Consider the following 561,549-nt stretch of genomic DNA (forward strand, 5'->3'; position numbering starts at 1 on the left):
AAGTACAACCTGACCTACATACAGTATTGTAAATTAAAGATAAGTATAAAAATAAAGCATTAATGATCTGTCACAGTTGCAACAAAACCCAGATACAAATTTTGCTGCTGAAAAGAGACTCCACTGAACGAGTCTTAAAGCTTCATTTTGGAAAGCACAACTCTTCCTGCCAACCATACCGTGCTACCTCTGACACTGCTGCCATTTGCCTCTCAAGCCTTCCTGTGCCTTTCTGTTGCTTAACGGTCATATTCATTTTGCTTTATCACTTGTCTCTCAATGTCCATGTGTTTTTTGGCTCTCATGCCTCATGTTGGCTCCCTGCTCTCCATTACCTCATGCTCCAGGAGCTGCAGGCTGCTCATGGTGGTTTGGACTGGGCATCTACTGATGGCATGGGGCCACACATGTTTTTGCAGCTGAGCTGAATGTCACAAAAGCAAAGGAGAGCATTGGCCAGAAGACTTTGTGCACAAGAGTGGCTTTTGGTGTCAGACAGGGTGTTTCTCCAAGGGGAACAGGGGCTTTGGAGGACTCCTAAGGAGGATCCCAGGCCTGCAAGCCCTGCTGCCAGCAGAGGCAGCGGGGCACGGGCAGAGCTCAGCTCGCAGAGCTCCTCGGCTCCCGCAGCTCCCCTCAGCACCCAACTCCAGCCCATCCGCCGCCTGTTACCTGCCTCACAAGCTGGCCGAGGCGGCCGCAAAACCTTTTCCTCAGACACCATCAGTACCACGGCGTCGCGCCTCCTGCCTCTGCAGGGCTCAGGGCTGCCGAGGGCCGCGCCGAGACCGGCCTCACCCAGCTGCAGGCGGTTAAACACCCTCACAGGGTTTTAAAAGGAAGAAGGGGAGCGCTAGCTTCACCTGCTGCGAGGCCGGGGGAGGGCAGCGGCGCAGCGGTGGCCGGCTGCCCCCTGAGGGGACGCGGAACCCCGGAGAGCGGAGCACTACCCGCCGCCGCCTCCCCTCCCCTCCCGCCGCGCCGCGGAGGGCGGGAACTGCGCGCGCCCGGCCCCGCCCCGCGGAGGGGGGTGGTGGGGAGAGGGAGGCGGTGTCGGGCGCGCGCCTGGCCCCGCCCCGCGGAGGGGGGTGGTGGGGAGAGGGAGGCGGTGTCGGGCGCGCGCCTGGCCCCGTCGTGCCCGCGTCCCGTGCGGCCGCCATGTTGTTGTGGCTGTGAGAGGCGGCGGAGGCAGCCCGGAGCCCAGCGACCCCGGCCCAGGCAGGAGGCCGCGCCCCGGGACGGGGGTGTGGGGGCTCCGCGCCATGCCCTGCCCCGCGGTAAGGAGCCGGTGGGGGCGTCAGGGCTCACCCGGCGCCTGGCGGGGGGGTGGGCCGGCCTGCCGGGCCGGGGCCTGGAGGAGGGCGGCCGGGCTGTCAGCTGCGCGGCCGCGGCCCGGCACGCCCCCTCGGGCCGCGGGGTGAGGGGCAGCGGTGGGGACGCGGCGCCGGTTCCCTCCGCTCCGGGCGGCCGGGGCCGCCGCGGAGGAGGAGGCGGCGGCATGCTGAGGCGCTTTCCCGGCACCGCGGCCGGGGGTGGCGGCCTCCTCCTCCCCGGGCGGGCAGGGATGCCGTCCTGAGCGGCGGCGCGTCCCTCGGCGCTGGGGCTGGCGGGCGGCGCGGCCGCGGGAGGTGAGCTTCCCGCTTGGCCGCCGCCGGGGTCCGCGGCCTGTGGGCCTCACCTGGCGCCCGCTGCTCGCCTGGCCGCCCCGCGGGGGTGGCTGCCTCCCCGCTGCCCGTGGAGCGGGACTGAGGCAGCGCCTCACGCCGCCGGCAGCCGCGGCCCCGCGCTCGTCTCCTCCGGCCGCTTTGGCCGCCGTGTCAGTTGTGCTCAACGGTCCTTGTGCGTGGAGCCAAAATTCCCATTCCTGTTGTAAGCGGGAGTTGTGAAGGGTTTTTATTTAAATAGTTCTGGGGCTTTAATTGTCCCTCTTCCCCGTGTTCCTCTTAACAGACCTATACTTCTGATGGGATCTGAGCAGAGGTTGCCCTTCTCTGGTAAGTAGTGTTTTGCCTCCCCGCTCCAGTTCCCCCCAACATGGAGTTGTAAGTTTTTTGCATTGAAGTTGTTCCCTCTTCAGTTCATTCTTTTAGGGAATATTATTTTCTCAGCAGATGAGACCTCGTGTTCCTTCACATCTCTGTACAGGAAACTGATTCCTTTCCTCTTGGTGCAGACTTCCCTTGCTCGGGGGAAGGCTGGGTATGAGTATGAGCTTGTAATTCTTGCAGACTTCAACTCTGTGTGCTTCACCCTTTTGCTTTCTTGTGTGATGAGCCCATGTAACCGTGCACATTAAGGCTCTCTTTCAGAAGAAAAGAGCTTGTCTAGTGAATCATGTCAGGTAGTGCTGAGTGTAGAAGTACAGCTTGGCTTGATGGCAAATATAAAGGTGTATTTAAATGCCTAGGCGAGCCCATTGGGAAGGGATGGTAGTGTGACAAGGAACTGTGGCAGGTTTCCTGTAATACCTGTCATGCACCTCAGCTCTTTATTAAAGCATGTGCTGTAATATTTGAAAATTAACTTTCTTGGTGGAAGTGAAGGAGTTTTTACAAAGGAGTGCTTGTAGCTAACTTGAGGGGAGGAGGCTGACATCTAATATCTGCTGCTGAAGCTGTTACTGATCACAGTGGTTTTGGAAGACAGAAAAAGTGCTCCCTTTCACAGTACAGGAAATAGTGTGAACTATAAGTGTTGAAACTTTCTACAGATAAGTAAAGGCGGGGCATGGGATTCTAAAATGCTTCAGTGACAAGTGCTTCTGTGTGCCTGGGGGAGGGGCAAACATGCAGAAACAGTCCTGTGGAGCAGTGGTGGTTTTTTGAGTGGTTGCACTAAAAGGTGCTCTTGTCCTACTTCACATTATAGGAGTGGTATATTGAGAATCAAGTTAGTCCTCTTGCTGACAGTGTTGTAGGTACCCATTAGGATACTGTTAATATCCATTATGTTAACTGTCTGCATTAGCAGGTATTAAAACATTGGTTGGCCTTCTTAAGTAATATGCTATGCAACCCACAAATGATACCAAGTAGGTGGAATAGGTGTGCTTGATAAGCTCTCTTTTTTTTATTTTCCATAAAAATGGCATCCACAGCTGGAGGAGATAGAAATGGAGCATACCAAAGCTTCTGAAGATAGAGGATACAATGTTTTATCTCAGATCTCATTCCACCTACATGCAACCTAGGATGATGGAGAGGAGTGTGTTGTCAGCCTTTCAAGAGTAGGAGGAATGTGGCTATGCTGTGCTTTGCTGGCAATTAACCTGTAAAAAAGGAGCAACTTAATGAGAAGGATATTGTTAGCTGCTGGAGTAATGGGCAGAAGCCTGAAAAGTCTGCAGTAGCTAGGAAGAAGGAATTGTCTGCATGGAGTGAATTGGAGGAACTGGGTTAGTGTCTAGCACAAAGCTTGATCTTTTCACCTGCAGAGGTCAAAGGGATGTGATGGCTGTTCCTGCTCTGGTAGCTTCCTACTGGGATGTGTAACTGGATATAATGAGATAGGACTCTTCTACTTGATATCGGTGGTGTCTTCCAGAGCATGTGACTCCAAATTGTTTGTTAATACTTACCAGATGCTGTAAACTAGAATGAAAAGTCCAGACATGTAAATATGCACTTGTTTCATACTGGCTTTCATTGGCTGAATCAAAGTAACACAAGTTGTATTTTATTTCAGAACAAGCTTTTAGGTACTAAATAGTCTAAGCCATAATGTGCAACTGTTCTGTGTTTGTTTCTAGTTTGAGTAGTGATGGTATAAAGATCTGCCTGTTAGATCCCATATGGGTTTTAACTTTGAGAAACGAGCCTCATGATTTCTAATTCTACCCTTCTTCTAGATATTGGTGCTGTAATTTCACAGTGCTTTCGGGAAAACTTGTAGCACTCTGTTCATGCTGTAGTTCTTGTGAATTAACTGGATTGTTAAAAAATAAATATTTCTTTCTTTGTGGTGCTTCAGAATTTCAGGGCAACTCAGTGGCTTGCATGAAAGACCTAAAAGTGAAGGTAGTCCTAGTTTAGGAATTTGAAATACTGACTTCTTACTGAGGCTTGCTATCCTAGTAAAGAACTGAAGACCTCAACTCCTAATGCATTACAACTCTCACCTTGGATGCATTAATCCTGAACTGTGCAGGACTGCCATAACCAGACTGTTGTATTGGCTTGCATGCACGTTTGCTGCTTGTGGGATGGGCAAGGGACCCAAACTACAGCACCATTTGGTGTCAACTGCTCTCATTCAGAATGTAGCTGCTAACAGAAACAGCTAAGAGTTAGTCTCCTTGCTTTGGGGTGAGCAGTTGAGAAGGACTGACAGAATGTACGTGATACCATAGAAATCTAATTGTAAGCTAGAGCATGAGTAGCCCAGACTTGTTCTTCCCCTCATCTGATTAATAGTTTCTGGTGGTGTGAAGGAGGTGAACACCAACTGGCTGTAGTGATTCTGGGAGGTAATGTATCCCATAAGGAAGGCCTTGAGTCACTCCCTGCTGATCCGAACTAGGGGAAAGAACAACCTGTAGCAGCAGGGTAGAAGTGTAGCCGTGATCGTGTTGAAACAAGTGGTATCTTTAGTCTTTTAGACTTTAGACCTTTAGTCTTGTTAAGAAATGTCTGGATTGTGTTGCTCTGCTGGGAGGTGCTCTGTTCACCTTCAGTAAGTAGCAATATGTGCCTACAAGTGAAGCTTGGAACTGCAGTGGCACACTATGCAGAATGAGCTAGGGAGGAAAAGCAAAGCAGAAGGCTTTACAGAATGTTAATTGAAATGGATAAGCTATTTCTGGAGTCATTGATGTCCATCCAAAAAGTGCTGTTTTTAAAGGCTTAACTTAAAATACAGTTGCAGATTTCCTAACTTTGGTTTATCTTCTGAAACTCCTCTGACTTAAATCCTTAATCTAAAGTTCTGGGAGCAGCAGTTGGTTTGATGTGTGAATGTGACTGCAAGTTAAGCTTAACTGGAAGTATGCTCTCTAAGTCTTGCTGGTGGGCAACTGAATATTCAGAGGCATTGTTCCTCCTTATGGACATTAATGCCAAAAATAGTTGCAACAAAATAAGCTTGGTATGATACAGTTCGAAGTTTTTCTGAAATTTATGTGTGTATATGCACGAGTGACATTGTAACAGCTGTCCTGTAGGTGGTAGAACCCTTCCAAACTATGATAAGGGGGGGAAAACCAAACTCAACCTCTGAAAAAGACTATGAAACCTCTGAAAAACTGTGAAAAAGATAGGTGGTTCTTGCCCTTCCTTGGGAGAACTGCATTTCAGAAGACTTGAAGCTGCATGGCAACTGAACTTGTACAAGCTGCTGTATTGAAGTATTACCACTTCTGAAAAAGTTAATATTTTGAACAAGGTTTCAGAGGAACTTAATTTTAGAGAAATTAGTCTGCCATTTTTCCTCTTGACTAGGAATGAAGTGAAAAGCTGTAAAGTGGCATTGATAGGATGGCTTGGGAGCAGGTTCTTGTATGAGCTACCAGTCATGCCAGTGATGAAATGTGTCCTCAGTAACACATGCTGATAGATCTTTAGTATTAAACCCCCTTTTTTAGAGAAATTAAACCAAAATAATTTAATTGCAAATACTTTAAAATATAGTGTTGCAGTTGAGTGAGTTGAAAGAGGACAGAACAGTAAAGAAACGAAGCCTTAGAGAAGTACTAGTAGGTGAAAAGCAAAGCAAGTTGTCTTTTGCCTTGCTCAGCACATCTCACTGTAGTTTTCAGTGTTCATTGTGGTGGACTGACTAGCCATGATAATGAAGTTGGGTATGCTGGTGACAGCTTTTATCTGAGATGCTGATCTAGCTGATGCTTTTACTGACTTTTGTGACATCAGTTCTTAATCAAATTACTCTTCAGTGTACGAATAACGTGGTAGTGGTCAAATTCAGGGTGTTCAGCTATTTTGTATTTTGTGAAGCATTAGAACTAGTTCTAGCTGTGAAGCCTGAGCTTAGCTTGGAAAATTATCGTGTCCCCAATGGAATTAGCTTGAAGCTGGAATCAGAAAATTTGTGTTAGTCCCTGGCTACTTAGGAAGAGCCGGGCTTTTAGAAGGGCAGCCAGAACAGACCAGCACCCTAGTGGACCACTTATGGAGGAAGAAATGCTGTTTTGCCATAATTAAGTCTTTGCAGTTTTTCTTTCCAATAGATGCACTGGTATAGACATTATTTATAGAAATGCTGTTAGAACAGTTTTCTGTTGCCCTTTTGTGGGCCTCATTTGTTTTGCCAACTCTGGGACTGGAAACTAGGGCTATAATCAAAGCATTAATTTTGTAGTGTTACCTGAATGGACAGAGCTTCAGGAAAAAATAAAACTAGTTTCTCTTTCCCTATGCCTTTTAAAAGAAGGTTTTGACTCCTATATCAACTAGGAAAGGGCAGGCTCTTGACAGAATGAGACTTTTCTCTAGTGCTGCTTTCTCCACTTGTGGAAGTGCCTGGGGGAGGCTGTTCCCAGCCACCTGTGTGAGGAGAGGACAGAAATGCCTGTCTGTGCTGAAAAGCGTAGGTTGAAATTGAGTCTGTGAAGACAAGATGCACCTGGTTGGCTTTCTACCTTTGGAGAGCAGAGCAAAGGCAGGACTTGGCTTCAGGGTGTGTTCTGTTAGCTGTCTCCCCAGCTCATCCCTGTGAGCAGCCTTTTATGAAGGGGTGATATGGATCATAAGCCTTCCAGGTTCCATACGACTCCTCAGTTTCTCTGTGGTTGGACTGTTCTGCTCAAGTAGGATTCTTATTTTGGTTTCTGTACAGCTGGTGGCAGGATTTCAGAATATAGATGGAAAATCAGATCTTTCCTTGAGTCTTTCTGACATGAAGGGTTTAGCATCTTGTAGGTCAAGGATAGACTACTAGAATTTTGATTTCAGTTACTTAGTTGCTAGAAATTGTAGTTAAGTGAAACAGAAGTCTGAATTAAAGAAATGGTAACAGAAAGACTGAGTCCCCAGAGGGATTAGGAACTTTTGGTTGGGAGAGGGATTTATTTGCACCTACAGTAACACTGGAACTGCTTATGACAGTCTTAACTTAAACATCTTACAGTAGATGTTACATGAGTGAGATAACTTCGAGTACTTTTGAAGTGAAGCCTGCATTTTGGTTTGCAGATGTTAGAATGATCCTAGTATTAAGCTCTGTCCTGTCACTCTTGAACTACTGCTAAGTGCTTTCAAAATGAGTTTTAAGTCCTAAGCTGCTCATGGAAGTGGTAGCAACTACATTTGGAATTGGTGGAAAGTGTTTCCCTGGAATTTCCTATCTGGTAGTTAGACAACCAACAGCCTGACTCCTTGTTTTCTCTGCAAGTAGATCGGGAATGGGGAGTAAGCTAGTTGCTGTGGCTGGCTGATTTCATCTCTTGTAGCTGTAATTGACCTAAATGTGTACCTGTGAAAGCTTTACTTATTGCATTGCTATCTGTAAGCTTGTAATTGCTATCATTGAAACTTAAACCTGAGATAAAATGAGATGCTGTGAAGCTCTGCTGTTTGTAATTATACTGTTTGCATCCTTGATAGGGTGTTTGCTTTGAGACCTTTTCAGACCTAGTTCCACACTTGTTGCTGCTGAAAACTGTTCTCAGTTTTACTTGCCTTCAGTGTATTCTCTTAACTTCCAAAACTACTGTTATCAAAGCTGACTTTTACTGTTCTTTGGGTTCTCTGTAAGTCCAGGCTTTTAAAATACTTGCCTATCTCCTGACAAAGAACAAAAGGAGAAGCTATGAGAAGAAAACTCACCTGCCATATTGCAGAGCAGCTTCGCCTGAAAATTAGCGCGTGGACATTGCTCTGTCCATTCTGCAGTCAGTTTGCTATGTTCTGGGTAGAAACACCTTTTCTAGATGTTGTGAGTTGATAGCTTTGATTTTTGTTGTTCTGTTTGAGTTTTCCTTATTTCCTTTACTCATTTCTGAGAACAAATATGTTAGTGTGATATAGGCATTGTTGAACTTAAGATCCAAGAAACCTGACTAAAATGTCTAAGTAGATTGCATTTCTAGGTTATTTTGATTATTTTCCTTTAAATGGAAGCTGAAAGCAAGTGAAGTGTACTTAATGTAAACTTACAAGTTTATTGTCTCTGCCTGCAGACCCTCTACTTTCCAGCTAAGCGCTGTGCATGTTTTTTTAAGAGTGGATAAGCTTTTCATCAAATTAATGGCTAAACCTTATCAAACAAGTGTTCATCTTTACAATTAAGCATTCCTTTATTTAATTGTATGGTGATTGGTGGGAATGCTAGTCATGAATACATTTGAGAATTCAGATTCTTAATTTTCACTCACTGCTGGTAGCAGGAATTTGCTGTGAACAGGGCATTATATTCTGGTTGGATACCCATTATAATTAAATTATCATCTTTGTCTATGTTCAGTGAACCTTTCTTTGAGTAATTTCCAAAAGAATGCACCTTTTTGCACTTTGGGAAAATCTGAACTCTGAGGAAGGAGGAAGACGGAACAAGGTAAATATTTTGAGGTCTGCTGGGCTTTCCTTGTAGGTTTGGCTAATGGATTTACGGTCAAGGCATAGTTGTTTTCTAATGCAGAATACAATAGCTTGCTTGTTTTCTTTTACTCTGCACTGGAATCTCTTAATCCCTTCAGACTCAAGCATGAGTATCACATGATTTGGAGGTGTTTGGTTAGTGTACTTCACTGCTGCAGTGCATCCCTGTACGTAACAGATGAGTAAATTGGGACTGCAGGGAGAAGCCACATGGAAATTTTCAGTTTTTGATAGTCATGTTTAAGTGTCTAATGCTTTGTTGCTGGATCCTTTTCTAGGAAGACCCAAGGGAAGGATATGGACAGGTAGATTTCTAACTGAGATCAGATTTCTGCTTGAGACCTCCAGTTCATGATAAAAAGGACTACAGCTTCAATGTACTGATGGTATACCTATATGTTCACTATACCTAGAGATGCTCAAAGCATGTATTAAGGTATTTGTATGGAAACTCTTGCAGGAAAACTGGTGGTTACATCTAACTATAGGTCCTTCTTTCAGTGTGTGACCATATGGGACATCAGTGGATATATAGCTGTATAAGTGATGCTCATAAACCCTTCTTAAAGTATAAGAATAAATGAATATTCATTAACAGATAATTCCAGAAAATAGTAGCTGTTTGTATAGCTGCATAATGGTACCAACATGCCTGGTCACTGTCATAATGCTTTTCCCTCCTTCAATTCTGCAGGCTTTAGTAGCTGGAACCAAAACGTCTTCCACCCGTCAAACTGGAATTTTAGCTTTTATATGACAGGATAAATGCTGATACTTGATGAGGGTAGCTGATAAATACTGATCTAGTGAGAAGACTAGACAGAAGATGAGTATGCAGTTATGGGTTTCTAAAATAGAATAGGATTTGCTGAAATACGGTAACAAACTGAGGATGGTAAAAAAAACTCCAGTGATTTAGAAGATGCTGATCTTGACTCTTGGTGCTGCTTTTGCAGAATTTGGTATGTTAAGCACAAGATCTTTGTTGTTTTGCTTGGATTCTACCAGCAGCTGAAGCCTGCTTCTTCCTAAGCTGTTCATTCACTTAGAAAGAAATGCAAAAATAATTGGGTAGCTCTAGTTGTGCTGCCTCTATACTTAGCTCATTACTCCTGGCAAATTATCTTTTGCTTCTCAAGTGTTGACTGGTAGGCTGGTTTAAGAGCTGTCTAGCTTTCAATTGCTAGGTCATTTGAACTCCTCTGCAGTATTTTTATTGCATAGGCACTTCTTCCTATGAACTCTTGAAAGGCTGGTGATAACCTAACAGTGGAAACGTCTAAGGATGGGAATTTAGTAATTCACAGAGAAAAAAAGCAATGCCAAGCCTGCTGTTGTAATCAACTTGGAGTAGGAAGCAATCTTGAAACCTGCTTGATGTGATACTTCCTGCAGAGAGTGGTTAGGTTCATTACTGTCACTGTACTGGCTGATGCCTGGATTGGGGGTGTGAGGTGTTCGTGTGGAGGACGCGGCCTGGGGAGCTGTGGACAATGGATGAAAGGATTTGGCTTGATTTTGACAAGTGTAAGATTGGTATAACAAGTACAATAAGAGCTATTCTTTGAGATTAGTTTTTAATAAGCTTTTTGTATAAGGTACAAGTTCAGGTGCTCCCATCCTTTAAGGGTCACACCCAGAGAGCAGTCCTATTAATGTTAATAGTGCTGTTGCATCACTCCTTAGACCGCCATGTTCTCATTCAGCACTAAGGTATGAAGACTTTTCCTCTTGCATAAGACAACTTGATTTGCTCTGGTTGGGGAGGGAACAGTTTGGCAGCTTGCTAAAGAGTAAGTTGTGTGCTGCTGTTCCCTGTAGCTTATTTTTCTAAACATTACTACTTCAAGTTCTGTCCAGCTTTCTAAACTGTCTTATCAGTATATGCAGCTGCCTGAGACTGGACCGCTACTCATACAGAGGTAGTGATTATCTGGCCAGCCCATGCTGAATGCAGTTCTTTTACTGCTTCTAGCATATTTCCTGCTCCTAGACCCAAATTGTATGGCGTTCAAGTTAGAGCCCTAGTTAGGGCTAAGCCTCATGTACTTAGATGTATTTCAAGAGCCCCAAAATTGCAATATGGCTTAATTTACTTTCTCTCCTTTCAATTTCTAGGTATTGGTAACAACTGTTGTTGTTTTTTCTGGTTCTTCCAATAAAATTCAGAATTTTAGCCTCATTGTGGACACTTGCTATCACGTGCTAATCCCAGAAGACCAAGTAATATACGAGTTAAGAAATATTTTTTGTAAAAATATGCTGCAGGTCCAGTAACATTTGTTACTGAGCTAAATGGATTTCACTTACTAAAGGCAAGGAGTGATCAGTTAAAACATGCCTTGTCAAAAGAAGTTGGTCTCAAGTGACTTGTGGGGTGAAAAGGACAAGAAGGGACTTTTTTTGTGCAGGAGTTCCCATATGAGAAGTAAGCAGGTGGGCTGGGGAGAAGTTAAGCTTGCAGTTTAGAAAGGCCTAATGCCAGAAAACCCTCCAAAAACTAATTTATGCGCTTAAACTCCACAATTTTTATACTGACTCTTGCCAAGACAATTAAAGAATTCCTGGAGCTAGTTTGAATTTCCAGGCTGGGTTTGGAGCACGATAGCTTCTTCTGCAGGTGCAGAGAACACTCAGGTCTGTTCAGGTGGGTTGGTGAGTGGTTTTATTGCTGGTAAGTTTTTTTTTTTTAGGAGTCTGAAGATGTTGCTGTGAAGCACACTTGTGGTACAGTTGCAGATGTAGCCAGCTGGAGTTTTTAATTGCTTGTAAAAGGTCAGCTTTCAAACTTCCATGAATTGATGAACAATAAATTTTAAATTGGTGTTGTAGCACCTGTTTTGTAGAAGTTCATGCCTCCTGTTTGACTCTGGAAAACTTGGGAGTAAGAACAGAGTCCCTTTGTGGGGTTGGTGGTGTTAAGATCTGCTTAACTCTTTGTAGCTAGCTAAAATGCAAAAGGTGGTGTACCCTAGGGCCAATTCAGAGAAGGCTTGTTCAGCTGAATGAAGATCAACTGTGGTAAAACTCCATAAATCTGTCATGTTTGCAAACATATTTCAATAGCAATTAGTTAGGTTTTGCCATTATATTGCTCTCTAGGTGACTTTATGCTGAAGTATTGTTGAAAGACTTAGCAGAGTTTGTACATGTTGAAACAAATATGATGGCTTGAAACTTGTCTGAAGAATCTGCTTGTTAGCTGACTTCTGAAGAGCTGGTTTACCTGTAACCCCTCAAAAAAACCCATGCCGATGACTTGGTTACTTTATGTTTTATAATAACACTTTAAGAAGAACTCAGTTTAAACAATGTACTAATAATGTAATGCATATAGGAATGTGGAAGAGAAAGTTGTGAATCTTTCTGTGAAGCTGGGAATCTACAGATTGTGCTGTGTGAGTGACAGCTCAGCCTCTACATGGAATTCAGAGCATCTTTGCCATGTTATAAAAAGCTTGTTGCCTGGTGCTGATCTGTTCCTCCAACACAGAGCTTTTTGTAACCTTTAAACTCTAAGTATAGAATAGGAATTTATCCTGTTAAAACCTGCATTTGTTTAAAGAGTTAGCTCCTGCTTATTCACCTATGTCCCACATCTCTAGATCTTGGTTATTTACATACCAAGATGTGTGTCACTAAACCTACTGGGTAGGTAAGTTTTTCCTTTAACAGAAAAGTAAATGTTGCCTGTAGCAAATGAACAGTTATGACAATCTTGTTATGCCTTTCTTGTTCTTCAGTTTCTTCGGTTTTATGTACGATATTGAACTTCTAAATTATGATTTAGGAGCTGTTCTGTTGGTGACTTCTTGCCTGTGAAATCCTAGAGGTTTGTCCAACTACGTCTGAGATGAAGAGTGTCTAACTTGAGCCTTATCTTGGAAGTGATGTGTTTTATGTTGTATCTGATGTCAATTTTACAGGCTTTTTTTGTGGGGGAGGAATGGGGCAAAGTCCTTACTTAATCTCATCTAAACAAAATAGGCTGGGTGGATACTGTAACATTTACTGGGTATATGGAATACCTTAAAATGAAGTGCTTGATGATGTAGGTTGAATGGAAGGGTCTGAAGGCTTCAGTTCTGAAGTAAGGAGTAAGTCTTCTAATTTGTCTAGTTAGATTTGCTCTACTTTCAAGCCTCACTGAGTGTTTGAAGGGAGAAGTAGCAGATTTGTGTCAAAACAGTGGGCTTGAATTAAATCCTTTCTTAATGTTTTGAGGTTGCTTGGTATAGGGTTTTCACAATGTTGCTCATACTCAGCTGGTGGAATGTGAGGTAAATTCATCACAACTCAGATGTGAACCTCCCTTCCTAGTATTTTAACTCCTTGTCACAAGTGACAGTGTTCCTTGCAAACAGATTTGAGGTAGAAATCTGCAAATTAACCTTTGTTTCAGTGTTGTCAGCCCATTGCATCTTCTGAGTTGAACTTGCAGTCTTGGTGCCATGTTCATTGTGACTAGAATGATATGCTGTAAAGGGGGATTTTTAATACAGTGTTTCTAGACCACTGTTGCTGCAAGTAAAGCATTTAACAAATGCATCTGCAGTGTTTTGTTTCTGTAAGCAAAGTGGTCCCTTATCCTGAAGTTGCTGGCTTACAGCAGCCTTCACTAGATAAAGTGCCACTAGTGTGGTGTAGTCTAGGATGGGTACGGAGTAATAGGTCCGCTTGTGGATCATGCAGCTCTGGAGCTAAGGACGCTGCCTGCCTTATGGCACTGGGGTGTTGGGCTGAACTGCTGGTACAAGGAGGCCTAAATGCTGAAAGGGTAGCCGTTGCAACTGATTTTAAATTACCCTTCAAATGCAACTCTTGAAACTGTTCTGTATCTCAGTCAAACTGAGTTTGAAGGTGTCACCTGCAGGACATGCATCTTGCCTAGGGTTTGCCTCCACTGCTCTCTGGCAGGGGGTTGTGTATCTGTTGTGCTGCTTGAGTTGTACTCAAGATTTATGTAGGAAGTGGAAGCAGATGCATTCCTTTTTCTCAGAACAATTTTATTGTTAACTGAAACAGTTGAATTGCTGATTTTTGTTTAGTATTTGTGGTAAGATTTGATATGTTACTTGATAAATGCTCATGTGTTTTCCACAGATAAAATTTGCTTGGCCTTTGTGGGTTATGGAGTTGTGGGTTATTGGATTTTTGAGTGTTAAGGTGGTTATGTATTTAATTCAGTAGTGAGAAGTAATGCACTGAAACTTCATACTGGAAAGTTATTTAGTAACTCTTGTTTTCATCACTGAGCTGCAAAAAATAACGCTGGTGAACTGAGCAAGGTTAAATGAAAAATGTACAGAACACAAATGTACATATTTCAGAGTGTGTCCCTAGAGGTAATAAAGCCTTCATTGGTAACTGTACTCAAGCAGATAAACCTCCTGGCTCTAACCAGATTTAATATTTTGTAACTCATCTTGTTTAATACCTGTATAGTTAGGGCTTCTAGCTCTTATTTCTGTGATCTGCTTTTTTTTATCTTGACTGTAAGCAAAAATGATTACCTGTCAGCTTACTATAACGTTGAAAAGGCATGATTTGACTCAGACTTCTTACAAGGAAAATAGAACATATGCATTGCTGTGTTTGCTCTGGTGTAGGTTACTTCAAAGTATTGGCAGGTCTCTTCCATGAGATCGTGTATCAGTCTGTGGGGTAGAAGTTAGTCTGCTAGCACATTTAATCTATTTTTGATTTGTCAAGATCTCAAAGGTAGAAACAAAAACCACTTTGTCCTGGCTATTCTCAGGAAGGCTGACACTTGAATGACTCTTTCTATTGTCTATTCACTTTCTTAGCATGCTGCTCTTGCTGAGTGAAGCACATTTTGTAGAAGTCACTTCCACTGCCTTAAGTTCAAAGGCTTTTCATCTATAGGTTGAACATCTCATACCAGCAATTTCAGATGAGGTACTAGTTTGGATAGTTTCAAGTTCAACCTTGTCAGCATAAGTCAGTGAAACTTCTCTGGCAACTCTTCTATAAAATAAGGCTGTGCTGGGGCTGAATCTTACTGCTGCCTTCCATCAAATCACTGATGCTGTATCTGCTTTTTCTGTCGAATGAGGAGAAGAGTATGACTGAAGATGCTCTTTGATCAGTGCAGAAGAAGCTCTAGAGAACCCCTATCTCTGGGGTTTTGGTGGACTTTCCAGAGTATCATTCATGCTGATTTATGCTTTATTGCTGAGAGAATTGATGTCTGAGAGAATATCCTGGAAATACTGTATCCAGGTTCTAGTTGTGTTTTTACATGTTATGATAAACCTTTTGCTGCTAATCCCAAGTGTCTAGATACAATTAAAAGTCTTGAGTCTTTACCTTGCTGTGTAATTTTCATGTGGCCATTTTCTGAAGCTTTAATCAGGGCTTTAAATTTCTCATGCATGTTAGTTGTGTAAGAATTTCCCTGACGTTTGCAGGTGATCTTGAAGTATTCAGTTTATCTTTAAGTAGTTGAGCTTGGTTTCCTACCATCTATTTCATGTTTTTCAGGTTTGTTTGCATTTACCTTAGTTAAGCAATAATTAACTCAAAGCATTGAACTGATTGAGTTATATTGGGAGAACAAACCAATAACCATAGCGCAATAAGCATTATTGCGATTTCCTGGTAATGAAAATTCCAGTAGGGGAATACTTGATTTAATTTTTAAGCTTTGAGAAAATAGTGGTGGTGATAGAATGACTTTGTAACTGACTCTCACTTAGGCAGCTACTTCATGCTAGCAACAAGCTTGGGGTGTAGGAAGAACTGTAGGTTTTACAGCTATTGAGGATAATGGCGGTTTCTCATGGTAATACAGCGAATGTCTGGTGAGCTGCTTATTCTTTGTGTTTGAGCACAAAAGAATGTGGTGTGCAGCTACTGTCTTTGAATTTCTGATGCTTTCACAGACAGTCTGGATGACCTTGTTTACTTCTTTCTAGTGATTCTCTCTGTATTTAAGCTGGAAACTGCAGAGTTAAGGACACCTGGATATTGCTGCCCTGTTCTCCCACCAAACTACACAGGTTAATAGAGCTTGTGTCTGTTTCCTGAAGTGACTGTCCAAAATAGGTAAGAGCTGCTCACTAAGCGATAGAATGTGGGCTGCTTTTTTTAAGAAGAGACAAGATCAGACACAAAATCGGGCCTTAGGTGAGAAGGATCTTGTTCAAGGTCTCTAGGGCAGTTTTTGTGTACAGCTGGTGTGGACGTGGCACTCAAGATGCTTCCAGTAAAGATTATTCTCTTTTGGCTGCAGATAGCTCTGGCAGTTTTCCTGGCATGAAAACTTGGTTAACCAACACTGCTGTAGAAATAGTATAGATACAGCCTCTTAAGAGCCCACTGAAAAGCTCTGAAGAACTCTGTCTTGATGTCTTGCGTAAGGAGAGCTCTGACTCAGCAGGGAATGTAAGCACGAGATTAAACTTAAACCAGTAGCACTGTACAAGTCAGAGTTGTTAAGGCTTCCAGCCTGACAAGTGGCAGGCATCAGTTCTGTCCCATTACCCTCTTAAATTGCATACCCTCTCAAAAACTTGTTTCTTACCTCACTCTGTATTATTGTGCTTAATTTTAGGCACTGATTTCCAGCTGTGGGCTGAAGCACAGCTGTATGTTCTGCTGATCAGCTGATGGGAAATGGGCACTGCCTGCTGGGTATGCACCTCAAGACTTTCTGCTTGGCAGTAGGTGGCTGTGTGGAGGTGATGGCTCAGGCAGTGCCTGCACACAGATGCCCTTTGCTGGCAGAGTTTGTTGATGCTGTTCTATACCAGTTCAGAAGCTTCTAGTCTCATAGAAACTTGCCCCAAAGCCAACTTCTGATAGCTTATCTTGCTGATTTTTCTATCAATTTTACAAATACTGCCATGGGATTAGTACCGTGTCTTACATATAGGTGTTTTGAGTGATTATTGAAGAATTTAAGATGAATGCTTATGGAACAATAGTGGTTTTAGTCTAGGATACCTTAACGGCATTATGGAAGCTAGCTATTTTTTTACAGAACCATTCTAAATATGCTTCAGCATTCTTGATAGAGTAATTGTGATGCCAGGACTTGAATATGACTGCATTGTACATGTGCACAGTCATGTGAGAATGACAGAATAGCACATGCTAGGCTTGAAGATAGTGTTTCCTTCAGTATGATTTGTAGTATGGTACAATTATCCTTCACTTCTGATGTTATGCAAACTCTGTAATGCATGGCAGGTCAGAAGTGACTGCAAGCTGCAGGTTATGGGAAAATCAGACTCTCTCAAAAGAGAATACAGAAACTGAGATGCAGTCAATGTGGAGAAAACAGCTTGCAAAGTTTGTGTTGGGCACTCTCATTGGGTGTGACATGTCAGGAAGATGGACTTCTCATGCAGGTGGAAAAACAAGTCTGCTAGCTTTGGTCTCCCAGGTTTTCTGGTTTTTCTTAAGTTTTTACCTTGCTTTTGTGCTGGTCTGTTTCTCATCAGTCAAGTTGTTAGAGGGGAGTACCTGCAAAGTAATATTTGCAAGCCTCTGTGATGGTTTGGTATGAACTGCTCAAATGTCCGCTGCTTTCTGGTCTCTGAGCTGGCTCCTGACTGTGTAATTTAAAGGAAGTACAGGGGTGTTCTGGACAGGAAGGAACATAGTGCCCTTCAGATAGTTTGACTCTAAGGATACATCTAGCATAGCTGTCATGAAATCAATGAAGATGGACATTCTTGGTTATGAAATCAGTAAAATATCACCTCTTTAAACATGGTCTTAAACTGCTTGGTCTCCTTGGTGAAAGTAGATAGTCTTGTAAATGTACAAAGTCTTCAGGCAATCTAAAGCTGTTTGTTTGGGGTTTTTTATTGCAGACAGATCTTGATGACCTGAAGGAGGACTATGGTAGGCCGAGGACTTCTTTCTTGCAGTTGTCTGTGTTACCGATACTAGCAGGAGATGGGTGTTTTTTCACAAGGGAATGAACATCTACCTGAAGTCGTAAGACATCAGGTTCTGTAGTGAAAAGCATTAGTTTAACGAAAAGTGGAAGTGAGGTAGCCTTGAATGCCAGAAGACAGGATTGCCCATGACTGATGAAGGGCCTATACCTTACTTCAGACTGCCCTTCAAGTGTGTTGGGTTTCTGATAGAGTTCAATAGACAGGTTTACTTGGGTAGTACCAGAGACAGGTGGTAACTTGGAGTGGAGTTGAAACTCTGTAAAAGGCAAGAGGAGAATGTGAAGAGCTGACATGCTGTAACTACACTGTCTTCCATACCTGTACAAGGCCTGTAACTTGAAATGTATGCTGCTAAAAACCTCTTCCTCCCGTCTTCCCTCTGTGAAAGCAAAATGACAGGCTTCAGTTCCTCATGCCTGCTGCTTTAATTCTTCCAAAGGCTGCCATCAGAGTAGCTTTGCTTCATGCTCTGGCAGTCTTGCTTGGGCTGTCGGTGCAGTCTGCACGCCTTTCACTGTGAACACCCCTGGTGTAGCATTTGATTGAGCAGTGGAAGCCTGAGTAAGTATCACTGGCTAGTTCTCAAGTCTGACATCATATCCAAGAATTAGATGGCTCTCTTTCACCATGGGCTTAATGAAATAATTCCTACTGTGTTATTCATTAACTCACATTTCATTCAATGGCTCCTAAGAGGATAATGAGCATGTTAGACTTCTGACATCCTTTTGATAAGATAAACAAGAGTTAAAGCTACGGCAGGCAAAGTTTAAGCATGGCAGTGATGCCTCACTGAGGCAGGTGGTGTGTGATGTTACATGACTTTAAAACTAATTTAATTGCTTTTTCTTTAATGAATTAAAGAAAACAACCTCCTTTTGAAAGCTGTTGGAGAAATAACAAGTGCCCAAAGCCAGATGGAGGTCTTCCTTAGTGTGGAGGCTGCACCTGATTGAATGTCAGTATGGAAAGGTGGTGTTCAGCCCAGTATTGCAGTGCTTCAAAGCAGTTGTGGGAGCTCAAATAAATTGGGGGACCTGCAACAACAGAAGCATATGGAAGGAAAAGAAACTTAGTAAAGGACAGCTGCTCCTGATCTGTATAAAAATTTTGGTGTAAGAGCCTCTTGAACCTTGTTGGGTTTCTAGTTTTAGCATTAATGTAGCTTGAGCATGTGTAAAATGTGAATATCCCTTAAACATTAGTGTCATGGACTCTTCCCCCTCATGTATCCAGTGTTGTCAGCTTAAACTGCCATATGCTGCTCTGCAAGAAAACTTTATAAAGGGGAGAAAGGTTACCTGATTTGCTAAGGGATTTTCTCTGGCATTGTTTAATGTAATAAACTGGACAACTCTACCCCTGGCTTTAGGGCTGACTTTTAAAGGAAGCTATGGGAGTTAAGTATATTGACTCATTTTGGCTCTAATGTGAGTCCTTGATGACCTGGGCTTCCTGATAAATATGGCAGTGGCCGTTGATCCAGCTACCATACCAGTGAGTACTATTCTATCCTGAAGGCTTGCCAGGGAGTTCATCTCCCTCCAAAAGAGATTCATCTGTGCTGTGCAATTGAGCCAGTAAATTAATATCAATAAAGATTAAGCTGTTTGTGGGAGGAATAATGATTGGATATTCAAATGCCTAGCAAACTGATCCTTTGACTGTTGCTGGGAGTGTGCTGGCATCAGTTGTTCATCCCTGCAGGTAATAACAGATAAAATTAAGCAGAGGCTGCAATAGCCTCGGACACCTGAAGAAATCTGGAACTTCCAGGTGGCCCAATAAGATCTTAAATCTCCTGGTATTTGGAGAAGCACTGGGTCAGGGAATGGTGACTTTAGCTAGACAGAACTTCTAGGAGGTGGTCTGGTGAGTCAGGTGACTGCCATCCTGGAGAACTAGGTATGTCCCTGCCCTGTTGTGGATTGTGGTGCAGGCTAGTAAGTTACTGGAAACCTACAGGTGTGTATGGAATTATGGTTTTGGTGTTAACAGCACAGCTCCAGGCCTGAAGCGCTCATCTCTGCAGCTCTGGCCCCCAGCTAGTGGATTGTATTTCCCAAATACTCCCAGTTTTTATAGTAGTCTGCTCTGTATTTGAAGAACTAGACTTCAGACATCTGTTATGGGTACTGAAACCAGAAGATCCTTCTGATGCCTTGAACTCTTGCTGGGCTTAGTTTTTCAATCTTTTGAAAATACGTTACTACCACTTAACCATATGGGATAGTGTGAAAACTGTGGTAAGCACTGTGGATCTGTAGCAGAAGAGGTGCTCTAAAATGAGCAGTGTTGAAATGATTGACTTGATGCAGAACTCTACACTGACTACAAAGTTTAATAAAAATGAATATAATTAGAAGTTCTGGGTTCAGGGAGTATTTGTCCTTGTAGCTCACTGAGTTAGGGTGGGGGTTTATAGGAATGTTTATATGAAGGGAGTTACCAATCGTACATACTCCAAGAGAAGCTGAACTAAAGCTTCACAGGTGATCATAGCACTTGCATTTCCTAATGTGTAATTCTTCACTCCATGCTTTTTATGTGTAGACATATTAAGATGCAATTACAAGTTGATTTCTGTGGCATGTATGACTAGTAAAGATATCTGCTGTGTCATTAATACATGGGTCTTGGGCTGTCAGTTTTGTGTGCTTTGTTTACTTTATTGTGCAACTACATGTAACAACCTAATCCAGGAATCCATCACCAAAGCATACCTGCCCTGTCAAGGATCTCTTCCCTTACAGCAGCATTTACACACCGGTACTCTGACTTCTTGAGCTGTTACATGTGAAGTGGTAAAATATCAAAACAGGCCATTTTCTTACCTGTTCTTGGAAGATCTGTTTTTCAGCACCTGTGGTAATGGTTAACTGGAATAAAGAACATTATCAGTTCCTGTCAAGCTTTAAGATGTTTGAACCAAACATAGTTTGGCTGCTGGTGTTGGTTTGTGGATTTCATTGGTTATTCTGGAAGCTTCTACCATCAGAGAAGACTTCCAAAACAGTTGTCAGCTAGACCTGAAACTGATGCAGAGATGTTGTATTTCCAAGCTAATGACATAGAGGTGTTACTTGCAATAAAATATACATTCCTTGGGTCCTTGTACTTAGTTGATGGACTAATTTAAACTTGCCAAGTAAGCTTTTCTAGATCAAGATAAAATCTTTCATTCAGGAAAGGAGTTTGGCTTTTTGGTATTTGAATCTAGAGTGCAAAACTGTATGCAAGCTTTTTCAGAAATACAAGGCCTGACTATTGAGGCTTTTCCCACAGCAAGCTGGTATTTATTTAAATTACAAGTCCTTTTTTGTCTAAGCTCTGAGCATTTGCTTCTAGATTTGTCTTCACATGTAGATTTCTTACACCAACTGCATAACCTCTTGAAATAAAGGCTTATAATAAAAGTGAGGTAGACCTAAGTATTCTGAATGTTGTTCTTATCCTTGTTGTTTTCCTTGATTTTGCCACAGCTTCCTTTGTCTGTGAATTTTTCTGAACTTAGTTTAAGATTCTAACCTTAATATTGGAACGGGTTGTCTAGAAGGAATATGCTTGGTGATACTCAAACTTTGGCTGGCCAAATCTTTGAGCAGCTTGATCTAAATGGAACTGTGTCGAGTGGAGGGCTGGACTAACTAATGTGCAACTGTCTCATTCAGCCCAGATTGTTCTGAATTTTTTTGCATGTTTCTATCCTAGTTCTTTCTGCTTTCCTGTTTGGATTTACAGGGACAGATGTAACTTCTGCTTTTTCATGCCTGAATCTTGTTACTGTGACTGTAAACAGCACAAATCTCTGGTCTTTAATATGAATGTCTTTCAGAAGGAAAGCTTTCTGTGAAGTGCAGTCCTTCTGGACCTGATGGCAAGCTTTAGTTCAGGCAGCTCTTACATTTACAGGAAGGAAAGAAATTCTTGCCTTTTTTTGGTTTGGACTTTGACCAAGGTTGACACCTCATAAGATCTTTGAGATCCTTGAGTACCTGAGCAAACTGAGTTTCAGGGTTGTGTTCATACATTGTCAGCAGCTTCATCCCACTTATGTGTCATGAAACAAGATGTTGTCAGTTGAGGTCAGGGGTTTTTGTCATTTAATTTCATCAGAAGTAAAGCAGTAAATTAGGACCCAAAACTCAAGTGTTAACCTCTTATTGCTCCTTATTTTTGTATCTTTTTTGCCAAAACTTTCCTGATTTGCTTTTTGAATCTGAGGAAATGCAACTCGAGTATTCTATCCTCATGGATTTAAGACAGACATCTCTGAGGTTGTGTTCAGTAAGTACAGACTTGGTTTTGCTACTAAGTCAGTTACCAGAGGAAACTTCAAATTGAAGGATTAAATAACAATAGACTAATCGAGCTTACTTTTTTTACTGTGAAAAGTTGCTTTGGTGCATTTAACTGAAGCTTGATATCTGCAAGTCACAGGTAAGAATTGAAGTGTTAAAAATGTAATTTGTGCTATTTTCATATCCTTAAGGGAGCTTATGGACTAATATGCACACATTCTTGTGTGTCTTTATAAAATACAACTTGAAGGGGACATGCTAAATTTACTGTCAGGATGGCTATAAATCTTTTTATTTATTTAAAGGTTAAGTCTTGCTGGCTGATAATGATTCAAATGCAAAACAAAATTAAAGTGGGTAACTAAAGTTGCCTGCATACTGATGTACATATTTTTAAAATCTGGGATTAAACCATACTAAAAATGAAAATTACCTTACCTGATGTATCAATAACAGAAATATCTGTTGAACTGCATGCACTTCTACAGTGCCTGTGGGGTAAGATGTGAATGCACGGCATCTAGGTAACTTGCTGAAGAACCCAAACTCTTTGTTTGTTCAAAATGATGATTTATCTCTATTACAGCCAATTCTCTTAGTAAACAGAGTTTGGTTTGAGTCGCACAGGGATGGAGTGAATGTTCTCTAAAGGATAAAACACTTAAATGACTACTTATGTTCTTTGTATTATTATTGTTCTTCTCACTTTGTTTATATCTACCAATATGAATGAGTTTCTCTAGGGGAAAAATAAGTGAGAGGGGATTTAAATGAGAGTTTGCCTGATGTGAATAAATCCACACTAACTCAGATTTTGGGGAAAGGTGTGTTCACCAGGTCGTAAGTGTCTGTATATAGGCAAATACATTCCTACAGTAATTCAACACTAGAAACAGTGAATCTACAGCAACCTTTGTTTCTCATGTTAAATTGTTGTAGGAATCTGTTTGCCTGTATATATAAACACTTGTTACTGTCTTGCATTACTTTTGTCTTGCCTCTTTTTTTAAAAAGGGTATTTAATATAAAATAGGATACTGGAGCAACACATCCTTTTGTTATAAACTTATCAGCTATACAGAACTTGGTGTGGGTTGATCTAAGTGAGCAGGTAGGAAATCCAGACTTAAATCTTTGTTCCCTAGAGAAACTCATTCTTGTTGGTTGATCTTGCCATTGAAGCAGTAATTTCAAAGGAGATAAAGTTGCCACGTCGGATTTATTCCTTTTTTCCACATAAGGCAAATATCTGCTGGTATCTTCCCAAGGAAGCTTGAACATTTAGGTCAATGGATTTTCAACTTTAAATGTGGGAGGGAGGAGAGGAGAGACTTTGTGGCTAGTAAATATTAACTGGAAAGATATCAAACCTTTTTTCACTAGCAGAGTTGCAGTCTGTTGCAGAACTTAGTTGAAATTCTGTCGAACTCAGTGTTTTGATATACATATATGCCTTAACAAAAACCCATAAAACCTTTTTTGGTGCCTCTCTGAATTGCCTAAATATTTTTAACTTTGGCTTCATGCTGTTTAGCCTTTTAGAGTAAGTATATTCTGTTAATCCAAGAAAATTCTTTCCTGGCTCTGAATATCTGTGCAACCTCAGTGTAAACTGACAAGCTTGTATACTCACAGAAGTTGTTAAATAGAGCAAAGATGTTAGGGAGTTGTCATGACTGAACTCAGCCTCTGGAAACATGACTTCAGAAATCGTATTTGTTCCTTTCTTTGACAGATTGTTCAAGATTTGAACAAGATCGTTGCATAACAAACTACCTTGGTTTAGTAGCTGGAGGACTACTGGACTTAAAAAAGCTTTAAAAAATTTACATAATAGCAAACTGGTTCTGAAACAGCACTGCTGCGCATGTAGAGGAACAAATTTCACAGTGTGACAAAATTAACTGGTCTATTGAAGATCTCAGTACTTAATTACATACATTATGAGTATCTAGTATTGATTTTCAAAACTTGTTATGGAAATTGAGATACATAAAGACTAGTCTCAGATTTCTTTAGGCAATCTTAAGAGATGCATGGCTACTTACTGTGCCTCCTGCCTCCCACATCAAAGGCCCATGTACAAATGCTGTTTAAATCCTTGGTATTTGATTAAGCTCTCAAGTAAGAGTTCAGAGCTGCTCACTGTAGTCTGATAGGTGGCTCAGCGTCCTTTTTCTGCATACATTTGTAGGACCCTTTTTTAAGACTTCCTTTGCCTTTTATTTTAGTTGTCTAGACCAATGCCAGGTCTTAAGTGCAGCTTGCAAATGGAAAGTAATATTTTGCCAGTAACTATGACCTTCCATGAATGGAAAAAGATTGAAATAAACAACTGTCTTAATATTTGGAAGATACTGAAGTGCTTTAACTATAGGAGGAAAAAGGTATTTGCTCTTCCTGCATTTTGTCCTAGCTTTAGTGAATTGAATCAGATGGTCAAAGAAAGGACATAAAGTAGCAGGTTTTTTGGAGGCAGTGTACTGGTAGATCAGCCAAACCAGTTTGTCCCTTGTGATCTAAATATAAGAAGCCTCCTTCATTGGGGAAGGCATCAGAGTTCTGTGTATGTCTTAGTACACATAAGGAGCCTAAGCTCTTAACTGCTCTGCCTAGGTGAAGGGCAATGCTGGTGTGAGTCTTCTCTCACTGTGTAGAAAACCAGACTAGTAACAGAGCATACTGCTGAAAGTTTGGAGAAGTTGAAACTGGAAATGGACTGATGCAAAAACCTGTTTGTTCTACTCGAAGGGGTTAGCTGCTCAAATATAAGGAAGCGAGTAACCTGTTCTGGTAAATCATGTGTCTGGCTTTAAATGGGAACTTGCTGTCTAAGTAAGAGCTAGCAGAAAATTCCTTACACTCACTTAAGCTGCTAGTGCTTCCTTACCCAGCTTTTGTTGGTCTCCTTATCATGACAAGCACACGTAGTTTTATCTTTGTAATTTGACTTACAGTACTTATGAAGTGGCTGGTTGAACAGTGACTGCTGTTGATGTTTTGGTGGTCTTGTGGATGATGCCCAAACAAGTATTTAGACTGCTCTCGAGAATACAGCTGTTTTATCCTAGAAGAGCTAGCCTGCTCCTTGATTAACTCCTGAAATGTGAAAATTAGGTGGTCAGTTCATAAAAAAGGGTCTCTTGTGACTAAATAATGCTGGCGCTCTGCCTAGGTCAGCTCTTCCAATATGATTGCTTGATTCAGTTGTTACCAGGATTGTTTTGTATCTACTAATAAAGAAATAGCCAAACTCAATGCTTTTCTTGTATTGAATTAACTTACTATTTTATACTGTAAATAATAGTACTAATGCTGTGATCAAACATACTTATCCCCTGCCATGGTTGGATGGAAGAGACTGGCTGTTCATCCCCAAGTTCATGGATGCTGGCAGAAATATCATTGCTGTGTATTAGTTCCTGTTGGTCCAGGATACAGTTGTATGCTTAATAGTTGTAATGCAGATGAGACATTTTGAGGGTTATTAGTATTTAAACTGTAAACTCTGCCATTTATCTTGGCCTGCTTAATGCTTTGAAAAATAGTTTGAGATGAGCAAGCTATTTGACTAGTTCCGTAAAGAAAATGCCACTCCTGCGGTGTTGAAGAAAGTCTTAAGCTGCCCCAAATTCTATAAATTCTAAATGTCATGTAGTTGCTTTCAGGCTCTACTTTGGAAGCAAACAACATACACAACATTGTAGAGTAGTGGTTCCATAATCTGACTTCTTTCTGTATGAGTTCTGTCATGCATCTAGGAGTTGGAGGGGTCTGAAATGTTGGAGTTGGTGTCAGGTAAGGAAGGGGACTGTTTTGTTGAAGAGTGTGGGAGCAGTACCCTTTCTGATGGTTCACCATGTTTCAGGGAATGCAAATGTTTCTGCTTTAAAACAGACTACACCTTAAGTGTCACATTAAAAAAGGCGTTTTTGGAGTCTTCCACAATTCTGTCAAGTGCTAGTGTTAGGCCATTTGAAATGAAGTTTCATGCTTGCATAAGGTAGTCTGAAAGTCATTGAACACTGAGCCTCTCAAATGGCCTTCTCTTCTTAAGTGAAGACAGCGAAGGAGGAGGATGTGTGTCTTACCCAAACGGCCTCCTTGACAGAACAGGCTTTTTCAATACAATTTAAGAATCAATGGATTAAACCTGTAGTCCATAACTGCATTGTGCAGGGTGTGCAGTAAAAGGAAGTGTCTTGTCACAGGCCTGGATAACAGAAAACATGTTGCTGTCTCCTGCCTGTTGGTAGTGATACAGCTGACCAGTGCTGTTGCTCTTAGCCTCTGTGGGGGGCTGAGTTCGCTGCTGTGGACACCTTGTAATAACTTAACCCACTTAATGCTTTGAGGAAGAAATGTTTATTCATAGCAGGTACTTGGTCTTTCAATAAAGTTATTATGACAAAAGCGTTGATTGAGTGGTGTTTTGTGAAAGAGGTTTTAAAAGCTTTGTGCCAGACAAAGTATAGAGAAAATGAGGTCAACTTACACACAGAGGAGCTAATAGCCATAACTGCTGTATGTTGTTCTAAACTAGTTCAATGGAGGGAAAAAAAATTCATGGGACTGAAACTCCGCAGGAGTCTTCAAATCAAATTTGCCTCTTGGTTATTCCTATTTTTGGAACTTTCTTTTTTTAATGACTTGTAGATCTCTTTAGTGTTGCATTCACTGTCAATAAACTACAACACGTAAGGATCCTGTCATGATGGGTACTGTGTAATGCAGGTCTCCTAGATCAGCAGCTGCCTCTTTCTAGTACTCTTCCAATTAACAGAAAGGATTGAGTTTTAAGCAGAATGTTACAGAGGAGGGAAAGGGGTATGAACAGGTGATTTGGGAGGATAAGTAGAACCTTTGAGACTTTAACAGCCTCTTACACCTATTTGTTTGTTGCCTGCCTTCTAGAAAGGAAGCACCAGTGGAGGGAATGTGACTCATGGCAAATGGGCTGTAAGGACCTTAGTGGAAAAATGGGATGTATGAGGAACAAATTATTCCCTTCTTACTCTGTTCTGCACTTTCAAATGGAACTTTTTTCTGCCTGGTCTCAGTCAGTCTTGCTCACTTGCTTTTTATTTCATAACTACAATCGAATATTGCCCTACTTTTCATGGTTCTTTGGTTACCTTTTGACATAATACCCTCTCCAGCACACTTGATCACCAGCACACTTGATCACCTTCCTAGCTTAGAACCTGCACAAATCTGCTGAGTTTCCACCAGCTCAGGCCCTGGTCAGTATTCTGTGTCCTGTCAGCTTTCATACATGACTACTAGAGTCAGATCCTTGCAGACCTGCACAGTTCAGACATATGTATAACTCCATGGTCTTTCTTGGTAGACATTACCTGTCTGTCATGCACGCAAAATTGAGGAATATGGAGTAATTGAAAGGAAAAGAAAGTAATAGAATGACTTGGAGTTTTAAATTTCCAGTGATTCTTCAGAAGGTCTCTGATGGGCAAATTGTATCCTAGCTTATGTATGAACAATTACACTATTTAGATTTCAGGGGTTTATCCAAATGAAAAAGGAATTCAAAAGAAAACCTGAAATCCTGTAAGAAAAAGTGGCATTTTCTTCAGATTTTGGCTTCAACCTCGTGGTCTTTTGACCTGGGTTGTTTTGAGATCAGTGAAGAATATAGATATATAATTCTTATTCAGAAACACTCTTTCCTGAAAGAAACCTGTTATTAATTTGAATAATTAATGCAGCAATCCCACTTTAAAGATTTTATTCTTTACATCAGTTATGGAAGAATGGAACTTTCCTAATGAAAGGAAGTCTCAGCAGTGCTTTTACTGCCTTGCCTACTGTGTTCTTTTGCTATTTCAAGCTTTGCTTACTGTTTGAGATGTTTTTTGTCCTATCTTTGAACTGTTCCTTCTGCGTTTAATTTTTGAAGAGTGTAAAAAGTCATTTCTTTAACTAGTATGCAAAGATAATCAGCTTAAGCTGCTTTAAAAACAGATTAGTGCCTCTTCTGAGTAGGAAGCTGAAGGAAAATAACATGTCTACCTGGAAAGGGTTCTGCAGGAAACTTCGTTACCTGCCATTAACGTATGAGTCAGTGCAGTGACAGATGTTGACAGAACTTTTTTGATTCTTTGGACTTGTATAATTATTTTTATACTTCACTCACAGAAGCACAGATAGAACAGAAAATGGAATAAAATATTTTCAAAATGCTCTGATGTAAGACGCTCCCCACCCATGTTAAGGGGTAGTGAGGTACTCTGTATGGTGGTTGATCTCCGCTTAATCTGTCATGCATTTGAGTAGCGATGTGTACATTCCTTTGTATTCAACTGCATTCCAAACTGGAAGTTGTGTAACTAAATCTGGGGAAGCCTATGAAAAGACACATGGCAGTAGGAACCAAAAAATACTTTCCTGAAGACTGGTATTTCTTCTCTGTGTACGTGTTCTAAAACTTTCTGTTTAGTAGTAACTTTGCACTATCCAGCCTCAGGAGCAGCTGTACTCAAAGCCGCAGTCCCCATGCTGTCATGCCCTCTGTGGTTTTTAGCTCAGCCACAAGCTAACCACATCACCCCAAGTGGTAGGTACCTGATAGTAGCACTCTGTTCCTATTCCTTAGCACGTGAAGAATAAAGTAAAAATAGTTTTTGGGGAAAGCAAGCTAAAATCCAAAAGGAAGAACATTAAAAAGGAAAGAGAAGAACCATCTATATGTGAGCTAAAGCTGAGCAGAAAACAGCTGAACAAAAAGGTGATGAAATGGTAAGTGTGATAGTGTGGTGCAAGAGAAGGTTCAGGCACTGCAGAGCTTGGTTGTATGGGAGCAGCAATATTATGAAGTTTGAAACGTAAACAGAAATAGAGAACTTCTAAATCAGAAGTTGCACTTGCATAATATTACAGTTGTGACATGCTGTGGCGTAACTGTTGCAGAAATGCTGTATTTCAGCAATGGGAGGAAAAAATACACTTAAAATGGGCAACTACCAGAAGAAAGTTTGGTTTAGTTTTGTCTACAGCGTTGAGGATAGCTTTGTGGCTACAGAAGATCAGGACTTGGTTTTTTTTGCAAAGCTGTTCTTTTCTTTTGTTGTTTAACTTTATGTTTATCAAACCATACTGCTTCTATTCTTGCTAGATACAGCCTTTCAGCTAAGAAACTGAAGTGACAACTAATTGAACAAGTTTTAATAAACTTTTCAAGAGTTTTTTTCTAGATATTTGCCATTGTTTTTTTTAATTAAATGTCAAGAAAAAAATTGTCACAGACTTGTATAATTTAGATTGGAGGTCATGTAGTCCAATACTCTGTTCAGAGTAGGGCCAGCTTTGATGTTGGGTTGCTGAAGGGCTGGTCAGGTTTGGAATATCTCTAGGGATTAAAGTTCTGCAACTGGGAAACCATTATTCTGAATTTCCTCCCCAGTTATGTTATTGCTTGTCTTTCACTATTATAGAATGATTGCTATCTCATCCTACTACTCTACCTCTGCATAGCATCTTCCAAGAAGAAAAACAATGGAGGCAAGACCGATGTGCTACTTAAACTGTTCACTTAATGCCCAGATTCTCAAAACAGTCAACAGGGAAGGATCCTGAGAAGATGGTTCAAAGCAAAAGTTTAGTTTAAGTGTTCCTCTTCGCATTTCTGGAAGTACTGGCCCCCTATGGCAGAATGACTTCTTACATGTTTAAAATTGGACAGTGTTAATATGTCCTTCAGCACCTGTGCGTAAATCAAAAAATCTAACCCAAGCAGCTATGACACTGTGACAGCCTAATAAGAAAGGTAGTGCAAAGCCAATTCCTTTACTAAACATGTTTGACCTTGCAGGATTTACTGAAATGGTCCTGTTCTGTTTTCCTTCTTCTACCCTTTGCTTTCTTAATGGTGCTGAATCTGTCCTTTGTGGTTCAAACAGAAGAGCTCATGCAAAGGAAACGGTGGGAGCACATGGAGGGGAAGGCTGCATCCCCCTCCTCAGGGGCATCAAACTTGGATGTGCTCAGCTGGATTCATTAAACAGTTATACAGCAGTACTTGGGATTGCTCCTCCCTTAAGTAATTAGTGTTTTGGAGATGGTAGTAGAATTTACAGCAATGTTTCTTCTTACAGTCAGCTTTTTTTTTTTTTCCTTTTTTTTTTTTGGCACAAGTTGTTGACTTAGGAAGTGATAACGTTTGAGGTGCTTATCTGTGACTAGCAGCCTTGCAAGAGGAATGCTGATGAGCGTGTCCTGAAGTGTTTTCTTAATACTGGCAGGAATAAAGCGGAATTACTAACGTTTATATTGGAACATTTGTCTCCTGTTTTTAAAACCTCTCTACAAAACTCTTGAGATTCAGTGGCTTCTTCCAGACCTCATTAAATTCAATAAAATGCTTGTTGCAGATTTTGTGAAGGTTTTTTTTCTTGGACCTAAAACACACGAAATAAGTCTGCCTCCTGCTACCCTAAATGTGTATCTTGCCTTGTAAAAAGTAAGGACGTGGCCAGAAGACTGTCTCTGAAGAGTTGCTCTGGAGTTGCATAGTCTGCCTTCATAGCCTTTTTTTTTTTTTAATAAGCTTGCTGAGTATTCCAATGAAAGATGACTTTGTATAACTGAGCAGCTGTAAAGTTGAACTTGTTGCGTGATCAAGTTGGTACCTCAAAGTAAAACTGTCCCTTCTGCTTCATGTGCCTTGTTTAATTATAAACCCATAAAACTATTGGAATTAGTGTTTGGCTTGTTGGTAGAGACAGATTTTAAAATAAAAAAAAAGTTTCTCTGTGTTGCAGGTAACCAAATGTTGCTTTTAGAAACTATTATAAAACTGTAATTCGTGATTAGCTGAAGTTTTTAAAAGCTGTGATCACTCCTAGGGTGTTTCCTACTAAAGCAAAACATCCTAATGTCACAATTTGTTTAAATAATAACTGAATGTAGATGCATATGAGATTCCCCTAAAGTGTCTGCTGTGTGAAATGTTAAATCTGTTTTGTTTGATACATCTAAGTTTGTACTTCTGAAACTATTTTTCTATGTCAGTCCTAAAATTATATATCTTTTTTTTGTATACTGAAAATACTTTTTTGCCCCCCCGTCATGAACCATAAATTAAAGGGCACAATAAATGCAAAATAGGGGTTTATTTTGTTTAATGGACCAGAATGAAAACTATCCCTAGTTTTGGCACAGAGTACCAGCAAACTATTTTTAGTAGCAGGATTACATGTTTATAGAAGTTAGACTTTCCAGGCATATACACATGCAGCATGTTATTGGGATAGCTTCCCAAGTTACTGTGAAGAGCGAGTCTTCGGGTACACTGGATACAAGGCAGTGGTATTCCATCAGTTTGGCTGCTTGTGCGCTTTAGCAATGGTTGGGCTTAGTCTGGAGCTTGAATTTTAGGGTTTGGGTATTTTAGTATAGAACTTTGTGTCCTAGCAGTCATTCAGATGCTGTAGAAGACATCTGTAAAAACCTACTAGAGTGACTGTGTAGGAAGAAGCAAATCAGATATTTTCTCCATATAATTTTTTTGACAAATATGTATTTGAGGTGCAATACTTACATTTATTTTTGAGGAAACAACTCTTTCCACAGCATTTAGAAAGTCAAAAAGATAGGGCTTGCATGGCGTCATGCGAGCATCGTTGTTCACCTTGGCTTTTTTTCAGCTTTGTCCCAAAGTACTTAGGCAATAACCACTGTTTGGAGGTCATCATCTGCTTTAAAAAGCTAATTTTAGTGTACAATTAAAAAACACTTCTGAAGATCAGTACAAAACCAGTTGGCTCTTCTAGAAAAGAGCTCTCCTGTAGCTTGTATTGCTAAGTAATTTTTTTCCCACTTCTGTGTACCAAAAATGTTAAAAGAAAAAAAGAAATTAAATTGCTTTGTGGTTTTGATTTCTAAACTGTTCCTTACCAGAAAAGAGGCCTTAACCAGCACACATGTACTTGTCAGAATCCAATTATTGAATTCCCTGTTTGGGCGTATAAGATCTCAGTAGTTAAAACTGACTTAGTACTTCTTACTTTTCTACTTGTATTAAGACAAACTAACATAACATAGAGTTTATTGTATAAGTCACTAGGTATTGAAGAAGTGGGTTTTTTTTTTTCTAAATGAAGGTTCATGTTTTAAAGTACTCTTTTTATTTGCAGTTGCCAATGTGAAGTATCAGAAGAGTATAGTTTGAAACTTTCTGGGACAAAGAGGACTGGTTTATTCTCTCTCATTCTTTGGTAAGCTGTTTGTATTAATTTGGTAAGATGAGCTGCCTGTTGAAGGTGGATTCTATGGTGAGCATTGATTACTCTTAATTAAATAAAGCATTTTCCAAGTCGTTAGACAAAAATCAATATTTTACCAAGTTAGAATTTAATTATAAAAAACCCCTTCTGATTCTTAGTTGTACACAATCTTCAAACATGATTCTTTGTCTATCCTGCTCCTATTTGTGAGTAATGTGTAAATGTCCATATTGTTAGCTACTTCCCCAGTAAATACTTTTGAAAACTTTTCAATTACTTCTACATGCAGTGCCAGGAAAGAGGGGAAACCTTGCTGTCAGGGATTGAAACGTGGGAAACTAAGTGTTTATCCTTATCTCAGAATAATTTCCTTCCACCTGCAAAAGGGGAAGAGCTGTTTTCGGTTTGCAAGAGAATCATCTTTTGCTAAAGCTAGAGTGCATTCTTGAATATTTCATTCTCAGATTTTCCAACGCTTCTTTGTCAAAACCTTTGGATTCCTGTCTAAAACTTGCAGGGTAACTGTGACACAGCATACAAATAGCTATGTTTTGCAACTGAGGGTCAACTCAATTTGCTTTTGATACTAAAACAAGTGGAATTCAGGATCTGGACAGGGGGAAGGCAGGGGAACAAGGTGAAATGCTTGTGAATGAAATGAAATGAAAAAGGTACTTCCTTTTTCCCCTCCATTTTTTCTTTTTTCTTGCTGTAAGTTCAACTATATTTAAATATATGTGAATTTAAATGATCCTTTATTTATATAATGTTTTTTGTTTAGAATCACTGGCAAACAGATGGTTATTGCTAGTCTTAATTATGTACATAATTTAGACCAGAAGGCACGTCTGAAATGAAAGGTAATTAAGATGTTCCTATACTGGCTGAACAGAGTCTGAGGTTACAACCTTTCCTAATCATTTATCCTTTCAAGCAGAACATAAGAATGGAGAACTAACAAGACTAACCTCTTTTTTTGGTGTAATTTAATAGACATGAAACTACAGTTTAAAGGGCAGCACAGTAAATTGATAAAAGAACCTATTTTGGCCTCAGTGTCCCCCCCCCCTCCCCCCCCCCCCCCCCCCCCCAAGAATTATTTCTAACAATAAACCCAAGTTTCACTACGTTATGTGTAAGTTATCTGTTTTTATGTGTGAACCTATTTAAAAGTAGGAGCCTGAATTTGAGAGTGCTTTTTATGAAAGTGTTTTCTTGATCAATTTTTATCTAAGCTGTATTTGAACATTTCCATTTAATTTCTGGGAAATGGTTTTTACTGTCATGGAGGAGCTGATTATTTGCCAGCTGCAGTTAAACAAAATGAGAATTCTGATTCCATTCTGCAACTAATAAAAAAAAAGATATGGGTCAACTTCAGAACAGATTTCTTCAGCCAGTTTTTGCTAGTCTCACTTTGTATCAGGCTGTCCTTCAGAGTAGCACAGTGTGTTAATTATCACGGGTAGAATTCAACAGAGCGGCTTGTTTGCGCTGACAGTGTGGGGAACATTCTTGTTCTCACTTCTAAGGCAGTGCTCTTAAATGAGGGTCATAAATCCCTTGCTAGGTGTCACAACCACTGTGATCCTTTTTCTGTTCACATGACTCATCTGGAAGCGTTTGCTAAATGTAGGGATGGAAATGGATTAGAAAGCTTTGGTACAGAAAGAAATTGACATTGAAACTTTGGTTGAAGAGTTGATTCAGACCATCCTCAGTATGGGCTGCTGCAGGGAAGTGTGTGGTCCCTGTCCCTGGTGCCTGTAGTGTATTTCCTTTCCCTCGTACTCAGTCCACTGATCATGAGATCATGAAAGGAGTGGGATCAGCTTGTTGACATGATGGGAAATGACTTTCTTTTGGTATGTTCACTGTCTATCAGATCAGTGAACTTCATTCTAACAATCAACGTTTCTTGCTGGTTTTGTCAGTGATTTTTAGAAGTACTTTTGTGTTGTGGCAGTTAAGTTGATGAAGCGTTTCACTAATACCTGGAAGCAGTGTGAGCATGCAAACTATTTATTTTACAACCAGTCTAATAAGTTCTCGTACCATTTATTTTGGCAACATCACAGTTTATATCTGATAATCCTGATTAAAACTGAAACTGACATTTTTTTTTCACACAGCTTTCCCAAAATTCACCTTAATACGGAAGACACATTCATGTAAAAAGCCACAGTATTATAATAGAAGCTGTTTTGCAGCTGAATGCTGCAGTTAGAATAAGAAGCTAATTTTGCAGTAATTTAGATAGTCTCTGTTGATGGTTTATGCTGGATTTTAGGAGCACAGCTGTAAGAAATTTTAAAAGACCTAATTTGCTAAGCTAATACTCTTTTTACTAATATGTAGATGGTTATATAGTAAACTTTAAAAATAAATGTCTAATCAATCTGAAGTATAAAAACAATTTTGTTACAGCACAGTGCCTTATATTAAAACTTTTCATCTGTGATGCTAAGCATGCTTTAGGTTTGGATTGAAGCTCATCTTTTTAATTAGGTCAGTGTTTCTTAAATAATTGTGCTTGAAGTTGAAGGAATTTTCTGAAATAGCAAGGTATTTTTTACATTCAGAAGGCTTTACTATTAAATGTTTAAGGCTTTGTTGAAGTTGTACAGAAATTGTCTAGGTCTGGAAATGGTTGGCCTTAACAACTTAACAGTGGCTGCAACTCTGGAAAAGTAGAATTGGAGCTGGTGAAGAGGTAGTTGGCTGCAGAAGGCAGTCGTGCCAACAGCCTGCCTCCACAGCATGCTGAAACGGTAACTGAAATGTCCTCCTCAAAAGCCTTCATACAGATATGCCCTAACTCCTCATAACTCCTGTTATCATTATTTTAAGGATGGAGAAGGAGATCTGTGTAAACCTTACAGTTTTTAAACCAATCTTCTCTTGAATGATTAGTCTTCATTATATCAGGATATACTGCAAAGTTAATCCAGTCTGTGTCTTTCTTGACAGATGAGCTGTAAGATAGAGGTTGATTGGACAAATAAGCCAGTTGCTTAGCCAGCCATCATTTTAAACTTGGTTGAGCAGGAGACTCATTTTTTAAATCTTGTAGATCAAGGAGAACGGTGCATCATGTAATCTGAAAAACATATGGTGAGAACCAAAGGTTAGCAGCTGAAACCAGATACATTTAGAGAACGGCCAAGCCCCTCCTTTCTTGGTATTTTCAAGAGTAGATGTGGTTTTGGAAGATAAGTGTACACAAACAACGTATGTAAAATACCAAGTCATGCTGCAATCAGGCAAAAGCTCATGTTTTGAATAGAAGAGCTGAATTTTATGGTTTCTGATATATTAAAGATCAAACCTGATGGATTTATGGTCTTTTTGGCTTTAATCATTGTGATTCTTATAATGTTCTTATCAGTTACAACATAGTTTACATATGAACCGTCTTTCTTCTGCTTCTTTAGAAACAAAAATGTTAAATAATTCTTCCCTTTTTTAAAACCAGTGTTAACAATAATACTATCTTCATCTTGCTGTTTGTAGAAAGCATTTCTAAATTTCCTTTGTTTCTGATTACTTAGAAGAATGTTCCTACTCTCTATTGTTCTTGTAGGCATGGAAATTTCTGTGTTGTCTTTTCATTTTTCCTTATCAGTTGCCATAGTTGATAGATTCAGAATTTTATCAAGTATTCTACCTTTTGTTTTTCTTGTTTGTTTAAAAAGGGATTTTATATCTACTTTTTGCATTGGATTTTAGTCAATTAATGTTAGTTCCAGCTGAATTATTTTAATAATTTCCTCCTTTTATACACACACACACACGTCCTTCTGCAAGCTGTGCAATTTTGAGCCAACTTGCAAGCTTTTATAAGCTGTTTCTCCCCTGCTCTGGGGACATAAAGGCATTTTGTTTATTGTGATGTTCCTATTTAACAGAGGTTTTAGGGACAGTGTAATGCTTTCTTCTTATTGATCCTTTTTAGCAGTGGGATGCTTTAGTTTCCAAATACGTGCATCTGCTGCTTCTTTTCCCTTTGTAAGCATTGTGTACAATATACAGGATGTAGTTAGCACTTCCTGCAATGGTGGTGCGTTTGTGAGCTGATGGATTCAAAGTGGTTTTCTCTGTCAACCACACAACACTGATAATTTAAAATACATTTATAAGGTGACATACAGCCTGAGAACTGACCAAACTTGACTGATAGATTTTTTTTGTATCTTTACCCGCTGTAGACTGCAAAACCCATAAAATACTTGAATGCATCCTTTTTTTTTTTAAAAAAAAAAAAAAAAAAAAAAAAGGATGAACCTTCCTGAATTTAAAAAATTGAATACAGGATAAATCTCAAAATCAAACTGTAACTAATGTATTCACTTCAATCATTAAGTTCCTAATAGAGTCAACTTCATAAACTTCAAGGCTGTATGCTCTTAAGTATGTCCAAAAAATTTGCAGATGATAAGAGATTTTTAGTTTGTTAGATAGTGGAGAGAGCAAGTCACTAGTGTGTAGTGATCTGGAGCTCTTGGAAAGGTCATTGGTGGTGGTCAGTGGAAATGTCACAAGAAAATGAATGTTTTGATATATCCATGAAGGTAGAAAATGAGTCATAGCTATAAAATGATGAAGTTTATCCGTATGTGAATTAGAATTTATATACCATAGTTGAAAAAAGATTACTCCAGGAGGATTCGACAAACTATGTTACATAACAAATGAGACTAAATGATCGCTACAATCCCATTGGTTTTATAACCTATGTATTTGCAAATCACCATCTGTAAATGACTTGGGAGAGAATTCAGGGTGATCTAGAAAGGCTAATATGTTTTAATTTAAATTATATAAACAGTGGTCTAATTGCTGCATTCAGACAGGTATTCTCCCAGCAGTACATTCAAAGGTGGCTTTTCAGAATGAACAGAAGGAGCCAGGCATTTTGTAACGATTTTGTGTCTCAGGAGAGCTTATATGGATTTCATCTTTTCGTAATTACTGTTTGCTTGCAGTTTTTGTAACAGCTAAATTGTCAGTCTTTAAAAGTTAATTTGCATTTATTTTCCAAAAGAAAATTAACTTAATTGTTACACTCTTCTGGTTTTCTAGATTTTAATAATACGTGAAGAAGAGCCTCAAAGTATTGTGAGTAAAGACGAGGATTTCTCCTCCTATCCAGGGCCTGTCATGGTAAGCGAAAGGGGTTTGTAGGGTCTGCTACAAAGCAAAATAGGCTAAAATCTGAAAAACAGTAGAGAATTAATGTTTACATGTGGGGTTGTTGAATTTTTAATGTAGGGCTAGAGTAGCTAGGTTAATGGGGTTTTTTTCTGATACTATGACAATTCTTTCATTTTTTATGACTATTAATCAGGCTGCAGGAAGGAAAACTGTTTCTAATATCATATTTAGTTGTTTGAGTGCTTGTCTTTGAAAGTTTAGTAACTTCAGTAAGTTACTGATAACCTGAATTCTCTAAATGCTTCATCCTGTTTGAGCTTTTCATTGGTCATTGATAGCTTGCTATGCGGTGAAGAATGCAGCAAGTGACGGGGCTGAAGTTAACTGTAATGCTTTGTTTCTCAGGATGAAGAGACTCAGCACAGCCTTGAATGCATCCAGGCTAATCAGATTTTTCCCAGGAAGCAGCTGATCCGAGAGGATGAGAACCTTCAGGTAATCAGCACACTGCTCCCTGCCAGTTGAGATCACAGTATCTCTAGTTGACTTACATATTTTTTGGCCTCTGCTGTAGACTTTTCATTTGCAATTGAGCACAGCAATAAGAGAAACACGTTTTCTTTTGAAATACTCATGTACTGTTGGTAGGACAGAGGACTTGGGTGTTACATTACAAGAGATCCCTTAGAGCATCTGACAAATGCAACCATTACTTGTGTAGTAATTTCAAGTGCTAGGTTTTATTCCATACTTCAGGACTCTGTTTTTTAAAAAAATAACACTAACTGGTTAAATGCTACCTTTACTACTTGTTACTGAGAAGCCAAAAGTCTTATGTTACACAAAATGATTATTTTTTTTGTCTCTTAATTTTCCAAAGTTCCTTTTGAAATCAGTTTAGTTCAGATGTTTTATCCATGTAGGCACTCTTACGTTAACTGAATAGGTAGATTGTTTCATTTTAATAGAAAATATTTTTAATTGATTTAAGCTAAGTTGGTGTAAAACCAGATTATTTTCAAGTTGAGTATTTACACTTTTCACCCAGCTCAGCTCAATTTGGCTTAAGTCACATTAAACATTTGCAATTTTTATGTGCAGTGTAATATGACTGCAGGTTTTCTGACTTCATGAACAGCAGCATGTGCTGCATTTTCATATTTGCAGTGAGAAATATGACGCAAAAAGTATGATGTGTCCAACCAATCTCAGCCATGTAGCATTTAGGTATCCGGTTGAAGTTGGTTACCCGAGCTTTCTTGGTGAATATTGGGGACCAGTAGCGTAGGAGATTATTCATTTTACGTGTTTTGCCTACTTTAGCATGAATTTAGTAACATTATGGAAATGCCACTCTCCATTAAGGAAGGAGCAAGAGCATAAATCAAGGAGCTGGTCAGACTGCTTGCCAAAATGTGAGGATGTTTTACTCAGAATTTTTTTATAAAAATTCATTGTTTTCCCTGACCAAGCACTTACTACTCAGGAAAATTAAGATAAAATGAGGAATCATTTAAAAAAAAGGCTACAATTAATCTCTGAACCAACCTTACTTTCCTTCTTAGCAGTAATAGCTAAGTTGAATTCTCAGCAGTGTTTCATTTTGGTTTTAGATGTTGTGTGCTTGAGTGTATGCTTACAGGAGATACATATTTTTGGTAAATGGTTTTTGAAAGATTTTTCTTCCCATTCTGAAGGTCCCTTTCATTGAACTTCATGGTGAGAGTACGGAGTATGTAGGACGAGCAGAGGATGCCATCATTGCACTTTCTAATTACAGGCTTCACATCAAATTCAAGGAGTCTGTTGTGAATGTAAGTGTTACTCATGCTGCTGTGCTAATACAGGTATTCTGAACTCAATCCAAATAAGAGAATTTAGGATAAAAGTACCGTGATCCTGTCTTTCAAAGTTAGTGATAATGAAATACCTCTCTATGATGTCACATATTTCAGGAAGAACAGATACATATTTAGGCACCAAAAGGTGACTAGACACCTCTGTAAATCAGGCTTTGTAAGGAAACTTCACATCACTCAGCTTTACGTTCTCTTTATGGCTGGCTGTCAGCCATTTGTTCTCCCTGAGCTCTGTATATACTCAGTAAAGAAATAAAAGGTCTTCCAAAAGGCTGTTTGGAGCACCTAAGCTAGACTCGTGCTTTGCTTGGAGCTTCAAAATGTGGAACTAGGTCCAGCTACTGAAGTTAAGTGTCTGAAGTTGGATAGTATGAGTACAATCACTGACATGAGAGGTGTGAGTTGGATCCCATCTTCAGATGCCTGTTTCTTTAAAGAATTTTACTCTAAGTATCCATTCTTAAAAATTGTTACTTATCTAGCTATTCCTGATCGTAGACATAAATTAAACGGGCATTGTTTAGTCCTTTGCAGTAGTGTAACACTGACATGCACTAGTGCTGTAATACCATTTGTGAGCGATATAGAATTTGATAGGACATCATACATGGCACAGAAATATTTTTGTGGGTATTTGTAATACAACAGGTATAATAATTTTTTTTTTGATGATGGGTTTTTTACCAATTTCCTTATTTTAAGACAAATCCTGACCCTGGCTAATTGTTCACGGTTGCCAGGTGTCAGTCACAAATCCTGAAATATGCAGTGGTTACTTAAGTGTAAACCACCAAAACTGCATGTTATTCCAAAGCTGAGAAAAGCAAGGGAAGCAAAAGACAAGAGTTAACAAGTGTTCAACGCATACACGACTGAGACCCATGTGACAGTGGTCTGGAACATCAGTGGGTTTTCCCGTGCACTTAACCGATTTTACTTTTGATGCCATGTAGATCTTAAATTGTTTTTTTATTGTTTTGTGCCAGAACAGAATTATTAACTCTAAAAGATACTGCTTACTAACTGAAACTTAATCTTTACTGATTTAGATTGTCTCTAATCATATATCTATGTTATCTACAGACTTTGAAATGTGCCTGTGTCATAGTTATCGTTACTCACTTTAAATGCAATTTTAGTACATAAATTGTCATTGTAGGCTGAATAGGCGTGTCTGCTGGGCTGGTGAACATCTTGAAGTGCTAAAATTCATGATGATGTGGGGGTTTTCAGCAAATAAAGTTTGCTGGACATATTTCTGAACATGGCAATTAATCAAAATGATGGCAAAAACATTATTGTTATAAAACTTTAATTGGGCATCTAAGGGCTATTATCTTCCAATGCTGACCATACAAAGGATATGATACAAGTATGTGCATATGCAGAGGTAGCATAACTGTACTTTTCACTTCTCTTATTCTGTAGTCAATCCTGAAGCGTAACTTGAGACTTAAAAGTTAAGTTGTAGGTGCCACCATGCATTGGAATGGTAGCCAAGGGTCAGCTAGGTGTTGGGATGCTTCAAGTGCAATTCACCCAGATGCACCTCTGCATGCTGCTGGCAACAGAGAGGAGATGCATTACAAGGCATGTGTTTTATAGAATTCCTTTGCTGCTTTGATACAGATGTGAATTCTAGGGCTGAATTCTGCCAAGGGGCCTGTTACAATAAATCTGTATTGTACTCCTTGCTGTTAGATTTACTTTTTTTTTTTAATTCAGAGTCTGAATGTTGTATGAAATTGACAACTAGAATTGACGAAGCAAAGGACTGAATACTTAAAAACAAGGAGCTGGAACATGAGAAAAAAGAGAGTCCTAGAAATCAAATAATTTGTCCTGAAGAATGCCAGGAGTTACTTTACTGGAGAAGCCACTGCACTTACTGTCATATCTGTCCTTAGGATAATTGGGGGTATTATTTTTTAAAAACTGTCAATTTAATATTTTTGAGCAGTAACAAATTGTTGTTTTCTTAAATAATATTATTTGTGTTCAGGAAAGAGTCCATAAAAGTTTGTCAATGTTACCAAGTTAATTTTGCTTCCCTGTTTTTCGTATGCAGTATTCTGCCCTCTCACTTTGATATCTCCAAGGTTGTTAGTCCTGCTTCATATTTTCGTCATTAACCAGTAAGATTCAATTAGATAGTGTATGAGGTAGAGCAGAATATAGACTATTCTTTAGTAACCATATATGACCATCACTAATGACATAGTATGAACTCTACCAGAATCCAATGCGGAACAGGATTTGGAATATCTTTGAGGATAAAACATACTTGTAGTAATTAAGAACCATATTTAAATTGTTGAATTTTGGAGTAAGATCACTTTGGATATTGCTGATCAAAATTATTGATCAGATGGTGATTTTCTAAATTAAATCTTCAGAGTAATTTTCCTACTGTTTTTATATTGTTAGAGCTGTTCATAAAACACCTGTATGACCTTTTAAAAAAGTTTAAATGTCTGTTAATGTGAGGATTGGGGGTTTTAATTCTTTTAAGTGATTTTCATAAGAATCACTATCCTAAGTCCAACCACGCTAATGACCTTGACACCTCAGCAGAGAGAAATACTTCTGTGTAAGAAGGAAGATTCTTGGCAAATATCTGCATTATAGTACTTGTAAAATAAATTGATTCCCCATGTGAATGTGGGAATTCACATGTTTTGTGCAGGCATTTCTTCTTGAAGTAGATGGGATATTCTCGTGGCAAAAATGGTCCTCCAGAGAAAGCACTATGCATGTCAACTACTTTCCCCTTATTAAAGGCTACTGCATGAAGGGAATGGAATCCCATTAAAAATGGATTCCTGATCTTTGTCTTTTTTTACCTCACTGTTCTCTTTTTGTTTACAATTCAATAGACTGGCTGTCAGAATGATGCTTGTGAAACCTCAGTAAGTAGCACAATGCTGGTAGATCACTTGCTGCACCTGTGCTTGAAAATAAATACATTTAAAAGTTGATAATGCTCACATTGCAACATTGCAGAAAACAGCTGTACGCGTACATCTTTTCCATAAATAATTTCCTAGATCACAGTAATAGTAGGAACATGGTGTTTTAAATGCAGAAACAAAAGATCCAGTAGACCATGCAGAAATTGGAGGGATTATGACATTCAAAAGTGTTGACTTACATTTATCCATGGGATAAAAATGCAGACTCAACAGTGATCTCTTGGTGCACATGGGAAGTTTGGTTCCCATGCCAATCTCTATTGATTGGCTTTCCTTAAGAAAATTTCAAACTTTGCAGCTGGTGAGTGTTTCTTACTAATCATTTTTCTCTATATAAGCCAATTGCATTTATGGGAGAATTGCAGTTTTAGTGTAGTTTAACAAACCACAAACTTGTATGTACTCTCTTTCAAATAGTACAATTTGGATATAGTTTGAAAAAAAAAAATCAGGATGACGAGATGAAGGGAGAATTTCAGTCTTAGTGATTAAGTAAGTTTTGGTATGAGCTTTCCCTTGCTTGGCGTTTAATGGAAAAATGGTATGTTATCTTCCTTATACATGTAGCACAGTTGTGGTTCATCTGTGCTGAACAGTACACTTAGTCCTTGTTTTGTTCTCAGGTCCTGATACTCAAATTGTTCACATTGCATGTTAATTATGAAAGCAGACAAGGGGACTAAATGGTTGCCTTCAAGACAAAAACTAAGTGTGATTAATTGTAATTAAAAGAAAAATTTTCTTCAGGTACTCCTTGTAGGTTATATGAACAAGGTCATACCTGGGAGGGTTGCAGCTCCCTCCAGCTAGGAGGCTCCTTGCAGACCACCTAAGCTGACCTTGCATCCTCAGTTCCTCCATATGTCATTTTACTATGTGCTTCTGGGCATATAGCACATAGCCTTGGCCTTGTACTGCTTAAAGCGTCCAGTCTGTAACATAACCCTAACATTATTTCAGGCTCTGAACTGGGAAAACAAGAAGAAAGTACTAATTACAGCTCATGGCCCTGGGTGTGACGTGGTGTCCTGGAAAGACTCAGGCCAAATGGTATACAGGGTAGGGTAAATAGCATAGTCACTGACAAAGGGGCTGGCTTTTAGCAGCCTGGCCATGGTCCACCGCATGACCACTTGGTGCTGTGGGCAAGGATTGAGCCATGGGGTGGGTTGTTTCAGCAGTGTAACCATAACTGCTGCCTTTTCTAGCTACAGAGGTATGTTTCTCTAAGTATATCTTGTACTGCTGCTAGATAACAGACAGTTCCAGTAATTAAAACAATAATTTTAAAATGTTTCAAAAAGCAAAAGCTTGAGTTGTAGAATGTTGCTATTGTTTAAAATGAGATAATTTCTAAAGAAGAGACAGTCAAGAGACAAATAGTTCAAGAGCATGATGCTCTAGTGCTCTATAATGCAATATGATTGGCCTTGGATAACAATGTATGTTTATTTTTACAGAAGCAGACATGATTGCTTCTCCACTGCTTTATTTCGATAGCCATTATTATATGGTGAAGTGCCTGCAAATAGAATTGATGACTCTTTCAAGAGCAAGCAAACTGCACTGGGTGTCTGACTTGCTGCATGCAAGCAGCCTGAAAAGCATAACAATGGAAATGGAAGGTTGTCAGTGGAGAAGTGGGGAATGAAAGCAGATAATTTTAGAGTTTTACTGGGGGAAGAATAATGGACAGGAAGGAGACTGAAAGTGCAAGAGGATCAGAGGACAGATTTTTATGACCGGAAAAGAAAATTAAAAAGATTGATATGAAGGTTGCCCTGAAGAAAAACTGGCAGATTCTAAGGAAATAGATGGTGAGCTGCATGTAGACTGTCAAGAGAAAAAAAGAATGGCTATTGAGCAGAGGGTAAATTGAAAGGGCATAGAACAAAGAGTGACTTTGAAAGAAAGGAATTAAGAATAATGCAGGAGTAGAAGAATACTTAGTATGTCATTAGAGTGCAGACAGGAGGAAAAGGAGCCAGAACCAGACTGCTGGCAGGAGGCAGCAAGGTGAAAAGCTGCTTAAATGAAGATGGACATGGGAAAAAATGCAATTAAAAAGGGGTTTGGGGGGAAAAAATATATTAACAGACAAAGCATTTGGATAACAAAGCAAGTCTTCTAGTTAGGGAAAGGTACCTTACTTTCTGTGTTGGTGCCATGTAAGTCAATGGTAGATTTAAATAATTTATTGGGTGTTTGTGAGGCTGTCCAGTCAGGAAGAATGGAAGATTCTCCAGTCTGAGGTCCTTTCCAGTCCCTTAATTTATTAGACAAAACTATCACAACGATTTATCTACCTTGCAGACTGGAGTCAAGGAGGAGGAGGAGGCATGGAAGAAATTAGCAGTTAAAAATACTAACTATAGCAGCACTACATCTAATCTTGTCTGTAATGCATTCAAATACTCTGTTACATTGGTGTCTCCGTCTGTCAGCATCTTCACTGTACTTACTCTCTGCTGGTGACTGCAGTCAGTTTGAGCTTAAGAAAGGCAAATAGAGGGCTTACCTCACAGGAGGGAATCCTTATTTCATGTGCCGCTTCACATTGCTAGTTAGGGAAGTTATACTAGACTACCACAGATTTTTAAAACAGTAATAATACTGAAAACAAGGACCACAATTTAAGTTCCAGCTTTATTTGTATACCCAAACTACTGGGCTGTTCGATTCAGACACCACTCTTCTAGTTTCCTTTTCTGTTCTTTAATGGCCCAGTTACAACAAAAGGAAGAAAGAACGACCTATCTGTACCAGCCTCACTGCTCATGAGGGGATGAGAATTAGTACTTTCTCCAGCCTAGGAGAGTCCAGCACTGCTGCTCTGCTGCTCAGTTGTGGTCTGACAAGGATAAAGGATGCATATTAAGACCATACCTGCCTGTTGTATTTTGGGGATTGTGAGCTCTAGGCAATTATTTGAGCTTTTGCAGTCAGAAGAGGATTCTGGATGCCAACTTTTGAGTTGGTGGGGAAACATGAGGTGCAGCTGTGGGCTGCGTGCCTGCCTTCCCAAGAGATATGGGGAGTTTTGATCGCTCTCCTGGGCACGGCATTCATGATTAGCTTTCTCTAGGCGTCTTCATGCTCAGAGTAAGTTTTCTTGTGGATTGTATTTCTGAGACATCTCTTTCTTTTGCCTACTGTTTTTAGTTCAATTTCCTTTTTTCATGGCACTGAAATTGGGTACTTTTTAAGCTTTGTGGTGCCTCAGTAGCAGCTCTCTTGATTCCTCAGCCCAGATCCTTGATTGGAGGTGACCTTCAAGGACTTGCCTGGAGTCCTATGGAAAGGCAGTAGCAGAGCAGGGTCTTACAGCCACATCTTGTAAGCCCCAAGCCAGAACTTAAACTATTGGATCATACTCCTCTGATGGCGAAGATGGTAAAAGAATATTTGAATATTTCTCTGATAGCCTTTGTGCTGAAGGATTGCAAAGGTCTTCTTGCCTTGTGTAATGTTCAATATGATTTCATAAACAATTCAAACAGTTTTATTCATTGTGTTTATTGTAGGTAGTAGCTAAATTCTCTGTGTTTGGAATTCAGACAGTTACATAAGAGATAGTTAGATACTAACTTTTATTCATTTAAGACTGTAATGGACATTTGCCTGTCTCAGGTAAAGGTCCAACAATATTAACACAGACTAATATATTCATCTTGTGGTTTCTTCTTAACTTTAAAAGTACTTGCATGTGCTTACATGTTTTGCCTGATCAAGCTTCTGCTAGTTACATGTGCCATAAAACATAAGTGCATATAACTATACCTTTAAAAATGAATGAATCAGCATTATTACTCGCCAATATGGCTGCTTTGGTCAGGACTGTTGGTCTGAACGGGCCAAATGGTTTTACCTGGGATATTTCCATATAAAAGGATCTAGACTGCAGCAGTCTGTTAAGGTGGATCTTGCTTAGCAGTTTATTGTTTTACACCAACAGCTAAAATTAGATTCCCTGGGTTGGGACCTATAAGAGAGAAAGATGCTTCCATGAGATAGGAGCTTGTGGGGTTTCTGCTGCTTTTTCTGCCTTCACATTTGTCACCAGCGTGCTGTAGTCTTCTCAGCTGTTTTCATGTGATCCCTTAAGATTTTTGGACTATACAGCAATAGAGCTGGAACTAATATGGTACCATACCTCAGAGCTGCTGAAGCAGTTACACATAGTTTTCTTTGGTTTTCTCTCTCTCTTCTCAGACTCCATGTAGTCCTACAATAAATCTTTGAGATAGGCAAACAAATTACAGTGTTAGTACTGTTTGAAATAAAATTATGTAATCTTTTTAATTGCAGGTTCCATTGCAGCTTATAGAAAGTGTTGAGTGCCGTGATATATTTCAACTTCATTTGACTTGCAAAGACTGCAAGGTTATAAGGTATGAATAAGCTGAATGTTAAATGGGGGGTAGCCTTGCATTCCATGTGCTATGGACAGCTGTGACATTTTAAGTAAATGTTTTTTCTTACTTAGTGGATTTACTTTCCCTTAAAATACTTCCTTTTGTCTGATTTTGCGTATGATAGCTGGGCATTTTTGTAAAGGGGATGGGAGCAAGATGAGCTGCATTTTTGCTTGCTGTGATACAATATAACAGCAAACCTTGGTCTGAGCCCAAGTGGCTGATCTTGATTTTATTCTGAAATGAATTTCAGTCTCACTGCATTTTCCCTGCCTTACAATCAGTTATAATGTATTGCTTCAATTAGGTACGAGATACAGAACTAGATAAAACCACTGAAACACATGCTTCTTGGAAGAGTATTTAATCAAGCTTTGGGATTTGGGGGGTTAAGGTGTGGGCTTGTGCAGTTCTACATGAAACCCTCAGTCTGGATAGCATCAGCTGCCCTGCTTTTTTAACAGCTGTGAGGGTACAGTTGCTAGCATTAAGACATAGTAGCCTACTGGAAAAGAAGCTAAGGGAATAAAGTAAAGCCAGGTCAGCAACCTGCTCTGTAACCCAGTAGACAGCATCATGTGGAAGGGAATTTTTGTTTGTGTCTGCCCTTCAGCAGACTTCAGAGTCTGCCCCAGGAGTCTCAGAGCTACTGAGCCTGAGCTACAGCTATTTCCTACTTTTCCGCTGCAGAAATTAATTTTGATCTATAAACTGCAATTAACAAGAAAGGAGCATTTCTTTTTTGATTAAATGTTTGCTGGCAGTACCTTTTGTATAATGAAATGAGCCCCAGTCATATCTGAGCACTCAGAATGTTTAACAGGCCAGCTGCTTCCTGAAATGCTGTATTTTGACGAGGACTGATGAGGATTACTGATGTGTTAGAAACCACAGAAGCACCTGGGAATGGTCACGTAGGAACTGGGCCTTCTTCCCCCTAGAAGGTGGTGGGATCAGTAGCCCAACTGAGGTGTATCTACACCAGTGCATGAAGCGTGGGCAGCAAACAGGAGGAGGTGGAAGCTGGTGTGCAGCAGGAGAACTGTGATGTAGTTGCCCTCATGGAAACACAGTGGGATGACTCGCACAACTGGACTGCTGCAATGGATGGCTGTAAACTCTTCAGAAGGGATAGGCAAGGTGGATAGAGCTGGTGGGCTAGCCCTGTATGTTAGGGAGTGTTTTGATTGTCTAGAGCCTAATTTTGGTGATGATAGGTAGGGCTGAGTGTTTTGGGGTAAGAATCAGATGGGTGGCCAACAAGGCAGGTATTGTGGTGGGAGTCTGTTACAGCCCACCCAACCAGGATGAAGAGGCAGACAAAATATTCTATAAGCTGCTGGGAGAAGTTGCACAATCACTAGCCCTCGTTCTCGGGGGAGGACAGGGACACACACGACTTAAACTTACCAGATGTCCACTGGAAATACAGCACAGTGGAGGAGAAACAGTCCAGGAGGTTCCTGCAGTATGTGGAAGATAACTTCCTGACACAGCTGGTCAGTGAGCCAGCTGGGAAAAGCACCTTGCTGGACCTGTTTGTGAACAGAGGACTTGTGGGTCATGTTGACGTTTGGAGGCCCTCTTGGGCACAACGATCACAAAATGATGAGTTACTGATTCTCAGAGAAGTAAGGAGGGGGTCAGCAAAACTGCTGCCTTGGACTTCCAGAGGGCAGACTGGTCTGTTTAGGAGCCTGGTTGATGGAGTCCCTTGGGAGGCAGCCCTTCAGGGCAGAGGAGTCCAGAACAGCTGGACATTCTTCAAGAAGGAAATCTTAAAGGCACAGGAGCAGGCTGTCCCCATGTGCCGAAAGACAAGCCAGCAGGGAAGACAGCCAGCCTGGCTGAACAGAGCCAGGAACGCAGGGAAAAAAAAAAAAAGGAGAGTTTATGACCTTTGGAAGAAGGGGCATGCAACTCAGGAGGACTACCGGGATGTTATGAGGTTATTCAGGGAGAAAATTAGAAGGGTCAAACCCAGCTAGAGCTTAATCTGGCTACTGCCATAAAAGACCATAAAAACATGTTTCTATAAATACATTAGCAACAAAAGGAGGGCTAAGGAGAATCTCAATTTTTTATTGGATGCAGGGAGAAACATGGTGACAAAGGATGAGGAAAAGGCTGAGGTACTTAATGCTGCCTTTGCCTCTGTCTTGAATTGCAAGACCATTTGTTCTCCAGGTACCCAGCTCTCTGAGCTGGAAGACTGGGACAGGGAGTAGAGTGAAGCCCCCATAATCCAGGGGAAATGGTCAGTGACCTCTTACACCACTTAGACATGCACAAGTCTATGAGGCCAGATGGGATCCACCCAAGGGTACTGAGGGAGCTGGCAGAGAAGCTTGCCCAGCTGCTGTCCATCTTTTGTCAGCAGTCTTGGCTAACTGGAGAGCTCCCAGAAGACTGGAGGTTAGCCCATCTACAAGAAGGGCAGGAAGGAGGATCTGGGCAACTTACGGGCCTGTCAGCCAGACCTCAGTGCCAGGGAAAGTTATGGAGCAGCCATTCCCGAGTGCCATCACGCAGCATGTACAGGTGATCAGGCCCGGCCAGCATGCATTTATGAAGGCATGTCCCGCTTGACAAACCTGATCTCCTTCTATGACAAGGTGACCTGCTTAGTGGATGAAGGAAGGGCTGTGGATGTTGTTTACCTAGACTTTACTAAAGCCTTTGACACTGTTTCTCGCAGCATTCTCCAGGAGAAACTGGCTGCTCGTGACTTGGGCAGGTGTACTGATCACTGGGTAAAAAACTGGCTGGGCAGCTGAGCCCAAGAGTGGCAGTGAATGGAGTTACATCCAGCTGGATGATCTCAAAGTACTTTTCCAACCTAAAGGATTCTATGATTCTACTTTAGAAGTAATATTTAGTTTAATTAAAATTAAATATTTTACTTCCTCTTAACATGTAGCTCTTGACATTTAAAAAAGCCACCCTTCTTCTCTACATTAATTTGTTATTTCTCTTCTGTTGCAAAGTGAATACAAATTATTTGTATTTATGCCCTTCCTTATGAATATCCCTTCAAAATTGCATCTCTGAGAATCAGTACTTGGTGACACTGGCTGTTGGAAGATCATGAAGTATGGGGCTCAGATACCAGATTTAGAACGTGTTCACATTCTTTTTCATTAACAAAGCAGTGTGTGTTTTGAATAATAGGGCTCAAGTGAAGATAGTACTGATTTGCAACACTAAAGGAATTTAGGAAGAAAATGGGATCTTTAGGGTGAGGTGTATCTTCTCTGGATATGGATATTTAATAGAGAATTATCCAGTCTAAGCCATTAGTCCCAGTTTGCTTTATAGTTGGTGATGGGAAATAAACACCTGCAGGCTGCAGTTCCTCGCAGCTATTTAGACATGTTTCGTGAGTTGGACAAGTTTTTTTTCCTTCCACTGACTGACTTTTAGGTATTCGCAGGTAGGGGTAATAAATCCTGCCCTTAGAGAATACAGATGCTATCATTAACCATGAATGCAGTAGAACACAGACGGAGCAGAACCTAAATACTTGGTGAATATTTTATAACTATAAAATCTTGAATTAATCTGTCAGAGCAAAATAAATCACTGATCTTATTTCCACCCTTTTATTTTAAAGTGTGCAGAAATCCTCTTTGAAAAGACAAGCTAATATAATTTTAACATACCGCTTTGAGACATACTTTTTTTCTGTGCAGGGAATGTTCTTGCTAGTTGTAGTTGCTAGTCTAATGTTTGGCAAAGCTCAGTCTCAAAAACATTGTATGTGCTTCAGACCAAGGCCAGAGAGAGAATCTTAGCGTATGAGATAGGGGGGTAATGTAGGATTTCAGATACTGGAGTTTGTCCTCATTATTCACAAGTTAAGTATATTAATCAAATGGATATGTCTCCTATGTCTGATGAAAAATGTATTCTTGTTTACAGGAATACAATGCATACATTATAATGTATGTGATAGTTTTGTGAATTTCCATCTGACACCACCAGTCAGCAAGTCACTGTAACACTCTCCTGTCTGTGTGTGAAAGTTGCAGACTGAACTCAGTGATACTGTCCTTGGTTTTATATTAAATAGTATATAGTATATATATATAGCAAATAGCATATAGTATATGCATAAACATTTCCCTCATTCAGGGCTAGTAGGGCATACCACTGGTTTATCCACAATCACAGAACATTGCTTTTATGCTTACAACTTATTTTGACTTCCTAAGTGCGTATTTCTTTACTGATATGCCAAAGTTTTCATTTTTACTACCTATTAGAATGTGCATAGAAACAGAACTAAGTTATGTTTGTTCTCACTTTTTGCTTTCATAAATGTTTTCATAGTCAGCCTGTCAGATCTTATATTCTGGCATCTTTTACTGAAAATTAATAGATAAATGTTTGTTTCTGGGCCAGGTGTCAGTTTTCTACTTTCGAGCAGTGTCAAGACTGGCTTAAGCGACTGAACAATGTCATCCGCCCTCCTTCGAAGATAGAAGACCTTTTCTCATTTGCCTATCACGCTTGGTGTATGGAGGTATATGCTAGTGAAAAGGAACAGCATGGGGATTTGTGTCGGCCAGGTATGTGGGAACACTGTGGGGATCGTCACAAATGCACTGACTGTTAACTGCCTGTTTGCTGAAATCCAGAACTTTCCAAAAAAGTTATAAACAAATTCAGTCTGTGTTGCTGTAAACTGAACCTGGAAAATTTCAGCATGGACTTGTTTTTGTATGTAAGTTCTTTCACTTCTTCACTAGCTGGTGAATATCCTGTATGTGGTAATTAAATAGGTAATGGTATAACTTTGCTTAGAGCAAGGTGTCCTTTATTGTCTTGCTTGTCTCTACCGCACAGTCTGAGTTCTGTTCTGTCTTAGGATTAGCTCCCATCATAGCTACTTTGGGATCAGTATGCAAAGCAGCATCTCAATATCCCAAGGAAATTGTTGTGGTGGATTTGATTTAGTCAGTCATGTATAATACTAATAATGGTTTGCTCATCATACCAGCAACTTTCAGTCTAAAATATTTTCTTATTGATTGTGCCCACATTTTTTGTCTAGAACAGTGGTCTTCAACATAGAAGTTGAGGAGCAGGTGAAGGAGAAGGAAGTCCCTTAGCTGTTCCTGAGGTTCATTCACAGCTGCAAGACAGCAACCTATTTTAGTGAGATATCATCCTTGCTGGAAAATTTTTAGAAGCCCTCACGTAAATATAAGCTAAAAATTGGGATGCTTGTGGTTATAGTACTTGTTTGAAGATAAGGAAATCTGTGTTCCAGGTCCTTTACAATCTGAGGCTCTCTTCGCTCACAATTCACCTGTCTGAGAAAAGCATCCCAGTTACCAGGTTGAGGGAATGTTAGTGTGATCGTATCCTTACTACTAAAGCCAGTCTGGGGCTGAGCAAAAGCTGTCACTGTTTTGGTACCTGAGGGAGGACAGTCAACAGCTAGCACACAAATGGCAGGAGGTGCTTCTTGGTTCTAGTTCTTGTTTCTGCACTTCACGCACTTTGTTAGCAGTTACTAAAGGCAAAAAAGGCAAGAACTAAAAAGGCAAAAAAATCCTCAGAGCCGAATTTTATAGTCGAGTCTTTTCCCTCCTGACTAAAATCAGGAGCTGGAAGATAGCAGACACGTAGATGGCTTGTGAAGTCTCCTTGTAGTTCTTTTCTCTTCCTCACTGAAACAGACGGGCTTCAGCCTAACACTGGGTTAGGATAAGAAGCAGCGTTTACCTTTTTATTAACTTCTAGCAATTGCATTTTTTTTGGTACGTATGTCTATCAAATAATTTTCTTTCCTGTAGCTTGGCGGTAGGTACTCTCCTTCTAAGAGTTGAATTATAGTTGAAATAGATCTATGGAATGTAATTGAAGAAGTTAATCCCAAGACATTTAAATTTATTTTTTTACACGAAGGAGCCCAGTATTTGGTAGGTATGGGCAAAAATACTTAATTGCTTCAAAATCTATCCGTTTCTGGGGGAAAATATAAGTTGTCATCAATGTATGTATTGGGACATAATAACTGATGAGCTTTTAATGTCAGAAGGCACAAGTCCACAAAATGTATAGCTTGCTTTTTCTCTGATTTTGAGAATTGATGGGATGCTTTGAAAATATTTTCCATCTTGGCTCAAAATGCCTCTTAAAATACCAGCATTTCAGGAGCAATGGACAAAATGTTAAGGTAGAATCTTATTTTGCAGAGGAAAGCCTATCCTTTCGTGACATGCACAGTAGCTGAAAAATTAAGAGGGAGGAATCAAACAGAATATTTCATTTTCATGTAATTTTATGTGTTTCTTTTAAAACCCACTAGCAGTATGCAGCATCAGTGATTGGGGATATTTCTAGTATTCTCATTTGCTATGCAGAAAAATCCATACGGACATAGCACAAGTTTTAATGACCATTCTTCAAAGCAGCTGGTAATGAAGCCCATCCTCAGTGCTTGAAGAGCATGCTGCTGTTCCAATAAAAGGGGTTTTTTTTCTCTTAGAATAAAAAAGTCACCACTAAGGAAGAACATGACTGAGGTCGTTGTCTGGCTGGAATGTATTGTTGCAGTTTCACCTGTGCACTTGACAACCAACCAAAGAGCTCCTCACAGAGCTGCAATCTCTATGGAGCCATCCAGCTTTTGTAAAACTGGGGCTAGAAACAGCGGGTCTATTTGAGTAGGTGGCTGGAAGATTATAAACTCAAGCTCATGCAGATTTCACGTGAGAAGCGGGAAATTCTTGGCAAGCTCCAGTCTAATTGATCTGGCAATAGGGAAGGTAGAGCAGAACTACAGTGCCTGCGTGATACGATACTAGCCTTCTGCAGAAAATGCATGGCACAAGAGGCAGAACTATTTCTTTTTATGATACTGTTGTACCAGTGGCATGATGTAAAGCGAGTAAGTGATGAAGGTCAGTGAGGTCAGAGTGTGAATATTTTTCATTTGCACACAGTGTCATTCTCACATTTTACTTTTCAAAAAGCATAAGAAAAATAATTTCAGTATGCAGATCTCTTGCACGTTGCCCATATTGTAAAGCAGGTCTAGATTTGCAAAGTAGCATTTTCAGTGTATGATCTGACCTGTAGGAATGAATAACATTATAGCTTTTCTCTCACAGTTAATTAAGTGCTGTAGTTAGGCTATCTTTATTCTTAATTTACCTATATTTCTCTCTAATTGTTCTGTAATGTCACATAAAAAATTGTTTCAGACATGTACATTTACATCTTTGAGATAAATATGTATCTCAGGTATTGAAAGACTTTAAGGGTTTTCTGAAATACTTAATGGAAAGATGTAATACTTTTAATTTTTAACAGATTTTTTTTTCCTTCTGTTTGGTGATGCTCTGCCTCATGATTTAATGATACAGTAATTTAAAGAGACAAGCAATGGACAGACTTTCAGAATCGTTTTATCTAATGTTGCTCACATGCTCATTAAATTTATCACATTTCTTAGCTCAGTGAACCTGGAAATTTTGTACATTATTCTCTTCTGCCTGTTGATTGAGTACCTTCTAAATCTCTACATTTTCTGTCTATCAGAAAAATTCTTCTTTATTGCCATTGCATATTTATCAATTGTGTTTTGATACTTTTAAAAAAAGTGTCTAGGAAATAAATGCAGCTCTTTCCAGTTCCTTTAATATATTAATCCAGGAATCTGTGAGGATCCTGTGACTGATATTTGTGTCAAACAATCATTTATCTTCGTATCTCCATGTGATTCACAGAGGAATAAATTCCAGTTAGCAAGTGGAAAAACAGAGACACGGCTTAAATTGCAGGGCTTTCCTACAGTCATACGGGAAACCTGTGGCTGAAATTGCATACTAAATGGAGATTGCCCAAGATCCCAGACCACATTCCATATATTACCCCTTCATGTATCAGTCAGACCAGAGCTTCACGTTTTTCTCATTGATACAAAATTCTGAACTTCAGAAAAGAAAAACTACTAGAGTTTTCCAGCTAGGACTGGTGGTGGATCTAAATTGATTTTGCTGACCGTGCTTGGTTCTGGTTTGCAGCATTACTGTTTCTCATATGGATTTACGGAAGGTGGTAATTTCAGAGAAAAAGTCCTTGATGGACTTGGACATTTGTGAAAAGTTGACCAGAGAGAACCATCAGTGCAAGCTGTGGTTCTCCTGATAGAGATTTTCAAAATAAGGTGAGATGTAGATGGTGTTGTTGGACTATTCCTTTCTCTTTCAGTTTTTAATAAGTATGAGTCACAGTGGTGGTTTTCTCCGACTGTTTTGAAGGGTAGGAAGCTTACTTCTTGTTTCATATTTATTTTGTGTCTCTGCTTTTGACAACCAGGAGAACATGTAACTTCAAGGTTTAAAAATGAAGTGGAGCGGATGGGTTTTGATATGAACAATGCCTGGAGGATTTCCAACATCAATGAGAAGTACAAGTAAGTTATGTGGGCTGCTGATTCGCGGCCAAATGGCATCTCATAACACCAGTTTTGTTACAGCAGATTACTGGAACTTTTTCCAAGTTCTACAGTTCCTAATAAGGGACAATTAGAGTTATGAGTTTTGTTGTTTTATAGGAAAAAATGGGCTTTTAAAGTAGTAGTTAATATTTTATTAGCTGCTACAATTTTTGTAGGCTTAGAAATAACCAGATTTTGGTGTGCTTGTTGGAAGACTTCTTAGAGAATAAGCATTCTGAAGGAAGAAAGGGAAACTTGAGCAAAGAGCAGAGTTTGAACTTTTAAAAAACATTTTTTTATTGTGTCTTATTTTCTATCTTATGACAAAGACTTGTCTTAAAGTTGGTTTGGAAAAGTTAAGCTTGTAGATCCTGAAAATAAGATGCTTTCTGTGGTCCTGAAAGCTTAGGTAAATTTCCTTTTCTCAGGCTGCTGGAGCAGAGGATGGTGATGTTCTGTTCATGCTTGGTAGGACAGGGTGTACTGGCTCATCCCTAATCCGAATAAGAGCAAAACCAGCAGTAACACTTTGTGATGAAACATGTTTCATTGCTGTCTTTGTAGGATAATAACTTGCAGCTGGTAGTTCTCTTGCAGTGACACCAGCTATCTGTCTTGCTCTCAAAATCTGTGGAAATAAAAATAGCTATCCCTTACATATTTAAAGCTTTTTTTACTTTTTCTTTAGTATTATATGGAATATGGAAGCAGAATGACACAAACTACTCCTTTCCTTCTTGTGGCCAGCACTTGAGAAAAGAGCATTTTTTCAGGATGAGTGCTGTATTTTTTTCTGAATAGAGTGGTCTTAGACATGTGTTCATTTCTGTCCTTGCGCAGTAAATGCATCTCTTTAAGGGGATGGACTGGGGATGAACTAGTTTATGATTCAGCAATATATTGCAGTCACTACTGACTGCTTGCGCTGTTCTTACTGGCAGTCATGGCTTTATTAGTTAACTTGTGGAGTAGGAGGTGCATTTAGTAGAAGAAAGTTCCAGTCAAGCATAAGCCAGTGCACTCCGATTCTTGCCTTCAGTGAGGGTGGATTAGCCAGTGTACTTTTTCCACACTTACACAAGTTTTCTGTGTTGAATGCAATGGGCCAGGATTGCTCTGCTTCTCTGTGTTGTGACCCAGAAATGAAGTGGCTCATTCTTTAGCATGGAGAGACATGGAATTTCTTTAATGTGGTCTAGTTTATTTGAGCATCTGGAGTTAAAAATTGCCTACGTGCAAATTTCCTGAGAAACCAGCTTGAATCTTGTAATTCTGAAATGCATTTATGCACCACAGTGTTCACGGTGCTTTTTGTATGTGCGAAGGAGGAGTACACTGAAATGGGAATTAACAAAATGGCAGTTCGCTGAGATGAACTCAGGTTGCTTATACTGCTTATTGGTATATATCCTCTGGGAAGTAACTGCTCTGTATCACTTACTTTCAACGCTTTGCACCACTTTTCTCACAGGCTGTGTGGTAGTTACCCCCAGGAAATCATAGTTCCTGCTTGGATCACGGATAAAGAGCTAGAGAGTGTGGCAAGCTTTCGGTCCTGGAAGCGTATCCCTGCTGTTGTGTACAGGTGAGGCTCTTACAGGTGGAACATTTTCACCAGGCTGTGAATGCGGTGTTCTAGCAAATAAAAGCTTAAGTAAGTTGTAACTGGGAATCTTGGCTTGTAATGAAAGATGCTCAGGCTCTTCTGGGCACCAGATGCCCCCTCGCTGAGCCTGACAGACTTTAGCACAGGTGTTAAAGACATTGTAAAATAATATTTTAATAATTTATTCAAGGTAAAGAGAGGTCTGGCTTGTATCTTGCTGTATTTTTTGCTTGTTTAACATGATGTGGATGGATGCTGCCTGAAGGCCCAGGACCTGCTAGGGTAGAGTTGGAGAACCAGGCTGGGAGGATGCAACGACATCAAGCACAGTCCCCTCTGTGCTGCCTGGTGGAGGAGTAATCAAGCTGATCAACCCTGGGACTCTGTCTGGGGTGAGGTCCTGCTCTTCCACTCCAGAAGGATCCCAGAAGGAGTGTAGAGAACAGGACCTCAGAACAAAACACAAACCACCCTAAGCATTTAGATATCAAACAAGGATGGCAAGGGGGCCCTTGTAGGAGAAAATGTTCAGACCTACATTTAACTGACAGCAAAGCATGACCTGTTCGGCCTGATGGCCTGGTTTCTTTGTCTCTACATTTGCTACCTATATGTGTATTGGTTTATACCTATTGAAAACTCCAAGAATGCATGAGGCAACATCACATACTGGCCCTTGTCAAGCCATGAGGTAAGGCAGACCTACTACACATTCACTCTTCAGCGGGAGTAATGGTTTTAATTCCAAACACGTATTGTAGGACTACCCAGGATTTGCATCTCCTACAAAGGATTCCTAGGGCAGTCACCTCAGTTAAGATTGATTTTCTTTTTTTTTTAATATGAAAACTAATAAATGTAAGATGAAGACATAACACAGGTGAAGAAATGGTAAGTGGTATCTCTGGCTAGGTACTCCTTTGGGTTTTTTTCTCATTCTCATCTGGCTAATAATCAGACTGCAGTATAAACAAGGACAAATACCAAAATTATTTACAGGAGATAAAACCTCAAATCAAAAAGGAATGTATGTGTTGGCTGTATCTACATATTTCAGGTAGTTTTAATCAGACAGTCTCTTCCTCAGATTGAGTCCAGAAGTTCTTCACAACAAAATTGCTTTTCTGAGATACTGGGTTTTGGCACCTTCTTTAGTAAGAAATATATTTAAGCTTCTGTCTTTTCCAGATATTCTGGAATCTGTCACTTAATACCTTGGCCACTTTCCTGGTGTAGTTATCCTCCCATAAATGTTTTAAATCTCTTTAAAAAATCAGATGACAAAGAGATTTAAAAGATGGTGAATACTGATAATTCCATTAAGTCTGCCTAGCCACCCATTCCTTCTAAACAGGAAGGAAAAGCTGTTCTCAGAGCAGCAAGCTAAATTTAGAGCACAGTAAAGTTACAAATTCACACAGCCTGGGTTGGAGGAGCAAGTGTGCAAGAGTTAAGAGTAGGCCACAAAACATTATTTACCTAGCTTAAGAGTTCTTGTTCTATGAAAGCAGAACAAACAAATGAGCTTGTGGCAGCAGACCATTATCTTTAAATCCTTCTATCTTTTCTTCTTTTTCTTCTGAATAATGAAGGGGTTAGTGTAGTCTCTTTCTTCGTAGTTAAGGAATTGCTCCATCCTGTTCAGCTTGGGGGGCGGGGAGGAATGCTTTCCAGCATATACTAATCTTTTTAAGACTTAAGGTGTTTTATTATGGTAGTACATAGAAGTATGTATGTTTTATATATATGTGTATGAAAGAGCATGGTGTATTTATATATGGTTTTGTGTTCAACTTTGAACACTGCATTTCAGGCCACTTTGTGCCTTTTATGCAGTCACCACAGAACTGGGGGACGCCTCACTGCAAGCACACTTAACACGGGGAAGCATCCCTCCTTCTGTCAGCACTATACAGGAGAAGGAAATGCCTTCCTTTGCATTCTTGGGTATAGCCTGTGTTCTGCAGGATTTATGGGAAAGTGATTTAAATGTTCAAAAGACCTCATAGACTGAAATTCTTTAATCCCTGGCATTCCATTTTCTGCAGTTCTGATGACACTATGTATGTTAAATCACCACATAGTTTTTCATTTGTAATCTTAAAATCAGTGGGAGAAAATTTTTTCTCTTTTTTTTGTTCGGGTTTTTTTCCTTATCTTGACATATATCAATAGATTTTTCAAGACAACCAGTTCATCATTCTGTGCTGTAATAGAACTCACATCAGCTAGTGGTTGATGATCCGTATGATTGGAAAACCATGTATAGTTTTCTCTGTATATAGGTTGCCATAAAAATATCTTTTTTCTTACTTTTGGAGGAGTAAAGGGACAAAAGTTCATTCCGCATTTTTTCGGTTGAAGATGATTTTGGGACTATTAGTTTTATTATTGATCACATTTTTAAAATCTGCTCTTTTTGTTTTACCTCAAGGGGAGGAAGAAATAATGATTTTTTTAAAACTTGTCCAATAACTTGTCTCAGATACTGAACACTGGGACAGGGCAAGACCAGAGACACAGACACTTGGCAACAAAAACCTCATTGTCTGCTCTTGTGAAGCATTCAAGAGCTATGACAGTATGCACAGGCTGAAAAGTGGAGCGGGCTGAATTCAGAAGCAAGCTTCAGAAATACTCAGTTGAGATTGGACTGTCAGGAGCATTGCTTCTATTCTGTGATCAGATTTCTAGAAAAATCTCAAACCCAGCTGCTGCAAGCTTTCTGTGCTTCCAGTTTTTTTACAATCTAGGCACATATTTATGTAGATAAATCTGCCCTGTAACATGGCTTTTGTAGCTTACATATCCTGGTCCCAGAAAGTCAGTGTTAGGGAGAATAATTTTTGGATTTTGTGGAAAGGTGATAGAGAGGACTTCATACATTGTGCAGTGTCCTAAACGTGTGAGAACCTACTTGGATATTAGCTGTGTTGAAGGTGTCTTTTTGTCTTGCTGACTACTGAAGGTGATTACCCATGCCAGGAGCATTTTTGCCAGCACGGGGAGCAAAGGGAAACAGAAAATTGCTATGTACCATACATGCTGAATGATATTTATGAACTGCAGCAACTGTTTTTTTAGTTGCAAGCACTAGTAGTTAAGTAATGCTTTGGGAGGAGCTATTCAAACCTCCGTTAGTCCTCCCTGTCTTTGTAATTGCAAGGACCTCGTGGATTTATTGTTACTCAAAAGGCTGCTTTAACACAAGGAAGATTAAGCATGTGCAGAGGTGTACCATACATCCTACAGTTATACAATGTTTTATAGTTATGTAATGGTGATTTAGTTTCTGTAGGGAGGCTGCATGTTGCTTTGTCTCTGGAGGGTTAGGAAGTTTGCAGTGGAGGGTTCGCTTTAATTTTTTTTTAATCTTTTTGGTTACTGAGATCTGAGTGACAGCATCTTATCCCCAGCTCTGTCTCTAGGGACCTCGAAATCACACTTAAACTATTTGCTGTTTTTTGTTCCCATGGCCAGTCCAGTTGGAATGAGTGTGATTCCTCAGGCCTCCAACATTACCGTAAATAGAATTGTTTGCCGATTTCTGCTGGTACATCTGAAAATTGCATATTTGTGCAGGCTTAGGAGTGTTAGGGCTTCACAGCTATCAATGAACTCAACTTTTGGCCTAATGATTCTTTATTATTTGTGGTATAAATGGGAGGCAAGAACATGGAGATGAAAATATGACTGTTTATGAACCTGTGAAAATGATTCTGCAGGCGGGTGGTAATGAAGTCTGGGAGAACATACGGAAAAATAAATGAGCTTATCTGAGTGTTCAAAATAGGTTTCTTACATGTATAATGATGTTTTATTTTCTTTTGTTGTTTGTGCAAGCGTAGCAGGGAACTAGGTGGCCTTTCAATGATTGGCATTTTTTTCTGAACTAATTTTATATTCGTAGAGCTGTTTCTGGAAGGCTATTCATTTCAGCAGAAATAAATTTTCCTTTGCATGCAGTTGGCTGGCACCTGGTTAAAGTGCCATGGCATTCAGATTACTTTTCCTTTGGTTTAGTTAATGCAGCGTGTCAGTTGCTTCCTCTCAGTGGAGGAATTTTATATGAAACAATTACAAAAGGGCTACGAAAGATACTTAAAATACCATATCATGGCCTATTTTATAATTTTAAAATTTTTGTAAGAAGGAGCCTTAACCTGATAGAAGTGCTGCTTTTGAATGAGTAGCACGAGGCAGCTGCTGCCGCCTGCTGCTGTGCCCTGCAGTGACACTGCCGAGGGGTGCTGCTCAGCATCTGGTGGGGCTTGACAGCTCTGACAAGTTACAAACCAGCTTGTCACACCTCCGTAAACATTTATTAGAGTGGTGAGAGGAGAAAAAAGTTAAAGATTTGTAGGTTTGGATGGGCTTTCTTCCTGTTGGGGATTGTCCCAATTCAGCTGTCTAAATTTGCTTAAAGATTTGGCTCAGCCTCACCATTCTGTGCCATTGCTAGAGTAGAGGGAGTTAAACAACCCTTGGTTGACATAAAGATGAGATAGCCGGTTTGTCTGCAGGAAGACTCTAAAATCCTTTGCTGCATCGTAACATATAGGAACGATAGTTGGCATGTGCCTGCTTTATAAATACAAGGTTCCAGTGGGACTCCTGGGCAAGAACAGCACTGGCTTTGCTTAAAGGGATGTATGTGTATCTGCAGGCCATTTACATAGGGGAGAACTTTGTGGACAAGTGGTAGGATATTTCAGACAGGACGTGAGGCAGGGAGTAAACAATTCTAGGCGCCACATTCCTCAGCATCATTGACTTGCCGTGTGACCTGAGACAAGTTGTGTCTTTTGCTTTGGCCACTCCACCAGCAGCTCTTCATACCAACAGTTGGGTGGCTTTTTGTGCCATGGCTGAGGTCCTCTGGGTTCGGGATACTGCTGGTGAAGGTCAAGGAGAACGTTGTTAATGCTAGGTGTAAACACTTCAGTGAGTGGGGAATGATGTTTCTGTTGGCAGCAGTGGGATATGCCAGCATAGCTGCAGTAAGTGAAATTACAGGGATAACATGTTTCAGTAATTTTTTTTTAATTAAAAAAAAAAACAACCAGAATGTAGGGGAAGAGTTTTTAAATCTTTTTCAGAGTGTCTTCAGTGGTTTGGATAAGTTTTAATTATTTCAGATCTGTTCTTTATATGTAGTAGAAGAAGCTAGGTTCAATTTAAGGAAATAACTAGTAACTCTTCAGCCATTTAAAAAAATGTTTATTTGGGCTTGGCTGTTTTTTTGGAGTTTTGTTTTTTTTAATGTTACTCCCCAGAAGGAGATAGCTATGTTCAAGTTACCTCCCTGACATTTTTTTATTGGTAGACTCATCTCTGTACTCCAGTGGCCAGTGCTCTGAAGTTTTATCAGTATGCTTGCAAATTTATATAATATTTTAGAATACAAATATTCTGTTAATAAACAATATTTCGATGCCGCTTAGGTGTCAGTAGGTACTTGCTTGTGGACTTTGTTATTTACCAGCCTGGCATCACACTGGTGCTTACATGTAAGAGCTGCTGTTGCTCTTCATCAGCTCCTTGGTCCTTTTCTGCTAGGTGCGATGTGCATTTGAGAGGCAGCAGACTAAACACGACCCAAAGATGTCAGGAAGGGAGATAGAGAAGGCCCACACGTAGAGGAGAAGCCACTGAAAAGGGGATGGCAGAGCTACTCCTTTCCAACAGACACAAATACCAAACTGCAGATGTTTAACATCCTGAGATGCGAAAGGCTTTTTTTCCTTTTAGCTAGTGAAACTAACTAAAATACGATGGCTTCTAGGTATGGTTCTGCAGCGTGTGTGCTGTTCCAAAATGTTCCCCAGCTTTCACTGGCCAACAGGCAACAATATTGAGGAAGAAAATGCTTTGTTTTCTCTTACTGACCTTTGCTTTGACTTTTACCTCTGTGTCTGTGTGGTCACAGTCAGCGTTTTGAAGGGAAGCACGTGGAATGCATTGCCAGTGAATCACAGGTTGAGGATAATTGCTGAACGATAGAGAGGTCCCTGGCAGGAATTAAACTACTGGAGTGCATCATTTAATTTTTTCATGCCCTTTGTATTTTTCATCCTGATTTTTCAAGTTATGCACTGCTGTGCTTTTTATTCATTTCTTTTTCAGGCACCAGAGCAACGGAGCAGTTATTTCCCGCTGTGGACAGCCCGAGGTCAGTTGGTGGGGCTGGAGGAATGCAGATGATGAACACCTTGTCCAGTCTGTAGCCAAAGCCTGTGCCTCAGATTCAAGGTCCAACAGTAACAAATTAATGAACGGAAATTGTTCCAGAGATTTCCCCAATGGAGGGGACCTCTCTGATGTGGAATTTGGTAAGTTTGTCACTGTTATTTTTCTGTAAAGGGCATAGCTTTATATAAAAACCTAATCTCTTCTAGGTACTGTAACAGATTCAATCCTTCATATTTAATCAGACATTCTCCAGTTTCTGCATATGCACTGTGGGACTTGAGTGCATCGTTGTTGTAAACAGTTTCAGAAGTTTCCTTTTATTTGCTCATCGGTTTCATATCCTCTTCCCCAGATTCCTCAATCTCTAATGCTTCAGGAGCAGAGAGTTTGGCCATACAGCCTCAGAAGCTTTTGATCTTAGACGCACGTTCTTATGCAGCAGCTGTGGCAAACAGAGCCAAAGGTGGAGGCTGTGAGTGCCCAGGTAAGCACTGTATCTTCTCAGTCTTATTTGAACAAATCCTTTTGATTAACTTAATATATAATTACACTGATACACTCCTGTGTACTGCATATTTAACAGACTGCGTGGAGGCAAGTACTATTCATCTGTATGAAAGTTCTGGATCATTGCAGCTATCGCTCAGCCCTTCAAAAGGACAGGTTTAGCTAATTAAGTCTGTTTCTCAGAGCATAAAACCAGCTGGTAACAGTGTTCAGTAAATGCTGAACTGTGTGGAATATGCTGATTAGCTTTCCCCTGCTGAGTCAAATATGTAAACTAGAACGAGACAAAGGTGTCCAGTGTGCTAATGTCTAAAAAAATACTGAACAAACTTGTAAAAATCCACTAACTGTAGAGGATAATAATAATCTAGAATAGTTGTGCAGAGTACAACTTTTCAGCAGTTTTTCTAAAGCTGAAACATTTTTCAGCATTTATATGATGACCCAAAGCAACTGAAATCCTGATTAATCTTGCATTTGTAATTATCACTTTCTGTGTTCTTTGGCACTTGTAAATTGTTGGTATTATAAACAAGATATTATTTTATGGTCACTATTGGATATGAATGCAGCCTGTTAAAATTCCATGGGTGGAGAGTCTAGAAAAATATACCAGATAGAAGAACTATAGGTAAGATAATGAAAGCTATTTTGACCATATAGTCTTGTTTCAGTCTTTGCTGCAATAGGCTGCACTTTGATATGTAGCCACCAGTAAGAAGAGATTAATTTTACATTTGAAACCTCAAAACTACTACTCATCAGGGAGTAGAACATCAAAACAGAAAAGCAGAGTATATAGGAAGTTCAATTTTCTTCCTATATATTGGTTCTTGAATTCTTTGTAGAAAATTTCCAAACAGCTTGTCGCCTTCAATAAGTTTGACCTGCATTAAATGCTTCCTTTTTACTGATAGGTTTTCTCCAGGTATTGCCAAGTTTGTTTCATTCTCTCTGTATAAAAATATCTCATTTATGTTGTGATTTATTTTGTATATTACATATATTTAGTAAAAAGACCTCAAAAAATGCCTAAATTGTCTGATGCTGTCAGTCACTTCTGACTGGCGTTACATAGTCCGTCACTAGCAGGATGTTCTGGTTTGGGCCAGAATTTGCTGGGCTTATAACAGTTAAGAAATCAAATTACATAAAACATGCTCTTTTAAGAGACTACTGCATTTTCTTGTGTGAGCACTCAGTATCCTATATTCTGAATTCTGATTGATTTTTTTTTTTCTTGTGTAGAAAAGGTCATTTTAGCTATCATGTCAGCATTTTTGTACAGACAGAAGCATCAGGAAAGAGGAAAACTGAATCTAGGAAAGACAGTTGAATTAATATTTTTCTGCATCTTCTTAGATGCCTCCCTCTGACTAGCAGACCCTGTCCGTACAGATACAGGCCCCCTCAGTAGAGCAGAGTTGCTTGAGTACATCCCATAGCAATATCTGAAGGCAGGCTCAGTAATTCTGTCTTCTGTTTTCCTGAGCTTTGAATGTTTCTCACACATGTGGTGCTTATTCCTCGTAACAGAAAAACTCAAAATAAAGCAGTGAATGAAGTAACCTTTCAGCCTTTTTGAATGGTTAGAGAATAGAATATATAACTTATATAAAAAGATACATCAAATTTAAGAACATCCATAAATTATCATTTAAATATTTTTAAGATTCACAGTCGTGTAGGATGTTTCTTGCTCATTAAAAATATTCTTTACCTTGGAGCACAGCAATATCACTGTTCCCATAGGTTTGTACTCTGCTTTTTGTAATGTGAAGTGAAACATTGAAAATAAATACACAAACACTTTGCTAACTCTTTCCTGTTTTGCTATGCTGTGTTGTAATGTCTGGAATACCTACCAAACTCCCAAGTACTAGTTTCTTCTTACAGAATATTCGTAAACAAATTATTTAATCTGTCCACAGCAACAGTGGTTTGTTTTTTTGAAAAAGCTTCTTTTAGAATTTAAACTTGGTGTAGTTTTGAGTTTCTTCCCTTTTTTTTTTTTGATGTTTCCTTGCAGAATATTATCCAAACTGTGAAGTAGTGTTCATGGGGATGGCAAACATCCATTCTATCCGGAAGAGCTTTCAGTCGCTACGTTTGCTCTGCACGCAAATGCCAGATCCAGGAAAGTAAGTGGATGTTTGGTGGTTTTTGCCTTTGTTTACATGTTTCTGCAACTGCATTCTTTTGCTGCTGATTTGTAAACTGAAATTCAGTGTTTTCCCTTGGTAACTTTCCTGTGTAATAATGCTAAGCTATATTTTTTCATTTCCATGGAATTTGAGCTAAAGTTGGTCATTGTTTATTATCATTGAAGTGAACCTAGAAAATGAAATCTGAGATTATAATGTAGCCTTGAGTTTCGGTACTAGATGCTACTACTTTCCGGTGGGCTTCAAAGCCAGCACTTAAGCTTTCTTGTTATTGCCACTTCTGTAACCTTTACAGCTTGGCCCTCCTTCAGAAAATTCTAGTGGTGTTCCATGTACTTCACACGTTCATAGCATCGTTTCAGGAGACATGTTTCATTGCCCTCCAATGCTATGGGATAACTAGCCTCTAGTGGCCCGTCATCTCAGGGGCTTCTGAGGCTGAGTCTTCAGTGAGACGCTGTAGTTGTGCCAGTCCTGTTTCCCCTACCACTTCCCTGTTTTGAATTTGCTGCTAAGTGTCTTTCATGGTTTTGAAGTAGATCCAGAATGGCCACCCTTACTAAACTGGATATGTAGGTCTTCAGAGGGCAGAGATTCTTAAGATACCTACAGCACACCTTGTAAAGCCTGGGAATAGTTGAGATTCAGGAGATTTCAAAGGCACCTCAAGTTCTGTGTTTCATTGAAGCACAGAGCTGTCAGAAGCATATGGCAGAGTCCCAAGATACGCCAGCGGTGGTGGGACTGCTGAGTATTCTGGATCCTCAGCTCAGAGGGCAGGAGACAGTAGAGGCTGCTGCAAGCAATGATTACCCAGTAGTGCTTGCATTGTCCGTTGCTGGTGATGTGTTATGCTCTTGTCTGGGAAAATGTTATTTAAGCTTTTTGCAAGTCTTATGCGTCAAAACGCTTGCCAGAGACTGGCTGTTCCTTAGATGGACAGCATGGCTTTGTTTCTTACAAATCTGAGGAAGTATTAGCAAGGCATAAGAGACACATACTGAGGAATGGCATTCACAGCTTATTAAAATAGGAGCTTTGACTTGGTAAATTCAAAGAGCCAAACCTGAAAGCATTTTAAAAGAGCAAAAACTGTCTTCCCTTGTTTTCTTCTAGTTGGTTATCAGCTCTGGAAAGTACCAAATGGCTGCAGCACTTATCTGTGCTTCTGAAATCTGCACTACTCGTAGTTCATGCCGTGGACAGAGACCAGCGACCAGTCTTGGTGCATTGCTCAGATGGCTGGGACCGAACCCCCCAGATAGTGGCGCTGGCCAAACTGCTGCTGGATCCGTATTACAGGACCACAGAGGTTAGTGCGTGAGGTAGTTAGCAAGTTTGGGTCCTTTTCTGAGGAAGTCTGCCTATAAGTTATTTCAGTTTTTTTTCCACTAGAAAAGGCACCAAAGCTACCAGGAGTTTACCAACAGTAGTCTGCAGATACAGTTACATATAGGTGTAAATATGGGCTGTAACTCAAGAGCAGATTATATTTTCCTCCTTTGCTGTAACTGCAGTCATGGTGTATGCTTCCCATATTTAACTTAGGAATATGTAGTAGAGTGCTACATGTTGCAGTTTCCATTACACCATTGCAGTTTCGCAGCCAACTTTTGATACAAAGCCTTTCTATTTTCTAGATTTCCCAACTGCATATTTTTCCAGTTTCAGATTTTCGTTGTCCTCTGTCACTTAGTTATATTTCTCTTGGGTTTTCAGCCTGAATTTCTGCCCCCCCCATGACTTTTCAGCATTGTGATATGTGATGGCTGGATTCCTTCTGCCAGCCCCACATGCAAGATGCCTTTGTTGTCTAGAACAGAAGCGTATGTCTGAACACAGTGCTGTAAACTGCTGCTTAAAGCCTCAGACACATGAGGAGAGGACCAGAAGTTTAAGCTGTAGCAATGCCTTTTGGATGAAATTGTGGAAACTTTTCAGATCCTTTTTCATGAGTTCTAGAAGTTGGCATCCATCAGGTCAAAACATACTGCGCTGTCCTTGGCACTGGACTGCTTCCTGGTCCCTCCTGAAAGTGCAGTCATTCCTGTTCAAAGTGCAGAGTTCTCCGGCACACACCCTTTGCCTTCCTTCTTGTCACTGCTGAAATGTTTAGGAAAATGAGTCTTCAGCATTTGACGTTTCAAGCTTTTCAGCTCTCAGCTGTTATTTTTGCTCTAGTTACAGCCATTGACTTAAGTATGTTCTACAATTTCTCCTTCCACTAAGAATCAAAACTTTCCTAACCTGTGATGACTTTTAGGTCCTGTAAGATGAGGTGTTGCATTCAGGTGCTCTGCTAGTCACTGTTTTGAAATGTTCTTTGCCCTTTTGTTTGCATGAGAAATCACGCAAGTCAGCCTTTAATCAGCCTTGTTACTGGGCTATGCTTGGTGTACACACAGGCAAGCACTCTCTCAGAGCATGGATGTCCTGTTGTGGATTAATTGCTTTCTTTTATGGCAGACATATCCGTCCATAATTTTCAAAGGAGGGCTTTACGATTCCCTCTCCAGTCCAAATGCTGGGTTACCATGATCCGGGCGGTTTTGATTGAGATGAAATTCCTACTTGCCCCTGCCTGGCCAAGATAGGTCTCATATCGGCATCTTGCTTGCAAGTTGCTGAGGACCTAACCTGCCTAATTCCCTTTCCTGTTCCATGTAGGTTGGAAATTTATGTGTCCGAATTTCATTGTGCAGCATTTTAGAACACAGAGGCATTTGGTAAAGCAGTAAAGATGAGTAATGACGCCAGCACTGAAGGGAAATAGGAATGAGTGAGGAGACGGTAATAAAGTGGTTCCCATGAGTCTCAAACCACCTTAGAAAACTGGACCAAAACTAAAATAGGAACTTTTCATCTGTACTTTCATTTCTGCAGGGTTTCCAGGTGCTAGTGGAGACGGAGTGGCTGGATTTTGGCCACAAGTTTGCAGATCGCTGTGGCCATGGTGAGAATTCGGATGACCTAAATGAGCGCTGCCCAGTGTTTTTACAGTGGCTGGACTGCGTCCATCAGCTCCAGAGGCAGTTCCCTTGCTCTTTCGAGTTTAACGAAGCATTCCTTGTGAGTTGTGGCTTGAGAGATTGCTGTTTTATAGACTACTTCTAAACCAGTACCGAGTACTAACATACTATAGAGCCTCAAGGGGTTTCTGATTTTCCCATCTGTCTCTGATATGCTGCAGCCTGATAAAGGTAACAGGAAAACTGCCCAGATACAGTAGACAAAAGTACTTGTATACTTTATGGGACCTGAGGTCTGTGCACTTGTAAAACAGAAGCAGGACCTTAAGGACTTCTTTTAGACTTTAAAGAAATAAATAAATGATTCAGACTTAATAGTCTCACCTAAGAGGTGCTGAAGTAACTCCAGTATAATGCATCCACACAGCATGAGAAAAAACGTAGTTACGGGCAATATAAACTTCCCCTACTTTGATCTTGTTTTGACATGGAAGACTCCTCCTAAAAACAACCTGCCCCTTATAGCTTTCCATGCATTTTTTCTGTTTCTTTGCTGAAAATACGTAGGATATATGAGCCGTGTTTATTTTCATTTGAAGAGGACAGCTGTCCTATTAGAAATTTGTGTAGGATGCTCAAAATCAGTTCTCAAGGCCAGAAGGCAGGTCTCTGGGAAAGTGGCAGTCACTGGCTGCAGGACTAGTAATCTGCAGAATAAAAGCTTTTATGAAGTTTCTGATCCACTAAGAGATTTAAAGCACGTTCTTCTGATTGTGGTTGACTTGAATTAACACTTGCCAGCTCAGCCATGTAACTGATTAAATGTATGGTCCTAGCTTAGCTCAGTTGTGAAATGAGATACATAAAGTTATAACTGGCTTCACAGCACGCTGCTAACCTACCAGAGCCGTGTCTGAACGTACCTTTAGTATTCTGGCCTTTTTAGAGTAAATCCCCTAGTTTATTAGAGTATTGAAGTACTTTTTATTTATTCACTTGAACATCTGAATAATCCCGTGGAAGTGAGTTACATGCTTTAAGTTCATACTAAACTATTTTGTTAGACTGGGACCAAAGCATGGAGTGAATAATGATCAGAGTTTCTGTGCTGCATTAATGTTTTGGAACAGAGGAATCGTGATTTTCCTCTTTGCCTGTCCTACAGGGCTGTGAGTTTGAGTCAGCAAGACTTTTGTGCTTGATTATGAACAAATATTTTGTCTTTATAATTACAGGTTTTTCCTGAATTTTTTTAGTTATGATTTTAAAAGATTCCGTTATGCTTGAATTCTTGTGCAGTTAGTTTGTAAGGAGGTATGCAAAAAATGCCAGGTGGATTTGTATATCAGCCTTTAGGAAGAGGGTGTATTGCCCTGTGAAGGAAAGATTTATTGCTTCTTAAGCCTGAATGTTGGGTCTCACATTAAGCTGATGTCTTCTGTCATATGACGATATTTGTATCGGTCTCTGCAGGTGAAATTGGTGCAGCACACCTACTCTTGCCTCTTTGGTACATTCCTGTGCAACAATGCGAAAGAGAGAGGAGAAAAACACACTCAGGAACGGACCTGTTCTGTCTGGTCTTTGCTGCGGGCAGCAAACAAAGCCTTCAAAAACCTGCTCTACTCCTCCCAGTCAGAATCTGTATGTATCCTGCGTTCCCCACCACATGGGGCGAGTCCCTTTAGGGGCTCCCAGGTACAATGTTCTCCAAAGTGTGTCTTTAGAAAATACCCAGGCTTGTAATGGTGGGACATCGTAACGGCTTAGCTGTCATCATGAATACAGTCCAGGCATTTCCAGAAAAGTGTTCTCAGCTCGCCTCATCAATGTTTACCTTTGAACACTCTGATGTTTTATGCCTTGCATTAAGTTTGCTGGTATTTGAGGAATGTCAAATGCAACCTCAGAAATTCCTCTATGCTGGAAATGCATTTTCTGTAACTAAATATTTTGCTTTATTTTTTGTAACAGAAAACATTTCAGTGTTTGACAAATAGACTTTTCTAGAGAACTAAGCTATGTCAGTGGAGTGTCATAAAACTGCATACAAACCTAGACACTGTGTCTATATTAATCTTAAATCTAAACAGAACTCAAGTTATGTAGCATATCTTTATTTCTCTTAATACTTTTCACGTTTTCAGTTTGACTCTTCCATAATAATAGCTCACTGAAGCTTCTGGGAAGGGACTTACAGTTACTTTTTTGTGTATTTGATAACAGGTCATGTGAGGCATTGAGGGATGCAGATGGTGGGCATGTGAGCAGTCAGTTATCAGATGTCACCATGATTAGGGCAGCAATGGCTTTTATAAATATTTAAACCCCTTTTTGTTTATAAAAGTACTAGATATCATAAATCGAACTGTAAAGGTTCTGCAGTGTTTTTGCAATTGATAGATGTGGCTCTTAATTGTTCCTTAGAGTAAAACCAAAACCTGGCTTAGTAGGGAAGAGTTTATGTCTATAGTTGATATAAAAAAGATTAATTGTATATTCACATCAGCCTTCTGTGGCTGTCTGTCTCCCCTGGACACCGGACGTGCAGTCTGTGTGCAGGTCCCATTTGTCACTGCGACAGGCAACGTCAGAGAGAGCCCTTCAAGACTTTGCAACCTGACATTGTCATCATGAGTGGATGTGATAGCTGAAGGCATGAGGCACTACAGATAAATACAGCTTGGGAGGACTTCTAAAGCTATGGATGCATCTAGGTTTTCACTGAAAATACCAGCAGGTTTGCCCAGGAACAGCATAGAGAGCACTCTTAAAGCGGGCTGTGTGGACAGGTAGTGGCTCTGTCCTTGGGCTGCCCTCACATGCTATATCCTGCAGTATAGATGCAGTCTCAGTGCCTTGGCCTCTGTTCTCAGTAAATACTACGCTATACTGTACTAAGCTAATGAGGATAATTTGTCTGTAGTTTGGCAATTTCCTGTCTTGTATTCTTATTTTTGTGGTTTTACTTCAGTCTTTAAAAGGTGCCTCTCTGATGTAGCCACATCTGTTATAAGACCGTAGCTGTTTTAAGAGCAGCATCTGCCAAACCGAGCCACCCCACAGCCCTCCCCCGGCTCAGTGGCAGGGAAACCTGACTGTTTGTCTGCCACTGCCTGCTTTTCCACAGGGAATTTGCCTGGGAAAAGAGTAGAATTGATAATGACCCAAGTTTTTTTTAAACTGAAACAGAAAAGATATTCCAGAGTCAAGGAATCCCTTTTTAAGAGCAGGCTGCTTCTTCAGAAAAGTATTTCTGCATGTACTTAATTTTTAACATAAAAGTGCTTCCATTAAAGATAGGGTTAGCTTTGATGAACTGGAGCCTGCAGAAGGAGGTTCTTAGTTCTGCTGTCATATGGCATGGTGTATCACAAAGTACGAGGAAATCTCTGTGCTAACAATGGGCCACTGAATTCTTCAGCAGTTTAAATTGCGCAGAAGCATTATTAAAGTGTAGATTCACTCGGAGCGCGTTGCAGTAATTCATTCGTAAGAAGCTGAAAGCCGGCATTGTTATGCCCCTGTCTCTGAAAGAGAAGTTAATTATATATCCTAGTGTAGCTGATTAAAAATGCCATAGCTGCTCACTGGCCTTCAGGGTTATCTAGAGATCTAGCAAAGCCTCCCGGCTGCAGACCAGAATAGTAAACTACCAGAGTCAGATCTGCACACTTCTCTGCATTCTGGGAGCAAGCAGTTTACCACTTCTGAACGTTGTGTGCTCTCCCCTCTCAGGTGCTGTATCCAGTGTGCCATGTGCGTAATTTAATGCTCTGGAGTGCTGTTTACCTGCCGTGCTCTTCCCCCTCAACACCCGCTGACGACACCTGTGCCCCATACCCTGTTCCAGGCTCTAGCCCTGAAGATCAGCCTCTGGGCAGGTGAGCCTAGAGCCCAGAAATCCCGTCCTGTAAAGTAAGATCAACAGAGAATATTGTGGGATATAAAGAGGAGAATACTTGTGGTGGGAGGGAAGTATTTTTCACAGGCTTGTTTGTGGGACCGTTTGACTGACCTACCCGAAAGCAGTCTGTCATTCTTTCAGTTTTGAAAGGTGTTATGTTTCAGAGGTGATAGCATAACAGAAGATTATCAAATAGAATTAAGCTCTGGGTATTGCATAGCCTTGCAGGATTCCTTATACCCTTGTGGAATATAAGGTTTCATTTGATTGTCTTGAATTTGAGTGCTTTTTCTGTGTTGCATAACTATTTCTTTGCTTTTTTTGTACGATGATTCTGAGCAGATGTTAATTAGGAGGTGTGACCAGACTGTAAGCATTTGTGCTTTGTGGTAAAGGGATTATTCTGGGAATGTCTGAAGTCTGATGGAACATATTTTCCTGATGGCAAACAAAGAAAGTACTGAAGCAGCTCTGCACTACAGATGGTCAAAATGTGCTCCTAGATAATACTTCACAGAAGTCCATTAGTTAGCAGATTGTTACTGTCCTAATTGTGGGGGGAGTTTTTAAACTGTAGCGGCTAAATGTTTTTTGAAAATCCCCAACTTTGGATTCTGATTATTTGTGCCTTTGTAGGTTACCAAAGACAAGATCGTTTGACAATCTGACAACAGCCTGTGATAGCAGTGTGCCTACAACCAATCGACGGAGTAGTGACCCCAGCCTCAATGAAAAGTGGCAAGAGCACCGTCGGTCTCTGGAGCTGAGCAGCCTTGGTAACCCTGGGGACGATCCGTTTGACGGAGACAGCCTGAGTAAGCAAGGCAGGGCTCCGGTTGGAGCAGAACTCTCTGTTGCAGCTGGTGTGGCAGAGGGACAGATGGAGAACATTTTGCAAGAGGCCACTAAAGACGATGTTGGTCTGGAGGAGCACTTAAAGGGTAGCCTAGAGACAGTAGGTAAAGGGGATGAGGTTGCCCTGGGTAAGGAGAAGAGAACTGAAAGTCTACATGGGTATGTCAGTGACCTCTCTGAAAAGGCTGAGGCGGATAAAGGTATTGTAATGAACAATCCAGCATCCAATCCACATCCAGTTTCACAAGGTGCTTCTGAGCTTAAAGGACAACAGGACGAGCGTACTGATCTCGGTAACACCATCCAGAAGTTACCTCAGGTGAAAGGACTACAGACTGTTCCTTTGGAGGGCTTTGTAAATAGAGATGCTCACAAGAATACGGAGGAAGAAGGTGTTAGCAAACTCGAAGGAGAAGCAGAGAGCCTGTACAACACAGCACAGGCCAGCCTTGCGTTACCTCTTACAATCACTCACGAGGCAAGAACATCCAACATTGAAAGTTCGACAGAAACCTTAACAGAGAATGAAGCAAAGCAAGAGCTCGTTCCTAAGGGCCCTTGCCACAGACCTTACCTGATCAACAACAGTGCTGATGAACTTTCTCGAACTATTGAAAATAGGCCAGAGGGGGAGAGCATGCTAGAACTTCAAAAACTGGGAACAAAAGTACATAGGACTTCTGGTAGCAGCAACACACACATCCCGATGCCTTCCCCTTGTGCCTTGCCTTTAGCCGAACTTAAAGACGAGATTGTGTGTAACGGAGAGCTGGAGCCTGAGAACAAGATGACAGAGAAGCCTGCAGGGTTTGGTATCACCCAGAAATACCATGCGACAAACGGACACTGTGTGAATGGAGAGGACGGTCACATCAAAGCCTCTCTGAGCCGGCAGGTCTCCACCGCAAGCTGTAGTTCTGCACAGTTTCACTTGAGGAGCTTGCACCAGAAATGGATGTTTAGTCATCTTGGTAAGCAGCAGGCAGCCAGCAGCCCAGACCAGCCTGCCAGAAGCCACCTGGATGACGATGGGATGCCTGTCTACACTGATGTTATCCAGCAGCGCCTGCGCCAGATAGAAACTGGCCATCAGCAAGAAGTGGAGACCTTGAAGAAGCAAGTGCAAGAGTTGAAGAGCCGGTTGGAGAGCCAGTTCCTGAATAGCTCCTTACGCCTCAATGGTGATTACGGCGACGAAGTGGTAAGTGAAATGGTAATTGGGCCACTGCTGGCAACAGTGGGCTGGTTAGTCGTGTTCTGGATCTCACCATATTGTCAACTCTTGGTTCATCGGTGAGGCAGTGATTATTTTTTTGGCCTTGCAGGCTTTTATGGAACTCTTAAGGTCATTCTGAAGAGGGAAAACAACTGATTGAGTACATGGCAAATGGCAGTTAACGTTGACTAATTTTCACTGTATCCCGGTTTGACTATACATGTACCAAAGTTTTATTTCAAGATGGGTGTTTCGCAGCATACTCACACATACCTGCACATATTTAAACATCTTGTTTTAAAAAAAAAAAAAAAGGGCAATTTTGTATACGAAAACAAGAGTAAAACAGGCAAAGATACTTTTCTGAGAATATGAATGGGTCATTTATTGGGACAGTAGCATAGGACTGATCACTTGGTGCTTTGTATGCCTAGGGTAAGATGCAGCAGTGGCTGCTCTGTTAGTGCAAAACCATGAAGCTCAAGCCATGCCCTTTTCAGATGGCTGGCCTACTCAAGGCTCATTAACTGGAATAAATTAAGAGGTTTTGTGATAGCCTTATGTCAATGAGGGTTTTTTCTCAACAAATGAAGAAATTTAGGGGAGCTTTTAAACTCTTTGCACTTTTACTTGGAAGTGTTTAAGGTCATTAGAGACTTGAGTCTAAGGCGTGATTCAAATACAGTACGCTAATTTCTGCTGCAGTGAAATTATCTATGTAGTTGCGGTTGCAAAAGAAATTTTAAAATCGGGAACGAAATACATGCCATTCCAAGTTCAAGATCTCAATAGCTAGCAGATTTTCTATGTGACTCTGTATGTCTTGGGTGGATTTGTAAGTTGCTTCTCCCCTACCTGTTTTTTTACCTAATTTCTCCTCCTCTTTTGTCTAATAATTAATAATAAAAAGTCAAAAGATACGCAGTCTGGCCTTATACTGTTGCTTGAATGTAGCACTAATTTGGAGAACGAGCAGGAGCCCAGTTCTGTAGAGACCTTTGAGCAGGATTGCTGCAAAACTGGGGTTTTCAATGGCCCAGTATTATTGGCGAAGTACAATAAATGATGAGGGGAGAGCTATGTGGGGAAGCAGGCAGGCACAGGAGGAGAAAAGCAACATGAAAAGGAAGGTGAGGAGACTTAGAATCTCTGAAACAGAGTTTGCATCATCCTGTGGGTTTGAATGCTGGGCAGAGCAATCCTGAGGTTGACATAACACTCATCAAAATTTTCCTTTTCCTACGTGCACATGATAACGTGTTTTATATGCCTGCGAAATTGAAAAAAAAAATGTACAGGAGGTTTTCAACTTTGGTTTGTTTAATGTTGGTTAGAAGTGGCAGAGGTGCTGGATAGTCCCAGGTACATTTGTTGTGAAAAATACTCAGAGCCTTCTTGGCTATTCACATTGGAGATGACAGCACGAAGTGCCCCTTTTGGGCATCCGTTTCAGCTCAGTGTCATTTCAATTGGGTCACGGGCAAAACCTTGGATTCCTTGGAGCAATTTGGTGCGTTGGCTTAATTGATTATACTCCCATTCTTTTAAGGGCCTTCACAAACTGCAGTGCAGGGCTGGATGCGAGAGCGTGCTGGCCTCTAGAAAATTCACCATTTTCAAGAATCTGTTCTCTACCTTCTGTTTGTGCCTCAGCTTGGGAGTAACAGGTTTTCTTGCAGAGCTCCAGAGATGCCCATTCCTCGGGCACAAAAAGACATTAACCCAAGCTTTCTTGTTATTTTTAATGTATTTAAAAGGCTGGCTGAGTTTTAAATCTGTTAAAATACAACCCTACCTGGATAGACTATATTAAGGAAGTATTATTCCCCAAAAAACTATATATGGAATATATATGGCTCAGATTCTGAGTTTCCCCATGTGTGATTTGGCTTGTATTTTCCAGAATTTTTGCCAACAAAAGGATGTATGTGTTACTAGTAGTAGTTTTGAAAATGAAACAATCTTGGAAAGGAAATGTGACTGTGAAATTGGAGCCGCAGGTAGTAGCTTTTTTTGTTTGATCACCCAAAGTGTTGCCAGAACTTTGTGCTAACACAGCAGAAAACAGATTTTTAAATCCATTCTACCTCAGATCATCCTATCATCAGAGGGTCAAAAACTGACCTGTAGGGGTTTTTTTGCATGGGGTTTTTTTTGTTGTTGGTTTTTTTTTGCAGTTCACCACTGCACAAACTGCTTCAACATGTGGCATTTATAGTCCCATTCAAAGAGGTGTTCTTGCCTTTGCTGCCATGTGTGCAGTGTAGGTAGGTGACCAGCTAAGACGTTCGCCCTTCCAGTGCAAACATAGCCTGCTCTTTCTTAGCAGGAGGTACCCTTTCCACTCCTCCCCACGACTATCCAGTTTTTATTTGTATGGAGGTAGGAATATGGGAAGGTTCTGTTCAGCTGTGTTTGTTTGCCAACAGACTTCTATACCCGACTCGGAAAGCAATCTGGATCAGAACTGCTTGTCTCGCTGCAGCACAGAGATTTTCTCTGAAGCCAGCTGGGAACAGGTGGATAAACAGGACACAGAGGTACAGACTAAATCCCTGTAAATCGCTCATTCTTCTGGTAGGATGGGATATTCATAATTGAAATTATCTGACAGCCTTTGGTCATGTGCCACTTCTTGTGAACTCTTTTCCTTGCATTTCACTTGCGTCTCATACTTTAAATATCAGTACCTGTGCCTATGAGCCCTCTGCTTGTCTGTGTATGAACTCCTTGAGGAGCTGTGGAAGGGGTGGTTAGCTAAAGGAGCCTTAGGTGGACACATGCTTGGTGAATATTCTCGGCGTGGATAGTTCTAAAGCACAGAAAAAAAACCCAGGGAATTGGACTTGATGACATAGGTTGAGGGGAATTTAGTTTGTGTTCTCAGAGGGGAGGTTTCTGTCGTCTTGTCTTCAATAGTTGTGAACACTGCATTTGTGCTCTTAAAATAGAACAAGCACTTCCCTCGTGGTGCTTTGCTTTGGATTTGTGAGTGCAAATGAGGTGGGTTTGTTTCTAATTGCCCTCTCCTTGACAAATTTAGCTTTTATTTCTCCCAGGTGACACGATGGCTTCCAGACCACCTCGCTGCACACTGCTATGGCTGCGACAGTACGTTCTGGCTGGCCAGTAGGAAGCACCACTGCAGGTAACCTGGGCATCGACAGAGGAGGGGAGGGAGGAGGGCACGCTCATGGCTTGAATTGTTCCCTCTCCTGTTAAACCAGGAAAGAGTTTTCTTCTGACGCAGTTCCTTTCTCAAGGATGGATGTCAGACTAAGTGTTTTAGAGTAGGACTGCACACGCTTCCGAAGGAACAGAGCGCTTTGGAAGAACAGAACAGTTTCTCCTGTTCGGTTCCAGTTCATGCAGAGTATATATTTAAAAAGCCCAATTTGGTATCTGCTCAACCCCAGTCTAAACAGATCCTGCCCTATTTCCTCAGAGTGGATTTGGAGGCAGCTGGCTGTTTAGCTTTTTAAGAGGGTGTAAATAATAAAAAATACTGGTTTCTCATCTTAGCATTCGGTAATCCAAAACTGCAAATACATGAATAGCATCTTCTTCCCATTACTGGTTGTAAATCTGCTGCTTTCCTTCTCTAACCATTCTCATGTTTTCATTGAATTGCTCTTGGAAAAGAACCTAAAAGGACACCTATATAAAATAAAAGTTTTCTGGATTATTCTTTGCTGAACTATTGCCAGCAGAGGCTACAGCAGATAATGCAGGCAGCAGGGGCTTAATGAAGAACAGGTGGCAGAGGCCTTTTGGTTAGATCATACCCGAGTTAAAGGCAGAAAATCTCATATTTCTAAGTTCTATTTCAAGTAAACTCCTATTCCTAATTTCTGGACATGAGAAAACTATTACAAGAACTGTCATTTAAATGGCAGTTATCACATTTTGATGCTTCATTGCTTTTTGAAGTTGTAGACAATTATAAACGTCTATTCTTGGTTTGTGTCCATTTTATGTTTTGCGCCATTTAGCGTCTTGTAAAGATAAACAGGCCCGGGGAAGAATGAAGTTGAATGGCTTTGATTATTTTTTTTTCATGTGCGCTGTGTTTGTGCATGTGTTAAGGCTCCAGATGAAAAATATAAAGCATACAGTTGTACACATCTGAAGGGTTTTCTAAGAATTAAAGTGGTGTTCTCCTTTGTCCTCCCAGTGGTGCCTGTTGTGAAGTGTGCCTGTCCAGCCCTGCCTCTCTAGGCTGACTGACATTTGGCATCTGCAAATGTTTATCCTAGACTTGGGCTCTGGAAAAGTCCTAGCACATGAGTACCTGCAGGACACCCCCAACACCGTGAGGAGTTAAAATTGACTCAGGGTTTCAAGTCTGGTTGCAAATTTCTCTTTAGTGTCTTTGTTTCTTTAGCTTTCAGATGTCTAACCTGGGTTGACCAGGCCATCCACGTGAGCTTCGGTTTATGGTAGAGACCGATAGGGAATGGCAACCAGCAAGAACATCAAGTATTTTTGTAGTATATATTTTCAAAAAACGCCACTGGTCACTGGCAGTCTGCTCAAGATCTTACCTGAGAATGAAAATGAGTCGAAACCCATACGGTGTAAAGCCTTGAGCAGGATCAAAATATCCAGCTTCCTTCATTGCCACTATTTTCTTCTTTTGCTTGTTCCCCTCTGAGCTCTTTTTCCCCTCCTTGCAGGGACATTGAACGTGTTGATCAAATCTGGTGAGCATTTACAACAGCCTCTGTCTGTTGTCTGTCTGCGTTTTCTTGGTAACTTCTCCAAACTAACTCGGTCTGTTCCCCCTCTTTGTTTTTCACTTGCCTAGAAATCACTAGAGAGTTGTGGGTGGCTAGCACAATCTGCTGGGTGTTTCGATCCGTATAAACAGGCCTGTCTTCTCACAGAAAAGCATTTAGGACTTGGCTTTTGGTAGCTTAAACTGGGGTGTGGATCACACTAACACTCACCATCAGTAGATCGTGTGTTTGAGTAACAGAGAATGCATCACTTCTAACTACGAAAAGACTGTCCTTCAAGTTTAGCTATTATGCGTTTATTTTTGATTCTTTGCCTTATTTTTGGGAGAGCTCCACATGCTATCAAACAATTCTAATATTGCTATGCAGTGTGTTGACAAAAAAACTGCCACTTATTTTAGAAGGACTGAAAATACCGCTGGCAGTAGCAGGTAATGCAAAGCTGGTAGAGGGTTAGTATCACATAAAAATGAATAAACGACTGTGACTTAGAAGAGGAGTTGTTGGTAGCATGATTTTAAGTCCTCCTTCCTCAAATGAGCAAAATCATCTTTTGTTAACATCTCTTTTTAATCTTTCAAGCAAAGCAGAGGACCACCAGGATAGAAAGAATGAGTTGTTCAGAGCTTTCCAAAGCTTGAGGGAAAAGAGTTACAGAACACTATTATCTATCACAGAAGGAAAAAACAAAAAAACCCAAGCATATGCTAGGAAGCTGGTGAGCTACAACAGGCAGATATTTGTTTTAATCCCTCTGGCTCTTTTTTGACCTCATCCATCAACAGCGAGCTTCTGCTGGATAATTGTTCTTTGAGCAGCAGGGTTGTGGGTTGTCGGAACGGCTTTTCTGCAGGATGTTTCTGTATAACACCTCACAGGACTGTTTTCACTCCTGCTGGGTTTTCTGGTAGTAATTTCTAACAGCGCCCTTAAGAAGACTCCCAAACCACTGCAGAAAGGCTAGCCTTTGTCAGCCTGCTCGTGCTAGGGTTACGGCTGTGAGACCAGGAGCCGCTGGGCGGAGCTGAGAAAATTAGCCCATTGAAGTGAGAAATGGGATTTCTCTGCTGACTCCTTCCCTGTCAGTGACCAGCATCTGGAAATCTTATCTCTTGGCAATGAAGGATTAATCAAAGCTGCTGGGTGTAGGCAGGATTCTCTGTCAGTCTCTTGGCAGCAGCGAATCTGTTCTAGCGCAGCACAATAACGGCGGAAAATCCTGATGCCAAAGAGTTAATGAAAAGGGTGTCAGGCATGGAGGTAAACTTGCAAAATTTGGGTCCCTGGAGTGCTGTTCTGAACTCCTTGTAAGAATTGATGAGTTTGGAGGACAGGGCACACCAGGCTAGCTTGAGCAGCAGCAGGTTTTGAGGGGGGCTGCAAGAAGATAAGGTAATTATTTTCAAGATTTAAATTTTGTCCCTGCCTCCTGTGAGGTGCATGCGCCAGCGTGCCTCCACCAGCTGACATCTGACAGGAATGTGTATGAGACTGCTCACCCTGCCGCAGCGTCGCTGTCATTTCTGAGCATGAAATACCTGGCTGCCCGTCTCGTGGCTTTGCATGATCCTTGTTGACTCAGTTTACTTTATGCGGAAGCGTGGGACCGCTGCAAAAGGGACGGTGCTGCTGGGGCTGTGGGAGGATTCAATCAACCAAAACTGGGTTTGATGATTTTTTTTTTTTCATCTGTCCTATGCTTAAACCCTCCAGCTGCGCACTTGAAAGAAACAGAAGAAACTGTCTCTGTGCTGGTACTTAGCAGCACATGCTTTTGGAAGAGTAAAGGAGCAGAGACTCCTACCTCCTCCCAGGACTGCAGTATCTGGTCTGTCTCGAACACAGAGCTGGATCAGTAATGTGAGCAGGGGGCAGAACACCACGCTCCCCACAGCCTCACGGAGGAAGGCCCCTTGCTTGCTCTGTTTTAGCCCCTCTCTTAGCCGTGTCCCCCGGGGTAGCGGTGACAGTGATGAGCAGCACTGTGCCTGAACTCTGCAGGGCATGGGGGAGAGCTTACCCCTGTTCCCTGGAGGGGTAAGTTCCCTGCGGTTTGACACGAGACAGTGTTGTACAGAAGAGCTGTTGCTGCAGGGACGTTTAACGAGCTGTAGTTCTGTACTGTAGTTTGCTTTATGCTCCTTCCCAGTGTCCCTTCCCTAGAGCTCCACTTCAGCTTTAGGAGCGAGTAGCACGGGGTGCAGGTGTTGGAGGGCTGCCTCTGCACGCATCCTGGTGCTTAGGAAGGAGCAGCTGCAGTCTCCAGGGCTGACCCCATCACAACACTGTGAATGGTATAATTTTAGAACTCTGATAACTTTGTCGAACTGCTTCTAATCTTTTCTTTTCCATTTCTCCTCTGTTTCCGATGCAAGGAATTGTGGAAACGTGTTCTGCTCCAGTTGCTGTAACCAGAAGGTGCCCGTTCCTAGTCAGCAGCTCTTTGAACCCAGCAGAGTCTGCAAATCGTGCTACAGCAGCTTGCACCCCAGCAGTTCCAGCCTCGATCTCGAACTGGATAAACCCATCACTGCCACGTCAAATTAAAGTTCCAGCCTCGAAGCAGCGGGGGAGCAGCCATGCCGCCTCTTCCCCGACAGACATGCAGATTCTGGGTGGGCTGAGGCTGGGAGGATGTGGGAGCGGTGCACTTTGGAGGCTGAGGCATGGAACACTGCTTGGTGGGACAGACCTCAAGGACGTACCGCTGGATTGTGGGATTCACCTTTTCCAGCTATTCCCCCTTTCCTTTCTGTCCTATCTGTGTGTATGTGTCTATGCGCGTGCGTGTGTGTGTGTGTGTGTATATATATATAATAATATATATGTTTGTTTGTTTGCTGGAAGATTGTGGAAGTGGGAAGGGAGCTGGTGCCAGAACCAGACTTCCCTTTTGTTTTTAACTGTCCCACTGCTGAACCGTTGCAGACAGACAATTCTGTTGCAGACAGATGATTTTGTGGAGGAGAGAAGAGGGGAATCAGTCCAGCCAGTGTGCAAAGCGCGAATACCTGTAGCGTCAGTGCTAGTGCTTTCAATCACTCCTGTTACTTCCAAACAAGAAACTGCTGTTTGGGAACCTGTTGCTGCTAGAAGAAATGGGAATCTCTTTCCCAAGAGAGCACTCTCCCTCTCTGTTCTTAGAGTGGGCTTAGTTATCCTCGCTGCGTGAAGGGGGAATCAATGCCCGATTTCCACGCTCAGCGGCTCCGTACTCGCACACACCATCTCCGTGTTTTGTTGCCACCACCCCTGCCGCTGTGGCTTGGAGCGGGAACACCTGGACAGCGCTGGCTAAGGCAGGTGCGTGCTTGTTAGCGAGAGGTGAGGCGGGAATCGAACAGGCTGCCGAGCTGAGATGGGTTTTACACTGGCACCTCTCTCTGAAGTTCTGTAAATGCAATTCATTATTTTAAACTGAGTGGGAAAGTAGAAGACCTTCACCTTCTGTCCTTGCCCCATCTGTAGGATGGTTTACTCAATGCGAAGCTACTTTTGGAGCAGTGCACTTGTCACGGTTCATACAAACAGGCTGGCGTGCTGTTGTCCAGACTCGCACTTTAATGAGACTATCCAAACCAATGAAAGAGCAACTGTGATATGCTGGTGTTTTCGCTGGGCTCGGGCCGTGAGGAGTGCACTGGTGCTTGTAACTCTCCTGGGATGTCTCTTCCTTTTCCAGTCTGTATTCAGTATACTCCACAGGAAAAACCTGCCAGAGGATTTTATAAAAGACCTGAAATACATCGTGGCTTCCCCTTCTTCCTTCTGTCCCAATCTGAGTCGCTTTTAAAGTCACCTCTCTGAAGTGTGAATCTCTTGAATAGATGTTTTTAAATGAGTGTTAGGTACTCATCCCCTTTTCCTTTCGATAGAGCCTGCTTTGTGCAATTTGGCAAGGAAGAAACATAGATCCTGCTTCCCAGTGTGTTGCCTAGACAAAGTTCCAGCTTCTCTTGTGATATTCTCAAGAGTCCTGCTGGAGTGTTTGAGAGTCCTAGATACAGAAGCTCAAAATCTAAGAAACGTTGGGAAAGGGGTGCTTCTCTTCCCTGGAATGTCAGAATCACATAATCCAAAGCAAGTATCACACAGAGAAAAAAAAAAAAATATCTCAGAATATTTGTTAGGTCCGATGGGAAAATGTCAAAGTATTTTTATTTTTTACTTTGAACTTCCCACACCCTTTGCAAGGATCGTTACACTGCTGCGGCGTAAGCTGAAGATTGACAAGACAAAAATGAATGTCCAGGAGGCTGGTTTAGCATAGCAGCCTGCATCCTTATGGGAAGGGGGTCCGGTAAGGAAGCGTCTCGGGACCTCCCCCGGTACAGGGTTTGAAACGTTTCCAAACCGTCAGGAGGGAAGAGCAAAGATAAAAAAGATGGGTCCTCCAGTTGAGTTGTATCTAGAAGTATTTGTTCCTAAACCAGTGCAGTGAATATCTGGAATAGAACCGTAGGCATTGCTGTTCCGTGGGGAGCAGAGACAGCTGGAGCGGGAGGAGGGTGATGTGCAGCTCCCGTCTCGGGCTCTTCGCGGAGGGGGCGAGTAGAGGTTTGACTTTAGGGGACATGGTGTAGTTCTGCACACTAACGTTGTGTGGGTTTGTGGTGCAAATAGACAGTCAAAAATAAGTCTAAGATTCTGCAGTTCCTAATGACAGGTGCCAAGAGGTTATGATACGGGTTTTTGGGGTCTGTGATGTACAGTGTGAATAAATGCTTGCAGCTCTTAGTCTTTTTTTGATCGATGAAGCACTTTTTTTATTAATATTATTTTTCTTTGTATGTAAAGGAGGAACCAGTATCTCTCCACAGCTGTATATATAACCCTTCTCTCCTACAGAGAGTAAAGTGCTCCTATATTTTTCATTTTTGTCAAAGCGAGAAGTAAATACTTTAGAATTGTTAAATATATAAATAAAAGTGAATAAAGTTTAGACTTTTGCATGGGAGCATTTGCTAACACACTTTCTAATTTTTTATTTTTCTTCCCTGTCCTTTGTAGGGGATATATTTTGAGGTTCAGCAGAAGCACCAAGGCCTTTGAAAAAAGGAGGCTGCAGCAGGCCTCCTCTTGCTTTCTTTTCCACTGTGTGTCTTTGCAAGGAACAGCAAACTGTTGCTCCTAAGTTTAGAAGAAAAAAATATTAAGCTTGGTTTTCCTGGTGCAAGAGTCCCAGGGAGGGGGAAAAGACACAAACCACACACACCACCAGGTCCTGCCAGTACAATCAGCACGGTTTTCTGAGGCTGGAGGGCTCTGGAAGAGTCTCCTCTTCCTCGGTACCTCGTTTCTCTTTTTCCCCTTAACTGACCGTCATTTCAAAGCGTTGATCCAATGGCATTAGCTCAAACGTAGGAGCAGCCCAGGTCGGCAGGGAATCCACCCTGCTTCCAGTGACGTTTGGAAAAGGAAGCCCAGCGTCTCCCTTCCCCTGCAGCGAGGAAGCACCAGCAACTCGCCCAGCAGCAGCGCGGTGGGGAGGTCAGGGCTCCGTTCTCATTTGCACACTTTCTGCCTTATTCTCGATGCTGGATGGTGGAGCTGTGGCTCTTTGGGAACAAACCAAACTCACTCAGGTTTCGTATCTTTCAATCTTTCCCCGGAAGGTGGAAAAACTCAACTGCTGTTTGTCCCGCAAAAGTCTCTTGCACAAGGGTCCCATTATTCTTGTTCTCCTAGGACGGCTTGCTCGTTTCAGGCGCCTGGCTGCATGCGCTCCTGTCACATAAGCTCGTACTCTGTCAGTTATTTCTTTTCTTACGTATTTGAAGTTGAAGAGGGAGGATTTGCCCTCGGCGCTCAGAGGGGCTGAATGAAGAGCTCCTTAAGCAACTCTGAGTTACTTTGGGACAGGCCTGTTCTACTCGCAAGGCGTTGTGCACAATTGCTTTATAATCTTACAGTATTTATTTAATCAAACAAAACTGCAGATTCTGGGCAGAGTTGTGGTCACAGCAGGCAGTGGTATTTATAGCTTCAGGAATAAAAAAAGCATATATCATGTTTTGCACTATTAAGAACGTGCAAAGGAACAGCAGGTTTTCCATTATACACCAGAATTTGATTTTATGTAGCTCCTTTCCATACTTGAGTTACTTGTAAGTGCTTTTCGAGTAACTCATTACTCTGCAGCGGGGCAGCAGCCGTAGATGTTACAGGGGGCACCGCGCTCCTTGGGTGTTGTGTGCTCCAGAAACGCCGAGCTGAACCCCGCGGGTCTCCTCTGCCGCTGCCCGAGGGAGTTAGGGAACTTTTAAACTCCCACAGAGTGTTTAAATTTTTAAATCTCCTGTGCAGAGGGGCTTCACACAGGGGGCATCGCTGTCCTGGCAGGTCTGCGGGAGGAGTGCCCAGCTCGTGTAGAAGCTCATTTCCCGGTGATCCATCCTCCCTAGTGGAAACCTGTCCTCTCTCCTCCTGTTACTGCTGTCAGACAGCACGGGAGCCCAAAAGGGCAGCAGGGCTCTATCGCAACACGCAGCTTCAGTGCTGTCGCGTGCGAAGGCGATTTGCAGGGCTTATTGGGAGCCTTACAAATAGCATTAGCGGCTGAGAAACGAGACAATCTCCGAGAACCTCAGGCCCCTTGTCCCCAGGTCCCCAGGCGGGGCAGGAGCCGGGCAGCGGCAGGGATCGTGCCAGCTGGGAGCAGTTGGTTGATCCCAGCGTCATTGTACGGGTGAGGTATGGTAGTGGTCGCATGTAGGAGGGAAACCCAAAGGCTCTTTGGTGGTGAGGGGGATGAAGGCGTCGGGAACCATTCCAGTACCTGGGAAGGGCTGTCGGTGTGGGACAGCCCACGCTGGGAGAGGCTTTGAGCTGGTGTGAGGCTGCGAAGGGCAGTGGCCACGTGTGGGAAAGCTGAGCAGAGTCGGCGCTCGTGTAACGGAGGGGGGTGTGCAGTGTTTTCTGGTTAGTCTGTAACGTACCCTCCAATAGATCCTGAATTACTCGGCCAAGGTTTTGAAAACAAGAGTCCAGAGTCAGTTAAATACGTCGTTTTGCTGGGCTGTGTGGAAGGAGACGCTCAGACGGTGCTGAGCGAAGGGCAGCTCGGGTGCAGGATCTGGATCAGGTTTTCCCATAGTCCCTAGACCTGCCCTCAGCTGGATTCCATCACTGGGAACTGGCTCCTGAGCTCCATGGCATTACCTTGCTTGGTTAAAAAGCAGCAGTTCAGGCTTGGTTTTGTTTCACGAGGTAAGGTGAGCGATGCAGCCCCTGCTCGCGCGGTGCTGCCGGGCACAGCTTTTGCTCCTGGTGGGATTTTCTCCAAGGGACAGGCAGGTGCCGCTCGGGGGGCAGCTCGGTACCTCACTGGCAGAGACGTGCTGCAGGACGAGCAGGGCAGCACCGAGGCGGCAGCCCAGACCAAGCCCAGGCAGCGTGAAGTTTCTTTTTTAACAATTCAGCTCGATTTTTTGTTACAGAGGGAACCCACCAGCACTAGAGCAAGGATGCAGAAAGAGAGACGTGACCTTTTAATGCAGCCACGTCTGTACGAGTGTTGTCTGTCATACTGTCCCAACACCACACAGACGTGCCATCTCCGGGGCGGAGGAATCATGAATTCCCATCCTTTCCTTTTACACACATAATACAGGCATTGGAGCTCAGATTGTAGCTTTTTGGGATTTAAGATTACCATATTCTTCAGACTTTCAAATTTTTTAAATGCTGCTAAAGTTTTATCTTACTATTTAACAAATATGTTTTTTAAACCAATTTCCCATAGTTATGTTATTAAATGATTTTTACCTTGCAGTGGCAACAGGTGATGCATTTGATTGTACTTTTTTTTTTTTGGTGGAATTTGTATTAAAATGACATCTGAAGTCTTGATTAATTACTTCAAGAACATTAAATGTTTTAAAACATGCAAACCTATGAGAGCAGAGAGCTGTTAGCAGCAGTATAAAGTGTTAGACCCTAGTGCTTATTTGTTTGTAACAGCATTTATTCTGCTGTAGCCTCAGAGTGAATATTTAGATCTTAATAAATTTGTCATTTTCCTACACAGTGACAATTTTACAGTCCCTTGTGTTTTCTGTATCGGTGTATCTGCAGGGCTCCCAGTTTGTGGGGCTTATTTTTAGGCAAATTTTTAGCTCATGTATTAGGAAGAAGTTACCTGGTGTTCAAAAAACCCATGTGACATACATAGGACAGGGGTGACATGACATCAGAGATGGGCAGTGAGCACGGAAGGCGCTGCTGCTTGCCAAAGACCTGTCCCTTGGAGACGGGCGCTCGGTGAGAGCAGAGGGTCCCAGCGGTTTATCAGCAGCTCTGCAGACAGCTCTAACACTATGACTTGCGCTTTGTGTTGCATTCAGTGCGTTCGGTCAGACCCTTCTGCCCTTCCCATGTGCAGATCCGGCGACGGGCTTTGCTGCCGTCATCGTGTAGGTCAGAGTCAAGTGGTGTCTCTCCCTTTCCCGTTCTCCTGACTTCAGCAGCACTGCAGGCTTCTGCACTTTGGCACCAAACAACTACAGGGACGTAGGAGATTTTCCAAACCCAAATAGTCTTTATTGACTTCAACACACTTGTAACAGGCACAGAGAAACGGTGCGGTGGAGCACCCTTCGGTGCTGGGTCTGGCTAAACGGTCGTTGTGTGGTTTGGGGGAAGCTCCCCTCGGCTCAGCCCCATGGTCCATGCGCCAGGACAGAGCAAGCCCTGGAGCCGTCCCCGCGGTGCCGCTCCCCAGAGGCAGCGCTGGGGCACGTGGCTCTTCCTGGATCCACGGGCCTTGGCACTGGAGGAGCGTTGGACACCTTTGTGCTGGGCAAACAGCCCCTTCCCCTCCTCCCGTGCATCACCCTAGGTGCTGCGGCGCTTGGCAGCTACATGTGCCAACTGGCTGTTCTGTGTCTGGTTTGCTTCTGTCATTAGCAACTTCTTAACTGAAAACTTTTAGGTATCGGAGTAATACCAAGCAGGTAGACTGATGGGCTGAGAGTGAAGAGAAGCACGCAGTCACTACTTAGGTGCTTGCTTTGGTGGAGGGTTACTGGATTTCAATCTAAAACTTAACATCAGGTGTTTCTCCCCCGCTGCTCCACTCTGGCAAGACCCCACCTACAGCACTGCATCCAGCGTAAGAAGGACATGGACCTGCTGGAGCGAGTCCGGAGGAGGGACACAAAGATGATCGAGGGCTGGAGCACCTCTCCTGTGAGGGCAGGCTGAGAGCTGGGGTTGTTCAGCCTGGAGAAGGGAAGGCTCCAGGGAGACCTTAGAGCATCTTCCAGTACCTAAAGGGGCTGACAGGAGAGCTGGAGAGGGGCTTTTTACAAGGATGTGTAGGGATAGGACAAGGGGAATGGCTTGAACTGAAAGAGGGCAGATTTAGATTAGATATAAGGAAGAAGCTGAGGGCGGTGAGGCGCTGGCCCAGGTTGCCCAGGGCGGCTGTGGGTGCCCCATCCCTGGGGGTGCTCAGGGCCAGGCTGGACGGGGTTGGAGCAACCTGGTCTGGTGGAAGGTGTCCCTGCCCGGGGCAGGGGGCTGGGACTAGGTGATCTTTAAGGTCCCTTCCAACCCAAACCTATGATTCTATGAATTCATGTCAGTATGAACTGCAGCATCATTAGGATGATGCACAGGGAATTAATAAGCTTTCTGGAGGTCACAGAGAATAAAAAAAATCTTTCTTAAGAAAAGCTTTCTTAAGCTTTCTTAAGAAAAATTATGGAAGTGTGTGGGGGGGTTCTTTAATTTTGGTATCAACTTGTACAATTTTGATGTAGTTTGAGTGATGTAATTGAAATTGCCTCCTCCCCTGAACTGTTACAGAACATCTTTGCACAGCAGTGTTGATGTTGACACCAACCATTTCTGGAGCTGCAAATAGCAATTTACTGTGTCCTGTGTTTGAAATACAGTGGATCGGGACCAAGTCCCCAACAATACGTGAGAAGGTAAAGCCCCTACTCCAGGTTAATTTAAAGTAAAAGCAAAGCACGTTTGAGACAAGGTACAACATAAAAGGAAAAAATCAAAAGCACAAGCTAAACTAAGCAGTGCCCTGTGCCTACCTTGGCTAGGAAAACGGAAAATTTGGGTTACAAAGCCAACGAGTTGCCAAGATCAGCCACGGAGCTGGGGGCCCTGAGCCGAGCACAGCGGTGCCCATGGAGGGAACTCTTCCCATGGAGGAATCCTGTGCCCTCCTCACAGCCGCAGCGGGTGTAAGAGGCTGCCCTGGAAGAAAACCCCATCCCTAGCAGGTGCCAGGGTGGAAGGCTGTGTGTAGCGCTAGAAAGCAAGGTGAACAGGGAAAAATGGTGGGTTTTTGTATTTAATCAGTTTCGAATCATTTTCAGTTTGATTTTGGTTTAAAAAGAACACCCGGTTGGCACTTGAAGAGCTGCTGCTTCAAGTCATTATCTGGATTTGACCACTTAGCCTTTGCCCAAACCACAGTAAGAACATTTCAGCATCTTAGGCTGAATCTCTGTGTCTGCGTCGGCAAATAACTCAGCACAAAAGCAGTGGGCTGCGGAATGGAGCGGGTGGTGCAGCTGGGGGTTACTCCAGAAGGATTTCGTCTGGCCCTGGTGGAACATCTCCACCTGTAATTCGTGGCTGGCTGAGGATTTTTTTTTATTTATTTTTGTTCTGGATTGCAACCCACCTTCTGCTGGACCTCTGAGCTGCCTCTGGTGAGTCACAGCCTGCTGCGGCCGGTGGGGCTGCCCTCGTACACCAGCGCGTGGTCCATGAGTGCTTCTTCAGCCTCGTAGCTGCTGTTCTCTAACTCGGTGGCCACAGGGCACAGCTCCTGGTTGCACCACCTGAACAGAGAACACCAACAGTTTGTCTGAGCCCCGTGACACAGACAGTGCCGGTTTCCACTTAAGCCTGCCCAGTTTGGCTCCCTCATCACTGCTAGCATGGAGATTCCCCGTGGCAGGGAAAAGCCAGGATGCTGACACAACCAGCCCAGAAAGCTGTTTGTCTCTGTCCGTGATGGTGGAAAGTTTGGGTCTCACCATGGCAGAGGTCAGGTCACATGGAGGGGCAGAGCAAAGGCTGCTGCATTGCACAAGAAATCCCCCAGAGCGGTTAGGGCTAGAGGAGGTTTTTGCTTACCTTCGAGCAGCAGAGATGTCTGTGGAGGAAGCGTCAGGCCGAGCTGCATGTTCAATTAAAAGAGCTCCTGTGGAAGAGTGGGAGACATCAGTATCCCCGGGCTCCAGCCAAAACAGCAAGGGCTTGTAAAAAAGAGGGTGGTGGCTACTTTCCAGCAGCATGTGCCAGGCTGGGCTGCCTCGGTTTGACAGATGGTGGGGACCAAGCTTTCTTCAAAACTCCACCCTTTACCCAGAAGGTGTGAAACCAGGCCATTGCAGGACTGGTTCCTAGCCCTTTCCTGGGCTGAAATCCATCATTTCTGTCTTTCCCCCTACCTGCGTAGGTCCTTGCTAGGGTGTATGAGAAGTCTCTGGCTGCTAGCTCCATGGTCGCTGCGCCCTTTGAGCCAGCTGCTCGTGTGAACTGCACAAGACTGCTGATGGCGTCCCGCATTTGCTTGACGGCAGGTTCCAGTTTCATAGTGCTCGAAGCCAGCTCCAGTTTTTTCTGCAAAGAAAACAATCGCAGGAAAAATTACAGCATATTTACCTTCCGCAAGGAAACAGGACTGGTGAAAGCCTGAGCACACCCAGCAGCTGAAATCAAGGTGGCTGTAACTTGCACTGCCATAGGTGGGGCAGTCAGGGCACCCTGCGGCCTCAGGAAAGGGGACGGTTCCAAAAGCAAACTCCCAGCCTTGCCCTGAAGGTGAAAACCACCTGTGAGCCAGAGCCACCCCGTTGCTGTTCCCGTGCTGGCTTTCCAGATGTATGTGGGGACCAGATCCCATTCCCAGTTCTCTCTAATTACATACCTGTATCGGGTTCTAATTCTCCCATTTTTATATTTTTACTTCCACAAAGCTGTTACAGCTGTGTCCAGGCAGGAAAATTCAGATTTAAAGGAGCTTTTCTCTGCAAGTCATGTCAGTGGGAAGGGCCCCAGGACCAGAGCGGCCCGTTTCTAATGGACATCAGGCGTTTAACTGTGCCTAAAAGCACCACCTAAAAGCTCCCCCGAGTTGAGCTAAGCTGCTGCTTCCCCAGTGTCCCAACTGCCTTGTGACAGCACAAGCGATACCCTGCTGAGAGAGTCCAAAACAGTTGCTCTTTTGACACGGCACTCCCATGGCTGCCTGGATGCACCTGGCAGAGGCTAGCCTCTAATCTCTGCTTCCCCCTTACCAGGGATCGCACGAGCGCGTGCCTCCTGCATGGAGCTGCCAGGCTGGGCTGACGGCTTGGTCCCCCCTGAAGTCCCGCACGTGGAGAAGCAGCCAGCTCTCACCCACGCAGCCGTCGCCAGCCTCCAGACCCTGCACCCTGCCACAGCACTTGCAGCTGGGCTCTGCTGCAGCCAAGTAAGCCACGACCACCGGCCGGCTGCCCCAGGCGCTGCCTGTGCTGCCTGCACTGCCTGCGCTGCCTGCGCTGCCTGCGCTGGGGGCTGGCCCTGCCTGTGTCGGTGGGCTCAGCCCAGGAGCCTCGTGTGCCCCGATAACTGCTCCACAACGTTCAGACCTGTCTCTCTGCAGTAGAACTCAAGGATTACCTCGGACAGAATTGCGAAAAAGAACCGTTACGTATTTAAGTAGCAGAGCAGGTGGTAGGAGGTGCTTTTTGTTAATTAGTCTCATTTGCAAGCTATTTATCAAGCTAAAGCCTACAAGTATCTGCTGCGCAGAACTGATTTTTTTTAATGTTTTTGAGGCTTTCTGGCTTAAGCGATCATGCAGTTCCTCTTGCCGGTACGTGAAAATCCAGCTTTTTGCACAGCAGGACTCTGGACCGCACAAGCTGAACCCAGTTTTGTTTTCTGCAGCACGTCTGTGCATGACACCTTCTGCCTCACCATTGCCCTGTATTTTCTGACTATTAATACAAGAAAAACACAATCCTCAATGGATGCTATTCTGTGCTCTAGGCAAAGTGGTACATAAATACTCACAGCATGTGCTGTACAAATACAAAAACACCATCATTAAAGCGGTTAGGTCTAGTGCCAAGATAAAGTCCAAAGAACCCTCCGAGCCCACAGAATGCTAATAAGATGTTTTAGAAGTAGCTCAGAGCTTGTTGCTAACATGAATCAAAGACCCCAAAGGCATAAACTTATTCCCAGCAGCTTGGGTGGAAGCCAGCAGCACACAGGGCAAGCACAGAGACGACGTATGCTTTTCTATCAGCACCCTCACACTAATGATTGAGGTACGAACAGCGACATCCTACGCTGCCTTGCTTTTTAAGGTTTAAAGACCTGGGCAGTACAGACCAGGAATATAAAATCGTCATTTTAACCTTAGGGGGCAAAAAAGACATTGTATTCTCTCTGCTCTCCAATAATTTACACCTTTATTTTTGTCCCCCAGATTACACTCATTCTTTTCCTAACCAAAAGCACTGAATCTTCTGAAAGATCAAGCTGGGTTTTTCCACATCCTCCCCTGCATTTGAAAACGAGAGGCTGGAGAGCTGCTTGAGGGAGGCTGGAGGCAGAAGCAGCTCCTTTTTTCCTCTCCTGCATGTTGATCTGCTACAGTTCCCGTAGGGTGTAACTGAGGGGAGGCACGCACACACAGCATCGCTGTGCCTGTTGTACAGTTCTTTTCTGACTGAAATCAGAGAGCAAAAGAGCTTCAGAGCTCCAATATTTCTGATTTCTTCATTTTTGACTGAGGAATTCTAAGATGCCGTGCTGTCACTAGCAGAGCAAGATTGTCAGAATGGTATTTTACTTAAAAGATTAATCATGAGTATTTAAAAATACAGCAACAGGAAGAACATTCAAAACAGGCCTAGAAGCACAAGTCTCATGTTAATGCTTCAAGAAAATACATAGCCTCACTTTAATAACCTACATTTATTTTCTGCTGTGTTATAATTGTGGTTATGGTTTGAAAAGGACCTGAAAAGACTATCACATGTCCTAGATTATGTCTGATTTGCAGCTAGAGTTTCAGCCCTACGCAGTCATTCTTGATGCATAAGATGGTTGATTCTGAGCTCTGCAAGATGCTCGCAGGCCTGGCATTCAGAAACACAACTGTACTGTAACGTGACCAAATTTAATCTAAAGTGAATAAAATGCAATGATCAAATAATTCCCCGGTGCTATTTTAGAGTCACTTTTCAGAGTGTAATTGAATTCTAAAGTACACCCAACGCTCTGGCTCAAAATTCCAGCTAATAAATTTTTAGTATAACATGAAGTGACTGCCCCCGTGCAGCATCCACCTGAAACTCCCACCGCAGCTGGACAGTCTCTCACACTTGCCCTTTTCACCATGTGTTCTCCTGTGACTTTGCAGACTCATTACCTCTGGACCAGGTGGTTTGTAATACACTTGCCTGTGTATCAAGAACCCTAAACCATCAGCTTCTCGTAATCACATTATGCAAGGATGAGGAAGTTCTCTGTGTTTCCCTCTTTCTGGGGATAATTACATTGGGTTCCTGGTCCTAGATCACACCGTCAGCAGTAAGTATCCCACCATCAGCAGAGGCAAGTGACACAGGATAAAAGCAAAAATAGGTGGCAGTGGGGCCGGGGGGGAAGTATCTGAGATACGACCTTCAGAGAACAAGGTGCTACGCTGTACTAAGTCCTAATGCTGCTTTCTCTGAAGCAGGCTGTCATTGGGCACAAATCCTGCAAACTGAGAACCTGGATGGACAAACATAAAATAAATTGTACTCATTTTGTGTGCATCAATAAAAAGAAAACCCCTTTATGAAGGGCTAAATGATTTCCTCAATAGATGTGAATGGGAATGATGTTTCAAAATGAGCAAGACTCCCAGACACCAAAAGAATTTGGACACCTGGAGCTCAAAAAGAGGTTGTTTATCACCTGTGAGTGAAACCCTGATTCTGGTGTAGAAACACTGCACATACCTGCCTGATGCTGAAGAGGCACTCTGCAGACATACCTCCCAGCCTGCCTTTCCAATGTCTGGCTGCTGGAGGCATAAGGGAAAAGCCTTCTGGCACATCCAGGTTACATTTGCCAAGTATGAGCTGTTATACCCAGAATCTGTGCATCAATCCTGCTCTCCCAGCTCCAGCTGCTCTGCGTGCAAATGGAGGCAGCTTCAGTGTGACGTGAGCAGCAAATGCAACGGCACTTACTGGAATCTGGAGACCTTTAAAGTCAGTGCTCGCTTGTTCACCCTCCAGTCTCATATACAGCATGATTTGCTGGAGTGCAAGAGCAATGATGAGCTTGTTAATTAATAAATCTCAACACTTGGCGTTACTGCTGGGCAGGTACCTGCTCTGAATCATGTTGCTGTGTTCTTTAATGCTTCTCTGATGATCCAGTTGTTAAAAAGCTGGAGGGGCCCTCTCAGCTACACTGGTGAGGTGCTCCAAGGACTGTGGTATAGCACCTCGGTGGGGTATTTGTTTAGATTAGCAAAGTGTAAGGCTGGGGAGGCCGCCTTCTTACCAAATTATTTTTAGAGCCTGCCACCAGCTCCTTTCCTTCTCCACTCCACTGCCTTCGGTGTCAGACTAAGCTGCTTTTGATCAACAGCTGGACCAGTTGACTTTTTAACTAGCAGGTGTGCTTAGTGCTGTTTATGAGCAGGTTTGGCCTTCTTGTTTGGTAGTCAAATTGTTTGAGGTATTTTTCCTTTATCAGAAGTTGTCTGAGAGGATGGCAAGGAGACACTCACCTCTGGAGGTCAGAGAGGTGCTCTGTAGAGAATGCAGCTGAGTTGTGGGTTTGAAATTTAACAGAAGATGCCCACGGCAGCCACTGGTGAGAATTACTCAGGTTCTATCCAGCTGTCAATGCTGCAGGGAGCGCAGTGACCCAGACCTTTCCCTTCCCCAGGGGTCTGGATGAGAAAGTGAAGGCTATGCATGGTCAAATCCAGCACGCCAGATGCCCAGGATTCCCTCGCTGTGTCAGGGCTAAGGTAATGTGGATTGCTCTGTCTGGATTGATAATGCCATCCCTGACCGACACACTGATTATGCCTTTCAGACTAGTTCCTGTCTCCCTTTATGGGACCTATCAAACCAGCTGATGCTCGTTTACCTTCATGAAATTCTGAGCTGCTTTGATCTCTCCTTGACTGCCTGTCACCTGCGCACCTTCAAAAGAGCAGCCTGTAAGTAAAGCCAGGGGACAGCAAATCTAAAGAGGCAGCAAAGGAACTTCTTTGGCTCTTTCCATCTTTTCAGTGGGAATAAAAATAGAAAGTCATAACGCAGTCGGTAACCCTAGTGAAGGTTTAATATTCAGCAGTCTTGTGGTGTTTTTCCAGTTAAGAAACAAACCCACAAAATTATTTTGGATTCAGGAAGGTGACTCTTTCACGTTAAAAATATACTTGTATCGGTACTCGTCATGAGGAACTCTGACAATGCAAAACTCTTCACTGCTGAGATGAAAGCATCTGCGTTTTTTGCAGCACACAAGGATCCCAAAATGAGCACTGCCTGCGTTCTGCTTTTGTAAGTGCTATTTAAAGAGAGAATTGTAAGACACCTTCTGAATACCTGTCTAAAGCTTTCAGTTTGCTCATATTCCCTGCTGATCTCAACTAGGAGCATAAACACCAAATGAGACTTCGCCAAAGTGGGCACATCAGGCTGACCAGTGCTTTTGATGTGGGCTTACCTGTACTGCGGAGAGGAACACAGCCATCACCTGTCCTTGACTCTTGGTGAGGGATCGCAGGACATCAAGTGACAGGATATTTGTTGTTCCCTCCCATATGGACAGTACCTGGGGGGTAGAAGAGACTGTGGAAGAACATGAAAGAGCCTTTTGGGGAGACTGCAATGAAGAAAGGGAAATGTGAGGAAACAAAGGCATGGGGCAGCGCTAAGGGATATCAAGGAAATCTCCAGAGATGTCTTACCTCACCACAAGCGGAAAGGAGCAGTGGTGATGAGAGCTAGGAGCCCCAGCTCCATTGCTGAGCTAGGAAACAACCCCAGCACCAGGAACAAATCACATCTCCTCCCTGGTGATGGCTGAGCTCAGCTGGAAGGCAACTAGGAAAGAGCTGCCACACCTGGAGTGAGTCTGGGGAGGACTGCGCATGTCTTTAGCAGGCAACCATGCAACACTGTGCAGGGGACTAGGTGACACACAGGAGCTGCTGCTTCCTTACCAGAGTATCACGGACTATGACTGGCAAGCCTGTATCCTCCATGTAACCTTGTCCTCCAAAACTCTCCATTGCCTCAACAACAACAGCAGAAGCCTGCAAAATGCAGAGAGCTGACATGATCCACGTTGCACAAGGGGAAAAAGTGGGGAGAAACCTCTAACATCACACAGCAGTTCCTGCTGGGGTGGGACTGACTGGGACCCACTGATTTGCTGAGATAGGTTGCTCATTATATGCAGGAGGAGCAGCCCAGGGAATGAAGACTGAGTAGCACTGAGAGGGGGCCTGCAGGAGCAGTCAGACTGTGGGAGAAGGTCCAGGGACAGTCTGTCTCTGCACAGTCCTCTCTAGGCAAGGATAAACCTGTGGTTTGCTTGGTACACAGGAGTACATGGCTCTAGTTCAGGAGTCTTTACCTTCTACTTGCCTATGGTGTGTAAGCTTCTGGGTACTTAAGCTAAGGGCAAACAGAAGAGGGACAGACCCCTGAAGTTAAAGCTAACGCTAAGCTATTAACACCTCCTCTTCTATTTATTCATAACTAGGGGAAAGATACTCCCCATGGCTCAGCACCCCACCTTAGTCTTGGGGCAGCCTCAGCAGCATTCCTCTGGGGCATGTGGAGTACTTCACAGACAGCGCTGGCTCCGTCTGTTCGGATCAGACAGCTGATCTGTGGCCTTGAGAGCAAAGGGACAAGTCTCCTACCCACAGCTCCAGCTGCAGTGCAGAGCAATAATTGCCACAGGTCCTGCAGCCAGAGGTCACTGCTGGTATCCCCTGCTTGCTGCCCTTCACGCTGGCCGTGTTAGCCACTTCTCTTTCCAGCTCTGTGGTTGCTAATGTGCCACACAGCCCCACTCCTGGCTAATCAAACTGGTTGTTCCATACCTGCTTCCCTGTGTACAGTTTGGCAACTGGTATCAGCAGTCTCAAGAGAAGCTGGTCTTGCTCACTCGCCATGTTGGTTTCTACAAGACCAAGCAGACGAACAATCTCCATAAACAGCAAAAATGCCCCTCGTGTCTGCACCTGCAAGCAGAGAAGTGGGGAGTTTCACTGGCAAGGATCCATGACTCAGGCTGATGCACGCCTGATCTGCTGAGGTGCCACGAGAATATCTCGAAGGGATATGCAATAATGGGATGTCAGTAAAATGCCACCTCTGCCCATACAGACCCACAGCTTCATAGAAAAAGACCACAGACCAGCCACAGCACACAGCATGAACTATGGGCGCTGCAATCTAGCATAAGGAAAGGGGCAATACTATTTCATCAGCCCTACTCGGAGCCTTGTCAAAGCTCCCATCAGGCACTCAGGTCACAAATCCACATCCTTCCCAAGGGTAAGGGATGTGAGACCGCACATCTGGTCAGCCTCCAAGCACCAGGATCTGCAAGGTCTTTGACAGATTTCTTGCTGAGCAACTTCCCTGGCAAGTTGTGATTTGGGAAGCATCAGGATGTGGAGCTCTGTAGCCCCTGTGCATAATGATGCGCTGTGGGACTACATAGCATCTGGCCTTTCTTTCAGAGGTGGAGTTCTGGCCACAGGCTAAGAGATGCTGGAGCTTTATGTTTTACAGATGTTGACCACTTTCCCTCTCTCCCACTTTGCAGGAGGATTTTTAAATACTGTTTTTAAAATTTGCACGAACCTACTGCAGACTGAGGGCAAGCATTGGTGTTACACCACCTAAGAAAAGAAGCAGTGCCTGGACAGATGAAAGGAGAACTGTGTGCCTTCTTTGTGCAGTTTTAGTAGGGATGGGAAGCCACCTGTGTCCTGTGGATTTAATGAGCTGCTACAGCTTGCAGTGGTGGCAAAGCTGTGAGACATTCTGCAGCGAGCGAATGCCCACACACAAAATTCCTCCCAGAGCCAGAGTGCCAATTCATGCTGCTCTCTCTTCCTATTGCCTTAAATGACATTCACACCTAGAGGCTGTACTCAACTCGGTGTCTTATGGTGATGAGCACTGTGCAGGTACACAGTGAAGACAAACTTCTCAGAAACTGAAGTACATGGTGACTACTCAGGAATTCTTCAAGCCTGCTGGGAACAGCTCATCTGGTGTACGAGCTACCAGGAAAGCTGGATGAGTCTGTATCAGTCCTGGACAAGAGTCTGTTAACTGCAGTTTAGGAGACCATGGTGTCATACTCAGACTCTGCTAATGACCAACTTGCCGAGGTCATGGCAAATCATAGGAGGTGCATGCATGAACTTTGGCACTCCTCTCAGGATAGCTCCCCAGTAATTGTTGTTTAGGACAACCTGAAGTCCAGCAGAGAAGCTAGGTCTATCATCAGATCAAATCACACTAGAATATGGCAATTTCCCTGCTGCGTACATCTCACTGTAGCAGAAACAGCCTTTACATCTGACAGCTGCACACAGAAACAAGCTGGCTGTGCTCATTAGCAGCTGAGGATCTCTGCCCTCTTTCCTTGCCCACAGGCTCAGCTCAGCTCCCAAAAGCCTCACCTCCATCCGAGCTATCGTCTGCATGTGTAGGGGATGGTCCTTGAGGCACTTCCCAAAGGCAACCCGTCTGCGTGCATACTCCCTGCTCAGACTGATCATCCTAGAGAGAATACAGTCAGGGAAAGCAGTTAGACCAGCAACCTTCCACTTCTGAGCTTTTCCTTCCAGCCACCCGCATTGGAAGGACCCTGCCTAGCTGTACCGCGCCAGCCTCGGTCACCCACCCACAGGCCAACCTCCTCCAGCACTGCTGGCTTCCAGACCTGTGCCTGCAAAGGCATCAGATGTCAATCGGCTGCAATGCTGAGCATTGCAAAGTCCCCTTGTCCTGACAAGCTGCTTGTTCAGCTCTGGGCAGGGGGGTCCATGCTGCCTTTACCTTCTCATGGAAGCTACTGCACAAATGACATTGTGGATCCGAGTTATGTTCAGCATGTTGGAGATGGAGGCCACTCCGCGACCCTCTGCAGAGATCTGAAAGCATCAAGGAACAAAGGCTGATGTGAGCCTTTCACACAGCCTTGGAAGTGAACACATATCAAAGTGAAAACTGTGTCAACAGATACATAGATATAGGCTGTCCACCCTGCCTCTGTCCTCAGGCACCACAGAGATCTGCTTGCTTTAACATATGGCTGTCTCGTTTCAGCCAAGCCTGTGGCGTGACCAGGGAGGTGGCTTTGGAGACCGTGTCAGTACTATCAGCTCTGGCCCTTGCTGCTTGTTCCTACCTGCATGCTACATCGAACTGTCCCTCAGCTGGGTCAATGCAACTGGATTAGGGAAATGACCAGCCTAAAATGACTTTTTAATTTTTTCTTCCCTCTCAACTTTTCCTGAGCTCTTCTCAGCTCTGTCCCACACACAGCCCTGTTGGTGAAGCGTTCTGCAAAGTGAACAGCCAGCCACAGAGGTAGAAGAGGGGAACTTTTTCAGTTGGTATCACTGCCAAAACCCCCAGGAGTGGTCTGCCATGCCAAGCCAGCCCAGTCCCAACAGGAAGGTGAAACCTTACGTACTAGCTCTGCTTTAGCTCCATCTAGCCATAGCTCTGCTGTTGCCATCTGCCGTGTGCCCAACTTGTCTTTCAGCCTTTGCACTTGGATGCTGTTTAGCTTCCCCTCCTCATCTCGAACCTTCAGGAAGAACAGGGACAGGCCACTGGAACCCTGAGGCCACTGAAAGGCATGCAAAGAGGATTTCATTACAATGAAACAAGGAAGAAAAAGAATGCCCCTGCTCCTTCACCTGGTTCCGCTATCAAACAGCACTGGTTTACCTTTCCTTCAGCATCCGCTACCCTGGCCAGGGTTAATGTCACATCCGAATCGGCAGCCGATGTAAACCATTTAAAGCCATAGAGACGGTATGTACCGTCAGGCTGCTTTCTGGCCACTGTCTCTGTGCCATTAGCTGAAAGAAAGAAAGAAGATCATCTTGCCTTTACAGGAACTTCTGTATTAATCAATGCTGAATTTCGGGTTAAGCAGCAGCTCTTTGAAGTCACCTCTTGCTATCAAGATGGAGTATGGGTTAGCTGCTAATCTCTTTCATTGACCCTGGATAAGAAATGCAGCCAGAGTTAAGCACTAGAAAGGAAATATGCTTTTTTAACTGTGAGCCTTTCCAGCAGTTGCTCCAGAATTACACCTGGTACTGGCAGTGCTTTGTAAGCAGAATGCACCACGGTGTATAACCAAATGCCTCCATTTCTTTAGGAGCTACCACAGCCAAGAAAAACAAAGGGTGCTATGGAACTGGGAGTCCTGCAGTGATGCACATCTTTCACTCCACGGCTGACCCTTTCACTTCTTCCACCAGGAAACCAGCTGCAGCTTCATTAGATGCAGGTGACTCCCCTTCCACATTTCTGTCTCCTCAGCAGAGTTCTGAGGTTTCCTGGCCCATCATGCTATTAGTAACATTGGCCAAGGAATAAAAGTCGAAGGCCAAGAATGCTTACGCAGTCCCAGCTGGCATGGGTCTAACTGTCTTGCTCAAGGTTTAGATTATAGAGCTAGACATCAATGTGGCAGTGTGTTATCTGTGCGAGGAACACACGCTGCAGCTGCCTGTGTGTACTGCATGCATCAGTGGACAGAAGTTGGGCCTTTTGTTGGTTAAGCAGAGCTATGCAGAGGATTTGGATGACTCCTGCTGAAGTTTCCTAAACCAGCTACCTGGTTTTGTAAGTTCCCCATACCACTCATTTTCTCAGCTCTCGCTAACACATCTAACTGCTGCTGCAGTTGCTTCCCACCTCAGAACACGTACCAACATCAGAGCCTCCCCTGCGCTCAGTCATCCACTGGCCAGAGGTCCAGAACTTCTTGGGGTCACGGGATGTCAGGTGGTCAAAAGCACTTTTCAGAGATACAGGAAAACCTAGCGACTGTTTTGGGGGAGGGGGAAAAAAACGAAGATGATCATAACACAATAGATGAAATCAAGACAGTTGCCTTAACTCACACTGGTGTGTCCTAGGCTCTGAACAGACAGTCTGCAAGCAGGGGAGCGGGGCACCGAGTGTCCTACACTGCCAAGCATCTGCATGTACTGCTGAGAGTCTGTGAAACTGTCTGGCTCCTGTATGGCTGCTGGAGCACTGTGCAGACAGAAGGTGCGGACTTGTGTTGCAAAGATGAGTGCTGAGCATCCCCTACCCGCCTCGGATTTCTGCACTGCCAGACATCTGGACAGAGAGCTTTCAAAACAGCACGTGTGCCAGGGTATCTGCATATGTTCATATACGCTGGATGTCACCAGCACCCAAAGTGCTGCAGGAAAAAGGTAACAACCTTGTACTTTTTTTCTTTTTATTGAATTTAAATGCCCAGAGCTAGCTACTTAAGAGCTAGCTTTTCTCTGCATCCTGCATAGCCACTGACAGAGGTACAAAGGGTGTCACTAGGATGCAGAGCCAAACCTTCAGACTGGAAAAGTCTTGCTTGCTTGGTTAATTTACATCAGGTATCAATCTGACCCAATACATGTAACTCCATTCCACACATGAAACATGAAAACAAACCATCCTGTAGTAAAAACATATGGGATGCCTTTCCAACTACCTGCAGTGCCACAGGTTTAATGTGCAGCAAAGGCCTTGTTGTCCACAGTGTTGTAAATAAACATAAAAGCTAGCCTGGACACAAAGGCTTTGTAACTGTAAAGGAGAAAGGCAGTGGGTGACAGAGCTGAGTCACAGAGCAAGGGCGGGCCATGCCCAGAGCCAGATGGCAGATCAGCTCTCCTCCATCCTGGGCCAGTGCTCCAGTCTCTAGCCAGCCCTGCCAGGCCATGGGCTGTGCGCTCAGAGACCAGCTAAGCTCATACCTCAATGACTTTGGCTGCCCCATCAGTCATGGCCAGTGGACAGCTGAAACCTCCAGAGAAGCTTGAAAACAAGTACAGTTTGACAGCCTGATGCAAACGACTGGGAAGGAAAGAGAGTGAAAACAGCAGGTTATGCAGCAGTTAACAACAGGAGGATAAAACATCTTGAGTAGGGAGAGGAACAAAATACAGCCAAAACAGGTGAGAATCAGACCACTTATTTCTGAGAGGGCAAAAACTGTTTCAGCCAGGAAGAGAGGAGCAGCAGTTTCTCCATCCCAGAGGGACTGCCAGGGCAAGGCTGGATGAAAGGCATTGCTTGCCAGCTGGTGCACATTAAGAGCAGTTTTTTTTAAAAAAGAAATGTGAGTCTATCTCCAGAGGCTGGAATACAATGAAACCACAAGTAAATCCCAGATCTTTAGCTGTGTTACCACTAATGCTTGTAAAGCTGGAGCAGCGCAGGGAACTCCCAGGTCCCGGAATTAGGAAGGTGACATCAAAGAATATTATGATCAACTGTAGGCCATTAGTTACAGCTTATCATTGCCGCTGTGGAACATTGCAGTGGACAGACACTGCTGTTCAGTACAGCGGTAGGTGTGCTTTTGTCCGTGCATCATCTGTTACCCATTATACAACAAGAAGTTCAGTCCTACAAGATGCTGAATATAGCTTGCTAAGAACAACCAGGAAAGCACCAAGTCATTCCCAGGCTCCCCCAGTTACCTCCAGCTGGAGTATCTTCTCTCATAGGCCTCAGCAATCAGCCCCTCTTCTGCCGCAATCTCTTTCATCCTCCTCCAGGCTGAGCAGGTGACAATTTGATCCACACGCTGCCCCCAGGCATCATACTGCCGAAACACTGGGGGGTTCAACTCGCATTCCCATCCTAGAGGTTTGATCTTGGTTAGCAGACGGTTTCCAAACCTCTCCAGGTCCTGATTCACCTCCTCCAGTACCTGTGAGGCAACAACAAGAGCCCTTCAGCATGTCCCTGGAAGGCAAGAAGCCTCAGCCAGTCCTAACTGGAAAGGCAGAGGACTAACCATATTGTCCTGTGGCGCTAGTGGTCTCTTGCCACTTGGCCCTTCCATGCGTTCAGTAATGCAGCACGACAGCTTGTCTCTTAGCCTCTGCTGGCACAGCTGTGCTCAGCTGTCACTTTTTTTTTTTTTTTGCCCCAAAATAATTTTTTCAAGTTACTTTTGGCAGCATCTCTGGATTTTAAAAAAGACAGAAGAGCTTTTGTATCAGCACTGAGAATGCCACAGATGTACATGAGCAGGGGGGCTGGACGAGACGATCTCCAGAGGTCCTTCCAACCTCAGCCACTCTGTGATTTACTGTTGGAGAAGAATGCCAGGGGAACAGCTGCCAAAAATGGAAAGCTTCCACTAGGCTCAGCAGTTACTTAACTATCAGATTAGAAAAGGAGGGACAGAGCCGCCACTTGAGCTTCAGCCTGGCACGCAGGGTGTCTAGATTAAAATTTCTACCATGCATCCAGCCTCCTGAATGGCCCTGAATAAGGATTCATGTGCCCGTGTTTCAGCCAGGCTTAGCTGACTTGGACGGAGTATTCTGTCCATAGTTAGTGGAGCGAAACTGGCACCCGCAGAGGAGTGATTCACTCCAACCCTCTCAGATACCTATTTCAAGGTGACAGGAATTGCCTTCTGCAAGTGCTGTTCGCTGTCTGTGGCCAAAGCCTGGTGAACTTGCCTAGGCTTAAATAACCTGACTTATGAATGATTAAATTAGGCAGACCCCAACCTCTAGCACTGCTGGATGCTCATCAGCTTCAATACATACAAGACTATACTGGGGGTCAAAGAAGCACCTGGTCTAGATTTGCTTTCATCAGGGAAGTATTTTTTTGCTGTTCTCTACCCCTCAAGAGATGCTCATTTCCTCCTCAATATAACAATCGTGGAGGTGAACCCTGTAGTTGCTCTACCCAAAACGGTGCAATTACAGAACATTAATTTGCTGTTGATGAAATACAAACACTGCTTCTTCCTCTCCCTGCCTCCCGCTGTATTGACTTTTCATTCAACTACATCCCGTATGATTGATTCTTTCATCACTCTGCCATTCAGTGTGTGTAATGAGGATCCAGCACACACTGCCCATTTCCTACTCTGGAAGTCTCCATCCTCAGACCAGCTAGTTTTCCTTCAGGTGGATGGTGAAACAGTGTTAAAAATCACAAAACAAGCCAAAACCATGCACGAGAACCCTGTCAACCAGTACAGCTCGTGCCGTACTCCTGTTTGCTCTTGGTGGAGCTCAGCTGGGATGGGTGTATGCCTCCAATGCTTATCATATCTTGATAACAATTTGGAGGTTGTTTTAGAGGCATAACCTAAGATCCAGGGTTCATGGACTTTGCTGATCCCTGAAGCACAAGAAACTTTGAACTGTTTACCAGGTGTTTTTTGTGGGCAGAAGAATATGAGTCTACCAAATGGGTCTCACTCTGCAGTGAACTCAGACTGCAACAATCACTTCACCTCATCCACATTCTCTAAAAAAACCCAAACAACCCAACTGCCTAGCTGTGAGCTCATGCCCTGACCACACGTAACCTTAAAAAAATCACCATGTTGCCCAAGTGAATGTGTTTATTTTCAAGGTAAAAGAACAAAATCTGAGCTCCTATGAAGAACAAAATCTGAGCTCCTATGTTTGTGACAGCTGAACATAACACACAACAGCCTGGGCACTCCAAAAAATGTACACCAGGATACAGAGAGGGCATCTGTAAACCATTAGGGTCAGGGCTGAAGCTGCTACCCAGCAGCATCTGCTGGGTGGTCTCATTCACCCTAATTCATCCTTTGATGTCCCAGGGCACATTAACTGTGCAAACATGATCCTTTATATTAAAGGACATATTTTTAGGGAGATAAAAAAACAATCAACAGATGCCTTTTCACAATGATGCCCGGAAAAAGCTGGTGCTTTCTTCTGTGTTCTCCAGAAATCACTTCCAACAAAGAAAGAAATCTTTTGCTTCATTCCAGGAAAATTTCTGTGTTCACCACTGAACACAGATGAATAGTACAACAGGAATCACCCTCCAGCGTGATGCCTGCTTCAGTGGGACACACAAAGCTTCATCTGTTGCTGCTCTCCTGGAGAGGAAGGTGTTCAGCTAGCTCTTAGGCTGCGAACAAGTGGGTGCTGCATCAAGCAGACAGCACAGACCGGGCTCTGCCTTTCAGCAGTGAGGCAACACTGCCCCGCTGGGACCAAGCACAGAAATGTACGGGAGATGCTGCTGATTCTCTGCTAAATTTTGCAGCCACTTTTGTCTTTTGGGGAAAGGAGTGGAAAGCAACTCTCAGCCTTGGTGAAATACAGCACTGTTCCTTTTTATTCTTTGGGAGACCTGAATCATGCTTCTTTCAAAGGTGAAGATTAGGAGCAAGATCTTCATGGTTGCCCAAAGACATCCCCCTTTCCCTGTTTTCTTTTTTGGCAAGAAGGCCACAGCAGTCCTTAGGGAGGCCTCATTCCTGTCTTTTGTGATGCCTGTGACAAAAGCAAACTCCCAACACTGTCACCAAACTCTTACTATCCTGTGTCTGTAAGGCCTCACAGACCTGAAGAGCAAGCAGAGGGAGGAAGGGTGTCACTGAAAGCCACGTTTTGCCTCTCTACTCACCTGGTAGCTTTACAGGTCATTATATTGCTTCTGCTGGAATAAATCACAGAGAGGTCACACTCTGCTGCATGAAACCTGGTCTGTGAGAAGTGGAAAAGAGCTGTGGTCCTTGGGGTGACAGCAGAGGACAGCCAGTGAGATGAGCTGTCTCTTTCCAGCGGTTCCTGTAGCACTGGACCTCACAGAACAAGAGACCCACAGCTCAGGGTCTTACCCCACCTCTCTGCACCCATGCAAACTTGTAGAGAGCCTTCCCTGCCTGAAAATCAACCCAGAAAAGTCAACGACCTGTGCTGAGAACAAGCAAACCCTCACGGGCCTTTGCATCCTCTTCAGCGCTCAGCTGAGAACAGCCCCATACCTTCCTTCGGAAAGGAATTTCCTTAAAAGCCCCTCTCTTGAAGAGAGAAGTGGAAGCGCACCGCAGAGTTTGGAAGGACCTTACTTTTTTTCCTTTCTCTGAAATTTCTTTCTCTGGATGACCAGACAGCAAATGCCTGCACTGACAATCCCAAAACAACACTCCTGTTGCAAGACCCAAACTGGTCACAGGACTCCACTAAGCCACTTTATGCCCTGGCAGTATTTTTCACCCCTGCATTGATTCAAAGATAAACAGCGTCAAAAAGTGCTGATAAAACCCTCCCAGTTAAACACTCCAACCCCACAAAAGGGCTCAGAAAAGCTCAGTTCACAGTCTTAAACAGCACCCTAGCCAGAATTGTACTGTGCACACACAGAAACATAAACATGCATGTCAGACCTTGGGAGGAAGGTGTGTTTTCAAGTAACTCCGAAGCAAAGCGTCTTCCAAATACTGGTTCCCAGTCTCAGGCTGCTCTTGGAAGAGGGTCTCCATGTCCCTTTTTGCAAGGGGCATTTCCAGATCTTCTAAGACTTGTTTCTCTTGAGCATCCACCTGTTGCCCCTGCCCCACGGTTGTGTTGATTCCTTTACAACTCGGCAGTTGGCACTTCTCCCAGACACCAGGCAGAAAGCGAGGCGGCTGCCACAGCTTGCAGGCAGCACTGGATGTCCACCAAGGCAGGCGACAGGTAAACATGATCCTGCAAAGCCCTTGAGCGTGTCACGCCAACGGTGCTCACCTCCAGGCCCTTGTTCAACTGATGGCTGCACCAATCCTGCTCTGTTTTAATGTTGTGAAGTTATTCTCAAAAATCAGTTATGTCTTCTCTCCTCCCTCGGGGAGGAGCTTTCCAGCAGCTGTTGTCAACTGAAGTAGGGAAAAGGTCTTTGGAAAGAGATTGGAAAATGGCCTGGAAAAACACAAGTACTCAGAGAGCGCTGTGTCCTCCCCGGCCAGCTGGGCAAACTATTACAACCAACCGGACTGGGGAAACCAGGGGGGTGCTTCATTACAACCATTTCCAGAGCTGGGGAAACCAGGGGGGTGCTCCCACCCGCACCCTATCCCGTGGGATGATAACAGGGCAGAGATGAGAAGGAAAAAACAAGTTTCCTCATCTGAAGGATAACAAAATGCCTGGAAACGGGAAGAAATGGTCTAGGCAGGTTATTCTGTACACTAAGTTTACTGAGGAGACAGAGAATCCATCCTCCTTGCCTAGGTTGTGACACTGGCTCCAAAATCATGTTTCTTGTGAAGTCCCTGATGCTTTTAATGTGTTGGGACGGTATTAAGGCTCCCACTTTCCCTAGGGAAGTACTAGAACACTCGGAGGAGAATGTCTTCAAGGCTTTGAGCAATGTAACACCTGCACCTAATTTGGACTGGTATGTTACTAATAAAAACAGTATTTCACTTTAAAACGATTTTAAACAAGTATGACACCACCCACGCCGCCACGGCCTTGCCGTTCTTTCTTCCCCGGGGTCACCTATCCGTGAGGTGCAGCACGAAACCGCCCAGCCCGGCCTGGGCAGGCCCCGGAAACATGGCGGGGGCGGCGGCGGCGGGGCCTCCGCCTCAGAGCGCCGCCGGGCTGGGCCGGGCCGCCGCCCCTCGCCCGCCGCCCGCCCCCAGCGCCGCGCCCAGGCCAGCCCAGGCGGCCGGGGGAGCCCGCGGGGCCGGGGCTGGCGCGCAGGTACTGGAACCGCCCGGGCCGGCCGCGGGGGGAGCCGGGGTCGCGCCTCACGGGGGACCCCGCGCCTCAGGCAACCCTCCCCCCGGCCTCTGGGGACCTTACCCTCCCCTCAGGGGGGACCCCCCGGGCCTCAGGGGACACCCCCAGCACCTCGGGGGATCTCTCCTCAGGGGACCCCCCCCGGGCCTCAGGGGACCCCCCCAGCACCTCGGGGGATCTCTCCTCAGGGGACCCCCCCGGGCCTCAGGGGACCCCTCGGCCTTAGGGGGCACCCCGGCCTCCGGAGCCCTCTTGCCCTCAGGGAACCCTCTCCCCGGCCTCTGGGGACCCCCCTGGCCTCAGGTGACCTCCCCTCAGGGCCCCCCCTGGCCTCAGGGACCCCCCTCCAGCCTCAGGGGACTCCCCTCCCTCAGGGAACCCTCCCCACCCCTCAGGCACCCCCCTCCCAGCCTCAGGGGACACCCCCTGCACCTCAGGGGACCCCTCGGCCTCTGGGGACCCTCCCCACCCCTAAGGGCCCTCCCAGCCTCAGGGGACTACCCTTCCTTCAGGGGATCCACCCCGCCTGTCAGGGGACCCCTGCCCTCAGCATGGTGGCATTCACCGGGTGAGGGAAGGGACATGCCCCCGGGTGGGGGCCTGAGCTTCACCTCAAAGAAAAAAAAAAGAACCAAAAGAAAAAACCAACCAACCAACCAACCCAACCCAAACCAAACAGAAAAAAAAAACAGAAGGGAAAAAAAAAAAAACCAACTTGAAAAGCTCCCCTGGGAGCCATGGCTGCCGCTGCAGGCCCTGCTGCAGCCTCACAGCTCCCCGAGTGGGACGTGAGGGGCAGGCAGTGTGCGGGCACAGGGCTGAGGGGGCAAAGCTCCCGGGGGTCCTGGAGTGGGGATTCGGGGGTTCCCGGTTGCTGCTGATTCCCAGATAACCGGTGACAAAGCGGGGGTGGGCAGCAGAGGGCCATTTTCTTTCTCTGAAAGGCCAGGAGCAAGCACAGGTTGGGCAAAGGCAAGATGGCAATGCTGAAGCCATGGTGGATACCCCAACCCAAAGCAGCCGGGTCAGGCTAGATAAGCTCAGTCTGAATCAGTTACAGGTGTACTATGTTGTAGAAAACATGTTTTCCTACCTCTTTGGCTTGCTTAAATCAGCTTTATTTAATTCTAATAGCCTCACACTGGAATAACACCTTTGTCTGCTTTCATCACATGCCAGTCCTGTTCGCAGTGCTTAGCCAATCGTGAGTAAAAAAAAATACTTTCCTAAAATATTTAATGTATTAAAAATTTTGCAGGTGTATATTTGTTTAAATGTAGTTTTATAGCTGTAATCTGTCCTCATTACTAAATGAAGTGCTAAATTTAGCATAAAAGCTGTCAGCATGTTCCAATCAACATGTCTTAATGACTGCCAACAAATGGAAATGAGGCTTTCATGGAAAAAAGCTGAAAAGGTACAAATGCAGAACAAGATGAGATCAACTGTGTTGATAAAAGCCTGCTGCTTACTGCATTAGGTCACAATTTAAATCAGCCCACTGTGTTTATGTTTATGCTATTATTTTAATTGTTAATAGAAATATTGACTAGCTGTGGACGAGGCAATGCCTCTCTGGGGATCTGTTTGTGGTGGTTTCTTTTATTAACGTCTCCCCATTAGCAACTACATGTTGAGATCTCCCAGCAAGCCATTTTTCAAACTGGTTAATACATGCCTTGTTAATTCCATCTAATGGAAGTTTTTAATCAAGATGTCAGACAGTGCTAAATCAAGCACCTCACCAAAGTGGGAAACATGTAATGTCCACATTATTGCCTTTATCAATCAGCTTTCCATTCTTGTAAAAAGAATATTTTCCTCTTTAATCCAGGCTTGTCTAACAGGGCCTGCTTTCATTGAAACAGTGTGGACTTCTCTTTTTTCTTTTCTTTTTTTCTTTTTTCTTCCCCTTTCAAGGTGTCCCAGAAGAATCGTTCCTTTCTTCTGACTAAGATTGATGTTAGTGCGTTTCCTGCTTACCCTTGCTAAAATATTGGCTGCTATTGGCAGACTTCCAGTTCTTTTACATTCCCCCTTCACACTTTTAAATGGTTGTAGGAATTAACATTTGTGGTTTGGAATATGAGAAATGCATTTTGAAGTGGCACCAGCTGACACCAGGTACAGTTGTGGCCCTGAATTTCAAATGCTATTGATCGTTCACAGCGAATAGGGAGTTTTCTTGCTCTGCAGGCTCCCAGATAGTGCTGTGGAGTACCCTTGGTTTGCTTCGCTTTAACTGTCCTGGCTGGCAGTTAGCTTTCAAATCAGAAGAAGCTGAAGAATCTTGTTCTTAGTTTAAGGAAAATGAAAAATATCAGTGACTGTGTATTTTCCAAGCGTCTCATATCTTCTTTTTTTCCGGTTTTAGTTACAAGTGGAAGGCAGGTCTTTGAAACATAGGATGGCTACTCATCAGCTTTTACAGACTGGGCAAAAGACTAAGTCCTCTAAGGTAAAAACCTTGAAATGTGATGGTACTGACAGTCTTGGCTCTCAGTTTTGGACTTGGCCTGTCGGTGCCTGGTGAGGTGAGAACACTTTTTGTTGTCTGCTGTTCTTAGATGGATTATTTCCCATTTAGTAAGTCTAGGAAGATACAGCATGGGGCTTTGACATGTTTGACTAAATAAATGTAGGCTTATTAGGTGTGCGCAGAGCCTTATTAGCAGGAAGAAAAGCAACGGACTTATAGAGGAATTAAATTTAGTATACTTTCCACTGAGATTGTTCATGTTAAAATCACACAGTGTTTAGTATTTACATTAGCTCCAACTGTAGACTTGCTCTGTTTACAACTCTGCATTAAAATCACTCTGAAAACTAGGTCTACATACAGCGTTGACAGGCTCAAGGCGTCAGCTGTCAGATCTCAAAAAAAGCTGTGGCAGGCAGTAAGCTTCGGTACAGCAGTGAATGCCACAGCAGCACTGGCACATGTTTCACTCCACAGTTAGCTCTGTTGAGCTAAGCTGGCATCAAACTATAAACTTTTTTTTTTTTTTAGGGGTGGTTGTCTGTTAAGTGTCAGCATTGGTGCAGGGGAGAGGATGGGAACGTTCAGCTGTGATAGAAGGGGAGGGAATTGCTGATCAGTGCAGTCCGCATCTGAATAAATCATGTCAGAACTATTGATAACTCTCCTTAAAACATTTAATCCCACCCACGGTACACATGAGTCTTCCCTGTGTAGTCTGAAGACTAGAGAAACATTACAACTACATTTCTAAGTTACCTTCTTTTTCTACCTGCTGAAAGTTGTTTCTAAATACAATCCCTGTGTTACACTAAAGTGATGCTATTTTTGGCTTTGCCCTTATTTTTGGCTTTGCCCTTTTATTTCAGGAATCAGTGGTGTTCCCCAACACAATTGCTACTGAGCAGCAGTCTGTGGTGCTGGTGAAAAAACTTCTGGCCACCTCTGTATCCTGTATAACATACATGAGAGGGCTGTTCCCAGAGAGGGCTTATGCAACTCGCTATTTAGAAGGTAACACTTTATGGAGTTCTTATTTCTACTTGGCATATTTGAGGTATAATCTGTTCTACGTGTTAGCTTCCAGCTGCTCATATACATATAGGTTCACTTTATTAGAAAGTTAGCTAACAGGCCTTCTCAAGTCTGGATGCAGGCAGTGCTGCTGCATCAGGTAGATAGAGAACATGAACAACCTAGAGCTACTGGCAACTCATGCCTTTTCTGTTAGTGTTTCTTTTGGTTTATATCCATGCCTTGGCATTGCCAGCCATGTGAATCAGGTCTCAGAGTTAGGAGAGTGACTTAAAAATCGGCAAGTTTTAAAAAATTAACTCTGGTTGATGTGGTTTATTTTTCTTTGAATTTTTGAGCCCTTGAGGTTCACATTGTCAGCTTTCCTTGCGAGACTGAAAGCAGATTTGTTTGTTTGTTTTATTGTTTTGGGCTTTTTTTCCTGTGAAAATGTTCTCACATGACCGCATGTGCTTTGGGAATCAGAACTTTAAGAAAAAAAGGAACTTTAAGAACCAAAGTCTTGTCATAGAATCACAAGAATTAATGATGCATCAACATCTTTATGTTCATTTGAGATTTGTTAGTAGGGTGTGAAATATCTCCATGCATTCCAATCAGTTTCCACATTTTACTTATGTAGTTCGTTGTCCTGAAACATTGGTCACATGCACTTTGTGGACTTGGTTGAGGGCACAGGAAATCCCAAATTGGCTCTTGATCACCTAACCCTGAAAAGCCACTAGTCTTTGTAATCAAATATCAGGTCTTTCAAGTGCCTTTTTGATCAAGGATGTTAACATCTGTCCTGCTCACACCTTTGAGGGCTCCTTGGCTGAATCCTGTCATTTGCAGGACAGGTTTCCTCTTGCCATTCTGAACACCTGAAAACAAAGGTAGAAGGGGCTGTGTGGAAAAGCTTAACAGAAGTAGTTTATTCTCAGCACAGTCATTTGCCTCATACGCATGTTGGTGAGGTCTGAATGCAGAAGTGAAGGTGTTGTTAGAGAATGGTGGAATAGATGGGAGCGGAGAAAAGGAAGGAGTAGAGCATGGCAGCTGCTGGTGTTTTGAAATTAAGCCATAACTAGCACTTTTCTGGGAGAGCCCAGAGCATCTGAAGAAAGTTTTGACATTTGAAAACACAACATTAAACTTTTATCAGCCCACCTGAGACTCAGTGGAAAACCAAGACTTCTGCTCAGGAAGGACCTCCAGATAAAGCATTTTATCCAAAAAAGGAAGGGTTAGTTTCAGTGTTTGCCCAACAGCTGTGATAAGGATTGTAACTGTGTGCTAAATCTGGTTTTGCAGACCTCTGTCTAAAAATTCTCCGAGAAGATAAAAGCTGTCTGGGATCGTTGCAGATAGTCAAGTGGTAAGTGAGTAACAGTGAAACTAAGACAAGATTGTGCTGAATAGCACAACATCTACCCCTCACATTCTTCTTCCTGAAATATTGTGCTCAGTAGCACTACCAACTGTGCCAGTGCAACTCCCCCTGCTGCAGCATGTGTGCTTGGCCCTCTGCGTAAGCAAGACAGAATTAGCTGACCAAGATCATGTGAGTTAAAGGTCTGTTGAAGTGTTGACTGTAGTGAGGTCATGGTCAGGCCCCAGAGCATACACAGGCAGCATAGGTACGGAGAGAGGGTAAAGAAAATCATAAGATTGATTCTGTTGTTGTTTAGTCTTGTCTAGCTTCACTTTTATAGGGATACTTGTAGCTTGTTTTTTAGTATGTACAATATTTTATCTCCCTGGATATTGTGTGTCTGAGTACCCTACAGCTTCTTTCAGGATGTATTTCAGAGTTGGCATGTTCCCAACAAGCAAAGAGTCTGACTTTGATGTGCTAGGGAGATACTTTGCTGCACATCCTTTGACTCAAAGAGTAAATATCTGACCGTTACTACCTCAAATAATACGCCTTACTTTGAGAAAATCCATAGCTATAAACTATGCATGAGATAACAGAAGTTTACAAGACTGGACACGTCAGGCTACATTCAGATTGAAGTTTTAGGCAAGTTCTGTACAAGGCCAATGGGAAAAGAGCCATCAGAGATCAAGCTGGGGAGCTAGAATAGAGCACTGAGTAGAGAGCCACTGCAGCCAGCCTCAGGCCTCGAATCCTTGTCTTTGTCAGGATTTAAGTGGGCTTCAGGCTGACAGGATATGGCCCTAGAAGTATAAACAATGCACAAATGCAGAAGGGAGGGCAGTGCTTTTATGATGATTGACCTGAAAAGGACTTTACAAGCCCAGAATGTTGCTAGCTGTGTTGTCTTAATTAAAAAAAAAAAAATGCACTTTAAACTGCATCTAATGAGTGTGTGTTTACAGATCAGGAGATAAAATATTGCTGGTTAGTATTGACATGTTTTTTTGCCTGACAGGATTCAAGGTTGTTTTGATGCTTTGGAGAAGAAGTATGTAAGTTTTTTCATGTTTTTTATTGAAGCTTCCTATTTCTTCATAAAATATGGACAAAACTATCCTTCGATTCCTGCTTTGTATTTTTGTAGTGATCTTGCTTGCACACACCACACATTTACAGCTGTGGGATAGGGGGAAGAGCCTTCCCTGAGTATATATACATGTGAGATTTGGGATTTTATTCCTTGAGCCCAAATAATAACTGCTGTTGCTCTCTAGGCTTGCTTGTGCGTGGTGTGTGAACTAATTTACAGCCTGAAATGGATTTCCCGTAGTTCTGTGTTCTATGTTTGCATTCTCTAAGGTCTGGATAGAGACACTGCCAGTCAAAGCTGGGATCTTGATCTCTGTGCCTGTTTCCTTGAGAGAGGTTCTTCTGTGCTTCTGTTTTCCTCCATCTCCTTTCCCCATGTATATACCCTTCTTCTCATCTTCTCTAACCCTCCTGCCTTTTCTCTTGGGTTCAGAATTTATTACCTTTTTTGGAAAGTAACTCATCAAGTAGGGTATGTAACTGGTTCCGGTACAAAATCGGCTATATAAGTAATCAAATTCCTTGCTGATTCTCACGTAAAAACTGCTCTGCACAGCAAAAAGCACCGAGTGTTGTCATCTCTGTCAGCACTGTTCATCAAACCAACTCTCATCTAGATCAAGTGAAGTGGTGTTAGTTTCAGTGCTGATGATCAGATGGGCTCTTATACATCAGTACAACTGTCACTGTGCATAAGATAATTCAAAATGTTGTGAATTCTGTTTATTGCTGGCTGACAGCTCTAGGAGGTATTTAGATTTATATATATATAAATATATATATATATTTATATATAGGAGGTATATAATTTATGGGAGACATAAATTAATTTTTATTTGGCAAGGTTTAAGGAAAAACCATAGATATTTAATCCATGTTCTAGGATTGTTTTCGAGAGTAGCCCCATGTACATTCTTTTGCTAAAGGATAAATTAAGTACCTTTTGGGAGTTTCATAGCAGATAGCAAATATTAGTCTTCAGTAGCGATGGGTGCTCTTGTAAAAGAGTGTTAAATCAGCATAGCCTTTGGAGATTTGTTTAGAAAGAGTCCCAAGAGAGAAGTCTGAGCGTGCAGTTGTTTTATTGGGAAATTGCAAGTAAAGCCAAGCAAACTGGCCACTAGGTGTTGCTGATGCTGTGCTATGAACGATCTGCATGAAGGTTTTGAACTCAGCTCGTTGAATGTATCTATTCCTTCACTGTATGTAGGCAGTAGATTGTGATAGGTCTGTCTTTTCCTTGCCCGCTAAGGTTAGATTTTGATTTTGTGTTTTGTTTTGGTTTTCCCTTCTTAGTTACACAGTGCTGTTCTCGCAGTAAGTAAACGAATACAAGGCGTTTTTCTTCCCCACCCTACTTGAAAGAAATATGGAATCAAGGTTGTGTCAACCCATTTGTGCCTTTTTTTGGGAAGTAAAAATGTATGTGGTTTTTAATAGAGCAGTGACCTTTCTTAAATATGGTAAATATGAACTTCCTAGGCTGCGTGGGAATGTTTTTCTTGGTATGTCAGGCTTCTCACTGAGGCCTTACATGCATCCTTGAACTCCTAGAAGTGCTTTCACGTGCTTCATATCATTGCTTCCTTTAAACTTTTGCCTCCACTCTTGGAAGCTGCTGTGTGTTCTCCCATTTCCCCCTGCAGAAGAGTCCTCCTTATTAATCTGATCCTGAAGAAACCACACACTGGTGGTTAAATAGCAAGTCCTTTGCTGTGGTCCTTTGTAGAGCACCAAGAGCTATGCTATGCATCTATTCTGTGCATAATCTCACTAGTTAAATCTCAGGCATCAACAGTTGCCTGTGAAGGTTGGAATGGGAATTAACCTCATTCCTCCACAATTACACAGATGAGTGTCTTCTACCTGTCTTTGAAGTGGTAAGCATTGACTGCTGATAGAGGAAGAGTGTTTCTCAGCCATTCCTTTCTCAGATCCCATGCTAAAGATAGTATAATCTCTGCTGTAAAATGAAAATATCATTTAGTCACTTTTCACTGGTTCAAGTTATCCAAGGGGAGAATGCCCTCACTGTGCTTTCTTATACAGATTTACACCGATCCCAAGGAACCGGAGGTAAGAAAGAGTCTTAATTAATCTTTGAGGCAACTGAAGGCATGGGTGAGTAGATTTGTATTCAGACAGGACTTGCAGGCTTAAATTCTACCCTGACATAGCTGCTTGGTGACCCTGTTTCTCTTCTTCTGCCTTCACTCAAGAATGACAGCTCAGTGAGCTGGATTGTGATCAAACGCTCCTACCAGGCACTAGGCTGCGGGCCCACCTAGGGCCTCAGGCAGGACTGTTAACAGGCAACTAATGGGCATGTTCGCAATTTTGTTTTTCTTTCCCGAAGAGTAGAAATGGGAAGCTCAAAATAATTATTTTACAAACCATCTTTTTAACAGCAGTGTTGAAAAGAGAGTTGTTTTTTCATGCAGAGATATTTAGGACAGAAATTATGACTCACTTGATACCTGGGATGTATGTGTTGCATAGTGCCTGTCCTTATCCTTTCAGTGTTCTCTGTTGTGTTTCTCTTTTGTCTACATCTAGCTGGTGGACACAGAATGAGACTGGGTAGTGTGATATGTAAGTGAGGTTCTGCATCCTCACAGAGCAGGTGCAGAGAATGGCAGCAGAATCTTTGCTCACCTGATTACAGTTCTGCTGCGTTGCACCTCAGTATCTGGGGAGGGAGCAAGAGTTTAGTCTGTAAAAAGCCTGGGTAAGGAAGACTCAGATTTAAGGGTTCAGCTAAGCTCCTACTAATCGACTTCATTGTCTCTGGAAAAAGTGAATTGTAGGCATGGAATTGGACTACAATAGATCATTTCTCTTGTGGTGAAGTTGTCTGTTCTTCCTAATTATTTTATTCTCTAAAATCACAGCAGATCCTTTTCTTTTCAATGGAAAATCATCTAGTTTTTTTATCTCCCTCGGAAAACTCTGAGACCAGGAAGATTCAACAACTTTTTCCCATGAAGTACTGTTTGTATTTCCTAGTAGGAAGAGTCCTTCAGGCCCTTGCCTCCATGCAGAACACTGGGCCAGGCTTCCTTGTGACACTGCATCATCCATGAAGCCTCACATTTTTCCTTTTTCTAAAGGAGGCCGCATATACATTGTAATGGTTGGCTGGCCCCAGTGCCTGTTAGAGATTTAGGCTGGGGAGTCAGGCCCACAGAGGAAGTAGGAGGAGGAAGCAGGAAGTCCTTTTTTTTTTTTTTTTTGAGATTCTTTCAGTGCTAGGTAAGATGTAGTTGTTAAGAAAATTTGCCAAATCCCATGCAAGTAATAATAGAGTTAAAGCTGTTATTATGTCATTAAATTAATGCTGTGCTTTGGCATAGAGCTGTGAAAGGACACTGTGAAGTTCAGTGCAGATCTTTACACTTGTTACTGAAAGAGACCCATTTTCTTTCCCCACTCTTGTTAAATCTCTAGACAGTGACTGAAGTGTATCAATTCAAGTTCAAGTACAAAAAGGAGGTGCCCCAGATGGACATCATCAGGTAATGGTTTGGGTTTATTTCTCAGAATTACATTGTGAAAACTGTGTTCCTCAAGCAATAAGAAGAAACTGCACTTGGTGAATAGAGCATGTCTGAGTCGCTAAGCAGCTGTAAATATCATCAGAGTTGAGGATATTCACCCTACAGGATACGAACTGCTGAGCTAATGAGTACAAATGCTGTTATGTAGCACAGTGAGGCACTTAAAGTACACCAGAACTGAGTTAAGGACAATGTATAGAAATGGTCCTAATCAGGGAAGCAATGCAGAAGCCAGCGCAGTTGTTGAGATTGCTGCTGGCTCAACTAATAACGAGTGTTCTTCCACTTTCACAAGAACAGCCTTGTGCTTTCAGATGAAGCTTTTTCAGGTTTGATCCCTTTCACCATGATCCTGTGCCCAGGATTTTTTTTCCTAGGGCATTTGCATACGTGTATTCTGCTTGAGCAGCCTTGCGTGGGTGACCTGAGAGAACTTTCGCTGATGAGGCCTGACTTGGTGCTGAAAAATGTGTGGCAGGAAGCTGCAGCTTTTTGCATCTTTTTGGCTTGCTCTGTCTGTTAGATATTTTTTGAGCTGTGTTTAGCAGGCCATAATCCTGTCTAGTTTAAAATAAGTAACTATCAAAGGCCGTTGGCTATAACCAAAGCAAATTAAAATGAACCCGTTCTTAGTTTGCTTCTGCAGTTGCCATTGGTGAAAGATGGATCTTTGGGCCTTGGAACCTGCCTGTACAGCAGGAGAGCTCTGCTGTCTTGTATGCTCCTCAGGAAACTCCTCCACAATGCTCCTGTAGCGTGCCATTTGCTGCTCTTTCTCTAAATACTTCCAAATGGCTTGCAGTACGTGACATAATAATTTTCTATTGGGTAAATTTGAACTACGTCTGAGTCTGCAGTGTCCTGTTGACAGTACCCTCTGTTTCTGCTCTGAAGCTGCTGTCAGTTGTCCCCACTACACTGAGGGGAAGAGGAGACCTTTGGCATTTGAAAGATGATGGATGGCTCTTGGGTTCTTTGGATTTTTAATAAGCCTTACTCAGACTGGTCATTATTCCTAGAAATTAAAAGAGTCCCCAAACGGAACTCGGCATCCCTTGGTGTCTCTATTGTGCAGGCCAGGGGGAGGCTAAGTAATCTTGTTGTGTTTATATCTGCTCCATCGAAGTCTCATTACTGCTCTGAGGCTTCAAAGCCCTTGGCATCAGATTCCTGGGCTCTGTTCTGTTTCCTCAGTGACTGACCCTGCTATTGCAGGATCATGTGTGTACCTGCAGTCACTGGTAAACTGACATTCTGGCACTGATCAGAATCTTATGTCATCTTTGCTATCAGCTCCTTCAGCTGATAACACTGCTTTTATGCACCTGCAACATTTATTGTTATATGCAAACTCTGAGTTAATCATTCCATGAGAGATGTGTGAATCTGCATCATCGTATCTGAGGGGAAAAGGAAAACTTTCTCCTAAATGGTCTCTGCCTTATTTTAGATGGATTTTGGAGGAATTCCTTGCCATGGATCCCAGTCCTTCAGAGAGGTTCATTTCCTCAGATTCTACCTTTTGATTCTACTGCATCGAACTCACAATGTTATTCCCATATTGAGCCATTTTATTGGCCTGTTAATTCCTATGGCAGTCACATATCTCTTTTTTTTTTTTTTTTTCCTTTTTTCTTATATTTTTTTCCCCTTATAATTCCTATTGCGCTAATTCCAAGAGCTGTAAAGGTGATGTGTAAGAGAAGGCCTGCCTTCTCTTTATTCCGGCTTAGGCATTGCCAGCAGTTATCCTCTCGCTTGATGTACATTTCTGAACATACAGGATTTCATCTAATAGCACAGTGTGCTCAGGACAGAGTTCTGCTGTTGGCAGTTTGAAGCCTATCAAACCATACCCTGCATACCCTAGAAAGTCAAGCTGTTCAACTGCCACTCCATTTTCATGAGCCAGGAAGCTTCAATTGGAAGGGGAAATCAGTCTTAACTAAGCTGTTCCTTCCAGCGCTTTAGTCAGTCCAATTCAGCTCTGGGATCCTCTCTGCTCTCTTAGGTTGCCTGCTGCTTTGAAGCATTTGGGATGATTGTGTTAGGGACCATCCAGCCTGTATATAGTGTCATCCACCTGCCAGGGGGTCTTCCAAAGACATAAGGAAGAAGCTGTGTTTTTTTAATGACCCGTTCTCATTCAAAGTTAAGGAAGTTTAAGTTCCTTAATCACGTAGTGATTCATCTAGTCCGTCTTCAACAGTCTAAAGTTAGCTGGCTGATCTAAATTGCTCATGTCATCTACCTCTGTAGTCAAGAGCAACAAACTCCTCCAGAGGGGAATTTATCCCACTTGTGTTACACGTTTATGTCAGTCTAGACTGCTTGCTTAGACTAGCCAGCTGACATTTGGACCGGTGAAGGAGGTAAGAGGAATGCCCCTTAGTCACTTTTGAAAAATGTGCTTCTGAGCTAGTTTTTCTTACATGGAATTGAAGTGAGAACATGCAATTCACTTCAAACTGCAAAATGGACTTGAAAATAACCCCTGTGATGAATCGGCTTTATATGGGATTCTCACCTCATTCTTCTCATTCCTGAAATTGCTAAGGTGAAAGGCACTTGTTTTATGGTCCTTTGATCCAATTTAATCATGTTCAAGCAAGTGAGTCATGACATTTGTATAATGGGGTCCATTGCCCCAGCTACAAAGTCTGTTCAAATGTAAATGCCATGCCTCTTAGTTGTGAGCTGTTGTTTTGCTGATGCCACCCCATCCCTGGAGTCTGTTTCACTTCCCTGTTTATCTGGAAATGACATAAAGGCATTGTAGCTTTGTCACTGGTGGTTTCAGACAAGTCAGTGGGTGCTCTGTATTTGTAATTAGATCGTGAATATTCATGACTGAGGAAAACAAATCTGTTATTCTTCTTCCGACTGTAGCAACCAAATGAACTTTATGAATGGGGTGTGCAGTGAGGACGTTAAACAGGCCAGCAGGCTCCTGATCTGTAAACTTTACCTGTTAATGCAAAACCTTGGGCCGCTTCCCAATGACATTATCCTGACCATGAAACTCCTCTACTACAATGATGGTAGGTAGAGAACAGTGTGTGCTCTGAGGAATTCCCTTTCCATCAGTTTCTATAGTAATCGTGAGTCCCTGTAAAGTAAATAAAGCATAGAAGGGTGAAATGGTAGAATCTCTTAGCTGATAACAGTGCAAAATGGTGTAAAACGTAGTAAAGCCTTGTGACACACAGGGATGGCAGATGCTTTTTAAGAAAGGTTTGAACGTCCATGTAAGAAGTATAGCCATGCAGTGTGAAAAAGAGACATCCTTCTCCTTCACTGTGTTTTTGTTTTGTGTTTTTTTTTTTAAGGAACAAGCAATGTCAGGTTCTGCTGCAGAAAGTTAAGCATGTTAATGGTATCTCCACATCCTAAAGTCATTGGTTTTTTGAGCTCCTAATAATATTTGCTCAACTTATTTCAGCTCATTTTCCCCTTTGCATTCTCTCCCTTCTTCCTTTTAGTAGTTGATGTTGTTACTTGAGGCTGGTATATGCTTGTTCTTCATAACTCAGATTAAGGAGAGATGGAACTTGATTTCTCTGACGTCAGTGGGTTCTTTCTCCCTGTATAGTAACTCCCAAAGATTACCAGCCCCCTGGCTTTAAGGAAGATGACAGCTCTGGTGACCTGTTTTTTGATGGCGATCCTGTCAACCTGAGCATAGGATCAGTCTCCACCGGCTTCCACCTCATGAAAGTGAGAGTGACAACTGAAAAGAAAAGAATGGGGACAGTTGAAAGCAACCTGATCCAGAAGAATGGCCCTACTGAGATCTCCCATCAAGGGTTAGACTGTGATGAAGAGGAAGAGGAGGAGAGCACAAAGGTATAGAAATCGCTCTATTCAGTTCTTGCTGAAGGAGAGACATCTATCTAGCAACACTCTCCTTAAAAGAAACATTTTCTCAGAATCCTAGTTTAATAAGGGGTTCAGCTTGTGTTGGGCAGCAGTGCTACAGTGGATTGAATGCTGAGGCTGGAAGTCCACAGTCATAAAGTGAATTCATTCCAGCATATCCACTGATTTACTGAGTCTAGTGTGCTCTCCCAGAAGAGGGCAGTGATTGTACAGAGACATCTAACACGTGTGTGTGCACACACGCACACTTAGACACAGATGTGCACAAAATGGAGAAAATTGCAAATGGTTTTGAATTTCTGCTTGGCATTTCTCAGGACTAAGCCATGTTCCACTGCGTGGTTATGTGGGATTCCTTCCACTTAACTCTAGACATCTGAAAGTTGTGTGTGGCGTCTGATTTCTCCAGGCCCCCCTCTGCACTAAGTGGAGGAGGAGGCATCTTTAGCAGGTAAGCCAGATGATTTCCTTTGACACAAAGGGAGGCTGAAATGAATGGTCCTCTGGTGGCGCCTCTCTCCAAAATGACAGAAGGGGCAGCTTGGACTGGTAGCTCAGACTTCACAATTTAATTTTAGGTAGTCAATGCCAGGGAATAAACCCCAAAATAACTAACTTCTGAAGACAAGAAAGTTGGAATTCTGTATTAGAAAATTTCTGTCTTGAAACATCTGTAGGCTTTGGGGAAGGAAGGTCTTAACACTGAGGAGCTCTAAAATTCTCATCCCTATTAGTGCTGGGTTCATGGCTTTGCTACCTGGGCATATTTTTTAGGTTATGCCGTTAAGAAAAAACATTATTTGCTTTACAGAATCACCCTCTGTCTGTCAGAGCAGATTCAAGTAAGCTTGAAGAAGACAAAAGGGACACCCATCCAGGCTGGGAGACGGAAGCATCTTCTTTTTGCCTTCAAAATACAGGTAAACACCCAGTTTCAAAACTGAAGGAGCTTGTGCTCATGGCTGTATCCTAGCATAATATTTAGGTTTTCTCACTTACTTTGAAATGAATGAACAGAGTTTGTCAAGCTATTTGAATTTTGTGTCACATCAGATTGACTGAACTACAATAAAGGACTTGCATATGCTTGGTTGGTTGACAGAAATGTTCATTTTTTTATCAATATCTTTCCACCACTTTATCTCAACATTTTTTTTTTCAGATACGGAGGAAATGCACAGTTCATCGATACTGAGTTACGTTATCTACGTTTTCACCAAAACTCATTTCCTCTAGCTGTTACAATTTGATTTTGCTAATGACTTCCATATATGAAAACATACATGAAAAAAAAGCCTTTTCTCTCCTTCAATCAACCTAGCTTCTGATATACCATGCTGTATTTGACCTTTGAGGCTCTCAGATATAGCCTGTGGAACAATACCATCTAGTGACAAAATGGTAAATAGCATTCCTGAGATCCCCAGGCAGTGGAATAAAGAAGCTTGCCTGCCTATGAAATCACCTTTTCAGGTCTTTCTCCTGCAGATTGTCCAATGACTAATAAAGGGTGAACTCGTACTGCCACCTTTTCCACTCTGGGGATATTAAGAGGATCTTCATCCTCTAACCATTGCCTGTCTTCATGAAACTGAGGCGCTTTGGGAACCTCCGTCAAATTTTGTTGAAACTATCTAATAAGGTCAATACTTCTGAGTCCAGGATCAGCTCCTTCCCCAAACAAACACACACTTGGACAGAACATATGCAGGCATAAGCTTTGTTTTCTTAAAAACCAGGTTAAAATTGAATTTAAGTATAATTGATAGGAGCTGCTGCAAGTTGATGTGTTGCGTGTTCAGATGCACCCTTTATTCTGAAATCTTTTGTTTCCAGGAATAAACTGCCAGTGTTGGCAGTGCCTGAGAGCAAAGGTTACACAATTTCAGATCAGGCAAGGGATTTTGCTACAGTGGTTTAGTCAGGCTTCTGGATTATTATTTTTTTTCAATGAAACATAGTGTCTTAACTTCGGAGCTAATTTTGATTTGATGTTTGGATTGTAGGTGGAAAGAAGAAGGGAATAAAGGAGAGAGGCAGGATGCCTTGCTCAAGGGAATCTCAGCAGGTGAGAACATTTCAGTGTCTCTTAAGATATGCCAGGAAAAGTAGAATTCATTGCCATGGAACATTAAGTCATCTGGGATGGCATAACATTAGTGAATTTATTGTGCAGTATCGAAATACATAGAGGCTATGAAGTAGTAGAGCATAGGGATATAAGCATGAACTGGAAGTATTTAGGAAAGAAACTTTCCATGGTCAGCTTATTTCATACATCCAGTACAAGAATTTTGTACTGCTCTCTGGAGTTGGCACTCATGAATTACACATGCAGACTAAATGTCTGAACCAGGCTGGTTTGCCTCTGTGTGTTTTTGGATTAAGGTTCTGAAATCACTACCCCGTTTTAGGTTTGAAGGATGTGTTTGTCTGTTGCCTAACATGGTCTTCACCTCTCCTTTCTGACTTCCAGACTATCCCCACATGTGAGTCACAGGTACTTCCCTCTCTAGGATAGGAAGAATTTTCCCCTGGAGGTGCTGATCTCTTTTTCAGTGGTTGTTTGGGCAACCCAAAGAACTAGGGTAGACCAGCCATGTAGATAAGTAGAGTTATGTGAAATTAATTCCATCCTGAAGGCTGCCCAGGCTAAACCCTGAGTCAGAATCAGAGCTTGAATTCATGGGCTTGCGCAGAGGTTTTTTCAGTGACAGGGCAAATCTCTGAATACCACCAGACTTGCCACTTGATCCTCCTCACATTCAAATTAGTTGAAAATCATGTGAGCTTGAATGTTCAGAAACTGAATCTTTACAGAGTAAGTTAATGAGAGTAGGAAATTGCTACTAAAATTTTCCCCGCCTCTGTTGAAAAGAATCCCGGGGTGTCTAACCCAGACAGCAACTTAATATGTCATTCAAAAGGCATCTGTGAAGTATTTGCCTTGACTGAATCTTAGAATTAACTGCGCACAGGCTGGTATTTTTCAAACTAACCACATTTTTTTTTTTTGTCACATCCTCCAGTTCACTTCTGATTGTTGTTTTTTCTGTTGTCTGTGTGAAAACAGGACCCTTTTTTGTTTGTAACTCATGGTTGCCCCACTGATTCATGCTCTGCCATTCTTTTGGGTCTGTCACTTGTGATCAGAGCACCAGACACCTCTCCCTTGCAGCATGTGAATTTCATTAGAATACAGTAGCAATAGTGAGAGTGTCTGAAGGTGGTGGAAACAGTATTAGTTGCTGAAAAATGGAAGAGTCACTTTATCCATTGTATGCTTCCAAAGACTTAAAACAAAAAAATAAAAAAAACCTCCCAAGCCCTCTGTCTGGTAGATTCTGCATGGCAGAGGGTTTTTTTTCATGTATTCTTTGATACTATTTTTCAAACCATCATAGCTTAGAAGCTGGCTAATATTTCAGTTGGTTTAGGGAAAAACAAAGTCAAGTCACTAGTTTAAATTGTCATTGCAAAGCCAGTGCTAATAAAACTTTGACACTATTTTCCATATGAGAGGGACTTTCCCTTCTTTTCTGAGGGAAGTGGTTAAAACAAATGACCATTGTGTATTCCACTTGAATCAGGAAGCCGAACTGGTGAGTGAAGTTTGTCTTGAAAAATGAGGAAAAGCTTGGGTGGATGGGAAGTCTGAGTTGGGTATTATCGGACAGGGTCAAGTATAGGTAAAAGATGGGTAGAAGTAGTACTATTGGGTTATGAACGTGAACATCTTGTTGCTATCCAGACTACAGTACAGTCAAGAAGTAGCCTTTTCCAAGTGTCAGGTGTGTTCAGAGAAGGTCTTTGCTTTGAAGAGCTATAAGGTCTCCAAAGTGACTTGTTTTTTCCCAGTTTTCAGAGTTTAATTAGCTCAGTGTGTGAGCCCATTGGTTTAGCTTGTAGAAATCTGCTGATGAGAATGGGGTCCTGCACTGAACTTAAGATAACTTCTTGAATTCTTCAGCATATTCCTTTATCCTTTTGTGAATCCTTTAATGTTCTCATCCTGCAAATTGATTTTGGTCAGCTTTGTCTTCATGTAAGTAAACATGTTGCTGTGGAATGAGTTTGGAATGAAACAGAACTAGAAGATGAGTAAAATCTGACCATGTGGACGCCTCTGCAGGCTTTTATCTCCCATCAGGAAGCTGTGGGCTGAAGTTCTGGGGTGGTCCTTAGAGCAGAGTCTCACTGCACAGTGAAGCAGCCGTGCAGAGAGCCCTGAATCGCCCCTGACCGAGCCTGCGCCAGAGCTGGAAGTGGTGTGGCCGTATCAGCACAGTACAAGCCAGCTCTGCCTCCCAAGTTTCTGGCTTCATTAGCTAGCGCCAGACACTGCTTATGCTGCTAGACTGGCTGTGCTTATGCTACTAGGGTGCTGTGGGACATGAGGAAGTATGTTGACACTTGGCATTGTGTGGACATACCAGTTTCAATCAATGATAGCTCAGGGATCTCTGCACTTAGATTCACTGCCTGCTGTAGGCATACTTCTGCCATGCGGATTAGCTCTCTTAACTGGAGCTGTCTGCAAGTTAGATGTCTAGGGAGAGATTCATACCTAAATGTTGTAAATCAGCGCTGTTTTAGAGCTCAGAGGGTAGCCTGTCTGGCCTCCAGCTGCTGCTCCTCATGCAGAAGACTTGGCTACCTGGCCATGTCCTCTTTCTCCGAGGAACTGTGGCAGTGATGGAAGCCAGTGTGAACACAGTCTCATGGATGACACATTGCAAGTAATACCTGTCATGTTTGCCAGTGAGCAGTGTCTTGTTGGTGCCCAGGGCTGTGGTTACCCTGACAGAGACTCTTGTGCCTTTGCTGAGCTTCTGTGCTGTACACAGCTTCTGTCTGAAAGTGAAGGTCAGCACGAGTAATTGCAGAATAACAGCTTGGAGATCAAGACCTTTGTTGTCTGATTTTTCCCAGGCAAACCACTTTTAAAATTGCCATGACAGAAAGCAGTTGAAGGGTGAAGCCTGCCATTTGCAGAGCAATAGGAAAGCATTTTTCTGTGGCAATGTCATTATCTTGAACTTTTGCAGAAAAGGAAAAAAAAAAAAAGAAAGGTTTATCTCTAACTGTCTATCAAGAGAGCTGTATCTGATGAGAAGTTCCCAGAACATTTTCTCCTCCAAACCAGCTGAGGCTACACAGACCCAAACAATGAAGAGAGAAAGATGCAGAGATGAGCTTGCCTCTCTCCTTCCTGTGAGCTCAGGCCATTCTGGGAGGAGTGAGACAGGGAGGTCAGGAAATTCCTGGCTTCTCTTAATTCGCGTCAGATCCTTAGCTGTATCTTGGGGCCATTCATCCCTTGCATGAGTTATCCCTGTCTAGTGTGCAGGAAGCAGTCTCCTAGTGATCTCTTCGTCCAGAGGTGAGGCCCATCACCCCGCAGATCTGGGGAGATTTAACCCTTGTGCCCTCAGATTCCCTGACAGCTACTCCAGGGACATCCGTGGGAAGACATGATGCTTCCGTGCTGGCTGCCTTTATGTATGTTCATAACATACGTGCTAGCAACCCTCTAGAGAAATCTGCATAAATTAAAATTGGACAGATCTAGTATCCCGTGAGGGACTAAGCTGGGTAGCAGCCTAGTAGGCAGGAGTGTCAGCTGCTCTTTGCCTCCTTGGTTACAATGCTGTAATCTTACGGGGGAAGGCTGCTGGTTTTGGGAGGCGTTTTGGATTGTGATCTGGCAATCGGAATGGCCTGCATGGCAGTGTATAGTATGATTGAAAGCCCTGGAAGAGATTATAAGGAGAGAGACTGATGATTTTTTTTTTTCAGCAGGTATTTTGGAAGAATTTTATTTATTTTTTTTCACTCTGGAAAAAAATGTTCATTACTCCTTTAAATGCTACAAGATACGTGAAGTACAGAGTAGGCCTGTGAGACTTCCAGTTCGTGAAAAAGAAGTTACGTTAAATGTCAAAGATTTTAACAGTGAGCTATGGAAAAAGGAAGAGGACTAGTGGTAGTCAGTGATGTGTTGGCATGGCTTCCTGGGGACAAAAATGTGGCAAGGTTCCACAGAAGCACCACAGTGAGTGTCTTTCATTCTTCCACCTGCATAAATTGGCTTTCATGCTAACCAGCATGATTCTCCTCCATTCGCACAGATGAAAATCACGATTAATTCCACTGATGTCAGTGGGATTGCTTTACCGGGAACTGATAAGAGACCAGTGCTGAGCCCTGCATTGGGTGATTAACCACTGTGCCGCCTTCACAGAACAGCAGGGACAACTGGAGATCATCATGTCCAACTTCCTGCTCAAAGCAGGTTGAAGTAGAGGAGGTTTCTCATGACTTGTCCAGTCAGGTGTTGAATATCTTCAATGGTGGAGACTCCACAACCTCCCTGGATGACTTGTGCCAGTGTTAGATTGCCCTCACAGTAAAAAAACCCCACCAGATTGTCCTTACGTTTAAATGGAATTTCCTGTATTTCGGTTTGTGTCCATTTCCTCTTGTCCTTTCACTGGACACCATGACATATCTTGATCTTTACTGTGCTTGGAGAGCGTGGAGCAGCCAGCTGTCAGTGAGTAGGTGGGAATTACTGCGTTCAACCAGAGAGAAGTAGCTGTTCACCAGGGATGCCTCAACTCCTAGGGGATCAATTTAAAAGAGTCACTGGCTTGATTTGTGAAAGTGGCAAACATTTGCTGTGCTATTGAGTCAATGTAAGCTGCAGCTGAAATCACAGCATACGTCAGGCACTGACTTTCTCTGATTAAAGTTTCCTGATGATGATAGACATCCCCTGCAGATATTGTTTATTGCCCTGACACCTGAGGATCGTTTTGCCTTATTTCAACATTTAAGTCTTGGATCTCTGTCCTTATTCTTCTAGCATGCTTGATGGAACTGGACTTCTTTTGACATTAATGTGCTTCTGAAATTGTCAGGATAGTTACAAGGTACCAAACTAAACACTCCATGTCCCTGACAAAGGGAACTCTTCTGAGGATGTAAAATTTGCCAAGTAACAAACCTCAGCATGTGGCAAGCCAGGGACAAAGAGGGACACAGTCGAATGCTCTTGTGCAATTTTAGCTTTCCTACATAGGATGCCTTGGGAAGCAAAGCACATGTCAGAAGAGCTGTAAATTTGCTTCAATTTATGCTGGGAATTTTTTGCCGGAATACGTGGGGACACTGGGGACTGAAAATTGCAGAGCACAAAACTAGGTCCTGATTTTGTCTATCTAAGAATAGCAGTGTAGCTGTGGTCTGCTCATTCTGTTTCATCCACCAGTCTGCCTTGGGAAGGCTTTAATCTAAGTCTAATCTATTTTTAGCCTGATATCTTCTCCAGACAATGTGCAGCTGTCCTGTTAGTTTTTTGCCAGATATTAGTAACACTTGTATGATTCACAAGTTAGCTGTATTTTTACAGAAAAATTCTGTGGCAAAATATTACTTTTTTACATGTAGTACAGTACTGTAAAACAGGAGATTCAAACTCACTGTGTGTTCATGGTGTGATCTAGACCTGGAACTGCACCTTGGGCTCAAGAGGTCATAGATCTGTTCCTGTCTTTCCTACTTGATCTGGACTTGTCCCACCTGTCCTGTTGTCAGCGTGGTCCCTTTGCAGGGTAAGCATGCGAGGGCCTGGGCCCTGTCTTACATGCTTTTATAGCAGCTGGCTTATCAGTGGAGCCAAGGGCCTGCAGTGGTTGTGTAAGACAAAACCCCAACATTCATACAGTGCAAGCTCTCCCACTAGTTATTCTAAGTCAAGCATCCCAGTACATGGGAAAAATTAGAATTAATCAACTTCTGGAGGCTTTGATTGTATGTTTAGTCAATGGGAGGGATTTCCTGCTTTTCACCACACCGTTTTAAGAGGTTTACTTTCTGGTTAAAGTCAAATAAACATACGTGGGATCTGACTTAATCCCATTTAGACCAGCATTTCTGGGGAAGATGCTTGAGTGTTTGATTAAGGATGGGACCTGGAAGTTGGACATGGGGTCTGTTTCTTGCTCTGAGTTCCTGCATGCACTTGTAGCTGGGCAGGATGGGACATGCTGGCTTCGGTGAAGTACATCACGTAGTTGACATTTGATTTATTCAATAGATGAATAGTGCTTGTCTAGAGCACTTGATGGCGTACATAGATGTTTTTACTCTTCTAATCTCAGGTTCCTGTTAGGTGGTCATGCTCCCTGTGGTGAAGGAGAGGATGGTCATGCTCCCGGTGGTAAAAGAGAGGAAAACTGGGAGAGCTGCAGTGGACTCTGCGTGAGCAGCTGCTCGTTGAGGCTATTTCTCCCACCTCAAAAAGATCCTATCCATGCAGAAAATTTAGGAGGAGCAGAAAAGGGAAAAAACTTTACTGAGTAGTTGTCTGTGCTACAGAAAATCCATTCCTCAACAGAAGAAATGCTCTCTTCATGTGGTTTAGGTGAAAACAGGAGAGCTGCCTTATTCAGGTGACTGGGGCCCAGGAGACGGGGGATCATTGCTTTACTTTATTGTGTGGCCAGCAGGACAGGGTACAAACCCTACAGCTGTGTTAGCACTGGAGAGTTTTGGGATGCAGTGTTTCCCCCTTCTGGGCCCTTTACTTCATAAAAGGAAGTAGGCAGGTTAAAACGATGCCAGGGAAAGCAAAGTAAATAACAGCCTAAAATGCCAATTTGAGCAGCTGGATACCAGGTCAGGAGCTGTAACACAGAGAACCACTCATCGCTCTTTCCTCAAGCAAATACGCCTTGGGCAGCATTGGCAGTTTTGTCAGCCTGAGTCTGCAGGATGAAGGAGAACCTGCCCGTCTCACTTTGGCAGATTCTTGTTTTCTCTGTTTTTTTGGAAAGGATATTGTACTTTCTACATTAAGCAACATTGTGTTGCTCATAATGAAGAGGAGGGAAGAGGGGTGGAAAAACAATTTGAAACATGATAGAGAGGCAAAGTGAGATTGTTTCAAACTGTTTTGCTGTTAATCCACAATCAGAATTCTTTCACACATTAGAAAGGCCATTGCTATGTAGAGATTACCAAAGCCTCATACCAAGGTCAGATAGAAAGAAAGCCTTGATGACGTGAGTGAGGAATTCTGTGATGACTACATCTTGTAATCTGGAGACCTTGTTCTTGTCTCCAGGATGCATTCTGGAATAGCTCTGTATTAACTCCTTGTGTTTATCCTGCCTCAGTTACAGGGTTCCCCATGTTTTATGGTGAAACTGGAGTAAGGTACTCCTGTTTTGGAGCAGGAGCTCAGTTAGCACTCTTTTTCCTCTTCGTTCACCTTACTTTCATCCAAATGAACTTTCTTTTGGAGGCAAAAGTGAAGCAGTATGCTGTGGTGTGTCCCTTCAGCTCAGATCCAGTGAGAGCAAGAGGGGTTACATTGCCAGACTGTGTGCTTTGTCCCTTCTGGGTGGGCAACAACATGCATTACGCTCTGCAGCTCCAGATTATTATTGTAAAAATATAAATATGTTATGTGATAACGAGAATAAGTGAGTCTGTCACTTGGCACAGCCAACACTTCAACTGTTGCTCTGGCTGTCCACCTCTCTGTGGTCTGTCTGAATTGCCTGTACTGATGACCCATTTGTATGATAGCATATATTTACCCGTGTTTTTTAACCTTTTGGTTTGTAGGCCTCTGAATATTTTTGAGGGAGGTTTGTGTCTTTCTAGAGGGAGATTAAGCCTCTTGGAAAAAAGCTTGCTTTGCCTAGGTTTGTTCACAGACTCACTGGTAGTCTTTGAAGTCTGAGATCAGCCAACTTGTGTTGAAATTCCCTGATGTGCAAACAGAGGTACTGTATGTCTCCTTCTGAAAGGCTGTTTCCAGTGACTGCAAATTTGATATAAGTACCCCCCTTCTTTTACCTAACTTTTATGATTATCTGAGGTTGCTGAAACAGGCTATGCCCTATAAGTGATTATATTTCTCAAAGGTCTCCTTGCTCCTGGTATTTTCTGTCAGCGGTGGAGAGGTGGATACTATTCCTTGTGCCACCAAAACCATTCTCTGTCCCTGAAGCTGAACCTGTTGCTTTCACAAATCTTACAGACCCAATTCCATCCAGTATTCCAGTTTTGATTCCTTGCCTAATTGTTCTTCTGGAGAAGAGGATCACACTGAAGAAACCCAAGAGGATCCAGGAAAACACACTGTAATTTGGGAAGTTGTGTTTCTTGACTCATCTAGCAGGAGCCTGTACTGTGAGAATGATCACTGTTTCTGATGGTTCTTACAGATAAGCTGCATGAGCCTTGCACCTAGCCAGGAAGAGGTAACAGGACCCAAGAAGAAAAGGAAGGTCAGTGAACCAGAGGAGCTGCTTCTGGAAGGCAGGAAATCATGTTCATTCTGACACACATTTTGGAAGGTGTGAGTTTGCATTGTCATCTGACTAGTAAAGACCTTTACTCTCTTCCAGTATTTAGTTCTTCCACATACTGCGTGTATTTCTGCATGTTTATTTGTCTAGTGAAAACTCTGGATTGAGAAGGGTCAACAAGCACCATAATTGTCACGACAGTGACATGTCATGACATGACAATGTCAACCAACAGCACTTGTTTGATGTTCTAAAGTTGAGGATTTATGATTCCATGGTGTCTGTGTGTTTCCTTCTCTCTGTGTCTGTCCCTCACACATGCCCCCTCCCACTGGCTAAATTTCCTCCTCTGTGGCTGGGCTGTCCTTTGCCGATATGTTGTCAATAATTTGTGGCACTGGTCCAGGATGAACTCTCTTAAGGTATCAATGCCAGCAAGCAACAAGTCTCGTGATTCACTAGACTGTGTTTAATGTTGTCCTATCTACTGTTTCCAGAGCATAGATTTTTTTTTTTTCAAAGAAGGGTTTTTATCTATATTGAATACAGAGATAAAGTAATCTATACACATTTTCTGCTGGTGCTGAATTTTTTTTTCTGACTCTGCAAGTAGTGTTGCTATGACTATATTATCAGCTTATTTCTAAAACAGCAACCCACCATGTACCAAGGGGCTTAGACAGTTGTGTGATATAAATTATGTTGCAATACACTGCATTTAAAACCTAACTTTGATAAAGGTACCTTGTGGTTGCAAATACTGGTAAGGAGAACAACAGCAACAAAAGAAAAAATTCTGTGCCCCTCCGAGCAAAAGTGCTGTGCTTTGTGCTGTGTAGGTTGCCTGGCAGGCACTCTGTCAAGACCTACTGGCTATTGCTGGAGTGGGAGGAGCAAAATGGTCTTAATTGGTCTTAGGTGTTTTATAAAAGGTGTTCAGGGGATAGCCTTTGCATTACTTTATATGCATCGCAAAAGAGATACCAAGATATGAAACAGTTAAGAAGGAAATGTGCACCTTTTTCCCAACGTAATGTTGATTGCCTGAAGCGTTCAAATGTTACAGTGATGGGGAAATAAAAGCATGGGAGCACAACAGAGTAATGCACCCAGTAGTGTAGCAGCGTCCCTGACATGTCAGCGATGCAACAAAGGTTTTTCAAGACAGGACTTGAAGAGCGGCGGTGGTTGTGGATGTGAGGTGGTTTTTTCGTGGTGTATGTCAGACTGCTCCACAGAAAGCCATGTGATCCTCATGTCACTTGTCAAGTATCTGACCCATAGTGATTGAAGGACCTCAGTGACCAGTGCCGTCACTTGACACACGGGGTTCCCTGTCACCATTAATGTGTCTTCTGCTGTGGCAGTACTTAAAGTTGGCTCCAGACATCAGGGATCTTTCTCACTGCTGAAACAGTGATCTTTCCTTGGCTAGACAAAAGCTACCAGGAGGTGGGGATTGATGCGTCTTCTTTCTGCTTTTACTCTGGTTAGCCAGAGTTGAAAGCCAGGCTGGAAACGGTTGACGGAGTGGAGATAATGCTGGAACTGAACACCCCTAGATGTTCAGTCGGCCTCCTTCTCCAGGTAGCTGAGTAATGCATTGCAATCCTAATGCTAATACCACAGCTGTCCTTACTCGGCCCAAGGCAGACAGACCACTGACTGTCCCTGAGCCTGCAGCAATGTCTGGCAGTTTTCATGGCTTGATGCCTATTTCACAAAACTTGCAGAACATGAGAGTTCTCCATTTTATCCTCGCTTTCAGTCCTGTGTTCTCATTTTTGCACCTGTGGCCTAATAAGCCAGTTTGTTCACATGCCAGAGCAAACCAGAAATCTTCCTTCTGCCCAGATTTTGTAATGGTATTTGCTCTCACGCCTGCACATCCACAGGAGGCCTGCGTTCTTCACAGAACAGCTACAGCTCAGGACCTGCCTTGACCTGAAAGCTGTGCCCTGGCACTGCTAGACTGCGTGGCTTCCATACTCCTTCAGCCCACTGACTCCTGCCTGCACCAAAACCCTTGTCGTGTTGTTGCGTCGTGCGCGTAGGAGAAAGTCAAACCTGTCTGTGATTATGGATACTCCAGCAAATTAGTCTTTCTCCTATACACATGATGCCACAAGGCTTAGGGGCATGCCAGCTCGCTTGGTGCATGCTGGAAGATGCAAAGTCCCACAATGAAAGTGCAGTAAACTTTCTTGTGTTACCATATAGTAAGAGTAGTGTGCACACGGACACTACGAAGTAAAGCCACAGCTTAGTTGGTTGCATGATGTCTTGATCTTGTAGCCATGGCCAGAGACTCACTGTCTCAGTTCACATTGGCTTCTAATCAGCTATTTTACGGTAATGACTTTTAGTCATTTTCATTTCAGGCTTGGTTAGAAATAAAGTAATTTGTGATGAACTGCCACAGTAAGCGTCTGATTTTTCTTTCCCACAAACTTGTGGTTACCATCAGATTCTAAGAAAAGTCTTTCAACTGCAGATTGGAATCATATAAGCCACTTACACATATCCTTTTATTTATTAGCAATTCTGCTTGGCTAGCTAAAGGTAAAAAAACCTTTTTCTTGTGTTTCAGTCGCATTTCTAGTTAATACTCATTAACTGACTTAATGTATGTTACACATCATCAACCTGATTCACTACTGACATAAAACAGAAGCGATTCGTTAGTAACGGTCTCTTGCCAATTGGTGAACTAAATTACGTTTGAACAATTTTCTTCAAAGATTCTCCTCCTCCCCCCATGCATCATTTGGCAAGTCCCCTGAATGCTTGCTTACAGTAATTATGTGCGTGCAGTGAAAGGAGACTGTTACCTCTTACACCAAAATAAATGAATATGTGATCTTTGTGCTAATGTAGTAGTGACTAATACAAAGAATCAGACATCCTCCCTTTGATCTACCCCTAAGATACGAACAGCAATTAAAGATTACAAGCTGCTTTAAAAAGGAGAATATCGGGAACATTCTGTAAGGAGAAAGTGAATGCTTCACAGGGTTTTTCAGAAAATCAGCGAAGAAGGGGAACCCTTTCCCGTTTATTGTGACCACAGGCTTTTTAATAGATGTAACGTGGATATCCTTAACCTGCCGAGCCACAAACAGGTTGGCGGTGCTTCTAAAAATTCTTCCTTGTTTCTGGGATAGTGTTTAACAAGAAGAGTAGTATCTCTGTTTCAAACTGAAAGTCAAACTGAAGTCAAACGGAAAATGCATTGTCTCAACCACATCCTTAAATACACTGTCCTCAACAAGAAAATAACCCCAGCCCCTGGTACTGCTCGGTAACCTTACGGACAGGTGTCGGCATTCGTTTTTCACCTGAAAACAGGATTCTTTCGGGATTTCCATTGCCACGTGTGATCTAGGAAATCATCTGATCTGACTGCTGCTGCTTTCAGTTTTGGAAGGACAGCAGGGAGAAGAAATGAAACAACACAGGAGCAGGAGAAATCGAGATCATTTCACACTTAAAACAGGAGAGTTAGAGTTTTGCCATTGATTTCAGTGGAGCGTGGAGGGATCTCTATTTGTGGTGGTGATACAAAAATCGTACTGTAACACTGTCCAAATGAGCTAAGCGATCATTTTTTCCTCCAGTGGATTTCTGAAACGATATCAGTGAAATACCTTGCATATACCTTGCTATAAATGTGATTAGAAATCAGCTGTATTTTCACGAGCATAATTCCAATCATAAATCTTTACCTGAAGAGCTGTTCCAGGAGATTACCATCTCGGGATTTTGGCTGGAACTTTAATTCTGCATTCTTCCTCTTGAGTCAGCAGGTAAAGTATGTGGTTGTGGCCTGCTGCAGTGAAGTGCCTGCATTTGTCATGCCACAGGGTTGCCATTCTTGGGGGCCAAGGTCCTTGTGCCAAAAGCATAATGTCACCCTACTGGAATCCCACCCACGTGTGTCGCTGGGAAGAATCTTTTTTGTTAATGGATGAGTAAAATTTCATCAGGCTTTTGTTGTCATCACGAGGTAAGTAAGAGGGATTTGCATCTGAGCTGGCACATTTTCCATGACCAGTTTCCAAGGCTAATTTAAGTCAGGCTAGCACGTATATCTTTCCTTTAAGCAGAGGCTGAGATTCCGAAGCCTCACAGGAGTTTTCCATAGGAAATGCCACCCTGGGTATCTGTGTGCCAGACGTGCCTGTACAGCGTTTCCCAGAGCATCAATGACCTACTGTTCTAATGCAGAATCATTTGGCTGCCTTGTGACATCTTCTAAATACCTTGCTGTGGAGTTTGTTTATATGCTAGAAAAATAGGAATTAAGAAGGAGTTAAGACACTTTAGCCGTGATCAGTGGGCTCAACACAGTGATGGTGTGGTCCAGTTGTAAAGAAATAATACAGCTGTCCCCATTTACGTTGCCTTTGTTTTGGAAGGGCTAAGGGTTCCCTGTGCATGCCTCTTGATGTTTTCTTGTCTGATTAGCTCATGATTTAGCTCTGCATTGAGCACCTTTTTAAGGTTATAATCTTTGTTATGGAACAGGTTCAAGGCCTGTTGCTGCTGTTTACAGGAAAGCACCCAAGACCTGCTGTGGAGGACTTTGAGAAAGTGGGAGAAGGGGGATGTGGTAGGCAAATATAAGGTACCGGTTTCTTTTACAAGCATGGCATGATATATTCTGTTCGTATTACTTGTATTTCTTTACAGGACGTGCAGTGAGGGGATGTTTATTCTGATGAAAGTCTAGGCTTGATAACAGGAAACCAAGCGCTTTGTGCAGTAAATTGACCTTGAATTACACACAGACCTTTTTTCAGTAACAGAGGGTAAGACTGTCTAAAACACAGGAAAATGGTGTCTCTAGAAAACAAAGTGGCATTTTGAGTTGGCTAGAATCTACCCAAGCCTTTGCCAGCCTCAGAACAGTGAATGTCAGCCCGAGCAGGTGGTACAGATGCAGCCGTGGCTCAGGGACTTGTCAGGAGAGCCCGAGGGACAGTTGCTTTTTGTCCCTGAAGACTTTTTCTTAGAAGTTCAGTCTAACCAGTAAATTGAAACTGCGTGTCCCTGTGAGTGAGGCAGAGCACTGGGATGCGGGAGACCTCTCTGCATACCCCAGTGGGGGCATTCAGTGGTATGCTGAAGGTCTCCCCCCTTTCCACTCTTCACCCACTGTAGAGAGCGCTGGCCTTTGGGGACAAGAGCCACATTTCAGGAGCCCTTGCAGGAGCTGCTATTACAGGACTTTGATCTTGTCGAATGTTTCTAGATGCTTCCACAGCATTAATAAAACAGCATCATGGGATGCAGTTCAATTAATAACCAGTATTTCCAGAATGAAGGAGCTCTACTTGCATAGAAATAAAGGTTTTTTTCTCTCTGCTGTTCCACCCTGGCATCTGAGACCTTTGATGAGCTCTGCTCACATGTCTCCAGCTGTCCTCTGCTACAGCTTTTCAGCACCTCATCCCCCTATTACTAATGACTGGATCTTGTTCAGTGGAGGCAATTACTTGCCACTGATTGTTCCTTCTAGGCCATAAAAACAGGCATCAGCAGGGCTTCAGTGATTCCTAGCTGTGTCCCTTAAGCAGAGAGCTGGGAAGGGACAGCACAGGTAACTTATGACCTCTGCATTATCTGTTTGTTCCTCTAAAAGCGTAGATCGGCTACTTATTTGTTGGGCTAGTTTTCAGCCAGAACCTTTCCCTGGTCTGGCTCACCTCGTGGCCAGCGGGCTGCTGATGGTGCGAGGGGAATGGTGAAAACAAGCTCAGGGGCTGTGGACAGGGACAGGGACCTCTTGTGTTGGCACCAACCTCCATGTGGGCCAACTTCAAGAGTAGCAGGAAACTGTAGCACAGCAGATGGCAAAACTCCCCCGAAACAATCTTGGTGTTATTCCATGGTAAAGAGATTCTGAATCAGGGCAGACTTCAGATGCGTGGAAGATATTGGTAAGCATGACATCTAGACAAAGCGTAGTTGCCTGTACACAACCAAATATTTCCTCTGGCTTGCGGTTGTTTGGCCGTTACCTGGTTTCCCCGCCGATGCAGTGGAATTACACTGAAGTAAAAAAAAGAATTGAGCCGGTTGCCTGACAGCATTTATTTTTTATTTTTAAAATGCGGCACAGAGAGATTAACCTGAAGCTTTGAGGCAGGAATATCCAGAAAAAGCCTCAAACACTCTCAGCATTTCTGTATGTTTTGGATAAGGCCACATGGGCTCTTCCAAAGATGTTTGCTGCTTGCGTAACATTTGGGGAAGCTTTGTGTGCTTAAAAGCTTTTAGTGACTTGGAAAGTGGACCCACAGTCAGTCCTCAATGTTTCTGCGAAAGAGGTCCAAGTGCGAGCAAGGATTTGACATGGATGTGTCGATTTTCTGCTTTAAAAGAGTCATCAGTTTGCAAGTAAACTTGCCATGTCGGTGCTGTTTTGGAGGGCCATTACCTACTTATTTTCAGAAATTATTTAGCCGATTGGCTGGCCAGCTTCCTTTTTCCCAGGCTGTTTGAGAGAATGTAAGAGCTGAGCTACTTGGCTACAAGAGATTTTCTTCTCTGAAATTGGCAGCTGCTCATTCCGGAAGAGAATCAGCATATTTGGCCACTGATTGCAAAGGAAAAGGGAAAACCATTATTTTTTCATTTCGCTTATTTAACTATCCAGTGGGAGACATTGACTGTATTTGGGTGACCCTCATTACTAAGGCATTGCTAAGGCTTCCCTCCTCTGCCCTTCACTTTAAAGTAGAAAATAAAAATATTCAGTTCTCAAAAATGCATATATTCTCCTTGGCTGGATTAGGAGCAAGCCAGTGCCAAGTATCTAATTGTATCAGGCCTTACACAGCAGTATATTCAACGTCACTGCTTCATGAGTCAGGATTTTCTGTCTGAAAAAGATCACGTCAAGAAGCCTGGGACAAAAATTCCCTATAGCCCAGCAACAGAGCTTACTGTGTAAGAAGCTCTGTTAGGAAAGAGATGTGGAAGTCAGATATTTCTGCCTGGGCATCCTTCCACATTGAACAAAGAAGTACTCAGTAACGGTCAGTGAGGCTTCTCATGACTCAAGTGCTTTGATAATTGCTCCTGGAGCACAGTGTGTGAAACTCCACAAACCTGCGGCCATGCCGGTGGGAAGGCGAAGGGTGGGTTTGCTGATGTCAGGATGCCTTTGAAGTCACTCCACGAGCGCCTTGCCGCTTGGGCTTCTCGAGCTGAGGAAACTGTGTTGGACTGAAGCGTTGTGGCTCTTGTTCAGACTTGCTGTGATCTCACAGTAGCGTGCCGAGAGCTCCTTGTTGTTACGTCACGAGGGCTTTGCTTGTGTCATAGTCAGGCCCACACACATCACCGAGGCAGGAAATGCTGCCTGTGGGCAGGCTTGGGTTTTTTCAATGTCTTGCCATTGGTATTTCCTCTGCTTTCCAACACTTAATTTCATTAATCCATCAGCTCTTACTTCATCTGCGGATCACAAGATTCTTTGCAAAGGAGGTTGGGCATCTTTATTCCTGCTATAAAGAGGGAGAAGTTTAAATTCAAGCTGGAAGTGACTCTCCTGAGGTCACGCAACTGCCAGGAGTGATGTTGCAGAGATCTGTTTTTCAAGATGCTGTCATCAGATGCTTATTTGGAGTTTCTGATATTGCATAGACTTCTGTTAAGAATTTCCTTTGTTAATCTGGAATATTACTAGAGAACCTTGTGAGACAGGGCTTTGAGAAACAGTTTTTGCTAAATTCAGCTCTTCGCTGGATGCCATCTCACTTTTACCTGGGGTCTGCACCTTAGTTCTGGTGAAATTTCATGTTTGAGGGAGGCATCTAAGAGAGCTCCCTGCAGAGGAATGTTTCACTGAAGCTGAAACCCTATTCTGGTTGTGTATTCACCCTAATTTGGGGTATCTGAGGGGTCTAGCTGGAGGCAAACAGCCCTAAAGTCCGTATTTGGTCAATGAAGAGAGATCAGCTCTTCCCCAGGATGATTCAGAGCAGAGATGGAGTCCTCTTCTGAATCACTCTGAAGGAAGTCTTTCATCTCTCTTTCTCTGTTATCTATAGAGGGACATTTCCCCTCTAATGTTGGTCTTTGAATGAGCTGGTGTGAGTACCCATCCACATCCCGCTGGTCTTGACTAGCAAAGCCAGCGGACTTGCTCCTGTGCCCTTGTATGGGATGATGAGAAGTTGTGCACAGGCAGATTATTTTGCATCTATGCACCGAGGAGGCTTTGCACCTTCCTCTGGAACATCTGGTGTGAGTTACTGCTAGAGGCAGAGACTGGCTGGCTGGGCTTTAGGTCTGATCCAGCCATTCCTGTCTTCCTTTGATCTAAAATAAGGTTTAACCATCATTTACTGGTGCAGGAAGGATGAGTATTTTGCCGACTTCAGTATTTCTGCAGTCTTTTGAGAAACCAAGAGGCACTTTCTTTGGGTTTGGTGATCCCCATAAATCCTGCAGTGTGTACAGCGTTCCCGGGAGGTGTGTATGCCCACCCCGCGCCTGTCCGTCCCCCTGCAAGCACAGCCTGCCTTGGGCAGGCTCACTGGGTAGATGCCAGGCTGGGAAGAGGTGGGCAAGAAGATGGCTTGGTGTAGGACAGCAGAGCAAAGATGGAATGAAAACTGTATGGGAATCGTTCAGGGATCTGAGCTTTGGGTCGTCTTCAGGGGTTTTGGTGATGTTCCCCACTCCTCAGAAACTCAGGTTTCTGCTGAAAAAAATGACTCAGGGAGAATTTGTGGGAGGACAGTCCCATGGGGCGCGTCCTGCACTTGGGGGACAGGTTTCTGAGCTTTATGTACTGGCATTTTCTGAAGAAGGCAGCAGGCAAAGGAGGGTGATAAAGATCCCCTGGGTCCAGCCTTCTGCTTCCAGGACACAGCGAGGGCTGCACTGTCCTACTTAAGCCGAGGAAGGAGGGAAAAATGTTCTTCATTCTTGGGGGCCCACCTGCCCTTTTGCTGCTGTTCTCGCAGCCAAGGAACATACCTTTGCTGAGGGAACACATGAACAGGCAGCTCTTTGCAAGGAACTAAACCCATCTGCGTGGGCCGGGAGGAAGAGGGAGGCCAGCCACAACAGCTGCCCCTCTGGGAGACAGGAGGTTACAAAGAAGCCTTGATGCCTTCTGAGTAAGAGCAAATTCTTAAGCAAAGTGAGGGTGCAGATTTCTCCTTGCTGGGAGCGAGGCAAGTCTGTTCTTGGTGGGAAGTTCCTTCTCAGAGACTCACCTGGGGAAGAAGAAGGGGAATATGGAAATCACTAGGCTGCGTGGGACTGCGGGGCCACAGCCTGCTCCATTGATGGGGCAGAGCGGGTCCAACCCTGTGGCAGGCAGCGGTGGAGTGGCTTCCCTGGTGTGTCAGGAGCGAGGTGGCTCTGCACCTTTGGGCCTTTGGGCTAGACATTTTACCTGGGTATATAATGCACAAACAGCTTTGCAAAGAGGGAGGAGGACCTTGGATTCCCCTTGGCCAAGCTGCTCTTCTTCCCAGAGCTCTCCCATCTACAGTCAAAGAGGAGAAGCTTCCCATCCTTTTCCTGGTGCAGCACGCTGCTGGGAGGGTGCCATCATGGACCCAGGCACTTGGCTGCGCTGAGGCTGGGCAGCACCGAACAGCCACCTCTGCTCTTTTCTCCAAAAGCAACCGCAGTTCAGGGCAGAGAAATGCCCAGACTCCGGGGAACGGCCGTGTTTGACACAGTGCCTCCCTCTTGCCCTGCTCCTCAGGGTTGCCACTTGCTCCATGTTGGCGTGCTTCATGCTTAGACCAAAATCCTGGGTCTAGACCAGGCCCTGGGTCACCTGTGCCAGCACCAGCTCGTGCACAGCTCGGGATGTCTCCCAGCACATTGCACTGAGGGCTGCGGGCTGACCCCGCGGGGCTGGCCTTGCATCTGGTGGCCACACATCCCAGCGTGGATGGTAGGGCACTACCAGCCAACGTTTCGGGCTGGGATGGAGCATCTGCCACCTGCCCGTGCGTGGCAGCCTGTCCCTCCCTGCCAGCTGCCCGTGGCACCCCGAGGAAGTGGCTTTGCAATTCAGAGCAGCGGAAGTGGCTGCCGGCACATCGAACCGCTCCTGGCAGCGGCGCGGGCCACTGCCAGCCCCGGGTGGCCACGTTTCCTTCCCCTCCAGCTCCCGGGAAAGGAAGCCGCAGCGCCTTTGCCCTCCGACACTGCCCCAGCAATGTGCTCATCAGCAAAAAGGCTTTGGGTGCTGCAGGGGCACCCCTGCTGCCTCGCTGCCTTTGGGACCCATCCCGAAGGCACTTGGCAGAAATTGCCCCGGAAGGGGTGAATAGCAGGCTCGGGAGAGGGAGGGGATTTCGGAGGTAAAAGTGGGATGAATCCAGCCAGCCGGCTGGGTGCACATGGGGCTGGGGAGGGCTGGGTGGGGAGAGTTATTACCTCAGGTTATTTTTTGGAGGAATTTAGATATTTCTAGGGAACTGCCCTGCCTGTGTTTTCTGCCCAGCTGGCTCCCTCCTCCCCTGTGGTTATGAAAAGATGTTTTTCAGCCAAAAATTACTTGGTTCCCCAACCCCTCTCTGCGAGCCTTGTGACACTGCCTTTAGCGGAGGCAAAGTGGTGATCGGTGTTCAGTGCTTTCCCACAATAGGCTGGACACCGCTGTAAGGAAGCCAAAAAAACCTTCTGGCTCCAGAAGGGATTTAGACCAACAAACCCATTCTGCTGCCTGAATTCAACCCCTCACCCTGGATGTCTCCGAGCAGCTCTCGCCTCCATCCGCTCTCAACTAAACCAGTTGCACATCCTGGCTGGGAGGTTGAGGTTGGGAGAAAGTCCATGGAAGTGGGGACCGATTTTTGGAGATGCTGCAGCGAGCGGCTCCTCCGGCAGAGTGAGCTGCCTGCTCTGCATCCCTGTCCTGCCTCTTCCTGGGGCTCTTCAACAGGCAGCAAATCCAGTGCATTCCCAGCCTGGCCATAGGAAAAACTCCCCTTCAACGTCTCTTGCTGTGGTCAGAGCCCAGAGTTTCTTGTCCCACCCTCTGCTGACAGATAACAGATCGCTCTGCCCTGCTCCGCCGCAGCCCCTGCAACTCCCACCCCACCTTTCCCAGGCTCAGCAAGCACCGGGCTTTTCCATCCTTTCTGGCAGGCTGTGTTCCCTGGACCGGCTGGGTCAGGACTTTCTTGAAGCTGTCAAATTCTCCCGTGAGCTGGCAGCTGGGGGAAGAGGGGTTCCTGCGCCCCACCAGCTGCTGCCACAGTTGCTGCCAGACCACGCTCATCCCTGCTCCGAAACCTGCCTGCGCTAGCCCTGCTTCCCACTGCTCTCCTATCCTCCAGCCCCATTTTTGGTGGTCCCCATCCAGCTCAGCCCCTAAACCTGTGCCAACACCTTTCCATCCCCGCTGGCTTCACCAGTAACCCAACCTGCACCCAGCAGTTACCCGTGGCTAGATGCTGCCGGCCACGTGCCCGCTGGGACAACAGCAGCAGCTCTCCTCCCGGCTCGCTCCGGGCGTTTGCGGCACAGCGCTTGCATGCAGGCAGCTGGAGGAAATCAGAGGAGCTGGTTAGAGAAAATCTGGGCAAAGGCAAGGGAAAAAAAAAAAAAAATCCTGGGACCTGGCAGGATCCTGTGCAAGTTTCCATGAGAAATCCAACATGGCCATTGCCAGCCCACGTCTGTGCTGGAGCCCTCCCAGGCCTCTCCCGGGGTCAGCAGCGCTGCCAATGCCCACCCAACTTATAGCAGAGTCCTGGCCGAGCCTGGTCCTGTGCCTGTGGCTCCGGTGGCTCCGCAAGCCCCTTCTCCCACTGCCACTGCTGCCGCCGGTTCCCAGACACCCAGGAACGCCAATTGCCTCTTGTTGCTCCCGTGACATACTTATTGCTATCAGTATAGTCTTTAATTTCCTTTGTTTCAGAATATCTGACGGTGCAATTAAGAAGGCCTGAAGGGAAGCGTGTGTGCTCGGTCATCAGCCCTGCGGTTACTGTCTGTCTGGAAGCAGCGCTGGAGCCGGGCTCGGGGAACAGCTGCCAGGCTTCCAGGCTTGTTTCCATTTTCTAAGAGGTTAGCTGAAAGCCCCATGCGAAAAGACACCCATACACACCCAGAAACCCTGCCACACACACGGAGCCACACGCACACATACGGAAACACACACATAAACACAGATGCGGGCCGACATGGGGAGATGTAAACAGACCTGTGTGAGAAACCAGAAAACGGGAATGTGGGACAGGACCTGCCGCGATCTTTGCTTTTAGCAGGTCCCACACGGCGATGCCGCCAGTTCGGGGTGGGGAGCGCGGAGCCTGTTGCACTTCGCACCTCTGAGCTGTGAAGTGCAGCTTGTTCTACCCCAGCTCTGGGGCGATGGGGCAGGTCCCTCCCGCCGCTCGTCCGAGACCTTTTGGGGGAAGAGTCTGGTCACAGTAGCTGCGAAGAGGCACAGCTGGGGCTTGTTTCCTCCCGGGCTTGGCTGCGAGGCGAGCATGCGAGGATGCATGCAGGGATGCGCCCAGGGTCAGAGCTGTGCAGCTCTCCCCACCAGCGCCAGGAGCCAGACTGGTCCCCTCCACCGAGGCACGCTTGAAAGGGGTGAAGAAAGCTTTGATATTAATCACAGCAGGGTTAAAAAAGGAGAGAGCCTTTCACTTTGTCCCCAGGGGATGGTAAAACCTAGTCCTTGAGGGTCTGCAGCTCCTGGTGCCCTGGGGACCGGTGGTGCCAGGGTGATGGGGACCAGTAGTGCCAGGGTGATGAGCACCAGGGAGAGCCAGCGCTGCCCCACACGAGGCGGCCGTACAGCAGCACTGAGGTGGGTGTTTGGCAGCACTGAGGTGGGATGACCGCAGTTTCCGCACGGAAAGCCCCATCCCGGTGCCCAGCAGGCATCTCACCACAGATGCCAAGAGGAGATGGACTTCGCCCACCCAGCGCTGCCTTCCCTGCCCCACAGCCATGTGCAGAGCTCGTGGGGGGAATGCCAGGCCGGGAAATAAGCAAGCAGAAATCTTTCTAGGAGCTGCCATGAGTCAGGCATGTTGTTCCGGGCAGGTTTGTGCCTTGCGGCACCCAGCTGCAGAGGAGGAGAATCTCCGGTGGCTGGTAAAGGCTGGGTTCATGCTGCAGCTTCCCTGCTGCTGTGGAGGCTCGTTTGGGGCTTGTTCCTCTCCGACTCCTGTCTTCACAAGACGTGTAGGAACCTCCTATCTCTGGAGCCTCGGGCCCTTAGTCCGATGTGGTTGGCAGCCGCAGGCGCGCACACGCTTGCCCGGTGGGATTGCACGCACACCTTGTTTTCTTAGGAAATGAGACTCAAAGAACGAGTCGCTGGGGAGAGGAGAGCGTGACCTGTGCTGGGTAGCACTATCGATGCGCTTCATTTTGTTGCAATAAATTAACATGTCAACTGTTCTGGCCCTAAAAAGTTTCCCAGGTGGAAGATGCTTGGCATCCTCGTGGCGAGCTTAGCACCCAGGTGAGGGAGGTGGAGCCGGGTTCGGTGGGGACAGCAAGGCACCCGTCAGGGCTCAGTCACTGACCTGCTGCTGCTGTGGGCTGGGGGTCCCCAGCGGGGGGGTCCTGCTGGGATTGGGTGCCACACGGTGGAGGCAGTGAGCAGGGTGCTGTCGGTTCTATAGGGTCAGGCATCCCCCAGTCTTAACTGGGAGCATCTCCCTCTCTCCCCGCCGTGCTGTTGGGCTGGAGGTGCTGCTGCTCCCTGGGGTCGGGGAGCTCGGGGAGAGCAAAGAGCAGGTGGCCACTTCAGAGATGGGCAAATCTGGTCTCTGTCAAGCTGTCCTCTTCTGCCACCTCCCTTTAATGTCAAAAGAAATCTCTGCTTTCTATTTTCTCTGTTTCTCTGGGAATCTCTGCTATTTCTTTTGCTAATTTTCTGAATTTGTCTCGGTGGGAAAAATTATGGCGGAGGCTCATATTCCTACAGAGTCACGCTGATGGGCAGACAAAGATGCCACAAGTCGCTTTGCTCTCTGATGTCAGGGACCACAAGCTGTGGCAGCGGGAGGGACACAGAGGCTTCAGTGGCGTGTGCCCCCTCGGCCATGCTGTGCTTCCCTGGCTCCAGGGACCCAGGAGAGCTGCCATGGCTCCTGCTTGTCCCAGGGGTGGTCCTTCCCCACCGTTTCCACCATCCTGGTGGGTCTTTCCCAGTGGGGCTTGGTTCCCAACTCTTCACCCTTGCCAGGTTCTCTGCCTCTTCCCCAGGTGCCCTCCTTTTCTCTGGGGAAGATCTTCATCTCAAGCCCTGATTTTTCCCCTCCCCAGCCAGGGGCTGTGTAGGTTCAGGCCACCTGAAATGCCTTTGTGAAGCAGATGCACCTCAAGCAGCTTCAGCCCCACAGGTCCTGCTTCATTTTGGGCTTTGGGCTCAGACTCTGCAAGGGAGATCCAACGTTGTATGAGACCCAGAGCAGAGTGGGGATGGAAGAGCTGGGGTGTTTGCTCCCTTTCAGACAGCGCTGGCTGGGTACACTGCATGCTACGCGTCTTATCGCTGTCTGATCAGAGTGCTGAGCACTTTATCGAGGCTCTTCCATCGGTGGTGAGGGCACCCAGGGCTGCGGAAGCTTCCCTGTGTTCTGTTTGAGGGCGATAGCTGGGTGGAGATAACCCCCACCATCAGATACCTGGGTCTGGCCCACACACATCACTCCTGGCAAAAGACAAGGCAGCACATCCCATCCTCGATGGAGAGTGATGAAGAAGCATCCCCTAAGCCTTGTGCAAGGTGTAGGGGGTGTCCCCAGCCAGCCCCAAATTGGGGTGCAGCAAGGAGAGGCTTCTCCTGCAGCTCCGTCAGGGCTGGATTTGACCCCTCTCCAAGTTCATTCACTGCGAGACTAAACACTTGCTTAGCAAAGCTGCAGACAAGGGTCTCAGGGGACCACTGGGGATGTGTCATCCAGCTCCTGAGCCAGTGCTGAGCTCCAGCGGTGTCACACAGTGAGTGGCTCTGCCGGGGGGTCCGGATCCAGCCCCTGCCCTCCCCCTGGCTCTTGTTGGCCCGTGCCAAGTCCCCTGCCGGGCATGGAGGCGGCTCTCAGAGATGTGTCCTGCGACAGAGGTTGCGTTCATCTCGCCTCCAGCCCATTGTCTTGTTTATTTGTTACGGTTGGTCTCCAATTAGGAGTTTGAGCCGTTTGGGACAAGGGCTGTTTCTTCCCATGCAAACGTGCGGTTCCCGCGCTGCTGAGCTGTGATGTGGCTGGGGACCCACAGGAGCATCTGCTATTGCAGCAACAGTACCCAGGGACGAATGCGTTTCAGATGGGCTCGGCTCTTCTTTCCGTGCTCGGGCCGGTGGCCAGCCTGAGACGGTGAGGGAGAGCTGCCGGCCGGCCCTTTGGATGCAGCGTTCCCCTCCTCGGGACCCACTGGGACCCGGCTTGGGATCGGGAGCGTGCTGGGGAGATTGTTACTGGCCGAATGCGTCTCCTGAATATTGAGCCTTGGGGCGACCTCCCGGATGGGGAAGGGGCTCTGCCATGGGCACCAAGGGGTCCGACCCCAGCCCAGGTAGACAGTGGAAGGTGGGATGCTCCAGCTGGGATCTTTCAGGGATTGGCACAACCACCATCTCTGGCTTTGCCCATGGTGGGATGCTTGTGCTGGCTAAGCCCTGGGGGTGCGGCACAGGGCACCCACCGCCCGCCCCGTGGGGGATGCATAGCTGTGCCCCAGCACCGCACCTGCAGCCCGTGGACAGCAAGTCCGGTCTGGCCAGTGGCCCCGGGGCAGCAGCGTGGACCCGTCCGGCCGGGTTGCACGCGGCGTCAGTTAGCACATGATTCACGCCGCGGGGCCAAGGTCTGAGGTCAGTTAGTCACACCCAGGCAGCGGCACTGACTTCACCGCGGGCAGGAGCAGCTCCTCACGTACCGCGCTCCCCGAAGGCAGCACTGACCCACCGCTCAGGGCCGCCCGCCGATGGTCAGACCGCTCCGTTATCGGGGTGCAGGCATCGCTCCCATCACAACGAATGGCTCCCCGGAGCTCGCCCTGGCTCTCACCCTGGCCAAAATAGTTTCTCCGGTCCTGGCGCCAAAGGGGAACCGCTAACGGGGTCGTGCTGGTCCCACCGGGGAAGTCACAGCGCCAGTTCCCCCCTGGTGCTCCCTGTCCGGCTCACGGGGCTGGCCCATGTCCGCTGACCGGCTGGGTGGGATCGACCGCTGGCTGAGGTCATCAAAAGCCCTTTCTGTCTCCCCCGAGCCTGGGATGTCCGCTGAGCGTGGGGCAATGCGTCCTGCCTCGCAGGAGCCAGGGCGATGGCACGAGCCACAGGCCAGCTCTAGCCCCAACCCCAAAACCCCAAGGGAGGGTGGAGGAGGGGGGTTTTGGGGATATTAGGGTCTCATCCACGGTTCAGCGGGAGTCGCATTTCCAGGGAAGGAAGAGTTAATCCCCCACCCGCCGCTAATGAGCCTTAACTGGGAATGACCCGACACAGGGGAGAAGTGAACCCATTGTCCTCGCCTGCTTTTGACTGTCTTCCAGGGAGACTCATGAAACGAAGAGCCGGGCGTGAGTTCCCAATTTATGTCAGGAGGCTCTGATTTATTCTATTTATTTATTTTTGCCATCTGGTTGAGGAGGGACGTTGAACGCAAGCGTGAGAAATCCAGATGTGCACAGCTCCTTGCTGCTGTGCTTGCTGCGCAGGACCTTGTCCCCAGCCCAGCTCCCGGCCCCGCTGAGCTTGACCCAAGCTCCCAGCCACTGCCACCCCTCAGGTGCCGGGGGCCAGGTTGGTGGCACCCCCGGGCACCTGCCACATCCCTGGCGGGGATGAGGTGTGATATTTACAGCAGATAGGCTCAGCCTGGATGTCCAGCCCTGGATTTCCAACATACGAGATGTTGGCCATACCATGGCCCAGTAACAATAGCCATAGGGACGCTCCGGTGTCCCCAGCCACAGGGACACGGTGACCCTGGCGGATGTCACGGTGCTGGCATGTGCTGCAGAATCTGGCCCTGTTGCATGATGCTCGTCCCAAACCGATAGTGCTCTCCCCTCCCAGGCTGTCGCTGTGCCCTGCCCCATCCCTGTGTTTTGAGGGGGTTGTATTGGTTTGAGGACATCTTATCTCATGGAGCAGGTGAGAAAATGGACCCTGCAAATGGGCTGTGATCCCGGGCACCTCCAGGGCGGTGGCACAGGGAACACCCAGCGTCCCTTCCCTAGTGGCAGGATGGGATGATGGAAGAAAGCTACACCATGCCTGGGGACCCACCACGCTATCCAGGAATGTCCCCAAGTGCCTCCACCATGGGGTGGGGAAGCCGGTGCCATTTTGGGGCTCATCCCCCTACCATGTCCCCAAGGGACAGCAGGGCTGGGCTGGGGCTGGGCACCGCTCCCCCTGCCGTCACTGCTGCTGTGGCACGAGGCTGCCGGCAATGGTGCCATTCTGGGGGCAAACTGGTGTGCTGAAAGCTCCCGTAGGAGCCAGGGTACATGACGGGGCAGTGCGACCCGGTGGGGCAGAGAAAGCTGGGGTTTTGGGGGGCACTTTTGCATTTTTGCAATGATTTTTCAGTTGGGGCTCCTCCGAGACACAGAGATGATCACACAGGATCTTAGCTCATCCGCTTGCTGTCTCATGCCTGGGAGGTTTGGCTGGAGGCCCGAGGGCTCCGGAGGAGGAGGAGGAGGAGGAGGAGGAAAATTTCATCATCCAGCTCCAACGTCTCCTGTATAATCAGCCTCTTGTTAACCGATACAGCCCCATGCGAGACGCTCGTGGAGGACTGAGGCACTGGTGGAGCCTTAGGTGGTCTTGGCCCTGACAAAGCTTTGCTGAGCCTCTCCCAGAGCTGCCTGGGAAGCGGCTGTGATTTTAGCTGCGCCCCCCCCCCTGCCCCCAACCCCAGCCCCGCCACAACCACTCGCTGGCCTTCCTCTGCCTCTTCCCAGCCGGCTTCGTGTTTCCCTGTGCCGCCAGGCAGCTGGAGTGTGGCTCCCCACACCGTGATGCTCCCCACACCGTGATGGTCCCCACACTGTGGTGATCCCTGCACCATGATGCTCCCCACGTCACGATGGTCCCCATGCAACGATGGTCCCTGTGTCATGATGCTCCCTGCGCTGTGGTGCTCCCTGCACCCTCCTGGCACTTCTGAGCAGCCAGAGAGCGTCGATTTAAGCATCCCCTGGGGAAAATGCCTTCACGGTCAGCCATCCCACAGGAGATGGGAAGGGAAGAAGGAGCGAGGCAACAGGGGATGGTGTCCCCCAGCCCACAGGGATGCTTGAGAGGTTTTTGAGGCAGCCCCAAATGTGTTTCAGGGGAGAAGCAGAGATGTTTGAGGGCAAGCACGAAGGGAACCCAGCAAAGAGAAGCCGAATACAGTCTGTTTCTGTTGGTTTAATTAAAAAAAGGGGGGGAAAGAAGTATAAAAAAATAAATATTAAATAGAACTCTCTCTATATATATATTACCACAAATCTTATTATTAATTATTATTAATAATTATTATTAATAACATTATTAAAAGTCAGGTCAGAGCATTCAGTGCATGCTGGGCTTTCCACCGAGGCAATAAATAACCCTCACAGCCCGCTCTGGTGCCAGGAGCGAGCCAGCGCCTCCTGCTATGAGCCTGGGGCCCATCCCCAAGTCCCCACGTCCCTGCGTCCCCACGCCAGGGCCGCATTCAGCCATGCAAAGCGTAGCCCTTGGCCACTAGTACATTCAGAGCCATTCCCATGGGAAAAGCACTTTTCCAAAGGGGAGGGACAGATGCCCCACTGTGCCTGCACGGGGGGATGATGGTCCCTGGTGGGGCAGCCACCAGCTCTGTCCCCAGCAGATGGCCTCATCCAAGGTGGTGGGACCCAGCCCCAACCACCATGGCCACCCCAGTACCCTCAGTTCGGCTCCTTGTGGGGGAGCCAAGCCTCAAAATGTGCAGGGGGAGCGTGTCCCTGTGCCCCATGCCCCACCCAGCCGTAGCATCCCGGCGTCCTTCATCGTGATCCTTTTCCCAGGGAAGCAGAGGCTTTCGGACGATGCTAAAGGATGTCCATCACATTGCTCTCCATGATGGAGACCGGCCATGGGGGACAGAGTCCAGCCCCACCACCAGCCCCTCGCAGCACCCGCAGCTCCCCACACCCCATGGGAGCACAGGGACGGCCGAGGCACATCCCGGGACCAGCCCGTGCCCCGGCATCACCTCAGGGATGCGCCACCTTGTCCTGCTGGATGCTGGCCCCGGTTCTGCTCTACCCAGGACACACTGGGCGGCAACGTTCACCCCACAAGGGCAGACAGGGCCAGCGCAGGGTCCAGGGTAATAAATAGGAAGGTGGGAGTTCAGGAGGCAGCCGTGGGGGGACGGCTGGTGAGGGGGAGGCGGAGGAGCCGGGGTAGGCGCTCATGGGGGGCTGAGATGAGGTAGGAGGATGCGAGCTGCCTGGGCGATGACCTGCACGTACTTCCTGAGCACCTGGCAGCCCTGCTGCTTCTTCTTGAAGGCGCTCTTGCCCTTGGAGCTCTCCCCGTAGCTGACGTCCACCTGGAAGATGTTGTAGTTCTTGCAGAGGAGGCAGGTGAGGTTGGAGATGAGGCCCCGGGTGGTCTTGGTGGTGTTGTGGAGCCGGTCAAGGAGTTCCTTGGCTGTGGGGTTGAGCTCCTCCTGGTCGCGTGTGATGTTCCCCAGTGAGGCGTTGAGGAAAGCAAAGAGCTTGTACATGGCCACCATGACCTCCTTCCTCTCACTCGTCCGGTTGACACGGAAAGCGGGGAAGAAGATGCTGCTGGGGTTGCAGAGCTTTTCGGTCTCACTGCTGAACGGCTCTCCCTGGCACTTCAGCTGGGAGGAGAGGCAAGCGTCACTCCCACGTCCCCTGTCCCCCTGCCGCCGTCCCCAGCCACCTTCTGCCGCTCTCCCCGTGGCATCCCCAGCCCTCCCTCTTCATGCACTTGATGGAGCAAACACCCCTGGAGGTGCTGGCTGTCCCTGAGTGCCACTTACGTAGAGGCTGAAGAGGTCCTGGGCGGTGGCATTGAGCAGCGCGACCTGCCTGCGGGTCTGCTCCTGGACATTGGAGCGGCACAAGCCGTGACCGGGGCAGCCGGGGCCGGTGACCAGCAGCGCCCGACCAGCCACCGGCCGCCGCTGCAGCAGGAGCAGGGCCACGAAGGGCACAACGCCTGTGCGGGGAGAGAGGTGAGCGTCACGGTGGGGACCCAGACGGCGGTGGTCCGTGGAAACCGTGCCGCTGCTGGTGCCCCCATGATGCAGAGCATCCCCCAGGGGTGCCCCCCACCCTGCTCGGCTAGGGGTCCGGTTCCACCGGCAGCCCCCGGGCCACCCGCTTTGCCGTGCCGAGGGTCCCATCCGCTGCTGTCCCCCTCACCTGCCTGCCGGCAGGCGCTCCCCCGCCTCCCTTGCCGGCGGGGCACCCCGCGGCATTCCCACATTTCGCAACTGGCCCGGTGACGACCTGTCGGGTTTAATCAAATATGCAAAGCGCTTTCCCCTCCGTTATCCTTGGCCGGGTGCTGGGAGCAAGGCCCCACCCCGGCCCCGGCTGACTCAGCGGGGGCGCCCGCAAGGAAACCTGCCTTTGGCATCCCCCCGCCTCTGGCCCCGCCGCCTGCCTCAGTTTCCCTGTCTGCACGGTGGGCGCAGCACCGAGGAACCCCGGGGAGAGACACGGCAGCCGCCAGAGACGCCGGCCAGGAAAATGCCTGGATGCGGAACAAGGGGACCCTTGAGCCACCGGCAGCTGGGTCACCCCAGCGTCTCCCTCCTGCTGGCAGGGTGAGAGCAGGGTGCTCCAACCCCCCATCCCTGAGGACTCCCCCAGACCAGCATGCCGTGTCGGGAAGGCCACAGTGCCTCTGGAGCTGCGCTCTGCATCCTGGGGGCAGGGGACCCCGGGGGTCCCCGCCGCCGGCTGCCCTGGGAGCCCGCTGGCAGCACCCCGGCAGGGTGGGAGCCCCGTGCAATGCCGCGGGGGGGCTGCCAGGCAAAGCCCCCAGGCCAGGACACGCGCCCACACTTGTCAGCACTTCTGACACGCCGCCGTGCCGGGTAACCCAAGCTTTGCTTTATTTACCCTGCCCAGGTGGGAAAGGACTTACCTGGGCGTGTTGCAATCCCTGACCCGCTGCCGCTCCCCTCCTGCGCAGTACGGGGGGGACCCTTCCTCCCCGCGCCCCTGGGGCCCTGGGTGCTCCCATGGGATGCAGATGCCCTGACCCCTACCCCACCCCAAGCCCCTCTTGCTGCTGACCCCCCGCCCCGGCCACCACCTTCTGCCCATTTCACAGCTGGGCAGAGCGAGGCTCAGCACCCACATGTGCCAGGGGCTGCATGGGTGGGGGGTCCCGGGGGGGTGCTGCTCCATAGGACCCCGCAGCACTGTCCGCTCCCTCCAGCCCCCCTTCCTGCACTTGGCAGCCTCCTCATCCCTCCAGTGCTCCCAACCCAGTGGCAGCTCGCAGCATTAAAAGACCCAGAAGAAGAAAAAGCCGGGGGGGGAATATTAAAAAAAGCCAAAAAAGCCCAAAAAATTAACCACCCCTCCCGCTTTTTTTTTTTTTTTTTTTTTTTTTTGGAAACATTTCCAGTTATATAAGTGTCCAGATGTTGGTTGCACCGCGCCAGCGCCGCGCTTGACTCCCTGCTGCCAATTCCCAGAGATGCTCATCCCATGGGGAATGCAGCGCGGCGGGAGCCCTCGCTCCAGCTCTGGCGGCGGCAGCGAACCGGGACCCGCCTGTGCCCGAGCATCACCAGGAAAACGGGGGGGGTGGGGGGGGGAGGAGGAAAAAAAGGGGGAGAAAGGGAAATAATTTCCCCAAAGTTGATTTTTTTTTTTTTTTACCTGCCGGCACGAACTTCATTGTGAGCCGCGTCCCGGGAGCAACTTAATAGAGATTGGTGTTGGCAGAGGAAGTTTTCAGAAATTCATGTTCATACTGGGGGACTTCTCGGGGTTTATATACCGGTCCGGCAGCCAGCCTGTGTTGTAAGAAAGGGGAGGAGGGGGGGGGACGTGGGGGGAGCAGCACCACTATCGTTAGTTCTATTGAAACTGGAAATCAGGAAGTTGAGGGCTTTGGAAATCCTGAATGATTCTTAGAAATAAACTTCTGATAAGTTGATGTCACCAGGATTGTGGGTTTTGTGTTTTTTTCACATACGGGGTCGGGGAGGTGCTGGGGAAGTGGGTGGGAAAGGAAGGGGGGCAATATGCATTAAAGCCCCCCCCCTAGGGAGGCGAGCGGCTGCACGTGGGGTTTGGGGGCATCGCGGGGGGCGGCGGGTGACGGCGGTGGCGTCGAGGCGCGATGGCAAGCGCACGGCACCGTGACTCATGGAGCCACAAGCACTTTCACCCCCGGGTCCCCTTCCCCGGGCTGGGGCTTCCCCACTGGCTGCTGGAGTAGTCAATAAAATAAGGGTGGGAGTGTGTGTGTAGAATATGATTTTGATTTTTTTTTTTTTGGGGGGGGGGGGAAGAGATAAAAGGTGTGAGGAGGCAGTAGTGGGGTCCCCCAAGGGACAGGAGACCCCCGGTCACGGTGGGATGGATGCGGTGTCATCAGTGGCCTGCTGGTGGCTCATCCCTTTGGGTGAAAATATTGGAAGGGTGGGTTTTCTCTAGGAAAAAGGACAAACCCACCCAGCAGGGAGAGGCTGGACCAGCCCCCCAGCGTTAACCCTTCCATCGGCGGGGCTGTCCCCTGCCTGGCACAGGCAGGAGGGTGCTGGGCTGGTTGGCAAGGTGCTAAATTCAGTGTGGGAGCAAACACCCGGGCAGGGGGTCAGCCTCTCGTGGGGGTCCTGTGGGACCAGGATGCTGTGAGGCTGTTCGCTCCCCGATTTGGGTGAAAGACAGGTTAAAGGGATTTTTGTTTTTCTTGTATATATTTTTTAGTCACCAGAGGCATGGCCGAGCTGGAACGTTTAATCAGGTTTAGCAAGTTTGTGCCCTGGTTGCACTGGCAGCGTGAACCTGCTGGGGTGACAATTGAGGAAAGGTGATGCAAGAGCTGCCATGACCCCGCCATCCCCCGTGGCAGTGGGTGACACCTCAAGGGGGGGACACAAGGACCCCCCCTGTGCTGGAGCAGGGGGGAGGTTGCTCACATAGCTGCCTGCCTCAGTTTCCCCATTCATGAACCTGGGGACCAACATGGTTAGCCAGGTGGCATTGATACCCCAGCAGCCAAAGCCCAGTTCAGCTCATTCTGGCCTTACTGGGATGCCAGGCAGTGAGCTGGATGGGGAGTGAGGGGGCTGTGGAGGGAGGACAAGCCCCACCTCACCCCCCTGCAACCTCACACCTGGTTTTATCAGGGTGCACTGAGCAGCTCATCACATATTGATGGGTATCTGGTGCAGCTGGTATCTGACAGCACTTAATTAGCTGAGGAATTGATATTTCTTAATAGCACTAGGGACCATCCTCAGGGAGGGCTTGTGTGCAGGGATTGCTGCAGGTTTGCTGTTTTCTGCCCTTTTCCTGAATTTCCCAGCAGCAGCTCAGCCCAGGGCTGCCACGGCCAGGTCAGTGTCCCAGAGCTGGGCAGGGCTTTGGGGTTTCATTTATAATAAATTTTCTAGGAGGAGACAGAAAGGGGCAGGGGAGGATGCTCCAGCAGGAACACCTGGATCTCTGATCTGCACAGGCTGGATGGGAGAGATGCAGGGGATGGGAGATGCCCAGGAAAGTCCCTTTCCCGATCATTTTGATAGCAGGAACATCCCCATGTGGATCCTGCACTGATGCCCTGTGGAGCTGGGCAGCAGGAAAGGTGCGATGCAGGAGCATGGCCAGATGGTGACATGGGTGGGGGTCCCGGTAGGTCCCAAGGAGGGAGCGGGAAGGGGCTGGTTGGTGGGGGGCGGCAGCCCTCCCCATGGGAGGGAGCAAGGGGCTGCGGGGTCAGGGCCCCGTGGGGTGTCCCTGGAGTGTCCCCAGTTTGGGGATCCCAGGAGCAGAGCTGGGGGCAGTTGGGCAGGAAACAGCAGCCCTACCTGGCCAGACACTGCTGCCTGCTGTCCCTGCTGTCCCCACCACCAGCCTGGCCAGGGACAAGGGGACAAACCCAGGGTGTCCCAAGTCCACTGCTGCCATGCTGCTGCTCTGCTCCCCTGCCCCTGTCCCCTCTGCCCCATCCCATCCTGTACCTGTCCCCTCTGCCCCATCCCATCCCGTACCTGCCCCCGGCCCAGCCTCAGCCCCCCGCCCCATCCCTGTCCCCATGCTGCCCCCTGCTGCCCCAGCCCAGAACTATCCACTCCCCATCCCATAATTGCCCCCCTCCCGGCCCATCCCCTCCCAGAACCGCCCCATCCCCATCCCGGAACTGCCCCCCCATCCCCATCCCTGGCCCCGTCCCAGACCTGTCCTCTCCCCATCCCAGTACTGCCCCTCCTGCCCCATCCCATAATTGTCCCTCCCCACCCCATCCCAACCCCACAACTACCCCCACCGCCCCATCCTAGAACTGCCTCATCCCCATCCCAGCATTGCCCCCCCCCACCATTGCCCACCCTTCCCCCCCCCAATCCCCATCCCCAAGTCCCCTCCGGGTCCCTGTCCCATGCTGTCCCCATGCAGGGGCACACATCAGGATTTCGCCATCACTGCAGCCCCCGGGGGGTCCCCCAGATTTGGGGCTGGCCGGGGGGGGGCGTGGCAGGGTTGGGGGGGCTGAGGAAGGGGTGAGTAAGGCTGGTGCCCCCACGCCGGGGAACCCCAAGACTGAATAACGGCAGGAACTGAATTCCCCTTTGACTCATGATGTTTCCCTGCCCGGGGCTGCCTCCCTGCTGCCCCTGTGCCCCACTGGTGCCATCCCACTGGTGTCACCCCATCAGTGTCACCCCATGGGTGTCACCCCACAGGCAGGCATGCTGCTGCTTTCCAGCCCAGCCAGGTGGTAGAGCCCTGTGGCCATGGCAGCGTGAGCAGTGCCCTTGGGGACTGTGGCCCTTGGGGACCATGGCCAAGGGATGTTTCCACCGTGGGGTGGCTTTTCCCGGGGGCAGAAGCATGGGGTGGGCAGTGGGGTTCCCCCTGGGTGGCCCTGCAAGGAGGAAGCCTGGCCCCACAGGGACACAGGGGCTGCCAGCATCCCTATGGTGACACTCAGCCCAGGGTGCATCCCCTGGTTAGGGGTCCCCCCACCCCTCCACACCAGTCCCGGGGGTGGGGGGTGTCACGTACCTGCACCCTCCCCTCCGCAGCCCATGCAAGCTGCCTCCTCTTCTGAGCCGGGTGGGTGGCTTGGCAGGGGACAGAAGCCGGTAGGCAGTGGCACGGTCACCCACAGCACAGCAAGCCGGCCCGGGCTTCTTCATGGTGACATCGTCCCCACCCCAACTGTTCCCAAATGGCAGCAGGTGCCAGCGCGGCAGTGGCCGTCCCGGCAGCGATGCTCCCCACGACTGACTCAGGCAGCGGTGCCGGTGGCAGTGCCAGGCAGACCGGCGGGCACCGGCACACGGTGGGGAACAAGTGACTCCCTGGTGCCACATGACCAGGTCTTAGGATTTTTGACTCAGCGGGACCAGTGGCAGCAGGGTGGCCTGGTCCCCACGGTGGCCCCAGCCAGGCAGCAAGGATGTGGCGCTTTGGCTTGGCTGCAGCGATGGCCTGGCCTGTGCTGGTGGCTGTGCCAGGTGGCTGGCCACATGGGGTTGTGTGACATGTGGCATGTGGTGCCTGGTGGTGTTGTGCCACACCACAGCATGGCACGTGCCTGGTGGTGCCATGGGATGCCATGTTGCATGCCGTGAGCCACGCTGCGCCATGTGCTACACTGGTGTGCCATGTCCTGTGCCGTGCCATGCGTCACGTCCCACCGTGTGCCACTGTGCTGTGCTACATTCTGTGCCATGCCACGTGCCACATGCCATGCCACACTGTGTGCCACACCAGGCCAGGTCCCATCGCATGCCTTGACATGTGCCTTGGCGAGGACAACAAGCACAGCCTGGCCACCAGCACACAGCTCGTCTCTGCCCACGGACACTGGACACAGGGACACCACCGCTCAGCGGCCCGTGGGCCGAGGTCAGCACTTTATTTCCTTCTGCCGTTATACAAAAATATGGGGGGCCCACGAGTCCACGGTGGGCACTGCCCTTCTCACAGTACCAAAAAATATTGATATTCATAAATAAAACCTCGTTACATTCATAGTTTAACATGATACAAAAAAGTTATCATAAAAATAGATATTTATATATTAAAAACATGTCGTTAAATACTTCTTCCCACTGCAGGGACTTATTAAATTAACCCCAAGATTCAATAAATACAATAACCACACAAATATTAATGTATAAATTAGTGGGGAGGGGGTGGGTGCCACCACCCACCATCACAGTGTGGTGGCCAGAGCTGAGCCCCTGCCCGGCAGGGCTGTGGTGGCACGGCCCGAGGGGCTCGGGGATGTGGGGGACACCGAGCACAGAGGGATGAGTGTGGCATCCCTGAGGACACGGGGGTGCTGAGAGCATGGGGTCACCAGGTGTGCCTGAATGAGCACAGGGACAAGCGTAGGGACACCAAGCACAGGTGGACACTGGAGCACAGGAACGAACACAGGGATGCTGAGGGCTTGAGGACACTGAGCGTGTAGGATGAGCACAGGGACATTGGGTTTGTGGGGACACTGAGCTTATAGGGACACCAAGCACACGACGACAGTGAGTGTGTAGGGACACCAAGCTGGTAGGCACACCAAGCTTATGCGGACACTGAGCTTATGGGGACACCGAGCTCACGGGGACACCGAGCTCACAGGATTCTGCTCCCAGATGTGCCCTGGGACCAGCAAACCCAGTGTAGGGCAGGCAGGGACAGGCAGGCAGGGGGTGACAAAGCTGGTGACACTTGCGGGTGCCAGCAGTGCTCTCCGTGGGCCAGGCCGCACCCTGTCGGCAGCGCAGCGGGTGCTGGGTGAGCGGCTCTTAGTCAGGCTGGGTCACCGGACCCATTGAATCACTGGAAAATCCAGCAGGGCTTGGTGACAAGGGACGGCTCCATCCCGCAGCGCTGGGCACCCGGGGGACACCTGAGTGCACTGCTCTCCGTGGCACCGGGGCTACCGGGATGTGGGGCAGGAGGTGGGGGAGCTGGCAGGAGCATGGCGGGGCTGTCCTGCAGCCAAGTGGTGGCATGGGGACAGCCTGGTCCCCACGGCAAGCCGAAGTGATGGGACACACTTTGAGTGCGCTTGTGACCTCACCCGTGCAAGCTCAGAGGGTCTCTGTGGTCCATCCTGGCCAGCCGGCGAGTCTCCAACCCAGGGACAGGGATGGGGTGGAGATGGGGATGGAGATGGAGATGCTGATGGGATGGAGATGGAGACAGGGACGAGGACCACTCTGGTGACGGCGGGGCTGTACTAGGAGCGTGCGGGCAGCCACGAGCCCCGCTGCCATCTCCGCTTCTCCCGCTGCGCTCGACGACTCCTGGCCTCCAGCTGGGCATTGAGCTTGGCCATGAAGCGGGCATAGCTCCAGAGGATCCGGCATCCCTCCAGCTTCTGTCGGAAGACTTTAGTGGGTGCTGTGGGGCTGGGTGGAGGCCGGGGACTGGGCCGGGGGCTGGGGGCTGGGAAGAGCCCATCCAGGTTGCTGAGGAGCCCTCGCACCTTCAGGTGGGTGCTGGCCAAGCGGCGAAGGATTTCGGCATCAGGGGGGTTGAGGTCACGCTGGTGTCGGGTGATGTCCTGCAGCGCCTGGGCCATGCGGGTCATGGTGCCCCGCAGCCTCTGCAGCCCCCTGGGCCCTGGCACCGGTCCCCTCAGCCACTCGGGAGGGCGCTTGGTGCGGCAGAGATTGTTGATGGCCAGGTGCTGGTCCTTCTCCTGCCCAGGGATGGGGGGAAAGGTCAGAGACATGGGACAGGAGCAGCACAGGGACACCACCCCTTTCCACCCCCACCACCCCCAGCCCTGTGTCCCCCCACGGAGGGAACAGGAGCAACCCCTCACCCCGAGGAAGGAGACTCACGTAGAAGGTGAAAAGCTCCTGTGCATCCTCGGCCATGTGCCTCACCAGTGCCTGGATCTGCTGCAGGGTGGGGGGCTGCAGGGGCCGTCCCCCCTGGCTTGGTACTGCCCAGAGGATGAAGAGCCCTTTGGTAACAGCTGGGGAGGAAGAGGAGGGAGATGGGGGACATTGGGGCATTGCTGGATGCAGGGAGGCAGCCGCTTCTCCGCTCCGGAATGGCACAAGCTCACCAGCCCCCTGCCATAGTGACAGCTCCATCACCCTGGCATCAGGACTGGAGGCAAGAACGGCATGTGCTGGGCACGTGTCCCCTGTGCCAAAGTCCCCAGTCCTGCCACAGGGGCAAGCCAGCCCCTTTGCCAAAAGCTTGCTGGGGACCTGGCAAGGAGGAGGAGGAGGATGCCATGGAGCAGCCAGGGAGGGCAGCCCAGCCACGGGGGTTGACCTAGCAGCTCCCCCTGTCAGCATGGGCCACTGCAAAGGAGGGCACAGCGGTGACAGTCCCAGATCCAGCCCCTCAGCTCAGGCTGGATGCTGTCCCAGCCCTGGGCTGGTGGCGGCTATGGATGCGGCGCTGGACCTGCACCAAGCATCTGACCGAGCCGTTCTTGCAGGGTCAAAGCAAGCCCAGCCCTGACCCTCTTCCATCAGTCCCCGAACCGACCCCAAAGCATGCCCCCTCCTACTCACCCCCTCCCAGCATCCCTCTTCCCCTGGGGAGGAAGGGAGCACCCATGGGGTGCTCATCCCTGGCACTCCCTGTCCCACGTGCCACAGCCGCAGGGAATGTCCCCATCCCCTGCCAGTGCCTTTCAGAGGTGACACCGCCATGGCACGGAGAGGGGGGGGACAGCCTCAGCGACAACATCTGCCACGGCACGCTGAGTCAACCCCCATGTGGGCCCTGCTGCCATGCTCCATCCCACGGCTCCCAGCGGCGCAGTGCGGCCAACGCACGAGCAAGAGGGTAGTTGCGGGATGCCGGCGGCCACCTACCTGCCAGTACACCCAAGGGCCGCCGGTCGCACCGCATGGCCGGGGCAGGGTGCTTCAGCGCTGGGCGCACAAGCAACTTCCTTAACTGCTCGGCGATGGGGAAGCTGGGCTTTTAAAGTGCACCCTTTCGCCCCCACCTCCGAAGGAGGCACCCAGACCCAACGGAAAGCCAGCAAGAAGTGAAGCTGTGCCCTGGGGCCAATGAGCGGGGTGAGCTGCCCCAGCGGGAGGAAATGATGCTGGCCAGCCCATGGGGTTGTTCTTCGATTCAGTTCCTCGAGGGAGTCCTGGTGGGTCCAGCCCTGGGAGCCCACGGTCCCACAGCTCATCCCAGATCTGGCCGCGCTGGTGCCGCTGGACCTCCATGACCTGGCTTCTTGGAAAAGGGCGGCTTTGAGTCACCCTGGTTTCACTGCTTGGCACCCAAAGGGCTGGTTGAACTGAAAACAGCCTCAGCTGTCCCGAAACCCAAATGCAAAAGAGGGCAGTGACAGCGGCAGTAGCAGAGCTGGTATCAGTGGACAGGGATGTCAGCCATGGGGGGACACCTGTGTCCCATCACAGGGGCTTTGCATCCTGAGTTCACCTGTGTGAGCTGAAAATCTGTCCCGGGAAGGAGGGAGGCGGAAGCTCGGGAAGTACAGAGCATCCCGGCACAGCTGGGGACTGCGCCCCGCCCCAGCGCTCAGTCTGGATGATGCTCTGGAGGATGCTCTGTCTGCCCATCCACCTGCTGGCACCCACCCACCCACCCTTCTGGGTGGTGAATTTGGGTGCTGAACCAGTGGGGGACGCAGGGCAGCACGGCTCAGCCCCTCTGCCCGGCAGCACCCACGGGTACCTCCGGGGAGGAAGGGCAGTTGCCCGGTGCCCAGTGGCCGTGCCCGGACCCGCGCAGGGCGCTGGGTGTTGCCCAAGGGCGCAGGGGCTGCGGGCAGCGGAAGCCTGGTGCAGGCAGCGGTGCAGGCAACGCTGCCCTTGCTGCTGCGTCAGGCTTATGCAATACCGCCATGGGAGAGCCCGGCTTGCACAGCCCCCGCTGGCATTGCCACGGGTCCTGCACCACCCCAGTGCTGCTGGCAGCACCCAGTACAAACCCCTTTGCCACCCCTCAGCTCCCCTCTCCCAGCGGATGGAGCCTGGCACCAACAGGGGCTTTTTCCATCCCATAAAACCAAATACGTTTTACCAGCTTTTTGAGATGTATTGCAGTCTGGTTGATTTTGGTGACCATCAAAAATTGCTGGTGCGAGCCACCCCACACCAAATTTGCACATTCAGAGGGTTTGGTAGTGGCACAGAGGGACAACCCAGACATAACATCTCTGGGGCAGAAGAGCGCAGCCATGACTCACTTCCAGAAGAAGAAATGTTTTCTTTTCCCCAAATTAGGTGACTCCCTGCTGCCACAGAGGGGCCGGCGCTGCTTCCTCCACCAACTGCCTCCTCCTCCTCCTTCCTCCTCCGGGTGTCCTCTGGCAGAGGTGATGGCTGGGCAGGGCTGTGCCCAGGGCAGTCCTGGAGGGGTGGAGAAACCACAAGGACCTCCTCTCTGCCGATCTGTTTGAAGTAGTTTGTCCGTCCACCTGTCTAGACAGTCTGTTAGCTATCTGTCCATATGTCCACCTGTCCATCCCTCCATCTACCTACCCATCTGCCCATCCACCCATCCATCCCTCCACCTGTCCATCAACCCATCTATCCGGCTATCACCCACACAACAAACCAACCAACCATCCATCCATCCAACTGTCTGCCCATCCACTTGTCCATCCATCCACCCACCCACTGCCCATCCATCCATCCATGCATCCACCTGTCCATCCACCCTTCCATTAACCCATTCCTCCCTCTCTGACTGCAGGAGTGGTGCCATGGTGGGACCCCAAGCACCCTGGGTGGGCTGTCAGGACTACAGGGGCAGAACACCCCCACCCTCAGACCCTCCACGGCCGCAGGCAGCCCTAGCCCCTCCACATGGCACCACCACCTCCCAGGGATCTGCACAGGGTCCCAAGGAGGCCACCGTGGTGGCCACCCCACTGGAGGAAAGCGGGTGGCGACTGTGCAGTACCCAACAGGGACAAAAATAGTGGCAGTGACCGCATGGGCCGGCTGCAATTTCTTCATCGCTTGGGCGCACGTCACCGGTGTCTCATGACTCTGGACGAGAGAGCAAGACAGGAAAGAAAGCGCCCAGAGAGGTTGCAGGAACCTGACGACTTGCAAGCGTGTGGGAGCTGACGTGGGGAGGACCCAGCCAGGACCTGGGCACGCTCCCGCTTGCTGTGTGGGAAGGGGGGGGGGGCTGGCTGTGGGGGTCAGGATGGGAGCAGCGCTGGCCCCAGCCCCACCGAGCTGCCCACACTGCGGGAAAAGGCACTGAGGAGGTTTCCGCCACGCTCACGCTATCTCGCTCATTGACCAGGCATGGACCCCCGGGGCACCCAGGGGCTGGGGGGGCCACCCACATGGCCCCAGCCTCTAAAGGGGTCACAGCCCCCCCAAGAGGGGACATCCACCACCCTGTGCACCCCGCTTAGCTGCCGGCAAGGGGAGAGGATGGGGGGATGCGGTGAGGGCATGGCAGGGGCATCCCCAGGGCTGGGGTCAAGTTCAGCCCTTTGTGTGTCAGTTTCCCCCCCAGACCACAAAAGGCAGCCAAGCATGGGGCAGGGACAGGGCAGAAATGGGGGAGTGGGACCCCCAGCGCCTCAGTTTCCCCACAGCCAGTAACTTGCTGGGGGGTCCAGCCTTTGCCCCTTTTTTCCACCCAAAATACATGGCAGGTGAGCTGGCCGCATCCCGGTCACCTTACAGCAGGGATACTGGGAATGCCACATCCCAGCCGCTCCCATCCCACCCAGTGCCACCACGCTGGGGACCATCTCTGGGCCCCTCCCCCTGGGGCTACATGGAAATAAAAATAATAGTTTTTAATAAGTCAATAAAAATCCTATGTGAAAATACAGCTTGGGAGGAACTGGGGGTTCACTCTTGTCCCCCAGCAATAGGTGACAGCCCAGGCAGGGGCAGGGGGCCACCCTGGAGGGACCACAGCTCCCCCCACCTTGGAGATTTTTGGGGTGCCAGGGGGAAGCCCAGCTCCGGGGATGCTTTCACCCCTCCACAGGGCTGGTCCAGGGGTGCCCCAGAGCATCACAGCCGCCCCGCACCCAAGGGGACCTCACCCACAGGGGGACACACAGGGTGTGGGGACATATCCTGCCAGCCCTGGGCTGTCACCCCCCAACACCACGGTGGCACATCACTGCTCTCTAGCACGTCCCCCTCCTCCAGCAGGTCCCCAGGGACACCCACTCTCCTCCCGAGCCCCCCACCCCTGTGCAGGCAGGACTGGAGACAGAGGATGGTGGCCCTTTTGCCTCGCCTGTGGGGTGGCACGGTGGGGAACGCTCTCCCCTCCCACAGGACACTGTCCCACTGCCACAAGGCCACCAGGTCCCTGAAGCCACCATGTCCCCAGCAGGCAGGGAGTGACGCTGCACCCGGCTCTGCCCCGCACCAGGGGGAGCCTTAAAATTAAAAAATAAAGAATAGAGGGGGGAGTCGGGGGTGGGGGGAAGGGGAGTCCCACCGTGCCACCGTGCTGGGCCAGCCGGCATGGGGACAGCCAGCCACTATCTGCTGCTCTCCTGACGCTGCTGCAGCAGCTGGATGACCTCGGCGATGCCCTCCTCAGGGACCTGCCGGGGGGGACAGAGGGGGTGTCAGCCCCGGGGGGACACTCCACCGTGGCAGGTCCCCGGGGAAGGGCAGCAGCTCACCAAGGCGTGATCGAAGTTGAAGGTGCTGATGTAATACGCTGATATGTCAGCGGCGGCCAGCGGCTCGGCGATCTGCGCCACGATGCCACACTCGTCTGGGGAGGCAAGGCGGCACAGCCATGGGGACACGCAGGGAGAGCGTCACCTGGAAGCACCCCCTGGGTAGGGGAGGACAGATGGTGGTGGCATGGAGGGGACACACACAGAGCCGCCATGGCCACACTCACCGAAGCCAAGGGGCTGCCCGCCGATCCGCACCATCCGCCACAGCTCCCCTGTCGAGCTGGTCAGCAGCAGGTCGCTGGGGAACCTGAGGGGGGGGCAGGGTGAGTGTAACCCCCCTCCCTCCTTGAGCCCCCAGCCCCAGGGATGGACAGCCCTAGGGATGGCACCTACCGCTTCTGGGTTTCGGCGTCCATCACGATGGAGATGTAGCCCTCGATGAGGGAGAAGGAGAAGAAGGTGATGGAGTCGAGGTCCTGGCTGCCGGTGCCAGCTTCCCTTGGGGGGCTGCAGGGTGCAGGGGGAAAGAGCTGCAGGGAGGGGTCATGACTCCCAGAACTGGGAGAAGGGCTTGGTGGTGGCACTGGGTGTTTTTGAGCATCGTGTTGGGATGCTGCAGGGTGAGCTGGCGGCTGGGGGGAGGACAGGGAGGGCCAGGAGCAGCTGATACCCGCAGGGTCTGTGACTAGCACAGCCACCAGGTCAGGGGCAGCAGGTGCTGGCCACAGTCAGGACAGGGGTGACACCAGGTTTTGGGGCATCCTCAAAATGCTGCAGTGCCTCCAGAGCAGGAGGGTCCCACCAGAAGGGACGCCATCCTGGGGGACGCAGGAGGTCCTTGGCCAGGAGCATCCCCTCTCCCTAGATGCCATTCCCACCAGCCTTTCGAAACCCACCCTCTCCTGTTCTGCAGTCCCCCCTTCCCAGGCTTTGCTGCAATGGAGGGCTCGTCCCCCGGGTCACCTCAGTCTCCCACCTCCCATGGTGGCAGCGGGACCCACAGCACTGATGTGTCTGCAGCCCCACAGTGTGCTCGGCAGGGCAAAATCAGTTTGCAAAATACACCCAGAGCTTGAAAAGCCCCTGGGAGCAAGGGGGAGACATGTCACTGCAGTTCAGGTGGCACCGGACGAGGGGCCACTACTAAGTCCCCATCCCCGAGACCCACCTGTGGGAGTAGAAGAGGACATCGATAAGCATGGTGGCGATGGCAGGCAGCGTGTCGGGGGCCACGGCCATGACACAGAAGCGGGTCTGGGGGCTCTGCACGGGGTGCAGCGTGGGGCTGGCAGCTGGCAGAGAGAGAGCCACCCGTCAAGTGTGGGGACAGCCTGGGGACAGTACCGCAGTGCCACCCTGTGGCCACCGCAGCCACAGCCCGGCATCCCTCAGGGTGCGGAGGGGTGGCCCTGGGAGTCCCCAAGGATGCGGGTACCAGCGGTGGGAGCTGGAGCACCTCGGTGGGGACCGGGTGACCTTAGGGATGGGGTGGCCCTGGGGGACACGGGACCCAGCATCGTTCACCTGGCTTGGGCTTGAGGAAGCCGTTGCTCACATCGTCACAGGTGACGGGGACGCACTCACCGCTCTCCTCCTTGTAGATGTCGAACTCCCCTGCCAGCGTGTGGATCACCACTGGCAGGTCCCGCTCCCGCACCTGGCCAGGGGTGCAGGATCAGGGCTGGCACCACCCCCCCCGCCCCACAGCCCCCGCCCCCCCCCCCACCATCTGGGGGCGGTGGGGTTCTCACCCAGCTCCGCCGGAGCCGGTACTCCAGTGGGACCAGGCACCACCGTCCCTGTCGCCGCCCAGCACTCACCAGGATGAAGTCGGTCTGGTAGGTGGAGAGCATCAGCACTGAGACATGGTGCTCGGCCAACGGCGCGATGACCGACCTGGCAATCTTAGTGACACCGGTGGCCTGGCAGCCGGACGGTGCCCGGCCGTTGGAGACAACGCTGAGCACCAGCCACGTCGAATCCGCCACCTGCATGAACTCGGAGGGCGGCAGCTCTGTGAGGGATAAGGGGAGACAGGGGCACGAGGCTCGCTGGGGCTCGGCACAGCCAGTGCCACACGCCCCGTCAGTGCCACAGAGCTTGTGCCAGCCCGGGCACCGCGTGGCACACTCCCTCGGGAGCTGAGCTGGCCCGGCAGAGCCAGGACAGGATCAACCCCAGGTGCAGGGCTGGAGTTGCTGGTTTGGGAGTGCAGACTGGTCCCATCCACAAATGGAACGAGCCAGACAGAGCTCAGCCGCTCCACGCATGCGCTGAGACAGCATCAGAATTTGGCTGTGGGGATATGGGGGGCCAAGGCTATGACACACACACCCCCCCCCAGGCCCAGGACACAGCTCTCCTCCCCACGCCAGCACCCCGGGCTGGGTGTGAGGGGGTGTCAGGGTACACCGTACCCCAAAACCAGCACCACCAGGGCCCTGGGGCTGCGCAGCTGGTTCCCTGCCCCCCAGGAGCCCCCAGCACCAGGGATGCTCAGGCAGGGGGGGAACATGGAGCACCGGAGGGGATAAAGCGAGGACCACCCCACCGTCCTGGGGGTGGCCAGCACCCTGTGCAAGCCCAGCAGGGAAGGGCTGAGCCCAGGCTGGCGGGGAGCCAGGGCTGCCTCCCAAAAAGCTGCTTTTGTTGGCCGGGAGGCCGTGTGCTGGCTGGTCCCCTCCTGTGCCAGGAGAGGGGCTGGTGCTGCCAGGGTGCCCAGGACTCATCCAGGCAACCCTCCCCCCCAGAACTCCTTCCCCACCCCACAGCACTCCCTGGAAGGGACAGGGTGGGCTGGGCACCCAAGGGGGTCTCCAAACCGCTCCCCCCACCTGGCAAAGGTGGGAGGCAGCACCCGTAGGAGACAGCCCCACACAAGCACCCAGCTCTTGGGTGGGTACATGGTGTCCCAGCCGAGCTGAGATGGCAAACTCATCACCCCAGTGGCAGGGGGGAGGTCACCCCAGGGAGGGTCTGGCACGGTGGTGGGGACCCCATCGAGGGACGGGATCTGCACCCTGCTCCCGAACCGTGGCTGGGGCAGGGCGGGAGCAGGGCCGGATCCAGGGCCTCGGCGGGTGTTTCCAGCGCCTGTTCCTGTGCAGGAAGCGCCAGAACAGCCTCGGCTCCGGCCCAGGGCTGAGCTTTGGGACTGGGGGGGGGACAGGACACAGGGACATGGGGACCTGTCCCAGCGCTCACTGCCTAATCGCTTTTCAACACCACCCTGGGTGAGGCTGTGAACACTTCGGGGGGACCCTGTCCTCCCCATGCCACACACCCCAGGGCTTAATCCGGATCCCTAAGGAAAGAGATGGGGTGCAGGTCTCCTCTCCTCGGGGTCCTCTCCCTGGCCCTGCAGCAAGGGGATGCTGGCAGCCCCCCAGCCCCGGGGAGGCGGGGGGGGTGTACGCACTGCACAGCGGGGCCGCCAGCTCACAGGACCATTGTTCAGCACTTCCCGCCCTCCCCTCGGGATTGAGGAATATTTGTCTGCAGGCCCCAAAATAAAACAATACATGGGGAACGGCTCTGGTGCTGGGAGGGGAGAGCCTGGCCCCACAGCCCCTTCCCAGAGCAAAGGGCCAGGCAGGGAGGTGGGAGCTGGATCCGGCTGGCGAGTGCCCCGTGGCCGGAGTGCTGACCCTTGCTCCTTGGGGCACATCCAAGGTGATAAGCTGCAGCCGGCTCCTGCGGCCTCAGCAGGAAGGTTTGGGCGTGGGAAGCCAGGACAGGATCTGGACCCTCCGGCACAGCCCGTTGGGCCAGTACCCCGGCAGGACCGGTGGTGAGGCTGATGCACGGTGCAAGTGAGGTTACCAGCAGCGGGGACATCACCGAATGACACCTCCCAGGGAGAGGAACCAGCTTGGAAAGGCTCAAACCTCCCCAGGACACCCCAAAATCCGGTCCCTGCTGCCAGGCAGCACCCCCAGGCAGGGGTGCAGAATCAGCCCCTCTCTGCCGAAGCACCGGCTGGCCCCATCCCTCGTCAGGTGGGGGCAAGAGATGAAAGTGGCCAAGGGAACGACAGAAGTGGCCAAGGGAAGGATGGCAGGAGGTCTGGCAGCAGCACCCTGTGCAGGCTGGGAGCCAGGGTGCCACCCTTGAGCACCCCAGGAGGGACCTGCCCCGAGCAGCCAGGCTTTGGGCTGGTGCCGGGCCCCCCGCAGACCATCCCATGGGCTCCGCAGCCCGGTCCCATGAGCTGGTGGAGATGCAGCTCTGCCTGCGAGGGGGTTATAAGGGTGAAGCAGCCACGCCGCGAGAGCCTCGGCCGGGCAAGCTGGTACATCCCCAGCGCAGGCGCCGAGGGGACGGGAGCTGCACGGCCGGGAGCCCCGGGGATGGGCACGTAGCGAAGCCGCCGCGCTACAAGCCACGACTCGCTCCCTGCGGCCCAGGCCCAGCACACTGGGCTGAGAACGTGCACAACTCGTGCCTGCGGTGCCTGCCCCCCCGGCGAGGCACGGGGCACGGCAGCAGCCCCCCACACCGTACCTTTGAAGCCCTCCTCGTCCAGCATGATGGTGTAGTCCTCGGGGGTCTCCGTCAGGCTGAAGAACTTGCACCTGAAGAAGAAACCGGTGCTGGCGACCCCAACGCCGCCGCCGCCTCCCGGGGTCGGGCACCGGGATGGGGCTGGGGGTGAAGCTGGAGCGGTGCCGGGCACCGGAGGAGGAGGAGGATGGGGAGGAAGGCCGGTACCTGCAGCGCTGGGGCAGGAAGAGCAGCTTGAGCAGCGGGTGCGTGTAGAGCCAGAGCCCGCGGCGGGCCAGGCTCAGCACCCGCACCCGGTGCTCCAGGATGTGCAGGTCCATGGCGGCCGCGCCGCACCGGGCCCCGCCGCCGCCGCCGTGAGCGCGGCCCCGGCCCGCCCCGGCCCGCCCCGCGCCGCGGGAGGGGCAACCGGCCGCCCCGCCCCGGTGCCTCGGCACGCAGCCCCGGGTGCCCGGAGCCGCCCCAGCACGGAGCCCCGGCATGTCCGCACCGGCCCCCCGGCATGTCCGCACCGGCCCCGGCCCGCAGCCCCGGGGACGCCCGCGCCCGCACCCGCCCAATCCGGAGCCCCGGCATGTCCGCACCGGCCCCAGCCCGGTACCAGCGGTGCTCCGCACCGGCCCGATGCGCAGCCCCGGGGACGCCCGCACCGGCCCCGGTCCCGGTCCGGAGCCCCGAGGTGCCCCGCACCGGCCCCGGCTCAGAGCCTAAGGGATGCCCCACACCGGCCCCGCGGTGCCCGACCCAGGGTCTCAGCGGTCCCACCCTTAGTGGCTCCACCGGGCCAGTGACAGAGTGGTGACAGCAGCAGGTCCCTTCCCAGGACCCTCCCCAGCACCTCCCCCAGGGCCGGAGCACCCAGGGGAGACGGGGTCCAGACCAGGGTGCCCCCCACAAAGCCGGTGCAGCAGGAGGAGGTGCCACCCCCTGTCCCATGCCACCCCTTACCCCGCAGTGCAGAAGGGTGACAACAAGACACGGTGGCAGCCGCAGGCGCTGTGCCTTTACACAATCCTGCTTTATTTACCCCTTTGTACAAAACCGTTTTTTCCCTGCTTTATTTTACAAAGCCACCCCCGGCCCCTGGGGAGGGCAGGGGGGAGAGAGGGGACCCTGCAACCAGGGAGCACCTGGCCGCTCACCCACCCTGTCTCACCTCTGCTGGGGTCTCGGGGTGGGTGGCAGCGGTGGGGAGAGCCCCGACAGGGCAAATGCTCCCCCCGAGCCGTGGGGAGCCCAGGGACGGGGATGGGGGGCTTTAGCCCCATGGTCTGGCATCAAATCCTGCTGCCTCCAGCTCCCAACCTCCGTCCCTGTCCTGCAACGGTTACTGCCACGGACGAATAATAAATAGGCTCAGTGAGTAGGTAAATTTGGTACTATATATAGGGCTACAGCTTGATATATCCTCACTACGTAAAGACGAGGGGGGGAAAGGGGTCCCCCCAGCTCCTCGCGTACCCCCAGTCCCCCTGCGCCAGGCGCGAGTGCTCGGGAACTGGGTCTGGGTCTGCCCGGGTGGGCAGAAGGGTGGGGGCTATGGGAGGGACCCTGGGGGCCATGGGTCGAGGGGCTCTGGGACAGGGAGAAGGGCCCGAGGGGCAGCCTGGCCCCTCCGGCTGTGGGGAGGGAGTTCAGGTGGCTCAGCCACCCCCTGCCAGGGCTCCCACCGCTCGTGGTGCCAGCACCCTGCCGGGGTGGGCACCCAGCGCAGACCAAAGGGGTCTCCCCTCTGGTCACGTCTGGCCAAGCTCCTGCGAATGCCCCCCAGCTTTGAGCCTGCCCCGAGCAGGCATCCCTGCACACGGGGACCACGGTGTCCCCATGCAGCCACACCAGCCCCCTCGTCCCCATCCCTGCAGCGCAGAGCCCCCAGCACCGGGTGCCACAGGTCCCCACATAGCCCCCATCAGCGTCCTCGAGCCCGGGTCCGTGCGCAGCCCAGCTGAGCCCGGCTGCCCGGGGTGCGGACCCAGCACCGCGCTGGCCCTACAAGTACGTGTCCTCGCTCTCCCGGGAGCTCAGGCTCTCCTTGGACTGGTGGTGGGGGGAGACCTGCGGCTGCAGCAGCTCCCGGGCTGAGCCAGGGGCCCCGTTGCCCTCGGCCCCAGGGCCGTTGGCAGGGCTGGCCGGGCCCTTTTCTCGGCTCTTCTCCTTGCTCTTGCGGGCCTTGGGCACAGGGGCAGGCCCGGGGGAGACGACGATGGAGGGGACGGGCTCCAGCGCCTTGCGGGTGGGGGGCTCGGCCTCGCTGATAGCCTTGGCGCCATGCAGGCGCGGGGGGGACTTGCACTGCAGCTCCCCGTGCGTCTCCCGCCACTTCTTCAGCTGGATCAGGTGCTCCCGCTCGATCTGACGCTCCGTCACCGGCAGTTCGATGACCTGCAAGGGACGGGCCATCAGCATCTCCCATCAGTGACAGTGCCATCCTGGGTGGCTCTGCACCCCAGGCACTGGGGCACGGTCTGGGATACCCCACCAGGGCAGAGGCAACCCCAAATCAAAGCCTTTTGGGAAGTGCCCCCGTGCTGCACCAGGGGCAGCCCAGTCCAGCAGCCTGGTGCCTAACTGGGCAGCACTGGGCCCCGGCACCTTCCCCAGCACCCTCACCTCCTGCACCAGGAAGGTTTCCTGCATGATCTTGGGGCTGAGGGCCCTCAGCCTCTCCATGGTCTCATACTGGCCCTGGCAGGACTTGAGCTTGTCCGAGGAGCCCAGGGTGTGTTTGAGCAGCACAAGGCCCACTCGGAAGATGATCTTCACCCCTGCAAAGGGAGAGGTGAGGCAGTCAGCACCCAGCAGGACAGGGTGACGCCGCCACCATGTCCCTCCGATGCTGTAGGGTACAATATGCATGCCCTGACTGCTAGCAGGACCAGGAAGAGGGGGGATTTGGGATGGATGTGCCCCCAAAACTCCAGCAAAACAGCCCAGCCTGCACCCCAGGCACGTGGCTGCCACAAATCTGCTCTACAATGGGTCCCACGTGCCAGGCACAGGGAAGCAGCCACAGCAGTGCTCCTGCTGCAGCCCCGGGTGCCATCCTTTGCCTTACCCCTTTGTACAAAACCATTTCCCCCCGCTTTATTTTACAAAGCCACCCCCAGTCCTTGGGGAGGGCAGGAGGGAGAGAGGGTACCCTGCAGCCAGGGTATGGCTGGTCACCCCAGGAGGAAGAGGAGGACAGTGGGGAGCTTCTACCTTCACAGAAGAACATGTCCCAGACGCGCAGGACAGAGCTCCAGGGCAGTGTGCGGGAGAAGGCGCACATGAACCACTCGGTCATGTATAGGATGGGATCGATCTTCTGCTTGCTCAGGTGCTTGTAGGCCACTGGTGAGACCTTGTGCAGCAGGGAGAAGAGGATCTGCCCATCCAGCTGAATGGCCTCCTGCAGGAACAGTGTCAGGAGCCCCAGTCAGTGAGCACCTTAACCCCAGCCCAGCCCTGGGATCAGCTCCCCAGTGCCTGGCCCCAGAGGAGCAGCAGCCCACCCTTCAGACCAGGCTACAGGAGCAGAGCTGTGCCCCACAGATGCCGGCAGCAAAGCTACGTTTAGCTCCCCATCTCTGACTGTGGGATGCTCCTGGGGCCACAGCACAACGGAGTCCATGGGAGCACCCAGGATCTCCTTGAGCTTCCTTCTTTCTCCAGGGTGAGAAGCTGGGAAAGCTTGAGAGCTTTCGGCCTGGAGACATCACAGGTCCCTGCTGCCACCAAAGACACCACAGGCCCTTCACTCACCAGCTTCTCACTGTAGTAGCCAGGGAGGTACTTCTCGCAGATCTGCACCAGGCACCAGAACGCTTGCTGCAAGCCAAGGGACAGTGGGTGAGCACCCAGGTGTGCCCAGGGGACATCCCTACAGCCCCCACCCCACTCCCAGGGACCAAGGGAGTGGGCAGGAGGAGGCAGAGCGTACCTGGGACAATGGACACCTCCCTGCACCAGCCAAGCTCTGGGGTAAATGGGTGCCGTGAGCCAAGCACTCTGTCCACCCCAGAGACCCACACCTCCCCCTGGTTCCAGCTCTGTGGCCACTAGCTCTCCCTGCCCTCCCAGGCACGTGCCCATACCTCGGCTGGCATGTGCATGAGCAGGACAGCAGCGATGGGGGCCTGGGCCTGGCAGTAGCCTTCCTCTGGGCGGTACAGCGTGTATGCCTTCAGCACCCGAAACAGGTCCTGCTGCCTGCAGAGACACCCCAGGGATGGAGAGGTGGAGAGAGGGCAGGAACACGGCCCAGCAGCCTCCCCCATGGGCCCTATCAGCACTGGGCATCACATGGTGATCTGGCTACCAGCCACCACTCTTCCCACCCGAGCTTGGGTCAGTCGCTGCTGGGATCCCTCTTCCTCACATACCCAGGGCTACAGGACACGATAACCACAGCTCTGCTCTGGGAAGCTCTACCCACGGAGGCCCCATCCTGCCCGGATCCAAGGGGCAAGGCAGGAAGATGACCATCTCTCAGGGTGAGCCGTAGCTGGGCAGGGACCCAGCTGCAAGCACAGTGGCACAGATGCTCCCCGACACGTGGAGAACAGCATTTCCCTGTGAAATGGATGCCACAGCTGGCCAGTCCCTCGCTCTGCCCTCCTGCCATGGCAATTCCCACCCCACTGGGTGTCAGAGCTGGTGCTGAGGGCTGCAAACCACACACTGTGCTCCTGGGAAGCCATCCTGGTTTTAGCCCATGCCTGGATGCCCTGCAAGCTGGGGGGTATAAGGACCGTGGGGGACACTGTGGGGGACACTGCGGCTCCGTGAGCTGCTATAGACAGTGCCCACCCCGCAGTGCTGCTCCAAACTAGTGGCTGCCGAGGACCTGACACGCAGCAGCTCCACTTACCCGTGGCCTCCGCGCGAGACAAACATCTCATGGAAGGGGAACTGCCGATGGAGATCTCGCTCGATCACATCCAGCCACTTCGGGTCTCCCGTGAGGAGATCCAGTTCCTGAAGAGGAGAGGGCTGGGGTCAGCAGCACCCCAAACTGGCACGGTGCCAGCCCTTCTCCAGCATGTGGGGCCAGGGCCCGCAGCAAGCCCAGGGGAGCCAGCAGAGCAGCCACAGCGCTGGGCCTGCGCCTCTGCCTCAAACATGAGCCCCATCAGGTCATGGGTCAGCCCATGCTTGCTGGGACACTAGCCCCCTTGAACCACCCACCCCCCGCAGTGGGAACAAGCAGTTTCGGGGACCCCAACAGACGCCCCAGCCCTGGAGGCAGCAGGAGCCATCCCAGCACTGTCCTCCTCCGCCAGCATCCCCACCGCAGCAGTGTAGGAAGGTCCTCAGCAGCACTCACATCAAACTTGCCGATGTTCTGCTCCAACTTGACCTTACTCCCGGAGAGGTACTGCCAGGCACGGCCCCGCAGAGAGGGTGGGATCCCCTTCTGGCACCGCAGCCGGATCTGTGCGGAGAGACATGGCCATTACAGGGGAAATCATGGAGCGGTGGGGATCAAAATGACCCTGGCGCAAGATGGGAGCCAGGCCCAGCACCGCAGTCGCGGACTGGTCCCCTGCTGCCTCCCTGTTACAAGGGCACGTCCCCCTGCACCCCCAGGGACAGTGTGCCCAGCCACGTGTCCCGTGACAGCACCTAGTGTCACACAGACCTACAGGACAGCATGGGGACAGGCAGCCAGAGACCCTGCTCACCCCTCTCCCCAGCCCAGCACTTAACACACCAGCTGGGATGGCAGCCAGAGCCGCACCAGCGAGAGGGAGCTGCAGATGGCCGCCAGGAGCCCAGCCGAGGCTTTGTGGCTTGCAAACAGCTCCAAACAAGCCCAGCTCTGCCTCACAGCAGGATCCTGCTGAGAACTGGAAAATCAAACACTGGAGCCAAAGTGGGGAGCGAGTGGCTCCCTCCCCACCCCGCACAGCCCGTGGAAAGCACTGGGGACACAGGGGAGGGCTCTCCGACCCCCAGCCCAGCCCTCCTGCTTGCCAGTGGGGCCATGGGGAGCCGGGAGGTGCAGCGTGCCAAGTGTCTCAGCCTTTCCACCTGCTCATCCCGGGCAAAGGGCAGGACTGGCCCCAGCTCCACATGTGGCTGACTCCCGAGGCCCCCAGGGCCACTGACTGCCCACAGACAGCCACCAGTTTCCTTGGTGCAGGGCACCAGCCAGGACCAAAGTCCAGGTGGGGCAGTGCTGGTACCTACCCCTCGGCAGCGAGCTGAGCCACCTCAACTCTGCTGTTGCCAGCACCCCAGCAGGGGCCAAAACCAGAGACACCCCCCCCCTCCCCCACTCCAGTGCCCAGGGAAGCAGCACCATCTCCCCACTGTCCTCAGCCAGGGCATGCAGCAAGGTGGGGCCCGTGGGACCGGTGCTTTCAGCAGTTACCCCACATAAAACCCTGCAAAAGCTCAGCGCAGCCTCGGCGCTTCACGTCCCTGCTCAGGTGGCACATGCCAACTGCTGGAGATGCACCAAGGCTCTGCGAGCCATGGCTGACAGCTCCCAAGAGCTTCTCCTGCCTGCCCAGAGCTCCTTTTCCCCGTTTGCTTGTGTAACTTGGTAACAAGCGGTTCCATTTCTAAGCAGCCCAGCCCAGCGTGGTGGTAACGCCGTGTCCCCGGGAGGGTTTGCTGCTCCCTTGCTGCAGCACTGCTTGTTTGTCCTGGACCCCAGAGGGCTTTTGTGCCTGCAGGAAACGCAGCGGGCGATGCCCAGGGCGGCTGCGGGCAGCTCTGCCACTGCTGATGGCTCCCTTTTCAAGCCGGTCCCCTTCCTGCTGGCTAAGCTGCCAGGAAGGAAGCTGTGCTGCTGGGTTTTGGTTCGGCAGCCTCTCCAGCTGGCCAGGCTCAGCGCAGCCAAGGCCAAGCAGCTGCACATCTCATCCCTCAGCCCCACGCAAGGTCCTGCCATCACCACCACACTGGGGGTACCTGGCCCCCAGGATCCCACCGTGCCCTTCCAGGGACCAGGAGCGTGTCTGGGCTGAGGGATGCTGAAAGCAAAGAGCAGTCGGAGTGCTGCCTGCCCCCAGAGCAGGGGGAGCTGCCCACGCGTCTGCCCTCCCTCAGTCTGGCTAGAAGGGGCAAGGACCAGCACGTGGCACTGGCACAGCTCGGCGCCACAAAGGACGCGGAGTTGTGGTTCCGCTGGGATCTGGGCCAGGCAGGCGAGGGAAGGAGCGTTTCGGAATCCTGGAGCGGTGCAGGTGGGAGCGAGCCCGGCAGGAGCTGGCCCAAGAGATCCCTGGGCCGTTAGCCAACCCCGGTGAGGCAGCCAGAAAAGTACCGGGGTTTTTCAGAGGCGCAGGGAGCTCCTTCGGAAGCAGCAGGGCCCGAGCCACGCGGCGTGGCCCTGTACCAAAGCAGCCAGGCTTCTGCCAGAGCAGGGGCTGTCGGCAGCATCCGCAGCCAGGCCTGGCACTCTTCCCCGAGCAGCCCCAGGGCTCCAAGCACAGAGCAGCTCTCCAGATCAGACCTCAGAGGCTCTGGGCATAGATTTTTGCTGCAGGATGGACTAGACAGCACATCAGCCCCACGGAGACCCCCAGGAGCTCAGCCCAAGCACGAGGGAGCTCCTCTGCCAGACGTACGCCTGCCGGAGCATTCACCCGAGCCCGGAGGCCAGGCTGCAGCACGGCTGGAGAGCAGCGGAAACTGCCTGCAGAACAAAGCACCCGCCTGCCGCGGCCTGAAAAGCTCTCCCAAATCCTTTGCAAGCAGCCAGGAAAGAGATGAGGGATTCCTGCATCATTCACCAGGCACCGAGCAGGGACAGCGCTCCAGGAGCACAGTGCACAGAGCGGTGCCAGGAGGCTCTGCCAGCGAAGCAGGAAGGAGGCAGCAGCCCTTCAGCCACTCTCTGGCACTGCTGGTTTGTCCCAGCAACCTCACTGCTTCCAGCAGACACAGCAGCAACCTGGGACTTGCTGCATCCCATCCCTGCCTCATCCACAGGCTCAGGAGGTCAGGGAGCACCAACAGACCGAGCCATGGAGCCACCCAGCACACACACCACCATGAATCTCCTGGGGACCCCAGCTTGCAGCCCAGCGTCATGCACATCAGGCTCAAACATTTCCTACCCAAAGCTTTTTTTGGTCTACAAGATGCTCAGAACAGAAGTTTCCATGACTGAACAATTCCCATGGCTGCCTGCAGACAGCCAAAGCAGCCCTAGGAAGGCTCCAGCCCGGCGGGGAACAGACGGGGGCAGGAGCAGGCTGGCTCGGGGACTGCAAGCTCAGCCCCCCACAAGCTCCAGCTTCCCTCCCACCATGAGAAGCGTCACAGGGAGAGAACAGCCCATTCAAACCAACAGCATCCTCCAGAGGCAACGCGTCTGTCTGTGGGGACCTAGTGACACGCAGGCTGCCCCAAAGCCTCAAAGGGACACGGCTGCACCTGGCTGTCCCTCCCTGCTGCTTCCTCTCGCCTGCACAGCTGTCCCGGGGGCAGCCCCAGGGGACAATGCTGCCCCTTACCTTCTTGTGTTTTTTGGCCATCCACTTGTCCCAGTTGTTGAGCATATCCAGCCATTTGGACTCCCGCTGCCGCAGCACCTCCAAAGGCACCTCCTCCAGCCTGCGGGACGGGAGGGAAGAGGCCGGTCAGCATGGTGCCAAGCCCTCCCTGCAGCACAGAGTCCCCCCCATCCTCTCGGCACCCTGGGTGCCCCCCAGCAGGCACAGAGCCTGGCCAGGACACACTCGAGCGCACCGGCGTTTCAGCAGCTGCTCGGTGCTGCCGGAAGCGCTCACCACCCATGAAATCACTGCGCCAGCGCAGCCCCAGCTCCTCAGCAGTTCAAAACCTCTTGGGAGCAGCCTGCGCTGCACCGACTGCATGCCTCAGCATCCCTGGGGAGCTATGCCCAGAGAGAAGGGCATGGCAAGAAGGTGAGGAACCGGGGAGCACATCCGGAGGCGATAGCTGAGCTAAGCAAGGTCCAATCCACCCTGCGGGGGCTGGCTGCAGACTGAAAAAGCCGGGGCCATAAGCATCGTGTCACCCGCACGGCCCGTCGTGCTCCAAAAGCCTGGCGCTGCTCCAGCCCCGGCGTTGAGCCCGGCTGAGGGTCCCCCAGGAGGGAGGGGAGTGTTTTCCAGCAAGCTCAGCCTAGCCAGGGAATCCAATTTAACCCTGCCGAGGCAGGCAGGGATGCTGCCGCAATGCCAAAGCCAACGAGGGGGAAGCCGGCACTGCGGAAACCCCCTGGGTCCCTCCGCCTTTCGTCAGTGAGGACACGGGTGACAAACAGCTTGGCCAGGCCCTGGGCACGGACATCCCAGGGAGAGCAGATGCTCCTTCGGGACATCAGTAAAGAAGGCCAACTCCAGCAGGCTTGACGCCTTCCTGGCTTTCGGCATCCCAGGAGCAGCCAGATCGTTTCCAAGGACCCGACAGTGGTCTGGATGCTGAGCATCCCCCAGGGAGATGCCAAGCGCCCAGCCCCGCTGCAGGACACCAGGCCCTGCCTCCTCCCAGACCTCTCTGCGTGGGGAGCCGGAAGGCAAGCAGCACAGCGCGCCCAGGGCCACATCCAGCTGGCAGCACTGCCCCACTCCCTGCCCAGCCCTTCCCCGCCGGCTCCCACCCACCACAGCGGGTCAGCAGGGCCAAGAGCGATTGTTTCAGAGCAAACCCGCTCCAAAGGGATCCACTTTGCTTGGTGGGGCCACCCCACCCTCCCCAGCACGGGCTGGGCACGGCCAGCAGCGCAGCCCAGCACGGGGATGGAGAGCGCGCTGGCCCCGAGCCGGGAGCCTGGGCTGCCGGAGGAGCTGGGGCTCTCTGAGGCGTGGGAAGCTTGGGAGCGCTGGACGCTGGATCCAGGAGCTGGCTGTGGGCCTGCTGGAGCCCAGCCAGCCCAGACTGGAAGCTGTTACCAGCTGATGGCTGCTTGGCAGCGGGCACAGAGCAAGGACCAGAGGCATTTCAGATGGCCAAGGCGGGGAGGACGAGGTGAGGGCACGCCAGGCCGGGAGGCGGTGATGCCCTATGCAGGGAAGGCGCTCCTTTGCATCCACACTGTGGGTGACCACAGCTCAGCACTTCCTGATGCCCCCAGACCCTCTGCAGATGCTGGGACACCCCACTTGCTCTCCCTATGCTTCCCCAAACCCTTCCAGCTAGAAGGACCCCAACTCTGCCAGCCACGGTGGAAGGCCACGTACTCCTGTTTATTCCTGGACAGACAGAAACCAGATAAAAGGCCTGGAGGAGAGCAGGATTTGGCCCCAGAACATCTGCAGGGCGTGGGAGGAAGGCTCAGTCCCCAGTGCCCACACAGTCACCACGCTGTTGGCACCCCCAGGAGCAGCCACTCGCCTCCAGCGCCACGAGCTCCAGCCAGGGGAGCTGCTGCCTGCTGGACCCCAGGGACAGTGACATCCACTCCAAGCACCCAGGGATACAGGAAACATCCCAAACGCGGCAGGTGGCCAGGATGGGGTGCAGCACCCTAGGCAGGAGAAGCCACCCAGCTCCTACGGTGCTGAGCTGTCAGCCTGGTGGGCAGGGACAGGGTTTATCACCCCGAGCAATGCACCTTGCCCAGCACCAGCAATCCAACCGGCGGTGACTCTTCTCCCTGCGGACTGGCCGAGTAATGCCCATAGGTTAGGAGGGATGAGTGCTTTGCTCGTTACAGATGGGGAAACTGAGGCACGGAGCCCAACCGACACCACAGCACGCAGGTGTGCAAACCACCAGGGAGCCCCCCTGCCAGCACTGGCCCAGCACCGCCATTGTCCCGTGCTTCTCTGGGCGTTGCTGCGAAGCCGCGGCCAAGAAGGCAAACACCAAACATGCTGCCGAACCAGCTCGCCAGCAGCCCTGAGCGCATTCCTGGGTGCCAGCACCAGCCCGGGGCCCAGCACCTCCTCGCCACCGGCGCCGGTGGTCCTGGCACGCCGCCGAACGGTGGCTCGGCCTCTCCGGTTTGACAGCGGCCAAAAATACGCCGGAATGCGGCGCTCGGAGCGCGGGGTAACCAGACACTGACCCCGGCGGGAGGCCCGGGCGCTGCCGGCAGACTCCCGCCATCCCCCCGCTGCCGGCCCTCCCGGGGGCGCGGGGCCGGCTCGGAGCGCTCACCGCGCACGGGCCTGGCCAGGGCCTGGGCCGCCGGGGGAAGCGGGACACGCCGAGCGGCCTCTGCCGGGACACGGGCTCCCCCCGCCGCTGCGGTAGCGGCCTCGGAGCCCCCCGGAGCCTCGGCCGCCCGCGGGCCGCCCCGGGGGCTGCTGCCGCCCTTCTCCACCGCTGCCGAAGGCCCCAAGCGGCGGGCGATCCCCACCCGCCCGGGACGGGAAGAGCCGCTACCGGCCCGGCCCAGCGGCCCGCAGCCCGGCCCTGCGGGGGCGCTCGGGGCCGGCGGCGGCCTCGGCCGGGCCGGGCGCGGCTCCCCCAGGCGGCGCGGCTCCCCCGGCCCCGGCCCCACTCACGGCCCCTCGGCGCTGCGGCTGCCCACGATGAAGCCGAACTTATCGACGCGCCGCTCCTCGGGGCCGCCGCCGTTAACCTCCGAGTCGGACCCGAGCGAGCTGAGCTCGTCGCCGCCCGGCTCGGCCAGGCTCTCGCGGGTGCCGGCCAGGCCCTGGTGGCGGCCGCCGGGCGAGCCGGGCCCGCCGCCCCCGCGGCTCTTGGCCATGGCGGCGCGGCTCAGCGGCGGCGCGGCCGCTCCTCCATGCCGCGGCCACGGCGGCGGCCACGCCCCCCCCAGCGGGGCACGCCCCCACGCCGCGCCGCCATTGGGCGGGAGGGGGCCTTCGGCCAACCAGCTGCACGGGTGGGCACGGGGACCGCCCGCCTCGGGAGAGGACTGGTCAAGAGGGCGGGAGGGAGCTGTCCGTCAGGGCTTTGGCCCCGCCCCCCGGCAGCGAGCGCTGGGCAGCGCCTGGGCCGCGCTGAGCCCAGAGCGGGACCCCGCCGGCTCGGCTGGAAGCGCCCGTAGTGGGGCAGCACGGGGATGGGGGCGCTAGGACCAGTCTCCCCAGGGCGATGGCTGTGCTGCAGCCCGGGGTCCCTCGATAACACAGTAACACAGACGTTTTATCCCTCGGTATTCCCAGGGTCCTGCCAGGCTGGTAAAAGGGGCTGGGCTGGAAGTGTCACTAAAGCACCGGCGTCACGTCCTGCCAGAGACATGGAGGAAACATGGGTCATGTTGGGCACCAGGCACCACGGTGGCTCGTGCCACCGAGCACAGCTGGAGGAGAAAGGGTGGATGACCTTAAGCACAGTCCCAGCACGTTTGGGCCCCACACCGGATGTAAAAACATGACTTCTCCATTTCAGAGTTTTCTTGGCGGTTTTGTTCTTTTTTTAAAATCAGCTCTGGAAAACACCACTCGCTGCCCTGTTTGGTTTTCTCCAAGATTGGACTATTGCCTAATTTTTAAAAGCAAAAGGGAAGTCATTACCACACCTTCCTGCATGGCAGGAGCGCCCTACATCCACCAAACACCCTGCCCATGCCTGCCAAGACACTCTGAACTCAGCATCTTACAGCAGGGACAGGAGCAGGCTGCCTTTGTGTGACAAAGCACAGCAGCCCTCACAGACACGTGGGCATCTGTCAGAGGGAGCAGCTGGCCCCTATGGCCAGGGGACTGCCGGCCACCTGGGCTGGACCAGCGCCAGGCACCTTCCCTACAGCAACAGGGCTTCCTCCCACCCCCCTGCCCTCCAAGAGGAGCACAACAGAGGTGGGAGGATGCTGGCTCTTCCCTCCTGCTTCATCTTGCTCTCCCCCAAGTGCAGAATACGGTAAACAGGATGTTCCTGTAATGCCTGACCATCACAAAAAAAAAAAAAAAAAAAGTGTATTAAAATAAATCCATGGCTTTGGGTTTTCCCAAAAGAACAGAGGTACCCAAATCAGACACCCGCCTCCTCCTTGGCACCCAGTTCTCTCCGTTGCTTAACTTTACTCTGTGTTATATTTCTATCCAACTGCAACACAGCTCTGACTGAAGGAATAATCTCTTTTCCAGACCTACATGCTCTCCAGAACCAAAAAGATGCCACCTGCATGATATGAAGTGTAAAAAAAATTTTCCAATAAAATTCTAAGTTCAAAGTCATCTTTCTGTCCCCAAATAGACATAAGCATTTGTATATACACGCGTTATTTCCAGGAATAAAATTTGCCTGGTGCTAAAGTTAAGAAAACCTTTTTGTTGCAGCCCTTCCCAGAAATTAAAAGGACTTCCTATAGTAAACTGCTTAATTACAAAACCCCAATGTTATTTCCCCCCAATGCAGCCAAGTGCTCTGAAGCCAGGCACACATCCATCTAAAAAACCTAAACCCCAAGGAAAGAGAGCCGCAACAGACAGAACCCCACACCGAGATGCATGTTTATTAAAACAAATCACAGGCTGCACAGAAGCATGAAGCAGTTTAGCAAGCACAGACCCAGATCTCCTTTATCGCAGGGAACAGTCACGTACACTCATGCTAAGGGAGGATAAATTTCTGAGTCAGGGTCAGTGCAAGAGGCTCTTGCAGATAGATCCAAGACAGAAAAAGAACACGGGGCTCAATGAGCATGTTAAGAAGGAAGAAGTTTTCGATTAGAAAAAGGTTAAATGAAGCAGCAAGCACTGCAGTTGGACAGATGATGTTCTTGGTCAGTGCAAATCCCTCAAAGATGGATCTAGACTAAGCTGGGCATGACCTCAAAATGTTGCTTCACGAGGGAATTCAGCAGAGGGCTGCTGAGTACTTGATCAAAGCATCAATCACTAACAGACTGCTGCAGTTATATACTAGGTCACTACACTTACACATGTCAGGGCTCTATCAACTCCCCCTCTCAGCAGCCACCCAAACACAGTCTCTCTTTTCAAACTAGAGCTGGCAGTAGCCCCTAAAAGGCTGGGGGATTGGAAAGGTTGGGGTTACACAAGTGACAACGCAGTCACATTTTGTCTCTGGGCTCCACACCTCCTATTTCTTTCTGCCTCCTCTTTCTTTGAGTGCCAGGTGAATCAGAGAGCCACTTGTCATGTTGTAATACGCCAGGGAGTTCGAATCCTTGATGAAGATGCCCTGAGTGGAAGAGAAAAAAACCAAAACAGCAGTCACAGCAGAAATCTTAATGCTCCCTTCCCACAAAACCCACACAGAGGAAAGCCTCCTGGATATACTCTGAGCAGCGTGATAACAGAAGGCCAAAGGCTTTGAAAAACCCCGGCGACACCCCAGTGTCTCAGAAGACGAGCATCAAAGAAGGTGGGTATGCTGGGAATGATGCTAGAGTACAAATACACAATTTGTACTCCAAATCTCTACAAACATATAAAGACAGTCACCACAAGTGAAGTTATTTAGGTGGGGGAAAAGTGGAGCCTTTTTTTTTTTTTTCCTCCTGAAAAACAGTTAAGCTTCCTTTCTCGCTAAGGGTTAACAGAGTATCCACCCATAGATGGAACTCCTGGGGAGATAAGTGCACAAAGTTCACTGCTTAGGCAGCAGGTTGTGCCTGTTCACATGCACAACTGGGAACAAGTCACTAAAAAGGAATGGTGCTTTTCTGATAGCTCCAGTCTCGAGAGGAAGAAAGACCTCTTCCCTTTCATGTTTTGGAGAAAGTCTTTTCAGAGCTGCCAGGGTTTCAAGGTACTCTCGCCCACCTTCCAGAGCACATACGACAGATCAGCAGAAGCAGACTGCTGCATTTCAATGTCAAAAAATCCCAATAAAATAACAGGCTGATTTCAGAGAGAGCAATCAAGCTTACAGGACTTCTCTGCAGCTGCAGCAGTCACCAATGCCACCTATTAAAGCCCTGTCCGGCTGTCACAGTGTGCAGCTCTGTAACCAAGTGTGCTGTACAGACAGGAGAAACACTCCCTCTGATCTTCCCAGTATCTCAGTAGGTACAGCGCAACTTTTTCTTGTAAAAAGTCAGTTTGTGTGTGAGAAAGCACTGAAATAACAGCATTTGAAGGGCTTATACCCACCTCGTACTGCAGCTTCTGTTTCCCAGCTGGCATCCCTGTGGCCTCATGGATCTTAACCTTTATAACAGACACCTAGGAAGAATCAAACGAGCTTTCTCAGGCTTTTTTCCCCCACTGTGCAGATGGCCAGCACTGCAAGAGGGGATAGAACCTAAGTTAATCAGCTACATGCCTGGTCTGAGAGCGGCAGGGTGAACACCAACACTTGGCCATTCAGCTTCCATTCTGTCTTGTCCTGCATGTTGGGAACCTGGACTTTGACCGTGACCGGACCCTAAAGGAAACAAAGATAAAGTCTCTTACAGGCAAGGAGGCTCAGGACTACGATAAAAGAGCAGCAGACAAATTATTTATAGACACAGAGTGGCGGTTATTTGTTTCCAAAACTAGCCAGATATCTCGACTTCTCAGGAAACACACAGAAATGTTATTTGCTTCAACACTGAGAAAGTTACTTCGCCGCTACCAAAATAGAACATTTAGCTGGATTTCTCTCATTTATTCCTCCTTTTGCATGCCATTCACCAAGCATCACACGCATTCACAGCCTTAGAGAGTGAACTGTGAAGCACTAAATAGTACAGCTTCTCTGTGCAGATGCCCAGGAAAAATGTAGCCTTCTTAAAGGACTTAAAACTCAACCCACAACAACGGCACTCCTCAGGAAAGAATTCAGTTTAACATTTAGTTCATGTTGTTACGGAATATACCACATTACCATACTATCATGCTGACATTGATACATTAAATCTCCTTGCATCTCCAGCTTAGAAGTCCTCACTTAAAAGCTTATTAGCAGCTTTAGTTCTTCTTTACATTACTATAAACCTGCCTCTCACTGCCCTTAATTACAGGAGAATACTATCTAACTAAACTTCTCCATGTAGTGTTGCATTGCTCTTTCCAGATACGAAGCTGTTCAGTTTGCTCAGGAACGATTATAGGAAGGAGCCATCTCAGAAATTCACTCCCTTGTGAAATACTTCTGCACACCAGCTTCCCTCTGTGTAGTGAGCTGACTTTACATCTCCTTTGGGCAGAGGAGGCCAAACAGCCCAGCAAGTCAGGACTCTGGTGTTTCTCAGCAGCCAGCCCACACATGTACCTTGTTCCTGCGCAGAAATTCCTCCTCTGGAATCAGGCTATCTTCGCTCTTCAGTTTCTTTGAGACTGGCTCATCCTCCATGGGTGGTGGCGGGTGAACAGGAGGCATTGGTGCTGGGGAAGGAACCGGAGCCACGGGAGGTGCGGGAACAAATGCTGAAATGGGATGGAGGGGACACAACACAACCTGCAGTCATCCACTGAGTATACAGTAGATGCTCCCTTACACAAAAACTCTTAGCAGACCAATAAAGGCTGAAAAAAAATGCCACAATACACAGAGGAAGTTAACAACCAACAGTAACATGCAAACTTCAAAGGTTAAGAGATCTTTCATATTGGGAAACAGTCCAGGAAAAGACAACAAGTGGCATAAGAGCTTCCTGCAGATATTGCAAAAAAGAAAACGCTCTCAGTTTGGCACACAGCTGTGCCAGCACCTTGATTAAAATAAAAAAAAAATTAAAAAACGAAAAAAAGGAATAATTGTTTTTTACTGAGTGCTTTTCAATTTAAAAGCATCATAGCACTTAATGCTATGAAGCTGCTATAAGGAAAGGGGCCAGACAACAACTTTTGGTCCTGCAGCAGCAACTTCTGTAACAAGCTCTAACACCCAGCGACGTGCTGGCAGTTCCTCTTTACTCTGGTTCCTTTTGGATAGCAGCACAGATTCTTCATCTTCACCTGGGCAGGCTCCCGGGGGCACAGACATAACACAGGTGAGAGAGAATTCTCTGAATTTCATGTTGCAGGAGGAGTCTTGAGCCCCAAAGCAGTACTGCTAGGTAAGTCATATAAAACACCCCAAAATTAACAATGGGACAGGGCCTGCAATCCCAATTACACGCCATTATCAGAGGCAAAAAAAGGACAAAAAGACTCAAAGCTCAAGCCCACGTTATATAGGAATTAGCTGACAATTAACCAGAAAAATCTGAAGTGACTGACCTGTCGGTACTATCATGGGAGGCGGGCGGGGGCTCATGATGGGAGGAGCAGAAGGCGGCATGGGGACAACGTTGATGCGTGGGGTATGGATTATTGGTGGCATGGGGGTGGCTATGACAGATCCCGGAGGCAAACGGACCACAGAAGTCATTGGGGGACGAGGCATGACCGGAACTGCAGAAACAACAGCAGCCCGAACGGGAGGGGGCATCTGGAGAGAGAAGGGATTTTTTTTTAGCAGGAATGCTCAGTGCTGTTCACAGTCCTGATTAAAATAACCAGAGAAACGCACCAGGGATTTCTGCTGGCCAAAGGCTCGCTGGAAACCATAGCGGGCCCACTGTATGGCCAGCGCAAGCTGCCTGTAGACCGGCACAGAAACCTCATTAATAGATTAAACTAATTAAACTGTTCTTCTTTCCCTCACCACTCAAGACCACGAGCCACTGTAGTGGTCTGACCCCAGCTGAATGCCAAGTACCCACCAAAACTGCTCTCTCTCACCTCTTCGTAGTCAAACCACTACAGCCACTTAGAAATCTTTGAGGAGGAGCTATTTCAGCGTCACTAGCAGAACCCTTGGGGCAGGGACACTGGGCAGTGAGTCACCTGTGAACATTTCTTATCTATGGCTACTTTTGTTCTGTATCACACATTTTTGTACCTAAAAATGCCCCCACCCATTCCTTTGTTAGCTATACTCTCTTCTTCCAAGATTTCACTGCCTGGGTTCTTCCTCTGCCCATCTGATCAAGTCTTTTTGGCATCTCTCAGGACAAAAAAAAACTTCACCCAAGTCTCATTTTCCATTTTTAACAGCAAGTTCAATAGGGTTCCTCTGATGTTTCCAAATAACTCTTAAACCACAAACTTCATGCAAAAGCTGCTTCTAGGCCAAACGTGCTGTTATAACCCTTGACCTTCACTAGGACTCCCTTCTAACTAGCTACAGCCACAGTAATTTGCTTTTGGAAGCCCAAACACTCACTGTGGGTGGACGAGGCACAGATGTAATAGGCTGAGCACTAGCTGGGGGATTTGACGCTGATGAAGGAGGTGGTGGCTGGGGCATTTCATTGGGCTTGCTGGGACCGATCTTCTCCTTGCTGTCATCCTCTGGCACCAGTCCCTTGGCCTTATGGATAGCTTCAATTTGCTCTTGGAGAGTAATATTGGCCTGAGCAGCTTGTTGTGTGCGGGCCATGCTGCCTGAATGGCCATCCCAGGTCACCTGAGAGGAAAAAAATAAATCAAAATAACCCAGGCTGCCCAGACTGCAATGTGAGCCGCGAATAAATCAAGGAGCAACTTTACAGCAAGAGCAAAGTTCAAAAGACACCCATCTCTCTCAGCATTCGTAATACTACAGGAACCTACTAAAAAACCCCACAGTTTTCACTCTTACCTTTTCCTCTGGTTTCTGGATTTCTTCTTCTCCAATCTTTTTACCAATGGCAGTCTCTTCTACACCAAAGATATCAGTACGGCGCTCTGCCAGCTGCTTCAAGCTGCTTTCAATATCCAAACCTGCAAGCAAAAAGAGAAATTCTTATCTCAAGTGATTTAACTAAACATGATTAAGCCTCTGTTAAAGATCATTAAATTTTTTGGTACCTAATGGCTAAGTGCTGCTCTTTTCAGAAAGAGACCACAACCAATGGCTGGTCAGCAGCAGTTAATGCTCTTTGCCTTTAACTTCATAAAAGGCTCCAATATACTAATGACAAATGCAGCCACGTAATCAGCACACTAAGGACTCTCTATAGAAAGTTACATTTAAGAGGGTCCTTATTGCTGGGATCTGGCGGTGGTGGTGAGGGGGTGTGCAAAGAGTTCAAAGAACTCATCTAGCAACTGCATTTTGCAAGCCATGTCAGATGCTCAAGCTGACCTGGGGCATAGACCTCATCATCACTCTGCTTTTCACGGATGGATCGATCACGCTGCTCCAACCATCGAGGATCCAGGAGACCAATTCGCATATGTTCTTGCATTTTACTGGCAGGAATTTTCTCCCCAGTGATGGGGGAAACAAGATATTCATCTGGAGCCGGCGCGGGCGGTAATGGTTTTGAGGCTAGAAAAACAAAACCACACTGTTGATGCAGCCCAGAAACAAATGTTTTTGTGATTATTCAGGAAGAAATAAAGTTTGTCTTCACCAGCCTGATTTACCTTTGGGATCATAATCTTTCCGCACAATGACCTGATCTGGTGTGGGAGGAAGAGGTGGTGGCATCGGGGTTTCTGGGGGAGGAGGAACCTTCTGACCTTCATCTTCATCATCTGAGCCCTTATTTAAAAAAAAACAAAACAACACAATCAAGCACCAAGTTCCAGTAGTCTAATACCCACATACACAATTTGAGAAAGGCATAAAAATCATGGGCAGTGCTGGATGAACTCATTATGCAGCTTCAAAGCAACAGAGCTTTTGCCTCTGGATACCTATGCTACAGTGGTTCCTCTGGATAACCATGATTCAGAAATTCAGCGGATCCCTGAAGAGGAAGCAAGTACTCCTCAGCTTCCACATTACCACAGCATGGCAAGCAGGGTTAACCACGTTCTTGTTCCTTGTTACTAGAAAAGCAGCTTACATACAACGGGTAGAGAAAGAGTCTAAAATGAGTCATCTTTCAGTGTTCCAGTCTCTGTGCAGAAGAAAGCCCAAAAGGCTTGATCACAGAAATATAAAATCCACATCAACTGGTGACAAAATTACTGGATTTCTCTCTTGGAAATTGTATTGTCACAGAAAACAATGAAATACCATATTCCAGCAGAAACAGGTTGTTTTGAAATTCCATCAGAAGGAAATTTCAATTTCCTCAAGAAACTGAAAATGAAGAGCTCATAGATCACACAAACTTTATGGGAGAAAAGGAATGCTGATTCTATTGGCTGGTTACCTCATCCATATCCTGCACTTGTGTGTCTTGATCCAACTGGGCTGGAGGCTCATCTGTTTTCTCTTGCTTTTCATCTTCCTCATCTGACTCCACCTCCATCTCTACCTCCTCACTTTCCCCAAACTTCTCATAACGCTCTTGGATCAGGATTCGAGCTCCCAGCTCTTCTGGAGTAGTGGGAGGAGGGAAATTCCCTACAACACAGAAAAGACAGCTTCTGTTTCTCTATCCCATTTCCTTGCTCAATGCAGAGACAGAAATAACAGTTTCTTGAATGAAAAGCAGTTTCTTTACAAAGCAGCGGCATCAAAATCTCCTGGGAACTAGGGTATATAGAACGGAATGGATGGGAGTCTACACAGAGCAACATCAGCATGACACATGAAAGTACTAGTAGAAAGTGGGACAAGTTCTACTGTCCTGGCGGAAGTGGAAAAGTAGACACTAGTGCAGTCCTGGACTTTGTTCAAGAATGTTCAGAGACTCTGGAAAAAAGCAAAACAGCCCTGCACACTGTCACTAAAAGGCTTTCCCCTTCATCTCTGAAGGATATGCAGCTGTAAACCCCAATGTCTTCTAAAAATATCATTTCAGGACATGGCCCCTACTCAAAGGGAGCAGAGTTTCACTGAGGCTGCAACACTTAACTTCAGTACCTTGCTCACTGGGCTGAAAGTCAACTGTTTCCACAACCACAAAGTCATGCCAATCAATCTGGGCATAAGCAACACGCTCCTTTTCCTTCTCCTCCTCTTCCTTCTTTCTCTCTCGCTCCTGGAACTTCGCCCACTCCACTCTGTAATACACCTGCACAAGCAGACGGAAAGCACGCACCAAATGTCAGACAAGAAACACATCAGAGTCATCTCTACCAAACCTTTCAGGGCAGTTACAAATATTTCTTTGTCGTGTCAGGCCTCTGAAGTAGTGCTTGTGTATTTCATTTAGAAACTATAAGTTTGCCTATTGAGTAAAGAACGTACTGCACCAGCTTTGTAAAGTGGCTTTCTAAAGCTGGAACTGCAGACTTCTTGAGCCAAGACCAAGCCATCCAGGGATGACATGACTCAGGTATCATTGAAGATTCACAGCCAGCAAAAAATTCAGACACTTTATATTACAGTCCTGTAATGCCACCTTTCCAAAGCAAAAGCAGTCTTCATGACAAAGACAGAAGTCATAACAAACAGCTTGGAAGGACTGTAAGTGACTGAGGTGTCACAGAGAAATTGTCTGAGGAAAACATTCTACTTCGTATAGCACTTGGAAATGGTGTCAGGAAGTATCTAAGGCTCCATGCTGCTACAGCTACCCCAATATGGACACTAGCTAGTAGTTTAAAGGCAAGCTTGAGTACTCCGTATGCAAGTGAGTACAGGGGGCATCCAGTTTCTTCTCTGTATGTTCAGTACTTGCTGCCAGTAAGTCAGAAACACGGAAAGAGAAAAAAATTCAAAACATAACAGAAACGCTTCAGCAATTCTGCAGATTTTTCATGTGATACCTGATCTAGGACTTCCTTGGGATTTTCAGCCTCTTTCTTGAGTTTGAGGAGTAAGCCCTTCGGTGGGATCAAGATCTGAAACATAATTTGCATGACAGTTGGTGACAATTTTTTGCCAAAGCCTCCTTGACAGCAATTACTGTCCTTCCACACTGACAAAAACCAGACCTCTGGGGCTGCATTCCATTTATTCTGTCACAACCCTTTTATTACTTATTGCTCCGACTTGCACTTAAAAATATGCACTCTTTGCTTTCCAACTACCCTCCATATTTTAAAACTCAAAATTTTTACTTGTATTAGAGTAGCACCTGGTACTTGTAAATAACAGCCCACTGTGTTCAGTGCTGAATGTTGCCAACAATGTACGAGACATCCGTTCTAGTTAAAGAGCAAGATTTAAAGGGTGTGCTCCTGCACCTGCACAGATTCCTACTCTGGCTGTATTTTAGGGCTTCAGTAGTCTTCAAAAACGAATACTGCATGGAAGGAATCAACCTGACAGGTAAATTGCCAAGAGTACCTTTGTGTACTGTTCAACAAGCTTAGTGAAGTAGTTAAAGAGACTGTGCTGGGGGCGAAGGAAGTCAAACTGGTAGTTCCTCTGCTCTTTCTGCATCAGCTGAGTCAAGAACTGCCGCCCGTTCCGAGCCACGAACTGCGCTGTTAGCTTCACCACATCCAAGTCAAAGGCTGAGATCGAGGGAGGATCTGCAATGAACTCGAACTCCGGCGGTGGCTCTTTCGGAACAACTGTCTCCTGGATGACCTGGGCCTGCACCTGCAGAGCAGAACAGAGACAGCGCAGTGACTGCCCTCAAGAAAATGTTACCAGACACTTGGGAGAACCCATTTTTCCTTCAGCTGCTGCAGGAAAGCAACACCAATCTAGATACCCCAGAAGCTGCAAGAAGGAGAAAAATCAGTACCTCAGGGTATACCTGGACACCTCTATCTAGGCCTACTATAAACAAAACCATTGCTTCAACCACTAAAAAAACCAGCACCGAGCAGGACTTCACTACAGTCCTCCAGGACAGCCAATACCACACAGTGTGACTGCTGGCCCTGCAAAGCCCATAAAAGACTCCGATTCAGTCAGTGCCCTTTTTCCATCTGGTATGTATACAAGCACAGCTGAACAAGACTAGCAACATTTTGTACTCCACATTTTAAGGGAAAGTTGATCCTTCTGGCAGAAAAAAAGGGAAACGTTTCCACAAAGCAGTGCAAGCAACAAACCCAAACTGAGCTCCAAGGGATTCTACAGGCTTGCCTGTGGCAGGAGTCCTATACTCGTACATCCAAGCAATCCCTTGTGTAGTGAAGTACCCTATCAGTCAATACTCAACTAAATGTAATTAAACTGGACCAAACAGAGTAATAAACTGGCTCTTTCACACACGAATTACCAGCAACTGGGGCATGCACATCTGCATCAAAACAAAGTCCCAGGCACTGAGCTCCAAGCCTTGCTGTGCTGCCTTTTTTGCAAATGTATCACTAACTCCTTCGTTTTTCTTGTCTTTCAGAGCCCCTGCTTAACATCAGGCTGTGACACAACCAGTTAGAAGCCAGGTTCTCAAAGCAAGTGAACAGGAATACTTGCCTTCTGTGGAAGCTGCTGCTGAGCACTTTGCTGCTGTTGCATAACCTTGGGAATAGCAGCTGAGGGCTCCTGTGCTTTACCCTCTTTGAACTCGCTGACTTTGTGCCGGTAGTATGCATGGTAAGGATCATTAGGATTCAAGAAATTGAACTTAGGGTTATTTATTTCATTTTGACGAATTCGAGCTTCAAATTCTGGACCATTTCTGGGGAGGAAAAAGATAAAATTGCTTAGGTGAATGGGCATCAACTCAAGCGTAAACGTCTGCTTCTTTCATAGGCAGATGTGTCGATGCATCAGCCCTTCAGATGACAATTCTCTCTCTTACGTGGAGGGAGTTTACCTCTAAGCAACTCACAACTAATCTGCGTGTACAGCTGGCTGCATGTACAGCTTAAAGGCATTTGTCCTAATTTAGTCTGTAACACTTCACAATGAACATTTCTTAAGGCAGCTACAAATTCACTCACAAGCATTCCACAATTCTCATCTGGCTACATACAAACAAGAGGCCATTTACTAGATTGACAGGTTATCGGATGAAGTTTACAAGTTCCTCACTAGATCGATTTTATTTGCTCTATTAACAGCCTTCTAAAGTTAGTTTCATTTCCAGAAAGTTCATCTAAGGAAAAAAGTAGGTACTCATCACCCTATGCAGAGACTGATCACACCAGAGTGCTTTTAGACTCTTCCCCTAAATTGGACAACTATACTCATGCTAATCAATCTGCTATAGTCAACATGAGGAAACAGTCCCATACCCATCACAAGCAGCTCATCTATCCTGAGAGGATCAGACTGCTTTCTGGAGGTACACGCTCCTCTCCCTCGGGCTATCATGGGAGAAGGAGATGACTGAGGCTTGGACAAACACACATCCCAGCCGCTGGCACAGTCTAGCAAGCTGTACACAGAAAGATTTTGCCAACAACTTGATTTTATCTACTACCACAGTTTTTCTAGCAAAGTGTGTCTTACACCTCTGCAGTAGAATATTGCTATTTCTTTTCCACAGTCTCACTGGTATAAACTCAATCCTTAAAATCCTTCAAGTAAAGCCACAGGACTGTGGCAAAACTGCTTCAGTTTTGGCAGCTGCACAGACATTAGCACTGAAGGGGTAGCACAAAAATCCTAGAAAACGTGGGACAACACCAGTGTTGTTTACCTGGCTACGAAGCTGGCAGTCTTGTCGACAATATTCCTGACCTCTGGAGGAGGGTAAATAATTCCCACCACGGGCTTGGCTGGTGCTGCTTCCTCTTTTGGCTCCTCTTCTGGCTGTAATAAAAATTGTATATACACACATATAGACAGTCTGGTGTACTGCTGCCTCACAACTACAGCAACTACCAAAAAGCTGAAGAGGTGATTGTGGTGTTTGCAATCAGTCAAGATACTAAATTCAAAGAGCCTAAATCAAAGCTGAAAACAAGAGAAGTTACTTCCAAATCATATTAAGTAACATGCTGTGTACCAGCATCAGGGGGTGAAGAACAGCCCTGTGGGCTGCAAACCCTGCCTAGGTTTATTTTGGGGGGAGTGAGTTGGAAAATTCATCTCCCTTCTCTCATTTCCTCACCTGCACTGGGAGTAACCATGTTAACAGACCTTAACAACTCTTACCGCTGAGCAGATGTTATATGGTATAGAACATCCCTATGGTCACTTCGGGTCAGCCATCCTGGCTACCGACATCCCTTCCCAAGAGCATGCCCACTCCCAGCCCATTGGCTAGGGGATGAATGTTGCAGAGATGGCTCCAATGCTGCGGCAGCACTACTCAGCAGTGGTCCAAACACTGGTGCGTTACCAACAGCTTTTCCACTACCAGTAAAAAGCACAGCACCATGAGGACTGCTACGGGGAAACTGAACTCCATCTCAGACGGGCCTCAATCCAGCAAGAAAAGCTGTTCTGAAGGAGAGCAGATCTATGGGAAGCGTTTGTCATCCGAACAGGGAGAGCCTCTGGTACTTCCAAACACTAGCAAACTAGGAGCTCTGCAAAGTCACCAGGGACTCCAGTGTGGGAAACTCTCCAGCCAAACACAACATTTGTGAAGCAGGTTAAGTGACGACCGCTAGTTTTAGTTTCCATCCCGCTCCCTCCGAACGACACTATCTTGAGGAGCTGAAGGACAAGGCCACACCATGCTCCAGGGGGATCTGTACTGAAGCACGATGCCGGATAGCCTGGCTAACCTTCCCGAGGGAATCACGGCCTTCCTCCCGATGGCCCGAGCCGCGGCACAGCAACCCGGCCCGGCAGCGGGCTCAGCTCCCCCTTGCCGGGCGGCTGCGCCGCGATCCACGGAGCCCAGCCGGGAGGGCCTGCAGCCCCGGCTCCCTGGGAGCGGCGTTCCCGAGTCGGAAAGACCGGGAAAAGCCCCGAGAGAGAACAGAAACGGAGATGGGGGCGTCAACTCCGCGCCCACGTTCTCCCGGCGGGGGAAGAGCGCCCCGGTGCAGGCCGAGCGCCCGGTGCTCTGCCGCTGGGCCCGGCCCGGCTCAGCGGGGAGCTGCAGACACTGCCACAACCGGCCCTGCGGGAGAAGCTGAAGGCAAATCGCCCCGGGACCACCCTCCACCGAGCCCCGGGACCGGCCTCCGCCGCCTCCCGGACGTGCCCAGGCCCCAGCACCAAAGGGCCCGACGTTGCGCCCGCCCACACGACCCATACCGGTTTGCTCTCCGCGGGGGGCGCGGGCTGCGCCGGCGGCACAGCTTGCACGGGGCCGGCCGGCATGGTGCTCCCTCGGGGCGGCGGGGAGCGCGTCCCCGCCCGCCCGATCACAGGCCCGGACCGGAGGCACCCGCAGGAGCCCGCGCGGCGACTCGGGCAAAATGGCGGCCGCTCACCACGCGCTGCGCAGGCGCAGCCGGAAGTGACGCCACACTGCGCCGCCGGACGGGCGGGCCCCGCTGCGCGCGCTGGGAGGCGGGGCCTGGCGGGCGCGCGGCGCCGTTGCCATAGCAGCGCGCGGCCGCGTCCCCGTCGCTGGGTCGGAGCCGCCGCGTCCAGCACAGGCCGCGCACCGGCGCCTCCGCGCCCCGGGATCCCGCCGCGTCCCCGCCGTCCCCCGGCAGCCGCTGTGCCGCGTCCGAAGCCCCCGGCCCCGCCGCCGCCCCGGCCCCGCCGCCCCGGCCGCATGGCGCACCTGCTGGGCCACCGCGGCTGCATGGAGAGCCTGCGGGCCGACCTGCGGGACCTGCAGGCCGCCATCGCCGACGTCTCCTCCCGCGCCGGGGCCGTGCGCTTCCCCTCCTGGAAGTTCCCCGACAAAGTGTCCTGCGAGCTGGACCTGGCGGCGCTGCTGGAGCGCTACGGCTACACCGAGGGCGACCCCGCGTTCAGCCAGCACTCGCACGTGGTGCTGCTGGAGCTGCTCATAGACAGGTGAGCGGGCAGGGCCGCCCCGACGCCCCTCTCCGGAGCAGCCCCGGCCGCCACAGGCGCTCCTTGCCCCCGCGGGGAAGGGGCTGCTCCCGGCTCCGGCCTGCGCGGCATGGCCGAGTCTTCCCGGGGCTTCTTCCCCACGCGCTCCCGTGAGGAGCAGCGTGCCGGCACCTCGGCCTCGTGCCTTGCGGCTCTGCGCCGAGGCCGCAAAGCCGCCTCCTTGCCCTGCGTGCGGCTCAGAGCCACCAGCACAAATGCTGGCCGCCAAGGAGCAGAGTGAGCCCCTGCTCTGCCTGGGGCACCGGGGCAGGCTCCTTCGTTGCCCCCTTCCCCGCAGACCTCGGAAGCACTCGGGCACAGCTTCACCGGCAGGCCTGGGGGGCAAAAGCACCTTTGGCAATCAGTCGGGCTGACAGAAAGGTGACGGCTTCATTTGAAAAGATGAGCCGTCCCCGCAGAGCTGCTGGCCCGAACAATGAGGGTTTGATTTCGGCGGCGCGGATGCCCCGGGTCTTTCGGGAGACCTTAACTGCAGCCTCTCAGAAGTGGCTAGCTGCAAGCAGCCTGCACGTCCTGGGGCCCGGCAGCTGCGGGAGGGATTTCACCCCACCAAACACTGCTCTGTGGAGATATTCGGGCCTGGGAGGGGTCACTGGAGCACTGACATCCACCCTCCTTTCCCAAACGCCCTTTGTCCGGGGGAGGGGGGACAACCTCCTTGCCTCTGCGCTGGCCCTTCAGGCTCACTGCGCTCCTAAACACCGAGGGAGGGCCCTTTCCCCATTACAAAGACTCCCTTGCTCTAAGCTGTGCGGTTTTTTCTCTCAAAAAAGACTGCTGCTGCTGCTCCAGACCTTCACGGGCTATGCAGAAAACCTGCTCAGCGAGCAAGCCACCCCCCTGCCACAGGCCGTGGGGCCCTGCATGTCTGCGGGGCGCACGGCAAGGAGATACTGGCACAGCATGCTGAAACTGGGGGCCTTCCACCAGCAGCTCCTGGACGAGGTGGGACATCTGGGGGCCCTGACCCCCCACCGGCTGAGTGCGGGGCTCGCGGAAATGGCCCTTGCCTCACCCCCAGGTCACGGCCCCTCTCTGGGATGCCCCATGACGTGTGCAGTGGCTGAGCCAGACCTGCGCCCACCTCATGACCCTCCGAGTGCTGACCCATGTGTCAGACTGGACACATCCGTCCCGCACTGTCCCCCGGGATGGCCCGAGTCCCTTCCCCCTCCTCTAAGCACCGCTCCCAGCCCTGCCACCCAATGGATGCATCCTCTTCCAGGCCTCCACCAGGATCTCGGCACGGGTGAGCTTGGCCGCCTTTGTTGCTTGGAGAAATGTTCTCCTCCTGCCAAAATGCTGCCCCTGTAGCTCTGCCCGCCCCACGCTTTGTGGGGCTGAGCTGGCTGAAATCAGTGACATAACCTGTGGCAAGAACATTATGCCACTCCCCTACATTTCCCCCCACCCCCAAAGACCGTCCTCCTGGAAAAGTCTCACAATAATTCATCTGGCATGACCAGGAGGCAGCGCAGGAGGTGCGAAAGAAGGGGCAGTCAGAAGAAGGGGAGCCGGCGTGAAACCCTGGCTCCGCTAAAGTAGTGGTGGCTGGAAAGCTGCCCGGCAGCTTGTAAAAATTCAGTTCCCCTGTGCCCTGCGTCGCGGAGTAGGAAACAAATTCATTTTGCTTGTTAGCGACACGCTTTGGTTGCAACGGGGCAGAGCGAAGAGGGAAGCTGCACTCTTGGCAGCTGTCCTCCTCCAAGCTCTGGGGACTTCTCCCAAGAAAAGGGCTCGCTGGCCTCGTTGCCCCTTGGCTGCACTGACATCCCATCCCCCAGCTTCACCTCTCTGTTTGGGCTCTCACGAACCATTTGCAGCCAACTCTGATCTGGGCCCTGGCTTTATTCTGTCTCTCTCCACCAGCGTCTGCAGTTGGGAGCCTCCTCAGAAGTCGGCCGCTCCACCTCTCAGTGCCCACCGTCGAGTGTCCCTGCCCCAGGCAGCAGCGGCTCAGGCAGCCCCGTGCCCAGGGCTGCCCGCAGCACGGCCGAGAGCAGCCGCAGCATCTCCACCCAGACAACTCGCTCGTTCCTGGAACCCTGCGCCACCTGTGCCAGCGCCCAGGCCAGCCTGCGCGAGGTCGGCCAAACCATCACCAGCATCTGCCAGAGCCAGAACATCCCCTCGGCTCTCAGCAGGTTCCAGGAGCTGGTGGACAACAGCACCGGGAGAAGGACCCTCTCTGCAAGGGATGTGAGCTGCTGGGCCTCCGAGCAGAGCAAGGACCTCTCCCGCATCAGCAAACACCTGCAGGCGCTCCTGCAGCAGGTCAGCCCTCTGAAGGCTCAGCTGGAAGACTCCGAGAAGCAGAGGGATGAGCTGCAGAAGCAGGTTGAGGACATTTCCAAGTCGCTCCAGGCAGAGAAGAAGCGCCGAGCGCAGCAGAGGAAGGAGGCTGAGCAGAGGGCAGAAGCGAGGAGGAAAGAGCATTTAGCGGCTGTAGCCAGGCTGGAGCGGGACAAGGACGAGCTACGGAGAGGTACAGCGCTGTTCCTGGCAGCCCCTCGCAGGCCATTTGCTGCCCCCTTGCTTTAGTGTCCTTGGAGGAGCTGCTGAGTGAGTGGAGTTTTTTGTGCTGCTGTAGGGGGCCGCTGTGCTGGAAGAGCGACTCTCCGCCTTACAGGAGGAGCTGGCTGTGAAGCGGGCTGCTGTGCAGGAGCTGGGTAAGGACGCCTGGTCCCCCTGGCCAGGGCCCGTGGAGGGCGTGGGGCCCCCTGGGGACACCTCCTCTGGGGTGGGAGCTTCTCCCCGTCCTGCCCAGCCTGGGCCAAAGGTGCCGTGTCTCCCCAGAGGGCACCAAGACGACCCTGCGGGAGGAGCTGAGGAGCGTCACGGTGGCCAGGAGCCGGGTGATGGAGCTGGAGGAGAAGGTGCAGCTGCTCAGCGGCGAGCGGGAGAGGCTGGGCCAGGAGCTGAGCGCCACCAGCACCCAGCTGGGGAAGGAGAAGGCTCAAGTGGAGAGCATCCTGAGGCACGAGGAGGTATGGCGGGGCCCGCTCCCTGGCTCTGGAGCTGCTCTGCAGCCCCGCAGCACGCTGTGGGAGTGGGCCGAGCCGGTGGGTGCTGCTGCCCAGTGCAGGGGCAGCGGCGAGCGGGGTGCAGCAGCAGCCCCACGCAGGCTCGCCTGCCCTGTCCAGTCCCTTGCAGGCCAAAGCAGAGGGTGCTGATGCAGCACGTCGACTGGCTGGACCAGCAGCGTGAGGTGCTGGAAGCCAGCCTGGGAGAGGCCAAGGAGGCCAAGGCCAGGCTGGCAGAGCAGCTGGAGGAGAGCCGGGAGCAGAGCAGGCAACAGCTACGGACGCAGCAGGTCAGCGCTGGCCCCCAGCGTGCGGCAGGCGGCTGCAGGAGCGGGGCTCCTGGGGATGGAGCGGGTGTGGGACACAGCTGTGCCATGGGGTGTCAGGAGCCTCCCGTTGCCCTGTCCCCTGGGACCCGTAGCCGGAGTTTTCCCAGGAGGGGGAGGCAGGCACCTGCTGGGACATGGCCACCCCGCGGGAAAGATCCCTCTCCCTCAGCCCCTGCACAGACGAGTCTCCGCCGGTTTTCCCTGCGGCCGAGGCAGAGGGGAGCAGTGGGAAGTGACTCCTCAGAGACACTCCCGTGCCTCCAGCGTGCCCGTTCCCGGACACGCAGCGTGCTTCACGGTTGGTGCCGTTGCTTCCAACCGACATGGCGAGCTCCCAGGAGAGACCCTGCGCATTGTCCCTTGACCGCTTCCCACTGTCACGGGACATCCTTCTCACCTAAGGAATGGGAGGAAGCTTTCCTGGGGCTGCGAGTACTCCCGTGGGACTCCCCAGATGGGCACCATCCCCAGGTTTGGGGAGAGGGCTCAGCAAACCTCACCACGTCCCTGCTGTGCGGTACAGGAGCTGCTGGACATGCTGCGGCGGGAGAAGCTGAACCTGGAGCAGTCTGTCTCGGAGCTGCAGGCCAAAGTGTCCGGGCTGGAGGAGCAGGCGCGGGGGATGCAGGAGCGGGAGAGGCTCCTCGTGTTCTTCCCCGAGCTCCATGTCCCAACTGAAGCGCAGATTGAGAGTAAGGCAGCAGGCAGCAGCGCCTGCTTTCTCCACAGTGGGCTTGTGCCTTGAGGGTCTCCCAGAGCTTGCAGGGGATCCTGCCAGCCCCAGCCTCACCGGCAGGATTTGCACAACAGCCTCTGTCCCGCTAACAGCCAGGAAGGGCTGGGGCCGTGGCACTGTGCTAAGCTGCTTCCATCTTCAAACGCCTCCCTGCGTGGGTGCTGTCCGTCCCACCTCTGGGCCAGGAAATCATGCGGGGGGCAGCGGCACGGGCACAGCTCTGTTTGCCCTCACGGTTTCAGCTGGCACAGTTGTGGGTCCCGGCTGCCACCTCCCAGGCTGTGCCGGTGCTCCCTGCTTGGGGCAGGCTCCTTTCCAGCGGGCAGCCACCCTGCTTGGCAGGCAGGAGGGTGCTGCCCACCCCTCTGGGCAGGCAGGCAGGCAGCAGCGGGCTGAGCTCTGGTTCCTGCCACAAGGACGTTGCGTTTTGTTTGCAGGCACCGGGGAGCTTGACCGAGGACATGGAGAAGCAGATCCAGGCCAACAGCATCCCGGTGGGCGTGCTGGAGGAGAACGCACGGCTCAGGTCTGCGCTAGCCAGGCTGAAGGCGGCTGCTGAGCGCGGCGTCCTGAAGGTGAGGTGGCACCCAAGGCAGGGCGAGCTGGGTGCCAGGGGGTTAGGGGTGCAGCACTTTCGGGGCACCGTGTAGCCCAAGAGCAGCCCGTGGGCCCTGGCACTGTCCCATATCCTCTGCGGAGCAGCTCCCCGCTTGCACACCCCTTGCAGAAAAGGCTCTGGGTAGCCAAAGGCCGTGGGGCATCTTGCACAACGTCCCCTGCGACTCAGCAGCCGCTTCCCCAGCCTGCCGGGGGGGTGAGCTGGACAGAGCTGCCTCCAGAAGGGCACGTAGCTGGACAGGGCTGTGGTCCTTCCCTGTCCCGGGGCCCCGGCTTGCCTTTGGGAGCCAGCCTTGAGGCAGCTGAGCTGGCTGCTCCCAGCTGATGCTTTCCAAGCCAGAGCAACCAAGCCGATGCTGGGCCAGGGCAGCACATGTGGTGCCCGAAGCTGAGAGCTGCCCGGTACACAGGGACAGAGCCAGCCCCGCTGCAGCACGTCCCCTGTGCTGGGCTGCAGCCAGGGGCAGCACACTAGGGTCACTGGCCCCCTGGGAGCGAATGAGGCGGGCAGGGCAGCGCTGGGGCTTGCGCTAACGCCTTGTTGGCTGCTGCTGGAGCAGCCTTTCCTGCCCAGTGAGGGCCACATGCAGCCACAGAGCCAGCCGGGGCACGGGGGCTGCTGCAAGGCCCTTCCCCTGGGCCAGCTCCCTCGGCTCAGCCCCGTTAGGTTTTGAGAGGCTCCCCTTGGGTTTTGGGGTGTGCCTGCCACAGGAGGGCCAGGACCCAGCTCCCTGTGCTGCCAGGAGGTCGCTGTGCTTAAACTCAAGGGGCAGAGGAAAGCTGCTTGGCTCAAGTGCCCGGGGACGGTTCCCAGCTCCTTCACAGATGCCCCGCGGTGCCCACTGTACCACCGTACCACTGCCACCACCTCGGCGGTGAAGGCCACCCAGGTCAGAGGCCGAGAGCTGTGATGGGAGCTGAGTGCGAGGGGGAAATTTCACCCCCTCTCTTCTTTTCTCTTTTCTCTCTCTTTTCTCTCTCTTTTCTCTCTCTTTTCTCTCTCTTTTCTCTCTCTTTTCTCTCTCTTTTCTCTCTCTTTTCTCTCTCTTTTCTCTCTCTTTTCTCTCTCTTTTCTCTCTCTTTTCTCTCTCTTTTCTCTCTCTTTTCTCTCTTTTCTTTTCTCTTCTCTTCTGCTCCCCGGTTCATCCCGCAGAGCCAGCTGCTGTCCCAGCTCAGCAGCCAGCACGGCCGGCAGGACGCAGGGTGAGTAGGAACCCAGAGGAAGGGGCCGGGGACCTGCCCTCCTGTTGCTCCCCTCTAACTGCTCGCACCGTTCGCAGGCGGCCCAGCAGCCGAGGCAGCAGGGACAGCACGGGGCCACAGGGAGACGCAGACAAGGCCCAGCAGCAAGCTCCCAGTGGCCACAGTGCTCCCAGCAGCCAGCAGGCTCTCAGCAGCAAGCCAGCTCCCAGCCGCCGGCGCTTACAGCCACTCTCGGCACAGCCCACCAGCAAACCTGGACCCTGCCTCTCGCTCCTGGCTACAGGCCTGGTGCCCAGGCCCCCTGGGACAAGGAGGGACAGAGCACGTCCTCCCTCCTCTCGCTGCGCCCCTGGCCTCCGCAAATGGTCCCGAGACTAAGGCAGAAACGGGGACCCTGCGCCACCTGCACCAGCCCCGCCACCGTGAGGTTGGCCAAACCATCACCAGCATCTGCCAGAGCCAGAACATCCCCTCGGCTCTCAGCAGGTTCCAGGAGCTGGTGGACAACAGCACCGGGAGAAGGACCCTCTCTGCAAGGGATGTGAGCTGCTGGGCCTCCGAGCAGAGCAAGGACCTCTCCCGCATCAGCAAACACCTGCAGGCGCTCCTGCAGCAGGTCAGCCCTCTGAAGGCTCAGCTGGAAGACTCCGAGAAGCAGAGGGATGAGCTGCAGAAGCAGGTTGAGGACATTTCCAAGTCGCTCCAGGCAGAGAAGAAGCGCCGAGCGCAGCAGAGGAAGGAGGCTGAGCAGAGGGCAGAAGCGAGGAGGAAAGAGCATTTAGCGGCTGTAGCCAGGCTGGAGCGGGACAAGGACGAGCTACGGAGAGGTACAGCGCTGTTCCTGGCAGCCCCTCGCAGGCCATTTGCTGCCCCCTTGCTTTAGTGTCCTTGGAGGAGCTGCTGAGTGAGTGGAGTTTTTGTGCTGCTGTAGGGGCTGCTGTGCTGGAAGAGCGACTCTCCGCCTTACAGGAGGAGCTGGCTGTGAAGCGGGCTGCTGTGCGGGAGCTGGGTATGGACACATGGTCCCCCTGGCCAGGGCCCGTGGAGGGCGTGGGGCCCCCTGGGGACACCTCCTCTGGGAGCTGAACGCGAGGGGGAAATTTCACCCCCTCTTCTCTTCTCTTTTCTCTTTTCTCTTTTCTCTCTTCTCTCTTCTCTTTTTTCTCTCTTCTCTCTTCTCTCTCTCTCTCTTCTCTCTTCTCTCTTCTCTCTTTTCTCTTCTCTTCTGCTCCCCAGCTCGTCCCGCAGAGCCAGCTGCTGTCCCAGCTCAGCAGCCAGCGCGGCCGGCAGGACGCAGGGTGAGTAGGAACCCAGAGGAAGGGGCCTGGGACCTGCCCTCCTGTTGCTCCCCTCTAACTGCTTGCACCGTTCGCAGGCGGCCCAGCAGCCGAGGCGGCAGGGACAGCACGGGGCCACATGAGACGAAGACAAGGCCCAGAAGAAGCTCCCAGTGGCCACAGTGCTCCCAGCAGCCAGCAGGCTCCCATCTTCCAGAGGGCTCCCAGTGGCCAGCAGGCTCCCAGAGGCTGGCGCCTACGGCCACTCTCGGCAGAGCCCACCTGCAAGCCCGGGACCCTGCCTCTCGCTCCTGGCTACAGGCCTGGTGCCCAGGCTCTGCGAGACAGGGACAGAGAGAACACGTCCTCCCTGCTCTCACCACAGCTACCTGCTCTCACCACACCTACGGCCACCACAAATAAATGCTCACGAGTCTAAGGCAGAAATGAAGTGTCCAGTGAGCTCCCACCCTGCCTCACGGGACCTCGTTACATGTTCTTTGTGCCTCACGAAGGTGCAGTCCCTTGGGACACCCTGTCTCTGCCCATCCCGCTGAGACTGCTTGTTGTTGGCGTAGGAAGCCCAGGGAGAGTCCGTGCAGCAGCTCTGCCACGGCTCTGCTTGGAGCCGCCCTCCTTGTGGTGCTTTGCTGTTTCCTGCAGGACTGCAGCACCCAACGAGCCCGTGCGCTTTCCCCCATTGTCCCTCTCCACTGGGCAACGCTGTGGCCTGTGGTAAAGCAGAGAGCGACGGTGCAGGGGACTGCGGGGCGTTTCCTTCTCCCTCCGCGCAGCACCCCCAGGAGAAGCTTTGCTGGAGGAAGCGGGCTGGGGCTGGCTCGGCCCGGCTGCCAGCCAAGGCGCCCACACACACGCAGCCAAGGAGCCCTTGCAGGGGGGAGGGTGGGGAGATGCTCCCTGGGTGTGTGAAGCTGCCCCCGCGGAGTTCAGCTGCGCGGGGCCAGGGCTGTTCCTGGGCACTGGAGCTCAGTCGCCCACAGCTTAGCTGCTGCTGGAGTCCCCAGCGTGGCTCTGAGCATGCTTTCCTGCCTGGCTGCAGCAGCACTTAGCTCGTGCCAGGAGCCGTTCCCAAGAGGTGACTGGGATGTGGCCGAGCTGCTTTGAAGGGGAAGGCAGAGCTGGGCTGGGGATGAGGAGTCTGAGCTGCCCTTAGCTTGCTGGCGCTGGCACAGCCACAGCCTGTGAAAACTGCTCGCCCTGCACTGCCAGCGGCCACGAGCGCCCAGAGGAGCCAGGGACCACCGAGCTGCCCACCCAGGCTGGCCCTCAACTCCCCAGCGACGCTGCCAGCCTCAGAGGGCAGCGGGAGCCGTGTCCCCCCAACACAAGACACGGCAGCCCGTCCTTGCTCTGTGTTTAATAGACACACGTGCCGTGCTGCATGGCACAGGAGCCGGTCAGGGCATGCGGCACACCAGTGTTCAGTCAAACAAGCCCCGTGTTTGGTCTCTGCAGCTGGTTCCTGCCGGCCTTTCTAATAAGTTAAATAAAGCGTTCAGCTGCCCTGCCCTCCCGCAGCGAGGTGGCGGGTCGCCCAGCAGCCCTGCCAGCTGCAGCCCCCCGGCCCTGGTAGATCCGCTTGCGATGCCCCTGCAGTGCGGAGGGGCTCCCGCCACAGCCAGGCCCCCCGTCAGGCTCGGGCGCAGCATGGCTCCCGCCTGGGCTCTGCCCACCCTGCCACAGCCATGGGAAAATAGAAATAAAAAAGAAAAAAAGACTTAGAAAAAATTGCTACGAGCAGGGAAAGGGAGCAGCCAGGCCAGGGCTCTCACTGCCTCCAGTCTCCATGTCCCCCCCCTGTTACACCCATGGGTGCCCCTGCAGCTTCCTTTCCCTGCACCCGCTCCCCCAGACCCCGGTACTGGCCATCTGGTGTGTCCCCCCACCCTCTACTCGTGCCCAGCCGGAATTGCCCCGAGATCTTTCATTCTCTGAACGGCCGGGCACTGCAACGGGCACAGCCACACCGACCCCACTCTGGCAGCAAGTGCCGCTTGTTGAGCACCCCCTGCCCCCCTCCCTCTCCCCGGAGCAGCGATGGGTCTGTCCCTGGAGTGCGTCTGTCGGGCCAGCTAGCTCTCTGTGCAGCAGTTCCCTGCAAGGGAGAAGGATGGAGGGCCATCACACAGGGAGCCTGGGGGGTTCCAATTCCTCCTCAGCCCCCACCCCAGCCCCCACGCACTCCCTGGTCACTGTGGAGGGCACAGCTGGGCACCAGTGTGGCTCTTACCCAGGATGTTGCGCTTGCAGAGCGGGCAGGTCTGCTGCAGCAGGAGCCAGGGGTCCACGCAGTCCCGGTGAAACTCATGGGAGCAGGGCAGCACCCGCAGCCACTGCAGGGAGGGAAGCAGATTGCAGAAATGAGTGGAGCCATTGGAAGCCCCATGGAAGGGGACAATCCTGTGCCATGCGGCCACCTGGCAGGGACACCCCAGCCCCGGTGAGCGAGGGGAGGCTCGGCCCTGGGCTCCAAAGGGATGGCATGAGTATGGTGGCCTCAGGCAGTGACCAGGGCAGGCTCCAGGTCTCCCAGCACAGCACCAGTCCCCCGCAGTCCCTACCTGGCTCTTGTGGAACTGGTCCAAGCAGACAGCACAGCTATCAATCTCACAGGCCTGGCTCCGAAGTGCTTTGCTGGGATGGTACCGCCGGGTTTTCAGTGCCAACAGTCGCTGCCGAATGTGCTGCTTCAGGTCCAGCTACAGAAGCAGAGCAGAAGGTCAGACCCCGGCTGCCAGTCTCCCCAGTGAGAGGCAGAGTGGAGATGTTCCCACCTCAGCATCCTGCTCTGACAGGTCTTGCCGTGACTGCCGCTGAGCCTGCACGATCACCCCGGTGCAGAGAAGCAGGGCAATCAGCAGGATGGTGTTCCACAGCTGCTGGAGGTACTTCTGCAAGAACAGCGCCGGCGGGCAGCCAGTGACTGGGGTGGGGGGCAAAGCAGAGCCCTCTGCTCCCAGCCCCGCCACCACCGTTGCCCCCACGCCAAGGACCCTCCCTCGCCGGCACCGGCACGCGTACCTGGACCTGCGAGCTGTTCTCCCCCGTGCAGATGACCCCCTGCCACTCCCCGTAGAGCCCCCCTCGGGAGAGGCCGCAGGTCGACCAGAGGGTGAGCGTCACTCCCTGCAAGGCAGGAGACAGCATTGCTGGTGGCCGCGCTGGCTCGCAGCACTGCTCCAGCCTGGGGGGGCCTGCCACGCTGGGTGAACCACACGGGTCAAGGGCAGGAGGAACTGCTGGTGGCTGCCAGCTGCCCTGCTCCCACGGAGCGACTCTCTGGGGGAACCGAGGAACCAGCAGCTTCAAGAGCTTTTGTGGATCTGGCTCCTGCTCCCTGCAGCTCAGCTTCCCCATCGGTCAGGGAAGTCTGGCTGCGCACAGCCATGCCCATGCCCTCCCACCAGGAAAGAGAGGAGGAGGAGGAGGAGGAGGAAGGAAGGCCTACATACCAGGTTCTCCAGTAGCACTGCCTGGTACGTGATCTTCGCTGTAGCCTGGAGCCCCCTGTTGCAAACAAAAAGCAAGAGAAGCGTCAATCCCATGGGCCCACAGCACCCCAGTGCCAGGGAGCACCCCCTTCTCCAGAGGTCCAGGAAGCCCCTGCTGAGCTGTAGGCAAGGGAGGGTCACCAGGGACAGAGGAACACACAGGGGAGGTGACAGCAAGACCCCCGCTCCCCAGCCATGCCCAGCCCCCCTGAGCAACCCTGCACAGGTCTCTTCCTCCCAGCACCGTGCCCCAGTTTCCCCATCTGTGACACCACAGCAGCAGCACTGATTTACCACACGTAAGAAGGACCAAGGGGGTCCTGTCACTGTAGGTGGTAGGAATAAACCCCAACAAAGGCAGCGGGGATGCTGATAACCAGCTGGTCTGGCTGATTTGTACTGAGAGTCCTAAAGACCTTGGCCAAGACCACTGTCAGTCCCAGCTGCCACGTGGGGACGCGTGGAAGGGCTCAAGCCCCGAGGAAGGGCTGGATCTGATTCAAACCCTCCCGGGAAACAAGTCTCAGCCCCAGCTGGCCTCTGCACAGCGCAAGCTCGACACCAGCCCAGCACATGTGACGCACTGTGTGAGGGACCACCCCAGGGCAGCCCCCGGCTGTCACAGCCAGGCAGGCAACCAGGTGCAGAGAGATGGCTCGTGCCCGATCCCCCCCTCCCCGCTGCCCCAGCCCCTACCGCAGCAGCGCTCCCAACAGCTTGGTGACGTTGTCCGAGGACTGGATCACGATCACAGGCTTGGCAAGAAGCTGGGAAACATCCAGCTGCACCAGAAAGGAAAGCAACAGCCATCAGCAGGGCCCAAGACCAGCTCGGGGACCCGCTGCCGGGACTCTCCTACCTCCCGAATGGCATTCTGGTTCAGAGCCAGGATAAGCAGGGCTGACGCCCCCAGCACCAGCGCTCGCTTCATCTGTGGAGACAGAGGGCACAGCTCAGGGCACTGCACAGCTCAGCTCCTGTCCCGCTGCAGGGAACAGGCAGGACGCGGTGCCTCTTTGCTCTGGCTGGAGTATCGCAAGGGACCCAAGGGGCGCTGGCACTGCCCGGGAGCCCCGTCACAGACCCCCCCCTACCACCAAGCACAGGCCAGGACCCCCCACATCTGGCAAGGAGACACCCCACAGGTGCCCTGTGCCAGGAGCAGACGGGCACCTTGCTGACGACGGCAGCGGTGAAGGACTCCTCCTTGGCACCCCGCGGCACCTCGGCTGGCTCCTCGCCCACGGGCACCACACCGATCCAGCTGTCGGCAGCGCCCAGCTCTGGCTCCGTGTGTCCCACCTGGGGGGCACGGCAGCACCAGTGGGGGTGAGAGCTGGTATGGACACCTCGAGGCTCAGGGCACCCCCAAAAACACCCCACGTCCCCAGTGCCCCAGGGAGCTGGGCACGGCACAGGGATGGGGACAGCAGCCAGGGTGGCACAGGGGACAGGACCTGGCCGCTGCACCTCCACCCCTGCCTGCACCCCCGCTCTGTTGGTGGCTCCCCCTGTGCTGCCCCCAGCCTGTACCCCCCAGTGCCGGCTGTCCCTCCCCAGTGCCTCCCAGCACCCACTGGCCCCCCAGCACCCACTGCCCCCTCCCCTGTGCTCCCCAGTACCCTCTGCCCACCTCCCCAGCGCCTCCCAGCACCCACGGCCCCCTCCCCAGCGCCTCCCAGCGCCCACGGCCCCCTCCCCAGTGCCTCCCAGCGCCCACTGCCCCCTCCCCAGTACTTCCCAGCGCCCACTGCGCCCTCCCCAGTGCCTCCCAGCACCCGCTGCCCTCCCCAGCGCCCCCCCGAGCCCCCAGCCGCGGTGCCGCGGGCCGGCGCTCACCAGCAGCAGGCGGCCGCGGATCTCCTCCTCCCCGCCCCGCGGGACCCCCCGGCCCGGGCCGGCCCGGCCGCCCCCCGCGCCCAGCACGGCCCCGCGCAGCGTGTAGGAGCCGCCGGCCCCTGCGGCCGCCCCGGCCCCGCCCGCCGCCCCGCTCCCGGCCCCTGCCCCCGGCCCGGGCCCGGACACCGCCACCTCGACGCGGGCGGCGGGCGCCGGCCCCGGCCCGGCCCGGCAGAGCGCCAGGAGCGGCGCCAGCAGCACAGCCTGCAGCGCCGCCATCGCCGCGCCGCCCGCACCGCAGCGCCGCGCCCCCTGCCGGCGCGGAGGACCCGTCTCACCGCCGGCCGCCGCCAGAGGGCGCAAGAGAGCCCGCGGCGCCAGCGCGGGCGGCGGCGGCGGGACGAGGATGGGCACCGGGGCAGGGACCGGCACCGGGAGCGGGGCCAGGGGCGGGGGCAGGGACAGGGACTGGCACCGGGAGCGGGGACGGGGACAGGGACTGGCACCGGGAGCAGGGCCAGGAGCAGGGACGGGGATGGGGACTGGCACGGGGACAGGGACCGGCACCGGGAGCGGAGACAGGGGTGAGGACGGGGATGGGGACCAGGACAGGGACTGGCACCGGCACTGGGAGCGAGACTGGGGACAGGGACAGAGAGAGAGCAGCACCCAGGGCCGAGCTAGGGACACGGGCCAGGACCAGGACAGGGACTGGGACCAGGACCAGGAGAGGGACAGGGACAGAAAGTGGCAGCCAGGGCCGAGCCAAGGCCAAGGGGTGGCAGAGGGACAGGGACCAGCCCTGGGACAGGGACTGGCATAGGGACACTACCCCCCATGGCCCTGCTTCCCTGCGGGTGCAGGGGCACACATGGGTGCCACGGGGACACACGTGCCCTCAGGGGCACAGCCATGGGTGCACAGGGACATGCACAGCCCTGCACACATGGGCACCCCATCCCTGCACCCCACGGCCACAGCTGCCACGGCACATGCGTGGGCACACGCCTGGGTGACACGGGCACACGTCAACACCCCAGTACCCCAAAATCTCAACCACCCCCCACCCAACCATCCCCATCCTGGCATGTGCCAGGCAGCCCTGCCGGTGCCACCATCCCGGTCCTGCTCCAGCCACGTGTCCCTGGCACGTGCCAGCGTGGGGATTTGCCGGGAGGATTAGCCGTCGCACAGGTCCCGGTGCTGACCTGCTTTTGGCAGGGGCCACGCCGGGGATGGGGACTCAGTGCCATGGCATCCCAGTTCCCACAGCCACTGGATGCCCACGGGACAGGTCTGGGTGTGACTCTGGTGTCCCCCCCGTCCCCAGCCCTGTTGCAATTGCGGGGGTTTAATCTCAGGGCGGGCAAGGCCCCTCCGCCCACAGCCGGCAACCGGAGCCGGTTTAACCGCACAGCAAAACATCCCCGTGTAACAACAGCCCGGAATCCCATCCAGCTCCGGAGCCGTGCGGTGGAAGGTGGTCACCCATCCGGGTTCCTGTGCGGCTTCCATAGAGGAGCCCAAAATGGGAGCGTGGGGGGGCTGCTGCCCTGAGCACTGCCCCACAGGGGGACACACAAGTGTGGGACCAGCATCGTGGGACACACATGGGGTGCAAATGGCTCTGTGGAGCATCCCTAGGTTTGTGGGACATAGATGGCTTCACGAGACATCCACAGCTCCAAGGGACACATATGGCTCCATGGGACACCCATCCATGGAACGTGGATGGCTCCATGAGACATCCAGGGGTCCATGGGACACGCACAGCTCCATGGGACAGCCACAGCTTCAAGGGACACATATGGCTCCATGGAATGTGCATGGCTCCTTGGGCCATCCATAGGTCCATGGGATACAAACGGCTCTGTGGGACATGCAGAGCTCCATGGGACATCTGTGGGTCCATGGGACAGCCACAGCTCCGTGGGACACCCACAGCTCCAAGGGACACGTATGGTTCCATGGGACGTCCATAGGACATGGATGTCTCCATGGGATGTGTACAGCTCCATGGGACATCCATGGGGGACATGTGGCTCCACGGGATGTGCACAACCCCACAGGACACACATGACACTCCTGCGAGGGGACAGTAGGGATGGGAGAACCTTCCCCTGCTCAGAACCCCACCAGGGCTGGGGCTGTGGGACCCCTGCAGGGACCCCTTCTCCTGGCCGGGACCCCTTCTCCTGGCCAGGCCCCCTCCCCAGCTGGGGTCCCCCTCTCGGGGAGGTCCCCTTCCCTGGGGAGCCAGGGCTACCGTACATGAGGTGGCAGCCGGAGGGGGAGCCCAGTAGCCATGGTGCCTCTGCCCTGTCCCTGTCCCCTCTCCCCAGTGCCTCACCTGTGCGCCAGCCCCTGTGTCTGAGCTGTCACCCTGTCCCCACCTCTGTCCTCTGCCCTGCCCCACCTTCCATCCCCACTCCCACATCTGTTCCCATCTCCCATTCCTGTCACTGTCCCTCTCCCTGCTATCTGCCCACTTACCACCCGCACCCCATGGCCCCCCTACCCCCCGTGTCCTCCCATACCCCCATAGCCCCACACCCTGCCATGTCCCCCACATGATCCATACCTCCCCGTGCCCTCCCATACCCCATCACGTCCCTCCATACCCCCCATACCCTCCCGTGCCCCCCATACCCCCCCATAATCCCCCTGCCCCTCCATGTCCCCCATATCCCCCAAACCTCCCATGCCCCCCATACTTCCCAAGTCCCCCTGTGCTCCCATACCCCCTATAGTCCACATACCCCCTGTACCCCCTAGCCCCCATGTTCCCCATATGCCCCATGACCCCTATAGCCCCCATACCCCCCCACGCACCCATACCTTGCATACCCTATATAGCCCCCATAGTCTTTATAGCCCCCATACCCACCATGCCCCCATAGCCCCCAGACCCCCCACCCCACCATACCCTCCATGCCCCCATACCTCCTGTACCCCCTTATAGCCCCCGTACCTCCCATAGACCCCATACCCCCATGCACCCATACATCCCATACTTCATATAAGCCCCAGAGCCTCTATAGCCCCCCATAGCCTCCCCATGTTCCCATACCCCCCACAGCCCCCATACTCCCATGCCCCGTACCTCCCATACCCTGTATAGCCCCCATAGCCTTTATAGCCCCCACATCCCCCAACCCTGCAGACCTCCCATACCCCCCATGCTCCCATACCCCGTAGAGCCCCCATGCACCCATACCTCGCATACCCTCTACAGCCCCCAGACCCCCATACACCCCATGACCCCTATAGCCCCCATAACCCCGTGCACCCATACCTGCCATACCCCCTATAGCCCCCATGGCCTCTATAGCCCCCATGCCCCCCACCCCACCATACCCCCTATACCCCCCGTACCCCCTATAGCCCCCGTACCCCCTATAGCCCCCGTACCCCCCACGCCCCGCCACGCCCCCACAGCCCCGCCCCCACGCCCCGCCCTGCTCCGGGGCGGCGGCGGGCGCTGACCGGGCGGGCAGGGGGCGGCGGGCAGGGTCCAAGGCCGGCCGGGGCGGGCCGGGGCGGGCCGGGGCGGGCCGGGGGCGGTGCTGCGGGGCCTCCGCAACCTGCCGCCGCCCGGGCCGCCCGGCAGAGGCGGCCATCCCCGCCCGGGGCCGCGGCACCATGAGCGGCCGCGTCGGGGACCTCAGCCCGCGGCAGGCGGAGGCGCTGGCCCAGGTGAGCCGGTACCGGCAGCCGGGGATGCCGGGGGGGGCGGGCGGAGCCGCCCCGACACGCTCCGCCATCCTCTGCCTGCGCGGCGCCGGGCATCGCCCCCCGCCCCCCGCCCGGGCCGCCCCCGCCCGCCGCCGCCGCCCGCCCCGCAGCGCCCACGGGGAGTCCCTGGGGGTCTCACCGGTGAGCCCCCCCCCGCGGCGCTGCCCGCTGGGGAACGACCGGCCTGGGTGGGCCCTGGGGGTCTCACCGGCTGGACCATCCCGCTGGCACCCCCCCGGGACCGGGCACCGGCGAGCTCCCCCATCCCTCTCCCATCTTCCCCGCTGGTCCCACCGACGGGTGGGAAACCCCCGGCAGGGCTCCCGGGGCTGGGGGTGCCCGGCCGAACCAGTGGTGGTCGGTCACCCACCAGGGTGGCTGTGCCACCCAAGGCCACCTCCGACGCCTTCGCCGGCACCTCGCCGGGTGCCAGGCGCCACCCGCATCCCCGCACCCCACCACGAGGGCAGGCGGCCGCGTTATCTGATGGGTGCCCGTCCAGCCCAGCCAAACTCCAGCCGCGGTCGATGACCCCACCGGCACCGGGCACCGGGAGCAGGCGCAGGGCACGGAGCCGAAACGTGGGTGATGACCTCGCTGGGGTCCCGGCACCGGGAGCAGGCGCAGGGTGCGGAGCCAAAACATGGGCGATGACCCCGCTGGGGTCCCGGCACCGGGAGCAGGCACAGGGTGCGGAGCCGAAACTGTCCCAGTGCCAAGGCGGCAACGGGTGGGCGAGAAAGGCGAGCTGCGAAACCCGTCCGCCGGCACCTTGTTTTTCTCAGGGTGAAGAAGCTAATCCCGGGTTTAATTACACCTAAATTCAGCGGGAGATAATCTAATCAGCCTCATTAAGGCGAGGTCCTGGACTGGTACGGAGATTTGGGCTGGGGCTTTGCTGGGGTGAGCAGGGCCACGTGCCAAGGGTGCCCCAGCACCCCCACACTCCCCCAGTTCTGCACCCTCCTGCCTGCTCTGGGCCACCCAGGGGGGCTGTGAACCGCTGGGATGTCACCAGAGCAGGGGGACAGGCAGTGACCGACCAGTGACTGGCTCAGCCCCAAAGGATGCCACGGGTGATGGCAGAGGAGGGGGTTGGTCCACCTGCGGGACAAGGGCTGGTGGGACCCTCGCCAGGGGCAGCCCCCACTCACACCTTTAGCAAGAGGATCGGCTTGGGGACAGGCGGTGCTCAGTGGCTGGCCTGGGGACAGTCCCCTGCCAGGGAGGAAAGTGGAGATGGCCACTCACTGTGGCTGCACCTGGTGGCAGGGACGGGGCACGGGGTGCCCCTTCTCTCCTGGGACAGTCCCAGTCCTGGATGGGGCTTTTTTTGAGGGGGAGGGGTACACAAACATGAAGCCCTGGAGCTTTTGGGGCGGGAGCAGGGACCCGTCCACCAATGATCCCTCTTCTCCCCACAGTTTCGGGAGAACCTGAAGGACGTGCTGCCCTCCCTGCCCTCCCAGGATGACTATTTCCTCCTGAAATGGCTCCGAGGTAACCCCGGGGGGGGGGGGCACATGTGGTGGGGGCTGGAAGACCCCATGGGGGGCTGTGGGGCTGGGGACATCAGCAGTGGCGCTGAGCTTTCTGCTGTCTTGCAGCGCGTTGCTTCGACCTGCCCAAGTCAGAGGCGATGCTCCGCAAGGTGAGAGGGGCACCCCGCTTTTTGGGGGGGACCTTGCCATACCACCATTGTCACCTGGGATGGGACAGTGCGCCATGGGCCACCAGCCTCTCCCAACAAGGGTGACCCTCCCATGGGGTGTCCCTCATCCCATGGGATGGGGGGTCCCCAAATCCCCTCACCCCAGCTTGCTCTGCCCCCTCTGCAGCATGTCGAGGTCCGCAAACACATGGACGCCGACAACATCATCGCCTGGGAGGCCCCTGAGGTGGGTGTCCCCAGCCCCGGGGTGGGAGTCCACGGAGGGGGACTGTCCCCTCCCTGGGAGGGTGCGCGGTCCCCCTGAGCCCCTTGCTGTCTCCCGCAGGTGATCAAGAAGTACATGTCAGGGGGAATGTGTGGCTATGACCGGGAGGGCTGCCCCATCTGGTACGAGATCATCGGGCCGCTGGATGCCAAGGGGCTGCTCTTCTCCGCCTCCAAGCAGGACCTGCTCAAGAACAAGTTCCGTGACTGCGAGGTGCTGCGGCAGGAGTGTGAGCAGCAGAGCCAGAAGGTGGGCACCTGCCTGCCCCACCAGCCCCACTCTTGTCCGTCCCCACCAGCCCAGCTCCCCACCATCCCCGCCAACACGTCCCCACCAGCCCCCCAGGCCCATGTCCCTGCCAGCCCCATAAATCCATGTCTGGTCCATCCCCACCAGCCAGTGCCCTCCCCAGCCCCATGGGTCCATGTCCAGTCCAGCCCCCTCAGTCCATGTCCCTGCCAGTCCCATTAAGTCCACACCTTGTCCATCCCCACAACCCGATGTTCTACCCAGCCCTGTAGTCCACATCCAGTCCATCCCCACTAGCCCATGTCCCTGCCAGCCCCACAAGTCCATGTCCTGTCCATCCCCACCAGCCCGTGTCCCCATCCCAGCACCCACACCAGCCCACAATGCCCCTTCTCCCCACACCAGCACTTGGGAGGGAGCTCTGGCCCGGGGGGGACCAGTCCCTGCAGGGGGTGGATGCCAGCTGAGCCCCCCTGTCCTCCTGTCCCAGCTGGGCAAGAAGATCGAGATGGTGATGATGGTCTATGACTGTGAGGGCCTGGGCCTGAAGCACCTCTGGAAGCCAGCTGTGGACACGTACGGGGAGGTGAGGGGCTCCCTGCCCGCCCCCCCCTTCCCCCGCTGGGGGCCACTGCTGTCCCCAGGCTGCAGCAGGGATGCAGGGATGTGGGCCAGCTCATGCCCCGAGAGATGATGTGGGGCGGGTCCCTGCCGGTGTCCCACACCCCTCCAGCGCTTTGGGGTGGGGGTCCCAGCCTGCACCCTGCTGCGCTCCCCCCTGTGCCTTGGTGGGTGCATGGGGCACAGGGATGACCTGAAGCTCTCCCCATCCTGCAGCTCCTGTCCATGTTCGAGGAGAACTACCCCGAGTCCCTGAAGCGCCTGTTTATTGTGAAGGGTGAGTCTGGCCCCAGGGTCCCACTCCCCCTGGCTGGGTGCTGACCCCTACCCTAACACCCCCCATCTTCCCCCAGCCCCCAAGATCTTCCCCGTTGCCTACAACCTCGTCAAGCACTTCCTGAGTGAGGACACTCGCAAGAAGGTCGTGGTCCTGGGATGTGAGTCCTGACCCCCTCCCCAGGGTCTCCGCAGCTGGAGGGGTGTGGTGGAAGCCAAAAACGGGGTGCTGTGTCCCCTTCTGCTTTCATCCCACCCAGGGGTGAAACCTCAGCCCTGGGGGGTGGTCCCTGGCTGGGCCAGGGCTCGCTGCAGGGCTCACAGCCCCCCTAAACCCCGCCGTCCTCCACCTCACCAGCCAACTGGAAGGAGATCCTGCAGAAATACATTGACCCCGGGCAGATCCCGGTGGAATACGGGGGCACCCTGACAGACCCCGACGGGGACCCCAAGTGCCCAAGCAAGGTAGAAGCCCCCTTCCCCGAGCTCCTCAGGGTTGCAGGGGTGGTCCCCCCATCCCTACATCCATCTCCATCCCCTTCCAGATCAACTACGGGGGGGATGTGCCCCAGCACTACTACGTGCGGGACCAGCTGGCGCAGCAGTACGAGCACACCGTGGTGGTCAGCCGTGGCTCATCCCACCAGGTCGAGTACGAGATCCTCTTCCCCGGCTGCGTCCTCAGGTGAGGAGGGGGCTCAGGTGGGGAGGGGGCTCCACGCCACGGGGAAGAGAGAGCTGTGATACAACGGTGGGTGTCCCCCACGCCACCGCGGGAGCCTGACAGCTCTCCTGGTGCAGGTGGCAGTTCAGGTCGGAGGGAGCCGATGTGGGGTTCGGGGTGTACCTGAAGACCAAGGTCGGGGAGCGGCAGCGGGCAGGCGACATGACCGAGGTGTACCCCAACCAGCGCTACAACGCCCACATGGTGCCCGAGGACGGCTCCCTCACCTGCTCCACGCCTGGCATCTGTGAGCACACCCCCTGCATGGGGGGGCATGGGGCTGGGGGGACACACACGGCCCCCCGGCTGCTCCCCACGCCCCTGACACCCCCCTTCCTCCCCGCAGATGTCCTGCGCTTCGACAACACCTACAGCTACCTCCACGCCAAGAAGGTGAGCTACAGCGTGGAGGTGCTGCTGCCCGACGCCACCTCCGCCCAGCAGATCCAGCAGCTGGGGGACAAGCTCAGCGAGGTGGGGCTCAGCCACAGCCCCTAGCGACGCCCCCCCACCGCTCTGTGCCCCCAGGATGGGCCAGTGACCCCCTGCCCCAGCACGGCAGCTGGGAGGATGGGGAAGGGGCTGAGCCCCCCCGCAAGCACATGGACTGGGGTGGGGGGTGAGCGGGGCCGGAGGGGGACAGAGCACATGTGGGTGTCATCCCCCCCCCCCCCCCGCCCCGTGCCTTATGTGGGTCCTGTGCCCAGCTGCTGCTGCGTGGGGTGGGGGAAGTAAAGGGATGGACTCAGCTGGGTCTCCTCTGGTTTTTGTCCCCCAGCCGGCCCCTGCTGCCCCCCACCCCATAGCCAGCCCTACTGACCCCCCCAGCCGGCCTCTGCTGCCCCCCACGCCATAGTCGGCCCTACCGACCCCCCCGCCGGCCCCTGCTGCCCCCCCCAGCCCTACTGACCCTCCAAGCCAGCCCCTGCTGCCCCGCCCCCCCCCCCCCCCCCAAGCCCTACTGAGCCCCCCAGCCGGCCCCTGCTGCTCCCCCCCGCCCCACGGGCTGGTCCATCCCCATTAACCACACCTCACGCCCCCGCTGGCCCCGCCTCGGCCCCACATCCCGCCACGTGACCACGTGACGCAGCGCCGCCCCGCCCTTGTCGCCGTCTCGCCGCGCCGGGGGGGCGGGGCCTGGTGACGCGGGCGGGGAGGGGCGGGGCGTGCGGCGGGAGCGCGCCATGGGGGCGGCGGAGCCTGACCGCTACCGGGACACGTGGGTCCGCTACCTGGGTGAGCACCCCCGGGCACCGGGCAGTGACACCGGGCACCCCCCTGGGTATCGGGCAGTGACACCGGGCACCCCCCCGGGGCACTGGGCATCCCCCGGGCACCGGGCACTGACACCGGGGTCCCCTCCGGGCACTGGCCACCCCCCTGGGTATCGGGCAGTGACACCGGGCACCCCCCCGGGGCACTGCGCATCCCCCGGGCACCGGGCACTGACACCGGGGTCCCCTCCGGGCACTGGCCACCCCCCTGGGTATCGGGCACTGATACCGGGCACCCCCCCGGGGCACTGGGCATTCTCCGGGCGCTGGGCACCCCCCTGGGTATCGGGCACTGATACCGGGAACCGCACCGGGTGCTCCCCCAGGCACCGGGTGCTATGTCGGGTACCGGGCACTGACACTGGGCATCCCCCCCTGGTACCGGGCACTGACACGGGGAACTGTACACCCCCCCCCCGGGTATCAGGCACCAGACACTGACACCGGGCACCGACACCGGGAGCTGCACCGGGCACGCCCCCGGGCACCGGGTACTGATGGTGGGCACCCCCCGGGTACCAGGCACTGACACACAGCAGTGGTACCACACACTGACACCTGTCCTTGGGCACTGACACCCAGCACCAGTCACTGCCACCAGCACGGACACAGGGTACTGGTACCATGCACTGACACTGGGTACCAGTCACAGACACCAGTGCCAGCGCCAGCCGTGTCACCCTAGCTGTCCCAAGGTGATGCAACTGCTCCGAACACCCCCATGCCCCTGCTGCCCTCCTGGGGGAATGGGGACACGCAGTGGGGAAGCACAGGGACATGGCCAGTCTCTGGCCCCATTGACCCCCCCAACCCCCAGGTTATGCCAACGAGGTGGGCGAGTCCTTCCGCCCGCTGGTGCCGTTGCAGGTGGTGTGGGCCAGCTACGGTGTGGCCACCGCCTACGTGACCGCTGATGCCATCGACAAGGGCCAGAAAGCTGCCACTGTGAGTGTCACCCCTTACACTGCCCCCACCCCCAACCCCCAGCCTGCTGTCCTCACCACTGACCTCCCTCCATCACCCCCAGGCACATGCACAGGACCCCGCACGGGCCACGCGGGTAGGGGTGGCTGTGGTGGACACGTTTGTCTGGCAGAGCCTGGCCTCAGTGGCCATCCCTGGCTTCACCATCAACCGCCTCTGTGCCGCCTCGCTGGCCCTGCTGGGCACCCTCACCCGCTGGCCACTGCCTGTGCGCCGGTGGACCACCACTGCCCTGGGGCTGGGCGCCATCCCCCTCATCATCACCCCCATCGACAGGTAAGGGACACCCCCTTGGGGACACGTGGGTACCACTTCCCCATCCCTGCATCCCACAGGGCATCCCCCCATCCCAGGCCAGAGGGATGAAGTGCTTCTCCTCACAGGGGAGCTGTTCCCAGTATGGGCTTAGGGCTGGGGGAGCACGGGGTGACTGGGGAGGGGGTCCCTGTGCCAAAGGGGCTTTGCCAGGGCCCAGCCAGGTCATGGCCCCATGGGAATGAAGATTAGCGGGAGCCAGGCGCTGAGCAGGGGATTAGCGAGGTGAGGCTGCGCTAAGCCTGGTTTTGGGAGGGCTGGGGCCTCTGGGACATTAGGGACAGGTCCCAGGGGGACTGGGGACAGCTCCAGCCAGCCCCTCCTCATCTTAGCCAATTAACCATACCCCAGGGAGCCCCCAGGACCCCACCAATCCTCTCTCTTGCTGCAGGACTGTGGATTTCCTGATGGACTCCAGCCTCCGCAAGCTCTATGGGGCACCAGGAGAGCCCCCGGCGCCACACTGAGCCCCCCTGGTCTGGGGAAACTGAGGCAACACTGCTGATCTTGGGGTGCTGTGACCCACCTACTGTGAACCCTTGCTCCAGCGATGGCCTGGGAGCTGCCCCCCCTGTCCCATGGCTGGTCCTAATAAACCATTTCAACCCTGACGCCATGCTGGGTGATGCTTGGGTACCGCAGCCATGACAGAGCCAGCAGGGACCCATTGCTGCATCCTCTCCTGGAGGGGACACTTGGGTCTGGCTGGGTCCCAAACTCCAGGTAATCTCCACCCTGAGAGGGGGGTGGTCCTTGCAGACTCAGAGCAGCCCTGATCACCCCACCAGCACCCCCAGGCCTAGCTGGAACCCCTCCACAGCCACTCCCAGCCTCATGGGATATCCTGGTGACTGTCCCCAAGGAGCTGTTACCATGTCCAAGATCTTCAGTAGTGCCTCCAGGAACCCAAATTCCCCCAACCAGAAGACACCCCCAGCACCACAGGCTGGGGCCATGCCACCATGCCTGGTGGTACCTCCTGGTACCAGATGTGGCTTCCAGGAGTGGTGGTATGGCCCCAGCCTGTGGTGGCATTCATGTGGTACCACCAGGAGAAGCTTTAGAGTAAAGAAAACCACCTTTTATTGGGAAGGAGGGGGGTCACTGGCTCACACCGAGCTCTGTGCCAGGCTGCGGTACTCTGGATCCAGCTCACCCCCTTTCTCAGTCTCTCTGGGGACCAGGGCCCCCACCACGCTCTGCAGCTCAGCCTGGAAGGGACATCGTTGCCTCGGCCACTGCCGCCTTGGCCACTGGCGCCTGCCCAGGCGCCACATGGCCACAGCCAGGGCCAGCAGAACCCCCACCAGGGTGGCTGCCACAAGGGCGCTGCCCACCAGGGCCAGCCCGGCCAGCAGGAACCTCTTTATCGTACGGCAAGGTGCTGGGAAGAGAGGAAAAATACCCCGGCGGGTTCAGAGGTTGCTTCAGCACCCACGATGGTGAATCTGGGGCCATGGGGAGAGGGTTGGGGGTGTCTGCTCACCTTCATACCAGGGCACCTTCTCCTTCTGCACCAGCAATGGTCCAACCATCTCCCGGTGGAGCATCCCCTCTCCTGGGAACCCTGTGGGAGGAGATGACCAATACAGCTTGTCCCAGCCCCTGGAGGTACACACACACCCTGCACCCCCCCAAGACCCCAAACCCACAAGGGGCCACCACATCCTCACCCCAGTACCTGGCAGCTCTCCGGGGAAGTTCTCATCAGGGGGACAGCCAGCATCACAGCAGTGGCACAGGGTGCTCTGGGAAGTGTCCTCTGCATTGTGCCAGCTGGGAGGAGAGGACAGAGCTGGGATGGGTCTAGGCATCCCTAGCCCCAGCTGCAAGACCCACATGGTCTCTCCAGGTCCCCCATGCCAGCAGGTCCCTCCAGGTCTTGGCCTGGACCTTGGCCACCCTAAAGGAAGTGTCCTCCTGGTGACACCAAGCACCACCCCGCTCCCCGCCCAATTCATCTGCAGCAGGAGGGAGCCAGGACCTGTGGTGATGCCAGCAGGCTGTCATGGGAGCAGCGGCACCCAGACCATGGCAGGGTGGCATGGCCCCCTGGATGGGTTCCCTTGACAAGTGGCTTCTGATCCCAAAGCACCCATGGGTGCTCACGCCCTAGGGCACCAGCAGGAACCTGCACCAGGGCTGAGCCTACCTGGCTGTGGCTTGGCTGTAGAAGCAGAACCTGGCGCCATGCCCTCGGGCACTGGTGGGGCCCCACGCTGTCAACAGGCAGTGCACATAGACCTGCCAAAGACACCAGCCCCAGGCAGGGCATGACACCACGGCGCCCTTCTTCAGGGACCCTGCTTTCCTCCCACCCAGCCCTGTTGGACCACCCCAGTGGGGAGCAGGATGCCCCCAGGAGGGACAGTGCTGTGGGAGCCCCAGGTCATCCCCCATAGGGCCTCTCTCCCACCACCAAGGACATCACGCCAACCTCACCTCCTCCTCCTCCAGTTCATCCTCCAGCACAGGGGCCAGGATGGCAAGATGGACAGCAGACACCCCTCTCCTGTGCTGGACAGACATGCTCCCCAGTTTTTGCCCGTGCAGGCACCTAAGGCAGGAGAGCAACACAGGAGCATTCCCAGAATTTCTCCAGGCCCTGAACATCCCTCCCCATTAGGAGGTCTTGCAGGACCTCAGGGTGCCTGGAGAAAGCAGTCCCCACCTCCCACCCCATGGGCACTGACCCATGGCTGTTCACCACCATGAAGACCCTTTTGGGTCGTCCCAGCTGCTCTGAGGTGGTTCCGTAGCACTGGTCCACATAGATCTTCAGAGAGGTGCCCGGACTGAAGTCAACCCTGGCCTCCAGGTGGATGGCAGAGCCAGGGCTGAGCACCAGTGGCTTCTTCACGGCACTGGGGTCCCCTGAAAGAGAAGGGAGGGTTGGTTCCATGTGACATCCCCAAGCCTGTCCCACCACAGACAGGGACATCAACACATCCCAGACCACCACTCACAGGTGGTTTTACCTTCACCCCTGTGAAGCAGGTGCCCACCTGCAGCTCCCCAATTTCAGAGCCCATCTCCCGTCCCTGGAAGCCAAGAGTCATCCTGGCTCTGTCACCCCAGTCTGGCTTCCCTGCCTGCTCCCCAGAACTACAGCACCTTCCTGGTTCCCCACCACCAGCCCGGAGCAGAGAGGGACCACATCACCTGTTAGAACGACAAAGGGCAGCTGACCCCCAAAATCTGATCATGGAATCAAGCACAGGATTGGGAACACCTCAAAGCACCACCACTCAGAGCTCTGCACCCTCTGCAAGACTGGGATGGGAGGTCCTGCAGGGATGGCCACCTTCTCCTGGTGGGCCCCAGTGCTGAGGCCAGCTGGGAGAAAGTACTGGGTGCCACTGGTCAAGCTCAGTAGTCTTGGCCGGACCCATCCTGTGGTCTCATCGCCCAAAGGTGGCACCCAACACAAGACCCAGGGCACTCACCATCCAGAAGCCTCAAGGTGAAGTTCATGATGGGCTCCTCCAAGCGGCTGTAAGCATGAGCCCCACCAGGCACAGTGCCAGCAGCAAGCACTGGGGCTGCAGCCCTTGTCCCCACACCTGAGGACATCACTGGAACCATCACCATGTGACTGAAGGTCTCTGAAGTATCTGGAGCCATGGTGGTCCCTGCAGCAAGGAGAGGGTTTAGCCAGTGGGGCTCAGCACGCAACAGCATATCTCAGACACAGTGGGGACATCCAAGTCCTCAGATGTCCTTGGGACTGGTGGAGGACAGGTGCCAGCAGCACAAAGGCAGGGAGAGCACTCAGGAGCTCAGCTGGGTTTGGGCACATCAGGGTGCTCCTCGATCCCCAGCTCCCCCAGCCAGGACCTCCCTTGGTCTTGGTGGCCAGGCCCTGGCACAGGGTCACTTTAGTCGCTGTGGTGGTGCGTGCTGGAGGAAGTGGTGTTCCACAAGGGTGTTCCAAAATGCAAGGTTAAGTGTCCCCAGCCCCCTCAGCACCAGGTATGCCTGGGAGCTGACAGGCTGGGGCCAGACCAGGAGCTGCTCACAGGATGGGACACCATTGCCAGCAGCTACATACCCCACCAGTGGCTCTAGTCCCCCCACCCAAACCAGGCCCCTACAGACCTGAGGGTGCAAGGAGCCCCTGGCAAGCCCCTTGGCTCCAACCACACATCCCTGGAGTGTCAGGGTCATTTCAGAAAGTCTCTTTTCCACCAAGAAAACCTGTACCAGCAGGTCCAGGAGGGCATCAGGAACCAGCACTGGGTAAAACCAAGGGCCACTCACCACCCTCCTGCACCTAGACAGCCAGGAGGTCCCAGCCCCACTCACCTGCCACTCCCAGCACAGCCCCACACACCAGCACCAACCAACACAGCCCCATCCTGAGCAAGCAGCAGCCTCAGCTCCAACCCCTGGGGACCTTTAAAGACCAGGGCTGGGTGCCAATGGGCTCCAGCTGGTGCTGCCGGCTTTTGGAGATTTGCTTGATTTGCTCTGCAGTCAATCAGGGTCCCATGTGTGGGGCTGGTCCTACATGCCATCCCAGCCCCATCACAAGGATCTGCACCCATTGCTCAGCCCCTGTTCCATCACACAGGCTCAGTTGCACCACTCAGTCTGGTCCTGCATGGGGTCTTGGCCCTGAGGAAGGTCCAGGTCCCACTGCATGGTCCCATATGCACCAGTTAGTCCTGGTCACCATGCATGATGCTGGTCCCACCATGTAGTTTTGGTCCTGTATGTGGTCCTGGTCCGACCAGTTTTCCTTGGTCCAAGTTGCACCACATGGTCTGGTCCCACCACTCAGTCTTGTTCCCATGGATGTTCCTGACCCACCTCATGGCATGGTTTCACCTCATCGTCCTATACATAGTCCTAGGCCCACCACGGTTCTGATCCCACCACTCGGTCATGGTCCCATGCATGATGCCGATCCCATCACACAGTCCTTGTCCCATTATGGTCCTGCTGGCAGCCCCAGCCCCAGTGCCACCACACAAGCCTGGGGACCCACAGTCCCAGCTTGGTCCCGTTTATTGAGAACAAAAACCCATAGGAGGAGGGTGCTGGGACAGGGGACTTCAGCAGAACTTTCCTGCCACCCTTTGGTCCCAGGCAAGCACACAGCTGCTGCTCCCCACCCCAGGGCACTGGCTGCTCTCCAGGACAGGCAGCCCTGGGGGCACAGGTAGCCCGGTTGAGGCAGCAGTTTGGTCACAGCCAGGACAGAGACCTGGTGAAGTCCCCATCTGTGCCTCCTGCCTGTCTTGGATGTCCCCAAAACCCCATCACAGCCCCCTCTGCATGGGTTGACCTGGTGGCCTGGGCACAGAGGGACACAGAGCACGTCCCCATGGGAATGTCATCACAGGTGGGCTGTGCAACCGACCTCCTGCCTCAGAAGGGGCTTTTCCATCCCCCCATCTGCAGAGACAACTGGTGGCTGAGGTGGGATTTGGCATCTGCTCCCAGCAAGAGAGCTCAGCATGTCATGGGAGATGCCTGTGGACCTCAGGCAGGTGCCCCCTGTGCACCTCTGTGTCCCCCGCAACCAACCCAGTGTCTGTGGGCAGCATCATGTGCAGTTGAGTTGGTGGCCCCAGAATGGCTATTAGGGTGCATGTCCACCCCGGTACCACTGGTGCTTCGGTTGAAGAAGCCCCGGTGCAAGTCCCAGGGCCACCCCTGAAAATGGGGTGCACCTGCCAGCAGCACAGCTGGGACCCAGTGGCATGACTGGGTTGTGTCACCCGTGACGGCTGTCCCGTGGGTGCTGGTGTCCCTGCAAAACCAGCAGACCTTCCTGGTGGCATCTGCGCACCATGGGAATCACAAGCCAGCACCCAGCAGCACAGGCGGCTCTGCAGGGACAATGAGGACCAATCCAGGCACCCCATTCATGCTGGGAGTCTCGTGCCTCAGCGCTGCCCTGGGGGGACAGGGCTCCCCACCTCTGGGAACACAGAGCTGGGACCCTGCAGGGCTGCTGAGCCGCCCCGCAGGCAGAGCAGATCTGGGGGGAGCAGGGACCAGCAGAGCATCCTGCCGCGTGTGCCAGGAGTTGGTGCGAGGGGGTGTCGCTTCCTCCCCAACCTGCTCCCAGAGAAGGAGTTGGCTGGACCATCCTTGTGTTAAAAACTGGCAAATACACGATTATCTTACAAAAGTAGAACTGCTTTTTTATTTCTGGTCTTTACAAAGGGAGCAGAACACAGGCTGGGGGCTGGGTGGGGTCCATTTGCTGCTGGGGAGGCTCAGCTGCGGGTGCCACCTTTGTGCCCGGCCAGGGCCACTCTTGGCAGGACGCGGCATTGCCAGTGTCATCCAGCCCGGCTGGGACGCCCGAGTTTTGTCCCCACTATGGGGCAGGAACAGACTCTGTCCTCAGCACCCCCCCATGCCGGGGGGATGGCATTACTGGGACGGTGGCTGCCAGATCCCGCTCCACTCCCCATCTCCTCCCCGTGCCAGTTCTCACCAGACCCCGTGAGCCTTCTGGAATGTCCCCTGTAGGGACCAGGGCCACGGGGCCCTCTAACCAGGATGATGGGGGGCTGGGAGGAGACCTGCTGCATGGACACCCTTTGCCTGCTGTGACCTTGAGCCCGCTGATAAATGCCGGGGCTTTTGGGGTGCCAAATGGCTCCAGGTGGCTCCGGGTCACAGCCTGCCATGGACCAATGGCTGTGGATGGGCTGAGAACGTGCCGCACTCATCACACCCATGGGCTGGAACATGCCGGAGTGGTGCAGCAGGCTCCAACACGCAGCCCCAAAACCAGGGCTCAAGGGAAACAGGGTGATTTGAGGAGCCCCTCGAGTTTCAGGTTCCCTGCTGGCAGCTCTGCCCACCCCAGGTAAGGAGGACCCTCCGCCACTGCTGGCTGGGCACATCCCTGCCTGCACTGACTGACCCACGGTGTGCTTCTGGCGACGTAGTGATGGATGTCCTGCTCCCACTGGGACAAGGCCATGTCCTTCCTGAATATCTCCTCTGGCCTTTTTGTGGGGAAAGTAGTAGTGGATCCTGCTGGAAAAAGCCACCCCCAGGCCCCTGGTCCTTGACCCCTCAGAGGCAGGTGTGGAGGCAGAGGATCTGCCCTCCTTGCCTGTGGGTGATGGCAGCCCCCACCCAGGCTCCTGCCCAAGCTGGGGCTCTGCAGGAAGGTGATGGAGGGTCCTCCCGACCCTGGGTGCCGGAGCCTCCGGCTGGTTCTGCTCACGTCCAACCAAAAGACACCATGAGTAAGAAAAATGAAAGCACCTGGTTCTTCCCCGGGGAGAGGGGGGCACCTGCTGTCCCCTACCACTTCAGGAAGTCCCGCACATAGCTCCATAGCTTGGTGATCCAGAGGTTGACCCCCAGGTCAGTCAGGTACTGGATTTCGGGTGTCAGCATCTTACGGCACAGCTTCTGGTGCTTCTTGTTGATCTTCTTCTTCAAGTTGTAGCCCAGGATGGACTTCTCCCCCAGCGGCTGCCAGGGTTGCATAGAGGACTCTTGAATGGCACTGGCATCCACGGGGTGTCCCCCATCGATGCAGATGCTCTTCATCTTCTCGTTCTCCCTCTGCAACTCTGCCACGTCCTTGGCCATCCGCTCCCTCCCATAGGCCTCCACCTTACGCCAGAAGGTGGCATTAAAATAACGGTAGAGCTTGGCGTCGATGAGGTTCCAGGAGGTGGCCTTCTCATAGAGGTCAGGTGTCAGCCGGGAGATGGTGGAGCCCTTACGGGCGTTGAGTTTGAAGTAGAGGACATCCTCCAGCTGCCAGCACAGCAGGTCCTTCAGCAGCACCAAGGACTCATCAAAGTACTCGAGCAACATGACGAGGTGGAAACGGCGATCTATCTCCTGGATGTGCTCCTCCACCAGCGGGCTGTTGGCGTTCATGTTGTTGTCATAGCCCAAGTCAAAGAAGAGGAGGTTTTGGAGGTAGTGAGCATTGAACCCATTGGGGTCGTAGTAGTGCCAGGGGTCCCGGAGGAATTCCGCCAGCTTGTCCTCTCCCGTCAGCTTCCAGGTGAGGGGGATGACGCGCCCAAAGTAGTGGAAAGAGGACTCGAAGAGGTAGGCAGGGTCCCGCAGCACTGTCACAAAGGTGGCATCTGACGGCAGGAGCTTGCGCACCTCCTCGTAGTGGAAACGCATGTGGTTGCAGATGATGTTGAAGCACGCGCCTGGCCGGTAGTGCTGCACCTGGCTGCGCTCAAAGTAGGAGGGGTAGTAGAAGTCATTGCGGCCATTGGGAAAGGCAAATTTCAAGCGATGCTTCTCCCCGAAGCGGAAAAGGATGTTGAGGATGGTGCTGCTGGCTGTCTTGTGCGTCTTCATGAACATGATGTTCAGCTTGGGCAGGCAGCTCCATCCCGGGGGGCTGCCTGTGCTGTTGGCCACTGCTGGGGACTTGCCAGGGGCTAAGTAGGAGGAGCAGGAGGAGGGGACAGGGATCCTGGTGGGGAGAAGAGACAGGACACTGGTGAGGGCAGCTTGGCCAGCGTGGCCCAGCCACCGTGAAGGCTTGGCCATTTTCCTTCCTGAAGGAGCTGCATCTGGGGGTGGGTGCTGGACCTGGGGATGGGTGCTTGTCCCCAGCATCACCCAGGCTCCCTGGCAGGGACAAGCCCAGCTTTGGGCAGAGCCCCCTTCATCCCCAGCCACATGCCCAGCAGGACCAGGGCACCCACCCAGCAGGAGCCCCCCAGCAAGCAGGGCAGAGCCCACCACCCATATGAGCCTTCCAGCATCAGATGCACCTCTGAGCCACCAAACCAAGCTCGTTCACCCCTGGACAACCCCAGCCACTGAGGATGTGCCACTATGGGGGTCTTCACATTGGTCAGCCCCCACCAGCAGCTGTGCAGCCTGAGTAGGGGGTTGCCATCCCTCCCCACGCACACAGTCGTGGTGGCCCTGGTGCAGGTGATGCTAAGACACACATGGAGACAAGTTCTCCGTGGCTGTAACTCCATGGACAGGAGCTGATAACATTCTTGCCAAGTCTGGAAGTTCTCAACCTCTTGTAGGAGTTGTGGAGGATCCAGAACCCCAGCAAAGAGGGAAATAATTCTAGTGCATGGCTCTGCAGATGAGCTTGTGGGCCCTCAGGGAACACTGAGAATAACTTGTGTGTTATCCAAGATGCCTGGAGCAGGGAACAGAGGCTGCAGTGTCAAGTGACTTTGGACACTGTTAATGAAGTTGCAAAAGCTGATCCTTGATAATGATCCCATCAGCAGTGCAGGCTGGCACGCAGCTTACGAAACACCCGCAGGCAGATCTTGTTTATAAGCTTAGACAAACGTAATGCTAGAGGGGTGGCCAGGAGCTGAGCCCTGCCGAGTGCCGGCTTTCGCTGCCATGGGCAGCAGCGAGCGCTGAACCTACCTGTGCCCATCTCTGCGGGCGAGAGCTTACATGTGGCAGCACTCTGGTAGCTCTTGAAGGACAAGCCCTTGATAGAGTGTCCTGTGGCTCCTGCCTGCTGGGGAACGTTTCCAGTAATGCTCTTCCTTCTCCCAGGGGACACGAAGTTGCAGTGGGCAGGGGGACTCCTGCACCTCCTCATCCCTTCCATCACTCAGGAGCTGAGCACTGGCTGCTGTTTTGCAGCAGGTCCCCTCAGGGTGAGCATCCCTCCCCAGCCCCCCAGGGAACTGGGGTTCGCCTTCCCCCCCACCCATGAGACAGGGTGCGGTCTCCAACAGGAGGCTGTAGCAAGGGGACATTTCTGTGTGGAGCCACCAGAGCCTGGAAAGACCCAAGTCTGTCTCCAGTTGGGGGCGCCTGGTGCGAAACAGAGTGGCCAAGCTGCCAGGGTGGACATGTGGGGACCCCACACTCACTCTGTCACGCTGACTTGCAGCGGGGGAATGGCGTAGGAGTAGAGCAGCAGCATGAAGCTGGTCAGGAGGGTCCCCAGGACAAGCCCCTTGCACATAGACCTCCAGTGCTTCCCATGGTGCAGCATCCTGGTCACCTGTGGCCAGCAGAGAGAAGAGCCATTAGCACAGGGAAGCAGGGACCAGGGAGACTGTGTGACTCACATCACGAGCGAATAAAGCACAAGGGCATCTCATGGGCATGGAAGGTCCTGGAAAGCATCTCACCAGGATTTTTGGTGCTGGCACTGCTGGGAGAGAGGCAAGCCAGCACCAGGTGTGCCCCCGGCCAAGGACACAATGGATTTGTGGCCAAAGAGCAGAGTCTCTGCCTGCCCTGCGCACCCTTTGCCCACCTGAAGTGACTCCCTGGCCCAACACAAGAGCAGTCAGAGAGGCTGTGGGGCTGGAAATGGGGGGAAGAAAGGAGCTGCGCCATGGGGCAGCCCAGCCGCAGAGTGGGCATCCTCTGCCAGGCTGCCCCAGTAGCTCCCTCTGCACCGAAAAGTCACCCACGTGGGTAGGAGCTTTCCAAGGGTGGCTGGGGTCCCTTTCCCCAGGAAAATCTCCAGGCCTGACCAGGAGCTACATCAGCTTTGGGCGTATTGGATGCTGCAATACGCACCCAGTGCAGCCATGCCTGGCCCTCCAGCTGCATCAGCTGCAAGGGGACTCGCTGCTCCTCTCCGGCCATGGCACCTGCACCTTTTGGTGCTTGGCCGGGGGCGGGGGGGGCAGACTGACACAGACAGGACAAAGGGGGTCTGGGGCAGGATGCCCCCCCCCCAGATTGCACCTACACAGACCTATATGCATGCACAATTGCACACAGGCATGCATGCACATGTGCACGTACACACACACACGTGTCCATCCTGTGCATGCACGCACACACACACGGACACAAACACACATCTATGCATGCACACATGGGGGCACACGTCTGTGCGTGTTTGTGCTTCCACATGCATGCATGGACACACACGTATGCACTCATGAATCTCCCTGAAGGACACAGACACACAAGCACACACACATCTATGCGCTCATGAACACACTGGGATGCAGACGTGCACACACCTATACATCTTCATGTGTGCCCACGTATGCACAAGGACACAGACATACATGCATGTCTATGCATGCTCATGCATGCAGACGTGCATACAGTTGCATGCATGCACACACGCATGCAGCAGGCAGCCCCAGCCCCGCCACCCTGCAGGCTGCCCCCTCCCCCGCTCTGCTCCCCCTCTGCAGCCCCCCCGGCCCCCGGCAGCACCTGCCCAGCCACACGCCGATGACACTCGCCACAGGCCTGGGATGCAGGGGGCAACGGCAGCCCCGGCACGCCAGCGACCGCATTGCAGCAGGCTTGTCCTCTGCAGCAGGACAAGGGGACGCGTCATCCGTGACCGCAGTTCCCACTGCTGGGGGGCTGCAAGCAGAGCCTGGTGGCCGGCAGCATCCCCCTGAGCTGGGGACAAAGCCCTGGGCAGCCCCCCAGCCCTGCACCCCCATTTAGCGGCTGTGGGAACAGCATCACCTCCCTGAGCTTCCGCTTGCGCCGGCTGCCCCAGCACTGCTCTGGCTCCCAGGCATCCTTCAGCCAAGGCTGGCTGTGCTCCCGGCTGCCCACTGAATAACACCCCCTGAAAATAACCCAGCAGCCCCCCATGCCTGCCGCAGCACCGCCCTCCCCCCCCCCCCCCCCCATTAGCACCAGCAGATAAATCGGAGGAATTAAATCCTGGCTGGGAGAGCAGTGGGTTACACACAGACACATTTCAGCCACCCCAGCCCCCACGTAGCAAAGCCCCCCCAGGATTTCTAAAGCTAAACCCCAAGCAGAAAGGTTACCCGGCCAGCACGGAGGGTGCCCAGGGCATGGCGAGCCCGGGCTGCTGCTCCAGCCTGCCTCCCCCTCTCTCCAGCCCCCCTCCCCCCCGGGTCACCTCGTGCCGCTGAGATTTCCAGCTCGATGAATAATGAATGGAAAATGCAACCGGAGCCTGAGGCTGCGGCTGGGTGCTGGGCACAGCTTGTCCTGGCACCCGGCGTGGCAGCCGAGGGATGCCGATGGGCTAGGGGTACCTGGTGGCACCCCACAAGTGCACCCAAGCTCCCCCAAGTGCTCCCCCCTCGCCTTGCGGTAGGGACCGCTGGGTCAGGCAGGGACGGCCGCATCCAGCCTCTTCCCAGCCAGTGTTCTGAGCCGCTGGCAAGGAGCGGCAGGCATATGGGGGATGTATGGTGTAACCGTGCGGGGAGCAGGTGGCTCTGACCGCCAAGGTGCAGCACGAGTGTAAAGCCCAGAGTGTTTCACACGCCTGGGAGCAGCCAGGGTTTGGTCTTACACTGTGGCTGCGATTGTGCCACGGTCACCATCCGCAGCGCCAGCACTAGCTGGAAAAGCCACTGGTGAGAACCGGGCAGCACCGGAGGGGAAACCCACCCATGTGGGTGCTGCAGGTGGGAGCGGAGCTGCATCCTACCGGCTCGCAGGCTGCCCTTCCTGCCGCAGCACGGGCCACGGTACTGCCAGTGCTGGCACCAACTGGGCCGAAATGGATAAATAAACTGGCACCTTTAATGTCCCCCTCAGCTCCCAGCCTCGGGGGGACCCCACCACCCCCCCGGGGCAGCACAGCACCCTGGCCCCACGCGCTGGGATGCCAAGACGTTTAGCTCCACCCTGGCTGGCTCCCCTGGGGTGGTTCTTGCAAACAGCTCCCAACCCAGTCAGTTTATTGACTTTGCCTTAAATGAGCGGCTTAATTATTAATAGCTCACCTGGAGAAGCGTGGGGATCAAGATGTTTTTCCTGGGGCTTCCACTACCGCAGGGCAGCCCTGGTGCCAGCTCTCAGCCAGCTGGCTGAAATTCCCAGCCGGAGGACGTGGCTGCACCGGCCATTTCGCCATGGGTCACCCCCCAGGATGGCCTGGGCCACATGGCTCTGCAGCCCCATCCCCTTGTCCCAGCAGGTCCCCTAGTCCCTGGGGAAATCCCTGAGCCTTCTTTTGAGTTTTCCCTTTACAGCTGAACCCCTGTAGCCACCACACCTGCTGCTTGCTCCTCCTGCCCTTACCAGCCCACAGGCATACTCTTTTTTCCATACGCCAAATTTCACGGTGGCACGGTGCTTCCTAGCCCCTCCCCATACCCCTTGTACACCCGCCGTGGGTGCAAACACCCATCTCCACGTGCCCCCAGCACCCTGTCACATAAAGCTGCCCCCCAACCACACCCCCCCCCACCCCACCCCCAAGCATCACCTTTTCCTTTGCTTAAGCTGCTCTCGGCGAGCCGTCACTCTCCTCTCCTGGGCTGGCCGGGGCACAGGGGGAGCGGGTGGCACAGGGCGGGGGTACCGAAGCTGCTCCGACATGGAATAAGCACATCCCAGGCAGCTCCCCACAAACGCTGGTTTTTCCAAAGCCTCCCCACCAGTTGTGGTCTTTATGGCATTACAAGGGCCCCGGCCCTGTATCACTGGCCTGGGGAGGGGGGAAAAAAAAAGAGAAAGAAATGAAAGCCACTGGCAGAGGGATGCGGGGATGCGGCCGGGCACTGCCCGGCTCCCCCGGGACAGCCAGGCCAGGCTCCGGTGCCCGCTGCCACCCCGGGCCTCCCGTCTCCCCACCCACTCCCAGCGGCACAGAGGAGGCATTCAGCCTGCTGCCTGCCAGCGCCGCAAACAAGGGAGCCACTTGTCTCCATCTGCAGTGCCGGCCTCAACGGGGACATTGTCACCGCCGGCCCCGTGCCCGGCCCCTCCGCTCCCCTGCACTGCCACGCCACCGCCAGCCCCCAGCACCCACGGCGGTGGGAGCCAGGGTGCTGCTGGCCGAGCAGGTGATGATGGCTGTCCCCCAGCAGTGGCACCCAGCTCCTCTCCAGCTCTCACCAGTCACCATCCTCCTCCGGTGGGATGGCTAGTGGCCCAGATGGCACCTCCTGGAGCTCATCTCGAGGTGGGGGGCACTGCGGCCCCACACCCCCAGCCTGGCTGCCTGCTCACCAAGGCACCCTGGCAGCACCTCTCCATCCTTCCCGCAGCATCCTTCTGCCCACTCTAAATGGCTTTTAGAGCCTTCGTGGCAGCAATATTTGTGCTCTCCCTACCTCGGCACGATAACCATAGAGCCACCGCACTGCCACCAGCCTTTCTCCCTTTCCACAGTCCCACTGGCTGTGCTGGGACTTGGGGTCTCTGCTCACCCTACCTGCAGGGGCTGAAGGGTGCCACCACCTGTAGGGTCCCATCCTGCCACGATGCGGCTGTGCTCAGCAGGGCAAGTGGGTGCCCTGGGGAGGGCTCAGTCCCCTCTGGCACTCCACTGGTGCATCACCCCATGCTGGGGCAGAAAAGGACCCATTGTGCGCCCAGATCCGGTGCTCGCTGCTGCCCTCGCAACCATCCCTCTGCTGCTGAAGGCGGTGACAGCCCCATGCGTTTGCTGGTGGCTGCGCCTGCATCTGCTGCCCCAGGGCTCGTTGGTGTACCCGTGATGCGCCCCACAGCCAGCCCCGGCACGCCCCGAGCCCATGAGGGAGGTGTTTGGGGTTCAGAGCTCGCCCCCACGGGGCTTGAGGTCACCCTGCTGAGCCCCAGGCGGCCAGCTATTGCCCCATCGCAGGCAGCTGCCGCATCCTGCCCTGCCTCGGTGGGACAGGTTCTCGCCCTGGAGTTAACTGCGTAACCTCCAGCCAGCACTGGGGGACGAGAAAAGCCAGAATATCCTCCGTCATTGCAAGAAGGACAAAGGGCCACCACCTCCCTGCTGGCCCCTCTGGCATGTCCCCACTGTCCTGGGACAGATGCCTCTTCCCAGCATCCACGGCCCTGGATGAAGGATTCCATCTGGCTCCTCAAAATTAAAGTCCAAAGCCGTGCCGGCCGTGCCAGGAGCAGGAGAGAGGGATGGGCACCTCCAGGAAACAGAGGAGAACAAACAAGCACAAGTGAGAGCAGCCACACATTCCCCAAAAATCAATGCTGGGATGTGCCCGCCTGCCCCGGGGGAGGCTGAGGCTGCTGCCAGGATGGGGACAGGAGACTCGTCCCTGCTGCGATGCCCAAGCACGCAGCAAGCATGCAGCCTGCCCCCAGCTCTCATTTGATGCATTTCCAGTTGCACCCAGCCCTGGCAGGAGTCACGCCTGGTGTTTATTGCCCACCTCTTCCCCCTGCCCCCCCAACTCACCTGTCACGGGGTAACGGCTGCTGCCAGAAATAACCATGACACCAGATTAAATAACACCCCCGGCTCTGCTGCCTGCCACAGCTGCTCACCTTTTCATCCCCTTACCTGGGTTTGCCCTGGAAACAGCGGCGTGGGGGCAAGGAGCTGTGTCCCCCCCCTCTCCCCAGGGCACCTCTCTTAATTCCAGGTTTCCCCCTTTTTGGGGGGATGGCTTTTGAAGGATTTCCAGCCAGATGGGGACCATGGCAGCCGGGATGTGGCAGCTCGACGAAGGGATGCTCACAGCCTTGGGTTGCACTATAAATGAGGCGGGGAGCCACAACACCCCATCTCCCACACCCCATGGGGTATAAACCCTCGCCAGGGGAGCTCCACCACAGCGTCCCCCACCCCCATCCCCCCACCTGGGAGCGGGTAGAGCCAATCCCCCTGGGTTTGAGGGTACAAGCAAAGCACTCACGCTGGAAGCTGTGACCGCTGGGGAAGCACGCGCTGGAACCGGGGATCCTGAGGGACTGGATGAGGAGCCGAGTGGCTGGCTGGGGGCACAGGCGGTGGCACACCCTGTCCGGGCCAGGGCTTGGCCCCATCAGACACTTGTTGGCCAAGCGTGTGTCAGATACCTGTATCATGCAGAAAAGCTGTCATTAGTGCTGGTTAAAGAGGGGGAACTGGTGGCCATTGGGGTGGCACAACCGGTTCGTGGTCACTGGCCGGGCAGCCTGGCCGCTGCCTGCGGCTGGCTCTGCGTGCCGGTCCCACCGCCCGTTCCTTATCGGCTGCCCCAGCGCAGTGGGGTTGGGAAGCCCCATTCAAGGTCTCCTGGCCCAGGGTGGGAGCCCAGCTCTGGGTGCAGCCCCTGGAGCTCCCCTCCACCTTTCCGAGAGGTGAAGGCAGGGGTGGGGGCAGGGGGAAGGGGAAAAAGAAAGGCAAAGGACTCTCAGGGCCACCACCACCCCAAAAAAAAACAAACCCAAAAAAGAAGGGGAAAGAGAAAAAAAGTAAGAAAATGTGGGGGAAACAAAAAAGGAAGGCGGGGGGAAGAAAGGGGGGAAAAAAAGGAAGGGGGGAAAAAAAGGAAGGGGGGAAAAAAAGGGAAGGGGGGAAAAAAAAGGAAGGGGGGAAAAAAAGGAAGGGGGGAAAAAAAGGAAGGGGGGAAAAAAGGAAGGGGGGAAAAAAGGAAGGGGGGAAAAAAGGAAGGGGGGGAAAAGGAAGGGAGAAAAAAAGGAAGGGGGGGAAAAAAAGGAAGGGGGGGAAAAAAAGGAAGGGGAAAAAAAGGAAGGGGGGAAAAAAGGAAGGGGAAAAAAAGAAAGGGGGGGAAAGAAAGGGGAAAAAAAGGAAGGGGGGGAAAAAGGAAGGGGGGGGAAAAAGGAAGGGGGGGAAAAAGGAAGGGGGGGGAAAAAGGAAGGGGGGGGGGGAAAAAGGAAGGAAAAAAAGAAGGTGGGCTTTTAGGGACAATTCCCCATCTGTGCTGTTGCTGGCTCACTGCTGGGGGCTACCGACCCCCAGGGCCGGCAGTGCTCGCAGCCAGACCTGTCCCCAGAGCGGTGCCATGGGGTGGCTCAGCCCGCACCTCAGTGTCCTCCAAAAAGCCCTATGAGATGGTGCAGCCTGCCCTGCAGCTGAGCACCAGGGTGTCCCCATGAAATCCCGAGACAAATAGCCTTGGCCACGGCTGGAGACACGGCGTCCATGCAGAAGGTGCCATGAGGTGACACTGCTTCCATGGCCCTGGCAACAAGGAATCTCCATAAAAGAGCCACGAGCCGCAGCAGCCTTCCCCAGAGCTGTGGACATGGGTGTCCCAATAAAAGCCCCATGAGATAACCAGCCGTTCCCATGGCCAGGGACAACGTGTCCCCCCACAAGACGGCACAGCGTTTGCCACAACTGGGGACAAAGTGTCCCCACAAAGCCCCATGTGATGGGACAAATTCAGCGCAGCTCCAAACGAGGACGTCCCTACAAATCCCTGTGGGATACCAGAGCCTTTGCCGTGGCTGGAGGTGAGGGTGCCACCACCAAAACCCCTCAGATCCCCACAGCAAGCCACCCCGCTGCAGGACACCCCTTCCCAACCTTTGAAATGAGCCGGAAAAGGGGGAAACCCCCCATAAATCTTGCCCAAAGGTGTTACCCTCCTGTGCCTGGGAGGGCAGCCATGAGGAGGCCCCAGGGCCGTGTGTAGGCCCCGGCGAGGAAATGTGTGTGGGTGGCTGTTTTGGGAGAAAAGTCCCCAGGATTTAGGGGAAAGGGGGGGAACAGCACTGATTCCAGGGCTGCCAATCCTCCAGATGTGCCCTGTGCCACCAGGGGGTTGATGCCCCGGCATCGGCTGTGGCAGCCCTGCTTTCTCCGTGTGTTGCTTTATCTCAGCCAAGAGCCCCAAAATAATCTCTCCTTCACCCCCAAAACTGCTATTCTGGCCGCTTGCTGCAGGAAGGTGGGGGAGGGATAGTGAGCCCCAAAAGACCTTTGCCTTGGCCCTTTGCAAGCAGTGGGGCTGGGGGCACCTCTGAGGGCCAGCTGGTTCAACCTGCCTGGTCACGATGTCTCCATGGACAGAGACTCCGCTGCTGCTCTGAGCAACCTTGTGCCACTGCTTGGTCACCCTTACGGTGAAGAAGCGTTTCTTGATGTTCTGAAGAACCTCCTGGGTTTCAGCTTGTGCCATTGCCTCACGTCCTGGCACTGGACACCACCGAGAAGAACCTGCCTCTACCTTCACACCCTTCCCTCAGGTATCTATACCCATTGATAAGATCCCCCTGAACCTGAACTTTTCCAGTCCCAACTCTCGCAGCCTGCCCTCCTAGGAGAGACGCTCCCATCCCTCCATCATCTTGGTGACCCTTCACTGGATATGCTCCAGCGTGTCCATGCCTCTCTTGCGCTAGGAAGCCCATTGCTGGACACAGCATTCCATGAGTGGCCTCACCAGCACCAAGGGGCAGGATCATCTCCCTCAACCTCCTCCAACACTTCTCAAGCAGCTTGATTAGCCTTCTTTGCTCCAAGGGCACGTTGGTGGCACATGGTCCAGTTGGTGCCTGGCTGGACCTCCAGGTCCTCTTCTACAGCGCTGCTTCCCATGGCCCCACCATGTCCTGGTGCTGCTCCTCCCCAGTAGCAGGGCTTTGCACTTCCCTCTGGTTGAACAAAGTGAGTTGGCTCTCAGCACCCAGCCAGGATGGAGCAGACCTTACCAAGACCTGCTGCTGGGAACAAGGACTGGCAAAGGTGACAAGGAGCAAAGTAACAGTGACAGTGCTCACAGGCTGTGGCACCTGGAGCAGAAACCATACTCTGTACCTTCTGCTCCATCTCCTAGATGTACGTACTCATGTGGCACAGGATGAGGAGCCAACTCCAGCCCCACATGTATCTTGGATGGACAGATCTGTGCCTCCTCTGCCATGCCCAGGACCAGGCAGAGTGCAGCTGTGCCACCACGCCACGGCCAGGAGGTAACAAACAACACACACCACTGGGAAAGCATCACCTTCTTTAATTACAAATAAAAATACAAGAGAAGTACGGCCTACCATGAGGATGCTGTAGGGTAGCTCCAGGCTGAGCAGAGGATGGGCTCTCCTCTGCTGCAGACTCCTCTGCCAAAGCTGGGGCAAAGCCCCACTCTTTGTGCAGAGCCTCCAAAACACACCACAACACCCTGCCATGCCAGGCAGCCCTGGAGAGCTGCTCTGCCATGGGGGCTCAGCAAATTCAAAAGGAACAATCCCAGAGGGACCTGCAAGAGCCCAGAGCTCTCCCTGACCTCTTCTTCCTCACCCGCCACCCCTGCAGGTCAGGAAGCAGAGGTGGCACCAGCGTGAAGAGGACAGTCCTTGCAACACTAATCCTGCAGCCCTGGCAGGGGTGGGCAGCAACACCAGCGCAGGGGAGCTGAGGGAGCCCTGGGAAAGGCACAGTGGGAGGTGTATTTACAGATGGGAAATGTTTTCATTTAGCATTTCTGTCTCAAAAGCAAAGCTGAAGGGTTTTGACCCAAATGCAGTGGTGTCCACAGGGTGCAGCCAGCCAGCCAGCCCCCTCAGGAAACCCCAGGGCCCAGTCACGCTCGTCGTGCCTTCTTGCTCTTCTTTTTCTCCTCTTTAACGGCAGTGTCGTGGGCTTTCCTCTTTGCAGCGAGTTTGTTGGCCTGTAGAGAAATCCCCGAGACCCACAGTCAGACCGGTCTGCAGACACCACGGGCTGCTCTGCCCCCAGCCCTGCCAAACCCTCCTGCTGTACGTGGCAGAGATGGGAGGCTCCGTCTGCTGCGGGCACCCAGGTCAGGCACAGGGCAGAGAGGAGCAGCAGCTCCACTTTGAGCACAAGCCACAGCCTCAAGGGAGCAGAAGGGGCTCTGCCCTGCCAGGATCGAGACCGCAGCCTGGTGACACCGGGGAAGAGGCTGGCAGGGCCTCACCCTTGCCCACCTTTGCTCAGTGCCCTCACCAGGTACAGAGAGGAGCAGAGGCAGCCCAGAGCTGGTAGTGTCAGAAGCAGAAGCTGCTCCCTCTCCCCTGAGGTGAGGACAGACCCCGTGTTGATGACCTGTAGCTGCAAGCTGACTGGTGAGAGCTAGCACCGGGATGCAGGCAAGGGTCCTTGCCCACAGCAGCCCTACGCTCGTACCTCTCGGACTTTGCGCTTCTTGCCAAACATGATCTTCTTGTAGAGGTATTTCTCCCTTTTCTTCATCATCATGATGGCCAGACGCTTCTCCTCACTTTGCTGCTCCTGCTCCAGGCGTTGCTTGTCCTCCAGCCGCAGCTTGCCAGCGGTCACTTTCACGGGAAGCGCCTGCAGGGAGCTGCAGAGCTCAGGACCCCAGACACTGGGAACCCACCACCCTTCCCAGGGAGAGATGCTTCCACACATTCACTGGGGGCCACAGAAGAGCCACAGCACTCTCCAGACCAGGCAGCAGGTCCTGAGCGTGAATGGGAGCTGCAGCTCATGGACACAGGTCCAGGACCCAGAGGTGTGGTGGCTGCCACAGGAGCAGCACAGCCCCAGCAGTCCCAGAGCAGGGAGCGGGCCAGGACACCCCGCAGCAAGCAAAGCCCCAGCAGAGACAGAGCTCACCACAGCTGCCTCGTCCTGGGGCTCCCACCCCGCTGCTGGCACCGTACCTTGTTGCTCTGAGTCTTCTGCTCTTCCATCTTCTTTAATTTCATCTCCTCTTCCTTTTCAGACTCATCTTCCTCCTCCTCCTCTTCTTTGTCATTGTCACCCTCCTCTTCCTCCTCTTCCTCCTCCTCCTCACTCTCTCCATCTACAGAGAGACCACCGTTACCAACAGGAGAGCAGTCGCCGGCTCCAGAGCAGGTACAGCCCTGCTGAGGCAGCAACGCTGCCCGGCTCCTCAACTCCTCTGACCTGGGAGCCTCCCCTCACCTGGGTTCTCGCCCCTCTGCATAGCCAGCAGCTTCAGCTTCTCAGGAGGGATGTAGTCTCCTTCCTGCTCCGTCACGAAGGGCGAGAGGTGCGGGGGCAGCTGCACGCCAGGGAAATAGTCGGCCACAGGGAGGCACAGCTTGGCATTGACGGAGTCGAAGACCCACTGAGGCTGCAGGTAGTACCTGTGGGGCAGAGGGACGCAGGCTCAGACTCTTCCCTCCCACCGCAGGCTCTGGAGCCCATGGGGCTGCAAGGGAGCAGACACAGCGTGGGACAGCTCTGAGATGGCCAGGGACACTCTGTGGGGACAGGCCATGCGCCTTACTCACCTGCCAACAACCTGCTGCTGCACCTGGGGCCGGTCAACAATCTGGTGGGTGATGGAGGGGTCGCTCACGTCATAGGTGGCACCAATGCACAGGGACTTGTCCCAGGAGACCTGGCCACCAAAGCACCTGCCAGCAAAACCCACCGAGGAGTCAGGCAGGCAGGAGGGGCCCTCAGGGTCACCTCGCCTGTGGGATGTCAGGCAGACTGGCCTCAAAAGTCCTTACAGAAAGGCTGGGGAGGCAATCATGGTGTAGCACGGCTGCTGAGGTGCCACCCACCACGTACCGGATGATGAAGGCCAGTGGCTCGCGAGGTACCTCCCTGTTGAGGAAGAAGCGCAGCCCCTCAAACAGCTTTTTGTGCTTCTCCAGGGCCTCCTGTTCCTTCTTTTTCGCATCCATCTGCTCTGCAGTCTCCTGCTCAGAACAAAGCATTCAGCCTCCTCCCCAAAAACAGCCCCTGCCAAGCCCCTCTCTGCAAGGGGGCTCTCAGATGCTGTCTCCACCCTCCTGCCAGTCCCTCCCAACACCACACCAGGCCCTGCCAGCCTTTGCCTGGGCACCAGACATACTGCACACAGCATCACCCAAGGGCAGGGCTGAGCTCCCCCCCCAGGCTCTTACCCCCTCCACTGGGAACTCATCCATCTCCACCTCGTCCTCGTGGGTCGGTGCCACCACACGGGCCAGGCTGGCGCTCAGAGCCGACAGTTTCTGCAGTGGGAGGAGACCAAGAAGGTGTCACGCCCAGCCAGTAATTTGGGGATGGGACAAAGGGCATCCTCCTGGAGGAAGGCAACTTCTCAGAGCAACAGGTCACACAACCTAGGACCAGACAGCCTTCCTCCATGTACTGTCTCACACTGCAGGCCCCAGCACAGGGCTTTCAGAGGGTTCCCTGCCATGCAGGGGGGAGGCCAGTGGCTCCCAAGGCCAAGCACAGCTCCTCCCTTGGCTAGTCTACAGAGACAAGGAGTTCTGGAGGAGCCCCTTCCACCACAAGGGATCTGGCTCTGCCCCTTGGTCCTCACACAGTGCCCCATGCCAGGAGGAGGTCTGCAGTCAGGACAAGACCACACAGGGTTCTCCCATGGACCATAGTGATGGCAGCGTCCCTCACCTCCAGGTAGCTCTCTGAATCCATGGCGTACTCTTTGCCCTCCACAGGCTTCAGCTCATCAGCCTGGCCATCAATCTAGGCAGAAACAAGACATGTAGGGAGGCAGTTCCCAAACCCAGAGTCCCCAAACATCCCCCCATCCACCACACCAACTCTCCAACATGAGCTCACTTCCCACCACCCACATCAGGTGGTGCCACCTGGCTCGGGCCAGCACAGCGCATCCCCAGGGCAGGCGGTGGCCTCACCTTGGGGGGGTAGAGCAGGTTGAGGGAGTGGTAGAGGCGAAAGTTGACGAAGCCCAGCAGGGTGGTGTAAAACTCGGTGAAGGTGGCCATCACACGGTAATCCACATCTGTGGGGTGCTGCAGGCACATGGAAAGGATGAGGACACAAGGACAAAGGACCAGAATCCCATCTGCAGGGACAGAGGCCCATGCCATCGGCACAGGCAGGAGGATCCTGTCGCCTTCACAGCAGGTTCTGGAGATCCATGACCACTGCCAGACCCTGGGCAGGGAGAGCTCTCCAGGCTGCTACATGGGGCCCTGCTGCCACCCCTCCATGAAGGGACCTGCTTGGACAGATGGAGCACCTCATCCCATCGTGGATGGTCCCTTGGTGGCTTGGTCCAGGGACTTTGCTCCTCCGGGTGAGGAGTGGAGGCCACAGCAAAGCTGGAGAAGAGCAGGACAAAGAGCCAAACCCAGCAGGGACCCAGCCAACCTCACAACAGCCAGGACTCAAGGCAGTGAGAAGTAACGCTGGCTGGGAAGGACATGGGCTGGCAGAGATGCTGCGGGGATGAGCTGGGGAGGTAGGCCCCAGCATGGGCCATACCAAAGGCCACAAAGCTGGAAAGCCCCAACCCAACTGTGCCAAGCCCTGGAAAGCCTGGGAGTGAAACAAGAGGGCACTGCTGGGATGGCAACCTCCTGCCTGCCGAGGATCGTGGCAAGGTGCGGCACAGCCACGCGGCTGTCCTGGCACAGTAGCACCCACAGCTCTTCCCTCACCCTTCCACCTGCCCGGACTGCACAGGGGCTGCAGCAGAACCACCCTGGCAGAGGGTGTGGGGTCTGACTCGGCTCTTCCCTAAGTGCCACCAGCCTCATTCCTGCCGGTTAATCTTTAATTGCTGATTGAGGCACATTTTAATAATTGACAAACGGAAATAAGGAACTGGGGAGACTGGTACAGCCAGCCACAGGGGACACAGGTACAGCCATCCTGGGGGTTAGAAGAGGGCTGTGGCCCTGCATGCCTCCTGAGTTGGCCCCGCGGTCACCACAGGCTTTGTCTGCAGCATGAGAGCCACAGGACAGTCTCTCAACTCTTCCCCAGCCACAGGAAAGGGAGCAGCGAGGCAGCAGCAGCACACAGCCTGCATGGATCCTGCCATGCTCCTGGTGGGTACTCACATCGTGGGAGAAGGTGTAAGGGGTGATCCAGGTGATGGGCTGCCCCAGCACCTCAGCCTGGTAGTAGATGCCCTTGATGGAGAGGAAGACCTGGCAGGGAACAGAGTGAAAGCTCAGGGGGGGAAGGCCATGGGTGTTTCCCTGCCCCTGCCCTCGTTAGCCCTTCCACTGTCAGCAGGTTCATCAGGGAAGCATCACAGACAGCCCGGTAGGACTTGTTCCCAGTCTGAAGCTGCCAGCACAGCTGGCACAAGTCCCATGCCCCTGTCTCCACAGCCCCCCTGGGGCAGGGAGGTTCTTGGCCCCATCCTCCCCTGCAGTGCCCACCTTCCGCAGGGAGCGGGAGGCAATGACGTAGTTAAGGAATTCCACAGCCAGGCGTCGACAGAGCTGGATGGTCTGGACATGGCACTTGCCCGTCCGCGGGAAGGTAGAGAAGAGGAAGCACATGGAGAGAGCATCGTCCAGGTCCCGCAGCGCGTCTATGAAAGTTGGGTACCTGCGCCCGGGCAGAAGAAGGGGGAATCACACCCAGCCCCAGTGGCCACCAAAAGAAGAGAGGGTAGAGGGTAGATTTAGGTTAGATATTAGGAAGAAATTCTTCACTGTGAGGGTGGTGAGCTGCTGGCACAGGATGCCCAGGGAAGCTGTGGATGCCCCGTCCCTGGAAGAGTTCAAGGCCAGGCTGGACAGGGCTTGGAGAAACATGGTCTAATGGAAGGTGTCCCTGCCCAGGGCAAGGGGTTGGAACTAGATGAAATTTAAGGTCCCTTCCAACCCAAACCATCCTATGATTCTAGAAGGTGCTGGGCCTGGCAGAGACCTTGCACGAGAAAGGAACCAGCACCATGGAACATCCATCTGCCACGCATCCCACCAAAGCTGGTGACCCACAGGGACAGGGTGTCCCTCCTGGGCAGGGAGAAGCCTGCAGCCACACAGCTCCCGGGGCTCAGGGCTCTTCAGGGAGCCAGGAAGCGCCCTGGCTGAGGGGATGGCAACACCCCTGATTACAGGGAGAGTGTAAACAGCGTTTAGGGCACCTGCTACACTGACCCATGGGGGAATCCCTGCCTGGACCCACGGAGACAAGCGTGCCTGCGGCGCAGCACACCGGGACGTGGCCCTCCTTGGCCAGACAGATGAGGCCCAAATGAAAACTGCAGGACTTAAACGTCGCATTTGGAGGGAGACAGCGCGGCCCCACAGCTCGAGCAGTGGTGCAGCTGCCAGGTGCCCAGCGCTCCCTCCCGAGCACAGAGCTCGTCAGGGCAGCATCTGTCTCTCAGTGCTGTTTCTCCTTTCCCTCTCTGCACCCAAGGTCCCAGGCACCACTGGGACACTGAAGAGAGACCTGCCAGAGTAGGTTCCCTCTATCCTGAGTCCTCTCCTCTCTCACTGCCACCAAGTTCAACAACCCTGTTGGCACAATGCACCCTCTACCAGCCTTCCCTCCAAGGAAAACACTGCTCAGGGAGAGGAGAGCTCTCAGCATCTTCCTGGAGCCACCTAGGACAGCCAGGCATGCCCTCCTCACTCATGCTTTGCTACAGCCAGCGTGCAGCACACTACAGTCTTCTCCAGCCCAGAAATGCTGGTTTCCACAAAAAAACCCAGATGATATATAGGAGGTGGATTCCTAAAGAGGGACAGACATGGTGAAGGCTCCACAGGTCCAGGCAGCTGCAGGGAAAGCTCCTCCCAAAAGAGGATGGCTCTGCTCGGACTTGGCCAGTGGCTCACCTCTCCTTCACGATGTGGTCAAGCTTGTAGCTGGGCTTGTTGTCCCTCAGCCGGTCTACGGTGCTCCACTCGCTCTTCCCGTACGCCTTCCGGAGCTTCCGCACGAAAACCTGGGGGGACAGGGGGAGGCTGGGGGCTCTGCAGGAGAGGACAAGCCCTGAGCAGCCCCTCAGGCACCACCCCGGGGTCTCGTGCAAGACAATTACCTTATACTCCCGGAATTTGTTGACGATGGGCTCGTGAAGGAGGAATTTGATATCCTTGAGGAGGTAGAAGGTCCTGGGTGCCGTGGAGCCTTTGTTCACCTTCTTCTTGTGCTTGGGCTCGTGGGGGTAAATCCCCTTCAGGATGCAGAGACGCCTGGGCACGGCCACAAGGATGAGACACAGGGCCCTGGGGCCCCTCCCCCCCTCCCCGCGCTGCCACCCCTCGTGGGGGGAAACCCCCAAAACACTCAGCAGCCTGAAACCCCCCGGCCACGCAGAATACACCACCACACTGCCCAGGGAAAGGGGCACCCCATGCTCCCACCATGGGCTCCATCTCCTGCTGGTGCCCGGGCAGGGTCCGGGGGGTCCCGGGGGTCCCGGGCTCAGCGGCGGGCGCACCTGAAGTCGGGCAGGCTCAGCTGCAGCTTCTTCCGCGCCCGGTTGCGGGTGATGTAGTTGGTGGCGGCTCCCCGCTCGTACTGGGGAGAGAGGGGGGGTCGGGGGGGTCAGCATGGGGCGGGGCCCCCATCGGGAGTGGGGCGGGAGGGGCAGCCCCGGAGCCACCGGGGTGCCCGGAGAGGGAGGATAAACGAGAACCGGCGGCAGGGGGCTGAAAGGGGCCACCGGGTAGGGCCCGCTGAGGGCGGAGGGGGGGAGACCGGGCGCAGTGTCACGGCACGGATGGGCACGGGCACCGGGGTGTGTGTGTGTGGCACCGGTACCGGGGGGGAGACAGAGGCGGGCACCGGTACCGGAGGTGGGGGGCCAGCTAGGGGGGTGGTGGAGACCGGGCACCGGGTGTCACGGCACGAATGGGCTGGCACCGAGGGTGGAGATCGGGGATGGCACCGGTACCGGGGGGGGGGGGGAGCGGCACGATGCAGGGAGGCACCGGCTAGAGGCGGGCACGGGCGCCAGGAAGCGTTAGCGTGGCCGCCGAGCGGAGGGACAGGGACAGGGATAGGAATGCCGCGGTACCTTCTTCTTCTCCAGCCCACCCATGGCCCCGCCGCCGCCGCCGCCCGCGTGCTCCCGGCGCCGTAGGCCCCCGGGCTGCCCCGGTGCTGCCTGCGCCCGCGGCCCGCGCCCGCCCCAGCCGCCCCGCCCCGCTCCGCTCATGCGGGCAGGGCGGGCAGGGCGGGCAGGGCGGGCAGCGCGGCGGGGCCGGGCTTGGTCAGGCGCGCCGCGGGCAGCCCGCCCGGCCTGGCGGGAGGGGTCCTTCGGCGCGGAGCGCGCCGGGATATTGCGGGGCGGCGCGGGGCATGCCGGGATGCAGCGGGGTGGGGGGCCCAGCGGCGCGGCGGGGGTGCTGCGGGGAGCGGCGGCGGCAGGGTCCGGCCCGGCTCGGCCACCCGCGGGGACGGGATGCTGGGGGGGTCCTGGTCACCCGCAGGGCCAGTGGGCTGGCGGGTCGCTGCTGGCCGGCGCTGGCCAGCGGGAGGCGGCCCTTAGGCCGCGGCAGGCCGCGCTCCGGTGCACGGGGTGCAGTCGCTGGGGGACCCCGTTCTCTAGGGCCTAGCTGAGGGGCGAGCGCGGATGGCTCCTGGGGGAAGGCCCGGCTGTCTCGGCCCCACTCAACCCAGGCTCTGGAGGCCCCTGGCCCGCACCTTTCTCCCTAGCCTCTCCCTTGCCTCAGAGGCCGCCGGACCCCCTGTCCCTGCACAGCGAGTCCCCGGGTACCAGCGCATCTCCCGGAGGGCAGGGGGTCCACACGAAGGGATTTGGCTGTCCCAGCCAGCCGAGGGCCCCCGGTGCTGTGGTGTTAGTATTAGCAAGCTGGGCATTCAGGGTGCCTGTCCCTGAGCTGGGGTGACCCCGGGAGGTTTTGTGGTCATTAGTTTCCAGCCTGACCCCGAGGGTGGGATGTGGGTTTGTCTGATGTCATGTGGGGCTGCGGGTAACGTGAACTTGGACCTGACCTGTGGTCCCTGAGGGGGGACTTGGACTGCCTCTGGGGTTGCAGCCAGCAGGGTAGTGTGTGCTGCTGTCTCTGGGTGCTTCGTGAACCCGGTGGTGCCTCTGGGTGCTGATCGGTGCTATGTGCCCTCCTGCAGCCCTCAGCCATCCCCAGTACCCTTGAGAGAGCAGCTGACCTCAGTGGCAGGAGGGGACAGGTCTCCTCTGCCCAGCATCGCTGGTGGGGCACCCATGGCCATGCCCTGGCTGATCCCGGTGCAGATCCCTGCCATATCCCAGGACGGTGATGGAGACTGGGAGCCCAGTCCTCAGCTGCTGCTAGGTGCAGGGGTTTTGTGGGGGGCAGGAGGGAGTCCCCACAGCCTGTCACCTGCTTCTGAGCTCAGGTGTCCCTCGGCAGGCAGAGGCCTGAGCCCCAGCAGCACCCCAGGACTCCCGTAGGCTGTGGGGATTTACCTTTTGGGGTTCAGCACCCCAATACCCACTCATCGGCTGAGTTGGACTGATTAATCCTCATTCTCCTCTTCAATAAAAACCCAGTTCCAGGCGAGTAGTTTAGTTACTGGTTTCAAAGGTTACAGCGATGGAGGGTGCAGGGTTTTGGGGGTTTTCATCCCCTTTCTTTTTTTGGGTTAACTTTGACCAGTGATTTTGACCTGAACACTGGCAGTTTGGGTCTTGCTGCCCTGCCCATGGTGTGGAGGGCAGGGAGACCTTGGTGCTTGCATGGTTTGTGCCAGGTCAGGGAGCTGAGAGGGAAAAGCGGCCGTGAGAACTTTATCTCTGCCCTGGCGTGGGTCGGCTCTGCTTCCCTTTGCTTTGTCTGCAGCCAAAGTCCTTTCCCGTTTTATGCTGACTTGGCCCCAGTGTGCGGAAACAGCATCTTGTGACACCTTCCCGTCCCCAGTGGTGTCCTGTCTTGCTCAGCCGGGCTCCGCCTGCCTCTGCCGGGCTGCCAGTCGTGCTGTGCTGTGGCACCCATTCCCTCGCTCTGGCATGTGGCTGCTTCTCATCCTGCTGCAGGCTGCGGTCCTGCCTGCCCAGCTCTGCGGTGAGTACAGCAGCCAGCCACCACCTGTGGCCCTGGACCCCTGCCTCCTGCCTGGGGACCCCGCTGGAGCTGGGGGTCTCGCCCATGCAGGACAGAGCCCAGAGCGGGTCCCTGAGCTGGCTGTGGCAGTGGAGGGGGGTCCACCAGGGCAGGGCTAGGGGGGATGAGCACCATCCTGTATTCCAGCCCCATGCCTCAGTGAGGGTGTTGGCCTTGTGAAACCCCTCCAGTGAGTTTTCCAGGGCAGCGCTCTCCCCAGTGGCTGCCAGGGTTGAGCCTTATTCCTGTACCCCCTTCCCAAAGCCCACTTTCCCTGCTCCGATGCCTGCAGCCCCCCTAGGTCCTGCAGGGTCCCTGGGGTTAGTGGTACGACCCCAGCACCTTGCCAGCCCTATGGGCATGGTGGAGGGTGGCCATGCCAGGGCTTTGGATTCTCCACGCTTCCATTCCATGTCATGTTTCTTGTTTCTTCCATGTTTTTGGAGTTGGGGGGACTTGAGGTTTTGGGACTTGAAGGGATGTAGAAGGCATGGGGAGCGCAGCAGGGTTGGGATGCTGGGTGTCCATCACAACCTTGGCCCCATGCAACTGGTACTGGGGGCTGCAGATGGTATGGGGCTGGTGCTTGGGGTGGGCTTGGCCCCCTCCTGCCCACCCCTCACCCTCTGATCCCTCTCCCTGGGGCCGTGGCGGGTAGAAGCCCCGGGAAAGGCGGCAGTGGTGCAGGCACTGAGTGCCCAGCTGCTGGGGCTGGTGGCGGACCCGACGCGGGACCCTGACCCCAGTGTCTATCTGGCCCTTCGCCTGGCCCATGTCCACAACCTGCGCAGGGAGGAGCAGTACCTGGCACAGCTGCGGGACACCTTCCAGCGCCACTATGGCAGGTAGGTCCCAAGGGGTCACCGGCTCCCTGCCGTGTGCCTCTGGGGGGTGTCCTCTGTCCACCCATGCTGCCCCAGCAGCCCACTGATGCTGAGTTCCCACAGGAGTGTGCAGGCAGCTGGGCGGCCCCACGCTGCACCCCACAGCCACCCCCAGCAGGATGCTGCGGCTGCTGAGCACAGCATGTACGTGCATCTGTCCCATGGGGACGGTCCCCTCCACCAGCAGGGTGACAGCCCCCCAGCATGGTCGGGGGGCTCTGGCTGCTGGCGGAAGCTGATGCAGTGGCTTGCAGGAGCACTGAGGCAGAGTGGCCGGAGACGGGGCGGCTGGCACTGTACCTGCTGGGGCTGCAGGCCACTTGTCCCGCATTGGAGCCTGGTCCTCTGCGCTCACTGGTGACATGGCTGAAATACTACCTGGAGGAGGACTGGGCAGGTGAGAGCATCCCCACAGGGCTACCGTGGTGAGCACCCACCTGGGCACCAGCATGTTCAGCCATGGGGCCACCAGCTCACTCTGGTGACATGACACCATGTCTCCAGGCTCCCGGCACCATGGCCACCCCCTCACCAGTTACTACCAGTACAGCCTGGGCGTGCTGGCACTGTGCGTCCACCGCAAGCGGGTGCGGGAAGAGGTGATCCGTCGGCTCCTGGCAGCTGAGCACCACAGCAGATTCAGGCACAGCAGCGGCAGCGCTGTGGGTAAGGGTCCCTGGGGACAGGTGGGACGGTGGCGCCCAGGGCAAGTGCACAGCAGCCAGGGTGACACCATGTCCCTGCAGACACGGAGGCAGTGGTGGCACTGGCCTTCACCTGCCTGGAGCAGCAGCGGCTGGTGGGGACCAGGCTGGCGGCAGAGCTGCGGGCGGCCACACGCAGGGTGAGGAGGAGGATGGTTGAGGCGCAGGGCCAGGATGGCTTCATTGGCAATGTCTACAGCACCCCCTGGGCCATGCAGGTGGGTGTCATCTGCAGGGGGCCTCCAGGGTGGGGCATGGGTGCAGGCACGGGCGGAGGTTTGGGACACTGGTGCGTGCAGGACTGGGTGCATGCTCCGGTGCGGACATCGGTGCAGGCATGAGCAAAGGAGCACGCTGGGTGTAGGCGTGAGCGTGGCTGCGGATATGGGTGCCTGGGCAGAGGCAGCTGCCCCAGGGCAGAGGGTGCGCAGGCAGGTGGTGCTCAGCAGCAGCAGCACGGTGCCCACAGGGACCCAGCACACCTCCCTCCTTGGGCTGCTGCCCTGCCACCTTCCTCCCTCCGGCTCCCAGGTCTTCATCGCCACCAGCATGTGCCAGACGCAGCCAGCGTATGGCCGGGCCATGGCTGCGCTGCTGGAGAACCTGGACGCCTTCACCACCGCTGCCACCATGGCCCAGGCACTGCCGGTGTTGTACGGCCGCTCTTACCTGGACATAGCCTCCATGCGCTGCCGGGAGGAGCCGGGTAGGAGCCAGGGTGGCGTGGGGAGATGGGGGAAAGCTGGGATGGGGTTAGTGCAGATGCCGTCACAGTGGTGGTTTTGTGTCCATCGCCACCATGGTGGCTTCTTGCAGACACGCTGATGCCCATCAGCCCTGAACCGCTGCCGGAGAGGCCAGGGAACAAGACTGTGCAGCTGGTGGTGGAGTGCCCCGAGCTGCGGTGTTCCCAGCACCGGCTCTATGACCAGCCAGTGTCTGTGCCCGCCAGTGCCTCCCTCCTGGACGTGCTTACGGCAGCTGCTGTGCAGGGACCCTCCAACTTCACGTATGTCGCCATGCATGAGCATCCTCTGGGGTCCCTGGGTGTCACACCCAGGGTGGCCACGTGCCCTGCACCTGTGCCATGGGCTCACCCTGATCCCCGCTGCCTGGCTCCCTTGGCAGCAGAGCTGCCCCAGTGTCAGCAGTGCTGGGGCCAGACCCTCACCCCCCTCTCCCACCCACCAGGTTTGACACCCGGGACACCCCCCTGGGCCCCTTTCTGAGCAGGGTGCTGGGGCTGGAGGCCCAGCAGCAGAAGCAGAGCTACTGGCAGCTCCTCACCGCCCCCAGCACCAGCCTGCAGATGGGTGAGTGTCAGGTGGGGGTCCCAGGGGGACGGTGGAGGTCCTAAGCAGCCCCCATGGCTGCACTCCCACCTGGGGCTGCTGTTCTTCTCTGCAGGCATCGCTGACTACAGACCTCGCGACAGGGAGACCCTCATCCTGCGCCTGAGCAAGTGGTAGAGGACATGGGGAGTGTGATGGCAATGAAACACCTGCCCTGGGTGCAGGACCTACAGCTCCCTGTCTCCTGCTTTCCCTGTGCCTCATGTGCCTGCACCCCAAATCCGCCCAGGGAGGAGGAGGAGGAGGAGGAGGGACAGGCAATGCCCTGTGTCCTGCGGGCACAGCGGGATGGGAGTGCTGAGACCAGCAGCTCCTCTGGTCCCAGCCCCACTTGGGAATGGGGCAGGTGACTGCTGGGAGCAGCCGGTGTTGGGGTGCCCAAGCCAGTGCTGCTCACCCCCGCAAGCTGCCAGCCGGGGGCCATCCTCCATAAACAAACCCTCAGGGGGACCCCCAGCCCTCCCCACTGATCCCCCCCGCCTCGAGGGCTGGGGACCGTGGCAGCCCGGGGCAGGGGGTGGGGGGGTCCTGGGGATGTGCCTCTGCGTGATTCCCCCCACGATTTGATGCAACCCCGAAAAGCTGCCGGGGGTGACCGGCAGTGAGCGGGGCTGGGGCGGTGGGGCCCAGGCAGGGGGTCCGGTACCCCGGGCGGTGGGGAGCGATGGCGTTGGCCCTGCCGCACGCATGAGTCTGGGGCGGGGGGGGGGGGGGGGGGGGTGTGCTCTGACGCATCCCGCCGCCTGTCGCCATGGAGGCCGCCCGGCTCCGGTACCGGCTGCCCAGCCGCCCCGGTGGGGATGCCCGGCCACCAGTTCCCAGCAGGTCCAGCTGCACCGGGCGTGCCCCCCCCGTACCCCCCCGCCGGGCGGCCGTGAGGCTGCGGCGGCCCGTGGGGAGGAGCCTCCCTCCCTCCCTCCGCTGCCCGCCATCGCCAAACTTTCCGCTCGCTCCCGGCCGCCGCCTCCCCCGCACATGGCACCGGTACCGCGGGGCTGAGCCCGGGCACCCTCCGGGCGGGAGCCGCCACTTCCAGCAGGAGCTCAGGAGCCACCGCCGCCACTGCCATCACTGCCATCACCGCCGCTGCCATCACTGCCATTGCCACCGCTGCCGTCGCCGCCACTGCCATCGTCACCACCGCCTGCCGGGGCCGGCGGCGTTCAGCCCGGCACGGGAAGACGGGGCAGAGCGGAGAGCCGGGGGGAGCGGAGCTGGTGCCCATGTGCCTGCGGTCCCGCCGCGGCGATGAAGCACCGATGACAGCCGGCGAGGGGACCCTCCGGCCCTGGAAACCGGACCCAGGGCAGGCAGGGGGAGGCCGGCCACCCCCCGGGCCATCGCTGCCCCTGACCCTCACCGTCCTGGCCTGGCTGGGCACCGGCACCACCATGGCCGGCCTCAACAAATGGATCTTTGCCACCCACGGCTTCCGCTACCCGCTGCTGCTGTCGTCCCTCCACATGCTGTCGGGGGTGGCCGTGGGGTACCCACTGGGCTGGGCACGGGGACCGTCACCGCCAGCCCCCCGGCCCCGCGCCAGGATCTACTTGCTCAGCCTCACCTTCTGCACCAGCGTGGCGTTGGGAAACCTGGGCTTGAGCTACGTGCAGCTGGATGTGGCACAGGCAGTGGCCACCACCACCCCGTTGGTCACCCTCCTGCTGTCGGGGCTGCTGGGGGGCCGGCGGCACCACCCGCTGCAGTATGCCGCCATGGGGCCCGTCTGCGCTGGGGCCGCCTGCAGCATTGCCGGCGGGCTCTGCTTCTACCAGCCGGGCTGTGGCTTCCTCCTGGCTGCCACCGTCCTCCGCGCTCTCAAGTCCATACAGCAGAGTAAGTGCCAGCTGCCTGTCCCTGTCCTGCACGCCTTCCCTCCCCTGGCACAGCCCCTGGGGCGCAGGGGTGCTGGTGTCACTCCAGTGCCACTCTGGTGCTGGTGATGCTCCCTGGCCCCTATGCCACTTTGTTGCCACCCCAAGCTACGTGGCACTCTGTCCTCCGGTGCCACCCTCTGCCCTGTCCCTGGTGCCACTCCAGCGTCACCCCAGCCCCAGTGCCACCCCTTGCCCACCCTGTCCCTGGTGCCACCTCAGTGCCACCCTTGCGCACCCAGATGCCTCCCTCAGGGCTGTGCTGTGATCCTGGCCCTGAGCTGCTGTGATCCCACTTTGTCAGTGACCAGCAAATACGGTGGTGTCCCTGCGGTGACCCATGGGCACTGCTGGCTCCCAGTGACACTGTCCCATGTCCTGGGGCCATGGGGGGTGGCTGTACCTAAGCTTGTTACAGGGACACCCAGGCTGCCCCATCCCTGTGGTCTCCCCTCGCCAGCACTGTGGGCTGCCAGGTCCCCTGTGAGTCCCTGTGCCGAGTGACATTGTCCCCATGCCCAGGGAGTCCGGCAGCCGCGGTGCTTCCCGGGCCAAGATGTCCTTGCCAGGCGGCGGAGAAGAGCCGGCTGGGTTGTTTTTCGGCCGGGAAGGGAGTGTTTCCTCTGGTGACTCAGTTGGGCACCACGGGGGACGGGCTCTGGCGTGGGGCCGAGTGCCAGGCGCACGCCCTGTGCCGTGCCAAGGTCCCGGGGGCACTGCTGGTGGCTGTACCGGGGGCGGGGAGGGCTGTGGCCACCCAAGGGATGCTACTGTCCAGCACCCACCATGGTTCCCTTGTCACCTGTGTGACAAGGAGGGGGGCCGCAGGGAGGCTGGGGGCTGCTCTGTCCCCCCAGGGACCCAGCATGTGCCTCTCTGTGCTTGCCTGTGCATGGCAGCCAGCCCGGCTGTGCCCGCTGTCCCTGGATGACTGGTGGGGGGACATGGGGACACAGAGGGGTCAGGCCACATGCCCAGAAATGTTCCTGCTGGCTGCAAAATCAGCTGAAAAAAGAGGTTTGGGGGAGGGTAGGGGTGGAAGCCGTATTTCCTCCAACGCGGGGTGGGGAAGCTGCCCCATGCAACCCTGTCCTGTGGCACCCTAGACCCCCAAACTGGAGCACCCCCCAAGCCAAGGTACCCCCAGCCCCATGGAAGGGGCTGCCCCCCGCAATTTCCCCCTTCCTGGTGACACAGCATTTCTTAACCACCCAGGCACCAAGTGCAGGGACTCGCATCTGTGGGTGCCCCATGGAGGCTGGATGTCCCTGTTAGGACGGTCCAGGTGTCCCACTGACTGTCCCCATCCACCCCCCCAGGTCTGCTGCTGCAGGAGGACCAGCTGGATGCTCTCTCCCTGCTCTGCCTGACCTCCCTGCCCAGTTTCTGCCTGCTCTTCGGGGCAGCTGTGGCGCTGGAGGTGGGTCCCTCCTGGGAGGGTGTCCTGCGCTATGACGGCACGCTCTGGGCTTGCATCCTACTCAGCTGCCTGGGCTCCGTCCTCTACAACCTGGCCACCTACTGCATCCTCTCCCTCACCTCCGCCCTCACCGTCCACGTCCTGGGCAACGTCACTGTGGTGGGCAATCTGCTGCTCTCCCGCCTCCTCTTTGGCAGCCACCTGAGCGGGCTCAGCTATGTGGGCATCGGGCTGATGCTGGCCGGGATGTTCATGTACCACCAGCCAGACCTCATCGCGGCACGCTGGGCGACGCGGTTGGGATGGGGCCTCCCCAGGCGGGAGTAGGGTCCCTGCTGGGGATGGGGGCGGAGGGGAAGCACAGCTCTGCAGATGCATGGGTGGGCTGGTGTGCGTGGTACTGTGCACACAGGTGTGCTGGTGTCCACACGTGCTGGTGCACACAGCTCTGTGTGCACACTTTTTTTGGTGTGCACAGATCTGTGTGTATGTGTGCTGGTTTGCACAGCTCTGCGTGCACATGTATTTTCTGGTGTGTGCAGCTCTGTGCGCACACGTGTTTTCTGGCGTGCACAGATCTGTGTGTACGTGTGCTGGCTGGCACAGGTCTGTGCACATGTGTGTTGATGTGCACAGGCTGTGCGTGTGCAAGGGGGTCTGTGTGCACAGCTCCGTGGCTGGGTGTGCACAGGCTCTGTAAGTGTGCGTGGGTCTCTGCGTGTGGCTATGTGTGCGTGGGGGCACGGGTATGTTGGTGTGTGAAGGCTTTGCACATGCAAGTAGGTCTCATGCATGTGGGCATGTGTGTTGGTATAGACTCTGTATGTATAAACATGTGAGCGTGCACAGCTGTATGTGCATGTGGGCATGCATGTGCTGGTGTGCACGGGTTCTGTGTGTGTAGGTGTGTTGCTGTGTACGCAGAGCTGTATGTGCCGGTGTGCACATATGTATTGGCGTGCGCAGGCTCTGCATGTGCAAGCAGATCTCATGCATGTGGGCAGGGGTGTGCTGCCGTGCACAGGTACTCTGTGCACAAGTGTGTCTGTGCAGAGCTTTATGTGCGAGTGTGCACAGGTGTGTGTGCGCGCAGCCTCTGCAGGTACATCTGTGCAGATTCTGTGTGTGCAAATGCACCTTCACGCATCTGTGTGCACAGGGGCGTGTGTGTGTGTGCACGCAGGCTGACAGGTACCGGTGTGCACACAGGCTCAGTGTGGGTGAGCAGGTCACATGTGTCCCCATGTGCACACGCAGGCTGTGCATGCTCAGGGATGTGGCTGCAGATACATGACTCTGCACATCCAACTGCTGTCCTGCCTGGGGAAACACGGAGCAGCCTGTGTGTGCACGTGTGTGTGCGTGTGTGCACGTGTGTGTGCGTGTGTGCATGTGTGTGTGCACCACTACTAAGCTCTGCTGGTTGGAGTAAACCCAGGGCTGTGTGTACATGCCGCTCTTGTGGCCAAACAAGAAGCCCAGGGATGGGATGGGTGACTGTCCCCTCTCGTGTCCCCAACCCCACTGTGTTGTGCCAATCCTATGGGGCTGGTGGTGATGCTGCCGCATTGTTGTTGTCCCCATCGTGCCCTCCCTGCCACCACGGCTCCGGCTCCAGCCCCATCCCTCCTGGCTTGCTGTGGCTGGAGCAGGCATGTGGGGGGGCAGGGCTGCCTGCCCGTCCCCAGGGCTCCCTCACAGAGATGGTGAGAGCCCAGCAAAGGGGACAGGGACGGCTCAGGCCCACTCACCACCCCTCAGGGATGGTGCTGGGCTGTGGCATGGCACACGCTGACCTTGGCAAAGGGACGTCCCAGTGTATGCATGCCCTGGCATTGATGCCAGCACAGATGTGCGGATGTGCTGTGACGGGTGCACTGGCACCACTGCGTGTGGTGGCTGCTTCCGTGCTCACTGTCTCTGCGCCAGGGCCGAAGGACCCAGCTCTGATTGCACTTGTCCCGAAATAAAGCTCTATTTTTGTTGTACTCCACCCTCAGCTTCCAAGGTGATCTCCCACCCAAAGCGCCCGCTGGCACCGTGGTGGGAAGGGATGAACTGCCCAGTGCAGGGGTGGGAAACTGAGGCACAGACATGCCTCAGCATGTCCCAGCACCCGGGGGAAGCCAGGACCACCGTGCCCACTGTGCCTGGCATCTCCGTGCTCCTGTGCAGGGACAGCTGTGGTTTAGCAGCCCAGCCCCAGGGTTGACGCAGGGACGCAGTGATGGGGAGAGGAGTCACTCGCACGCGTCCAGAGGATGGCCACTGCTGCTGGGACCTGGCACTGGCCAGTGGCAGCGTGGCTTCGCCCTGCCCCAGGGCAGCGTGACGCTGGGGAGCTATGAGCATCCTGTCTCCTGGTGTCACCCATCCGGTCCTTCTCCAGCCCTGTGACTCACATCACCCTGCAAGCACAACCCGCTCTCCCTGAAAATTCCCTGCTTGCTCCCGCCCTCTTTCCCAAACAGCAATATTCTTCCACTCATATGGGCGGCAAATTTTGAGGCTGCTTCCAGAAGCGTTCCGGGAACAGCTGCTTCCCCAGCACAGGGCGAGGGAAGGGCAGTCGGCCATGCTGTCGCGGTGTGCTGGTGGGCTCCTGCCCGTGCTATAATCCCGGGGTGCCCCAGGACTCAAGGGGCCCCACGTTATCAGCAAACAGCCCCTGCCCCAGCCAAGAGCAGCAACCACAAGCCTATTTGCTTTCTGGGCTCACATTTCAGAGGCTTTTCCGTGACGCGGAAGGTTGAAAGTCATTTTAGTTTTTCCAGTTCCTTTCAAAAGGGAAGCCCTGGTGTGACTCCAGGCCTGGGGCTGGGGGAAACTCCCCTCCCAGGCATTCCCAGGAGCTCCAACCCACACTGTGCCCTGCCAGGGGACAGGAGGAGCAGGAGCTGCAAACATGTGGCATCGCTGGGCTGGAGGAGCCCTTCCCTGGGGAACACCCACCTGTCCTCGCCCCCTGACTCATTTGCTGGCACCAGGGTCTATTCGCATCCCGCCTGCATCAGCGGCTGTGCCCTGTCCGCCCTGGTTTTGGTGCATCATGGTGCTGATGGGGCTGGCCCCCTGCCCTGCTGCTGCGGGGAGCGGGGCCAGCTGCTGCCGGTGTCCCTGTGCAGGCTGGTGGCTGGGGCCGGGCTGGGCACGGGGGTCCTGTGGGCAGCATTTATGCTGGAGCTGTGTGCTTTGATGCTGCCCATGAAGGGCCTGGCAGCAGTGGGTGGGCTAGCCTGGTGGGGTGGTGGCCCTCTCTCTGGGTATTTCAGGCCGTGATCTCAGCTCAGTGGCATCCTTCGCTCCAGCCGTTCCTCCGCTCTGGCTGCAGGCAGGATTGGGTTTCCCATGGGCATGGTGGCAGCTGCCCATGTGCCGGGTCCAGCACTGCTCCAGCAAAGCCAGGTGAGGGAAAGGCATCCCACAGGTTGGGGAGCAGACTGGGATACCTCTGCTCAGACACCTTTCTGGAGAGCAGACTGCGGCATGGGGCAGGACAAGCCCCACAGGAGTGGTGCCAGGTGGGGACAGCCCTTGCATGGGCAGGTGTGTCCCCATGCCTCAGCCACCGGCAGGCAGCAGCTTCCCAGTCCCTGCTGGGGTCTGGACCCCCTCGCCAGCCCTGGTTTCAGGGTGTGGGGGTACTGAGGTGGGTTATCGCCCTGGCAGGGCCACGAACACCTAAGGGCTCTGAGGGTCCTGCAGCTCTTGTGCCCCCAAATATGGGGGCCTCTCCTTGCCCATGTGTATCTCCACAACCCCTGCCAAGCATCCTCTGGGGTTTCACCTCTTTTTAAAGAACACCCAACTGAAGGCAGGCTGAGGCACTCCCATGCCAGGGCTTGTTAACCCCTGAGATGCCACCGCCTGGGGTTAACCGCGTAGCAGGCACGTGGCACATGCTGCTTGCATGGGCACTGCCATCAGGTTTCTGTGCTCCACATCCTGAAATGCACAGAGGGGACAGGAGATGCAAGGAGGGGTAACAGCTCTGAAGCCAGTGAATAGCATCAGCAAGGATGGGTGGCACCTCCATGGGCTTGGCCCCACCAGTCTGGAGGTGCTGGCTGGCAAGGAGCTCCAGGTGAAGAGTGAAAGTATGAGGTAGGAGAAATAAAGGTGTGTCTGATGGGACAGCATTGTAATGAGAGCTGGCTGGACAGTTTCTTCTGGATCTACTGTTTAACTGCTGCTGAAATCTTCCTCTGATGCGTGCTGGGGACTGAGCTGTGAGCTGCTGCCCTTGGTGGAGGAGCAGCGTGTCTCCATGCAGGGGAGAGGAGATCCAGGGTGGCTTTACCGCATGCCAGCTGGGTGCCTGGGACCACACGGTGGAAATTTTCTGTGTTTCAAGACAGGGGATTAACTGCTGCCCTCGGGGATGTCGGGAGGCTTACTGCATTAGCACAGAGGGACACAGGATCGGCAGCTGGGAGGCAGCAAGGACAAACACTTGCTAAGCTGGGCAGCCTAAACCAGTAAATGATATTCTTCCCTCATATGCCGGGCTGTGGTCTTAAACCTACCGCATCACAGTCCTCAAGTGGTGTCGGGGACTGTCCTGGCTCTGGAGCTGAAATTATGGCAAAGCCTTTTTTAGGGTAGACATTAAGAAAAATGCATTCCCCCTGGCAGGACAGCCTGGCCCAAGGATAGATGACATGAGAAGTGCAATGTCCAGCAGTGGCAAGCAATATCTGAGGATGCCTGAGGCAGCCCAAGCCTGGTTGGGGGCCAGGAGATGGACAGGATGATCCTTCAGACTCTCTTCCAGTCCCATGTTCTTTGGTTCAGCACGCAAAAAACCCTGCAGAATTTGCTCTGAACCATTCTGGGGCAGGCAGGCTGGCTTTACTGCTCACTCTCTGTGGCACAGGCTCATGGCTTTGCTCTGAGAAAGCTGCTGACTGCCTGTAGCCAAGTTTCTAGAAGATGAAATCACATGAGCTTTAAAAATGTCTTTAAGTCATATACTATGGTTTTATAACATAACTTTACATCGTAAAGTAGGGGTCTCTGATACAGACCGAGAGCTTGGGTCAGTGGGTTTGGGTGCCAGGTGCAGGTGTCTCACCTGGGTTCTGGTGGCTGTGAAGAAAGAAGTGGTCAAGAAACAGCTGGCAGCAGCATCACCCCCTGCTCCTTCCTCCCACTTCTCTTGAGTTGCATCCAAACTGAGATGCCCACCCTTGATGCCACAGCTGCTGGCTGTGTACCCCGCTGAGCTGGAGCTGGATTCTCACCCAACTTCCCAGCTTGGCCTTGCCTTGGACCTGCCTCATCCCCATAGATTTGCCAGCCAGTCAGGACTCCCATCTTAACAAGCCTCCATCCACATCCAGATGTGCACAGCCCTGCTCTCCCCCTCCCCAGACAGCTGGTGCCTGTGCCTGGAACCCAGCCAGCGGTGCCCTCGTGACCAGCACACAAGAGCCAGACATCTGTGGGACCTGCCAGAGTTTGTGGCACCGTTGTTCCCTATAGGGATATCCTGGTGTTGAGCTGCAGAGCTGGCGCAGAGAGGGCTGGAGATGACTCTGCACTCACCAGCTGCACCCTTGCCTGGTCAGAGATCCAGTCTGAGAAGCACCAAGGCCAGGGTCACACAGTACGCAGGGCTCCTCCAAGAGATCCACCACATCTCCGATGCTCTCTGTGATACCCATGCACCCAACCATCTCATTCTGTCCCTTCCCTTTAATGTTTCTGTTTTCCAAGAAGAACTTCTTATGTGTCCATGAGGAGTCAGGTCTTTGCTCTGCTTCTAGAAGGTGCCATGGGAGAAAAGCAACACACTCAAAGGCAGGCAAGGTCCTTTGTCACCCACCACAGCTATCACTTGAGCTGCTTTGAGCCCCTCAGAGAGCTAGTTCGCCAGGTTGCTCTCTGTGGGTGTGGAGGAGCAGCCCCATAGTGCTACTGGTAGGATATAGAATCCTAGAATCAGAGAACTGTTTAGGTTGGAAAAGGCCCTTAAGATCATCGAGTCCAACCATTAACCCTGCACTGCCAAGGCCACCACTAAACCACATCCCTGAGTGCCACATCTACATGTCTTCTAAATACCCACTGGGACAGTGACTCCACCACCTCCCTGGGCAGCCTGTGCCAATGCTTGACCACCCTTTCGATGAGGAGATTACTCCTAATATTCAGTCTAAACCTCCCCTGGCACAACTTGAGGCCGTTGCCTCTTGTCCTGCCACTTGCTACTTGGGAAAAGAGACTGGCACCCACCTGGTTACAATGCCTCGCACCAGCTGGGGCTGTGGGACCCCCTCAAGCTGACCCAGGGGCTCTGGGACCCCTCAAGCTGACCCAGGGGCTCTGGGACCCCTCAATCACACATGCCAGCCCAGGGCCCCCTACTCCCACCTGAAATAGGTCTGTTATTTCCACTTGACAGAGCTGCTGGAGCAGAAAACTTCATGCTGTGATAAACCAGAATTAATACATGGTTTGCTGCTGAGCGATGCCAAAGTGTGTCCAGGACAGGTTTTTAGTTTATAACAACATGATGACCTCGCTGCAATGATTCAACCTGACAGCAGGCTTCCTCTTACTGCTCCCATCTCGACTTCCCAGCATACCAGGAGTAAATGGGGTTCCTTATGAGCAGCGAGCAGCTCACCCAAATAACCGCGGATCTCCCAAGGGAGGCCAAGGCACCTTCTGAAAAAGGGTTGGTGCAGCTGGGTGGGTGAAGAGAAAGGGTGTGATAATGGAAAGCTGGGCATCCTTGGGTGTCTCCCAGCTGGGGTGCTGGAGTCTGATCTTTCTGCCCTCTCTGGAATGCAGCAGAAGAGTGGACTTAGGGTTGCTGTCTCAAAACCCAAAGTCCTATCCCAGTTAGGAAAAACAAACGCTGGTAACACTCCAAATATCCTGACTCACAGCTAGTTTCTGTCCTGTATTGGAAGCACAGTTTGTGCTGGAATAAAACAACACTCTCTGAACACGTGACGGTTTTGGAGTTACTGTTGAGACTCTGATACTAATGATGTGTGAAAAATAACTGCATAGCTTAAACTGTGTTGATTTTATTTATAGTAAACCCCACTACTTGCTGGTTGTATTGCAAATCCCCCAACTTTCAGTGGCAAAGACTTCATGCTCCACCCCCCTTAGATGAGAAGAGTTTATTTTCAATGTTCCAGCATGGATCTGGGAAAACTGCAGTTGGCTTTCCCTTGGTTTCTTGCCAAGGGGTTACAAGAGCTCATTTGTACGCAGAGCAGCAGCATTACTCTTACTTCATTTTCATAAACATTGAGTATCATCCCCGATGGAGAGCTGATCATTCGGAGCCTGCTGACGCCAGAGCAGATGATGACTCATAGCCGATGACCTGCTGCCAGAGGCTGCTGTTGGGTTGTATGATGGGATGGCAGGGCTCGACCGAGGTGTGGGCACCCCCCCAGGGACATGGAGCGGTGCTTCATTGGACAAGCCAAGCAGGTGGTGGGGACCCGCTCACCCCAGCAGTGCAGTGCAGCAGCGTCTGACCCCGCATGTCCCCATGCTGTGGATCTTAGCTGCCATGGAGTCGAAGTAGCTGGAGATGCGGGCGGTGGGGGTGTCCATCACGGGGATGCACAGGTACCTGATGCACCCATGTTCACCACCTCCGGGGAGACGTTGACAACCGTGCTGATGCGGTGGGTGAAGAAGAGGGGGAAGCTGTTGGCAGCCTCTGCATCACGGATGTAGGGGCTGGAGGTGATCCATGACAGGCTGCCTGGCTGGGGGGGGCTGGGGCAGCGCTGGGAGGGCTCCAGAGCTGCTGCCACTGCGGCACGCTGGTTGTGCCTAGAAACACATCCGTAACTGTGACTTGGGAAGACCAACATCATCACTCCGAACATCCCCCCTGCCTCCTTCTTCTTCCCCTAGTATATACTCAGCGTGACATCCCATGGTATGGAACACCCCTTTGGCTAGTTGGCGTCAGCTGTCCCGGCTGTGTCCCCTCCCAGTGCCCCGTGCCCCTCCAGCCCTCCCGCCGGCAGGGCCTGAGAAACTGAGAAGTCCTCGACTTGGTATAAACATCCCCCAGCAACAGCTGGGACTATCAGTGTGCTATCAACATTGTGCACTGCACCAGATACTAAGAAAACCAACTCCATCCGAGCCGAAACCAGGACACCTGCACACACGAGGTGTGAGTTTCAAGACCTCAGGGCAGTGCAGCCACCATGAGTGAATTAGCTCCAGGCTACAGCCAAGCCCCAGGCTGTGCTGTGACACCCAGTTTGGTCCTGCAGCGGGTCCCTGGATCTGTGCTGTGCACACGGGCAGCTTTCTGTTTGCAGATAGACCCGGGGTGGGGGTGGGGATGCAAACCCCTTATGCTGGGGACACTGCATGCCTGCAAGGATGGAAGGAAGCCAGTGCTACTCCTGCGGTGGGCAGGTGACAGGAGGGTCATTGCTCGCCCAGTAAATTCTGGTTGAGAGGCCACTCAAACCAGATGACCACATTGCTGGTGGCTTTACAATGTGGGCTGTTTGTTGTCAGTGCGATGGATTGGGTCTGAGATGCAAGAATGTGAGAGAGCGTGCCTGCCGCCCTCCAGACCCGCTTCTTACAGCTGTGTCGGATGAATTGCAGTCAAGGAGACAGGTGAGTCATTTTTTTCAGACCGGTGTTGAGTGATACTTTGGAAATCTGGAGCTTTTTGCTCAAAGATCTCCTTGACCATAGCGAGAGGGGTGTGGCAGGATGCCTCTCTACCCGAAGACGAGCATCACTCTGGAATTCTTTATCGCGCAGTGTGGGCCGTGGCTGTAAGGCCTTACATTTGCTTTGGTAAGGGTAAAACGCTTTGAAAAAGCCCAAAAGTCTGAACGTTCCCACAAGCGTTTAGAGCAGCAGTTCGGGGGGACCAGGGAAGAAGGGCAGCGCGGTGCCCGAGGGCGGCTGCGGGGTGCGGGCAGGGCGGGCAGCGCGTGGGGTCCGGGAGGCCCCGCCCCCGCCGGCCCGGCCTGCCCCCGGCGCCCCGCCCCCGGCGCGCGCGGCCGCCCTCCCCGCCTGCAGAGCGCCCCCTGCGGGCCGTGGGGAGCTCCCACCCGCGCGCCGCCCGCCCACCGGGGTCCCCGTGGGCAGCCGCCGCAGCGACACGCGCCGTGAGGCCGGGGACGGCGCCGGGGGCCGCTCGCCTCCGGCAGGGAGGGAGTGGGCTGTGGGGGGGTGGGGGTGCCCTCGGTTTGTGCCTTTGGGAAGCGCCCCACCGGCGTGTCTCACGGCTCGTGGGGTTTGCGGCAGCGCTATCGGGGTGCAGGGCGGTGAACGAACCCAGGGATGGGGGGAAGGGCGAGGGGTCGGGGACTCGAGAAGTGCAGGGCAAACGGGGGGCGGAATGGAGCACTGAGGGCAGCGCCTGCGGGCACCGCAGGGATGGGTGGGTGCCGGCCACGGAGGGTGGCTGTGGGTAGGTACGGCTGATCGACCCCCTTCTTCCCATTCCCCGAGCCGGGGATGCTCAGGGCAACCGCCGGCTCTGGGATCGGGCTGTGGCGGGAGCACGGAGCCAGGGACACGGGCACCGGCCACTCTGGCCTCTGCCATGTTGTTGCACAAAGTATGTTTTGATTGTCCTTGAAAAACGCTCATCTAACTTGATTTTCAACACACTGACAGAAAAGGAGATGCTAATATTTCTCGAGGTGGCCTGGCCCTCCAGCCAGCATTGCAACCTTGCGGCTTTCTTAACAAAAAACGTTTTTTGCTTAAATGAAACTGATAATTTTTTGTTTCCCAGTGGCCTCGAGGAAATAATCAGAAGATGGCTGTCATGTCTTCACTCAGGTTTGTCTTTACTGGATTAAAAAATGCTTAGCACCTTCAAGCTGTCCCCCTCAGCTGGGATTTCTAAAGAGAATTTTCACGACCAATGCAAAGGGTGTAGCTCGGGCATCTGGACAGCACACCTGGCAAATTACAGCCCAGTGCTCAAACATCTGGAGGCATCAGGCCTTGACAATGAAACACTGCTTCTTGGTTTACTGTAAAACTATTTTTTTAAAGAAACAACAAACTTTTCCCTAACCTCTGGCTTTTGTAAACAGTAACTAATGCTGTTTCTTCTTCACTAGAGCTTTTCCAATAATTCGGCTGGCCTCAGACACCTGGCAACATCACACATGGTGAAATCTGAGGCTGGAAGGTGCCTGACTTTAGAAGCAGCGCCTTCCATCTCTGGGACATCTCGGCAACAACAGACCACCTGCAATGGCGATGCCTTACAGGGCCAGCAGTGAGCTGAAGGCGTCCTCTCAAGCTGCCTGCAAAGGATGCTTCACAGTCATCACTCCGGTGCTGAAAGGCTCTAGAAATACTGAATAGGAAATTGGGGTTTGGCACCTGAATTGGCTTAAACCCACACATCTATAAAGTCTTTTTTTTTTTTTTTTTTCCCCTGAGTATTTAAGGCATCTTCTTCTTGTCTTTCCTTCCTACACCCATGATAAACCTGCCCTGCATACTGTCCTCTCCGTGGACAGATCCTTCTTGACCACTCTCATGGACAGCCTCAGCCATGCTGCCGCCCAGATACTGCACCAGACCTTAGTGATGACATCCAGCTGGAAAAAGGAATTACCAGCAGAGTCAAGTGCCTCATAGCCCTGCATCTGCAGCTTTTGCCTGCTGTGTTTATCCAGGAAAATGCGGATCTATTGTTCACCGTGACAGCTGCTGGACAGGACAGACAGGAAACATCCTGGGCCATGCTGGCACCATGCTGGCTGGCGTGTACCTGCGTCAGTTGGCTTGGGTAGCACTGAAAGCCAACAAGAGATGTGCTGAGGTGAAAAGCAAGGATATGCCAACAAGCAATTCCATCGATTTTTAGAGAGGAACCTGGAGGTTGTCTCCTGGGGTTTTCCTTGTGGGAAGATGCTGGGAGAAAAGGACTGGTTTAAAGCCAAGTGAGAGCTTCTGGATTTGGTCCAGACATTTGTGTGTTACCATGCAACACTTCAGCTATTGTTTGGATACTGCCTGGAGCTCTTGGCTCTGTCAGCTGTGAAATGTGCCATCCAGGCAAAAGCGCACCCAGGCTCCTGCAGCCCATCTCTTTCCCCTCCAGCTCTCAGCAGTCTGGGCTGCAGCAGACCTGCCCTCCACAGCCTTTGGACTCACCGGTATGTGTCTCGCCTCCACAGCATCCCAGGGTGATGAGTCGCAGAGTTTAATAATGCAATGTGAAAAAAATAGTCCCTTTAGTTTGTGGTAAACTTACTATCTGGGCCAATTCACCGTGCATCCCCAGTTCTTGCGTTACAAGAAGCAGTGACTGATTGCTCATTTGTTGCTTCCCCACTTTCTGATTTCAGAGTCTTCGGCTTTGCCTCCCCTCCATCAACCTCCTCTTCGATGTGGGGCGGTTTCAGCTCAGCGCCGCTGTGCAGCCAGCCCAGGAGCAGTTCATCCCCGTTGCTACAGTAACGGCTGCATCCATCCATCTCTCAAATGGCACCCACCCTGTGCTGGGGGGAGTCCTCAAGTGGTGCCTGGCATGCAGCAGTACCAGCACCCTGCAGGGAGCAGGGGATGTCCCTCCACTCTTGCCATGGGAGCAGAGGGGCTTTGGGGCTCTGTCTAACGGTGCTCCTCTGTGTGGAGGTGACAGGGCCAGAGCTCAGCCCCTCTGAGCACCTCCCTGTCCTCCTTGTGCTGGGAGAAACCAGTCACCAGTCGTCATTCCTCCAGCCCACCAGCTCAGTGCTGTCCTTGATCCCAGCGTCCCCACGGCAGGAGTCTGCCCTTGCCACGCAGCAGCCACCCCGGTGTGAGGAGCACCAGGCGTGGGGTGATGCCTGGCCCCGTTTGCCCTTGCCTCGCCTACCTTCAGCCCCGTGGCCTCGAAACCAGTGGAGCTGTTGGAGCTGTAGCGTTCACCACGGCAGGCTGCCAGCGTTAGCTGGTTCCTGGGCCTGGCTCTGCAGCCCCACACGTGTTCCCACCTGGCAGAGCAAGGAAGCAGCTGAGATCTTCCTGGGAGAGCAGAGGCTGGGACTTGCTGCAGACCCAGCAGGCAGGTGCCTATCAAAATCACACACTCGGTGTCCCCGACAGCCCCAGGGAGATTTTCCTCCCGAAGAGCTGGTCTCATCGCTGCCCACAGCTGACTGCAGAGGGTGCTGCTGGCTGAGCCAGTGTCCCCGCTCACCCATGCTTCTGCCATCCCCTTCCCAGCCTGGTGCTCTCAGGCTTCCAGCTTTGCTCAGCCAGCTCAGCGCATCCAGACCCATCTGTCTTCCCCCTTTTAAAAGTCAGTTTGCTCAGAGCTGACAAGAACTCCACTACACTTGTCTCTTCAGCAAACTCCTTACTGCAGGAACTCACTGGTTTCTCTGTTTAGGTAGAGCGGAGGTGAAGGCAATGGTGGTTTGATCAGGAAAGTCCCCAGCTCCAGTGCTTCCCCATGGGGATCTCTGAGGGGTTCCTCTTGCCTTCCAGTGTCGACAGATGGCTTCAGGCGGGAGAGGACCGTTCACCTTGGTGCCGACTGGTGGGGTCTGTTTTCAGCCAAACCTGGAAGAATGTGGAGCTGTGTCAGCACAGCGCTCATCAGCTGAACCAGGTGATGCTTGGAGCAGAGGGGGCTAGTACGGGCTGCCCACATCTTTCCCAGGGGAGCAGCTGAAGCCAGAGCCATAGGGCAGCTGCCACCCAGGATTAGATGAATTATCAAAGCAGCCCAGGGCACCAGCACTGACATATAACCCATGTTTCCTCTCCCTGCAGCTCCAGTCTCAGTGCGTAAAAGCAAGCAGACAGGATCTGGGCAGAGACCTGGGCCCTTTCCTCACCCAAGAGACTCCCAAGGGGAGAAGGAGCTGATACATCCCAAGTCTGGCACACTGTACAGTGCTCATGGATGCCCTGGGGCGGTGTTAGAACAGGCAGGTGACTTGACCGTAGCCCCATGCAGGCAAGACCTAGTACAGACAGTGTGACAGGCAGGTGTGAGTGGTTAGGTTCAGCCTCATCACAGGGCAGCACTGCCTGTGTTTGGCTTGGCAGGCAGCTCCCTTGCCTGCCCATGTGTTCAAGCTTGGGCCACAAATATAGTATTAACATTGTATGTTCACTGAATGATAAATCACAGGAGCTTGCACTGACCTGGAACAAGCTTTGTAAACTGCTGAGACAAATGTGCAGTTGGAAAGAAATAGCAGCTCCTGCATGTCTATCCTGAGACCAGCACTACTGCTTCACTGGGCTTGTTTTACGTACATGCTGCATCACTATTATCCTCCACAATTGCAAGAGGCTGGTAGGAAACATAGCCCAAGAAGCAAAACATTAGCTGCTACCTGCTGTCTGTTTGGGTTCCCAGCAGCAGCAGGTACTGCTACTTCTTTGAGATGACTCCTGCACCAGAGCTGTCTTCCTGCCTGAAGCCATGGAGGAAGCAAAAGGGTGAAAGCTTCATGTTCTGCACGTAGCAACGCATGTCCTGTTCCCCAGCATCTCCCCCAGGCAGGTGACAGGGCTGGGTGTCCTGAGAGGCAGAGAGGCAGAATCGGCGGGACCTTGCCCAGGAGCCGATGCTGGCCGTGCAGGAGTGGGCAGTGCTGGAGCTGCGCAGGCAGATGAGCACCACTCCTGAAGGCGAACCCTGTGGCAGGTAGGGTGGGAAGGCTGGAAAGCACCAGGATCCCTTGTGGAACGAGCCCTCCTGCATGTGGTGAGAAGGTTCAGGGCAGTCAGCAAACCCCAGGGTACAGATCTGTGGAGCTGGAGATCAGCTCCTCCCAGCCTGGCTCTGGAGAACCGTGGCCAAAGCATGCAGCCACAGGGGCAGCGATACCTCCCTGCCTGCTCCTGCTGCCCCCATTGCCCTCCAGTGGTCCTCCCCTGTCCTACGGCTGTGAAATCACCACTTCTCATGATTTGCTTGCTGTTTAAATTCCCCTCGGAGGCTGGACAGGTCTCCTCTCCAGCTCAGCCAGTTCTGCTGCGCTGCCATGCTTGGATAAGCAGCTCCCCCACGTCATCCCAACAGTGCCCCTCGGTGTGATGAGTCTCCTGTCCTGTGCATGACCAATGACCTCTCTGGGCTCATCTGCCTGGTGGCCACTGCAGAAGCAGAAACCATTACCCCCAAAGTGGTGCTTGGGAAGCTCCGTCATGCTTTAACTAACCCACATTCAACCCTAAATTAGCTGGCAAGGGAACCAGAGGATGCAGGTCAGACAATCCTGCATGTAGCAAGGGTGATTACATGTTCTCTCTCCCTCTGCCAGGAAATAAGCTCTGAGAAAAGGGCCTGACGTTATTTTTAATAAGGTTCTCAGAGCCCTGTCTGAGCCTTTCTGACAGTCTCTGGGGGCCAGGGGAAGAGCAGACTCCTTCCGACCTGCTCACAATACAGACGAGGAACACGTCATCCCACTGACGGCGAGACATGGGAATGAGTGAACACAAGCCGGAGCTGCAGGTGGGCCGTGGTCAGGGATCAGTCAGCCCTGCAGATTCCCCTGGGGCTTGGTGTGGTGCCAGAGCAACACGTTCCCAGCAGAGCATGATGCAAGGCTTGGTGCAGCACAGCAACCAGCACAACCGGCTCCTGTGAGGGTCTCCTGAGGACCAGCTCATGTGCCTCCAGACACAGCCTGCTCCAGCTCAGCACTAAGGGCTCTGCAAGGGTTCATGGCTTCAGAGCTCCTGATGTGCAGAGGAGCAGGAGAAGATGCTTTCCATCGCATTGGCAAATCGGTTTCTGCCCGCTCCTGTAGGTGCACTTTGGCTGCCAGAGCAAAGATGGTGGCAGGAGGGGACTGTCCCTACAGTGACGCCAGGTTGGAGTGCTGTACCCTGCAGCAAGGCATTGTTGTGTACCTCTGCTCTTTCGCCACCATTTCATCATCTGTTTTAACTGGCATAATCCACCCCTTCACTGCTGTCCCCTCCCTTGTCCCACGCATGGGTGGGTGGCAGCAGGAACATGGAAATCATTGGGAAACCCAAGCTGGGGTGGATCATGGGCTCCCAAGCTGATCGGCCGAGCCTGCCTGGCCCCAGATGCTGAGCTTTGCTTCTCTTCATCAGAGGAGAGGGATTCAGCATCTGAAGAATGGTTCTGACAGTGGGTGAAAGCCCAGATGGGGTCAGGGAGGTCTTTGATGTTCTTGTGCTGTTTAGTCACAAGGCCTTTGTGTCTGAACATGGCCAGCCTCAAACGGTGGGGGACAGTGTGCTTGGGCTGTACCTGCACCCAGAGTCTCTCGTCTCTCCAGGCCCTGCTTGGACATGCCCCACACAGCTCCCCTGCCCACATAGTTTGGATTCTGGGGCACCTCTGCCTCAGGGCGATGATGCAGTCTGGTGGGTTTGGATGCAGTGAATTGTTTCAGGATGGATCTGAGGTTTTTCCTACATCCTGGATGAGGTGGGATTGACGCAGGTTCGGTGATGTTTCACCCAGCTCTCAAATCGATCCGGTTTCCTTCCTGGCAGAAGAGCTGCTGCTGGCCTGGAGTGGTGTGTGAAGCTGCAGGACGAGTCAGGCTGCTCTGGGCACGTGTCGTCACCCCCATCTCCACCTGCAAGACAGGGATGTCTCTAATTCCCAAATTCAGGAAGGAGTGGCAGTGGTCCACAGGTCTTCCCTACTTCAGAGGAGGTTTGAATGTGACCCACCCTTCCACCCTTTCCATCCTCTCCCTGCGTGTCCCAAGGGCCCTTCTGTCCCTTCAAGCAGGCTGTGCACCCAAGGGCATAGGCAACTCTGGTGACAGTCACTAGACAGCTGATCCGATCTCCAGGTCCCAGCTGTAAGGAAGCCCAAGTGTGCATTTCTTGGAGGGCAGTGGCCCATTTCAAATGAAGCAATCAAGAGACTCGTCAACTTGGGAAACAAAAAGACATTCTTTTCAAGACAGATTTAATTGCCAAAATGCCTGCAGGGTGGCAGCCTTGCAGGGGGTCAGGGTTCACCCCTGAAATCCTTGTCAGGAAAAGCAGCAGCTTTCCACGTCTCAGGGCTGCTTCTCTGTGCTGGGCTGACAGCTGTGAGGGAAAAATCCAACTGACAGCACATCACCTTTGTAATCTTATGGCCCCTATGTGCTTAAATCCCATGTGTCCTGATCATCCTGCTGTCTCCTGATCATCCTGCAGCCAGGAAATCATGGATCTGGATCCAGCAAGATCACAAGTTCCCATCTGCCAAATTAGAGCACAAGAAGGTGTTTCTGGACAGCTCTGCTTTCACTGGAGGCTGAGGGACAGTCTGTCCTAGACTTGCGGTTAGAGCCACCCCTTCTCCCCCCAGCAGGCTGGGTATGTCCCAGCCTAGGGTTTGTTCCAGTGGCTGCAGCGTTTTGACCCAAACCCAGACTTGCCATCACATTGAATCCCGGTGTTGCCTTTGAATTGGTCCTTTGCATGGGTCACTGAGGGCAGGAGGTGGCCCATGTGCAAGTCACTGCTCCCCCAGCCAGGTAATGAACTGGATACATCAAGCCTGACACGGGTCTGCTCCCACTTTGCTCTCTGCAGTTCCATCTGCCTCCTGTGTCTCTGCCAGACCCGTGGTCCCACTCTGTACAGGGAAGCAGCAGATCTGGGCAAGCCCGGCCCCACCATGGGTGTCCTCTCAACCATCCTCACCAGTGCCAGGCCTTAAAATTCTGGCGCTGGTAGTCCCACTGCATCTCCCATCATCAGACCTTAGCCTGCTTTGTGTGGGGAAATAATTAATTACTGGCAACGTGCTGGACCAGTGGGCACAGTTCCCAGTGCTAGGGATTTATTCATGGGCTCAGTCACGCTATGCACAGAAATAGAGGGGACTGCTCACACGAGGAAAGGCTGCATGGTGCTGGGCTGGCTGAAACCTGGGACGAGGCTGGCCACGGGTGCCACAGCCACCACGCCACTGCTTCATGCTTGCTCCTACCCCCAAGGACAGAGCTGGCATCACTGGGAGCCCAGGCTGGCATTCAGCATTTTGCCAAGTTTCCTCCTGGAAACCAAAACCCTGGTCTCCATGAATGCACCCTTCTCACTGACAGCACAGCAGGGTGAGGGCAGGGCTTGAGCTCAGCTTTCAAGGGCCAACATGTTCTTTGCAGACATTACTAATTCAAGGGGTAACTAACTAATTGGGCATGTGCGGCATCAGCATTTTAATCAGCCGGAGTTTATTAGCATTTATATGGCCCTGAATGCAGAGTCCTATAAAACCAGCGTTCCTTAGTAGTACAGTTAGGGTAATTTCTTGGTTGCTTGTGTCTGTAATCCCTGCTAGACTCTTATGTTGTGCCTTATTTAATATTGCAACATGGTCTAAATTTCAGTAACTTCAGCCTGCTTGAGGTGTGTGAGCACGCAGAGTCCTCGGAATGTATTCCAGCGTGGCACCCCTGCCCTTCTGTGAGCTCTCCTCACCAGGAACCGCGGCCAAGGCCCCACGTCACCCCTTGACGGGGCCAGGGATGGCTCCAGGGCCAGGGATGGCTCCGGGGCTGATGCCCTCGTCCTCCTGACACCTCCATCCCAGCAGGCAGCTGGTGTGCCCCTCCCTGTGCTCAGCTGCATGGCCAGCCCCCTCAGGGCTCCTGACACCTACTCACTGACACCCTCCACTTTTCATTCCTGCTCTTCTTTTATGACACCAGGGCCTGGGAGACTTGATCTCGGGGGGCATAAAGTTTTATTTTCCGCCTTATTTTTAGGACTCCCTGCAATGCACTGCTGGGGATCCCTGAAAGAACGCTGCTGCGAGCACACACTGCTCGGGATGCCTCTTCTCTGCTGCACCGCTGCCACAAAACCGCCGCTGGGTTCCGCGCCCGCGGATCCCCGCCCCGCCCCGCGCCCGCGCCCGCCAAGATGGCCACCCACGCCCCGTCCCGGCATCTCGCCGCCGCGGGGCGTCTCATTGGGCAGCGGCGCTGCCCATCAAGCGATCGGCGCCCCTGCGGTGTGGGGCCCGCGCGGGGCGGGGCAGAGCCGCTCGCCATAGGCTGCCGGGGAGGCCCGCCCCCGGGAGGGTTGCCTAGCAGCCGGGGGACTCTGGCGGCGGCCGGCTGGGCCCGCGGCGGTAGCGAGCGGGGCCGGACTGGGACCAGAACGGGACCGGGACCGCCTGCCCTGCACGGACTGGGGCAGCCTGGGACCGACGTCCCCTGGGAGCCGATCCCTGAGATACCCTTGGCCGCCGAGGTCCTGACCCCCGGGATCCCCGCTGGGCCTCTGTCCCCCCAGGCCCCTGTCCCCCGAGGCCCCGGGCCGCTCCTCAGAGGAACCCCCGAATACCGGCCCGGGCCCGCCCGAGCCTCCTGACCCTTACACAGGGAGTCCTCCCCCCCGAGAATCCCCCTCCCCGACCTCTGACTCCCACAGCCAGGGAATCCCTGGGTTCCCCCAGACCCACGCTGAGGGGACCCTTTGCTCCCAGTCAGCCTCCCACACGCAGCTGCCCTCTGCCCCCTCACTGCCCTCTCTTGCTCTTGTCCCTGCCAGCACAGCCCCTCCTGGCACCCAGATCCCCTTTCCCACCTCATCCCTCTGGCAGTGCCAGGCCTGGAAGGACAGAGATTTCGCACTGGGAACCCTGCCTTTTGCTCCAGGGTGGCCCCAGGGACCTGCAAGCCCGCCTCCACACACCTCTAGGGACTGCAGAGCTGCAACATGTGCTTCTCCACTTCAGCTGCTACTTAGAAACAGTTGGGAGGGAGTCTTCTCCTCACCACCCTTCAAAGTCGGTGGTCCATTACTCTCCTTCCTTCCCATGGGTGTTCAACAGCCTTTCTGGGACAAGGACCAGTTCTGGTGCATGAACCCCATGTCCTGGCCCTGTGCCCAGACCCAGGCAGAACTCCAGCATGATCTGAAACTCCCACGTTTTCCCACTTTATATCGTTTCTCTAATGCTGTCACCTTGTTTTCCTTTTAGAGATAAAATCCAAGAAAGAAGAATACATGACAGTAGCAGCAGAGGGACCTTGAAGTTCCTTGATTGAATCTCACCTTGTATAAGAGCTGTGTCCTTTCTAGACCTAAAAAACCACTCAACTCACAAGTGTTTAACTGAAGCCATGGCAACAGGGGATCCAGCTGTATTCCAAGAATCATCTCAGGACGTGAAGCAAAGAAACAAACCCTTGATGAAGGGCATGGCAACTCAGGAGAAGGCAATGATCACATTAGATGCCATGAAGATGTTAGCTCCACATCAGTTAAAACCTGATAATGTTGAGACAGAAAGAATCATAGCTGTCTTGGATGAGACAATTGCCAAGCTGGAGATGAGCAGTTTGATACCACATATTATTAACTCTCTGGATAGGTTTGCTGATATGCTGGGACCTGAGATCACAAACAGCCTGACTGAGCACCAAAAGCTTTCAAATGAAATGGAGCATCTGCTTGTCAGGTCTGAAGAAGAGGACACCATGACAGCTGAGGAGCAACGGGGCTGTCTCTGCTTGCTAGAGCAACATCTGAAATGTTCTGTTAGAAACGTACTGAGACTCTTACTGGCCAACCCTTCAGTTTGCCACATTCTGAAATATGAAGCCTGGGCAAGAAAGTCGCCAGCTGAAGTGTTCATCAAAGCTTTTGGGGACTTCAGGAATTTCATGCTCGAGAGACTCCTGACTAGTCCTGTGGAAGAGGAAAGAAAGATTCAGATCAAGGAGGACATTTTCCTCCAGATTAAGAAAAACACTGAAGCAATCACAGCTTTACAAGCAGAACTGGCAGCAGCAATCCGGACTCAAGAGGAGGAGGTATGATACTGTGGGAATATGTTTTCCAACAAAGCGTTACTGAAGCAAAACATTGGTAAGCTAAAAAATGATCCCTTTCTTGCAGTTCTTAAAGATGAAATTCTAGAAATAATTTCTAAACCAGATCCTAAATTTAAAGATACTATTTTCATTGTAAAATATAATTAAAAATGCTTATTGCATACTTTTTTTTTTAATTTGGCATGTTTTGAACCTGTTCTCACCAGCCAACTTGAATGATACAAGTCACTGAGTTTAAAAAGGAGCTGCAGGACAGGCACAAATTACTGCGGTAGTGTTTTGGCAGGGCTACAATGCCAGCTTCCAGCATGAGACTTCATCCACTGCTGATGAAATGATGAAAAGTCATTCCAGGGAGAGATTGCTCTGATTAAAATCCATTTTTAATATCTGCTCTGTCTTCACTCTTGCTTAAAACCAACATTTCTGTGACTTCCAGCTCTAATCCTAGCTGCCTTAGAGCATTTGTGATTAATATGTGATTATACAAATTCTTCATTTTTTTCAGTGAAGGCAGCTGAGATACAGACAAATGAACAGGCATTTCCCAGGCTCTTTCTGTGAGTCTGTGGGCAGTGCCAGCATCCAAGCCCCTGAACTCCTGACAAGCAATCCTTTGTTTTATACGTATGCTTTTCTTTCTCCTTCCTGCAAGAGGGGTCAGAGGGGAAGGTTTTGTCATGTGCTTACTGCATTGAATGGTGCTAACAGAGACAAGGGCCTGCTTTCCTCATTCTCTCCGCTCCTTGGAGATCCGTGAATCGAGACACCTGAGATTTTTATGTGCAATTTGGCAGCTTGTCCAGGGCATAATGAATAAATCTGTTTCACTGGTCCCTGCTGAGGATTTCTCTTGCAGGCAGCACACTGAGCTGCATCCCCCAGCCAGCCATTCTGAGCCTAATCCAAAGCTTGAGGGAGCTGTGGGTAGCCCTGATTTTGGCTGTTCCTCAGATGGCAGTGCCAGTGGGTCTTGGTATGGTTTGTTCAGTTCTCTACCTTTACTAACAGGTTGCCAGAGGAGCAGTGGGGGAAGGTTTCCAAAGCACCTTGTGCAAGTCTAACTGTTCCCTCAGCCAGCAGTGGCAGGTCCCTGTTGCTACCTGATCAGCAGGGTGTTGTCTTAGGTCTCCTCCACCTTTGCAAGAGTGCCTTACTTCTGCCCACCTTATGCCTCAACGGTATTTCTCTTGTTTTCTGGGTCTAGATTCACAGGAGGGACAATGTGATCAAAGACCTCAAAACCAGCATGCAAGATCTGTCCAAAGACTGCGAGGCTGGCATCCAGCAGATCAAGCAGCAAGGAGAACAACAGCAAAAAGAGGAGCTGCAAGCCTCCCAGGCCAAATGTACCAGGCTACAGCAGGACATTCAGCGGCTACGAACACAACTCAGTGCACTTGTACTGGAGCATCGAGCATCAGAGCTGGCTCTCAGAAAGGTAAATGGGAGGAGGGCTCTAGAACAGGACATTTAAAACCTTTTGTAGCGCTGTCAGGTCTGGTTGCTGGCTGCTGCAAGTAATTACTTGGTTCATGCTAGCTCCTGGCAGGATGCACATGCTTTTTGTCAGAGTATACCTGCTCTGTCCTCATGCTCTGCTGATTCCAGTGGAAAGCAACCCTGCAGCAACAGCAGGGAAGCAGCCTGCTCACAGGTCCTCCTCCTGCCTGCTGACTTGACTCTGAAAACACCTTTATACAGCACTGTGACACTGCATGCTAGAGAGACTGTGGTCTAGTTGAAGTGCAGAGCAGCTGGGCTGTGGCAAAACAGGCATGGCGTACGTTAAGAAACAAGGGATTTGGTGTAGGGTAAGCAGAGCAAACATAATATTGGCTCTATATAAAGCCATCTTTTAGAGTTGATTGTAGTATTCAAGGTTGAGCACAGCTGATCTTGGAAGCTAAGAAGTTTCTATGTTGTCTGGCACTTTGCTGAAGACACAAACCAAGGCATCGGGTTGAGTTGAATGAGGGGGGAGATTTGATTTATCACAGTGCTGAGCAGCTACAGGAGGAGGAAATGGGCATGGCAGGCTCAGGCCTCTGTATCAACAACTTTGCCCTGAGCCAAACATGCTAGTGACATGGGCACAGAGAATCTAGAACTGGAAAAAGAGCAGTTTTTTCCCCCCTCATATTACTCCTACTGGGTATTTACTCCGAGCAAGCATTGGCCTCCCATCGGCAGGACAACCCGTGCTGGTAATGGGGCATCTTTCACTTTTGCATTGGATGACGTAGAGCAAAGTGGCCGTGGGGCTGGGCACTGACAAAGCATGACATGCAACTTAGAGCTGCAGCACAAAATCCAAAACCTACCCGTTTACACCACCTTTAATGGAGTGGCTCTATCAGACAGTTTCTTTTGAGGCTGCAGGCCACTGCAGTATTTGTGGGTGTGTTGCTCGGTTCATTCTAATGCTCATGCAGACAGATTTACTGACCACAGAGGTTTCCTTTCCCCCCCTTTAGCAGGTCCTGTAGTCCTGTGTGGTCTAAATAGCTGAGGTCTGACCTCATGATGGCCTGGGAGCCCTTGGGACATTCTGGGTCAGTGTCATACAGGAAATCAGGCGGCACTTGTGATGGGCTTTAGCTGATCTTTCTCTTGATGATTCTAGGGAGCACAGACACAGCAGCATGTGGTAAATGGCCCATAACTGGTTATGCTGCAGTATAGCCACCGTTAAGCTATTTTACAGCTAGAAATATCTCTTTGTTTTAAAAGGCACTATCTTTTGAGTACTTTCTGTCCGGCTTTCATGTTTAGCAATTCTCTGTTGCCTAAATTTTAGGGTAGTCACCCCAGTTTGTCAGTGACTTGCCACATTCCATCAGACGTTCATTTCCTACTGCAGAATACACCTTTCAGATGCATGTCAATCCCCCAGCTCCACGCTGTACACCAAATAGGACCTTTTTGCCTCAGGGAGTGTCCCATGAGAATCCCCAAACCAGGGCAAGCAAAATACGTCAGCTGAAGGAAGCTTGCCACAAGGAGGAGGTGTTACGCTCAAATGTAATGATGCTGGGGCTCAAAACTACATTATTTTCTAACTCGGGCTACTCTCTAGCAGGCTTCAGGTACCTGCAAGGAACCTCTGTTGTTTTGTGTTACAGAGGAAGTGCAGACTGGAGAAGGAAATTGTGAACTGGATCGAGAAATACGACACAGACATGGGAGAAAAACAGGTATCCACTTTAGAGTGCTTTGCTATCCCGTGAAATTATATGTTCAGATAGATTCTTGTCCAAAAGGACACATGGCTCTTACACAGGAGGCTATGGAAGTGAGGAGCAGTTCAGCATCCAAAAGAAGTACAGGCTTTTGTAGGAAAGGTATCTTTGTCCTGCCTAGGTGTTAGGAGTTCTCTGCTGCTTTGACTTCAGAAAAAGTTACATCCACTGCTAAATCCCACAGTATCTGGGGGAAAGTGGTTTGCCATGTTCTGTAAGACATGCCCACCCGATGCTAGGGAACAGGTTTTTCAGTTTTGCTTCAATCCTCAATCCTGTTGGCCCCTAATTCACGTCCAATTTCTGCTGCCCCCCTTGGGAGATGCGCTAAGCACTAAGAAACATAACAACCTGCATACCGCTGCCTTGGCATCCAACTTAACCACAGCAGTCTGAGAATCACATCAGCACCCCGCAACCTCACCTCTGAGAAGGCCCTAGTTGCTTTCCTGTTCTTGCCCTATTTATGGAGATGGATAAAAGCTGCTGGATTGCTAACAAAGCAAAAAGTAGGTTATGGAGATGGATAAAAGCTGTTGGATTACTAACAAAGCAAAATGTAGGCAGGGACCTAGAAGCCGGCTGCTAATAGTAGGAAGTGATCCCCCCGTGTCAGATGCTTAACAATGGGATTATTTTGGTCTCCTGCATGCTGGGTGGCTGGAGCACCACGTCACAGAAGGTTTGGGGCAGAACTTGATAAGGCAGAGACACACATTAACGCTGCTGATTCCCCTAATCTTCCCTCTCTGTGTGGCTTCCTCAAAGGCATTAGGAAAGGCATAAACTGCTGCTGAGCTTGGAAGTGTAGCAACATCATTAAAAATACCTGTCCTTGGACTTTTCCAGGCTGACATGGTCTGGCACTTCTCATGCTTTCAACAGCGTACAGCATATTAGCTGGGCTTCAGTGCTGCTTGCCTGAATGGCTTCTTAGCAAAGGTGTTAGCTCAGGCTCAGCCTTACCCAAACTGCAGTCTTTTTGCACGGAACACCTGCAAAAGGGACTCTGTCCTGCGTGTGTGTGGGTGCTGTTTGCAACACAGGGAGAATTATGAGAATATTTTTCAGAGGTGCATGAAGATACTAGGACCTGGCATCTCATGAAATTCCCTGGGTACCGGGCACATGCCTCCTTTTTGAGTCCCTTTGGAAAGACTCAGCTCAGCTCCCAGTTGTGGTTCTGCTTGCGTTTGGGATGAGTTTAAGGACCTTCACCCAGGGATGTACAGGGAGGAGCTGCTGAATGCCCTCCAAACTGCTGTACTTGGTATCTGTTGTCTTGCTAGGCTGAGTATGAGGAGGTTCATGCTGCCTATGCCAAGGAGAAGGTCCAACTATCCCTGCTGAAAGAGAAACACGCGGTCCTTCTCCAGGAGTATTCCCAGATTGAGGAAGAGCGCAGGATACGTCAGGAGAAGGAGGAGCAGGCTTTGAAAGAGTTGACCACCATGACCCTTGCTGCCACCCGCATCCAGGCCTTCTGGAGAGGCTACTTGGTCCGGTCCCTCTTCAAGTCAAAAAGGAAGAAGAAGAAGGGCAAGGGCAAGAAGACCAAGAAATAAAGCACAAAATCTATTATCTGTCCTCCTGGCAAAGCTTCTGACTCTGCTCGGCCTGAGCTGTTCTAGATAAAAGCATTAGGTTGGAGTGATCGTTTGCATTCAGGCCTCTAGGGCTGGGGCTGCCTCTCACAGTTGGAGTATATTAGAGCTGCGGTTCCAATATACTCCATTTTAGGTCTCCTCAATGCAAGGAGACTCTGCAAGGAGTCTCCCGGTGAAGGGACTGAGCCAGGAGCACAGGTTCCTGTCTTGTGGCCTTGGTTGTAGTCTCCTTGTTTATATTTCGCTTGTGTGTCAGGGCCTCATTCTGTTCTTACTGAAGGTGGCAATAAAATCATTCCAGGGTCAAGATGAGGCCCTTCATCTGACAAGGTTTCTGCTTGTGCGGATTTGAGACACCATGTCCCTTTCTGCAGGAGGAAGCTGCAGGACCATTGCTTATCAGTGTGAGAAGTGATGCAAATCCTGACTGGGCATCACCCCTGGCAGTTTGCAGTTTTCAGCAGGGGCCGTCCAAAGGGTGGGATGTGGCATGGTCGCTCAGCACCTGCCCTGCTTCCAATCCTAACAAATCACTCCCTAAACCAAGTAGCAAACTGTGCCCTCTTTAATGCAGATCCCTGTTTTCGACAGCATGTTCTCCTCTGGGTTCTCCAGTGTCTAATTCCCCAAGAGCATACTGTAGCCTTTCCCTTTCACACCGGCATGAGTCAAGTGTTTTTCATCACTTGGTCTCCCATTTTCAGTAGCAGTGTAGCAATTCATACCATGGAGCTCTTTGCTGCTCACTGGGACTGAGCCGGGTGAATACAGTCACGCATTTAAATATTTCATTTTCTGGGGAAACCAGGCTGTTACATGTTACCATAAAGGCCCAGGCACCTCCCCTCACCTATATTTTGCACTTAACAAGGCTGGGAGCGAACAGCATTTTGGATCCAGACTCCCAGTGCTATTTCTTCACTCCCGACTTCAGTGGCCCTTCATTGCAGCCTCTCTTCCCAGGAGAGGGCAGTGATGCTGGCTGCAAAGCCCAAATTGCCACCAGACCCTGTCTGCCCCTCTACCTCTGCTCATAAACTGGTACCTATGGCAAAAGGGCTGAGATGCTTTTTACCACCTAATGCAAACTGCAGTGGAGAGAGGGCTGTTTGGCTAAGGACAAAGAGTGACTGGACATGTTCAAGGGCTGAGCTTGCTGTGAGGGGAAGATCCCACAGCAGCACCCCATGTACTGAACACAAGGACCTGATGGATTTATCCTTGACTGTTTATTTGCGTAAGTCATAGGGTCAGTGTGACGCGTCCATAGAACACTCAGTACGAACTGCTGTATTGCCATCCTGTGTCCGATCCAGTGCAGGGCCTGATCCCAAGCACATGCTGGAATCACAAGGATGTGAAATACAGGATCAGGTGAGGCCTCCCTCTCCTCTGACATGGCCAGGGAAGGTGTCTTCCCTTGTTTGCAGCCACAAGAGATGCCAGGATCTCTGGATATTTTAAATGCTGGTACCCATGTGGGTAATTTGGAGTGTATTTACATCAAGAGGGACGTTTCATCTCCAGGGAGGCTTCAGTTCACAAACACTAACAGCCCTAGAATTATAGAGGGGATGTCGGGCTGTTGAATATTGATTTTGATGCCTAGCCGTAGCAGAGTTTTGTCTAAAAACTCCAGATGTTGCCTCCAGATGTCAAAGCCTATCTGGAGAGGCATTCAGCTGGGTGACAGACTGAGAACACCTTCTTATGGGAGAATACCAGCCTTTGGAGTCCAAAGTACTCTTAGACTGTTTGCAGACGTAGGACTTGTCTGTATGAGCTGCTCAGTGTCTGCTAGTGCCAGAGGTGCTGGTGCTCATGGCTGAAGGACTCTCAGAGGTGTCTCTTTAGAAGGGGAGGAAACGTTCAGCAAGTTTCAGGGGGGCAGAAGCAGCTCTGCCCAGAGCGGCAGATGAAGTTGGCCTGCTTCTTCACCTGAGGAGCTGCCTAGCCTGCATCCTCAGGCTTGGAGCCAAGTGCGCTCACTGAAGGTCTTTCCAGGGCCGGTGTCAGGGGGCTGGGGGAGCCCCTTCACCAGCCCCTCAGCCCTGTGGGACCCCGGTGAGGCTGGCAGGAGCTGCCGGTTCGGGCTGCCTGTGCTGGCAGGGCCGCCATGGGCAGAGGTGCACGTGCAGGTGATGGGCGAGCAGTAATGTGATTGGGGGGATCACAGCAGATTAGAGAGATCAGAGAAAGGCGATCCCCGGGTGGGGAAGGCAGGGGCACAGGAGGGAAGAGGCCGCAGCAGATGCCCCTAGCAGGGCAGCGTCTGCCACAGGTCCCAGCGGCGCTTTGCTGGGCTTGCTGTGGAGAGGGGTCCCCCTTTTTTATGACCCAGCTCATAAAAAAACTGGCCTGGGGGTTGGCGGGGGGTGACAGGGCTCTTCTGCTGGGCAGGTGGCAACAAGAAACATTTCTGTGTGCACCCCTGGCCCAGCATTTCCACTCCTCATGCCGCCCCCCCCCCCTCATTATTTTCCATGTTTGCTTGATGGTTTGCATTCTTCCCCAGGTTATCCCCTCCCTAAAACAGCGTTAAGGGTGGGTTTTTGTCAGTGTTTTCGGAGAGGGGCACTGGAGTAATGGCACAGCTGTGGTGGTAGGCTGCATACACCCCCCCCCCCCCCCCACGTTCTCCAGAGCTTTCTCCGAGGCTCCCCCGAGGCACTGGCCGCTCGGTGGGCCCTGTTGCCCGTTTGTAAAGGAAGGGTCGGCGCAGCCAAGCCACAAGATCCCCCCCGCCGCGCCGTGCCAGCGGGGTCGCGAAATGGCGGCGGGGGTCAAAATGGCGGGGGAGGGGGGCGCGGGCTCTTCCCGCCCTGCCACCAGGGGGCACCCGCGGCGCGGCCTCACGTGCCTCTCCTTAACCCCCCCCCTTCCCTTCTGTGACGTGCCGCGGCACCGCCCCCGCGCCGGGGCCCAGCGGAGCGGAGCGGGTGGCGGGAGCGGAGCCGTCGGGCCGCGCCGCGCCGCGGGGTCTATGGGGAAGGCAGCCGCGCTGTGTGGCGGTGGCGGCAACAACAGCACCCGCGGGCTGGTCTCTCTCCTCAGCGCCGTCCCCTGCTTGGCCTGCCAGGAGCTGCCGGCCATGAGCGCGGAGCCGGGGGGCCGGGGCGGCGGGGGACCGGCGGGGGGGCCGCCCGCAGCCCCCCCGGGCTCCGACACCTACAAGGGATGGCTCTTCAAGTGGACCAACTACCTGAAGGGCTACCAGCGCCGCTGGTTCGTGCTCAGCAACGGGCTCCTCAGCTACTACAGGTACCGGCGGCGGGGGGGCCGGTGGCCGCTCAGCCCGGGCCTGCCGCGGCGGGAGCCCGCTGGCTGCCCGGGCTGGGTGCGGGGCTGGCCCCGCCGGGCCCGGCCAGGTGCCCCCGGTGGTGGGGGACGAGTCGCGGCCGCCCGGCGGGCTCCGCGCTTTTGCGGAACGGAAATCTTTTCGTTTCACTGAGTTTAGTTAGGTTTTTTGTTTGGGGTTTTTTTTTTTTTTTTGGTTATTTTCTCTCTTCTAAAGCAAAGCTCGGGTTTTGATCTTTCGGCGCCGCGGCGGGGAGCCAGCGGGGCCCGGTGCGGGCCCTCGGGGATCGCTCCCCCGGGGATCGCCCCCCCCCCTCGGTCATCTCCCATCCCACCGCCTCCTGCTGCGGCGGTACAGCCGCCCTTACAGCCAGAAGCTTGCCTTCTAGCAAAAGAAACCACAAACCCAAAGCCCTTCTTGCCTAAAATTGATTTCCTTTTGTAACCTGCTTCTGCTGCTTTTTGCTTTTTTCTTTTTTTTTTTTTTTTTTTCTTTTTGCTGGGCAGGAGAGCAGAGGCAGAAAACCCTTCCAGCAGCCGTGGGTGTGCTGCGGTGCCAGGGCGGAGGGGAGAGGGTGGCCCGGGATGTGCCTGGGGAGGCAGCAGGCTGTGTTAGTGACAGAAGGAAGTTTTAGCACTCAGCAGTGACTCAGAAAGTCTTGCCTGGCTTTCTTTGCTGTCTAACGTGATGGTTTTTATACACACAGGCTATAGGCTTCGTGTATCCGAGTATTGGATGTGGGGACTGCAAGGTTTGAGCCAAAGTGATGTCATCTTAGCAGGTCTTGTGTTTCTTCTAGCAGTTGAGTCGTAAAAATATAAATGTACAAGCATTGTCAGATTTTGGTGCTTGTGTCGTTTAGGAAGGATCATGCCTATTGTCACTTGAAAGGCAAGTGCTCTGTCACCTTCAGTATTGTGGAGAACATTTTGGCTGTGTTTCAGAATGTGGAAATGATCCTGGATATTAAAGATGGTTAGAACTTTCATTTTTAAGTACCAAACCCTCTGGGTGAGGACTTCTCTGTAAAGGCTGTGCAAAAGCTGTTTTTCCTCGTGTCGCAAAGTTCATCTTCTGGTTTCCTCTCTGCTACAGCTGATGACATGTAGCCTGAAGCAGATCCCTGAGCTTCAGCTCACTGTCAGGCGTTAATATAAAACGCTTCCAGCTCTAAAGAGGGATCTGGAGCCTGGACCCTGGTATCGGACTACAGGAGGTAACAGGTCAGAAGTTCAATGGTGTATTTATCCACATGGAGTTCTTTAAGTCCCCCCCTACAACCTCAACCCAAACAAAAATGCTCTGTAATGAACACCCCCGCAAGAATGTAGTTACCTCTCAGTAATTCAGCTAATTTACTTATAATCCTTTCTGGTATGCTTATGCTCTTTAACTCTAGTCCAGATCTGGACCAGCAGAGCTACGAGGCTTGAAAAGGTTGTTTTAATGCTCCACTTGTAACCATGTCAGAATATTATTTTTCCTGTATTGATGCCAAGTCTGTCATGAGCAAACAAGTGGTTTTCTTCAACAATTATTTTAGATTGGTACAACTAGGTTTATTTTAAGACAGTTTGACCTGTTTTAGGCTGAAACAACAAACAGAAACATCCAAGGAAAATATTCTGAGCAGCATGCGAAGTTGAAACTGCATTACTTTGTGGAGCTTTCAGCCAGCGCAGACCTGCAGCAGCTGCTTGGGAAAAATGGTGCTGAAGGTTTTTGTGCCGCCTTTTCATCATTGGGCTTGATGAGAACTGAGTAATAACAAAAATACAGTGCAGAACACGTGGTAAATTTTTTCTGAAATGGAAAAAAGCCTCCATGATGCTTTTTAAAACCAAGGCTTTTAAATAGCGGCCGTGCTAACCCATCGAGTGTCAGCTCACATTGCTCAGTGCAGAGTGCTGCTGTGAGGCAGTTTGGGGTAAAATGGCGTTTTTATTTTAATGTGACTTATAACTAACTGACAGGAGCAAGGAAGCTCCAGGTATCAGACCATGTGTTTTCATTGACCTCTTGTATGTGTGCAGACCGCTGGGCAGCATGTGGTCTGCTGCTTGTTTGACTTTTATGTAGGGATTTTAAGAAGTAACTTTTATAAAGGTCTCTTGCTATTATGTGAGCCACGTGTCTTACTTTCTGCTGGGTCTTTGTGCTCATCCCAGCTCTGAAGGTGCATGCCAGAATTTTCTTTTTCTGCCCTTGCTGCTGAAGGCTTCACAGGTTAAATCACACCCTTGTGGGTGAATTGGTGCGCTCTCCTCATCTCCATGGCTTTTGATGCCATTGTAGCTTGAGTTTGGAAGGTGGTTGCCTGGATGATTTAGCAGTTGACTATTTAGGACGAATATCATCAGAAGCTTCCTTTTGCTTGTGCACTAGAACCATCTTACTTGGAAAAACTGCACCGTGATGCCCAAGTGGCCTCCTTGTGTGTATTGATTTAGTTCCAGATTGAAGCTTTTAGTTTCATTTGAATTTCTTGCTGCTTGCTGTTTAGCTTACTTTAAAAACCAGCCTGTCATGTTGCCTGGTGGTGATTCCTGGTAGGTTTTTTGTTTGTAGAGTTGAGCTCTTAAAATCCTGTGTGACCTCTTGGGAGCTCCTGTTGTAGTGGTGTGTGGGTGGGCGCAGCGCCATCCGGCAGGAGTTACTCGGTGGGGTTTTCTCGAGCAGCCAGGTGCAACGTCTGTTTTCTACCCGGTTGGTTTCACAGGGACAGTTTGCTGAATTAAAGCTTGTAATTAGAGTATTCTTTCCAAATGGAGTGTTTGAAGCCACCTGTATCTTTGCTAAAGCTATGAAGACATCAAGTCTTACTGCCAGCAAAGCTTCCCTTCAGGTCATGTGCTTTTGCTTCGTATTCCCAACTCTGACCCTTTGGAAAATGATAATAGCTGAGTAGTTCTTGAAGATTTCCTCTGTGGTACCCTCCTCTGGAGTGAGGTGTGTGGATTTAGGAACTTTTAGGAGTTGCACAGTAACAGTTGGATCATTTTAATTGCCCTTGATTGTCTCTCTTAGGTTTTTTTTTGACAAAGTTTTCTGGCTGACTTGGAAATCTACAGTGCAGAGGTGATGCCTGTGTTGGAAGGTGGTCTAAGCATGGCACAACTAGCCTACTTGACTTGATAATGATCAAAACTCTTCTAAACTGCTCTGGCAGGCTGCCAGTTATAGATTTGTCATTATCTATAATTAGCATGTCTGTACAGGAGAATCTAATCACCTTGAACAGATAAGTGTTTTCAAGGAGATTAGAGAGGATCTTTAGGTAAGTCTTAATTCATCAAAGATTGGTGTTAGCTCGTGATTGATGCTCCAGATGAGTGTTGTCTTCTCCAAGCAGCTTTCTCCTATTTCGAAGAGCTCACAAGTTTTGTGTTGTCTCCTCTGTGGGTTTGGTTCGTAGCCTGTTATTTGTGGATTAGGTGTCTGCAGAGCCTTCAGCAAGTACTTTCTGTGGTCACAGTATGTACCAGTTAAAGCAAGGCCAAACGGAGAAGGTAAAAACATTTCATGCTGTGTGTGATTTGATCATTGTAAAGTTGAAAGGCTTCTCACCAGAAAGCAACCTCAGCTCCTTTTGCTGGGTCTGCTCTTAAGAGGAATGATGGGTGCCTGGGGCAGTTAAGCTGCCTCGTCTGCATTATCCTGCTAAGGTGGAGGACATGGGAAGCTCAGTTCTTTGGAAAAACTGTGTTTCCCAGAGCAGCATTCCTCACTAGCTTTGTTTATCCAGCAGTTAACTCTTGATTAGCTTTGTAAGGCCTTGAGTACAACCCAGGGGTTTTTTTTCTCTGCTTCATTCATGTGCTGACACTGCAGCTGAAAGCTGAGGTGGTGAGTTCAGGAAGGAGCTTGAAAACCACTGCTGATAATAGAGGCATGGAGGAATTGAGGACTTTCAGAAGAGACTGAGAGCCTCTGATCCAGTGCCCACTCAATACGGGGCCACCCAGTGAGGTTGCTCAGGACCTTGAGCTGCTGAAGTTTGAAAGTTTGAATGTCTCTGAGGCCTCTCTGGCCCCCTCTTCCAGTGTTGGACCACCTTTAGGGTGTGTGTGTGTGGGGAGGGGAATGTTTCCTTATATTTAGCTTATACATACTTTCGTAGAATGATTTTTGTAACACCTTGTCAGACTTCACAGTCATAGGAGTAGCTGAATGTCTCTGACTGTCATCCTGAGGGTGCTGGAGCACGCAGGTTTCAAGGACAGCCCTTTAGCTGTGGGGTGACTTTGAGCTACTTGTTTTTGAACAGCTTTTAAATAATTTGTGTGCCCAGTCGTCTTGTTTTCACATGATGCTCGCTTTATCCGTATGGCACTTTGCTGTTGATCATTGTTCATCATTTGCCCATTTTTGAGGAAGCTCTGCTTCTGTGCTTTGTAGCTGGGGACACGGTGCTTGCACAGCTCCATCAAGGCACAGCACACCAGAGCAACACTGAAGTGCTGCCACGGTGTGATATGAGCGATGCTCTTTGCTGTGCTGCTTGTTGCAGGCTTGATTGCTCCGCTTCTGCTTTAGTGCTGTGGTGGGGGAGCTGGGCTTACTTGGCTCCAAACAGTAACTGCTGCTGACACTGCAGGAGAGCATGAGACACAGATCTTAGTCCTTAAGGGTGTCTTGATCATGGCTGGATTTATTAGCAGTGTATGAGGAGTCTTATATTTGTTCCTTCAGTTGTAGTATTCTGCCTGGTTCTCTTTGCTGGTTGCAAACTGCCAATGAGAGTTACGAACTATTGATGCTTTATTTCTACTCATATAATCTTAAATGGAGTATGCTGACCCAAATGCTTCATTTGATGAAATTGTAGCTGAAGTAACCGGTTTCTCTTGTGCAGAACTAAAATTTTGAGAGGGGGAATGCATTCTGGTTTTGTGTGGAACAACTGCAACCTATATTTCTGTCTCAAGGTTGATTGTATGGTGAACTTTCAGGTAGCGTTGCTCTCACTGCATTTTTAGCTCCTGGAGCTGTTTGCAGGTATGAAGCATGTTTATGGGCTCAGCGGCTTGGATACTTAGGGGAGCCCTTCACCCATTTCTGGTCTCAATTGTTCCAACTTTTGTGGCTGGAGAACACGTAGGTGTAGTTACGCCTTTGCTGTAGCCTTCCTCCGTTGTCCTCTGCAAAGGCAAGGGAAGGTCATTGCTACAGTCCTGCATTTCTCCCTACATTGCTGGTAGTTGCTGCTCAGCTCTGCCTTTTGCAGCTTAAGGCTTGTGTGGGCAGGCTGCTGCTTCATGACAACAGTGGCTTTGCTCACCTCTCAGAAATTGTCTGCATTTGGGTTGGTCTTCTGTTGGTGTGTGCTGCTGGGCACACTCGAGGAGCGATATGGCTGGTCTCTTCTGGTCCAGGTGCACAGAGATGGTGGGCATCACCTGCCTTTTGACTGTAGCTCCCATGCCTGCCTTTTTCCAGAGTGATACATATTCAGCTCTGACTTGGCTTGCTCCAATTACAGGTTTAAATTTGCTTGCATGGTCTGTCATCCTCTGTACCCACAGTGAGTCACTGGTGAAGGAGCTGATCTTTCTTGTTAGAGGTAATGTGAGAAACCTGCTGTGTTTTTCCTTACAGTATCCCTTTTAACTTACCTGATTTCCTCCCAAAGAGTTTTCAATCAGTGCAGTGTGCAGTGTTTAGAGCTTCTGAATGACTTGGACACTCATTATCTGTAGGTTGATTTTTATGTTGCAGCAAGTCAGACTATTGAGCTTATTTTCTGTATTGTTTTGTGCTTATATATAGATTGCATTGCAGCTGGGTAACTTGAGGAATTTTAGGTAACTTAAGCGTGCAGTGCTATCAGAGCCCTTTGCTTCTTGTAGGTCTCTTCAGATCTAGTGCTGATGGCCAACAACTGGGGACGTCACCCTGAAATGTGAGCTGTGCCAGCCGGCTGTTTGGGTGGCGGGCAGCTCGCCATGCTGTAACATCCTGGAGATTTGTCCCCTAAATAGGGTAGTGCTTCAAAACCTGGGCTAACTAGAGGTGTTAAACTTCCCTTCCCCATTATACTATTCAATTACTTTAATTGTTCCTATGGTACCTTGGCAGAGACCTTTCTACATGTTATGTCAGCCTTTGTTTGGTTTTGATCAAAAAGCTTCTTTAATAGTTAATTACTGACTATTCCTGTGTCTGATGGCTGCAGGCTGGGCAGAGTTAAAGCTGGAGGACAGCAAAGCTGCATGTGCTTGTTGCAGTTGGGTCAGCGATTGCTGACTCACACAGGCATGTGTTCCAGGACCAGTGCTGAGCTGTCAGCCTTCAGGCTATGTACGAATCTACTTCAGAATTAAAAATGCAAATTGAAAGCATGGTACTATAGGCCAGTGCCATGATTTGATTGTTAGTGGCAGCACGGGGATAAAAGCAGAACCAATTTCTTGCTTGATCCCATTCCAGGCACTTCTACAATTTGCTTCACCTTTGCAAGCACAGGCTTCTGGGCGTAATGTTTTGAAATGTGGCTTGTTGCTCTCTGTCATCCCCGCCTCCTGCTGTCACCAGGTGATGTTGCTCATAACTGTATGACGTTGCTGCACTGTTGGGTTTGTTGCTGCTTGCAAGTCATGTCGTGCAGTTCACAGTGCTTATATGGGCAGCGATGAAATTTTTGCAGTGTAAGCCATACTGATGGGCTTGCATGCCTGTCTTAGGAACAAGTTGTTGTGTGTGTTTGCCCTGTGTCCAGCAGTCCTTTCTTTTACTCTAATTTGGGCCAAACTGTATTTTTATCAACTTTGCTGGTTTTTTAAAAATCTTTTATCCAACTCTTCAAGGATATTTCTGCTTTGAAATCACGACCAGATACATGTATGTCCCTACAGTGTCTCAGAAGGAGGTCCTTCATTCCCTAAAAATAGTCTTAATTCTCCAAATCTTTCTAGATGAAGAGCACTGTATAGGCACACGTAGCAGTTTAAAGCAGCTTCTGCAGTGCATGTGAAGATAAATATCGTGAAGTGGGAGTCTGTGCTTTTCTCTTTTCCTTCTTTAACACAAAGCAGTCATTCTTAATCTGTTATTAATAGCTAGAGCAGGTTTTTGCTAAGGCCTTTGTAAGAAACAGAGTAGGAAAATGTTGTCCTTCGCACCCACTGCTTTTATGGTACTGCTGTATGTGTAAGTTCATCTTATTTCAGACTTGTTGATTGATATGGATACCTAAACACTGCAGCTGTGTGGGTTTTTAAAGAACAGCGAACTGCTTCCCATGGCACAGCTGTCAGATGTGATAACAGGGCCTTGTAGTAGTAACCTTGGATGGGCAGCAAAGCTCCTTTGGGAAGACACTTGACCTCCTGTTGCCAGGGCATACGTTCAGATTACTTGCTTAGTTTCTTTAGGGATGCTCCCTGTGGCGTTCTGTGAAGTTGGGCTGTAAGTGCAGCCACGTTCTCAGAAGTCTGTTCTCAGAAGTGTGGTGCTGGGCACTTCCCAGCTGACTTGGTGCTTTGTGCCTGTCACTCATCCGAACAGAGAATTATTTATCACAGCAGAAAATATCCATGGCAACTAATTCGCCAGTTCTGTGAATCTTCATGATTTTTGAAGTTTCTCTTTCTTTGTGAAATGCACAGGGGTGGTTCCACAAACTTTTTTTTTCAGGTCTTCTGCAGCTGTAAGGAGTGATGGCTCTTCTTGGAAACGTGTGAAAAATACACCGGTCCCAGTTCGGAAGATGGGGTGAGTTTGGGTGATTTGGCTGCAGAATGGGCATGGGTGACTGAGATGTGCTTATGCCAGTAGGATGGAGACATGCCCCTTTATCCCCAGATGGATTGTGCATGAGTGGAGATCATGTGATTAAATAAGCACCTTTTTGTCTTAAAAATGTGGAGATGATACGCAGCAGGTGGAGGTGTCACCTGTGCCTGCAGTTGTTAAGAGTTGATGAAGTTAAGTTCTAGCCTTTGGTTTGAAGTCTGTTTTGGAGGCATGTGGATGTGAGCTGGGGTGGTGCTGCCTGGCTAGGTGTCAGGGCTGTGTACTTCAGAAGCCCCATTCTTTTATTTTTAAAAGTCTGAGACCTTCCAGCTTTGCTGTTTCCAAGTGTGTGCATTACTGATGTTGGATGCTGTTTACATACCGTTTATTATTCCCAAGTTACCACTGAGATGTTGCCCAGCAGAGCTTGTGGAGCAAAAAGCACTACAGGTTTATGGTGTGTGGTCAGGTGAAAATGACATATGACTTAATTATATCCAAACAGTTTTTTCCTTTCCTTGTCAGTTGGGTCTCTTGTGGCGTGTGTTGGTGAGAGACTGCTGCAGGCTCTCCATCTTTAAATCTCTCTTGGGATGTAATTTTTATAAGCAGGAGGGAAGAGAATACTCAAACCCAAAGTTGTTTTGCGATGGTACAGAAGGTGATAATCCTCTTAATACTGTGTAATTTGTATTGGGCGTGCAAGGTGCGCTATCAGCGCACATTGCTGATAGTCACAACTTCCATTGTCTTGAGAAAACCTGTAGGATCCCCTTTTGAAGCTGGTGTGGTGTTGATGTTCACAGTGGCCATATCCTGCCAAGGACTGATTAGGAGTACTATGTGGCTTGGTACTAGCGTGTAGTGTTTGAACAATGTAATTTGATTTTTTTTTTTGTAGATGTTATAAGATTACATCACATTAGTCCTAGTATTTGCTTTGTAATGTCTTTATTAATGGATGAATGCACTCACAGCCAGTCTGTGGATGATACTAAATGGAGCAGAGAGGTTGCCATGTCAGAAGGCAGGTCTGGATCCTTCTGCATTTCTTCTGAAATCCATGATTTCGTGGCAGACTGGAGGAACAGGATGATGGGAACCTCATGATGTTCAGCAAAGGGGAACAAGATGATTAGGAGTCATCAGAGGTCAGCTGTCTCTTTGGCTGCACTAGCAGGATGCACCCAGAATGTCGAGGGAAGGGATCATGCCCTCTGCTCAGCACTGGGGAGGCCCATCTCGGCTGTGGGTCCAGTTTGGGGGTCACCAGCACAAGGCTGCAGTGGTGAAGGGATGTGGGTGTGCTCAGCCTGGAGCGGAGGAGGAAAAGGGGAGATCTTATAGCTGCTCACAGCTATGTGGTGGGAGCTGCAGGGAGGACAGAGCCTGGCTCTGCTCGTGACAGAATGAGGCAATGGGCTGGTACCAGAGGATGGGAAATCCTACGTGGTCACAAGGAAACAAGTTTTAATGGGGAGTGAGGGCTGAATACTGGGATAGGTGTTTGGAGAGGTGGAGGAGGCTCTTGACTATATTCAAGCTGTGGCTAGACAAAGTCCCGAGCAACCTGATCTGGTTGCTTCTGCTCACAGCAGAAGATTGGACCTGAGGCCTCCTGAGTTGCCTGTCAAACTCAGTTAATGTACTATTCTTCATTATTTGGTTTCTGATGCTTAAAACTTGGTAAGTTTGCCTTCAGCTCTCCAGATACTTGAAGGAGGATGAAGAAAAGCCATGTCATGTCTGTGGCTTGCCCATTGTGCCGGAGGAGCACCTGTGCCTGGATGCTTTAGGCTGTTTCATAGAATTTCCCACTTCCATGGCACCCTTCACTTACTCTTTTTTTTTTTTTTTTTTTTTTTCCTCTCTGTCGCTGATTCATGTTCCACTGCCAGTATCAGGGACAGATAGCTGTAGCTGGGTGCTGGCTTTTGGGAGGGCAAGAGAGCTGCGTCAGCAAAGTGCCTGGTGGCAAGAGCTGTGTGGGGAGGTCTCTAAATGTGAAGTGAGGAGATCTGATCAGGGCTTACAGAGCATTGGGTGTGTACTGATAACCAGTGGTTTACTGCATCCTTCTGGTCCTTGTGTTGTACCTGCTCTGCTCGTTTCACAGGTGAGAGTCATGTCACAGCTGGGGGAGTGGGAAGGGAGGAGCTGCAGGTATGTCCCCTGTGGTCTGGAGCTCTGCTATGCCTTGCATTTGGAAGTGAGCAGGATGCACTTAGAAAACTGAAAAGCCGCTTTGTTCAAGAATCGGGACACTGGTGCTTTCAGTATAGCTTGAACAATGCAATCTCACATGCACTCTGTGCTGTTCTAAAGTTGATTTTTTTAATAGTACTGAGAGTTCGGCTTTGTAAAAGCTAGCGTTACTCATCCAGCCCTTCCAGCTCTCCATTCCTGCACTGCTTGTGGTTGTAGTACTTCTTTTAAAAAATCAGTACAATTTTATTCTCTAAAGTTGTTAAGTTGGGCCCTCAGTTGAGGGAAGGGCTGCTGCCTGACACTGGGACAGCCTGAGGATTGGCAAGCTAATATAAATGCATGTCTGAGATTTATGATGTGATTAGACTGTGTTTTACTGGTATATCATGGTTTTATTCGTTAAAGCTTATAATAAATACAGTGTTTTGCTGGCTTGCTTAGGTAGGTAAAGACCTGGTTGGGTTTCTGATCCCTTTAGGAGTAGGATTTGCTTAGAAGCTGCAACAGAAATGTATTTTCTTACCTGTTCACTTTTGCTTGTGTAGTCTCTGGAAGTTGTAGCTGTGGTGCTGCCCTTGAACTGTTTTCCGACGAGCCGCATTTTTATGTAGGTGAACTTTGAGTATGCACTGGGTGAGGCATATCTACCTCTTCCTCTCTGTCCCTTTCTTTTACACCACAAGAAAAGCAGTAAAGACTTCTGCTTTGAAATGGAAAACCTGTGAATGCAAACTCCTTGGAAGTTTAGTTTTAAATTTGGAAGTTGACTTGCAGAGGTCTAGCAAGTTGTCTTTTGTTGCCCTGTAGTAAGCCAGTTTTTTCCTCCTTACAGTCTGTAGGCATCCAGCCCTGAATTGTCACTTCTGAGTACCTTTAGATGATGCAGCACTGTGTCTCAGCACAGATAAGGTCTGTAATTACTGGATTGGATTGAATTCTACTTCACATCTGCAGCCCTAAGCTGCCTTTACAGTACAGTAATGAAATATCTCTCTGGCTGCCCATATCCAATATTCTCTGTTTTGGGGACGTTACAGGTTAATGTATTACCTGTCATCCCCTGCTTTAGAGACAGCATAAAGCATGTGCCATGGGAAAAAGACTGATTTAATCATGATTTTTACATTTGATTTCCAAATGTGCAATACCTGTAACAAGCTCGGTGATTGTGAGAGTCAAGTTCTGCCGTTAGTGTAGATGGGGCACTGAGAGCTTTAGGGGAACATCCCTATGGATGCTGCAGGGAAGCAGTGACATTTGTTTGTAGTGAAGCACTGCGAGCTTGCCAGTGGAGATTTCCTCTGTAAGGTGACTGCTGTGCTATGCTCTGGGTTTCACAGGGTAAGGCTGGATTGTTGTAATGGGAGTAGGAGCTCTGTAGTCTTTGACACAGTGTGGTTTTAATATTGTTGTGAACTTGGTCCGAGGCATCTGTAGTTCTAGGAAGGAAGAATTTGTGAAGTAATTAGCTTCAATGTCAGTAGTAAGCTTGCTTCTAATCATAGCAGGCATTGCCCTGAAGCTGGGCATCATCACAGCTATGGAGGGGAATTACATTTTTGTGTCACATTCAATACACCATTCTTTAGATATTTTTGCTGTTTTTCATTTGCCTTGTAAAGGAAATAAGTTAAATCTAGCAAGCTTTTTGTCCCATGTGTCATGTAAGTAAACTCTGCTGTTAGCATTAAGTGTATTTTTAATTTAAAAATTGTGGTTTATTTATGGTACTGCTGGTTTACCTGTGCTGTTGATTTTTTTCATACAACTAACCAAGTGTTAATAACCCATGGCAGGTATATGTTACGGTAAACCCACATACTGCCAGCAGGAATCATAGAATCATATGATGGTTTGGGTTGGAAGGGACCTTAAAGACCATCTAGTTCTACCCCCCTGCCCTGGGCAGGGACATCTTCCACCAGACCAGGTTGTTCCAAGCCCCGTCCAGCCCGGCGTTGAGCACCTCCAAGGATGAGGCACCCACAGCTGCTCTGGGCAACCTGTGCCAGGGCCTCACCACTCTCACAGTAAATATCTTTAAAAGTATTCCCTGCCCATACAAGACTATGGGATAAGGTTTTGTTGATCAGACTTTTGTGTTGCCCAAACCTGGGATCAATACCTTGCGTTGTGGTTGGCAGCAGGGTGTGCGTGGCTGCTGGTCCCATATCGTCTTGCTGGGGTTGGAGCCTAAGATGTGCACAAGACTTGATGGAGAGTGTGTTGTAGGTGAGCTTGAGCCTCCCCCCTGCTGCCACATCGATAGAGGTTCCCTGGTAGGAATTGCTTTAAGAAAAGCCACAGTGCATCAGATCTTGCATCAAAAAAAAAATTTGGCTTTTCAAGGAGCATTTAGAGGACATGCAAGAGTTGCATGTGAATTGTTGATACTTACTTTGTAGCATGTGTCTGTGACCACTGCTTTTCCCCGCCCCGCCCCCCCCCCCCCCCCCCATGCTGAGTATATCTTCGTCGGATGGGAGGAGAACAAGTACAAAATGCAAGACCCGAACTTGTTGTTGTGGACCTGCCAGTTGAGGTGTGATGGGCTTTGGGGTGATGAGCTTTGCCTGGAGTTGCAAAGCTGTCTTTCACCCTAAATGTTTTTACTGTACTTGCTAATGGGAGAAAATATGGGGAGTTTTGTTGGCTTTGTACAGGACTAAACCAAAGACAACAGTGGTAATGTATGGTATGTTGAGGGTGGATTTATAGCCTGAGGGGTGTAAAGCTAGCAGAAATGCTTAAAATCACTGTCTGGTTTCAGTGTGCTCTTGTGATTGAAATTAGTGAAGGCACTTTAGAGTACATGGTGTGAAGTGCGCCTTTTATCTCTTTAATAGAACCTCAAGAGTAACTTTCTGCTGCAGCAGATCTCTATAAAGAGAATCTGCTCCCATGTGCAAGTACTGTAGTCTGAGCAGATTAGTTTAGTTTTAAGCAAGCATGAATATGATGTGATCTAGCTCGTTTACTTGGGAAAAAGAGCATTTTACTACTTTTTCACTGGTGTGTAGTTCTTAAGATGTTGATACAATTCAGGGTTTAAACCTGCTTTTTTTTCCTGCATCTCCTTACAAGACTGAAGAAATAAAAATGGGGAAAGAAGATTAAAAAGTGAATTTTCATGCATAAAAGTACTTTGGTGTATCCTGGGAAGAAAGGAGGAGGATGAACACAGCTTTTATTCACCTGTATGAAGTTATGCTCTGAATACTAGCTAAGCAGTAGGCTGCTTTCTTCTGCAGCTCAGCTGGGGTCTTTCTCCTCCCCTGAGGACACTTGCCATGTCCTCCCTGCAGTACTTTGGGCTCCTTTGGTGGTAAAGTTCCAGCAGCTGAACCTGCTAGGGTGAGATCCCTGGGGCTCGTTGTCCTTCCTGGTGGCTGCTAGAAAGACATGGGACCTTCTTAGATGTGCTTAAATGGAGGAGCACATGTATGCAGAGGGTGGCTTTTAGACCAATTTTGGCCATTCTTATCTGTGACCTGCCTTAATGCTCTCGTATAGAAGTTTGTTCTTCGATATACTACAAAGCTATGCAACAGAATTCATCTCTCTTCTGTTGGCTGGATAAGATGTAAAGCTGTGAAAAAGATACAGAGAACTGGTTTCCTTCTGGTGCTGAGCTGTCTTTGTCAATGTTTGTTTTCAGAGGTGTATCTATATCTCATACCATATTGGGGTAGTGTGTATCAATACACTGATAGCTGGTTAAGGCATGTGGCAAATACCTTTCTGCTTTTCCGGTTATCACTTCTGGTTTTTTCTGCGCTGGCAAAGTAACCAGCTGTTGCCCCTGTGTATGTTAGCTCTTTGCTTGCTTCATCCTGTTGAAATTGTTCTCATTAGCAAAGAGAAATCTCTATTCTGTCTCAAGCAGTATAATTTTGAAATTGTTGGGGAGGCAGAGGAGGCAGGCATTTAAAGAAGGTAAGCGTTTCATGCGTCTCCTATGGAAATGAAAGTTGCTGAGGCTGAAGTCTAAAAATAAACTGTTCCCAGCCCTGTCCTTTTGATGGGAACTGCTGGGCACAAGCTCTCGGGCACTCAGCAAGACAGGTTGTTAATGCCCCTTTATGAAGCACCAGGGCCTGGACCTGCAGTGGGGCTTTGGGACCTGCTGGCAAAATCCTTCTGCTTCCCAAGAGCCTGAGCAGCTGGGTGGGCTGGGTCGGGTCGCCTGGCTGAGCAGAGCGCCTGTCATTGTTCGCTTTTGTAATACATGTAAGGTGGGATTCTTTGGAAGTCCCTTGGCTTCTGAAAGTGGCTTCTGAAATGAAATATAGTGACTTTGAATAAAGTGCTGATGCTGCTTTTGTGGATGTGAACCTTGACTTTGTGGAGGAGACAGGTGGGATGGCAGCTGATTCTTCTTGAGAAGGTGTGAAAATGTCCTGTGAAGTGCTGCTTAGGAGACTAGCACCTAGACTTGACTGTAACCAGAGGAGCATGAAGCTGGTGAGAACAGAGGGCAGGACTCTCTCTGTGCCAAAGCAGCTCCAGTATTTCTGCCTTAAAAAACCCCAAGCATCTTATTGCACCACTGAAGTTTCCTTGTAACACAGTATACTAAAATAACACTGAAAGTCTGGTTTGAGCAGTTGGGAAATTCGCTTAAAGCTGTAATTCATTCTTGTCTATGCATGAGAGCAGTCCCTTGTGAAGGTCACTGACTTTGCCTTCCCTCTTCGCTGTATGTTTAACTCTTCTGTTCCTGGTAATCCGCAGGCAATATCCATAGGATTTTTCAGGAAGACACTGATCCCAATGTAGAGTATTGGCATGACTTGAATCCCCAAGATAAATTTCTGAAAATACCTGTACATACGTCGTACAGCTGTGTATTCCTGCATGTGTTCTCCTGGAGGGAATGTGGTGTCCCTAGCACTGGAGCAGTCCAACTGTCTTCCTGGCATTTACTTGGTGAAGGTAGATATACCAACACAGTGTTGCCCAGTGCTTGCTTGTCATTTTGGAGTTTTGGACAGATTATATGATACAGTATAATTTATATATAATAATACAATATATTACTGATAATACACAATATATGGCACAATACTATATATATGATACAGTATGAATTAATTATATCACACACGTATATATATAAATTGTATATGTACATAAATCCTAAATTTAATACCTGGCCCTAACTGTTGTAACTTTTTTCCATTCTTCATCCTTGGTTGGCTTGATTGACCCTGCTGAGCAGTGTTCATCTAAGGAGGCTGATGCTAATGAAAATGTGACTGTTCAGGAGGAGGTCTTGAGGTGCTAACACTGAAATACCTGTTTTGGGCATTCAGTCTTGCAGGTGAAGCAGTCGAGATGTCAGGTCTGTCCAGAAGTGGTTGGACAAGGTCACTTAGGCATCTGCAGGGTTTGATCGAAGATATCTGCCAATCTGAATCGTGGGCCAGTAAGCAGTTAACTCAGTTTCTATCTTAATAAAAGCTCTTGGCACCTCTAGTGACTGAAAAGCCAGCTGCCAAAATTTCTTTATTTTTTGGGTAGTGTCATAAGGAATGGGAAAGGTCTTATGTTGTGTCACACTGTCCCATGCACTCACATTGCAGACATGTTTTAATATCCTGCTTGCGTTTTCCCCTCTCTGTTTCATCAGTTCTTATGGAGAAAAAAATGCTGTTCATTGGATTGCTACCTCCTGTGCTCCTCAGGAGTGTGTCCCCAAAGGATAATCTTATTTCATAGGTAATGGAGATTGTGGAGGTACCTTAAATACCCAAGTGTCTCATTCAGTTTTCATGTTCCCTTCTTCTGCTGAGACTTGAGTAGCAATGTTATGCCCGCTACCCAGCAACTTGAAGTGGTTCTGAAAGACAGGTAGCTGTGTCTGATATCTCTGCAAAGAAGAGGTAATTGCTACCAAAAGTAGGTTATGCTGATTGTAGAGCTGAACACTTTTTTTTGGTCATGGAATAAAATTTCTGGGTTGCAGGAGGCCTCAGAAACTGCTGTTGTCCACTGATGTAGAGTTTTTGCCTTGAGCAGAAGCATCTGTTTGTTGTGTTTGGTGAGAAAAAGCAATTGAATGAACAGCTTTCCAAATCTGTGCTGGCACCCACCTAGAAGCCAGCCTTTATGCTGTACAGTAGATAAACCTGTAGCAAGGCAGTTGCTGAACTTGTTCACAGTCAAGGGCTGAGAGGCAACAGTTAGGTGAGGTGTTAAATGTGAGGTCTTTAGCTTTGTCTTCTTGTGCCAAGGCCTTAAAACAGAGGAAGAAGTATGTCTGTGCAACCATGTGGGCTTTGCATCTAGATATCTAGCTGTAAGAAATATTTCACACAGAAAGAAATTCTGTGCTGTAATTTTAGCATTGTATGAAAGTAGTCACAAGTGCGATGACTTCAAAAGTGATGTTCAAGGTCAGAGGCAGCGTCTCTGAAGAAAATTTGTTTGGTACTGAAAACATTAACGTTGATGGTAACTAGCACGAAGAGAGCTGCTTGCAGCTATGGAAAAATCCTTGAAAGCAAGCTCTTCAACCCACACTTGGTCTCAGAAAGACTAGGTAAGTCTTGTGCTCAGAGCAGATACACCCCTAAACTCTATAGTCTGGAAAACCAGGATATTTTTACCATTCTGAATACTGTAAGTATGAAGGCACATCAGCAGGATAGGAATAAAAGTCTGATCTTAATATTGACTGTGCTGTGCCTTCTGTGCTCTACGCTCTTGGACGTGGTGGAGGGTGTCCCTGCCTGTGGCAGGGGGCTGGAACTAGATGATCCTTAAGGTCTTTTCCAACCCAAACCATTCTGTGGTTCTATGATACGATTCCATGATGGTGAGAAAATACAAACATGAGCAGACTATGGCTGATCTTTATTTTGATTATTACGCAAGTAATCATATAAGTTCCCAAGGGCTGAAGGACCAGTAAAAACTTAAAAGCAGAGGCTGTAACAAGAAAAATTACTGCTTGAGACTCTCATCTGCTGGTATTGCATTTATTTCAGTGTTCTTGTGTAGTAACAGCATTTGTCAAATTAACGTTCTGTATCGCCATTTGTTGTTTGTTCTTGCTTAAAAATGGGCCTCCATGCATGTAAGTCATGTGTTGCCCAGGTCTTAGTTTATACTAACTTCTGTGGAGATGATGGGATCTGGACCAGACCTTCCATAAACTTCTAATTAATGCATTAAATGTGGCAGCACTACTACCCACAAATCTTGGTGGTTTTTTTCCCCTCTAGATCTTTAGCATTTTTGCTTGGAAAGTAACGAAAATGGTGAACTGCTGTGCTTCCTGTGGCATTTTTAGAAGAGGCGAACAGGGTTTCTAGCAGGGTTCTCTTGAACACTGAGCGTGTGCCTGCCTCCTGCGAAGCTGCTGGTGTTGCTGCTGGGCTGCAAGCTCCAGGCTCTGTCCAGCAGTTGCAGTTTGGCACTTTTTCATATGTGTTTGTAGTTACCTGAACATACCCCTGAACTGAGCTTTTATCATAGGGAACTACATCTAGGCAACTAGTCAGAGGGGAGCCTAAATGGGAGGAAAGCCAGTGCATTCAAAATACAGGTGAGGGAGTGCCGAGGGTGATACAGGTGTGCCTGTGTCTTTTGCCCAGAAGCTTTTTGTTGTTGTGCCTAGTGTTGTTACAGTCATTGGCAATGTCGTTGCAGGAGATGCAGCTCCTTATGCAGAGCCCGGCTTGCTGCAGCCTTCCCCCTGCCCAGCTGTACACTAATGGCTTTGCTAAAGATGCTGACCTCATGGTTTGGGTTTCTCAGCTGAGATGGGCAACTGTGTGTCACATCTATTGTATCAGCTGTGGGCTAATTGCTGTAAATGGGACACTTAGTACTCTGATATACTCTTATGGGTTTCCTTTTGGCCGAGTACTAGGGTATTTTCCCAACCAGACACACTTTGCTTTGCTTTCCCTGTGCTGAGCTCCTTTGCAGCCTGTCATTCTGCTTCTGCTGGAAAGGGAGGAGTAAAAGCCCTTTTTGGGAGGTTGCAGCAGTGTTGCGTTGGAGCAAAGCTGTGGTTGTGCAGTGTCACACCAGCATGGAGAGCTTTTCTTGTCCTACAGAAGAAGGTGAAGGTTCACCCTGGGGAGCAGGTGAAGCCACTCACCCGAACCAGTGGCTTGAAGAGCTCTTTCTGGGTGCCCTGGTCTACAGGGCTGATAGCCTTATCAGCTGGGGCCACCACCAGCCCCTCCAGAGGCAGACAGGAGATAGCATGACATGGTGGGAGGAGTGGGGAAGCTTACTGGGAACTTTTTTTTAATCATTTGTTTTATTTCTTCATTTTTTTCATAAAAAAACCCAATGCAAAATCCCTTTGCCAGACCCTGTCTTACACTTGCTGATACCTGCTCAGTGGCTTACCTTTTTCCCCCCTCCTGATCACTGCTGAGCTTTCCTGGCAGAAAACTTGCACTGTGCACATGGGAGAGTCATAAATGTGTTGTAAAAGCTAATCCTGAAGAACATGAATCTAGGTAGATTGCTTTTAGAGTATCCTTTTATTTGGGGTGGAAATCTTGTTTGTGGGAGCACTGTAGGAGCAGAACATCTCCTCTTTGGGGAATGAGGGGAAGGGAGCTGGGGTACATCTATGTTTTGATGTGGTTCTGATGTTAGCAGTAAAAGCATTTCTCAGTTTGTGTGCATTTATACAGGCTTTACACAGTGTTTTTTGGGGAAACAAGAGGCTGGGTGCTTGGCTCTCTGCTTGGATATGTTATATATTTGGAGGAGATTGCCTGTTGACAAGCCAAATAGGGCTAGCTGCGCTGTTCAGCCATCTGGCCAGCAGGTCTGCCACACTTTTGTTTAAGAAAAGAAGCAGGGGGGAGGCCTGGGTGTTTTCAGAGATGTTTCAGCTGGGCAATGCTGTTGATTTTCTTGACCTGACCATCTATTAAACCTGTGTGCTTCTCCAGTAGTGAATTTTCTGACACTCAGTTACATCGAAGATGCCTCTGACCTGAAAGTGCTAACGTTTGCTTAATGCACTTGTGAGATTTTGCATTAAACCTTTATGGCACACAGTGTCAGGGGTGGGTGCAGTGCCTTGTCCTACACTGCCGCGGGGTGGGTGAGAATGTTTCTGACAGATTACTTTCCCCAAGCTCCCTTGTAGTTTTTGTGGTGTTTTTTTTTTTTCTTTGTGAAGCATGGAGAACCAAGTTCTATTTGTACATGATGCAAAGCAGAAGTGTCTTTGGGGTTTTTCCTTGCAGAGGCTTGCCCTGCACTGGCACAGGTGTTGCAGCCAAACTAAAGTGGCAAAGCACTAGAGAAAGGAGTGTGAAACCCAGATTGCTTCACTGCATCCATTTATTTACCACAGAGGTTTACAGTCAAGTCAGCCCTAAATCCTTGCTTGTGCAGTGTTGGCTGAGGCTCATTGGTGTTGGGTCCCAGGTGTGGGTAGGGGCTTGGCCCAGAAGTCAGGTTGGGAAGCTGCTGGACAGGTCAGGGATGGGTGGGAATATTCTTGTGATCTGTGGAGGGTGCCTGATCTGCGGGCATCCCTCCGGCTGGTGAGGATTGCAGCCCGGATTGCAGGCTTTCCTTTAAACCCGATCGTTGCTAATCTGTGCCCATCCTGACTGCAGCCAGTTGCAGATTAATCGGCCTTTAAATAGAAGTAAATCGCATTTTTTTTACAGAAATCTCAGGACAACGCTTACCATATGCTTGTTTGGGGCTTGTTTGTGATTTGGTAGGTTTGGTGAAGGCAAAAAGAGGAAGGAAAAAAATAATCTGAGCTATTTGTCATGTGGAGCTTGCGGTTTGTGAGAGCTGTGCTGAACCAGCTTGTGATGTGCTGAACGTGAATACTGCTTACTGTGTGAGCTGGGGGAAATACCTCCTGAGCCATGCACCTGCTTTCTCTTGGCATTTGTGTTGTGGAACTGAGTCATCACAAAAATCCTTTTTCCTTCAACCAAGGGAGAACAATAACCCCAAGAGGTTTGGTGTCCACACTTACATCCCCTAATTTCAGGCACGTGAGCTTTTGGCCTCAAAATAAAACCAGTTTTAAGGTGCTTTTTGGAATTTCTCATGCATAAAGGAGAATGCAGAGATTTCACTGGCTTTATACCCCCAATTATCCTGAACAAAGGACGTGCAAAACCTCAATTTATTAGGAAATGTGCCGGGAAGCACTTGCAGGTTTCTGTAACCCAGTTATGGGGCTGCTCTGCCTGAAATGTTTTAAAGGTTCTCGTATTGACAATGGGATGCCGGTGACTGTGAAACTGGGCACCAGATTTCAGTGCAGATTAACTGCTTGGACTCAGAGGATGCCGAAGTGGCAGTGGCATAGGACTGGAGGCTGGTGCCAAGGTGGGGAGGGAGCCACTGGCCGGCACAGGCGACGTTGAGGAGGCGGTGGTGGCACAACAGCCTTTTGTTGTCAGGGTGAGATGGGGAGTGCGCAGCTCCTGTCCCTGCACTGTATGCCAGTGCTGGTGGGGTCACTGAAGGATCAGAGAGCTTGACCTAATCCAGATAGTTGTTAGACTATGAATTCTATATGGAAATCCTTGTGCATTGTCCAGAGTTGGTTTGTGCTTTGTGGAACGCAAGCAGAGAGCAGCATCCTGTGGGAAGTGGGAGGCTTGCTGCTGAACCGTGTGGCAGATGGGCACAAATGGCCTTTCCTGCACCCTGAGTGCTTGTGACTGCATTGCCTTTTGTGCTGCTCCCCACTCTAGTAATGAAACAAAATCTCTTGAGAGAAATTTCCATCTGCAATTAATTAAGAGAAGGATCAGCCTGATTACCCTTGTGGACTGTGGTGATTGTTCTCCATCATCTTAGGGAAAAAAAAAAGAAAAAGAAAAGGTGCTGAAAGTATTTCAATGCATTGCTTATACTGTGAGCCAGGCAGAGTATAAATCCATTCGGTATCACCTCTTTTCTGTCCCGATCTATTGCATTGCCCAATTTTGCTTGTTTCCTGGTCCTTGATTTTTGTTCTTGCCTCTGCCTGCATTAGGCTCTGCAGCTTACTCTAAAGGGCATTTCCCAGTTATGCAGCTGGTACAAATATTTCTCTATGGCTGCAGAGCCCTTAACTTAGTTAATCATATGATACTTTTCAGGGGGATGGGAAAATGAAATGAATAAACTGGTTTCAACTTAATCCATGGAAGATGCATTGGCAAGTTGGGAGAGGTCAGTGGTGTAAGAAGCAGCAAGGCTTTCCAGTTCCTCTCTTTTCCAGGGTAAACAGGATTTAAAAAGTGGTTTTCTGTCTGAACTTCTGAATGTTTCCAGGTTGCCATATAGTGGAGAAAGCAAAGGCAGAGATTAGTATGGTCCCAGTGTAATCAGATGTGGAGTGATGAGGGGTCAAACATCTACACTTTCACCACCAGAGAATGGTCTTCATGTGTGTAATGTTAACAGAAGTGAAATAATCTTGTTGCACAAATGCAAGCGATGAGAGGTCTGCACAATTTCTCTATTAAATGTCTGTGTTTTGAAATACTGGTAAGAAGTAGTAGCAATTAGCAGACTCAGCCAGAGGGATGCTTCGCAGCCGTTTATAGTTGGGATTCCTGCCTGTTTCTGGTGATGTACTCTGCTTCTCTGTCAGAACGCCCACACTTAAATGAACTTCAATGCGCATTTGCCTTTTTTTGTGGTAGTTATAAGAATACCTGCCCTGTTTCCTGTATACCTATATATCCGTGGTCATGTGATGCACAATGATCTGTGTCTTGGACCACTGTGCTTTGCAGGGGCTGATGCTCTTCCACAACCCTCTGCAGAGAAACCCTCTGATCTCCCTGGGACTGGGATGTGCTGAACTGCTGCTCCCGAGTTGCAAGTGCTGGGGACTTACCTTCTTCCTGTGGGAGGGAATATGCTGTCAGGGAGCCCTGAGCAGATGCAGGAACAGGACTCCCTCTCTCTAATTGGGGAAGTACCTCCTGGATGTGTTACTTTGCAGTCCATCTGCTACACTACAAGTTTCCTTTGCCTTGTTCTCTTCTTGATAGATCAGGATGAAAATGTTTATCCTTGTCATCTTGTTGAGAAAACCGGGGAACAGATACAAACCCTGGTGGTGTTTGTCTGGCAGCGTGTGAGTGCTAAACTGTAAACCTAGCTGTAAGGTGGTGCTGAGCTGGCTGAATTTGGTAGAGTGGCCAGGGCAGCCAGGCTGGAGGTGTTCAGGGATGGTTGACAACAGTCATCTTGCTACAGCGCTCTTCAGTTCTTGGGCTGTGAGTTGTCATTTGGGTCCTTGAGCTGCTTTGACACCAGATGTGCACCGGCATCTCCAGACCAACATGTTTATCAGTCCTGTCCTTTCCAGGTCTCCTGGTATGTTGGAGGGTGCGCTGAGATGCTGGGTTTGTGCTGCAAGGATGCAGTGTTTACTTCTGGCTGTGTTGCATTGGTTTTTGGGTGTGATCTGCAGCACCGGTGCAGAAGCCTAGATTTGTAATTTTGTTGAGATATGGCAGCCAAAAAGTGTTTCTGAGCATCTAGCTCTTGAAATACAGTGTGGTGGTGGAGCTCACAGAGGAAGCTCCTTGAGGTGTGTGTTTTCTAGCTCCAGAAATGGACCTGGGATTTGTGTACAGCTTCATGCCATATGTGTAGTGGCAATGTTGCTGTAAGGTCTCTGTATCTCACTTCCACGACTCAAACCGCCTGCCCCCATAGTTTCACTCTTTTCTATGACAGTCTGTAACTTTTCCTTTTCAGACGCTTCATGTGTCCCTTGTTTTCTCCCTGAATCCTTCGTAAGGGTTCCAGAGTACAAGTCAGAAACGTCCCTGATGGTGGTGAACCGCTTGGATCTGTCCCTGTGCTGTGTTCATCATCTCAGCTGAAGCGTGTGACCTGCAGGAGCCAGCTGTCACGGTGATGCCAGTGGTGCTGGGGAGGCTGTTTCTGGACCTACAATCAAAACTCAAACGTGAACAGTAAAACTTCCTTGTAAAACTTCAGCCACACATTATGAGCTGTTACAGCTCAAGTAATCTTTGAGAGAAGGAAAAAAGACCAAAGGAGATTGCATGGCAACATCAGTAGATTTTCCTGTAAAAGTTATTTAAATTAGGAAATATTTCCTTGTTGGTAAATAGTGACCAAGCAGCTGAGTGATAACCTGGCAAATGGTCTAGTGTGTCTGCTAGTACCTCTTGCCTGTTGCCAGGGCTGTAGCTCACAGCAGATTTCTGTATAAACACTCAGTGCTGCTTTCCCAAGGGAAGAATGACTCAGATGGCTGCTTATGAGCTGTGCTGGCGTTCGCATCCTTGCTTACACTGGGGATGAATTTTTTGAAGTGTGTGGTCAGACAGTTGGAGGTTCAGATGCAGCAGCCTCTAACGTATGTGCCCAAATTTTACTTGTTGTGGCATAACTGTGGTGAGTGAAACCCCAAGGGGAAGAACATGCTGGAATAGGAAAGACAAGAATATGTGACTGTTTAAATGCTGCTCACCTTGTGCCTCTCTGAGTTTGTTCCAGGGAGGTGGCTGTGGCTCTCAGCATGGGGACAAGTTTGAGCCCTGCAGTAACCTACATTTATACCAGAAAACAGAACGACTGTAGGAGTGATAAGATGGGAATTAAGTATTTAAAATGTAGAATCAGGTGTGCTGGTTACTGAGGCTTATGGCAAGGTTTTGAGATAGTAGGAGAAGGATCTCTAGGAAGCAAGTGAGTGCGTATTTCAGGAGGTTATTTTTTGGGGTATAACTTAATTTGTGTTTGGATTTTCCTGTGAACATGCCGAGTGGTATGGAGTGGTGTTGGGAACCCACGAGCAAGCAGTATTGGCCCTCCCAGCTTAGGAGAGAAGCCTCAGGTCAGTCTTTGCGTAGCTTCCTGCTGAGTTTTTTGTGGATTAGCCGCTTTGGAGAGCTGCACAGTCACTAGCCTGAGCATTTTTAGCGCCCTTGTGATGCTGGATGCTCCTAGCTAGGGTGTAACAAGATCCGTACATGTGTCATACCCACTGTGCTTAGCTGAACTGAGCTTTTGAGCTGCCAGGGTTGCAGGTGTGTGCTCTGGTCTCAAAGTTGGGCTGCTGTGCTCTCCTTGACCTCCTTGTTGGTGCTCAAGCTATAAAGCATGCTGAAATACTGCTGGCCACCTGGAAAGTGGGTCCTGTGCAGAGCAATCTCTGTTCCCTGCTGGAGTTCTTTGCCTGATCCTGTCTGAGCTGTGAGAAAAGGAGTGATCGAGTTTCAGGACAGATGAGGCTGCCCAGAAATGGTGTTGAGCCTTGCTGGTGGAAAGGAAATCTTAGCAGAGAAATTCTGTGAGCATCTGTCATGCTTGCTTGCTTTAAGTGAATGGTGTGTTTAGGAGCAGCGTGAGCTGGAGCTGTTTATTGCTTGCTGCGTCTTATTAACTTCCAGCAGAGCCACGCAGTTATTACAAAACCCGTATAAGCAACACCTTACCAGCATCTGAGGCTAAATCTCTGGCTGTTATGATACCACTGAAACCAGAGCTGTGGAGCTAGTAGATGATCTACTTTTTCACCTCCGCTGTTGGTAAATCTGTCTTCTGAGCTCTTACAAAGGAATTTCATCATTTCATATATAGTAAGATTTCTTACAGTTGTTGAAAAGTAGGAACATCTTTCTCTTGTATAGCACTGGCATACTCGGAAGCCTAGTGTAGCTCAAGTATTCATTCAGAACTGGAAAGCAGGTCTTTAAATCATGATTTGTTGTTCTTTTATTGCAGTACGGCATGTAGCTGATCTGACAGGCTGCAGAATGAGTTGCTAAAATTTAGACTCCAGGAGTCTTATACTGAAGGCCTTTTTAAGTAACTGATGCTGATAAGTTGTCAAGCTCTGTATGTTTAGATTTGTGGTATTAAAGTAGCTGAAGCAGATTTTCCAGCACCCCTCCCCCCACAAAAAAAAAAAAGAGAGAGAAATGCTGCAAATAATATTTTAATAACAAGGTCTTTGAAGGTTTTTGCAAAATCCAGCATTCTGGAAATTGCTGTGATGCAAGAGCTTTGCTGTACTTGTGGTAGGGTGCCTGAGTGATGATGCCAGTCTGAAATTTGTGTCCTACACACTGTCAAAATAAAAAACGCAAATGTGGCCATATTCAGAACAGCATCTTCTGCTAGCTTTGACAGAATCTGTGCAGGAACTGGGACCTGTGTATCCAGAGTAGGTTTGACAGTTGAAGTAGAGACCTGCTGGCATCATGAGAAAGTATGTTCGTGCTTTTAGAGTAAGAAAACTCCTTTCTGATGATCCTGATGCATCTATGGGCAGCACCGTTGTTGCTACAAGAATGAATTTGGGAATAAGCCATGAGATCTGCCTCCACAATTCCTGGCCTTTTTTGTCTGGAGCCACATGCTGGAGCTGGGCAGCCCTGGCAGGGCCATGTAGCCTATGGCTTGGTTAATAGCTCAAGACTTGCATGGAGCTTGCCCTGGTGCTTTGAGGATCTTGCTGCTGTGCTCTGGGGGGTAAGGGGTTATATTCACCCAGGATGTTAAGTTTTCCCCTTGCTGGATGGATGCTTAAGTCCTCCCTGGTTTTTAACACCTGCAGGTATTGTTTTTTAAAATTGTTTTAGCCCCTCTCACTGTGTATATTGGCAAGGGCTGTATGCAAGCAGTCCTCTTCCATCTCCCACGTGCAGCTGTAATTTTGTATCTCTGAAGGAGAGTCCCATCATTAGCTTTGAGAGGGAGCAGCAGAAGAATCCTAGGTATTAATCTCTGTCCAGCTCTGTGTGGTCTATGTCCATGTTTACACTCCCTTTGGCTTTTTTGCAGCCTGCCCAGGTGCTCTCCCATATGTGCAGTGCTCAGATTATTGCAGAAAGTTGAGAATCAGAAAATCTGCCTGGATCATGTTATGCAATAGTTGAGCTGTTAGTGGTGAATAAGCAGATCCAGCTGACCACGAGTGCTTCTGAAGGGCACCTTTTTTTTTTTTTCTTTTTTCCCCTCCCCCTTGCATGTGGATAGAGGAGATTGCTTGCTTGTTGGCTTCGGGCTGAGTCAGGTGCTTGCCTCGTGTGTGGGTGCTGATTGGTAGGATTTGATTTCCCATACAGATTGGCATGGGAAGGTAGCTTAACAGTCGTCTTGAGTGGGAGAGCAAGGCTGTTTAACATGACTTAAACTGATATAGTGAAGTCACCTTTTTGTGTAGAAGAGAAAATAGTTTTTGCAGTTCTCTCCAGGTGGGAAGTAATCCCTTCTGAGAACCCACCGGTATGTACTGCATCATGAAGAGAATGACTTTGGAAATGAAATTCAGTGCTTGATTTCATTTGGAGCCAGTTCACCCCCACTGCAAGCAAACGTTACCACACTGTAGACTGAGTTTGAACTTACCCTGTGGTGCTGTGAGACATGAACCGTAGGTCCTTGGGAGGTACCAAGATGCTTTCATTTCTGCACGGCTTCTGTGTCTGCATGTTGAGCTTGGATGTGACCCTAGGTTAAATCTGTTCTGCAAAACAGCGTCGGGGCTGGGCAGGCAAGAGAAGTCCTCAGGATGCTGTAGTTAGGGTTGTGGGGCTTGGGGATTTGAATTCGTGTTCAGCCAGAATGGCTTCTTTCTGCGTAACATGCAATCCCAGCAATAAGGTTGGTAGTGAGTATCTCTGGATTGCTGCCTGTTCTCCCCTGGTAGGAACCGTATCTCCATCCCATAATGAACTCCATTGCCAACACTATCTGAGAGTAATGCAAGGCTATGCCTGTAAAACCTCCCTAAAGAGACCTAGAGACTCCTATTTGTGATGTGTTCCTCAGGGAGCAAAGTGCAGCCAAAATTTGGCTCTCCTGCTGTATCAGCATGTGGAGCAGGGCCAGAAGGTGTAGGAAGCTCATCACCAACATGTGGTGGCTTTTACAGATGCTGCGTGTGAACAGTGTTGAAAATCAGATATTTGCCATACTGCTGCTCGTGTGATGTGATGGGGCTGTCACTGTGCTCCAGGCCACAGAGAAGGAAGCAATGTGCAAACTGCCTTGAGTCTTTCAGGAGTAAGGGGAGATGCTCCTGGCAGTGGTGGGAATGGTCTACTTGCCGAGCTGGTGATGTGTGCCTTCATGAAAGCTTCCAGCACTCAGCAGCTGATGACTTGTTCAGCTCCTACCTTTAAAGATGTGAATTGATTTTAAAATTTTGAAAAAGCAGCGGCCAGTGATCACTTTTGGACTTCAGTACGTTTGTGGAGGTGTTATTAATGATCTGGGAGCTGTGCATCAGGGTGGCTGCTGTTGGGGTGGAGGAAGGCTGTTCGCAGTGGAAAAAAGGAGTAACTGGATGCCCTGAATGGAGATGAGGAGGACTCTGTGTAGAGGGAAATCAGAGGCAGAGGGAGAGACTTGGCATTGGCCTGTGAGGATCAGCAAAGACCTTCTGGGCCTGGGGGTATTGTAGTTTTAGGAGCAAATAGCTGGGTTAAGACATGTAGGGTAAAGGAACAAGGAAGAAGTGGAGAAAAATAGCAGAAGGCTGATGGAAAAACAGACAGATATGGGACTTAAAGCAGAGCTACATAACTGAGGGTTCAAAGCTGTGAAGCAAGAGTTGTTCGCTGCTTCTGGAGTCTGAAGTAGTCTTGTACAGCTGGGGTGAGGTCTTCTCACTGTTAGGTGCTTTATCATGCACAAATAGCCTTCAAGCCTTCAAAACTAGTTGGAAATAAGTGTGCTGTTTGGAAAATAACTTCAGGTAACAAGGCTGAACTTTAAAAAGCAGTCAGGTGTGTGAGGAGCACCAGTTCTTCTCTAGACCTTGTGCTCTGAGTTACTTTGCTGCCCTGAGCAAATAGTTCATCCTCACCCATGGTGCTCACACCAGCTGCCTGTGGCTGATGCAAACTGTTCTATAAATTGTCAAGGCTGATGAGGCAAGAGCCTGTCCTGCCTCTGGATCTGGTGGCTCCTTCAGTACCCCCAGGGCATTTCAGACAGGCCTCCATCCAGAACTGATGGGGCAATGTTCCTGGGTGAGGACTGTGCTGCTAGGCTTGGGGGGGAGGAAAGGGGCATGTAATTCTACAAGTGACTGCAATTCCTCCTGCTATTGCAAGTCGGTGAGCAACTGTGTAGTAATGTATTTTGCTGAAATACTAGCAAAATCCTTGCAATGATTGCCTGACATCTGCTGAATTCCAGCATGTCATAATGTTAGGAAAAGGGTAGGAGAGAGGACTCTGGAAATGACTCAGACAAGAGCATTTAAAAGTATACAAGGCATATTTGTCCTATGATAGCATTGTCCTGCTCCCATCTCTTTCCCCCAGCATGGTCACCTGGACTTAAGGGAATTTACAGTCTTGAAAACTCTCCTCGGACCTTTGACTAGTTATGTGGGTGAAAATGGTGAACACGCTGAGGAAGATTGAACTGCTATGGGAAGTGATAGCTGGCAGCAGAAGGGAGGAGAAGGGGAACTGAATTTTCAAAGTGTTAATGATGGCTGTTCTACATCAGCTGTTTAACAAGGTCAGGAGTGTGGACAAGCTGGGAAGGATCCCGCCTTGCTGTGCAGTGTAAATGCAAGGTGGTAAGTGGCTTGTGGGTGCTGGGGGGAACAGGGGATGGCTGTGGATCTAGAAGTGGTCTAATGCCAAATGTGTTTATTGTAGTCCCACTTTCAGGGAGGGAATAGGCAGTGTGGCAGGGGGAGAAGGCACTGGGCAGTGGGAAGGTTGTCAGGGTGGATGAGGAATGAGGATTGGGGGTGGGTATGCATGCAGCAGAGCTGATTGATTTTGTCCATCCCCTTTCCCATTTCAAAGTAAAAAAAAATTAATGAACTAAAGTAAAAGGTGGATGGTAAAAGATGGAAAAATACAATGAGGATCAAGGAAAATTCTCATGTTTCCTCCTGTCCAAAGGTCCTCGCTTCCAGGTGCTGCTCAGCCCTTCCTGGCTGGAGGGACATGGGGGTTGCAGCCTCTATACCCCAGGCTGGAGAACATGCAGCCCCTGGGGTGGGAGCAGGGCAGTGGAGGCCAGTGGCTGCCGTGTTTGCCCTGGTCTTGCTGGGGTTTGTGTGGTGTTAGTGATGCTGTCGGCTGTGCCTGTGCTGGCTGCTCTGAGTGTGTCTGCTGGGCTGGTGGGAAACCTTGAGGACTTACTGGCTTAATGCTTGTAGAGCTATTTTAGGCATCTGCAATGCAGCAGTGGGTGTGGAGGCAGTTCTGGGACTATTTCAGCCTTTATCTTTGTACCCAAGTGCCTTAAAAAACCTAGTCTTTGTAACTATTTTTTAAAAAATTGCTTCAGTTGCTTCTGAAAACTCTGTTAAGTCATGTTTTAAGAAGTGGCTGTCGGTTTCTATGTGGCTCTTCCACAGCTTGCATGCTCTGAAAAGACAAGGCATCTCTGTGCACAAGAAGGCGGCTCTTGGCTGGTGTGGTACTGGCAGCATGGGACTGGCCGCTCTCCTGGGGCCCAAGAGCTGGTGAGGGGAAAGAGGAAAACTAATAAATAATAAGTAGTCGTTTCAGCTTTAAAGCTAAAAGCCCATGGAGAGGTAAGAATGTCTGAAGATGTGGAAATATTTTCACGATAGAGCAGCAGCTATTGTGGATGCTGCACGGGCTGTTGCTTTGAAGCAACCTGCTGTGCTTTGCCCTTGGCTGGGGCTGTGGCATGAGGCAGGGTTGTGTATGGGCTGGGGGGCTTTGGCCCCTGGACATGAAGTCCTGGATGCAGCTGTCAGCAGTGGGATCGTTGTGGGTAAGGGTGGGTTCTCCCTGGGATGTCCAGCTGGGGTGGAAGGAGGACTGGTTCTTTGGGAGGTGAGCCCCAGGAATGCTTTCTGCTCATGTGGGTGAGCCTACTGAAGTTCAAGAAGTGCTAAGCAATTTTGCCAGTAGTAAAGGTGCTTTAACAGCTGAAAAAGAATTGTGCTGCTTTAATTTGCCTTACAAGTGGAGATCTTTGCATGTGAGATCTTACCACAACTGGAGAAAAAACAGTGATTGAAAGGAGAGGATATAAAGAGCCACAAAATACTAGATGCTGGAGGTGGGATAGCAGGGAGAAGGGAGAAAAGCAGCAATGCAAATGAGATGAGAAAGGCCAGTGGTGTGCACTTGGTAGTTTTACTTTTAGGGCAACCAGAAGCAGTCAGCACAGCAGGATGTGAAACCAGCAGGCTAAATGATGGGGGTGATGTTTGTACAAGGGAACAAGCTCGATCTATGTGCTACATCCCATCCTTGTTTTTCTGTTCGAGGAGCTTGCCTAGCTTTGGTGGCTTTGATGGGCTTGCTGCCTGCTCGGGACGTTTCCACAGGTCTCCGCTGAGCGGGAGGGAGTTTTGGTGGGATTTTGGGGACAGGCTGGGTGCAGGGAGACTGATACTTCTTTTTCCCTCTGTTCCCCTGCAGGACGCAGGCAGAAATGGCCCATACATGTCGCGGGACCATCAACCTGTCCACGGCTCATATCGATACAGAGGACTCTTGTAACATAGTGCTTTCGAACGGGGGAAGGACGTACCACTTAAAGGCAAACTCGGAAGTGGAGAGGCAGCGCTGGGTCACAGCCCTGGAGCTGGCCAAAGCAAAAGCCATCCGCATGAGGAACAACCAGTCAGGTAGAGTGTGTCTTAGTGTGCGAATCTGCAACTGGATCCTTTTTAAAAGCTCCTTGTAAACGAGCTCTTCTGTGCTAGCTAAATTGTGCAGAAACCCTGGCAGATACTATTTCATATGCAATTAAAAATAGCTGGTGGTTTCACAGAGACACAAAGGGTTTTAAACAATACTGTGTGTACCAAACATAATCTCATCTGGTCATGCAGCACTGAGCAGGTCTTTAAAGCCCCTGGTAGTGACTGTAAATTATAGCGAGCTGGTAAAAATGAGCTAATGATGCTTCTTCTGGAAGGCAGGATGTATGCGCCTTTGTCCTGGAGACTTTGTATTGGTCCTTGTGGACAGAGAGTGCTGTAAGAGGCACTGAGTGCAGTGGTCAGTGGCACTATAGGGAACACCGGTTCACAACACAGTGCTGGAGCTGTGTCTTTCTGATTCACCCATAGCTTAGGATAGTTTGGTAGATGAATGACCCATATATTTAGCCGAGCTGTCTCTCTCCATACATACTTCTCCTTCTGCCCCCTACACTCACTAAGCTATGGTGTGGTGTTTATTAGTATACCTTTGGGGCAACTGCATTAATATAAAGCTATAAAGCTGTCAGAGAGCCATGCCTGTTATGCAGTCCACAGTGTCATTTTTACTGTTCCATTGTGTAATGGATCAGTTAGGTGCTTAACAAACAGAGTATTTTAGAAATATTTCAATGTTCATAATTCTTGGGATTAATGTTTGGTTTTCTTCCACAAACAAGCATGGCTTCAAGTTGCAGAGAGCAAAATCCATGAATGTATTAAAAAACTGGTTATCGCCTCTGTCCTAAAATAAAACCACTGCCAGATCTTACTTTGAATGCTGGAAATCAGGCCTTATACAAGATAAAAGAGTTAGCAAGCGCCTGATTTTATAATGCTCTGCTTAAAAAGAAAATGTAGCTTCAGAAAATGCACCGAGTACTTCAGAAATGGTGTGTGTGAGGGTTAGACAGAGGAAAGCTGTGGTACTTGTTGCATACATAGCCTGGGCTGTTTTGGTGCAGTGCTTGTATAGCATCTTGCTGTCCTGGTCCAGGTTTGGGCTCTGGGGCAGCTGCAGGTGCTGTTCTGTGCTATCAACTACAGAGAATATGCATCTGTAGGTAGAATGTTTGTGAAGCTTATCTCTCAGAGTCACCACCGAGGAAGGTTGTGGTTGCTTCAATGCATTAAGAAAAGCCTCTGCTTCCCCAGGGGAAATGCTGCTGTGTGCACACCAAAACCACAATGTGCCACGGTGTGACTGCGGGGTGCAGCTCTCTGTCTAATGCTGCTGGCTTATGAAAACACGCAGTCAACATAAAATTAGTGTAACCACACTTTCAGAAGGGAGCGCATTAATATTTTCATGTGTGCACCAGTGGGTGGGTCGTTTGGGAGGCTGGCTGCCAGAGGCACTGTGCGGGCAGAGTCTGTGCTTAATATAATGGTTTATAGAGAGCAGCAGAATGCCAGAGTGCCGGTGGTTTGACTTGCAGGAGAATAAAGCCCTGGTCCTGGACTAATGTGGTCTGACTTTTGTATAATTAGCCATCCCACAAGGTCATACAGAAGTTGATTAGTGTGTGAGCCATTTACCAATTCCCATAATTGTTTAAGTATGCTGTGTTCTGGGGCACTAGCATCTATGGATTTAATTACATAAAGTATTGTGAACTCTCTGTCCCTTAATATTTCAGCTGCGGTATGTATGTGAATACTGATGGAGAATACAGCTGACTGAAGAGAAGATGGAAGTTTCTAGGGACCCTTGTTTTGCCTGGCAGAGTGTGACATTGTGCCAGGTCACAGCTGTGGTGAGCTGGGTGTGATGGGTATTGGTCCTCTGAACATCCCATAGTGGGAAGTGAGTCCTCTAGCTGGGTGGGTGTTTGGAGAAGGATCTTGCATGTGAGAGAAGTTGGTGTGTGCCTTTACCTTTACTTTTTTGAGCGTCAGGCTGTGGGCAGTGCTGGGGCAGGCGGGGAGCGGCACAGGCAGCTGGCTGCTGAGCTCCCGCCTAGCCAGGGGCTGCAGGAGGATGTCAGTGATGTTGCCTCTGGAGTCATGCACAGTTATTTTGGTTTGTGTCTTTACACAAAAATAGCAAATGCAGAGACTTCCTGTCTTAAGGCTCTGGACATGCTGACTTCCTAACTCCAGCGAGCTCAGGCCATTCAGGGTAAGGACAGTGCAGCAGCAGTGCTGATTTGGCTGCGGATGCTCGTTGCTGAGCTGCCTCACAGTTGTGCTGACTCAGCTGTTTGCAGGGCAATGCTGTGGTTCAGGCCAGGGAGCTGATGGGAGAAAAAAACTAAACCAAACTCTTGTTTTTCCAGGCTTTTCTGATCTGATCCAAGGGAATAAGACACTCTGTAAATGGGTGCTGAAACCTTGTGCTGTGGAGTTAGAGCTGAGGATGTTGGTGAATTACTTTATAGCTTGTTCACCTGGCTGATGGTGTTTTGTCCCACTTAGAGACCTTTTAATTAATGTAAAGAATGAACATGTGCCAACTGGGAGGGAACATTGATGGTTCTGGGAGGCCAGAAGACTGGGCGAGTGTTGCAGGAGGCAGGTGAGGAGGACAGAGAAGCAGGTTAGTATCTAACACTGCCTGCCCTTCTGCGGAGGAACACGAGAAGCCATCCTTGTGGTGATCTCACAGGCCCTGCCTGCTGCCCTGCCCACTGCAGGGGATGCAGCAGGAACCCATCTTTGGCGTTGCCTGCTGGCGCTCAGGAATGTGGGGGCTCTGGAGGTGGCATGTCTGGGGAGGAGACGGCTGGGTTTGTCGGCTGTTTCTGAGATGTCTGCAGCTAATGAGTGCTGGGGCGGTCTCATGTGTGGAGCAGCTTTTCAGCTCTACAGTTTTCAGCAGGTGAGGAGCACCCAGGAGAGGGGAGGGGGTGTCCTTCATGGTGCTCTGAGGTCCGTTGGAATCGTCCTCTCCTTGCATCCAAAAAGCAGCAATGTGTTAGTGTGGAATTAATTAATTTAAAAAAAACCAAAAAGCCTGTCCTCTTTTTGGACATGTTTTAAAGATGAGCCACACTTGAGTCGCTGCTGAAAATAAAACATGCTCAAGTGTAAGCTGGAGTTCTCCACTGATTTGTGTTTCTGCAGAAATCAGTGGTCTCTCCCTGTTTTACTGGCAGTTGGGATGTGATGGGGTGCTGGACCAGCAAACCAGGTTAACTCTGCAAATACCTAGACTACTGGGAGATTATTTTGGGGTGGATGAGAAATCTTTTTCCCCCAGTAGTTACCTAAAAAACCAGATACGGAAGCGTTTTTAACTTGGAGTACTAGCTAGCTCAAGCTGTGCGCGGAGATGCCATTTTCACAGGACTGTTTTTCATTTCTATTTTTAAGAAATAGCAAAACCTGTACCCAAACAAAGTATGAGATAGGAGACTTTGCTGTTCCCTCTTGTGTGTAACTGAAGGAGCTCTGGTTTCCCCTCTACCCAGTGTGTAGCTGGTACTATTTTGGTAATGAGCTGTGAGCCTGGACATGAGTAAGTACTGATAGATGTCACCTGAGAAAGCTCACTGTCCTCATCCTGCCTCACTGGTGAGAAACACGCCTAGTGATACAGGGTGTATTAGTGGCAGAAAGCGAGAGTAGAGCTGGGTTGTTGTCTTGGCGTTCTCAATTACCATGTGGTGCTTAATTCCTCTAAAATCAATGTGTAGCGTAGCATTAGGACAGAAGGGGCCCAGACCTGGCTGGATGGCTCACCTTTAGCTGCTGCTCAGCCAAATTTGGCATTCCATTTTCTAGTTGGATTTATAAAGTGTTGGTGAAGTCCTAGTAAACTTGATTTGCCCACAGTACCCAGCTCCATCACCCCATGGTGTCGGTGCTTGGTGTGGGCCTGTGCTGTTTATCTGTCCTGAAAATCAGATTTCTGTAATTGCCCTCTGTTCACATGACTATAAGCTCTTGAATAATTCCAACCTTCTCCACTCACCATATTGTATCTGCATCACCCCTTGAATTTTTGTCAGTTTGTGCATTGGCCTCTTGACAGCTCCAACTTTGTAGACTGGCAGCAGCAAAGAAGTGCTTTTATCTGCTGCTTATATTCGCTTTTCTGTCTGCTCTTGTGGCTTGGAGGATGCAAACTTAAAAGTATTTGATGGCTGCGGTTAACATACCTTTTTTTATGGCAGTAGAAATATTCTTTCTTTTTAGGGCAGTATCATGAGATACAAGAATTGATTGTGTGAATGGTGAGAATTATTTTCTTGGCTATGTGATGAGGAGAGTCTTTGGAAAAGCCTACAAGAGGAGGGTAGAAATCTGTGACTGGTATTTTAAACACTAGGTATTGTGTTGGGAGAGCTCTGCAAAATGAACTTGGGCTGCTTGGTGATTGATTAGAGATGTGAGGGGTTGGTGACTTCTTTTGACCCCCTGCTCTGTGGTTCCTGGGAGGAGGGAAGACGCAATCCACACTGTGATTCAGGTCATTGACTGAACCAGTGCAGATTTTGGGTTGACTGAAGGCACTTTTGGTGTTCATGATACTAAAAAACCCAGGAGTTAACTGGATAGGTGTCAGGGCTCATATCTGTGCCATGACCAACTCATCTGCCAACTCCCCTCAAATGCATCTGGTGCCTCACACTGGGGTCAGGGCTCAAGAGATGTCAGTGTGGCAGCAAAGCTGGGAACACTGAGAAAAGAGCAAAAGAGAAAATACAGGTTTGCTTCGCAAGCAGCTGTGATGCTTGTCCCCTGGAGAGGCCCTGGCTCTCATCACACTAGCTCAGAAAGTTTTCAGCAAACTTAAGCAGAACCCTAAAACCCGAACAGGCACAAGATTAACCAGACAAATAAAACCTCCTCCACCAAGGGAAGGTGGATGGAAAAATTTACTTTCCATCTGGAAGAATGACAGCTGGAGGTGTGTGTGTAAGATAGTAAATGCTGCAGGAATAGATGGGGACAATTGCTTATAACAAGGAGGAAATTATCAGGTCTTAGGTTTAAATGAAGCAGGAATAATTAGTATTTCATACAACACAAAATTAAGTGGTGGCACTTGCTGTGGGAAGTTAGAAAATCAAGAGAGATTGAACAGATCTGGGCATAGTTTTATCACTCGTGGATATAAGCTGTAACTTTCTGTATACAAAATGCAAACCAGGAGGTCCTTAAGCAGCACAGTACTAAAAGCTTACCAGCTGTGCCCAGAAAAACTCCTGCATGTGCCCTGTCCCTTTATCCTGTTTCTTAAGTACTAATTACAGTTTGCTTGCTAGAGAAGAGATGAAGCTGCCTGGGTGTTTGGGCTGACCTTCTGTGACCATCCTGGCAAGGCTGCCACTGAAACAATGCTCCCCAAAATATCTCGGTTGTGCCTGTCTGCCTGCATGTGGCATTTTCAGGCTCTTGGGTTTGTGACATCTGGGGGAGGATTCACTTTGAGACCAACACCCTGGCCATGACTGTGTGTGGTGTGGGTCTGGGATTTGGGGTAGTGGGTTGACTGCTTGGGTTGTCTGGTTATTCTTACTACCTTAATCAGCTGTTTTCTTAGCAAAAAGGGAGTGATTAAAAGCAGCATTATAAGGGCTTGTTTGTAGGCTGTAGGAGAGCAGCAGCTTTGAGTGGTGCGAAGCGGGAGGAGGAGGGTTTTTAGTGCTGGTGATGCCTTCTACTCAGGCAGGCTACTGGGATCAGTTTCTGCTGTAGCAGAGTGTAAAGGGAGAATAAAACTCTGGAGAGGAACACTGCTGCCACAGAGGCTGGTGATCCCACCACAGGTTAGGTGTGTGGTTTGGTGAGAGCCAAGGTGCAGCTCTCAAGGTTGCAGCTCACCCAAGCAGGCTGCCAGAAAGTAGTTCTGCTTCTGCATGCCAGATTCAGTCATAGTGCCTTTGTAGTAGTATTAAAAAGGATCCATAATTAGTTCGGCTTTCCTTTAATTGCTCTAGTGATAAAGCCAGTTTTGTTGCTTGATGTATTTTGGCTGTTCTTTTCCTCTTTCCAAGTAAGGGATTTGTTTGCAAAAGACATTTTGACTTGGGAATGTGATACTGCAAAGCATCTCCAACCTTCTTTGCCCTGCTCTGTGAATTATCCTGTTGTTGCCCCCCCCCCCTCTTTCCTTGCAGCAAGCTCCTGGCCAGGTGGCCGTGGTTTGTGCTTCTGCTCTGGTTGTGGCAGGACCAGACAATCTGCGTCATTGTTGTCCATATGCTGTTGACACCAGCTCATTGCTTGCTATAATAGTCCTTGCTATTTCCAGCTCTTTTTACAAAAGCGCTCTCTTTTCCCATCCTCCTTGTGATGTTTCTTCATTACACTGCCATCTATTTTCCCCTGTTCGTAGGGCTTGTGCCTGGAGAGGCACTGGCTGCCAGCACTCCGTTACCTTGCTCTTTTAATTGTCTTTTTGATCCTTGGAGTCTTGATTTTCCAGGGATAGGTGGCAGCCATTAACTGTGCCAGGAGCTGCTGCCATGGAAGAATATAATTGACAGTGCTGCTGAGATGGAGCCGTTTGCTTGGATTTGCCACTTCTAATGATTCCTGTCTCTGTTCAGTGCCTTCTGCTTCTCACTTGTGTTGCCTTCTGCAGTTGGCAGGATGCTCTGCCTCTCCTGTTTCCCTGTTAAGCTGCGACTGGGACAGGTTGTTCCATCTCAGCCATGACTGGTGAGCCGTAGTCAACACTTCAGCTTCTCCTGTTGCGGCCAGAGGGATGTGCTGTGATGCACCATGGGTGTGTGGTGTGTGAACCCCCTGTAAGTCAAGGCGGTGTGGAAGAGAGACAGCTGGAGCCATGCCTGCTCTTAGGTACCATGGAAGGGGTTTATTACTATGTCAACATGGAAGTTTTCAAACTTCAGAGATTCAGCCAGTCCTCTTTCAAAAACGGCAAGATTTCTATGAGGGTATCACAATGGTACCTGGCCTTGGGATTTTTCCATATATGTTTGGTTTTTTTATATATGCTCTGAAGAGTCCTTGTTGGTTCTTTTTGACTAGTGGTGTCTAGAAAAACTGTAATCCTGCTGGCTGGTTCAGCCCTTTCTTGGGGGTAACCCTGCTCTAGCTGTGTATGTCACTAATGGAATTGCAAGGCTTGATACTGATCTGATTTCTGAGTGTTTATTCTCCGTGTAATAAGGTTATATTAGGTTAGGCTTATTTAGGAATAACTGTGCTAGTTACCAGCCTTGCCTGTCGGATGGGGCCTGACACCCAGGGTTGGATGTAGGATGTTTGGAGGATATCGGAGCGTGAAGCTTCCTGCTGGCTGCTGTGGAAATGGTGCCAGTGAGCTAAAGGAGCCATCTCAAGTGGGTTTGGGGGACTTCTCCAGTCCTCTGTGCTCTCTGGGCTGCTGCTTTTGATCTCCCTGGCTTTTGCCTTCACTACTGAATACCTGACCTTAGCGAAGAGGCTGTGTAAAGCAATCCTCTTTTCTCCAGCTCTCCATAATCAGGCTGGTGGTGTACCCACAGGCTTTGCTGGCAAAGCCACATCCTGGTGGCATGGTGCAGGCACAGTCTCCTGCAACTCCCTTCCTTGTTTTGCAAGCCTTTGCTTTGCCACAGACGTGCTGGAAGTGTGTGGGACAAGATCCATCCCTAGCTATCATCCAGTGTGATGGGATGAAGTTCCTGGGCACCGTGCAAGGAATGGAAGGGCTTTGGGGATTGGAGGTGCGGAAGATGGCTGTGGTCCTCCACATCTGCTGCAGCTGTATGCTTGGGGATTCTCAGGTGATGGGACTATTGGCAGTTGCCTTAAACATGGAGGGTTATAGAGCATTTTTAAAATTTAGAAAAATATAAATTCTAAATTTTAAACTTCTTTTTAAGTCCAGGTGGTTAAAATGAGGGATCTGAATACATATCTGGCATGTTCTAGGAAATTCAAGTGGCAAGCGGAAAAAGTAAGTGAATTCTCATTTTTGTTGGTCTTAGTGTGTCTGATGAGGTTGGGGATTTTTCTCAACCTGTGAAGTTTCCAGGCCTTGCCATGGGAGGCCCCGGGGGGTGAGTACTTAATCAGGTTGTCTGAATATCTGCAGCTGATGAGATCCTGATGGATGGACATTCAGCTGAAATGGGCTGTAAACAGTCAGAGATTTGCACAGCTTCCAGCTGCTCCCTTTCTCAGGCTGCTGCCTGGCAATGCAAACATGAGGAGGATGGGGGGAATCTTTAGGATTTTCCTATGTCACAAGCCAGGAACTGTCCCTCCCCACTCCCCCCCCCCCCTTTTTTTTGCTAATCTGTTTTAATTCTCTTGTAACTGTTTTCCACTTACGTGTTGAGATAGTTACCCCTGAAATACGCTGACCTCCTTGGTTTGATGCTGATCTTTCCCTTGTTTCCCAGGTGCAATACTATGTTAACTATTATTCTATTGTAGGTGTAATCCATGATGATAATTTATAGCAAAGGAACACAGAAAATGGTGCTTATGTAACATCACAAATTAAACATTACAACAGGGAGCTCAGCAGAGGCTGCAGTATATAGGCCATCTCGGCTGCTGCAGCCTCGTCCTCTGGAGTGAGTGAAGGAGCTGTGCTGCTGCTGCATGTGCCGTGTGGCTGCTCTGTTCATCGCTGCTGTGGTGTCGATGGAAAAGGGTTTATTGTGCAACAGCAGCAGCTAAAGGCAAGAGAAAGACTGGCAAAACGCTCCAAGATGATCTTATAAATTTTCTTTTTAAAGAAAACACAAAACCTGCTATGAGGCATGGAGTGGTGTTGGGGAAGCAGTACACGTTAGCATTGCAGACATGTGGTGTACCAGCAGGATTCAGAAGTAGGATGGAAAATGATGTCCCAGCTCATGGCGTTCCCCACCGCTTCTGCAGGACGTCCTCTTACACCTGCATGACAGCACAGGTACATCCCCACCGCCTCTGCTGGTGTGTGCTGCTGCCCTGGGGAGCAGGAGGAAGGGGGTAGTGGCACTTCGCTTTCCAGGCAGTTGTCCTGCACTTCTATGCTGTTGGCAGACTTGTGGCACGAACTCGTGAAGCACATTTTAGGGCTCCTAAAATACAACTGCAGAAATCAGTGCAGTGAAGTAGGCTGCGTGTGGTGAGCTGTGCTCTGTGGCAGTGACAGAGCCTGCTCCAGCTGCTTGTTGGAACTTTATGGCCTCCTGTGTACTCAGTGTTACAGGTACGGCTGCATTAATAAATCCCCAGAAAATAAATAATTGAACCGTGACTGTGCAGAGGAGTGAAGGGGGCGAGGGTTTTGTTAACTGCTGCCGCAGCAGGAGCAGTGCAGCAGTGGGCAGGAGCCTCTGCTCCCACGCTGGTGCTCAGAAAGATGCTCCTCCTGGAGGAGGGGGGATGGCATGTGCTGCACGAGGACATCAGCTGATGACAAAGGCCTGAGATGTTGAGTGTGAACACAGCAAACTTTGGGTCTGCAAGATGTCATTGATGCTGTGATTTATAGAATTCTTGAGTGAAAAGTTGTTTTCGTGGTGATCTCAAAGGAAAGCTTTGATTATTTTTATTCCCCAAGTGTAGAACAAGCATTGCTGTTAAATTATAGCCCACTTAATTACTACTTAGGCTACGAATCTGTTAATGCCACTGTGGCTCTGTGCAGAATGCCCTCTGCCTGCAGCTGGCATTGGGGTGAGGGATGCTGCTTTGGTGACTTGCAAATATTTGAGTCCACTGAAGTCTGGCACAGCTGTGCTGTGTGGAGCTGCACCAGCTGTCTAGGCCCCTTCTTTCATCTGCAAAGCTGGCAGGGTTGTGCAAAGCGGACCTGGGATGTGTACAGTGAAGGAAAAGGCTCTCTTTTGGCTGAGCTAATGGTAGGAGTTTGGAGCAAGTATACAGAGAGAAAAAAACCCTTCTTAGTCCTTACTTGGTCCTGCATTGTGGCTGTAGGAGCTGGGAGATAAGGCAAAATTAGGGGTCTAAAGTAGCCCGTTGTAGCAATAGCAGTCAGCCCTGTTTTCTCCTTGGTGAGTTGAACAAATGCTTCACCAGCAAAAATGGGAGGGCGATAAAGATCTGTGGTGAGGATTGTGCTACTCCTTGACTTGATAAATATAAAGGAAAAATGGAGGCAGAATGCTTTCTGTCTTGCCATGTCTGTATTTACTACAAATTTCTTCCTGTACTTGTGCTGTGTATCATGTTGGGTTTTTTTTTATTTTTTATTTTTCTCCTGTCCCTGGCTTCTGTCTTTCTTTAAAATCTGTGTTTTTTCCTCATTTCATTATTTATCAACCTCTTGCCCTGCACTCTGGACAAAGGCCAGTATTCGCTGTGAGTGCATGGCTTAAGTGTTATTTCCATCATTTCATGGTTTTCAGCTGTGATTAAATAAGTGTTTCCTATGTCTAATGGTTGGTGGCCTTTTTGTTGCTTCTGTATGATTTCATCACTTCCATGCATTTTTTTGTGACAAAAGCTGTGCAAGGCTGCAAAGCAAAGATCAGTAAAACCTGGGAAGCTCTGCACATGTTTTACTTTAACTCATGTTTAATTATTTCACTTGGAGAATGACAAGTGGCACTTGGTTACTTCACCAGGGTTTGAAATAGCCTTCATAGGGTCCCATCCTTTGCTTGCAGTGGACAAAGTTATGCTTTATCTGTGTGTCCAGTCCCTTTCCCTGTGTCGTTTTGAGCCGACGAAGGAAACAAGGAGCTGTTGGCTCTGCATTAATCCTTGTAAAGAGCTGGGTGGGCAGAGACCAGAGCAGACCTCAGGAGCCAGCACTGGCTGCTCTTGTAAATGCTGAAACCCAGAAAGAGCTATGAGTGGCTGCCTGAGGCTTGGGTTGAATCCTGTGCCTCTTTGTGGGGGGGATTAATCGCCTGATCCCTCCAGCTTTGGTCTGTATGATGTTGGATGTTTTTAAGCAGTAATGGTGGAAGAATGGAGGCAGCAGCTTCAGTTTGCATTAATGTTGGTTTTAGTAATCCTTTTGAATGAGGACTTGTCAGTGGCTGGTTTGCAGACCTTGGTGCACCAGGGTCGTCAGAGAAGTTTGGTATTGGTAGTGGGAAGCAGAGGGCTGCTGTTGCTTGCTATGCTGTGGTAGACACTGTTGGGCTGATGCCTGCCTCTGTTAGCAGATGTATTTGCAAGACAAATGAGTTAAACCTGCTTCCCTTTTGCTGGGGGATCATGGCATGGGCCCTGGAGTGAGCCCACATCCTGTGCCATGGCCACAGTCCAGAAGCACCAGCCCTTTCCACCTGGTGAAGCAAATCCTCTGCCTTTGGTAGTGGCTTTGTGCAGCATGGGACTTCCCTGGGAGGCTACCAGCTCCGATGCCCTGAGCGAAGCAGGACACAAATGCTTGTGGGTGGCAGGGCTTGGGCCCTGCCCAGATCCCATCCTGAGGTTTCACCTCAGGGCTGCGGATGCAACTGAAGATTCTGCTCTCTGCAGAGGTAAAAACGCTTTGAGTAGATGCCTTCCTGCGCAGCCCTGTACCCCTTGCTGCCCCTTCTCCCTTCCTCCAAGGCAGCAGGAAAGAGCTGTTCCTCTTCTGTCCCCAACCCAGGTTCCATATCTTTTTGTTTGTACCAGCGTATGGGACTGCTTTGGACAGATGGAGGAGTGATTTGCCTGTGTAAATTCTTGATTATATTTTAAAATAATTTTTTATTTTTCCTCTACCTTTTTCTCTTGATGTGTATACGCATGATAAGTTCTTGCCTTGTCATTTGTGCCCTTTGTCCCTCCAGGGTGGGATGGCTGTGTGTCCTGAGAAATGGGATGGAAACCTATGGTCCTTTGCCTTTATAACTTGCATGCCTGCAAGCTGTTTTGAAGTAGTCCTGGGTTCATTTTAATAAAACACACCCTTGGTGACCAATTTCCATCGCCTGCAGGCGAAGCCGCTCTCAGTACGAAGTGAGCCAGCCCCTGGCAGCTGGGACCAAGGGGCAGGTGGCACCGTGCTCTGTGCAGCCATCATGTGGGTGGGTGAATTTGGGCTCCGTCGGTGGTTGTTCGTGCTGTGGGTGGGATCACTGCTCTGATAGACTTCGGAGGGGCTCATGTTGCAAGGGTGTTTGTTTCCAGGTTGAGCCTGGTGCTGCTGGTCTGGTGCATGGTGCTGCGTGGGGTGGCCAGAGGCGGGGTGGCCTCAGGCTGCTGCAGCAGAAGCTGGCTGTCTTTCCCATTGGAAAAAGGGAAGCTCCAACCTGGCCATTCTCAAGCCTTCTGCCTGGCTTGTGGTGTGGGTCACGGCTTTGCTACAGAGCTGGCGTGTGGTTGGCTTTCTATACCTTTATCATGCTGGCTGCTTTTGGGGGCAGAATTATCCTTAAGCAAAAGCAAAGCAAAGATGTAAATTCTGGAGCAGACTGATGGTGGGCTGGGATGCAGCAGTGGCTGATGCACATCCCATTCCTGACCACCTGGCCCAGTAGTTGGAAACCCTGGGGAGCAAGCAAAAAGCCCCCAGGATTTCTTATGGTTGGCAGTGCTCCTCTTGGCCAAACACTGGCTGTCACCAGTTCTCTGCCCTTCCAGTGATGGGGCTGGGACTGGGCAGGCAGGATGCTTTTTGCCTTAAAAGAAGCTTTCAGGAGCTATTGAGCTCTGACTGGGAATAGCCTGACTGGATGTAGGGGTATCCCTGCTTTGCACTGGTTGGGAGCACCTTTGCTGAGCCAAGGCTTCAGCTGTGCAGTGGGATGTGCCACCAGACGTAGCAGTGCCTGGGGCAAGCAGTGCCGTGTCTTTTGCCAGGGTTTCTTCAGGTCCTTTTAGCCGTGGTTTGGGTGCAGCGAAGCACAGTCTGGGAGCAGCTAGTGCTCAAGACTTGCTTAAGTGCCCAATCTGGTTTATTCCTTTAGCCGGTCTCTTTCCAGTTAGTGACTGAAAACCACTGGTGTGGGGAGTTGCTGTGTTACGGGTTCAACCAGCTGTTAAACTCCTACTTTCCTCGTTAATTCAACAAGCAGACAACCATGTCACTCAGTGAAATAATTGGATATGTGTGAGCAGCTCTACATCCACGCAGGTTGTATTGGAGCAGCTTGTGTCTTTGCCGGCCTTGGTAAGCCAGCCTTGCGCTGATCCTGCTGTTTGGCTTGTCTTTTGGAGAGCAGATGCAGCTAAAACAGCCGGTGAGTCCTAGCTTGTCATAGGGCAGGTCACTTCTTGGCTTGTGCCAGGTGTGCAGCGTACATTCCCTGCAATCTTAAAAATCCCTGTTCCCGTGTGGGTGGCAGAAGTGGGAAGGGTGAGCTGTGTCATTACTTCTCTGCTGCACCTGCTAATATTAGCTTGGTCTGTCATTTTGGTAATGGTTATAACTGGAGTTGGCATGCAAGTCAACACTACTTACTGACCTTCTTACTGACCACCAGTGGCGAATTGCTAATTTTAATTTTCTGCTTGTGTTGAATTTTAACTTGCTGTTGTATTTCTGGGTCTTCGGGGTTGATGTCTGTGGCTTTACAGCAGCTTGTTCGTGAACCTGGAGCTGTGTAAGGTTGGGCCCAGCATTTCACTGAGTGTATCCTGAACGTGAGGATACTACAAACGAGCTGCATGCTCCTTCAGAGTTGACACAGACAGGGAGGGAGCCTGTGTCTGTAATGAGAAACAAAGCAAATGGCCAGTAACTCATGCTGAAGGCAGTGGGGAGCCCATCAACAGGCTGCTGGGCTGCATGGGGGACCTCTCGGCCCCAGCTGTTTGTGACACTTGTCTGATGAAGAACAAGCTGACTCTCAAGTGAGGACATCTGGTCAGATCCTGACTTCAGACCCTGTAGCCACCCAATGAGGCCTCTGGTGGGATTTCCCACAGCTGCTGCTGGCACTTGGCTGCAGCATGTGATGGCTGGTTCGCACCAGGGAGCAGTGGCAGAGGAAGCAGAACTGCTTTGGCAGGGGAAACAGGCAGTTGGCATGGTGTTACCTCCTCCTGCCCTCACTGCCAGGTGATGCTGCCTTGTGCCGTGGGTACCGCTTGCACCAAGTGCCCACAGCCCCAGGCTGGGCTCAATGGCAGAGAGTGGCTCTGCTGGCATATCTAGAGATGCTGAAATCTCACACTTGGAGGCATGTAGGCTTTTCTGCTCTGCACAGTTGCATCACAGGAGGCTTCCTGGTGTGGGTCAAAGGCACGGTTTCCTCCTGGGGATGCTGATATGCGAAGCTGTGTGTGCAGGAGAGCATCTGCAGCGAAGAAGGGCAAAACCCTGCGGCTGGGTCCTTGTATGTCCTGGCTCTTGCTGGGTCTCATGCCTTGAACTCTTGCTAAGTGCTGAAAACGGATGCCCGTCACTTAGGTTTTTAAGCCAAGCACGTTTCACCTGTTAGTAGGTTTTAATACAGTTTTCAGTAATGTAACAGGGATTTTCATATGGTTGGGAGCACTGAGGGGAGCATTTCCAGCTCATGGAATTGATTCAGTGTATTTCTTTGTTATTTTTAGGCATTTAAAATTTAATTTAACTGACATGGAAAAGGCTGTTGGAGAAAAATTAGTTTTGAACTCTGAAAATAGTAATTCTTAATAATTAGAAATGAGTAATTAAATGAAAGTTGATCCCTTCAAAAAGTCTGAAGATATCTTTTTGGTGGCTGGGCTGAGGCAGTGGTGTAGGTGGCAGAGCTGTTCTATAGTAAGGAGTCAATGACTGGAAGGAAGCCCTTCTCACGTGTGATTTGTGTCTAATAAAGTAAGCCAGCTTCTACTCCCCATCTACAGAACAGAGACATGGATTTGAGGTTGGGTACAAGTGACCTGTGCCACCCTTGCAGGGCATGATGTGTCCCTCTGTGTTTCTTCCCGTGGCTAAATTAATTTGTATTTTTTTCAGATCGGATGCAATGGTTGTGTTTGTTATTCAGAGGTCAGTGAATTGGTGGGACTCCAGGCTTAGGAGGACTGATGGCATCAGTGTACCAGTAGAGAGCCATGTGTGGCTTCCCATCGCTGTGGGGTGTCCAGCATCCTTTGGGATGAGGTAAAGGGGATATCAGGATATCTGAGCATGCTACAGTCATTTGGGTCCGTACAGAGCATTTCACCCAGCACTGCCAAATGGTTTGTCAGCCTCAAGGGAATGCAAAAAATCCACAGAAACGACATGTTCCTGGTTTTCTTAAACTGCCTACTGAGGGCTGTGGTGGTAATTTATTCCTGAGTGTCACCTTGCTGTCCGAAGCAGTAGCTGAGGGATGCTGTGATTCAGGGCACCGGCTGCAGGTTGTTGGTGGTTTGCTCTCCGCTCTGAGCTGATGCGATGCAGCAGGAGCAGGTTGCCCTCTCCTGGCACGCTCGTTCCATGAACCCCTGGCTCCCTGTGGTGCTCGGCAGGATTTGCCGTGAGGCTCCCCAGCTCTTTCATAAGAAATGTCTCTGCAGAGCGTCTGGCGTCAAAGATGCTGAAGGTGTTTGCTTGCCTGTATTTGACTTCGCAGCTGGCCTTTAAAGGATGACTTAAAAGAACAGCATTTAGCAGCTAAACCTTGCTCAGACACTCTCCACTGGGACAGGAGAGTCAGCTCTTCTGGTGAGGCTACTATAGGAAAAACTCCTGCTCCTTTCTCCAGCATTTCAGCTTTTTGCCTGGGCCCAGGCATGCTTCAGGCTGCTCTCATCTCGTGGTGCCCCATGGGGACCCCAAAACATCTGCCACACTGAGATGCCAGGGCAGAAATGGCTCATCCGACCAGCCTGTGCTGGTATCTTGCAGCGCCTTGTCTCCTTCCAGCACTGAAATAGCCTTTGGCGCTGACAGATGCACCTTTGGGATATTTCCCTGGGTCCAGCCTGGGAAATTTATAATTTTTGTTGAGTTTAGGAATTTTTAAGTTAGAAGGGTCACACTTGGAAGTAAAGATCAACTTCAAGAGGATATAATGTTGCTTTTAATTCTGTTCAGCTTTTTATCTTATTTCAAGGAAATCTGTCTTGAATGTTAACTTGTGGCCTGCTCCATTGGTGAGAGGTGGCATGCATGGAGTGCTGCTCCTGCTGGGGGTCTCGGCCCCACTGGGCTTGACCATACTGCATCCCAGTCCCTTGGGAAGGGTCCAGGGTCCTCCTGGTCAGGAAGGGTGTCAGGAGTGGCAGGACTTGGAGCTTTAGCTGAGGTAATTGTGGAGTGACCCTGCAGATGGGACAGCTCAGAAGTGCCGGGAGCTCTGCAGCCCGAGATGCGCTGGTGTATGGTGTGGGAAGGTGGGGGCAGAGCAGCGAGCTGGCTCTGCATGTCTGTGCAGCAGCAGAGCCTGAGGATGGAGCAGGCGATGGGGTGGTCGGGCTGGGTAAGTTGCTTGAGAGCTTTGCAGGATGCAGAGTCCTTCACAGGTGGCTTCAGTCCTGCAGGGAGGGAAGAGGCGTGAAGCTACATGGAAGCTGGGGTTGGTTGGCACCTCTGGAGGTCATGCAGTCCCAGGAAGGGCTTTATCTGCAATTAGAAATGCCAGCAGCTTCATTTGCATAGCTCTAGTTGATTGCAAGTTGTTTCTCTTAATAGCTACAGTCTGTAACTCTCCTTTCCCTGCCTCTTTGCCAAGTGCAGTTGGCACTGTGGTGCTGTGCATCAACCCATGGCGTAAGGCTCTGTGCTCTGCAGGGGTTTGTGGTGTTGACCCACCATGTGTCCACCACCGGTGGATGGCAGGAGGTGGCTGCTGGCTCTGGGGCTGTGACCTCCCTGTTCTTGCTGTTGCCTGACTGCAGACAGATGGCAGCAGGACAAAAACCCAACGCAGCTTGGTGCTAGGGAAGGGAGATGGGACCTGCGAATTGGTGCGCAGGGTTGGACCCATGTCCCCTGGGATGTGCAGGGACCCTGACATGTGTACTCTGTGTTTAAACGCACACATGGCAGGAGATGGCTCCTGTGGATGCTGGTAGCTGCCTCCTGGTGAGTGAGCTGGGGAGGGCAGGTGTAACTGCATAGTTGATGCTGACCCTGTCTCCTTACTTCAGGTGTTTGATTTTTGCAACAGAATTTCTTGCAGGTAGCCTCATGGTAGGTAACAACCTACTTGTTATTCTATTTAAAATAAAAACTTCTGAAGCGAGCGTGATCGTGAGATGTCAGCTCAGCCGGTGAATCTGCATGCCAGCGGGGAGGGAATGGCTGCAGCGCTGAGCCAAGCCAGGAATATTTGCTGTTGGGGAGAGTGATGGCTCTTGCCTTGCCTAGGGAAGGAAGGTCCATGTGTCCTTGCGTAACCAGATTTTATTAGTCTGGATGGTGTGTGGGTCATTGGAGGAGACCAGCTGCATCTGTCTGATAAAGTTTACCGAAAGGAACAGATGTTAATTGCTTTTTGTTCTGTTTGCCTTTTAAAGGTGTCTGGCTTATGAACAGTACAAAAGCAAGCAGCAGGTATGGCTTCCTTAGCTTTTCTTCTAGTTTTTTTTGCAAATGCTTTCCAACTCTCTGCTTTTGTTTTCTGATGTCATCTTTAAAAGGTCTGAAAAAGCATCTGGGGGCACCAGGGCAGAGTCAGGTTTCTAGGAACCCCCTCCTGCCTGGCTGCCAAGGAGGGAGGCACATAGCTTGACCAAACTGGCATGCAGAGACCCCTGTCACTGGAAAGGGTTTCTTTGTCACGCTGCTGAACGCCATGTCACTGCTAGCTTCTGGTAAGAGTTCATTTCCTCTATAACACCCAGTTACATGTCAGTATTTTGGGATGGGTGCTGGAGAAATTCCCAAGGTCTTCAGCCGGAGCATGTTTTGCTGCAGTTGCGGTGGGTCTGATTATCAGACTGATAAAGTGATCAGAACGAATGAGCTGTGCAGATGTTCCTGCAAGAAACCCCTTGTTAAGGACCAGAATTTCTCCAGTTAAAAGGAGGTGAAGCCACATGTGCTGGGCAGCGTCCTGCTGTGACTGAAGGTGTTGTAGCTCATGCATGCTGCAGAGGTGTTGCTGCCCTTACCTTCCTCCTTGGGGCACTTTACAGTCCACCACAGAGGTGAGACAACGAGGTATTGCCCCTGTCACTGAAATACAGCTGCTGCAAGTATCGTAAGACCGTTCAACTGCAGTTTAGGATGGAGCAAGAAATTAAAAATTAAACTACAAGGGGCTAAACTACTAGTGTGGGGTGCAGAGAGGCTTCTGCAAGAGGAATGCCGCACTGAAGCCTGCCTTTTTCTGTGTAAAATGATTTCTCGTGGTACTGTAATAACTTAGCGTTGGTGGGGAATGCTGTTCATGGAGGTGAATAATGGGTGGTTTTTGACCTCAGTTATTAGATTTGTAGCTTCAACTAAAAATTCAGCTTTAAGGAGTCTTGCCAATTTTAAAGTAATCTCTTCAGGGAGACGCTTTCCCTCTGGCAGTAACCCATTCACTAGAAACTTAAATATTCATTTACAGCTAAAGCTGGACAAGCTGTTATGGGAAAACAAGGAGGAATGAATGCATGACAGGATGATAAAAATCCAGTTTATGATTCTCCCTGAAATGTACTGATAGGAGCTTAAATTGCTGACAGAGTCTTATCAAGGGAAGTGGTAGGTGTTATATTTAGCAGCATGGGAGCACAGCAGTGACTTGGCACACCAGACACAGGTAATCATTCGGCTTCTGACATAAGTAAGGACGGAAAGGCTGTGCAGAGAGCCCTTGGACGTAAGCAGAGGTGCAAGCAGCAGCAGCACGGTGGAAAAGAGAAGGGCCTGATGGCATAAGATGCTGACACTGACTTCGAAGAGGATGGAGGGGATAGAAAAGCTGTAAGGCTTTCTAAATAGGCTCCTTAGTGCTGCAGGAGGTTTCCAGACTACAGGGGTAGGTTTATCATCCTCCTTTCGTGAAAAGTGCTGGAGGCTGCTTATTCTTTTGGGCACTACTGGTCGTGCTACCGAGATTCAGAGCTGTTAACCTGCAGCCAGGCTGTCTGCCAGTCAGTAACCACAGCCATCGGGCAGTTGTTTCTTCTTCCCAGAAATGGTGCAGATTGTACTTCTTTTCTGGCAGCTACTGACAGGGTTTCCCCCCTGGAAGAGTACAGCTTATTCCCATGGTGGGTGAGATGGAGCAGGAAATCCTGCTGGTCCCAGGGGCATGTTAGACACAAGGCACCCAGTTATGTGGATGCAACGTTGGGAGGATTGGAAGAGGTCTCCTGCCCAAATCTAATCCTTGCAGATCATAGGGAATGGTAGACTCTGTGGGGACCAGCTGGATATTTTATCCCTGTTAATCTACTTGTGAATGGCTCTGAAGCTGGATAGTATTCCTTCTAACTCTTGTGATTCCACAGAACTAGGGGGTTTCATTTTCAGTGGTGCTGCATCTGCCTGAGCCGGTTCCCAGCTAAGGCACCTCTGTCCTACTCCCTTTTCTAGCTCTTTGATTTTAAGTCAGTTCAGCAAGTGGATTCTTCCTTCCCTGCCTGCACTGCATGAACTTGGGAAGTCTTGACCCAGAGAGGCATTTCCTGCTCTCTTTCACTGCTTAGCATCTTGTTAATAAGCAGCACAACAAGAGATACTGGAGGATTAGCATTGCTTGAAAAAAGGAAGGGGGGGAAAAAAAAAGAAATCAAGTTGTTCCCCTGCCTTCTGCCTCTGCTCTCCAGCACCCAGCTGCAGGACTGGTATGCTCCTGGATGAGCCAGCTTCTTTGGCGAGAGCAAGGTGGCCCAACGTGTCCAGATGGTGCAGCCAGACACGGTTGAGGCTTGTCAGTCTCTTGGGACTGTCTGCAGGCGGTTCCTCACCTGTGCCTCAGGGCATTTGTTTCTGATGGGCACAGAGGTGAGAAGGTGGAGAACTGAAGTCTCCATTTGAGTAGATGGCACGATCAGACCTGGCAGCAGAGCCGGAAAGGACCTGCTGATGTTTTTTGACAGGCAGTTAAGAAACCTGCAGAATAATTATGCCAAGGAAGTGATTAAAAGAAATTAATCAAGCTGCAGGAACAAAAAAATGGATGTGTACCTTTGTTTCATCTCATGTTGAGAAAGTCCCTTTAGTTTTGAAAAAGGTCTTTTTTTTTCTACTGCTAGAGATTCGAGCCCGCTCAAAGGGGGAATTCCAGTACATTGGAAAAGTAGTGGAATAATAGCATCAGCCACAAAGTTATCGATCAGAAGTGCTCACAGGAGACCAGAGATGGCAATTTGCATGGCTGAGATGGTTTTCCAGCAAGTCTTGGCCACTGACCAAGGTTGGTGCTGATGTTCATTGTGTTATTTTTATCCAGTGCATTTATTTATATGCTTCAGCTTCCCCTGTGTGTGAGCTGTGTCAGTATAAAGATGCTTGTCTCAACAATGCCTTATTCCCTCCTTTCTAAATCTCTGACTGGAAGGTTTATAATCAAGACCAAATCTTTCTACATGAGGTGAGTGGCAGTGTTTGCCTGAAGGATTCTGGCTACAGAGGTCACGGCCAGCAATGTGCAGAATCTGTGTGTGGACTCTTACCTAGCATGGGCTGGAAGCTAACACCTTGTCCACCCCAGGCCACTGTTTGCACGTCTTTCAGGATGTGGGGGTGAGAAGTTACCCTCTGTGGGGCCTGTCAGAGAGGGCTTATTTAAATCATTTAATTAAAACATTTAATTTAATAAATTAAAACATTTAATGTGTTTTTTCCCTGCCTCCTGATGGCATTCAAGACACTGCAAATGTTCCAGCACTTTTTAGCATACATACATAATGTATTTTCTTTTTCATTGTGCGTAATGCTGCAAAAAAGGAGCTGTGGCAGCGGACCATAGCTTTGAGCTCCTGCCTAAGCCTCATAACACTTCTTCAGGCTTTCTAGATCCTAAAATGCTCGAATGGTTGGATATGTTGTGTTAGCTGCTGATGTGGGTGATGGAGACTGAACCTGTCTGAAAAATGGGGAAAATGAGAAGCTCTGGGTATTACTAAAGCTTGATGATGCTTAATTTCTGTTTGACTGTCATGCCGAGCATGGAGGTGGGCTGTGTGGCTCCGGAGAGTGGTCCAAGAGGAAAGACACTGCTCTGCTGAGTAAGCAACAATGGCACAGCGTGATGGTGGGACCTTGGCACAGTGTGGTTGGAGGGCTGACACGCTGCATGTGGTGTTTCAGACCCCCACATAAGGCCTTGGGGTCCCACCATTGCTGTGGGACCAGGTGACCCCGAGGTGCTGAGGGGATGGCAGGGATGGCTGGCAGTCAGAGCTGCGCAAAGGGGCCACCAAGTGTGACCCCACAGGCACTAAGATGTGCCAGCTCCCAAGGGATTTCCACCTGAATCCTGTGTCTGTGCCAGCCAGCACAACCCACCAGAGACAGCTGTGGTTTACAGGGTGGGCTTGGGCAGCTGTAATTGGCTTTTCAGGTTGTTTTTGGCTTCATGACTGCTCTGGCGTTCAGGAGCTGGTTGGAACCACGATGGAGCTGCCAGCTGCAGAAAACCTCCTGCTTGGCCTTGTCCCTTAGACTTGATTTTTTTCCAAGCACATTTGATACTTAATTTCAGTATTTCTGAGGCCTGATGATGCGCTGCTTTGGTAGATGATTGCAAATGAGGTAAAAAGAGATATTGCATTGCTATGTCATTAACTATGGGACGTGTAGGTCTATATTAATGAGGGGCCAGATTTTAAAAAAAAAAAAAAAACCAACCAAAGGAAACAACCCACAAAGTTGATTGTAAGTGTTTTTACTCCTTGTTTATCTGCTGATAGCAAGGTGTGTTTTCCTGATAAGAGATTTAAGAGCAAAGAGCAATAAATGTGTGATTAAACATTGAGTTCTATTAAACCTGAATTGTCTTGGTTGCACTATTCCTTGTGGGACAGGTTGTTTAAAAGCAAATTACAATGTTTTTGTTTTGTTTCTTGTCAGATATGTGGTAAGTTTGATGCTGTAGTGAAAGGTGGAGATGACTGTGGTGTTCCCAGAGTGGCGTGCTTTGTGATGTCAAATTTAAAATTAATGTGGAAAAAAAATACACTTGACATATTTCCAGAAGCTGGTAAATCATAATGTGTGGTGTTGATGGGTACTGATATACGTGGAACAGTGTAGCCTCATGTCATCCAGAATCTGGTAGATTTTGGAATATGTCGAAGTCTTTTGGCTTGATATGATACAAGACAATTTTTTTGTTAGGTTTTCACATTGTGAAGGAGAAATGGCAATGTAATAGCTCAGACTTTGTCCTTTTTTTTGGTAGCTCTTTTTTGCACATTGAATTCCTTCTGTTGAGCTCTCTTTCTATGCGAGTTGTTTCTTCATCAGTACAAAGGTCAAAATCCAGCTAAACAAACAGAAATACAGGCGGGTTGTGATTAAAATGCATTTTTTAACAGTTTTGAGTGCCTAACAAGGGATGCTGTGACCTACAGTGCCAAAGAGCAGCCTTGGTCAAGCTGTCCGTGAGCAGAACTGTCAGTGTGTTAATGAAAGATCCATGCGTTATCTCTTTCAACTGCCTGTTTACACTAGAAAAAATGGTTATTTTGATTTTTCCATTTATTTTCATCTCAAGGGTGCATTGCATATTCTTCATTAATCAAAGATTTTCATAGTACGCAAGCCCACTGTGGGAATAAGTGTAAACATGGTGGAGCCTGTGAGTGTTTTCTTTCATTCCACAAAATAAATGAAGGCAGCAGCAAAATGTAAAGAAAAAGCTAAGTGTTGGACAAAGCTAATGAAAAGCTGTCAGGGATCTGTTTCTCTGGAGACAACCTTTCTGCGTGACCTTGGACAAGTTACATGGTTTTGATTCTGGGCATCTGTGATTTAAGATTTGTGGTCTGTGGGGAGTGAGATGGGTCTGAAACTGCTCTGGACCTGCACGTGTTGTTTTCCTGGTAATATCTAGAGGTTGAAATTCTTTTCAATTAGGAAAACAGAAAGAAGCAGTAATAGCCGGCTGTAATTTTGCCTTTTTGCTGTGTGGTAGGCATGCACGGTGGGGCTGGCAGGTCAGAGGGAGCAGTGAGTGTGTCTTTCCCCAAATGGCATTTTGTCTGCAGGGGAAGGTTTCAGCTCTGGATTGTCTGACTCTGCTCATGGACAGTTTGACTGTAAAAAAAAAAAAAACAAAACAAAAAAACCCAAAAAACAAACCCAAACAAACAAAAACCCCACATGGACAAGATGGGGCTGAGGGGCTTTGCTCCACGGAGGTGTGCTGCCAGGCTGGTGCTGACTTACTGCTGATGATGGTGGCAAACTCAGTGCAGCAGAAGGGAGCATGGAGAGAGGATTCGAGATGTTGTTGATTGTTGTGCCTTGGTTCAGTTGTGTTTAAGTGTTTACAGCAAAATTAATTCCTTGCAGGGAGAAGCATGAGGAAGCCCAGAGAAGTAAAGATACTATTATGTTTTACTTTTTTTCTTTACTTTTTACCCCTTAAATAATTCTTTCTTTGATGCACAGAACAATAGAGAAGTTACCTAGCTGGCAGGAGAAGGTTTAAGATGCTAAATGTGTTTTCCTTTTGAAAGTCTTGAGAGTTTTCTTGCTGTGTTGGCACAGTGTGAATGGCTTTTCCTGGAAGGGAGGAGAGCAACGAGAGAGGATTGGAAATTGGTGAGTGGTCTGATATCTGTAAGATGAAATTTAATAAAGCCAGGTGTGAAGTACTGTGGGGTGTGGGGGGAAATCACTATTGTGTTTGGCTGTTTTAAGGCAGGTATTTTGTTCAAGATACCTTTTATTTCATGCTTGTGCAGGTAAATATGTGCTTTGTTTTAGGGTATCATGCTTTAAAAAGGCAGAAGGTATTTGGAGAGTTGTGAGGAACACCCGGCAATCTAGGAAGCATGAAAGAATCAAATTTTACTACTTTTTTTTTAAAAAGGAAGCAGATTATGAAGATACGACAGTTGCTTCTGATATGCTGAAGTTTTTTGCACAGAAAGAAGGTGACTGTTTCTTCCCTGTGTCTGCAGGGGGCAGAGGCAATCCCTTCAGTTTGGAGCTGGAAAATAACTTGGGTGTTGAGAATAAGTCTGCTTACAAAATACACTTTTCAAGACAAGGTTTGGCAAGTTGGTGTCAGAGGTGGTATGGGTACTCTGGATGTTGCCTCAGTGTTTCTCGATATCCCTTCCAGCCCTGTGTTGCTGCTGTGAATGTTGGAGACACCTTTCGCTGTTAGCTGTGTGAAATGCTTTTCTTCGTAAGATTCTCCATTTTCTTGTAGTTGTATTAAACTTTACCTATTTGTTCTGTTTCTTTGGGTCCTGACTGTATTCATATGGCTGGGTTTTGTGGGTTTTTTTTTGTGTTGGGGTTTTTTTTTTTTTTTTTTTGGAATATTTGGGCATTTCTAGAAGGGCTGTTTCAAGGCAGTACTATATATTATTATAGTTATTATAATTAGTGTATTATACAGTATTTCAGTGCAGGCAGAAGTCCTCAGAATTATTTTAAGGCAATTTTGTTGTGCTGCCTCTCATATGGCTTGAAGTGAGGACCTGAAATTTGGCGAGGAGCCTGTCTTTGTGTAGCTGTTGTCGCTCTTGAGATGCGGATCTGCCCCCCTGTGCTCAAGCGGCGGCCTCCGAAAAGGGGCTGATTTTGCGCTTTTCTGTTAGAAACCTTTAAAACCCGAACAGCTGACATCTCCGAAGTTTCTGTTTTTTCTGAGCCGGGTTCTTTCCTCCTGTGTGCTGTGGCAGGGCAGGCAGTGCCTGCACGTGGTGGATGCAGGGAGAGGAGGAGGAGGTATCTCCAGCCCTGAGTGCAGGGGGATGAGAGCTGCAGAGAAGAGAGGTGAAGGGAAGAAAGAATATGGAGCCTGTGGAGAGCATCCCGGGGGAAAGATCGCCTTCGGTCGGAGCCTTACAGCTGTGATCTCCCTCCACACCTCCCTGCTTCACTGAGCTGAGCCCCTGCTGAGCACTGGATGAGGAAGAGGTGCTGTGGAAAGCACAGTATGTAGTTGCATAAATATAGACTATAACGAACCAGGAGGTGGGCTGTGTTTGGCACGTGTGGGCCACCGAAATATTGGTGCTTCTGAGTGCTGGGTTTTGCAGCTTGGGTTGTGCTCCTTTCGGGGTGTGTAATGCAATGCACGCATTTGAAAGAGACCTTGAAGTTAGTTGTCTTAAACTAATGTGTAAGTTCATGAAGTGATGACTCCCCCCATATGTGAGTGGTCTCTAGAGCTTGTAGAGATGCAGTGGGTCCTTGCATAGGGCAGCCCTTCCTACTGACCGTACGCAGTGCTGCTTTCTGCAGCTGAATCAGGGAGACATTATTTCAGCTGCTACAAATGAAGTACTTCTGATCGAGATATATATATATATATATTTTTTTTTTTTTTAATGGATGAGCTGGGGTTTGAGTAGTTGCAGTACCACTACTCCTATTAGAGCTCTGGATTTTTAAAATTCATCTAATGTTTTATCAGTTGGTTTTAGAGATGGATGTGGCACAACTATAAAGATGTTAGAAAATGAAGGACTATGGATGCTTTCAAGAGCAGTTGAATAATAATGATGAGAAAAGGAAATGTCCTGCCAAAGTGTGTAGCCCTTGGACTTCTGGTGGGTCTGTGTGTTAGTGGTCGCACTCAGGAATGGGAAAACAGAAAATACTTGGAAGTGTCTCCACTTTATTTTAGAATTTCATCAAACTTGGACAAAGAAGTCAGATTAAAACCAAACTACAATCGTCACCCTAACCTTCCTGCCTCCTTTTCTTCCACATGAAGTATTTGGAGGGTAGAATTTGCAAGGGAGGGGTCTGTTTTTAAAATCTGATGCAGTTTTGATATTGCCAAATGGAGCCTGAAGGTAGAGCTGGTGATCCAGGAGGTGGTGCATGTCTGTGAGGATGCTGGGTGTGCCACAGGGAGATGAATGTTCTCCTTCTGGCTCCCCTCATTCATCATTTTTATCCTGGTCTTTTCCTGGCCCCCCTCAGTCAGCCCTGCATGACCCACACCCCCACACCCGTTCCCACCTTTGTCTCACTGACTGATTTTGTGTTGCTCAGCAAGAAGTAACGTCATGATGGGAGTATTTCTTGTAGAAAGCAAGCAAGAAGAAATTTCATTGTGACATAGTGACATGGCAGGTGGCATTTCCCAGGTACCTTTTGCTGATCCTGTGACCAAGGTAACTCTTCCTGTGACCAAGGTAACTCATGTTTTTGTTCAGGGATAAGTCTGCAATCTGTTTTTAAAAGGGAAATTTAGGACTAGTCCTCCAAGCATTTAGATGAGTTACTGCAGCTGTGACTTAAATATTGGCAGGAGGAGGTTCATGGCAGCTGGCAGAAGAGATTCAGAGCTAGTTACAGCCGTTTGTGAACATTAGGTTCATCAGGAGGGTCTTAGCTTTGCTTTCTGTGACCCTTCCTTGCAGTTGCTGCAATAGGAGATAGCTAACTTGTGTTCAAGCCACCACCAGAATAAGGAAGTTGCTTAGAAGAGCAAAACAAAGAGTATCTTGGTGGAAAAAAACCTTTTTCCTGGTGATTTAGACAGCCATTAAATGCATTTTCCTATAGTTAACTGGGAGAGATCGCTGAGTTACATGCCACGGGTTTGTCTGGTGAGTGGGGAGACTTCACAGGGGTGGTGCAGGGAGTTGAACTTGGATGAACATTGTGGGTCCCTTCCAACTTGAGATAATCATTCTGTATTTGACCAAGACCCTGTATCGCTGTGTTCATACGCAGCAGGTTATTAGCTCAGCCTTGCTTGTCCTGCCTAGTTGACCTTCGCTCCCTGCAGACTCCTGCAAGGCTCAAGTGGTTGTCTCCATGCTGCACTCCTGTTGCTGTTCTACCTTCCAAACCCAAGTGGAAGGTTCTTGCAAGTCACCCTTAAACCCCCTCTTGCTGTCTGTCCTTGGCAAGTGGCAGGCTGTGCTTGAAGCTTGGGAGGCAAAGCTGGCCCAGAGAAGAAAAAGGCATTGGTTATGTCAGCCTGATGTCATCTACAGGGGCCTGGACTGGAAGCTGCTCCTGAACGGATCATAAGTGGTCTGATTTTCAGGGAAATGGAGTGATTGTAGGAAGTCACAGCTCTGCAGGTCATAGGCGTGCACACGAGCTTTGAGTAATTTGTATGTGGAAGATGAGTATATGAGATACATATGTGTGAGTGTGTGTATGTCTATCCCTCTTGGTATGTATGTATACATAGACTGATATATAGATGTATGTATGTATTGGCTCTGATATTGGTGTCAAAACACAGATCTTGGCTCCATCTGGTTCTTGGATCTGCTAGCAGAAATGGAAGTGCTTGTTTTGAGCTGAATCCTGTTGAGGCCTTCCCCGCCAATTAAAAATTGCTGTTCTTGTGGTATTTGTGGGTTTTTTTTCCCTTGAAAAAATGCTGGTTCCTACCCAAAGCATGAGTATATATGCAACCAAGTTAATAACATTTTTACGTGCATGTGCATTGCCAGCATTAGTTTTCCCTGCCTCAAATATATAGCGTGGTGATAGCTTGACTTTTCAGAATTTGTCCTTTTCCCACCCAGAATGCTTGAAAAGTCCCTCCGTCTTTTTTAAAATAGGTATACACAGAGAGTAATTGCAGTTTAAAAGGTGGATGATGAGCCTTTCCTTCATTGCTATAAAAGCCTTGCAATCCAGCTAAAGTGGGAGAAAAGTATTGCATATAAACTATTAATACTTGTAAATACTTGACAGTGGTCTCATCTCCAGTTCCCTGAGCCCCGATTGTGTATTCAGCTGCACATCATGCAGTAGCACCTTGGCTGCAGCTGCTCATCTTACATCGAATTGTGTTTCATGCTGCATTTTTCCTCCGGACTTGCTGGTTCCCCTGAGACCAGTGAAATATTAAAGGCTGGGAAAATCCACTTGTCCCACAATGGAGGGGTGAGAAAATAGACATCAGGAGGGTGTGCGGTTGTGAAACATCAGAGGTTTTGTTATTGAGCTGTTGGGGAGATGTGAAAAGTAGCTGCACAAGTAAAATATATAATGACGTTTCTGATAAAACCAAAGAAATTCTGATGCGTATTTTAAGCAAGTGTCCTAAAAATAACCTCAGCAGCATTTAAAGGGACATGCTTCCAAATACCATCTTTTCTCCCAAAAAGAGCATCCCTTTGAATTTTGGGCTGAATATCCAGCAGCCGGTTCAGCATCACTTTGGAGATGGCTCCAGCGAAACCTCCCCTTAGCAGGACCTGGCATTGTTTTCCCTCCTCCCCTACCCCTTTTTTTTTGGCAGGATGATGCCGGTTTCTGGCAGAGATGGGGTTAAGGTTGCTCCGTAGTGCATGCTGGTAAGAGGGTGATTTGATGGTTGCTGTGTGCTGGGTGCCGTAGTGCTCTGCTAACAGCATGTGGCAAGAATTTCTTATGTGAAATGTGGAACTGTAAGTGCAGCATCTGGCTGACTGCTGAATAAGGACATTTTCTTTTTTTCTTTATTTTCCATCCTAAAGCTGACAGCCATGTAGTGCGTAGCCTCTGCGAGAGAGATCCCACGGTGGGGATGAAGGGTAGGGGCTGCTGGGAGACTGGATCCATCCGTTCCTTCTGCAACGCCGGCTGTCTGAATAAATTTCACAAGGGTTAGTGGCCTTCCCGGCGTACTCCTGCTGTCGCTGCCGGACGGATCCAGCCCAGCATGTGCTCCCGTAGCATCCTGGGGAGCAATGGAGGGGCTGCTTCAGCTAGTCAGGAGCCTTCTGGGGATGTGTGTGTGTGTGTGTGTTTAACCTCATGCAGGAGCCCTGGGAGACAGAAATACAAAAAATACTCTGTGCAGGTCCGTTGGTGGTGTTTGTGTGACAGTGTGTCATCTTGCCTACAGACAGGACTCTTGGGCTTCATGTGCTATGTCCTTTCTAGGTTTGGTTTGAGATTTGTAAAATGTGTGGCACCTTGGTCTTTGCACTTTATCAGGTGTTTAAAAAATACGGTAAATCACCCGTGGTTCAGATTTACAAAGTTTTACTGTGGAGAAGGTTAAATTTTATTATAGTTTGTTCTTTTTGTGCATCTTCAATGTCACAAAGAATTGGTTTGCTTGTAAAGGGTAAATTATCAGACCTGTTACTTGGTTTCAGTAAATGAGATAGTTTGGTGTTTTTGGTTTTTGTGTGGTGTGGTTTGTTTTTTTTTTTTTTTTTTTTTTTTTAATAAGCCAAACCACTTTGCATTTGAGACAAAATGAGTGCGTGTGTGTACTGTAATCCGCCTTGCCCCTGCTTTGGTCTAACATACTGCAAGAGACAGAGATGTTCTCCAGGAGCAACTGGGTGGTGGTGAGCTGGAATTTAAGGCTGCGCGCTATAATCTCCAAATAGTTACTGCTCCTGAGGTTACTCCAGGTATTTCCCACTGCCAGTCTCAGGAGAGCTCAGTGGTGGGTGTGCAGGAGCACTGTTCTTTGTGGGGCAAGTGATACTCTGCCCAAATCCGTGCTGGTTTAGGGCAGAAATCCCTGTTTTGTGAGTGCTACCAAACAATTTTGGTGTGCTTTTTCTGGGTGGGATCCTGCGATGAAGCAGAACAAGTCTGCCATGGGGGGTCCTGCCTTTCATTTTGGACAACTTCTATATTGCTTCATCGGTGGAGGGGCCAAGCAAAACCAGGCTTCTCACAGCAAAGGAAAAGGGGTGGTGGTGAGAAAGGAGGGTTTGCAGGATGCTCTTAACTTTCCTTTCAGACCACTGAAGGCTCTTTTGATCCTGGGCACTGACAACTCATTGCTTACTGTATTTTCTTTACATTTCTGCGGTGCCCAGAGGGTCTGTACCTGCTGGGAGTTGGTGGCGCTGAGACTTCCTTGGTGGTCACATCCAACTGTTGCTCCTTTGATGGAGTTTGAGATAATTAATAGGTTTATGGGAGGAAAAGGGGCAAATCCTAACAAAAAATTAATCGGGAGCCAAGTCACTAATCTCCTCCTGCAAAGATTCATTAGGAATCATGTCACCATCTCCTGTGTGGGTTTCATCTCACCTCACTGAAGTTGAGATCATACTATATCCAATTTAAAAGCTGAAGCCTGATCCCTTACCCAGGGTTGTCAGTAGAGAGCTGGGCACCTCCGAGAGCTGTTTGTTTCGTCCCAAAATAGGTTGCCCACTGACTCTGAGGAAAGCCTGGGGATGGACCTGCTCAGATTTGGGCTTTCCATTTCTGGCTGTCCAAAGGTGAGATGAGTCATCCCATCTTCTTTAGATATAGGTGTTTAAAGTTGCAACTTCCAAACACTGGTCCTATTTTATTTTCATTAGTGTGTGGTGTGAAGCTGCCTCTGCAGAACGGTGTGTGAGCATCAGCCGCTGCTTGATCTGGTCATGGTACAGTCCACGTGGACGTGCATCTCCATCCTGCTCTCAAGCATCACTTCACAATAAGCTATTTTATCTAAATGTAATTTCTTTCCCCTAGAAAAAGGCAAGGAAAGAAGAAATGCAAATAGGTCAAATAAAAATGAAAGCAATTAAGGATTTACAGCAGGCTTCAGATGACAGAGAAAAAAAGTGCTCTTTTTATCAAATCCAGATTGTCTGCTTTCCATTGGTTTTCTTCTCGAGCCATTTTTCTAGCTGGGTGATGTAAGGACATGTGAGTAACAGGAGATCTGCACATGCATGCACAGCAGTTTATATAACTAGGCTTCAGTGGAGAATAAAATGCCCCAAACCAGAATTATTCTCACAAAAAGCTGAAGCCATCCTGATTCTTGATGCATGAAAATTGAGGGGAAGGTGGTGAGTGTTAAGCACAAGAGAAGCGGTGACTGGGGCTTCAGGGAGACCTTGGTAACCACAAGGAACAAACCTAGGGAGATCTCTTCCAAGGGTGTCTGAAGTCAGATTATTTCTGGTTTGATACTGGGAAGGTGTTAGGTGGCTTTGGCGTCTTTGCAACGGGAGTGATAGAGAGCACAAAGCACTTTTTTTTTTTTATCAACTTAAAAATTCAAATATTCTCAGGGTTTCTTGTAGTTCTGCCTGTGCTGTTCCTTGTCATCTTGCCCAACTGTTGAGTTGTTCAGCTGTTGTTCTGCCTAGTGCTGACAAAATGATTGTGGTTGCTTGCAGCCACCACAGATGTGTGCACTTCTTTTCCTGGGCACATTGAATGCATTTATCATGGGGCTGCATGTGTGAAATGTAAACTCTAGTGTACTGTATGTGTGCAGTATCTATGTGCTTTTAATAGTTACAGGTGTCCTTCATAAGCCTTTCCTATGAATGAAGATACCCCACCTGATCTCCACAGCCCTGAGCAAAGGGAGTGACTCACGACAAGGGCTGAAGGCAGCACGCAGCCCTCTTGGAGTGGACATCTCAAATCACAGCCTGATTTTTTTCCCCCTCCATTTCAGTGAATATTGTGTTTATCAGGCTCTTTTTGACGCATCTCTTGATGCAGAAGCTTCCAGTGGCTCTGTGATGGTGCTTCACGCTGGCAGGATAAGGTGGGAGTGGTTTTTCTGTCTGGACTGGTCATTTGCTGCCCCCAAAGCATTTTCTGGTGGGCAAGTGATGCTTTTTGAGGAAGCTTTGCATTGACATCTATTAAGCTTTCCCTGTACGGCAAGGGGGCATGTCCATATGCCACATGTGGAGCATATTCGGCAAGCCCAGAGGGTTGTTAGTCCTGGGATGTGACGAGCAGATATTTCTGATGTTTAAGCAACAAACTGAACCCCAAAGCTGTGAAAACATTGGCTTTTAAAATCAGTTTACTGTAAAAAATGTGATGTGCTAGAAGTCTCTCTGGCAAGCCCATTCCCCGCTGGAAATGGGGAATACTTTGGAAGTGAAAATACTTCCCAAGGGCGCTTTGCTTTTCATTTAGAAATCCTCTCGCTGTAATAGTTGTTTTCTACAAAAATTTTGGCCTTAAATCCACTTACCTCACCAAAAAGGAGCTGTTTGAGGTATGCTTAAAATAAGGATCACTTTTAATGAGCAGCCCAGGGAAAAGCTGGCCCTGGCTTTTTGCTTGGCAGGAGATTCCTTGCGGAGAGAAGTGCTTAGCCTGGAGGCTTGGGGTTACTTTTAATAGGTTTTTTTGTGCTTGTAAGATGAAACCAATGCAGACCTTGTGATTAGACAGTGAGAGAAAAAGGTGAACATGGAATTAAGGAGATGTTTTGTATTCTTCTGTGTTTGTATGTTGAAGGCCTGATCTGCTTTGGTTAGAGCTGATGGGATCTTGTATATTGGGTTCATTGACATCGGCCAAATTAAGGAAGGACTGAGGTGTTGAAAGCCTTCTTTTTAGAGTGAGGTATTCTGCATTATGATAACAGCTTACAGCTGCCTGCCTTATGCACTGGGAGTGCTGGCTAGCAGGAATACAAAGACCACAGTTACTGTGCATAAAAGGTCTGACAGATAAAGATAATGAGTTTGTCTTTAGTTAATTTTGAGGCTATGAAAGCTTTTTCCAGTAGGAGTAAAGGTGCTCCTGCTTGCAGAGGAAATTTGCAACAGAAGTATCCCTTGGGAGGTCCACTTAGTGCATTTGGTGCTAAGGCCTGGGTTTCTTACGGTGTTCCCTACTCAGCAAATATAATGTCATTAATATTTGATGGTAATATGGATGATAATCATCTAATGAAAGTCAAATCCTGGGCTGCCACTTAGCAGTGACCAGGGTTCCCTGGGTTGGGTCATCAGTGCATTGGGCTTGTGGCATCTGCACCAAGGTGCACACGTGTGGTAGTAGTTTATAGCTGGGCTATAAAATAGGTGAATAAATACATTCCTATAGTTACATAATAGTAGTGTGTATTTATTTTATGGCCCAGCTAGAAACCATTTGAATGAATGTTTTAAAGTTGATGTACAGGCCATCCCTGCTATGTAACAAATATTGGATTAAAATTTGAGGAGGGACCAGGCATGAGTGGCTGCTGTACTGTTGAGTAGTCTGTCCAAAAGTAGAAGTGTTGATTCAGCCTCTTTCCAGATTTACTTAAAAATCTCCTAAGGGGCTCTTGCCTGGAAGTTTTGACATCTCCTTCCTTGGCACAGCCATCCAGAGGAAGCGTGAAATAGAAAGTAATACCTAATACCTGTCCCGTGAAACCCACAGGTACGTCCTCTACTGTTTAGTGATGTAGTTCCTCTGGAAAGTAGGTCAGTTAGAAAGGCATCTTGCTGAGTTGTAAAAGAATGGAGAGATGCTAAATCCACTAGTTCCTAGGTTGTTGCCAAATTGGCTGCTGTCAGGGTTAAAAGATATCTGTAGTTTACCCTGGGCTTTTGTGCCTGGCTTGAGCCTGCTGGAGAGCTGTAGTTCTGTTCTGACTTCAGCAGTTGAACAGCCTGTGGCTGCTGTTCTCACTTTGTGAAAGTGCTTAAAGTTTGTGGCCAGGGCTGTTGGATTCATCTTTTTTTAAAATACAGACTGAACGCTGTACACCTATCATGTATTATGTAAGGTGTATACTTTATATTATGTATATATTAACGTACGTTGCTCTAGAAGGTTTTACTAGCCACAGGGGTGTCCGTGGGGATGGTTAGAGATGTTTCGTGTTGTGGAAATCCTCTCTTGTTTTAATCAGCATGAACAAAAGGAGAAGCGGCTGGGATGTTTGCTTGCAGGAGCAAGGGAGGAACCACCCCCCCAGCTGTCCTTGACCCCCATGGCCAGTGGAGCTGGACGTGCAGGTATTTGCATGCACGTGACAAGGCACCAGCAGTGGTTTATGCAGCCTCTGCAGCCCTGCAAGACTTGTTAGGAAGAGCTTGTAGGGCAGCGAGCATCTGATGGGAGGTCCTGCTTTGCAAACAGGGATCATTGCATTGCCTCCTTTGCAGTAAGGAGCCCTCAGAGTTCAGCAAGGTAGCAAAACTGTGTGCTGATGCCAGGGACTGTTAGTTTTCTTTGTGAATGATGCCCTCTCTGCCCCTTTTCCCTTTACTTCTAGCAATCATGGAGGTGGTTTCCTGACAATGTGCCTGTGTGGCTCAGTTGGACGAGGATACGTATGCATTTAAAATACAGTAACTTTTTTATGGTTGACTTCAAATTTGCAATCAGCCAAAAGTCTTGGACACATTGCTGATAGGTGCTGATGGAAGTGAAAGTGCTGCTTGGGAGCTCATGGCACAGGATCGGTGCCAGAGTGGCTCAGCACAAGGCCGGAGATGCTCTCCTCCATGGAGCTAATAGGCAGCAATCACTAACAACATGAGCTTATTAGCTGTGTCTTAAATACAAAGCAGAGTAATTAGGGAGGAAGTGGCCATCTTGACCACCTGATGGTGTAATTAGAGACCAGAAATGCATTTATAGAATGGGAAAGGAGATGAACTCCCAGCTCCATCCGAATGGGTCTGCAAATAGAGGCTCTATGTACAGCAGAAATAGATTATTATTTTTTTTTCCTTCTTTACTGACTAGGCTGTGCTGACAGCCGGTGCAGCACTTCTAGGGGAGATGCTGCTGCATCAGAGTGACTGCCCTTCTCCCTGTCTGTGCTGTTCCCCAACTAAACCTGGACTGTGGACTGTGTGATGGGCCGATCTGTCACTGAGTAGAACTGATTAAATTACCTTTCCATTTGTAGGAAATGGGTTGTTAGGGCTGTTTGCCCATTAATGATTTCTCTTTTGCCCCCCTTGCAGAGAATAGTGCTTTGTTGTTTGTCTGTTCTGGCATGTTGGGAAAGTCTTGCTGCTCAGTGAATGGAAGGAAGGAGGGAAAAGGATAAGGGAAGGGTGTCTCCATAGGCAGTTGTGACCAGTGCCATGGTGCCAGCCCGCCTCCAATGCAAGGACTGGCATGTCTGTGTGCTGTGCCATGCCGTAGCATCTCTTGACATGCAGCATTCAGGCCTCTCAACAGTATTTTGCAGATGTGGAGAAAATAGGTGCTTCCCCCATGTGCTCCTGCTATTGGGCATCTTGTGCTGAGCTGATGTCAGACCAGGACCCATGCTGGCAGCTTAGCAGCAAGCTGGATGTAATACTGTGCAGCCCACTAATTAGTATCTGTGGCTTTGCTGTTCATTGTGAATTAAAGTGGTTTGAATGGTGCTGATAAACCGCAGCTTTTAATTAATGAACACTCAGTCCAGGAAAATATACATTTTGTTGTGCAGGCATTCATCCCGCCTTACCCGGGGGAAGATTACTAGTAATTACTGAAGCCGTGTTAGCAGTTGTTAGTTTGTAAAGGCATGCTTCCAGTTAACTTGGGTTTGGATCTGTCACCGCATCTGCCTGTGAGCCCTCCAGTCTGCAGTGATGTCCCCAGAGCTGTGCCCTCGATGGTGTTCGCTTGTCCTGGTGCAGGTTTCACTTGAAGTCTCTCACTTTTAGGTAGGTTCTGTGTTTCACCGAATCTTTGCTCTTGCTCTCAGTTAGAAAAATCTTCCCTACAAAGGGGCTGACAGAAGGTTTGCCTTTCCTTCCAGTTCAAACCCTTAACAAGCCTGTCCCAGCCCTGCTGGATGGCTGGTGCTCAGGAGGAGGTTGGTGGTGTGTGCGCTCCGGGGCTTTGCCTGTGTGTGAGTACTGAAGGAGCAGAATTTAAATTTGAAGGCAAAAGCGGTGGGAAGGGGCTGTAAGTCAGGTGCCTTTTTGGGGCTGCTTGTGACCTGCTTTCACCTTCGCCATGCCTGGGGCTCTCAATTACAGGCTGGGCGGCAGAGCAAAGGGGCTGGGAGACTTCCAGATCCTGCAGCATCCCTCCCTTGCTGCTGGCTTGTCCTGACCCTTGGGGAATTGGAGGAAGGTAGGTAGCTTACACCCACCCTGATCCTCTTACATGTGAGTAAGCTGAGCTCAGGTGGCTTAGGCAGATGACTTAATGGGAGGGTGTCCACAGTATGCAGCTTAGCCTGGATGGCTCTTCCTCCAGAACCTTGGGTGAGCTGAGCTTATAAGCCTGTAGGGATGTTGCTGTGTGTAACCCCCGGGTCTGAAGAGTGAGGGGTGCGTTAGCTGGTGGGTTTGGGAGAAGGGAGGCTGCAGCATGCCCTCCCCTGAGCTGCTCTGGGCAGCATTACAGCAGCAGAAATTTTGTGATGGGCTGCCCTGGTGTGGCTGTGGGAGCTGAGCCTGTATCCCAGCAGACCTCCACTGCTGTTGCACTGGTGCTAGCCATCCTAAACCTGGGAATTCTGCTGTCGCGTGTGTGGTTCTGTGGTGGCTGCAAGTTTGGTGGGGATGATGCTATTGCAGCCCTGCAGTCCCTTCCCTGCCTCTGTTTGTGACGCTGCTCCCCCTCCCTGGGAACAGGGTCCCTTGTCATCTCTGGTTAGTGAGAAAAGAGAGTGCTGCCAGGAATGTACGAGTGTCCTTTGTACATCTCCCACTGGTTTCAGCGAGGATGAGGAAGCCTGGGGCAGGTTGTGTGTTGCCTGCTGATGTGGGAGACTTTCAGGAAAAAAAAGATGCTATTAGTAAAAAAAACAAAATTAAAAAATCATGGGCCAGGTTCATCCTTGGTGAACCCCCTGGGAGTGCTCCCACTTACACCAAGGATGACTTTATCCTGCGGAGGATGGGAGCATGGCATTAGCTGATGTACCTCTCAGATGCTGTCTGGTTCCCGAGTGCCAGCTTGTGCCACCGGCCGTGCAGCTGCCTTTGGCTGATGGATGTCAGGAAGAGAGGCCAACCCATATGTGAGCTCCCCCCCTCATACTGCTGAAATAGTAGATAGACCCGAGGCTGGAAAATGTTTGAGCATCATTAAAAATGTATGTTCAGTGACGCACTTAAGAAGACATCCAAGACCTTCGGTGGTTTTCAGTAGCTGTGTGCCAGAGTGCTGTTGCTGTTGTCTGTGAAAGAAGGGGGTGTCACCCCACATCCGTGATGGTGGTCACTTCTGTGAGCTTCTGCTCTGAAGAAAACTAATTTCTTCCAAAATATCTTGACATTTGAGTTTTATGCCATTTTGCGTTTCTTCTGGCTTGTTTCAGGCTAAACAAGCTGTTCATGCCCAGCCCTGCCCTGCTGCCCTTGCAGAGACACGGGGACTTCTTGTTCCCCGGCTCGTGGTGCTGCCAAACTGTAGTGGCTTTTTCATTTCAGCGCAGGGGAACAGTGCAAATTCATAGTAATCTCTGGATACTAAAGGATGTAGTGAATAGACAGACAGGCACAATTAAGTAACAATTTTTGTACATATTTTTCATGTGCTTTGTTCATCTGTTAAGCAAGAACAAATGACTTATTTATGATGGCACTTGTACCCTTGGGGCTAAATATTTCCTGGTCTACTTGGAGGTAGTCCTGAAGTTGTAGGTAGTGCAAGTCCTCCCTGCAGTTGTCTTGGATTGTGTGCTGGCTGTGAATTCGGCGTGTACATACAAATAGCAGGAGGGATGGTTTATTAAAGTGCGTATTTGTAATGTTCATCTGGATGTGGATCTCTTTGGTCCTGGAGAGTCGGAATGGGTCACAGAGGTTTTTGTGTCTGTATTGCTGATATGGATATATCCAAAGATGATAAACGCTTTATCAAGCAGTTTTATGTGGGGTTTGGTGGGGTGAGTAACCAGATGTCCAGCGTCTCTGTACAAAATTTCAGAGTGATGCTGGGAGGAGACGGGGCCTCCTGCAAACTCACCATATGCCAACCAGCTCCCAGAAGACCCTCATCACCAAGGGTTTGCCTGCCTGGAGGCTTCCTTATCCCCCTGCTTTCTGTCTGGTGGACTGTGAACCCCGTGGAAGAGAAGAATATGAAAGAATAGTCTGCAGTGGAGCTGGCAGCCCCAGGGTGGATCTGTTCCCCCTAAAGAGGTTTCTGGGGCTGAACCTGATACCTGCCACAGCAATCTGACTTGGGATATTTTTAAATGCAAGCATTATCAGGGCTGCCTGACTATGGATTTGTTGATCTCTGTTCCATCTGCTGAGTAATTTAATGACCCCAGAATACCCCAGGGGATGATCTCAATGTTACCGTCAAACTCATGTGGCGGCGGTTCTGTTGAGAGGGGAACTGGGTACCAGACGTGGGCTGGGGACTTGCTCTGCAGCATTGACATTGTTCTGTCTGTCTTGAAATTTGCAGAAGAGGTGCAGCTGAGCTTTGAGGCTTGCTGGGTGGCACACACAGCCTGATTGGTGGTTGGCTTCCGTAGCAAGCCTTGAGCTTCTCTCTGGGCAGTGTCCTACAATGTCTGCTTTGATGTAATTCAATGTAGAGCAGTACCCAGGGAGCTGACAGGGTGATCCTAGTGTGCAACATGCGGTTTTGATCTTCTAACAGCTTGGAAGGTCTCCTCCGTGCTCAGCAAGTGATTTGTGAATGAAATTCTGGCATGAAAACTTGTGGTTGTTAAAGGTGCAAAGAGGGAACAGGTTCCCTCTGCAGATGAGACAGCCTCAGACTAGATGTAAGGAAGAAATGTTTTATGATGAAGGTGGTGGAAAAACTGGCACTGGTAACCCAAAGAGGTGGTAAGATGCCCCGTCCCTGGAAGCATTCAAGGTCAGGTTGGCTGGGGCTCTGAGTAACCTGGTCGAGTTGAAGATGTCCCTGCTTATGGCAGGGGGATTGGACTAGATGGTCTTTAATGTCCCCTTCATCCCAAACCATTCTATGATTATAAAAGAGGATGTCATCTGCAGTTTCAATCCCTGGGGAAGGGGAGGTAGGAGCGTTATGGGAGTCTGGGTGGCAGAAACCCTTTGCTACTGCAGAGTATCTGCTCTGAGAAACAGGCAGGCTGTTGCCCGCATGTGTGCTGGTCAGACCCAACCCCAAACTGTTCTTCAGGCTTGCAAGCATCTTCAGAGCTGTCAGGGATGCACTGGGAAGCTGATGTCCTGATGAATGGGCTCGGTACATCGAAGACTGTAGCAGTGCAGTGTGTCTGCATGTGCTCTCAGCAAAGACCTTCTCCATCACGGTTTCTGATACTGAACCTTGCTCAGCATGGCGTGGCCATAAACAGTGTTTTTTTTTCCCCTTCCCTGGTGTTAGTTGCTCCATAAAGATTTGATCCACTGAAATGTGGAATCATCCCTTGGAGGTGTGCTGGGCCTCCCACTGATATCTCCAGACTCTCCAGCTGGAGGTGCTGGGATCCCTGGACCATTACTGGCCTTGCAGAGTAGCTGAGGAGCGGGGAGGTGATGCTGCAGGCGCCTGGGTTGTATGCTTGCATCCCACCATGAGGCTAATCCAGGCTTTACAAGGATCCCCTCACAGAGAAGCAGTCTGGCCAGTTTTGCAGGTATGAAAAGCAAAGTCACTGTCCCTGGGGCCCACAATTAGCTGTGCTTGTAATCCAGGAGGCAGGTGTTAACACATGCTGGCAGCGAAGCAGAGCTTTGCACCCCAAGCTGTTACTGGGAGGTCAGTACTTCGTGTGTCATTGCTGTTCTAAGCATATAATGAAAAAGTTTCTATTTTTATCAGGCCTTTTAAACTTTTAAAAAAAAATAAATTCTGGTGATGAGATGCGCAGCATGAGCCACCAATTATTTGATAATGAGCGGTTATTTCCCTATAATCACACCTTCACCACCAATTTTTTTTTTCCATTGCTATTTAGAGTTCTCTGCAGGGGACAGGAGGGGACATTCGGCCGCATCCTGCAGGGCTAACTTTGGTTCTCCAGCATTTTCACAAAAGCATCAGCTGGGCTCGTTTTTATCTCCACTTGAATTCCCTGCCAACTCTGCTCTTCGGGCCCTGTGACTCCACTTTAGCAGGCTTGAGGTCTGGCTCTGTAGTTCTGGTGGCTGCCAAACTTTTTATTCCAATGGAAATGAAGAGCAGAATAGTGTAGTCAAAGGACAGAGGAAAAAACCAAACAAACCCAACCCCTTCCACCTTCTCCAAAAACCAGCAAACCAGAATCTCCTTGCAAAGTCCTCCTGGCTGCTCCTGAGAAGAGTTTTGGAAAGCTTTTGAAGAAATCCACTTGAAAGACTTGTGGAAGCAGCGCTGATGCCTGCCTATGTTTCATCCTATTTCAAATCTATCTATATGTCTAAAGGCAAGGGGTGAGTCCTCTTCACCTTGGCAGGATCCAGGTTTGGCTCATGCTGTAGCTGACCTCTGTAGTTGCTGCTTTTTGCAAGTTTGCTTCCTGAGTGATCTCTAGCCTACCCCCCTAACCGCCGTCAAATCACAGAATCATGCAAAACGAGGCTGGAAGAAGCCTGTTGAATTCCCCTCTCTGCCCAAGGCAGGATAAGCTCCATCAGAGTGATGCTCACAGGTGGTTGCTGTTCTGTCCCCAGAGTACTCTGGTCCCTGTCCGGAGCCTCGCCAGCATCCCTGGCCCTGGGCTCAGGCAGTTGTCCCAAATATCAGAGTCTTTGCAACCACTGAAGCTTGTGGCTGCTGCTTCTCTCATCTGTTACGGACATGGAGAACAGATCAGTCCCTTTTATACTTTATAAAAGTTGTTATTTGTGGACTGTTAGCATGTCTCCTGTTGATTTTTCTCTCGCTTGTACTTAACACTGTCCTTCCATTCGGTCTCCCCCCTGCAGGATGTGTTTTCCAGCCCCAATGTTGTCCTCATGGGTGTCTTTTTATGGTGCGCATCTGTCTGAGCAGTGCAGTATCCCAAACCGGCTGTAGGCTGCTGGGGACTTACTGGAAATTATATCTCAGATGTGACTTTTCTATGCCTATAACCCTGAATTTATTTGCTTTTGTAGCTTGCTTTTAGAAATTCTGTTGTAATTTGTATCGGATTTATAATAAGCCATGATTTTTGGCTCCTTTTCTGCTAACCAGGCAGTTGCCCAATATCTGTTGCGTTGTTTCTCCCTGCTGATATAGTGTGGTGTCTTGCATTTGTTATGTCCCATGTTTCAGTCTCCATTTCTCCAATGTGTCCATCTTATTTTGAGATTAAACCCTGCCTTTCGGTGTGCTTTAAACCCATCCGTATGTCTTTGTAGCCCAATTTATCAGCTTATTGGAGTTCTTCAGGCAATTGGGTAATCGGAAAATGTGCCGGAAAGAGAGAATGACTGCAATCCAGATAAAGTGCAGCATTTACTGCTGAGGCTTATTGACTGGTAGCATCATCATTTTCTAATTGCAGCAATAAAATGTTCAATAGCTGGACTGGGAATGCTGCAGTAATTATAATAAAAATACTTTGTGCTTTCCCACTGCTTTTCTTTCAAGAAACAAGAAGTCCTTTACATGCATTAATGGACTGGTATGTCTACTGTCCATTCAGGCTTGTATTTTAATATGCTTTTCATAGGAAAGGAAGCTGTCACCATAAGATGGGTCAAAATTCATCCCTTGTGTGACTTCATTGGTTTCAAGACCCTTATGGCAAGGATAGCTTTGCCAAAAGAAATTGATGGGTTTAGGTCTCCTGTATGGTCCTGTGCTGTAATGGGGCAAATGCTGGTTTCTTGCCAATCGAACCTTGAAAATGAAACTTGGTGTGCGTTTTTCTTTGAAATGTGGTCCTCTGCTATTCCCGCAGCATGGACGAAAAGTTTTGTGTAGGGTCTGCTTGTACTGAAGCAAGCAGTTTTTTCACACAGGTGGGTGGGCGCCTGCGCTGTGCTGAGGCTGTGGTCCCAAGGCAGCTCCTGTTACAAAGTGGATTTTGCTTCAGGCTGATGGCTGGGATGGGTAGGTGTGCAACAGGCAGGATGGGGCTGACTGCTCACTCCTTGAAACTGGTCGTCTTCAGTGCAGAAGACTCAGTCACAGGAAAATGGTGAAGGGCTGGTGCCAGAGCAGGTCAAGACCTATCAATATTTCAGTTGGCCTCCTTGTTTGAATCAGCTTTCTGATGCCTTGGAAAAAAATTGCTTGAGCAGCCTCCTCTCAGGAGCATTGTTCCTTCCAAGGAGGCATCTTCATGGGATCAGCCTTGGTACCTTTGTTCTGGGGTTCTGGCTCCCTTGGACATGTTCCCTGCTGTAACGGTGTGTATTTGCCTGATTACTTTCCATGTAAGCTGTAATTTATCCTGGTTGCGAGTCAGAGAGATTAACCCCAGCTGCTTTTTATCCCTTTGGTCTCGTGTTCAGAGTATTTTCAGTCCTTGTGTCATTGTAGTGTTCGCTTACCAAAAAATCAAGCACTAGGGCCACATTAAAGCATCACTTCTCCCCTTAGGTGTGACTCCAACCAGCTGCACCAAAGTATTAAGGAAATGAGAATTACAGAAATCAAGAGATGGTAGTAAAATGTTTTAAATCAAAACAAAAGAAGTTGCTTACCTTCTTTATTTCAGCATGTCCTAGTGGAAGAAGGATGCTGTATTGTCCAAGCTATCAGCCAAAGAAAGGCTGCAAAAATTAAGCCTATTTTTGTATCCTACTTATTTTACCTATTCATTTTTAACCAGATACATATAGTGTATTTCCCTTGTTATTGCAACTTAGTGTTACATCCAATTTGTTAACCAAAAGCAATTACTACAAGTGACAAAGTACAACTAAGTATAGAGTTGGGGAGTAACTTAGTCTGGAGGTCTCTGGTCCAGCCCCCTGGGCAACCTTGGGCCAATCTAAATCACGCCGCTGAAGTCTTTAAGCTTAAATTTCTGCAGAATTTATTAATTTCGCTTCTCTCTGTGGTGCTTACAGATGTCAGGCAAATTTGATGGGGTGTTTTGCTAGAAGCATTGGTATTTGAGCTGTAGATTTGTTCTGTGGACCCCCATCGCTGGGTTGGGGTCATCCTCCCTTGACTCGTGCCCACCACCTGCTTCCACTGAATGTGACTTCAGGAAATATCACAGCTTGTCACAAGCAGCCAGTGTTTGGTATTTTTAGGCCTCTATTTGCTTGAACAGCCTTCCGTTTGCATTAGCAGGGAGAAGAAATAGCCCTGCCAGGTTGGTGATAATTGCTAAGTGATCACCCAGATTTGGAATGATGTATGAATGATTATTCGTTGTACTATTTTGATGATTAATTTCCAGCGTAATTCTTTATAACCACAAAAGTACTGCCTGTGCCTGCATCTGCAGATGCTGTAAAAATCTTTTGGCAGCCAAGCCCAACTATTAAATATAGATACCCATTTCTATTTAATATTCATAGCTATTAAAAGTGATGAAAGCAGATGCATCTTCTAGAGCCAACATGGAAATTGCTCTTGTGGAGAAATGATGGGTGATAAACGTTTCGAAGAGATCTGGATAATCCCAGGCCGGAAGGGCTGACATTTCTGAACCAAACCCCTGGTTATCAGCAGGGAGACTAGTTGATGTTCGGATAAATAGGGAGTCTGCTAAGGAGGTGGGATGGGTTTCCGTGGTATTTGCTTGGGGAAGCGCCTGTGAGGATCAAGGGCTTGGAGTTTTGTTTGGGAGTGCCACAGCAGAAGTTGGCTTTGATGCTTGCTTGTCCTCATGGACCTCCTACATTCTGCCTGCTGGAGGAAAAAAGTAATTTACCAAACGAGTGATATTTTTCATACGTTCAGATACAAAACTCCTAGACAGGTAACAGAAAAGGCAAGAGAAAGTGCACTAGAGGTAGAACTGAGGAAAAAAGAGGTTGAGGGGGAAAAATTGCTCTTTCACCGTGGTATTTTGCAGTTAGGTTTTGTCCTATTCATCGCATCTGTCCGACTCTGTGTTTCCTTTCATCTTCTCCAAACCCTGCAGATGTACCATGATTCCCAGACACTGGCTCTGGGTGGCAGCAGGAGGGAAGCTGAGGCAGGGGGGAGGCAGAGTCTGTGACCCACCTCAAGCGGCTCAGCCAGGGGACGGTCTTGGCCTGGGGTCTGCGTGTCACGCTGCATCACCCTGAGCATCCTTGGACCTGTGCAGTCCTTCCCTGTCCTCCTGGCTGAGGTTTCCTCCAGGCAGCCAGGACAGGTACCATCCCCTGCAGGGCAGCAATTTGATGTCCAGCACTTTCTTATTCCCTGTGGAAAGGGAAGAAGGAAGTAAGACTTCAGCAGAGATTAACTTAGCCTGCATCAGACATCTGAAAGTCAGGTATGTGAGCTGTCTGGATCGCCAGAGGAGTGGGCAGTGGCTCCGGAGCCTGCTCCTTTCCCAGCAGCTTCCTTGTGGGCAGTGAGAGCTGGGAGATAGGTCTGCTGTTGAGACCCCCAAAATCAGGTTAGAGAAGTGTGTAGGCATTGGAACACAACCTCCTTTTAAGCGTTGCAAATAAATTTGGGCGCTGAGTGTTTGCAGTGACCTGAAGTGGTGATAAATGCTGACATGAGAACCTGGCCTAGACTTGTTTTTTGGTAAAGATAAAGCTCTGCTTTTCTGGTAGGAAGCCTTATTATCTGTGACGAGATTCACATGCTGGTGCTCTGGAAACATCAGAAACAAGTTGAGTTGGATCAACTCCTAAAGACAAGGAGGTGGAAGAAGAGCTTTGAGTCACCTGTTTCTGTAATCCTCTGAGCTATGGACTGGGCAGGTTTCCAGGGGATGTGTCTCGGATGATGAAGGGCTCTTTGGACTTTCCAATAGATCTCTGGTGACAACTATGGAGAGAAAGCTCGGACAAGGTGGGGCATGGCCATTGCTGACTTCCCCTTGGAAACTGTAGTGGTAGGGAAGCTCCTGAATCGCTGGTGCTTATTACAGCCTGTGCGTGCTGCCTGGGCTGGCTGTGGGCAGCCTGCTGTCCCCAGATGGGCAAAATCATGTCCCAGAGTCACCACATGGCAGTGCGTGATAGGAAGGACATGTGCTGCAGCATTTCCGTAGGGATGGGGAAAACAACCTCTAAATATGCTGCCTGTCAGACCTGGGAGAGTATGGCAGCAACAGGTCTGGGCTCTCCTGGTTCTCACTTTGAGAGAAGCTTGTTAGCACTGTGAGGTTTATTAAAACCACTGATGCTGCTCCACCAGTTGCTTCAGCAGCACTCTGAGATGCCCTGTGTTCACTGCTGTGGCTGCTGGTGGCTTTGGGGGAGCCCAGGAGTAATAAAGTCATCAGTGCTCCTTCTATTCTATTATGGTTTTACCTGTGGACAGGAGTTGGTGGTCTCTTTTCCCCTGTATACCTACAGGATGCAGAGGACAGCGTGCAGCGCAGAGTTTACTTTTGGGTTGTACGGGGCTCCTTGGTAGGTGCTGGGCATTGCAAAGCTCTGCACCTCTGTGGTGCAGGAGCCAGTCTGACTTGCCTTTGCTCCTGCAATATTAATCCCACACTTTCACCTCCTTGTCTGCTTGTTATCCTTTGCTACCAGCAGAAAGATTTAATTTCTTGCAGAGGGCCAGCCCCAGCCTTTGAGAGGCTCCAGAGGCTGTGACAAAGTGGGGTGTGGGCAGCTCAGGGTTGCAGGAGGCTAGAGGAGAAGTTTCGAGCTGATGTAGGAAGGGTGAGGTGTTTTTCTGAAAGCAAGTATATTTGGGAAGAGAAAGTTTTCCACTCACAGGGCAAAGAAGGAAGGTGTGGGATGTAGGAAAAGGAGAGCATCTGTGCTGGACCTGGAGAGGAAGGTAAGCAGGGATTAACTGCACCCCCTAGCTGTGATGGGGTGCCGTGTAGCTGTGGTGCTTTGGGATGGAGATGTCACAGCCAGACTGCAGGTACGGTTTGAGAATTCTGCAATAAAAGGCCTTAAAGCTGAACCCTTCAATCTCTTTGCCTTCTCCTGGTTTATCCTGTCAAAAGGCTCTTCCCAGCTCTGCTCCTGGCGACAGCACTCAGCCCAGCCTTGAGCAGCAGCACCCTGGGGTTGCTCCAGGTCTCCCTGATGATTTGGGGTGGGTGTGCTGTGTGGCAGTGCCTTCGGTGGGCACCGTGTCACGGGGTTTTGTCGTGGGCTGCGATGCAAAGCCCTGGTGTGTCGCCAGCATGGGGAAGTGCCTGCATTGTGCTTCCAGCCAGCAGCTTTTCCACCAGCTCTGGAGAAATTGTAAGCCATGGGAAATAGTTAACCGAGGGAAGTTTTAAGAGACAGAACACGGAGGCGTAAAGGGAACTTCTGACTTAATGGCCTCCTTGTGAGATGCTGCTCTGGGTGCTGAGGTTTCGTGTTGCTCTCTGAGCTGAGAAACAAGCCCGAAGAGGCTTACGACTGATAGCTGCCGATCCATTTTACATAGATTAAATAGCATCACAGCTCCAAAAATAATCTTCCCAGCTTACTGTGAGGCTGGCTGTTCCTATAGCAACTGCTTCATGCCAGTGCCCTACAAATACAAATCACAACAGATTGCCTTTAAGTTGGTTCACAAGTCAAAACAAAGTATGAGACGGGGAATGAAGGGACTCGGCTTGCAGCGGCGCATGTTTTTAGTGTGCATAGTGTGTGCAAAACACGAGGTGCATGTTCCTGGAGAGGAGATTGATTAAAAGCTGCTGTTAATGGTGATCTGTGTCTCTTGTGTTAGAGGCTTTGATTGCAGATCTTTCCTGTGTGCATTGTAAGATTGTAAAGCAGCAACTGCATTTGTAAAATCTTCCTGGTGCGAGAGGGAGAGGAGGATTTTGCAAAGTTTGGTAGCTGTTATGTGGGTTACTGTGCTGCCTGGGGCTAGCCCTGCTCTGCCATGCTTGCACGTCATGGTAGCCCTGCCCAGTGCTGCAGGCAGAGGGCAAAAGCAGCGGTTTTGGGCTTGGGTTGTGCTCCCACGTGGCTGATGATACCTTGCATGCTGGCTCAGCCCGAAACCTCCACCTCAGGGCCACCTCTGGCTCAGGGTCCCAGCAGGCATCGCCTCCAGAGATGCTGGTACCGAGCGGTGGGCCCTGTCATGGGCAGTCCGTGGTTGGTGCAAAGCTTGACTGCAGGAGGGAGACGGGGATGGATTCAAATTGTTGGTTGTCCCTATGTGCTACTGGGGCATGGGGAGGTCTCCAGGGGACACTTGAGCTTCGGGAGGGCAGGGAGGCCTGGGATGATGCCGTGGAAGCTGTGCTGACTCATCCAAGGCACAGGACTGAGAGGAACCTTGCAATTTGTTGTCAAATATTTGCTGCTAGCCTTTCATGTTTATTTCCTTGGGTAGCTTTTGTTTGCTGTAGAAGAGTGACATGAGTTCTTGCTAAATGTCTGTCTTTCGTTATAAACCTGGCTTGTATCGAGGAGCAGGGTGAGCCAAGGTGAAGCTCACGAGCTGGGGGTGTGCTGCTCCCTGAGGGTGTCCAGGGGCACCTGCACATCAGCACGGATGGGGAGTCCCAGGCTGGGCAGCCCCCCTGCCAACCCACTGGAGGTTTGCTGCTTTAGGGAGGATCTTTCTTCTGTGGAGAGCAGATGGCAGAGCTGCTGCTGGCAGCACCAGCTGGCGCCTGGCACAGAGAGAGAGGGACGAGGGTCAGGTCGAAACACCACTGTCCTCCTTCGCCAAAGGAGGGGGATCCGTTGCAGAGCCCCTTCCCTCTGCAGGGGCAGGGTGTGCTGTGGGCTGCATTGGAGGGTGACGTGGTTGGAAACCATGTATTAAAATAGTATTTGTGTCCTTGAAGGATCTTCCCTGTGTGAAGGGAGCAGGGGTGCCTTCCTGGCTTCTGCAGAGCCTCCAGGCTTTTTGCCGGTTGCAGCACGCAGCCCCCTGTACACCCTGGCCCTGCCCCACTAGTGGATGTGGGTTTGAGGTTTAATTTGAGTTAGGAGCTGCTGGGAGCAGCCTGGGCTTGGAGCTGAGGATCCAAAAGGGCCAAACTGGTGAAAGGTGTGAGGGCAGCATCCAGAGGCAATGAACACAGAGCATCTTCCATCTCAGCAAGTTCTCACGGCCCTGGTTCTGGTTCCTGCTCATACCCTGCTTGTGTTGGAAACCCCCTGCAAAGCCATCATGAAAACTCATTTTGGGTTGGGATGCACTTGCTGTGCTGGACAGTTTTGCAACGGGAGTCTGTTGGGTAGCGCCTGGGCATCTGAGTGTTCCTCACCATCGCCCTCGTGCAGTCCTTGCTCTGCCAGCATTGTGGTGGAGCCGTGCTGGGCCAGTGAGGGATGCTGCCCTGCGTTGGCTTGGCATCTCGTGCATTGCAGTGGCCTTGGTGAAGAACAGTTTTTCCTTTGTCAGGTCTCTTCCAAGTTGAACCTATCAGCCATTGCCAGGGATGGAAAAAACAGCTGGGAGTCATTTTTGCTTCCTCCCTAGCTTCTAAGCATTTAGGAATATAAGTTTCTTCAACTTCCAGGATGTTTTGTGATCTTGAATCACTGCGGTTAGGAAACTCCCCATTTGGATGGCTCTCGCACCAAGTGGTGTGACTTTGCTGGGCCCATTGCAGATTCGCTTCTGCAAATCGCCTGCTGTCTTTGTCCTCAGATGAGGAGTCCTGGACAGAGCCTCCCTCCCTCTCTGTGGGTACTCTCTGACCTTCAGGGTTTTTACCAGCCTTGGCAAAGCAAAATGCAGGTTTTTTTCCTGGCTGAATTGATACAAAAGCTTGAATAAGGGAAGGATCCCCAATGCTGTGGCATTTGGCCATGCTCCAAGCAAAGACCTCCGGGCAATGGCTTGCGGCTGTTTCACCTCTCTGGATGAGTGAATTCTTTATCCTCAGCAATAAGAACAAATGTTGCTGCTCCTCTCTCCTCCAGCACTTTACAGATAACCTCCAGCAGTAACTGTAAGAGTTCGTGGGTCTTGTGCTGCCACAACAAAGTGGCATCCCTGCAACCATCCTCTGCTAAATGGGGAAACAAGGGGCTGTCCAGACCCTGGACAACCCTGTCCTCTACCCTCTCGACTGTGCCACAGGGACAGGCAGGAGAGTTCTTGTTGTGGTGGTTGTCCTGGTGGTACCAAGAAACCAAAAGCTGGGTGGAAGTCGCGTGGAAGCAGGGCTCTTCTGCCTGGATCTGGGGCAGCTCTTAGCCACAAGCTGATGGACCAAAGCTGGTGCAGATCTGAGAGGCTGCTGGTTGCTTGAGGAAACAGAAGGATATGTGTTCCTGTGTATTTTGGCTTTGGTCAGCCTTCTCCCGAGCTTCTAGAAGAAAGTAGTACAGCAGCACTGGTCCTCCCACCTCCCTTCCTGGGGCTGGAGAGTAGTGTGCTGCTGGCAGCCTGGCACTGGAGGATGCTAAAGTCTCCGGTGAGCACTGTGTGTGGAGCAGGTGCAGAAGGATGGAGCGGGGGAAACATGAGGATAACTTAAAAAAAATAATTGTAAGTGCACACACTGCTCTTCTGCTCATGCTAGTGGTCCCTGTGGGGCTGCAGTTTGTGTTTTCCTGGCCCTTTTTTAGGATGCTTTTTCTGGTGCTGCATCTGTAGGTGAAGCCAAGACCTCATTCGACCTCCTGGCTTTTCCAGAGCCAGGATTTCACTAGTGACTATCTTTACAGTCAGAAAAACCCCAGGTAGCAAAGTGAGGGATGAGTAGTTTCAGGGAACTTGGTTGATTGTGCTTGGCCTGTGCTGGTGCCTCAAGGGTGGTAAGAGGCAGAGTATTTCAGTGCTGGGGGGTGTTTTGGTATTGATCATGGTTTGGAAACCCATCCTCAGAACTGGTGTCAGTGCTTCACCCTGGTGGGGTGGCCGTGCAGTTGTCTGGGTGCTTTGCATGATCATTTCTGCTTTAACTTGCTCTGGCTTGATTGTAGCTGTGACATTCGTGTTTCCTTCTTCCTGTGCTTTGATTTGAGGTAATTACAGCAAATTACGTTACTTGAGATATTTTTATTTTACTGTGAGTCACAGAAGCATAAATTGGTCCAGGTCTCTGTGTGTCCTGGGTGCAGAGGCAGTGCTGGTTATGGGGATGTGCTTACTGGGGACAGGTGGAGGTTATGAGGTTTCTGTCCTTTGCGTTGGCTGTGATTTCGCTCCCGTGGCAGCGTTGCATATTGCTCCCCATGGGTACACCATGACCCTCTAGCCTTAAGATCCTGTTTGAAGCCTGCAGCCTCAGCAGAGGGTCTGACACCCTGTTCCTCCATTTGCACAGGCAAGAGGGGGAAGGTGGGATCCTGCTGCCCACCCCATCAGCATCCCGGCAGAGCAGTGCAGGCAGTTTTGGGGCAACTGGGGCAGCCAGCGAGGGATGTTCAGCTCAACTAGCTCAGCCTGGATAAGCAGCATCATGACTCGCGTGGTCTGACTCAGGTGCCTTTCCCCTTTTTCCTGGGTTTTGAAGCATTTATGTAATTCTGCACAGTGATAAAAAAAAAATAAATGGGCCACGCTTGTGTTCGTGCCTCCTGCCTCAAGCTGAGCACAGAGGCAGGGATCATTACTGCAGCCTCGGTAAACGGGCAGTGACAGGCAGGAAATAATGCCCTGGCAAAGGATGGAGCCCGTCTGTCGCCATGCAGTGCTGTCCCTGTGTCAGAGCGTTTTAATGATGGGCGGAAATCCTCAGGCTGTGATCTGGGATTGCATTTGGGAAAGGTGATCCAGGATCCGCTCTGGGAAGCATGGAGCATCAACAGCCCATGGGAGCCGGGGCTTCAGGGTGGCCCTGTGGCACTTCTCTGGGTGGGAAAAAGCATTTTATGTAAGGAGAAAAGGGGGAAGAAGTGAGACTGAGAGATTTTGGGGTTAAATACTGCCTCAGGACAGGCAAAGAGATGCTTCTTCCTGCTTGGCACAATTTTTGCAGTTTTTTAACAGATAAAAACATCGTTGGAAAGTATTACCAATATCTGCAAACAGAAATATTGCGAATTTGGTTTGTCCCCTTGAGTCCCACAGAGTTAATGGTGTTTTTTGACATAATTAGTGGTGGTACATGCCTGACTTGTGTTTGCAATGAAAGCTGAGCTAGCATGTTTGACTTCTGCATCTGGTACTGTTATAAAACACTATAATATATTATAAATTGGCTGTTAAAGACTGGCATCATTAGTGATCGGATCCTGGATGCTATGGAGGGTAGTTCCTATCTGCATTCTGGAGCACAGGCAGCTTGCACAGCCCAGGAGGGGCTGCTGGGATGCTCATGGGGAGAGCGTAGGTGGGTGTCTGGAGAGAGCAAGGGGCTCTTGGACTGGAAATGGGTGGCTGTGGCTGGGCTGAGCTGTGTAAACGCCACCCCCATCCTGTTTCCACCCTGTGTGCAGTTTGCACGCCTGAGATCTGGGCTGTGTTTGGATCCATGCCTGTGGAGATGCTGCCGGGGTGTGTGGTGTCATGGCCTGAGGGCAGTGCCCCAGGATGGAGCTCCTGGACCAGCACATGGACCTTGCAGCTCAAGTGGAGCAGGTTAACAGCCTGATCAGAGGCGATAGCTGTGAATGGAGTCTTGCAAGGTGGAACTTGTGTTGCTGTGCAGTAGGTCTGCTGAAAGCCCATGCGGTATTTGATGGCAGAGGAAAGTTGCATGGGAGACCGTGAAAGGAGGATTCACACCTCTGACCAAGATTGCCCTGGAAAGCCTTGTGGGGGTGGCTCTAAGCAGCAGTAGCAGCACCATGTCCATCTCCCAGTGAGCGTCTGGGCACTGCAGGGTACAGTGTGCTGTGTCCTGCAGATGCACCAGCTCAGGGCAGGTACAAAGACAATAGTCAAAGCTCAGGAGGATGTGTATACACTGCCAGGGATTCAGAGCGCCTTTGTGTGCCCCAAGATGAAACGCACTATGGAAATACTTGAAACAGAAAGTGGACCTTAGGGAGGTTTTGGTTACTTTCCTTGCTGGTGGATAAGTGGCTTAAATTTTCTTGCTAGATCTTTTGCAGATGGCATGTACAGGATGCCTGTGGTGTAAGACCATGCCCGTTGTCATGGTACCTCTGTGCATCCTCCTGGGACAGAGCCCTTTGAAACCTGCATGCTCCCATTTTCTTCCCCCTACCTGTCCTCTCCACCTGTGCCAGAGACTTCCCTGGTGGCGTGTGTTTCCAAAGTGCTGGTCCACCAGCCATGCAGCTCGCTCAGTAGCTCCCCAGGCTGTTGATGGGAGCCGGCCCTGCTCCCAGCACCTTGGCCGGCTGTTCATCTTCCTCAGGAAGGTCTTGGTTGGTTTCCCATGGGTGCTGAGAATGCTGGCTCTGATAGTCCTTTGTCCTTGGTGGCCACAAACTGTATTGTCTCCTGGCTTTAACAGCAGCTCCTTGTGTTTGTCAGAGATTTGTGTGCTGTGGATGCTTGGGGCTGGGTGGTGGACAGACCAAATGGTTGTGTTGGGAGATGCCGCCCTGGTGCTTCATGAGCCACTTGCATTCTGCTCTGTGCCCTGTTTCCCAGCAGGGCTTTGATTGCCCCAGCAGGGCAGCTGGGGTAGATCCTGCTGTGTAGGATAAATCTTATCCCCAGGCTACACTTCTTTGTCCCATGAGATACTTTCTGGGTAGCTTCATAGTCACAAGTGTGATGGCTGAACATCACTCTCTGTATCTAGAGCATTTCCAAAGGTCTTATAAATGAGCCAGGAATAAAACCCAAGCACCCACACAACAGTGAACTATGGGCTTTTCTCCTTTCCTTGCAGCCCAGAAAGGGGATGTGCTGCACCCCTTGTAAGTGAGGCATCCCCGAGGTCTGTGCTTTGCAGCATTGCAATGTCTTTCAGCCTGGCTGACTTGGAGGAGATCCTCATACCTGCCCTGGTTCACCCAGAAGCTGCCAGGCAAGTTTTGCTGGTCCCCATCTCTTTTTAATCCAGAGACTGATGTTTGAGGGAGGGGAAATTAAGGGGCTGCTCCCTGCTCTGCTGCCTTGGTGGTTTTGGGGTGTACCTGGAGAAACCTTTGATAAAATTTAAACCTAAGGATGGGGTGCAGGTGCTGTGCAGGACCTGCTCTGCTCTTGTGTTTTGTATTTACTTGGGGCAATGCTGCCCCTCAGAGCGATTCACCTCCTCTGCCTTCCCTGGGGGAGTGGTGGGATGATGAGAAGAAATGCTGCTTTATACTTACTGCTTGGTTTTTGGTTGGTTTTCAGTTGGTTTTCTGGTTTTAAGACATCCAGGTGTTCTGAAATTGCAGGAATAACCATTTCTGCTGTACCTGAGATGCTGATCACGGAGTTTTCTGCTTTCTGAAGATGTGATGATGGTTTTGGATAAAGGCTATTACTCCCCCCTGTGTCTTTGTGACCTTTCCCTTGGGTGAAATAGTTTATCCTGCCCAAAGCAGACCTTGCAGAGCTCCTGTGAGTTTCACTTCTGGTGCAGGGTGAGTTGACACTGTGGAAAAGGGAGGTTTGGCATGTGACCCTTGCCAGTAGCACCAGCACGCCACCCCCCATGCCACCCCCCATCACTCAGCCTTAGTAGCCCTGAACCAAATCCTGGTGACAGCCACAGGAGTCCTTCAGATGCCTTGGGGCTCAGGGTGGTGCTCCCACATTGCCGCTCCACACCATGCTCTGCTCCTGGGGAGCGTGGTGGCCATGACCCCCAGCCCTGACAGAGCTGCCTGCGTGCGGGAGGAGGCAGGAGGTCCCCCTGCCCGCTGCCATGGTGGTTAGTACGGTCCGGGGGTAACCATGGAAACTGTTTTTTCTCCATCCCTCCCTTTGCAGATGACTCGGGCGATGAGGAGCCCGCCTCGCAGTCAGACAAGAGCGAGCTGCATGGCACGCTGAAAACCCTTTCGAGTAAGCTGGAGGATCTGAGCACTTGCAATGACCTGATCGCGAAGCATGGGGCGGCCCTGCAGCGCTCGCTCAGCGAGCTGGAGAACCTGAAGCTGCCAGCCGAGAGCGGTGAGAAGATCAAGGCGGTGAATGAACGAGCCACGCTCTTCCGCATCACCTCCAATGCTATGATCAACGTAAGTGCTGCCGGCTGAGGCACCGCGGTTTTGAAGAGGCAGAGGGAGAAGTGTGTTTTCTCCTCCTCTTCCTCCATTGTCCTTCTTCCCCCTGGCACGGCCCCGTTTACTCCCTGTGCACCGGCTCTCTGCAGGAGCTGTGTGTTGGCTCACGGGGCTGGGGCACGGCTTGGGGCTTGGTGCCGGCTCAGCACCACGGCGTGGGGGTGGGAAGTTGGGAAGCTGCAGCCTGGGAAGCGGGCATGGGCGCGCGTGAGGGAGACCTGAGATATAGGTCTGTTACATTTTACAGTGTGCTTTCTGCTCCAAAATAGGATGTTTTGGATGTAAAGCTGGGTAATGAGGCGGTTTGGAGTGCAGAGGGGCTTTCTGCTGTTCCTGGGGGTGGTTTTGTGACTGGCACAGCAATTCGGAGCCCATTGCCTGCTGCAGAGGCAGACCCACATCCTCACTGAGTTCTGTAAAGCTGCTTGTGTTTTACACGATGGGGGAATTTAACCCTGGCGGGGTCCGAGAGCTGTCTCGTGCTGGCTGTGTTCTTCCAGCCCGGCTGGTTAGACGTTGTGAAGCGTGTACTGGCACCAACGCTGCTCCCTGCCTTGTGCAGTGTGATGATGCTTTCTGATTATTTTTTGGATAGCTTCTGTTTGTGGGGTGAATCTGCCTCCATCGCAGGGAGATGACCCTTCTTGGGGAGCCTTATATTCTCTGGGGAGGGGAAGAGAGAGGAAAACTAAGTGAAATATTTAAAGCAAAAAAAACCCAACCCCAACAAACAACAACAGCCCAAAAACCTAACAGAGCTGGAATCATATGTGAAGGCAGAGCTCGGGGAATTGTGAATGGAGCAGTGCTGTCGTTGTGCTGTTCCAGCCCTGAGCAAAAGGAGGTCGTGTGTTCTTTTATGTGGGCTTTTAAAAAATAATAATCATCTTCAATGGGAGCTGGAGGGTACTTGGGAGCCCTGCGGTTGCAGCATCCTCCCAGTCTCCACTCAGGATTTTGTAGCCATGGGGGGAAAGGGTTTCCTGAGACGGTGTTTTGTGTTTTGGAGCAGCTTTGGGGGTGCCTGTGCAGCACACTCCCCGTGGAGAGTTTGTCAAAGTTTTTGGAGTGGGGATGGCAGTGTTGCGAGCGGTGGGAGGTGATGGTGGAGCCCTCAGTGCTGCCAAGGTTTGCTGTTAGGAGGCAGACTAGTGATGGGATGTGGGCAAGGAATTGCTGGGGAGAGGATTTCTCTGGCAGCCTTTTGGGAAGAGATGAGCAGAGCAATATTGGCTATGTCCAGCCCAGAGAGGAGGAGGTTGTGGTGGTTGTGACATGATGAAAGCTTCAGCTAGGCTGTCTGGATGGTGGAAAATAGCATGAAAACTGTTGTGCAGGGAAAAAATGGTAGAAAGGTGGTTTGTCCAAAACACTGAGCAGGTGAGAGGGGCCAAGGAGGGAGTGAAGCCTTTGTTTTCAGGTGGGTGTCAAAGGTCTGTTTTTAATAGCATCCTTTTGTACTTCAGCTTGTGGCTGAGCATCTTGAGGAGATGTCTGAAGGGGAAGGGCTGAAACGTGGAAGGAGCAGGATGGGAGCAGAGTGGCAGCTCCAGGGGTTTGGTTACGGCTGTCACAGCTTCCTGCTGAGCCTGTCGTTTCAGATAGAACTGTGGGCAGGGGATGCTGACACCGAAGGAAGCAGCGATACTTTGCAGGGGATGGATTAGAAAGGCAAGAGGATGGTGAACAGGTCTGGGGGACCAGGAGGGAAGGGGTCCGACAGCCTGACGACCCCATCATGGTGGGGTGGTGCTCCCAGCTCTGCTGTCGCCTTTTCCTGCACAGATTTTTGCACCTTGATTTACCTTTTTCAGTATGGGGTGATGCCTTCTGCAACTGCTGCGTGCACCCTGCCCAGGGAGTCTCGTGGAGTGGGGGGGTTGCTCTGTGCAATGCAAAGGTCCCAAAATCTCCCGTATTGAAAGACAAAACATCGCTACAGGGAAGCACATGGAGTCAAGCCATCTCCTGGCAGTAGGTGAAAATACACCCTGCCCCTGCCCACCGCGATCCCTGCAGGCTTCTCAGGGCCACACATCTCACGGGAGCACAAGGTGATTTTGAGGTGCTGGTAGTGCCTTGCAGGAGCAATTAAACCACCCTTATTTGCCAGCTATTCCCCAGAGAGGACTGAGCTAGCAGTGACAGGCTGTTGCCGGCATGTGGATACTGCACGTCCACGCTCTGCCCTGGCTGTAGCACCAAACCTTGCTGATCCGCTCCACCCGGCACAGCCAAATCCTGCCTCCCAGGGCATCGCCTCTGCTGGGGCAGCAGAGATTGGCTTTTGCAGGAGACGCTGTGGCTTACGTCCATGCCTTGGCTGGCTGAGGATGGTGACATGCAGTGCTGCTCGATTGTTGCCGAGATTGCGCTGCGTTCACTTCTTTTTCAGTTGCATGCTGGAGCGATTTAGGGGGGTTTGGACCTATGACCCGCCAGCTACAACAAACCCCCAGGAGCTGTCTGCCCTTTTTGATTTTTTTTTTTTTTTTTTTTTTTTTTACTGCCCTTTTACTGAGCAGTGCTGGGCTCACAGGAGCAGCCTGGGGCTATGTGCTTAGGTCTTGCTTCTGGCTGCTGGGATCTGTGTGGCTGGTGTTCCCCAGCCGGCAGGCAAGGGACAGGGCAGGGCTGGGCTTTGCTGCCTGCAGTGTGAAGGGATGGATGCTCCAGGGCCAGTGCTTGTGGTTTTCGTCCAGCTGTGTGTGATCCAATTATGTAAATGTCTGAGGAGTGGCTACAAGCAAGTAGAAATAAATAAATATATATGTAAATGAAAGAGCTTCACTGCAAAGGTGACCTCCTTGCTGAATGCTCTGGGTGCTTCTCCTCTGGAGATTGGGAGGAGAAAGTGGCTCGGGCTGTCCCTGGGCTGGTGATGCTCAGAATGATGGAGGAATGTTTTGGCCGAGACATAGTGGGATATGCTGGACCTTTGCATTACAGGTGAGGATCTAAAATACAGAGGTGCTGACTGCTGCAGGGCTTAAATTTAGGGCCAGACCTCTGCGAGCCACCTGTTTGCTCTGCCCCCATCTGTGCCTGGAGATCTCATGTAACACCATGCCAGGTGAGACTCGTGGCAGAGTTTGGCCTCGCTGGGACCAAGATGCCTGGTGTCCGTGGGGCTGTGAGGAGCAATGAGGGGGAGACACAAAAAAGCAAGTCAGTCTGCCATGGGGGAGGAGTGGGAGGTGTGTGAAAACAAGAAGCCACAAATTAAGGGGGTAATTAGAGGAAGAGAGATGAAGAGCGCTGCGCTGTATTGCGTAGACTCATCCAAAGAGCAGGGAAGGCTCCTGTCTCATAATTTAGCAGCAGACAGCAGGCAGGAAGGCCATGTGGATATGCTGAGGAAGCCAGTTTGGGCGTCAGGAAGAGCTCACAGGGCTGTGGGTGGTGCTAGAAATGTTTTTTTAATGGGAATGGGGTTTGCTACAGTGAAGCTCAGAGGCAGCCAAACTGTATGCGAGCGTGCAGTAGCTGTTCTCCTGGCTTGCTTTGTGCTCCCTTAAGGGATGTGAGCTAGGAGAGCAGCAGGGCTTGGGCTTGGTTTGTTGTTCCTGGGTTAGTCGGCATTTTCCCTAGAAGTTTATGAGGAGCGGAGGTGGAAGAAGACTCTGCTGGGTGGTGCAGCCCAGGCAAGGAGGGATGAGAGAGGCAGCCAGGGCAGAGGTGTGGTGCGAGGTGGGAGATACTGAGCAGGCAAGGTTTTGCGAGAAGGGAGCCCTGCACAGGCTGGCAAGGAGCAGGCCGTTTCAGGGACATGAAGGACTCCATGACTGCTCTTATGAGAGGCCACTGTGCTGGTGGCCACCCAAGCCTGTCATGCAGAGGATGCTGGCACCCACTTTGAGGCAGGCTGACTTCCCCACCCACGTTTTCCTTTCCTGTGGGAACAGATCCATTTGGAGTACTGGCATCCCAAGACACCAGCAAAGAGCATCCTTCGCCCCTCTGAACCTGTAGGGAGGGGTTTTAAGTATGTGCAACAGAGTGCTGGAACCAGAAGCGAGATCGATAATGATATGTGCTGCTTCATCCCTGGGGAAGGTGGCTGTGGGTTGTTTGTTTAAGCCTCTCCGGGATGCCCAGCAGCATTCCAGAGGCTCTATCCTCCAGCCCTGGCAGCATTTCTGTCTGTGGAGCCCTCTGGGGCTGTGCTCTGGCTCAGCAGTAGTTATGGGGTGGCCCTGTACCATGAGCTGGTGGCTTGAGGAGTAGCCAGCTTCTCCCTGTGGCCATGCGTGGCTCCTGGAGACTGAGTGGCATTTGCCCAGTGGAGGCATCCACTCCTGGGTGAGTTGTAGAAGGTCTGAGTGCTGGAGCTGGGGTGATTACAGCTGCTCAATTATTTATTTGGAGACCTCCTGGGTGCCTGTGCTGGAGCAAGATGTGCTTCCCCAGAGCCATTCCTCTGCCCTCCCAGGGCCCAGTTTCACTGCTCTTCTTGTGAAGTGCCGAGTCTCCCATAGGGATGCTGCTGTGATTAATCCGTACTCCTGAAATTGTTGCCATGTTAAACCGGACTGATGTTGAGTATGTGCTCTGAGCAGCATCAGGTTCACCAGAGCAGCCTCCAGCCCAGTGTGTGATTTCTAATGGTTTATTTTAGTGATAGGTTAACTGCCGTATGTGTCTGTGTGTGCTTGCAAAACTGCTTAAAGCTGGTAGGAAACAGAGTCCCCGGGATCTCTTCCCTGGGGCAACCGCATGGTTGGGGGTGATGCTGCCTGTGCAAACCTGGCCAGGTCCCAGCGCAGAGCCAGCTGCTGGCACAGGGTGGGCGTGCGATGCTGTCCCTCAGGGTCCCCCAAACCCATCACGACACAGGGAGGCTGACTGACCCGAACTCTTCTTCATAGTACTCCAGGCAGCTGGGGCAAAGAGGCTGAGCAGGGAGAGAACAGCAGCCCGCGGGGCTGCTCCCAATACAGCCAGTGGGGCTGGAGGAGCCTCCACCCTGTGCATCCTTATACTACAGGGGCTAATTCAGGCAATGCAGCAAACAAGCTCCAGCTTCAGCCTCCGGATTTATGTCGTTAGTGGCAGGGATTGCCTCCCGCCACTGCCCTCGATGGCCCCAGGCAGATGCTCTATTGCCTCAAATCAGAGCAAAACCCTGCAGCGGGGCTGGCTTTCTCTTCCCTGTGACTATTGCAATGGTGATTGTGAAGAGGGAGCTTGTTCTTGCAGGTAATGCAGCCCGTGTTAATTATCTGTGCTATGCTAACAACATGCACACTAATCAGTGCATTGCAAACGATGTCACTGACCCAGAAAACCCCCAGCCTTGGGATTAAATCTTTAACCCAGCCCTAATCCTTGTCAGATGAGAAGGCTGCAGCGAGGGGTCTGCATGTCCTGGGGTGGTTTTGCTGTGGATGCGCTGCGCTGATGAATAAGTAACTGGTGGGTGCTTGCTGTTACCCAGGGGAGGTGGTGGAAGGTGGTGGGTGTCATCCTGGGTTCTGTCCCTGCCTGCACAGCTGTTAGTGGGACTGGGGTCCAGGGGTTGTTTAGATGCAGAGCCTGGCCCCTGTGCTCAAAGCTGCTGTGACTTTCTTTGGAGCATCCTTTATTGCTTTTTTAAATTCAGAGGTGTGAGGGTATCTCTGATCAGATCCATCCAGACAGGCGACGCCTTCCTCCAGCTCCCTTCATCATCATTCCCCGTGGTTGCTGAGTCCTTCCAGCCAGATTATATTATGTGTGTGGCTGCTTAGACCTCACGTGCGTCTATGGGACCTCCATGCTGGCCAGGGCTTTCAGCTGGTGCTCCTGCAGACAACTTGCTTTATCCTCACCATGTCTTGGGGCTTCTCACTTTTCCTTCTCCTCCTCCTCCTCCTCTTCCTCCTCATAGTGTTCATCTGACCCTCAGAAGGCTTCAGACTCTCTGCTGGGGCTCCCCTCGGAGCCTTGTGCAAGAGGAAGGGGGACGTATCCGTCACCAGCACCTGATGATGTCTCCCACAGCTCTGTCCTCCTGTTTTTTTGGCTGAGTGCGATAACTTCTCTGTTGCAGCTTTCAGTGGAGACTTTCCAGCATTTTTGCTCAGGCGGCTGCTGGATCAGCAGGGCTGCATGTTGGTGGGCTTAGCACGTTGTAGATGGGGATTGCACTGTCAGCAGTGCCTGATGTTGATCAGCAGCTCTGCTGAACCGTGAGACAGCCCAGCCAGGCATTGCCTCTGATGTTAAAACACTGTGCTGTCACCGGGTGAGCCCTGCCCATACCTTGTGTGATCCTCTGGCAGTTGCCCACAGCACACGGGTAGCTGCCACGTGTCTGTGCCTGGTGGTTACTGGTGCGTTGGGGCAGGATGGGGACCTGGGGAGGGCACACAGCAAAGTGTCGCTTGGTTAATCCGTTTTGGAGTTCTGCTCCTGGTATCGTAAGGGTTGTGTTCGCCTTTTACTTGGGCTGATGCACCAAGGTGCTTCTCTCCAGCTCCTTCCTCCAGTGTCTGTTGAAGGAGAAGACATTGAAATGGCAGCACGGCTTTTCTGTGGATTTACCCAGAGGAAGTTATGGCACTGGGAGACTGGTGGAATAGAGAGGTGCTGCCTGCAGAGAAGCTGCTGATGGCAGCCACTGCTCCTGCACCACTTCTTGTACAGCAGAGTGGGCTGCAGAGGCATTGCATGAGGCTGAAATTGAGGTACAAACCGAAGCAGCTTCCTCCATGTCCCAGGGCTGGAGCTGCCCGTGGGCAATGCCAGCTGCTCGCTGCCACTGCGGCCGCCTGCCATGCAATTGGGGACAGATGCTCTTCCAGCCTGGAGTTCGCTCCATTGGGCAGATGAGAAATGAAGCTGCCAGCGAGAGCCTCATAAATGTCTCTTTGAGAGCCGTTTGCAGGACAGAGCTCTCCAAGCCCACCAGAGCCAGGGTCAGGCCTCCAGGTGTGCTAAAAGCAGGGGCTGGCTGCTCTCTTGGTGTTGGCTCTTCTGCTTTGCCAGGGTCCCCACACTGCTGTAGTGGGTTTTGGTGGTTTGGGCAAGCAAAGAGGAAGGATGGAACTACAGCAGCCACTTTGGAGATACCTCCTGGCCGGGGAAGAGCTGATGCTGGGAGCTTCCCTGGGAGCTGATTTTTGGTGCAAGGAGAGAGGCCCTGCTGCTGGCTGGGTGGGCAAGAGCATTAAAAGGAAAAGCTGAAGATGTTAAGCATTGCCGAAGGAGACCAGTGAAAGTGCACGATCCTGGGCTGGCTGCTCTACAGCAGGAGGTCCCAGCATGAAGTCTCAGCTCCCCACCTCAGCTCCAGCTGCATCTTCTATGCTGGTCCTGGTGCATCCTTGGCATGCTGTGGTGCCCTGACAAACCCTCTGGCATGGCCAGCGGAGGCTGCTGTGTGCTGTTCAGCGAGGCTTGGGGTGGAAGGGGTAGTACCGAATGCCGAAGCATCCAGCAAATGCCTCAGTTGTTTTTCCACTAGGGAGCGATGCTTTGGAAACCAGACCCTGTGTGTTTGCTGGCCCACAGCTCCTGGCTGGCATCACTTTGGTCTGTAACCCACGGGCAGCGTTGGTTTATTCTGCTTCTCAGAGCCACAATGAAAATTTCCTTTTATTGTGCCAAGTATGCGATGGTTGCAGATTCAGTCGCCTACGTAAAGGCTGCATGGGTACGGGATTAGAACCTGTTAACATAGCTGGGCTGGCAGATTTGCCACTGTTTAACACTGATCCTTTCTTTGTTGCGTGAGGTGGATTACATGTCTGTAATGGTGCTTGCTGCAATCAGTCTGGCCGTGGTGCCAGCGCGGGCCCCGGACTGCCTCTGCTGCTTTGGACCCTTGGGTGAGGTCCTCTTTTGAGGAACTACACCCAGGGCAAGGTGTGTGTGGCTGGCTAAGCAGTGCTGAACCTGCTTCATGGAGGAAAATGCTGGTGTCTTTGTATCATTTAGGCAGATGGCCCATAATAACATGATAAGGTAGTAAAACTCCCAGAGACGTGACAAGGAGACCAGATCCGACTCCCAGCTGAGTATGGACATCTCCATCTTGGACATCTCTGACTCTGAGGGAATCCACAGTCCCCAGAGAGAAACCGGTGCTGCTGGGGTGCACGGTGCCACCTGGAACAGGATCATCAGTGGTTTTGTGAGCACCTTGGGTGAGCGTTGGAGGTCTTGCTGAGATGCTGGCATTGGCGACGTGCAGTGTGAGCAGCAGGTCACCAAGAGGTGGGCTGGAGCCTGCTCTGCTCTGGCGTCTTCCCACTCCCCCTTGGGGCACTAACGGGCTTTTCTATATCCATGCATTTCTGTAGCACCCGTTTTTGCCTGGATGTAAAGCTCCTTCCAGTGTAACACTTAAGTATGGAAAGAAAGGCAGTAAGGAGTAGGATGATTTTCTGTGTTGAACTCACATCTGCTGCCCTCACAGGTTTTTATGGAATGCCACTTTATTTTTTTTTTTTTTGTGGTGGTGTGACCTGATGAGGCTCAGCTCAACACCTTCTTTCAGGCTCTCCTCAGCCCTGCCCCAGGGAGAAGCAGCTCTCGGTGTGTCTGCATCCTCCTGCTTCAGACAGCTGGGATGATCTTGAGCCAGCTGAGGGTCACTCCAAGAATTTGGGACAGATTTGCCATTATTTAAGCTGTCTGTGTTGATCTGGATGTTTCCCTGTGCTGCTGCTTTGGTGGTATCCAGCCAGCCTGGCCTTGGGCCACCGGCACGTCTGTGGGTACCTTCGCTGTTGCGGCAGATGACTATGCTCAAAACCACATCTTGTTGCGATCTGACTGTTGGTGTGAGATGATTTGGGATTCAGGTCAGCTTCATCCTTGTGTTTTCCCTTTTGCTTTCTGCTCAAGAGTATTTTGGTGGAGGGTAAGGACAAATTAACCCTGTCTCGGTCCAAACGCTCTGTGTATCTCACCACTTTGAATCCAAACAACTCATTTTTATGCCGTGCCATGCACCTGGATTGCTGACACGGTGTGAATGCGGTCAGAGCTAAAAAGAGGATCAGAAATTGCCCTTCCCTGGGGGAGCTGTTATGCAGTAAGCAGCAGCACAGATGTGTCCCAGGGTTTTGATGACTCCAGGAAGGAAGGGAGCACTTATCTCTGAGGCACCAGATGCATGCAAAAAGGCAAGGCACTATTTCCCCTCATGAATGAAGTGATGCCTCTTGCTGCATAATTCACTGTTGAAAAAGAGATGATTGAATGCATCTGGCAGTTGCCTTCTCTCATGTCACTCCTGGGTGATGAAGTGCTCCTTGTCCCATGCAGGCAAAGGAAGGGTCTGGTTGAGGAGCAGGAGATGTCACTCCCAGAACAGCAGGCACTTCCTGGTAGGTTTTTTCCTCCCCAAGGTTAGATTTGCAGAGCTGTTCCTTCGGGATGCTCAGGGCAGGTGGGACTACAGGTTTGAGCACGTTCTCCCGGCATCCATCAGCTTCGTGCTGGAGGTGGTAAAATGCTTAGCCTTGCTAGGCCTCCTGAGAAGTTGTCATCCCCTGTGGTTCAGACCCCTGCGCAGAAATCTGGCATACCTCGATGTGACCATTTACACTTTCAAGCTAATTAACCTAATTTCTTTATCCCTTATACCTATTTTTGACTGCTCTCGTTGAGGAACCCAGAAGCACTGCTGCTCTGCAGAGGTGCCCACAGGTGTGTGACACCATCACCACCTTGGCAGGGTGCGGGTGACCTCAGGTGATCATTTTCAGCAGCATAGATAATCCGCGGACTGTTAACAGTGTTCCTGTTAGCCTGCAGCAAGCTGTGAAATCTGGTATATTTGCCATGACAAATGTGTGAAAAGTGCTAAATTTGCCCATCATGGCAGCGGCTGCTGAGCATGGGGACAGACCACAGAGCTGGTGGCACCACATCTCGCCTCCTGCTGCCCAGCAGGATCTTGATGGCACCTTGCCTCTTCCTCCATGGGAATTTGGAGGAGTCTCAATGGTGTTTTTCCATGAAAACATGCTCTTTTGACCACCTTGGCCGTGCTTCCTTGTCTTGACAAGTGATTTACAGCACCATCATCCAACACTGAATTAGGACCTGCTACAACTTGTTCCAGCAACTGGGAGAAAGAGAAGCCACCTCTGTCCCTCCTGCCACCTGGTTGCAGGTAATGCTGGACTCCTCTGGGACCTTGGACCTGTACTGCAGATGGATGGAACTTGCTTTTATCTTCAGTCATTGGTGACCTGCCAGAATTGCCAAGATGACGAGGGGTAAGCACTGTTTGGGACATTCAGGGGTGACTAAGCAGCCCTGCTTCCTACCCTTACCTTCGTCTTGATTGTTTTCAAGCAGGCTTGCTTGTGGCGAAGGAGAACATCTTGGCCACTGCTCTCTGACCCTGATGATGCTGAGGAATGGTACGGCCTCTGGGCTGCAAGGCTGGCAGTTGGACTTTGGGACTCTATCCAGCTCTGGCCCTGTGGCAAAAGTTGGGGCATGTTGTGCCACCTCCTGTACCCTGCCATCTCCCCTGTATGTGAGGAGGCATCAGCTAGGGTGCTGGAGGATTAAAAGCATTCTCCTGCTGGGATGGGATGCTGGGTGGGGATGGGCGCAGCATCCTCTGCCGGTCCCTCTCCTTGCTCATGAGGAGACTTTTGAGGAGGGCAGCAGATAAAGTTTGTGTAGGTGCGGTAGAATGGGAGGAAGAAATCACCTTTTTCTCTAGGAGGCACTGAAAGCAGGTGACTTCCCTCATGATAGACCCTGCTCCGGGGTGTTAGCAGGTGGCTCCCTGAAAGCCCTGCATGCACAGCACTGCTGTGCCCTGTCCCTGCCTGGCTGGGCTGGGGGTAGGAGCTGCCCTGTTCTGCAGGAGTGGAGCAAATGTTGGTGCTGTCCGAACCCCACCTGCATCCAGGCACTGCTTAAATACAGCTGCTTCACGGTAGTGATGGCTCGGGGGGATGTGGGTGTATGGGGTATGACTTGGTCTTCCTGGTGCTGCAGGAGAGCTGTAGGGTGAGTAAACTGCAGATGATGACGGAGATATCTGTATGAAGGCTGTATCTTTAGATGTGCATTGCCTCGACACCCCAGCCATATAGCTCACTAGGAAATTGCTTTTCTTTTGCTTTCATCCTGCAAACTGGGGGCTACGTTCTCCTTTGTGGTACATTCATAAAGCAGGCTCTTGCCTGCTGACCTTTGTGAGGATGGCCTGTGTCCCTGCACCAGCATAATGTGGATTTGTGGCTGTCTCTTGCTTACCACCCAGATCAGGTTCAGCTGTAACTAAATTTAGCTGCCACTCCATAAGGGTTTTATAAGCTGGATTTCGAGGTGTTGCTCTGCTTGGCTGTTGCAGTTGTTTGCACCTTTGAATCACCAAGCCAGGGGTTAATGAAGTGAATGAGTGGTGACCTGGGATGCTGGAGTTTCGGGCAGGTTTGTGTCCCTTGCCCTCACCTTAATCTGCACCAGGACTGGTCCGAGGCAGCTGGTTGCATCCCTCCGGGATTGCTGGTGGGGTCTTCCCTTTGCTCCTCAGCTTCCCTCAGAGGAAGGATTGCTGCCACCAAAAGTGGTTGTCTGCCTTTATCCTGTGTGGCTTGTAAGAGGTGTTGCTGTTGGGGACGATGTGACACAACCCACTGATGGTGGTGGGAAGCAGCGATGCGTGCGAGCGATGAAGCAGAAGGTCCAGGTTCCCCCACGGATATTCCCAGCTTCTGTTTGAGGTAAGATGGGTACTAAGGAAACAGTGGGTGGCTCCTGGACCCTTTACCTCTGGCTTCACCTGAAACAAGAGCAGGCAGGAGGACAATGAGGGTGAGCAGCTTGTGGGTGCTTTCAGCCTAGGTCCTGACCACTGGCTGGGCTGTTGTGACAGGGGCAGTGGCCCAGGAGGGGAGCGGAGTCAGGAGTCATCCCAGCATGGTGCAGAGCAGTGAGCCAAACCTGCCTGAAGTCAGGATTTGGCAGAGTGGGGGCATGAAGGGATTGTCTCCTTCCCTGGGTCCAAGCTTGTCCTGGGACCTTGTCATGCCATCTCCTGCTGCAGCTGGTCCTCCTTGGCTGCCCCAGTGGGTCGAGGTGTGGGAGCATCATTCTTGATGCTTCTTTGGGTATGGCTGGAGTGTGAGGGTTCCAGGGCACTGCTGGTGTGGTTGGAGTGGTGGCAGCAGGGTAAGCTATGTGTCCCTGTGCACAGCATCTCTGATTATCTGTGGCTCTGCCTGAGGGAAGGCATGTGGAGAGCATCCCACCGAGGTGCTGCCTCCTGCTCTGGCTGTTGTGCGCAGTGAATGTCGCTCTTCTTTCCTCCCTTTCCTGAATGATGGTCGCTTGCTGCTCAGGTTCTCACCGTCATGCCCCAGATCCACGCCCGGCAAGACATTCCCCTTTCCAACTTTGTCTCCCATTTGCCTTCACTCCCCTCTCCTCCAGGACCATTTTCCTAGCTACATTTCCTTGCTCTGCAGTGGCACCAAACAGCCCTGGGAGCTGGTGGTGCTCAGCCAGCTGGAAAAAGCATCTTGGTGATGGATGTCACAGAGAGCGGTGGCAAAGCTGTCCCAGCCTGGAACAGAAGACCTGGCTGAGCAGTCCCGGAGGAGCCTCGTGACTGGTTTCCTTCCGGATTTGTTTCCTTTGGAAGCATCGGGCTGGCCTCCTCGATGTGTGTCCCCACACCGAGCAGCAGCGCCACGCTGGCATGCCAGCTCTGGTGCAGTGTGTCCAGGGGCTCCATCCTGCATCTCAGGGGGATGGGGACAGTGTGCAGCAAGGGGTTTCGCTGGAAGAGGAACGTGTGTCCAAGGGGATGCTGCAGCTCTCTGGGCTTTTGTGGCTGTGACCAGAAGTAAGTCATGTCATGTCCTTCAGTGGACGGCAGCAGCCAGCGGCATTTTAATTACTGCTGCTGACAGCTGGGGACAATGTGGCCCCGGAGGATGTCAGGCTGTGGCTGCATTTCATGTGCCTGTTTCTTTGTCTTGGGGAAGGGTCATCATGGCTCCTTGCTTGAGCTGGTGCTGTGTAAGCAAATACCGTAATGCAACAACTACTGATCTTGGGTTTGTTATTGCTAAAGTTGGGGACAGCCAAAACAGGCTTATCCAAGGTGGGGGTTGGTTTGAGCTGCTGAAGGGAGTGGGGCTGTTGGGTGGTGAGCCGGGATGGAGCTGAGACGTGGCTGAGACCTGGCTCCTCATGGACCATGTGAGCAGCCATGGGGGTTGAGAAAACCTGACAGCCAAGCCCGAGATAAGGGCTGGGGTTCATTTCCCTTCAATATTGACCTTTGTGGGGGAGATGCTCGTGTCTGAGCTGCTCATGCTCAGCTCCCTGCAGCCCTGGGGAGCTCATGGGCTGGTGCTGTGGGGCTGCCCCAGCTCTCCACGCGGGGGTTCTGGGGTGTATTTTGGCTCAGGAATGAGCTCTCTTGAATGGAGACTGTGGTGATAAAATACACCCTCAGCCCTGTTCAGTGCTACTCTTGCCTCCGGCAAGCATCCCTGTGAAACTCGGCACTGTCTGGCTGTAGGAGTTAAAAAAGCAAATTAGTAACTTTTAATTTGCTTGGCTGCTGCTGGCAGCTGCTGAGCTGGGTTTGGGGGATCTTTCTGGCAGGATGTTTTCATGTTGCCACCCTCAGCATCGCTTCTCTTCCAACAAGCAAATGTGGTGCTCTTTTGTGTTGGATCCAGATGCTTCATGAGTATATAGGTTTGGATCAGACCATAGGGACGGCGCTCGTGCCAGTGTCTGAATTACAGAGAAAGGTGGCCTTACAGTCTTTCAAAAACAGAGAATAAATCCTGTGCATACGTACCCCAGCCAGCTCCTAAATCCACATGGACACAAGTTGTGGAGCGCTGCCAGGAGCAAGGACCAGCTATGTGGAGGTACCACTGCTGCTGGTGGGGTCTGAGGCCACATGAGGGCCATCTTGGTCATCTTCCCAAAACCTCCCCACACTTGGTGGAGGAGGTCTGCAAAGCCAGCAGCCACTTCTCCATCACTTGGATTTTTAAATTTTTTTAATGGCTGTAAATGAAGCCTGTCAGTGCAGATTTCCCTTTGGAGTACAGCAGAGGTCCATGGAGCTTAGCAGCCTTGGGATGGGAGGACCTGAGGTTTGATATGCTGCGATTTTTTATTTAGGACTTTGATTCCTGTCAACTGATCAAGCAATTTCTCCTCCACATCCTGCTGCTCTCTGCAGCCTGGTGACACACTGGAGGGCTGGCTTTGTGTGGCTTCTCTATAATTACCTCCTTTTCTCCTAATTTACCATTATACCTTACAAACTGTGTTTAATTGCAGCGTGATAATTACAGGCGATCTCCTAGCGCATCGTTTTAAAGCGCTCAACCCGCTGAGCCAGGGACAGCCAGCAATTTCCATCCTCAGTGCCAGCGAGCTGCGCCAAAATGGGTGTTTCTGTGCCCGCTGTATGTGAGAGGGACCTTTGGAGCAGATAATGAGCTTTGCTGGGCTGGGAAGGTCACAGCCACTATCTCATTACTTGCCCTTACGGTTTCATCCTCTTATTGCAAGGCATCAGCGTAATAAAAGAAGCCAGCAGGCCAGCTCGGGGCATGGGTTTGTTCTAACTGGCAGGAGGCTTCAGCTTGAAGCTGGGTACGGAGGCATCAGGGCAGGGTCTGCCCGTGGGCTCTGTGGCCATGTGTGGCTGCCAGTGGGACTTTTTGGGATAGGGAGAGGAGCTGAGTTGTTTCCAGAGAATGAGGTGAAAACGTGGCGCGAAGCGCCCTGAAAATCTGCGGTTTGGTCTCGCATCTCCCTGTGCCCATCCCTGCGGGGTCCATGTCTCTTGTGAGGAGGAGCTGGGTGGTCCCTGTCAGGCTGGGAGGATGCAGGATGGGACAGGGACAGGATCCTGACACCTCCCTGCCTGCAATCAGAGAAAGAGCAAAGCGGGGGGACCTGCTGCATTGCTCCAAGCTTGCGGGACCCACGTTGCCCATCGTGGCGCTGAGGATGTGCAAAGGGCTCTGCTCTTCGCCTTTCCTGGGGGCATTTCCACCCTTTCTCCTGGCTAATGATAGTCTTAATGCCCTTGCAGTGTGGTGCTTGCAGGGGAATAGTTGTTGAGCTCAGGCGGGTGGGCATCTCCATTGGTGTGACAGCACTGCTGAGTTGCTTCCTGGAGTTGCTGATGGCCACAAATAGAAATCCAGAGGCTGAGAGGCTGACGCTGTAGGACAAACCCATGTTCAGAGCTTGCAAACACTTTTGGGCTGAATTACTTCTGCCTAGCAAAACTGCATGTGATTGTGTATCATTGGAGCACCTTCATGATGCTGAAGATGGATGTATGATGGAGCTCACCCTTGGGACACTTGCATTGTGGTTTATGGATTTAATTTCGCCCCAGCCAGTTTGGTGCTGGGGCTGATCCTGCAGAAATCCACCTGTGAACTGGAATCTGTGGTGAGAGCAGGCAGGAGCAGTTGGGGATGGAGATAACACAAATGCAGGATCAGGTTCTTCCATGCTGCGCTTCCTGGGGAGTGGGAGAGAGCAGACATGAATACAAAGCAGAACATCTTTTTAAATCTGATGGGTAGCACTGATTCTATATATTTATTTTTTTTTCTTCCCAAAGGACAGAGTCAAACTTGCTGTGTTTGTTCATCATTTGATCTGAGTTTTGTTCCTGCCTCTTCCTGCAATGAGGGGGCTCGGTGAGGTGGGACTGGGGGCAGTGGTGAGCACCCAGGGGATGTGGCTGTATTCAGGATGTCACCAAAGGCACGTGTGCTTGCCCCCTGCATTTTTCTTCCTTGTGATGTGATATTCATTCTCTCTGCTTTGTGCTTCTTCACCTAAAATATGAACACCTGATGCTTTGTGTCACTTCCCTGGTGGTTTTTTTTTCTGATGTTGTTAAAGGAAAAACTTACCTTCCCTGGATGAGACTCTGATCCTGCTCCTATCCAAAGGAGAGGTTTGATGAAGAATTGATAAATTGGAGCTTTTGTTGTGCAAATCCTGGTAATATCAGGCCAGGTCATGGAAGCTGAAGCCCTGACCCTGTTGCTTGAACCAGAGAGACCTTGATATCCAGGTGCCACCTGCAGCCCAAATCTAGAGTAACCTGCCAAGGGCTGAATAAATCACATGTGAAATCCATGTAGATGGAAACAAAGAAAATAACTAAGTCCTGGGGATAGTTAGAAGCCTGTTAAGACATTCAAAACTCTCTCATTTTAAGCCTTTTGGATAGTTTTGAGTTTTTCAGGCCAGCATTTATCTACAGAGGACCTCCCTTGGTATGACGATGGGTTGGAGCTAGTGAAGCACAAGCACAGTAAATTGGCCTGTAAGTTGACAGCCTGCCTCCAAACTCCTATGTAATTTCCATAAAAATCATATTATCCTACTTTTAAACATAAGAAAAAATTTAGTGCATTCCAACTTGCAGAGATTTAAGGGAGGGAGGAGGTGTTACAGCCCTGCCTCTGTGTTCAGCTTCATGTGGGGTTGGGAGTTGATGGCAAAGGAAGCAGCAAAGCCAAGGTGTTTCAGTCTAATGTGAAAAATAACCTAAAAATAGAGTTCTGAGGGCTGGCTTTCTCTCATCAGACAATAGAAAAGCAGCTTGCGTGACCTGGCAGTGTCCCATCCCCGAGCGGACATCCTGCACCAGGAAATGTCCTACTGGGTGTCTGGCACACGTGGGAATGGGTGATGCTGCAGCCATGGCGATACTGAGGGGGGGTCTGGGGGCTGTGGTAGTGGTTTATGGCATCGAGGGGTTCTCCTGTCAGCCTAGGTTGTGGTGTCCCAGCTGTCCCTTCCCTGGTGGCACAGGACAGGAGCGCTGTGCATTCTGCAAGGCGTCACTTAGAGTGCATCCTGTGAGCCCTCCTTCCCCTGTGTGTCTGCGTGTGTCCCTGTGGCTGGTGGGTCCCGAGGGTCTGTTGTGGAGAGAAGAGGGCTTCTGGCCATGGTGAATGTGTTATGGGTGCCAGGCCGGGCCTTTTGGTGTCTGCTGAGCTCTGTGGCTCTGGGCAGGAGCTGGGCATCCTTCCTCTCTGCCTTCTCGGAGCAAAGGCCTTGCTGGCTCCCAGATTTGAGCATCCTCTCCTGTCTGTGGCTGTTACCCTGGGGACCACTGTCCTGTCTGCAGGGTTGGAGATGGAGGTGGCTGCTCAAGATCTTAGGGCAACTGCAAAAGGCTGGGCTTGGCTGAGGTTTGTGAGAGCCCAGCCTGGGCTCCCAGGGACCAGCGATAGGGTCAGGGACAGAAATGGGCTATGGGGCTGGGGCATGGCAAGCCAGGCTGTCATGGGAGGTGGGGCATCACGAAGGCTTCGTGGACTTGGGGAAGTTGTCAGTGTTGCAGCCATCTCCTTGGAGATGATTCAGGTTTGGATGGTCAGAGTTGCACTGTCCTTAGCCCTGTGGGTATGGGGGATTGTGCAAAGCTCTGGGACTGTATTTCATAAAACCAGGGTCTTGGGAGAGGAGGAGGGGGGTAGTGGTGGGGAGTCAGCTCTGGACTCACCACGTGCTAGTGCTGGCTCCATGACAAGTTTCCAGGCTGCGCTGGGTGCTAACATGTCCCTTCCTCCCCTCCAGGCTTGCCGCGATTTCCTGGACTTAGCTGAAACTCACAGCCGAAAATGGCAACGGGCACTGCAGTATGAGCGGGAGCAGAGGATCCGGCTGGAGGAGACCATCGAGCAGTTAGCCAAGCAGCACAACAGCTTGGAGCGAGCCTGCCGTGGGGCCCCTGGCCTGTCCGCCAGCAGCACTGGCATCACCAGCACAGCCAAGGGTGAGCACCGGCAGGCCAGACAGTGGGGCTGGGGCTGTTACAGGGCAGAGCCCTGTGGGAAGCCCTAGGATTAACGGGGACTTTCTGCTCGGTTGTTCCCAGCAAGTCGGCAGAGATGGGAAGGATGCACAAGGCAATACCCTGTGTGTCCCCTGAGGTTGTTTTTTTTTTTTAACAAATCCCATTGCACCATAATTGTCCTGCCGCTCCTTTCTTGGGGACTTGGATGTTCCCAAGATACAGATGTGGAAGAGGGCTGTGTCCCCAGCTTGTTCATGCTATTCCAGACTATTTTGGTAGCCTTAACCCTCACCGGTGGGCACACCTCTGGCTGCTCAAGGGCAGCTATGGTGCTTGGAGGTAGCCCAGGCTGCCCTGGCACTGTGGAGTTCCCAGCTGCGTGGGGTGGCGATGGCACAGCCAGGGCTCATTTGCTGCTCACAGGAGTTACTGGGCAATAAAATCTAACAGCTTTGCATATTCGTGCCAGATCTCCTTCCCTGTGGGAGGCATTAGCCTACAGCCGGGTAGCCAAAAACTGTAAATAGTGCCTTGTCTGATTTTTAAAGGATATGTAGACTCAAGGGACAGAATAGCGGCTGTTACAGGGGGTGGTGGCAGTGCCAGGCACTGCCCTTGTTCTTGTATGGCCTCAAGGAAATGGCCTCAAGTTGTGCCAGGGGATGTTTAGATTGGATATTAGTAAAAATTTCTTCCCTGAAGGGGTGGTCAAGCATTGGCACAAGCTGACCAGGGAGGTGGTGGAGTCACCATCCCTGAGGGTGTTTAGAAGACATGTAGACATGGTGCTTAGGGATGTGGTTTAGTGATGGATTTGGCAGTCCTGAGTTAATGGCTGGACTTGATCTTTTCCAGCCTAAGTGATTCTGTGGTTCTGTGGCGCCGCTGGGGAAGGCAGGGGGGAAACTGCTGTAGCACCAGGCTCTTGTGGTTGAACCCCAGCTGGTAACGAAGTGCCATGCAGCCGCTTGCTCACTCCCCCTCAAAGGGGTAGGGAGGAGAATCTGAAAGGAATGTAAAACTGAAGGGTTGAGATAAGAACAATTTAATAATTGAAATAAAATAAAAAGAGTAATAATGATTCTAACAGTTATAATGAAAAGGAGGGAGAGGGAGAGAGGAATGAAATCCAAGGGGAAGAGAGAAAAGAAAACAAGAGGTGCACAGTAAAATTGCTCACCACCCGCTGACTGGTGCCCAGCCAGTCCCCGAGCGATGATCCCCTGGCCCTGGCCAACCCCCCTGCCCTCCAGGTTATACACTCAGTGTGACATGCCATGGTGTGGAACACCCCTTTGGCTAGTTGGGGTCAGCTGTCCCGGTTGTGTCCCCTCCCAGTGTCCCGTGCCCCTCCAGCCCTCCCGCCGGCAGGGCCTGAGAAACTGAGAAGTCCTCGACTTGGTATAAACATCCCCCAGCAACAGCTGGGACCATCAGTGCACTGTCAGGGTTGTTCTCGCCCCAAATCCAAACCGCAGCACTGCACCAGCTACTAAGAAGAAAATCAACTCCGTTCCAGCCGAAACCAGGACACAGGCACAATTCCAGCCCGACCCCATTGCAGGGGGTGACCCTGCTCCTTTGGAGGAGTGTGGGAATGATGCAGGGAAGGAGGTTGCTGCTGGGGAGCTGAACCAGCTGCTGAGCTGGACGGGTCACTGTAGCAAGGTGGCTTCATCTGTGGTGACTCTTCTGGTCCCTCCACATGGCCTCGGCAGTGCTGTGCCAGATGCCTGCGACATCACCATCACCGGAGCAGCAGTACTGCCCAGAGGTCTTGAGAGAGGTGACCAGCTCTGCCCGTGTGCCCTGCATCGGTGAGGTTGCTTGACTGCTTGGTGTAGCTGCTCGAGCGGTGGATTTGTGGCAAAGCGGTGAAGTGCATAGTGAGCCTGCACCCAGGGAGCAGTGCAGCAAGGACAGGAGCAGGGGAGCTGCACCGGGTCTCAAAAGTCACTGCTATTAAAGTCTGCTCCTGGCTTTGTAGTGATCCCTCCCACCACAGCAGAGAAGAGAGAAGTTTATAAGTGCAGGGCTGGAAAATCTGAGGGCCAGGAAATCTCTCTGAGCATCACCTGAAACATGTGACTTTATTTTTTTTTTTTCTTTCCCCCCTCCCCCCCCTGTTTTAATCCAAACCAGATTGCCTGGTAGACAGGGCGGTGCTGGGGTGGCAGCCGCGTTAGTGGTTGGGTGTGCGAGTCACGCGCATGTGTCTGGCTCAGGCAGCCTGGTGGCATTTTTGGAAGTGTTCCTGAACACGGCAGGGAAGCCTTGTATGCCTGGATTGCAGAGCAGGACACAGGCTTCCAGGGCGCATCCTTGCTTTTAGGAGCTGGAAATTGGTATGGCATCCTTTTGTGGAGTGGGATGGAGAGGAGGGGGAAAAGCTGTAAAGGGAACCAGCGCTGGTGGGGACAGGAGGAGGGTGGGCTCTGGGCACAGGCTCGTGCTTGACGGATTCTGAAAGGGACCAGCAGCACCTGAACATCTCAAACCCTTTGTGCCAACAGGGAGTGTGCAGTCTGCAAAAGGAGAGGCCAGTGATGAAGATGAAGAGACGGAGTATTTTGATGCCATGGAGGATGCGCCAGCTTTTATCACTGTAACCGCAGACCCCAAGCACCACAGGTAAAAGCCCCTGCCCCAGAGCCATGCGTTGCATGGTGCAACCTGGTGAAACCTGCTGTCAGTGCAGAGGGAGCACTGGTTGCCTGGTGGTGTGCTTGGGCTTGAGGGCAGCATCCTCTCCCGTGGGGCTACTCTGGGTGCATGTCCCCCAGCAAACGGGCTGTCTCTGCCCAGGGCTCTGTGCTACGCCTGTCTGCTCTTGCATTCCTGGAGCAAGTGAGGCTGAGGATGGTCCCAGCTGTAGTGAAGAAGGCAAGCATCAAACCTGTGCTGTGGAAAGCTGAGTCCTCTGCCCCAACAGCTGATGTGAGCTCGAGGGAAGCCTGGGTAGGGACTTGGAGGGAGATCTCTCGGAGCATTGGGCAGAAGCAGGGAGTATCTTGCCTTTGTCTGCCTTGACCTGCTGTGATGCCTCCCTGGGCATCTGTCTGGTCTGGAGGTACCTGTGGTCTGAGCCATGGTCACATTGCTGGGCTCACTGGCAAAAGCAGAGGCTCTGCACCCATGCTGGGACATAGGCGCTGAGCATTCCCTCTCAATGCCTGTGCATGGCCTCCATCACCTTGTTGCCTTCGAGGCAGCACCCTAGGGTGGTGCAGGGAGGTGCTCCAGGTGATGTTGGCTATGCTGCACCACCTCCAGTTCTTCTCTCCCCTTCTCTGCTCTTTCTGGTGTTTACCAGCTGGTACTTTCTTCCCCACAGGCGTTCAGGCAGTAACCTGAGTGGGGCCAGCGAGGGCCACCCCGAGGACTGGAACCTGGAGGACAGTGTGAGTTGGCCGGGCAGAGTGGGTGGGACAGTCCCAGTGGGATGAGACCAGGGGACAGGAGAAGGAGAGGAGGTTGTTGGAGGGACTGTCCATCTGGATCCCTCCTGTGCCACCAGGATGGAGCAGAACTGGTTGCTCTGTGAGCTATGGGCAGGGGACAAATGTCAGCAGCCTTACAGCAGCACCCCAGACACCATCTTGAGGGAAGCAGGAAAGTGTTGCAGGGCAGTGTCACCATTGTTACCGTTGTTTCCCCTGTGCTGTGGAAGACAGGCTTCCAGCGATGCTTCCCAGCACAAGTGCACACAGTATGTCCTGAGCTGTGGTTGCTGCTCCTGGGAGCTGTCAGGTCCAGTTGGGTCATGCTGGGCTGGTCCAGCTTAGACACGCGTTTCTCCTGTTGCTTCCACAGGTCTTTGAAAGCTCAAATCAAAGCAGCTGCAACGAGTCCACTTGCAAAGATCTCCTGCCAAAGAAAAGGAGACGGACTCGCATCCCTGACAAACCCAACTACAGCCTTAACCTCTGGAGCATCATGAAAAACTGCATCGGCAAAGAACTATCCAAGATCCCCATGCCTGTAAGTGAGCATGTCCCAGGTGCTGAGGGCAGGCCGAAAGGGTGCTGCTGTGATGCCAGCATTGAGGGTTTGATTTGGACATGGCTCCTGGCTGTGCAAAGGATTTGGATTATGGCTCCGGGTGGTCTGGTCAGGTGCTGTGGTAGCACAGCAGCCTTGAGCGGGACAGGAGCATGTCACCAGTTTCCAGCCCAGTCCTGCACTGGCAGAGCTCTCTGAAACCACCTCACTCATTTCCCCAGCCCTGCTCTGCAGCACCCATCAGTGTGTCCTCCCTGCTCAGCTCTGCTGACTCTAAGCCCTGCATTTTTACCTGCAATTTATTTATCCCTTGAAATCATCCGTCTGCTGCCAGAGAGCCAGCACAGCCAGAAAACTAAACCCGCCAGGCAGGAGGAGGCTGTGCTCAGCGGCTCGGAGCTGTAGTGCTAATTGCTTTGTGGTAAATAGCTCTGGTGTCGTGGCTGTTACATTAGGGACTGTTTGAGTTGGGTTGGCTCTTTCTTTGGGACTGATCCATTCTCCTGTGCCAGCTGTGGAGAGCCCTGGCAGCTTGCTCACATGAGTCCCAGAGTGAGCTGGAGCAGAGGGGATGTTGCCCAGGTGTTCTCTGCAAATCCAACTGTTGCAGAGGCAAGGAGGGAACCAGGACACCTTGAATCCCTGAGGATTCAAGTGTTTCAAGCAGGAGCTGGAAGAAAAAAAACCTACAGCCCTTCTTTTCAAAGCAAACCAGCCCTTTTCAGGCTGCCGCTTCTCGAGCAGGTCTTCACCAGCCCAGTAAGCAGCATGGGTGGGACTAGGTGCCATTGTAAGGAATCCCATTTCCCCAAAACCCAGAAGCACTGTGGGAGAGTTGTAAACCAGCTGGGGGTGACTAGGGTTTTTTGTGGTGCTGACTGGTGTGGAAGTAGCCCAGCAAAGTGTGGTCCATAGCCCTGGCACTGTGTTCAGGGTCCTTCCTTTGCTGGGTAAAGGGGAGGAGCATGTTACAGAGGCTTGGATGCTGAATTGATTGTATTTCTGTCTCTTCCTAAAGCAGTGCCTGACACTCTCCAACTGAGAGTGATGCGTGTCTCTTCCTTGTGCTATTTCCAGATGAGATATACAGCCCCGTGCTGTCCATTAGCGTTTCTGCAGCAGCATCAGTATCAGATGAAGGTGTGATGGGTACAGAAATAAGCTCAGAATGTGAAATACCAGCAGCTGCTGGTGTCTGGAGAGAGGAAGTTTATACCTTCCCTATCAATAAAATCATTCTGGGATCTGCTAAAGCTGAGTCTGAAGCTGAGGGCAATATGTTCTGCTTGAACAGCAGCCCCCTGATGTGGCTCAGGGGATGTAATTACTCCATCCCTCCCTGGGGCAAGTGGATCCAATTTCCCAGCATTGCTGTCTCAGTAACCTGTTCAGCAGAGCTATGGGCTGTAAAGAAGGGGCTCAGCCCAGCATCAAGTGCTCACTCACTGTCAGCTCCTCTCTGGATATCTGTACAGATACAGAGGAAGGAAGATGCTTTGCACCTCACAGGCTCAGCCCAACACGGCATTTCCTTGCTGGGGCATTCACCCCAAGAACAAGCAGCCTGTGGGAAGACAACAGGGTGCAATTTAATCTCCTTTCAACAGATATTTTAAGTTCTCCTTCCATAGTAAGTGTGCTTGGAGCACAGGAGAAGGCAGCAGCTCTGTGAATTGAAACGGAGCTGCTGAGTGAGGGCTTTCAAGCTGACGTTGTGGTAAATGGAGTGAAGGAGGAGGAACAGAAGGAAGCGGAGCAGCCGGCTCAGGAAGGGCTGTTTGGAAACGTGGTTAATTATAGTACAAACTGTTAATGAGCATGTTGTGTGCACCCAGTGATGGGAGTTTCTCTTTCCGTGTGCTTCAGCTGACTCTTGGCAAATTACGAGCATTTCTGAGACCTGGTCCCCTTCCTGAGGGATACGATGGACTGAAAAACCTCTCTGTACAAACAGCATCCGCCTTAAATTTTCCTCTGAACAAATCTGCAGCATTGAAAATGAAGAAAACAGGTTTAGGGATTTTGTGTTTCGGGTGGGTTCATTTTCCTTCCTCCATGGAAGGGTTTTGCTTTGCTGTTGCCAGAGCAGTGCTGGTGGAGAGGATGCAGCTGCCGGCTTTGTTCTCGTGCCGCCTGCATCTCTCCTGAGAGTTGTCTCAAGCCGGCAGTGATTTGATTTTTTTGTGTGTGGATGTGATGCTGCCCTTTCTACACAGCTCTTTCTTTCTGGGATGCTGTAAGTACCCTGCTGCTTATAGGGCTTACAGGCTAAATCCCCAAGTGGAACAGTCTGGAGTTTGTTTTCTTCAGTATTAAATACGTAACTTGGCTTATAGAAGTCATTCTCCCATCCTTAACCATCTGCTTCTTCTAAAATAGATTTCTTTGTTCTGAACTGAAAGTAAATGTAAATTTCACATCATTTTGAGGCAGAAGACCTTTTGAGAAGAAGTATCTCCATCTTCCTTTCAATTATTTTTTTTTATTTCGATTCTTTTCAGAACAAAAATTACTGCTAAAATCAACCCTTTGTTTTTTTTTCCCCAGAGATGTTTGCAGCCTGTCCAACCTTGCAATTTACGGCAAAGTTTTCTAATTGATAAAGCAATGACTTGGGGGGGTATAAGTACAACACTTTTGGGGTCTTCCAGGACAGGGCTTCCCCTCTGCTCTCTACTCCATGGGGCATGGCTGCTGCCACTGCCTGTAGCTCACACATGCAGTTTGGGTGCTGTCATGGGGCTGCAGTCCCCAGGAGCAGGGAGACCCTGAAATGGAGCTTTTCAAGGTTTCCTGAGCAACTCGGCTGCGGCCTGGCATGGGGGTGGCTTTGCCACGAGGTGATGGAGGGCAGCCTGGGGAGCAGCACATCTCTGCCCCACGTTGCTGGTTGCTTGTGGCTGGTGGGATGCTGGCCAGGAGACAGGAGGGACCTGATCTCGCTGCTGAGGCTCGTTTTGGGGGTCACTGCTGCTCCATCACTGGAGCAAGGTGATACCTGCGTAGTTCACTGGGCTGCCGGCTCCCTGGCCCACCTCTTCTCAGCTGGAAACTTCAAAGCCTTCATGCTTTTGTGGTATGGTTCAGGGAGCAGAGCAGAGCACATATTTCTTGCCTTGATTTAACATTTGAGTGATGCTGCAGAAGCAGTGTGTGCCCAGCGTGCCTTGGCACATCCAGCCCCACGCTGTCAGCTGCCCTGTGGGGCTGCTGCTTCGGTTCAGCAGTTCCCATCTGCCTGGATCCTTGGCTCTTGGAGTACGTAGCACCGTGCTTGGAGAGCCAAATGTGTGGGATGCCAGTGGTTAGCAGGGCACAGTGCTGGGGGAAAAAGGCAAAGGATGAAGTGCCTGGCTTGGCATCTCTCCTGCTCTGCTAACTCTTACTTGTTCCCCTCCAGGTAAACTTCAATGAGCCACTCTCCATGCTGCAGAGGCTGACAGAGGACCTGGAGTACCACGAGCTGCTGGACAAAGCAGTCAAGTGCGAGAGCTCCACGGAGCAGATGTGCTTTGTTGCTGCATTTTCAGTGTCTTCCTACTCAACAACTGTCCACCGCACCGCAAAGCCATTCAACCCTCTGCTGGGGGAGACCTATGAGCTCGACCGGCTGGAGGAGTTTGGTTTCCGTTCCCTGTGCGAGCAGGTGAGCTGGTCTATGTAGGGGCTCTGTGTACCTTCCCTTGCTGCTCATGTCCAGCCAAAGCAGCCCTTCCCTGAAGGAGACCGGACATCTCCTCGCACTGAGCCTTCCTCCTGGCCAAGACAGCCAGTGCGTTGCTATTGGTGCTGGCAGAAGCAGCTGCACGTGCAGCCCAAGCCATTCTTCAGAAGCCAAGTGTGCCCACTCCAGTGTTGCAGAGCAGGAGGTGGGGAAGAAGGAGAGGAGAAAGGTGCCCTATCACCCTGCCAGGTCTCCTGGCAGCCGTTCTGGAGCTGGGGTTGTTGTCACATCTCAAACCTTGAGCAGAAAGGAAGAAGCTCTCCTTACCCGAGCTCCTTTGTAGCTATAAAGTGATGCCCCAAATGGTTTTGGGATGTCTTTGGGCCAGAGGGTGTCATAAGGTCTTGTTTCTTGTTGGACTGCAGAATTTTAGTTTCAGAGCTTGGGAGCAACCTGAGAACCTCTGACAGCCCCATGCTCTACCCACAGAGTGCATCTGGCATGCATCAGTTAAACAGCAGGTCTTAATTAAAAACCTGGAGTGCTTAGTGAGTTGTGACCTGTGAAGAAAATGAACTGTTTAATATTTAGCACACTTGGCTGGTTCGGCCTGGGTTCCTGGGGAGAGATGGGGCCATTTATCACCCCTTTCAGGGGGGACATCGCTTTGGTGGGGCCTCTCTGTTCTTCAGGAGGTGGCTGTGCCATCTTGGGGACTGAGCAACCACCACGTCTTTTCAGTGTTCAGAAGCATCAAACAAAATCACAAACCTCTGTCACTCTGCAGAGTCTGATGCAGGTCCAGGACCTGCAGAGCTGTTCAGCAGACCATGCCCTGAGACTCGTAGGATTTTTGGAGGGGCATTGCATGGGAGAAGGGTCTTACTGCTAATCTGGACATGCCATGCTGTGCTGTATGATGTTTACAGCAGATGTCAGACATGTGGACAGGACGTACTGAGAATATGCAGTGAAGGAGGCTCAGGCTTGCACCGGCATCCCTGTGTCCCCCTGACATTGTTCAGCTCGTCTCTGTCCTCCTCCTCATCTTCTCCAAGTCATGGCCCTTTGTACCCAAGTCTGGAGCAGTCACTGTAGCAGGTGCCATGCTCTGCCATCAGCAGGGGACACAGGCACGTACAAAACCCCTCTGTGATAATGGGTGCCCAAGCTCGACAAACTTGGAAAGCTCTGGCCTGAGGCAGGATAGCAGCTTCTGTCACATCCCTTCTCTCGGCTGCGCTACTCCAGGCAGTGACAGACTCTGTGGGGTCTCCTGGAAATGTGAGCCCTTGCTCATGACAAAAGGAAAGGTCCTTCAGTAGATATCTCCAAGATTCGTGTCTCTGCTGTCCCTTTGCACCATCCAGAGCTGCATGCCCGATGTCAGCCAGCTTTGATCGTCCCCAGCGATGCCCACATGGTCTGTCCCAGTCTTGGGAGCTCATGCCCTTGGCTGCAGTGAGCCAGGACACTGCTGACCAGAGTGTAATGAGCTACAACTGCGAATGTGCCTCCTGTTCCTGCTCTGCCCAGCCCCTTGCCTGCTCCCAGGAGGCAGGTCAGAGGCTGCAGCATCACACCTTCACCTCCCCTTGCCCAGCAGTGATTCCCCTGTCCTGCCACACAGCCAAATTCCCCAGCTGGCTTTAGGCACAGCAGAGAGAAATTAGGAGTCTCTGTTCTCCAACACCTCCCTGGTGCCCCGTCTCCCTGTGCTGTCACCCTGCTCATCCCAGTACTATAGGAAGTGGGTGGTTCCTTATCAGGATGCTCAATCTGTCCCTTAGCCAGCAACACCCCTCATCCCTCCAGGGTCCAGCCGGAACAGGAGGCTGGGTTTATATCCTCATTTGGGCTGTGGTGATGAAGCCCGGTGCTGCCTGTCAGGTGCTGCTGGACAGCGCTGACCACATCACTCCCACACCTTGCCATCCCTTGTCTCATTCCTTCACCCTCCGTTTCACCACCCTCCTTCCTCCATTCCTGTTCCATCCCAAATAAATGACCTGCTCTGAATTGCTTTCTCTGGTTGGTCCCAGTTTTCCTGCATCTGTACCCAAATCTGCTGTTTCTGACACCTCGATGTTAGCTGAGCTGCAGGCTGGCCTGAACCCTGGGTGCACCCTCCTGTCTGGTCCTTGAGTCCTTCCCTCGCTGGCACAGCACATGAGCTTCATTTGAAAATAGGTTTACTGTAACTTGGAACAAACCCGCTCCCTTGCAGCGCTCTGGAGCCTTCGGTTTATGAGCGGAGCCTCTAAATCTCCCTCCTGGACCCACCTCAAAAGGGCACGTTTCAGTGACAGTAGCTTTGTGCTGATGCAGCGTTGTCAGCGCATCTTGCCCCGGTGCTGCTGTCAGTGCGGGCAGCGTGGGGTAGACAGACACCCTTCCTGCTGCTCTGAACTTTCCTCGGATGCTGCATGCGCTGCTTAGCCCACCAACACACTGAGCGAAGCATTGATCATCTCGTGCCTGAAATCCAGTTATCCAAATAGGATTTTCTCTGCTGGTGACAGTGAGATTTAATGGAGAGGTCTTTGCTCATGTTTGTAATCCAGTAGCTTGGGGCGCTCAGCCTGTAATTATGTTGGTGCAAATAATCTCTGATCTCAGCAGTGCAGCTGTCGGAGCTTGGTGGTTAGTGGGTTCCCAGTGGTGGGTGATGCATGCTGGGTCGGCTGTGTGAGACCCTGTGAAGGCAGAGCCCTCTTGTTGGGGTGTCCTGCTCCCACCTTGCTCTTGGGCAGCTTTTCCAGTGCAAGGGAATGTGAGTAATGTCCTTTTACAAGTCATGCCCAGGACAGAGGATATTGTATCCACCTTTCCAGCCCAGTGTGTCTGTAGGGGCAAAGCCAAAGTCTTGGCTGAGCAGGTCCGTGTGTCTCAGACAACCTGGAGACTTGCATCCCCCGGGAATTCCCAGGCAGAGCAGTGGGAGCCGCTGCTGGTAGGAGAGGTGCTGTTACACTGGGATTACTGGGGATCTAGGCTGGATGTTGGCACATCACCGTTTCTCAATCAGGACCCCTGAAGAGTGGAGTAGTGTCCTGGGGTCACAGTACAGCATCGTTTCACAACGATAGTTGATTAAATTAACATTTTATTGATAATGCTTCAAATAATGTGCCTTAGAAAATCCTGGCAGGAGCTCGGTGCATCTCTTGTTTGCTGCCAGGGTACTTCATGGGAGGTCACCCTGATGTTCAGGAGGAGACCGGAGTGTTCAGGTCAGCACAGCAGAGCAGCCTGAGGGCTAAAGCTGGTGTGCGGCTATTGCCTCTCCTAGGAGTCACGCTGTGAGACTCGCCAGGGCTCTCCGGTGCTGGTGGCTGTGATCTTACGGGCTGTTTCTCCTCTCCTCCAGGTGAGCCACCACCCCCCGGCAGCTGCCCATCACGTCTACTCCAAGCGAGGGTGGACGTTGTGGCAGGAAATCACCATCGCCAGCAAGTTCAGGGGCAAATACCTCTCCATCATGCCACTGGGTAGGTGACTTACACCGACAGGATTGGGGCTTGCTTTTTTCCCTGCACTGCTCATGCAATACTCAAAGGTTAAAGTAACATGCCAGTCCCTTGGGCTCTCCCAGGGCTCAGTGAATTCTACCCCAAGCAATGCAGAGAGCACAGATTTGTGCTCCTGATCACAGACAACCCGACAATAACTCGTCTGCCCTGGAAATGGAAATTACACCAGCTGCAAAGGGAGACTGCTTTGCTTGCTGCTAGCACCATAGTGGTTTGGAAGTATCTTGCCTGCCCATTAATTGATTTCTTCTCAAATGATATATAAAGGTTAGCTTACTCCCTGTTTTAATCCTCTCCCTGGCAGGCAGATGCACTAAGCTGCCTGCTTCCAGTGTTCTGTTTGTCTTCTGCCTGTCGCCAGGCTGGGCAGCACACCTGGGGCTGGTCCCAGAGCTGTGGTGGTGCCTGGCTGGTCTCGTGGCACTGAGAATCAACCAGGCAGCTTGTTTCTGACCTGTTTTTAAAATTAGTGCTTTTGAGGGGGTGGGAAGAGGGCCGAGGGCCTTGCAGCTCTCTTGCTGCAGCAGCCCACAGAGCATGCAGCAAGGGAGGGGTGAATCCAGACCCGGCGCTGGTTGGGAGCTGATGGTGGGGGATGCAGGTAGAGAGGCCAGGTTGGCTCTGGGGACAGGCATGGTGCTGGGGTGCTCCAGGGGAGCGTGCCTGCAGCCCTGCCCAGCCATCTGCCCTTGCTGAGCCCAGGCACCCCTCTGTCTGCAGGTGCCATCCACCTTGAGTTTCACTCCAGCGGGAATCACTATGTCTGGAGGAAAGTCACCTCCACCGTTCACAACATCATTGTGGGCAAGCTCTGGATTGATCAGGTCGGTGGCTATGGGTCCAAGGTGATGGGTCCTGCCTGGCCTCACCGGGCTCCAGGGAAGGGGCAGGGGGGCTGGAAGGACATTGCCCTCCCTCCTGGGGTGTATGCCAGTGCTGCCTGGTGTCCCCACCATACTCCTGCCATGATAGGAAGGTGTGCTTTCCTGGCAGGGATGAGGGGGGAGGCTTCTTGGGAGCTCCTAATGGCTCTTCCCAAGGCCAGCAGCTCCATGCAGCAGGGTGGTCATATGCGTGGTGGGTTCTACTGTGCTGCTGGCGAGCCACAGGGCTCGTGGGGGTGGTCGCTGTGGTGGCTACAGCCAGAAGTAATGCTGCAGCTGGTGTTGATCTGTACCTGCACTACAACTAACACCTGATTTGTCTCCTTGCAAAGTCTCTCACTCGCTGTGGTTCTGTGTCTTTTATCTAGTCTGGTGAAATAGAGATTGTTAACCATAAGTCAAAAGATAAATGCCAGCTGAAATTTACCCCCTACAGCTACTTCTCCAGAGATGTCCCCCGAAAGGTACGTAGCCATCCATCTCCCTGCTCCTTCTAGCAGCCTTGTGTGGGATGAGACCTGACTCTTACCTCTAAGCTGGGCTCACAGGATCCCAGTATCGCAGCTGGGATGAGCCCCAGCACGGGGCCAAGGAGCCACACTGGCACCTCTGATGTGGGTCACCAGGGAGGTCTGGGGGGAGGGACCTCCAAGCATAGCCACTGTTTTGGCTCTCCAGGTGCTGGAGCTGCCACAGAGACTGGAAAGGGTTTGGTGGGCTGGAGACCCACCTGTGTGGTCAGAATGGGCCAGCGTTCCCCCTGTGCTGGGCACAGCTGATATCTGAGGACATGCAGTGCCAGGTCCACCTGTTCTTGTTGGGGCACCTGGAAGGTGTTCTGCCCTCCTGTGCCTCTCCCTGTGCTCTGGATGTTTCCAAATGCCACCAGAGCCATCTCCTTCTGCCAGGTGACAGGGGTGGTGAGTGATGCTGATGGTAAAGCCCACTACGTAATGTCTGGCACATGGGATGAGAAGATGGAGTGCTCCAAGATAGTGCATAGCAGCCACGGCAGCACCAGCATGGAGGGCAAGCAGAAGACAGTCTACCAGACGCTGTCTCCAAAGGTCCTGTGGAAGAAGTACCCCCTCCCGTGAGTCCCCTCCTCGGCGTGGGGTGCTGTGCTTGGGGGTTCAACAGCCGGATGGGGATTAATGGCATCACCCTGAGTCCCGTGGGAGGGAGGGGGCTTGTGTGCCTAGTTGTGAGGACATGGGAAGGGGACCAGGACTTGAGTGGCTGGTTTGGCTTTTTCGATGTGAGCACACGGCAGGAGAGAGCAGGTCCCTGCGAGAGGAGGGTGGCTTCTGGGGGGATCCGTTGCAGGTAGGTTTTGGGCAGGTGAGGGTACTGTTTAGGTTTTTTTGGGCTGCTGGCTATAGTGGGGAGGTGTGTCGGCTTTCTGCCTTGCTGCTGCGTCCCTGGCCATCTTGTCCCACTGGTTGCTTTAGCCCTCTGGAGACCGGTCCTCTCTTGAGACTCTTGCCCACGGTGGGGCTGCTCTGTCTCCAGCCTTCAGCAGCACCAATGGCCGGTCCCAGCTTTGGAGGTGCTCTGTGGGAATGGTCCCCTGTGGAAAGCACCCTCCGCTTGGTGCCACCGGTTCTGCAGTCGGGGATCCAGCAGCTCTCGGGTGAAGCAGTTTCATGTCTCAGTGGTGCAGCGCAGCAGCCAGGCTTGGCTTTTAGCTTCCCTATATGGAGCCAACAGAGGAGGGGTCTGCTCCCCTCCAGGACACCATTGAGGTGTCATTGGCATCTCCACTTAGAGGGTGGGAGGCAGGGCTCCCTAAATAACCTCTGTGTATCTGGTTTGGGGTAGCAGGAGAAGCGTCAGTGGGGCTGGGGTGAGATGCAAGGACGCAGAGGGCCGGGGGAGCTCCGCTCACGGTAGGCACCGTCTCCACCACCTGATCAGGGCTCTCCGCCTGCAGGGAGAACGCCGAGAACATGTATTTCTTCTCTGACCTGGCCCTCACCTTGAACGAGCCTGAGGAGCGAGTGGCCCCCACGGACAGCCGGCTGAGACCCGACCAGCGGCTGATGGAGAGCGGCCGCTGGGATGAGGCCAACGTGGAGAAGCAGCGGCTGGAGGAGAAGCAGCGAGCTGTGCGCCGGCGGCGAGAGGCCGAGGCTGTGGAAGCCCTGGAGGAAGGTAAGATGTTCTGGGATGCTGGCAGGCAGGGACTGCCCGCCCCTCGCTGCAGGAGGGGGATGTGGCGAAGAAAGCCCACCGGCTTTGCGGGATGAAGGAAGGACCCTGCAGCTGTTTGGGGGCTGGGGGAAGTGCGGGAGTTGCCGGCTTTCAGGACAAGCAGCCCTTAGCCCCTGTTTCTCCCTGGACAGGCAAGGACTACGAAGGCTACATCCCGCTGTGGTTTGAGCGCAAGCTGGATGCTGTGACGGGGGAGCTGATCTGTGTTTATAAGGGCGGCTACTGGGAGGCCAAGGACAAGCAGGACTGGAGTACGTGCCCTGACATCTTCTGAGCCACTCTGCTGGCACCGGGGTGGCCGGCCCTGCGCCTCGGTTCACCGGGACAAACAGAGGGACAGTGAGGACACGCTGGCACCGTCCCGCCGGCAGTTAACAGTGCGAATACACAGAGTCAATACATACAGAAATTTGAAAAGCAAATCTAAACAGGGATTCCAAACCTATTTTTTTACGCACTAATAAATAGCATCCTTTTCTTTTTAATGATGGCTTTTTCAGCGACTAATTAGGAACGAGAACACGTGAATCTGGTTCGTTTTTAGCCTAGCATATTTATTGCTATCAGGAGTTGCTGCCTATATCTTTCAGCGCCTCAGCTTTATCAGCTGAGACGTCAACTTCCAAAGATGCTCGCATTGTGGGGATGCTGTGCATTTGTGTGAGCTCTTTTCTTTGGTATTTTTTTTCCCCATTTGTGTGTGACTTTATAGAATTATTTAAAAAAAATTAATAATCTGCTTCTGGTTCAGGTTCCTTCAAAAACAGATGTGAACTAGCCTGCATCCTGCTCAGAAAGTGTCTCCAGGGGCTGTGGCACTTGATCCTCGAGGCTCTAGGTGGTTCTCACAGTGCCCAGTCATCCCAGTAGCACCAATCAGGATATTTTTCTTCTTTACTTTTCTTTTTTTTTTTCTTTTTTTTTTTTAAAGAAGTGTTTGAGCAGATTCCCCGCAGTCTGCCGTGTTTAGTCAAGGCTTAGGACTGTCTCTAACATGATGCTTTGTGAGAGTGATTTGAGTGAGGTTTGGTTTGGTTTTCCTGCAACCACATCCAAAGGGGAAAACAGCCTCGCTGAGGCTGGGAATGCCTGGTAGACACACAGAGGAGGTCTGCAGGTCAGCGATGCTCGGGGGTTCCAGTACCAGCTCCCTCTCACTCCATACAGCTGCAGCCCAGGGGTTGGCAGGAGTCTGGACCTCGGTGCCAGGTTTGCAGGCAGCATCTCCCTGCTGAGCTCTGCCTGATGCAAGCGGGAGGGGAGGGAAGAGATGCTGTGGTGCTGCTGGGATGCAGCCTTGGTCCTGGGTCTCCTGTCCCTGTGTCTTCCCCATTAAGCCAGACGGGTCTGATCCACAGTTCCCTGGCACTGGGGGTCACAGGCTGAGCCTGGAGGACACCCACGGCCCGGTGCCCGGCTCCGTGCCTTCTCCCTTGTGGCTGGTCTCGCCCAGGAGCAGTTTCAGGTCATCACTAAAGCAGCCTGAGCACAAGGCGGGGGGAACCCCATGTCCCCTGCTCACCCCTCCTGTGTGCCATCGCCTTGCTGCAGCCCTGGACCTGCTGGGAGAAGCGGAGCAAGCCCTGCCAGCCATCGGCACGGAGCAGGAGCCAGCGGTGCTTGGGCGCCGGCCACGCAGGCAGGTACCGCTGGTCCCCAGCAGCACAGGGGAGGATGGGGGTGGCAGGGCCCTGAAGATGGGATCTGCTGGGCCAGAGAGTATCGGGGAGGCCTGGACACCCACGTTTGCCCCGTTGGATCTCATTTTTGATGTCATCTTCTCTGGGTCTTCATCATATCACAGACTGCTGCCTCCCGGGGTGAGAGGCCAGCCCTAGCCGGACTGTCACATCCACATTGGAAGATAATTAGCAATAATAAACTCTGAGGCAATGGTAACTGGAATACCCAGGCTGCACATGGGACATTTATGCAATCAGGTTCCTCAACCATCAGTCTCCTCCTGGTCAGCTTCTCTTCCACCACCTCCATACCTGTTACTTACAGCAAACCTACGTGTACAGTATATATAGACCTTGTACGGCGTAACAGTAGTGAGTGGCTATTGGAGTGGCAACACCCACTGATTTCAATGTACCCTTTAATCTTATTTATTTGCTTCTAATTTATATATATATATATAAATATATATAAAATTATTTTGCTTAAATTTCTATGGTACACAATAGAAGAAAAATAATGAAGACAGAAGTGTCTGTCTGAGTTTTTGTAGCATGAGTACGATTTCCCTAGGCTTGTCCGGAAGGTAGGGTTGTAGGGGTGATGGTGACGGAGTAATTCCCAAAGTAGAGAAGCAACGTTTTGCTCCAGAGCTGGATGTGATAGCATTTAAAAGGTGTTAGAAAGACATTCCCTTCTGGAAATGATGCATTTGGGGTTTGAAGGGTGGCATTTGGTATCCTCCGTGTTCGGAAGTGGGATGCTCCGAGCCACTTCCCAGCTCTCTGGGTGTTACAGCAGCCGGTCTGGCATGTTTGCTGCTTCCAGAGCCTTCCTGGAGGTTTGCTTGTGGCTCTGGTGCAGCTCTTAAATGATCCAGACTTCTGCGTTAGCTGTTGAATGCAGCCTGCGGAGAGCTGCCGGATGTCCCAGCCCCAGGATGTGCATATCTCCTTTGGAGATGGGCTTTCGCCTACCTGGGAGAGCAGAGGATGCTCCACACTAAACCTTGATGCTGCTGGCTCAGTTTGTGGTGGCAACCAAAGTTGCCCAGGGGATTTTATCCCACTCGAGGCCCGAATTGGTTTTGTAAAATGGGCTAGAAATAGAGCTCTTCAAAATGCCTTATTTTCCTTGTTTGCTTTGTCAATGCAAGTGTTGCCTGAGAACTTGGAGAGGTGAGAAACTCCTGCACGGGCTGTCCCCAAACCAGGAGCCGAGTGTTCCTGCAGCGGAGTGGGAGCGAGATGTTGCTCAGTAAGTGCTGGCACCAAGGGTCCTGCTGGGCTCTGGGACCCTGAGGGGTCCTCTCTGACGTACCTCCCATCTCTGCGCCTGCCTAGAAATCGCCATCACGGACCCTGCACAGCTTAGCAGAGCTCGGGGGAGCGCGAGGAGCACCCTCCACAACAGAAGTCCCCCGTTTTTTAGGTTAATTTTAAAAGTTGCTCTATCTTCCAGTGATCATCTAGCAGCAGCACTTAATCAGAGCACCATCTCCTGGTCTTTCTATTCCCCCCCAGAGGATTTTAATGTCATTCCACTGTAAATGCTGTTGAATGTATTTCTTTTGGAATAATATATTGTGAGTGATCCCCTCTTCTCCTACATGGTAATAAAACTTGGATTCGGGAGTTTTAAAAGCCACAGTGCTGAGATGGTCACTCGCTGCCCAAGGCTGCAGGTGGGGGTCCTGGAGGAGCCCCGAGGCGGGTGAGCGCTGGGGTGCGCGTGGGGGCCTGGGCATGTGGTGGATGGTGGGTGAGGTGGCCAGGAAAGGGACCAGAGGGGGTGGCCCAGGGGAGGAGATGACCCAGGGAGGGTTGTTGAGAGGAGGTTGCTCAGCGGAGGGGGGCTGTGGGAGGTGGCTCAGATGGCAAGGAGGTCCAGGAAAGTGGTTCAGTGAGGGAGAAAGATCAGGGGGAGGTTGGCCAGGGGAGGAGATGGTCAGGGAAGGTGACTGGGGTGGGAGAGGAGGGCCAGGAGAGGATGTGGCCCAGCAGAGATTGTCCAAGGCAGGAGGTGTCTGTCCATGGGCAGGTTGCCCAGGGGAGGAGGTCCAGGAAGGCCAGAACATGAGATGCAGCCCAGGGGTGGTACCCATGGAAGGAGGTGTTCCGGGAAAGATAGCTTAGAGAAGGAGGATGAGGGAAGGGGGTTGCCCAAGAAGGAAGGAGAGCCAGGGGAGGAGACCATCCACGGGGGATGTCCCAGTGGAGTTCGGCCAAGGGAGAAGATGGTGGCCCAGGGGAAGGTGCCCAGGTAAGGAGTTTCCTCTAGGGATGGTGGGAAGGAGATGGCTTCAGGGACGTTGTCTGGGACACGCAGTGGCCAAAAGTTGAGGCCCAGGGGATCTGGGCAGGGGAAGCCTGGAGCGGGCAGAGGCTGGCCGGCTGCTGCAGCGTTACCAGGCAACAGACACACACAGCCCTGCCTGCCCTGCCTGCCTGCCCCAGCCCAGCTTGGCCAGGTGAGCACGAGTTGGGTCTGGGGTGGGGGACTGGGCACTGGGAGCCTGCCTGGTGGTGGGGAGAAACCTCCGTGCCTGCTCTGGGCGCAGGCAGCGGGGCACCGGGCACACAGTTCCTGGGTGCAGCAAGTGCGCCGGCACCTTGACTTTAACGAAAGGCAAACCTCTGCACCCTACAGCACCTGCAAATCCACCACCCCTGCGGCGTGGCCCTCAGCCTGGCGCCACAGCTCTGGGAGGTGAGCGGGCTGAGCTCTGTGTTGGTCTCGGCATGTTCACCCTGAAGCCTAATGAGTTCACAGGGGGCTCCTAGAGCTCCTAGAGGCTCACCCACACCTTGCCTTGTGTTGCAGACCTGGGTGGCAGGCATGGAGCTGGAGGAGGCTGTCTTCAAAGGGCAGAAACTCAGTAAGGCTCACACAGGTGCCTAGTGCTGCACCTGGGGCATGGGGGTCCCTGGCTCTCCCCCAGCCCCAGACCAACACCCTGCCGTGTTTCTGGGGGGGCGGCGGGGGGGGCTTGTCCCATCCACTCCATAGCAGAGCGGTTTGCAAGCCCCGGGTGCAAGAAGCCAGGGCTTCTGCCTGCTGCCCTCCCTGCCTGTCCCCACTGGAGTGCCCCCCCCGGCCTATCCCAGCCCCCCCCCAGGCTTTAAGACTTGCTGCTCTGTCCTGAACAGCATCGCCTCTTTCCTCCTCTCTGCAGACCTGGACCCAGGGAAGCAGCTGGGTTTTGCAGGATCTCGGGCAAGGGAACACCGGGATTGTGGGCTGCACCCCGCTGATGCCCGGCTCAGCCAGGTGTGGGGCGTGGGAAGGGGGGGTCACATCATGGGGGTGCAGTGGGACCACCCAGGGGACGATGCAGCCCCAACACCAGGGTGCTCCTGCCTTGTCCCACAGCCTGGTGCACTGAAGTTGTCTGAAGACGGGTGGCCAGTGGTGCCCTGTGCCCCGCGCTCCCCTCTGCGGCGGCATGGGGTGGCTGTGCGGGGCACCACCGGCGCCAGGGATGGTGACATCTCTCCTGACACCTTTCTTGATGGCTCTTGGATGGCTGGTGAGTGGGGACAGGGCACTTTGGTACTTTCTGGGCTCTGCTTTGCCCCCCTGAGCCTGCCAGCCCCAAACCCTGCTGCAGAGGGTGCCTGGCTGGGGCCCAGCAGGTGACCTGGTGCTGGGGAAGAGGATTTTGCAGCTAGAGCTACTTAAATAAAACAACAGCGCACCACAGAGACCGAAATAGCAAGTGCTAGAGAGCAAAGCTGTACCCGGGGAAATGTCAGAGGGGCTTTTGCAAAGGTGCAAAGGGCAGTTTCGGGACCATCAGGTAGCAGCTTCCCATTTTTTGTGATGGAAAAGCTAGCAGCATCCCACCCCTGTGCCCCGCTGCGCCGGCCAGCCTTTGTGCTGCAGCTGCTGCTGGGCTGTGCTGCCACGGCAATGCCTGGGAGCATCCGTCAGGGTGAAAAATTACCCTAGTTTACAAAAAAAAAAAGGATTATATTGTGTTTTTTTTCTTTCAGAAGCAGTTGAGGTTGAGGATCTTGCTGGAGGGGGTGGGATGCCTTCAGTGTTTGTGCTTAGGCGCACACCAAATGCTTCCTGGTGAGAACAGGCAACGCCGGTACCTCCAAGCTGGTTCAGATCCAGCTGGATGGGATGGCTCCTTCCCATCCCTGCCTGGGTGCAGGAGAGGCTCAGGGCTCTGCTTTCCCATGCAGAGCTGGAAGGACACCGTTCCGGGTGTCCCCGGGGTGACGCCAGCCCTGTCCCATGGGAGGAGCGCTGCTGCAGGCTGGCTCAGCTCCTGGGCTCCCAGCGCAGCCCGGGGGACCGGAGCAGCTCCAGCTCTATCTGCACAGAAGACTTTGCTGCCAGGTTTGGGGAGGTCATGGTGGAGTCCCTGCTGTCCGAGGAGGAAGATGAGCCTGCTGGGGGTGTCCCTACTGAGGGAGACGACCCTGGGCAGGATAAGTCCTTGTTCCCTGCAGGGAGAAGACTGGATGTCCAGCGACAGTTGGCGATGGAGCCGGCCAGATCTCTTTTGCAGGGCAGGTCTCCACCTCTGATGGGAAGGGAGAGCCTGGAGTCTCTAGGAGAGAGGATATCCAGACTAAGCCAGAGCAATGCTTTGGGGATGGCCTGGGGGGGTCCCTGGCCAGACCCCTCCACGCAACTGGCCCTGGGAGTGCGGGGCTCTGCCCATGGGAGTCCACACTCCAGGGAAGATACGTTGGCCATCGCCTTGCATGGTGAAGACCTGGCTGCTGGGCATCCTCAGAGAGGTGTCTCTGCTGGCAGGGGCACGGCTGGTGCAAGGAGAGGCTCTGCCCATGGCAGTTTGCCAGGGGCCAGCAGAGCTGGGACCAGGGGACATCTCACCAGCAAGCCCCTGGGCTCAAGATGGCAGGAGCCACCTGCTCTCCAGGGACAGCATGGAGGGGCTGTCACCCTGGCTGTGGATGACATGGAGAAGGAAGGTGCAGGCAGCAGGTGGAGGAGAGCTCGCTGCTCAGCTCATCAGGAGTCCGGGCCAGCTGCGCGGTGCTGGCACAGGGCTGGAGGAGGATGGAGAACGGGGACCAAGCAGGGGGAAGGGGCACGGCTGGGCCAGGGACCCTCTCTCTGGGCAGGTGCAGTGAGCTGTGTGCAGGGCATGGAGGCAGGGACCAGCCCCAGCTGCTCGTGGGGTTTGTCTGGGGGGTGTGAGCTCTCCCCCCAAAATGCCATTTTTCCTGCAGCGGGACCCTCTGGGCGATGCGGAACCAGGACAGATCTGTCACCCCGGCCAGGACGAGTGGCTGCGTCCTGGTGGCAGTGTGGGAAGCAGAAAGCCATGCTGCCCTGCAAGGTACACCCCTGGGCTGGCTGTGCCCTGCTGTGGGGTACAGCAGGGTGGGTGTTACTGCTCCAAGGGGACAGCCCTGGCTGTGGCAGGGTGCAGCAGGTGGCCAGTGCTGGATGAGGGGACAACTGCTGGCTCTGCCTTCTGCCTGGGTGTTGGAGACCAGAGGGATTGTGACCAGGACATCAAGCCTGGCCACAGTCCTTGGGTCCCATGTGATGGCCAAGGGAATGCACAGGGAAAGGAGCAAATGGGTTTGTAGCCCCACTCCTGGCTGCCACTGGTGTAGCTGGTGTCACTGTGTTGGTCCCTGCAGAGGAGCCAGGAGGGGAAGCGAGAGCTGAGATCTCGTGCGAAGGGGACTTGGAGCAAAGGGGACAGAGCCAGGTATGCCGGAGGTGTCGAGGACGGATCCCACACTGAGGCTGGAGACTCAGCTCAGGCCTGCCCACAGGTGCCTGCCAGTGCCCCGGGAGCAGAAGATGGTGGCACTGGAAGCCCAAGAGGGTCCTGGACCCCTGGTCACTGGGTGGACGTCCTGTGGGGTCTCTGCCTGCAGAGCCAGGGAGCGGTGTGGGCAGGGATGTGGATGACGGTGTCCCTGCCACAGGGCTGGCCTGGCGCTGCTGGCACCCACCCAGGATGCCTGCCGTGGGGACCCGGTGGACCTGGCGAGGATGGTGAGGCTGCCAGAGTGGGAGCTGGCCAGGCAGCGCTGCAAGTGGCAGAGACAGGTTGGGGGGTCTTCAGGCGTGTGGCCTGGGTTACCTTTGGTGGCCTGGGGGACACCAGGCTGCAGGCAGCTGTGCTGGCCATGGCCACCAGCTCTGCTTTGGGAGGGAAAGGCAGTGCTGCTCCTGTGTATGGTGCCTGGGCTAGAGCTGGCTCCTGGGAAAGATGAAGACTTAGGAGGTGGACAAGGGGGATTTTTCAGACTTGGCAGGAGCAGAGAGCCTGTGTGGACTGCCAGGAGGGGCTGGAGAAGGAGAAAAGGAGAACATCGGCTTTGCAAGAAAAGAAACTGGAGCTACAGAAGGTCAGTGTCCTCCTGGCTTTCCAGTGGGGCCAGGGTTGCAGTGGAGGGACCCTGGGAAGGAGCACACCACATTCCCTGTCAGAGGATGAGCCCCTTACCCAGGCATGCACGTGTCCCATGGGAAGCGTTTGCTGTTGCCCAAATTCCTGAAAAGCCAAACTAGATTTATCTGCAGGAAGGTTTTATTGAGGAGCTGGAGCTTTTAAGAGAAGAATTTGTTGGGGAAACCACTCTTGTGGCTGTACGCAGACTGGGGTTATTGGTCTGCAGGTCAGAAGGTCCCTGGAGAGTCCCAGCAGAAGCAGGGAGAGCTGGCAGCTTGGGTGCAGGCAGGGCTCGATGCTGGGGTGGCGATCCCTGTGCTGATGACATTTCCCCATCAAACCTCAGCTCTTGCCGGGTGTGTCATCGAGCCCTGTGCCAGAGCAGCCTGAGGGGTGCCGCCCCGGCCAGGGGGGACTGGGGCATCCCGCAGGGAGCCTGCCCTTGGGAAGAGCCTGCCTGGACCTGGAGGGTGGCTGTGGGCTGCCAAAAGGGGTGACGACCCCAGCTTCTCTTGCAGAGGCTCCAGGAGCTGGAGCATCATACCTGCTCCCTCCTGCAGCAGAGGCGGGAAGCCCTGCACCAGCTCACCGTGCTGCTCCAGAAGGAGAAGCTGGACACCCTTCGGTGGTGCCAGGAGACCCTGGAGCAGGTTGGGAAAGGGAGAACCGGACACACCATGGCTGGTCACATCCAACCACAGCAAAAGTGCTGGCTCCACTCAGCTGGCCAGGGGCTGGGGCTCGTTCAGGGAGGGGGAGCACTGCTGGCGAGCACAGCAGCCCAGATGTGCTGCTCCCTGAGGTCACCCAAGTGTTTTGTCCTGCTCACGAGGGGGACTGTGCAGGGATGGTGGGGTCTGCTGGGCACATTGGGCGGCAAGTTCAGCAGCTTGCCTGACAGGGGCAAGGACTCTGCACCGAGCTGGGGATGCCTTGGGAGGGCACAGCTGCCCCCCTGGGTGCCTCCACGCTTGACCTGCACACGCCAACCTCTCCTGCTCAGCCCTGGGTGGTGTGTGAGGTGGCGCCAGGTCTTTCCTAGAAGCTCTGACCCGGCTGCAGGGCTGCTTTTATACTAAGTGACATGGGGGGCAGGTCTGGGTGGTGCAGGTGCCGTTCTGACCTGCCTCTTGCCCTGCGACTGCTCCCCCAGGGAAGGGCTGGCAGGAGCGCCCGGCTGTGGGCACGGCTGCAGCAGCTGGAGCATCTCCTGAGCCACCCAGGGCAGCCGGTGGTGCCGGGGCAGGCTGGGCGCTCCCTGGCCGTGGGGACCCCCTCAGTGTGCCTGTGCCAACACAACCCGCTCCCCGACAGTGCCGTGGGGCAGGCCTCTTTGCCAGCAGTGGTCAGGTGAGTCCTGCAACCGCAGGTGCTTCATACATGGGCGATGTGGGCTCCTGTGCCCAGCAACACGGGGCATCCTCTAGAGATGCCGTGCGGTGCTGTTGGGCATGCCGGCTCTCCCTCTCTGCCTGTGGCCCATCTCCTCCAGCTCGTCTCTGCTCTCTCCCAGCCGCTCACTCCGTGTCCTGTGTGGCCTCCAAGAGCAAATCCAGTATCACCTCAGGGAGCTGCAGAGGGAGCCCAGGGACCCATCAGCCAGAGGAAGAAGGTGATTTGGGGCCGGGGAGGAGGGTCTCGCCCTGCGCAGCCATTGAGCCAGGGTGGGCTCTGACCAGTGGTGTCTGGCCCTGGCTCCTCGAGCTGTGCCCTCTGCCTGTGCCACCCAGCCGGGTGCTGGGGGCTTTGGTGGCTCTTGCCCTGTCGGCATCCACCCCTCCACCCCTCCACCCCTCCATCCCTTCATCCCTTCCTCCGTCCCTCCATCCCTCCCTCCGTCCCTCCATCCCTCCCTCTGTCCCTCCATCCCTCCCACCCCTGGGCTGGGAGCAGCGAGGCAGGAATCCCCTAGACCAGACCTCTGGTGAGGGAATGATGCTCACACTCAGGGCTCCTGGCTTTACAATTTTACAAGCCACGCTGTCGTGGGGCCCCAGCCCAGGAGTTCAGCTTGCCTCACCCCCAGAAAAGACGCAGGGAGGCTTGGGAGCTGCTTGCCACTGACTCCTTCACTGGGTCAGGATTTTACCCTCAGAGGGTGAAGTTATCCTGGGCAGTAGAGCTGCTGGGAGGGCTTTGGGCACCCTCTTGCCTGTCCTCAGCACCAAGCAGAACTTCGCTGATATAATTCAGCTCATTCACCCAGCAGAAACCTGCTCTTGGTGACTTAGAGGACTCATCCTAGCTCAGTGTGAGGGTACAGTTATCTAGGGATGCTCAAGGTAATTTCGAAAATAGCTGTCCCAGAAAAGAAGAGGTCCTGGTCCTCTGCTATCCCCTTGCTCTTCTCTCTTCAGCTGCACGCTCCTTGCTGCAATTATCTGTCCACTCTGGGAGAAAATTCTGCGGGATGAAGGTTTCGCAGAAAGCTGGCAAGCCCATTTAGGCTGTTACTAAGTTTGCTTTATGAGGTGTCTGAACAAGTGCCAGGGAGTGGGCAGGAGCACAGCGAAAGGATGGGGATACCGCGTGGAGATGGTGGCTGGGGGCTGACACAGCCCCCCTAGCAGAAACAGAACCAGTTTCTGACAATTCAGCTCTTGCTCACCCTCCCCAGAGTCCTGCTGCTGCAGGTAGCTGGGCCACTTGCATTCAGGGGTCGTTGGGCTGTTTCATGGGATGGGAGCACTCCTTTCCCCACGTGCCATCTCATGAGCATCCTTCCCTTCCCGCACACCGAGGCCTCCGCAGGGGCTGCGCTGAAGCCCAGGTGTTGCAGTTACAGGGTTGCATGAACGTGCCATGAATGCAATGGCAAAGCTCCTGCAAATACCTGCTGCTGCGATGGCTCTGGAAGGTGCCAAGTGCCCCGAGGTGAGCAGGATCCGGCCCCTCAGCTGAGCTGGGAGCACTGACCCTGGGATGGCTTCAGGCAGAAAGGGTCAATAAAAAAGAAAAAAAACCCCAATCAACGGGGAATTGTTCTGTTCAGATGCTTTGATTTTAATTTTGAAAAGGACAAACCTCATTCTCAGTCTTGATGCATCTCATTGGAGCGAATGCTGGTTTTAATTTATAGGACAGCATCCAAGGAGAGTTCCTCCATGTGCAGGGGGGGAAATGAGAATTTCTGGTAGTACTTTATTACTACACCTCCTTCCAGGGGAAGGGAGGGGATGAGAGTTGAAATATCTGTATGCTTTCTTTCCGATTAAAATAAAAGTGTTTTTCATTATGTTTTTCTGCCGTGTTGGATTGGGGAGGTCTCTGAAATTACTTATGTTGCACAGCCGTTCCCTTGTTGAAGTTCTTGCATTTCTTTTTTTTTTTTTCCCCTTTAAGTTTCACAGAGAGAACTGTGGGGCAGGCAACATTTTTTTCCTGAAGAACTTTTAATTAAAACCCGAATGATTGCAAGACTCCATGAATGTCTTTGCAAACAGCCAGCTGAGGTCCCTGGTCGTATGAGTGATACTAGGAAAGATCGAACTGGTGCTTTAGCAGAAGGTTGACACAGAAATGGCTCCTGAATCTCTGGATGATCACAGCAATGTTTTCATCACTGGAATTTCACCTGTGGGGTTCCTTGTCTGAGTCTCAGTCCTTCCCTCTTCATTATGTGCATGAAGGTTTTGGTTCTGGAGGAAGCTGAAGGCACAGTAAGTGGAAGATCGACCGTGGTTAACTTTGCTTTAGTGATGGACTTTCATAACAGAACTTGCTGGTTCTTCAACAATTCACGGAAGCGTTGGGGTTGGGTTGTCACCATTTGCTTTCCCAACAAGGGCTGGGAGGAGTTGGGGATGACTGATGGAAACGGTGAAGGACGACTAGGAGGCTTTGAGGTGGCATGGTAAGAACTGTTGGAAGAGGGTGTGTGAATTTACAGGATGCTCAGGGGAGATTCAGATCTTAGGTGTCGTTTTGTTCCTCACTTTGGAGGATCTGTTGGTGTAAAGAAAGAGCTTTGGGCAATGGAAATTCAACCACTCTTTGCTCACACTTTTATCTCTAAATCATCCCATGTCCGAAGTCAGCTGCTGCTGTGTTTCATGCACAAGAAAGTCTATTCCAGGTGCTGGAGCAGGGATGCTATAACAGAAACAAGGAAAGCATTTTGTGTTCACCAGTTTGCCTTTGGTAACTGAGGAATAACAGAAATTTTATGACGTTCCTCCATGTATGGCTTAACTCCAGTTTATTCCCAAACTCCTGCAACACAGTTTCTGAGTGTGGCCATTGCAGTCCAGCTGCCGTTCAGAGGACAATGCAGAGCGATAGGAAAAGCAACACAGGCAGCAGGTTAGGATGAGGTCCTCCTCTCCCTGGAGCTGCCTCCTGTGCTCTCAGGTGGGGCTAGAGATTGCCGGCTGGGCTAGAGAGGAACCCTCTTTGCCCTCCCACCCATTTTTATATGGATTTATTTATAGACTGGGGAAAATGTTTGCTCAGCATATCGGGACCGCTCAGAAAGTGATATAAGCCTGCACAGAATGAGAAGGAAAATTAAAAGTAATACAGAAGTGCTGTTCCTTCCCTACTGCGAGCTACAAAAAGTCTTCAGGTGGAGGAACTTGCATCACCCTCCGTTACCACAGGTGCTTTGATCCCCAAGGACAGCACGTTGCAGCCAGTGGTGTTTCTGGCTGGACTGCACCTCCTCCCTCCTACCACCTTTTTTTTATTTCTCCCTGCTCAGTGTGAGCTGAAGCATCTGTTTCTGTCTTTGCTTGTTTTTCTTGTTGTTCTGCAGCTTGGGATGAAGCCATGCCTCTGTTTTCGCAGTGTCTCATGCAGTGACTCTGCATTTGCTCCTGTGCATCTGCTTCCATGTCTCCCATGATCTCCACTGCACAGACACCTGGATTCTTATTTCGGCCCAGCAGGTGAAGGAGCAGTGTGGAAGATGAGAGGGACCATCAGCAGGAAAATCACCCCAGGAACATTTTGAGACATGCCAAAAGCTTTGCTCACCAGTCACGGCTTCTGCAGCACCAGTGAACCTTCCTGGGGAAGAGACCCCAGCCATGCAGAGGTGTGAGATGAGCTTCTGCAGGGCTCAGCACTCGCTGCTCACCAGAGGATGCTCTTGCAGAAGCCCTCCAAATGCCAGGAAAAGAGAAAAGCTTCAGCCATAGCCTGCAGTTCATCCAGCGTCACCATATTCACCAGGGAAAAACTCCAAAGAAGAGCTTTGGCAGGATCAGAGGCAGCGTCTGCTGGGCTACAGTCAAACTGGTGTTCCTGGAGATACAGAAGAGAGAAGGTTCTCCAGAGCAGAGCGTTACGTGTTTATTAGTAACAGAGGGACCTGGACTTCTATGCTGCCAATTTGATGTATAGAAATATTGTCCCTTGTAGCACAAGTTAAACGTTTTCTTTGTTGGAACTGCTTGTCTGCATGGGACCTTCCAGACAAATCAAGGTTGTCAAGGTTAGTCCTGAAGAATCGGGTGGGTCATGGCCTGATGGGGACCCATCTGATTGCTGGGGTGGGGAACAGCTGCTCCAGTGAATTGGCATGTTCCTGTGGCTGCATAATGCAGACGAAGTTTTAATATGGTTTTCTTGGACATGTCTCCACATCTAATTTGTCCTACAGAGGGGCCTCTTCTTCCTCTTTGGACATGGCCATGGGTTATAAGCTCAGGCTGAGGGGTGAGATGGGTCTTGTTGAAGGGCCTCAGCCATGTTCTGCTTGATCTTCATCTTTCCTCTGGAAATGTTGCAGATGACCACCACTGTGACGTCCCTGTCTGCGTGGGTTTGCCACGTGCTGTGTGGGCAAAGCAAACCAGATAGCTCCTCTCTTTAAGTCAATGGTGACAAACCTTTTTGCTTTTGGGCTTTGTATTGGGTGTGTAAGCTGATGCAGGAGGGTGCTGTGGGGTTCAGAGTGGTGGGGGTAGGGATGAGGAGGGCTTACAGGTGGTGTGTGCGGGGGATGCTGGTGTGCTGCACCTTGATGGGGTGCATGATCTGGGCGCAGAGCCCCGAGTGCGAGGTGCCTGCTGTCAGGTTCTGTGGTGCAGCATCCCAGGTGCTGGGTGCGCCCTGTTGGGGTGCATGGTCTGGGTGCACAGCCTGAGGTCATAGGGTGCAGGGTCCCAGATACTCGTGTATGGGTGCAGGGTGCTGGCTGCTGCGTGTGGAGACTGAGTGCAAGGCTCTGGGTGCAGAGACCTGGTGCAGGGTGCTGGCTGCAATCTCCTGGGTGCAAAGCTCCGGGCTGCATGTGCATGGGGAACTGCTGGTGATGCAGGTGATGCAGGGATGCAGGTATGGCAGAGCTGAGCCTGGAGGATGGGGCTGGGAGCAGCCTGCTGCATCCCCCTGCGCAGAAGAGGAAGGCAGGACCCAGCTTTGGTGCAAGGTTTGGGTGCGAGGCTGGGGGAAAGTCTTCCAGGCAGAGCACCTAGGCTTTGCTTTAGGTTAAACTGGCATTGAAAGTGTCCATATGTGAAATCTGCTGCTGCTGCAGCGAGGATCAGATGTTCCTCTGGCTACTGGTGCAGTGGCGATGTCCTGGGGAGGACGGCTGCTCAGGAGGTGTCTGGCGCTGAGCATCTCAGTCTGACACACACCATGCATGAACCTGTCACCTCCCTGCAGAACCAGGCAGCCCCTTCTGAGCTGTTATTAACTGCAAACGCTGTTATTCTACTTTTAATACACAGATGGAGATGGTTCAGGTAAATGACCCTTGTCTGGGAGCTTCCCAGTCTGGTCTCACTCCTGCTGAAACATTTCAGTTTGGTTGGAGGCTGCCTGTGGCTGGGATAACTTGCAGGTTTTTCACAGGGAAAAAAATAAAAATGGAAAACTAGGTGATCTAATTGAGGTCTCTTGTATTTGATTCTGGAGTGGGATGTCCCCTTTTAAATGGGACCTGAGCTGGGAGTGCTCTTGCAATGGAATTTTACTTGAAGCCTTGGTGCTCCCAGTCCTGTGGTCACGTTGGGCTTTTGGAGTCAATTTTACACTTGCCTGGGAGAAGCCTTTAAAGAACGGTATAAGGCAGTGGATGGAGCTAGACCGTAGCACTTCTGCGTTTTGAAATGTTCATGCATTCACTTTTTTCCAGGTTTGACCATTTTTTTTTAATGCTGGGGTGCAGGTGGGCACCTGCTCAGCACTGACCTGCACCTCCTGCTCCGGCTGGGTGGAAGCTGGTGCTGTCAGCGCTGCCTCTGCCCCCTCGCCTGCTGCTGCGAGGCCTATTGCTTTGCTCTGGAGCCATCCAGAGGACTGTAGGGAGAAGATGCTTTGTTGTCAAAGACCAGGAAGAATAGCTGAGGATGGGAGCTGATTTGTCACCACACGCTTTCCAGGCAGCCCTGAAACCGGACTACTCTGTTCATGCAATGCTGATAGCTCCCCGTACTCACGTCTGCCTTGTTTTGATGGCTTGTGGAGGCAAATCCCAACCTCGGGCTTGAGGAGCGGCCTGGGTGTTCCTGTTTGGCATGCTCGGGTCCTTGGTTTCTGTTTCATGCCCCTGCAATGTTTGAGGATGTTGGCAGTTTCTTGGAGGAGGAGAGGAACTCCTTGGAAGATGTCAGGAGTCGTCGTCAGAGCACGGCTGGTGTCACAGTGCTCTTGGATTTTGATGGTTTTGCACCTCTCCTCTTCTATAGGAAAAACATTTGTGCTGGGAATAAAGCTGGAAAGGTACAGGTCACCTGTACCAATGCTGTGTGGTGCTGCCGGATGCAAACACAACCCTTTTGTCTGTGCTCCCATTTCTCCGCTGGTAGAGCATCTCCAGAGCTTCGCTGCCACTGTCTGGGATCCAGCACAAACTGTCCCTTTCTCCTCCTTTTTCTTGGGCCAGCTTTGTCCTTTCTGCTCTGCAGAAGACTTCATTTTCCCTCTAAAAGACCCTGCTGCCTTGGAACCCATCAGTGTCCACGTGACCGTGCCTAAGGGGCTGATGGGGAGCCCTCTCCAGCCACCTCCACTGGTGGGTACAAGGGTGAGACCTGCAGAGACCCCACTGCAGGGTGAGCTCAGAGGGCACAAAGAGTATCTCACTGGGTTTAGGGCTCATAGACCCTTTTTGGCCTCGGTATTGACGGTGGCATGGCTGACCCATGGGAAGGGAAGCAGGTAAGCATTACTGCTGCTTTTAAAGTGTGTAAAGTACTTTACACTCCTGTCCTCAAAACAGCTTTGGTTCCTTATGTCACGTTTGCATGTCCAAGATCTTTTGCATGTTCATGTAAGGTCTGGATTTGCATTTTGTTCCAGCAAGTCAGGGGATGCAAAGGGGGACAGCATCCTCCTTGGCAGGAAGATCCCGACATAACCCCTGAGTGTTATGTGTCCTCCAGATGGAGAGCAAGGGGCCTGGGAGGGTGGGAGGGTGAGCTGGGCAGATCCTCAAGGCAAGGAGGACTCCTCCAGTAAGCCCCTGAACAGTGCTGCTCACTGGAGCAGGGACCCTGTGAAGGTACGGGGATAACCTCGCCTGTGTGGGAGGGAAATGCCTTCTCTGCACTTCACTGCGGAGAAGCCTCTCACCCACAGTGGCCAGGAGGAGGAGGGGATGGGGAAAACGTATGGTCTAACTTGCATTTATTAGTGCCTGGAGGAGTCTCACCCAGGAGAACTGGCAGGCATGAGGTGGTAGGAGATGCAGGTCTGGGAACATGTCCTATAACCATCATAGCTGTGAAGGTGGGAAACCCTGCGATGTCCCGGTGCTGCATTCAGCTCCTGTGCCATGGGTTAAACTGCCTGCTGGATGAGTTGCAATGTGGCTTTAAAACTAAATAGTAAAGAGCGAGTCTCTGCAATTTTAGGAACAGTGTTATGCATCAGTGCTTTCCTGACACATCTAAAAGGTGCTAGGGCTTGGCCATGTCCTGCAGGTCAGTTCCAGCTTTGCTGCTGATTAAGATTCCTTAATCTTAATTAAGATTAATAAGCAGGCTCGTGCTCTGCTGCCTCCCAGACTGTAGCTGTGCAGCCAAAATGAAGTGTAGGTGCTGTGGCTGAAGTTGGAGTGAGCGCGCTGTTATGCAGCTGAAAGGCACAACCCTCCTGCTGTGGATGTGGCTTTGGTCTGTTTGTCTGCAGCAGCATCAGTAAAGAACTGTGTTGCTCTCTGGCAAGGTAGAGTTTACTCTGCCAGAAAGAGATCATTTACAGAAGGGGGAAAAATATATATATTTCAAAGCTGACACCTACCAATGTGCGGGGAAATGATGAATCTCCTTAAAATGCTCAGTAATTCCCCTTACTCCTACATTGCAGGTCACAGCCCACTCATTTGTTACCAGAGCTGTTCTGTCTGCAAAAGAGTAACTTATCATGGAGATTTAACTATGCTGAGGGTTGTCCTCTGGGTCTGTTGGGCCATATTTTCACTGCAGAGACAAACATCTGAGATGACAGATCCGCAGCAGCCCCACACGCCTCCTGCCCCTGCGCAGCACAAGATGAAGCCGTGGCTAAGGCTGCACTCTGGAGGCAGCTTCTTGGCAGCCTTTGCGAAGGAGGCGCCGGGCTGAGATGGCTGAGGCTATTCCCAGGTCCCATGGGTGGACAAAGTCCCCCCGGTTGGCTGGAGCACACCATGGAAATGGGACTTACAGCGGTGGGATGCGCCCCGGTGCCCTGGGGGCAAGGGGTCTGTTAGGACCTGATGCAGCTCCGAGTGCAGATGCTCATACCCGCCGGAGTCTGAAGCGGTTGCTCACTTTTGCACCTGGTTTTCCTGGAGATGTGCAGGTCCCCTGAGCTGGGAGGAATGGCTGGGAGCAGAGGTGATGCACCCCAGCCTCGGCTCCTGCTTGACAGTAACCAGGAGGCCCTTTCCCTGGCTTTTGGGGCTAAAGACACGAGGATGAGATGCTCTCGTTACAGGAGGGCAGCGCTAGGGAAGGGAGCCGGTGGAGCCTGCCTGCTTAGCTCTAAGTGTTGTCATTGAGAAGCCAATGTTGACGTATGTGTAATGCAGAAGACGTAAGGAGACTGAAAATGGAAATGTGGTGAGATGGGGGCACGGCGTGATGCCGACAGTTTGGTGATGAGAAGCAAAAAGGGGAGTGTGCAGGGGGGTGTTAAAATGGGGACGTGGCGTGAGCTGCAGAAACCCAGATTTTGGTTGAAATGCAGAGTGGAAAAAAATAGTGAGGTGCAGCAAATGCATTTGGTTGTGAAATGCACAAAGTGGTGAGAAATAAAAATGCTGAGGAGACAGACGTGAAGGAACAGAGAGAGATATGTGCAGGAAGAACTGCGTGGTGTACGGGGGATCCTAGGGGGGACAGGCCATGCCGTTTCAACCGGTTTCATTAGAAGCCATAACACCTGATGCTTCTGCCTTGACTCACGCTTGAAGGTCCATCAGGCAGCGCAGCTCTGGGACACCAGTGCAACCTGGACAGCATCTGGTACAACACGTGTCCCTGTGGAAGGCAGTGCAAGAATCTGAAAGCAGCTGTTATTTTTAATTTAGGATAACCAAACTCCGGTTGAAAGCTGGATGAAATACTGAAAGTCAATGCTCTGCACCAGAAATGATGAACTGTCACGCAGGAAAAAAAAAAAAAAAAAAAGAAAAATAAGATGTGTTTAGAAAGACTCTGGAAAGTTCTGACAGAGCAATGTGTAACTTGTAATGCTATAGAAAATGTCCTCTATAAGAAAATATGACCTGACAATTCCTATTTTATAGTGTTCTGGGCAGCTGTAACAGTGGACGGTCTGTGGAGGATTGAGGAGAGCTTGATCCAGGGTGAACCGTGAGCACAGCGGGGCTGTGCCATTAAAGCCGGTGACTCCAGCCCTGCTGGACCCTTCACTGCCTGCGCTTGGCCGACGTTTTCAATCACATATTTTTAGTTAAAGGTTTCCAAAGCTGCCCCACGTTGAAACCTGCTGGGTGCAAAGAGCACAACTTGGGAAGGCGCTTGCTACCAGCACTGGCGGTGAATTCTTATTGGGGTGTGTGTGTGGGGGCTGGGTTATGAGGGAGGTGTAAGGAGGAGCTTTCAGAGATAAAATGGTCTGGGTAACAAAAAGCCTTTTATTCAGGAGGAGAAGTAGTTTAACAGAAATTGCTGTAGAAAAGCTGCTAGGAATGAAAGCCCTCTATTTAAAAATCCCTGGGTGAAAGCTGCCCATCACTCTCTCCTGGTGCCTGCTACAGAATGGCATCAAATCTTCCTCTTTTGTGGCGTAACTCATTTTAACCATGGGGGTGACCTGAACTGATAATTTCTTTTGTGATCTTCGTGTTGCCAGTCTCTTAATGGCGACCCAGGATGGGGTCTGGGCTGCCTCTCGCTGGTGAACTGCCTGGTACATGGTTTCCACGTGCCCTCTGGTGAGCTGAAAATGTAAACCTCTCTGTCAGATGCAAGGAGTAATATATGAAAACACACGCCACAAACGTTCACCTCTGCCTTATATACAAAGAGAAAATAAAGCACAGGGGAGAAGCCCTGTAGCACAAGGAGAACCCCAAGGAAACCCGGTATTTGTAACCAGGGAAGCTAATTCCAGCAGCTGTCACTATTTTTACTGTGATAATGGTCACCATGGGTGTGTGGATCCAGCTTTTCCCCTTGCCAGGGATGCTTGGGGCTGACCCTTATAGGTGAGTCAATATTTTTCTATTTTTAAAAAATACCCCAAATGTTAAGCTTCCAGTTCTCATGGTGGCAGGGAAAACCTGACCTAAGTGAAGCCTAGAAGGACTCCAGATCTCAGCTGGGTTTTTTTGGGGCGTGCTCTTTTGGTTCGATTTGCTTATAAAAATAGGAGGTTTAAAAAGAAAACACTTCCATATTTGCACAGAGTGAAAAATCCAGGTAGAAATGGGATCTCTTAAACCCTGTGCACCTGTTCTGGTTATCAGACCAGCTGTTATCTTGCCCCTAGTCAAGGGTTTGACATGTCAGTTGATGGTTCAGTTCAGCTGATGGTTCAGCTCCGGTTAACCAGCCAGTGCCACCAGCAGGCCTCAGCTTTTGGGTTTTTCTTTGCTGAAAAACCCCTCCAGAACGGGACAGCACTTCCTGCCACAGCCCTCGAACAGGCAGCTGCGATCCTATAGCCATAGTTACCTGTACAGAACTTTCTGCTCAACTATATTACTTCTGCTAACTGGGCTCCAGATCTCCATCTTTCCAGTGGCCTGACAGTGCACTGGAGTCCCTCGTCACTGCTGGTGGGGTACACGTGGCAGAGATGCAGGGATGCCTGTGGTAGGGCTCACGCGCTGCAAGGACTTGTTTTCTTCACCATTCCCTGTCACTGAGATTGCCTAGGAAGTAACTTCTGGGTGTTATAAAAGGTTCCTCTAATATAGCTCATATATATTTATAATTTGCCTGGCTATTTTAAAATCTTCTGTAATAATGTGGCCTTTGAAAGGACTGCAGATTGAAGTTCTATCTCACAAGCCTTTTCCCCTGTTAAGAAATAGAGGCAGCAGAACAGAGAAAATCTTCTATTTCTACAGACAAAAACCTGTTAAGTATCAAAGTATCTTTCAATGTTATCATCACTTTGTAAGTGTTTGCTCTGTGGCTGGTGTACGTTAGCAAGTGGTTAGGTAACTGGGTGCGTATGGGAGTGATTAAGTTACATGTTGGCATTCTTGGTTGTTGTTTTTCTTTTGGTTTTTTTTGTTTTGTTTTTTTTTTATTTTGTTTGGTTTTGTTTAGGTTTTCAGAGTGTTTCTTTGCAGGACTGTGCTGAACTCTGTTTCCCTTGGCAGCCAGTGTTATCCTGCTTACAGATGTAATTGCTACCCAGGAAATGGGAGTCTCTAAATCAGCAGCTGCCTGTGAAACTCCAGCTCTTTTCACCTTAAAACTGCAGCTCGTGGCCAGTCAAATGAAGAAAACGGAGAACAGGAAGGCAGGACTGTGCATGGTCCCCTCTGCCTGCCTGCATTCGTTCAGCGCTGGAATATGCCGCCATCCCCATCCCAAAGCCTTTTCTTTTGGGACTGGGAGTGAGCGACAGCATCCTAGAAACTCTTGAACTCCTGGAAATGGTGAGGTATGACACGTGATCTGGAAATAAATGCTTATTTGTATCTGAATATGATTTTGCAAAGGTATAAAAAAATAGCCGCTAGAGTTACTGGGTATTCTTGGTAGCCATAAAGGGCTGTGGGTGGTACTGGGAGACTCTTACGCCAAGCAAAGGGTGTGTGGCCTGAAACACAGAAATGGTTGTCTCGATCCAGTAATATAACGTAATATAATGCAATTAATAAATCTGGTGTGTTAATATGCAGACTGATATGACATAACATAACGTAATAATATAATAATAGAGTATCTCTCCAGCTCCACGCAGGTCAGGGGGGCAACTTTGACATCTCTGGGGGTTTGCAGAGAGAGGAGGTTTCTGCCTGGCAGAGCGGGGAGGTTGGCTGATGGCTCTGGGGACTGGCTCTCTGTGATTGTAAGGAACGTGGAGCATGCTTTGCCGGGGAAAAAAGGAGGAACTATCCTAACCAAGGTGGTGAAATGGGTGTGTTGAACCATGAAGGCTCAGGACATTTGCTGGGAGCTCCCCAGCCCTAGTGTCTGTGGTGGCCTTGGGCCTCTGAGGGGCTGAAGATGAAGATGCTCCCCACCTCATGCTTGCATGAAGTTAATCAAGGCCAGATGGAGATTTGGAATTTGGTATTTTCTACTGTTCACAGAGCCACCCACCCGCAGCAGTGCTGCTTAGCTGAAAGATCACTTGTCTTCTTGTTGAGTAATTTTGTATGTTTTTATGGAGAGCACTCACCCATTAGAGATATTTACTTATGGAGAGCATCTCCTAATGCCTGGGGATTGTGGATACTCGTGGTTCACGGCTGATATATTTGCTTTGCGGTAATTAAATTCCCCCCTCTGAGAAACGCAGAGTAATTGGTGGCATCCTCGTTCCATACAAGCGGTTCTCGTCTTTTCTGAAAGGGAGACGGAAAGCAGAGCAGTGAGGAGCAGTTGTAGCAGGATAATCACATCCCAGCCACGTCAGTGACTTCTGGGTGCTCGGTGGTGTTTGTCAGAAGGAAAGAGTTGTCCCCATCCTTCTGCAGGAATTGCAGGTGAGGGTAATTAGCTGGAATTATTGCATAAGCATGTGGGAAATGACTCACCTGTAAGTGCAAGCAGGCTGTTAGCCACAGCTCTGTGCTTTCTCTTGGTGCTTAATAGATGCTGTTTGGATCTCCTCGCCTAGCTGTGGGCAGGCGTGTGTTAATGTGTGTGCAGCGGGGCCATGGGTACCATCCCTGAGCAAGAGCCTTAAGGTTACAAGTCAAAGCACGTGCTAAGAACAGCATGGAGACCCCAGGGCCATAGGAAAAGGACTTAATGCAATCTAGAAAAATATGTTGGAAAGCCAGAGGTAGTTGAATAGGAAAAAATTGCACATAGGAACAGCCTGGCTCAGGTAGCAGAAGGCTGAAGTTCTTCTCAGCCATGTCTGGGGCTGGACTGGCTGCCTGGTTGGACCTGGCCAGCGTTGGTCTGAGGGCTGGCCAGAGATGGAAGAAGGGGTGCAAGGCTCTGAGTGGGGTGGTCTAAGCCATTTGCAAGGCTGATCTTGAAGTCTGGAGAGCCAGCGATGGGAAGGAGTCTGACCCATCCAGGATGGGGACTCACAAGTGAGCAAGCTGCTGCCATGGACCAAGATTAATGCACCTCGGTCCCACCCAGCATCCCTCCGCAGATGCTGTAGTCTCAAAGCATCCATGCAAACCGGCCAGGAGACTGGGAGGAAGGGGCTCAGCTGGTCTGCAGTCACCTCCTGGGCACCTGGACTGAGAAAAAGAGCACAGCAGGAGAGCCAACTGTCCCAAGGAACTGAGGATAAGAGTGCTTAGTTGTATGTGTCGCATATATTTGCCTCCCACTCGTTAATTATCCTGATTCTTAAGCCATGTCAGTTAACAAGAGCCATTTGGGGCTGTGGTAAAGACTCCCATCATTTGTATGAATTACAGGTAGTGGCTAATCGAAGATGTATTTGCTTTATGCTGATACAGTCTGGTGCTCATGCTGTTTTCGGGGGTGGCAGTTAATTTTAGTCACATCTGATTGTAGCAGTTTCCTGGGAAGTGCCAGGTAAGCAGACAATTTCTGCTTATGATGAGAAATACCCACAGCTCCTCATCAGCTTTGACTAAATGAAAATGTAGCCACCTCATGTTAATTAACTAATTCCCTCTATTCCTGGGCAATACCGGTTAATCAGCTATATTCTTTTGATTATCATTACTAACTCCAGCCAATCAATAGGGACTGTGGAGCATGGTGATTTTATGGAAGTACATTTACCATCTGCTGATTAATTTCTACTATTCTGAGACAACATCAGCCTGTAAAAGACATTTTTTTTCCTCCTGGTTAGTTATTAGTGTCATACGGTAATGCAGTGTGCAGTAGTGCTTAACTAAAGACATATTTTCTGTCTACTATCTAATCCCAATAATTTCTGTAGGTTGCTACTTAATCAGCAGCATTTTTTGCCTGTGCTCTCTGCCAGTATTTCTAGGCTGTTTGTGATGGTCAGAAGGAGCTGTAGTTGTTCACTTGCTTTAACACATTCAGTTACTAAACACTGCTGGAAGTTGCAAGTAGCAAAGAGTATTTTGCTCACAGAGTGTAACCCTGTTTGGAAGGAGGCTCAGGTCCGCGTGGTGAAGAGACCTGTTTGTCCCGTGACAGAAACTCCCACTTGACCCTGAGAAATCCACTTGCTCAGCAGCGTGCTTCTTTCTATTCCCCACCATTCCCAAAGAGTGCTGCTTCATCAGGTACGTGTTTTGTGGGTAAAGCCTAATTTGATCATGCACGTGGAATGGCTGGTATTGTTGTTAAGCAGGGCTAGGCTTGTATTATGCTCATTAAGCCTCTTAATTTGTAGGTAATTAGATTTATTAGATGCATTTTGTACTTATACCCAACAGCTTCCATTATTATTTATGGCTGGGGCACTGGCAGTCAATTGGTGGCGTATTTGCCTCAAGCTGCTTCGTTCCCATTCTCCACGGACGACCTCAGCTAATTGGCAGCAGCTTGTGCACGTGGTGAGTAATTCCCCCCTTTCCCAGGGAAATGAGAGCTAATGATGGTTGATCAGGAGCAGATTTGTCACCGACTGATTAATTCCCAGCATCCCTAGGAATTCCAGCCAACTTAATATACCCGTCTCCCAGCATTCGTAAGGACACGGTTGTGACTGGTTTTGTTTATGCTGGTTGACTGCCCTGAGGGTTGGGCGTGCTGGAGGGACCAGTGGCTTTCTGCAAGGGTGAATTATTCTGAGGCCGTGGAAATGGATATAATTTATGGTGATAAATGCCATCATCTCTGTAGGGGGTCAGGATATCTGTTGTTACTCGGGATGAGGCACTCTCCTTATTCCGGGCAATTTTGAGCAATGACAGCGATGATGAGCCGTGCTTACCTTGTAGTGGCAATTTCTCAGCTTTCTAACGAATTTCAGTGAAGATACTTTTTCTAGGGTCATAACCCTTGTCCTAGCGCATTGTGGATAGCAGTGACTAAGTAGAGCCATTGGTGGGTTTTAATGAAAATTTCCCATCAGTTCTAGGCAATGGGGATTAATCAAAGGTGTTTTCCTCATCATTTCCGCCATTCCTGAGGAAGTGGCAGTAATTAACTGGACACAATTGATTTATGGCAATTCAATCCTGCTGCTGGTGGGGAACACCAGCCAACAAGAGTTTTTCGCTCGTGTTGCTTATGTAGCCCAGTTCTTGCAGAAGTGTGGACCTGCAGCAGTGAACGTTCTTGGGGATATATTAATCCCCACACCATCTAGAAAAAGCTGGTTAATCTGAAGCAATTTTACTGTCCAGACCACGTCATCCCTAGGAAACTGCAGGTGATGATGGTCAAACAGAGACATCTCCATGCTGCTGTTGGCAGTTCCCCACATCCCTGGGGAAGGCTGAAGAGCTGCAGATGGTTTCCTGGCAGACCCCTGTCCAGCCAGTCCCTCAGGGATCTGGGAAAAGGTGGGTGTTCAGAGCTGTTTATTCTTTCTACTGATTTCTTTCCTGTTTTTGTAGAAAAAGTTGGCAACTTTTGATCATGGGTTGCAACTCTTCTCCTTCCTAGGGAGCTGTGGGAAGCAAAGCCTACTCAGATTTGCCTTATTTATTTAATTGTTGCAAATGCGGAATCATTTTCTTTAATAACACCCAAGATGCTTTGAGCAAAGCAAAACTCCTGTCCTACCAGCCCCTGAGAGCCACTTCCAAATAACCAGAAACCCTGCCCTTTGCTTTGTCCATTCCCAACCCCATCGCTAGGCATCCCCCCAAGAGACCTGAAGGTTTTCTGCATGCCTGCCTGGGGCATGTTTGGCATTTTCTCATGTGTTCTGATGGCCTTCAGCAAGCAGGGGTTTAAAAACAAACCTCTGGACGAGGAGATCCTCCGTGCTGGGCATGGTCCCCCCTGCCAGGAGACCGTGTGAGGGGTGGCGGGGCTGTTTATGGCTTTCCCCCCATCAGGAATGCTGTTGTTTCATCTCTCGTGAAAAGAGAAGAGAGGGGGGAAAAAAGAAAAGAAAAGCTACCTACCCAAACAAGAGTAAAGAAAACATGTTGCCACTTAGATGACATGAGAAACTGGATAGAAAATTAAAGGAAAAAATGACAAACGAGATGAAGCCACTGCCACATTGTTCCACTGGAGGGATCACATGAAAAGAAAAAGATGAAAAATGATGGGAAAAAAATGAGAAAAATGAGAAACAATGTTTGCCACCATTTTGTCCATCAGGGGAAAAAATTATATGCAATGAGAGAAAAGCTGTTGTTGCCCTGCTGGGCTTAAGGCGGTGGACACACAAGGAGCAGCAGTGCAGGGAAGGTGACCTGCTTTCTGACCCCAGTAGGAAGAAATAAGGGGAAAAAATCCCTTTGCTTTGCCCCAAAGAAAAAGTGAAGCAAAAAGAGGTGAAAATCTGGGGCAGGGGGAAGGGTAGGGGGAAAAGCCAACCATGCTTCAATGAAAAAAGTGAGAAAGCATGAAGAAGGTGAGGGAAAAAATTGGAGAATCAGTTAGAAAAACTGTGGAGATGAGGAAAAAACCACATTTAATGGAAACTGATCTTTTGCTAAAGAACAAGAAATGGGATAAAATAAGAAAAAAAAAAAGGAGGATTTTTTTCACTAGATATGAAAAAAATCAAGCAGATCCAAGGGAAAAAAAGATGTCGAATGGAAGCAAATATTAAATGCTTTTGATCAAAACAGGAAACTGTCAGTAAATGGAGAAGAAGCAAAGAAATCAAGAGGTGCTACTTGGCCTTCCTGGGGAGAAAGGAGATCTAGAAAAATGCAGGCAAACCCCTCCAATTTCCCCACCGGTGGGTGAGATAATGAAAACTGCACGTCTCCCTTTCTCCCCATGAGACAAACCAACCAAAAAAAAACCAAACGGAGGAAAAGTAAAAGGAAGTTTATGACAAATCAGTTCCCGGGGAGGGGGGGAAATGGCCAAAAAAATGGGAAAGAGAGAAAGAATATAAATAAGAAAAGAATCACCCCTTGAGTAAAAGTGATCCATTTCCCTTGCATCACCCCTCGTGCCTGGGACCAGCCCCCTGTGCCAGCACCCCCAGTGCAAACCAGCCCAGGGGCTTGAGATGAGGACCAGAGGCAGTGATCCCATCACTACGACACAGCCCTGGATCCTACATCCCTCCCCACCGGAGGGCTGTTGTGGTGGGGGGAGTAAAGATGGACCAGCCCGTAAAAAAACCCATGTGTAGAGCACTGGTTTAGGAAGGCAGAGACCCCAGGATCTCCCACCCTCCTCTGTCTGTAGGCTCTTCTCCCCATGCCCAAGAAGGACAAGCACCTTTCGCAGACCTTCACTGCTTGGTTATTTATAGTACTAATTCTCTGGTTTCTCTTAACCCTGCTTTAAACCGGTTCACATTTAATGGTTTCACGTCTGAAAGACTGTCAAACAGAAGGTTCTTGGCCGTAAAAGCTCTTTAGGGCTCAAGAGAATGAGAATAATGGTTGCCATCAAATGAAGAGCCTTATCGCTTAATATTCCAGTGCATTAACTGGTTTTCCCATTCTTTCAGCAACTTTAATAAAAATGTTTAAATGATTTTCAAGAGTTGTTTTTATGATAGGCAAAAGCCAGTAATAACCTGACACCCAGCGTATTTCATGCTTGCAATGCGAGGACTTCTTTTACCCCCCTTTGCATCGCATTTCAAACTTGCCTTTGCATTTTATGGAGCGCAAATGGCCCCTGAGTTTGCAGATGAGAGCCTCTCTATGCTCAGTAACTCCTGATTTGTGTAATTGTTACTGCTAAGGAAATCTTGCACAACTCCCTGGGTGATAAAATCCTGCTCTTGCTACAGCCTCGTGGCACTTCTGCAACCCAAAACTCATGGATGCTCTGTAGGAGCAGGGATAGGAAGAGGCAGCCCACTCCCACGCACTGCTGCTGGGCTCAGAGGATGCTTCCACTCTTCTTGGAGAAGATGCTTGCTGTATGAAAGGGCAGTAAATCATAGCATCTGCAAACCTTCTCAGAACTGGGGCTAGTCAACAGAAGATATAGCTGAAGATATAGCTGTGAAACAACCACCACTCCATGACATTATAGTCTGAGCACATTTGTGGGCGTTTTAACTGAGGGGCCCCACGATAATGCTGCAGGGAAATACACGTTATGCACTGCTAATTTGTAAGAGCTGCCAGAAGAAAACAGTTTGTTTTCTTTTTTTCTTTCTTTTCTTTTCTTTCTTCTTTTTTTTTTTTTAAATCAATTTACCTGTAGGAGATGCATCTAACGGGTGTTGGAAATATGCAGAGTTCTCGCTTTAATTAGAACTATGGAAAATACGGCAGTCAGGCAAGCAATAAGAAAATCTCTTGGTTGCAGTCACTGAACCCTGCACTGGAGCTCCAGTTGCAGCCACAGAGCCTAAAAGAAACCCCCAGGACAGTGTCCTGCGACCACGCACATAGGACCCACCTTGCCTAACATCAGCGGGCTAAAAGCAAGCCTGAGGTTGATACTGGGCATCCAGTCCCTTTGCAATTAGCAGATGCGGAGCAGTTGCATCAGTCATTGTGGCAAGGTACTCTTCTCACCCCAGAGGCGAGGCTAGGTGGCAGCTCTCCCTTTCGGATGGTACCCGTTGGACATAAACCCCACTCTGGTGACCGCTGGAGGCAAACAAAGCCCAGGCACCTCTGCAGAGATGCTCTCACCCACTAGATGGCAAGTTTGCTCTGCGCAAGGAGAGACCCGCGCTCAGCAATGCTCATCTGCAGAGCGCTCGGGAAACGGCAAGCGGGTTATGAAAAGGCAGCGGGTCCTTGAGACTTGGGGGGTTTTTCTCCTGGAGAAGCAACAGGATATAGAGCAGCATCAAGGCTATAAGCCAAAGTGGTAAATCTAGGTGCGGCCGGGCTTTGCTGGAGACGGATGCATTGGGCTGCAGGTTAGCAAGGGGGGATGTGTCCTGCCTTCTGGGACAACAGACTGTGCGGTTCAGCACGAAGCCGTGGCTGAGCACATCTCGAGTCTACCAGCCTTTCTTTCCTTTAGGACACTGCCGTTTCCCAAGCATTTCCTTTGGGTTTCTTATCATCACCTGATGCTGGAGAGCTGGCTGACCTCTGCAAGAGCATGAAGGTGTGACATGGAGAAATGGCACCTGCCAGGGTCCAAATACCACAGGACCCTTCCCACATCTCTAAGAGACAAACCTTGGATCCAGCACCCAAAAGCCAACCCCTATGGGCTTATATGTAACCCCAGAAAAGAGGGGTAAGAAACAGTTACCCCCCTTCACTAATATTTGCCATCTTTCCCCATGCAGGTCTCTATCCAGTTGCAATCAGCACACAGTTGGCTGCTTGCGAGCAGAGAAGCTTTGGCCGACATTTCAAGTGGGCTTGAGCAGAGCAGGAGACCTATCTCAAAGTGCATCCTTTTCCCCTGTGAAACTTCACATGGGTTTTATCTATGCAGCCAAAACAATGTGAAGAAAAATCTCTTCTATAAACCAGCAGTTTTACATGTCCAACCTCACCGGAGCCGAGGGAGTTTTAGAGCAGAACATATTCCTCTCCTTCATGTTCACCTTGTCTTTTTCTTGGCACCCTGCCCTCTTGGACCACTCTTGCCTGGACAGAGGCTGTTTCTACCTGACTCAATCGTATGTTTGGAGTCAAAGCAAGCAGCTGGAAGGGGGAGTTATTGCACAGAACTCTTTACGGTCCTCATTTGTAAAGCAGATGGAAAATGTTTCTCTGGCAGGACCAACGCCTTCCAGCAGCACACAGCATTGCTGGCTCCTGTGCACCTGGACTGCAGCATCTGTAAAACAATGGGGCTGGAAAAATCATGCATTAAATACTCTGGTTATGAATCATAATCTTCGTTGACACTTGTGTTTTGCTTGCGAGGCTCTGCGCAGAACACACCCTACAGAGAAACTGGAGGCTGCTTCATCCTCTAGAGCAGGGAGAGGAAAGCATTAAAAAAGTGGTGGCACCTTTTGTATGTGGCCCCGGTGACCAGAATGCTAATGCAGTGGGAACTCATTCTCATACGTAGGAAGTGCCGATAATAGAGAAGCAATTCCAGTTTTTGCTAGATACAAATTCCACCAAACAGTTCAAAGCCTAACTGAAATATTTGAAGAGGCTGTAATTGAATTAGAGCTGTCTGAGGAAGGCTGCAGCTCTGAGCTGTGAGGGGCTGGGGAGGAATGTGCAGCCTTGGGCCAGGTGGAAGGAGATTTTGGAAGCACAACAGAGGCTCTGGCAGGAGAAGAGGGAGAAGATGGACCTGCCTGGCAGAGAGCAAGGTTCTGTGCTGCTCAGCAGGCATGGCTGGAGACAGGACACAGCAATGGCCAGATGGACCCTGGGAAGCAATGACCACCAACCCAGAGCTAGAGGAAGAAACGCATCCCATTTCTGATGGTGACAAGGTGGGAGCTGACAGTCCTGATGAAGACTTTTTGCCTTCTGTGTCTGCCCTGTGACAAGTGAGGTGGGTTTAGGAATGGCGTGAGGGAAAAAGCTGAAGTGGAGGTTGCTTCATGTCTTGGTGTTTGGTGAGGTCTTTCCAAGATCAGCCCTTTGTCCCAGGGCAGGTGGTTCTGGCTGGTGATGGGGACACCATTTTTTGAGGGGGATCAGAGGAAGAGGAAGGTTCCTGTTTGAGGAAGGCATCTGTGATCGATCCCTCCCTGGGGCAAGGAACCAGACAAGTCCTTGTGCCCTGTGCACACATTGCAGCTACCCATCGACCACACAGCTTTACCCACCTCTGGCTCTGGAGAGCCTGGCTGGTGCATCCAAAGCTGGAGTGTGCCCACCTTATCCATGCCGCATCCCCTACAACCTTTCTGATATTTGCCTGATTGTCAGTCCCTTGGCACTCACACGTTGCACCTACATAAAGGTTTGGCTACCGTGCCCCATGGGATCCATGCTGTCCTGTAGGTGATGCTCAGTATCACAGGTGGGGAAGGTGGGCTGCAGAAGGGGCTGGCAGCAGAAGAGGATGGCTGGTAGCCACACGGTTTCAGGTCCCTGGACACTATCAGGAGCAGAGCTGCCCCATGAAGGCTGGAGGGACAAACCTGTGAGCACCCCACCAGCGCAGTGGGCACACCTGAGCTGGCAGATGGTGCAGCCACCAGTGGCCATGCATGTGCTTACCTGTATCTTACAAAACATGAGGTTTACTGCTTCTGGGGTGAGAGGCAGCTTCTCAATATCATCACCCACAGCACCTGTAGGGCCACTGTCGTCCCTCCAGTGCTCACTGGTATCTCAGGCGTTGCGTGCCAATGGCATTTTCTTTACTTAAAGACACCTGAGCAGGATGCCTGTGAGAACAGCTCTGGGGCCAGCCAGCGCTCTAGATGCAGGAGCACCGCATGAAGAGGACAAGCCCACAGCAGAGAAGCTGAGCAAACGCTTTCTGTCCGTGCAGAGGAGCTTACAGGAGTCCCCAGCCCGGAACCCTTCTTCATGGGGGATGAGTCAGAAAATGTGTCTCAAAGTGATGTTTCAGCAGATGAAGTTATAAAACAACTTGACAAAATAAACGGTAACAGTTTGGTAGTACCGGATGGTGTTCAGTCAAGAGCTCTGAGGGAATTCAAGGATGAAATAGCTAAACTATTAACTGTATTAAGTCTACTGTGAAACCTCTCACTTAAAATTTTCTCCCTATCAGAGGAAAAGAAAGCGGAAAGACTTTGATTTTAAAAAATGCTCCTGAGCAGATCCAGGAACAGCAGATTATTAAAACTGATGTCCAAATGAGGTAAAACTGTAGTATGGAGGAGATTTAGGGAGCGTGTAAGTGAGACGTGATTTATGTGGAATTTCAACAACGGTTTTGTGAATGGAAGCCCTACCTTAGGAACTCCTGGGAGCTTTTGAAGGAGTCAGCAAGGGCTCAGGGATCCAGCTGACATAATCTACTTGAATTTCCTAAAGATTTTTAACAGGTTCTCTAATCAAAGGAGCTGTAAGAAATCTTTAAGTAACCCAAAGTCACCGAACTCACTTAACAATGAGAAGGAAGGTCCTTCCAGAAGGGCATCAGGTTAAAGACTAGGAAACAGAGGGAAGGAGGAAGAGGTCAGCCTTCACGGTAATGAGCTCCACAAGGCTTGACCTTCATAATGTTTGAAAAACCCAGGCTCCAGGCTGGGCCCACAACTGAAGTGTAGGTAGAGATGAAAACAGAAATGTACAGTCCCGCGCTGGGGCAGAACACGTACGTCTTAGCAAGTGCTTGTGCAAAATGCAGCTGGGGCATCCTCAACAAAAGATGACGTCAGGAGACACAAGGGTGAAGCACACAAAAGAGAACAAAGCCTGAAATGAGAGCCTGCTCACCACGGGGATCCACACGTTGGTGCTTGTACACCCCCTATCCCTCCACACCTCTGTTTCGTGGGCTGGCAGAGTCCTGCCCTGGAGCCCCCCGCCTGGGGCCGCAGTGACTGCAGTGGTCAGCGCTCAGGGAAGCCTTTGGGAGCAGCATCAGCCTGTAGGGATGTGATCTCCTCAGATCCAACACCCCCCTGGACCTCTCTTTAATAGCTCTCAATCAAGTAATGTCTGGTTTTCCTTCCTTATTGCTCTTCTCAGTAAATTCTCCGACTTTGCCGTGTGCCTTTGGAAGCTGGGAAAGGGACAGGGAACACTACCATTTTCCACTTGCAGGTGAGCCTCAGTGTTTTACAAGAATGGTTTCTGTTTCATTCTCTATTTGTTCCCAGCATTCAATTTTCTTATTTTTTTGACCACTTCAGAGAGCTGCACTGACATTTTCACAGAACTGTACATTATAACACCAGCTCTTGTTCCTGAGTGGTAATTTTTCAGAGCCCATTATAGTACATCTGAAGTTAGGATTTGTTTTTCCCGTGTGCATCACTTTATATTTATCTATATTGAATTTCATCTGCCATTTTGTCATCCATTCTCTCAATGTTATGAGCTCCCCCTGAAAGTCTCTGTAGTCAGCCCTTGCCTTTACTGCCTTCAGTAACTCAGTTCAGCAAATTGTGTTACGTTTCCATCCATTTCCTTCACAGATCGTGCATAAGTGTCCTGCCTTAAGCAGAGATCCCTTCAAAAAGCCACCTCCTTGCACTCCAGAAACTGAGCACTTATTCCAGTCCTTTGCTTTCTGCTTTTTAGACAGACATTTATTGATGAGGACCTTCTCTTATGGTATCTTAGACGATCTACAGGCCTCTGGTGGGACCATTTTCTTGCTTCGGGGGCATCTTGCAGATTTCTGAGTGTGGTGGGTTGACCCTGGCTGGAGGCCAGGTGCCCACCCAAGCTGTTCCATCACCCCCTCCTCAGGTGGACAGGGGAGAGAAAATATAATGAAAGGCTCGTGGGTCAAGATAAGGACAAGGAGAGCACTCAGGCATTACCATTATGGGCAAAACAGACTTGACTTTGGGGAATTAGTTTAATCTATTACCATTCAAATAAGAAAAAAACCACCTTCCCCCCAACCCTCCCTTGTTCCCAGGCTTAATTCACGATTTCTCTGCCTCCTCCCCCCAAGTGCTGCAGGGGATGGGGAGTGGGGGCTCCATCACACGTTGTCTCTGCTGCTCCTTCCTCCTCACTCTCTTCCCCTGCCCCAGCGTGGGGTCCTCCCTGGGCTGCAGGTGGGGATCTGCTCCACCATGGATCTCCACAGGCTGAGGGGCACAACCTGCCTCACCATGGTCTTCATCATGGGCTGCCAGAGAATCCCTGCTCTGGTGCCTGGAGCACCTCCTGCCCCGCTCCTGCGCTGACCTGGGGGGCTGCAGGGCTGTTGCTCTCACAGAGCCTCACTCCTCTCTCTGGCTGCAGCTGCTGTTGCACCTTTTTTCCCCCCCTTTCTTGAGCACTTTATCCCAGGGACACTACCACCATCACTGAGGGCTCAGCCTTGGCCAGCAGCAGATCTGTCTTGCAGCCAGCTGGCATTGGCCCCATCGGACACAGGGGAAGCTTCTGGCAGCTTCTCACAGAAGCCACCCCGGTAGCCCCCGGCTATGAAAACCTTGCCATGCAAACCTGCTACGCTGAGGCTTGCTGAGGTGTTTAGTAGCCCCTGCTGAATCTCTCCCCCAAACCCGTTCCCATGTCTCCCTTGAGCTCATGCAAGGTTTTAGCAGTTGCAATTTTCCTTGGCAAGGAGGTCAGCAAGTCTATTACCTGTTGCATGAAGAATAAGCTCTTTTTTGTTTGCTTTGAGCTTGACTCCCGCTAGTTTAATTTGATGCCCCTTGTCCTTCTGTAGGAAGAGAAATGAAAAGCTGAGCCCTACATACACATCCTCTTAGGGCTCTGATGATTTTGTTGATTTCTTTCATATGTTCATTATGTCAATCTCTTTTTCTCTGCCTGGGTCTTGTCCTCCAGTTTTCCTCGTACAAAAGCCATTCCAGACCTCTTGTTGTCCTCTGATGTGTTCCTGGCTGTGGTATGTCTGAGATGAGGGGATCAAAACTGCACGCAGAAGCCAAGGTATGGCCAAAACACGGTTTTATATAGCAGTGAAACTGCATTTTCTATTGATCAGACAATTTACCATTTTCTACAAGGTTTTCAAAGAGGCAGCACATGATGTGTTATAACATAGGTGACCTGTTTGATGTTTGAGATGCTTTCTTAAAAATGACCTTCCTCCACCTTCAGTTAGTTTTGGAGTCCTCTTGTCACAATGACTCACTAACATGCTCTTCTCCCGGATTTGCTTGGTGATTTCATCCCTGTGATTTACAGGTCTCCTTTTGCTGTTCCTACCTGACATCCCAAGAGCTATACACCGTCTTCCTCTCCTTGGCTAGTAATTTTATAGCATTTGGGCTCACATTCCTCTTCCAAAACCAATTTGCAGGATTGTCCACCACGTTGTTTTGCTCCCTCTTTGGGAGGCAAGCTGATTTCATTAGTAATATAGTCAATTTTTAAAGAGTGATCATGAAATACTAAATCATAGTCACAGTTGCAATAGAAAAGACTGATGTCCACAGGTTGTGCTCTGGCTCAGGCCATCTTTCATGGGACACTGTAATGCTGCAGGTTGAGCTGCTTTATTTTGGTGCCTGATGGGTTACCACAGCCTCTTTATAACTTTTCCGTGGTCATTTGCTGTAGAATATGGTCTCTCACGGGATGTCAAAGGAGATTACGGCTGAGCACTTGGCTCTGAAGAGAAGCAAGGCTGCCTGTGCCGACAGCCGGCTCAACAGGAGGAGCGCTGGTGATGCAATTAGGAATAAAGCTCTAATATGTAATACTGCAAGACATAAAAGGAACTCTGTTTGGAATGAACATTCTGTCGCCCTTTAGAAAGTGGATGCCTGAGTGACCTCTGTTTCCATCCGCAAGGTGTTTCGTTTTTTTTGGTTTTTTTTTTCTCCCATTGAGATATTAATGGATCCTTTGAATTCATTGAACTGGATGTTTCTTTTGCAAGTGACAAATTACCTGTGAAAGATCTTACTTGAAAGCCTCTTCCCGAGTCAGAGAATTGATTTCCAGATATCTCAGCATTTCCTCCATCTTCTCTAAGACAGCAGCTCTCCAGGACTCCTTGTTCTTTGAGATACTCCAAGTACCCGATAACAAGGGAGTGCATCCTGCCCGCGAAGATGGGCAGCAATGTAAGCAGAGCGAGCAGGTTGGCGGACACTATTCTGTTAATCTCATGCACTCAGGACCACTCACTGTTGACAGCCTTTCTGCTGTGGTGCGTTACACTGCAGTGGCTCAGGGGTCGAGAGCTGTGGAGAGATGCGTGCCAGTTAGGGAGGGAACTCTTCAAGTCCCTTCTGTGTCTAACTCCTTGTCCATGATTAAAATATATTTGAAAGAAACCCCTGGAACAAAATGTGTCCACTGTTCAAAGAGCTGTCTGAAGCACTCATCTAGGTGATATATTGATGATATGCAGAAAACATGTGCAGTGAACAGAGTGCTAAAGGATCCCTAAGGAACAGAGGCAAAAGCTTTTTCTTTTTTTTCTTTTTTTTTTTTTAATATATGCAGCCTCTTGCTTTTGAAACTCAAGAATATTTTCAAATTAAGTCCTTTGGCTCTGAACTGCCTTCAGGACTGCTTGATTTATGGTGCCATGTGTGAGCTTCTGACAGGTAAGAACTTCAGCTGACCACATGTACCCTTTCTTTGAGATGTGATCAAAAATGCATGTTTGAACCTGTGCGATCATCCATTTCATCATTAACGACTGCAATAGGTGGAGCCTTCCATAGTGACTTTGGGCTGAAGTTTTTCTCCTTGCAAATCAAGTGCGTGAACTGCCCGATGCAGACGCTGCTCAATGCTGTAGCTTTGCTCTTTGTTTTGTGCCTTGGGAAGTCCCACACGCAGAGGGAGCATTGGCATGTTGGCAGCAGTGCCCATTTAAACTCAATTCCTGGCCCCAGCCGTTCACAGTATTATTTTGTGGGAGCTACTCGGAGAAACCTCCTCTGGCTCTGGGCATCTAGTAGCCTGCTCTGGCTGCCCTATGCCTTTCCCTAAAGCAGAGACCTGCGTGAGATTTACAAGATTATGGAAAAGCTCCTCTCTCCAGCTTTGGAGCGCTTGCTGAACTGTGTTTTGCAACAGATACCATCGCTGGTTGCGATGCTGAGCATCATTCACCTGCCTGGTGAGTGAAGGTAGTGCTCTTACTCATGGTACATATACTCAATCTTGTTTCGCTGCTGTACCCACAAGCACCCCACTCCCCTCTTCTCCCCCAGACCCCCTTCTAGTTATGTTTTTCTCCTGTTCTCTTCCTGAGCTGTCTCTGAAGTGCAGCTTTATCCTCCTGCTCTTCCCTTGGCTGTAAGACTCGCCCATGAACCAGAAGACACTGGGGATCTGCATGTTCAAGCTGTCAATAGGTGCTCACTGGTGTCTCAACATCCTTTCTTGGCAGCTAGAGCTGTCCCTCCACAGAGTGCAGTATCATCAGAGCTAGCGTTAGGGACCAGTATTGCTTTTTTTTAACCTTTGCAAGGTAAAGTGGGAAGGCACTTAAGCTATTTTTGAAGGATCTGTGGAGCCCTGTCTCTTTTTGATGATATAAATACTTGTACTGGCATCTCACATCCAACTAGTGGGTGAGAGATGATGTTAAAAAGATACGAAATATCTCCTTTGTTGGAAAAAAAAATTAAGAAGTGCAAACCCAGTAAAACTTGGAAATTATATGGAAAAAACCTGTGTATTCAAACACAAACACAGAAAACAACAAACTTCTCAGGGTTTACACTATATCTGCTTTGCCTTTCTCCACCTTTTAGGCTCACCACTGGACGATGCACTGAATTTGTCCCTTGGTCTGTGCTAAGGCTTGCAGTGTCCTGCCAGTGCTCCTGTACGGAGTTCAAGATGCGCTTGATCTCGCTGGAGCCACACAGTGGGGCTGTTATCTCACTTGATGGAAAGATGCCTCGGTGAACCAAAGCTGAGGCTGGCTGGGCCTTTCCTGCAGTTGCATTTCATGGCAAACACATCCCTAATTTGCAGCTCTTTTTTGATCCCCTTGAGATGTGTTCAGCACTGTCATGTCTCAGGCTTTCCTCATCTGTAGAGTTGGTGACCCCTCTGGACACCAGACAGTTGCATCTCTGCTACCTGTTTAGGTGCAGCCGGTGGTTGAAGTTCTCCTGCTGTCCATCTCCAGTCCTGGAGGAGGCAACTGAGCTATCCATTATCTGGGGTGCGTGTCTGGATTGATAATCTGGTCTCAGTAAGGAGCATCTTCAAAGTGCCGTGGGATGTAACCCCTGGCACACCTGATTTGGGCTTGGAGGAGCCCAGCTCCCTGTGCTTGCATCCTGCTTGATGGGATGGTGCCTGTGCACTGGACTTTTCTGGGCTTACCAGCAAGATCTCGTTTCTCCTTGGGCAGCCCCATTTGCTCATCTCTTCCCAGGCTTTATAAAATCCCAACAGCATCCTGAGCTGAATACCAGCCCAGCCGCCTGGCAAGCAGTGCTCCAGCCTTGCACAGCTGCAGGTTGCACCAGCTTTCAGAGAGGCAGGACCAAATTTTGAAGGTAATGCAGGTGCTTGGGTTACCTGTACCTTTCCCCTGCCTCTGTCCCTCTGCCTCCCTTCCATCCCATGTTGGTTAACTGCTTGCTGAGGCAATTCCTGTGTGTAATTGGAATTACTGGAGAAATTGGAATATATTTGAATTGGAAATAGCTGGAGAAAATGTCACTGGCCACACATGTGCATGGGTCCGATCACCCTGTGCTGCACGCTGTGGTCAGCCTGTTTCCCCGGGTGTCTTCCCTGGCACAAGGAGCTGTGGGAGGACAACACTGTTTGCCTACCAAGGGTTAACTCACCCTTCAGTGCAAGATGCAGTGAGAAGTTTGCAAGAACAGTACCCATGCCATATGCCGAGGATTTAGCTTTATAATCATCTTGGCTTTAACAGCAAAGCTGGAAAGAGAAGCGTTTTTGTGTTTATTATACATAAGAAGATCTCAGTGGTTAAGAATATACAGGGCTGAAAATGGAAAAAAAACCCCTTTGATAAGCCTTAAAGATTTAAGAGATGGAATCTGCATCTGTGTTACCAAAAATATCTTTGTTAAACCTGACTGCTGGGATGGGCAAAGCATGTGAGCTGTGACACCCCCACTGCGGTGCAGCATTTGCCCAGTTCTACCATTAGTCAAGCAGATGTCAAACTCTGCTGTTACTTTACAGGAGCATCAATCCGTTCAGCCCGCAGTATCACTTTCAAGTTGAATCTAAGCCCTGTATGTTTGTTTTTACTTGCTATTTTCTTCTCTAAACGAATCCTTTTTTTTTTTTTTTTTTTTTTTTTTTTTTCCTGGGAGAATCCCCTAGAGAAGTGCACAGGTGTCAAGAGCACACAAGCGTCTTCTGTAGATCGAGGAAATAAAAAGGGTGGTTGAATTTTATTATTCCCTGCATGGTCCCATGCCCCTGCCAGCTCCTGCTCTCACACAACCTCACTGATGCATCTTGTGCCTGGGCACTGCACTGCAGCTCCCAAACCCCCTCTGCCTATAGGAAACCAACACAGTATGGATGTCCCCTTCCCCATCTCGCCCTGGGATCTGGGGACATGCCTGGGAGATCCCAGGTCCCCATCTGCTTTGGGCTGGAGGGCTGTGGTGGCCGCAGCATGGCCAGAGCTATGCTTCCAGGGATGTTCCTGCTCCATCAGACTGTTCGAGCGGCGGCTGTTTGAGAAATCCAGGGATCCCAGTGTGTCATCCGAGCAGAATGACTAACAGCTGCAAATGGGAAAAAACTCCAGCTCATTGTGGCTATTGACAGCAGGGGCATTTTTATAGCTGTGCTCAAAGAACGGTTCCCCCCGTCCATGGGATGCTCAGGGCAGCCAGGGGTTGTCCCATCAAGTCCCTGGGCGGTGGCACAGGGGTGTCTTGGCAAATGGTTTCTGCAAGAAAATATCCCCCCAAAATATGGAAAACCCTCACGCTTCCATTGTAGGCTTTGTTGCAGAAGTGTTCTAACGCAGCCTGGCTCCAGCAGTGTGTCTCATTTTTCTTTTCCAGACTTGCCACTCTGCCAGAAGGTTTGTCTTTTAAAAATTCATTCAAGCCTTAGATGGGGCTGCATGCCAAGGTCGTTACAAGTTGCGAGGTGTCCAGCTGCTTCACTAAATCAAACGGGCTTAAAGTTCAAGGGTAAGGGTTCGGCACCTCCCCAAGGTTAGTTCCCTCTTGACTTGCCCACCCAAAAAGCAGGGCTATACAAAATTAAAAGGAAATAACTGAAGCCGTTGGGAATGAGTTCCTCTATGTTCCTGCTAGGGCACAGTGGTGAAAGAGCAAAGCAAATGGTAGAAAGTAATTCTGCCCTTTGGTCCCTTGCCTGTTTGCTTCAGGGTTTCATACTTGCAAGGCTAGCAGGGGTTTGTTACTGTTGCTCCCAGTTTTTTGCTGTCCTGAAAGTTGTTCGCTGTGGTCTGGGACACGGACCCTGCTGAACACACCAGACAGGTAAGAATTTTTGATTTCACAAATTTTAGTTTTTCCTAAAAATGTTGATATGTGTTTACAGCCTTCAGATGATTTATGCCCTTGAGCTTTACGGAAAGACACATGTTTACGCTTTGCAAACCTCCAGGCAGTATTTTGCCTCTGGAGTATTTTGCTCGTGGTTTCTCAGGACCCAGCTGTGCCGTAGGTCCCTGCAGCCACACAAGCTTGGTCACAGGTCGGTCGTGCCAGTTGGTTTCCTTTAGCAGCCCCAGTCACCCGCTGCTGCCGTGCCGGGGATGGTGCAGGGAGCTGATGTAAGACGTGCCATGGATGTGCTTTTCACAGAGGTAGGTTGTATTCCAGGCATATTGCGTTCTCTGTGCACTGGTTAAAATATACGAACCTCTAATGCATATTGTATGCCAAAGCCTGGTTGAACATTTGGGAACAGGACTTTCCTCTTAAATTTTTCAGCCTTATATCTTCAGTTAAGATATAGGGAAGTTTAAAATGCTTATTAGTGATAGCTTCCCCTCCTTTTTTTCCACTGTCCTCAACAAAGCCATAGGTCCAGAGTTAGAGTTTTCCTATGTTACAGATTTAAACAGATTTTTTTCCCATGGGTGCACCCAAGCTGTGTTTTCCCCACTGAAGCCAACTGAGGATTGAGCCCCCACCCCTGGCCAGAGCAGTGGGGGGTGGTCAGTGACTTTGGGGTGAAAATACCTGCTGTGGACACGGGTGGCCTTTCCCTGCAGGCACATCCCTGCCCATCCATGCCTGTGCTGTCTGCACGACCCTTGTGTGAACTGGCTGCACATCCCAGCTGTAACTGAATCCATTTTAGCTAGTTTGGGGCTGGGCTTAGTCTACTCCCACATATTTTGGTAGGAGATCAATAGCTGAGCAATTGCTGCTTTCACTGTCTCGTCCTAGGGTATAACTTTTCTGATAAATTTGCCACTCCTCCGCTTTCCGTGCTTGCAACAAACCCAGGCTGAGTTGCTATCAGGAGAAACTGAGCTGATTCTGTTATCTTTCTAAGTAACCCTGATTAAAGACATTTGGTCAAAGATGACTGTACCTCCTCCCTGCGTGCTAAAATTCGCCCTCAATAACTCGCACAGACATCACATCAAAGTTGCTAGGGAAATTTGCTGCTGAGAGATGCCAAAATGCAAACAAAGCCCCTGCGTTTCATCATTCACAGCATGTGAGGGCAGGGGATTTTTCACTGCGTAAAATCTGGCTTGTAGCATTAAAATGTGGAACATGAAAATCTGCTCCAGGTCCACCCAAGAGGGGAAGGCAGGGCAAGTGTGAGGGACTAATGATGACCTTCTGATGGGTCTTCCTCCCTGTCAGCTGTCATGGTAACCCCCACTAATGATGCTGCCACATCAGCACCAGCAAGGAGTTGTCAGGTTTGGCAAGAAATTCCGCTGTCTCCTCCTTGGAAACCACAACCCTTCCTCCTCCTTCAGCAGGAGGAATACAGGCACATGAGTCTGGGTGGGAAGACCTGCTGTGGCCAGCTTCAGCACCTGCAGCCTGGCCACGGCCTATGGCTCTTCCTAGCCCTGTGTACCGTGCATCAGGGGGCACATCCAGACCACCGTGGCCACGGCTCCAGCTTCTCTATCCATGCAGAGCATGACCTCTCAGCTTCCTTGGGCAGCACTGGTAATGCTTGATGGCTTTCTTTGCCTGGAATTGAGAGAGGATGACCCTCTGGGGGTTGGATGGGGAGGCTACTTGATGGTGGTCCTGCCTTCCAGCAAGGATGGGAAAACGGTTTTCTTCCTGACATCAGAAGCACCTGACTCCTCTGCTACTCCTTTTTACTTCAGCACCTGGTTATCAGTGTAGCTTGCTAGAAATGTCCTTTTTGGGGTTGGTCTATCAAATGCAATAGAGCAAAGTGTGTCCTAGAAACACTCTTCCCTTTCCTTTCTGTGGGTGTGTAGCCAGATCTCAGCTGTGCTAGTATCGAGGAGTGGGGAGAGAGGAAGGTGGGTGGGGCAGGTCTTTCCAAGTAGCCTGGGAAGAGCAAGTCACCCCCGAGCACTGGTACCTTTCCATGCTGTCTTTTATTTACACCCTGCCTGTTGCCCCTCTCTCTGAGCCCTGTGGGTTGCCAGTTATCGCTGCTGGCTTGGGTCCTGGTACGGAGAAAACCAATGGGAAATGCCCATCACCTGCCTGGGGTTGCAGGATCTCCTTCCCTACATGCAAAGCCCCTGCAGAGCCACGGATGTGCCCATACAGACAGTCAGTGGAGTAGGCTGATTCCAGAGTGGGATTAGGTAAATTTTCTCTTGAGATAAGCTGGGCATCTGTGTTTTGTTCTAAAGCAAAACTTCTGAACCAAAAAATTAATCCTTTCCATTTCACATTTATTATTGTCTTCTTTATTTTTCACATAAGTTCCGTTATATCGTCAAGCTTGAATTCTCAGTGTTAGCTCCATTGCATTGCTCTCCATTTATCATTTTACTGTAAAGTATAAATTTTAAGTGGCATTCTTTTGAGGTATTTCTGTGAGGTCTGAGTTTCACTGAGAATGGCTCCTCTCCCATTTTGTGTCCCTCATTCATACCGGGCAGAAGTGACAGAAGTAATTTTCATAGTCAAGTTGGGTATGCCTTTCCCAAATTGCATATCACTTTTTTTTCTGGTTGACTTGATATATAGTCCTTTGATATCTTTAAGTCCCCCCACTGAAATAGTTTGCTGGGGATATAATGTCCCCAAAAGGTCATAAACTTCTTCAAAGTTGGTACGAGTTCCTGGGAGGGTGCTGTGAAAGTCTTAATCCTTGTCAGTGATCCGGAGTCAAGCATATATTAAATCATCACATGAATTTTGCAAGTGACAAAAATTGGTGCACAGGGACAAGTCAGTTTTCACAGAATGATCTGAATAACTTGACAAGAGGGGCTGCAGTGAACATGCATTTTAATATTGCTAAATGCAAGGTTATATTTCTAGAAAGAAAGCAGCTTATACCTGTGAGGTGAGGGGCCGTACCCTGCAGTGAACAAGACCTGAGATGGGCGTGCAAGAGCTGGTGAGAACCAAGTGAGTGTGCAATGCAGTGACTGCAGAGCTGATGTGGTCCATAAAGATGCAGGCTGCTAATAAGCAGTTACAAGAAGATACAGGGAAAAATAACAATGGTTTTATACAGAATGTTTTTACAGCCATTTTAATTTGTTGGCAACAACTTATTAGTCTGTTCAACCAGTAAAGGAAAGAGAAAAAAAATTGCTGATGAGTGTTTGGAAGATTGCTCCAAAGATTTCCATTGCTATTTTTTTTCTCTTCATTCTTTACAGTGACATCTCTGACATATTCCTCCTTTCTTTCCTTTTCTTCACAAGCTCTTTCCACATTTGTGAATGGTCCAAAGAAGTGACCAAAACTGGAACTTCCCATCAGCCTTTGACTGCTGGAGGTGTTCCTTCAGGTAAGATTCAGCTGAAAGCCAAAATGTTTCTGTTGCCCGTTTCCCTGGGGAAAGGCGGCAAGCAGCCCAAAGGTTTGTGCACCCAAGCATCTCTCAGAAGCTCATTAGCCCCCCGTGGTGCTGAGGGCACCTCCGTGATTGTACCTGTGCTCCTGCCTGAACATCTGCCTAAGCTGTTGCTGGGCTTCAGACCTGCCTTACACCCAGGCTGCACAGACACAAGCTCACATAGGGGGTCCCAGTGCATAGAGGAAAACAAAGTGCTCAGGCAAGTGTGAACCCACCACACATCACTGTGGCTCACTGCCTTAACACCGTCCATCTCCTTTCTTGTGACACCACAGGGAAGCAGTGCCCTGCTTTTGTGGCCTTTTCATGGCATGCTGGGTGCTCTCGGAGCAGTGGAAGGTGCTACAGCTCAGCTGAAGATGTCCTCCAGGCAGCACCAAGGGTGTGTGAAACCAGGTCACAGAGCACATCAGATAGCAAAGGATGTGCTGAGCCGTACATCACCGCCCATCCTGGGCCATGCTTGTGGCCTCCACTGTCTCCAAAAGGAACCAGGTACTGTGCGTGGACGGTGATGACCACACTGGAGACATCTTGTTCCAAGACAAGCTCGTTCCTTGGTCTGACGACTTGAGATTGGCCTGGGCAGACCCCAGGCTGTCATTGCTTCAGGTGGTGATGGTCTGAACTCCCTGGTGCTTCTGGATGCTTCTCAGTGCCTGTGACAAGTTGCACACGCACCGGTTTTCTCTGAGCACCCAGTGACCTCGGTGCGATGCTCTCTTCTGCAGACAGCCCCTCCTGGGTGACGTACCTACTGCAGGTGGGTTGTGCTGGTAGGACTGTGGTGAGCCTGGTGGCCTCTGGGCTCCTGAGAGCCCTGTGATGGTGATGGGAGCGCTGCCTGAAGACATGCCACGTCTGGGGACAGGTTTGGGGATGGGGACCAGTTGCATGTGTGGAGGTAAGGGCAGAGGTGGGAGGGCTTCGGTCACATCAGCCTCTTGGGTCTTTCCACATGGGACCAGTGAGGTGAACTGCAGGCAGGGACATGGGCAAGTGCAAAGCCAGAGCATGGGTGACTGTTAGCAACAGCTCTGCTCCGTCCTGGAAGGGCTTTGCTGATATAGGATGAGAGGAGACCTCACCAGGAAAACCACTTCCATAACCTTGGACCCAGAAGTGGTGGCTGAAATAGTGATAAATTAAAACCACGGGTAAAATGGCTTATTTTCTACTCCATTCTGGACAGTGAGGAGTTAAGAGCTCCAGTTAAAACCAGTGACCACTATTCAGCCCTGACCATACCTCCAGGCATGGGGTGCAGGAGCTGCTGGTGCTGGCCATTGCAGGGACTGGTTAACTGTGTGTGGCTGTGTCCCATAGAGAGCACATGGGTGACTGCAGCACCTCCGCGTACTGCAGGGAGCAGCTGTGCCCCCAGCACACGCCAAGCATCACAGTGGTTATAGCTGTCTTGTTTTTATTTCTAAAATGGCCATCAGTCATCTTCTGCCTGGCTGCTGCACGCTTGCTGCTCCTCCTGACACAGTGCCTGTCCCTCCCTATCCATTCCTGCCTTCCCCCCCCCCCCGGTATAATATTCATCTCCCAAAGATCCCTATCTACGCTGAGTGGGGAAAAAAAATAGTTTCACATTTGCACATCAAAAGAAGGCCACGTCTGCTGTCGGGAAAATTAATAAGAATTAAGACTCTTTCAAAAGCTGTGCAGCCCAGTTTTTGAAATGGAACCAATTAAAAATATTCTTGAGCTGGAAATGCTCTTGTGTGCTCAGCCCAGGCTCAATAAGCCCTTTCAGTGATGAAAGAAGGTCTTTCCCCCACTCAGACAATCAGGAAAACATCCAACCACCAGTTTCTTAGGGAAGAGCAGACATCAATTTCTGGCTGGGAACACCCTTCCCATGAGCTGCAGAGAATCGCCTGGTAAGAGAATAATGCAAAGGGAATCGCAGGCACTGGCATGTGACAAATTAAGCAAACAATTTGTTTATAGGGTGCAACAGCAGGAAGATAACCCTTTGTGATATGGCTTCAAGCAGGGAAAAAAGAAAATATCTGTCAGTCTCTGGGAAGAGATGCCTTCTTTAAAACGGAAAGAATGCTCTGGAAAATGCTGCACTCTATTATTATTATTTATCTGTTTGGAGCAACTGAGCTGTTTACTAAAGCTGCATTTCATGATCTCCGCCTTGCTCCTAGGCAGGGCAGGAATGTGCGGCAGCAGCAGGATGGATGTGGATTGGACTTGGGGAAGAAGGAAGATGGATAGAGCCCTGGAGCAGCACTGGCATGCCTGGCTTCTGCTCTTAAAACATGGGGAACTTGTGAGTGCTTCACAGCTGGGCTGAGCTGGGGGTTCGGCTGTTGGTACAGCCTTTGACATGGGACCTGGCTCCAAGAGCACAAAATTTAGGTGTCTGTTTTGGAGGTATCTACGTCGGAGCTAACCATCCTGGGATCTTCTTCTAGGCAATGGCACCCATGTAACTATACTCGGTGCAGTTCAGGATGTGATTCACCCGGGACAGCGAAGGATGTGCTGAGCTGTATGTACATCACTGCCCATCCTGGGTCACGCTCGGGGCCTCCACTGTCTCCAAAAGGAACCAGGTACTGTGCATGGATGGAGGTGACCACATTGGAGACACCTTCGCTCACCTGGAGAGATGCTGTTGCTGGTTTGGGACCCCTGTACACCACTTTGCTGCAGCACAAAGCACCAGTCCAGCATCAGACCATGCTGCTAGATGAGATGTTGCACCCCAGGAAGCCACAGGAAGGTGTGCTGCATGTCTGCCTTGTACCATGCTTTGGTCTGTAGATAAGCATTGCCTTCTTATCTCTCCCCAGCATCAGGGCTTATAGTGCAGAACTGGCTCTAGATCTCGCCACCTGCTCCCTACCCCTTGCTGCTCTCCCTGTTTCCTTTCATCACATTCAGACCTTTCTTTGATTTGGATTTTTTTGCCTCATACCAGGTTTTGTAGCTCTTGCTCTCCTCAGCACCCCCCGCAGTGTGTTCCTGACCCAGACAGAGGGGAGACCTCATGCACAGTGGTCAGCTTGCCTTGGCCTGGCCCTGTGTGGCCCCCAATGGGACCTACTGGGTCGTGGGAGGGCTGGGAGGTGTGGGGTGATCCAGTCTCCACCACCATCTTCTTTGTCAGCACCGGGACCTGGAGCTGTGCAGGGCCAATGCTCAGGAAAGGGCAAGGGATATCAGGGAAAGCACTGAACAGGACGCTGAACAGGACACTTGGGGTGTGGATGTGTCCCAGCTAAGGCATTTCACCCTTTAAGTGTTGTGCATGTGCTTTCGTACTTGGGACCAGTTTCAAATCTGGTTGCTGCTGCTGCTGGTTTGTCTGAGTCTCCCACCTCCTGCTCAATCTGTGAGCGTGCAAAGGCGATGCCCTCACGCAGTGTCTGCCCACCCCCCTCCAGCGTCCCCCGGCTGCTCACACATTGGCTCCCCAGAGAGGTCCCCCCAGTGGGGGACCAGCAGGGACCAGGGGATCCCATGGGTGCGGCATGCTCATTTGCACAGTGCTGCCTCTGAGTGTGAGAGCTGTGGCTGGCTGTGCCTAGCTGGGGGGTGGGGAGACCCCCTAATCTGCCACCCCCGCTGCCTGGGGTCAGCAGCAGCTTCCCTGGCAGCAGGTCCCAGCAGCCAGCTCTTGTCACTGTTCCCTAGAACAACTGATGGGCAGCTTTGTATTTCTGGAGCTCAGGGGTCCAGTTTGGAAAGGATGTTCTGGCAGCAGCTCAACTGGGGACATGGCTATTTCATTCCTTTGCAGCCAAGGCACAATTCCTGTTTGCAAAGGCTGCTTGTTGCACAGGTTGTCCAGCATCCCTGCACCCCAGCCTGCACCCCCCTCTCCCCCCAGCAGCTCATCCTCACGGCTGCCAGCTGCAAGCAGCAATCCAGTGCTGGACTCCAGGCCCTGCAGAGGTGAATTCTCACCTGGATGAGACCTGAGCACCTTCAGGTCCCCTTAAGAGGCTACGGCTGCAATTTGGTCTTGGACAGCTATTGAGACCTTTGTGGCTTTGCTGGGATCGGCACCATAAGGGGTACTACTCCCCTTGGGCGGTGGTGCTGCAGGGTGGCAGGGATGATTGATAAATCATGCTGGAGTCCTTGCAAAGGAAAAGGCATTTTTTTTCCTAGCCGCTGCCTATTATGCTATGGAAGAAGGACTAACAGCCCAGCAGAGTATCAGTAACACAGCTTTTGAATAAAATCATCCCTGAATAGAGATAGATGTAGAATAGAACAGAACAGAACAGAATAGATCTTTTTCACAATAGAAAAGTATCCATTTGCTCCGCTCCTGATGTGCAGCTATTAACATTGCACAGGGCACCCAAGAAAGGGAAAAGGGTGCGGAATGGTAAAGCTGCCTCCTCGCTGCCTGGTCACCCCAACCTTCTTCAGCACAAAGGCTGGGCTGTAATGGCCCAGAAGGATATTACACATGTATTCATTCTGGTCACACAGAGGACACAAAAATGTCACGTTTCTCTCTAAGAGCATTGCCTTCATGTCGAATGAAATTTCTATCTTATTATAAACCTCTGTGAGTGGCAGTAGACTCGGTGCTGGGATGGGCTGTGGGACCAGTGCTCCCACCCGCTCGCAGAAGTGCGCATAGATCAGAAAGTGCAGTGAGCTTTTAATAATGTGTCTACACACAGCCTGTCTCGGTGGCTCTTTATACTTTCTGTTGTTCCAGGAAGATAACACTTCACAGAAGCTATAAAAGACACATCATATCTCAGTGACACTTTGGGACAATGCAGGATAAAATTCAATTAAATGCAAAATCCAAAAGAAGTCTGACGGAGTTTCAGGTGCTTTTCAATTCGTCACTTTTCAATATTTCTTGAAATTCCCCAGAACCAAATATCCAGAGGTCATTTCAAAAGCTACCATGAAGAATGTGCCAGAGGAGTTTTCATCAGGGACCTTGACTTGCCTTACAATAGAAAACTCTCTCCATGAGTCTGAAATTTGGGACCAGCAGAAATGTTTCACTGAGAACTTACACCCGTCTGTATCTTCATCACATATTTTGATTTTGCTGGAGCGGATATTGAATCTGAACCCACGTGCCTTCTGGTGCCAGGGGTGTTTATTTCAGGTTTGCCGTTCTCCCCATCTCCTGTCACGTTGTGATTACATGCCTTCTGTACCCAGGGAAAACCTCCACACCACAGGGTACGATGACAACTAGCACTCTGTTTTCAGAAAGCATGGAGTAGTAACACAAACTCTTATTTCGTATGCGCTGGTGAAATCCATCTAGATTTTTCCTTTGTATCTGGAATACTATGGAGTGGGAAAATCTGTGTGCTTTCCACCAAGGCAAAGCCCTAAACTCATTGCAGGGAAATGTAGTTCTACATTTTCCATTTAAATGTGCTTCAGGAAAGGGCTACTTGTTTCATAGACTATGCCAAAGACGATAGTGGGTTTTAGATGATGTATTGCAGTATCAATAAACTCTGTGCTACCAGCACAATACCTATTACAGTACCTGAAAAAATCAGTATTGGCTGCAGTATTGATTGTTTTCAATATTAATTGCTTTAGTTTACTGAAGACACATTTACACTAAAGAAGGGCAAGTTAAAATGTTGTAAGCCTGAGACTGCCATGGAGAGTAAATACCGTACATGGACAGATCCAGCCCCCAATTCTCCTGACTTTTTAACGCATAAATTTAGTATTAAAGAAATACAAAAGATTGTGGGGTGGGAAAATACCAGCTGGCTGAATTTGCTAAGGGGTGGAGGACAGGGATTTTGTTAACGTATGGGCTTGTAATTCAGCCCCAGAAAGGTTGGTAGACTGATAATGAAAAACATCTCCCTCGAAAACCACCTGTTGACTTTTTTTTATGGTCATTTCTTCCTTGGCTCCTGCCAATCTGGTGGGCTGTTGGCCTCTTCTGTACCATACCGAGACTCACTTTTTTTTTTTTTTTTTTTTTTTAAACTTTAGAATAAGTCTTGGAAGCCAAATATTCCTTTGTGAAGCCATTCACATTTAGTTGTGCTACGAGCTCCTCCATCCTCTCCCTGAGCACATCACTTTGGGGGCTTGCTCCCACTGTGACGGCTTTCTGCTTTCCACTGGCAGGCACTGGTTTGGCCCCAGAGATTGCAGTAGATGGGAGATTAGAACTGCTATTTCTGCTTCAGCACCCCAGGGAAGTGGCAGCAAGTTTTCGATCTGCTTACGGTTTCCAGTCTCCCACTCCCGCTGAGTTGTCCAGAGGCAACGTATTGAAGGAGGAGGTTGTTTATGAGGCCCGTGTGCCGACTTATCCACGCTCAGACGATTTGTCCTTTGACACAGGGTATTTCCCAGCTGCTGCTTTGAGTGTGTGGTCTGATGCTGTGACCTCCTAAGACAGCTCCAGCAAGCCTCTGCTAAGAAAATGAGGCAGAAATTTGAACACTAGGCCCTTGATCTTCAGAACAAGAATTTCACAGCCTTTCTTTCCTAAGATTAAGATCTGTGTGGGTATGATGAAGTCTTGAGTCTGACAGAGCCCTGTGGTTGGTCTGCTCGGACCTTCTCTTACAGAGAGCTATCCAAAGAAGCCAGAAGAGGTTTTTACATCCAAACCCCAAGGCCTTTTAGAATAAAACCTCTAATATTTAATTTATACATTAAGACAACTCCAAGGAGCTAGAGAAAAAAGAAGGAATAGAAATAGGTTTATGTGTATATCTTCATCTTTCCTCAGCGCAGTTGCCTGCTCCCCGGCTCAGCTTCATGCAGTGCTGGGGCTTTCCTGCTGCGGGGGAAGAGCTGCACAGCCCAGCCTGTCTCTAGGAGGGCTTTTTCTGCCACTTCTTAGCTTTATTCTCTGCTCCTTGGTCTTGTCAGTGGTTGCTTGGTCTCCCTTGAAGCCGCAGGCTGCCTGCTCCCTGCTGTGCCTCTTGTCCTCCTGCCCAGTGCCCCCAGACCCTGAGCCCTCCTGCTGCTCGGCTGGTCCTGGGGCAGGAGCATCCCTCCCTTCATCCCTCCCTTCATCCTTCTCTCTGAAAGCTGCCTGACACACTCAGGCTCCCTAAGGGAAGGGAACCCACAACCTAAGCACAACCAAAGAAAAAAATACGACTCACCACAGTGGGATATGTGGAGTTCAGGGAGGATGGACAATGTAAAGCATGAAAAACCAGAGGAGCTGCAACCACCTTTGTTCAAACACAAGCGAAGGCTCTGGGCTGTTGCATTTGCTGCATTGTTGAATTCACCACCAAACCCTGCAGGAACAGTACTGCAGCCTGTACAGGAGTTTTCTACTGGCACCTGGTGATGATAATATTTCAGGGTAAAGGCAGATGTGTTTCTCAAAGGATAAGTGATACATGTTTATCCTTTGAACATATAGCTCAGTCTTACTAAGGCAGATGCTTATACCACTTCGGTTCTCCAGTTGCTCACTGGTAACTTATTTAAAAATCATTCTCTCTGATGATTGATGCCTGGTAATATTAGAAAGACAACCAGCTGCTGAGATGTGTACGTGAAATCTGCTGATTTGTTTTAATTAGTCTAAGACCTATTATTGGGTAGTTGAAAAGACATTCATCTCTTCTTTCGGTGGTGCAGGCCTTTCTGAGCCACAGCGCTGGGCAGGCGCAAGGAAAGAGGTGGAGAGAGGCATTTGGGAGAAGGCATCATTCACACACATCAATTTTTCCTCCAAAATGGGTGCACACTAAGCATTTGATTCTCGTCTTCTAGTGATGCACAGCGAGCCAGCTTTATTTGTCAAAAGCCTGTAGGGGTGCTTGGGGAGAGATAAAACGCACAAACTTTGTGGTGGTTGGAGCTTGCTATAGTGCTGTATGCGCTGTAGTGTCACAGCTGGCTGTGCGTGCCAGCAGTCGTTACGGCTCGTATGATGAGCTATAACACATCGAAATTGGTAACTCGACCAATTTGCTAATGTACCTCTTCTTGGCAGAATCTGGGAGAAATTCATGACCATGAAAAGTCCTACAGCTACCCCTGAGGACGGACTCCAGGGTCCTTCAGATGTCCCCAGGTGCCTGGCCAATGCCTTGCAGCACTGTATGAAATCGTGTCGTGGTGGATGGACTGGGAAGGTCGGAGCTTGGTGATTTCTGGATGCAACTGTAAGTTAAAATTCTACTGCTGATATTCTTCCAGTAGAGAAACCTGGGGCAGCAGGGGATGCAAGAGCACCCTGACAGAGTGAACCCCACGGGAAGCCAGGAAAGGCTCTCCATTCTAACACTTGAGGCATTCAGATCTGCTGGAGGGGCTTCAGCCGCCCCTTTTCAATCTGTTGGGGAACTGCCCTACCACTTGGCTTACAAGCTATGCCTGTGGCAGTCGTGTAGATGCTTTCGAGCCCCGTTTCAGCCACCGTACAAAGCAGGACTGTGGCTTTCCCGGGCCAGGGCGCAGGCAGGTAGCTCATTATTGCAGGGGTCTGGGGACATCTAAATTCTAGTCCTGCTCTGGAGCGTTGTAGAAGAATGGGAGTACCAATCCATCATTGCTGGGACAGGTTACTCTGATTTATCAAGTCTCAGCTAGCAGGCTGAAGAGTAATTTCTTCTTGCTGAAAATGTGGAGGAGTCATATGTGCTTGGACATCCAGAGAGGATCTCACTTTATCACTTAAGAAGCCATTAAGTGGCTGAGCAGCTGGGTTCAGCTTCGTATCCGCAAGGCGAGGGTGCTGGCTGCGTTCCCTGGCTGCAGAGAGCCATCGGGGTGGGGAGCAAACACCAGCACAGACACGTTCAGAGGACAAATGTCATTTCCCCTGTGCATCTGTCCAGCCTCTCCAAGGAAGGGCAGAGGTGGCCCACCCAAGAAGGGTCTGCCATGGGGAAAGGCTGCAGCAGCCACGACTGAGGTGTGAAAGTCCCAGATGGATCTGGGCTGAAGGCTCCCTGGTCCTCTGGAAAGAGCTGGCTAGTGCCAGGCAGCTCCCTCCCAGGGCTGTGGATCCTCCCCCCCTCTTTCCTCCTCAAACACAGCAGGTACAGACAACCCTAGACTGGGAAAGGCATGTAAAGTGAGTATTGCAAGCATGGCCAAAAGAGAGAGGACATGTTGGCAAAGGTCTGAGGCTCCTTGGCTCTCCTCCTGCTCCACCACGGCTTTTCTGTGTGACTTCAGACCTCAAAGTCTTTCTTCCTTAGCATCTGTGTCTATTTTAAGAAGCAGACACCCTCCTATTTTACTGACATTTCTATAGTGGCTTTGCTTCCTTGGCTACTGAGAGCTGAATTAGAAAACTTTTATGTGATATACTGCTTGCTCATCTAAAAGCAAGGCACCAAGCAGAGCAAGGCAAGGGCTAAGAAAGAGCCAAAATTACAAGAAATGTTGGGGAAAGACTGTGTATACATAGAAATCAGTAATAAATACGAGTTAATCCAGCCCACGTGGTTGATATTGCCTTGTGCCATGTCTAGTTTTAATGGTAAAGGCTTACTGCTTCCAGCAACATAATTAGTAATTGCATGCTTAAATATTAATAATAGTTGCTTTTGTATGTGAGGGGAGGATGGGTCGCTGACCACTTGGGCTGGTGGTCACTTGGGCTAGTGGCCCATTGCCAGGAAGAAAGGGTTGTCCCCCTCCACTTTTCTTCAAGAAGGGAGCAAACGGTGGGAGGTGCTCTCCTTTCTCCTGGTGCCCTTCACCCCCATCGCACACCTCCGCGCGAGTGCCAAGCCACCGCGTCCCACTTCAGGTCCCAGCTGGGAGTTACGCCGGCGGGATTGTTTTCTCTGGCTGTGCATTACTCACCGTTACGGCGCTCTGTTTCAGCTGCTTTCTCCACAATAAACCCCACAGTGATTTACGACCAGTGAGGATTGCTCGCTATCTTCTATCTCTTTTTAAACGTGGCCCCAGCTCTGCCATCTGTTGCTGTGTGTGACCGTGTTAAGAGCTCCAGGTTCATTTCTGTGACCCTGGGGAGTGCTGCTGGCTCCTCTCTGATCCCCACGCTCTCCCCCTTGCCCTGGGTGGGCTTGGATGTGCTGTCTCTGGTGCTCTGAGGATGGTGCAGGGAGGACTGACGAATCTCTCCCCCAGGAAGATTTTAAATTCTAAGGAAATGCATTGACAGATGTGAATTGTTCATTCTGCTGGAAATGTTTACATCTAGGAGAAGACAGTTTTCCTCCTAAAAGACAATCTGGTCATGTTGAACTCTGAATCTACTCTTCTGACACACCATAGTAAAGTCTGCAAGATATTTTCTGGCTGTCCAGAGGATTTTTTTAACATAAAAATGTTCTCCAGAAGATCTGGGGTCCCAGAATTGAGTGCTGATGCATAACTCTGTAGCATATGGGAACATATAGTAAATACAGTGAGACCTCTGCCTCCCTGGCAAAAGTACTGCTTCAGCATGTGGAAATGCACAGCGTTCAATCCACGTGGACCTGCTGAGCTCCACGAGGCCCATTCAAGGAGAAGCTCTGCCTCTACCACTGCTGTTGTAGAGACACAAGCGGAAGTTGAGTTTTTTTGAAGGCATCATCCTTGAACAGACTTTAACCTTGTACTGAAGTAGCAGGCAGCGCAATTTCTATACTTGGGCTGCCAATTAATTTGAATTTTGGCTTGGTGGATGAACTCACCCATAGAGCCAGCTGTTGCTCAGCCCTGTCACCAGAGCAGGTGCCAGAGGGCTCTGCTGGAGCAGCACATGCGCAGCTGGAGCTTTGCCCCCAGCGGTGATCAGCCGGCACGCTGGCTTTGGCTGCAGGACCGGGGGCTACGCGTGGCAGGAGTGGTATTCACGAGAGATGCAGTTCTCCTGCACGCATGCAGCCCCAGCGTTCATTCTTCAGACAACTCACTAAAAATCAGCTACATCCATTAAATGACACAGTTTAAGGAGCTGCAAGCGTGTGCGTTCAGTAGCGCGGAGCTGCTGAGCTGGCACGTGGTTTTAATTCAATACTCCAAGATCCCCTCGTGACTAAGGGGAATGTTTGCACTATGCATTATTGCTACTGCATGTTGATGTTTCCAAGGGGGATGACCAGCTCCTGGGACAACATGATTTAAATGTACAAACTTACACTAACTATACGGTAAGATATGTTTATCTCAGCACAACAACTGAGGCGACTGCATTGCCTAACTGGGGGAAGGACACAGCTTTAAATTCTAATCCAAAGAAAATTATATTCCAGCCTTTATGTACACTTTAATTCACAGGAGCTTTATGTAGGTATTCTGGCATTTCCCAGTTACATATTTCTATAACTCTTTTACAAACAACACTAACACCACACAGTGATACTATTTTTCATGCTTTATGAATGCGTCTTTGCAGTGGAACGGCTCCTTGCAGCAAGCATGGCACTTTACTTATTTATCACTTTATCCTGGTTTTGCATCATTCCTAAATGCTGATCATAGCTACTGTTCCAGCTCTGTCTGTCCTGCAGAAAGACCATGCCCACAGGATCTTCCTGAAGGGGCTCTCTGCTATATTAACAGTTCACTATATGCAGAAGGTGATGTTTCAGCACCTTGGTGCTTCCAAAGCTGTATTACTGGGCACCGTAATTTCAAAACCCTGATCAACCTCGTCTGAAGTCTTCACCCTGCTCTAAGGTCGAGACACCTCCTGAGTTGTCCCCGCCTGAATTCTTCTTGATTTTATGTTCCTCTTGCTTGAGACTGTATGCTGTATCTCAGAGAGCTCCCCTACCTGCAGTGCCCGTGCAAAGCACGGAGCGAGGCACTGTTCCTGCTCTCCAGCACCATGGCTTTAAATCACATCTGTAACAGCTGCGTGACTCAATGCTGGCCATAGCTCCTGGATCCTTTCGTGTCTGCTGCCGTTGTGCTCATTTTTGCCTGCAATGGGAGCTGTGAATGGATGCCTTGAGAGAGGTGCGGTGTAATTGTTTAGCTCGGAAATGATTTCTCTCGCCGCGCTTCCCAACCTGTGGGTAACCTGGCAGCTTGCTTAAAGCAGGATGGTATTGTGCCCACAAAACCGCCTGCTTTTTTTTCTCAACACGAGTGAAATTTGTAGCCTTCAGCCACCACGTTCATTAGAGACACGAACTTTTAACATCACACGCAGGAGCACTGGCTGAGATGTGGCTTCCCAACGGCAAGCGCAGAGCGTGCGTGGCCTTCTGCTCCCAGCCTTAGCAATGCAGCAAACGCTGTCACACCTTGAGGAGCCCCCGTTACAAATGTGAGCAGATTGCTTCCAAACGCCGGGATCGAAGCGCTAAAGAAGCGTCAGAGACAGAGCTCTGATGTCCTCCAAGAAGTGTCTCTCTGCCCTCAGGTTTGGTCCATGTGGGACCAAATCCTTTCTGCTTTTGCCTTTATTTTTGGTCTTTGGCTTGTGAAGGACAGAAGATGACGCCGGTGAGATGCTGCGGGACAGTCCCTTGCCGAACCCAGGTATCTTCCCTGCAGAGGAGGAGCAGATAAGCCCGCCCTCAGCATCGCGCTGCTGTGGGGAAACAAGTGGTGCCCAAACAGTGCTCTGGGCAGGGAGGGCATTTCTGTAGTTATATCTTGAAAAGAAAAATGATGCTGATAATCATTGTCTGAATAGGGATTATTTTAAAGGGGTTGTTTAACAACGATAGCTAAATGCAGTTATTTTGAAATCCGTGTATCCAGATAATTGCATCAAAGGCTTTAAAAAGATCAGGCCAAAGAATTCTCTGAAACACTAACGGAGGTTTCCAGTAAATGTGAAGCAAGGGGGAAGCTCCAGAGGGCTGGGAGAAAGGCTAAATGACTGTTACAGGTAACTCCAGCCATGGGGAAAACCACAAGAAGCAGCAGGGCAGCTGAGTAATTGCAGAGTTGAAGGAAGACTAATAATAATTGATGATTGATGCTGGTTTATTGAAGTTTGGTTGCAACCAACAGTTTTTCTTTTTGATGGGACAAATAATTGTGTGCTGATACAGTGCTTTTATGGCCAGCACTTGACTTGTTATTGTAGAACATTGTCTTGCAGAAGAAAGGCAACTGAGGTCCACCAGAATAACTAGTTAGGATTTCTACATTGCGTTACAGAAAACTGCAGCTACAGATGCTGTAAATGCATTTGCCGGAGAAGTTCAGGGCTGCAGAGCTGCCCAGGAGTCTGAACATTTCCACAGTGCAGAAGCACTATGGGTGAAACATTTTCCCTGCTTAGATCCACAGAGGGTAGTGCCCAGGTGGAAAGACCCCAAATGTCATCAGAGATCCTTCGAAGGATCCAGTTTCCCAGCAATGCCCATCACACGCCAGCAATGGGACAGGGTACATCAGCAATCGTTACACTCACGGACATAAAAAACTAGAGTTGAGGATAACAGCAAGTACCTCTTGCTTTCTAGGCTGATGGATAGCAATCCCACATCCCTGGAGGGGAAGGAAGGATGGCATGTGTCTCTGTCCTACTGATTAAAGCTTGTAGACAGGATAATTGTCACTGATGTAAAACAAGGAAATAATTCAGTCAAGAGGCTGTGGCACTTGGCTCCTACATCGCTGGAGGGTGCCTGGAGAGCAGAGCAAGGATGTAGCCAGGAGAAGGCAGAAGGGGCAAGGAGGAGGTGGGTTGGGGGGGCTTTGCAGGTACCTCTGCCTGAAGCCCCGGGAGTCCCTTGGCTGCTTCTGCGCCACTCATCAGGGTCAGGAGTGGGCGTGTGGCTCTTCTTAAGGCAGGGCTTTGGAGGTCCTCTTCCGTTTTAAGATATGGCCCTCAGAGGAGAGTTCCTTCATCGGATGGCATGTAGGACTGCTTGTACTCTAGCGACACGATATCTGGCAGGGATCGAATGTGTTTCTCAGATGATGGTGGGATGACGGCATGCGTCTTCATCCTCATCATCCTTACGGGATCCTTACTTGGATCAGTACAGAGGTGCCTCACACAAGAAACAGATATTGAAGACAAAGAGCTGAGGGAAATGTGGGGTAATTTATCACCACAAGACCTTACCAAAGGCTGGTTTGGGTTCAGCGAGACTAAATTTTTCAGTCCAGCTTTTGTCCTTTTTCTAAAAGAACTGGTCTAATTTTGACAGATAGTAGACTTGAAGAGGAGCAAACACAGATAATACCTCTGAAGAGCATTTATAGGTGATTCCTAGTCTTACTGCCTGTGGGATTTCTTTTGCTTCATTGGTACATGCTGACTGTGCCTCAGTGGGTGGGGAATGCCGGCAGTCCCTCCTGTAATTATTTTAAAGTCCAATTCTGAAGCAGAAATCTGAGAAAACCTAGAGGGGGTCAAAGTGCGAAATCCTAATTTGCAGATGTTATCCAGAGTGATTGATGGGTTCATTGAGAAGACTTTATCTTACAAGTGTTATCATGTGGCCTGAAGAGAAAGGAGAATATATTTATTTGGGAATGCCCTGCATGAGACAACTGATAAGAAGAGCTCTGCTGAAAATGTTCCTCAGCTGGTTTTAAGGATCTGCCCGTAGGTTGGTAGGTATAGGGGCTCCAGGCAGCACTGGAAATCAGCCAGGGGAATGCTGTCCTGGAGCACAGTGGGGCATCCCCAGACATTGTTACCTAGAGCTTGGTGGTAGACAGGGATGATGACACACCAGCTCAAATGTTGTGTGCTCATGACGGTTGCTGTGAGGTTTACAGCTCTCCAAACCACTTTTTCATGGTCTCTGTTGGAAACAAATCTGGACTGCACCACGGGGGGGTGACAATGCAGTTGCAAACCATGACCTACAGTGAGGAAATGTTGTTTATGTTGGATGGTAGCAGAAGTTCCTAAAGGTCCTCACCGTATGACATGCAGGTGCTAGAACATCAGCATTGCCGTTTCCTAGCAGTTTCAAGCTGTTGCAAGCAGCTTAAAGCAGCGTAAAGGATGCCACAGCCAGTGGAAAGAGGGTTTTTCTTTGACAGTTTGCAGAGAGCTTACTAAAGCATGGGGACAGTCTTCACTGACTGTTTTCAGAGCAAATAAGGAGTGCAGCAGCTCAGGCTCAAGGGACACCGGCACATCCAAAGCCAGCGAGAGCAGGCAACGCTGTAGGCACAGGAAACACAAACCTTCCCGACTGTAGTGGAATAACTGGGGTGGTGGGAGGTACAGAGAGGGGGATGGTGGAAGTGTCAGAGGGTCCAGTTTGGACAATTAACAAGGATAGGCCTATGGCTTTAAATGGAAGAGTGTCTAGTATAGAAATGCCCTCTTTCAGGGCAGACTGAGGGCACAACAGTGCCAACACACTCCAGCTAGGACACCCAGTGAGTACATTGCTGGAGTGCACCCATGTGCAGCAAGGGAATCACTCATGAAGTGGGAGATAAATACGAACTAGCCTCAGTCCAGCTAACCATGGCCTTTTGTCTCTTCATAATCCGAGATAACTGTGCCATATATTTGGAATGTGACAAACAAATATTCTTCTTGCCTTTTCCTTCATCACACTTCGAACTCGGCATCGCTTTAAGGGAACTGGCTCATACCATGTGCCTAACGAGCCCTAAAACCAGTGACCTGGGAGAGTGCACCACTGTCTGGCTCCCCACCTCAGTGCCCCAGGTACTTAGGAGTCTTCCTCTGCCCAAGCAGAGGTCTCAAGGTCTTCCTCTGTGCAAGCAGTCCAGTTCTCTGAGAGCTGCCAGGGCAAGCAAGACAGTGGAATGGGGCTCCCTATGGCTCTCTCTAATCAAAGGGTGATCATTAGTAAGCAAATAGCCTGTTAATGAGTTGATGTGATGAGCTGGATTACCCATTGCGCTTTGGGGTTCAGCTTGGCAGCCACACAGGGAAGGGGTGTCCTGGCAGATGATGTTGCATTGATCTAATGTCACATGAGCAGAGCTCCTGCAGTAGAAATATTCATGTTCTTACAAAAGCATGGAGATGGAGGAAAGGGCTGGTATGAAAATGGGAGAAACCGCACATTCAGTGGGAGGGTGAGGTGGAAAGATGGAGGAGAAATAAGAGAAGAGGAGACTGCTGTGGGATTGGGGATCCCTGGCAGTACTGGTCTGGGCAGCTGGTACAGACGGACACGGAGAAGAGGGTGGAGAGAAAGCCTGGGTGTGATCTGCAGAGACAGCACTGATCCTCCTGCCATGAGCACCAAGATGGACTGGGGGAATGAGGTACAAAAAAGACCATCAGGCCCAAGCGGGATAGTTTTATACCTCTTTGTGGTTCTTCCAGTCTTTCCTTGGTCATGGGGTGAGGTGTGCTGGAATGGTCTTTGCCAACTGCTTTAAAAATCATGACAGCTAATGTATTGCATTTCCAGGCCCCAACATAACTTTTTCCAGAGTAATTACTTTCAATTTCCTCACAATAAATACACTGCTATTTTTTCCTTTCCAATAATTGAGCGTATTTATTAAGACAAAGATTAACTGTCTTTTGGAGCCCAAAATGAATGGGGTTGCCTTGGGAGATCAATACGAATGCTCATAAGAGTTGTCTCTTTGTGAAGCTTGCACCAGCCCTGAAGACCCTCCAGCTGACCTTAGATGACCACTTCTCCATTCTTCTTGAGCAACCTGGGCTAGTGGAAGGTGTCCTTACCCATGGTAGGGGGTTGGAACTAGATGATCTTTAAGGTCCCTTCCAACCCAAACTGTTCTGTGATAACATGATTGCTTCAACCCACTATGGTCCATCAAGCCCTGAAGAAATCCTCTGTTTAGAGTGGACCTTGTGGATGGTGTGTCCTGCTGATGTCACCCCAGGAGAAAGCAGAAGTTTAGACTAATCTGTAATTTACTCACTTTATTCTGTTTTTGTAAGTTGTCCTTATCTTCCCTCTCTTCTCAAGTTGTGTGGCAGTGTGGGTTTCCCAGTACCACCAGAAAGGAAAGGATTTTCCCTGTGATTCCGTGTTAGAGAGTGTCTTCAACCTGAGGACAGCATAAGAAAATAGGCAGTGATGGGATGGCAGCACAGACACAGGATTCTGGAAAGGAGGGTGGAGGTCTCGGCTCTGGGGATGTGCCTACAACAAGCCAGACTGATGGTTGCCCTCAATCTTTACAGTTGTCTTGAACTTCTCAGGAGGAAATGAGAGAATACAGCTGAAACAGGCTTGTTTGATCTTGGGAAGGGTTTACACAAGTCAGAAATATCTCCCCTTTCTTTGGTCCTGGGATGGCCCTAGTTCCAGTAGGATTCTCAGCCATGACTGTCTGGTAGGACATTGTCATGTAAGGTCACTGCAGAGTTACTTGGCAATCTATCTAAAAATACAAATAAAAATAAATCTCTGCACAGCTCTGCAGACCAGTTGTCGCCTTACCTAGATGAAAGGGATGCTAAAACGCAGAGGTGAAAGTCACAGGGAAAACTAGCACCGGCACTGGTCCGAGGTGCCAGCCTGAACTTCAGCGGAACCAGTGGGAACAAGGGCTGTGCTATCCATGCTGCTGGATTTACTGCTATTATTGAAATAACATTGACTGGCAAATATGACCCTTCCATAGCCTTTCCCAGGGCTCAGTCTTCGCTTTAGTGACAGGCATATGCTGATAAAATAGGAAAAGGTAATGAAGGTAGCATGATACTGTGAAATATTGCACTGCAAGAAAGATGATATAATCTATAATACCAATAGGGCTTCATTTTTTTTCCAAGGTGGATAAATGTGCTCTTTTCTTTTCACTAAAAGGCAGCTGGAGTCTTATTTGACCCTCTCCAGTGTGCTCAGTGTCTGGCCTTTAAGCAGCAACTGTTGAAGTCTTGAAGTTCACGGTGCGATGTCTGTGCTTTTCATCTCCTTCTGCACAGGATGAAGATGTCAGCCTGCTTGGAAAATGCAGGAGTCAAGAGAGGTGGAAGAGTCATTGGATGCACAAACAAAAGTTAAGACTGTAAAGAGTCAACTGAGCCAGCTAGGCTTGACCTTAACTTCTCCATCTGCCGTATAGAGGGAATATCCAGAGAAAGGAAGGGACAACTGACAATATTTCACAATGTCAATGATATAAATAGCAATTTTCGAGTATTATCTGAACTGTGCTGTGTATATTTTTAATATGGTTTTTGTAACATGGGCAAGTGAGGCAAAGAAGTCCTTGCATGCCAGGAATGACTACAGCAAGGGGGTGAAATGGACCTGAGCTGGCTGTTAGAAATAATTATAGGACACCTGCAATTTATTAGAAAGCGAGTAATAGCTCCTTGGACTTTTGTCTAACAGCCTTTAGGAGGGTCCTGTGCCTATTCTGGTATTTTAAGGACTATTATTTAATATTACCTATAAAATCATCATATCAGGGGATTCCCTTCACTGTAGACATTCCTATCTGGTTTTGAGCTAATTGCCTTAAAAAGTTGCAGGTTTCTAGGTCTTCAAGAAGTCCACCTAGAAAGAGATAGTTTGATTTCCACCTGATGCCTGGGGTGCAATGGTTTATAGCAATATCGTAAGAGGCAGAAAGCTGCAGTGAAATGTTGATTTACTTCCAGGTAGCACTCCCTTATTCCTGATGTATGACGGAACAGGACAGTGGTAGAGGTAGGGCTAAAACCCAGAGCAGCAGCTTCATGGCGAGGGTCTCATTTGGGTTATGCAGAAGGATGGCTTTAGGTGCAGGCTGGGGATGTTCCCTTCCAAAAATCTGGTTTAAAATGCCTCTGTTTGATAGGAAGCCATCTCCCAAAGAGGCGCACCAGCTGCCACGTGCATGAGAACAGCCACCCTGAAATCTGCCCCGAAGTGGATCAGCCTCAAGGAACCATTCTGGGTGAGTGGCGGCTCTGCTGCCTTCAGCCCAGCCCAGCCATCCTTGGTGGGAACAGGGGACCAAGCACAAGCCCATGGGACTGCCAGCATCAGTGGTTCTTCCGCCTTTGGGGAAATGTGCAACTGTTTGCTAATGAAATAAAATGAGCACATTTCTTGTTCTCTTAAAATCTCCAGAAACATCCTCTCCACACCAACCACCCTAGAACAGGAGGTTCTGCCATCTAGAGCATGGCCCGGGAGAGTCCCGCTGCATTTCACTGGACCACCTCCTAGGAGAGCCAAGCCCTCCCGTGAAACTAAACTTATTAAAAGCCATTTGTTAAAACCCCAAGAGTGTGGAGTGCACCGAGAGGTCTCTAACCCCCGAGTAGTGGGTCTTTGCTCTCTCGTGTCACAGGTATCTCGGCCTTCTAAGTACAGTCCCCACCATCCACTGCAGGGAACGGTGGGACCAAGGTCAGGAGAGGCTTGTAGTGAAGGGTACCCCTTGGGAGCCAGCCCCACTGCTCCTGACAGCTTCACGTTCTCTGTCACCTTCCTGACTCCTCAAAGAGAAGGCTCGATGATTCTATTCCAGCTATTAGCAGGCATTTAATAAGTATTAGTAATTACTGGATGGTATAAATTTTAATAATAATTATTATTATAATTCTTAATGCAGCCATTAATCAATTCATTATTATTGAGATAATAATTGCTCCAAGATTTATAACTCCAGTTAATGTTTTTTAATTAATTTAATTTGGTGAGGTGAGGAAGTGAAATAAAAACACGCTGCATTGTTGGCGTTTCTCAAGTGGGACTTTTCTGCTTTTGGTTTAGGGTGTGTGCACAATTTGTGTTCTTCCACACATTGGCTGGACACGTCCCAGGCTTGCAAATATATGTAGCCTCATATTCCCTTGGAGATGTGGGGCACGGCTGCTGTCCTTGGCCCGTTCTGGGGTACCACAGCATGGTTATGGAGCTGAGCATCACTTTTTAGCCCACTGGAGAGGAATGTTACCCTGGAGCTGCCAGTCCCCTGCATGGGATGCTGGTACCTCAGACTGTGGATGGGAGAGAGGATACCCTGGGTGGGAACGATCCTGGTCTGCCTAATAGCAAACCCTGAGACAGAGATTTGTCTTGAACATTCCCTGTGGTTTAGGCACCATGTTCAGACTGGCAGGAGGAGGGGGATTCTTGGCCTGAAAGCCTTGAGTGGGATCATGGCTTTCAGATAAAATCATATTAGCGCCTGAGGAACGCTGCTGTGAATGGGATGAGTATTTAGTCTCAGGATAGGAAAAGCCTTTGTCCTGGTTGCTGCTTTGCCATGAGAGATTCCTTCACAGTGACCAAGCAGAGACTCCCAAATTCTGGTTGTTTTGGTTGGGATGTTCCTTTCTATGGAAACTGCTACTTGTGAAAGAAAGTGGGATCCGGGAACTGGGAGAACAGAGGGCTGAGCCTGCTGCGCATCCTCCCTCAGCAGCAGCTGGCAGGGCAGCTGGACTGTGGCTGCTCATCAGCGTTGAACTCACCTACAGTATTCAGATATTTAAACATTTAGATGGGACCCCTCTAATTCTGTGAATGTTATTAGTCGCATCTCCAGCATCCCCCTGTAATATGTTTGTCCAGCTACAAATATCAGAAAGCCCTGTGCCCGAGTCAAACATACTCCTTCTGGGGCCAAGTTGTCTTATTTTTAGCACCCAGGTTAGGAGAGGTTAATTCATATGTAATATTGGCCATCACCAGGCAGGACAGTAAAGCACTGGTAGGACTCTTTTGCGGGGCAAGGGGGAGGAGGAGCTGTGCTTGGAGAACTCATCTGGTACAAGCTGGAAAGAGCTTCTTGACATCGGGAATAGCAGACATGCAGGAGTGGAGACTCAGCACATCAGGGTGTGTTAAAGGACCCTGGCCAAAGAGGCATTACAGATGATGGAGTGGGAATCACAGCGGAGGACAGCCCAGGAGATCTTAGCAAGGCCTTGGAGATGATGGGTAGGATGGGTTGACCCTGGCCAGCAGCTAAGCTTTCGCTGATGATCTGTGGAATTTCCCTTGCTCAGGTCAAATAAGTTTTCATTATAGCATCTATATTCTTCCTCCTGAGCATTTAATCTTTGGGGATTACTTCAAAGAGTCTCTCTATTGCTTGGCTGATGAATGGAGCCTTTCTGAGCAGGCCCCCAGGTTGGAAACCGTTTCAATTAATTTTCATTCTCTCTTTTATGCATAACCCTCCTAGTCCCCTCAAGAAGCATCGCCATTCCCTCCTGCATAAAATGTAACATGTGTCAGTTTTTTATTTTCAAATTGACATTTATGTGGGATTTCAAAACGAGTTAAGATCTGACGAGAGTTTCATTTTGTCAGAGGTATATTTTGGACTAGATTTGCAAGTTACAAGTGGCAATCCCCCTTCCTCCAAGAGGCATCACCCTTGGGAGGGGGCTTCCAGTCTGTTTTTTTGAGAAGGGATCCTAAAAGGCTTTTCATTTCGCTCCTCCAGACAATGCTATTTAATAGAGTGGCACAGGAATATAAAATATCTGCATTCAAACACAAAAATCTGCATGCCTGTGATTACAAATTCCAATGAACGTGGGGTTTTTCTGGAGTTAAATGGTGTCATTTTCTGCAGATGGCAAAGTCTTCCATCTGCTTGTGTTTGAGGTCTAACGACAACAGGAATGGTACAAGAGAAGAATTTTCTTCTTCTGTATGACCTCAAAGGTGATTCCCAGCTTCACCTCCCTGCTTAAAGCCACCACAGAAAGAAGTCAGGCAAATAAAAATCAGGGATGTCCTTATGGATTTCTCACTCTTTTTTTTCAGAAAATGCTCCCAAGTCACAAGCTACAATGATCTCCAACAAAAAGGATAGGGTTTGTCAAGGATGGGGACTGGGAATGAATGACTGGTACCAGTATCCCTCACGCTCACCGTGGTGCAGATGCAGTTTCCCTTGGGATGCTTAAGACATCCTGAAGAAGCTCTCTTGCTTGGTGAGCAGATGTAGGACAGTGCCACGACATAGGTAAGCGTGTGGGCTCTGATACATGAGCGGCGCATTGCTGTTAGGGATGGAGAAGCCAATTCTCTACTCTTGGGCATCGCTATTACCCTTCTGTAACTCAGCTGTCTCACAGGAGGCTCAGACTCTTTCACAACTATTTACCTTTATATTCAATTTGTGTCCCAACATAACGTGTTTACCCACCCAAAGGTACACAAGTGTCTCCAGGATGCTTGAGGCTGTTGTTAAAGACAACCTGTAGCCATCGGCGGAGTATGTTCTGGCACACATCTGTGGGGCAGACATACAGCTTTAGGGGATGGAGAATACTTCCACCCTTCCCAGTACGTATTTACTATGCTCTCCTTTACTTCATGGCTTCTTGTTGTCTTTTCTCACTCCTCTGGTATCTCATGATGGCTTCCAGTGATGGTTACTGGGCTGCAGAGCCACTGCAGGGAGGTGCTGCTCTGCTCAGCCTGCCCCGGCTGTGTAGCAGCCCAACATCTTCCATCTTTCTTCTGTCCCTGTAATTTTGGGTCATGTAACTCTTCTGGGATTCTCCAGTTATTTAAATAGCCTCTGTGCTATTGAGAACAACCGTCGTTTTCTTGCTGTTTTTTAACTAACTTCCTCATTTAGTATTTGCACAGAGTAGCTCTGGGGTTGAGTTTCAAACGAAAATCTTTGAGTATTTTGCTGTTCACTTTGGTTGCGCTTACCCTGTTCCATGGTGATTGCACAGAGACTGACTTTTAATTAGCTCCAAAGCTGTGTGATATCTTTGGGAGCAGTCAATACAGCTATTGGGCTTCCTTTATTTGTGGAAAAGATGTGAAAAATATGCTGAATAGACTAGTTTCCCTCCAGAAGGGAGGAAAAGAAACAGTCCAGTTTTATGTAGTGGCAAGTTTTCTGCAAGTTTGTTTTTGCAAGAAAAAAAGAAGAAAGAAAAAAACCCAAAGAAACAAAGAGAAAAGACTTGGAAAAAAAAGAAGCATTTATTACACTATAATGAGGTAAAACCAAGCTCACATGCCAATGGGGGAGCTGACAATAATATATGGCTTTAATTAGCAATCAGGATTTGAGGAACAGCTTATTATGCTAATAGTTTCAAAGCTTCCCAGTAAAAAAGTGCCTATGGAGAGATTTGCTAATGACAAGGAGATCTCCATTTTGTAATATAATAATGTAATCCTCTAGACAGTAATTACACATTTCCTTCAATGTTTGTTATGAAACTCTGGACTTCAGATGCTGTGCTGCATACTCCCAGTGGACTGAGAAAAAAAATATAATGACCCAAAACTTCTATTCTAAAAGGCAGGGAAGTGAGTTATTTTGCTGTCCTAAAGGAAATCTGCCAGGTCATGGATTTGAATGGAAAAAGCACCAAAGATTCATTCTGGGCTCAATGAATTGGAAATGAAGCAGGACCCAGCTGCTGAAGTCAGTGGGATCTGGCCATGTGGAAGCTGGAGGAAGCTCCCAGTCAGATCCACAGTCTCCAGGCTGAGCCGTGGCTGGTGGGGAGGACACACCAACAAGATGCTGGCTAATTCAACTCGCAGCTGCAGGATTCAGGGCCCAATGGAAGCCTCTATGTGGCCCCCCAAAAGGATTTGGTGATTAAGAATAAATGCTTCAAGGGGCACCATGCCTTGCCCAGGCTGGAGTCAGGCGTGCTCCTACGGACAATGGAGCAGAGGAGGTGCTTCCCACTGAGGACGTGAGGCACTGGGGGTTGATGGGGACAGGATGGAAGCGTGAGCTTCCCTGGTGCTTTCACTACAGGCGAAAACCATCCACCAGGTCCCCTTTGTAACTGCTCCTTACCAAAGGATAATTCGAAAGATGTGTTAAGCCTTTTGCATTCAACCCAAGCCCCTGCAAACGTTGGAGGAGCTGAATGACCAAGCTGCCAATCACCCAGGCACAGCAGTTAATTAACTGCAGGTTTTTCTCAGCCTGCTGCTTCCCCTTCACAAGCATTAAGCTAGACTTGGAGTGACCCAGGAACGACAAGCAAAAGATCTCAGACTTTCTTTTTTTTTTTTGGCAGATGCCTTCTAGCCATGCCCTGAAAGGAGCTGCTGGGAGGCACTTCTGTGGGCAAACTGGAGGCATGAGGGATTGCCTGCACACATGCATCTCATGCTCAGGTCTCCAGACTCATTCCAGGACCTTCTTCCAGGGATTTCAAGTGTCCTACAGAGCCAGGCCTCCTCTGGAAGAGGAGAAAAAAAAATACAAAGCTCAGTCTTGTCCCTGTAGCAGCACACCGCATCTTTTTCCATCACTGTATAGAGGTCCAAGGTGGGGTGGACCATCATCTGGCTGCACCTGTGGAGGCCAGAAGATCCCACCCAGGCACCCCTTGACTGACTCTTCAAACGCTTTACGTTTGAAATGAGTAGGCTATTTCCAGAAACACAAAAAATTGTGTGTTTAAAGCCTGCCACATCCCTAACTGAGGTATGCCTGTTTTCTGTGGCAGGATTGTCACAAAAAGGATATGGGCAAAACCCATCAGAGATTGCCAAAAAGACCTTGATTCCTACATGAATCATGCTCAGGGCAACAACTTCAATGTGGACTTTGTGGCCTCACAGTAACTGTGGCCAACAGAAGCATCAGCTACCATGCCACTTCCCTTAAGACATGGAGACCCCATGGAGTACCAAGAAGCCAAGTTGTGGCAGGTTCCTTTATGATAGCTCAGGAACGCATGAAACTGCTTCCCATGGACCGTCTGAAGGAGCAGTGCAAAGGGACAGCACCAGTGTGTGCAGACCTCGGCTGGGTGTGCTGTGCCCTCCCTGACTTGCTGCCCCCAGCCTTGGTCTGCGGTGGTGGCTGTGTGACCCGTGGGGAGCTGCTGCAAGGCACTGCTCTGCTGACAGCCCCCTTTTGCAAACAGCATGCCTCCCTCATCTCCCAGCTTCCACTTCTCTGGGGTTTAAGGTCTTCCTGATCTACAGGTTGTCTCCAGCCATCATTTGGAGACTTTGGAAAATCCCTTTGTTGCATCCATCGACAGTTTTTGACTCCCCCTGCTGCAGGCATGCATTGAGCCACTGCAATGCTGGAGTTGGCAATCCCAGAGACTGCCTTCTCTCTGGGTAGAGCTTTGCCCTGCGGTCTGCAGAAGCTGGGTGGTGACCTACTGCTACTCTTGCCTACCAGATCCCAGCCACAACACTAGGGTCTGGGTGGGAGGACTACGTTCTGCAGCTGCAAACACACAAAAGGATGCAGAGGACCACAATGCATTTGGATTTTGCAGGTTTGGGTGTTTCTAGTGCTTTTTTGTGCATTAACTTGTTCTCCCTGGGTTATTTCACATCCCTGCAGCTGACGTTGGCATGCTGCATCCCTGGCATGCAGAGAGACTCGGGGATTTTGGCCTTTCTGCACGAATCTATTGCGTTATTCTGGCCCGAAACTACTGAGCTCCAGCTCTGCTCTCCATAAAATAAAGACAATTCTATGCACAAATTGCTTTTTACTGTGAAAGGTCACCCAGAAGTATTGCACTGGTGTCCATGGCTCTCACTTGGGCTTAACCAGAGATGAGCTCTGGCAGTGCCCACCACCCAGCTGATGTGTGCTGACCTGCATTTGCGACCAGGCAGGGCAGCCAAGAACTGCAGCTTCCAGGGCATGTGGCAGCTGGGGACACGCTGCCCGCTCTCACCGCCTCCTCCCAAAGAGGGAAAAATTCTTTTCCTAGCTTCCAACTGGATAAGGAAACCTCCCGGGTACAGCATAAAAAATTAGTTGAATAAACTGGTTTGAATGCAAGCGGAGACAGAAACGAAACAGGGAGGAAAACTGTTATCAAACCTTCCCCTCAGAGCAACAAAATCAGGCAGCTGAAGGCAACATCCCTGATTCTCAGGATTAATAGATGGAGAGGAACAAAACCAAATAGTGGGCTGACAAAAATACTCCTGAAGGCTTCAGGGTTTTAGGAGTTTTTTTGTCAGCCTACTTTTTGGTTCATGCCCTGCACCCCTCCACCTGGATACCAAGGGACTGACCGAGGAGCAATCACATAGCACCCCCCTCAGTGCTGAACTCGAGGACCAGCATCTGGCCCCCACTTCTGCTGTTTTGTAATGTGCGTGCCATGTGTGATGTCACGGTGCTGGAACGTCTGACTCCTGCAACAGCGACTCACAACAAATGTTTTCACAAGAGTAAAAGAAATACTTTTAGGACTGAAAAATTGAAGCTGATTTGCATCGTCTTGTGTAGCAACATAATGATGGGATCTGGAAGGTTTTCAGGTATCTTCAGTAAGGGTGATTGGACCTTGCTCTTCCTACCCAGGGAATATAGAGTGAGTGCCCAGAAAGGGACTAAATTATGTGATAATTTTATGTGGGAGACCACAAGAGTGCACCGTCTCAGGATATCAAAACAAACCTCTCAAATGAAAATCATATCCCTACAAGCAAACTGTGTCCTGTAGTCCACTATGGACAAAGAGGACGGGTAGTGGGAGAGTTCAAAGATGAAAATAATGCTGTTTCAAGAGCACAGCACAGAAATACAAAAGCCAAAATTTCAAAAAAATTAACATTTAAACCAGAAAATTAGGCATCAACATTTTTTATTATTTATTTAGAAATTTCTTGTCTGCACATTTCTTACCATCAAACATCTGCAAGGTATTTAGTGACTATGAGATGGAGGAAGCAAACGTGTTAAATGATGAATGTGTTTTATTTTGAAGTACAGTCTCACAGGTGGATGACAGAGAGACCATAGCTGACAGGTGACAACTGGAGTGACAAGGGACAAGAACCCTCCAGAGCACAGAGCCCCATTGCACCCTGCTTCCTGAAGAAGCCCTTAGACTACTCCAGGATGACCTGTCGCAACGAACATTTGAGCTTGGCCACGTGGTTCATTCAGTAATCTACACGTTTCTTCCATATCGCTGAGAAAATCACAAGGCTGAAATGTTGCTGCTGAAAACTGGTCTGTCAGCTAGTCGTGGTGGAATCCTATTTTGTTCTTGAGCATCCCTCCCGGCATCTCAAGGGTGATCTTGTACAGAGCCCAGATGCTGGTCGGGGGGGTTGTTCTACTTCCACGTTTCCCTCAAAAGCATTTTTCACTTCAGGTGCGTTTGATAACTCATAAGCAACCAATCCATGTACTAATTGAGGAAGTATCACACAGGCACGTAAACATGGTTTGATAGAGTAAGTTAGAATTATGTGGACATATAGAATGGTATATCTTAAGAGTGCAAGGAGCACTTCAGTTTTCTGACATGAAAACTACAAAGTAAAGCAGAAATAGTGGGAAAGGGGTGTTTTTTCCCGCCTTCACTGATTGCATTCAAGTGGGGAAAAGCTGTCCGCAGGGATTCTACCAAATCCAAGGTGTCTGTGCAAGTTGTTTCCCCACACCATGGGCCTGCATCTGCTGGAGAAGAGGTCCTGTATCCCCCTGGGGTCACAGATTTCTTTGCTGTTTCTGTGACACCTTTCCCTCAACGCCCAGGTGATGGCACCAGCACACAGCAACTTTCTTTGATCTTTTTCTTATCGGAGCCTTTTTATATTTCCTCCATTTCAGAGGCTGTATTGCTGTACTAATTCACCCTATTCGTTTCAATTAAGCTATTCATTTTAATATTCCAGGTTATTATACAGCATGGCTAAGTACGCTCAGTGTTCTTACCCTCCTTATGCTAGGAAACTCATTTCATTCTTCAGTGTTGGAAAAATTTAGAGAAAACAGTAAAATCCCACGGTTTCACTAAATGGAGTAGGTTTCACACATACATTCTTTTTTATATCTAATATTTTTCAGCTCACATTCTTGAAGATGGAAAACAGAACAAGAGACGCAGCAATTAAAGAACAAGACAGAAGACCATGTATAGAAAACTGCATATCTGAATCGTGAGTTTAATAGATACGCTGGGTTTGGTGCTTAGAGTTTTGAAGTTAATTAGGGAATTTGTTCTCCAGAACTTTTCATTTTCTGGTATGAATTTATTTTACCTAGGATAGCTAATCTCTTTTAACCTCTTCTTCAGTCCTTAGTTCACTTGTAAATTGTAATCTGCTCAGGAAAAAGGGATGTTTCTGTGTTTGTCAGCTGCTGACACTTCCAACTCGGTGGGGAGAAATGACAGCTGATTCCTGCAGAGGGTGGCTGGAGGATCTCCCGATCCTCAGTGACTATGTCAGGAAATGGCAGGTGAGATGCAATGTCAATAACTGCAAGGCAAGGCACCATCATTTCCAAAGGTGCACTCCCAGCTGGCTGTTACTGCTCGGGAAAGGGATCGTGGAGGGACTCCAGGGAGTCCTCTGCAAATGCTAGCTCAGCGTTCATTGCTGTCTCGGAGGCTTTAGGTGGTGTAAAGATGAAGTGACGAAGAGGACGTAAGACCTGCTTGCGCAGCTCTGTAATCCGCTGTGTGCCTGCACCTGGAGCACGTGTGCCATTTTGATCTCTGTGCCAGGAAGGCAGGAGGAGGTTTGAAAAGATCCAGAGACAGGCAGCAAGGGTGACCGAGAACTGGAGTGGCCTCCACATTAGACAAAACATGCTGTGCCCCTTCAGCCTGGAACAGAGACACATGAGCATCCATCACAGGTATATAAATGGTGTGGGAATAGGAATTGCAATTACTATCCGCTACCTCTCACAATCTGAAAATGGGCAGCTACTAAACAGGGTGGTGTGAGAGCAGATGTAGAACAGACTAAATGTATTTGTTTTGGGTTTTTTTCATTCAAAGTATGACTAAATTGCACAGCTCTTGACCGCAACGTACTTGGTGTCTGAACTTATTTGTAAATTCAATCTATGGTTAAAGAAATTTGTGGGGGAAGTCCAAGAAGTGTTACTAAGCACAAAGATGCACCAAAAGCCCTCAGGCAGGTGAGTCCTAAGCTGTGGTCGCTGGGACACACACCAGGTAAAGGAATAAATATCTTTTTCTTTAATACACTGGGTTCTCAAATGTATTTTACTGGACACCTTCAGAGACAGGTAATGCGTAGATGGACCTTAGGGCTGACACAGTATGTTGACTTCTCTATTAAGCCTCCATACCATGATGCAGTGGCATCAGTGAACTGAGAACCTAAACGGAGGAGAAGACTTGGGTGGGTTGGCTGTCAGCACAACTGAAGGGTCACCCAGTCCCTCTGCTGGGTGCCACCACTGGCTTTTTGGAGGGATCTTCCATTGCATCTTCCACTGCTGCCTATGACCAACACATATGACCAACACACTTCGGTTGGCCAGACCTCCTCTCACCGTGCCGTTCGCCCACGCCTGCCCCAGCCCCCAAAGCATCCTTCCATCTCCTGCTCTCAGGGGCCTCCAGACCTTCAGGGTGGTATTGTTTTCGTTTCCTGGGGGATATTGCAATGGAAAGTTTTCACTTTTCATTTTTAAACTGTTGTCTTTTAGACTGCAGAGAATGTAACATAGTTTATAATATAATATATTGTAATTGATGATACAATTTAAGAATCAAAATCACACTACATTGTGCCAAAATTAAATGCTTTCATTGGCTGCTTGTAATTTTCCCCCCAAGAATTATCTATGAAGAATACGTAAATGTTTGGTTTCTCATTCCTATTGGGACCATATTTCAAAATCTCTAAAAATCTTTGTGCTACAAAACAATTCCTCTCTTCTACGCTACTCTGGTTAGCAGAGCCCTATTAAACCCACACGGAGCAGAGCTTTGTCCTTGGCGGGGAAAAGGATCAGATATCGCCTGAAGCTCACTAGGGATTTAATTCTTGTTATTAATTTTATATAGAAGCTGTCCAGATACTACAAAGAAAGGGCAGGAGCGTGAACCCCGCAAATAGATCATCAGCAAAAATTTATTAGCAGTAACATATGTTGCAAAGGGAGAAGTGGGTCTGATTCATCCGGCTTTTGATTCCACCTGGTATTTCTTTTAGTCTTTGACACAAGGAAAAGAAAAGACAAATAACTGAGATGTGGATCATCCATGCCTCACTGCGTGTTGTGCCATTAGCAGGACATTATCATTGCTTTAGAGGTATGAGATTTTTTTTCTCAGATAATTTTTTTCCTGGTGACAGTCAGGTGTGCAGCCTGCAACAATGAGCTGGGCCAGCTTCAGTGAGTGTGGTCATGTGTGGTTCACCCAAGGGTGTCCTCACCGATGTCCAACAGGGAGCTTACAAGGACCAGGTGTATTGAATTAAAAGCAAGAATTAACTTAAAAGTAGAATTAAAAGCAAGCAAACACAGAAAATTGCCCATGGGGACAGGATCTTGCCATGAAAGCTTGATTCCTTTGTATGGTTTGTAGAGAGGTTTTTTTGGAGAAGTTTGGTGGCATTTGGGGTTACACAGCCATATTTTTGTATTGAAGATGTAACATTTGGTGGAAGATCTTCCCGTGGAGGAAAGTCCATAAGGAACAATGTTCAGGCCTTGGACCCACATCCTTTCTTCCGGAAAGCTTCTGTAACCGCCTCTGCCCAGGCTTTGCAACCACACAGTCTCAGAGAAGCCCAGCTGTGAGTGCATCAAAACCTTGTCTTTGATGTTGCCAACACCATGACTCATTAATTACTCTGTAACTGATAGCTAAGGTCTGGTAAGGGTGCTAGGTGTCTCCTCAATGCGCTGCAGAGCTCTGGGCTCTGCTGCCTCTGCTCAGAGCAGCTAGAACTGAAGACAGACACAGGATTAGCCACTGGAGCCTGTGAATGTCGTCTTCATGTTCAGCCCTAGTGCAGAGACACCTGGGGCTTTAGCGTGAAGGTGACAGTACACCAACACCAACAGCTGAACCTTCCTTTGGGAGGAAACAACTGGCAGATGAATTGGATTTTCCATGGGCAACGGAGCAACAAAGTTGTGTCCCATGTTGCCATTTGCTTTCCTGGTCCCCTCACCTTCCCACCCAGATGAAGGTGTGAGCAGGGAGCTCTGAGCACTGCCCAGACTCCCAAGGATTCAGGGCACCGTGACATGCCTAGGAGATGCCTGGGGGTGGGGGTGGGGGGGGTCACCCCTCCCCAGGTACCCTGTCCGTGTGGGTGGGTGGCATGGGTGAGTGTAACGACTGTGCCCTTGCACAGAGCTCATTGCCTGGTCCAGACCCCAACAAGACGGCATGCTGTAGGTATGGAGGGTGAGGTGTAAAGATTTCCCTGTAGCTCCTGGAGGAGAGCCATCTGCTCCACCTGCAGTCCTGATGGCCAAGTACCGTGGCACTGGTGACAACAGCTTCACACCTCTTCTGCAGCCGTTTGCTTGCAGGATCAGCCTCTAGCCAAGTATAAGCATCTTGAAAACTGAGCCAGAAGATCATTTCAGTGACTGGGGGTCTCTTTTGAGTGTGTGTGTGTATGTGGTTTCTTGTTTGTTTTTTTTTCTTTGTTACAGTAGCAATAGTTAATAGCAAGTTTACATGAATGATTTGTGGGTTTCAATATAATTAAACTATACACGGAATCTTACAGGAGTATTGTGAAACAAATTAAACCATGATTGCTCTTCCGATTCACACCTAATGATTCATTAGTTATTATCAAAACAAGTGCAGTGAGTACAGGGCTACACTCCTAAAGTAAATCGATTTTGATGGCTTTAATTTGGGTTTTGCATGCACGTGAAAGCTACTCAATAGAGAGACTTGTAAGTAGGTGTCATAGTGATGCGCCATGGATGCCCCAAATCTTGTACCTTTTCTTGCACCTGTGCATAGCGGATGGAAAATAACTCTGTCCTCGGGTGTTTTTGCATCTTACAGAGGTGGCACAGATTTTGTGGGAAAACAGAGAATTGGGTCTGAGGATCCTGAAAGCAAAAAGACGCAATACATAATGAATTATTTAAACCTAGAGGGACTGGTACAAATGCGTATTTTGGGAATGTGAGCTTTTTGTCAGGCCTGGATCTACAGGGAGGGCTGATTTGCAGTGTGTGCTGGTGGGGATGTGGGGTGATGGCAGCTGCGTACCTCCAGATCAGTTCTGTGTCCAGAATAGCTTTGATCCTTTTGTTGAGTGTCTTTTTGCTCTGATAGTTTCTGCATTTCACTGATGCCTGAATTCATCAGGGATGGTGAAAGACTCACTGTCCAAGCCTTGAGCATGTCCATATTTCTGCAGCAGATGGTCTACAGAGTCCTATGGGGTTGGTCAGGCCAGGCCAGCCCTTTGTGGAATTGAACCCAACCTGTGATAACAGTTCAGCTCCCCTTCCTCCACAGAGCTAAGAGCTTTAGATTTCTGACAGCCACCCCTCTCCCAAAGTTTGACTCTTCCTGTACTTAAAAGCAGAAGCTTTTTCCCCAGCATCAACCTTGATTTTAGCTCAATGACTCAAGTGCCACAGTACAGCTGCCTGCACGGGATGCTGCAATGCCTGCGCATGCATGTAATGCAATTGCAAGAGCTGCAAAATGTGCATCTGTGCATATGCATGGCCTGCTTTTCCTTTGGAGAAGAGGGACTGTCCATCTGTTGAGGAAGCAACTGCAGTCGCATGGAGGCAGCTCCTTAGAAGTGCAGAATTAGAACATGTAATTAATGATCCCTTGACAGGGTGATGCCCTTGCACGAATAAAAACTAATCCAGAGCATGTTTCTGCCTTCTTGCAACTTTTAATCTTCCACATACGCCGCTGGGAATGTTTCTATGGTTACCTCCTAGAATATCAGTTTGCCAACATCAGGTCATTTCCATCTTGGAACCTAAATTCAGCCTAGATTTTTAGCTGTGCTGAACTTTTGTACTGATTTTTAGACTCCTGAGGAGCTGGAAGTGTAAAGCTTAGATGTGAATACACCACCATTTTTGTAGTGCCTGTCACAACTTTGACAGTGATGCAGAGCAGAGACTCAGCAAGAGAAAGACAAAATATCAAGGGTTTCATGTGCAGAAATTGTGGTGTCATGTGGCAGCTCACAAAGATACTCTAGATATGACCACAGCAAATAAAAGGTTGTGCTGGTTTCGACTGGGATGGAGTTAATTTTCTTCCTAGTAGCTGGTATGGGCTGTGTTTCGGATTTATTAGGATAGTGTTGGTAGCACAGGGATGCTTTAGTGCCTGCTGAGCAGCCCCTGCCCAGAGCCAAGGGCTTTCCTGCTCCCCCCACCCCACCAGCGAGCGGGCTGGGGGTGCACAAGGAGCTGGGGGGGACACGGCCGGGACGGCTGACCCCACTGACCCGGGGGATATCCCAGGCCATACGATGCCACGCTCAGCATACAAAGTGTGGGGGAGAGGGAAGCAGGAGGGATGTTGAGTGATGGCGTTTGCCTTCCCACGTCGGGGTTACGCGTGCTGGAGCCCCGCTGCCCTGGGGGTGGCTGAGCCCCTGCCTGCCCCTGGGGAGCGGTGAATGAATTCCTTGCTCTGCTTTGCCTGCGTGTGCGGCTTTTGCTTTACCCATTAAACTGTCTTTAGCTCAACCCACGAGTTCTCTCACGTTTACCCTCCGACCCTCTCCCCCATCCCACTGTGGGGGGAGGGAGCGAGCGGCTGCGTGGGGCTGAGTTGCCAGCCAGGATTAAACCATGAGAAAGACTCACAATCATTTAATTAGGTTATCTCCAAGTGCAGGCTCTGGAATTGCTGTCAGGAAGGTGAGCAGAAGTACAACATTTTAATATGGAATGCAGTAAGACTGATTAGTTGTAGCCAGTAACTATGCGTGCTCCTACAAGGGATGTGCCATTTGCAAATGTGACAGTGGATCAACTGTATATCCCTTCTCAGTATCCTTTGATGATAAGGAGAAGTGGGAATTTTGATGCTGCCCGGGTACTGTATTTCTGCATTCAGCAGCTAATCATAATAATACATTTCCTAAGCCAAAACTTTTCCTGACCCGAGTTTAAATGCATGTACAGCACTGAAATATATCCCTTTAAGTGCAGTTTCTGTTACTGAGTTGTATTAGAAATAGGCTGTGAATATGAGAAAGAATGTGAAACCTCATTGTCAGCTCTAAGCAGAACAATCACTGCTTTTGGGAGGTCATGTTGCTGATAGTCACAAAAATAAGATTTTTTGTGTCAGCAGCTTTGCCTGATCTGTCGAAAATGTCACAACTTGCTTGTAAATATTCCAAAAGCCAGAAGTCTTTGTTTCAAAAGCCAATTATGGTGGCTGACTGACAACAATGTACTTACTTATCGCAGCATCCAAAACACCTGGCCACTTAAAAGCAGCAAAGGGAATGGTTAGGGGCATCATACATCTTGCAGTGCCCACATAACAAACAAAATTATTCTTATTAAGCATAAAATTTTATCATAGTACAAGGACCCGAATTCTGACCCAAACGGAATATTATTGTTCCACCAGCAAATTCAAAATGCAAACACAACACAAAGTCATTTTACAACAGGGACATAAAAATTAAAGATATGTAGTTTCATGACATATCCACATAGCAATGGGAGTATTCCTCGTTCCAGTGCAAAACAAAATAAAAAACAATGTTTGAGGCACAGAACAGATTTAAGAATATGGCTAGAGAAAATTCATTAAGACATTACAACTTACTCTGAAACTCAGACTTTTAAAATACCTTCAGTAAAAAGCAAATACAGATTTGTGCATGCCTAGAGGTCTCCCTGGGTATAAGGCTGACTAATCATGTTGTTAAATGCATAAATTCTTGCTTTACCTAGATATTCATGAGTGACCTGGGAAGCCCAAAGGGTTAAAAAGGGAGATCTGCAGGAAAGATCCCAGCAGAGAAGCTACCAGGCTTGATCCTGTATTCCCAAAGGAAAAGAGCTCAAGGGCTGGGCTGAAGTTTTAAAGAGAGCTACAAAACTTTACCTAAATCCTTTTCCAGAACGGAGGGGAATGCTGAAGCATCCTGCACACACCGATGGAGGATGCCCATGCAGTCCAGGTTAAGTGCATCATGCAGCACTGCCAGCAGGTACTTCTTGTGGGCTAAATACAGCCATCATTCAAGTGCAGAGAAAGGGGGGATTGTTCTTAATAACAAAATAAAAAAATGGAACAACAAGGAGGGGGGAGGCTGTGAAACCTCACAGAGTTGCGGGGGGTGCTTGGTGCGACCGAGCCTCGCTGAGCACCAGTGCTGCCCAGAGCTCTGCGTGTAGATGTGCTGCCTGGTGTTGTGCTGTGCCTCTGGCGTGAGCTGCAGGATGGGGCAGGAGGGAGCTGAAGGACATTTGGCTGCTGGAAAAGGGGAGAAAAGCAAAGCTTTTCTTTGCCCTTGCAAAAGGCAAGGTGTTCGGTTGGAGGCCAGTGAGTGAAAAGGAAAATCTGGGGTGCTTTGCTCTGGAAAGGGGGAGCATGGCCCTTCAGGGTGATGGAGGAGCTAAGAAAGAAAAGGTCCTTTCTCACTTGTCCAGGAGAAAAGAGAGCAGTGGGTGGCCCTGGACATGGGGGTGGAGTGATGTGAGCTCCATCCGTGGCGCAGCAGGTCGCAGGTAGTGCAGGTGCTGGGGTGGAGGTGAATGCCTCACGAACCTTGCGGTGCTTGCAGGGGTGACGTGATGGCTGGGCAGCCCCGCATGCTGGGTCAGGGCCCACCAAGCCTTGGGTCATGCCCAGGATGGCCAGAGCTGCGAGTCTCTATCCGTCTGAGCGAAAGCTCTCGTCTCTGAACAGATCCTTGCAGTGGGCTCACCGAAACCACACCAGCAACACGGAGACAACCACGTCATATGGTCTAAGCACACTCCAAGCCAGTGAATTACACACCCAAGGCTGTAATTGCCTTGTTATCCAATTAACAAAACCCAAATGGTTTCTCTGTGTCAAAGACAAATCCTTGCATGTATCCTCCTCCTCCCATTCCCATCACAGCAAGGCTTTGGCAGGGCTCGTGAGGTCCTGCCTGGAGCTGGCACAGGCACAGGAGGCTCTGGGCATGCTCTGGTGTGCGCTGCCCTGCTCTCAGTGGCTGCAGGGTTTTGTCCGGGAGTGATGCTGAGCAACTCAGCAGCATGCCTGGGTCAGGCAGGTCACGTAGGCGATGCTCCTGTACACCCTGCACACCCCATACGGTTCAGTGGGCAGACCACCAAGGTAGGACTGACAAGGACTTTCTCCGGCTGCATCCTGTTATTGTGCTCAGGGACAGGAGCTTTTTCTCAGAGAGGAGGGTAGGTGATCCAAACGGTCTCTCCAAGCCATAGAATTGGTATAACACTCTCTTGCTTGTTCCTCAGTGGATTAGCTTAACACACAGAACCGTCAGTGTTTGCAGTGACCTCACATTTCCCAGGGAATGGGGAACTGCTGAAGGCTGGGTGGCGAGCAATGCAAGTGGGGGATCAATTTTTCAGGGAAAGGAAGAAGACGCAATGTCCCCTTTTTCTGCTGGTGGAGACAAGCAACACCTGGGGATGTAAAGCCAAAATGGCAAATATAATAAATATAAATATCTCGACATAATAAGTGATTCAACCACATTGCACTCCATCATGTGAGGTGCTGTGGGACTCTGGGATGGGTATGCCATGCTCATCCCCCGCATTGCCAACCCCCCTGCAGCACAGCACAGTGCTGGAGGAATGGCTCAGGGACTAGGGTCTGTGGTGGATGGTGGCCACTGCCACCCTCTAAGGAGATACAGATGGTCCAAAGCCCTCTGCTCTCCAGACCCACACCTGGGTCCTGTCCTGTGTGTGGGGTTCTGCTCAGGCTGTCCTGCTTTCACCCCCACACAAATGCCCTGTTTGGACACATCTCTGCTTCCTTTCTCTCTGGTATCATCAGGCATGGCAGGAGCAAAACAAGACTTTGCTGCTGTCCCAGGACTTGGTGCCAAGGGACACCCTGCGTGAAGCATGTCCTTGATTCAGATACCCCTTTCCTTCTTGAACATCCATCATCTGTGCATTGCTGCAGCCTGGCATAATGTGTTAAATCATGGTGCTCCTCAGATACGGTTTGTGTGGAAAGAATGCAACTGGGGAGACGGTTGCCTTGTCAGAAGGTCTCCACACTGTACTTGCTCTCTCCATGCTCTCATTCCCACAGAAGCATGATCTTTTTTCCTAAGGTAAAGACTTGACAATTGATCTTCAAAATCCAAACATCTTCCCGGCCATTTTTGTGCAGCCATAACCCTCCTTCACGTGGACCAGCTACATAAGCACATTACCTATTAAAACCTGAATGATCCATAAGGAGATTTCTTCTATAACTATTCCATGCACAGTCTGAAAACGGGTTATGATTGTATTTATGGTCTTATGAGGTGTGTGTTCCCTTTCTAGCATAGCTGGGAAAGGAAACATTTGCCTGAACTAAAGGGTAGGAAGTCAGATAGGGCTGTCTGCAGCCATCAGCCACACGGACCATTGCTCTGTCTCAGGAGTCAAGGGAGATTTAAGGCAATTCTCTGCTTTTGATGCTGCCAGGTAACATTGGGAAGGCATTTTTTTTTTTTTTTCCTTTTCCTAATGTGTGAAACAGTGAGAAAACCATTAGGTGGTGCACAAAAGCAAGGAGGACACAGGCATTAGGTCTGTCTGTGCTGGCACAGAGGCTCTGCCTGGACACTGGGAGGGAGAGCACCAAGATGTGTCTTTGTCAGAGGAGGGGAACGCAGCCAAAGCATCCCAAGCACTGGTACCGAATGGTGTTTCTGAGATTTGGTTCCCACAAGGTTTTCCTTCTCATTAGTGCTTGATTTGTCATTTTGCATTACTAGTGAATATCTTTAACTGCAAAACTGGGGGGGGGGGGGGGGGTGGGAAATCTTCTGGAGATCTATTTATTAAGACACGGGAACAAATGGTATTACAGGATAATTCTTTAATATGTGAAAATTAAATCTGATGGAGAATTTATGCAATTGAATCACTTATTTATTTAGATGTTCAAAGCACCTATCCATAACAGTGCGTAAATTAAAAATACACAAGCAGGGATAATCCCACAGGATCAAGCCAGTATTAATCTCTCAGCCTCTTGCTGTAGACAGGCAGGCTGAAAGATTTTTTCCTTTCTCAAGTATTCTGGCTCAGTCTGATCCCCATTTTGCGTGAGGCAAACGTTCAGTATTTCTATTAAGTCCCTGTTATTAAACCACAGTCAGTCTGTTGTAAGATTCAGCCCTTGGAACTACACAATGAGATTTGGTTTCCTCCTCTGGCTGCGGTGTACCAGGGACGTCTCTGGGGAGCGAAAGCAAATGCAAAGTTTTTAAATAGAAGGGATTCTCTCTTTCCCTGGCATTTCAATAGATACTTGCAGATGAAGGAAAGAGCTTCAGGCTCCATGCCAGAGACTGTGTCTATAGGAACCCAGCCCTTTTGCTTATTTCCTTTAAAATTAAGATGAATTAAATACGATTAATTTGACTTTTTTATTATTCTTGCACTGACACCACTTTGTTATCTCAGACAGGTAGGCAAGCAGCCTGTTCCAGAGAATGAGGAAGGAAAAAGCCCGATGAAGAGATTTTAAATGCCACCTGTAGGCAAATTGAAAATTTCCCCTCAAAGTGCTAATCTTTTCTTTATTGCTTTAATGACAGTATACTTGTTGTACGTGGCAATACTGCTACGTTTATTTAAAAACCAAGCATATAAAAACTGTGAAGTGCTTCTGGTAAAAAAAAATACGTTATTTGTTCTGAACCATTCCCCGGGTGTTGCAGACAGCCTGTAATCAAGGTGCTTCTGCTCACGGCTGCGGGGTTTGCTGCCACTGTGTTCCTGCAGCACAGGCCCCTGAACTCAAAACTCCTTTAAAAAAGAAAAAATATATATGTCTGGAGAGATTTTCTGTTAGCCTAACAGGAGTCACCTAACAGATAATATTTTTGCAGAATCAGTAGTTAGCAGCCATGGAAGAGACGAGGGAGCCAAGGTCCCATGAATGACTGATGCGATCATGGCAGAAGGCAGGTTAGAGGGGTCTTCAGGGGGTCCCTAGACCAGCCTCCCGCTCAGGGTGGGATCAGCTTGAGGCCAGACAAGGTTGCTCAGGGCTTTTATTTGATTCAATCTGGAAACCTCCAAGGTCAGAGACTGCGATGTTAGACAGACGTCTGCCCCACACGGGGACACGTAAACGTTGATGTCTTAATGCAGAGCCAAAATCCACTCCTGGCTCTGTGCAGCAGGCTTTCACCGGGGCTTTTCTGTCTTGTACTGGCAAGGTAGAGTCAGGTCCTGCTTGAAAGCTTTGCTCTCTTAAAGGCTCCACAAAGACCTGAAATAATCAGGCTCTGTATAAATGGCTCTTAATTCAATTACTTAATATAATTGATTTAATTAAGAGCAAAGACTCGACAGGTTTATTGCTCTCAGAAGTAAGAGTTAGGACTCATACTGCTGAAAATTTGGGCATCGGCAGCATCAGCACTTCTTTTTGAGCTTTTTCCCCTGCATTCCCTTTTACTGTCAGGGGAGAAAAACTGAAACTCTGGAACAGAAATCACCTCTCTGGTCCTTCCCAGGGTCCTGATGCAGTGCACTAAGCCATCCGTGTTGCTTTCCTGTTGCGGACATAGAAGCATTGCTGTTGCTCAGCCCAAACCACTTTTGTTCTCCTTATTCACCCCAGCTTTGGGCAAAGAGCAATGTCCCATCACCCTGATCAGCTCTGGTCAGGCTGGAGCGGTGTGCAGGTCGCAGGGGTGCCTGGCAGTGCAGATCACCCAGATGCTTCAGGGGCACATCAGGAGCTGAAGCTCTCACTGCTGAGGTTTGTGGGCAGCGTCTCGTGGTCAGGAGAGAGGTGCCTGAGTGGCACCATCACAGAACATCCAGTTGGCTGTCACCCAGGGACTTCCACAAGCTGGTGGTACCACCACGGGGCAGGGACAGACTCGCCCTGTGTCTGCCCAAGGACTGCAGCTCTGGCCACAGTGTCTCAGAGGAGCCACTACCTGTGGAGAGGCAGCCACCGCTCCAGGCTGGGGAATAGCATCCCTCTCGTGATCAGATGGCGCTGGACTGGGACACCAATCCCTTCTCTGCCACCCACCTTGGTACCCAGCACATTGAAGGCTTGAGTACATTATCTTCCCAGGCTGGGGTTGGTCTCTGGAGCACCACACATCATTTTATAGATGCAGAACGTACCCATGGCATCACATGGCCTGACGACAGTTTTCTGTTTGTGGGCTGGGAGGGATCCTGGAAACAGTTTCTGCTACAGAGACAAGGGCAGGCCTGCGCACAGGACCCTTCTCACCCTCTGGTCTCGGCCATGAACCCAGGATCTCTGCAGTCTCAGAGCTGGAGCCCATCTTCTAGCTCTCCTGGCCATCAGGACCTTTTCCTAGATATTCAGGCAGTCTGGCTCCCTGCCTTCCTAGAGGCAGATCCAAGCCTCCTGATAGATTTTCCCCCAAGGAGAACAAAGTGATTTAATGCTCAGGGGATCACAACTTGTGAACACTTCAGCCCCTTGCTCTCCCCTGGATGGTGGAGCCATTATAAAACTCAGCTCCTGATAACTCATCCTGACAAAACAGGGAAAGTTTTCGTTTAATTGCTGTTGTTAATTAATTTTATCACTGCAGAATCTGCAGCCTGATGGGAAAAGGGAAATTATGTTTAATGAATGGCTCCCATCTCTCAGCACCTGGTGGACAGTTTAGCAGGGTAAGGCATTCACACTCCTGTCCTTTGCCAGAACTGTCTGCCACAGTCCCCAGCTCCTCTGAAAGCCCCTCCAAAGCTTGGCAAGCTCAGGCTGCCAAATGATCCTCCTGTCCCTGCCCTCCTTGCTCTGGGTCTCTGCAATGGCAGGAGAAGGCAGGTAGTGACCAAACCTGTGGATAAAGATATTTGGCAAAGTGGCTGTGCAGTAGGATCAAGGCTGCAAGCTTCTTGTGAAGGACTCTTGAAGGTCCTGCTGTAGAGGAAAAGAGAGATGGGTTCAAACTCTGCTTCTCTGTGGGCAATTAAACTGAACAGTGGGTGCTGCTGGTGGGAGGCTGCATCCCTATGGTGAGTGAAGGTACCACCCTTCCTAGGAGAGCTGAAGAAAGTCTTGGTCCCCACGATAACTAGCAGCAGCAAGTCCGCTGCATGCAGGGAGCTGGCATGGGGGAACCAGAGCTCCTACAGGAACGACTGTCTCCATCACATCCTGCCTCTGTGCCATGTGGATGTGAGACCAAAGTGTGGGGAGGCCAGTCTGGTCATTCTCGTCCCCACAGTCTAGTTGCCTTCCTGTCCTCTTTACTAACTTAACAATCGAGTCACACCAGTCTGGTCCTTGCTTTTCCTCTCTGTTGCAATGGTGCAAGGTTTACCAGCTACTGTTTCTGTTTCCTCATAATGCCTCGTTAGTTCTGTTACCCCTTGCTCCTCCTTCTGGCTCCAATAAACCCCTCCTTGCAATATCTGTTCTTTCCCATTAATCCTTGTTTACTAGAAATGTACATATTTATTGCTTTTTATCTTGTTTAATCTATCAGGTCTTACAGTCCCTATCATTGTTGTTGCTTCCCTCTTAACTCCCACCCATTTATCTTCCTCTGTTATTGCATCTGCTGGACTACAATTTGATTATTTCCTGCCAGTTCTCATGCCAGCCCCTTGCTCTGTGCTGCGACTTGATCCTGCAGAACAGTTGGTCTCCCAAAATCATCATTAACTGAGTTATGGTGGAGACAGGAAGAGATTCCCCCCACAGATCTGGTGTCATCTTTTCCCCACTTAGTGGGCAAACGGGGTCAACATTTAATGGGTTGTCTGCCTCTGGGGGCCTAAAGCTTCCTAGATCTTTTGTTCCACCACTCCATATACCTAACAGGCAAATAGCCATGAGATACCATCTAGCTTGGTATCTCTGACAGTAAAACCTCCAGCAAATCTTTATAATTTTAAGAAAAGTCAGACAGAAAACAAATTCCCCAAATAAACCTCTTGGCTTCTGCAGTTCTGCCCATACATCCTCCTGCTAATGAACAACAGGAGCTTTGCAGCACTTCCCCATGGGGAGCTCTTGGCTCTGGTCAGTGCTTGCTGTGATTTTGAAGTGACACCTCTCTTCCAGGTTTCAGGACCCCCCAGCTTGCTGCCACAGAGCTGCTGCCAGTGCTTTTGGGTACCACAGGGGCAGAGTCCAGTCCTGCACGTGTGGCGTGAATGTCACCCACCGGATCGCTGCTTCTTCACAGGAGCTCTGGGAGGAACAGCTCTGCCTCAGGGCTGCCCAAGGCCAACCACAGCTCGTATGTAAGCCACGTGAACAAGCTGCTCTTTCCCCACAGATAGCCATCTCTCTGTCTCACTCACTGAAGACAGAGCGATTGGGAGTGAGACATGACTTTTCCAGGGAAAAAAAATTAATCAGGCACCTGGGACTCAGGAAAAATTGTGGGCTTCTTTCTAAGCCACAGATGGCCCTCAGCAGTAGAGATGGATCAGAAATGCACCCACAAGGACAGGCTCAGGCTTTGAAACGATGCCACACTGATTCCAGCACCTCAGCTGCGGCCCCTTTTCCATCCTTCTCTGTAGCACAGAGCAAGGTCATCCACTGCGGCCGCTGAACACACCGACATGACCAATGCCACAGCAAACACCAGGCGGAGGGTCAGGAGCCAGCCTGGCCTTTTGACAAGCATTTGCCATGTGGTTTCTTCAGGGTCTTTGTCTACTTTCCGAACCCCGGCTAGGTCACGGTATAATATTCCTAAAAGATGCAAAGGAAATCAATCATGTAATTAGCTGACTCGTTAGATGGAAGGCTTGTGCAATGCAGAATGATCTCAGGCAATAGCTCTGGAGGCAAAGGCAGCACAAGTGAGAACAGCTGTTGAGAGGAGAGGCAGCTGCCCACGGACCCTGGGGGTGGGGTGCGAGAAAAGCTGCCCGCAGCACTGCTGGCTGTGGCACACATCCCTCACTACAGGTGACCGGCGGATGTGTGACACCCATCTGCACCTGGCTAGTGCTAGGTCTGCACCATGGACTCATTGCCAGGTGTCCAGCTCTGTTCTGCTGAACTGGGAGACGCTGGGGGATAGACAGTGAGGAGCCAGTCTCACGTGCTGTCCTGAACAGCTGTCCCTAGAGCCTTTGCAAACCCCTCCTCTCCTAGGCCACGGGTGTGCAGCCACTTCTGCTGCCGGCCAACAGTTCCCAACAAGCACATCTAGATATTAGCAGTAGATGAAGAGAAACCATGTGTTCGGTTGGAGTTAGGGAGAGGGAGGGCCGTGCTCGTGCTCTGACAGAAAGCGGATGGGCATGAAGCTCTGAAATGGGCTGTCTAATTAGGGGAACCCTCTTACAGACGTCAGTGTGATGGACGGCAGGCTCTGTACTGCATATTGCTGCGAATCCAGCCAGAATCTGCTCCTTTGGCACCCAGAGGAAACATCACTAAAAGCCCCTTATACTTCAGTGTCTATAACTGTCTGCTGGCAGGTCTCTGCTCTTCCCAGTCATCCCCAAAGCTGCCACTGTCACTGCTGTCGGGGTACAGCCTCTGCCGCATGTGCCAACACTCCCCTTTTGGAGCACATTGCCCTCAGAGGCTGCGAGCTGCAGCACACAGCAGCTTCTCTCCCTTTCCCAGACTCAGAAAGTAGGTCAGACTCAGAAAGTGAGAGATCAACAGATTTCCTTTCAAGGTGACGGCTGTTCACAGCGCTATGGGGAGGAAAGCAAACGCCACCCTTCTGGTTCTCTTCCAGGAGCAGTTTAGCAGGAAAACTACAATAGGACAATAATTAGGTTGCTTGTATTTGAATGCTTCATGGTCACCGTGGACTTCAAAGTTTATACAAACCCCTGGAGGGGTGCAGCTTAGTGCTAGCAAAGGGAAAAGATGAAAGAAACAGTCACCGAGTGAAGGGCAGAGAGCACAGACTTCACTGTATGGTGCTGGCAAGTGCGGCTGGCCAGGGTCAGCAGGCAGGCTGCCGGATCCAGCACACAGCCCCTTCCACCCAGTAACACCAACAGTACCAGACAGGCTTCCTCCCAGGCTGAGCCCCAGATAAAGGGTCACCACCGGGGAGAAGGTACCCCTGTCTGCTACAGGTGAATCCTCAGGGGTACGAAGTGATCCCTTAAAGTTGATCTGCATTTTGCATTTGGGGTTAAACACATTTTAATTTATACACAAAGGCCCTGATAACAGGATGCAGCCAAGTGTAGCCTCCTGGCCCATTGGCAAGCTGCAGGGGTCAGGCAGGATGAGGCTGTCCAGAGTCTTCAGTAGTACCTGTGACAGCTGCTGGGGGAGATGCTTGGCGAACCTGTCTTACCCTGTTGGGTAGGGATGTGGTGCTTGTAGGAGGTGGAAATGATGCAGCCTTCAGGCCTGGAGCAGTCCTCATCCCAGATGCCCTACTGAATGCCATACCAGAATCAGGGACGTCTCGTTTTTCTGAGTCCTCAACATACTGTCAGATCCACCATCACAGCAGAGGACGACAAGACAGGGCAATAGAGTAGGACAGGAGCCTGTGGGTTTGAACCTTGGCAGGGGACAGACCCCTCACCTGAATCTAGAGGAGTCACTCAGTGCTGGAAGAAAAAAGCAAAACAACCAACCTACCAAACCAAATTCCCGAGCTTCACTGCTCGTAAGCCTCCCGCTGTGACAAGGGACTGGTCTCTGGCTGCTGGATCACAGCACCTTAAGTGAGAAGTGGATCTCCTGGCTCAGCTGGGAGCTGAGCACATCCTGGAGGACTCTGGAGAGGCTGGAAGCCAAGTGGGGAATTGTCTGTGGCCAGCAAGGGAACCCCTGGAGCCCCTTGGAAATGGTGCACACAGGAGTCAGGTTTGGCATTCATCACAGCTGATCAATTTGACATTGATGCACCTATCTGGGGTACTCACAGCCAGTACTTCTCAAAAAGAGAAGTGATCAAACCTCCCTTTCTCAACTCACCCTGTCCAGAGAGGGTGGGGGTCTCTAGCGCAGTCCCCTGTGGCAGTGGTGACAACAGATACCACTTTGACAGGGACATTCCTAGCTCATTCCCAGTGACACTGGAGCAGAAGGATGCTCTTTGCTGGGAGGCTCTCCTGGAAGACACTGGTTTCTTGGTGGGATGCTCCTGTCTCACTCTGGCAAGGGAGTGTGGTGCACCCTAATCCTACTGAGCTGTGCTCTGGTAGGACACAGGAAGGGTTGACTAATGATTATAATAAATCTGTTAATCTGCACGAATGATAGCTTTCTAATTAAGAAATGTCTTCTGAGGCTTTTGCTTCTCCTTTCCCAAGCTGCTGTGTGTGCATGGAGCATCTCCATCCACTCTGGTGTGATTAGCAGAGGGACCGGTGGTGCCAGTCACACACCATTCATCTGAGTTCAACAAAGGGGATTATTCCCTGCTCCTTCTCCTTGGCAGAAAAGGGTAAGTGTACTTCTGCACTGCTGACTCCTTTCTCCTTCTAACAGTATCAACCATGCTGGAGAAAAAAGCAGGATTTAAGCTAATGAAAGGATTAGAATAATCTCTGTGTAACCCAGGGCTCCATAGCTGCTCAGATCCGTAATGCACAGCTGTCCATCAGCCACAGCATGCCTGTGCAACCACAGCCTCAGTCCAGGCCCTTCTTGCGTGTGGCCATGTCACTGTCCAGGAGAGGAGCTGGATGGATCCATGAGTCCTCTGTGCTCGCAGGGATGTCTGTAGAACTTCAGCACTCATCCTGCTCATTTCTCCATCCACCAGTATCATGATCCACCTTTGGATGTGGATACCATGGTAGTACGTGCCCCTGCTGACATGGCAGAGAGCTCACATTATTCCATCCTGTCAATGGATATGCCTGAATATTTGCTCAACGCTTTGCACTCACATACCCTGAGGGACAACAGAAAGGTCCTGCATTCGATCACGGTCACACGATCCCCATGACTGTGACCAACCTTTTCATGTAGGTCAGGTCAGACAGTCCTACCTGGTGCTTCCTGCACTGACCCCATCGCTTCTGTGCTTGAGTGCACCTTGTAAAAAAAGCGCTGGGATTTGATTTACTCCTAGTGACAGACCCCAGCGGCTGATCCCCTGTTAAACGCTGCAGCGTGCATCCAGCCCAGCTGTATCTACCTGCAGCTTCTAGCTTGGAGGTGCCTTCGCCTGCCAGATGCAGTGAGAAGTCTGGCTCTGGTCAGAAATCTCTTGGCTGGTAGGTCCCCAGGAGCTGCAATCACATTATCATTTCACACTTTCATAGAACATGCCGATCATTTTTGATGTGCAGACCCCCTCTTTTTTTCCCCTGTAAAGGTGCAAAACCTCCTACAGCAGCTGTAAACTGCTCAAGAACAGGGACCAAGAAGAAAAGGTTGGAAGTGGCAGATGAAAGCCAAGAAGAGAAATCTCCTTGGAAAAATAATCTTGTCTTATGTGTTAGGAATTCTGTGAATGTAGTTATAATAAAGTGAAAAAAATTAAAAATTTGCTTTTTAAAGTGACTAAGTTTAATGAAAAATAAGAATTAAAATAATATATTGGGATCCCAGCTCAGCATGGCTTGGAGGTCCCTTTTGGATTAACTTTCATTCCCAGCAGAAATTATTGCCAAATTTTCTGGAAGGAGATAAATTTTCAGATCCACGGTTACTTCACATTTGTAAAGCTGGTCTTAAGCTTCATTTTCTATCAGAAGAAATCACTTCTGACAAACAATGAAGCAGCCATTAATTGGTTGTCTTTAATTCTCTTAAGCTTGTTGCTGTAATTAATGTCTAACTTTCAGAAATATACTTAAACTGGAATTGTTCCACATTTAATAGCTGAAACTTCCTATTAGATAAAGTTAATGCAACTGTCTTGGAATGGCAAATAGAGACTGCGGGGTCTTCCTTTAGGGGACTTATAAATAATCTTAATAGAAAACATAGAAGCTGAAATGGGGATAGAATAATGTCAATACCATTAGAAATAGCCTTTCATGGGCTTGTGTGAATATTAGGTGTTGGGCTTAATAGCTAATTATGAAGACAGTCACACTTACTGCACTGCACAGCATCACGGTACCCAAGCAGAGATGCGCTGTCTCACTTCTCCGGCCACCTCCCGCACTGAACACAGGCAGCACCGTCACCCCAAAGCCAAGCAGCACATGGAGGCGGGTCCCAAAAGCCAGTGGGGAGACGTGCTGTGGGCATAGATCCTGCTTGGTGTGGCTTTGAGTACCGCTCCTTGAAGCAAACCCAAGTCCTCTTCCAGCCAGGGAGTATCTGCCCCTTGAGCAGAGCAGTAGCGGGGAAGGCTCTCGCATTTTACACTTGGTTGTGGGAAGGCAGCTGTTGGCCAAGACATCAACCCCTTTCCTTTGGCAATAGTAGTAAGAGAGAAGAAAAGACTGCGATCTTTAACCTGCAGCCAGCTCTGGCTGCTGCTGGTGTCCCTGTTGGTCTGTGCTGTTATGTTGGCCAGACAAATGTGCCATGGCACATGCTGGACACTTCCAGAAGTTTCTGTCCTAGTCTTGCTCTTAACATTATGTTCAATGTTATCTCAGGCCAAGAATACCTTGTGGTGGAACCTATTCAAAACGTCTCCAGCACATGGCAGATCTCCATGAGAATTACTTCGGAAAAAGCCTCCTTAGAGCTGTAGGTTCATCGTTAATTTTGCTTAGCAATAGACTTCAGATCAAAATGTTGGACAATGCTGTCAAACACAGTGGCACAGCTCAAAGCATGTTGGTGGGAGTCAGCCCACCAAACGTCTCATCCTTCAGTATAGACACTTGTGGGTGACAGGTTCACCCTGCCTTTCCTTACCGCCAAGGAACAGAACTGGTGCTGCATAGGCACAGTCACCTGGCAGGACGGATGGACCCTGCTGCCGGCTGTGGCTCTGGCGCTGGGTCACTGTAGAGGAATGAAGACAGTGGGTTGATTAACACTGATAATATGTAGCCGTGGTCTTGCTTCCTCCTCCTTGTCTCGGCAACATCTGGATTCTTCCTTCTCCAGGCTTCTCCTTCATCCAGGTCCTTTCCCCACACTCCTCAGAGCTATTTAACCACTTTGTGGGGATGAGCTACAGCTGCACATCGCCAAAGCAAGGCCACAGCTGCATGGTATCAATGTCAATCAACCCACTGTCTTCATTCCTCTACAGGTCACCTGCCCCTGCACTGGACTCCTCATGGTGGCAATGGGCAGCTGCCACAACAGGATCTCAGCCTGGGTCTCATCCCAGGCATCGCCTCTCTAACACCTCACACAGCCACAGGGCCTTCCTGTCACCTTCTGCCATTACTAAGAAACTCTTTTCCTTGCGTAATTTTCCCCATTTCTTCTCCAGCACTGGAGCTATTGACATCTCCCCGTGCACGTGTTGAGACGTTTCTTGAAGCAGAAGGAACAATCCTTTTTGTGTATCATCTGCCTTTTTGTGATTCAAATTGCAATAAACAGTGAAGTCCTCCCCTATGTTGGCTCCCAGGTGTATTTTCTGGTATATTTATCAAAACACCTCCCCCAGTTTTATTAAGCATAAAAAGATGAACTGTAAAACCTCAGCAGCAGACCTCAGAGCTTTTATGTTGTAAACATGGAGACTGGCAGGTAGCTCTTGGGACTTGCTTGGGCCTAATTGTTGTTTTGGGGGTTTTGTCTCTTGGAGAAAGCTTTAAGGCACGCAACGTTTGATGAGTCTCGTCGGGCAGTTTCATGGGCATGAAGAAATGGGGCACTTGGCTGCACAGGACTCAGCAGCACAAGCCTGCGATGCTCAGGGAGTTACCTGAATTGCAAGAATCCGCTCAGTGAATATGCATGAGTTCAGCTTCTCAACACAATGGAGGAATGCTGTTAAAGGTTATAGCCAGCAGAAACATCCCAGGCTGCATATTTTACATCCCTTCATTATTTCCAGTGCTGCGCTTTCGTAGAAGCTGGAAGATTCATAAAACATATTTAAATTTTTGATATTCAATTTATTTTAAATCTCCTGTCTGGCGCCCGTAATCTGATTTAGCAAGATACATAAACCAATTTGGTGCAGCCAGTGTGACCTCTTTCCCATCCTGCCTGCACCCAGTACCGCAGAGAAGGCTGAGTAGGGGGGTTTCATTTGCATGTGAGAAAAGTAGATAAATAAGCAGCAGAGGGAAAGGTTTTGCTGGAGCCTCTGTTCTCAATGCTTCACTGTTTCTAGCAAAAATAAAAAAAATAAAATAAAATAAAAGATTCTTCCCTGAATTGAAATTCAGGCCAGAAGTGTGTTTGCTTTTCCACGTGTGTGTTGCATAATTGTTCTACATTTGCACGGAAAACCCCAAGGGAGGGATTGCTGGGCGCAGGGAAGAGTCCCTCACCACATGCCTCAGCCTGCTCTTGCTGGCACTGCAGAACGGGTCTAAGGACTCGGCTCAGACCGGTGCCCTGAGGGTCTGGGGGGCTTTGCCCTTTGCTGGGGCTCAGACCGGTGCCCTGAGGGTCTGGGGGGCTTTGCCCTTTGCTGGGGCTGTTTGTGGTGATTTTGGGGTTCAGGCTCCACAATCCTGTTTGAATAACAGGAATGTTTATGCCTTTGCTCTCAGGGCTGGTTAGCGTTTGGGTGGTAGCTAACACGATTCTGCAAATCAGAGTTGTTATTTCAAGCATGTCTCTCCAAATGAGAATAATTATTTCAAGTACCTTCTGTGGGGCTTAATAATTAGTTTTAAACTAATACGTACACAATAAACTGTAGCAACGTAATTACTTAAAGTTTGTTGCAGTTTCCTGTGAGATCATTCCCAGGAATCCCTAATTGGTTTTGATCATTTTGGATCTGCTCTGCTGCTTCCAGCACAACAAGCTGACTTGAAGCGACTGAGAGAAGCATAATGGACTGACTAAAAGGAAATAATGATATCCACAATCTGGATATTTACCTCCAAAAAACCTGGACACAGCGCTGGACTACCTGCTCTACTGACCCTGTGTGAGCAGGAGGATTGATGATCTCTGGAGGTCTCTTCCATCCTCGAATATTCTGTAATTCCATGAAATGAGCCTTCCTCTTTTTAGTCTTTTGAAACTGTGCCTTTATTTAATTCCAAAAGATAAAGAGGGCTAGCAGCCTGGCAGGGGATGGGTCTGTTCCCTTATCCTGGCATGCTGCTGCTGATTTTAATTAATTATTAAAGCAACAGCATCTCATGTTGGATGTTTCTCAGTGAGGAGTGAAACAGGTACCACCTCCAGTATGCCAAGGCTGTCAGTACCTGTTACATTAATTAACACGTTGCTTACGTCACACAGTAACAAGAGCTTTCCCTACCTGTCACTATAATGAATCGCTATACATACCAGGTGGCTTGTCAGTACTTTAATCTCTTTCCTCCCTTTTTGGTTCAAGTCTTTACATACTTGTACCACCATTAGGCCAGGGTAGGAGCATCCCTCTTACAGCCCCTGCCAGACTCTGAGCAGCTGCAAATTCTGCAATACACCTCCTATTTTAGAAAATAAATAAATAAATAAATAAATAAATTTGAGCTGACCAGGTCATTGGCACCATGGAAAAAACTTCTTAATGCGGCAGGCAAATATATCTGCAAATGTCAGAGAGGTCCTTGCCACCAAACAAGATCTATGGTGGTTGTTGGCAAGTCCGAATGCCATAACATCAGCTGGACTGTAACAGAAATAACGATAATGGAAACTCTTTGGAGCACAAGCAGACAAACATCACCTGAGTTCAGTCATAGCCCAGCACTCCCTAATTATGCCCATGGCAGCCAGGGGTAACAGCAGTGCACCCCGACCTGGCATCCCCACCACTTGGGCTGTGCATTAAGGCTGTTGTGGACAGTATCCCACACCTGTTGTGGGGACATTTGCTTTGCAGATCAAAGCAGGCATAACATCAGGATCCATGTCCTTCTGCTGCTCTTTTCATTTCTGAAAGTCAAACTGGGAAAGCCTCACTGAAAAACTTGGGGATAAAGCAGCAGGACATCACAGCGGGGGGTTTCAAAGGAGTGTATGGTCTCTCTAGGAAGCACTTTCCATTCGCTGTAGAAGGAATTACACACCAAGTTTCTTATCTAAACCAGCTGAAAGGCGTATGAAATTCGCATGTGCGTGAAATGGCTCCATTTTCCAAATAAACTATTGCAGCCAGCAAAGAAGTGGTTAATGCAGGGATGGAGGCAGTAGGGTGCCACGGCAGTCCATGCTTATGAATCCTAAAGGCGATGGGGCGATGATGTCTTCCTGAAGCACTACCACACCTGGTCTCTGATATTCCTTGGTGGACTGGAGAAGTCAACATATGTAGAAAACCCGATGCCCTAACTGACACGTTAGGTAACCCACGCCGTGGTGGGTACCTCAGGCCAGCTAATGTGAGCAGTCACCAGATGTGGACAGGATCGCACCATGACATGCTGCAGGAGCGGGCACCAGTAAGGCCAAGTGCACAAACCAAAGCGTGCACAATCCTCCTGAAAATGACGTGGCCGTTGTAGGAATGCTGTCGTGATTTGTAAGGGTAAACGAGGGCTCATGACTCCTGCTTCCCGACTGTTCAGTCTGGAGGACTGCTTGGTTTGGGACCCCTTGCAAAAACTGGCTGTGATTTGTCCTTGTTTGACACAATGGCCTCATCAGTGGTGCTGTGGGACCCTCCATGCATTATAGGACTGTTGCCAATCCTGTACATTCACAAAGGTGGGTCTCCTGAAGTGCTGGGATTGGTGGAATACACGGGAGATTTAACCATGACCTGGGTGTATTTGCTTTATGGCTTTGAAGGCCATGTTTCCTAATCCTCCTTGATAATCAGGATAAAAATTAACTGGAAAAAACTACCTGAAACTGTGAAATGACCGTGTAGTGGCTTTTTTTAAAAGGAAGTATTCCTCACTGTGATGAAAGGGCAAGAACTGGTAACTTCCAAACTGTATAAGTTCCAAACAACCTATGGAAGTACTGAGTCCATCTGCTCATTCAGAGGGAAACCAAGCAATTCAGCCTTCTCTGAAGCTGTGATGTTCTGTGATGTCTCCGGTATGGGGGCTAATTATTTTTCCTAACCATTCCAATTCCTCTAGTAAAGGAAAGATGTGACAATAATGCTTCTTCCACTTCAGTGATTCCACTTTATTCCACTTCTCCCACTTCATCTCTTCCACATGTCACTGAGAATCCTCCTGTGGGAAGCACAGGCTCATTGTTGCACTGAAAATAGGAAAAAAAATAAAAATTATAGAGCCCAAAGAAACAAAGGTTGACCTAGGTTGACCTAGGAGTCTGGGACAGCCCACTCTGCGTGCCTGTTTCTGGAGATGATTTTTAAGGAGGATGACTGAGAGACAGGTGACATCAGTGACATCCAAAAATATTTAACAGACTTTATAAGCTGAGGACTAAACCAAGGAATGCACAGGAATTGCTCCAGACAGCACGGCAAGGCTGCAGCAAGCTTTGGGGAGTGGGTGGTAAAGGGAACAAAAGCTGTGGGTGAGAGCTTCGGAGAAAAAAGGTCTGACATTTGAGAAGAAAAAAATAAACTCCAGCATTTATTGAGATTTCCTTTCTTGGTTAAATTATTTAGATTTTCATTAGCTTAATTTCACTTGTTTTTTCTTCACTTTTTTTTGTTTGCTTTGAGTAATAAAAGTATTTTATTTAAGAAAGTTCTCAGGTTCTAAACCCCAAAAATCTCTGAAGGTTTGATTTAATTTCTTTAATTAAAGCCCCCCTCCTTCTTTTGATAGGAGAAGGCATTATTTCAGCCACATGGGGCTTGGGATGAGACATTGCAGGCAAAGAAAACCTGTTCCAGAGGAGTTCAGGCAGACAGAAGGGGATTGCTGAGGGGGCGCATGGGGAGGGCTGTGGAGGTCAACACCATCCCTTTCCTGAAGACACCATGGACTTTGGGATGAATTCAAACAGCCAGAGCCTCTGCTTTAGCTCCCAGCCAAGGACCAGCACGTGCAGGCTACAGCAGGGCTGGGGTCTGAATTCAGAGTGACGCTGATCCTGTTCCAGGGGATCCTCAGCAGATCTTCCCGTGGCTGTTCTAGGTGAATTGCCTTTCCAAGAGACTTTTGTTACCAATCCAGTTTGTGCCATGAATCTCCACGTATTTGCATGGGCTCATGCAGGGGAACAGACACGCCGAAGGGACTGGGCTGGCTGTACAGAGCTACCAGAGGGACGGTGAGGACGAGGCGGTCCATTTCTGATAGACTCACGCTAGAAATGAGATGCAAAGTTGGGGCTTTGTGCAGAGACAGGAGTAAGGCTGGGCAAAGAGCTCTGCACAGGCTGCGTGAGTCGCCTAAACTGCTTTTAGAAGTAGGGTAATATGTGCTACACTTAACATCCATTTTTTATGGGATGACGTTTTTCCTGTAATGCTGATAGTCAAACGTATTGCACACAGGGCTCTGTCAAAGGCAACCAGATATAAATTAACCGGATAACATCCATAAGAAAAAGCTGACATGCAGGTATCAAATTAATTTTAGATCTGTTGGAAGTATTATAATGAACTGAATAAGGTCTACAGCCTTGGATCTGGCATGGCAGAAGGAACATGAATATTCTCTTTGTAAAAAACAGCAGGGGCTCGAGGCTTAGGAGAAATACACTGCCAGGCTGTCGGCACCGAAACACTGGGCTGAACTTCACCAAGCCAGGCAGCCCCCAGCACTGTTATAACATAAGTGGTAAGTTGGTCTTGTCAACATTTTTGGCCACCTTGTATCATCTGCTCTTCATTAGGGCTGGGTGCAATAAAAAAAAAATTGCAATTAATATTGTTGTTATATTTCTCATATTTGCTTGGCACTTCAAATTGCACATAACACCTTGGAAAATGCCTAAGTTTGGACTGGAGTGGAGATGCCCTGTCCCACAACAGCATCCATGGGGCTAGCGGAGCCCAGGAGGAGTAGGTTGTTAAAAGGGTATGATCCCGTGAGCTCTTTGCTCAAAGGTGAGCAACGGGAAATCCATGGGGGAATTCCATCCCCTTCCTGTCTCTGCCCTCCCTACTGCCGTATCAAGTGATCTGTTGGGAAAGACCTCTCCTAGTGCCGAGGAAGCCCATGAATTAGAAAGCGGCATGATGAGTACTCCTGCCAATTACCTGCTATCCTTTGTAATATTTAAATTATTTCTAAAATTATAATGTCCTTGGGGAAGAAGAGAAACTGTGTTCCACTAAGTAACATCTTATTAATCAGATTCTTTATGGCACTGAATGAATGACTGAAATCAAGGATCACGAATGTCAGATTAACTCAGTAATTATTGAAAAGCTCAGTAATACAGTTCTTGAATGGAGACATGGAAAATGACTTGCCTTCCTTTTAATCAGAGCCTTGTGCTCCGTGAGGGCTTTTTAGCAAGTGGTGCCTTGAGAAGGCTTTGCCTCCACAGAAGAAGGCAGCATATGTTTTGTATGCAAGTCTGCACCGAGGGAGCTTGCAGCTCCTATCTAAGCCACACATCAGGAGCCTCAAACTGCTCTGGAGGTGCAGGAGATTGACAAACTGCAGCTTCATGAGGGACAGGGTAGCTCAGGTCAGTCACGAGAGCACGGCTGGTGGGACAGGGTGGCAGGGGATGCTCTGAGGCAGAAGCAGAAAGATCTAAGCATCAGGTTCGATGCTCTCAAAGCCCAGCAGGGAGGACTCGGCCGTTTGTTCTTCAGGCAGCAGCTCTGGCTTGTCTCTAGAGAAATGTCAGAACAGCTGGGTGCAGCTGATGATATCAAGGGGCTCTGAACATCAGTTTTTATCCCAGTCAGATTTGGGAAAAAGATTGGACTTTTACAACAAATTAAATTTCAAAAAACTTTTCAAAACCATTCTGGAAGAACTTGAAAATGGTTTGGGGTTTGGTGTAAAAAGGGAGAACTGACAAGATGCCTTGCTGAATTTTGTGCATTTGTTATTTGAAAATGCAAAGGCTGACAAGTTATTGTTTTTAAAGGAATAAGGAAAATATTTTGCTGGAAAATGTACCACTTCTCCAAGTTGATTAAAACCTCAGCTAAAGAAATCCTCACAGTTTGATGTGCTTTTGCAAAAGATTTCAACAGGCAAACAGAAGACACAAGCTGCTCTCTGCTCCAGAGTATTTGACATTACACCAAGGGAAGCACGTTCCTTCCAGAACTGCTGGACTGATGCCCTCCAACAGAATTTTGATGGTACCTGGTCTCTCACAACCTTGGGAAGAACAGCAGAGGTATACAGTGTGTTGACTCTACCAATTGCACTTAAAGATCTTAGTTGGGGCATTCACGAAAAGGAAAACCACATCTCAACCGAGGTTACTGCTAGCCCAGGGACTCCAAGATCAGTGAGTTTATCTTGGACCTTGGACTCCTCCAGCTGCGCAGACATGCTTGGAGGCAACGAGGGCCAGGCTGGCATTCTCCTGTGACACAGAAAAACAGTTGATACTCAATGTCCTGATACCAATGCAGGGAAATCGAGCCAGCAGGCAACGAGGCTAACAGCGGAATGATCTCTAGGCTAGGCCAGAAAGAAAGATATAGAGGAATGAAGGCAGTGGGTTGATTAACATTGATAATCTGCAGCTGCGGGTTTGCTTTGACGGCAGTGGGTTGATTGACATGGATGATGTGCAGCTGTAGCTTGTTCCGCTAAGTGGTTAAATAGCCCTGAGGAGGGTAAGAGAGGGGCTGGATGGAGGAGGGTCTGGAGAAGGAGGAGCCTGGTTGTAGCAGAGGTATGGGGCACTGTGGTCTGGCTTCTGGAGGCTGGAAGAACAGCATGGACAGTAAAAGCTGACCAAGGGTAAAGCCTTTTTGCTGCCTGCTGGTTTGTTTGTGTTGTGACAATTGGTGCCCTGTGTGAGGCAAACTGATTTGGACCCAAATTACAACAGAAAGATTTCAGGAAAGAAGTTGAAATGCAGATGCCAAGGTCACCCCTGTGGATCCTAGCTCAGAAAAATGGTTTTTAATTGAAAGAAAACCATAACATTTCTGCCTAGGGCACAGGCTACGTGAGGTGTACTCCAAGCCAAGCTGTGGATGAAGAGTAAAGACTATGCCAAGGAAAAGTCCTTATCCCCAGGAGGTCAGATAGTGTAGGACACTGACCCTCCTGCAGCATCTTCCCCAGAACAAGCTTTCCTCTTGAATTCAGGGACAAACCCAATCTTGGATTCACTTTTCCTTGAAAGCAGTCAGCTCCCTATAGCATCTATTGATCTAGCCATAAACACCTCATTGCTCTTACGATCTGGGCTGGTCACAGCTGGCTCCCCTGCTGTCTCTGTGGAGAGGCAGGTGCCTCTAAGCTGGCCCCTTTAGCCAAAAGATGAATCTTTCCGGGTGCCTAGGATGAGTACTGGGTATCCAGGCTGCAAAGCTAAGGCAGAAGAAAGCTACACTCCAAACACAAGGCTGTTGTGCCAGTTGGAGATGAGCCACCACCATGGCTGGCTCTGCAGTCGCTCCGAAAAGGCAATTACACAGCAAACAGCAGCAGCAACGAGACATCAGCCCTTTCTCCTCATGCAGGAGAATGGGAAAGATCAGAAAAGTGAGTGTGAACAGGTCTTTACTCTTTTAATTAATTCTCAGCAAACTGTATTGAAATTGTGCCTCGGAGTGTTTATCATTAAGACAATTATTTTAGGCTGACCTACTTTTCTCTGTCTCTTTAATAACATGGGCCACATCATTAGATTTGTACATGGGCAACAGAGAAAGAAAGCTAATTGGTAGCAGCTTCTTTAAGAAATAAAGCAGCCTAATCGTTTGCCTCCTCACGTTCTTCCATTACAGCTGAGGAACTGCAGAAGATGTTCACTGATTAGTCTGTTGAATTATGAATTAGGCTTCTGGTCCCAGTGCAGCTGTTTTCTCCATGTCATTCCTAGCACTTTATTTCCCCATCTGCTTATAAAACCAGGAGCTTGATCCTGCAATAAACACTTCAAATGCTTTTTTTAGAGGCTAATTAATTGTGTTGCATTTCTTGAACGTGTATAGCTACCCTCGCTTGCATCAAATTAACAATGCTAATTTCTCTACTGCTCTGTGCCCAAACAATCCCTCCTACAGATGAGTCGGAAAATACAGAGGACCTCATCAAACCATTCTTATGTTTCAGGTTCTTACAGTTTTGATCGTTTCCGTGCACAATGCAGAAAGGGTGTCATCAGAGGAGTTGCATTTGCAAACCAGGTTTATCACTCCCAAAGCAACTTGGACTGATCCTTCCTTGCAGGAGCCAGAACAGTGGAGTGACATTTGCAACTGGCTCACACCTAATGTTCAGTCTTAATCTCCAGTTGCTGCCTTGGCCACTGGTCTGTGTGAGCTGGAAAGGGCGCTGCTTGGCACCTGTGAGTTGGTTGTACAGCTTCAGATGACATGATGCTAATGGGGTATGCTGAGGCCTGAGTGATGAGCAAGGCTACATAAAAGTAACAGCTAAATAAGAGACTAGTTTAAATTAATGAGCCTTTTAAAGTATACAAGCCACTGCGGTCCACAGTAATTAGATGACAAATCATAGTTTATTGTCCATACCAAGCTCACTGTGGATCACCTCCTCATGCATGTTAGGGTTGATATACAAGGACATCTCATGTGGCACCTTGTGCAGCTGTGATTTGGATGCCAGTGGTATCTTGCATGTGCAAGCAGATGTGTTGGCTTTCCAGGCTCACCGAGCACTCACAGGGGGTCTTGGGGACCCATGCAAGCCAACTAGGCGGACCTGGGTCTGCCTCTGAAGGAAGAAACTGGAGGGTGAGGAAAAGCAAACACCAAGAGCATGGATCAACCCCTATCTAAGGGGCCAGAGTCCCTTTTTTGCTTCTAATTGGGGGGGCAGATCCATTCACCCAAGCTGATCTACAAGCACATCTTCCTCAGTTTTAATGCCTTGGCTTATGCAACTATAAGGAAGATGCCAAAAATTTTGTTTGGAATTTGAGCTGATATTGTAGGCTCACTTTTCTCTCAGACAGCAGCTTTTTCGCTTTTGGTGGAGGTGGTGGGGGCAGAAATCAGAGAAGTGTGTTTGGGGGATGGCAAGACAGAGGCCGGCAGGGCAGTAGTCCTTGGTCCCAGCTTTATACATCCAGTGGAAATGTATTTTTCTGCAGGAGGAGCCTATGGGCTCCTCACAGTCACCAGAGAGAGAGAGAGGTCCTGAAGGGCGTTAATCTAAGCCATGTTACATGCTTCCTTTAGGATGGAATGGATAACACCCTAAGCGTGTCACTTCTCAGATGGTGCCGTGGTTGAATGACCAGCTCAAAATGGAGATATAAGAAACCAGGTGATACAAGCTCTGTTTCTCCTGCTTCACCCACTACTTGATCTAAGGTTGTTTTATTTTTCCTTTGCCTGTCCACTTTATCTTTCTCCCTCTCTCCTGCTCTTTTTAAGAGAACCACTCAAAAAATTAAAAGCCCAAATCTATTTTTTTCACCATTAGGATAGCCAAGGATTGCAAGAGGTTGCCCATGGAGGACGTGGCATCTCCACACTCGCAGGTTTTTAAGACAAACCTGGATAAAGCTCTAAATTATCTCATTTCATAGTTGGCCATGTGTTTGAGCAAGTGGTTGAATTAGAAACCACCTGAGGTTCTTTCCAACCTGAAGTATTTTGATGATTTTTTTCAGATTCCAGAAAGTTTCCTGATTATTTTTTTTTTCAGCTGAAGCCCTATGGCAAATTTCACTGACGTTCATGACTTACCTTACTCCTGCTGAGATTTGAGAGAGTTTGCTGATTAATGAGTATTTGCCGTCGTCTAGCTAGTCCCTGGTGTGGGGGAAGCCCCTGCAGGCAGGGTGTTTGCTGTGACCTGTAAAGGCTGTTGAGCTGGACATCAGCCTTCTTTAACATCCACCTTGCTCATGGTTGAACCTTGTCACTATTTTGGTCGACCATAGTCCAGATGTGGTGACACTGAATTCAAATATGCAAAGGGCACCTGCCCAGCAAGAAAAGACTGGGATTTTTGGCTTCTGACTGGAATTATTTCTACCTGCTTCATGCTATGCTGCTGCAGGTTTCTTTCTTATTTTCGTTATTGAATTCTGGTGTGTGGTGGTGGTGGTTTTTTTTTTGCTAGCATTAAAGCATTCAGGGCTCATCTCCCTGGAGGCGGGGAGTTTTCTTTTAATATATGGTTTTTTTTTAATGATCTACATGTAACACAATCAATCAGTTAAGCTCAAGGATGAAGGCAAAGTCCTGGCTGACATCAGTCTTAGCTCCGTTTCTGCTCTTTAGCTGAGGCTACAAAGCCTTAGATTTACAGTTTTAGATTTGTAAATACTTCTTCTAAACCCAATAAATTAAACTAGCCCCTGGTGTATCCTTGGTGTTCAAGAGTGAACAAGCCCAATTAGCTTGTGAAGAGCTGTTCCCTGCAGAATAATTTCAGTGTTTGGGTCAGTCCATTGTGAAAAGCATTTACAGCTATACCTCATCATTGATGGTGTCTAGTTCAACACAAGAAGCTCCAAAAGTGACTTGATTTCTTGCCAGAACTACTTCGTTGATTAACTCCTGTCCTCTCTTTCATCATCCTGCTCCTTCAGCTCTGTTTTTCAGGGGAAGACAAAGGACGAATGTAGTTTTTAAGGAAGGTGAACACTTATTTTGCTGCTTTTCATGTTTGGCCGTGTGCTATTTCCTCATGCTTGCTTTGTGTTTGTTTGATATTCTGGGTGTGTCTGTAAACATCCAGCACAGCGTATGAATGACAACACTCTGCATTAGCACTGGGTCCTGGTATTTACAGAAAATGATGGTACATGCATGGGACTTAAACACAGCATCCTCCCTCCTGCTGTGCTGTGTGGCTGTGGACCTTGCAAATATATTAGGCCACCTAAAGCCCAATCTTCAGGGGGAGGATCACAGAATCACAGAACAAGGTGTGTTGGAAGGAACATTTAAAGGCCATCTTGTCCACCCCCCCTGCCATGGACAGGGACATCTTCAACTCGACCAGGTTGCTCAGAGCCCAGCCAGCCTGACCTTGAGTGTTTCCAGGGATGGGGCATCTACCACCTCTTTGGGCTACTAGTGCCAGTGTTTTACCACCCTCTTCATAAAAAAAAAAATGGCTCTTTATATCTAGTCTAACTCTATCCTCTTTTAGTTTAAAACTGTTACCCCTTGTCCTACTGCTACAAGCCCTACTAAAAAGTCTGTCCCTGTCTTTGTTACAAGCCCTCTTTAAGTATTGAAAGGCTGCAATAAGGTCTCCCTGAAGCCTTCTCTTCTCCAGGGTGTCTCAGCCTTTCCTTATAGGAGGGATGTTCCATCCCTCTGATCATTTTTGCATCCCTCCTCTGGACTTGCTCCAACAGCTCCATGTCCCTCTTATGCTGGTACCCCAGAGCTGGACTCAGTGCTGCAGAGTGGGTGTCACCAGAACAGAGGGTGAGAATCCGCTCCCTTGACCTTCTGGCCACAAGATATTTATTTCTTGTTGGGTTTTGCAGCGTGGAGGGAAGCAGTGGCTCCCTGTCGCCTCCTGAGTCCACAGATAAGAGCTGGCAGATGACGAATTGGTGACACAGCATCCCACGCAGTTTATTCTGCAGGTGAGAATTGCTTTGTCAACAGCTGTGAAAAGCATCCCCTATCTGAGAGCTCAAACATGAGAGTGGGCAGGAGAAAACCTCCATTTCCTGCTAGAAGAGACTCAGCTGCTCTTGTGGCTGTAGGATTTTAAATTTCAGGCTGTGGATAAAAGTCAGCACAACTTTTCCTCCAGAGATATCAGTGGAGCTTCCTCAGAGCACTACAGGGATTGATCTCCTCTTACAATGTATATAACAGTGCAGATAGTGGAGGACAGCACCATATAAAGCTCTGTGTGAGAGCCGGGCTGGAATCGCCATATGCGCCAGTGGATGTTACGTTTGTGCTGGAGAGGCGATGTCAGGGCAGGCAGCGCAGGGGACGAGGCAGCTGCAGCAGTGTGGCTGCGTTTCTGCTGTGTGAGCGAGACAGAGAGAGGAACACCAGCGCATGGTGGAAGAACCTCCCAGTGGGGTAGCTCTCTCCAAGGCGGTGATGAGCACCCCTCTCTCTCAGGCCCAAGGCTGCCCCCCGCCTTGGCAATCATTCAAGTTCGAATGCAGAAGTGAGTCACCACATCCCAAAGTTTCCTCTGCACAGAATGAGGTTTTTCAGCTCTTGCTGTCTAGAAACTCCAGCAAGTAAATCAACCTGGTAGCATAAACACTCCTTTGAATCGTGAATCCAAACCATAAATCCAGAGTTTAAACAAAGCAAAAAGCAATAACCCATGCAGCCCCCTGCGCTGCTCTTGCCTTGCTGTGGCAGCCACTTTCTCTTGCAGGTTTTAATGTCCAGTACTGGTGTTGATAGCCATACTGAGCAGCCAGCTCCAGGCAGCGGGAACAGCACCTCTGGCTGCCCCAGTTAACCCTCCAGTGTTTCATCCTCCAGACTGGCATCATGGCAAGATCATACCAGTGTATTTACCATTGAAAAAAAATATGTTCCCAGATGTAATTCCCACGCCTAGTCTTTCCTATCTGCTTTTCCCCAGCCTTGCTCCAGCAGAGGTCTGGGTATCCTTTGTGCTGGGCACATTTCCAAAGGGAATTTAAATGCCAAGCTCTCTCCAGTGTAAACAGTCTCCCAGCTGACATGCATGGGGATGAGGACCACTCTGCACTCCTCCTCCTGACTTCCCCAGCAGAAAAATACTTTCCCCCAGAGGCATCTGCCGCTCTCCCCCTAAAGGTTTTGGAGACCTGTAGGCTGTGCTTCTCCAGTTCTGAAGCAAGGGAAAACAGCTCTGCACTCTGTGTTGCAGGTTATAGGGCTGCACAACGACTTCAAGGTCAGCACGCCTACAGAGGTCTGCTGGTGTTGCAAATTATCTTAAGATTTTATCGAATCTTTCTATATTTTGTGTTTATGTAACAGTTCGTTATAAGAGCATTTTGATTTTAAGGAGTTAACCTCCGTGTTAGAATTATGTTAGCACTTATTAACCAATGATGTATGAATCGCTGTGCTGCTTGTTATCTGAGACTCTTCCTGGAAGTCCCTATGCTATAGACCATAACACCCTTAGTCCTTACGTTCTATACCATAACCAGAGCACCCAGGTTCTATTGTGTATAGGGTGAGTTATTGGACAGCTTGGCAAGACCAATGTCCAGCAGTCCAACTTGGCAACAAAACTTACTTGTAAGGTGTCCTGAAGCGAACTACCTTCATTATAACACTAAAAATCACGCCCACAGGTCAAGACGACCCTTGCCCAGGTGAAGACCCTTCCCTTGTGCAAGCATAGTAACAGAAAAGGATGACACAGTAAATATTCCAGTTATATGCAAATTACTAACCAATCATTGGAACTGGGAGTGTACGACCTTGTAATTTTGTGTATAAATGTAACGGTAACATCTACACAGGTGTGCTTGATCTGTGGAGATGCCACCAAGCACCCAGCACTGCAATAGAGGAGTGCTTGCTTCTTAATGCTGCAGTGGTGTTCAGAGGTTTGGTTCCCGATTTCGGTGACACTGGGGGACCTTCCTGCTGGGGCTCCTTCATTGCAGCTCCTTGGCTCCAGGCTGTTGGGTCTGTTGAAGGCAGGCATGTACGCCTGACTTGTCCTTGCGAAGCCCCTCCTGCTTCAGCTGTATTTTAAAAGAAAAAGTGACAGCTCCGTTTTATGAAGAGCCTGACCCAGTAGATGGACTGGGAGACAAAAGAGAATAGCTGGTTTTGGTGTTGTGACATGACCAGAGCCTACAGATGTGAGTAGGATGCCACCAGCATGGGAGTGGCTCCTGCCAACCTGGGTCCAAATTGCCTGACCTGGAAGCCAGGCTGGGGGGGGGCGGGGCTGGATGCTGAAAGCTGAAGCGGTATTTCCAGGGTTAGACAGAAGTTGAAAATGCATCTTGGAGAACACTACAATATCAAACATGGGCTTCTAAATCTAACTAGCTCCTATTTTAAGTGCCCCTGTCAGATTTACCTATAAAATTTTGTTCAGATGGGGAGTCCATGGCCAGGAAATGGATGTGAATACAAATCTCACCATTACTTAGCTAAAAGCTGAGTGTCTCAGCTGTATATACATATACATATGTCTTAGACCAACAGAGATAGGGGCTGAGCATCCGCTTTTGTATGACAGCTCTGCCCTTCTCCTGGTGAGCATTTGTGTTGCTGTATGCAGGGTACTGAGCCTGGGTTGAGAATGGGGTGGCTTAGAGCCAAATGAGACCTTGCGAGGAGCTCCAGGCATGGGTGGTTTTGTGGAATTAGTAAGGTGAGAATGACAAAAATAGCCTGTGATATTTTGATGATGGCAACTTTCTGATAGCTGCCAAACCACTCATCTCTTCTGTTGAGTCAGTTGCAAATCACACTTGTGTTGCTCCCTGCAGTGCTCTCTGACTAAATTTGCAATAAAACCCGAGGAAGTGTTCAGTGGCAACAGAGTGGAGCAAACGTCAGTCGGACACGCCAGGTCATACGTCTTCCTGTCTCTGGAAAGCAGTGATCTCAGTTGGACAACACTTAGGAAAAGCACACAGGCTGGCTGGTGTCAGACAGTGTCAGAAGTCTCTTGACCAAAATGCTGGAAAATGGTCAGTGTTTAAGAAGAAAGTAACATGTCCAGGCACTTAAAACTGTGTGAATTGGAGTGTCCAAAGGCCATTGCAACCTGCTGGTGTGCTGAAGCCAAGGACATCGTGTCCTACTGACATGCAGACAAGTATTTATTAGCTCATTACATCACTTCCCAAGTGCTAAAGATTCACAGGCAGACACAACTTTGTACAGGCTTTATGGAAAAACAAGGATTGCATACCATGCCGCAGTTTATCAGGTGCACCACAGCTACCCTAGAGACCTCAGCCTTTTCTTTACTCCTCCTTTCTTGCTGATCTGTGTGACTTCTATGTCAGGATGTCACTCAGTTACTTTCCTTGGATCTTTCAGTGCTAAGTGCCTTCACCTGTCAGGTTTTGGCATCACCTCGTGCACAGCATTCTTGCAGAGCTAGGGCCAGACCCTCAGCCAGGGTCCTTGAGGCTCTTCCCATTCTCAGTCTTTCAGAGAACATGGAAAAATGATCTGCTGCAAATGCTGGTCCATACACAGGAGAGAGGCTGGTGATGGAAACCCTTAAACTGCTGTGAAAAGGAATTACTGATTTGTTTGGCTAAGAATTCAAAAAAGATAACTTTTCAGCTTATATCTTAAAAAGTATTGGTACCTGTGGTTGATGTGAGACAGCCAAGGCAATGGGCACACGTGGTGGAGAAGGCAATGACCTACGTATGGCTGTGTCAGAAGGAGACAGGAGTGGACCATTCACTGCTGCCATGGATGAATGAACACATGCCTGAAAGCAGAAGCATCATCTGTTGAGCTTGCACAGCAAATATACGTGAGGCAGGAGCTTCTTGAATGCTCCAGCAGCTAGAAAACCTGTGGCAGGGCAGTGCAAGGTCTCTTGAGTTCCCATGCAAGCCCCTGCTTCGCACATCACCTGCTAAGAGCATGTGCCTGCTGCTCTGCAGCCGTGGCAGGCCATCTCCTGGGGGAGCAGCAGCAGCCTGCAAGAGGCCACCAGCTGGCTGGCCAAGGCACAACGTGCTGGTGCTGGCACCTAGTTTTTCATCACGGCTTATTTGTGTCCAGAGAGTGAAACTGCAGCTGGATTTGCTCTGATGTGTTCAAGGTGAGTGTGAAGATGCCTCTGTGTGTGTGCTTTTTCTTCAGGATACACGGTACTTGGATCAGATCAAGTTTATGTTCAAATAAACTGTGTCTGGGCTGGAAGCCACGAGGAGGGTCCTGCTTAACACCCACGAAACCAAGAGCAGACCCCTGCTCCCAGAGGTAAATAAGATGAAAACCAACTTGTTTTGTTTTGCTGATTCTACAGAAACCGATGGCAGTTAACGTTTCTCTCCTTTTTATTTTATTTTTTTTTTTTTTTGTTTCTTGACAGCCCTCCCACCTCCAGAGTGAGCTACATGGGTCATTAATTATGCAGTTTCCATTTCATGAGGATTAAGTCCCATGTCCACAAAAAATGGACAGACCTGAGATATTTTGCTGAAGAGATATTTAAAGGTAAAAAAATTACCAATCCATCTGCAGTAAGAGAATTCCCAACCACATTCCCATCCCATAATACACAGAGCAGAGTAAGAAGGGTCTCATGAATAGCCATTGCTCATGATGATAACCCTAACAAAATAATTTTCTAGGAGTAATGGGAGGAAAATGAGAGCAAGGATGGTTAAACTGTCAGGGAAAGTCTCCCTGGAGATGAATTTTACAGAGGAAGAAGTTCTGGGACGTAGGTGATTGAAACTTCGGTTCTTCAGATATGATCTGGGAAAATAATAGTCTTTTCATTTCAGTGACCAAGCTTAAAAATCCAGTGAAGTTTGTTTTGGAGGGAACTTCTGTTGTTCTTGTTGAAAGCACATAGTTTGGAAAAAAGCATCCCTCAATTCCTTTTAGGTCAGTCTGGAATGTCTCCACTGAGAGGCAGATAAATGTTGTGCTTTACTTTGGGCTGATCTGCCTGCTTTGTTTAAGTCTTGCTCCTTTGATGCTGGCTGTTTTTACATTGAAAAGATACAATTTAATTAAAAAAACCCAAACAAACAAACTCTACTTACATTTCCTTAGCACATTTTTGTTTTGAGAGTGTCTAGACGGAACACTTGGGCATTGTCAGTTTCCCCCATTTCTTTATGCCCAGGACACTAATTCAATTTGGTCAACAATAACATGTGGTCTCATTCATCCTGAATGTTATTTTGTGTAACGCTTTGCTTAATAATTGCATCCTTTTTTTTTCTTTTTTCCCGATCTTGTTTTACTTGAGGTGCTTAAAACGAGCCTAGACACAGCTGAGTAGGATGCTGGTGCACAGAGGCTAACAGAAAACTTCAGACTGGCAAAAGAAAAAGAAAAAAGGCAGACAGCATCAAAAAACTGAGATGGGATTTTCCTTATCGTATGACCTGCTGAGCACATGTCATAAACTGGAGCAGCGTGAAATGAGTCAGCCGTCAGCAGCAGGCACAATTAGAAATGTTTTACAGTCCACTGGCACAAACATGGCAACTTTGGTGGGAACGGGTTTTTTTTACAGCGCCTCTTTGATGACCCAACGTCAATCAAATGACAGTAAAATTTATCCCACCTACCTCTAGCTGCCTAAACATTCAATGTCCAATCTACAGGACTAATCATTGATAATGAAAGAGTCACGCCTCTGGCAGGTGATTCATCCCACCAGCTCCGGCTACTCATGATAGCCTGTGAAGAGCTGTCTCCCACCCAGCCTGCCTATGTTAAAGCAAACATCTTGGCTTAGCCTGCAGAAAGTTGGAAGCACTCAGTCCCCTGCAACCACAGCAACAGACATATGCTAATTACTTTTCTTGAAATATATATTTTTCATTAATTTCATTTTCAGTGTTTGCAGCTTGGGCTCTTTCCCAAATAAAGCAGCCAGTGATTGAGCCTGGGTTTATTGCTTCCACAATCCAAATTACAGCTATTATTGCCATCTACAACCTGTAATTATCCTCAGCTTGCATATTTCATTTCTTTATCGAAACATACTTTGCGCTGATGAAAGGTGATAGACTGGCAGCCTTGGAAAGCGACGGCTTCTGCCAGATGCAAAGCGAGAAAGCAGAAACACAGCCCCTGCTCCAGCCCCCTCCCTCACTTTTCAAGATGCAGCTGCATGCTTGCTTCCCAGCACTCAGGGACACAGGGAGCATCATCTTGGGAAGAGGTGGTGCACCTCAGCTGTTCCCCCACGGATCAGCTCTCCCTAATTTCTTCTGCTTTATTCTGCACTCCTGCAGGCTGGGCTGAGGGAAACCTCTCACGCCTGTGGTCCAGCTGGTTTACCCAGCCAGGCGTTTTTTGCTCTACCACAGGGCTTGGTTTCTCATCCCTGAAAGACAAGCTCTCCAAACTACTTGAACGTGATATTTCTGCCAGGCTAAGGCTGTCTGGCTGGTTTACCTGGAGATAACCCTCTAATTCCACACAGTAATTAATCTCAATGAAGTTTCCCCAGGCTGAGAGCAGCCCAGTTGTATTTTCTGTGAACTAACCGGACTGTTCAGATGCAGAAATCCCATCTGCATCCACTGTATGCATCCATAGCAACTGCAGAGCTCATGCATGTGTGTCCCACACCTGTAGAAGCACTGGATGTACCATTTGTGAATTTAGGGTTTTTTTTGATCTGGGAAGTGATACTTCCCACAACAGCTGGCTTTCTGAGCCTGCACTGAGGCATGTATATTCACGTATTTCAGGCCAGAAAATCGAAGGCAGAAATGGGGCTGTACTGAGAATAACAATACAGTATTTCTAAAAGGTTTGATTCAAAGCTCCCATACTCATACAGCAAAATGTGCTCCCAGTCAAGCATGGTGGGACAGAGGGCTGAAATGCAAGTAAACCTTCTCCCTTTTAGCAGTAAGGGAAATGTAGAGGTGGCTGCCTCCCAGCCATCCCAGTTAGGATTAATTGTGGAAAAAAATCACTCCCAGTATGTTCCTCCATAAGTGCTCTTTGCGTTTTTAGAAGTTCTGTGTGTATCACTGCTCTGCCCCTACCTTTTTCTATAAAGCAGGCTGCCTGGATGAATCTATGCCATACCCCCTTTGAGCCCAGCATCTTTTCCTGCGCTTAGCATGTATAAAATTTTCCAGGGGCCTTAATTAGTAGAATTGGGCAACAATGAGAAGTATCAGTGGGACTGAGCTGTGTGTTGCTCGGGTGGGGAATGGGATTAGCCCGAGACAGATGCTGCCATAAAAAGAAGTTAAACCCCTGCCCAGCAAGTACTGATGCACATGAAGGCAGAGCTCCTGCCACAGTGTCACTGGCTCACCTCTGGGCCACTTGTATGGACATACTCAGATGGACCATGTCCTGCAGCTCTGTTGAGAAGAGCTTTGACTGATGCTCGCACCAGTTTGGTGCGAATCTCTTGACTGCTCGTCTTGCTGCCGTTCCTTGGCAGCTGTGCTATGGATGGAGCTATCACACCCTTGGTTTATTCCGGATGGAGGTAGGAGGGAGTCATGGACAAAGTGACCACAAGTCATGGGGGAGGGAGGCTGTTGGGTCAAGTACCACCCAGAAGATGCATCTGTGTCTGTAACACGGTCCCTCTGATGGGAAGGAGGAGCACCTCTTTCTCACTTGGGAGAGTGTTAGTATTTTCACCAGCTGTCGTTGTCTGCTGTTAGTACGCGTGTGATGTCAGCACTGCAATCCCTGAGACCACAGTGTAGGTGTATTTGCTGCCTCAGATGCTTCAAGAATCTTTTTGCCTGAAGACTTGGATAGAGACATGAAACGTAGGTGCAAAATCCAAATCTGCAACCCTACTTACAGCAAAAGCCTTAGCAGCGTTCTCATCCTTTTCAGCTGCCTTTCACCACACATGTTGGGTGGTGGTGGGGGTTTTTTGGGTTTTTTTTTTGTTTGTTTGTTTTCTGCCTTGAAGTTCTCTATTTGCTCAAAGTTTTCCTTGATCAAAGTTCTCTTTCATTTCCCTTGAAGGGTGACCCAGGTGCTAACTGGAGGCAGTTATTTAGTGCAGGACATCTTCCCAGCTGTCAGACTGGTCCTTTTGTAGAACAGCTATCAAGATTTGGTGGCCCAAAAGCTGCAGCGTGACTCCATTTAGTTCAGTCCTAGTGGGATGGGAGTGCCCTGGCCCCAAGTCTTGAGATACATTAGAACATAAAGTGCCCACTGCTAACACAAAAGCATCTTTCTGCAGGAAGGATGTCTCCCAAAGATTCAACTACACAATCAAACTCAGTTTCAGCCCACAGCCTAAATTCCAAGTTATTTTTAGGGGGCCAGCTTCCACAAAATAGGAGGAAAGTCCCCATTCCCTCCCTCCCAGATACCTTTTTCCAAGTAGCCACTTGAGAAGCAGTGAAAGCCTTCTCTGGAAAGGAGGAAATGTGCCTTGGGATATCCTGAAACAGAAGAGCAAATAAATACGTACGTTTCTTGCAGCCTGGGTGAGTGTTTCTGATTTAAAATAAAAGGCTGGTCAATGTTAACACTTGTCGTTATGTTTTTGCTTTCACATGGCTCTCCCTGCTGTCCCCCATATCCCTTTTAAAAATGTTCAAGATAGACTTTCTTTCCAGATACAGTTCATCTGCCTGAGGATGAAACAAGAGATATACTTGAGTCCTGTCTTCTGATATGAGGTGGACCAGTGAAACAGCTCTGCCTTTCTTGACAGGACCATGTAGTATCTGCTGCTACTGAGGTCGAATTAAAACTTAATAGTAACAGTTTTGGGCTCTGGCCAAGTTTCTAAATGGAAAAGGCAAAGCGACCTGGCAGACTGTCTTCAGTGAACTTCAGTGTGGGAATGAACCAATCTAAAATGCTTTGCTCTGATCTGCATTTCAAAGAAACTTTCGTAAAATGTCCGGTCTGTTAAGAGTGAAAAAACAAACAAGTAGTTCCAAGAAGATAAAGCACTTTCTTTCCTTCGATTAAGACAAAATACTTAATTTGGGGACTAGAGTAACCCTGCATCTCAGAGGGATGTGGTAGTAGGGGAGACACCTGGTTTTCTTTTTTGTTCCAGCGAGTAAAACACAAGTGGAACAGATTCACCATGAAACATGGGGACTTTGTCCCCTGTGTGGATGCCGAGTGCTGACACAGCTCCAAGCTATGCTAATGCTGGAGCTAATGGGCTGTTGAGTGTAAAAAGATGCTATAACTTGGGTTTCCAGGCTGCAGGTGCCATTTTCTTCAAAATGGCCCAAACTGGAATTAAACTTTTTTGTTTTTAATCACTGAAGTGGAATTGTTTCATTTTTCTTTTTGGCAAGGAAAATTGAAAAAAAACCCGCGTTTGTTTGGATCAAATTGATTTTTTTTTTCCACTTTTTAACTTGGTAGTTGAACTGAAAAATCAATTATTCACCCAGCCTTACTCCCAACACATGTCTAGGAGCGGGAACTGTTGTTTTTATTCAGTAGCAGGTGCTCAGCAATTTGAGAAAATGAATGCTGGGGTAACAGGCTGCCCCGTTGCCTTACCTGACTCTTCCCGTCTCGCCTACTGAAACCCAACCAGGGCTGCAGGGAGAGACTCTGAAGCGTTTCATTGCCTTGATGCCATGCCATGGCTGCTTCTGCTGTGCCGTTTTGCCTGGCAACATAAAACAGGGTCTTGGTTTTGATCCTGAAGGCTGCTGTTGTTGGTTTACTAGCCTCTGTTTTAACATGAACATAAGTTTCTTTGGACAAGATAATGAGGTCCCCTTGAGGAGCACTCAGATCACTCCTGTCTCATAATCTCATATCATAATGGTCTCCAAAGGAAGGAGATTGTCACTAAATGTGAAGTGCTAATGACTGTAATTCTGTGTCATAATAAGAAACTGAACAGAAAAACAACTTCATCAACGGCACATTTCCAAATAAAGAGCTCCGTTGGAAAGAACTCTCCTTTTTGCATGTTTCAGGCATTCCTAATTCTGCTGTCTGTCTTGTGTACCTTCAGTGGGGGAAATATCCAGGCGTTTGTTTCACAGCTGTCACAATGCTAAACGTTTGGCTGTCCAGGAGAGGAGTATCTGCTCTTAAAACCCTACCTAAGACCTGTCATTGCCATGGTTGTGGATTTGGCTACAGTAGCACTGGAGGACAGCAACAGTGGAGAACCATGGCAAAAAGCATACTTGTTACCCATTTCTTTTTTTCTTCTGAGAGGACAGAATGAGTCCAGAGCGTCCAGAGGAGACCCAGCCTTGACACAGTGTCAGAGGTTAGCCACTGTCCTCTAACAAGTAGGTGATCTGGATCACCAAATTCCATGGGAGCTTCTGGTCTCCTTCTGTGCTTTGGTAGCTGGCTTGAGTTTCTTCCACACTATGCTCTTCCCTGTTGGATGTATGGTATGGGAAAGACAGAACACAATGCCTCAGCCCCCTTCATCCCTGCCATGTAACGCTGATCTGGAGGAGGAAGAAATGAGTGAGAGACAAAGACCAGGCCAGGTGAGGTCTCTGAATCTTGGCCAAAGTCTGTCTCCAGTGCTTAATCCACAGATGAATCCTGCAGAACCCCTGTACCCGAGAGGATGGTGGCTGTCATTTCTCTCTGTCCAGGAGGCTACCCTGCACAGGCGTGGTCCAGCAGGTCCTGCTGACCTTGGGATGACTTTCCTACAGGGACTTTGCTGATGCACCACTCCTAGTTAAGAAGAGCTGTTAGTCCTGAGCATCGGTGGCTAGGGCAGCTGTCTTACACCAGCTAGTGAAGGAGGGCTCTCATCCTCTGCCATCCCACCATCTTCACGCTCCAAAGCAAGGAACCGGCCTGAGCTGCCCCACCATAGCCCGCAGCACAACCTCACGTGTGCTCCCACCTTCTCCGCTCCATTCCCACCACACACTCCGCATCGATCGGTGCTGTTGAGTTACGAGTGGTGGTCAGTTTGTGCCACAACTACCCACTCCAGGTTGGGATGTAATCTCTCTCCCAATGCATTTGCCGTGCAAGGTGTCTAGTGAGGAGCCAAGAGCAAATCCGTCATGTGGCCGTGGCGGGACGAGCTGGCAGGTAGGTCTAAGGAGAACATAAAGCATCTGAGCTGCAGACTGCAATTCCTGCCTCCTCCTTTGACCTCCTTTAACCCTGTCCCTGCTTGACGTTGATGCTTCCTGGGCTTTAACCAAAATGAAAAGTCTGGCTCATAAAACAGCTGGAAAGAAAAACTGTCAGCAAAATAATAAAAATATCAAGAGGTGAGAGCAGGCATGTGCCAGCAAAGTAAGCACTGTCGAACACACTACAGTCAGGGTGAGTGTCTGTGGGCTCTTGTACGGTATTAAAACTGTCCATCTTCACAACAGATGCCTGGAGTTTCTGTCTCAGTGGGTTCCCAGGGGATGACGGAGGGCTCCTTTTTCCATTTTCTTCTAACAGCTGCCGGAGGTGGCTGCACAAGTGATAAATCCAGCCTGGACTGCTGCAGCACTGGCAGGACAAAGAATTATCATGTGGCTCAGGTGGCTGAGCATGGTCAAACACCACTAACTGGGATGGGGGTGCACTGGGGACAGCAGAGGGGAGCTCTCACTTCTTATTGGACCTTGATGAGGCTTTAGTTGATGTCTCAAGACCCCAAACTGGATTCAAAACACTTGCCAGGAGTAGTAAATCTGCCCTGGCTCTGGAGGTGTCCAGTGCTACAGCCTCCTCTGCCTCTCCTCCTGTGGCTGCAGCTCCTCCTGCACATCTGCTGACTGTCCTGGGAGCAGGAGTCCAGCAAAGGGCCAAGAGGATGATTATGGGATGGCAGCATCTTTCATACAAAGAGAGGTTGCGAGAGCTGGGACTGTTCAGCCTGGAGAAAAGAAGTCTTGGGGTGGGGAGATCTTATCTATATGTATCAATACATGATAGGAGGGTTCGAATGAGCTGAGGATCTTCTCAGTTGTGCCAGAGGCAATGGCCAAAACCTGAAACACAGGAAATTCCACTTACACCTAAGAAAAAAGCTTTTTGTTTTGAGGGTGTTGGAGCACTGGAACAGGTTGTCCAGACATCCCTGGAGATATTCAAAACCCTGCTGGACACCATCTCAGACAGCCTGCTGTAGGTGACCCTCCCTGAGCAGGGGAGCTGAGCTAGGTGATCTCCAGAGATGACTTCAACTTCAGCAGTTCTGTGGTTCTGTGAAGATGAGGAACAACCGACTGGAGATGAGGAAATAATGTTGTACGTGAAGCAATATTTAGAAAAACACTGTTTACCTTAGTCATTCATTTATTTTTCTTTCCGCTAGATGTTACTGCCACTCTCATAAATAATTCAGATTTTGTAAGTTGTAGTATATTATTTAAAATGGTACACATTAATCACCTTTAGTGCATTCTGGAGCTCCTATGTTATTTTTAATGAATTTGTAAAACACCGTTTACATGTACGAATAGGATTAACTTTAATTTGCAGGCTAGCCGGAACAGAATCAATATGTCACAGAATTCTGCAGCCTATTCATATTTAGTAATTCAAGGAAAGCTTTCTTCCCACTGATACGTGGACAACACATGTCCCTCATGGTGTCAGAATTTGAAAGAACTATCTGAAACCTGAATTTCAGACGTTTCCACACACAGGGCTCCTGGACCATTGAAAGGCACATACTCTACTGAGTCTTTCTGCACACAATAGTCCTCATCCAAGCAGCAAAATCAACTTCAACCCTCCCAAACGCCTCCTGATAAAAAAACAGCCCTCCTCCTCATCTCAAAATGCAATGGAATGAAACCTCTTCGCTTCTTTCCTACTTTGCCAGTGTTTTTTTTCATAGAAGCCGCATTTGTGGCCAAATAATCCGTCACCAGCTTCTTTTTATTTTAGCTCACACTTCAATGTCTGCAATGCTTCATAAACAGAACATGAGATGAGACTGTTTTAATTAGCTGTGTCATAAAAATAAAATCTTTTGGTGTCTGGGGAAATAAATAAACAAATATGTACATATTGCTTTATCAAAAAGAGGGTCTCTGCATCACCAGCTTTATTACTGTTTAATAACATAAAAAAAAGAATCAATGTGGAAAGCCCTCTCTCAATGTGCAGAAGTAACCTCTAATAACAGGAAATCATTTAATGATCCTTTTAGCTGCACATGATAGAGAAAAAAAAGGCTTCTGGGGATATACCTCAATATTTCTACACACTCAAGGTTGCCAAAATGAAAGATCTCTGTCGTGCTGGAACAGCTTTAATAAGCTGAGTGATAGAAATTGTTTATTGATGATTCTGAATAAAATTATGATATATCTGTGGCATACACTGTTATTTTGTGCTGTATGTAAGCTGGTACTTAGTGGAGGGCACATATTTATTCTCATTTCCCGTTAATTTGGAGTCAACGGTAGCTACCAAAATTAACATTAGCATAGCATCTACAAATGATGATAAATAATCAAAAGCTCAAACTGTTTGATTTTCTCATAATTCTGAAATAAGTATTGTGTTACCTTTGTTATCTTGAAAATAATCAAGCATATGTAATGCATAACAACGGATTCTCTTATTTTCACAGCATGAAGTATCAACAGTAAAGAAAACCATGGTCAGCCTTTATTAATAATTTTCCTCAGATGAAGGAGAGCTAATCCATTGTTGGCAGCACACATACTTATTTTGCTTTACCAAGATTTGCCATTTTACTGGTAAGTGAAGCCTGAGAAAGAAGTGTTTAATTTGTTATGACAATCACAAAAATCTATCTTAATGATTACTGATAATGCTGTGATACACTTTTGTTTCTGCAGCAGTAACCTTGTCATTTTCTGTATTTTCATTTTCCTCACACAAATTTCTTCTCTTCAGACAAAAAGTTCTTCTCTTACAAGTTCCATGATAATTATATAAAATTAATTATGTTAAAATTATAATTATATTCTATAAAATTCTAATGCCATAATTTTAGCATTTGCATTTGTTCCATTTGCATACTGACTTATATCTGATTACCCACCTCAAGCAATTGAGAACCTACTTCCATATAAACTCCAGCAAGGCTTATGGAAATGACTGTTATATTTAGTGATCTATGGGAGAGCTTTTCAGTTGGGAAAACAGGAAGCTTCTTTCTTTTTAGGGGCACATTTTGACTTGCTGCCATCGCTCAAATGGTCACAATCCATGTGGGGTGCAGAAATGGCGCTGTGACTGAGTCATCGTTCTTGGCCACCCTGCCTGCCCTCCAGCCCTGAGTACACCGGCTGGTGGACCATGGAGACCTGCCTTGGCCAGCCAGTCTTTAACTATCATACATTTACAGATTTAAAAATTTCCATTGAGGAAAGATTAACTACATAGTGTTGTCTCAGCTACAGAGTATCTAAACACACATTTCAAACAGGTCATTATATCTCAGTGGAAACGGGAGTAATTTCTGGGATTCTGGAACTTCTCCAAGTAAGGTAGCAGCCCCTTGGGTCTCAAGATGCTGTGTAGATGCAGCTTCTCAGTATTTGAGATGAAGTATGCTGAACTTGATCCCAAAGTTTTGGGAAATAAGGCAGCTTCCAGGGAAGATAACTGCAGTCCAGCTCTAGAGCCCTCCCAGCCAGCCAGGATGGAGATTTCCAGGGCGCCAGGCTCTAATATTCAGGTCCCATCACAGTGAGATGACCTTGTATGATATCTCAAAGCCCTGTCCTACCCATTAGACTCACTAAATCCTCGCAACAAAATGTCAGAGTGTCCGGGTAGGCTGAACATTTGCTGTTTTGTCCCCACAGATCTGTCTGGGAGACTTTTCTTGTATGCATTTCCCCTGCTTGATTGACAAGTGCAGAAGCAGAGGCTGGGGATAATATCTGACAGGCAGTCTGGAACACAACACCATCTCTGTGACATTTTAGTGCAAGTGCACGAGGAACACCATCTTTGGCAGCACAAAAGGAGAAACTCCTTTTCCCTCTAACTTTGTGATTAGTTTCTGTTAAAAGACAAGGCTCCTCCAGGCTGAATTCTACACCTAGAGCAAGGTTTAATCAGTGGTGGGACCGCTTACTCTCCAGGCTTTGACTGATTGATATGGCCTTCCTGTAACTCGTGTAACATGAAATAAAGGTCATCTCTTATAAGAAGGAATAAACAATCACCTCAAGGAACAAATCAAAACCATCAGGGGTCTGTCTTTAAAACAAAGGACACTAAGCCAGCATAACTCTGGCTGTCACTTGAACAGTGCATGGTGGTTCCCCAAGAAGGACCCATCTGTGTGGACATGGCTTCTGCTCCCCTCTCTCCCAGCTGGGGCAAGTAGGTTTTGGAGTACTGGTAAAAGACACAGTTTCAGGGCTAACTTCTTCCCAGCCACCACGTGGGCACTGCTGGAGTGGTCCATAAGTGACCTGGCCACCTGCAGTATGCGTGCAAAAGGGCTGTCTTCAGGGATGTCCAGCATAGCCACATACCTGCAGCCTTCCTGCCACCCCAGCTCCTTCAAGCTCCTGCCTTCAGGAGCACCAAAAGATGTGATGTTACCTGGATTCACCTCTAGCCTCATAAAATTTGAAAGAAGCAGCCTTGAAAGGTTTATTCCAGCAAAGAAAAGCAGTAAGAGAGAGGCACAGCTGCAGCAGCCCAGCTTGATCAGATCTGGCACTCACCTACGTAGTGTGGGTACTAACGTGCGTAAATAGACTGAATACGGGGCTTCTGGGTATGCTGGGTACCTGTCTGGGCAGCCACCTTATCATGAAGTCTGTCTTACTGGTGGCGGATCCGCCAGCAAGATGACCCCGCGTCAAAGCTGGTGCAAGAGGACAACCCTTACACACCACTCCCCATCGGGTGAATGTCCCGCTCAGTCCAGCACCCAGCTCACACCCCCAGCCTGACAGATGTCACGCACATGAGAGAACATCAGGCTAGGAGAAAAAGCAGCTTCCTACTGCCAGGAGAAAAGCTGAAACATGAAAGCCAACGATCTCATCTGATGTGTTTTCAGATGGAGTCCTTATTGCCTGATTCCCACTGAAAAGTATGATTCCAAGAGTGTGTTTGTCCCACATCTCACCACAGTGAGCTCCTACGGCTTACAGTGTCTTGTGACTAAACAAACCATATTTCTGCTTTTTCATTTCTCAGCACAGTTACTTCTTGCTCTGACTTCTTTGTGTTAGGAGAGGGGATGACTGATCACCCATTTCATCTTCTCCAGAGCATTCATTGCTCCACAGCCTGGTACATGTCTATAGCAGCCTTGTCTTTGAACTGCACTGACCCACTCTTCCCCTGCTTGCCAACTTTCTAATGAACTTGGTTGCTTTCTCTGGATTTTTCTTCTACCGTTTTACCTGTGAATCCAGAATCAGGCAGCCTCTGGACACTGGTGCTGGCCAGTTTGGGACAGTAGCAATGGTTCACAGATGGCCCAGAAACCCTGGATGCACAGAAAAAAAGACATGGAAGGGAAAGAAATGTGTTTAGGTTCACAGAGGGGCTGTGAATTATGTTCAACATATAATGAATGTAGCAGCTTATCAGAAGGGGCCAACTCATTTTCCTAACAGCCTTTCTCCCTGCCTTGCTGGAATACATTCCACATTTCCATCACTGCTCTGTTTATGCTGGGTTATGTTCCAGGCAATAAATTGAACTCCTCCCTGTCCACTGTGACCACCTGAGCTGCTGCCCACTGTTCTCAGAGAGATTAGGGTGTGAGAAGAAATATTCCCTGCAATTTGTTCATTGTGTAAAATTGCTTTTATGCTGAGTGCAATGTGTTACAGGATAGCAAAGCTCCTGCAAAAGCACGACTCTCTTGACACGTTACCGCAGAAGGAGGTTAGGTGAGAAAAACGAGCTTTGCAGCCTTTTCTGATCACAAATGGGCAGTGGAGTCATTGGGGGTAGCAAGTGACTGCCCCAGCTTTTCAGGCACCTACTATGGGGCAGGGTTCTCCAGATCTGGGAATATCTGTGGGGATGGAGCTGTTGCTCACCACCTTTCCCTCAGGTAAAAAAGACTTGCTTCTGCATGCTGGCTTCAGACACTGCAAACTTTGCCTTTTAGTTTCTCCCCACTCAGGGTTACCTTGACCACATTTTTCCCCTTGCTGGGACTCATCATTCCCCCAGTGAATACAAGATGATCAGTCAGGGGGATGCCCAGTTGTCCTGAGATAGACGTATGGACTGTTATGTCCAAGGGCACAGGATTGGCACAGGTCAGTGTTCAGACTGGAAAAAGGTAAAAGGATGGTTTTCCCTCGCCTCGCCTGTGGTGGTGTCACCATGCTGGCTCACAGCTGACTTGAATGAACGTGCAAGTCATACACAAACATGCCAGAACATGACATGCAAGAGATGAGCAGCGTAGGGAGAGAGTTAGCAGTGTTTGTGTCTTCTTCCATTGCTTTTTTTGAGTAAACTTATGCAGGGATCAATGAGGATGCTCTGATACATGGTAAGATATTAACTGGGGGATTTATTCCTCCTAATTTTTAATGCCTCTGTTTGATCACATCTCTGTGGGCTCCCTTTATAGTACCTGGAGAGAAAGCAGCACTTTTGGGTGCTGTTTGCTGACCCATTTTAGACTTTAGGACCAGATTAATGGTGTCTTGGGCTCTGCTGCTTATACTGATGAGAGCTCCAGTGACTGCAGAGGGACACATGTAGCCAGATGAATCCCACTCCCCAGTAATAGCAGGGTGCAGGGGACATTATGTACTGATAAATAGCTAGACAGACGGTTAGATTTTCACCATTTTCTCAGAGTTATTACTTCATATTTTCAGCAGACAACATAGGTTACACCTGCTTCACATTGGAGTGTGTTGTTTACAGCCATAATGGATTAAATTTTAGCTCCAAATCTGTTGTATAAGAGCTACATCATGGCAACAGCCAGGAAATATTACAGAGCCATCAGCTGCATTGTGACCATGGCTGAAATTCAGTCACCCTTGGAGTGCAGCTATTTGACACTGTACAAAGCTGTGTTGTGGGAAGCAAATTAAGAAACAATTATTCCTTAATAATGTCTTCAGTTCAGGCTTTAGAGGAACTTAGGTGAGCTCAGTGTAATTACCTTTGCTGGAATTTGACCAGAACTTTCTTTCAGGGCAAGAAAGCTAATTTGTACAGAAAGCAAGACATTAGCTTTATGTTTCATTCCAAATTAAATAGTTGAGATCTCATCTCTGACACTGCCAGGAGAAGATTTTGCTTCCAGCAAGTCCAGACTGCGAGCACCAAGGGGAGCAGTTCTGCAGTCCTGGACACGAACATCTTGCAAACATTGTAGCTCGGGGAGCTGACAGCCAAACGGCACCATGTCTGCGTGGGTTAGTAGGGCCAGGGAGAAGCATGTGCAGTCAGAGGGTATGTGAGACCCCACAGTGTGCACTACAGGAGCAGGAGGGGCAGCTCCACACGTGGTGAACAGAAGGGCTATAATGGAAATTAATGGTGATGAGGGTCATCAAACACTGGGCCAGGCACACAGAGGGGCGGAGGGATCTCCATCCTTGGTGGTATTCAAACAGCAGCACAAGGCCCTAAGCAACCTGATGTTGGCCCTGCTTTGACCAGAGGTTGAACCAGAGTCTCTCGGAGGTCTCTTCTGACCTCAGATCCTACCTCCTGCTCTGAGGTAAGATGTCAGAAGAGCCACAGGGCTTTGAGCAGCCTGGTCTGGTGGAAGGTGATCCTGCCCATGGCAGGGACATTGGAACTAGATGATCTTTAAGGTCCCTTCCAACCCAAACGATTCTATGATTTTAAGAGCAATCCCCAGGTGGAGGATAAGACCAAGTATCAGTCAATGAGGCAGAGAGGACCCTGCAGCCATAAGGGCAGGGGATAAATCACCCAGGGAAATGGCAGGGTTTGTTAACGCGGAGGAGCAGTGAGGCCATGCATGTAGAGGCATCCACTCGCTCACCATCACAACAGAGAGGAACATGATGGAAAGGTCACTGGCTCAGAGCAGCCAGGAATACCAGAGACCATTCAAAGATAACAATTTCCCTTTCTGTTTGGATGGGTAACTCAGCTGCTGTTTGTCCTATTCCTGAGATATCCCTCTGACAGTACAGGCTCCTGACTACAGGTGCAAGAGAAAACAAATGTATAAAACTACTTTCGTTCACTATTTAAACATCATTTCTCACTGGAAGGCTGCCAGCATGCCTGGATTGTATGTGGTCTAAAGCTGTGGTCCCTTCTTTACAGCCTGTCATCTTCCAGCAGGCTTTGAACATGGATAACAAACAATGCCCATCTTTATTACTGCCTCTCTGGCCTTTTCCACCAAGAACTAGAGTCCAGGGAGTTACATCTGTCATTGCTGAAAACCATCAATGTCAAAAAAGAGAACACATCTTGTTTTGATCAAGTCCACGTCACAATTGTGGCAGGAGCTCCTAATGATCCAACACCAGCTGAGGGCCACTGTGTGGCTTGCATGGTCCAAGATCCTAAGGAGAGACGGTTTTCTTCTGTCCCATTACCCAACTGTCCCAACTCTATAGGCTGGGATAGCAACTGAGAGATCTTCCAGCACAGTTGCACAATACTTTGCATCAGCAAGTAAACCCAGCGCTTCGCTCTAAAGGCCACTGCGTGATTTACAGTGCTCAGCTTGCCCAAGCATGCTACCCACGCCACACATGTAACGCTACAGCTGCATTAGGTACACAGCTGGAACATCTGCTGAGAGCAGAGCTGCATCACTTCAAAACTCCAGCCAGAAGAGCTTGGGATCAGATCTCCAGCCGTGCAGCCCTGCCTTTTTAACACAAGCAAAAGAGCTTCATTTTATACAGTTAAGTGAGTTTACACACTAATGCTAACTGACTTCTCTAATGAAGTGCTGTCAGGGCTGCCAGGTTTGTGTTTGCTGGACACTTGTGCTCTCACTTCGCCATCGATCACTGAGCGCCTCGTTGCCACAGCAATAGGAAAAGGGGGAAGGAGCACGGAGAGAGGATGGCTGTACAAGGTCACATAAAGTCCATCTGCCCTAACATCCTGCCTTCCAACAACAACCCCCCAGACTGGGAGGAGAGCCATGTCCTGCTGCTGTCCTGCCTTCTGCAGTCTCCCATGGGCTGGTTTGAGAAAACAGAACAAATGCCTTTTTTTAAAAAAAAAAAATCTTTCTTCTTGCCTTTCTTAGAAAGCTTACTAGAAGAAGCACCTGACCCCATTTATCTCATTTGTAAAGCAGCTATCGCCTCTTTCTTTCAAGGTCCAACCTCTTCTTCCTATCCTATCCCACCCTCCTTCACCTGCAGTTTCAGGCTTTGTCCCCTCCCCATTTGAGGTCTCACTAAATTATGAGGCTGGCTGCGCTTTGCTAGATCTGATATGACCAGGCTGAATGAGGAGTGTTCCAGGGACTGTGGGACCTGCTTTCTCGCTCTTCCCTGTACCTGTCTCCAAGCAAGTGGCTCTGAGGCATGTCCAGAAGCTCCCTTGGTGCTTTCTAACAGAGCTTCCCTACCCAGCTGTCTATTTCTGGTGTTCCCCTTGTCTATCTCTTAGCCTGTCACCTTCACACCTTTTTCCAGTTTTTGTATTTCTCATAGTCACCTCTGCTTTCTGAAATCTCCTGAAATCCAATTGCTCCTCATACAGAAATCCTTCCATGACCTTGTTCACCCTGTTGTGCTTTTCTTCACCATTTCCAGCATTCCTGCATCTCCTGTTTCGGATGGGAGGGACCAGAACCACACACAGTATTTGGGTAGAGGTTCATCATGGGTTTACTGGTATCACATATATATTTTTATGTATCTATTCTCTCTTGTCCTATTAATTCCATAATTGTATTTGCTTTTTTCTGTACTGAGCTGATGTATTCATAGAACTAGCTGTTATAATCTCACTACCTCACTCCTGAATGACAGTAATCAACTGGAGCCATTGCTGAAGATGAATAATTAGTATTTCCCACCGCCCGGCACTTGACTTTACATTTATTTACATTAAACTTCACCTTCCATTTTATCACATTGTACTTCTATAATCCTTCTTCCTTGGTCCCCTGAGCAACAGTGCCTCAGCAGCAAACCATTCCCTAAGCACTTGTGCTCTTCTCCAGATTGTTTATGAGAAAGCTGAGCAGCACAGACCCCAGCACAGAAACCCAGGCAGTTCTCTGCAGGCTTCCCCCCACTGTGACACTGCTCATTTGCTCCTAACCCCCTTTCCTTTCTTTCAACCACATATTCATCCACGAGGACCTTCACCTTTCTTCCTATGGCAATGTAATTTCTCTAAAAGCCTCTTGTGAGGGACCTTACTGTGTGCTCTCCAGACTATGAGTGGACTGAATCAACCAGAGCTCCTCTAGGATGTGGCTGTGGGCTCCTCTGGTGGTGTTCAGGAGTGGTCTGACTTCCCCTGAGAAAAGCTGCACTGACTCTTTCCCAATACATTATCTTTAGTCACTTCCCTACAAATGCCTGAAGGCTCCAGTCTTTTAGTCTTGTTGTTAGCTAAACCAGAAAACCTGGAAAAAAAAATTATCTCTAATCCTGTGAAGGTTGTAAACAGCTATTTTGTCCTTGAGTTCCCTTAGGACTTGTGTGTGAACACTGTCTGATTCTGTGGAGGGTTCCTGCCATTTTATCATTTTGTTCTCTAGCTTTCCCGCTTGCAGTTCAGTTTAAGCTACATCCTCTGATAAATAGATCCAGCTGGGGGGGCTTATTTATTCTAAGACAACACCAGGGTCTCTTCAAATCCTCCTTGCCCTTTGCAGCTGATGAGCAGAGCGAATCCTACTGCAGCGATCAAAATGCAGCGCCAGACCTCCCATACCAGGCTCCAGCAGAAGCACTTTCTGTTCTGTACAACTTTGATGCAACACAACCAGAGGTTGAGGGCCTGAAAATTACACCGACTCAGGGTTCAGGGCTTGCAACACCCTGTGCCAGGTGTCTGTCAGAATAGCCCTGCCAGCCTGTGAAAGCCCATGAAACCTTTATGGTGCTGTATCTTATGATCCACCAATACCAGACGCAAATACTTTAGCCTCAGAAAAAACTCAGCATCCATTTTCTCCCCTTTGCCTCTTAGTCCTGTTAGATTAAGAGATGCCAGGCTGACAAATTACCATTGTATTAATCTAATATTGTGTGGAGGTTCATAAATACTTGACTACCACTATGGAGTCCATGTATCTCCCTGATGAATGGAGAGTTTCTGCTCCAAAAACTTGCCATCAGATCTTATGCTTTGAGAATGTAAATGAACACTAATGTAGCGTGCAGCAGGCTGGCTATGGTCAGTGGTTCAGTGACTGCCACAACACAGGTGACTTTGGAGGAGGGTTCATAATAGCTTCTGAGAATGGGTGACAGGGTTTAATCATACACAGTGACAGAAAGGTTAACTCCTGAAGTACTTAAAGAACAACTCTGAACAGGCCAAGCTGCAGGGAATTAAAGAATGGGATGAGAAAATCAGTGATGGAGAGGGGAATGCTCAAAGATGTTCCAGCAGCAGAGTGGCTGAAGGAGCTCACAGAGCTCATAGCACTGAGATTGTGGAACAAGGTAAAGGCAGTGGCCACCTGGGCACATCACATCCCGGGGCACATCCCTCAGTGGGTTATGAGATGATGGATGAAGGCGCGGCAGAGGGGGGAGTGCAGGGAAGAAGCCTTACTGTATCTGTCTTTCTCATGCAACATGTGCACAACCCTGTGAGCTAGCAGCATGCCAGCCAAGAACAGGAGAGAGCGTTCAGTATTTTGGATGACTAAACTCCTCTTGCCTTATGCTCACCCCCTCCCCACCTCAAGTTTTTTTATCCTTCTGCTATTTAGATCGCCCTCCTTCAGCCTCTGCTGCCCAGTCTCAATGTCAGGAGAGTCAGGATGAGCAAATGCAGCTGTAATGACAGAGTTAAGGATGGTAATATATTCCTCTTGTGTTAGCTTGCTTGCTGCCTTCTTATATTAATTAACTTTACTAAATCAAAAACCTCCTGGGAGAAGCCAAAAGTAATTGGACTGTTTCATTTGCTTTCTAGGAACTGTTTACTAACGCTAAAATCCCCCCAAATAGTCTAAAACGATGGATGAGAACAGTCTCCTTGACAGAAACAGCTGAATTTCAATAACCCATGTCTTCAAATCCACAGGACTGGCTCACCATGGGCTCTAGCCAGAGCAAGTGTCAAAGCCTTTTGGAGATACGGTGGAGCCAGGCAGAACTGTGCCTTGCTAAAGGAGACACTGACCTGCCCTTTAGCAGCACTGAATGATGCTCTGAATCAATTGTGTCTCATTTTCCTCCCATTTCATATGCTAATTCAATTTCCCCCTTAGTCTGTAAGAAGATGAGGTGACCTGGATGTCCTATTCCACACACAACAGCCCCTGGTCCTGCCCTGGGGCCAGTGCAGGCACCTTATGCCGTCAGATAAGACCCAGCCTGCCCAAATATTCCTACTCAGAAGGAGATGCTACTACTCAAAGGGTAAGATCTCCTTAACTTTTGCTTTCCAGGAGCTGAAGAGGTTCCTTCGTGGTGATGTTTCTGGAGTGGGTTAGCCAAGGTAGTGTTAAAACCAAAAGATTTTGTGAGTGTTACAACCTGTACCCTGAAAGCTGGGTTTTGTTCCCACACTTTGTCTAAACAGGTCTAAACACCTGGGGACCCCTCAATATAATTTAATTAAACCAGGAGACTTTTGCCCCTTTGTCCCAGACTGTAGACAGATCCTTTGTAGTTTCATTCCTTGCAAATTTGGGAGTAGGCTCTGTGCAACAATGCTCTTCCAGACAACAGTCAAGACATTCATGTGTGTGACATGCCATGAGGGATGCCAAATAAAACATACCCTGGAGATTTCTGGACAAGAAGACACTGTGCACCCTGCAGACGATGATCAAAATGGGCCATGCAAATATGATATATATGAACATGGATTTTTACTCAACTCACATGTCTGACAGAGTCACAGCATCCAGTTTTTAAAGGCTTGGTCTGGAGTCTTATGTTAGAATAAATAACCTCAAGTACTTTCAAAGCAAGACTTTGCACAGTCTACAAAGCAATTCTTGGAGACTATCACCACAACATCAAGTTCTGAAGGAGGAACTGATCAGGTTCAGCAGCTGCCATATGACCCAAGATGGGTCCATCAGGCCTTTGAACCTTGGATTCTTTCCCTTTTGTGGAGCTTTTATGGAGGACTTTCTCTCTGATACTGTTGTTTGCAAGATCTTGTCGGTCTTGGTCGTCCACAGAGCAGACTAGCTATGTGGTGATGCACAGCTCCAGCTGCAGTGGAGCGCCAAAGCCAAGAAAGGTGGATCTGCTAAAAAGAAAACACCTTTAATACAGGGATGGAAAGAGAAGGCAGCAACTGAGATGACAGCAAGGAAAAATTAAGGCAGGCAGTTAAGAATTTATATTAATAAAGCATGCTCTCTGAAAGGTAACATTTGAAGCTGCTGACTTTTCAATTTGTCCTTGCTGCATTAAAGGTATGATACAGTAATGCAACCAAAATGCTGCTTTGAAAATGTCTGAACAAGCTCCAATAAACATGGCAAGAGGCTATCCGGAGCTTCACTGAGAACACAGAGTGGAAAGCAGCTGAGAAGGGGTGAGAGGTCAGCAGTCTTGCAGGTACTAACTCTTGTTCCCCAAGCCTTTCCTACCATGGTGACAGCCAGCCAGCCTACGCACACCATCCTGCTGAGTCCTGCCCGTTGGAAGTGGAAAGCGATACTCTCCTTGCTGTTCCCTTTCTCCTGGAGTGGGGTTTTGTGAACGCAGGAGAAAGCCCAGCTCTCTCCTCACTTCCAGGGGTGCTGCAATGCTGAAAATGCTTTGAGAGCATCTGAGGTCCCATTACAATGGATGTTACGCCGCCACACATGAAGACACTTGTGCTTAGCCATAAATAAAGACACAAGAGAAAAGGCAGGCACAAGATGACAAGGAACCAAAGACAGAGGAAGCCCCAAAGCCCCATAGGGTGGAGAGTCAGTTTTCCAGACTTTTTGACAACTTTGCTGTTGCCACAGCCCTGTCCCTTGTCAGACACTGGGTAGAGTCAGCTGCGGTACCCATCTGAGATAAAGAAGCCTGCTTGCAGCAGGCAGGCAGCTTGGTGACTGCTGGAGCAAAGGCAGCGTGGAGGCTGCAATGGTCTTGTCCCCTAGTGCATCATATACCCTTCCTCTTGATTCTTTGTAGGCACTTCAGAGACATCAGTGTCCCACATTTGCTCTGCTGTCTCCATATGCTTTTTCCTAACGCTGCTGGCCCACATGGCTATTCCTTAGGTCCTATCTCTGTGTTTTATTTTTTCTAGTTAGTGCAATATAGGGGTATAGCCCATCTCCGGTCTTTCCCTGCAAATGCTGAAGAGAAGTTCAAAGAAGCCAGTACTTCCAGTACTGAACACAGCAGGCTACAGAAGTGCTGCGTATGCCTGAAAAGACACCTCATTATTTTAACTGCAACTGAATTAATAGGGAACTCAGGAGTTCAATGGATAAGCACACAGGTACTAACCAGCAGGAGCGATGATGGTAATCCTTCAAAGGACAACAAAGAGATACAAAAGACACCTTAGATATTGCGTGGTGAAAGATATGCAGGACAGAAAATATCTAAATATAGCTTCTAAAAGTAACTACAATGTTAGTGTGTGTTCAGCGTATGGATAAAATCATTAACCAATTGAAATGAACATAACAACCCATGATGGATGATAATAGCCATTATGAATGCATAATTCAGTATATAAGGGACCAGTTCAGTATCTCTAATAAGGAACCTTAGCTCAGTCTCATTGGATTTAGACTGCTGGGAAGCTGGACCACACTATGCACTGCTTGTGTTCTGATACACTGGTCCTGCTGCAAAGGGCCTGGGGGTTATAATGCATGCCAGAGCAAGTATGAACCATCAGTGTGTTTTTTATTGCAATTAAACCAAACTGTACCCTGGGCTACGTTTCGGAGAAGAGTGGCTGGCATACTGAGGGAGAGTTATGGCCCTTTACTCAGCATGGGGCAAAGCACGGCTGCAATACTATGTCCAACTTTGAGCTCCCCCAGTTCAAGAGATGCTGAGAAACTGTGAAGGATCTACTGGAGACCTATCAAGGTAGCCCAGGGCTTGGAGCACATGTCTTACAAGGAGACACTGAGGAGCTGGGGTGGTTTTATGCAATGAATAGGAGGTGCAGGTGTATAGTCCATTAGCTGCCTACAACTACTTGAAGGAGAGTTACAGAAATGGTAGAGTCAAACTCTTCTTGCCACAATACAGGTTTCTAGAACTCTAGCAGCTAGTGGACCCTAGCCTCCCACATACAGGATGATTTTTGTTACAACCATTCATGCCCAGTTAGGAAATTAAAATACGTAAGAATGTTTAGGCAGAAATAAATCACATAACATGCATAAGTCAACTCTGTTAGTAGCTATATGTGCAACAGAAGACAAGGAATCTGGGGATTTATGAAACCCTAAAGAATCCCCCGCAGCTCCCTCCTTTTCCTTCCCACCTCCTCTTGATTTGAGACTAGAATAAATAAAGCAAGGCACTCACCAGAGCCACTTATTTATCATGAAGCCAGCTGTCCTAGAGATGTTGCTGGGGACTTTGGCTGAGAAAGGCTGTTTGGGAGGTCTTGCCCCAAGGCTTGAAGCTTTTGCCAGGATCATTTTCATTACACAAAGTCTAACTCCAAGTCTAGGTGTCCCACAGGCTGTGAGTGGCAGTATGGTGACTTACAGCTAAGACCTGGGGCAGATCCTCACAGTGTGAATGCGTTGGGTCCATCATCTGAACTTCAACAAGCTCTGCTCCATACCTCTAAGTGAGACATCTAAATAGCTAGTGTGTAGAAGAAAGAAGGCAGTGGGTTGATTAACATTGATAATATGCAGCTGTGGGTTTGCTTCGAAGGCAGTGGGTTGATTGCCATGGACGATGTGCAGCTGTAGCTCATCCCTGCTAAGTGGTTAAATAGCCCTGAGGAGCATGGGAGAAGAGGTTGGATAGAGGAGGAGCTGGGAGAAGGAAGAACCCAGATATAGCAGAGATGAGGATTGTAGTCTGGCCTCTGGAGGATGGAGAAACAGCATGGCCAGTAGAGTTTGACCTATGTAAAGCTTTGTTGCAGTTTGCTAAATTGCTTGTGCTGTGACACTAGTGGACATATGTTTATCAGCCTCTCAGCTCCTGCCACCTTCTGGTATTGATTACAGGAAATCCTGTAAGCAGCAAACCTCTTACCTTCCCTCCTTCGCTGGCACAGTCTGACCAGCATCTCCTCTGGCTCTCTTGTGAGCAGCTCAAGGGTAAGGACTGAGATGCCTAATTCAGGAAAGGAATATAACACAATAATGAACAGGGAGAGTAATGGGAAAAGGAACCAACAAGTGTAAAAGAATGGCAGGAACAGACACACAACAACAAGGCCCAAGTGCTGGCATGGGTGTTTACAGCCTATGGTCCTCAGGTCCAGCAGCACACAGCTGGATGAAGCGTATGAGGCATTTGGGCTTCCCTGAGCCCCCACTGTTCCATAAAACCATCTTTGCATGAGCCTGGGGTGCTGCTGGCTCGCTGCTCTGCTCGTGTCCCAAAGGGTGGTGAGCAGTGTGAGCCATCCTGTTTGGATGGGAGCTCGTTGGGCTTCAGAAGAATTACAGCTTCTTCCCAGCCACAGGTCTGAACATTTGGGGATTAGGGACCCAGAGGTAAGCGCCAGTCCGGCAGTATGGATGATACTGTGACTCCTTCTTCTTCTTCTAGAGAACATTGTCAATGATCAGTGGAGGTGCTGCAGCTCCAGGCAGCAGAGCACTGCATTACCGCGCAAGTTTCCTTTAGTGTGTGAATATATTTCTTTGTACTTCGGGAGCTTGTTCTGCAGTTTGTGACTGTGCCTTGCTGGTTGTGAGTAATTTATGTATTTATTGTGCCCCCTGGCAGTGCTGTTTTACTAAAGCTGTCTCTTTTTTTATGTTGCTCTTTTATCCCTCTGGGAATAGGGCTTATATATCTTTAAAGAAAACTGAATTATTTCATATTTCTTAAATGGGATTTTAAGTGGAATAATGCAGATGAAGGGCAGCACACAAACACAATAATGCTTTGTATCTTAAATAAAAAAATACCTTTCTCAGGAAGGCATGCAGCGGTGATTTTTCTCTTGGGCTTTCCACAGAAAGTGCTAGCTGTTAAAGGACTTTTCTATATGTCTCTAACCAATTCAGAGCACATTTTTCCAGTTCTGCTCTGTACTAAAGAGGAAAGCTTTTATCAGGTGTCTTTTGTGTATCCAGACAGTTTTTCTAGGTGCTAAGCAAGGCTTAAGAAGAGGCTGGAGTCTTTTCAGATGCAAAGGGAGGGACGGGAGAGCATGGGTGCTCCCAGACACTGATCCTGGCAAAGTCAGAGAGTAAATGAGATCCATGTTACACTTGGGGAGGATCTTGCTGCCCCTGGGTCACTCAGCTGCCTGACCTCACTCCTTCTCTCCAGGTTTAGCTGCCTCCTGACAAAAGGTTTTAAGCCTTTCCCTGGTGATGCCAGGAGCCTATAAGGAACGCTGCAGAAATTTTGCTGTTGTTGCTATTTATAATGCCTGTGTAATGGAGGGAGTGCAGGCGGCTTTGCAGAGATCTCTAAAATCACTGCCATTCTGTGCAGAGCAAGGGGAAGCAGTTTTTACAAGATGACATGACAAGCTGAGGGTGCAGCTGGGATCAGAGCCCACTGCAGCATCCTTCCCTCAGTCACAACGTGCCCACGGTGCTCTGTGCACGGAGAGTCAGCCCCCTCCTCTGCCAGCTCTGCTGTCTGGTGAACAGATCAAGCTAGAAAATTGGAATGGTGACTTTCAAGCAAAGTGCAGGAAGAGGAGCAATTCTTCTGAGCCCAACTTAGCTGTGTTGGTTTTAGAGAAAGGCAGCTGTTCCCCGTGGAGCAGTGGGTACTACGAGGGAAGTTGTATTTGCAGGGGAAAAGTGAGCACTGGTCGTGCTGCCTCTGTGCCCTCTTGCCTGGCAGGAGTAGAGGAGGGATTCCTGCTCCCCGACAGCCTGGGGGCTACAAAGCAGGTACCTTCAGGGGAGTGGCTGATCCTGGGTCCTGGTATGGTCCTTGGGAGAAGCCCATGTTTCTGAGGAGTCTCACCCTGTTACTGGGCTTTGAGCATCCACTGCCTCACCTCAGACATGATTCTCTCTCAGCATCACCACAGCACAGATGTGAGGATCTGCCCTGAAAGAGGAGTTTCCACCCACTTCATGGTACTGCTCCCTTCCTCCCTCCAGCCTCATCTCAGTTCCTCTTTGTTAAAAATGACTCCTTTGAACTAAACAACAGCCCTCTACTTCTTCCACTTAATTTTAGCTCTAAACTGACTGGTGGAGCAGGCCAAGATCCCTCACCCCTCCTGAGGGTACAGATATATCTCTGAACTGTCATTAAAGGACAGAAGAAGGGCTTTGAAAATTGTCTTGGGCAGAGCTGCTGAGTGCCTCCTGCTCCTGACCTGGCTCTGCACTTCCCCTTCCCTGCTTCATGCACAGGGAAGGACTCGGGCAGTTCCCCTTCAGCTTGACGTGGGGAGAGGGGGCAAAGTGGGGACCCTGGAGCATTCAGGCATCAGCTGCTGGCGGGCACTGAGGGAGACAGGGCAGTGGTGGTGCAAGGATGCTGGCTGAGTCATGCAGCCCCATGGTCACTGGGTTCAAACCAGCCACTGCTGCAGCTAGCCCACCATCTAACTCACAGCAGGGCCCATAATCACATTTTGGAGAGGGTGGTGTGCTCTGTAGTGAGCACAGCACTGAGCTGTACAGGACCAGCACAAAATGAAGATGGAAAACCAATATCGAATGGCCCAGACTGCACCCAGAGGCTCTGGCTGCAATCACAGCACCACAACCTTGTTTCCAGCACACGTGATGTGGAACATCGACAGTGCAGTAACACAAAACCATCCTTTCGATCATGCTGCTGCCCTCGACATTCACATTTGTCAGCGCAGGGATCACAGGGAGAGGGACCGGTGGAGCCTGCTGTAACCATGGCAGTGTCTCAGCCCAGCTAGCTCCCTCCTTCCAGCACATCCCCCAGAGAAATGACCCAGGCACCAGCAAAAAAACCATCTCACTGCCCAGGAGCCCCCTTGCCGTGCATGAAACCCCAACACCTTCCCGGCCCCATTGAGACACCCCTGTTCACCCTTACTGTGGCTACAAGCAGGCAGGCAGTGGAGGTCCAGTGCTGCAGACCCCTGAAAGGGAACTCCCCAGAGCTAATTCTGTTGTCTGCTGCCTTTTAACACCTCCTCATGCCAGCTGCTGCCTTACTCTGTCCCTCTCAATCATGCTGAGCCGTCCTGGCCCCTTCTGATCCTGTCTTACTCAGGCGGGTAATCCACAGGAGCCCTTTCCATGCCTTGGAGCTGTGCCTCTGAGGAGGGGGTTGTTGGACTTGGCTGCAGTCCTCAGTGGGAACAGTATGAAGCTGGTTTTCAACTCTCTCTCACATCACAGACTTGACTCAGGGTCTCAAAGTCTGGGGCAGCCCTGACACCATCCACTGTGCAACATCCATGAATCTATGACAAGCCTAAGGACTGAGCAAGAAAGATGGGGAGAGGGGAGAAGGCATCTGGAAATGGAGGACTCTAGCAAAGGAGGGTTCTTGGTGTGGAGGCAAGTCCACAGTGCCAGTGTCTCCAGGGTGATTTGCGCTCATCACCAGCAGCCTGACCTTTGCCTCCTGTGTAATTATTAAAAATAAACCCTGGGTAGCAGTAAGACCAATGCTCTCCTGCCCTTTGGCATGGTAAGGAAATTAATCTGTAGGCAACCATCAAGTTGAGGTCCATCTTCTGGATGTGCTTCAATGTCAGCGAGAACAGATACATGGAACCTGCTGCTCTTTGCCCTGTTTACTTGGGCAGGATCCCAACTTTTTGGCTCAGGTAGTCCTTCTGTCTTGCAACTCTTCTGGCCAGGAGGAACTAACACCAGGAGAGGGACCCTTGCTGGCTGAATCCCTTCTGTTGGTGGTGTCCTGGGCCTTGGTTTTGGTCCAGTGGACTGGAGAGCCTGAGCCAACGGTGGTCACGTCAGTCAAGCATCTCTCTCTTCTGTATCAATCCTCAGCACCAAGCTGTAGGTGGCCCTGCCTGCGTAATGTGGTTAGACAAGATGAACTGCAGACGTGCCTGCCAACCTCAGCCAGGTGGTCATGTCCTCCTGGGCAGGCAGCTCTGTGGTGGAGGCATTTTATTGCCTATTCATTTCTGGAGTAGTCTGCCCATTAGAGAGTTATTATCACTGAGACCTAAAATTTGGGGATTGAACCGAAAGAGAATGAGATGTTCAGTCACAGCTCAGAAAACAGGATGACAAGCAGAGTCCCAGAGACACTGACACAACGTGGGAGGTGCGGCACTAGGGAAGTACCAAATTTCTTTGCTGGAGAGCAAGCACAAGTTCACCAGCCTGCAAACTTCAACAGTCTTCTCTCATATCTCCCCATAATTTATCACCCTGGTAAGCAGGACTAAATCAGAGCTACAGCAACACTTAGCGCTCAACAGCGCCTTCAATCAGAGAGCTCAAAGCTCTATGTAGCATGCAATTAACCTTCCAGCTACTAAAGTAAATTACCACACAAGGTGAAGAACAAATCAGAACCTTGCCTCAAAGAATGAGGTCTGCATTCTGCCCTCTTGTTGGTGCTCAGCCTGACTCCATGTTCATTTCACTGGAGCATAAATAAGGAATAAGTGCATAAAGGAGGGCAGGAACGGCAGGCAGCATCATGCATTCCAGTGCACAGGGCATTAGGGAGGGAGGGAGGGAGGCTGGGCACTGCCTCAGGCACACCACTGCTGCCTCCTCCCTGAGCAGGCAGAGGCATCACCCTCCTCTTCCATTTCTGCGGTTTTTCAGAAAGTGAGCTGGGACCATGTTTGAGCCTGCAAGGTGCCAGATCTTTTCAGCTAAAGAGGGTGCAGTATTTTCAGGGAATGTATACATAACCTGATGAACGTACGTGAAAAAATCATATTTTTATTTTTATCCCCACTTACCTACTCTAGATCTCTTTTACCAAACCCCAGGGCAGTGAGTGCTTTCAGTGCCAGCATCTGCAGCTCTGGTGGGACACACTGGGACCACACATAGCCATGCATCACTTCTCTGACTCGCAGAAAGACAAAGCCAATTTGACAACAGTTTTCATTCACAGGAATTGAGTCCAGTGACACCTGGTCTGTACTATTTGATTTACATGCTTCATAATCACTTTGCTTTTTACAGTAGTACGAGACGGCACCAGACCAAGTGCTGTTTATCGCACATTCATCCTGCTCATGCCCTTTCCCTCTTCTGTCCCTGGTAGAGGACATCTGAGTTCAGTGCTGTGTTATTCTGACTTCACGCTGCTGACATCTTTGGAGTTGAAACAGCATCACAACGGTGTCACAGAGCAGCAAGTCAGACCTAGTGACTCACCATTTCCATAGCACACTCCTGTAAAAATGGTTCTCCTTGTTAATCTTGCTCTCTGTTTTGGCTGCTTTAAGACACAGCTTCTTTCACAGCCATGCTGCAGAAGCAATTCCGTTAACTCAGTCTGGTTGCTCCCATGGACTCTGAACCCTAAGCCAAGTATCAGCAAGGATGGACAGCAAGAGAGAAGACGCCCAGAAGTTAATGGACAGATAGGACACAGGTGGCTGTGCCCAGCACTATGATTCCCATGTACAGAGCTGTTTGTACAGGCCAAGTGACCATCTTCATCCTCCAACACCATTATACTGAAACCAGCAAATAAACAAAGCTGATTTATGTATTTATGCAACTTTGCAGGTATTGGAGTTTTCAAATAGAGGGGGTTTTACCTCTCATTCTTTGAAGAATTTACTAAAAATCAAGGTTATGCTAGCTGAAACTCTGATACCTGGGCACAGACCCCAGGCAGGTGACAAAGCTGGTATCAGACCCCAGGCAGAGCCCTGGGTCTGCCAACATGTCGTGTGCCAAACAGGGACATTTCTGAGCAAGAAATGGAAAGGGAATAAATGGAGAAGTGAAGAAAGAATACCATTCACAGATTTATGAATGATTCCCACATCCTTAGGAGAAGATTGTGGTGTCTCAGAAGCACGAGCCTAGCAGGTTTTACTGCACTCAGTTGTAATCTGTGGCAGAGGTGGGTCGTCCCATGCGGCTTCAGTGGTGGGACAGTCACCGAGTCACAGTAAATAGGTCTGGAAGAAACTGCCTGGTGGCATTTAGCTCTTCCCCTGCCACAAGCCAAGATAATCCCATCATAGTCAGCTCAAACCTTTGCATCAACACCTCCAGTGAAAAAGATCACATCAATTCCCAAAGGAAAATGCTCCGTTCTCTTTCATCACTGGAATTTTTTTTTAATACCTACTCATAATACATCCATTGCCAGAAACTCCATGCCTTCCTTTATTTTTCTAAACTTAAATGACAAGATATTTTTTCATCTCTGCAGCTACCTTTAGTGCAATTACAACTGGCATCATGTCTCCATTCTGTCACCCGTTTCCTTTCAGTGATGACGATTCTTATTTTCTTCAAAGTTCATGTTTTCTAGACTGATGATCATTCCCACTTCTGCATCTCCAAACTCATCCACCTCCTTCTTGAATTGAAACAGAATTGAAACATCAAGACTCAGGTTTCCAGGCAAAGGCTCAGGTGTGTTGAGCAGGGCAGTCACCAGTGTTGGAGACCACGCTCGTGTCCCCCATCCTGAACGGTGCCTGTCTTTCCCCACCACAATGTAACATTGTGAACCTCTCTGCTGTGCTCCCAGCTGCCTGTGACCCTGGGACACTGCTGGGCATTCCCTTCCCTGTCTCCAGGCAGCTGATTTTTTCCTCTTTTTTGAAATCATGACACGTGACATCCATCACTGCTCACCTGAGCATAAGTCCTGTTTTGCTGCCATGAAAGGATATTAAATTGATTTTATGTGATTTGTTCTTGACAAATCAAACTTGGCTGTAATTCCCTGGCTTGTTATCTCACAGGTGCTCACAAGTGCTTTTCCTGATAGTATGTTCCCGTTCTTTTCCAGGTATTTCAGGCAGCTTGGCTGGTCGATAGATCCCCATTTCATCCTTCCTTTTTAAAAGATGGGCTTTGCATTTATTTTTCCAGACCTCCAAAATTTTATCCATTCTCCACACACTTTCAAAGATAAAAGCCAGCTGCTCTGAGACTGATTCAGCTGCCTTTAAGCACCATACAGTGAATGCTGGCAGGCCCAGGCAATTTGAGCCCCTCTAATGTACCTAAGTGCTTTCTTACCCATTCTTCTGCTGTTGCAGAGTGAATTCTTGCCCCTTTGTCACCCTAGCATTTTTATTAACTGTATCATTGTCATCAACCCTTTTAGTGAAGGCTGAAACAACAGCAGGATAAATTCCCTTTGCCTGGGGCATCATCAGTCAAGATTTCTTCACCTCCTTGGAGTAGCAGAGGGCCAGAGAAGAGTCTCTTTTGTCTTTTTCTCATTACTTATTTCATTATAGAAAGTTTCCTCATTACTCTTTTTGTCCCTCACTAGTTGTATTTCCTTTTGTGCCCTTATTGTTTTGATTCCTCCTCTACTCCTTTTTTGTTCCTGCCCTTAGCAACCTGACTGAGGTCACCTCGTGAAAGGGCCTCTTGCAAAGCTCAAGCTCGCCTGAGAGTCCCAGCCTGCACAAAGCAACACCCAGCTGCGAGCTGCGTGCAGTCCTGGGTGGCAGAGACGTGCTGCTCTCAGACAGCAGAACCCAGCACACCAGGAGGTCACAGCCCGAGGACATCAGAGCAGCCTCCAGACAAACCGGAACGCTGCCTACGCAGAGCCCACCCTTGGCTCCCTGCGCCTTGTAAACTCGCAAGTGCAATGCACTCAGGAAAAAGAAGACATGGTGCAAGTGGAAGCTGTGACCCCATCAATACTTTCTTCTTCCTGGGTGTCTTGTCTCCAGCATCGCTTTATCTACCTCTGAGCTCCAAACTGGGAACGCAGGCCTCAATTATCCGTCTCCCATGGGATACAAACTGAGCAAACACCCTTTCTCCCATGGTCCTAAGACAGCACATTTCTTCAGCATTGCCTTGGGCAGCTTTTTTGTATGTCATACTTAGATCTAGTTTTGCTCCCCCCCCCCCCCCCCCCCCCCCCGAGAATGCACATGAACAGGGCCCAGCACCTTGGTCGACATAGAGCCTGATCTGCACGTGAAAGGTATGCTGCTATGAACGCAATTTAACCCAGCACAGCTAAAATTATGCCGGTCCCAAGATAAATGCCCCTATTTTGATAACAAGAAATGGTAACAGGCATGGGCTAAAGACACAGTAGTTAATTTTACAATAAGCCAGAAGGATTCTCTGCAGGCTTGACTTGAGTCTAAAAGCAATGTTAAACCAATGCAATGTTTTCACATGCTGGTGATGGCAGGACACGTATATAATCTATGGGGCAGATGAGGTCTCCCTAGCCCCTGCTGACTGTCCCCTGGCTCCAGGAGTTTATGAGCTTACAAGGGATGTGGTGCTTTTTCATCCCTGCAGAGACCTTGGGATCCAGCTCTGCACAAGGTTTCTGTGCTCTGCGACACTTCTATTAATCACCATCTCAGTCAATTATTTATCGGTCCCTGTAAGTTGTACTCTGTCATAGGCTGAGCTGGAGCAGCTTGTGCTTCCAGACAGGCTGTAATGTATGTGGCTATCTTTGGAGCTCATCCCCACCTTTGTGACTCTGACGGAATAGATTAAGGGTACTTGTCACACCACTGCCAGTGCAGTCCAGAGCCACTCTTGCTGTCCCTGCATCACTCCTAGGAAAGAGGACAAAAAGTGGCATTTGCTATGGGTTTAAAAGTCATTGACTGCTTGTATTCCTGGCAGGGTAGGAGATGGAATAATAGGAAACAGGAGGAATCAATCCTGGACTATTAAATAAGAGCACTTTGATAGGACCATTACATCAATTAATTAATTAATTCTAAAATGATCATTCAGTTTTAAGACCGTGTGTTGGCTTGCCATTTGAGCCTGTATTTCTGCTTTCTCATCTGTCACTCTACAAGACAAATGTGTCCCAAAGGATGTCAGCAGCCCAGCTGTGATATGACATGTCAATAACCCTTCAGTGCTTTGCAGGCTGAGAGCCTGGAGGTGACCAAGAGGGGTGGGCAACCACCTTAGCACTCACTAATTACTGTAATGAAAGAACACATACTGTACATCCGTTTGTTATTCATATCTGAGATCCCACTGCGTCCCATCCCCTCTTAATGACTTCATGATGATGATGTGGTCATTAAAGATGGCTATTTGCTCAGGGCTCCTGTACGTAAATTACAAAAGTAAAACATTAAGCAGAGAGGTTTAGAGCCCTTGCAGAGCCATCAGCTTGTCATGATTCCTAATTAATCCAGGGTGTGATTAACTAGATTAACTAGAGACAGAAACACTGGTAGCTGCTCATTTTTAAGGGTGCGCTGGGAACCTGGGTGTGGATAGGGTTAATGCATCACCAGATTAGGAACAGATCATGCTCTGCGTGAGTCCTACCTGCTCCATGGTCCTTGGGCACTGACTGGTAGTGGTTCTCATGGTCATATTGTACAGCCAACAGCAAGAGCAGCTGGGCTCAATGCCTGAGCTGAGCACCATCCCTGCCTGCTAACCCTGGGCTAAGGTATCCCTCAGCAAGGGTTTGGTTGCTGTGAAATCCTTGGCTCTGCACCACTGGTAGATCCTTTCCTTACATACCTAAGCCTTTTTTTCCGGCATCACAACGTATGTCTAAACTGGTTGTCAGGATCAACCTGAATTTGCTTGCGTAGGATAGGACACGTCTCTGATCTCTCCGTGCCCTATAGCCCCCTTTGCAGGGGCTGGGGGGCATGGGAATATTCAGATACCACTTGGGAGACCATCAGCACTCTGCTCCTGTGGTTCAAAGGCAGAAATACCGCAGACCCCACTGGGTCTGGCTGCAGCTCTCCAGTGCCCCTGCTCACATGTTACACACCTCTGCACAGTGCAGGAGCTGAGAGGCTGCTGTGCTGCAAGCATGTTGTAGAAAACTCTTGCCAACGGTGTGTCCCTCAGGACTCCTGCTTCCTAATCTCAGTTATAGATCTTTTTATTTCCTCGTATGTAATATTTATGTCTGACCTTTGCCACTCAGACATGTGTGCATGAGCTATGGAGGAAAAACTGATGAAAGATTCTGGAGTCCTTCTGGGCCAGGCGGGTGTGCAGTGCTGCAGAAATGTCTACCAAAGTACTATTGATTTCTCAAGGATCCCCTTGGGTCAGCTATGGCCTCATCCATTTCAGAGAGAACTAATGGGCTCTTTCTTCCGCTCCAGGGTTATGAACTTGTCTTGTTGACAGTCTTCTACCTTGCTGGGATGGATTTCTGGTGTCTTTGCTGGGCTTTAAATGAGGCATACTCCTTTTCCGTGCGCACTACTTTCCTTCCCTGCCCAGTATTAAGAGCACAACATTACCACGCACCATACAGACGTTACTTTTTCCCCTTTTTCGCTCATCCCCACTCTCCTCCTCTGACTACCAGATCCATAACTGCACAAGCAGAGCACCTCTGCTTTGTTCTGGCACTGACAGCAACATTCGCAGGGAGCAAGAGCTGCCATGTATGTACAAGTTTACTGCTTCTGCAAAACAAAATAGACCTTGGTGGAAACGACCCATGCTGCCTTTTGTTTAGCATTCAGCACTAGAATATACCGTACAAACCATAAAAAAACCTGTTTGGGAAAATACACAGCAGCAGAAAAAAAGCACAATTCCTCAATGGATGCTTCTAGTGACCTGCATGGTGACAGTCATTACATGAGGAAATAAATACTTTGCCTAAGAAAAAGAAAATACTTAGTTGCTGTCTAAATATCTCTGAAAGTTGCAAAGTAGGTGGCTTTTTCCCCTCCGTTTTTCCTGGGAAAAAATGTGGTGAAACCTTGGCATTGCCTGCTCTCCTGCCCGGTTCTGGATGATGGGCCGAGGACAGTTCCTGCTTCTTTCCCTGGCAATGAGAGATGTTCCTAGGTGGGGCCATGCCAGGTGGAAGTGATGGCTTTAATTTTGAGGACCATACAACCACAGCAAGGAGGAGACGTGCAATTCCTCCTCCCATGACAGTTCTGCCTGGGAAAGCACAATTTGTCGTGTGCTTGTCAGAAGCTAGGCTGAATGCTGATCACTTACCAATAACTTTTTTATGCTCTTCTTGTGGAAAATGTTGTCTGTTTTGTAAAACATAACTGGAAACCTGGAAAACAAGCTGATTCAGATGCAAACTCTCCTCCCACTTCTTCTTGCAAATGTTGGGTTTCAGTTTTCTTGGGAATGCTGGGAAGCTGGAGAAAATCCTAATTTAGCCAAAACCACTGGAGCATTCATATGTTGAAAAAATCACTCACAAACTCTGCGGTTGTATGTGTGCATACTTCACCAGCACTCCTTGGCTGGGATGATTTTTCTTTGTGCATTTAGTCCCGAGATCCAGGAGCTATCAATCCAAGGTGCCTTTGCCACCTTTGCCACCAACTCGGAGAAGCAGCCAGAGTTCAGCATTTGACTTGTAGCAGGAGGGCTCCCAACTCTTAGGGGGCTTGTCATGAAAACACTGGAGATAGGTATAATTTACTACATTTCTTATAAGAGTAAATCTTTTTGCACACCCTTTTGAACTCCCAAATCTAAGGTCCATGGTCAGTGTTGCTGTGGGAGACTCCCACAATCTTGAGCAAGTACTTTAAGCTGTTTCTGTAGTTTAGCTTCTCCTGCTGGTGGGAACCTTACCCAACCCTTACAAATGGCTCTCCTGACCTTCACCTCCTTAAAAGCAACGCAAAAATAAATCCATCTCCTACCAGCCTCTGGCTCTTCTACTGCGAGAAGCTTCTCTCCCTTGTTGTCTTCACTGCTGGGAAAAGGTAAAGCTGAAAAACGGGTATTGTCTACGGAGCTGCTGATGTGCAGGGAGTGAGTGCGAAGAAAACCAGGGTTTGCTCCTGATGTGGTTAAATGTCTTTCCTGCCCGAGCTGTTTTGTGGGGCTGTCTGTCCTGCAGGGCTGTCTCTGCATGGGCAGCTCTGCCAAGGGTGTCATCACAGCAGGCATGCTGGTGGTACTGGCTCAGCAGGCACTGGCTGCAGGCCAGCAGGATGATAATAATAACAACAACAATAATAGTAATAACAATAGCAATAATAAAATAACAACAACAACAACAACAATAATAATAATAATAATAATAATAATAATGGGATTATTTGCATTGCTCTGTGGCTTTCATGGAGGACATCAAATTGCATAGCAAATACTTCAGAATCAGTCTTCAGAATAACTGCCAGTTAAAGGCAGTCAAGAAGGAACAATCCCCTCCTCCCCTTTCCTGCTCCCAGAAAAAAACACACCACCAAAACCAAAGCAGCTTTGCATCCTTTCCTCCTGCCTGCCTCCTCCTCATGGTCTTGGGAAATGGGACCGTGTCCCAGCACACACCCCTCATAACCAGCTCCGTGTCCCACCAGTGACAGGAACACCGGCACCCAGGGCGGATGGGGAGGGGGTAAGACTCATCACCAGCTCCTTCCCCTCTCCCTTCCAGGGGCCAGACAGGCTGTGGTGCCTTGCACCAGTGCGAGGGTGGGGTAGGAACAGAAGCAGAGACAGATTATCTGGAGATGGGCCACCTGCACGCTCTGACAGTCCTGTCCAGTTTGTGCATTCTTTCAGCTGGACTCCATAGAGGTCAGACCTGTGTTCAAACTACCCTGTGCTATCCATTGTGTTTAGTTATTAGTCTTTCCTTTGGATTTGTTTGTGTTCCAGTGTAATTGGTCCTCCAGCTCATTCCTTTTAACAGGACACCAGCCCTGATCTCCTTTTTTCCATTGCAAGTATCGTCTGCCTTGGCTCATGGTGTGCTCTGCCCATCCTGGAGTTTGCACTGATTGATCATTGATATCTTCCCTGCTGCACCCCAGCTCAGGATTTCCTGTGGTCGGAGATGCTCAGTGCCTTGTCCCACCCCAGCTCAGGATGCCCTGTGGTCACAGATGCTCAATGCCTTGTCCCACCCCAGCTCAGGATACCCTGTGGTCGGAGATGCTCAGTGCCCTGTCCCACCCCAGCTCAGGATGCCCTGTGGTCGGAGATGCTCAGTGCCCTGTCCCACCCCAGCTCAGGATGCCCTGTGGTCAGAGATGGCTGGTGCCTTGTCTGAAGCCCTGTGATTTCTAGGCAGGAAGATACCTTGACATGCTCCTGTCCACCTGTGAGGATGTCTGTAAGCAGGATGGCCATCAGTGTGTCCTGCAAGGAGATGAGCAAGGTGGATAGTGGTGGATAATTCCTGTCTTCCCTGCTCACGTACTGATCTGTTTCTTAAACCTCTTCACTTTCTTTATGGCCAAACACATTCCTTATTGTCCATATAGTGTAGATGTACATGAATGGCTTAAAACCCCCAAATCCTCCTGTCTCAGCATCCCTCAGATATGAGCTGGGGACCAAGACCTGTCAACATAATGGTTCCAGAAAAGTCAAATATAGCAAAGAAGTGACTTTGGAAGAACTTTGCTGGAATTATTCATCATGGAGTACAGCATATTACTTCAAATAGTGTAATACAAATATTTAACAAAAACTATGTATATAATTTTTACTTTAATGGAAAAAAATAGATGGCTTTAAATACTGAAATGCCTGCATCCCCCCTTATTTCCATTTCCACAAGCACTGGTGGCAGGGTCTTAGCAGGGAGTCAATAGAAGTCTCCAGAAAAGGGCTGTCCATGTTTCTTCCATGAGGAGAAGCAGCTCTCACTACCTGCAGTGTAGGTCTTGGCTGACCTTCAGCCCTCTCTTCCCTGTCCCTTCTACTGCCTGGGCATAGAGCTTGAGTGCCAGCACACGAAGGGTCTCCAATCTCATCAGTCCCACCATGACTTGCCAAGGTTCCAGCTCAACAGCAGAAACATGTCCTGCCATGCAGAAACACGTCTACATGATTTCCAGCCCTGCCAGGGAGACGTGGATGCACAGGGGGCTTGATGGCTTTCTCTGTGCTGAGGAGCTGTGAGCTGGGGGGTCCCCGCAGTGTGCTCCCCAGACCCGGCAGGGCTCCAAGGGTAAAACTGGTGGTCTAAAGACATCCATGCCTAATAGGTATGTGGTGCCTGCAGGTAGGAAATTATTTTTAGGAAAGACAAAATTCAGCATGCTCTGTGTACCCCTTCTGGAAAAGTACAGTGTGTTTCTAAAGCTAATCTTTAACATCTATTTGGTTGTTGCACCAGTTAAGTCCAGAGGAATATAGCCATATCAGCTTTGCTGTATAAAAGTAATTTATGAATTTATCCACTTCTTAACTTTCCATGTGCTGTCACATTTTTATTTTATATACAAATAAAAATATATTGGTGAGGAATGAAGTGCAATAGCTCCAGAATGGATGAAAACAATTTTACCAGCAGAGAATGAAGTGCAGGGGCTCAGCTGCATGTGGGAATCCTCGGTCTCCTGTTAGTCAGTGGGGGAATGAATCCTTCACTCTAACTAAATAAATAAAGAGACCAACTGCCTTGGAAAGAATAACACGTTGTATGTCAAAATATATTTGAATGGGCCCATGCCAGCACCAAGCTATAAAACACATTGCATGGGGGCTTAACTGCTCCTGTGTTCAGAAGCTTTCGCATTCCTCTGCTCCTCAGAAATGCTCCTTAAATAGGTAAGCGGTGAAAATGAACTTTAAAAAGCTGAGTGTGCGGCTCTGCTCCTTAAAAGAGGAGAGTGAGAGCTCAGAAAAGGCTGAAAGGGAGCGATGGAGTCCGTGAAGGCAACACTCTGTGGAGACAAGGTGGTAAAACACAGGCAGGGCCAGTGGCTGGAACAGGACGGGAGGATGAACCACATCTGCTGCACTTAAACTACAGGCCAGCAGTGGGGCTGCAGCTCCTATCAGCGTATATAAGCACATTCCTGGGTCTGTGGCATGGACATCGAGGAGCAAACAGGTCAGCGTGGGATGCCGAAGCCCACCGCAGGTCTGGGAGGAACGCTCCAGCTGCTGGTGGGTCTCAGACCACATCGACTCAAAGCCCCGATGCTATCACTGCTGCAAAGATGCGGTTTAATTCTACTGATGTAGGATAGCACAGAAAATAAATCCCTGCTCAGGCAGGTGGGTTAGGGCAGGGCTGAGGTAGAGAGCCCTGAAAGGAGTTTGCAGAGTACCCACAAGTTTACTGTCTTCCCCAGAGGTTACAGGAACAATTTTCCTCTGGGACATCCATGCTGGCAGTGAAAAGGGACTAGACAGTCATCTTGTATTCTGGGGCAACTGCCTAAATCATAGACCAGACTGAGCTGGGCAGAAAACAAGGAAAGAGCATACAGATCACAATCCAAATGTTTATTAAAGGGGTTCAAAGCTCCTACAATTGATAAGGCAGGAGGCCCGGCTGACAGAGAACCTGGCTGCTAAATAAAAGGGGGATAGAAATTGGATAATCTGCACCAGATGCTTGTATTATTTTAAAAGCTCATTCACTTTAGATGAAATCCTTGCAGGCTGGAAGGTGGCCAGCTCCTGATACTAAAGGGAGCATCTGGAGGCAGTCCCAGCAGGACGCAGACGGAGGACCTTCCCTGTTTTCTTATCACTGTTGTGAAACAAACTGTCACTAAAAGGGAAGCAAGGCAAGCTACTTCTGATGCTTGGGGAAATAAAAAGCCCGAGACGTGAGCGGTGATTCCTGCAGTAAATTATCACCTCAGAAAGGCTTTTGAATGCTGTCTCCAGCACAACACGCTGCGGTCGAAATGGACTTTGTACCTGTTTACAAAGTTTCCAAAATAAAGAAGGAAAAAAAACCCCACTCAACTTGTCTGTTCTCTTGGCTAGAGAGAAAGCTGCAGTTTTTATTGCTGTGTTTTAATCTATTTCTGATAGAAATCTGATGGATGGTGCACTTGCTCTTGCATTTTAATGTCAAACAAGTGTTTACTGCTGATTAATGCAGATTTGAACAGATCCAGACTGCCTGCCTCTGGGGGATGGAGGCTGCACCCTGTACAGTCCCCATGAAAAAGTGTTTTTTTCATGTAATCATAATCCATAAGTAGCTTCTATTAAAAAAACCCAAACCCAAACAAACAAACAAAAAAACCCCACAAAACCAAAACCACAAATTCTAGATCTGAAAATAATCACTTGCAAATTACTGTAGAAATTCAGACTGGGGCTGTGAACCCCCAAAGGTGCCAGACAACAAATGAGGCTTCTCAGCATCATCACAACTGACTTGTGGCTCTGGTCACTTCAGCAGGTTGCCTGGAGGTTGTGCAGGCTCCATCCTTGGAGGTTTTCAAGACCAGACTGGATAAATCCCTGCCGAAACTGCTTGGATCTTGTGGCTTGCTCTGCTTTAAGCAGGAGACAGGACTGGGACCTCCTGAGGTCTCTTCCAGTCTAAATTATCCTATGGCCCTATGGTTATCCTTTTTTTCCAAGGCCATTCTCTTGGTCTTTTCTAAGCCTCTAGAAATCCACTCCTCCAGGTGCTTTTGGAGACAGGAATGGGCAGCTCTGACACAGCTCAGACCTGCCTGAAACACTCTGGGCTGAATTGTGTCAGGTTCAGATAACGTGAGAATCACAAACTTACGTAACTCTTCACTGCTTTTCCCTGTTTTAACCCGATTCCCACAGCTTTGCCACTCCTGTCAGCTGCCTGAGCAGTCTGGCTTTTTGTAAGGATAAAGCAAAGGCATTAAACGTTTTACTTTGTGTCCTCTCCTGGGAGCTTTCCCTGTCCACTGAGTAGCAGACACATTTTTTCCCTACTCTTCCTCTTACGTGCATACAGAAGGCTTCTCAGCACTCCTTACGTCCCCTGCTGATCTTTTTGTCTTTTTCTGCCCTGCTCTTTCTTTTTTTCATCTGTAAATGTTCCTGTTATTGTTTCACATTTTTTCTTACCAAGCTGACCCAGTTTCCATTCTCTGCTTGTCATTGAGAAACTTGTCTGCATTGGGATGGTTTGACCTAATACACTTAATACAATTCACTTGTACCATAAGTACTACCACAAGTACTCTTGAATGCTTTTCTCTTTAGGTTTTTTCCACAAAAACTTACTTATCAAGTTAACTTTAAGACCACTGTCCTGTTTCATGGTCCTTTCTCCATCTCATCCTCAGATTGTTTATAATTTCATAGCCATTTCTGAGCTCCCTCTCACAAATTCCCTTTGTCTGCCACTGTTTGATATTGAATGTAATACCTGCCACCTAGGATTGTCTTCAATTTCTGAGGATACAGAGTGGAAATTTTAAAAGAGGAGACTAGAGGACAGCAAATTACCAACAGCAGCATATGGATTGCAAATAATGAATAATGAAAAGCAAATATTTGGTCAGGCACACACAACCCAGTTCATGAATGAATAAAAGCAAACAGCCACTCCCAAAATATCTAAGCAAACAGAAACCTGCTGACATAAATATTTGCAAATAGCACATCAGAGGCTGAGCCAGAAGGGTTTGCAAACACTGCCTGAAAACACTCCAGCAGGGCCAGAGAGCCCTGGATACAGCTTTACCCTGGCACTCCTTTCTTTGAGCTCACCTTTTTCTCACCAGTTACAGCCCCACACTCCTTTCCAGGAAAGCTATTGCAAGTCTCTCTTCTTTGCCTGACTCTCTGGAAAGAAATTCCCCTTCTAGCCCATAATGCTCAAGTTTATGAAAAACAACAGAGAGGCAGAAGGATGAGACTATCAAGAGCTTCAGTGGGAATGCATGAAGCTGGGCAAAACTTCATGAGGCTGAACTGGGTGCACTGGAAAGAGACAGGCTTTTTTGCAGTATAAAGAGCAAATTGGTTTTGTCAAAATTGCATTCCAATGGCCAAAATGCCCATTGTCACTTTTCAGCCAAATGGAAGCAACCAAGACGTCATCCAGATGCTGCCTAGTCAGCAGCACTGAAGGACTACCTTCCCACCAGCCTGTTTATTCTGGCTATTGATGCTTCAGCCTCTCCATATCACCACTCAGTGTTGCTACCTCATCTAAAAGAAGCCAAGGCATTCTCATTTTCAAATGCATAGAGATCAATTCTCAGGGCTTTCTTTCTTCACTGGATTTACAGCCCAGTAAAGTCACTGGGAGAGTGTTGTTTGAAGTGACATTTCTGGGCCAATGCCCACATGGATCACCAAAGCTGGCAGAAACTGTCTGGGAGATGAAAAAGTACCTCTTAGTATCTATTGCGCTGTCAAGACTGACAGAGATGTCTTGGGTGAGTTCAAAACTCACTCGTAGGGCAAAGCATCCCAATTCAAGGAAGCAGTGTCCCTGCTTTTAGCCCCAGCATACCGCTGGATACAGAGCCTGCCACCAGCGTGTGGCTACAGATCACCCCGTGTGGGACGAGCAAGGTGAAAGTCTTCGGCAGTGATCACGTCAGTAAGTGTGCAGTGGCCACTAGCAAAGCTGGACACTACTACTCCAGGTTATACCCACCAATACTGGCAGCTTGGAGGACCTTGCCACTGCCCAGTCCCCAGTGGCTTCAGGTAGCTCTTTAGAAGTCTTCCTCTTGATTTTACATTTTCCCTTTTGGTTTTTATGCAAATCTCCAAGCCTTCAAACTGGGAAGGAGGTTTAAATGAGATGAGAATGCTGGAAGATTTAGCAACTAGATGAAAAAGCCTTAGGATGAGACTGTAAACTGGCTCATGTCTCGTCTGACCGAGAAGCATTCAAAGACCCCAGAGGCCAACTGAAGATGCCTCTTGGACTGCAGAATTCACGTATCCATCAAAAAAAAAAAAAAAAAAAAAAAAGAAAGAAAGACAAAACTATAGAGGAAAGTGATTTATACAGTGACAAGATGCAAATTAAACAAGTAAAAAGTGTTTCCAGAGGAACTCTCCCATCCCGAGCTGGGAAGAACAGACTATCATACCCAAGGGACCATGCGGAGCCCACACAACCCTGGGAAAGGAAATGTTGGAAAACAAGTCTATAATGTTTGGAGGTACTGAATGGTAAGTAGTAATGCAAAATGACAGCTCTTAGCACAAACTCCTCTCCACCCTGCCTGCAATTATATCCCCTAATTGCAGAGTATTTGAACAGCTCCTGTGTGCTAATAGAGTTCATTTCAGAGCATCCCTGTGTGTCAATACCAGTCCCACTGAACAAGGGTAAAAAGCCACGGGGAGAACATGTTGCTTGTCCAAAGCAACCACTCCACAGTGGAAAGAGGAGCTGTTGCTCCAGCAACAGCACTGCACTCTCCGCTTTAGGTCTAGATTTGGAGATACACTGCTGTTTGGGCAGAACATCAGCATTTTCTGTCTCATACCTTGCAGACACTAATTAATAAGGTTGTTATTTCTTTTGAAGCTGAAAAAACTCCGATAAAGAGAGGCTCAGTGTCTCAGTTTTCCCGATACTTCTTTTTGAATGCGTATTTCCTCTGGCTAACCTGTGCGGGGATTTGCAGCATGTGAACAGTGCATGTAGCGTACAAGAGAGAATAAGCACAGACCACAGCAGGGGAAGTTATTCAGGATTTCTTGCGGAGACCCCACAAGCAGCTTGTGAATGCTTTTTGCTGAAAAGTCTGCCAGCTTTCTGTGGGTGGCAGTGAAGCAACAATTTTCACTTCTCTACCTTTTCCTTCCCCAGAGAGAATTTTTTTGGGGGGAACACATTTTATTTTCAGAGGTCTAAAATAGTCTTGAAATTCCACACTTCACAATGTGAATTGCATCTCACTTTTATCTCACTTTATAGGGTCTTCATTTTAATACCATTAGTTTATATGATTCCTTGACGGAGCAGTAATAGAGTGGGATAATATGTATGGCTGTCAATGTTTTACAGAATAACTGAATAAAGTCTTTTACATTCTGTAAAATTTTATCTGGTTTTATTTTATTTTCAAAACCACTGAGAACTGATTGAGACACCTTATGCTTTTTTCCAAGAGGAAGGTATCTCCTGGCCATGGGGATGAGTCAGTCTGAAAAATCACGAAGTGGTCTTCGGAGTCATCATTAAGGCTCAGTTCCCCCCCACCTCCTCCAGCGTATAATAACATCTCTTTTATCCTTCCCTACAAGCCCTTTCATTTCTCTCATTAACTTAGCACCTTTGGGCTGTCCCATTCTTATTTTAATGACATCTTTCTTCATACTGGAAGAGTAAACCTGTGTGCATCATCAGGTTCATGAGACTCTGATCCAAAGCCCCTTGATGAGGGCTGATTTCTAAATGATGCTACATGCCCCAGGAATACAGTATCACTCAATGTGGGTAACAGTTGTCCTGAAACACCACCAACATCTCTCAGCCTTTCATTTAGGAGTCTGTGTCAAAGCATTCAGCAGAACATTTTCAGGTCAGCTGGTATGGCCAGACCTTTTCCCTTTAGGATTTACACTACTTCACCTTGACAATGACTTCAATCACAAGACATGGCTGTGTGCAAACACTGCATCCACACCGAGTCCTGACGGCAGGCATGGCAGAGCTTTCCCTAACGATTTGCTCTCTGCTCATCATGTCCTCTGATGGCAGTGAGTGATAGCTCCATCAGAACGATGGAGCCACAAGGCAAGTCGCCAATTTAACTTCAGAAGGACCAAACCTCACTGAACAGAGTCCTCCCAGCTGGCTCTCACCTGAAATGAAAGGTGTCACAGTGCCCACGGTAGCTGTTGGTGTATCAAGGGACACCGTCCTGAGGGGGTGCGGTGCCGGCAGGGAGCAGGACCTGGGGAGATGGAGAGGTCAAGCACAGCATGTGCAAAATACGATGTAGGGTGGGCATCTCTTGGGGTACCCATCCCCTAAGCTCCACTTTTGCACAAGCCCTGCGAGGCAGCAATACAGCACTGTGAACATCAATTACAAGCCAGAATTAAAAGGCTGTATGGGGATTCATCATAGGAAACTGCATCAAGACAAGGCATATGGAAAAAAACCCCAGATTTATGGAATTTATTGGTTCTCCTCTATCCAGACTGATAGTTACTTCATTAGAAAGTAGTCGTATTAGACTGACATGATTTACTCCTTGCAAACTCAGCCTGACTCACACCTTTTTGACACATTTTACTAAATGTATCCTGAAGCTACCCAAAGACAGCAGTTTCTGGAGTTCCTTTTCACAGGGCTTTAGCACCATGGCTGCAACTTGCAGTTTCCAGCAAAACTAATTACCTGTTGAAATAATACACAATCTCACTGGCACCTTTGGTATTAAATATTATCAAAACATAATGATAATTAATGACTCTGATTGCTAACTTTGTTTCTCATTTAGGGATGTGGTCCCCAAACCTTTGGGGGATATCTTGGTGGTTAATATTTGCTGTAATGAATATAGATGTGAAGAAGGTAGTGATACTTCACTCACTACACTTTCAGTAATAATTTCCTACTTTCCTGCCTCCTAACAACTCTTGTGATTTTCTCTTTGTTAAGATCACTAGATTATAACAACAATTCAATATGTATTTCACTGGTGACAATAATAAGCAGCACTGTGCATCATTACGTCTTAAAATATTCCCCCTGAAGATGGTAACACACACAATTTTCCAGAAAACCAAAGCATAAAGCAACGACAGACCCATGATGATGATGATGCAGAACGTAGAGCTAAAACCTGAATTTCATTTTTTTGCTCTCTCTCTTTGGCAGGTTTAATCAGGGTCATGGCCCCATTGCACTGGTCACTGCATAAATCCCTAGTCAGATACAGTCCCTGCTCCACAGTGCCTCTGTGCATTTTGAGATTAGGAGTGAGGTAGGTGGTGATGGAGCATGAGGGTAATAACACCGCATAGCTCCTTGGACAAGTATTCATTTCTTACTTGTCATTTATCGCATTTCAACCCGTCCCTGCGAGCGGTGCCCACATGAATTATCACAGTGGCCACTTCTAAAGAGCCTGTGTGTCTTTTTGAAAGGCAGCTTTGCAAAACACAATTGCATTTCCTTCTCACACGCACACCAGCCTCACCTAGGAATGTAAAAAATGTATCCTCCTATGAAACCTGTGATCCTCACGAGCAATGAGACACTTCACTCCTCGTCCTGGGTCCCGCTCCCAGCCACAGCCACCAGGAGTTACACATTCCCCATCATTTGTGGTGTCTGTAGACCCTGGCTCTTCTGGGAAGGGGGAACACTACTCCTGGGTAATCTATTATAAATACACCAAGGGGAGTGAAATGGTCAGACAGAAGGATTGTAGATTATTCTGGGGACAAATAACCATGTTCTCACAGTGTTTTACATGACAGGTAAATCAACATTGCCCAAGGCTCTGCCCTGCTACGCTGCTGCATGCTGTACCCTTGTTTCTAGACTGAAAAAGCTCCTGTGTTCACAAGCAGGTCTGATGGAGGAGACCAGATATCGCAGAAAAACCGGGTAAGGCTTCTCAGTGCAGGAAGACCCCATCAGGCACATGAATTATTTGTTCCTGACACTAATTAGCCTCAGCTAGGACATGAGCCATATTTGTTCTTATATGAGGAAGAATTTTACTGGAGAAAGGCCACTTATGACATATTTCTAGAGTAAATCAATCACTTTAATTAGACCAGCCAATATATCTGGAAAAAAACCCACAGATGTTTTCATGAACAAATCCTTTTGTCCACCGTGAATCTCAAAGAGCTTAGTTTTTTCCCCATCTGCACTGTCTGTCTGTTGTAAACTACCACTTCTCTTTGCGCCTTAGCCTCACTGACACCCTCACTCTCATGTCTATGACAACGGTGTTCATACAAATAATATCTGTTGTTCTGTTCCAATCTTCTGTATCTTTATACTTTCCTTTGTTCTCTCAGCTAAAGAGAGCAAACAGGAGCTTACTTGGTATGCATCCATCTGCTCCGAACACTTTTTCTTCCCTTGTGCTTGTGTAACAAGGCTCTGCTGACTGCTTCGCACTCATCTCCATAGTAACTTGGGAAAACACTTTCTCTCGGAGTGAAGAACTGGACTGAAGAAACCACAAGCACCACTGGAAGGCCCACCAGACATCAACAAGGCACCCAGTCTGTAGGACTGAGGCTAACAGCAGGACTTCAGGAGAAGTTCAGGAGAACAAATGTTTTCCTGAGATTTGTAGTAGAATGCCTAAAGCCAGAACAAACCTTGTAGGAGCAGGACTTTATGTGGGGGCTTGCTCCTGGAGGGAACCTAGAGGAGATGAGGAAAGGGAAGAGTAGGACGAACATCTTGATGATTTTGCTGACACTAGAAGCATTTCACTGACGTTACCTAAGAGGAGACTTCTATTTTCAGGGTCTGAAGAGAAGGAGATGGGGGAAAAAAAAGGGTAAACAAAAACCCCAGCAGCTGATTTGCCCAGCCTTAGATGTTTCACTTTATGCAGTGCTTGTCTGCAAAGCAGATCCTGCAGCTACATGGACATCTCCATGGTCTTTGTGAGGCAGGACCTGGCTTCCTAGAGACTCCCAGTCTCCAAAGGGATCAAAGCACAAGTCAAGCAAGCTACAGATTGCCACCTTGATACTCCCTAGAAAGGCAGGGACAAGCCAGCCTTACCCAGACCACGCATCCCTTTTCCTGCCTCCAGAGCCCCCACTGCTGCGTCTGCTGCCCCAGTGGAAGGGGAGGGAGAGCTGCTGTATGCAGGGTTGTGCAGAAGAAATTTCTGAAGCAGTAGGTAAAGGATACTCATCGTTCAGATCCATCCTGTCGCTCAGACCTCATCCCCACACTTCTCCTTCCACTCTACAGTATAAAGACATGCAAGTTGTGGCCCTGGTTAAGGAGGTACCAGAAGGGCTGGTAGGAAGGGAGGGACATCCCCTGAGCTTTCCTAAACCTCCTGTCCCAAACCTCACTGACCCTCTCCTCCAAAAACACACTCCAGTGCTACCAAAAGCTGACTCCTGCCTAGCCAAGGAGCTTGATCTTGTCTCCCTTTACCAGCCAGCATGGGGCAAACAGGTCCCTGCTGCACAACCTGCCTCCTTTTGTGCTAAGGAGACCAAAATCTAAATGCACTGGGGAGAACAAAGTCCCCTTTTCAGGGAGAAACTCCACAGAATGTTTCCATGAAGTTTATCTTGAGCAAAGGTGAAAGTAAGGGCTATAATCGTCCATCAGTGACCCTCATGTGTCCTTGACTCATCCAACAAGGAACACTGTCCTTTCCTAATTGCAGGAGCTTATTGTTCCCTTGCTTTTCAAGTTTCTTTGTCTGTTGCTCTGGGTGAGGCATCTGCTGGCTTGGCCTCCAGCTTCATCTGTGGGCTTTGTTGTGGCACACAGGCCAGACCAGACCAGACCAGACCAGACCAGACCAGACCAGACCAGGGATATCTAATTACTATGGTTAATTAAATGTCCCTGGGACCATAGGGTCCGGGCACCCTGGGTTCATTCTGGGTCAGCATCGATGTGTCCCTCTGAGCTGGTCAATCAAGTCTCCCCGCAGAGCCACTATAGGCAGTGGAGATCAAGTGATTAATGTCAATTAAAATGATTGCCTACATTTGATCTAATGAATCACAGTCCAAAAGCTCTTATTTTTCTTCACTGGAATAATGGAGAACAGGGTATCCTGGGTGACTCTGCATTAAAGCTTCCCATTGACTCTTTTCACTTTGAATGTTGTTTATAGTGGCAGGGAAAAATGACTTTTTCATCTAGCTAAGGATTTAGTTAACACATGTCTCAATAGTTCTCCACTGGAAGGACTGGTGCATGAATTAATTTTAAAATGGAAGTTGGACAGAGTTGAAAATACCCCCAAAGATAAAGATGAATAGGTTGGAAGAGGGAAGCACAGAAACAGGGAGAGAAAATGCAAGGACATTGAGCTTGTATCATGTGCATGGGTGTGTTTGCAGAATAACTGGCCAAGCACTGCAAAGAAACAGCTTGAGTATCTTTAAATCTAAAGGTGAGACTGTGTGGCAAGTGAGAGGTACCAGATGGCAACAGGGAAAGCTAAGATCATTCTGGGCTTCATGCAAGAGATGCGGCAGAAACAGCTGGGAGACAGCAGGGCTCTGGCCAGGCTCCAGCTGGAAAGCCCTGCTCTGAACTGGGCATCTTCTTAGCAGAAAGACACGGGCAAAGAGGAGAGGATTTATGGAAGAGCAGCACCCGTGGCACAGAAATGGGAGAAGTGAGAGAAAGAAATGAATATGTCTGGCTCAGAGTGCAGAGCAGGCTGAGCTGGGCAGAGAGGGAGAAGAAATCAATCCCCCCAAAAATAGAATTTCTGTGTGCTGATACACAGATGCTTCCAGGATGGGGGGGTGGGGGTGGGGTGGGCAGACGGACGGGGACGGGACGGGACCATAATGCACTTTTTTACTGGAACAAATTAACCAACAGGACTGGTTCCCTGTGATGTATAGCTGTGGCTGGAGGTCTGTTCACCATTTCTCTAGGAAGGAGGAAGAGAGCAAATGGCAGGGTGAGCTTCCCAGCAGTGTGGTGCTGCAGGACTTGTTTCTGAGAGAGGGGCAGGTTATTCCATCACCTGCAACATTGCAGCCAAACCAAACAAAGCCCAAAGACACACATCACCAGGATGCGTCTGTCCAGGCCTTTCAAAGAGGACCAGGTTATTTCATGGAGCTTTTCTGGCTTTCTCCTGTGATACCAAGGAAATGGCAGATATTTTCCCTTGCAGATGTCTCCGGCAGATTTCTTGCTGCATATGAAACAATTTGTGTGAGCAAGCTAGCTGTGTGGGCTGGAAATTTATTTTACACACAAACAGCTAATGTTTTATCTGTACAAATTTGCATGGGGACAGGCAACAAGGCATCTAGGATGTCCCCTAAATAATGAGTGTTGTTGGGTACCCAGGAATCTCTCTGAATCTATGTGGCAGGAGAAGAACAATTTGTAAATGGACTCATAGTAATTAGTGTCTGGGTTTTCCACGTGATGCCCCAGGTTGATGGTGGGCAGCTAGTTCAGGTGAGCAGCAAGAAAACAAAAGAACTGTTGTCACCGAGGAAAATTATCTTTCTAGCTACAGGAGCTGAGCTAGCAAGGTTTTTAGGCACAGTTACAGAGATTTTGGTGGTCAGGCTCTGTTCATTTTTTCACTTCTTAGGCAGGTCTCATGACTCTTCATCCACTTGGTTTAGGGTCTGCTCTCAATTGCAACTTGGAAATACTTCCCTGGAACAGTGGCATTAAACTGAGCAATCAAGCAGGGTCCTACATTCAGGGTGGCACAGCAGAAGTTAATGAATTTTATGGATTTATATCTATGTCTTTTGCCCAAGGACCTAGACTAGAAAGTAGAGGGGAGAGATTTGTCACCTGGCTTTGTCACTGTCTTCCGGAATGGATTTGGTTGGGTTATGGCCACCAACACTGCTTGGTTGGACACTATCTATAGTAGCAGTCCCACAACTCTGGCTCAACTCCAGCACTGCTCCTTGGCCTGTTTTTGTGTGGCAGGGCTGTGCTTTGTGCTGTTTCTTGTGATGTTAGCAAGGTCTGGGACTGATGCAGTTCTCTCTAGTTGTTGCAGGGTGATCCAGGAAGCATGGTGCTTGCTCATCAACCCAGCCTCATCCTGCACGCTGGCAGAAGTGGCAAACATCTAGACAGGAGCCTGTCCCTTCCCTTCCTTCCAGTCCTGACCCTGGGAGCAGACTGGACCACCTGCCTTGGCCTCCTGGTGGGTATTGGAGGAGAGTGACTACTACTGGGGCTATGTAATCCTTAAATCAGGATGGTCAACAGAGACCAGAGAACATGTGCAAAGTCTTGGGACTGAAAAAGTTTTCCAAGGTAATTTCCACAGCACAGTCCTTGCCAGGATGTTTCTCCAAAGCACTGTGCTCCTGCAGCCCAGGGGCTGAAGCTGTGCTCAGGCAGCACTAAACCAGGACAGACTTTGTCCCCTCTGCTGCCCCCAACCCTCCATAAGCCGATGCCCCCCACTCTGGACAGCAGTGAGAGTGTGATCACTCACAGCCCAGATTAGACACATGGAGCAGGAGGTTGGTGCAGACCCCATGGCCCAAGCTTTCTTCTCCTGGGGCAGGGGGTCTCTGTGGGGGGTGCAGTGCTGGGACTCAGACCCCAGCAGGGATTTGGGTCACCCCAGCTGTGGGGACAATGTTGGGGTGTGTGTGTGTGTGTGTGTGTGTGTGTGTGCATGTGCAGAGAGGCTGTGAGTACAGCTGCAAAGTCACCTAAAATAAAAGCCCTGGAAGGAGTGTATAGTGCAGAGGGGTTACAGACACTGTGAAGGCAGGAGCATAAGGACCCAGATCCAGCTGCTCTCTACCTGCCTTCAGACTGGTACAGGGAACACTGGGAATGAGGAAGAATAATGATTTCCTGGGAAAAAGAGTAAGAATCTTGCAAGGTAGTATAAACCCAGCATGAGTAATTGAGTCACGTTTTGGCAAAGACTGAGTTTGCTGTAAAAATCTGTCACACTATTTTTGTAAATAAGAGCTTCTGCCTGGGAAAAGTCTGTATCTCCCATCTCACAAACACAGTCAACAAGCCCGTGCTGGTCTCACTCCCATTCCACCACCGCAATGGCATTCTGGCAATGCAAGCTGCACTGTGGACATCTGTCCTCCCTCCTCTATGAACTCTGCTTTTCTTTGGGGGCAATGTCTTCTACTTCACCAGGGAACCAAAACCTTCTGTTTAAAAGGTACGGATGGCTGAGAACTCATTTTTCATTTAATTCACACATATATGATTCCACAATGCAGAATGGAAATGAATTTTCTTTTAATTCCCCACACTGGAAAAAAACAATATTGGATCAACCAGATGATTCTGTTTTGATAAAAGAAAAATGTTTCATTCCAATTTTAGTTTTTTTGTTTTACACTTTCTAGATGATTTAAAATAAAATAAATGTTGCAAAAACTATTTTGGAAAAAGAAAACACAATATTCCCTTCTAAGAAGACCAAAATATTTTTATTTTTTTTCAGTTTTACTTCAGCATTAAAAGCCTAACTGTCTTCTGCAAATTATTCGGCTTTCAGTACAGAGTGTCTGCAGTTGGGAACAGCATCATCTTTGAAATTTCTCGCTAGTGATCTTAGGGATATCACTGTAACCTTGCTTATGAATTGACAAAGGTAAGACAGAGGCTGTGACTTGGCAGCTTGGAACTCAGTTCAGGAGCCTTGTTTCCAGGTTAAAATATTCTTAATGAAGAAAAAAAAAAAAAGGTTTTTTTTACTAGCTTCTTTTACTCAGTCTCCCTATACTTCTCAGGGAAGGTACAGGAGAAGCAATGGCCTGCACAGCCTGAAGCTGCAGGCAGCCAGGGACCCAAGCTCTACAAATGATCTGATGCTGAGCAGGAGTGCACATCCCTCTTTAATACCAGGGAAGAAAATATAATCTATTCCCAAAGGGAATATCAATGCAGAAGGGGTAGCATGACTATGGGGATTATCTGGTGAAAGCTGTGGTTTATCTGTAGGAGGTCTGTGGCTCATACCCTGTAGGTCTGGGTAGAGATGTGCCCCCTTGTCTCTGCACCAAAACCCCAGCTCTCAGACCCTGGGGTGTAGCGGAGCAAATCAAGATGCCCCACTCTGCTGTGGTTCTTGCGGTGCAGAGCTCATGTAAGGGGAGCCAAATGCAGGCAGGACCTCTGAATGCCGATGCCCAGCCTGCCACAGTTCACATCACAGCCCCTGGGCGAAAGGGAGAAATGCATCACCTATAGATGGACCTAGCGATGGACAGCTTTTTTGGGGGGGTTAGAATACGACGCTTATAGCGGTGCAAGGAGTGAAGTCCTTCCCTGTGCCAGGAAGTGCTTCACCTTCCTCCTCACATCCACCTTCCCATGGGGCAGGAGAGTACCTTAACTCCTACCCTGTGCCCATCACACAGTGATGGCCTCCTCCTGTCCTACCTTTTGGCACCATGAGCTGTGCTTCTGTGGGCAGGTACTGGAGCAGAATTCAGCAGCCTTTGAGACCTGGAGGGTGCTTGCACTGCAAGGAGCACCCAGTGGACACTGTGCAGTGGGCAATATGCAGACATTGCATTTCTCTAGAGCCTGCTACTTCTCCTCTTTCCAGCTGTTCCCTCTAGATCCTGCTACTTCTCTTCCTTCCGCTTCCTCACCCACCCATAGGACCACCAGAGCAGCTGATGGCACCAAAAGTGCATGGCTGGACCTGGTCTGAAGGCGTGGGGATGTTGCACTCGTGTATAAAGGATGCAAACCATGGTTAGTGCATGACAGCAACCCACCAGATGCTAGTTTTGAGAAACCAAACAAGTCTCGGCAGCAGTAAGTACTGCAGGGATTCGAAGATGTTGGTAACTAGATGGATTATTCGAGAGTAGGAGGCGTTACTTGTTCAGATAATAAGCACATCACCACACATGAAGGATCAGATTATCTAACCAACCAGAACAATAGAAAAAAAATTAGATTTAATAGCTCAAAGGGCAAAGTCCTGCCCTTTGGGATAACAGCAAAAGCTTTTTTTCTATGAACCGAGGATTCCCCAATTAGAAATAATGGAAGAGGGAAGAGGTCAACAGTAGCATGCATTGGTTGGCACTAGCATCACTATGCATCGATAATGTATTAAACCTGTGAAAATAGCCCCCATAATTCCGGGGAAGTATTTTCGGTAGATCTAAAAAAGTATTAGGGCTATACACAAAGCAAATGTAAGAATTTGCTTGAACCGTTGTGCATGGGTTTGGTCAAAAAAATTAGTTCTAAATTGCATCAGGAAAGAGGAAGGCTGTTGAATCAGGCAGTTTGGGGGAGTGGAGTACCTGTCTTAGGGAACCACACTTTGAAAGCTTTGCTTTGTCAATATAGCAAAATGAGTTTGAGGGGTTAGGTGATGATTCTTTATATAAATACATCTGGGGGATAATATCAAATGTGGAGAAGCTATTAAGGGATAATATGGAAACAGATCAGATAGATATAAACCAGTCATGAATACAGTGAGACTGGAAATTAGAGGATTTCTAACTATCCAAAGAGTGAAATTCTCAAACGCTTTCCAAAATCCATTTGTCTGTATGGAGATGAGGAGAGGGAGACAGGAAGGAGGGAACATAAATTATATGAAGATGGAGCTGTTGATGAAAGGAGTTGTTTGATAGAGTGGAAATAATTCTGGGGCTGGAAGTTAAAGGCCTTGGGCATGTGATTTATTGCTATTCCAGCGGATGGAGATTTGATCATTATGTGCCAAGTGCATTTGCCTGTGCTATATTTATACCACATTAATCCTAAATTTCAGGCTTCTGCTGGTCATTTGCATGGTCTAGGAAGCCTTGTTTCACTCCTAGATTCACAACTTATCTTCTGGCCCTGTTTTAGCCTTCCTCTGAATCGCTGCAAGGGCTGGCCACAAAGGCTGGCTTCAGAGCAGGGCACACCTGTAGTACACATGCGGTTTGCTGTAGTATGAAAGCCTTCTGCATGAGAGGTGGTTGTATCTTGTTTACTCACCTGGGATTGCAGTGGTCCTCATCTCTGGGGTTAGAGTTTCTCTGACAGAAGCTAGGATTGTCAGAGGTTTTGTTTTAATTCCATAGCACAAAATGGTCCATTTCTTAGTATCCCTTCCGAGAAATTAATTCCCTGCTATTTCAGGAATCCAAGAGACTGGTAATAGCATGGTCTCTGCTGGGAAGTTTATCAGAGGTGGATTTACTTTCTAATGCTGTGCTTGTAATGTGTAGGGCACTGCTGGAAGATGGTCGGTGGGTTCTGGTGAGAGCTGGCTTGTGAGAAGTTCTACTGACTCTTCTGGATTAACCATTTATTGCATGACTGTCCATCACTTCAGAACACAGGGCTGAGACCTGCTGGTACCTCCCAGCCTTGTGTTTCCAACAACATCTATCTATAGCCAGTATCATTTCAAGGCATTAATTCTCGGATGCAGGTCTGGGTCCTTGGTTTAAAACCCATCTGCATTAGACCATACACGCAGGAAGCCCATGCAGTGCCTGGTTGTAGGTGGCATTCAGCATGGCCAGGGAGGTTCTTTGTCATGTGTGCAGTGAGACAAGGCATCTCCATACACCAAAAAGGGATGTGCCACACACCTGAAACTCTGCTCTGGTTCTGGGAAAAATGGAGCCAAAAGGGGCGGTAGGAGAGGTCTGGCTTGTTCACCTTCCTCCCTGAGAAATGGCTACTGCAGGCAGTCTCGTAGACAGCTCTGGCCAGAATCCATGCACATTCACCTTTAGCTTACGAGCACAAAGCTGACTCTCAGATCCTGGTAGTCCTTCTCTCAAGTGACCTGAGCAGCAATGAAATCCAAGCTCTAACTGAAATACCTATGCTTCCACGGAGATTTCTGCTTCCATTTTTGCAGTTTGGCTTGATTATCCTAGAAGCAATCTGGAGAGGGAAAGAGTAGAAATGGCCTAAATGAGCTAAGGCAGCATGTTCTCCCTGCTAAGAACAAATCAGGTATTTCCTCCTGAGTTCATGCAGTCTTGGCTCCATCCTGAAGTCTACATATGAAGCTGAGGTGGGTTTCTATAGGTGGGATTACTGGTTTTCTATATTTTTATATCTCACACCCTTGTCTAACATTGTAGAGGAATGAAGCTGGGTTAATTAGAATTGATAATATACAACTGTGGGTTGGCTTCAGGGGCAGCCGATGTAGATAAGGTGCAGCTGTGGCTGGTTCTGTTAAGTGATTGAGAGCTAGTGAAGAAGAAAGCAGCCGATGAAGAAGCAGAGAGAGGAAGAAGCAAGAGGAGAGAGAATGTATGCCCTGCATGAGGTAAGATGAGGAGAAAGCAGCAGAGGAACTGTATGAAGAGTGTGCTGGTATGAGATGGTAAAAGACCTTGTTGCAGCTTGATAGTTTGGAGAGTGCTGTGACATAACAGGGCCTAAGAGCACCTCACAGGCACCCCATCTAATTAAGGAGCAACTGATCAAAGGAGATGGAGCTGTTATCCAAGAATTTCTCTGCATTTGTACAGCTGCATACTTTTTCAGTAAAGCATCTCTTCTCTAGGATGCCCTTAATCAGCTGCAAATGGAGCATCCTCCTCCTGCTGTCTCAGCAAAGGAATGATTGCTGCTTGTCAGCCAGCGATGATTGCTTTTTACAGATGCATTCTGGTTGATAAGTGATGGGGAGACAAAACTCCTTTTGTGGCCTGATGGTGGGGGCGGGAAGGCTGAGGAAGGCAAAGACACTGCAGCACCCCATCCAGAAATGTGCTGCTATCTTTCGCCTGAGCCATGGACAGATGGTGGCAAAACCAGTTTTAGGACTCCTAAAACTGGCTTTGCCATCAAAGTGATCATGAAATTACTTTGATCAAGGTGATAATAAAATACTTGTGACCCTGCATAAATGGAACCATCATTCTGGATTCTGCACCTTTCATTACAGAAGACATAGGTGCACTGTCCCATCTGCTTGATGCCTCCAAGAGTGGGATTTTGCCTGGGCTGCTGCAAACTTTAAGCTCAGATCTTCCATGCACGGCTCCATTCCCTTTTGACTAGCCCTGGCTTGGACTTTCCTCAATCATGTTTCTCATTCTCCTACACCTCAGCCACCCTGAATCTCATCCAATTTGACTTCATCTTGACTGGGAGTCTCACTCTCCCATTAAACAAGAAGCTGAGTCTGCCAGACTCTGAGTGAACTCCAGCAGAGTCAGAAGAGCCTCAGCAAGAAGAGGACAGTCCTAGAGTGGGCTGCACCCTCATCCCAACTGGGCCTGGGCACAAAGTCTGGGTCTTCTTGGGCTCCAGACTAAAGCACTGGAACACAAGTAGTGATTAGTTTACTGTGCCACATCACTCTAGGTGGGGCACCACGGACATGCCTGGGACTTGGAGGAGAGCAGGGATACTGCAAGGTCCAGAGCTCAGCAAAAGTCAATTCATGAATGCTTCAGAGTGTCCTTTTCCTGCTGTGTGAATTCAGATTTTATTCTCTTTTAGGATGTAAAGGTTACAGCACCACACGGGGCTGTGTGAGAGACAGGATCTGTACATCTCTTTTTCTTTGAGGGTTGTTAGTATTTTCCAAGAAAAATGACACAGATAACAGTGATCGTCTTACAGACCTTTGTCAGCTCTTCCCCAGCCTTTTGTAGAGTTCCCTGTGTGATACCTTTTTTGCACAGGAGGATGCAGTAGGTGACTGAGCTCACAGAGATGAGGCACAACTCCAGACTACACCAGACTGCATCCTGGAGCCAAACTAGTCTCTGAGCCATGCCTTCCTCTCTCACCAATTCAGAGAGCCCATTTCTAGCTCAAACCTTATTTGAAGCTTTCTTATTTTAACACCCAAAATGCTGTGAACAAATATTTATTCCACTAATAACTAAAATTAACAGCAGGTATTTGTCTATTAATACACTAGGATGCAACAGAGGTTTGCAAGCACCTTCATTTTCATTATAATAATGAATAGTGAAGTGAATGCAATGAATGACATATCTGCCTCCTGGTAAACCTTTGTAAAACATAGAAAAGCCTTATGTCTAAAATATTCCTCTCTCTCTGTGAATTTTGCTGGTTTTCTGAAGTTTAGCTGTTTACCTTGAGTTCCTCTTTGCAATTTACCCTAGATGATCCAAATTGCACCTTTCTTAATTGCCAGAAAGGCTTCTTTCCCTGTCCATAAGTAGGTCCTAGCCTTCGGCGTGCCTCACCTTCCATTGCCTTCCCTAGGTTCTCCTGCCGCACTGAACATAGATCTGTGTTGCAACAAGTTTCTGTGCGCCTCGGTTTGCCATCTTAACGTTTCATTTTCTTTTCCCATCCTGGTACTCACATGACGGCTGTTCTGTGCCAAGCAAGGTCTAGGAGACGAAGGCTTCGGAGGGACATGACACACAAGGCTATCCCCTCTCCACACCATCCCAGGTGTTGTACCATATGGCCTGGCTAATTCAGACCCACTCAGGATCTCTCCCGGGTGATTTGGCATGGTTCATCCATTCTCTATTTGGGACAAGCATCTTTTGGGAATGTAGCAGAACAATGAAGGTAAACCTGTGGCTCTCAGGTGGATTCCCACTACTCCCATTTTCCAGTGGGAATCTACTTATTTTGCAGACTAGTATCAGTAATGAGCTGAGCAAATTTATAGCAAAGACAACTTCCCAGCTCTCTAAATTATTACTGTAATGATATATTGTAAACCTGCACTACCAAACAATTGGCTTAGTTGTTTTACATTTATGGCAAAGATGATTTAGACCTCAAGTGGGAAATAAAATCTGAAGACGTTAAGTTTATTATAGAAAAGTGCATTAAGAAGCCATCTTTCAGGCGGAGTAGCGGGGAAGGCGAACGTATACTAGTCAAGGCTGTTTCAAGTGTCTTGAAATACGCATTATCATTTCACCAGTTTAGCTGAGTATG

At 49.8% G+C, this 561,549-nt stretch overlaps 19 protein-coding genes across 55 annotated transcripts; 10 read left to right on the forward strand and 9 right to left on the reverse strand.

The window, feature by feature from the left end:
* The first annotated feature begins 1,118 nt into the window (after positions 1 to 1,118).
* Positions 1,119 to 83,992, forward strand: MTMR3 (myotubularin related protein 3). Of its 14 annotated transcripts, XM_055794582.1 has the most exons (23): positions 1,119 to 1,277; positions 1,951 to 1,994; positions 31,935 to 32,015; positions 32,806 to 32,884; positions 37,107 to 37,187; positions 37,584 to 37,673; positions 38,876 to 38,992; positions 46,318 to 46,400; positions 50,829 to 50,995; positions 54,759 to 54,855; positions 56,351 to 56,464; positions 62,612 to 62,817; positions 63,030 to 63,161; positions 65,214 to 65,325; positions 66,466 to 66,661; positions 68,233 to 68,418; positions 69,792 to 69,962; positions 72,057 to 72,202; positions 72,862 to 74,281; positions 76,726 to 76,836; positions 77,356 to 77,444; positions 78,973 to 78,999; positions 81,411 to 83,992. In XM_055794582.1, the coding sequence occupies exons 5-23, from the start codon at positions 37,185 to 37,187 to the stop codon at positions 81,580 to 81,582; spliced, it is 3,639 nt and encodes a 1,212-aa protein (XP_055650557.1). In that variant the 5' UTR covers positions 1,119 to 1,277; positions 1,951 to 1,994; positions 31,935 to 32,015; positions 32,806 to 32,884; positions 37,107 to 37,184; the 3' UTR covers positions 81,583 to 83,992. The 14 variants fall into 14 exon arrangements, with proteins under 14 accessions (XP_055650557.1, XP_055650556.1, XP_055650559.1 ...); XM_055794581.1 differs by lacking the exon at positions 32,806 to 32,884; XM_055794585.1 differs by lacking the exon at positions 1,951 to 1,994 and having other exon boundaries at positions 1,121 to 1,277.
* Positions 83,993 to 87,554: 3,562 nt separating this feature from the next.
* Positions 87,555 to 107,475, reverse strand: LOC101922649 (acyl-CoA dehydrogenase family member 11-like). 6 transcript variants are annotated; one of them, XM_027780889.2, is made up of 15 exons: positions 106,513 to 107,475; positions 102,806 to 103,038; positions 102,077 to 102,176; positions 101,018 to 101,135; positions 100,023 to 100,156; positions 99,763 to 99,921; positions 99,123 to 99,217; positions 98,744 to 98,843; positions 97,145 to 97,285; positions 96,254 to 96,346; positions 95,755 to 95,862; positions 90,462 to 90,633; positions 90,145 to 90,211; positions 89,687 to 89,846; positions 87,555 to 88,002 (listed from the first exon to the last, which is right to left on the reverse strand). In XM_027780889.2, the coding sequence occupies exons 1-14, from the start codon at positions 106,810 to 106,812 to the stop codon at positions 89,720 to 89,722; spliced, it is 1,947 nt and encodes a 648-aa protein (XP_027636690.2). In that variant the 5' UTR covers positions 106,813 to 107,475; the 3' UTR covers positions 87,555 to 88,002; positions 89,687 to 89,719. The 6 variants fall into 6 exon arrangements, with proteins under 6 accessions (XP_027636690.2, XP_055650569.1, XP_027636691.2 ...); XM_055794594.1 differs by having other exon boundaries at positions 87,555 to 88,304; XM_027780890.2 differs by lacking the exon at positions 87,555 to 88,002 and adding an exon at positions 88,760 to 89,272.
* HORMAD2 (HORMA domain containing 2) lies at positions 94,905 to 132,154 on the forward strand. 9 transcript variants are annotated; one of them, XM_055794599.1, is made up of 16 exons: positions 94,905 to 95,242; positions 100,462 to 100,593; positions 101,228 to 101,533; positions 108,989 to 109,058; positions 110,229 to 110,388; positions 111,203 to 111,347; positions 112,662 to 112,725; positions 113,747 to 113,783; positions 115,117 to 115,137; positions 115,870 to 115,896; positions 117,268 to 117,335; positions 120,267 to 120,418; positions 120,970 to 121,223; positions 122,068 to 122,176; positions 123,263 to 123,324; positions 131,498 to 132,154. In XM_055794599.1, the coding sequence occupies exons 5-16, from the start codon at positions 110,332 to 110,334 to the stop codon at positions 131,612 to 131,614; spliced, it is 1,113 nt and encodes a 370-aa protein (XP_055650574.1). In that variant the 5' UTR covers positions 94,905 to 95,242; positions 100,462 to 100,593; positions 101,228 to 101,533; positions 108,989 to 109,058; positions 110,229 to 110,331; the 3' UTR covers positions 131,615 to 132,154. The 9 variants fall into 9 exon arrangements, with proteins under 9 accessions (XP_055650574.1, XP_055650578.1, XP_055650575.1 ...); XM_055794603.1 differs by having other exon boundaries at positions 94,906 to 95,242; positions 110,229 to 110,312; XM_055794600.1 differs by lacking the exons at positions 94,905 to 95,242; positions 100,462 to 100,593 and having other exon boundaries at positions 101,166 to 101,533.
* Positions 132,155 to 149,823: 17,669 nt separating this feature from the next.
* On the reverse strand, positions 149,824 to 153,607 carry LIF (LIF interleukin 6 family cytokine). Of its 2 annotated transcripts, XM_055798067.1 has the most exons (3): positions 153,440 to 153,607; positions 151,579 to 151,757; positions 149,824 to 151,416 (listed from the first exon to the last, which is right to left on the reverse strand). In XM_055798067.1, exons 1-3 carry the CDS (start codon positions 153,456 to 153,458, stop codon positions 150,979 to 150,981), a joined length of 636 nt encoding a protein of 211 aa, XP_055654042.1. In that variant the 5' UTR covers positions 153,459 to 153,607; the 3' UTR covers positions 149,824 to 150,978. The 2 variants fall into 2 exon arrangements, with proteins under 2 accessions (XP_055654042.1, XP_027636608.2); XM_027780807.2 differs by lacking the exon at positions 153,440 to 153,607 and having other exon boundaries at positions 151,579 to 153,211.
* Positions 153,608 to 157,652: 4,045 nt separating this feature from the next.
* Positions 157,653 to 161,140, reverse strand: OSM (oncostatin M). 2 transcript variants are annotated; one of them, XM_055797745.1, is made up of 4 exons: positions 160,588 to 161,140; positions 159,592 to 159,728; positions 159,231 to 159,446; positions 157,653 to 159,122 (listed from the first exon to the last, which is right to left on the reverse strand). In XM_055797745.1, exons 1-4 carry the CDS (start codon positions 160,622 to 160,624, stop codon positions 158,982 to 158,984), a joined length of 531 nt encoding a protein of 176 aa, XP_055653720.1. In that variant the 5' UTR covers positions 160,625 to 161,140; the 3' UTR covers positions 157,653 to 158,981. The 2 variants fall into 2 exon arrangements, with proteins under 2 accessions (XP_055653720.1, XP_055653719.1); XM_055797744.1 differs by having other exon boundaries at positions 157,653 to 159,446; positions 160,588 to 161,136.
* Positions 161,141 to 163,508: 2,368 nt separating this feature from the next.
* On the reverse strand, positions 163,509 to 169,250 carry CASTOR1 (cytosolic arginine sensor for mTORC1 subunit 1). Of its 2 annotated transcripts, none has more exons than XM_055797743.1 (9): positions 169,089 to 169,250; positions 168,882 to 168,952; positions 166,199 to 166,392; positions 165,903 to 166,035; positions 165,547 to 165,670; positions 164,772 to 164,885; positions 164,603 to 164,685; positions 164,380 to 164,470; positions 163,509 to 164,294 (listed from the first exon to the last, which is right to left on the reverse strand). In XM_055797743.1, the coding sequence occupies exons 1-9, from the start codon at positions 169,199 to 169,201 to the stop codon at positions 163,856 to 163,858; spliced, it is 1,362 nt and encodes a 453-aa protein (XP_055653718.1). In that variant the 5' UTR covers positions 169,202 to 169,250; the 3' UTR covers positions 163,509 to 163,855. The 2 variants fall into 2 exon arrangements, with proteins under 2 accessions (XP_055653718.1, XP_027636607.2); XM_027780806.2 differs by having other exon boundaries at positions 164,376 to 164,470.
* A 630-nt stretch (positions 169,251 to 169,880) lies between these two features.
* Positions 169,881 to 180,580, reverse strand: TBC1D10A (TBC1 domain family member 10A). The gene is made up of 9 exons (XM_055795198.1): positions 180,299 to 180,580; positions 177,335 to 177,434; positions 174,190 to 174,297; positions 173,734 to 173,840; positions 172,958 to 173,072; positions 172,626 to 172,691; positions 172,083 to 172,272; positions 171,492 to 171,646; positions 169,881 to 171,263 (listed from the first exon to the last, which is right to left on the reverse strand). Exons 1-9 carry the CDS (start codon positions 180,502 to 180,504, stop codon positions 170,871 to 170,873), a joined length of 1,440 nt encoding a protein of 479 aa, XP_055651173.1. The 5' UTR covers positions 180,505 to 180,580; the 3' UTR covers positions 169,881 to 170,870.
* A 1,617-nt stretch (positions 180,581 to 182,197) lies between these two features.
* SF3A1 (splicing factor 3a subunit 1) lies at positions 182,198 to 194,786 on the reverse strand. The gene is made up of 16 exons (XM_055795197.1): positions 194,589 to 194,786; positions 193,075 to 193,187; positions 191,904 to 192,108; positions 190,818 to 191,075; positions 190,295 to 190,369; positions 189,447 to 189,597; positions 188,791 to 188,984; positions 188,054 to 188,171; positions 187,770 to 187,955; positions 187,284 to 187,405; positions 186,867 to 187,109; positions 185,879 to 186,089; positions 184,929 to 185,083; positions 183,996 to 184,097; positions 183,824 to 183,895; positions 182,198 to 182,909 (listed from the first exon to the last, which is right to left on the reverse strand). Exons 1-16 carry the CDS (start codon positions 194,652 to 194,654, stop codon positions 182,808 to 182,810), a joined length of 2,373 nt encoding a protein of 790 aa, XP_055651172.1. The 5' UTR covers positions 194,655 to 194,786; the 3' UTR covers positions 182,198 to 182,807.
* Positions 194,787 to 194,859: 73 nt separating this feature from the next.
* Positions 194,860 to 195,309, forward strand: CCDC157 (coiled-coil domain containing 157). Its single transcript, XM_027780816.2, has one exon. It carries the CDS (start codon positions 195,058 to 195,060, stop codon positions 195,307 to 195,309), a length of 252 nt encoding a protein of 83 aa, XP_027636617.1. The 5' UTR covers positions 194,860 to 195,057.
* A 2,652-nt stretch (positions 195,310 to 197,961) lies between these two features.
* On the forward strand, positions 197,962 to 203,814 carry LOC101921616 (coiled-coil domain-containing protein 157). 2 transcript variants are annotated; one of them, XM_055795200.1, is made up of 3 exons: positions 197,962 to 200,028; positions 202,511 to 202,572; positions 202,650 to 203,814. In XM_055795200.1, the coding sequence occupies exons 1-3, from the start codon at positions 199,645 to 199,647 to the stop codon at positions 202,972 to 202,974; spliced, it is 771 nt and encodes a 256-aa protein (XP_055651175.1). In that variant the 5' UTR covers positions 197,962 to 199,644; the 3' UTR covers positions 202,975 to 203,814. Both variants share the same exon structure in this region; 1 of them encodes a protein (XP_055651175.1).
* A 100-nt stretch (positions 203,815 to 203,914) lies between these two features.
* Positions 203,915 to 208,210, reverse strand: RNF215 (ring finger protein 215). Its single transcript, XM_055795199.1, has 10 exons — positions 207,903 to 208,210; positions 207,237 to 207,365; positions 206,923 to 206,994; positions 206,760 to 206,845; positions 206,025 to 206,079; positions 205,594 to 205,698; positions 205,347 to 205,463; positions 205,134 to 205,271; positions 204,803 to 204,905; positions 203,915 to 204,667 (listed from the first exon to the last, which is right to left on the reverse strand). The coding sequence occupies exons 1-10, from the start codon at positions 208,179 to 208,181 to the stop codon at positions 204,645 to 204,647; spliced, it is 1,107 nt and encodes a 368-aa protein (XP_055651174.1). The 5' UTR covers positions 208,182 to 208,210; the 3' UTR covers positions 203,915 to 204,644.
* A 3,252-nt stretch (positions 208,211 to 211,462) lies between these two features.
* On the forward strand, positions 211,463 to 216,192 carry SEC14L2 (SEC14 like lipid binding 2). 4 transcript variants are annotated; one of them, XM_055797498.1, is made up of 12 exons: positions 211,463 to 211,598; positions 213,062 to 213,137; positions 213,245 to 213,288; positions 213,476 to 213,535; positions 213,635 to 213,823; positions 214,314 to 214,409; positions 214,661 to 214,721; positions 214,798 to 214,881; positions 215,079 to 215,185; positions 215,266 to 215,405; positions 215,522 to 215,691; positions 215,791 to 216,073. In XM_055797498.1, exons 1-12 carry the CDS (start codon positions 211,545 to 211,547, stop codon positions 215,940 to 215,942), a joined length of 1,233 nt encoding a protein of 410 aa, XP_055653473.1. In that variant the 5' UTR covers positions 211,463 to 211,544; the 3' UTR covers positions 215,943 to 216,073. The 4 variants fall into 4 exon arrangements, with proteins under 4 accessions (XP_055653473.1, XP_055653474.1, XP_013151179.1 ...); XM_013295725.3 differs by lacking the exon at positions 211,463 to 211,598 and adding an exon at positions 212,340 to 212,423; XM_055797500.1 differs by lacking the exon at positions 211,463 to 211,598 and adding an exon at positions 212,491 to 212,509.
* A 357-nt stretch (positions 216,193 to 216,549) lies between these two features.
* Positions 216,550 to 218,628, forward strand: MTFP1 (mitochondrial fission process 1). The gene is made up of 4 exons (XM_055797501.1): positions 216,550 to 216,680; positions 217,536 to 217,663; positions 217,815 to 217,978; positions 218,409 to 218,628. The coding sequence occupies exons 1-4, from the start codon at positions 216,629 to 216,631 to the stop codon at positions 218,482 to 218,484; spliced, it is 420 nt and encodes a 139-aa protein (XP_055653476.1). The 5' UTR covers positions 216,550 to 216,628; the 3' UTR covers positions 218,485 to 218,628.
* Positions 218,629 to 224,146: 5,518 nt separating this feature from the next.
* On the reverse strand, positions 224,147 to 231,531 carry GAL3ST1 (galactose-3-O-sulfotransferase 1). 3 transcript variants are annotated; one of them, XM_055797952.1, is made up of 3 exons: positions 231,153 to 231,531; positions 227,839 to 227,972; positions 224,147 to 226,445 (listed from the first exon to the last, which is right to left on the reverse strand). In XM_055797952.1, exons 2-3 carry the CDS (start codon positions 227,961 to 227,963, stop codon positions 225,296 to 225,298), a joined length of 1,275 nt encoding a protein of 424 aa, XP_055653927.1. In that variant the 5' UTR covers positions 227,964 to 227,972; positions 231,153 to 231,531; the 3' UTR covers positions 224,147 to 225,295. The 3 variants fall into 3 exon arrangements, with proteins under 3 accessions (XP_055653927.1, XP_027636694.2, XP_005233248.1); XM_027780893.2 differs by lacking the exon at positions 231,153 to 231,531 and adding an exon at positions 229,735 to 229,814; XM_005233191.4 differs by lacking the exon at positions 231,153 to 231,531 and adding an exon at positions 229,157 to 229,541.
* Positions 231,532 to 236,572: 5,041 nt separating this feature from the next.
* PES1 (pescadillo ribosomal biogenesis factor 1) lies at positions 236,573 to 244,440 on the reverse strand. Its single transcript, XM_055796667.1, has 15 exons — positions 244,294 to 244,440; positions 243,715 to 243,794; positions 243,313 to 243,466; positions 243,107 to 243,216; positions 241,691 to 241,862; positions 241,364 to 241,453; positions 240,191 to 240,307; positions 239,943 to 240,017; positions 239,447 to 239,536; positions 239,109 to 239,239; positions 238,823 to 238,948; positions 238,491 to 238,675; positions 238,226 to 238,368; positions 237,726 to 237,893; positions 236,573 to 237,246 (listed from the first exon to the last, which is right to left on the reverse strand). Exons 1-15 carry the CDS (start codon positions 244,432 to 244,434, stop codon positions 237,160 to 237,162), a joined length of 1,869 nt encoding a protein of 622 aa, XP_055652642.1. The 5' UTR covers positions 244,435 to 244,440; the 3' UTR covers positions 236,573 to 237,159.
* Positions 244,441 to 244,648: 208 nt separating this feature from the next.
* TCN2 (transcobalamin 2) lies at positions 244,649 to 249,434 on the forward strand. Its single transcript, XM_055796668.1, has 11 exons — positions 244,649 to 244,979; positions 246,062 to 246,283; positions 246,981 to 247,167; positions 247,270 to 247,350; positions 247,461 to 247,603; positions 247,711 to 247,872; positions 247,953 to 248,128; positions 248,442 to 248,616; positions 248,727 to 248,919; positions 249,102 to 249,223; positions 249,318 to 249,434. Exons 2-11 carry the CDS (start codon positions 246,082 to 246,084, stop codon positions 249,377 to 249,379), a joined length of 1,503 nt encoding a protein of 500 aa, XP_055652643.1. The 5' UTR covers positions 244,649 to 244,979; positions 246,062 to 246,081; the 3' UTR covers positions 249,380 to 249,434.
* A 535-nt stretch (positions 249,435 to 249,969) lies between these two features.
* On the forward strand, positions 249,970 to 254,549 carry SLC35E4 (solute carrier family 35 member E4). Its single transcript, XM_005233313.3, has 2 exons — positions 249,970 to 251,098; positions 252,456 to 254,549. The coding sequence occupies exons 1-2, from the start codon at positions 250,486 to 250,488 to the stop codon at positions 252,881 to 252,883; spliced, it is 1,041 nt and encodes a 346-aa protein (XP_005233370.2). The 5' UTR covers positions 249,970 to 250,485; the 3' UTR covers positions 252,884 to 254,549.
* A 16,057-nt stretch (positions 254,550 to 270,606) lies between these two features.
* Positions 270,607 to 277,483, forward strand: IQCD (IQ motif containing D). Its single transcript, XM_055798119.1, has 5 exons — positions 270,607 to 270,736; positions 271,470 to 272,304; positions 273,533 to 273,766; positions 275,451 to 275,522; positions 276,857 to 277,483. Exons 2-5 carry the CDS (start codon positions 271,612 to 271,614, stop codon positions 277,130 to 277,132), a joined length of 1,275 nt encoding a protein of 424 aa, XP_055654094.1. The 5' UTR covers positions 270,607 to 270,736; positions 271,470 to 271,611; the 3' UTR covers positions 277,133 to 277,483.
* Positions 277,484 to 280,085: 2,602 nt separating this feature from the next.
* OSBP2 (oxysterol binding protein 2) lies at positions 280,086 to 397,524 on the forward strand. 2 transcript variants are annotated; one of them, XM_055795966.1, is made up of 15 exons: positions 280,086 to 280,435; positions 288,108 to 288,185; positions 310,790 to 310,998; positions 364,232 to 364,482; positions 382,087 to 382,285; positions 384,820 to 384,937; positions 385,641 to 385,707; positions 386,120 to 386,287; positions 389,709 to 389,954; positions 393,343 to 393,463; positions 394,226 to 394,329; positions 394,758 to 394,853; positions 395,298 to 395,482; positions 396,323 to 396,543; positions 396,735 to 397,524. In XM_055795966.1, exons 1-15 carry the CDS (start codon positions 280,158 to 280,160, stop codon positions 396,875 to 396,877), a joined length of 2,484 nt encoding a protein of 827 aa, XP_055651941.1. In that variant the 5' UTR covers positions 280,086 to 280,157; the 3' UTR covers positions 396,878 to 397,524. The 2 variants fall into 2 exon arrangements, with proteins under 2 accessions (XP_055651941.1, XP_055651942.1); XM_055795967.1 differs by lacking the exon at positions 288,108 to 288,185.
* The last annotated feature ends 164,025 nt before the right edge of the window (positions 397,525 to 561,549 follow it).

This window comes from Falco peregrinus, chromosome 2 (assembly GCF_023634155.1).
Source record: "Falco peregrinus isolate bFalPer1 chromosome 2, bFalPer1.pri, whole genome shotgun sequence".
In the NCBI taxonomy this organism is placed as follows: Eukaryota; Metazoa; Chordata; class Aves; order Falconiformes; family Falconidae; genus Falco; species Falco peregrinus.

Coding starts and splice junctions, on each gene's coding strand:
- OSBP2 (XM_055795966.1), top strand. CDS start 280,158: ATGGGGAAGGCAGCCGCGCTGTGTGGCGGTGGCGGCAACAACAGCACC. Junction 288,186..310,789: donor GTCCCAGTTCGGAAGATGGG/GTGAGTTTGGGT, acceptor GTTCCCCTGCAG/GACGCAGGCAGAAATGGCCC. Junction 394,854..395,297: donor CCAGAGATGTCCCCCGAAAG/GTACGTAGCCAT, acceptor TCCTTCTGCCAG/GTGACAGGGGTGGTGAGTGA.
- CASTOR1 (XM_055797743.1), bottom strand. CDS start 169,201: ATGGACCTGCACATCCTGGAGCACCGGGTGCGGGTGCTGAGCCTGGCC. Junction 166,393..168,881: donor GGACGAGGAGGGCTTCAAAG/GTACGGTGTGGG, acceptor TATCCCTCACAG/AGCTGCCGCCCTCCGAGTTC. Junction 164,295..164,379: donor ACCTTCAACTTCGATCACGC/CTTGGTGAGCTG, acceptor CCCCCCCGGCAG/GTCCCTGAGGAGGGCATCGC.
- SEC14L2 (XM_055797498.1), top strand. CDS start 211,545: ATGAGCGGCCGCGTCGGGGACCTCAGCCCGCGGCAGGCGGAGGCGCTG. Junction 213,138..213,244: donor CCTCCTGAAATGGCTCCGAG/GTAACCCCGGGG, acceptor GCTGTCTTGCAG/CGCGTTGCTTCGACCTGCCC. Junction 213,536..213,634: donor TCGCCTGGGAGGCCCCTGAG/GTGGGTGTCCCC, acceptor TGTCTCCCGCAG/GTGATCAAGAAGTACATGTC.
- LOC101922649 (XM_027780889.2), bottom strand. CDS start 106,812: ATGTTTACCTGTCGCCTGCCTTGGTGGACATCCAGTGCTGCCTGCAAG. Junction 100,157..101,017: donor CAGGGGAGGCTCTGATGTTG/GTACGTGTTCTG, acceptor TCTTTCTTTCAG/CTAATGGCACAGAGACAGTG. Junction 95,863..96,253: donor TCATAGTCCGTGATACTCTG/GTAAGGAAGCAG, acceptor TCTACCCCCCAG/GTACTGTCCATATGGGAGGG.
- SF3A1 (XM_055795197.1), bottom strand. CDS start 194,654: ATGCCGGCCGGCCCCGTGCAAGCTGTGCCGCCGGCGCAGCCCGCGCCC. Junction 188,985..189,446: donor CTTTCAGCCCAGTGAGCAAG/GTACTGAAGTTA, acceptor TCTGTGTTGTAG/GGAATTTCCCTCCTCCCACT. Junction 187,956..188,053: donor GAAAGATTATGATCCCAAAG/GTAAATCAGGCT, acceptor TTGTTTTTCTAG/CCTCAAAACCATTACCGCCC.
- MTFP1 (XM_055797501.1), top strand. CDS start 216,629: ATGGGGGCGGCGGAGCCTGACCGCTACCGGGACACGTGGGTCCGCTAC. Junction 216,681..217,535: donor CACGTGGGTCCGCTACCTGG/GTGAGCACCCCC, acceptor CCCAACCCCCAG/GTTATGCCAACGAGGTGGGC. Junction 217,979..218,408: donor ATCATCACCCCCATCGACAG/GTAAGGGACACC, acceptor CTCTTGCTGCAG/GACTGTGGATTTCCTGATGG.
- SLC35E4 (XM_005233313.3), top strand. CDS start 250,486: ATGTGCCTGCGGTCCCGCCGCGGCGATGAAGCACCGATGACAGCCGGC. Junction 251,099..252,455: donor TCTCAAGTCCATACAGCAGA/GTAAGTGCCAGC, acceptor CCACCCCCCCAG/GTCTGCTGCTGCAGGAGGAC.
- LIF (XM_027780807.2), bottom strand. CDS start 151,944: ATGGGACCCTCGGCACGGCAAAGCGGGTGGCCCGGGGGCTGCCGGTGG. Junction 151,417..151,578: donor AGGACCTCTTCAGCCTCTAC/GTAAGTGGCACT, acceptor CTCTCCTCCCAG/CTGAAGTGCCAGGGAGAGCC.
- PES1 (XM_055796667.1), bottom strand. CDS start 244,434: ATGAGCGGAGCGGGGCGGGGCGGCTGGGGCGGGCGCGGGCCGCGGGCG. Junction 243,467..243,714: donor CTGAGCCTGCCCGACTTCAG/GTGCGCCCGCCG, acceptor GGCCGTGCCCAG/GCGTCTCTGCATCCTGAAGG. Junction 241,863..243,106: donor GACCACATCGTGAAGGAGAG/GTGAGCCACTGG, acceptor GCCCGGGCGCAG/GTACCCAACTTTCATAGACG.
- LOC101921616 (XM_055795200.1), top strand. CDS start 199,645: ATGCGGGGGGCAGCGGCACGGGCACAGCTCTGTTTGCCCTCACGGTTT. Junction 200,029..202,510: donor CTGAGCGCGGCGTCCTGAAG/GTGAGGTGGCAC, acceptor TCTGCTCCCCAG/CTCGTCCCGCAGAGCCAGCT. Junction 202,573..202,649: donor CGCGGCCGGCAGGACGCAGG/GTGAGTAGGAAC, acceptor CACCGTTCGCAG/GCGGCCCAGCAGCCGAGGCG.
- OSM (XM_055797744.1), bottom strand. CDS start 160,624: ATGCGGTGCGACCGGCGGCCCTTGGGTGTACTGGCAG. Junction 159,729..160,587: donor GCCCTTGGGTGTACTGGCAG/GTAGGTGGCCGC, acceptor CTTCCTCCCCAG/CTGTTACCAAAGGGCTCTTC. Junction 159,447..159,591: donor AGGAGCTTTTCACCTTCTAC/GTGAGTCTCCTT, acceptor ATCCCTGGGCAG/GAGAAGGACCAGCACCTGGC.
- TBC1D10A (XM_055795198.1), bottom strand. CDS start 180,504: ATGGCCAAGAGCCGCGGGGGCGGCGGGCCCGGCTCGCCCGGCGGCCGC. Junction 173,073..173,733: donor GTCTCGCGCGGAGGCCACGG/GTAAGTGGAGCT, acceptor GTGTCTCTGCAG/GCAGCAGGACCTGTTTCGGG. Junction 171,647..172,082: donor GGACATGTTCTTCTGTGAAG/GTAGAAGCTCCC, acceptor CTCCCTTTGCAG/GGGTGAAGATCATCTTCCGA.
- MTMR3 (XM_055794574.1), top strand. CDS start 35,325: ATGGTTTCTGATATATTAAAGATCAAACCTGATGGATTTATG. Junction 46,401..50,828: donor AAAGACTGCAAGGTTATAAG/GTATGAATAAGC, acceptor TTTCTGGGCCAG/GTGTCAGTTTTCTACTTTCG. Junction 77,445..78,972: donor AGTAGGAAGCACCACTGCAG/GTAACCTGGGCA, acceptor CCCTCCTTGCAG/GGACATTGAACGTGTTGATC.
- TCN2 (XM_055796668.1), top strand. CDS start 246,082: ATGCTGACTTGGCCCCAGTGTGCGGAAACAGCATCTTGTGACACCTTC. Junction 247,873..247,952: donor CAGCAGCGGCAGCGCTGTGG/GTAAGGGTCCCT, acceptor ATGTCCCTGCAG/ACACGGAGGCAGTGGTGGCA. Junction 248,129..248,441: donor GCACCCCCTGGGCCATGCAG/GTGGGTGTCATC, acceptor TCCGGCTCCCAG/GTCTTCATCGCCACCAGCAT.
- HORMAD2 (XM_055794595.1), top strand. CDS start 107,666: ATGGCGGGGGCGGCGGCGGCGGGGCCTCCGCCTCAGAGCGCCGCCGGG. Junction 110,313..111,202: donor AAAAGACTAAGTCCTCTAAG/GTAAAAACCTTG, acceptor CTTTTATTTCAG/GAATCAGTGGTGTTCCCCAA. Junction 117,336..120,266: donor CCCCAGATGGACATCATCAG/GTAATGGTTTGG, acceptor TTCCGACTGTAG/CAACCAAATGAACTTTATGA.
- CCDC157 (XM_027780816.2), top strand. CDS start 195,058: ATGGCGCACCTGCTGGGCCACCGCGGCTGCATGGAGAGCCTGCGGGCC.
- RNF215 (XM_055795199.1), bottom strand. CDS start 208,181: ATGGCGGCGCTGCAGGCTGTGCTGCTGGCGCCGCTCCTGGCGCTCTGC. Junction 206,080..206,759: donor CTGTTGGGAGCGCTGCTGCG/GTAGGGGCTGGG, acceptor TGTTTGCAACAG/GGGGCTCCAGGCTACAGCGA. Junction 205,699..206,024: donor CAGTGCTACTGGAGAACCTG/GTATGTAGGCCT, acceptor CCTGCCTTGCAG/GGAGTGACGCTCACCCTCTG.
- GAL3ST1 (XM_055797952.1), bottom strand. CDS start 227,963: ATGCTGCACCATGGGAAGCACTGGAGGTCTATGTGCAAGGGGCTTGTC. Junction 226,446..227,838: donor CTGCAAGTCAGCGTGACAGA/GTGAGTGTGGGG, acceptor TCTCCCCACCAG/GATCCCTGTCCCCTCCTCCT.
- IQCD (XM_055798119.1), top strand. CDS start 271,612: ATGGCAACAGGGGATCCAGCTGTATTCCAAGAATCATCTCAGGACGTG. Junction 273,767..275,450: donor CAGAGCTGGCTCTCAGAAAG/GTAAATGGGAGG, acceptor TTTGTGTTACAG/AGGAAGTGCAGACTGGAGAA. Junction 275,523..276,856: donor CAGACATGGGAGAAAAACAG/GTATCCACTTTA, acceptor TTGTCTTGCTAG/GCTGAGTATGAGGAGGTTCA.